The sequence below is a fragment of the Anabrus simplex genome, chromosome 14 (genome assembly GCF_040414725.1).
Source record: "Anabrus simplex isolate iqAnaSimp1 chromosome 14, ASM4041472v1, whole genome shotgun sequence".
Lineage (NCBI taxonomy): Eukaryota > Metazoa > Arthropoda > Insecta > Orthoptera > Tettigoniidae > Anabrus > Anabrus simplex.
The window spans coordinates 11,818-588,533 of NC_090278.1; positions in this window are offsets into that span (position 1 = coordinate 11,818).

Here is a 576,716-nt window from a genome sequence, read left to right on the forward strand (position 1 = left end):
GGTACATTTCTGTTGTTGAAAATACATTGTTTCTACATTTTATTGTATTTTGTAACTGACTACCGGTACTTGTGATGCAGAAACCATTTACTATTCACTGAAAGGATAGCTTGAAAGTGATGGCATTACACTTGAAAACTTTGTAGGCATTGGGGTGAATGGTGCAAGTGTAATGGTAGAGATCGATAATTCTGTAACAGCTCTTCTGAAATGCACTGTCCCTGACCTTATCGTCATGAAGTATGTCATTCTCTTCATGTTTGTGCCGAGAAAGCTACTAAAACTTTTCCTTGTCACTTGGAGTTTCTAATCAGGGAGACCCGCAAGTGGTTTTCCTAGAGTCCTAAGAGACTAGGCCATTACAAACAACTGTTCAAAACAATCAATTACAATCGCAACCTCAAAAGGATTCAAGGGCTTTGTGGCACTCGGTGGCTCGCGAGATATCCTACCATTGAAACAACTCTGGAACAATGGCAGGATCTGAAATGGCTATTTTCCTTAGCAAGAATTGAGGACAAATATTTCATGTCTGAACAACTTTATAATATATTGGACTGCTCTACGAAGCCTATAAAGCCCTTCTGGTGTTCCTCAAAACTGAGTTAAAAGCTATATGCAGGATTAATATGATATTTCAAAGTGAGCGAGTTGACGCAGAGAAAGCACTGAAGGATGTCTTTCTACTCTTTAAATCAGTACTGAAAAAATTGTTGTACCCACTCAGCTGGAAAAGCAGAATGATGTAGATCTCCTATACTTTGACTTTGAGAAGTACGTGATGCATACTTCAGGTATGTATTTAAGATATGATTTTGAATGTTCGGTGCAAATTCCGAAACCTGATGAACGCAACGACGTTCATGAAAGATGCAAGAAGTTCTTAATTGACTTGTGCAAGTAACTACAGAAAATATAGCAATTTTACAGACGATGGCAGTGCTACATCCTTCCACAGCAACATCACAGAAGAAACATGAAACACTTCAACTAGTCTCCAATTTCAGTGGTCCTAAAGTGGCTGGGAATATAGATGACATTGTCTCAGAGTGGAACAATCTCCCAAGATAAACAATGGCACAACACATCAAGTACTACGCCTTTGTGGGATGAGGTTCTTCAGGATAAAGATGCAGCTGGAAATGATCGTTTCTCTAATATTGGTAACTTTACAATTAGGCTGCTAACGTTACCAGTATCAAATGCCACAATGGAGCGCGCATTTTCAGTCTTTTCTATTATAACAAACAAATTAAGGAACAGGATATCGTTAGATCTAATAAATTCTCTACTTGAATCTAGTTATTATTTAATAAGGAAAAAATATGTTGTACTCGTTTTCAACCATCCCCTCGAGTGATTAAAAAGTTCAGTGAGTCCATGTATCATTACAAAAACGTTGAAATGAGTGAAAAAGAGGAGGTGCTAGAGGATCTGAGCAAATTTTGAGGATCACTCAGCAGGAATACAAGAAAGACAAACTTGTGAGTAGTTTTCTCTTCAACAGTAGCATGCACGGTTTCTAATAATTTTTTTGTATGTTTCCAATCATCCTTTTGTGTACCGTAGTATTTCTGTAGATTTTTTAAAATATTGTTATTAATTAATATGATAGTGACGAAAATAATAATTATGATTTGGGGGTTTTTTTGTCTCATTTAGAGGGATTTTGGAAGTGATCTGGGGGGGAATTGGACTTAGGAGTTGGCAACACTGCTGTATTTCCCGGCCTTGTGTATCTCGCAGGCAACGCCGTAGCACAGCATGGTTGTGATTGTCGGGTTGTACCGTGGTTGAGAGATGTGCTGTATTTAAGTTGCGGTGTTGGGAAAACTGTGGCAGGATTGTGAGCTGCACGTTACTTCCTCATTTTGTGCCATGTTTTGACTTTTTTGAAGATGGACCGTTTTGTTATCTACAAGCAAAGAAAACGTTTTTTATTCTAACAGCAGCACTAGCCATGATCGCGGATGCATGCTTAAGTTCTGTCTGTTTCATCAAATGCCCGGGGTCTTATTAGAACCTCAAATGGCAATATCAAAAGTGCGGGTAACTACTTTGTATTTAGCGGGCGTGATAACTCATTTCCAATGGTTTTATCTTCTCATCAAGATTGCTGAGGTTTAAATCGCAGTCGATGCATGCAAAATTTTAAAATGTATCCCGAAGAACGGCTGGATACTCAAAATAAACCACCATAAGTGATGCGGTTATGGCTCAAAAATACCAAAGAAAGGTAAGTGATGAAATCAACCGTTTTAAGTAGAATCGAATCAATAGAAAGTGACTTCCCATTTCCTGGAAATTTCCTGACAAGGTTGTGTGCAGGAGTCCTTACACTCGTACGCCGTGGAGGACTTGCAGTCCACTTATATAGATTACTTCCGTTGCCATAAAAGAAGTAAGCATCATTACAATCACTAACCTCAGCACTTTCTTCATCTTCTGACTGTTCACTTCCTGTACAATGTTCGCTATCTTCTATAATGTCTTCTAAAACATCACTGTTCATTTCATTTTTCTATTTTTTTTTTTTTTTTTTTTTTGCTATTTGCTTTACGTCACACTGACACAGATAGGTCTTATGGCGACGATGGGATAGGAGAGGCCTAGGAAGTGGAAGGCAGCGGCCGTGGCCTTAATTGAGGTACAGCCCCAGCATTTGCCTGGTGTGAAAATGGGAAACCACGGAAAACCATCTTCAGGGCTACCGACAGTGGGACTCGAACCCACTATCTCCCGATTACTGGATACTGGCCGCACTTAAGCGACTGCAGATATCGAGCTCGGTGTGTTCATTTCAAGACCTACATGTTTTTCGTCCAAAGCAACAAGAATCGGCTCATCGTCCAGAGTCATATTTCGTCTAAAACTACTCACCATAGCTGCTACACACTATTTACACACTGCATGGGTATCTACTAGTCCGCCTCTGTGGTGTAGTTGTTAGTATGATTAGCTACCACCCCCGGAGACGCGGGTTCGATTCCCAGCTCTGCTACGAAATTTGAAAAGTGGTACGAGGGCTGGAACGGGGTCCACTCAGCCTCGGGAGGTCAACTCAGTAGAGGTGGCTTCGATTCCCACCTCAGCCATCCTGGAAGTGGTTTCCCACTTCTCCTCCAGGCAAATGCCGGGATGGTACCTAACTCAAGGCCACGGCCGCTTCCTTCCCTCTTCCTTGTTTATCCCTTCCAATCTTCCCATCCCCACCAAGGCCCCTTTTCAGCATAGCAGGTGAGGCCGCCTGGGCGAAGTACTGGTCCTCCTCCCCAGTTTTATCCACCGACCCGATGTCTCAAGCTCCAGGACACTGCCCTTGAGGCGGTAGAGGTGGGATCCCTCGCTGAGTCCGAGGGAAAAACCGACCCTGGAGGGTAAGCAGATTAAGAATAATAAGAAGAAGGATATCTACTAACACCGAACAATTGAAGAACTGCAAGAAATGACGGTGGGAGGAGACAGTGACAAGGTGAATGTATGTCACACTCGTGGTATGGAGCGGGTCGGACAGACCCAGATGCACCGGGAACAATGAACCGCTCTGTTTAAGGCTCGAACATGCACTGACCTGCAACGAGAGTGGAGAAACAGGCAGCTATTGGCAGGTGGAGCCCTCTGGCAATAAAGCTACGAAAATGACAGCACATATTAAGAGCGCTGCAGCGATCTGGCCCGTACCATACCAACTGTAATTTAAATTTCTTTTCCACGTAATTTGTTCAGAGAGGATGATAACCTAGTTCCTCTTAAAACAAAAATCACCACCACCACCTCACCAGGATTACTTGATTCGAGAACTGGAAAAAATCCAGTGAAAAATAGCTCGATTTGTCCTGGGAGATATCCGGCGGAAAAGTAGCGTTACGGAAATGTTGTAAAATTTGGGCTAGGAAGACTTGGAAGAAAGGAGACAAGCCGCTCGACTAAGAGTCTGTACTACGGCTGTCAGGTAAACAGCCACATACGTAGGCTGCAGTTTTGCAAACTAGAAGTTAAATATTTTCTTGCGTACTACCAACGGATTTTAACGACGGCATTGTAATGCGGAAGATGTAGTAACATTTTGATGGCGTTGGTAATAAGGTTACTGAAAATATAGTGAAATTTAGCGCGGTGGTATACGTGTTCCCTGGTGTTTTCTTTTGTTTAGCGCTGTTCCTTTTGAAATTGTATTACTAGAGTCCAATATCAGACTCTTACTAAGCTATAATGTGGAAGATCAGGTCAAAACAGAATTAGGACTGAGATCTACACATACGAAGAAATGTTAAAATTAACTAACTATGTAACGAAACAGAAACTGTTATAGAAAATAAAAAGACTGAAAATGTAACTTCGACACAGAAGTTAAGATTCAGGTTGTGTATCTTTTTTTTCTAGTACTATTTACAAGGTTACTCGTCACGGCGAAAGTAAAGTTTATATCCGTGATTAATACCACTGATGCAGCGTAGGATTTCTTAACCTGCTTACCCTCCAGGGTTGGCTCTTCCCTCGGACTCAGTGAGGGATCCCACCTCCATCGCCTCAAGGGCAGTGTCCTGGAGCGTGAGACATTGGGCCGGGGGATACAACTGTACTGATACAACCAGTACCTCGCCCAGGCGGCCTCACCTGCTATGCCGAACTGGGGCCTTAGTGGGGGATAGACAAGGAAGAGGGAAGGAAGCGGCCGTGGCCTTCAGTTAGGTACCATCCCGGCATTTGCCTAGAGAAGAAGTGGGAAACCACGGAAAACCACTTCCAGGGTGGCTGAGGTGGGAATCGAACCCAGCTCTATTCAGTTGACCTCCCGAGGCTGAGTGGACCCCGTTCCAGCCCTCGTACTACTTTTCAAATTTCGTGGCAGAGCCTGGAATCGAACCCGGTCCTCCGGGGGTGGCAGCTAATCACACTAACCACTACACCACAGAGGCGGACTAGGATCATTAATTTTATATTAATTCAATTTATTGTTTGTTTCTTTGAATAAGTAGTTAGTTTCCTTCTTTTCAATACAATGTGAAAATTGTAAATGGCAAGCATTTATCTCAGTTTAGTGTAAATGCTTAGTAGAAAATTGTTATGAAGTCAAAGAAATATAACATCCTTAACAACCTCATTCGACGAACGAATCGCCATGAACAACGTCGTATACCTTTACTCTATATGTGCGTTGCGGATAGTTTTGGAATAGAACCCACGCTTTTGACACGCATTCTAATGGTTAGGAAATGAGTACTATCGCCTCTAGTACCCTACCGACTAACATTTAGATGGTAAAAGAAATGTAAAATTATTGGGACTCGAACCCACGAAGAATTACATAGCAGCAAACGATGTTGCCCTAATGACCACGTTACCCATGAAGCTTGCTGTAGACAAGCTTATGTGTAACTCATATACTCAGTAACAACAACTCGCTAGTTTGGAAAATCTTTTTTTTTTTTTCTTTTGCTATTTGCTTTACGTCGCACCGACACAAATATGTCTTTCGGCGACGATGGGACAGGAAAGGCCTAGGAATTGGAAGGAAGCGGCCGTGGCCTTAACCAAGGTACAGCCCCAGCATTTGCCTGGTGTGAAAATGAGAAACCACAGAAAACCATCTTCAGGGCTGCCGACATTGGGGCTCAAACCCACTATCTCCCGATTACTGGTTACTGGCCGCGCTTAAGCGACTGCAGCTATCGAGCTCGGTGGAAAAACTTTAAGAATTTTGTGATAGCTGGACAGGTAGCATGACATACTTTATAAATATATAGTTTTTACTGTAAGAAGTCCGCCTCTGTGGTGTAGTGGTTAGAGTGATTAGCTGCCACCCCCGGAGGTCCGGGTTCGATTCCCGGCTCTGCCATGAAATTTGAAAAGTGGTACGAGGGCTGGAACGGGGTCCACTCAGCCTCGGGAGGTCAACTGGGTAGAGGTGGGTTCGATTCCCACCTCAGCCATCCTCGATGTGGTTTTGTGTGGTTTCCCACTTCTCCTCCAGGCAAATGCCGGGATGGTACCTAACTTAAGGCCACGGCCGCTTCCTTCCCTATTCCTTGTCTATCCCTTCCAATCTTCCCATCCCCAATCTTCAGCATAGCAGATGAGGGCGAGGTACTGGTCATCCTCCCCAGTTGTATCCCCGACCCAGAGTCTGAAACTCCAGGACACTGCCCTTGAGGCGGTAGAGGTGGGATCCCTTGCTGAATTCGAGGGAAAAGCCAACCCTGGAGGGTAAACAGATTAAGAAAGAAAGAAAATGGTAACAATTTAATTTCCTGGAGCATTCATCTTGATGTGTAGCCGTCTTGATTCTTACAGTAGCGTCCCCGATAGGAGCGTTAACTGCCTCTACAACTTCGGCATAGCTAACCTCGAGAATATTCTCCAAGATTGCACATAAACGAAAGTCCTAGTACGCGTTTTCAACCGAACTTGCAGAAAATTGTGCAAACTGCACTTTTATCTGGCTGTTGTAGTACAGGCCGTAAGTGGTATTGCCCGAACTGTCAGTAGAGAGATGGCGTGGAGTAACAGTAGTAGACGAATAAGTTTGAGTGATGTCCTTAAAAGTAGGAAAGATCTTATGAAGATAAAGTTATAATTCAGGAGGACAAATTACGGCAAATATTCGTTTATAGGAAGTTAGGGATTGGCATCATTTAGCAAGGGAGGTGTTCAATAAATTTCCAAATTATTTGGAAGTATTTAAGAGAAGACTAGGTAAACAACAGACAGGTGACCTGCCACCTGGGTGACTGCCGTAAATTCAGATCAATGGTGACTGATTGACTTGATTAAGCTTTTTTCCTAAGCTATGTTGATGTTGAGCATGGTATGGTCCAAATCGGCACATTCTAAACATGTGGATGTTGCATCAGTTTATATGTTCCATTTGTTTGAATTGTCCCTAGAAATCGTCACATCCACTCTGAGCCTATTAATAGCTCTCCAAAGAGGCCATTTCTCCTCATGTAGAGCGACCAGGCTTTTCGATTATTCCATACAGTGGTAGTGAAGTTTTTCCCCCGACATAATCAACCAGCATTTCTGGCTGGTGAAATCTGCTGCGCATATATCGCTGGCTGCCAATCATTTTCCTAGGCCAAGGTGGTTATTGCGTTACATATAACATAGGATTGCTTTTGTCTTCCTTTTTAGTTACTTGTTTAACGTCGCACTAACACATAGAAGATTTTCGCCAACGGGGGGATACGAAAGGGCTAGGATTGGGAAGATAGCGGCCATGACCTTAATTAAGGCACTTGCTTGCTGTGAAAATGGGAAATAATGGAGAACCATCTTCAGGACTGACGACGGTGGGATTCGAATCCACTACGTCCCGAATGCAAGCTCACAGCTGTCGACCCTAACCGCACGGCCAGCTCACTCGGTCGATTTGCTTTCATTATGTAAATGAAATTAAATGGCTTATGGCTTTTAGTGCCGGGAGTGTCCGAGGACATGTTCGGCTCGCCAGGTGCAGGTCTTTTTATTTGACTCCCGTAGGCGACCTGCGTGTTGTGATGAGGAGGAAATGATGATGAAGACATATACACCCAGCCCCCATGCCAGCGAAATTAACCAATGATGGTTAAAATGCCTGACCCCTGCCTGGAATCGAACCCGGGATCCTTGTGGCCAAAGGCCAGCACGCTAACCATTTAGCCATGGAGCCGGACTTCATTAAGTAGTTTTAAATACTCTAAATACTAAGCTGTTAAACAATAATTCGTCGTAATTTGAGGTTGTTCATTTCCTCAGGTTCTTTCATATAATTTTTAAAACTACTATAATAATTCTTCTTCTTGGGTTTGGACGAGTTTAACGACCGGATGACCTTTCTGATGTCAACACTGTGTGAGGAATGTATTCATTATTGCGATTTTCTGTAATGGTTGGTGATGGGTGAGATGGTAGTTTAGGGGAGTACTTTAATTTTATTTTCAAATTTATATGTTTTTATTGGTTCTGTCGATGACCACTCCATAACAAACGTTGTAGATAATACAATTTACGATCACTTAGGTTTTATACAGTCTTACAATACCGACTATGATAACAGAGATATTCATGAATTTAGATTTTTATTACTTAGTCCTGTCAATGTCGAGCATTGCTATCATGGAAAATATTGTTCAATCATGTTAACTGGCGATGGTGGTGTTTTTTATCGTGATTACCTTGGGGTGAAAAACCTCGTGCTCATCAACCCATATCGGCAAGAAAAATTGTAAAGCTGATTATCAAAACGAGAAAAAGTCGTGAATGAACGTTATGAAAGGAGGAAGAAGGAATCCTTTTACATTGGATGCCCTAATATCACAGTCAGAATAAAACTAGATATAGAATATCGAAAGTCTGCAAAATTGTTCAACAATAACACTACATTGGCTGTTGTTTGTTCTGATGTGCTTTGTCTCTTCTGCTGCCACTGATCTCCGATAGATGACATTACTATTGCGTGCCAAGAAGAACAGCCTGTCTGAATATTGGCGGGAAGTAGCTGAGAAGTTAGGAAACTCTCTTTTAAGCATGCCATTCGTCGGGTACGTAGTAAGTGTTCTCATAACTACTGATACATGACACACTGGTCCAGCTATTCGAACCCTGCTATGAGGCTCAGATAGGAATAGGTAGTGCACACTTAACGGAAAACGGCAGACCAGTGTTCACCTGTGTCTTTGGCTGGTCATTACTGGGCATTACTAGAATGCCAGCGTAGTTTTCTTCGTGAAAAGTGAAAAAAAAATGTGACGTGCTTCATTTGATCGAGCATTTCGTATGATAGCTTTGATTTTAAATGCGATATTCCAGTTTTAGAATGCAATATTAACACAGGAATACTAACACTGTTGTTCAGCTTAATATTTGACTCTGTGTGTCACACCATCATGGGAAAATGGATGAGTGGCTTTCGATGAAACTTAGTATTTCAGTTCAGAATAAGGTAGAGTCTGATCTTAGCTGTAATATGAACAAAAATGTTACGACGACGATTAACTACATAGTTATTATTTCCCTTACAACAATAATTACCGAGCAAGATGACCACATGGTTTGTGTGTCGCGTAGCTGTAAGCTTGCATTCGGGTGAGGGTGGATTTGAAACCTACTGTCGGCAATCCTGAATATAGCATTCCGTGGTTTCGCATTTTCACACCTAGCAAATTAAGGCCATGATCGCTTCCTTATTAGTCCTAAACCTTTCTTATCCCATTGTCGCTATAAGACATACCTGTGTCGGTGAGTCGTAAAACAAATATAACAAGTAAGTAAATATATTCATCACCAGTAGATGAAGGCTAGTTTACCTCTTCTCAACAATACGTTTATAAGAGTGGGTGAGGTAAGGTCAACCAATGTAACTGACGTAACTGAGATCAATCATTTTATTTGCGACACTAGTATAGCTAAGCTCACTCTTTACATGTAGTAATTGAGGCTTTCACGGTTGGCGTTTCACGTCATTGTTTTCCAGGCTTGTTGGCCCGTCGTCCAGGTGCATGTGAACTTCACTGCTATCGAAGTCAGTCGAAACTCCTGATAATATCGAACGGAGTCTTCGGTGAAACGTGGGGACCATTACATGCTTCTGGACCACGGCCTACAAGCAGGCCCCGATTTACAAATGGGCGGACTGGGCATTTGGCCAGGGCGCCAGTTTTTGAGGGGCGGCGGCCGGCGGATCGAGTAATTATGGCCTGCGTGAAATATGTCTTAAATTCATTACACTCAAATTACTTTTACATTCCACAAATTATGCCAATTATTTTACTAGACTATATAAAACACTTTAAACTATTCGAACTTTAAAACCTGAATTTAATGTATATATTTAAATTTTATGAAGAAAACGTGTCTTATTTCTAAAATTATTTAGTTACATACAAACTATCAAACTGAACCAACGGCTTTTTAAATAAAAATAAAAACAGCCTCATTCTTATTTGGCTGTTATCTTTATTTGGCTTGATAACTTTAATTATGAGAATTAACTGTATTTGCATAATGTGCTATTTTAAAACTCATAATATTGAAAACTGTAATATTTAATTTGTAAACAATTATTTTTTAGAACGAGCAGAGGGGCGGGCGGCTAAATATTGTTTACCCAGGGCGCTAACTACTTGAAATCGGGGCCTGCCTACAAGCCCGGAAATCACTGACATGACCTCATTCTTTACCCAGTTCCTAGAAAGTCTGTCTATCTTAACCTAATGTTTAATTCAATTTCGGTACGATCGCTATACAGAGTGAGTCTCTCGTCTATGACAAAACGCAGCTAGGTGGTGGGGCAATGTTAAAGCCAAAGAGCATGCTCCAACACATTACTACAGTTTGTTAAGTACAGTACAGTTTTGTTAAGTACAGTTGCATTGCCTCTACCAAGTGCTTGCATGCGTGCCAACAGCAGTTACTTTGAGCAATTGCTGTAACCTCGTTTCTCACCCGGCACAGCGCAGACCCTGTTACACGAGGCGCGCTCATCACTAGTCTGACCGTAGGTCTCTTAAACAGCCACTATCCACACATGAGGACCGTCTGTTCAAACGATGATATTTCCACTTCAAACATAAATTTATATTTCATTCACAGCCATTACAGTAATTGAATACTATCGAATGAACAATCCAGACCAAACAAATATGTAATTCCGCATAAATTGTACCATACTCGAACATGGGTTCGACCCATGTGCCTTCTGTTACACGTATTTTGTGTTTTCCCACAACTTCTTTGCTGCAGCAATAGCGCCTTTTGAAAACGTTATAGTTATTTGGACTATATATCTTGGCTCCGTCTTTTGTGCCATATATGAGAGAACCACCCTGTATAATGAATTTGAATCTGTAACTCTGTTAAATAAAACATCACTTTGTTTATTTATTCCACATAATTTTGTAATTTACTTATTCAGAACTGTGGAACGTATCACGTCCGTTTCACAATGATTAAAACTGAAAAATCATATCTTTCGATTTACGTTTGTTAATTTTCAGATAAATTGGGCCGAGAACCGAAGAACAAACACGAGAAGTTGAACTACCGGCCTGTGGAAAACGTCCAGGGAGGCGGTCGTAAGCCTGCTGGATTGAATTCTCAGCCGTATTTTCAGGAAGAAAAATATGCTCTCGTGGAAATTCTTGATGGACCTCGTGTATATAAGTTTGAAACAGAACCAATTATGATGGATGAAGTGACTATAAAGTTGACAGAACGTTCCACTCGGGATAAAGATATCACGAAAGAAGAGATCCAGCCGTTTGGTACAACCACAGTCAGTCCTCCGAGTACTGCAGCCACGACCACTATGACAAGGACAGAAACCGAACCTTTCTTGGAGATAGAAGAAGACGTCACTCTAGCTGCTTTTATGAAAGGAATAAAAACTACCAGCTCTGAAACAAGTAGTGGAAGTTTCACCCCCAACTTGACTGTAAATAAGAAAATATCTCCATTTCTAATGGAGAAGTTTAGGCTGAATAATGGAACGCAGCTGATTTCTCAGGATAAGACACGAATTGAAGTACCTGAGGTAATAAAGACAAAGGAAAAAGAAATGGAAGTTCCATTCGTAGCCAGTTACAAGGAGAAACTATTTGAATTCCCACCTGGTAATAAACTTATAGAAAACAAATACCCTGCCTCAACTAGTAATAGATGGAAGGTATTTGATTTCCTTACCCCAAACAAACAAAAGGGATTTGAATTACCTCTTCTAAGCAAACAAACGGGATTTGAATTACCCCCTCTAAACAGACAAAAAGGATTTGTATTACCTGGAATAACCAAGAAAACAGATTCAGGAATGTTAGTTCCTGCCCTAAATACATATAAGGAAAAGCGAATCGAAGTTCAAGATATAAGTAAAGTAAAAGGAAATGAAGTCTCTGCTTTACCTGGGGCAAAAGGAATTGAACTATCTGGGATTGCTGAAGTAAGGGGTAATAAATTACCTGGTGTCACTAATGAAAGTGGAATAAAATTTCCAAATATTTTTGGTTATAGACAGGAAGATTTTGGATTTCCTAGTGTAACTACATATAAACAAGTTGAAGTCCCTGCTATACCTACAGAAAATGATACCATATCCCACGACATGACCAAAGAAAAAGGAAGCGATTTCCCTTCTATAACCAAAGATAAAGAATTTTATATACCTAGAATAAACAACGTAGTGGAATTTCTTGGCTTAACCAAACAAAACGGAATTGAAATCCCAGAAATAAGTAAAGAGAAAGGACTGTACATCCCCGTCATAAACAAAGAAAAAGAAACTGGAAATACTTACATAGGCAAGCCGAAAGAAATGCATCTTTCTAACATAAATAATGAGAAGGAAATTGTAATTCCTGACATTAAAAGTAACAAAGAAAAAGGAATCGAGGTCCCTGACATAACGAGCTATAAAATGCAATATCCGTCCATGAACAAGGGAAACGGAATCGATCTACCTGATATGACAACTTATACAATGAAAGGACTCAATGTTCCTTCTATAATGACTGAGAAACCAATCGATATCCTTGGTTTCATAAAGTATACAATGAAAGAAATCAATGTTCCTTCTATAATGACTGAGAAACCAATCGATATCCCAGGTTTTACAAATTATAAAATGAAAGGAATCGATATCCCTGGTATAACAAGTTATACAATGAAAGAAACTGATGTTCTTCCTATAACAAAAGAAACAGGAATCGATATCCCTGATATCACGAACTATAAAATGAACGCAATCAATGTTCCTCCTATAATGAAGAAACTTGGCATAACTGATTTTAAAAGTAAAGGTACTGAAGTATCGGCTATAATGGGAGAGAAAGAAATCGTAATTCCAGCCAGTAACAATAATAAAGAGAAAGGAATTGGAGTTCCTTACATAATGAAAGAAAAAGAGACAGATATTTCTGGTATAAACAGTTATAAAGAAAAAGGAATCGAATTTCCTTTTGTCACTATGGATAAAGGAATCTCTATCACTGGCATAACCAGTTACAAAATTAAGGAAAACGGAGCCTCTGATATAATTTACGGAAAAGGAATATATCCCACGGGAATCACCGGTTATAAAAGAAAACAACAGAGATTGGAAATTCCCGCTCTTACCAGTTATAAAGATCAAGGAAGAGACTTCTCCATTAAAACTAAGAACGAAGGAAGTGATACTCTTAGTGTGTTCAAAATGAATGGGCTCGATATAACTAACACAAATAAAGGGAAAGAAATAGATATTCCTGGGCTAAGTGAAATGGAAGAACTAGAAATCCCTGCTATAACGAAAGACAAAGGAAGCAATATTTTTCCTGTAGGGATCGACATCCCTGGCATGGGAAAAGCAAAAGGAAGTGAAGTTCCCACTGCATTCAAAGACAAAGGGATCGATATGTTTGGTATAAGCAGAGGAATCGATATCCCCGCTACGGGAAAAGTAGAAGGATTTGAGATCCCCTACAGAAGGAAATACAAAGGCAACTATACACCTGCCCTCAGAATGAAAGGAATAGGAATGCAAAATATGAATGGTCGAAAGGGACATGAATTCCCTAGCATAAGTAGAGAAGAGGTATTCGAAAACCCCGGAATAAATAACGAGAAAGGAAATGAATTTCCTTTCAAAGGAATAGGGACTGATGTCCCTAATGGAGCCGAAATAAAAGGAGATGATACTTCTAGATTACGTGGTCTTAAAAATGCAATCAGATTCACCAAGAATTCTAAACCAGCTAAAATTTCCATCAATAATAATTCTCCTGGAAATAATTTTATTCAAAATAGAATGGGAGACGGGAAAAGTTCACCTCTCGTGAAGCGATTTAGACTTCGGCCTTCACTTAATATGACACCCAAGAGTACAATTATTAATCCAAACCATACACAAGCATACAACGTGATGCACAGTTACGATTACAGTGGAATCCCAACAAAGGATAATTTTAATTACCGAACGGAAGAAAATAACATGTTTGGAACACAGGACAAGGTAGGCACCTACTACATGCTAAGTAGCTATAAACCTCCCGTGTTCAACGCACTATTCAACGATGTGATATTCTCCACAGAAAACCCAACATTTATTGCAAATCCTGACAAATTTAACATGAACTATCCATTCCTTAACATAAGTGACATCGAACAAAGAATGTACCTTCCTGAAATATATGCAACCACCGGAACTGTTGGGATATTCGTATCATATGACAGTTCGACCGAAGGTATAAGTAACGCTGAGATGAGAACGGCTTCTACAACAACGCCCTCGGAAGAAGGTACCTACCCCAGATATTACGGTATTGACAGCTTCAACGAAAGCAACAGCAAAAACATAAATATGCCAGTATCCGTCCCCTTCATATTTTATAATTTTTCGAGTAACATGGTTCCATATCCCGTCCTAAAGTACACAACAAAACCAAAACCTACAAACAATCCTAATGAAGGACAGATAAAACAGGAATATATTTTGGGGGTTGAAAACTTCGATAATCAATTAACGTCAAATGTATTCACATCTGAAAGTGCAACTAAAATGAATGATGTAGATTTCAACGTAGGGCTAAACCCTGTTAATAACTTTGAAGGAACTCCGGCAAATAAATTATTCCCCTTAAATCTAGGCCCGAAGACATCTCTTCACCAGCTACTAACTAAAAGTTCGAAAAGGAAAAGAACAACTTCAGAGCCACCTTTTACTGAAATTAACGCTGTTAACAAGTTATTGTTTGATAAAATATCGCATATGAAGACGAGCGTATTATCGAATTACGGCACGTCACGGAATGTTCTAGATAAGGAGTACGTTGTCGATGCTGGCGATCACCCAGTAAGAGAATATAATTCACACTCAGCAGATCTCTATGCTATGCCGCCGGCTGTGAAGAATTCGCGCGCCAACCGTCTGCTCAACTTAAAGTTATCTATGGTGTCAGCGCGAACACGACCAACGCCTCCACGTAAGATAATATTTGAGTTGAATTACAGAGAACAAAATCCTCCTATGATTTTTGAACATGGTCGGTACAAAGTTCAAAAATATAGAAGTCGCGGAGGTGCTGCAGAAGTAACTCCGTAATCACTTGAATGAATTCTGCAGCAATGTGGCTTCAGCTTGTCGAATGAGATATAGGATCATATTCAGATTGAGTTACATGTTCGACTCGGAAAAATCAGAACTAAGGTGATGTACAATTAATCTCAAATTATGAAAAGTAGAAAGGACTTGAAAGAACTCAATTTATCTACAGGGACTGAAAGACTTCACAGAGCCACGGAAAACATCGTTCCTAACACCCTCTCTCCCACTCTCTCTATTTCTGACCATAACCAACAAGTCACGCATCAGGAGAAAGTAATATAACTTACTAAAGCTCAAAAGACGGTATGTTCCAGTGTGAAAGAGAGAAACGGTGTACTGTTGCATCAACAGTAGAGAAAAACGTATTTCAAGAACGTTTCCTGAACGTCAAGATTGAAACAATAATTAACTTGCCTCATCTTCAAAAGCTGCGACCTATCAATTACAAACCAAAGGAAAAGGAGCTGAAGTTCAAGCTCTTGTTGAAGATGAAATATCAAATTAGTCGAAATAAAATGCCTTCGATTCCTTGATCTTATTGAAAGGTTTAACGAAGTCTATTCGACATATTACATGACACCGAAGCAAGTATGTCACAATTAATGGTACAAGATTATATATGATGTACAATTTCACGAGTCATTTTGACGTATGTTGTGATTTGTTATGCGGTTGGCAGTAGCGTTTTGTATCTAATGTTACCCTATTCAGGTAACGATATATCAAACGTATGAAATGTCTGTCACAAGGAATACACGGATTAGGTTAAATGTGAATCGAAAATGACAGATGAAACAGAAGAAAAGAGGTATGCGTTGAAAATAAATAAAAAATACTCCCTTGCAACTCACAGATTCTTCAGACGGTAATGGAAGATGCTTCTGATTACTATTGTTGTTCAGGAAGTTTCGAAGAACCGAATTGAATCACGCCGTCGCAGATGGGGAAAACAAGAAAACTGTAGGGCTGGAGAATATCGCAGCGAAAATCAAAGGGATACATCGGTACGTAACGATCCCGAGGAAAGATCACACTCTCAGATTTTCGTCCCTACAATATTTCATTCAAATGTAACTGGCTTGAGAACACTTAACTACTTGAATATATAATAAATTTTAAAAACATCTGAAGCTTTGATGTGTATTTTTGTTTACAATAATAATAATAACAATAATACACAGTTCAAAAAATTAGGGAAACATGTCTTTGAACGCATGCCATGTTCCACGAAACAATACCTCACACCCAGGTATATTACAAACTAAATCTTATTCTTTGCCTTTGAAGTATACAAAAGAACATCAATGGATTCACGTTCATTTTCAGAACACAAACAGAAATGTCCAAATAGGGGCGAAAACAAAGTGATAACAGTCCTCCAGGGTGGATTTTTTCACAGTTGGTGAGCTTCAGTATGGTGTATGTCCTCCACGAGCATATCACAGCTTGGCACCTACGTGGCATGCTCCGTATAAGTCGACGGAGGTCAAGTTTCCGTATCAGGTCCCATTCTTCAATGAGAGCCTGTTCGAGGTCTTGGAGAGTCTGTGGTGGAACAGGACGCCCATGAATACTTCTGTCTAGCCTATCCCACACATGCTCGATGGGATTAAGGTCGGGACTCACTGCTGGTCATTCTATCACTTGAAAGTCCAGTCCAGTTCTCGCAAGACAGCTCTGGCGATGCGCGCTACATGAGCCCTGGCATTGTCGTGCGTGAGTACGAATTCAGGGCCAACACCGTATGCAGAAAAATGCTGCAGCAGTACCTGCTCGATGTACCCCGCAGCGTAGATTACCACGGTCGATGACAAGATCCGTAGGGCCATCAATACTGATGCCACCCCACAACACCACAGAACCTTGTCCGAATCGGTCACCTTCCTGGACAGCATTTGGCATGTACTGCACCCCATGGAGTCCCCATACACGTTGAAGTCCATCACGCCGTGTCAGGGGAAATCTGGACTCGTCTGTGAACAACACAGGTCTCCATTGGCGAAGTTGCCAGTAAGTTGACGTGGGTACGGGCAAACAGAAGGAGAGCTGCGCGATATTGCGTTTAACGGGGCACTCGAACATGACGTATGAGTCGTAAGGACACTTCTCTTAAACTGTTACTTACGGTGTGGTCAGATACCGTTACTCCAGTGACCATCCTGTGGTCTTGTTGCAGTTCTCTGGCAGTTGCTGAACGATGCTGCAACGCACAGATGGTCAGATATCGGTCATCCTGTGGTGTTGTCATGCGTCCACGACCTTGTCCAACACTCCATGTGAACTGACCTCTCTCATAGTAGCGATTCCACAACCTTCGAATTAGGGACGGAGATACATTGAGATCCACAGCAACACGACGAAAGGTCCATCCTTCCGAGAACAAAGTAACGGCCCTTGCGACTTGAAACTCGTTAAGATGTCTCATGGGATGTGCTGGTTTACGTACAACGTGCTCAAATGACCGCAGTAGCCTGTGTACCTCACAACGACATACGGACGCACTGCTATTCACTTTGTTTTGAGGCTACGCCTACAGATTGAGTATAACTTCGATTTGACATGCCCTGAGTAGCTAAGTTCTTAAGATATGCTGTACTACCATTAGAAACACATCTACCAAACTAACGCTCACATACCAGACGTTACAAAACATGTTCCCTATTTTTTGAACTGTGTAATAATAATGATAATGATAATAATAATAATAATAATAATAATAATAATAATAATAATAATAATAATAATAATAATAATAATAATAATTGTTACGGAGATATCCGTGATAGTTAGAGGTGAAAGAAGGTGCGGGCTGGAATAGGTCTCAACTACAAAATTAAAGTTAATTTAAAACTTTAACAAAGGTTATATTTTCTTTTCAAAATCAACAAATAACAACAACGGAGTAACAGGTACCAAGTAGCAGGAAAACAAGTTAAGAAATTACAATTCTTTACAAGATTTGGGCTTCGAGCTCCAAGATTAATTTCTGAGCTCTCAGCTCACCACCACAATTGCTAAAGGGCAGAAAACCCCTAAGTACGAGGAGCACTTGCTCCTAATTACAATGTTAAGAAAAAGAGCAGACCCGCTCTCAATTTTACAAGCCTATCAAAGGCTACAACAAACTTCATTTCTATCTGCCCTTAAGGCACACAAGGAAACAGGGGTAATTAGTACCCAATCTACTGGGCCTTCGCAGGAAGGAAAACAAAACGGGTTAAGTAAATGGCCCAAAATACAAAATGAATGGAGGCGATAACTTGCGATCCTACACCAAGTTTTTGTCTAAAACCTATGTGGCGCTAGGCCGATCATACAGGGGCTAATCCCAAGCTAGGGAGGTGACACGTATGAGAAAACTTTACTACATTAAAGAAGAGAAGACGGTTATGAAAACGTATTCACCTCCTTTTTCAAAAATGAAGGGGAGTTCGAGAGGGTGAAGCACTCTCTATCCCCGCTTTACAGTAATTTATAGTTTTATAATTTATAGATTTTACATGGACAGAAAAGAAAAAAGGTAGGTTACATACTAAAGGTTTCGAACCCTCCCCGAGAGTTAAACTGCTGAGCTAGCAAGAAATGAAAATGTTAACCGGCCATTACCTTGTAGGAGAACAGCTGCTTGAAGAAAGAGGCGCTTCCCGCCCCCTGCTACATATTCACACATAAGAAAGATGTTACTGAAGTGCCCCCGATACAAGAAAATCAGCAGTTTATATACCCTCGTGGAACATTCGAGACCTTTCCGGAATGAGTAGACACACTCTTTCGTTTTTATTGGATAACAGCAAAAACTAATACACAAGACGAGGAAGAAACACCTTATTGGTGGAAAATTAATTACATAAATTCCTGATTGTTTACATTCAAAATGGGCGGAAAGAAAGGGTTTATATTGCCAACCCACAAACCACAGAACAAAATTTAGTAAAAACAAAACTTAGGAATACAATATTTCTTCCGGAGAATACATTCCTTTACACCAGAGTGCGTTATCATAGTTTTTGGTAGAGACATTTGTTAAAGAATGTCTCAACTTCTTGATACGGAGCAAACAAACACAAATCGAAATGGACACAGTTCAGAACACGTCAAAATTACCAAAGTGACATCTTCCGAGAAACCGTTGAGTTAATTCAGTTTGTTAATGGTCAGGCTTTCTCCTGTAGAGGAGTTTCAACTGGCGCAATATTTGCATTAGCGGCGTGGAGGTGTACCGCCCGGTACAGGCCTCCCCCCCCCCAAATGTCCTTCCAAGGGGGGACACAGAAGAAAATTTTAAAAAAGATCCGAGTTTTGCTGAGGAGTTGAAGAATTTAGAAGAGAAAAATATAACTTTTCAATAGTCGGAGGTCTCAGAAGTTGTTTGATATAGGTGGGTGCGACCAGATTAAGTGCCGTTGTAAATCATTTGTAGTAGATTTAGTTGAAAGGTCTCTATTTTTTGTAGTAGTTGAATTCAGAACAAACTTAAATTCTTGAAAAAAAAAAAGTTTTCAAAGTCCACCAAAGGTTGATTTGAAGCAAAGCCGTGTTAATTGCAGAAATAGAGTGTCCATGTAGCTGAAGAAGGAACATTACAGTATCTGTCGCTTAATTTTGACGACAAGACCCGCCGCCACTGCCTGTGTCCAGAAGAGGCCACTCGGGCCCCTTAAGTACCCTGAGATACCGCTCTCCCGCACTATGAGAGGGGTAGTCATGCTGTACGCCGCAGATGCGACGTTTGTTTACAGTCCACACGTAGCTTGCGGGTGGTGCGCCACACATCAGCCTTGGCCGGAAGGAGGGCTCCGGTGCGCGGTACACAGGTTGACCTCGCTGGAGTGGAGTGGGCCCGTACCACACCTCAGTGGCGGTACGGCGCCGCACGGCTGCGGGGGCACTGAAACATTAAGATTTCGGCGACAGAATTTTTGTTGGACGGAAATATTTTTAGGGTACAGTCTTTGTGGTTGAGGCTGAGGGGCCAGCGGCGTGGAAACTTTTATTTCATTACTTTTATTTTAATGCCACTGGTGTGGTTTGGCAGGAGACGGGAGCGTGGTAATGGCCATATGGAGGGGACAGCAGAGTAACTCCAGGGAAGGTTTCACAAAATTTATACCAAGGAGATTCAACCAAATGTAAAACTATAAGAGGCAGAAGGCCTTAAAATGAAACTAAAAATATAACCTTCAGGATTCTTACAAAATTGTAAGGACAAAGTTAGCACGGAAATTATACAGGTTTCACCTGCGACAGGTGAACCCCATATACCCTCTCAATGGCTGAATTGCTTAGTAACAACGTCACCGGGGTAAGGAAATATAAAATGATGCACGGAACCTGAAATATGGGGGCAAGCTTGCCCGCGGGAAAAAAATTCTTTACCATAACCTGGTCGCCTACCTTCAGATTGGTGGGCCTCCGTCCACGATCATATCTTTCCCTAACCTTTTCATGAGAAATTTTCTGATTGGCCTTGGCCTTCTTCCAAAGATCTCTAATATTATCTGGATCTATTGCCTCTGGTAGAATATCACTAAGAGACCAAAGGTTAGCGAGCGGCGTGTTGGGTACGAACTTGAACATCAGAGAAGCTGGAGTAAACTTATGGGATTCATGAACCGCCGAATTCAAAGCGAAGGCTAACCATTGAAGGGATGTGTCCCAACTAGGAGGATCGTCGTGATGAAAGGCAATTAGCGCCGATCGGAGATTACGATTGACCCGTACAGCCAAAGATGGTTGAGGATAATAAGCAGAAGTAGTCACATGAGAGATGAACAAATCAAAACAGAATTTACGAAAGAGATTGGATGTGAAAGCTTTAGCATTATCGGACACAATATAGTGACACGGACCAAAAGAAGCAAAAATAGAATTTAAACAAGAAATAGTGGACTGAGCGGTAGCCAGCTTAGTCGGAAATAACCAAGAAAATCTTGTGAAGAAATCTACACACACAAGGATGAACTTGTTGGAATTCCCCTTTGACTGGGGGAAGGGTCCTACGTAGTCGATGTAAAGACGCTCCATGGGGCGCGACGCTTGATGAGAAGACAAAAGCCCTTGCTTAGTGGACATGGTGGGTTTACAAAGCCAACAAGATTTACAAGCTTTTACTAATTCACGGATTTCTCCGTCCAATATGTACTAGGAAAGCCTATGTCCTGGCCCATATCAATCGAAAGAAACGTTATTCCAGCATAAAATATCCATCCGACGTACGAACATTTAAATAAAGGAATGTTCCAGCATGTGCCAGACTTCACGAGTGCACTAGGCGAAGTCAAGTGACGTCACCTGTCGCTCGAAGATCACCTCCCCTAGAGATATTTCTCGGAAAGAATTTTGTTTTCGCAAGCTTTTCAACGCCTTAACCAATTTCAACGGGACAAACGCTGAATTGTAGCGGACATCATAAAAGTTAATCCCTGTGAATTTCGAATTCATCCATCCCATGGTTGTTGAGTTATAATAATTTAAAGTCTAAGAAAATTATACACTCACGGTCTCATGGCCAAGAGAACCACCCCTCCCAGCGCCGGTGTATATATGTCAAGGCTAACAAGCAGAGCAGCGCAGTACAAGGACGAGTACACAGATGTGTGTGAGTGAGACAGAGGAGAGACCGACTCTCGTACAGTATGTCCGCGCAGTCACGGTGAAAGTACTTGCTGTCGCGGCGTTTCCGGGACACGAAGTAATTTCGCCGACAAAATTATAAAAAACGTCGCACTGTATTTAGTACATCGCGTCGCGACTACAGTCTAATTCTAAAGACATTTGAGAATATAATACGAGTGAACTTATTGAAGTGCAAATATAAATATTTAACGTTCACAGAATATATGATTACGTGTAGACTTAGTTTACTTCACATGATATTGAACTTCTGCAGAAACTAATGTGTAGAATTACCAGAACTCATTTATTTTCGAGTTTGAACTGTATTTCTTTATTCACGCCATATTAGTATACGACTTACAGTAGTAATCTGGGTGAATACTAAGAACTTTTTATTAGGTAATATGACGTTATAATAACAAGATAATCAGAAAATAATCCTTAGTGACTTAATGACCGTGTTCAAAGACTGTGATTTGCCTTTTCAAGTGTGAACTGTGTAATTATGGACGTTTCAGTAACGACTTTAAATATTATTTCATACAGGAAGGACTGTGATTATTCATTTAACGTCTTAAAGTTCAATTACGCCATAAACTGTGTTCAACAGTAAATGACAGTGTCAGTGATAACTACTCGCACTAAGTGAATTTTTCGTGTGCGAAAAATCACCTTAACGAGATGCCATTCTACACGATCCAGTTCCAGCCGTCATCACCTCATCGGGGGACGTCAACATGGTGTGTTAAGGGAACACCGCCGATCCTGATTCTCCACGGAACATTCCAGACGTCCATCTTTCAACATTTGTAGCAACATTTCTTTCATTAAATGAGTAGTAACAAACTGACTAAAATTTTCTCATTAATTTTGAACAGTGGAAACTTCAGTGCCACGAGTGATCAAATGTTTCAGAGTTCTCATAGTTTCTCAGAAGTGATTAATTAATTTTCGAATTTAATTTTCATATCTCATAGAAAGACTTTAGGCTTTTCAAGTGTGCTATACATCAAGGTTTACAAACTGAAAAAACTGAAAACTTTTAACAGAAATTTAATTTCCCATGTCAATTTGCAATTACAAGTGTGTGCTCATATTTAGAAAGACTTTAGGTGGAAATCTAGTACCTCGTCTTCTCACATATGAAAGACTTTGGAATCAGTGATATTCATTTAATTTTCATGAATAGAATTCAGGAAGATTACGTTCAAACTTTTAATTTCAATCCCAGATTTGAGTCCAATAATCATATTACAGGGTGAAGAATTAATAAATTGTTAAAAAAATGTAACCATCTATTATTCGCTCTACGAGTCTATCCTACTCTGTATCGGCTCCAAAACCAAGTTCCACTCCCTGAGGTCCTACTCATGCCCTTTCCTCAAAAACGTTTCCTGGTGCAATACCCTTCCAAATGAACATTTCTCGGAACTTTTCTCTAGTTTTGAAGATGCCTAAAAGCCCCCCCCCCATAGTGGGGTCTCATGGTAATACTTGAAGATCATAGGTATGAGAACAGCTGGAACCACAACTTTCATCTTATTATCATGCCCCGAGGGGCAACATAAAACACCGTTCCTCAATACATAAGGGACTAAAAGTTCCCCCGAAGAAAGGGTTTCCATGATAGGGGCCAGCGTCGGATCTTCACGTTGATATTTTTCAAGATGTCTAAACAATATGGGAGCATCAGTCAGAATGGCATTGAACTCAGGTAGTATGGACTCGGGAGGTGAAGAATTATCAACCAGTTCATGGGTCTCTACCTCATTAGAAAACATACGGCTTAGTCCGTCTGCCACAACATTTTCAGTACCTCTTATATGCCGAACATCAAATTGGAAGGCCGAAATTCGTATGGCCCAGCGGGCTATGCGACCAGTACGACGCGGCCTACCTAAGACCCAACTTAAGGCTTGGTTATCAGTCTCCAAGTCGAATTTGACATGTTCCAGATAGAGGCGGAACTTTTCCAGCGCAAACAAAACTGCTAAACCTTCAAGTTCATAGATGGATTACTTGGATTCTTGGGCCGATAATGTCCTTGAGGCATAGGCGATGGGTCGCCTCCCTACTTCCGTCTCCTGAAGAAGGACTGCAGCTACCGCCGACGACGACGAGTCGGTTTGGACGATGAATTTCTTAGAAAAATCGGGCATAGCGAGGACAGGGGCATTGCAAAGGGCTAATTTGAGATCTTCAAAAGCGGATGGTTGAGAAGGTCCCCACTCAAATTTGACGCCTTTCCTACGAGGTAAGTTCAAGGGCGCCGCTCTATTGGTGAAATTTGGAATACATTTCCTGAAGAAATTCACCATACTAATGAACCTGGCAATACCTTTGATGTCCTGGGGAGGTTTGAAATCACGCATAGCCTGTGTTCTAGAATGATCTAAAGCGACACCATCGGGCGACACAATATGCCCTAGAAATGACATAGAAGGCTTAGCAAAAGCGACTGTGGACAACTTAACTCTTAATCCTGCCTTACGAAGACGATTAAGGACCTCTTTCAGATGATCAAGATGTTCTTCGAAGGTCTCAGAAAACACGACGACATCATCAAGATAATGATACAAGTATTCAAATTTGATGTCCGAGAATACCCTATCCAGCAGTCTCGTAAGCACAGCTGCCCCCGTGTGGAGCACGAAAGGCACGCGGTTGTACTCATACAAATTCCAATCTGTGGCGAATGCTGTCAGGTGTTTAGATTCCTCTGTAAGCGGTATCTGATTATACGCCTGATTAAGATCTAAGATGGTGAAGAACTTAGCTTTACGAAACCAAGAAAAACAAGAGTGAAGGTCTGGAAGGGGCACGAATTGTAACACCACCTTCCAATTGAGAGCCCTATAATCAATCACAGGCCTGAAGCCAACTTGGGGTTTCGGTACTAGAAAAATAGGCGAAGTATACGCCGACTTAGAGAGCCGAATAATACCATCCTTCAACAACTAGTCAATGATCTCCTTCAGGGCCTTCATTTTAGACGGAGATAGCCTGTAAGGCGGCAATCTAACCGGGATCGAATCCGTCACCTCAATCTTATATTCAATAAGGTCAGTAACACCAAGAGTATCCGAGAAAACCTCTGGAAACGACTGACACAACTTACGAATACTCTCAGCCTGCTCCTCAGGTAGATGTCCAAGATCTAACAACATCTCATCCTGGGTAGGCGAATTAGATGAACATGATACAGAACTACATTTTAACAAAGGGATTTTGGAATTACTATCAAATTTGAAAGTGCACGTCTTGCTCTGATGGTCGAGCACTAGACCAATGTGAGACATGAAATCAGCTCCCAATACAATGGGGCAAGACAAGTGCTTGGCCACAAACAGTTTAAATTTCCAAGTAAATTTAGATATACGTATTTTGGCATACAGAAAACCTAAAATATCTAATGGGGATGAGTTTGCCGAAACATAATGAACCGAAGTCGAACAAAAATCAGAAAGTTTACAAACGGTTTTCAATTTGGAGTACCATTCAGCCGAAATAATAGAACAAACACTGCCAGAATCTAATAGAGCAGTTACAGGTTCATTATTTAATTCAATTTTGAGGAAGGGAACCGGTGCGGGTGAATCCGCCGCAATCCTAAGACATTCTCTGGGACATTCAAATGGGAATGTAGAATAGTTCTGACATTTTCCTGCATTTTCGTCAGATTTAACTTGTGCTGAGCCTTGAAAGGATGAATCTACCGACTCAGCCGGAGCCACTAGTCACTTTTGATTGCCGAAGTTGAGCAGGAGGGAGTGCTGTTAGCATTAGGGCAGTTCTTGGCAATATGTGAAAAGGCGCCGCATTTAAAACAGCCTTGGGATGACCCTGCTCCATTCCTTGTCCCACTAGATTTAATTAACGGACACTTGTTCCGAAGATGATCAGGCGACCCACACGCATAACATTTACGGGCAGTGAAGGTTCGGCGAGGTGGAGGCCGAAAATTACTAGAGGATGGAGGGGGTTCTTTCGCGACACGCAAGGTATCGGCATATCTAACTCCTTCCGCTGAGACAGCCATAGCTTCTAACTCGGCAAAAGTTTGCGGACGCGACGCAAAGCACAAGTATGACCTGTATGATGGAGAAATGCCTTCCACAATGGCTTGTACGATCTGATCTTCAGGGAAGTGAAGGGAAAACACCCTGGTATAGAATTTAATATCTTGGATTTACTTTTGAATGAGCGATGACCTAGCTCGAGCGGGGATAAAATTTGCCAACAGATGGGCATGGAAGTCTCCTATGGATGACTGTTCAGCAATTGCTCTAACTATTTTGTCTGATAGAACCACAATTGCATAGGGATAAATGATCTGCAAAATTTGACACAGAGAAAGAGAAAAAAACAAGGGCATGATCCTGAAACTCAACTAAAAACTTTAAGAATGAAATAACGTCACTGGTAGAGTTAACAGAAAACTTAGAACTACCCCTGAGCAACATTGCTAATGGATGGGGCAAACTACTGTACCCTGGTGAGATAGTAGGTAGAGGCCAAAGTGGCGAAGAAGCTAATTCAGAACGTGCATTATTCAAAGAGGTACGGCGTTCAGACTCATTGTCTAATGGGGAAGAGGTTTGTTGCGCTCCTACTGATTTCCTATTTTCTTCTCCTTTAGAAGAGTCTTCCTCGCTAACTATGTTTACCGTAGCAGGTTGGTCAGTTTTGGGAGGAACTGCCCCGGTTAACAATAGGCTAACCTTACTGGACAAATCAGAAAGGTTATCGAGAACAACACTAGCTTCCTTCCTTTGAATGTCATTCAACTTTAGAGACAACAGATCGTTAACTCTCTTAGAAAAATGAAATAACCTGGCTTGCACACGTTTAAGTTGATTAGGAGAAGGATCATTTTCTTCAAAAAAAAAACTAACTACGGATGCCAGCTCAGTAGTATTGTCAGTGATCGTGGAGAGAGAGTCGTCAATCTCTTTCTCACCCAAAGTGGGGATGGAAATAGGCAAATCAAGGGACTCTTTAAGCTTGTTAGTATCTATCGCAACCGTCCGTGCCTCCAGACTGAACATTCCTAATCGTTAATTCATAGATCAATTCCTCCTTGCGCAAATAGCCGGGATGGAGGACGTCGCGAGGGCCGGACATGATGACAGAAAATTTTTAGAAAAATAAAAAAAATCCAGCAACTGACAAAATTGTTAGAGTTCGAATCGAAAACAATGTTTAGCCATCAAAAGGGGCTAAATTCAGACCCATTCAACCACGCTCTGCTACCACTTGTTACGGAGATATCCGTGGTAGTTAGAGGTGAAAGAAGGTGCGTGCTGGAATAGGTCTCAACTACAAAATTAAAGTTAATTTAAAACTTTAACAAAGGTTATATTTTCTTTTCAAAATCAACAAATAACAACAACAGAGTAACATGAACCAAGTAGCAGGAAAACAAGTTAAGAAATTACAATTCTTTACAAGATTTGGGCTTCGAGCTCCAAGATTAATTTCTGAGCTCTCAGCTCACCACCACAATTGCTAAAGGGCAGAAAACCCCTAAGTACGAGGAGCACTTGCTCCTAATTACAATGTTAAGAAAAAGAGCAGACCCGCTCTCAATTTTACAAGCCTATCAAAGGCTACAACAAACTTCATTTCTATCTGCCCTTAAGGCACACAAGGAAACAGGGGTAATTAGTACCCAATCTACTGGGCCTTCGCAGGAAGGAAAACAAAACGGGTTAAGTAAATGGCCCAAAATACAAAATGAATGGAGGCGATAACTTGTACTCCTACACCAAGTTTTTGTCTAAAACCTATGTGGCGCTAGGCCGATCATACAGGGGCTAATCCCAAGCTAGGGAGGTGACACGTATGAGAAAACTTTACTACATTAAAGAAGAGAAGACGGTTATGAAAACGTATTCACCTCCTTTTTCAAAAATGAAGGGGAGTTCGAGAGGGTGAAGCACTCTCTATCCCCGCTTTACAGTAATTTATAGTTTTATAATTTATAGATTTTACATGGACAGAAAAGAAAAAAAAGGTAAGTTACATACTAAAGGTTTCGAACCCTCCCCGAGAGTTAAACTGCTGAGCTAGCAAGAAATGAAGATGTTAACCGGCCATTACCTTGTAGGAGAACAGCTGCTTGAAGAAAGAGGCGCTTTCCGCCCCCTGGTACATATTCACACACATAAGAAAGATGTTACTGAAGTGGCCCCAAGACAAGAATATCAGCAGTTTATATATCCTCGTGGAACATTCGAGACCTTTCCGGAATGAGTAGACACACCCTTTCGTTTTTATTGGATAACAGCAGAAACAAATACACAAGACGAGGAAGAAACACCTTATTGGTGGAAAATTAATTACATAAATTCCTGATTAGTTACAACAAAATGGGCGGAAAGAAAGGGTTTATATTGCCAACCCACAAACCACAGAACAAAATTTAGTAAAAACAAAACTTAGGAATACAATATTTCTTCCGGAGAATACATTCCTTTACACCGGAGTGCGTTATCATAGTTTTTGGTAGAGACATCTGTTAGAGAATGTCTCAACTTCATGATACGGAGCAAACAAACAAATCGGAATAGACACAGTTCAGAACACGTCAAAATTACCAAAGTGACATCTTCCGAGAAACCGTTGAGTTAATTCAGTTTGTTAAAGTTCAGGCTTTCTCCTGTAGAGGAGTTTCAACTGGCGCAATATTTGAATTAGCGGCGTGGAGGTGTACCGCCCGGTACAGGCCCCCCCCCCAAATGTCCTTCCAAGGGGGGACACAGAAGAAAATTTTTAAAAAGATCCGAGTTTTGCTGAGGAATTGAAGAATTCAGAAGAGAAAAATATAGTAGTCGGAGGTCTCAGGCGTCGTTTGATATAGGTGGGTGCGACCAGATTAAGTGCCGTTGTAAATCATTTGTAGTAGATTTTGATGAAAGGTCTCTATGTTTTGTAGTAGTTGAATTCAGAACAAACTTAAATACTTGAAAAAAAAGTTTTCTAAGTCCACCAAAGGTTGATTTGAAGCAAAGCCGTGTTAATTGCAGAAATAGAGTGTCCATGTAGCTGAAGAAGGAACATTACAGTATCTGTCGCTTAATTTTGACGACAAGACCCGCCGCCGCTGCCTGTGTCCAGAGGAGTCCGCTCGGGCCCCTTAAGTACCCTGAGATACCGCTCTCCCGCACTATGAGAGGGGTAGTCGTGCTGCACGCCGCAGATGCGACGTTTGTTTACAGTCCACACGTAGCTTGCGGGTGGTGCGCCGCACAATAGCCTTGGCCGGAAGGAGGGCTCCGGTGCGCGGTACACAGGTTGACCTCGCTGGAGTGGAGTGGGCCCGTACCCCACCTCAGTGGCTGTACGGCGCCGCACGGCTGCGGGGGCACTGAATCATTAAGATTTCGGCGACAGAATTTTTGTTGGACGGAAATGTTTTTAGGGTACAGTCTTTGTGGTTGAGGCTGAGGGGCCAGCGGCGTGGAAACATTTATTTCATTACTTTTATTTTAATGCCACTGGTGTGGTTTAGCAGGAGACGGGAACGTGGTATGGCCATATGGAGGGGACAGCAGAGTAACTCCAGGGAAGGTTTCACCAAATTTATACCAAGCAGATTCATCCAAATGTAAAACTCTAAGAGGCAGAAGGTCTTAAAATGAAACTAAAAATATAACCTTCAGGATTCTTACAAAATTATAAGGACAAAGTTAACATGGAAATTATACAGGTTTCACCTGCGACTGGTGAACCCTAAATATCCTCGCGGTGGCTGGATTGCTTAGTAACAACGTCACCGGGGTAAGGAAATCTAAAATGATGCACGGACCCTGAAATCTGGGGGCTAGCTTGCCCGCGGGAACAAATTTCTTTACCATAACCTGGTCGCCTACCTTCAGATTGGTGGGTCTCCGTCCACGATCATATCTTTCCCTATCCTTTTCATGAGAAATTTTCAGATTGGCCTTGGCCTTCTTCCAAAGATCTCTAATATTATCTGCATCTATTGCCTCTGGTAGAATATCACTAAGAGACCAAAGGTTAGCGAGCGGCGTGTTGGATGCTAACTTGAACATCAAAGAAGCTGGAGTAAACTTATGAGATTCATGAACCGCCGAATTCAAAGCGAAGGCTAACCAATGAAGGGATTTGTCCCACCTAGAAGGATCGGCATGATGAAAGGCAATTAGCGCCGATCGGAGATTACGATTGACCCGTTCAGCCAAAGATAGTTGAGGATTATACGCAGAAGTAGTCACATGAGAGCAGGACAAATCAAAACAGAATTTACGAAAGAGATTGGATGTGAAAGCTTTAGCATTATCGGACACAATATAGTGACACGGACCAAAAGAAGCAAAAATAGAATTTAAACAAGAAATAGTGGACTGAGCGGTAGCCAGCTTAGTCGGAAATAACCAAGAAAATCTTGTGAAGCCATCTACACACACAAGGATGAACTTGTTGGAATTCCCCTTTGACTGGGGGAGGGGTCCTACGTAGTCGATGTAGAGACGCTCCATGGGGAGCGACGCTTGATGAGAAGACAAAAGCCCTTGCTTAGTGGACATGGTGGGTTTACGAAGCCAACAAGATTTACAAGCTTTTACTAATTCACGGATTTCTCCGTCCAATATGTACTAGGAAAGCCTATGTCCTGGCCCATATCAATCGAAAGAAACGTTATTCCAGCATAAAATATCCATCCGACGTACGAACATTTAAATAAAGGAATGTTCCAGCATGTGCCAGACTTCACGAGTGCACTAGGCGAAGTCAAGTGACGTCACCTGTCGCTCGAAGATCACCTCCCCTAGAGATATTTCTCGAAAAGAATTTTCTTTTCGCAAGCTTTTCAACGCCTTAACCAATTTCAACGGGACAAACGATGATTTGTAGCGGACGTCATAAAAGTTAATCCCTGTGAATTTCGAATTCATCCATCCCATGGTTGTTGAGTTATAATAATTTAAAGTCTAAGAAAATTATACACTCACGGTCTCATGGCCAAGAGAAACCATCCCTCCCAGCGCCGGTGTATATATATCAAGGCTAACAAGCAGAGCAGCGCAGTACAAGGATGAGTACACAGATGTGTGTGAGTGAGACAGAGGAGAGACCGACCCTCGTACAGTATGTCCGCGCAGTCACGGTGAAAGTACTTGCTGTCGCGGCGTTTCCGGAACACGAAGTTATATCGCAGACAAAACTATAAAAAACGTCGCACTGTATTTAGTAGATCGTGTCGCGACTATAGTCTAATTCTAAAGACATTTGAGAATATAATACGAGTGAACTTATTGAAGTGCAAATATAAATATTTAACGTTCACAGAATATATGATTACGTGTAGACTTAGTTTACTTCACTTGATATTGAACTTCTACAGAAACTAATGTGTAGAATTATCAGAAATCATTTCTTTTCGAGTATTGAACTGTATATCTATATTCACGCCATATTAGTATACGACTTACAGTAATACTATGGGTGAATACTAAGAACTTTTTCTGAGGTAATTAGACGTTATAATAACAAGATAATCAGAAAATAATCCTTAGTGACTTAATGACCGTGTTCAAAGACTGTGATTTGCCTTTTCAAGTGTGAACTGTGTAATTATGGACGTTTCAGTAACGACTTTAAATATTATTTCATACAGGAAGGACTGTGATTATTCATTTAACGTCTTAAAGTTCAATTACGCCATAAACTGTGTTCAACAGTAAATGACAGTGTCAGTGATAACTACTCGCACTAAGTGAATTTTTCGTGTGCGTAAAATCACCTTAACGAGATGCCATTCTACACGATCCAGTTCCAGCCGTCATCACCTCATCGAGGGACGTCAACATGGTTTGTTAAGGGAACACCGCCGATCCTGATTCTCCACGGAACATTCCAGATGTCCATCCTTCAACATTTGTAGCAACATTTCTTTCATTAAGTGAGTAGTAACAAACTGACTAAAATTTTCTCATTAATTTTGAGCAGTGGAAACTTCAGTGCCGCGTGTGAACAAATATTTCAGAGTTCTCATAGTTTCTCAGAAGTGATTAATGTAATTTTCAAATTTATTTTTCATATCTCATAGAAAGACTTTAGGCTTTTCAAGTGTGCTATACATCAAGGTTTACAAACTGAAAAACTGAAAACTTTTAACAGAAATTTAATTTCTCATGTCAATTTGCAATTACAAGTGTGTGCTCATATTTAGAAAGACTTTAGGTGGAAATCTAATAACTCGTCTTCTCACATATGAAAGACTTTGGAATATTCATGAACGGAATTCAGGAAGATTACGTTCAAACTTTTAATTTCAATCCCAGATTTGAGTCCAATAATCATATTACAGTGTGAAGAATTAATAAATTTTTTAAAAAAAGTAACCATGTATTATTCGCTCTACGAGTCTATCCTACTCTGTATCGGCTCCAAAACCAAGTTCCACTCCCTGAGGTCCTACTCATGCCCTTTCCCCAAATCTTTTCCTGGTACAATACCATTCCAAATGGACATTTCTCGGAACTTTTCTCTAGTTTTGAAGATGCCTAAAACTCCCCCCTAGTGGGATCTCATGGTAATACTTGAAGATCATAGGTATGAGAACAGCTGGAACCACAACTTTCATCTTCTTATCATGCCCCGAGGGGCAACATAAAACACCGTTCCTCAATACATAAGGGACTACATGTTCCCCCGAAGAAAGGGTTTCCATGATAGGGGCCAGCGTCGGATCTTCACGTTGATATTTCTCAAGATGTCTAAACAACATGGGAGCATCAGTCAGGATGGCATTGACCTCAGGTAGTATGGACTCGGGAGGTGAAGAACTATCAACCAGTTCATGGGTCTCTACCTCATTAGAAAACATACGGCTTAGTCCGTCTGCCACAACATTTTCAGTACCGCTTATATGCCTAACATCAAATTGGAAGGCCGAAATTCTTATGGCCCAGCGGGCTATGCGACCAGTACGACGCGGCCTACCTAAGACCCAACTTAAGGCTTGGTTATCAGTCTCCAAGTCGAACTTGACATGTTCCAGATAGAGGCGGAACTTTTCTAGCGCAAACAAAACTGCTAAACCTTCAAGTTCATAGATGGAATACTTGGATTCTTGGGCCGATAATGTCCTAGAGGCATAGGCGATGGGTCGCCTCCCTAGTTCCGTCTCTTGAAGAAGGACTGCAGCTACCGCCGACGACGACGCGTCGGTTTGGGACGATGAATTTCTTAGAGAAATCGGTCATAGCGAGGACAGGGGCATTACAAATGGCTAATTTGAGATCTTCAAAAGCGGATGGTTGAGAAGGTCCCCACTCAAATTTGACGCCTTTCCTACGAAGTAAGTTCAAGGGCGCCGCTCTATTGGCGAAATTTGGAATAAATTTCCTGAAGAAATTCACCATACTAATGAACCTGGCAATACCTTTGATGTCCTTGGGAGGTTTGAAATCACGCATAGCCTGTGTTCTAGAATGATCTACAGCGTCACCATCGGGCGACACAATATGCCCTAGAAATGACATAGAAGGCTTAGCAAAAGCTACTTTGGACAATTTAACTGCTAACCCTGCCTTACGAAGACGATTAAGGACCTCTTTCAGATGATCGAGATGTTCTTCTAAGGTCTCAGAAAACACGACGACATTATCAAGATAATGATACAAGTATTCAAATTTGATGTCCGAGAATACCCTATCCAGCAGTCTCGTAAGCACAGCTGCCCCCTTGTGGAGCACGAAAGGCACGCGGTTGTACTCATACAAATTCCAATCTGTGGCGAAAGCTGTCAGGTGTTTAGATTCCTCTGTAAGCGGTATCTGATTATACGCCTGATTAAGATCTAAGATGGTGAAGAACTTAGCTTTACGAAACCAAGAAAAACAAGAGTGAAGGTCTGGAAGGGGCACGAATTGTAACACCACCTTCCAATTGAGAGCCCTATAATCAATCACAGGCCTGAAGCCAACTTGGGGTTTTGGGACTAGAAAAATAGGCGAAGAATACGCCGACTTAGAGGGCCGAATAATACCATCCTTCAACATCTGGTCAATGATCTCCTTCAGGGCCGTCACTTTAGGCGGAGATAGCCTGTAAGGCGGCAATCTAACCGGGATCGAATCCATCACCTCAACCTTATATTCAATAAGGTCAGTCACACCAAGAGTATCCGAGAAAACCTCTGGAAACGACTGACACAACTTACGAATACTCTCAGCCTGCTCCTCAGGTAGATGTCTAAGATCTAACAACATCTCATCCTGGGTAGGCGAATTAGATGAACATGATACAGAACTACATTTTAACAAAGGGATTTTGGAATTACTATCAAATTTGAAAGTGCACGTCTTGCTCTGATGGTCGAGCACTAGACCGATGTGAGACATGAAATCAGCTCCCAGTATAATGGGGCAAGACAAGAACTTGGCCACAAACAGTTTAAATTTCCAAGTAAATTTAGATATACGAATTTTGGCATACAGAAAACCTAAAATATCTAATGGGGATGAGTTTGCCGAAACATAATGAACCGAAGTCGAACAAAAATCAGAAAGTTTACAAACGGTTTTCAATTTGGAGTACCATTCAGCCGAAATAATAGAACAAACACTGCCAGAATCTAATAGAGCAGTTACAGGTTCATTATTTAATTCAATTTTGAGGAAGGGAACCGGTGCGGGTGAATCCGCCGCAATCCTAAGACATTCTCTGGGACATTCAAATGGGAATGTAGAATAGTTCTGACTTTTTCCTGCATTTTCGTCAGATTTAACTTGTGCTGAGCCTTGAAAGGATGAATCTACCGACTCAGCCGGAGCCACTAGTCACTTTTGATTGCCGAAGTTGAGCAGGAGGGAGTGCTGTTAGCATTAGGGCAGTTCTTGGCAATATGTGAAAAGGCGCCGCATTTAGAGCAGCCTTGGGATGACCCTGCTCCATTCCTTGTCCCACTAGATTTAATTAACGGACACTTGTTCCGAAGATGATCAGGCGACCCACACGCATAACATTTACGGGCAGTGAAGGTTCGGCGAGGTGGAGGCCGAAAATTACTAGAGGATGGAGGGGGTTCTTTCGCGACACGCAAGGTATCGGCATATCTAACTCCTTCCGCTGAGACAGCCATAGCTTCTAACTCGGCAAAAGTTTGCGGACGCGACGCAAAGCACAAGTGTGACCTGTATGATGGAGAAATGCCTTCCACAATGGCCTGTACGATCTGATCTTCAGGGAAGTGAAGGGAAAACACCCTGGTATAGAATTTAATATCTTGGATTTACTTTTGAATGAGCGATGACCTAGCTCGAGCGGGGATAAAATTTGCCAACAGATGGGCATGGAAGTCTTCTATGGATGACTGTTCAGCAATTGCTCTAACTATTTTGTCTGATAGAACCACAATTGCATAGGGATAAATGATCTGCAAAATTTGACACAGAGAAAGAGAAAAAAAACAAGGGCATGATCCTGAAACTCAACTAAAAACTTTAAGAATGAAATAACGTCACTGGTAGAGTTAACAGAAAACTTAGAACTACCCCTGAGCAACATTGCTAATGGATGGGGCAAACTACTGTACCCTGGTGAGATAGTAGGTAGAGGCCTAAGTGGCGAAGAAGCTAATTCAGAACGTGCATTATTCAAAGAGGTACGGCGTTCAGACTCATTGTCTAATGGGGAAGAGGTTTGTTGCGCTCCTACTGATTTCCTATTTTCTTCTCCTCTAGAAGAGACTTCCTCGCTAACTATGTTTACCGTAGCAGGTTGGTCAGTTTTTGGAGGAACTGCCCCGGTTAACAATAGGCTAACCTTACTGGACAAATCAGAAAGGTTATCGAGAACAACACTAGCTTCCTTCCTTTGAATGTCATTCAACTTTAGAGACAACAGATCGTTAACTCTATTAGAAAAATGAAATAACCTGGCTTGCACACGTTTAAGTTGATTAGGAGAAGGATCATTTTCTTCAAAAAAAACTAACTACGGATGCCAGCTCAGTAGTATTGTCAGTGATCGTGGAGAGAGAGTCGTCAAACTCTTTCTCACCCAAAGTGGGGATGGAAATAGGCAAATCAAGGGACTCTTTAAGCTTGTTAGTATCTATCGCAACCGTGCCTCCAGACTGAACATTCCTAATCGTTAATTCATAGATCAATTCCTCCTTGCGCAAATAGCCGGGATGGAGGACGTCGCGAGGGCCGGTCATGATGAAAGAAAATTTTTAGAAAAATAAAAAAAATCCAGCACCTGAGAAAATTGTTAGAGTTCGAATCGAAAACAATGTTTAGCCATCAAAAGGGGCTAAATTCAGACCCATTCAACCACGCTCTGCTACCACTTGTTACGGAGATATCCGTGGTAGTTAGAGGTGAAAGAAGGTGCGGGCTGGAATAGGTCTCAACTACAAAATTAAAGTTAATTTAAAACTTTAACAAAGGTTATATTTTCTTTTCAAAATCAACAAATAACAACAACAGAGTAACATGTACCAAGTAGCAGGAAAACAAGTTAAGAAATTACAATTCTTTACAAGATTTGGGCTTCGAGCTCCAAGATTAATTTCTGAGCTCTCAGCTCACCACCACAATTGCTAAACGGCAGAAAACCCCTAAGTACGAGGAGCACTTGCTCCTAATTACAATGTTAAGAAAAAGAGCAGAACCGCTCTCAATTTTACAAGCCTATCAAAGGCTACAACAAACTTCATTTCTATCTGCCCTTAAGGCACACAAGGAAACAGGGGTAATTAGTACCCAATCTACTGGGCCTTCGCAGGAAGGAAAACAAAACGGGTTAAGTAAATGGCCCAAAATACAAAGTGAATGGAGGCGATAACTTGCACTCATACACCAAGTTTTTGTCTAAAACCTATGTGGCGCTAGGCCGATCATACAGGGGCTAATCCCAAACTAGGGAGGTGACACGTATGAGAAAACTTTACTACATTAAAGAAGAGAAGACGGTTATGAAAACGTATTCACCTCCTTTTTCAAAAATGAAGGGGAGTTGGAGAGGGTGAAGCACTCTCTATCCCCGCTTTACAGTAATTTATAGTTTTATAATTTATAGATTTTACATGGACAGAAAAGAAAAAAGTTAGGTTACATACTAAAATTTTCGAACCCTCCCCGAGAGTTAAACTGCTGAGCTAGCAAGAAATGAAGATGTTAACCGGCCATTACCTTGTAGAAGAATAGCTGCTTGAAGAAAGAGGCGCTTCCCGCCCCCTGCTACATATTCACACATAAGAAAGATGTTACTGAAGTGGCCCGAGACAAGAAAATCAGCAGTTTATATACCCTCGTGGAACATTCGAGGCCTTTCCGGAAAGAGTAGACACACCCTTTCGTTTTTATTGGATAACAGCAAAAACAAATACACAAGACGAGGAAGAAACACCTTATTGGTGGAAAATTAATTACATAAATTCCTGATTGGTTACATTCAAAATGGGTGGAAAGAAAGGGTTTATATTGCCAACCCACAAACCACAGAACAAAATTTAGTAAAAACAAAACTTAGGAATACAATATTTCTCCCGGAGAATACATTCCTTTACACCAGAGTGCTTTATCATAGTTTTTGTTAGAGACATCTGTTAGAGAATGTCTCAACTTCTTGATAGGGAGCAAACAAACACAAATCGAAATGGGCACAGTTCAGAACACGTCAAAATTACCAAAGTGACATCTTCCGAGAAATCGTTGAGTTTATTCAGTTTGTTAATGGTCAGGCCTTCTCCTGTAGAGGAGTTTCAACTGGCGCAATATTTGAATTAGCGGCACGGAGGTGTACCGCCCGGTACAATAATAATAATAATAATAATAATAATAATAATAATAATAATAATAATAATAATAATAATAATAATAATAATAATAATAATAATAATAATAATAATAATAATATACATACATACATCATCATAGGCCGCTATGCTTTTCAGCGTTCAGTCTGCGAGCCTCTGCGAATTTAACAAACGTCGCCACAATCCTCTATTTGCAACTAGTGCTGTGGCCTCATTTAGTTCTATACCTCCTACCTTCAAATCGTTAGAAAACGAATCTAACCATAGTCGTTTTGGTCTCCCTCTACTTCTCTTACCTTCCATAAAAGAGTCCATTTTTCTTTAGGTAACCAGTTCTCTTCCATTCGCCTCACATGTCCCCAACACCAAAGCCGGTTTATGCGTACAGCTTCATTCATCGAGTTCATTCCTAACTTAGCCCTCATTCCGAGTATCATCCTGCCATTGTTCCCACCTGTTTATACCAGCAAACATTCTCGCTACTTTCATGTCTGTTGCTTCTATCCTATGAACGAACGATCCTTATTCCATCCAGCTTTCGCTCCCTTAAAGCGAAATTGGTCCGAAAACAGACCGATGTAAAGATAGTTTCGTCCGGGAGCTGACTTGCTTCTTACAGAATACTGTTGATCACAACTGCGAGCTCACTGCTTTAGCTTTAGTGCACCTTGATTCAGTCTCACAATATTTCCATCCTGGGAGAACAGACATCCTAAATTCTTAAAATTATCTATATGTTCCACCTTTGTATCACCAATCTGACATTCATTTCTCTAGGATTTCTGTCCTTCTGACATCCATTTAGTCTTCGAAAGGCTAATTTACATACCATACTCCTTGCACCTATTTTCAGGTTCCAAAATATTAGACTACAAGCTTTCGGCACAATCTGCCGTTAAGACCAAGTCGTCAGCATAGGCCAGACTGCTTATATATTTCCACCTAACTGAATCCCTCCCTGCCACTTTATACATTTCAGCAGATGATCCATGTATACTATGAACGACAACGGTGAAAGTATACAGTCTTGTCTAACCCCTGTAAGTACCGTGAACCAAGAACTCACTCTACCATCAATTCTCCCTGCAGACCAATTGTCAACATAAATGCCTTTGATTTTAATAGTCTACCGTTTAATCCCATAGTCTCCTATTATGGCGAATACCTTATCCCACGGAACCCTGTCATATGCCTTCTCTAGATCCACGAAATATAAACATAACTGTCTATTCCTCTCGTAGCATTTTTCAATTACCTTTCGCATACCGAAAATCTGATCCTGAGAGCCCCTCTGTGGTCGGAAACCATACTGGTTTCATCCAACTTCCTCTCAACCACTGATTGCACCCTTCCTTCCAAGATGCCTGCGACTATATTGCCTGATATACTAATCAATGAGATACCTTGATAGTTGTTGCAATGGTTCCTGTTCCCTTGGTTATAGATAGTTGAAATTACTGCGCTTGTCCGATAATACTTCACGTTAGTCATATTACTCTATGAAACCATTTCATCCCTGCCTTCCCACTACACTTCACGATGTCAGGTCTTATTTCTTCTACTCCTGCTGCTTTATGACAATGGAGTTTATTCACCACCTTTTCCACTTCCTAAGGCGTAATTTCACCGACTTCATTGTCTTCCTCCCCATTGAGCCCTTACTGAAGTGCTAATTTAAATAATCAGCCATCTATTCGAATGTACAGAGAAGATTTCATTTTCATTAAGTACTACTAACTGGCAGGGAACATCTACATTCAGCAGTACATTTCGCAATTTCTACAGGAAGATTGGAGCCCAGGTCTGTTTGCTCGCCAGGTAAGTTTAGAAGGAGGAATTTCGTCATGACGTACACAAAGCAGAACAAGGAAACAATAGAACCCCAACGGCAGACCAACGGAAAACATTTCGGGGGACCGGCAAGAGGCTAGAGGAGCTGGAATTATACGTTTCAAATAAGCGTCGGATACGCGATGTGTTGAACCAATGAAATGATAGCGCTACAGTAATTTTGGCTAGGCATTGTTCTATGTAAGGGATGTCCCCAATCGAGCATACAACAGCGTACGAGAGGAGGAATTAATAAATGTGATTAGCGCGAGGGCTTGCTGCCCTATCATTTGGCGAGATCCCATGCAGATAACATCGTCAGAAGAAGTATTATTTATGTGAGTGATCGTGTGGGGACTGGTAACTTTTGTTGAAAGACGCTCAGACCGCATTTAAGTATTCAAGATTTTAACTTTAGTAGAATGGCATTTATGTTTCGTGTCCAGAGGGAAAGATCAGCTTCAGATAATCATTTTAAACGCATAGTAGCCTGCCAGTGTGGATAGGTTTTTCGTGGACATTCACTTCAGTATTTCCAGTCCAGCATTTAAATGGGAAATATTTGACCAATAACCGAATTAGATAAGAAGTTGTTCCTCGAATGAATGGTAACTGGTTTCACGGTCAGTGGAAATCATCCCGGCTGTAGTATTCTAGTAACTGGTAGGTTAATCTTGACCCAGTTTTCTACACCGTGTAACGAGGGGATGTTTTGGGCAGCATCCAGAAGCAGCGACGGAGACTACGAGATCACATTTCTACGCCAGGAGAATGGAGACCCAAGGACGGACCCAAGTCTTTTGTGAAGGCATTCTCTAATCTGTGGCCGGTTAAAACGATGGGGAGTCGGCTGTTCCGATGACTGGCGGCAATAAGTCAACGAAATAGATTAGTACCAAATTTGCAATGTAATTATGTATGTATGCACGTGTTTTAATGTTGCAAAAAGGGATAGGTTAGTTTTGATATTTAATTTCAGTAGATTTAGCTTTGGTTTGGACGGATTACGTCCTATTAAAGTAAGTGTCAGGAAGCTTCTAAATGTAAATATAACTGTAACCTAAATTAGGTCGTAGCGTGCTTTCTTTTCATTTTATTAAGATTTCTAGCTTAGTGGTTAGCTTCATTTTTAAAGAGTCAGTTGCTTGTTTTAGCCTCAGATATTTTTATATTTTCCAGAACGCATTTACACTATCCTCACTCACTCACTCAAAGACTCGATGGAAAATATAAGGAGATAACTTTACAATTTACGCAACACTTCCTATTCAACGTAGGTTCCTGAAATGAATTACATGACACAAAATCAATCAACTGGTGGACCTTATAAAGACACGCACAAATCGACGTTGAAACCTGAAATAAATTACATGATACAAGTCATAAAAATAACAGAGTAGGCTTTAACATTCAACACATACTGCAACCTTGGTTCCTGAGAAAGATTACATGACACAAATATTACTCAGCGCCGGTATATCATAAAAGAAAACCAAACTAAACATTGCGATTTAAAAAATCTCGTCTACTGCAACAACAGTAGTAACATGGACAAAAATCGAAAAATCCCCAGGAACCTCGTACATTCCTAACACACTTCCTGAATTCGAAGTCGGTTAATATATAACCTGTTATGGACTTGGTACCCCTAGCCTCCCATGTGTAGCCGTGAATGGCCTTATAATTGAAGAGTGTATTCGTAACTGCTAAACCCATACTAGCACAGAAGTCCAGCAAACGCTTCCCATTCCCATTAGCTTCCATATCTTCTGCATATTTACCATTGACCTTTTCGTACCCTTCAGTTCTATTTCCAACTCTCGCACCGAAATCGCCCATTAGCACTATCCTGTCCTTGCCGTTGACCCTGACTACGATGTCACTCAATGCTTCATAAAGCTTGCCGACTTCATCCTCATCTGCAACCTGACATAGTGAATACACTGAGACAATTCTCATCCTAATTCTTGCAAATGCCTAATCTACCCACATCATTCGCTCATTTACGCTTATAACAGAAACTATGTTGAGTGCAATGGTATTCCTGATAAACAGCCCTGCATCATACTCTTCCTGTCCCTTTCTAACACCCGTCAAGTACACTTTATAATCTCCTCTCTCATCCTCGTTATCTATCACTTACTCCTAGCACATCTGGATGCATCCCCTTTCCTGACTCAGCCAGTTCTACTTTCTTTCTTCCATAAGGCTCATTAATATTGATAGCTCCCCATCGAATTTCATTTCGTTCGCCAAGTTGTTTCCAAGGAGTCCCTCGCCTGTCAAATGGCAGTGGTAGGTCCGAGAATTGCTTGATTTTATTTCGAAAAGAGATAAATCATTACAAATACTACAAGCTCTACAAAATTTATGTTCATGAAGCACGTTTCACGTAAAAATTACACAGCAATTTTCTTTCATTTTCTTATCTATGACTACTGTGACGCTTCCTAGACGACCCTGCATCTGATATTTATAAAAAGGAAGCATGTATTAAAACGCGGCTGTTGATAACTTGCTCATAGCCATGAGCCAACGGCCGTAGCCGTGTTGAAACACCGGATCCCGTGAGATCGCCGAAGTTGGGCGTGGTCAGGAGTTGGATGGGTTGCCACGCGCTGTTGGTGGGGGTAAGGGAATGGAGGAGCGGAAAGGAACTGGCCACCCTACCGCACGTAAACTCCGGCCCAGGAACACCTCTGCGGAGGTTCGGGCGTGCCTTCGGGCAGGATAACCCTTACCTTACCTCATAGCCATGAGACTTCCGGTTTTAGTGGGAGCCATGACTGAAATATTGAACTTCTACACTTTACCACGCAATAAATCAAAACTTAAAGTACAAGCATATATGTATATTATATACCCCACGAAAAACTTGGAGCTGATTATTTAACTGGTTGTAAAGTTATTGACAAATAATTTTTATTTTTATACGTTTCATAGAAAATTCTCCTTGCGGCAAACTTTTCATGTTTGGGCTATAATATGGCAGACTTCTCTAAAATACTCATATAATAAAGAACAACTCCGGCTTTTGCAGTCAGATATAAACTACTGCAGATATTTTTTATTTCAATTTTTCATTATTCAATAGGCAAATATCTAGTTTCGTGCCATTTCAAGAGTAAATATATGAAGGTAATATTCAACTGATAACAAGATACAAAAACGCGTTTGAACATTGTAGGCACCGGGCGAGTTGGCCGTGCGCGTAAGGGCGCGCGGCTGTGAGCTTGCATCCGGGAGATAGTAGGTTCGAATCCCACTATCGGCGCGACGTAAAGCCCCTAGCAAAAAAAAACATTTTAGGCATGGCAAAGAGCTGAAAAAGTTTTAAAGTAAATAAAAGCAATTGAAATTTTTAAGAAGTATGCTTGTTTTAAAAATGCCCTGGACTGTAAATTACTCCTTGAGGTATATTTCTCCTCTTACGCACAACGTAGGCCTATTACATGGTAAATATATTCCAGCGGTACTATTTAAATGTAGTCCGAAACAACCTTGAAGCTAATTTTTCCTGACAGGGTGAGAGAAAGATACGAGGGCTTGCTCTATATTCGCCGAACTGCTACCCTTTAAATCCTACATTTAGAGTTTTTTAAATAGCATCAGGGAAAAGCTGATAACGGGATTTGAAAGAGGAAGAATTGGGGAATTTTTCAGGTTAAAAATGAAAGTTCGATTTTTTTGGTAAAATGTCTCAAAGTTTCAATCATGACTCCCCTTATGTGGAATCCGAACTACAGGGAGTTTTCATTTCAAAAGTACCACATTGAAAGGACGGAATTCGAACCACGCCTTGCTGAGAAACCAGTGATAATGTCACTAGGCTATCACAGCCCTTCTGATTTGTGTTGGGATTAGATAGTTGCCAAGTTGTACTTACCCGTATAAAGATACTAATCACCATCACCAATCATGTTCACTGAATAGTCATACTTTTTAGGAAATTTGTGACATGCTGTAAACATTTGCATTGTAGCATTCGTTGTTAGTGGTAATTATGTCTTTAATGGGAAGTACCAGTGGCGTATGCTGGTATCAAGACGTGGGCTACCACTAGACTTAGGCTACCCCTTTTCGATAGTTGGTTTAGGGAACATCAAGCCTTAAGCATTTTGAGCTGCAGCCAACAGCCAACGGAGTTGCCCGCTGTGTTGTCAAGGCTGCTTCACAAGCTACTGCCCTGGCCTCTGCCACCGCCAATACTCAACACCTGATCAATCAAGTTGGTAGCCTAACGTTTAGCAAATTGAAGTCCAGCTTTGAGGCTAAATGGATAGAATGCTTGTCTTTGGTCCGACGGCCGCGGTTCAATTTTCAGAATCAACCCCCTCATAGTGTTAATTCCCCTGACTTGGGAACTGGGTGTTTATGACGTCTTCGCCATTCATTTTATCCTTATTGGTCACCACCAAGCCTATGTAGATGTCATGTACCATTATTATTATTATTATTATTATTATTATTATTATTATTATTATCATTATTATTATTATTATCATAATCGTTAAATAACAATGTTGAATTTTACAGCGGTCGTACCCATCGTTCAATGGTTAATTATCTTCCTCGGAAGATCAGTTGTGGTGTCCGACCCATGATCATGGGTTCGATTCCAACCAACAAAAGAGAACACTAAACCTGAAAGATTGCGTTTCATTTTAGCAGATCTACCAATAAAAAGAAAACTATATTACTCCTATAACAGCAGCCCTGCAGTGTCTTCCTACAAGGATGTAGAAGAAAACGGGAGTGAAATACCAGCACTCCGTCATCTACCTTATTTAAGGCAGAAGGATGAGGTGAGGAAGTATATACGATGAGTAACGCATGGTGATAGCAGTGGCGTTCTGACGGACCGAAGCCTAGCACAGCTATCCTCCGCCGGTCCCCGGGCCTGTAGGCAGACAACATCAAGCCGCGTGAGGCGAGTCGATGGAAAGGGACGAGAGTCTGGGCTGCAATATGAGTCTCCGAAGCCTTGTTCTCAGAAATACTTGCGACGTGTTTTCTCATTGCTTTCAAGTTTTGCAAATGGAACAATGTGTCAGATGCTTACAATATAATGTGCTTTAGATTTCCATCGCTCGCATTTGAGGTTTGGGCTTCACTGATAGCCTTGGTAGCCCTCAGTATACGCTACTGGGAAGTACAACTAGGCAATCATCCCCAATCTAACATTTAACTGCATCTGTCAGTGTCACTGGATGTCAGTAAAGGCTGTGTTCGCAATTAGTTTTTAACATCGACGGTCACTTTCATTACACGATATTATTTGTTTGTTCCGAATAAAATGCTACATAGGCACAATTTGGAGATATTACTCCAAAATATTCATCGTAAGTGGTCGGAACTACGGAGAACATATTACGTTTTGTGTGCTGTAATAAAACATGAGGCCCGACATGTCTTTGGCTACCCGCATAACATTACGTAAGATTAACTGAAATGTCATGTTGTGCCACCTGTATTTCACATCGAAATTATATTCTTTGAATGAATGATTTCAAAAGGTTATATGGTTGACTTCTTGGCTTCCAATCCAGTTCACAGCAGGAATAGAACGTTTAAATTTCTAGGAAGATGGAATAATACCGAGGATATTGTGATGATAAAGGAATTTTTTCACGGATATACTTTATTTCCACCTAAAATGGGAATGTCAAAAGGAAAAGTAGTAAATCCAAAGCAAATCCATCTCCGTATAGATCATGAAGGCCCTTGGAGGAGTGGAAGGTAAAGGCTTCCTTTTTCCACAATCTCAGCCCTAAGTGGTTAGCTATAAGCTGTCAGGAATTAATCTGGTGTTGAGTTTTGGTGTAGGCGGAGTGAATGTCAGAGCTGTATAAACCTCTTGAAGTGGAAATATCGTTTCTTAAACTTTTCGACTTCCTGGCAGAGAACTGAATCCACGACCTTCCGGTTGAACAGAGCACGCCTTAACCGCCTTGAAAGGTTGCCCCTAGTAAGAAAGTAAACCCGGTAATTTACATTTAAACTTACCGACAGAGCAGATAGCTCCTGTCCCAATATGCTGTTTCTACCATCAGAACCGGTCATTTAATTGTAATGATCGAGCTTGATAGCTGCAGTCTCTTAAGTACGGTCAATATCCAGTATTCGGGAGATAGTGGGTTCGAACCCCACTGTCTGCGGCCCTGAAGATGTTTTCCCGTGGTTTCCCATTTTCACACCAGACAAATGCTGGGGCTGTACATTAATTAAGGCCATGGCCGCTTCCTTCCCACTCCTAGCCCCTTCCTGTCCCATTGTTGCCATAAAACTTGTCTGTGTCGGTGCTACGTAAAGCAACTTGTCAAAAAGAAAATGTTTGCACATATAATCAAACTCGCTTCACAAGATATAATTGTTAAAATTCTGAAAGAGTTCTGAAAGCATGAGCTAATTCCTAAGCCATAAACTTTTATCAACAAGCATATTTTTGAGAAAAACTACCACACTCAACTACCGCTAATCCGGCCCTCAATAGTCCGGTCTATCAGTCACTCGGCCTCTTGTAGAGATGAGCTTCTACGCTGGAACGAATCGCCATCAACAGCTGTGCTATAGCTACTAAGTGGATCCCAACAATATGTCAACGAATTTTGAGATTGTGACTTCAGTTAAAGCACAAAATCATACCTCAAAAAAAAAAAATTGGAAATTTTGGACATGATGGAGTCAAAGCGATGGTGATAAGGCAGTTAGTGTAAATCGGAATCCATCAGTTTTTGACACTCACTTGTCAGTAAATTTACTTTTTCCACAAGCTTCTAGGAGGAGAGAAAATTGATGGGAGTATTAATTTTTATTGGCCATGCGAGAAAATCTGCGAAGTATACCCTGTTTAACGCATGGAGTAGTAATCAAAAGTGCGCAGAAAAATAAAGATGAAAGTGATGAAGAATAGGACATAGCAGAAGCAGAGAGCATTTCTCACATTACTGTTGTTAAAACTGCAGATATCTTTCTGAAGTATATTTTAGTGCAAAAAAAAATATACGTGCAGAACTGACGTAATGGTTGTCAAGCGGTTGCATGACAAGGCATGCGCTGGCGGGCATCTTCATTGCGGCAACTAAAAATTTAATATTGGGCGATACTTCATGTAGAAAACTCAAAGGATAATAATTTCTACATTGTAAGATTGGATTCGATAAAGAAGGTATTCAATTAAATTTCCCAGACATTCTCCGTGATCCGGCACTCTCTCAATCAATCAATCAATCAATCAATCAATCAATCAATCAATCAATCAATCAATCAATCAATCAATCAATCAATCAATCAATCAATCAATCAATCAATCAATCAATCAATCAATCAATCAATCAATCAATCACTACTGATCTGCATTTAGGGCAGTCGCCCATGTGGCAGATTCCCTATCTGTTGTTTTCCTAGCCTTTTCTTAAATGATTGCAAAGAAATTGGAAATTTATTGAACATCTCCCTTGGCAAGTTATTCCAATCCCTAACTTTCCTTCTTATAAACGAATATTTGCCCCAATTTGTCGTCTTGAATTCCAAATATAGCTTCATATTGTGATCTTTCCTACTTTTATAAACGCCACTCAAACTTATTCTTCTACTAATGTCATTCCACGCCATCTCTCCGCTGACAGCTCGGAACATACCACGTAGTCGAACAGCTCGCCTTCTTTCTCCCAGTTCTTCGCAGCCCAATTTCGACACCCCTCTGTGCAAGGCATGGTTAGATTAGCGAGTGTCTAGTTCACTTGGAATGCTTATATTAGATTTATAGGTTGTTGTGTTATTAATCTGATGGACATTAGTAATAACATAGTTGTGTTTTTCACGGAACGAAATAACATTAATACGAATTTTCTTGAGTATATCATTTCAGGCAATTTTTAAAACAGAAATTTGAAATTATCACGGTCCTTTTGATTAGTGCTCAGAGTAGATGGCTGCCCAATGGTACTTCCCCTGGAAATGATAATAATAACCAAGAATTCTTCTTATTCGTACCCTAGATCTGAAGCACAAAGTGGAATTTTTTTAAACGAGAGGGAATCAAAGCGATGGTGAACCATGTGCTTCAGATCTAAGGTAACGTGCTTTCTATTTTTTGGAGGTATGATTTTGTACTGGGAACCCGTTGGACGACCCTGCAACCTCACTCGGTATCAGCGCTGGACTGAAGACTGAGGGTTCGGGGGACGAATTTATACCATCACAGAAAGTTGGTGAAGGAAGCGCACATGGGTTCGAGAAACATCAGATAGTGACGTAGAGAGTGACGTAACCCAGTGGTAGATCAGTATGCGATGAGCTGTCCAGCAGATCGGGCGGTAAGCGAGGCCGCAGCGAAGGTACAATGCCGATTATATGACTGTTGATAGCGGCGAGTAGAGCACGGCAAGTGGAGTTCGTGATAACGGCAGCCGTAATTAGGCGAGTGGCCATTAGAGTACTGTACCTGAAGTCACAACCTCAAAATTCGTTGACACATTGTTGACATCCAGTTAATATCAGCAGCATACCTGTTGATAGCGATTCGTAGCCGCTTAGAATTTTTCATTGACGTGGACTGGCGACCACGGAGCCCTGCATTGTTTCCACTTATTTGTGACAGTCTCCGCACTTTTTTTATCGAACCTCCCTTGTGTTCTCTTCTACGCAGTTTTCTCTGCGAGTACGTTATTAAAAATCTCCTACTTTAATGGTTAGCTCATGAATGAACCTTTTGATTATAAGTTTAAAGTTTAGGAGTTCGTTCGTTTATAGTGTTGGTAACTTTGAGTGATGATTTCTTTCAGGATTTTAACCACTATTTTTGTAAATTTTCATTAAAATTGTTTATAATGGTAGGACCATAATACTGGGACAGTCAGTCCCACCTTAATGACTACATAAATTCCTAATTTTTATACTGTAATATTATCATGAATGTTCAAGCTTTACTTTTCTTGTTAGATGCAGAGACAGAACTGATCTAGTCTGTCAGAGGGAACACTAAATTGTAATAAATGAGCTAGCTACCGAGATGGAGACGACGCTTGAAAAGAGTCCTTGTACACTTTGTTTGAGATAAATTAAATGAGATGAGTAAAAATATTCAGCATACTAACTACATGTTATTCCTTCTGATTCTTAGTAACTCCCAGTACAATAACTTGACGCATTACCACGTGTGATATGTAACCATGGAGACTGATGCAGATGAAATTAGTTCACATTCCACTGCCAGTCGTACAAGGAATTTTTTCTTTTTTTCTCGGTGATTTTCTCATTCCAGCCTCAAACAAAGAATTAAAACACAACAGTTTATTTCTCAATAACATGCTCGCTTCCTTTCTATTCCTAGTGACAACTAAAGGCAGATGTAATAGACCCATAGGGACTCAGCTTGTGAGTCATGGCGTTACAATTCCAGCTCATTCTGGCATTGGATCCATTTACTCATTTTCTTCCAGTGCGTGAGGCGGTAGAGTATATCCACAGTATCTCCTGCCTGTAGTAAAGGCTACCATTTTTGACGTGGGTTGGTGACAATCAATCAATCAATCAATCAATCAATCAATCAATCAATCAATCAATCAATCAATCAATCAATCAATCAATCAATCAATCAATCAATCAATCAATCAATCAATCAATCAATCAATCAATCAATCAATCAATCAATCAATCAATCAATCAATCAATCAATCATTCAATCAATCAATCAATCAATCAATCAATCAATCAATCAATCAATCAATCAATCAATCAATCAATCAATCAATCAATCAATTTTATTTACAATCCCATTTAAGTGATTAACCCAATAAAGATCTTTCCTTATATTAACACCTACATACCTACAATGTTCCCCATAAGGAAAATTTCACCCCATCAACGCAGTAATTAAAACTGCGAGGACAATTCCTATTTGTGAAACTCAAAACGAAGGGGGATCAAATATAAAAGGAATTTTATTTTTAATTTAAATTCATTTATTGAAACACACAAGGCAATTATAATTTATTTTTCCACATAGGTTCCTGCTTTGGAAATATATTTATTTATCCCAGCATATGGGCAGCCTTTTGATGCCCTCTTCGTAAAAAGAACAGGGCCGTGTCACCAGCCAGTTGCGCACGAATTTTTCCACACTCTCGTCATCTTCAAAATGTTGCCCTCCTAGAGCTTCATTAAGCGGTCCGAACAAATGGAAATCGCAGGGTGATAAGTCCGGGCAGTAAGGAGGATGATCAAGTGTAGTCCAGTGCATTTCTTGTAGACTGTTATTAAAGGGACCCAACTAGAACACACTTTACAGAACTGTAGGTCCTTTGTGATGATTGCTTGACGGCTCCCATAACTGATTCCGACTTGTTCTGCAATTTCTGATACTCTCGCCCGTCGATCCTCGTCAATAATGTCTTTAACCGCACGAATATTTTCGTCTGTAATGCTGGTCCGAGGACGGTGATCATGTTGCTGATTTTCCACACGTTTTCGTCCTTCCTTGAACTTGTTATGCCAAGAAAACACACGCGCCCTTGACAATGTTTGATCACCGAACTGTGCAATCAATCTCTAGCAAATCTCCGAAGCTGTAACTCCTTCACGAGATAGAAATTTTATAATTATGCGTTGCGCAGCGGAGGGGTGCACCTGTTGCTCCGACATCGTGAGCGTTACTGACGAAACGGCGGGAAATATCTATCAGCACCCTCTCCCCACTCCCAACGGTCCCGCCTAAACATAGCAGAAGCGCGGGACCAGTCATAACAACTGTTGATGTTCAGGTACAAAAATCCCATTTATATTTGATCGACCTTCGTATCTACACACTAACAAAGTAACCATAGACACTGGATAGTACTGAAGAGATATTATATTGACTGAGTGAGAATGACAGACTGACGAATGCGCGCTTCTAACGGCTACCTTTCGTCGCAGAACATGCTACACATTGCTCCGTGGGTCTCCACTACTTGCTATGGCGCTGTGCAATTCGGTTAGCCGTGATGAACGACATCTTTCGCATGTCTCCGGTAAGGAAAGAATTAGCTGAAAAAACAACAGGGTTAATACAAATATTTTTAGTAATTCCCACTTTCAGGTCGCTAAAATGAAATAACGTTCTCCACAAAGTGTGTGTGTGGTAGTGCGGGGGGGGGGGGGGGGGTTAGGCAACTGCCAATCCCCTTCACCAGCCCTCGCTAATCGCCGCTGTTACCATCTGTATATTTCCGTTTATCTGGTTGATCCCGCATCCGTGCGAAAAAAAAAAATAGTTGCCATTACTTTTGCCGCAACATCGTAGAAGAATAACCCCTGTGGGTGGGAGCGGTAGAATAACACCCACGGTATTCCGTGCCTGTCGTAAGAGGCAACTGAAAGGGGCTGCAGGGGCTCTCAACTTGGGAGCGTGGTTTGGCGACAACGGGATCCTTAGCTGATTCATGGTATTGCTTCCACTTACTTGTGGCAGGCTCCTCACATTCATCTATCCTATCCGACCTCCCTTGGTCAACTCTTGTTCTTTTCCGACCCCGACGGTATTAGAGCATTCGAGGCCTAGGGAGTCTTTTGATTTTCACGCCCTTCGTGGCCCTTGTCTTCCTTTGGCGGATATCTTCATTTTTGAAGTGGCGGATCCCTTCCATTTTTCTCTCTGATTAGTGTTATATAGAGGACGTTTGCCTAGTAGCACTTCCTCTTAAAACAATAATCACCACCACCATTACCCAACAATAATCAAAACCACCGTTCTTGCTATGGTAACACGTTTCTCAGAGCTTTGAAAAAAAAAAAAAAAAATTCGTTGTTGTCTTTTTTAACCGATAACCTTTGACGGTCTGAATTTACCTCTTTCTTGTACGACTAGTATTCCTTTGATTTTTGTCCTTTGAAATGAAATTCAGAACTACCTCCACGGCACGGCACGGCACCGGAGCAGAATCCTCAGCAATGCAAGTTTCCAGAGAGCATTTAAAATAAGTAAACAGGACTGATGACTTTCATGTTCTTCGTGCTTAACTGAATCCATTTGATAATTTACACATCTTGTTGCGCATTGGGGTGACATGTAATCTCTTAACGTTTAAATTTATGTGTCACGCTCGAATGGCTGCTTTAGCACCTTCGACATTATACTTTTTTCTTTTGCTAGTTGATTTACGTCGCACCGTCACAGATAGGTCTTATGTCGGCGATGGGACAGGAAAGTGCTAGAAGTGGGAAGGAAGCGGTCATAGCCTTTTATAAGGTACAGCCCCAGCATTTGCCCGGTGTGTAAATGGGAAACCACGGGAAACAATATTCAGGGCTACTGTCAGTGGGGTTCAAACTCACTATCTCTCGAATACTGGATACTGGCTGCACTTAAGCGACTGCAGCTATTGAGCTCGGTCGACATTATACTAAAGTCTGTTTCACCTTATAACTAATCCTTTCTTCCTCTGTTAGAAATAACTTATTTGTTAACCACTGAGTCTTTATATATCTTTCAAGTTAACTTCCTTTCAATAATACTTGTGTCAATTTTCGTGAATTTCCTAGTTACTTGTAATCGACAGTCGAAGTATTTTACCTCCTTTTCTACCAATATATCAATACTTAAACTTTACCTTGAATTGTATACCCCCCCCCCCCTTAAATATACAAATTTGTTATTCATTTTTTAAATTGTTATTATAAATTATAACAATGATTATCTTTCATCCCCTCGGATTGAGAAGATCCTTCTTACTTAGGGCGCGGCATGCTCTGGGTAAACGTGACTGACAAAGTTGATTACAGTAGCTGGGTTGTTGAAAGTTGTCGAAGAGATAATGCTTGTTTGCCATGACGGTGTGAGGAGATAAAGAAAAATACTTGTGTTATTTACTCCACCATCTCGACCCAAAAACGTCTTAGAATGTTTTTATAATTGACATTGTTTCCTTCAGCACTCGCCGCCTGCTTATATGTTCGTGCTACGTATTAAAACAGTATTCAAATTCAATTGAGGTATCCATTTCTAAAGGGTTCCGCATCCACGTATATGAAAAATTGATGTTTTGGTACCAACGGCTTCCTTGAACGCTATCTGCTGATTTCGTCGCTGTTCGGGCAAGAGGTCATATCTCACAACGCTCTTCCTCCATTATTTTCCTTAAGACTGGTCAGGCTTCTAGCCACATATGGATATGCAGTACATCAGAACAATGTTGTTGTGTTCATTTTCGCATGCTAATGTGTAAATGAAAATGAAGCTTAAGTAAATAAGTCTTGCAAACATACATTCCTAGAGTGCGGTACGGTAAGATTCATTTTCCATTACACGTAAGCATAGGAGAATAAACACAAAGAATATTCTTCTGATGGACTAACTATCCATATGTGGCTGGAAAGCGTGACCAGTCTTAAGGAAAATAATGGATTGGAAGATCATTGGGAAATATGACCTTTTGCCCGAAGAGCAACGATTAATCTTACAGTACCAAAACGCCCCAAAATCCTTGAAAACCGGGAGAGTTGACCGTGCGGTAAGGGGCAAGCGACTGTGAGCTTGCATCCGTTAGATAGTGGGTTCGAATCCCACTGTTGGCAGCCCTGAAGGTGGTTTTCCGTGGTTTTCCATTTTCACACCAGGCAAATGCTAGGGCTGCACCTTAATTAAGGCCACGGCCGCTTCCTTCCAACTCCTAGGCTTTTCCTATCCTCCCCCTGTGGGTGGGGGCGGTAGAATAACACCCACGGTATCCCCTGCCTGTCGTAAGAGGCGACTAAAAGGGGCCCCAGGGGCTCTGAAATTTGGAGCGTGGGTTGGCGACCACGGGGCCCTCAGCTGAGTCCTGGCATTGCTTCCACTTACTTGTGCCAGGCTCCTTACTTTCATCTATCCTAACCGACCTCTCTTGGTCAACTCTTGTTCTTTTCCTACCCCGACGCTATTAGGTTTGCGAGGGCTAGGGAGTCTTTCATTTTCACGCCCTTCGTGGCCCTTGTCTTCCTTTGGCTGATACCTTCATTTTTCAAAGTGTCGGACCCCTTCCATATTTTCCCTCTGATTAGTGTTATATAGAGGATGGTTGCCTAGTTGTACTTCTTCTTAAAACAATAATCACCACCACCACCTTTCCTATCCCATCGTCGCGATAAGACCTACCTGTGTCGATGCGACCAAAAAAAATCCTTGAAAATTACATTTGAAAATAATTTGCAGTCAAAAGGTGGTCCTTCTCCAATGTTACGAATCCAGACATAATAACATACAATAACAAACAATTGCTTGCCCCATTGGGTGAGTAAGCACGCTATATTACTGAGTTCCAAAGTGACCCTTGTCCATGAGATAGACATCCAGTTACCACACCTTGTAAACAAATGAATTAGTTACTTTATGTTTATTTGACTGGAATAATACATGTTTCCCTACTGTAAGCACCGATTGACTGGGGCAATAAAAATTTAAGCATTAGAATTTCAAATAACAGGGAGCTTGTAATATTTATGTGAACTATTGGTTTCAACTGGATGAGCAATCACTATGTTTTTATGTATTATATACTTGAATAATTAATTATATAGTGTACCTTAGGGGTTGTTTCCTGGTTTGACAATATAAGTCAATATCAGCTGCAGGCATGATGCAAGAATTTACACTCAGTGAAAATGATATTAGGCGGGAAGGAACAGTGACACAGTGTCGTAATGGAAAAGATAGGAAAAATAATGAAATCCATTGTTGGGGAAGAAAAGTATGCATAAAGGTGCTTTACTCCTGCAAGTGCCTCCCAAAATTACCACATTACCAACACAAGGTCTGAAAAGGTCTTTACTACTGAAATCTCATACTTCAAGATGTTCGTAAGTTCTATATCATATTTTGTCCCAGAAAACTGGATTATAGCTCAGCTAAATAACGAGTGGATTATACCAGGAAGAATAGCAACATTTTTTTTGTTTTGTATTTTAAACAGTATGTGGAAAGAGAAAATTAATAATCAATACAAACACAAACGAGAATAATGAAGGATAAGGACAGGATGGATAAGAGGCCTGCGTGTCCTAGAATAATGAATGTAATTAGTGGTAGGTTAAAATAATATCAAATGTAGTAATATACTGGCAAATGTGCCCCTGCTTCGCTACGGTATTCTACAGTGTATACGTATATCGAAGTAAATTACTGTACATGCAATGAATAAGTATTTTGTAAATTCCATGTCTCTTAGCGTTATCGACAAACAGTAGAGGGAGGTTCCCATACTTTGTTTCCAATGTAAAGTGCGAGTTGAGGAATTGTGATGATAACGGCAGGCTCAGTTTCCTACTGCCATTCACAATTCATTATAATGGGAGGCCCCATTACCTATTGTGCGGTCACAATCGATTTGGGGAGTTTTCTTGACAATGGCAAGCCCCCTTTCCTACTTCCAGACAGATTACGGTTGAGGAGTTTTACTTGTGCTGTTGTCGTTATCATGACAGGCCCCTTTTCTTAATGACAGTCACACCGAGTTGGTGAGTTCCCGTTATAATAGCAAGGCCACTAAGCCTAATGCCAGTCACGTTTCAGATAGGTGAATTTGTTTATAATGGCGGCCACATTTGCCTACTCCTAAACGCAATCGGTTAGGGGATTTTTGAACGAAATTTCATGCTCCCTTGACTTATGGCTGTCAAATCGGGGAGGGAATTATTAATTACAATAATAGTCCGTCCTTACTAATCCTAGTTACAAAGGAGTTGGAGAAGGATCCCATTTCTACTGCCAGTCAAAGTCCATGTGGAGAATAATGATTACAATAGCAGACGACCTCCTGCTGAGAGCCACTATCAATGTAAAATATTAATTATAATGGCAAACACACCCTTACATCGCTACAAATCGACTTCAATAAATATATATAGATCGACATACGAAATATCTGCATGTTCACAATATTGCAAACCTTCATTTACAGATTAACTGCTGCTTAACGATACATCATATCGACAAAAGGATTATAATATAATAGGCCTAATTTAGCGGTCCAAATGCCTGGTCTTAAGATACTTTCTCCTGTCTCATCTATTTATGGGTAAAATTGAGTTAGAAAAGTTGAACTGGGGGAAATTTGGGTAAAGTTCTCTCACAGTGCATTACTTTTGGGTACTAATATGACAGCTGCGAACAAAGAATTCGGTTCACGTATGGATACTGCGTGGGTCAATGTTCGTGTAGAATTAGATGATTCTATTGTTCGTAAAAGTGATTCGAACTACTAATTATACATGTACAAAGAGCAAAATGTAGGCATTATCGAGAAATAGAGACCAATCTAACATATAAGGAACAGAGATATGACGAAACGTCATTGGACCGAAGTTGTAGATCACTCCAAATTGAACTGAGATTGGTCCATCCGTTTTGTGATAAGACTTACCATTTAGCCACGAAATACCTCTAAACGAAGGTCTGCACGGACATTAAAATTGTCTCAATATTCCGAGATTTTTCGAGGGTAAAAAATGGAATATTTAAATATGATGGAAGCTTTTCGTCGATTACAGGCTATGACATACAATTTTACCAAAATTCAATTTTCTAGCTCGTCTGGCAGACCGTGCCTCAATCTTGGTTTTGGGGGAGGGGTAAAACGAGGACCTTCAGGAAATCTGAGCTAACAAATGTGCAGATGGTCATTATTACACTTGAAACGGGTAACTGTACAAAAATATCGCCAAAATAGTCAATGTGCAGACAAACAGTCTTCACGATTTTATTTATATAGGAGACAGATGAGCATGAGCACGTTTAAAATTGCGGACCTCCATGTCAAGATTCACTACTCCTAAACAGTACATCATATCAACAACTGGTTTGCGCCATCAGACGCCGCTTTTTTCTTCTACATGTTTGCTTCTTAAACATTTTCTCGTATCTCCCATATTTATGGGTTAAATTGAGTTCAAAATTTGAATAGGGTAAAATTTGGGTACATTTTAAAACTTTACATAATGTTTTTGCATACTTATATATAAGCTAGAATCATGAAATTTGTTCCACATATGGCCTTTGATTGTGTCAAAGTGCGCACCAAACTTGATAACTTTATATTTCCTATAAGTGTGTCAAACAATGAGATATAGTGTAATATCACCATATTTACGAACAATCCAGAAATGCAGCCAAATCTAACATATAAGGGAAAGAGATACGACAAAAAGGTCATAGGACCAAAGATCACTCCAAATTGAACGGATATTGTGCCATCCGTTTTTTGATAATTCGAAACAAAGGTCTGCACGGACATAAAATTGCCTCGATATTCCGAAATTTTTCGGGGGTAAAAAATGAAATATTTATTGATCTTGGAAGCTTTCCGTCAATTACAGGCTAAGACATATAAGTTTGGCAAATTTCAATTTTCTAGCTCGTCTGGCAGACTGTGCCTCAATCTTGCTTTGAGAGAGGGGTTAAAATGAGGACTTTTTCGGAACTAAAGGTAACAAATATGCAGATGGTCATTATTACACTTGAAACGGGTAACTGTACGAAGATTTCGCCAAAATAGTCCTCTGTACATAGCCTGAAAAACCAAGCGTTCATGATATCTCCATTATGAACCCTCCTATCGAAAAAATGCACAAAAAAGTTTTAGAAATGGATATCCATCAAGGTTGGTTGATTTCCAGTCAGGTTAGTCTTGTATAAATTGTGGGAGGGTAAAATCACTACTTCGGTTCCCAATAAACCCCCAGTCCATTCCGGGAATTTGAAATGGTATGGACGTCAAAACCTACCTTTGGACAGATGAATGCTAAATATGAATTTTGGTTGACATATCTCCAGTAGTATTCAAGTTATAATAGGCTTTACCCGCACCCGCTCTTCAGATAAGTCCGGTGGGACTTGTACCGAAAAATGGTCTGTTAATGATATCTCCCTTATTAATGCTCATATTGAAATGTTGCATATGAGAAAAAAGTTTAGAAATTGATTTCCATTAAGGCAAGCTAGATTCCCATTAAGTTTGGTTGTGTATATTTTGTGGGAGTGCAAAATCACTGTTTCTGTTTCGTATAAACCCCCAGTGAATTCAGTGATTCAGAAATAATCTTCTTAATTCTCAATCCTAAGATTGGTTGGCAGCAATTCGTCTTCTCCACTCTTCTCTGTAATCCGCTAATCTCTTCATTTCCACATATGAGCCTGTTCCTACGTCATCTCTGATCTGTCTTGAATATTGCATTCTAGGTCTTCCTCTTCCTCTTTTACCTTGAATCATTCCTTCCATGACATTAACTATGAAACCATTGTGCCTATAGAGATGGCCAATTAATTGGTCTCTTCTTTTCCTTATTCTTGCTAAAAAGGATATTTTTTACCTTATTCGTCGAAGAACTTCTTCATTGGTGAGTTTTTCTGTCCATGAGATCTTTTCCATCCTCCTCCAGCACCACATCTCAAATGCTTCCAAACGTTTCTTATCACGTGCACTAATAGTCCACGTTTTTGAACCATACAAGGCCACACTCCAGACATAGCACTTAATAAATCTCTTCTTGGTCTCCACATTTAAAGTCCTTGATGTAAGTAGTATCCTTTTCTAGTAAAAAGCAATTTTTGCTTGGGAAATTCTGCTCTTTATGTCGACTGAACTTTTGCTATCTGGAGTGATTTTACTTCCTAAATAGGTAAAGACATTTACTTGCCTTAGTGGTATATCACTAATTCTGATGTCGACTGCAATATGCTGGCGGTTGCATACCATAATTTCGGTCTTTTTTGTATTAATTTTCATGTTATACTTATCTCTCAATATCTTATTCATTCTTATTAATGCACTTTGTAGTTTCTCTTCGTTCTCCACTATGACAGCTATGTCATCAGAAAATCTTATCATTTTTATTTCTACTCCATTTATCTTTATCCCTTCCATTTCCTCTTTACATTCCTCAATGGCTTTCGCAATATACAGGTTGAACAGCACTGGTGACAAATTACATCCCTGTCGTACTCCTTTCTTTATATAAGCCTCCCATACTTCACCATTTATGTTTATGATGCCTCTTTGGTTGTTATATTCGTATACTATTCGTCCATCTCTAAAATCTAGACCAACACTAGTCATAATCTTCATTAACATATTCCAGTTCACATTATCAAAAGCTTTTTCTAAATCCACGAATGCAATAAACAAAGGTTTTTTTACGTCTAGCATTTTGTCTATAACCTGTCGTAACGTTAGAATAGCTTCTGGAGTGCCTCTATTCCGCATAAATCCAAACTGATCTTCAGCTAAATGTGGTTCAATTTTATTGCTTATTCGGTTATATATTATTCTTGTCAATAGTTTTGACATGTGCGACAACAGACTCAAGGTGCGATGTTCTTCACATTTTAGAGTTCCAGGTTTCTTCGGTATAGGGATTATGAGAGACTTTTTAAAATTTTCTGGAATCTCTCCGGTTTCATATATTTCCCTGATCAGTTTAAAAATATAGCCGTGTGTTTCATCATCCAGTCTCTGTATCATTTCTCCAGTTATTTCATCGCATCCTGGCGCTTTATTAGGTTTCAATTCTTTCACAGCCTTAAGATATTCTTCTTTTGTTAAAGAGGGTCCCAGTTGGTCACTTGTTATGTTGTCTTCATTTTCAAGTTCATTTATGTCAGTAGGATCTTCATATAATGTTTCCATGTATCGCTTCCATCTTTCTCCCACTTCTTTGCTCTCAGACAACAGTTTCCCATTTTCACTTAATACGCTGTTACTACGGCCAGTGACTGTTCTGAATTGTTTCTTAATCAATTCATAAGCTGTTTCCATGTTTCCTTTCTCCATTCTTTCTTCTATTTCTTTGCATTGTCTCATTATATATTCTTCCTTAGCCTTCTTTGCTTCTCTGTTGACTAGGTTTCGGAGTCATTTATAGTTTCTGATTTCTTCTTCACTCTTTGAGTTTTTAAATTTCCTCCTTTTCCTTTACAAGTTCAAGCACATAATCTGTAATCTATGGTTCTCGTGCTTCTTTCGTCGTTTTTCCTATTACCTGATTTGCAGCTTCTATGATAGAGTGTTTAAGGCCCATCCATTTCTCATTTATTGTACCATTGGGTATTTTGCGACGTTCTGTTTTACCAGTGTTTGATAGTTTTTCTTGATTCTGTCTTGTTTTAGTTTCCTCACATATCTGCAATATTTTTCCAAATTCTTCCTCTTCTTTCTTAGTCTTAAATCAGATTTTAACAATAATAGGTTGTGGTCACTCGCTACATCAGCCTCTAGATAACTTTTGCATTGTTTGACTTGGTTACGGTATCTTTCCTTTACCATAATATAATCTATTTGGTATCTCGCTTTATCTCCAGGTGCAGTCCAGGTGTACCTTCTTCTCTTGGGTTGTTTTAACAAGGTGTTTGTAATTATTAGTCCTTTTGCTTTACAAAAGTCTATTAGTTGTTGTCCTCTGTCATTTCTTACTCCAAGACCATACTGACCTACAGTCTTCCCATCTTTTCCTTCACCAACAGAGGCGTTCCAGTCTCCAAGAAAAATGAGGTTCTCGTTGTCCTTAATCGTATCCATCAACTCCTCTAACTGATCATATACCTGGTCCACTTCTTCATCTGAATGATTCGTTGTTGGCATGTACACCTGTATTATTATCATGTCAACTGGTTCATTTTCTATTCTCACCATAATTATTCTATCACTGTATTGTACATAGCTCGTTTTTACTTAATACTATTCCTACACCTGCATGGCTTCCTTTTTTCTCCAGAGTATATAATTCTATAGTTATCACTCCAAAAGTTCCCCTTCTCAGGCCACTTTATTTCACTCATTCCTAATATGTCGATGTCATGTTTAGCCATCTCCTTTTTTAAGTTCTCTAGCTTGCCACGAATGTTGAGAGATCGTATATTCCAAGTTCCTAAAATAATATTTCTTGTGTTTCTTCCACCTCCCCCTGTGGGTGGGGGCGGTAGAATAACACCCACGGTATCCCCTGCCTGTCGTAAGAGGCGACTAAAAGAGGCCCCAGGGGCTCTGAACTTTGGAGCGTGGGTTGGCGACCACGGGGCCCTCAGCTGAGTCCTGGCATTGCTTCCACTTACTTGTGCCAGACTCCTCAGTTTCATCTATCCTATCCGACCTCTCTTGGTCAACTCTTGTTCTTTTCCGACCCCGACGCTATTAGGTTTGCGAGGGCTAGGGAGTCTTTCATTTTCACGCCCTTCGTGGCCCTTGTCTTCCTTTGGCCGATATCTTCATTTTTCGAAGTGTCGGCCCCTTCATTTTTTTTTTCTCTGATTAGTGTTATATAGAGGATGGTTGCCTAGTTGTACTTCCTCTTAAAACAATAATCACCACCACCACCTTTCTTCCACGCTTTGTCCCTGACCCCAGCCGGAGATCCGAATTGGGGACTATTTTACCTCCGGAATTACATTTAGTTCCAAAGCCCAGCATCATTGCTGCATAACAAGGGATATCCTGTGGATCTTTAATGGAGTGGTTTCCCTCTGGCCTTCTCCATCCTATGCCGTTGACCATATTGGTTAATCCGCCTTTAGGAGCAGTTTCCCACTCCAAGGGCAAGAGAGTGCCCTACGCTCATCCGCCCTCCTTGGAGGCCGTTGGCACTTAGTAAAGGGGGCCCCCTTATCCCGGGGGGTATTCGGTCCCATGTCTTCTATCCAAGAATAAAACCAACGCGGTAAGACTTGGGGTTAGTTCTTCCGTCCTCCAGGCCGTTGGGAGATCTCCTCTTCCGCCTTAGAGACCGTTGGCCATTTTCTTTTTTGCCTCATTTGATCCGCGGGTGCTTATTTGACCATGCCTTATTCGCACCTGTCCTGCATATCTACAGGACGTTCCCTATCAGCCATTGAGACGCGCCGTGTCGGGGTTGAGGCCCCCCATCCCAGTGTCTCACGCAGGGTTATGCTTAGCTCCTACTCATTTCAGAGCCAAACCCCCACGCAAGCTGACCAGGTAATGTGTAATATGCTGTTAGTACAGAAGCCTCACTTTACTCATCTTAAAGATGGCTGACAATATGGGCCGGCTGTGTGACCTAGGCAACGCTAAGAATGCTAAACAGAGTGCCAATCTTCATCATAGTTTCTATGGTAGCAAAGACAAAAGAAACAAGATGGGTCAACACCACCTATAGAGAAGGCCTCGCAATACGATTCGTGACGTCACAGCGCTAAGGCCGAGAACGGGCCATGGGCGTACGTCATGCCATTCGCAACTTCAACACTTCGACCGGATTATTTCAGTTCGAATCTACAGTTCAATCTTTATTTTTACCGAGCAGTTACCGTACCAAACCATGTAAGATGTATTACTGATCATTTCTAACGTAAGGATTATTCGGCAAAAACAACCAATATTTAAATAACGAAATTTTATGCAAATAGGTACCCGGCTATCCCTATACTTCGTTTGGTAGTTTCCATAATATTCAAACTCTGTTCAAGACAAAAGTGAAATAATTAGTAACCCACAGATTTTGCAGTAGTTACTGATGAATTCATAGGCTAAGATATTTTACAAAAGAATTTCTAAACAAGAACAGCAGCATCTTAAAACACGCCAACTATAAGAATGGCATGCACAATAAATGACTCCACATATTTGCCTTAATAACAAAATACAGTACATGACACACAAGCTTAGCACTAAAACATGAACAACTTAAAACACACCAACTAAAAACTGGCATGCACACTCAATCATACTATAATTACCTTATCAATGAATGAAGTCCAGTAGGGGCCTACATGGCTTAGACATCAATGTAGAAGTTTAAAATACCAATTACTGACAGTTGCGTACATCATTTACAGAAACATATCAGATAATTTAATTTACAAACTAGTTGTCTGCTTTTAAGTTTAGTCATAGTTTTTACAATAAAAACAGTCTGTACTATATTTACAAAATGGTTGTCATAATCAGCACTAAACACTATAATTCACTGCATTAGTTTTCTTCTTTTATGCTGGGCGAGTGTTTTAGATTTAGCATCATCACAGAAGTCCTTTACAAAATTATTAATCAATATATTGCTAGCTGTATGAAGAATGTTCCGTTGAATGAGATCTGTTGTATGACTGGGGCACTTGTGGCCCATAAAAATGTCAGAGGGCAAACATTTCATAGTTACTTGTAACAACACATTCAAGTGACTGGAATGATGTAAAAACTGTGTTTTGAAATCCTTCTCTAATAGTTTATTCATAATTATGAAACAGTATGATGTGCACAGTACCACATCACTGTGCGGATGACACAATCCTCCCCTGTCATTTGCATTTATTAAGCTTGAATGGGCAGCAGCACTATCACCTGTTTCACTGCAGATAAAAACTTCACAGTAATCGCAGCTGTATCTTTTCATTATACCATAGGAACAGTATCCGCTGATGTAATGTAACAGAGGCCAATATTCTTCTTCAATCCCATCCACATCATTTTCATCTGCTGTACATTCCACAAATACACCAACGTCACACTCATTGTCTTCTACACAGTCAGCAATAGCAGCATCCAATTCCATAACAGACTGAAGTCGCAATTTTTTTCAACTTCATATATTTGTCTCAGAGATATATTGTACTGACTACCTGCAAGCTGTCGATATTTACCAAACCGAGCTTCCAAGTTATCCGCCTGCACTTTTCCAGGCAAGAAAAAGCTGTGGCCTTTATCAATAAGAAAGTAATTTGCCATTTCTAATAAACCCTTTGTAGAGAGAGTCAATGCAGTGTGTGTCTCTTTACTGAGTCTTCCATAAGAAGTACTCGACCTCCAATTATCTAACCATTGCACTAATTTCTCCAAATACTCAATATGACACGAGACTGTGGTTATAGGCTCCTGAAAAGGATTCCTGAGACGTTTACCTTTCCATAGGGCTTTGACATTTACTATGGCCCACCACGTAGAGATTATTTCTATAAAATTTGCTGTACTTTCCCAGCATTCCAAGTTCTTCTTAGGTCCTACTTCCTTCAGGGCAATAGCTAGTGGATGATTAAAAATGTTTAATGCCAAAGAAACATTTTGACGTTCCAAATTTGTTGGATACAAAGCTTTCAGTGTCAGGGAGAATCCATATTTTAGAAGATTCTTCTTTTCTAATGAATGCAGATGTTTCAACACACTAAAACATGCAATATGCATCTTCTCATAGTCAGTTATGTCTGGGAAATAGAGTTGCTGGTCCTTTACATTTAACCAGTTATTTCGAACACATTTTAAAATGTGGACGGTGTCTATGATAAAGTAGAGCTTTCTGTTCTTGTCTTTGGGATGGCTGTAAACATGTTTCAATTCAGGCGGATCACTAAGAAGAGACACTGCTTTCCTGTTCAGATGGTGGTGGTGGTGATTTGTGTTTTGAGAGGAAGTACAACTGGGCAAACATCCTCTATATAACACTAATCAGAGGGAAAATATGGAAGGGGTCCGACACTTCGAAAAATGAAGGTATCGGCCAAAGAAAGACAAGGGCCACGAAGGGCGTGAAAATGAGACTCCCTAGCTCTCGCAAACCTAATAGCGTCGAGGTCGGAAAAGAACAAGAGTTGACCAAGTGAGGTCAGATAGGATAGATGAAAGTGAGGAGCCTGGCACAAGAAAGTGAAAGCAATGCCAGGACTCAGCTGAGGACCCCGTGGTTGCCAACCCACGCTGCAAAGTACAGAGCCCCTGAGGCCCCTTTTAGTCGCCTCTTACGACAGGCAGGGGATACCCTGGGTGTTATTCTACCGCCCCCACCCACAGGGGGTTTCCTGTTCAGAGCACTGTTATCTGCAATAACTGCTACTACTTCAAAGCCTATTTCTTCCAAACCAAGGATTATTGTTTTCATAGTGTTAAATAATTCCTCACCATGAATATTGGTGACAAGTACAATATGACCAACATCTTTATAATGTGAAAGTACACTATGGACCATGAAAACATATGCACTTGTGGTATATTCATCACTGTTCATCGCAGTACCTACTACCCTGCCCTGTTTGAAATCTAACTGGGGTCTGATATGTACCTCATCCATCGACAATAGCACTTATTTGTCTTCTGGAGAGAGTAATGGAAATTTACTCTTCATATAGAGCAGATAATTATCATTCTTTTCCTGCAGAGGGTTTGTTACAAGCTTTGAGCATATTATTTGCAACGTACGTGGAGCACGAAGTGTTAAGTTACCAGATCCTCGAATAAATTTGTAACAATGGGGAGAAATTGAATGAGCTAATGAAGAAAATACCATTAACTCCCAGGAATAATTCTTCACCCTCGTCTTAAGTAACAAGAATAGCTGTTCTTTTAAGAAATTCAACATATTTTTCTTCTCAGGAAACTTATTTTCTAAGTGTTTCAATAAACCATCAAGAACAGTCAAAGTTTCTTCTATATCATGGCTGCTAGACATAGTAGAAGATACATACAGAGAATGGGCATTCTGTATTAACGTTTCAATTTCAGTAAGATTCTTAACATGCTTGGGCAATGACACCCCTTTACAGGTGGTGGTGGTGATTCTTGTTTTAAGAGGAAGTACAACTAGGCAACCATCCTCTATATAACACTAATCAGAGAGAAAAATGGAAGGGACCGACACTTCGAAAAATGAAGATATCGGCCAAAGGAAGACAAGGGCCACGAAGGGCATGAAAATGAAAGACTCCCTAGCCCTCGCAAACCTAATAGCGTCGGGGTCGGAAAAGAACAAGAGTTGACCAAGGGAGGTCGGATAGGATAGATGAAAGTGAGGAGCCTGGCACGAGTAAGTGGAAGAAATGCCAGGACTCAGCTGTGGGCCCCGTGGTTGCCAACCCACGCTCCAAAGTTCAGAGCCCTTGGGGCCCCTTTTAGTCGCCTCTTACGACAGGCAGGGGATACCGTGGGTGTTATTCTACCGCCCCCACCCACAGGGGGAACACCCCTTTACAGCGTTTAACTTCTACATTATTGACAAATAATGAAGCATGTAAATCTTGTGTTATTTTAACACAACAAGAAATATGAGGGTTGGGTTCCTCTTTCATTAAAATGAAATATAAACCTGATTCCTACTTGAGCAAGTCCCATTCAGTATTAAATGTAATGCCATTCACTTTCAGCTTTAATTCCTCAAAGTCTTTAAATGTTATTGCCTCAGCATGTTCACTATATGTACGTAAACTGTCAGTAATAGCATTTTCTAAACACTGGTTTTCCACTCTGCGCCGCCTGTTTTCTGGATCTTCACGGGAGGCAGTAGTGGTTCCAGAGAGATATTGAGGGCAGTTTGGAAACTGTGATGGAACTGCACCTAAAATGTTTAAAATTAGTTGTTACACAGTTGTACTGAAACAGGCATTCTATTAAGAAACAAAGAATATGCCTAAAGCATCATTGTGTTCTATCTAGGAATGATGAACTAACCTTTCACCAATCTGGGGTTTGACAAAGGAGCAGTCAGTAACCTCCCGTTCTTTTCATCGAACATGCTCGTGGATCTCTCAATCTCATCATCTTTAAAATGAAGTTCGCATACCTAAAATACAATGACATTGAAACGTGAATGCACATGTTCGTAAACTATGCTGTTCGTAATTTCTTAATGTGATTTTCGTGTCAAAAGGATTTAGTAAACAAAAACTATACATACCCTAGAGTGTTTCGTAGGAATAAAATCCTCCCGATGAATAGCTCTTATCCATTTTAACCTCAATTCTTCATTAGCAGGGAAAGAGAACACACTCACTTTTGGTCCGTTTAAATAGTTGCCTTTAAAATTTGGCACACTGCACTTATGAGGCATTATGCCTTTTACTATGATAGGTAGGCCTACCAAAAAGTAAAGAACATAAATTCACAACACTAGTCAAAAACTACACTTGTTCACACATCCAACAAAATAACATTCAAAACACGCTGCCAGCTGTTTACAGTTCGGATAGGACGTAGCAGCATGACGTCACACGAGGATCGTATTTGTATTGCTAGGCCTTCTCTATAGGTGGTGTTGGATGGGTGAAAGTGAGGACAAAGATGTTAGCCGAACATAACGAGTGGCTATCTACGTAGTGTTATCTATGAAACTATTGTAGCACTTAACAAGATGGCTGACACTTACTGCACAAAATTTATAATAAATATTACAGTAAAAGCACTTTAAACGAGGGTACATTCTTGGATAACACTAACACAAACTCAGCACCCAAAATAAGCCGCTAATACTCCTCAGAAACTATGAAAGAAGCGCAGGTTTTCTGTATAGGCGGATGTAAGACGTAGCACTATTACACATGACCTCACCCTCTGGTGGTTGGCCCTAAAACCCAAGGAACTTAGAATACTCTACAGGTAGGCCATTCCACATACTTTAATACACCAATACCGGACAGCTCTATCTCAACAGCATTGAGTCGAGTGCGAACAGCGATGGTGGTGACATCTAGCGTGTTGGTGTGAACTGCATACTCGTCTATGCTATAGTTGAGAGGAATGCACTACACTCATTGGAAATATTTTTGTTAAAATAATAAATTGAATAATCATAATAATTAAGAATGACATTTTAAAATATGAAATGCCTCTTTCATAAACCTCCAAACGAGCATTATGTTAGCCGTGCCTTTCGCTATGTCTTGAAAATTAAAAGCAGGATTTGTTTGAGGATACAACCATCCTCTGGGGGAAATATTTAACAACTACCTACTCTCTCCAGTTTTTTCTAGCCTGGCGAAGGACGTTGTATGGACTTAGCCTAGTTTAGCGGCCGGATGCCTTTCCTACCACCAATCGTATGTGGAGGGATATATATTCACTACCTCGTGTTTCTGTGGTTGTTTCTCGTGTGATGTGTTGTATATATTTGAAGATGCGTATGAATACGAACACAAACCCGTAGCCCCCGATCTACAGGAATTAACAGACGCGAATAAAATCTCCGACTCAGTCGGGAATCGTACCAGGGTCCTCTGAAACGAAAGCCAGTACGCTGACCTTTCCGTGGTGGTTATTTTTTAAGAGGAAGTACAACTGGCCAGCCATCCTCTATTAACACTAATCAGAAGGGAAATGGAAGAGATCCAACACTCCGAAGAATGAAGGTATCATAAAAACGGGGGGCACGAAGCGCTAACCATTCAGCCAAAGCGCCAGAGCGGGCAGATAACTTAACAACATCCATGATTTATTACAATTTTGGAAAAGAGAAGCTGTAATTAAGGAACAGGAGTTCTGATCCATTATTTTGACTTCTTTTCTTTCTCCGCTTTCTTCTTCTTCTTATTCTTATTCTTCTTCTTCTTCGATACGGCCGATCTCCCCGAATGCTACAGGAGAACTCAGCTCACTCTGCTCTCTCATTTTTGCTGTACTTGGAATTTTCTGTTTTACCTCTGAAGACAGAAATACATAATATGTATAATACATTGGGGTTACTGTGAATGAACTAGGATGTTCTTGACAAGGAAGAAGTGTTCAGAATTTCCTAAAGTCTCTTTCACAAATTTATGCATGAAGCATTACCATACACACGTATTAAATTAGTTGGACTGGTGCTCAAGCCTATGCTTGTAATACACTGAAATAATTGTCGTGCCCGCTTCTGTGGTGTAGTGGTTCATGTCATTAGCTAATACCCCCGGAGGCCCGGGTTCGATTCCAGGCTCTGCCACGAAAATGAAAAGTGGTACGAGGGCTGGAACGGGGTCCTCTCAGTCTCGGGAGGTCAACTGAATAGAGGTGGGTTCGATTCCCACCTCAGCCATCCTGGAAGTGGCCATCCTTCTCCAGGCAAATGCCGGGATGGTACCTAACTTAAGGCCACGGCCGCTTCCTTCCCTCTTCCTTGTCTATCCCTTCCAAACTTCCTATGCCCCCGCAAGGCCCCTGTTCAGCATAGCAGGTGAGGCCGCCTGGGCGAGGTACTGGTCATCCTCCCCAGTTATATCCCCCGACCCAGATTCTGAAGCTCCAGGACACTGCCCTTGAGGCGGTAGAGGTGGGATCCATGGCTGAGTCCGAGTGAAAAACCGACCCTGGAGGATAAACAGATAAAGAAGAAGAATTTTCTTACGCCGGACTGAGTGGCTCAGACGGTTGATGCGATGGCCTTCTGATCCAAATTTGGCAGGTTCGATCCTGGCTCAGTCCGGTGGTATTAGAAGGTGCTCAAATACGTCAGCTTCGTGTAGGTAGATTTACTGGCATGTAAAATAATTCCTGGGGGACTATATTCCGGCACCTCGGCGTCTCCGAAAACCGTAAAAGTACTTAGTGGGACGTAAAGAAAATAATAATAATAATAATAATAATAATTATTATTATTATTATTTTCTTACAGTAAAGAAATGACTGGATTCGAAACTCATGGCCTTCAATTTTCAACTTCAAGACTACCGCGATAACCATTACGCTACAGGCTCACAAGTTTTCGTTTGTGAAATTTATGGTACTGTTTAACAATGTGGACCCTCAAATTTGAGTATACTAGAGTTCCATATATGTTAATGTTATTGTTTTTACGTCCCACTAACATTTCAGTAGAGTATTTGATTGATTTTCTTAATATAAGGGTCATAGAATGTAACTTCAACACAGATGCGAGGTCATAACTTTTTTAATACTTGCTGTCCTTATCAGTTCGCATGCCCATTAGCTTGTAGGTAATTTGTTCAGCGCATAACACTTTTCTTGGAATATAACTGCAATGCAAGATTATTTAGTGACAAACACTGATACATTATAAACAACACGGCAGTGCGCCAAGAATCATACAGATGACAATATGTTATTGAAGAGTTGGTCACACCAAGCCATGTAGGTAGCAGCACTATCGACTTTCTCATTGAAAACAACAAGCTGTCCGGTACTATCATATTAAAGCTTAGAGCATTAATACTATAGAGTGCGCTTAGCGCCACCTCGTCCATGTTGCGGCTTGAAGCCAACATCTCGATCAGCTGACTGGGGGGTAGTTCGAAGCAGAGTCCGAAAGGATATAAGGAAATTGTCAAACAGTGACATTCGAAAAGGCGGCGAATCGGAATATGATATGTACCCTGCTTAGCTGTTGTGGTTAAGCGTTAATTACAATAAAAACCGTGGACATAAATGCATAATTACGCCGAAAATGTTTAAAACCAAAAGAGAGCTACGATAGGATACACCCTCATTATGATCGGTTTTTTTTTTTTTTTTTTTTTTTTTTTTTTTTTTTTTTTTTTTTTTTTGCAAGTATTACATCCCCGTGAGTAACACTAATTGTTTAATGTTAATTATTTATTATAATGTAAGAGACAAGTAATTTTTTCCAATTATCGCATCATATTGGGATTAATAGCTGAAAGCTAACCTCTGAAAGTTGTCCGTAAGGAAGTGTAGCCTAATTTGAAATATTAATGCGACTGACATCTACAATAAACACTTCATAACTTCCAAAAACAACTTTAAAATACTGTATTTACCGTGCTCGGTATACTTTTGACTGAAATAGGCCTACTTCAAACCAATGCCCAACAACACAAGATGCAAAGAGTGACACATAGCCTACAGGACCATTATGGAAAGAAAATAACACAAGTATCACACTTAAGTGAACCATACACCACCAACAGATGGCAACAAAAATGAACTCTCCAGGGTAAACGATAAACAGGTACCATAACAAGAAGTATTCACTTATCATAAGTTATAAAAATTCACAATACAGTAGGGTCAACTGCATATCAATTGGCACTGGTTGTAGTACCTATTTATGCCTATGAAGCAGGGATGTGTTGTAATATGCTGCTTCAACAACAACAAAATAATAATAATAATAATAATAATAATAATAATAATAATAATAATAATAATAATAATAATAATAATAATAATAATCATAATAATAATAAATAATAAATAATAATAATAATAAAGGGATACATAAAATGCTACACAGGTAAAATTTCACTCCACTGCCACCTACTAAATTAAGCTTAGTTTAAAGCCCAACATAAACTAATGCACATGCCACATTTGAAGTAGGCCTATAAATAGGAGGTCACATCTGAAGAAAAGAAAACATCCTGCAGCATTCAGTAATGTTGTTCCCAAAATACAGAAACAAGACATGCCAATATAAAAGTGATTTAAGAATGAATTTCTATAAAAATCAACCTGACTCATAGACAGAATGATTAGAGGGAATATGCCTAAAAGTAGAACACTAATACAAATCAGTGAAACTAGCATACCACACCAGCATCCTCTTACATTAGCAACTTGAGTCTATATAAATATTCCAGTCATAGGAAGCATAGAAATCCTCATATAGGCCTACACACTCTAACACGTTTATATAACAAATGCAATAATTATATTATAAAGCAGCCTACCTTATATTACTGGTTCCTGAATAGAACAGTCTTTGTGTGAAAGCTTCGTACCCTCACACTGTGAAGTTTTTCTGTTTCAAGCCGTGCTTTATGGTGTAACCTCACTTTAAAGTATTCCATCAAAACTGCTCGCTTCAGCTGATGAATGTGGTTGTCAAGGGGCGGAGAAGCAAATGTATGCTCCTGAAGTTCATCAAACACTTCTCTCTTAGCATGGTTCAGTACTGCCATTACAAGTACATTTAAAGGGTCCTTCATCCTTGTCATTTTGTGCTGGAATTGTCGCATCATCTTTTCACCTTCCCTGCAGAGGTATATCACATCTAATGATGGGATTGAAAGGCCACCTCTGTTTTTCCTCTTCAGGAGTGCTGAATGTGAAACTGCTGTTTGGAGAACTGCCTTACAAACATCACATTTAACTGCTTTCTGTAATATTTTCACAACAAAACCTGCTATATATTCCACTACGTCCTCAACATACAGTGTCAGGTTGGCTGGGTGTGGAATGTAGTCATGATCATGACTAACAAAAAGTACATCAGTACTGTTGGCAGGCAGATGAATAGGATCACCAGTTATTTGACTGCAGTCTCTACAATTCATAATAACAGTAGGGTCAACTGCAGAGCAATTGGCACTGGTTGTAGTACCTATCTGTATATGGAGCAAAAGTCTGCTTCAAACTGCCTAGCTGTGGGGTTGTTGTTATGACCACCATGACTCCTAATGGCACTAAAAAATACTTCCAGATGATCCTGACTAAGTTTGTAGGTGAGCAGAAAATGCATCTTCAGCTGTGGCATGTTCAAAATTGAGTCATACACTCCTAAGACAGACTTTAGACACACAATCAAACCTATGAAACCAGTTTTCCTAGAGACTTCACTAGACAAACACCACCATCCATCTCTTGCAGTGATTGTATATATTCAATAGCCTCCTGAATGTAGGCCCTCGTACTGTGGATATTCTCTGCTTTCAATGGTTTCTGCCATCCCTTTAAACAAAGATTACGGCTGTTCAAGATATCAAATATATTGTTCATGAGCCTAACAAATTTTACAGTCTCCTCACACCCTTGAAACTGAGGAAGATTTAAGTCTCTGTCACAATATGTCATTGCACTTGCAACACTTTCACTGAATGTTTGTGTGGCGAGCTTTACTTTCATGGGTTCCTTCTCCCAGTGAATGTGCCTTTTGGAAAGTTTTGTTCCTAGATGAAGGCCCTCGATACTCTGAAGTTTCTCTAACTCTTCTAAGTACCTCCAGTCTATGACATTATCACCCCTGGCAAAAGTTCTCTTAGCTCCTAAAGTATTCCTCACTAATTTTATAGCATGGCAAGCATCTAGAAGAATAAACACTTTAGAATCATTTGAGGGATTTTCAAACCAGTTCACCATATTATTTTCATCAAAAGAAGCTCCCAAACAACGGGCCATGGATAAATTAGAAGCAGCACCATCAAAAGTAAGTGACACTACAATTACATTTAGGTCATTTAAAAATTTAAGGCACTCAATCACTAGGTTTGCTCTCTCCGAGCCACTTAAACCGTTAATCAAAAAATAACCCACTGGAATTTTCCAGTGTCCATTTAGTGAGACCACCATAAACACAAAAGCCTCCTTGGCTTCTGGTAAATCCTGATCCTCGATTTCAGTACCACAATTCACATAACCAAGAAATTGTTTTCCATCAAATTCAATGTGCTTCCGGATGCACATTTCATCCATCATCAGTGCACACACTAGGGGCTTTCCACTGATAGCCATCTCCTTCCCTTTTGAAATGAGAGCAGTTGCAGCCTCTGAACTGAATCCTGGCTTACCATCCACCGACTGATACCACTTCCGCAGTGTACTTGGATGGGGCAAACCATGAGGAAATACATCCCTCAAGTAGCTGTATGCACGACTTGAATAGAAATTCAATGTAAGTGCAAAGCAGCGTAGTTCAGGAGGATACTCTGCTCTTGTATCACCATCCTTTGTTCGCATCAGAAGTTGGGCAGCAGCAGGAGAAAGACAGACATTTCTGGAACAATGGAAGTTAAAAGGTGCATTATGCTTTTTCACAAGTTAATTTATGGTATTACATTATTTTTGAAATATTTGTTTAACAGAGATTGTGATACAATAGAAACAAATTACAGACTTCTAAAGGCTCCAAATTTTATGTATGTATGTCTGTCTGTTAGGTCATCAACCCAGAGACTGTTTGGATCCTCAAATAGCACCACCAAAGGCTAGCGGATACAGGGAAACCGAAAAAATATTTAAGCTGTTGTTTTCTTACCTCAAGCGTGCAAGCAGCATCTTCAGTTATCATCATTTTCTCCTTCAGATGGTTTACTAAGGCTTTCCCATTCTGCAACTGATTAATAGCTCGCCGATACTTCTGCCTTTCCAATTTCAGCTTCTTATGGGATTTATGAATAACTTCCCTGGCAACCTGCATGAAGGTCTGGGCTTTCCTTGGTGACTTTACCATTTCCTCAGTGTAATCACCAACACAAGATTTTCTGAACACCTTTGTTTTAGGAAGAGACTCATTCTCCTCTTCCTGAGGAACACTGAAAAAATATGAAAATTATAAGGGTCAACAACAAAAATGTATTACCTATGTGTAATATAGTAACCTAATATGCTGCAATAGATGTTGCAGTTGAACAGTATGTTAAATATCTTAAACACAAATATTTCACATAAGGATGACAGGCCACATTCCTGCATAAATCTATGGAAAATAATAAATAAATAAAAAAAAATCTGCTCACACACAACTTGTTGATGCAACAGGATCCACTTGAAGTTTCCTCTTCACAGGAGGTTTTCTCCTCTTCTCAGCTGGTAAAAGGTGGGGTGGAAAATTAAAAATTGTTGATACTGCATTTGGCTTCAGTTTAACTCCCACACCAAATGCTTCATTATCAAAACATTCCGGTGAAAAATGCTTAGAGCATAATCTTGAATGCTTTCCAGGTATGAAATTCTCTCTTCTTAATGCAACTACCCATTGCTTTTTCCTTGTCTCATCAGCAGGAAAACTGAAATCAATAAAAGCACAGTATTCAAAATTGCTGTAACCGGGAAACTGGAACTGTAACCAATACAATAAACGTACGTATTCTACAGACACCTGACAACAACTGTATGAAACCCCTGACATCATCATCATATTTACGTAAATATTTACTTACCTGTGAAAGGAAATGCCAGATCCTTTTTTGAAGGTCTCCTTGCATCCATACGCTACGCAATAGTGCACCATCGCTTAATTAACAGTAGCTTAAAGTCACTTTTAAGTACGCTGATCACTATTCTCGCCTATAACACAATGTTCAAAACTCTCGCACTACCCACCAGTCAGCTGATTGAGATCCTTGCTTCAAGAATGTGACGTCATCAGCCATCTATTGGATATATTATCGAAGTATTAAAGTATTTGGCCATTCCGGGCATGTGTGCTGCCATTGGTCAACGGCTTGTGGCGTCATCGGGAAGAACACATCTGCGGTCTGTAATATTCTCTTGCATTAAATGCTGAATGCAAAGTAACATTTATCGTTTCTTTTGCGTTTTCAAACTGGTATGTCTTTCTGTCATGACTTGGAACATATATTTAAATCATGAATATGTGTAATGAGTGAGAGAAAAATAGAAAATATCTATCGTAGGGCAAATTATAGTGCACAATGTATATGCCAGCCTCGTAAGCCTTAGTTAGGCATGTTTGTTATTAATAATCATATTACAATGAAAAGGTAGTTCTTAAAATTGTTTTAACAGTTTTCTTCTTTATCAGACAAGACGGATGTGGATTTCGCAAGGCTATCCTTCCACTATCTGCAGGCTACCACGACTTAGCAGGCTACGGCGCTCAGTGGGCTGTTTTTGCCCTGTTATGTTCTAAATATCCTTCAAAAGTTGAAGTTGTCGACACTGTCATCGGCTAAAGCTTATTTTTTTTATGTTAAGGCATGAAATGTAATATATTAGCTGTTAAGGAGATACAACCCAGAGTAGGTTCTTCATTGCTTCCCATTGGGCCTTTTTGTTCAAATGTCTGATACGAATGAACGTCCTTGTCCTTACATATAAGGCAATGATTTTCCTATCGACTTCGGGAAATTTAGAGTGTATAGTTGATGTTAATGTTCCCATTACTTTGTAGCACCTTGAAATACAGGACCCGTGGAAGGAAGCAAAAATAACTTCAAACTCCATTGTCATAGCCAACCACTCAGGGGAAGGAGAAGTGAGGCCACCTTTAGAAATAATAGTGATCCAGTCTTGTTCAGAGGATAGTTTCGGATCAAGACGACATATATCCGTTTTTGTTCCCAAAGAACTGTCTATGTTTTTACACTTGTAGGCGACGTAACCTGCCAAGTATTTTAAAGCATCGTGTGTTACATCTTCATTGGGAATCGTTAAACTGCTTAGGTCAGTATCAAGTAGCAAGTTTTCTTCACTTCTATCAAAACTCATAACATCGGACGGGTTGTCAGTCACTTCAATGCAAAGTTCGCTGGAAAGGAAATTCTGGAATTCTTCAGTTCCTTCATCAGGTGTGAGAGGGTCAGAAAATATAGAAAGTTGAATTCTGTCCTGAGCAACAGAAGCTCCACGAGATAGAGGCATGTCGTTCGCGTTCCCAGTTAGTATTAAGAGGCGCATTCTGTTCTTCACTTCGAAGGGAGTGGGATTGTTATAAAATATACCGAGACCCCGAAGTCTAGAGAAATAATTTTCTAGACAGTCTTGATTCAGTCTGGAAGTCAAAATGTACTTTTCCCCAATGCCTTTCACATCTCCAAAGAGTCCAATAAGGGAGTTTATGTATATTAAAAACCCTATCTGGAACGGAAGAAGACTGCTTCTTTTCCCCAGCCGCATACTCGAGCAAATGTCAAAAAATCGTTTTAAAGTGTTTTCTTGACTTCGATGTTTGAGGCCATAACTACTTCTAAGAGGCTGGAGTGCGTGTAATTGCTGTTACTTCCGACATGGGGGGAAAAAAATGCAAAAGCATGGAAAGAACTTGGGGTATCTACAAGCAAGACATATTTTTCCAACCTTGTGGACAGTAATCGGAAAGTCTGGGTGTTCTTCGACGTCCCTCACTTGTTAAAACTATTACGTAATCATTTCCTTGATGATGGAATCACTTTGCCAGATGGGACTACCGTGACAAAGACTCTAATAGAAGATCTCCTAAGGCATCAGAAAAGTGACCTTTCAATCGTACACCATATATCAGAGGTTCACCTGAACGTTACAGGACGTGCTCGTCAAAATGTCAGAATGGCAGCACAGCTGTTTTCACGTCGCACTGCCCAAGCAATTGAATATATTCTACACAAACATAATGAGGGGAATATTATTGAATTAATAAATGATGTATTCGATGTTTTGAACTCAAGGGTCCCTAACAATGAAATCCCTCTACGCGCACGGCCAACTCGCCCGGTTTTCTTGTTTTTGTTTGTTACAATTGGCTTTACGTCGCACCGACAGAGATAGGTCTCATGGTGACGATGGGATAGGAAAGGGCTAGGAGTGGAAAGGAAGTGGCATTGGCCTTGGCTCGTGTATAATAATTTCGTGTGGCTATTTCTAGCCGAGTGCAGCCCTTGCAAGGCAGACCCTCCGATGAGGGTGGGCGGCATCTGCCATGTGTATGTAACTGCGTGTCAGTGTGGTGGAGGATAGTGTTATGTGTGGTGTGTGAGTTGCAGGGATGTTGGGGACAGCACAAACACCCAGCCCCCGAGCAATTGGAATTAACCAATGAAGGTTAAAATCCCCGACCCGGCCGGGAATCGAACCCGGGACCCTCGGAACTGAGGCCAGTACGCTGACCATTCAGCCAACGAGTCGGACTTGGCTCGTGTGAAAATGGGAAACTACGGAAAACCATCATCAGGGCTGGTGACAGTGGGATTCGAACCCACTATCTGCCGGATACAAGCTCACAGCTGCGCAGCCATCAACCGCACGACCAACTCGCCCGGTATATGTTACTATTAATAACAAGCATTTCAAGTCTGAAATGTAATTTTAAATTTAAAAACATAAAAATTAAAGGCGAGATTAAGGAAAGTGAATGTGACTTACTGCACTAGCCTCAGTGTTATTTCCATGCCAATTCGGTATTTTCTGGGAAGGAACAGCATCCGATTTCAATATCTCCCGTATTGGGAGACCCAGTAATACATTTTTCAAGTCTCGTTCATAATCATCCGGAAGAAAATGTTCTGAACATATTCTTGCATTATTCATATTTATCTTGTCCATTAGCTTGCACCGAGCTACCCATGTATTTTGGAGTGCCTCATTCTTTGGGAATCGATGGTAAACTAGTATGTCCTGAGTTTTGTAACCAATATTATTACACAGAGCAACGGCACAGTTAGTTCTATTTTTACTCATTTTACTTGAATACGAGGAAAGCAACGGGAAACTTTCTCACTCCTCATTTCCCTAGTACGCCTCTTCAGTGATGCCTAGGCCATCTATGACAGGTGATGGTGGAGCTGTTGAGGATCCAACCAGCCCTCGGGCTGAGGACTAAACACATACTTGAATACGTAGAACACTAAAGAAACCAATCGCCTGTTAAATGAGAAACGAAGTGTTTACACCGGTAAGTTAGATTCTATAACATAGAACTCACTATTTATCACCCACAAACTCAACACAACCAAGACTTCAAAGCGAGTGGCGAGTTCACAGCTCCCTGTTATCTTCCCAGTGACGTCACGTTAGACTTGACTCGTTTGACACCAAATGCGCGGGAAGCCGGAATACACCCCCCTGCCTAAAACCTACCCAAGGACAGGTGGAATCTAAATATGAAGTTCGGTAGAAATATATCCAGTACTTTTCAACAGACAAACAGACACCAAAGGTAAAATATATTCAGATGGCCATTATTACACCTGAAACGGATAACTGAGCTTTCTTCCTAGTTTCAGGAGATTCAGAACTAGGAGATGGGAGTATTCTATTCTATTCTATTCTATTCTATTCTATTCTATTCTATTCTATTCTATTCTATTCTAAAACAGATCCGGATAACGCAATTTTGAAACATACCGCAGCACAATCTCCTAAACGTAAACGTAATTAAGCCAGAGGAGAACATAAGCAAACCACCAAAAACTGACATAGGTCTGATCAAGAATTTTGATGATGAACGTCAATAATATTGAGGAAATAGTTGTTCTGTAATAATAAAAATGTAATCTGTTTTCCAGGTTTATGCATAAATTGGCTAATATTCCGTCACGAATATTGGTTATCTTTGTCTTTAAAAAGGAATTTTAATCCCTACTGAATCGAAGTCTCCCTTGTCCATTTCATACAGTTCCAGAACTCCTGTCCATCATGGAATTCCAAACAGCACCTTGTTCGTATTATTTTATTTATTTTGTGAAGAGTCCTTAGGTTCTATAAGCTGTGATTCCTCCGAAAGTCTTCCATGGGTAATAGTAATAAGCGTGCAAAATATTATTAGCATACAATGAGTGGCATATCTGACAACAGGTTTTAGCATTTTACTCAAGCACTTCACTTCTTAGACAAGGAGCCGTTTAGAAATGAATTTCACAATTATTTCATTCACAAATGTTAAATTAATAATTAGTGGCTATTTATAAGTATATAAGGAACTTCAACCAATCCACAACACTGTCTATTGCCACAATTTTATTGTTTTCATGTTACCACTTTCGTTTTATCGCACGCTCGTGTACTAGCTTTTTATATAAGTTCTTCAAAATAGCGCACTGAAACACCTTCAACAGTATATTTGACCACAGACCGCACAATTAACAGGACGTAAGTGTGTTAACATCGCCAGTCGACATTTGGAAGACAGTGACACAAAGATGTTAAATAAAAATAAGATAGTATATTTCCGTTCTTGGGGCTACCTAGCCGAAGCAGTAAAGGCGTACTCGGTTCACCCCAAAGGATTTTGGTTTGATTCCCCGTCAGGAAGTGGAAACATTTAAGAACCGATATTTCTAATTTCCAAGGTGCACGTTAAGGTTCACTCAGCCTAGGCCAAAAATGACTAACAGGTTAATTCCTTGGGGCAGGGGCAGTCGGGTTTAGTACTAACCACTCCACCCAACCAAGCGTCGAAGTTAAGGATAGTGGTAGCCTTTACCTTCCACTCTTTCAAGCACCTTCATGGCCTGTACCAAGATGAATTTGCGTTATGGTTTAAATTCCTGGACCGAAACCTTTGTTCTCTATATAGGTTATAATACTTCTGCGTTTGTTTTATATTTATCACCTCTTATTCTCATTACTTATTCAATTTTGGAATTATTCGCTAAATAGTCAAGATCACAACTCGGCCCCACATTCTCTCCAAAGTTCTCGTTAAACTATTACAGAATTGATAATAGACCAACTTCCGAACTTTTTAGTGGATAATTTTAAACTTACAAACTTAATCTAAATTTAACATCAGATATAGTTCCAACTGCATTCAAAGTTTCAATATCATTAATGGGAGGCGACTTATACTGGAATTAGTGAGGAATTACCACGATAAATTACGTTGAAATATATATGTTCAATTCATGTTATTTATTTTACTTTGTCAGCTGGCAACGTCTGGTGAGGGTAAATTGAATAAATTCCCATCTTTCTTCCCAACCATTCACTTACTTCTATCTCAAGATCCTGTTAGTGATGAGAAAACTGTTCCTTCAAGTTTAATTCTATGCATCACCATGTCCAATATTATTCAATAGGCCCAAGAGATAAGGGTACATTATTTGCTTAGCATCACATATGGAGTTGACGGCTCCATGCTTAATGGTTAGCGTGTTGGCATTTGGTCACAGGGAACCGGGTTCGATCCCGGCAGGGTCGGGAATTTTAACCACAATTGTTTAATTCCGTTGAATAGGAGGCTTGGTGTATGTGTAGTCTTCATCATCATTTCATCCTCATCACGACGCGCAGATCGTCTACGTGGGTCAATTCAAAAGACCTGCATTTGGCGAACCGAACATGTCCTCGGGCATTCTCAGCACTAAACGCTATACACCATTTCATTTACGTACCGACTTTAGAAATGTGAAGGAAATCCTACCTCGGGTGCATGTAGATGAGGGAGGAGAGAGAGAGAAAAGTGTTCTTTGCCAATACTAGGAAACCGGTATCCCGCCCCAAGTAAAATACCTTTACTTTTATTGAAGAATATCAGAAGTCTTGCGAAATTTTCCATACATCCCAAGTGGAAACCTTCTACCGTTGGCTGGAATTTCTTAATTACGGCGATATTCCAAGATTTCAATGCAGGCAGATTGCATTACCAAATACCGAACAATAAAATCTTCCTTGATTTTAGAACAATTGTCTGATACGAAGTGGTCTCTTAATTATGTATTTCTTCACTGAATAGTCACACTTCCTTCAAGAAGGTCTACACAGACCAATAATTAACAAACACACAGCTCTTTGCAAGGGATTATTTAGTCATCAGTCGGTAATTTTACTAGGAAGTAAGAAAAGTCACCAGAAGAAAACATGGCCATGCGCGCCGCACTCTTCTGGTCTGGGCTGAAGGAAGATTGTATACTTTTGTCTGTTAAATAGTAGGCCTTGTTGAACTTCTATCGAGGACCCCAACAAAACATCAGGAGTGTATAAAATAGTACTCCTTTCGTACCAAAGTATGATATAGTTATCCCTCTTTTATTTAATTCCAAAATATGATGTATCATATTATTATATATTGTAATGTATAGCACATGGAAATATTATTGTTACGAATAAAACACCCTTACTTCATTACTCTAATTTATTTCAGGATGGCCTAATAAACTCACACACACACGCACACACATATAAACACAAACAATTCTAACCAGTTATGAATCGCCACACTAATTACCAGTCTATTTACAAATCTTTCTACCTTAAGGCGCAGCAAGTGTCCAGCCCGTTCCTTTACCTGAGATACTAATCGTTACTTTCACTTTTCCAAAGCCCAGTCACCCCCTACAGCCACTGTGATTAGACAACTGGGTTTGAACACAGTGCCATTGGCTATACAACACACGATGACTGTTCGTTGGTTCGACTCCACTTCCCTACTTCACACAGTCACATGCAATGAGCAACCAAACAGCTTAACGGGATTCAACAGCAGGACAATACTCACAACAGTAAACATTAACCCAGGTCCAATTTACCTTCACACTCGTGACAGCGGCTTCCCTCCCTGACTCACGCAGAAATACACAAATACATAGTATAGCCTTTCGTTCCACCGATCCAGTCCACGAACTCACTGGTCTCTCCGACACAACAACAACAGTTCCTGGTTCAGTCCTCGGTGAGGCATTAACGACAACCAACACTTCTGTAGCCCTCAGCCCCGCGATGGAACTCCAACTCACCGAGTGTCACACTGATTACTTCACTGAGTTCAATTCTGACTGACTGTCCGCTGCTAGCCTTTCTTTTTATAGCTCGCGAAATTTGATCCAGAAATTTCACGATGCCACTACAGGCAGAACATTCCCGTTGAATCACTAATAAACTCACAGGTAAGTCGGCCGCCGCGAACAATACACGGAAAGGCCGGCCCCACCCCACAGGCCGGCTGGGAGATGCCAAGTCGTCTGGGTCACCAGCCCCTTCCTGGAAGTACCGAAAGAGGCTAGGACGGGGCTGGCACGTAACATTATTATTCACACCTTGAATATGAATAGGATAACATGTAACAAGGTATCAATCAATTCAATTCAATCAATCAATCTATCAATCAATCGATCAGTAAAACGTCTGCACTTTGTACTATCGTCCAGGTGGCAGATTCCCTAGCAATTGCTTACCTAGCTTTTTCATAAACGTTTACAAAGAAGTCGGAAATTTATCGAACATTTCGCTTGATAATTTATTCCATCTTATAAATGAATATTTGCCCCAATTTGTCCTCTTGAATTCGAAATTTATCTTCGTATTTTTGTCTTCAAATTTGGCTCAACAAAAGCATTTTATTATGTGTTCTTAATGGTTAATAACATTCTTTCATAGGGAGTGCAGTATAAAGTTTTATTTATGAATAGCTGTGTTCTCAGTAAGAAAAGTGGTTTGACCGGTTTTTGGGCGAGTGCTGACTATTGACTATTTCAGCCTAGCGATCGATAACACACATGCTAGTCACGTGACCAACCAGGAAAATTTCAAGGTTGCTTCCGACCGTACGATGCGTGTGTCGAAACTCGCTCGGAGCCCAGTCATTTCTAGAAGGATTGCAGCCTATCACAGAACACCACGATAGTCAATGATATGTTAGGAAAGCGCCACAGCTGAGGACATATAATATCAGGAACATAATGAATAAGCCCCTCTCTTTAATTCTTATTCTGTATTGCTGAGGATTTTCGTGAGCTTCAAGTTAAGTGTCTTCGTCAAAATATTTGTTCAACGTGGTCGTACTTGATAAATTTCTAAAGCTGGTTGTGTTAGTTTCAGCCACCATCGAAACTCAGAAAGAAGAGGACCTCTACAATTCATGATAATCATCTACATCAGGATGCTTGGCCTATCTTCAAGAGGAGCTAATAATTCATCTATAGATGTGGACTTATTACTGTCCATCTATGTAGAAGTAGTACACACCCCTTCATTTGTATTAATATTTATATAAGATCAGTGCACAATTTTGCATTATTTTCATACGTTATTCTTCTGATGTCATAGTGTTGGTACATTGAGTGTGAGTGTAATTTGGGTTCTATTAGTGTAGTTTGTTCTAGAATCACTTCCAAGATATTTTCTAATTCCCACGTAAATGTTTAAACTTAATATTTAAAAGTAATGGAACTCTCGTATAACATATAATTTAATTAAAACTATTTTAGGTTTATGAACTCGTGTGGGACAGAATTTGCGTTGTGTCTTATATGATAAATTTCAGTGAGCATTTCATATTATACATTTCTGTCGATTTATGCAGGATAGTGTCATCGAATTCAGAGTTAAATTCAGATTTATGGTAGAACTAAACTTCACCAATAATAATAATAATAATAATAATAATAATAATAATAATAATAATAATAATAATAATAATAATAAATTTCAAGGCCGGGTTAAACAAAATATTAACGGTCATGAGTGATAAATAATATTTGCTGTTCTAGTGAGATATTTAATGTGTGCTCTGTTGATGAATAATGACCCTGGAATACGGCGATACTGTAGGATAAATTTGTGGATTATTTTGGAAAAGCATTTGTCTTGGGTTACCATGCGTTCTGCGAATTTTGAGCGCTTGTTAAGTGATATTTATGAGATTTATGGATAATAATAAATTGATCGTGACTCATTGACCATGTGTCTGGTGACATTGACGTTTAACCTTACTGATGTGCGTGATAATTGTTGACAAGTTCTTCTAAGTATCAAACTACTGAATTTCTATTTGATCGACGTTGTAGTACTCCTGCTACGAACGTAATGATGTACCAGATACTGTCATCTGACTCTTCCATTGATAGGATATTATGCTAAAAATCTGAATCCAAAATTAAATTCTACAATTCGTTTGTAAATAGTATAAATAAAATTCGTGTATCATATTTGTGAATGTGGAATGAATGCAGTAGTTAGAGATATATTTTCTCTTGTGATTTATTGAAATGTGGTTCTGACCTGACCGCGTGTTCATCACGGTGGGCTCAGGTTATTTCGGCGTTGTTTGTACTATCTTGTGGAAATAACTATGTTTAGTGAATTATAAAGCTGTACATTGACGTGCTACTAAAAGTGAATAGGCACGTACTATTTCAACCTCGCACGAACAAAGTTTTGTAACACATTTAGATATTGTCAAATTTCCAAGGCGTTGTGTAACGTTAATGTATAAGTGTCATAAATTATTCTCAATCACATTCTGAAGGATTTTCATGGAAAAAATTCCTCATTAAGGTCATAATAATGCTTGTGATATATTAAATCGACATAATTGTTTAAAATTACGTTAATTAAAATAGTCTCGAGAATATAATTTGTTCAAGTTTTTGGTCGGAAATTATTTCAATATCAGTGAAACTTATCCGCAGTTAAGATGAAATAACAATGTAAATAATTTCAGTATTATTTGGGAAATTTTCACGACGCCATTATCTTTTTTCTTGCTATTTGCTTTATGTCGAACCGACACAGATAGGTCTTATGGCGACGATGGGATAGGAAAGGCCTAGGAATGAGAAGGGGATGTTGATGATGCTTATTGTTTAAAGGGGCCTAACATCGAGGTCATCGGCCCCTAATAGGAATGAGAAGGAAGCGGCCGTGGCCTTCACTAAGGTACAGCTCCAGCATTTGTCTGGTGTGAAAATGGGAAACCACGGAAAACCATCTTCAGGGCTGCCGACAGTGGGGTTCGAGCCCACTATCTACCGGATGCTATGTTACAGCTGCGCGCCCCTAACCACACGGCTAACTCGCCCGGTCCAGTATCATTTAAAAATTCTTAATTAAGATAAAATTTTCATTTTTCCTGAGTTGAAAACGTGCTACAGCGATATCTAGTTTCTGTTAAGTTCATGGTTCAAAGAAGTTAAGATGAGGTTCACCCTCAACAATTTTGATTAGGTGAAGGCTAATTTTGATTTTGATTTACATTTCAGTGTAATTTAGGCTTCGATGTGGAGGGACCAGAGAGTCAGAATTTTATAAAACACTCTTATAGGAACAAATGCAAAACGACGTCAACATTTTTTTGTAAAATTTTGTTTAAATATTGTATAAAGGAGTGCTATTAGAAATAAATGTCAAACCTTGTTTTAAAATTGTTTCAGATCAAAAATTGTTTGTTTTTCCATTGGTGTTAGTCCTTGTCCTATTAACTGCCCCTGAGATTAAGCGAGGCCAGTTAACGAACGGTCCACCTCTGGGACTCTAGTTCACCGGCTGAATCTGCCCGGGAAATAGGGGGCAGTATTATGCGTTTCCCTACTTTTCAAAGCTCTACTCAAGCTTATTCGTCAACAAATAGCATTCCATCTCTCCACTGACAGTTCGAAACATACCACATAGTTCGAGCATCTCGTCTCCTTACTCAGAAATTTTTCCAGTCCAAAGTTCGCCACATTTCCAGTTCTCCTGGTGTTGATCCTATGCAATGGAACCATACTCTAATTGGCATTTTACCAGAGTCTTATATGCCCTGTAATTTACATCCTTACTACACACCTGAATACTATCATAACTATGTGAAGAGACCTGTAAGCTTTCTAAACAAGCTCGTTAATATGATATCCCAATAAAGATAATTCCTAAGTACTTACTGTGTTCCCTATGAGGTACTGTTGCCTCATCAACGCAATAATTAAACCCGAGCGGACGTTTCCTCTTGGTAAACTTACAATATTACTTTTCATCCCATTTACAATCATACCATTGTCTACTGTCCATCCTACAACATTGTCTAGGTCTCCCTGCAGTCACTCACAGTCCTGCAACTCGTTCATTATTCTATACAGTATAATATCTTCCGCAAATGGCCTTATCTGTGATTCCACCGCGACATTTAGTATCAAAGTATTTCTAGCGCAACTCATAACGACACCTGTACGAGAGGTTTGAAAAGACCTCTCTGCGCGCGGGTGATGGATGTAGCAGCTAGGCACGCAACGCATTCGCTGCAGGGGAGCCACCTAAGGAGAGATGACGTAGCCATCAAACATTCCATTACTTCCATCTCCGTATCTTCAGTACAAAATGCGATATAAAAATTCTGATCACATCACCGTGTAGCCCTTAATAACAAAGCGTAGTATACCAAAGTTCATCAAAATCGTCGGTTGGATAGCCGAGTAATTGAAGATAGAAAATTGTCGAACTTGAAACCACACTGCCCGGTCTACGGCTATAAAAGGAGCTCGTTGAGCTAGTATAAGGCAGTATCTGCGTGTATTCCCAGCTGCCACGGTGGGGGTCAGCTGTAGAAATATGTATTTGAGGCCGTTACTCTATCCGGCAGACTTCCAGCGATAGTTGTGTTAAAAGGTAGAAGTGTTCATGTCTAAATGTATAAGTGTCGGAGGTGAAAATTTGGATTCTAAATTTGCGTGAGATAGGAGGTGATAGACTATCTCGAGTTGTCAATGGTGAATAGACTTCTGTGTTGAACTTGAAAAGGTCGAGTAAGTAACATTCTTTCTTCGAGCGAATAATCGTGAATTATTATTGACTTGCATAAACTGTAACATAATAGTAACAGTATTTATTCCGTAAAAACCGTGCTTTAATTCATTTACATAAGATTGTGCCTTTGTAACAGTACTTATTTCGTAAAAATTATGCTTTAATTTATTTCACAAGTGTGCCTCAGTGAGAGAATTTGTTTCGCAAAAGTTGTGCTTTAATTTATTTTCGTAATACTGTGCCTTAATGTTAAAAAAGTTAAAGATTTTGTTAACTGTGAAACTCTATTAATTTGAATTACGTTGACAAGTGTATCGAACGACCATTGTTTCATTTTTTGAACTGTGTTAATCTTTTTTTCCATTACAAACTGTGATGCTCTATTAATTTGAGTTACATCGACATGTGCATCGAATGACTACCATATTATTTACGTTAAACCTTCGTTAATTTCTTTATTTCATGGTGTGGAACATGTACATTCCACGAACTATGTCGTGTAATAATATCCAGTGCAGTGCGGTAGAGAAGTGTCGTGTCAGATCTCATTGACATTCTGTACGATGCCTATATACTTTTTTACTCCCTTCACCCTTCATGGTATCTCAATGGAATTAAATTCTAAATTAATCATTCCACTTTGCACGCAAACAATCATCAGGCGTCAGCCTCTCGGGTTCGATCCCGATCTTCATCGGTATTTCAAAGCCATCAACCACCATGGGATAACGAGGTGTCATGCTGCTGAGAGGAGATCCATGGTGAGGGGGAAGGAGTCCGACAACGTGGGAAATCGTCAACGCCAAGGCCGAGGGACAGCGTCTCTTCCAACCACTGCTTGGACTTTTAAAAACCCACCCTTCCCGTCTGTAAAAGGTTATATATTTTTGTCTAACTTTAATAAATAAGGAGTTTAATTTAAAAAGAACTTATTAAAATACCCTTCTCTCTGTAGTTCCTATCATGGACCGTACACGCCCTGACGTCAACCCATGCTCTCCACTGAAGTTAAAGTACGGGCGCTCCGGTTACAATATTGAGCCCTTATTGAAGTGCTCTTCATATTATAGAGTACATGGAGTATTTAATTTTATGGATCCTTGGTAACTTTCAGGGACCATATACATTCGCTGTAAATTCCGCAATTTCAAAAAGAAGCTTGGAGCCGAGGATCTATATCGTTCACAAGCTATATTACTCCCAAGTCTTTCCAGTCCAAAGTTTACTACATTTCCAGTTCTCCTGGTGTGGGTCCTATACAATGTAACCATACTCAAACTGGGGTCTTACCAGAGCCTTATGTGCCCTGTCATTTACATCCTTACTACACCGCTAAACTGCCCTAAAATGTGGACTGGTCATCCGCCCATGTTAGTAGTAGCTTAGTGGACTTAGTTTAGGGATGATGCCTTCCATGGAGACTAGTATCCCGCCCGTGTGGGGGCCACAAAGTTAGTGGTAATATTATAGTGTCATAGGGTTGGCCATTACATGTGGACGGGTCATCAGGCCATGAAGGAGTCACTTAATAGACAAAGTTGGTGTGTTTTAAGTTCTGTTTATAATTGTTCAGTTTCTTTAGTTTTTATGGTTCTATCTGTTTTATGTAATGTGGCAGTTTGAACATGTATCTGGGCGTAAAGCTTGTAATGTTCAAAATAAGTTAGAATTACTATTACACCCCTAAATACTCTCATAACCACGTGAAGAGATCTGTAGCCTTCTACATGACGCACCCAACTTTCACCGTCTCAGTTTAGAACAAGGAAATAATCTAAGTCAACGGCATGGTCCAACGGACTATATTTTCGGAAGCCCGGCGAAAGGCTAGGAGATCATACGACACAAGTTTGTTTTCAGCGTCACGCACGCGATGTCTTGAACGAATGGAAAGTAAGTATCATTCCGATATTGGCTATGTTTTGGTCAAAGTGGGAGATGGCCCTGAACGAGCATACAACGGCGTCTGTGAAGAAGAGTAAATAAAAGTGACCAGCTCGTGGGCTAGTGCCCCTATTATTCGGCAGGAATCTTCGAAGGTGTAACGTCGTGAGAAGAAGTACATGCGTAGTTTTCTGCCCGCTTAAAGTAGATTTTCCTGAGGATACGAACGTCACAGTTCCTAGTTCAGGATTTGTGTACTATTTGTAGATGCTTGAGCTGCGATATAACACAGAAGTGTGGAGCGAGTGGGGGAAAATTTGATCTAGTTACGGGGTTTGATAAGCAGAGTTACCCGCGGACTGGGAACTGGTTTTTCACGGTCAGTGGAAATTACCCTGGCAGTAGTAGATAGCAACTGGCAGGTTGTCTTGACCCAGTTTTCAATACCGTGAATGAACGGGTTTTAGTCATCCTCTGAACCGGCAGAAGCAGCAAGACGACGTGACCACATTTCTACGCCAGGATGGAGAACCAAGTACTGATCCAGTTCAATTTTGAAATCATCGCATTCAATATGGCTGGCTAAAAGGTTTGGGAACCGGCTATCCAGAGGCAGGTGGCTGAATCAGCAAATAGATTTGCATTGTAATTGTGCAAGTGTGCACGTGTTTTAAAGTAGCCAAGGGGATAGGTTAGTTTTGTTATTTAATTTCAGTAGGTTTATTTGTTGTTTGGAAGGATTACTTAATATTACAGCAAATGTTAGGAAGCTTGTAAATGTAAATAAATTTAAAGTAAATGTGAACCGGTTGCATGAGGTCACATCTTGCATTTTTATTTTATTCAAATCTTATAGCTGAGTGATTAATGCCAGTTTCTTACAAGTCAGTTTCTTGCTTTGCACTCGTTTAATTTGTGAGCATCGTATGTTAAGGGTTGGACCCCGGATGTTTTTGGTACTTGCTGCATATTTTTGGGAGGCTGAAACTCCACTCTTGAGTCGTTCCGCAGTGTGGTAGACAAGGCTGATTGTATGTTTCTACCGAGGAGAGTTTTATTTTAGCGGCCTACGTGGCGTGTTGATTCTATTTTAGTGTTTGTCCATGTCACTACGGTTGATGCTGTAGACGAGATTTTTACATCGCGACGTTTAGTTTTGACTTTTCCTTTATGATATGACCGCGCTGAGGAATATTTGTGTCATGAAATCTTTTTCAGAGACCAACGTTGAATTATGTGTTGAGAGTTAAAGTATACTCTGTTATTTTCTTTAATTTTGTGTCATGTAATTGGTTTCAGGAATCCACGTTGTATTAAGCGTGACGTAAAGTCCACCAGATGATTGTTTTTTTGTCACGTAATGTATTTCAGGAACCTACGTTGATTGTGAAGTGATTGCTATTTATTTCGTTAATATTTTCCATTGATTCGGTGAGTGAGTGAGTGAGTGAGTGAGAGTTGCATAAATACAGCATGCTTTTTCTTGGTGAGGCCTGGAAAATATGACAACATGTTTTTGTGCTTTGATTTGTGTATATTGGCCATTCAAGTGATTTTTTATTTTTGTGTGGTTTCGATCCACAATGTTTTGTTGTGCCCATGAATTCACTCATGGCTGAGGTGTGTATATTAGTAGGATCTTTTACAACTCAGTGTAGATTTATTGTGTACAGTTGGATTAGTTATTTTCTCGCCAACGCGCATTAAAACACGTCTTTTCTTTAAGGTTAGGGACCCCACTGCAACGTCAAGTTTGCAGGAAAGGGAAATACTCATCTAATAGTCGAAATAAAACCAATCCCGCTAGAAGCGTGGTGCGAGCCCGCAAGCCAAGGTGTTAAAGTGCTAAATTCAAGAATTTCTTCTAGCAAGTGTTAAGGATGTGTATCGGCATACGCTGGTTAATTTGTAATATATTTTGATTCTCGGGAGAATGTTCTGAGTCATGTACATTTTCCTTATCACATTTGATGATTTTTGCTATTCTCGTATTTTCTTATTTTTTTAATAAACATGTTTTCCTTTAAACTGACGTCATGCGTCGCTTTGTATTACTTATAGCTATTAGTTGACCTCACCGTGTACATATTAGTTATATGTTTCCCATCAAATCCAGGGTGTAAATTTTGTTTTAGTTTTTTTTTTCATAGATCGAACTGAGCACGCCTGGGAGCAGCTGACTAGTCTGGAGCAAATTACCATGATGGTAGAAACGGGGCAATATATATATAAGGAAAGATAAAGGTCCACTAATACTCTCCTGCGAAACCCCCTCCAAATAATTACAGGATCAAAAAACACTTCACCTATTCTAATTCTCTATTTTCTAGCAGTTTTGCCATCGTTTCAACCTTTATTTTGTCTACCCTATTAAAAGTTTTGGATAGGCAAAAAGCCTGTTGATAACTTATATTTCAAAATAAGTAAACTACAATTACAAATATAAAAGTTCACTCCATTACTTAATGCATTGAATAATGCATTTATACATTACAGTGAAAAAATGCATAGCTATCGGTCGTCATGGTGGGGGGCGGTAATTGATTGGCTGTTCTTTGGCCAACGATAGTGCAGAATACGGTACACTGCTCGCCTATTGATCCACCATGGCCTGTATGTGAATGTAAGTTGTTACAGTAACTTTTCACGTCTAAACTTTAATTTGCAGAAAAGTACAGTATGCTAAGTTATTTTTGAATGTGTATATTGTAGGCCTAGTTGTAACATTTTATACCTTATCTGAAATCTGCAGACATTATCACATGCAGGTGTAAGTGAACCCGGTTTAGCTGTAGGGCTAAAATAGGTGTTGTCTCGCGACTAATAAAATGGTATAACCCCAGATCAAACATTTTGCACTCTTACCTAATTCCTATAAAACTTAAAAACAATAAGATTTCAAATGCAAGTGAAATTTTGAAATCCCTGATTCACGTATTACGTCATAGCTGCCAACAGGAGCAAACGAAAGTTGTAAGTAGTTATAACCACGAGCCACTGGATAGCGTTAGTGGCGCTGTCTCGTCGAAAAGATATGGATGTGGAGAGAGTTTCCGCTATTATCTTCGGAACCTATTTGGTTGGATTTTAAACATTTCTTTGAGCACAATCAATGTTGAATTCCTAGTTCAGTCTCCACCGGATGCATTGGGACGATACATGGCAAACAAAGAGGATAGATTCTTCTGTAAAAAAACTCCTCGAAGAAAGGCACCCCCGTTTGTAACCTTCAGCTTATAATATTAACACTCGGAGAGAGAGAAAACCATTCCATGCATACGAATCAAGTGAGCTTCCAAAAAATTCTCCGTTTGTGACATTATACCCTATCAGGCCTCCCAACGTGTTAAAACTTCTAAATGAACTTTTGATACCTGTTTATTGTAGGAGTAATGTGGTCCATTGTTTGTGGCCTCTAGTCCACATCAAGCGTTTCACAGTCGTCTTGGCCTTTTTCCGTGCCCGACAAGTTGGAAATCCTTACCTACCGAGCGTTCTCCTTTCTGTACTTGGTGACACATCCATTCCATACTCGCGCGTCTCGGGGGAGTGGACCTTGTTAGTCGATTTCTTGTTTTGAAGGACAAGATTTACGTTTTCAGATGCCTTTGTCACTGAGTTTTTGTTTCTGTCCACATTCACCACTACTATTCAGTTGGTATTCTTGCCCTTTATCGCACTGTTCTTTGATTCTACTGAGAAAATTTTGGGTATATTCATTTTTTGTACTATTGCCCTCTACAAGTGAAACTTTTCTTGAAAAGTAAAACATGGAACTGCTATTTTTCTACGATCTAAATTGCCTGTATCACCCATTACCGCACTTTTCACTCTTGGTAAAACTTCACTCTGAAACCGGAAAATACAATGTATGTTTAATGTTTCCTGTATATCAAACATAGAAAAGAATAATTCTCTAAACTAATATAAGCACTTAACTTCCACTATTTCACTTAATATTTACTATAAAACACTTCAGGCTAAAGAGGCTGATTTTACGCAATCTACAAAAGCAAGCAACAGCTGATTACAGTGCTTCCACAAAAAATAAAACAACAAAATTCGTTTTAACATACCAAAGGGGTCGTTGTGAATAATGGTAGCAAAATGAATATTTTGATGAGGTACTGTGCTTCTTCACTTTTTTCACCTTGAATCTAATAATGTGGCCACCCTCGGTAAAGCAATGCCTATTATGGTAAGAGAAAGAAGTACTACTGCAGCATGGTACAATATAAAATAGGAAATCTTCAAATACAAAATTAACATCCATCTTCAAATAGAAATAAGTGTATCATCTTTAAGGAAGTTGTCACAGAGTAACGTCATTGCTGTGATTTCAGCACATTTTGTTCTTATCTCTAAATGAAATAACAATTTCAGACCAGTCGAAGGAGTTTGGAGACATTTCTAAAATAGACAATCTGCGGTTTCTAGTTTAAGCTGCGTCAATTGAAAGGATTTTATTTTTAGCTCCTTATATAATCATGTGGAAGTTTTCGTTTTCCAAGAAGAGCTGCCATACAGTCTAACGAGTGGCGTTCAATCGAGAACGCAATCAGGACGTGGCTGTCCCGGAGGGAGACCTCTCAACTCGGCCAACACAAAAGCCTCACGCTGGACCGTGTCCACATCCATATCCCTTCCCCCAGCCGATCAATGGCTTTCGCTAGCTCACAGCACTAGATTGAGAACGAGGCAAGAGACGGGTTGTTAAAGTGTACTGCAGTTTTGGAATAGTAGGTAACTAACTTTTAACCGGACTACTAAGACGGTATTCACACATAATCGCACTGTTACGAGAAAAAACACTGTTTTATTGGACTAATTCAATTTAAAATGACCCAGTTAGCACACACACACATATACATATATATATATATATATATGTACACAATTCTACATTAAAATAAATTACAACGGTTAATTAATTAGTAGCTATTTATATTCTAGTCCTCAAACCTGGTCTTCAGCTGGGCAGTCTTCACCTGGAATGAGCGATATCTCTATAAACTTGATTTACAGATCTCGCATTTCAATATCACTTTGCATGCACCAGAAACTTAACACATTTCCTTCAGTACAGATAGGTTCGAGCGCACGGACGTTGGCTATCACGCAGCACGACGATGGTACACTGGGTTCTACTCCAGACAAGGCCGATAACTTGCATAAACAATTCACAGGACTGCTCAACGTACTGAGCTACTCAACATATATCACTCGACAAGATAGTAACACAGTACTAACACCAATCACTTCTCAACGACAACTTCTCTAACACTTCATCACGACGACTCTCTCTCAACACAAATCTCCAACAGCACTACGACACTCTGAACGATATCACTGCTCTAGTCTACGCCGAGCCTGCTTCTATACTGTATATCTACTGATGTTCTATTTCCTTCGGTCAGAATAGGAACATTCTAGTTTCACCTTCCAGGAAATCCACGGAGACACCAGACAAAAAGCCTGAGAGCTGAGAAGAATAATTGAGTGGCCCTCACCACTACTAGCCTATGGAGAAAGAGGGCCAACTTCGGAAATGTGAGAAAGCCCACGTCCACTCGGAACCACCGTGCGACACTAAATGAGCAAGCCTGTGTTTTCATCTTATTGCAAGCACAAGGCGCCTAATTGGATCATACTACACTCTACATAAAACAATAGCATATAAAACTATACATTTGATCAAACTAAAGACCCTCATAGACCATAAATGGACGACAAGCATTTCAATCCCAGACCTGCTATGCGAGTTATTGTCCTTTGAACTGAGTAACCTTAGTGAAATATTGTCCAATTTTTGTTCCCATTTTTTTTTCATTGTGCACTCTGAATAACTGTCTTAGTGGAATGTTGAAGTACTGTATATTAGTATGATCAGATGGAGGACATGACTGTCCTTTTGCCCTTGAGATGTCATTAGGTGTAGCACATTTCCCGTCACTCAATTAGCGGAATTATGCACTTCCCTTGTCCTTTCCTTAGCTCGCCTGCGCACACTAAAATTAAGTCTTCCGATGGGAAAACCATACAACCTACATTCTTAATCGTAATTTAATACTCGAATTTTTAACTTCTCTCGAATAACTAACACAATGTTCAGTCAATTCATGCAAATAGTCGTTTAGCTCTTGAGATGTCAATAGCACACATGCTCTTTTCTACTCATTCTGAAGCAAAACAAAACCAGAAATGTGTCTCTTCCGGAAAGTTCCTCGAGGTAATGATTCGATTCAGTGTCACTTCCCGCAAATTCAGTACTGTCAAAGCGTTGAATCGAAGAATTTATTCCGTTGACTGGGTCCTTCGCTGTGAAAGTCAAAATGGGGCTGTCCTCAAGGGCTACGCAGTTCGATCCTCTCCGCAAGTGGAGTAGCTTTTGAATCAATATTTTCTTGAAAGTTGGAATGAACTGTTTGGTTATAGGGTTGTTTCCTGATGGAGATAACCAGAACAATTCTATATCATCTTGGCTCAGTTGTTTCCAGATAACTAGATTATAATACATCTCAACAGCGCTCTGTATACATACTTACATACTCTGAAGCCAAGAAATCCAGCTTTCAATCAATCATTTATCAATGACCACTGATCTGCATTTGGGGCAGTCGCCCGGGAGGCAGATTCCCTATCTGTTGTTCACCTAGTCCTTTCTTAAATAATTACAAAGAATTCGGAAATTTATTGAATATCTCCCTTGGTAATTTACTCCAATCCCTAACATCCTTTCCTATAAACGAATATTTGTCCTCTTGCATTCCAACTTTATCTTCATATTGTGATCTTTCCTACTTTAAAAAATACGACTCAGACTTATTCGTCTTCTAATAACATTGCACGCCATCTCTCCACTGACAACTCGGAAAATATCACCTAGACGAGCAGTTTGTTTTCTTTCTCCTAAGTCTTCCCAGCTAAAACTTTGTAGAATTTTAATAACGCTACTCTTTTGTCGGAAATCACCCAGAACCATTCAAGCTGTTATTGTTTTGATTTTCCCTGTTCTCGAATAAGTAATCCTTGTGAGGGTCCTACACACTGGAACCATACTCCAGTTAGAGTCTTGCCAGAGACTTATATGCCCTCTCCTTTGCATCCTTACTACAACACCTAAATACCCTCATAACTATGTGCAGAGATCTTACTCTTTGCTTACAGTCCCATTTACGCAATTACCCCAATGATCTTTCCTCATATTAACACCTAGATACTTACAGTGATCCCCGTCAAGCAGTAATTAATTACGACTTAAAGAACGTTTTCTATTAGTGAAACCCACAACCCGAATTTTAACCCCGTTTATCATCATACCATTGCCTGCTATCCATCTCATAGCATTGTCGAGATCTTTTTGGTGTTGCTCACAATCTGGTGAATTATTTATTACTCTATACAGTACAACAACATTGCAAAAGCTTTATATCTATTTCAGTTCTTTACTCGTGTCATATTATCTATTTATATATGTGTGAAAGTTGGTATATTTGAGACTAATAGACTCAAAAACTACTGGACCGATTTCACTGAAAATTTCACATTTTTTTCTTATTACTTCTGAGAGCTGAGAGTGTTTAGGAAGTGGTTTGAACGAAATCGGAGAGGTAATTCTGTTATGATGAGTAATAATTCTATTATGATGAGTAATTTTATGTAATTAACTAGCTGATGCAACCGTGCTTCGCTACGGAATTCTACATTGTACATTATAGAACTCTAGGTTAGGTAGTGTACACTTTGTGAATAAGATCGTATTAAATTGCATGGCACTTAACGTTACTCCAGAAACGTGACGGGGTATCACCATACGTCTTTTCTTATGTGGAGACTGGGTTAGAAAATTTTCATTGTAATGGTAGGCCCTATTGCCTACCATCAATCACAATCAAGTAGGGGAGTTTCAGAAAATATATTCAGAAGAATGGTATGCTAAAGAAGAAAGTCATCTGACTCCCCCGCTATTTCCCGCCAATATTCAGGCAGGCTGTTATACGGCGCAAGAGACAAAGTATATCCCAACAAACAATGGTCAATGTAATGCTATTGTTGACCTTTCGATATTGTATGTTTTCACATTTACTTTTCTTCCGACACTGAAATACCACTCTTATCATAGTCTGTACCGGTACGGTGAAACTGAATAAAACATAAATGATCGGAGAATGTACTCTCTATAACTTTTGTTATGCAGCAGTTTTCGATAGGACCAATGACATAGGTATTTAAATCTTAAATTTTAGGCGCCTTCCCCTAAACTACCACTTCATCCAGGGTGAATAAAATTGTTTGTAGCTTAGATTGTATTATCTTATTCCCCGACTCTATATACCGATTTTCATTAAATTCTGTTTACCCATTTTCAATCAATCAATCAATCAATCAATCAGTGAATCAATCAATCAATACTGATCTGCATTTAGGGCGCTAGCCCAGGTGGCAGATCCCTTTCTGTTGTTTTCCTAGCTTTTTCCTAAATGATTTGAAGGAAATTGGAAATTTATTGAACGTCTCCCTTGGTAAGTTATTCCAATCCCTAAGTCCCCTTCCTATAAATGAATATTTGCCCCAGTTTGTCCTCTTGAATTGCAAATTTATCTTCATATTGTGATCTTTCCTACTTTTATAAACGCCACTCAAACTTATTCGTCTACTAACGTCATTCCACGCCATCTCTGCGCTGACAGCTCGGAACATACCACTTAGTCGAGCAGCTCTTCTTCTTTCTCTCAATTCTTCCCAACCCAAACTTTGCAACATTTTTGTAACGCTACTCTTTTGTCGTAAATCACCCAGAACAAATCGAGCTGCTTTTCTTTGGATTTTTTACAATTCTTGAATCAAGTAATCCTGGTGAGGGTCCCATACACTGGAACCATACTCTAGTTGGGGTCTAACCAGAGACTTATATGCCCTCTCCTTTACATCCTTACTACAACTCCTAAACACCCTCATAACCATGTGCAGAGATCTGTAACCTTTATTTACAGTCCCATTTATGTGATGACCCCAATGAAGGTCTTTCCTTATATTAACACCTAGATGCTTTCAATGATCCTCAACAGGAAGTTTCACACCATCAACGCAGTAATTAAAACTGAGAGGACTTTTTCTATTTGTGAAACTCACAACCTGACTTTTAACCCCGTTTATCAACTACATTGCCTGCTGTCCATCTCACAACATTATCGAGGTCACATTGCAGTTGCTCAGAATCTTGTAAATTATTTATTACTCTATACAGAATAACATCATCCGCAAAAAGCCTTACCTCCAATTCCACTCCTTTACTCATATCATTTATATATATAAGAAAACATAAAGGTCCGATAATACTGCCTTGAGGAATTACCGTCTTAATTATTACAGGGTCAGATAAAGCTTCACCTACTCTAATTCTCTGAGATCTATTTTCTAGAAATATAGCAACCCATTCAGTCACTCTTTTGTGTAGTCCAATTGCACTCATTTTTGCCAGTAGTCTTCTATGATCCACCCTATCAAATACTTTAGACAGATCAATCGCGATACAGTCCATTTGACCTCCTGAATCCAAGATATCTGCTATATCTTGCTGGAATCCTACAAGTTGAGCTTCAGTGGAATAACCTTTCCTAAAACCGAACTGCCTTCTATCGAACCCGTTATTAATTTCACAAACATGTCTAATATAATCAGAAAGAATGCCTTCCCAAAGCTTACATACAACGCATGTCAAACTTACTGGCCTGTAATTTACAGCTTTATGTCTATCACCCTTTCCTTTATACACAGGGGCTACAATAGCAACTCTCCACTCATCTGGTATAGCTCCTCCGACCAAACAATAATCAAATAAGTACCTCAGATATGGTACTATATCCCAACCCATTGTCTTTAGTATATCCCCAGAAATCTGATCAATTCCAGCCGCTTTTCTAGTTTTCAACTTTTGTATCTTATTGTAAATGTCATTGTTACCATATGTAAATTTTAATACTTCATTGGCCTTAGTCTCCCCCTCTATCTCGACATTATACTTGTAACCAACAATCTTTACATGCTGCTGACTGAATACTTCTGCCTTTTGAAGATCTTCACATACACACTCCCCTTGTTCATTAATTATTCCTGGAATGTCCTTCTTGGAACCTGTTTCTGCCTTAAAATACCTATAAATACCCTTCAATTTTTCACTAAAATTTGTATGACTGCCAATTATGCTTGCCATCATGTTATCCTTAGCTGCCTTCTTTGCTAAATTCAATTTTCTAGTAAGTTCCTTCAATTTCTCCTTACTTCCACAGCCATTTCTAACTCTATTTCTTTCCAGTCTGCACCTCCTTCTTAGTCTCTTTATTTCTCTATTATAATAAGGTGGGTCTTAACCATTCCTTACCTCCCTTAAAGGTACAAACCTGTTTTTCCATTCCTCAACAGTTTCTTTAAACCCATCCCAGAGTCTGTTTACATTTTTATTTACCGTTTTCCACCGATCGTAGTTACTTTTTAGAAACTGCCTCATGCCTGCTTTATCAGCCATATGGTACTGCCTAATAGTCCTAATTTTAAGACCTTCCTTTCTATCATATTTTTTTTGACTACGACAAAAACAGCTTCACGATCACTAATACCATCTATTACTTTAGTTTCCCTATAGAGCTCATCTGGTTTTATCAGCACCACATCCAGGATATTTTTCCCTGTGGTTGGTTCCATCACTTTCTGAATCAGCTGTCCTTCCCATATTAACTTATTTGCCATTTGTTGGTCATGCTTCCTGTCGTTCGCATTTCCTTCCCAATTGACATCTGGCAAATTCAGATCTCCCGCTACAATCACATTTCTTTCCATGTCGTTTCCCACATAGCCGACTATCCTATCAAATAATTCCGAACCCTGTCAGTGCTACCTGGCTTCGTGTTGATATGGAGTTAGCAACAAAAACGCAAAATGTATGAATATCTCTGTTATAATAGTCGATAGGATAAAAATGTATAATACATAAATGACAGGAAATTTAATTCTATATAATTTCAGTTATGCAGTATTTATCGATAGGCCCACTAATAACAAAATATTTGAGAATTAAATTTTACGCTTTCCCCTAGATTGTAATGGCTCATTACCCGACTTTTTATACCGATTTTCATTATATACTTTTCAGCCGTTTTCTCGTGATGCGAGTACACTCGCGCACAGAAATGGTGTCCCTACATAAACAATCAGCACTGTCTCATTCCAGAACTGAAAAGGAGAGGAGGGGGTGAAGAGGTAGTGTTGAACTCCACTCCAGTACCGAAAAGGAGGGGAAGGGAGTGAAGGGGTAGTGCTGAAGGCACAGTGTGTGTATTGCTGTACATCACCACTGTGCCTATTTCAATCATAACGAAGTCTTGTAGCGAGCTGTTTACCGGCAGCACTGTGTTAAGGAAGGAGGTGGGGGATGCCATGCTTTGTTTATATCGGGTCACCATTTGTGTGCACGCGTGTACATGCACACAGACAGACAGACAGACAGACAGACAGACAGACAGACAGACAGACAGACAGACATGAGGGAAAAGTAAAAAGTGTATTTCCTTGCTACTGTGGACATGACCGATACAGAAATGCCATTCTTTTCTTAATTCTGAGCAATGTGCAGACAAAACTCTTATCTATACTAATATATAAAGAGGTAAAGTTTATTTGTATGTAATGGCTAATCTCAGGAACTACTGGACCGATTCTAAAAATTATTTCACTAACAGAAAGATAAATTATCCCAGAGTGATATAGGCTATATTTTATTTTCAAAACAATTGTAGAGCGGGGGCGACGTCGGGAGGTAAACAAATACTAGGCTAATATAGGCGAAATATCGAATTTGTCGTACAAGGACGAGACAACTCAGTTTAAGCCCCTTGACGCAAGGAACTAAACTCGGTAAGACATACGGGCCCGAAAATCATGTTTTAAGGCCCTAAAACCAACCATTATTGAGATATTGACACCTCGCTAGAAATGAACTGCCATAACCATGGCAACATCAGCTCCAGTGTGCTTACAGCAGCGAGATTATCTATATTGTAACAGTAAATATGGTACTTTGTTGAGCATGAGTCAGACGCAAGGCGTGTACCGTTCTGATTGAAGTGCTTACAGAGGGAGAGGGTTTTTCTTTTGAAAAATATTCTTAAGTTTTTTTCTGAATTTATTAACAAGTTAAAAATTATATCACCTCTGTACAGAAGAAACTGTGGGAAGTGTTCTTTGCTCGTTCTAGGGTTGGCGATGTGCTACAATTCCGGCTGCTCCTCTCCTTTCTGCACCATTGAACCACCATGCCTCCCTCGATGGAATTCTTGAATTTCTAGAAGATCCATGCGATGTAGAAGTAAGGGCGTTGAAACAAACCACGTAAATGATAAACGTGATCGAACACCGTTAAGCCTTGGACGTGTTAATGCGAAAAGCGGCTTCTGAACAGATGAGAAAAAGATATAGTAACAGTTTCAACAAGGTTCATAACACATAAGAACTGTATAATTGAAGAATTATCACACAGTAGAATGTCACTGAAATCTATCCCGTGTTGTGTCATTAATCATTTGAAATGAAAAAATATCACTAAGCTCGAATAAGCACAAAAGTTTAACACTCGGAAATTAAACTCATAAAGTGAATAGACACTTGAAACTTGTCGTCGAATGTCAATAAAGTCAACCTAATAAATAGCCACATAAAGTTTGTGATACTTGGCATAATCTGTAGTTATTCCGCACGACATATTTATTAGTCTGAACACTGTTCAATGAAATCAATTGGATTGAAATGAAATAAGAATCTTTCACTCGTGAAGTTAATCTTGTTCACGCGTGTTAATGAAAAATAAAGTGAAATTGATCATTTATCAACAGTCCTTAGTTCGAATGTTCGTAGGATTGAAAATGCACAGTTCAAATACACAGTCTACAGTCCATCATCTATAAAATGTTTACACAGTTTAGAGAATTATCTCCACACGAAATTGTAAGTTAGTAACGTAGTCACCAAGTTCAAATTAATTCTGTACTCAATCACTTGTTAATGTTTGACACTTGAGGAATTCTAAGTCAATGCACAGTTACGTCAATGAGATTTCTCGAAATATTCAATCGCTTTGTAAGGAGCAAAGACTGTTCCAAATCTTATCACTGTCCACAACATTAACTTGGAAAGATAATCGCAAGTCTTAGACATTCATTCAGAATAAACAATCACTTGAGAATATTAAGAGTTTGATGAAGCACAACTTATATCGCTCTCCGTTGTAGCAGAATTCTGTCACTCACAAGTTAAAGAAAATTGTAGAAGTCCACACTCGACGCTACGGAGTTAAAGTCCAGGACTCGACGAAATATGACAGTCACTCACGTCGTATCGCAGTCCCCACGAGCCGACCGCTCGCTGCTAGTCGCACGAACTCCACCGCGATACACACTGGTCTGCTAAGTTCTTTTTTTTTTTTTTTTTTACGGGGGGCCCCCGTAGCCCGCTCCCCCGCCGTGATCATCGACTCAATCTACATGGCCTCTGACATGCTATTAATTTCTAAGTAGAAAAGAGATAGCTGGGTAGAGTGGGAAGTGATACAAGGAGTATCTGCCTGTTTCCATGTCAGACACGTTGCCAGGCGAGATTGTGTTAGGTATATGGTGTTGAAGTATGGTATTGAAGGGTCAGGGAAAAACCACATAGGCAGAAAGAAGAAAGAGCCTACATCTAAAACCTGACTTCTTTTGATAGCACATGCAAGGATGTGGGAAGGGAAGCAGCTTGCCATTTATACCCGATCCACGCCAAAACATGCCTTTACGTCTCGCTCCATAATTTCGTCGTCTATTGTCGGATTTTTTTCAAACCTTGCAGGAATGGAGACAAAATATCGGGCTACACAATGATGTGGTTGACTTTGTTCAGTTATTATCGTGGGGAAAGTTATTAGCCGAAGAAACTTAAGGAACATTCCATACTGATCTAGGCTCTCTCTGTGTTACGGGGAGGCAGGCTGTGACGTCACTCCGCTCTACGTCACACACATGTGTTTCTTGCTGCTCCAGTCTGTCTTCCGCTGCTGGGGCGGCGCGTAACGCGAAGTTTTAAATTTTAATCACGGGGACTTAGTTCCCGGTACAATATAAATAAAGTTGTAGAAGGTCCGCTGTCTGTAATTTCATTTTTTGCCAATTTTTTCAGATATTTATCCGTTTTAGGTCAACTCAAGACCGAATCGGTGGTTTTTATTTTTCGTGTCTGTTTGTCTCTTAGTCCGTTTGTTCCACCATCACGGCGTAACGGCTGGATAGATCTCAACCAAATTTCATATTTAGAGTATCCTCATCACAAGGAAGGTTTAAATATACATATCGTTTTAAAATCTGTGAACAGACGGAGGTTTTTTATAGGAAAACTAGAACGTTTTTCCTCCATTTTCTCTTATACTATTGATTTTCTGTAAACTCTGTGGACCGTATGTGAAACGTCTCTTACATATAAACAACTTTTGTTACGTTCATAATTTACCTTACTCTTCAAATGACGGAGAAATTTACTATTTTCTGAGGATGTTATGCTCTGCATTGACCGACAGACCGACAACGAACCTGCAGGTTACCATGGCAACGTCTCTGACTGCTTGCCAGCAGGGAAGTAACGTATTGCCATTTTCTCCATCATTCCTTTAATTCGTGGTTGTTCCTTGGGTAGAAATCACGAGAGGCGTCAATCGGCCATTCTGCGGGATATTGGCGGAATATCGTTGGAATCTATAACCGTCCTCGAATAGCTTAAGTAATAATACCATTAGTCATCTTCTTATCTGTTTACCTAAGAATCCCTGCGCCTAAATTTCTCCTCTGTTACCACTTTCTTACATCCATAACTCACACTAACGTAATTTATTGAGGGGCATTTGATTTTGCAGCACATTTACTTGGCATTTACATATTTGGCATCATCCGACTGTCCTGAGTTATAATTCACTTTCTATTAATTTCCACTTTCTTAACTGTATTATTTTCTTCCTTGATTACTCCGTATGTATGCGAGTGCTAATCACAAAAGCTGGACACTCTTTTCTTTGCGGAAATATTTTACGCTATGCAAATGTATAAATTCTGGCCCAGGAAAATATCGAAATGTGGATGCAATATTAACGTCGGTGCAGACCTTCGTTTCGGGATAATTGGTGGCTTATCAGTAAGTCGTATCACAAATCAGACAGCACAATCGCGTTTCATTTTGGAGAAATCTACAACTTTGGTCCTATGGTTTTGTCTTATTTCTATTCCTTATACGTTCAATAGAGCTGTATTTATCGATTTCAAGTTCATTTTGTACTTTTACACGTATATGTTATCCTTTGGCACACTTATAGGAAAGATTCGCACATTGACATGGCCAGTGGCTATGTGATAGCCGAATTGTATGATTCTAGCTGTCACATGAGTATCAAAAGTAAAAAGTAGTATGTGAAAACTGTAGAAAATTTCACCCCATTCAATGACTATAACTCAATCTAACCCATAAATATAGGAGATATGAGAATATGTCTTAGGTCTAACCATGTAGAACACTGAAAGCGGTGTGTGATGGTGAAGTCCATTTGTAGATATGTCGTACAGTTTCAAAGCAGTACCCTCGAAATAAAGGTATGCACTTCTAGAGTGTGTCTGCACATTGACTGCTTTGGCGAAATTTCCGTACAGTTATCCGTTTCAAGTGTAATAATGACCATCTTCATATATTTAGCTTTGGTGTCTGTTTGTCTGTCTGCTTTTTGTCTGTTTGTCTGTTTGTCTATAACTTGGAAACTACTGGATATATTATATTTCCACCAAAGTTGATATTTAGAATCCACCTGTCCTTGGATAGTTTTTAGGGTAGGTATTGTTTCTAAATCCCTGAAGTGACTGGGGGTTTATACGAAACAGAAACCGTGATTTTGCACTCTCACAAAATATACACAACCAAACTTAATGGAAATCTACCTGCCTTAATGGAAATTAATTTCTAAACTTTTTTTCTCATCTGCATCATTTTGATGCGAGGATTAATTAGGGAGATATCATTAACGGACCGTTTTTTGGTACAAGTCCCGTCGGAGTTAACTCAAGAGCGGGTGCGTGTAAAGCGAATTTCTTACAACTTGAAAACTACTGAATATATTTGAACCAAACTTTATATTTAGCATCCACCTGTCCAAAGGTAGGTTTTAACGGTCAATAACATTTCATGTTCCATGAATGGACTTGCGGTTTATAGGGGACCTTTTTACTCCTCCACAATACATACAGTACAAGACCAACCTGACTGGAAATCAACCAAACTTGATGGAAATCCATTTTTAAAACATTTTTTCATGTGCATTTCTTCGACAGGAGGACTAAGAAGGGAGATATCATAAACGGTCAGTTTTCCAGGTCAAATACATCGGGCATAGCCCAAAAGTATAGTACCTGGAGCAAATTCCTTATCTATCTATATAAATAAAATAGTTACGACTGTGTGCCTGTACATTGACTATTTTGGTGAAATTTTCGTACAGCTACACGTTTAAGGGATAATAATGGCCACCTGCATATTTTTTGCTTTAGTTTCCTGATAGTCCTAATTTTACCCTCCTCGCCCAAAATCCAGATTGCGGCATAATCTGCCAGACGAACAAGAAAATTTAAATTTGCCAAATTATACGTTTTAGCCTGTAACGGACGGAAAACTTCCCAAGATCTTTAAATTTTTCGCTTTTTATCCCCGAAGAATATCGAAATATGGAGGAAATTTTAATGATGGTGCAGATCTTCGGGAAGTCTTATCACATAACGAATGGCACAATCCCCGTTCAATTTGGAGTGATCTACAACCTTTGTCTTATGACGTTTTGTCGTATCTTCATCCATTTTACGTTTGATTTTTCTCTATTTCTCGATATTGAGTACATTTGGACTTTTCATATGCATAATTCATACTTTCGATCACTGATAGGAAAGATAGAATAATCAAACTCTACACGAAAATTGGCCCACCCAGTAGCCATATGTGAGCCAAATGCTATGTATGTAGCTGTCACATAATTATCTGAAAAGTAATACAATGTGAGATAATGTTACACAAATTTTACCCTATTCAACATTTCTAACTCAATCTGCCCCATGAATAAGTGAGATATCATACGGCCAGCCATTTAGGCCACCAAATTCGGCGTCTTATGGTACAAATCTTTGTCGATATGACGTACCGTTTAGCAACAGTTAATCTGTAAATGAAGGTCTGCAATATCGTAAACAAGCATATACCTTTGTACGTCCATCTACAATACTGTGTATTCACTGATGTCGATTTGTAGCGATCGAGAAAGAGTGTGTCTGCTACTGTAATCAGTACTACCCACACCGACTTTGACTGGCAGTAGGAATGGGGTCCTTCTCCAACTTTTGTGTAACTGGCATTAGTAAGGAAGGCCTGCCATTGTAATGAATAATTCACTTCTCGATTTGACTTGCAGAAGGCAAGGGAGCATGCAGTTTTGTTTAAAACTCCGCTACCCGATTGTGTTTGGCTGTAGGCAAGCTTGCCCGCCACTATAAACGAATGTGACTGGCATTAGGTATATCACCTGCTATTTTGATGGAAACTCACCAACTTGGTGTGACTGGCAGTAAGCTGGCTGGCAGTAGGAAAAGAGGTCTGTCGTTATAATGATAACTGCACAACTCAGTTTCGACTGCTAGTAGCGAAGTTGCCTGCCTTTATAATAAAAACTCCTCGTGGATTTCCATGTCACATGTGCCAGTAATCTGGTCATCTTAGTCCCAAAAGGCAATGCCACAAACGTGGTTTACAAAGAGGTTCTGGGGTAAATGAAATGCAATTTTTCGGTGAGTTTTTATACTTTAGGGATTTTCAGATAATGTCTTATTGCAGTACCGAGGAACAATTACTTTTATCAACTTACCAAATCTTCGCGAGCAAAGCCATGGGTAACAGCTACGAGTAGTTTTATATATAGAGAGATTTAATTCCAAAGCCGCACGAAGACTGAATCGAACTTGATGGGCAGATTGTCGCGAGGCGACAACGACTTACCCTGTAAAACAATAGTACGGTAAGAATCACTGTGTATAGGAGGACGGGGAGAGCCGCCATGTCTTATGAGCCCAACTTGGTACAAATATGACTTGCTATGTGTAATAGTGTGGGAACAAGACATCCCAAAAACCCCTAGAGGAGGGGGTTAAATATAAAAGTAATCGAAAACGACCGATATTAGTGTCGTATCCATCGTGTTGACTGAGATGAACTATGACACTCAAGATGCCGTTTAAGTCAAAATTTATCCCGAATAGCAACCCTAGGGGGGGAGGTTGAAAGGAGGTGAAATATAAAAACAAATGACCAATATTAATGTAGAATCCATAGTTTTGGGGTCGCTGAGATGAATAAGTGCACTCCGCATGTCGTTTTAAATCCAAGTTCAGCCCAACCGGAAGGGGGACTGGTGAGGAGAGATGGTGGTATTTATTGTAAATGTATGTAGTTCATCGTAAATGTCTATCAATAACAATAATGGTATCTCATCAGTATGAGCTATCTTTGATTCTTCCACAATTTTCTTAAACGAATTATAGATTACATATAGATCATACAATTTCATATACACTGTATCATAGGTAAATAAATATGCACAGGCATGAAAACGTCTGCAGCGTTTTTCTGGACCACCAGCCCTTTACTTTTTTCGGAGGTAGGTAACCCAAATGATGCATATATCATAGTCATCCGAAAATCATTAATACCTGCTTTTTTATGGTCTTAGTACAACCATGTTGTTTATATAATGCTCGCGAATGTGGTAAAACTCATTTACGGTAGTGTAATTTCTATTACTCAAACTATAATGTATGTGTAAACGATCACAGCTGCGAATAACACTCTCTTACGTTTGGGCAGGAAGTGTCTATAAGGACTACAACGTGCTAACAATGCACAACGGCTCGCGGTAGAGAAGGTGGCTAAAGCACGCTTCGGCCAAGCTGTGTGGTACTACATTCAAATCATATGCTGGTACATTTTGAGCTTCCGTGGTTCAGGCGGAAGTGCGCCGGCCTCTCCCCGCTGGGTCTCTTGGTTCAAATCCCGGTTACTCCATGCGAACTTTGTGCTAGACAAAGGGGAGGCAGGACAGGTTCTTCTCCGGGTACTCCGGTTTTCCCTGTCATAATTCATTCCAGCAACACTCTACAATATCATTTTATTTCATTTCATGTGTCATTCATTAATAATTGCCCCAGGGGAGTGTGACAGGCTTCGGCAACGGCACAATTCCTATCCTCGCCGCTAGATGGGGGCTTCATTCATTCCATTCCTGACTTGGTCGAATGACTGGAAACAGGCTGTGGATTTTCATTTCATTTCATTATATCCCCGCTAAAATGAAGCACCCCTGTCGTTCAAAAAAATCGCCTTATGCTGGTTTCGAACCACTACGCTGCCCATACACATCTCCTTCACCAGCCCTTAACTGATTCAGGCACGGAGTTAACATGCATGACGCTAGAGGTTTAGCACTTAAGAATGGCCGTTGCACCTCGAAAGTGAACATTCATGTCAAAGTCTTCAATGAAGATTTAGAGTGTTCATTTAACTTCCTTACGTTACAGAGCACGTGGCATGACCTATTAATTCGATCGTGTTACGGGCACTTGTGTTATTTCTTCTTATTCTTCTTAATCTGCTCACCCTCCAGGGTTGGTGCTTCCCTCAGACTCAGCGAGGGATCTCACCTCTACCGCCACAAGGGCAGTGTCCTGGAGCGTGAGACATTGGGTCAGGGGATAGGTGGTGGTGGTGATTATTGTTTTAAGAGGAAGTACAACTAGGCAACCATCCTCTATATAACACTAATCAGAGGGGAAAAATGGAAGGGATTCGACACTTCGAAAAATGAAGATATCGGCCAAAGAAAGACAAGGGCCACGGAGGGCGTGAAAATGAAAGACTCCCTAAATCTCGCAAACCTAATAGCGTCGGGGTCGGAAAAGAACAAGAGTTGACCAAGAGAGGTCAGATAGGATAGAGGAAAGTGAGGAGCCTGGCACAAGTAAGTGGAAGCAATGCCAGGACTCAGCTGAGGGCCCCGTGGTCTCCAACTCACGCTCCAAGTTTCAGAGCCCCTGGGGCTGGTCAGGGGATAGAACCAGTACCTCGCCCAGGCAGCCTCACCTGCTATGCTGACCAGGGGCCTTGCGGGGGGATGGGAAGATTGGAAGGGATAGACAAGGAATAGGGAAGGAAGTAGCCGTGGCCGTAAGTTATGTACCATCCCGGCATTTGCCTGGAGGGGAAGTGGGATACGACGGAAAACCACTTCCAGGATGGCTTAGATGGGAATCGAACCCACCTCTACTCACTTGACCTCCCGAGGCTGAGTGGACCCCGTTCCAGCCCTCGTACCACTTTTCAAATTTCATGGCAGAGCCGGGAATCGAACTCGGGCCTTCCGGGGTGGCAGCTAATCGCACTAACTACTACACCACAGAGGCGGACTGTGTTATTTCAAAGTGCCATAAATCACGTGTTTGCAGAATGGTCCTTAGTACTTGTCGCGGAATTGTGCATGGCAGTTTTCCTTTGCTGCGTCCATGGATCAATTTACAGTGATGACACACAGGTAGCGGAGAGCCTTATTGATCACAAGGAGAAATTTCAAGTTTTTTGTGTCATAAAACTACATTATCAGGATCTTTAGGTTATACACGTAACTTGAGTTGCCTGTCTCCGAAAAAATAAGGAGCTGGTGAACCACCCTGTATATATAAGAAAATATTAAAGTTGAATAATATAGACTTGAAGAAATCCCCTCTAATTATTACAGGATCAGATAAATCTTCACCTACTCTAATTCTCTGAGTTATATTTTTCAGAAAAACAGCCACCCGTACAGTCACTCTTTTGTCTAGTCCAATTGTATTCATTTTTGCCAGTAGTATCCCATGCTCTACCCTAAGGTAGGTCAGTCGTGATACAGTCCATTTGAACTCCTGGTTTTTGCTATATCTTGCTGGAATGCTACAGACTGATCTTCAGACGGCTAAACTTTCCTAAACCCAAACGCCTTCTACCGAACCAGTTATTAATTTTGCAACCATGTCTACTGTAATCAGAAAGCTTTCCCAAAGCTTACATGCCACACATGTCAAACTGACTGGCCTGTAATTTTCTGTTTTATGTGTATCACATTTCCCTTTATACGCAAATGTTTCTATAGAAACTCTCCATTCATTTGGCGTCGCTCCAACATGAAAAATAGGAATCAAATAAGTACTTCAGAAATGGTACTGCTGTATATCCCAACCCACTATTTTTGGCACATTCCCAGAAATCTTATCAAACCCAGCTGCTTTTCTAGTTTTCAAATTTTGTATCTTATTGTAAATGTCTCTATTATCATAGGAAAATTTCAATACTTCGTTAGTATTAGTCACCTCCTCTGTCTGGACATTATACTTGTAATCAACAACATTTACATCCTGCTCAATGAATACGTCTGCCTTCTGTAGATCCTCGCATGCACATTACCCTTGTTCACTAATGATACCCGAAATGTCCTTCACAGAACATGTTCCTGCCTTAAAGAAGCCTATCTATACATACCCTTCCATTTTCACTGAAATTTGGATGACTGCCAATTACACTTACCATTATGTTATCCTTTGCTGATGTTTTTGCTAGATTCAATTTCCCAGTAAGTTCCTTCAGTTTCTCCTTACTTTCACAGCCATTTCAAACTTTATTTCTTTCCAACCTGCACCTCGTTCTTAGTCACTTCAATTCTTCTTCATTATAATGTAGCGGGCCTCAACCGTTACTTACCACCCTCGAAAGTAGCCTCTTTTCACATCTCTCAATAATTACTTTAAACCCATCCCACAGTCTGCTTATATTTTTATTTACCGTTTTGCTAACCTAACCCCATGGCACTATAGCCCTGAATAGCCTTGGCCTACCAAGCGACCGATGCTCAGCCCGAAGACCTGCAGATTACGAGGTGTCGTGTGGTCAGCACGGCGAATCCTCTCGGCCGTTATTCTTGGCTTTCTAGACCGGGGCCGCTATCTCATCGTCAGTGGACCTCGAACCAGCCATAAGATCCAGGTAAAAGTCTCTGACCTCTCCGGGAATCGAACCCGATGCCTCCGGTTAAGAGGCAGACACGCTACCACTACACCACGGGGCCGGGTTACCGTTTTCCGTCGATGATAATTACACTCATGCTTGTCTTATCAGCCATATGGTACTGTCTAGTAGTCTTACTTTTACGAGCTTCCTTTATATCACATTTACAGTATTTTTAATTACGACAGTTTTTATGATCACTAATACTATCTATTACTTCAGTTTCAATAGAGCTCATCTGGTTTTGTCAGCTCTACATCCAGAACATATTTCCCTCTAGTTGATTCCATCACCTTCTGATTCAGCTGTCCTTCTGAGATTAACTTATTTCCCATTTTGTTCGTTTTTGGTCATGCTTCCTGTCGTTCGCATTACCTTCCCAATTGGCATTTGGTAAATTGAGATCACCCGCTACAAACACGTTCCTTTCTATATCATTTAACACATAGTTGACTATCTTATAAAATAATTGCCGTTTCCCGTTCTGTGCTCTCTAAAAATATGAAGATGCCTATTATCTTTAGAAATGAGCCTTACACCTTGAATTTCGTGTTTGTGATCTCTCACTTTTTCGTAGCTTAAAAATTCTTCTTCCACCAGTATAAACACTCCCCTTCCCTATTATTCACATCTTATATCTTCCATAAACACTCCAGTTCCGTAGGAATATATCTGCATCCATGATATAATTTCTCAGCCATGATTCAACTAAATTACCATACCTGGAATATACATATACATACGTTGTATATTCGCATTATATACGTATTAAATGACTTAATTCTACTCCTTTCTGTAAAATACTTCTACAGTCCGACACTAAAATTTACATGTCATCCCTACCTGACGTCCAGATCCTTGTACCCTTATGGCCGCTCCCTTGTCCACCAGATTTCCATGAATGTACCTCCCTATAACCCTTCTAAGTAAACTTACTACCTTGTACGTACCGCTGCGGTTCTAATGAAGGCCATCTGATCGCAGATCCCGATCTCCTACTCATCTATTAGCATCCAGAAATATTACTCCCAGTTACATACCCACGCCATAGTCTTATTTAAATCCCCGATCATCTTCCCGTTAGTATCCCTCCTACACTGATAACAATCTCCGCTTCCTTAAACTTTACCCGTGATGCATTTTCCAGATCCCACACATCCCCAACTATGTTGATACTTACACCTGCTCTCCTTACGTTGTTGGTACCAATGTGATAAACTACCACTTTCTCCTTTCCCTTCTCCTTCTCTTTTACTTTCATCAACATCTGCCTTAACCGAATTCTTGGATATCACTCTACCCTGGTTCCCTTTCTTCCAAACAATGGAATCCCCCATGACCAGAGTCTCAACCCCACCCATTTCATTTGATCTCCTCCCCTCCTGGTCACCCATCCTGACGGCTGCAGAAGCTACTTTCTCCTACTTTGTATCCCTCCCATGACTCTGTTCCACCTTTCTTTCCCATCCTCTTCTTTACATTTCCCTCTCCTATCTTTACTTTTCCTCCTATTTCTGCACTCCTCAGCAGCAGTACCCTGTTCATAATCTTCCCTCTCAAATTACAGATATAGTCACCACAGTGAGCAAAAACATGGCAAAACTGACACGCAAACCACATAAATGGCGTTAAATCAAAGTGTCTGTCCACAGTAATAGAGACAATGTGATTTTGTTATTAATATTACTATTATTATTACTATTATTATTACTATTATTATTATTATTATTACTATTGTTATTGTTATTGGCCAACAAATGGCAAATAAGTTAATATGGGAAGGACAGCTGATTCAGAAAGTGATGAAAACAACCAAGGGAAGAATATTCTGGACGTGGTGCTGGTAAAACGAGATAAGCTCTATAGAGAAACCTTAGTAATAGATGGCATTTGTAATCACGAAGCTGTTTTGTCGTAGTTAAAAATAGAAAGGAAGGTTTTAAATGTCGGACTATTAGGCAGTACCATATGGCTGATAAAACGGGCATTAGGGAGATTTTTAAAAGTAACTAAGATTTGTGGAACACGGTAAAAAGAATTTAAACATACTCTGGGATGGGTTTTAAGCAATTGCTAAGGAATGTGAAAACAGGTTTTGTACCTTTCAAGGTGGTGAGGGATGGTAAAGACCCACCATATTATAAGAAAGAAATAAGGAGACTAATGAGGAGGTGAAAGTTGGAAAGGAATAAATTTAGGAGAGGTTGTGGACTAAGGAGAAATTGAAGGAACTTACTAGGAAACTGAATCTAACAAAGAATGCAGCTAGGGATAACATGATGGCAAACATAATTTGCTATCATACAAATTTTAGTGAAAAATGGAATGGTGTGTATAGGTACTTTAAGGCAAAATCAGGTTACAAGGAGGACATTCCAGGAATCACTAATGAACAATCGGAGTGTGTATGTGAGAATCTTCAAAAGGCAGAATTATTTAGTCAGCAGTATGAAAAGATTGTTGGTTTCAAAGATAATGTCCAGATTAAGGAAGTGACTAATACTAAAGAAGTGTTACCTATTATAAAAACGATATTTACAATAAGATACCAAAGTTGAAAACTAGAAAAGCAGCTGGAATTAATAAGATTTCTGGGTATATACTAAAGACAATAGGTTGGGATATAGTACCATATCCGAAGTACTTATTTGATTTTTGTTTGCATAAAGGAGCTATACCAAATGAATGGAGATTTTCTATAGTGGCCCCTGTGTGTAAAGAAAAGGTTGACAGACATAAAGCTGAAAATTGCAGGCCAGTCTCTCTGATATGTATTGCATGTAATCTTTGGGAGAGCTTTCCTTCTGATTATAGTAGACATGATTGCGAAATTAATAACTGGTTCGATAGAAATCAGATCGGGTTTATTCTTCTTCTTCTTCTTCTTCTTCTTCTTCTTCATGTGCCATGTCCTCGCAGAACGTTGGCTATCAGTAGCATGATCTGTTGTTTGTTCATAGCTGTTCTGAACAGAGTAAGCTTTGTCACCCCAAACCACTGGCTCAAGTTGCCGTGCCATGATGTCCTACTTCTCCCCAGACCACGTTTTCTATTAATTTTCCCTTGGAGTATTACTTGCAGAAGGTGGTATTTAGAGTTCCGCATTATATGACCAAAGTATTCTAGCTTCCTTCTCTTGATGGTAGTGAGAATTTCTAGTTCTTTGTTCATACGGTGCAAAACGTCTATATTGGTCATTTTAGCTGTCCAAGGTATCTTCAGCATCCTTCGGTAGTCCACATTTCAAATGTTTGCAATCACTTGCACATGGTCTCAGTTAGTGTCCATGTCTCAACACCGTATAACAGAATGCTGAAAACGTAGCACCGGAGTAGTCGTGTTCGTAGTGAAATGGAAAGGTCACGGCTTGTCAAAAGTTTTCTAAGTCTCTGAAAAGAAGTTCTGGCCTGCTCAATTCTGCATCGGATCTCGTGAGTAAGGTCCCAGTCATCATTAATGTGACATCCCAGGTTTTTAATTGTTGCCACTCTCGCGATCTGTTCCTTCGCTGTTGTGAGATTACCTCGAATTCCATCTTCTTTCCTACTTACAACCATACGGTGGTGGTGATTGGTGGTGATTATTGTTTTAAGAGGAAGTACAACTAGGCAACCATCCTCTAAATAACACTAATCAGAGAAAAAGAATGGAAGGGGTCCGACACTTCGAAAAATGAAGATATCGGCCAAATGAATATAAGGGCCACGAAGGGCTTGAAAATGAAGGACTCCCTAGCCCTCGCAAACCTAATAGCGTCGGGGTCGGAAAAGAACAAGAGTTGACCAAGAAAGGTCGGATAGGGTAGATGAGAGTGAGGAGCCTGGCACAAGTAAGTGGAAGCAATGCCATGACTCAGCTAAGGGCCCCGTGATCGCCACCCCACGCTCCAAAGTTTAGAGCCCCTGGGGCCCCTTTTAGTCGCCTCTTACGACAGGCAGGGGATACCGTGGGTGTTATTCTACCGCCCCCACCCACAGGGGGAATTACAACCATCCACTTGGTCTTCTTTACATTAAGCTTCAAGCCCATTGCGCCGCTGGCTTCAGTGACAGCATTAAGTAGTTCCTGTAGATCCTGGAAATTGGTTGCAAGTAGCACAGTGTCATCGGCGTACCTGATGTTATTTATGATGAAACCATTAACCACAATTCCTTGAGTCTTTCCGTAAAGAGCATCTCGAAAAATCTTTTCTGAATAGATGTTAAAAAGCATGGGGGAAAGAATACAGCCTTGGCGAACTCCTTTCATAATTGAGACTTCTTCCGAGACACGACTATCAACTCTTATGCCAGCACACTGGTTCCAGTAGAGATTACCAATAATACGAATGTCCCGTCCATCAATTCCTAATTCTCGAAGAATGTTCAAAAGTTCATCATGGCGGACTGTATCGAAGGCCTTTTCGTAATCGATGAAACAAGCAAAAACATCGACATTGACATCTCGGCACCAATGGACTAATACCTGCAGACTGAATAATGCCTCTCTAGTACCAAAACCATGTCTGGAGCCAAACTGCGATGTTCCGATATTCTCCCCACATTTATGATAAATTCTCGCATGCAAGACTTTTAGGAATACTTTCAGAACGTGGCTCATCAAACTAATTGTTCTATATTCATTGCAGAATTTTGCATTAGCTCTCTTAGGCAATATTACGAAAGTCGATTTCAGCCAGTCTCGAGGAATGGTTCCACTGCGGTGAATACTGTTGAATAGGTCAACTAATAATAAAAGGGATTTTTCTTTCTCAAGGAGTTTCAGTATCTCAGCATATATCTCATCAGGGCCTGGAGCCTTCCCATTCTTCGCTGTTCTTATGGCATATTCTACTTCTGCACGTGTGATATCCACACCATCGTCTGCCCAAGCACCATGATCCACATTTCTGCGATCCAAGAAGAGATTTTGTACATATTCCATCCATTCCTTCAGTTTCTCTTCTGTGCTCGCTAAGATGTCACCATTCTTATTAAATTCTGCAAACTTTCGTACTTTACAGGATCTTTGTTTTTAAAAGACCTTCTCTGGTTCATCAGCTTCAGGATTTCTTCTGTCATCCTCGGCTTGTTTTTCCTTCTTCCAGCATTCATTAATTTTACTTGACTTACGTCGTTAATTGCACATTTGATGTGATTCCAAGTGCCTTCAATATCATTTATATTAACGCTGTTTTGAACTTCCGCAAGTTTTACACATAGGGCTAACTGAACTTCATCTTTCAGTGCTTGATCTTGAAGCTTCTGAATCTCAATCCGTCTAAAATTCCCCTTTGAATGGCATTTCTTCAGCCTGAGATTCATGAAAGCAAACAGTAGGCTATGGTCTGAGTTGATATCAGCACCTGGGTATGTTTTCACACATTTGATGGAATTTCTGAACCGCTTGTTAATTGTGATGTAATCAATCTGGTTCCTAATACTGCTGTCAGCATTAGAGATCCACGTATAACGGCAACGTGGAGGTAGCTGGAAATACGTGTTTGCTATAATAAGGCTCTCTTCCTGGCACATCTGGACCAGTCGATCACCTCGAGTATTGCTTGTTCCTAATCCGCAGTCACCGACTACATCAGCCCGTCGACCATGGCCGACTTGAGCATTGAAATCGCCCATCACAATGTTTATCTCAGATGGTTTGGTATATGACAGGGCTGCTCCGATTTTTCGTGTAAAAATCTTCGATTCCCATTTTCACACCAGGCAAATGCTGGGGCTGTACCTTAATTCAGGCCACGGCCGCTTCTTTCCAACTCCTAGGCCTTTCCTATCCCATCGTCGCCATAAGACCTATCTGTGTCGGTGCGACGTAAAGCCCCTAGCTAAAAAAAAATCTTCGACATCAACGTCTGATACATCACATGTTGGAGCATATACTTCGATGATATTCACTAAAATTGGTCGTGCATTAAGCTGTAATAAACATACCCTATCTGATACTGGTATAAAATTTTTCACAGACTTACTGATATCTCGATGTACACTGAAACCCACACCATTAAGATGGCGAGGATCGTAATTACCAGTATAGTATACTTGATAACCACTGACCACACTCTTTCCCGAATGAGGCCAACGCATTTCGCTAATGCCAAGAACGTCGATCTTGAGTCTCTCCATCTCTCTGATGGCGTTATGAGTCTTTCCACTTTGAAACAAGCTGCGAACATTCCACGTTGCTATCCTTCTCATGACTGGCCCGGAGATTCTTTGCACCCCCTGCCCAATGAAGGGCTGCCGGGGACTGGGGGCCTTGGTTTCATGTTTTCCAGTCATGCTAAAGATGTTCCTGGGGATTAAATACGAGGTGGTTTCCCGTTGCCTTCCTCGCGCAGTTTTGAGACTGCTTACACCACTATGGTTACACTCCAAAATGTGTGTCACATCACCGTAACAGCCGATACCTTGGCTGACGCCAACGTGCACTTATAGCGAAGCTGCTGCCCTCCGTCATTATGGATTCCAGTGGCATTTCCTCCACTGAGGGCCATATCCCTCCCTAAAGGCTCAACCGCCCGAAGCGGTTGGCCTTTTAGGTTGATCGGGTTATTTCCCGCCGCCCAACATTCGGCGTTGAGACACTAGCTGTACGGTCTACTCCATATATCATAACAGATTCTGTGGTCTAGGTAACACCAGATATGTAGTGTGAAGTTCCTATATGAATCGTGGTTTCTATGGCAATTATGTTGAATCGGACAAGATGGCTGACACTTAGGGCAAGAGAATGTAGATAGATATAATAAATTGCCGTTCTATCTAGTGTTATCTATGGAATGATTGTAAGAAATCCAATACGGCTGTCACTTAGGGCGTAAAACTTTCACAAATATAACCCTAATAACAGCAAATTGAGATCGTAAAACTATTAAATAACACCAACACTAGGTCAGCACATCAAAATAAGCCATAAACATCCAACAGAAATCACAACAAAAGCATACTTCTTGCATTTAGTTCAATATAACATGCAGCACAACTTCACTACAACATTTGCCACAGAATAACAGGTTTAGGAGAGGTTATTTCACTGAAGCTCAACTTGTAGGATCCCATCAAGATATAACAGATATCTTGAATTCAGGAGGTAAAATGAAATGTATTGTGATTGACCTACCTAAGGCATTTGATACTGGCAAAAGAAAGGGCTATTTGGCTAGACAAAGGAGTGACTGAATGGGTGACTATATTTCTAGAAAATAGAACTCGAAGAATTTGAGTAGGCGAAGCTTTATCGGACCCAGGAATATTTATGAGGGGAATTCCCCAAAGCAGTATTATTGGACTTTTATATTTTCTTACATATATATATGATATAAGTAAATACTGTAAGTGGAATCAGAGATAAGCGTTTTGCGGATGATGTTATTCTGTACTGAGTAATAAATATCTTACAGACTTGTGACCTCAATAATATTGTGAGATGGACAGTAGGCAATGGTATGATGATAAACGGGGTTAAAAGTCATGTTGTGAGCTTCACAAATAGTAAAAGTCCTCTCAGCTTTAATTACTGTATTTGGGGATCATTGTAAGTACCTAGGTTTTAATATAATGAAAGATCTTCATTGGAGTAATCGCATAAATGGGATTGTAAACAAGGGGTACAAACCTCTGTACATGGTTATGAGGATATTTATCGGTTATAGTACCGGTAAGGAGGAAAAGGAGAGGGCATGTAAGTACCTGGTAAGACCCCAACTAGAGTATGATTCCAGTATATGGAACCTCAGCAGGATTACTTGATTCAAGAACTGGAAAAATTCAAAGAAAAGCAGCTCGATTTGTTCTTGGTGATTTGGTGATTTCCGACAAAAGAGTAGCGTTACAAACATGTTGCAAAATTTGGGTTGGGAAGACGTGGAAGAAAGGGCACGTGCTGCTCGACTAAGTGGTATATTCGGAGCTGTCAGTGGTGAGATGACGTGGAATGACATTAGTAGATGAATAAATCTGACTGGTGTTTTTAAAAGTAGGGAATATCACAATACAAAGATAAAGTTGGAATTCAAGAAAACAAATTAGGGCAAGTATTCATTTATAGGAAGGAGAGTTTGGTACTGGAATAACTTACACCCAAATACCTTGGAATGACCTTAGACAGGTCACTCAACTACCGTCGGCATTGTCTGATATACGCCGGGAAGTAGCCGCAAGTTTCAAAAGGAGAAAAGTTACAGAAAATGAGCTACATCCACTACACAGACACACTCCACCAAAGCCTAGATTGAAATCCAGGAGGAGCTTCATACAGTCAACATCTCCACTAAATACATCTCCGAAAAAAGCCAGAGAAAAATTGTGGGCAGCCAGAACAAGTCATCTTCAAACAGGGTCAAAACCAGCTGAATGCTTACCAACCGGACACAACTTGGACTAGATCACATGGAGATCACTGAACAGGTTAAGAACAGGTGTTGGCAAGTCTAAGGACAACCTAGTGAAATGGGTATATTTGGATGTATCACCACTATGTGAATGCAGAGAGGTGCAGACTACCAAGCATGTGTCAATGCTCGTGTTGCCCTGATTCATGCAGTGAGGAGGATTTGCTCAAGGCACAAGGAAATGCAGTTGCAGTTACTCGCCTCTGGGCAAGGACTATTTAATACCATTTTGGTATATATGTTTAAAAGAATTCCTTCTCTTTTATTGTTGCTAAATTGTAAAATAAAAACCAAAAGCAAAATACTCTATTGTATGCTTCTGACTCGAGTAAATACCAAGGGAAATGTTCAATAAATTTCCAATTTCTTTGCAATACTTCAAGAAAAAAAGAGGAAAACAACAGATAGGGAATCTGCCACCTGGGGGTCTGCTCTAAATGTAGATCAGTAGTGATGATGATGAAATAAATGAAATGTCGTACGGCTTTTAGTGCCGGGATATCGCAGGATGGGTTCGGCTCGCCAGGTGCAGGTCTTTCTATTTTACTCCCGTAGGCGACATGCGCGTCGTGATGAGGATGAAATGATGATGAAGACAACACATACACCCAGCCCCCGTGCCATTGGAATTAACCAATTAAGGTTAAAATCCCCGACCCGGCCGGGAATCGAACCCGGGACCCTCTGAACCGAAGCCCAATATGCTGACCGTTCAGCCAACGAGTCGGACATGATGATGATGATGATGATTATTATTATTATTATTATTATTATTATTATTATTATTATAATGCGTTAGATGTGCCACAGGTTTTACTTCTATGGCCGCTGACAGAGGAATCTTTCAAATTTCCGTATAATAATCTTTATCTATTGGTCGTGATAAAATAATCTCGGCTTAGAGGTAGCGTGGGACCTGCTGAATGAAGAAACTATTTTAATCACTGTGCACCAGGTGCCTTTTGTTTGACGGGGAACGTGTGCTAAAATAAGAGAGAGGGGTCTGAACATGAGAGATTATCAGTGTGTCCCACTAATCCATTCCCGTCATGCGTGATATATTGTGTCTCTGGGTAGAACGCCGTGGGCTTTGAATCACAGCTCCCACTGGCGGATTACACTCACTGATAAACGAGGCAGAGCGAGTTAACGATCTGCATTAAGACTCGGTCATTTCACTCCTGCGGTATCCATTTAGCGTCTTTATTGAACCACAGAGGCACGAAACGTGTATGAGTCACAGTCCTAGCAGCGTGTGACGTTTGCTCTCCATGTGAGGAACAGGGATGTACAATTGTAAGAATCTTAAGCAAAGCACAATGATAGATAAAATATCGGACCGTGTTATGTCGGGGTGGTGACCGCAAGTGTTGACGTAGAATACGTCATAGGCAATCTTACTGTAGAATTAAAATCCCTAGTCCATATGAGTATGAAAGTGATTGTTGACAATTCATTTCTCAACTCCAAACAAATGTACACACCTTCAAGGCAATCTCATTGTACACTGGTTCTGTGATATGAGAAGTAACATACACACGAAAAGAGATCGACTTCATCATTACGGGTGGAAGATAAATCTATATTTGTACCACGCTGAGTTATGAGAGCTTCGACGGGCGCACAGGAGCACACACATCATCGCTCATGTGTTTCACATTGTTTTCCACCATTGGAGCATTCAATTTGCTCGGCTGTGGTAGGCTCCAGTGATGTGGAACTCGTGTCACGATGCTTGGCCGTCTTAACGTTGAGACGCTCCGGATAAGCCATTTGAGGCTCGGGCGCTAGTGATTCTCTAATTTTCGGAATTGTGTTAGGCCTGTACTTTGCGATTTCGAACCGCTATCATGAACACTTCAAGAGTGCCGTATGAAACGGGCGTATCGCGTCGGACGACATAAATCGCGACGGGTGTAGAAGCTGACACCTCGTCGTACGTGTCCAGGTCCATTGTGCGGTAATTGGACGAAGATTAAAATAGTGTAAAATATTAAATTTTTGGGTCTAGGATATTAATTTGTTGTATAAAAATTAAAGTGTTCAGTGTTAACGTTGTAAATGGTGAAAGTTTGTGATAATTAAGGTATTAGTGTAAAATGGTAATGTGCCAGGAAATCTTTTGTGAAACTACGCCATCAAGAATGGAGGAGTAAAATGCAGAGAGGGGCCGAGAGGAGCCTCTCATCTGCAAAGCTGTAATGGAATACCGATAAACTAAGATGAGTACATAATGTATATAATATTTGGGAAATGTTAGCGTGATCGGGAAAAATGGGAATAATTTGTATACTCTCGCGGAAAGTTCGAGGCGTATCAGGAAAGAAAACACCCGCCCACAATCATTTATTGGTTAGGGTTAAGCAGCATATCCAATTTGAAGAAGAAACACCTTATTGGTAGTAAATTAATTAAAGAAATTCGGGATTGGCTAAATTCAAAACAAGGGGAAAGCAAGGGGAATACAGCCAACTTAAACAATAACAGAAAGAAATTTAACAATAAACAAACTTTTGAAATAAAAATTTCTCCAAAAACAGTTCTTTCACTTCGCACTAGGGTGCACCATTGTAGTTTTTCAGTAGTGTCCTCTAGAAGAGAAAGTTCACACTTCTTACTACAGGTAAAACAAAATTACATCAAAAATGACCCAGTTCAAAAACTCCAACATTTCCAGGTAGTGACATCTTCTGAGAAACTTGAAAATTAATACCGTAGATAAAGTTCAGACTTCCTCCAGCAGAGGAGTTTCAATTGGCGCAAATTTTAAATTAGCGGCGTGGAGGTGTACCGCCCGGTACAGACCTCCCCCCCCCAAAGTCCCTCCAGGGGTGACACATGAAATTTGTTTGAAAATAAGGTCCAAGTTATGATGTTGATATGGAGAATTGCAGAAGCGTTTATAAAAATTTTCTAAATTTGGTTTGATCCAGTTTAAAAATTCTTGTAGTAACCGTTGAAGTAATGTCTTTATGTTTGTAGGAATTGAATTCAGAAGAAAAACTTTTAATACTTGAAAGTGAAGAGTAATTTTCTAAGTCCACCAAATATTGCAGTAGAATTCCCAAGTGTAGTAATTGCTGATAGTAAATGTCCATGTAGTTGATTAAATTGGATGGCCAGACCGGCCGCTGTAGCTTGTGTCCAGAGGAGGCCGCTCGGGCCCCTCAAGTACCCTGAGATACCGCTCGCCCGCACTATGAGAGGAGTAGAGGTGTTGAAGCACGCCGCGCCCGCGGTGAACATATACAGGCTGCGGGCCGGTAGCAGATCGTGCGCCGCACATCAGCCTTGGCCGGGAGGAGGGCTCCGGCTCGCCGTACACAGGTTGGCCTCACTGGGGAAGGGCGGGCCCATACCCTGCCTCAGGAACGGTACGGCGCCGCGCTGCTGCGGGGGCACTGAAACATTAAAGCTCGGCGGCAGAATTTTGTTTGACCAGAATGATTTTTAGGGCACAGTCTCAGTGGAGGAGATGAGTGGCCAGCGGCGTGGAGATATTTATTTCATTCCTCTAAGCCACTGTGTGTTGTGGAGCAGGAGACGGGAGCGTGGTAATGGCCGTGGCAAGGACAGGATGGCAGTTTAACTAATCGGGGAAGGTTTACAATCAATGGTTACAGACAAAGTAAACAGATTCCAAGGGCGGAAGGCCTTAAAAGTGAAACCCCTCAAAAAAAAAAAAAATATATAACCTTCCTATTTCTTTCAAAATTATATGAAGCATGTTAACACAGAAATTACACCGGTTTCATCTGTGACAGGTGAACCCTAAATATCCTCTCGGTGGCTGCATTACTTAACAATAAGGTAACGGGAGTAAGGAAATCGAGAATGATACACGGCCCATGAAATCTGGGGGCAAGCTTGCCCGCAGGAACAAAATTCTTGACCATCACCTGGTCACCTACCTTCAAATTGGTGGGTCTCCGTCCACGATCATATCATTCCCTAACCTTTTCATGAGACACCTTAAGATTGACTTTAGCTTTCTTCCAAAGATCTTTAATATTATCCGGATCTATTGTCTCGGGTAGAATGTCACTCAGAGACCAGAGGTTAGAGAGCGGCGTGTTGGGAACAAACTTGAACATCAACGAAGCTGGGGTAAACTTGTGAGATTCATGAACCGCCGAATTCAAAGCAAAAGCTAACCAATGCAGGGACGTGTCCCACCTAGAATGATGTTCATGATGATAGGCAAAAAGCGCGGACCAGAGATTACGATTAAACCGTTCAGCCAGAGATGGTTGAGGGTAATAAGCAGAAGTCGTCACAGGAGAGATGGACAAGTCAAAACAGAATTTACGAAAAAGACTTGATGTGAACGCCTTAGCATTATCAGACACAATATATTGGCACGGACCAAAAGAAGCAAAAATAGAATTTAGGCAAGTAATGGTGGACTGAGCGGTAGCCAGCTTAGTCGGAAATAACCAGGAAAATCTTGTAAAACCATCTACACATACAAAGATGAACTTGTTGGCATTTCCCTTCGACTAGGGGAAGGGTCCTACATAATCAATATACAGGCGTTTCATTGGGCGCGATGCGTGATGAGAAGACAAAAGGCCTACCTTGGTGGACATGGTGGGTTTACTAAGCAAACAAGATTTACAAGCTTTTACTAGTTCACGGATTTCACCGTCCATACCCTTCCAGATGAACCTTTCACGAATCTTTTCACGAGTTTTAAAGATTCCAAGATGCCCCCCTAATGGGGTCTCGTGATAGTACTTGAAGATCATAGGCACAAGAACCGCTGGAACGACAACCTTCATCATCTTATCATGCCTCGAAGGGCAACATAGAACACCATTCCTCAGTACATAAGGGACAACATGTTCCCCAGAAGAAAGGGTTGCCATTATCGGAACCATCGTCGGATCTTCACGTTGGTATTTCTGGATATCCCTAAAGAGCATGGGAGCATCTGTTAAGATGGCATTAACCTCAGATAGTATGGACTCGGTGGGGGATGAACTGTCGACCGGTTCATGGGTCTCAACGTCGTTGGAAAACATACGGCTGAGTCCATCAGCAACAACATTTTCGGTACCTCTGATATGCCTGACATCGAATTGGAAGGCAGAAATAGGGATGACCCAACGGGCTATACGACCAGTACGACGCGGCCTACCTAAGACCCAGCTTGAGGCTTGATTATCTGTCTCCAGGTCGAATTTGACATGTTCCAGATAGAGACGGAACTTTTCTTAGGCAAATAAGACTGCCAAACCTTCGAGCTCATATATGGAATACTTGGCTTCTTGAGCCGACAGAGTCCTAGATGCATAGGCGATGGGTCGCCTCCCTAGTTCAGTCTCTTGAAGAAGGACTGCAGCTACCGCCGACGACGACGCGTCGGTTTGGACGATGAATTTCTTCGAGAAAACAGGCATAGCAAGGACAGGGGCATTACAGATAGCTAATTTAAGATCTTCAAAAGCGGCTTGTTGAGAAGGTCCCCACTCGAATTTGATGCCTTTCCTACGAAGAAGGTTCAAGGGCGCCGCTCTATTAGCGAAATTAGGAATAAACTTTCTGAAGAAATTCACCATACCAATGAACCTGGCGATACCTTTAATGTCCTTGGGATGTTTAAAATCACGGATGGCCTGTGTTCTAGAATGATCGACGGCAACACCATCAGGTGACACAATATGCCCTAGGAATGACATAGAGGGCTTAGCAAAGGCAACCTTGGACAACTTGACAGTTAACCCAGCCTTACGAAGGCGATTGAGAACTTCTCGCAGATGATCTAGATGTTCTTCAAAGGTCTCCGAAAATACGACGACATCATCCAAGTAGTGATACAAGTACTCAAATTTGATGTCGGAGAAGACCCTATCTAGCAGCCTAGTGAGTACAGCTGCTCCCGTGGGGATCCCGAAAAGCACGCGGTTGTATTCATACAAATTCCAATCCGTGGCAAACGCTGTAAGATGTTTAGACTCTTCCGCTAGGGGAATTTGATTATAGGCCTGATTCAAGTCCAAGATAGTAAAGAACTTGGCCTTACGAAACCATGAAAAACAAGAATGAAGGTCAGGAAGGGGCACAGATTGCAACACCACCTTCCGATTGAGAGCCCTATAATCGATGACAGGCCTGAAGCCCCCTTGGGGTTTCGGGACTAGAAAAATAGGCGAAGAATACGCCGACTTAGAGGGCCTAATAATACCATCCTTCAACATCTGATCGATAATTTCTTTCAGAGCCTTCATTTTTGGTGGAGATATATAAGGTGGAAAACGGACAGGAGTCGAATCCGTGACCTCAATTTTGTATTCAATAAGGTCAGTAACACCAAGAGTATCAGAGAACACCTCTGGAAACGACTGACACAACTTACGAATACTATCAGCCTGCTCCTCAGGTAGATGTCTAAGGTCTAACAACATCTCATCCTGGGTAGGCGAAATAGATGAACATGATGCAGAATTACATTTTAACAAGGGGATTTTACAATTGGAAGCAAATTTGAATGTGCACGACTTACTCTGAAGATCGAGCACAAGACCAGTGTGAGACATGAAGTCCGCTCCCAATATGATGGGGCAAGACAAGTGCTTAGCCACAAACAATTTGATTTTCCATGTAAATTTAAAAATACGAATTTTGACCTGTAAAGAACCTAGAATTTCTAATGGAGATGAATTAGCCGAAACATATTGGATCGAAGAGGAACAATATTCAGGAAGTTTACAAACAGATTTCAATTTTGCATACCATTCAGCCGAAATAATAGAAGAAACACTGTCTGAATCTAATAGAGCTGTTATAGGCTCATTATTTAACTCAATTTTGAGAAAGGGGACCGGTGCGGGGGTATCCGCCGCAATCCTAAGACACTCTTTGGGGCATTCAAAATATGGATTTGCAGATTGAACGTTCCCTGAATTTTCGATCTGTTTACCAGGGGCTGAGCCTCGGAAAGATGGATTAGTCGACTCAGCCGAAGCCACTAGTCACTTTTTATTATTGGCATTGGTGGAATTTGCACCAGAGGTTGAGCAGGAGGGGGTGCTATTTGAATTTGGGCAATTCTTGGCGATATGTGAGAAAGCCCCACATTTAAAACAGCCTTGTGATTAACCAGCTCCATTATTTGCCCTACTAGTTTTGACCAATGGACATTTATTGCGAAGATGGTCAGGCGACCCGCAAGCATAACATTTACGGGGTGTAACCGTTCGGCGAGGTGGAGGCCGAGGATTACTAAAAGAAGGCGGGGGTTCTTTCGCTACACGCAGGGAATCGGCGTATCTAACTCCTTCCGCTGAGACGGCCAATGCTTCAAGTTCAGAGAAGGTTTGCGGACACGCCGCGAAACACAAATATGACCTATAGGATGGTGAAATGCCTTCCACAATAGCTTGTACAATCTGATCCTCAGGGAAGTGAAGAGCAAACACCCTAGTATAGAATGTAATGTCTTGTATGAAATCAGCCAGATTTTCATCCATTCTCTGTACTCGATAATAGTACTTCTGAATAAGAGATGACCTCGCGCGAGCAGGAATAAAATTTGCAAGTAGATGTGCATGAAAATCTTCAATAGATGACTGTTCGGCAATGGCTCTTACTATTTTATCTGAGAGAATACCAATTGCATAAGGATAAATTATTTGTAAAATTTGACACGGAGAAAGAGAAAAAACAAGGGCATGATCTTGAAATTCAACTAAAAACCTTAAAAATGAAATAACTTCACTGGTGGTATTAACAGAAAACTTAGAGATACCTCTGAGCAACATTGCTAATGGATGAGGCAAGCTGCAGAACCCAGGTGACATAGTAGGGAAAGGTTTCAGTGGCAAAGAAGTTAGTTCAGAACGTACATTATTCAATGACGTACGGCGTTCGGACTCCTTGTCCAATGGGGCAGAGATAATTTGAGCTCCAACGGTTTTCCTATTGACTTCTCCCTTAGGAGGCTCTTCCTCGCTACCTACATTCACCGTAGCGGGTTGATCAGTTTTGGGAGGAACTTCCCCAGTTAACAATTGAGTGACCTTATTAGATAATTCAGAAATATTTTCAAGCACCGTACTAGCTTCCTTCCTCTGAACGTCATTCAACTTTAGAGACAACAGATCGTTAACTCTATTTGAAAAATGAAATAGCCTGGCTTGCACACGCTTAATTTGATTAGGAGAAGGATCATTTTCGTCAAAAAAACTAACTACAGATGCTAGCCCAGTAATATTCTCGATGATCGTGGAAAGAGAGTCGTCAATTTCTTTCTCTCCCAAAGTGGGGATGGAAATGGGCAAATCAAGTGACTCTCTAAGCTTGTTTGTGTCTACCGCAACCGTGCCTCCAGATTGCACATTTCTAATAGTCAATTCATAGATCAACTCCTCCTTGCGCAAATAGTTAAGATGGAGAACATCGCGAGGGCCGGGCATGATGACAGAACAATTTTGAAACAGGACAAATCAAAAATTCCAGCAACTGAGAAAATTGTTAGAGTTCGGATCAAAGCAATGTTTAGCCGTCAAAAGGGGCTAAATTGAGACTCATTCAACCACGATCTTCTACCACTTGTTACCGTATTTTTGTGGTAGGTAGAGGTGAAAGAAGGCGTGGGGGTGAACGGGTCTCAAACTACGAAATTAAAGTTAATGTAAAATTTAACAAGGTTATATTCTCTTTTCAAAATCAAGAAATAACAAGCATGGAAGGTACAGAGTAGCTAGGCAACAAAAGATCAACAACAGTATTTACAGGCTTTGGGCTTCGAGCCCCGAACTCACAATTCTTGAGCAGTTAGCCCAAGCTTACATGTTCATAAGGTTTAACAAAGGGGCAGAAAACCCCAATCACGCCCAGGAGCACTTGCTCCAAATTACACAGTAAGATCTCCTAGAGGCACGCAGAAACAAATTTCAAAAGAGCGATCCGCTCTCAAAATTTTAAGCCTATCAAAAGGCCACACCTAACTCGACCTTCAAGCTGTCCTCTAAGGACGTAAACACAGGGGTAAAATACCCAACCTACTGAGGCCTATTAAGCGAGAAAAGGATAATTAAATGGCCTCTAAAATACCGATGTGAGAGGAGGCGAACTGCACTCCTAATACATTTTGTTTTAAAACCTAATCTGGCTCTAGGCCACAAATGTAAGGGCTAATCCCATACTAAAGAGGTGACTTTAGAAAAAAAACAATTTACATTACGTTAAAGAAGAATAGGTTGTGAAAAGGTAAGTTCACCTCAAAACAATATGAGTGGGAGCTCGAGAGGGTTAAGCACTCTCTATCCCAATATGTAGCTTAAAAGATAGAATAAATACATAGTGTCTTTACATTCTAGGGAAAGTTACATGGTGGAAACGCTTCGGACCCGCCCCGAGAGTTAAACTGCTGAGCTAGCAAGAAAAGAAGTTATTAAATGGCCATTACCTGGTTGTTGAACTGCTGTCCGAAGAAAGAGGCGCTTCCCGCCCCCTGCTATGCACTTTACACACTGAAAGATGGTACTGAAGTGGCACCGAGACCCGAAAATCAGCAGTTTATATACTCTCGCGGAAAGTTCGAGGCGTATCAGGAAAGAAAACACCCGCCCACAATCATTTATTGGTTAAGGTTAAGCAGCATATCCAATTTGAAGAAGAAACACCTTATTGGTAGTAAATTAATTAAAGAAATTCGGGATTGGCTAAATTCAAAACAAAGGGAAAGCAAGGGGAATACAGCCAACTTAAACAATAACAGAAAGAAATTTAACAATAAACAAACTTTTGAAATAAAAATTTCTCCAAAAACAGTTCTTTCACTTCGCACTAGGGTGCACCATTGTAGTTTTTCAGTAGTGCCCTCTAGAAGAGAAAGTTCACACTTCTTACTACAGGTAAAACAAAATTACATCAAAAATGACCCAGTTCAAAAACTCCAAAATTTCCAAGTAGTGACATCTTCTGAGAAACTTGAAAATTAATACCGTAGATAAAGTTCAGACTTCCTCCAGCAGAGGAGTTTCAATTGGCGCAAATTTTAAATTAGTGGCGTGGAGGTGTACCGCCCGGTACAATAATAATAATAATAATAATAATAATGGTGGATACCGTGAGTCATGCTCTTTAGACATCAACTAGTTAAGCTTCCTTTGAGAGCCGAGGTTCGTGAAACACTAGGATTCGGACCACGGCGGCTGGTGAATGTCAGAATCATGTGAGTTTCAGAGACTCATTCCTAAAATTTTATGCATTGAATTGATTGTGTAAATAGTAAGATGGGATTCATTCATACAAGCTGATACTGGCATGCTCCTACATCTGGACGGTTTGGCTGGAATCTCTCCATCGAATTCCTTCTTGTTCCAAGATATCATTTCGTGGGTAGGATTCCAGGCTATACATGTGTAAATAACTCTGGGGGTAGTTCAAATCGTGGAAGGTACAGGCGACTTCAAGGTCTCTTTGAACTTGCACCCACGGCCCCCAAATTGTCGTAGATTCGATCTATACAGGCCAGTGGTACGACCGTCAAAAGTCATTGTGTTTTAGTAGACGGGTCGCTGTTCGATCCCAATTGGTCAATGTTCCAGCCATTAGAATGATTTGATGGATATTATACGATTTTGTGTGCTCAAATTCAGGTTTATTTATAACGTATTATGTCAGCTCAACACAGTAATTAACCTTGCGTTAACTAAATTAGGCAAGTTGCTCCTTTATGCATTTCGAAAGGAAACAGTACTATCCGCGAAACTTTTAGTGACACTTCGCCTTACGGGGGTGAGGAATAAGGAGGGAACTACAACGTTTCCGGTAATACTGCTAAGTGAATGGAAATGGAATCTGAATTGAATCGAAAGTATGATCGAACGATATGTATTTTCTAAACCCTCGTTTCCGTGTAGGAGTTCTAGGTTGTTGCTGTGATGTAATCTGATTTTCCTCACTAACGTTCAAGCTTAACCTATATTTTGACTTTGCTATGTAAATAACAACAGTATTTAAAGTGTTGCAATTATACCGCCAGATGTCTCACGGCGGTGCGTAATCGATTCATAATTTTTGTGTTAGTGGTTGCCAGTACGAATATCGAAGATAATCAAGGTCTACCGATTCAACACTAGGGAGCCGAAGTATCACTAAAAGTTTCGCGGACAGTACCTTTTCCTTGTAGATTGTTGTTCCTGCCCACGGTGAGCGACCATGTGGCTATTCTGGAGCCTACCATCTCAACCCGTTTGACTTACCATGAATGAGCCTTTACCTCTACAAACTTTACATCCCCCTTTAACCCCTGTAGTTCTACTTGGGCGCCCTATTAGAATATATAGTTTAATTTTAGATTTTTATAGATGAACCGAACACGCCTGCTGAGACAAACGCTAGTCTGGGACTCAGGTTTGAGTGGTTGTGTTGCAATTGTTACAATTCCCAAAACACGACTTTCATCGAGAACGGTACAAGCTACAGATCTATAACATGCGACATTGTAATTTTCTCTCTCCAAGATACTTTACTAAATTAAATCCATTAAATAAGTAAACTTTCGTTACTTTGGTGCATCAGTTACCTTCCACCCAGTATGAATACTTGGTTTGATATTTGCCTTCATATACGGTTACTTTGAAAACACAGTTAAAATGTATATTATTTTAACTTTTTCCTTGGGGATTTTTATTATTGGCTTGTTGAAGACCGTATTAGTAAATTGGGCTTGATGTGATATAGATACGTATGAGTGTGACGTAAGAGGAGGTACTATGTAGAGGATGGTATCTAAAGAAATAAAATGGTAGAAAGCGATGAAAATGTGAAAGCATTGAAGAGAATAGTAACAAACATACGGAATATTCTAACACAAAGCTATAATAAGAATAAATACTACAAATAGTAAAGACACAATTAAAATATGCAGTATAACAGGGGGAATATCTATGCACACGAATCAGATGAGTGCAAGAGTGACCATGATTTCAATATGTTATAAATGTGTGTTATATATGATTTCTTTACAAGTTGGCCTAAATTAAACCATTTCCCATCATGACTTTTTAAGTTTCATTATGCTCTTGTCATTAATATTCTTACCGGGCGAGTTGGCCGTGCGGTCGGGGGCGCGCGGCTGTGAGCTTGCATCCGGGAGATAGTGGGTTCGAATCCCACTGTCGGCAGCCCTGAAGATAGTTTTCCGTGGTTTCCGATTTTCACACCTTAATTAAGGCCACGGCCGCTTCCTTCCAACACCTAGCCCTTTCCTATCCCATCGTCGCCATAAGACCTATCTGTGTCAGTGCGACGTAAAGCCACTGAAAAATAAAATAAAATTATTCTTATGATATAAATACAGTGTTATGCATAATATGCAATATCAATAAACTTCAACATATATCTATATATAGAGAGAGGGATATAAAGGATATAAAACTGTCGGAAGCTATCTATAATTGGATACCCGAGTTAGTACAGTAACAATATACGCAGCATTTCAAATAACCCCGATTTAAAGCGTTACGAAAACGCTGATCAAACGTTACAGATTTTGACTAATCTCTTTTACATAATATAAATTTAAAGTACTGAAATGAAATGTCGTGTGGCCTCAGGAGAGGCCTGGTGCAGGTCTTTTGATTTGACTCCCGTAGGAGACCTGCGCGTCGTGATGAGGTTGAAATGATGATGAAGACGGCACATACACACAGTCCTCGTGCCAGGGAAATTAGCCAATTATGGTTAATCGAATCCGGGACCCCTGTGAACAAAGGCCAGCGCACTAAACACTTAGCCATGGAGCCGGACATTTAAAGTACTAGTAATAGTGTTTGAATTTCAAATTTCTAAATACGTAATGGAAATCAGAAATTTTAATTTCATTTCTCCCAGTAACTTTTCAGAAATTTGAGGAAAGATAATTTACTATGGCCTTCATATCAACAAACATATCATAACAATGCTCATGTAACGATGGTGACTGGTCTAGAAGTAAGCTGTTAAGCGATATTTCGCAAATAATATATTTTCGGGTCTATATTTTGAAATGAAACACAGTCACGTGACATATCCGCATGGGAAAATTTTGGAAATGTTCCCGTAATTTTGTTTGGTATTTTAGATGTGATATCGTTTTGGTGAACAGATAGACAAACGATACTTAATTTTTGTATTTAGAGATAAGATTCTCGGCCATAAATTTAACATTAAGAGAATAAATGTTGAATGATGTGATGTCTCCTAATATATATAATTCATATACTCAGAAATACCTCGTGTCCTTAAAACATTATACCAACCTCCACGGTTCACTTTCCTCATGAATTATTAAATGCACTAGCACATATTTTCTGGAAACTTTAATAACTGTGTTTCATGAAAATCATCAATTTCCCTGTATCTAAATGTACCTATCCATAGTATTCACTGAATAGTTAGCAAATTACCGTTTAACGTTTAGACACTACTGCACAAAACGGATTATATTTACCAACCCTGACTGTTTACCACAATTAAATTCAATTTAAAATGAATAACCAACATTACTAATAGAACGTACATGAAAAAAGATAGTTGTGTAATCCTATTAGTAAGGATGAGTGAACTTATTTACTCTTGGAAAAGATTAACTTCACCAGCTGTAAAACAGGATTATAATTTTGAATGAGAGGAAACTTGTTCAAATGTTTATGTTTAACGTAGCACGAGTACCATCTGCTCATTTCGGTGCTCCACTCTCGCAATCCCTGCTTACAATTTCTACCTAAGCTCATCAGTACACACTATACTAATTTATTATTATTATTTCCCTCTAATGACAGTTAAAACAATAAAAACTCACATTTTGTCAATTTTAGATTTGCATTCAACAAGGGAATTTACAATTTCCTGTTAAATTGTTGTATCATTTATTAACAATCACGTTCTAAGAGCAAGTTTTTATATTTACTAAGTCATAGTCTTGAACCATTTATAACATGTTGAGCTAGTCGGTCGGCCAGCATTGATCTGCATTTAGGTTCTTCCCCTGGTGTCAGACACCCTATCAGCTGTTTACCTATTCTTTCCTTTAACCCTGAAATGCACAGCATTGCATATGTGCACAGGACAATTTACTTGCTTGTTTGTTACATCTGCTTTAGACTTTACAAGAGTGCATTTATTTCAACCTCGCAGAAGCACTCGCTTGTGGTGACTAGTGTATTCTAAAATGAACTGTATTTTATTTTATCACTTTTCTTGCCAATCATCTGGAGTAAAGTATGCATTTCAAAAAGTTAAGGAAAAACAAAGAAAATGTTGTTTACCTCAGAAAATTCGTAAGTACATCCCGAAGATTAAAGCGTGGCAGTAGATACAGAAAACGTACAGCTTTGCATATACAGTACATGTACGTAAAACATTCAAAATTCTTAACATTTTGACTTATTCAAATAAATAAAAATATCTTTATTTTTACAAATAATTTTTTTAATGTGTTTTGATAATGGTGAATTACTTTTGCCCTGAAAAACCATCATATGTAAAAGAAATAATAAATTGCGTATTTAGGGGTCAGTGTTTCTAAGCCTATCCCAGTTTTTTATTTGATCGATGGAGTCGCCAAGCCTCATTTTGGTTTTGGATGGGTGCTTCGCCCTTTCTGACGCGTCATAACCATATGCAAGTATTTGTAACACTTATTTGCAATCTCGTTTTATTATGATTACCCATTGCGCCTGTCCAGGGGTCCAGGGCATATTTTAATTATATGAGTTCGCAAATACAGTAACTGAATGGAATATGTTAGATGAGACCTTCGGAAACGACCCCCGCCATCGAAGTCCATCCTCCCTACTTTCACATTTTACCACGGCTAAACCCGAGATCAAAATGCGTCGATAATCTGTTCGCTATGAAAATGGGCACTAAATTAATTATGTAGAAAGTTGGGGAATGTAAATATGAGAGGAATACAACTATCACTACCAAATAAGAAGAATGGTGTCCTTTACTTTAAATACAACCTTTAATAAACTGAGAAGAACACATACGAAATTTTATACGAGGAATATGCCCTATGATCTTACATAAAAGAAATATGCATTATGTTTCTGAGTCATGATTAAATGCCTCTTCAGTCGTTATCGGATTTTCATTCTTGCACTTCATACTCGTAACGCTATCGAAGAGGCGCCCCCCTTCTAACTAACACTTATTAAATTCTGTACACTAAATGATTTAAACAAACGCAATGAAAGGCACATCTCGTAGAAGGAATTTAATTAATCACTATTCCTGTTTTAATATTAAACCAAACTCTACGGTTTACTCTCCTCATGAGTTAGTAAATGCACCAGCACATATTTTCTGGAAACTTTAATAATTGCATTTAATTAAAATTATCAGTTGACGCTACGTGTTACTTGAGATGTGAATCTCGACCCAGGATCTACCGACATTCGAATCTCAGCGTGGGAAGCCAGCAGCTAGGCTACGGAGATAATCACGCCCACTACCTAGACTTTTATTTAATAATTCACATCTTTTCTACCTTTAAAAGCTCCACTACTGGTTATTCGTCGACTAATGTAGGGTGACCACACGTCCCTTACTTTACGGGATTGTCTCATATTTCCCTAAGATCTCCCTCTGTCCCTGAAAAAAAAATACGGGACGCATATCGTCCCAATTTTCGTGAACCGTTCCGTATAATTTAAAATATCGTCTTTAAACTTTATTTACCACAATGCTGTGATGTATATTTCTCATTGTGTAAAATAATTATAGTTTGTTTGGTTGGCACTAAAAGTAACAAACCAATGAGATGGTGGTGATGATGTGGTGGTGATTATTGTTTTGAGAGGAAGTACAACTAGGCAACCATCCTCTATTATCGTAACACTAATGCGACTGAAAAATGGAAGGTGTCCCGATGCTTCGAAAAATGAAGGTATCAGACGAAGAAAGGCAAGGGCCACGAAAGGCGTGAACATAAAACACACCCTAGGTCTCCATACGTAACACACTTAAGAAAATGGAAATTGCAACACCATGAAGGCATTGGTCGTTTGTGTTGATTTTCAAGATATGGAACGATGCCATGTAGGGATGTAAACGATCAAAGTTTCAGACCCATTGGGTTGATGCTACAGGTCTCCCCACGTGATTGGTCGCGGAGGGATCAACTCCAGTATACGGACTCTGGTGTAGAGTAGTTGACTTGCAGTCTGTGCACTGAAGTGTTCCCCGTCAAACATGCCTCGACGACAGAGAAGAGCACGCTATCAACAACTGTCGCCGTTTGAGAGGGCTCGGATAATTGGGCTGTGTGCGGCTGGATTATCGCTAAGGACTGCCGCTGCACGTGTTGGCCGACAGGCATCTACGGTACAACGTGTATGGCAGCAGTGGTCAAATGAAGGTACCCACACTCGTAGACTTGGCACAGGCTCAGCACGGCAGACAACTGTGAGAGAGGATCGCCGCATCAATCGGATGGCCCGGATGGAACACCATGCAACAGCAGCGCAAATTCGAGCAGCTGTGGCACCCCACGTTACACAACAAAGAGTTGGTAATCGCCTGCGTGCAACTGACTTACGAGCCCGTGTCCATGCAGAAGGTGTTTCATTGACCCAAAAACAGCGACGTGTAAGGCTGGCCTGGTGTCGAGAAAGATCGACGTGGGTCGACGAATGGCATAGGGTCGTCTTTAGTGATGAATCGCGCTTCTGTCATGCCCGCAGTGATCGCCGGAATCGTGTGCGCCGACGTACCGGGGAGAGGGGCCACCCAGATGTTATTGTTGAGAGGCACACAGGGCCAACACCAAGCATTATGGTCTGGGGACCTATTGGCTTTACTGTGAAATCACAATTAGTGCTTGTTGAGGGCATTAGGACTGCTCGACAGTACGTTGATAGGATAGTCAATCCAGTGGTTGTCCCTGTGATGGCGAACATTGCTAATGGGATGTTTCAGCAGGACAATGCCCGGGTTCACACTGCACCTATCTCCAGAGAAGCTCTCCACGACATCACAACCTTAAAATGGCCCGCCAGATCCCCGGACTTCAGTCCTATTGAGCATGTGTGGGACATGATGGGTCGACAACTGGCCAACCGTCCTCAGCCACCCACAACTCTGGAACAACTGACAAGTGCAGTGCAGCAAGCATGGGCCACAATTCCTCAAGAAGCGATCCAGGACCTTATTGACTCCATGCCTCGACGAATTCATCAATGAATTGCAGCTCGTGGTGGGCACATCTTGTATTGATTGTTATCCAAACTTGCGGTCAGAGGGACCTGACAGTGTAATCATCAAATCACAACCAAACACTCGTCCTGCGTGTTCAATTGCAGCAATGTAGCACCACTCCTTCTGGGTGTTGCAACTTCCATTTTCTTCAGTGTACCGTCGGGGTCAGAAGGGAACAAGTGTTGAACAAGGGTGGTTGGATGGGAAAGATGAAAGTGACGAGCCAGGCAAAAGTGGAAGCAATGCCAGAATTCAGCTAAGGGCCCAATGGTTGCCAAGCCATGCTCCCAATTTAAACCCCCTTGGGCCCCGTTTAGACCCCTGTTACGACAGGCAGGGATACCGAGGGTATTATTCTACCGCCCTCATCCACAGGGGATAAACCAGTGAGACAGACGTGTACAAAATGCAAAAATGACAACTTATAATCCTGCGTAGTGAACTTTTCTTTGCAAACCTTGATGATTTTGTTATGTACTGGAATTGGGCCACTTCCATTTTAATGATGATGGTGATGATGATGATAATAATTGTTAGGGGGTTTCCGTTGTTTACAAAGGGATAAGAAGCGCCTAGGGTGAATGGGTGGACAAGGAATTAACTAGAGACTAAGTTAACACAAAAAATTTGAAATTTTCTTTCCTTTTTTGAATTTAAAATTTGATAAATAGAAGATCTGAATAAACAATAAAAATCTTATAATGAGCTCGACAGCTACCACAACATAGTGGACTTAGAAGTCCGATTATCAAGTACAAAACTTGAGAGAATTAAAAATGAAAAATGACGCAGGAAAGAGCAGCATTGCTCTTGACAGGTACCAAATTTACAAGAGCACTATTTTCTCCTATCTTTTACACTACAGGGGAGTTTGCGCTCCAATTTTATCATAGTCCAGCCTCGCAGAGGCATCAGTTTCTAACTGCACACTTACAACCTCTCGACTGTTCTTAATTAATTATTATTATTATTAATTTATTATTTTGCACATCGTTGGCTTGATGTGGACTCATTTATCGCTCAACACTTTGTAACACACTGCACAGGAAACAATTACCGAATAAACAGGGGCAAAAAGTGCCCATACTAAATGGTATTAATGTAAAAAGAAAATGTTGAACATGACTGGCGATAAACAAAAGGCCAGGACGCGAAGCACTTGCACTCCTTCTAAAAATACTTAAAATTCTAAGTGGGCTTATGGCTCAATGATACAGAGGCTAGACCTATTCTACAACGGGATGGCTAAAAGAGAAAAATTAAATACCAAATAAGTGTTAAGAATTTTGGAGATTTAAAAACTTTAGTCACCCCCATACCAAGTTGATTGGGAATCAACAGAGGGTAATCACTCTTTGTTCCCTTACTTTACATATTTCGCAGTAGGGAATAAAACAGAGTCCTCAGACTGGCCGAAAATTCTACATTTAAACCAGCAGATTTAGATATTTACATAAGTTGAAAAGAGGCTGAAATCTTCTTCTCAAACTGTCTGCAGAAGCTATCACATGTTTATGAAAAATCTGCCATTACCTTGCTTTGCTGGGCTTTCCAACGCCGCCCGGGCCCCCTGCTGCCGCTACGAAACGCCGCATTCAATTAACTGGATTAATGAAGAAGACAATACAGCCCTAAAGCGCCCAGATTTTATAGTATTTTTGAGGATAAGTTTCCAGAACTCTTTACTTATAGGCTGGATTCCTGTACACACTCGCAGTTTTGATTGGCTAGAGAAAATATTTACTAATTTCTGATAGGTTGATAAATATTGAAGAAGAAACCTGCCGAAGTGTTGACAACTTTGATATATGAACAAAACAATCTTAAAAACGTAAGGTTTGCCACCTGTGAAAATACAATTTTCTTAATAATTTAATTAAAATTCGACCCGCTAGGGAGAGCAATTAAACCGCTGACAGAGATATCTAATGGTTGAAAACTAAAGTGTCTGGTAATACAGCAGTTCAAGTTAGATTACATAGATGGCCTTATAGAAGGCGCGCAGTTTAACTGGCCGGAGAAGGTGTACCCCCGGTATAATAATAATAATAATAATAATAATAATAATAATAATAATAATAATAATAATAATAATAATAACTTTAAAAATACAGTGTGGCCTCCTAAGAGACCTAGAGCACGTCTTTCGAGTTGACGCCGCATAGACGACCTGCTTGTCTATGAGGATGGGGCTCTGCCTGTGATGAATTCCAATGATGAAGACGTCACACACACACATACACAGCCCCCTAGCTATCGAAATTAACCCATGAAGGTTAAAATCCCAGACCCGGTCGGGAATCAATTCCGGGACCCCCTGGACCAAAGATCAGCTCGCTAACCATTTAGCTATGGAGCCGGATAAAATAATAATAATAATAATAATAATAATAATAATAATAATAATAATAATAATAATAATAATAATAATAATAATCAGTATTCGTTTTCTATAAATAAAGGGTACTCCTTGTGAGGTCTGTGGTTCGTGTCAAGAAGTTCGAATCTTAAACCGGGCCGAGTAATAAACGACAGTCGAATTGTCCCTTACTTTTGTGCTTGTAATCTGATCACCCTACACTTATGTATTCCACGTCATATGTCCACTGGGCAGAAGAAGAGATAGAATGATAAGCCTCCCAGGACTATATTTTTTCAGTTTTTGAGGTATGTTTAGGTGGTAAGAATGGTAGGGGTGGACCAAGATACAGATATGACAAACAGTTCACTGCGTACGAACTTGCCGGGTCTGGCCATTTCTACTGGCTATTGTTTGCAAAACTCTCGTTGTCGCTTTAGTGTACTGTATGTTTACTGTTGTTTTACAACGAATGAAGCTAATGCCACCTGGATTCATTCCATGTTGGAAGAAACTCAAAATGAAGAAGATATAGGTGTGATAACGGTAGTGATGTGACCGATGAAGGCATCCTTTGTCTGTCCCGAGTGCCAAAACAACACTTGTGGAGAATATGAGCAAGTTGTATTCAGCATTTGCATAGACATTGATTCATCTGATGTTAGCGTGTACTTGAACGTGTTTCAAAAAGAATTTGATTTTCTTTTCTATTTTGTGTCACGAACTGCAGACGTAAATGAAAAGTTCGTATTTGTGTTCCATAATTTCATATGAAAAATAGCCTACTAAAGAATGATTAATCAAAAGAATGCGAACGAACGTAATAGAATGACTTAAGCCTGTGAACTTGGGTCTAAGTAAGACAAAGTTTCGAGAAAGGGGGTTCTAAGTTAAAAGTTTTCGTCTCTCCACACGGTTAGGAAAATGGTTTCAATACTGCATTTCTGAAGAAAGTAGTTCAGTATAAATTATAATCATGTCAAATATATTCAGATAAATAAAATAATGTCACAAAAATAATAACAAAAATAATTCAATTAAAAATAAAACGGCAAAGAGAGAAACGGGCCTAAGAGACACGTTGCGATCACTCCAGCGTTAAGAAAGGTCTTCCTTGCTTGTCCTTGTGTGAATTTTATGCCTGCATTGCTTCTGCCATCGTTAGTTATTCTAATACCCAAGTAACAATATTCATCGTCCGCCTCTGTGGTGTAGTGGTTAGTATGATTAGCTGCCACCCCCGGAGGCCCAGGTTCGATTCCCGGCTCTGCCACGAAAATTTGAAAAGTGGTACCAGGGCTGGAACGGGGTCCAGTCAGCCTCGGGAGGTCGACTGAGTAGAGGCGGGTTCGATTCCCACCTCAGCCATCCTGGAAGTGCTTTTCCGAGGTTTCCCACTTCTCCTCCAGGAAAATGCCTGGATGGTACCTAACCTACGTCCACGGCCACTTCCTTCCCTCTTCCTTATCTATCCCTTCCAATCTTCCCATCCTCCACCAAGGCCCCTGTTCAGCACAGCAGGTGTGGCCTCCTGGGCGAGGTACTGGCCATCCTCCGACCCAAAGTCTCACGCTCCAGGACACTGCCCTTGAGGCGGTAGAGGTGAGATCCCTCGCTGAGTCCGAGGGAAAAACCAACCCTGGAGGGTAAACATATTAAGAAAGAACAATATTCAGCTACTTTCTTTCCGACTTCATTTTCTAATCTAATATTCCCCGCATCATCTGAATTCGTTTGACTGCACTTCACTACTTTGTTGTACGGTATATTTATTTTCATCTTCTATTCTTTCTCCAAGACCGCGTCCATACCACTAAGCAATTTCTCCAGATCTTGGGTAGACTCAGATAAAATAACAATACCAGCGATAAATCTAAGAGGTTCTATTTCTTCTCTTTGGATTGTGATTCCCTTTCAAAACTCCTCTTTCATGGTCTTTACCGCTTGTTCTATATAAACACTAAAAAAGGAAAGGGAACAAAACGGATCCTTTCTTCACTCTTTTCTGGATTGCTGCTGCTGCTTTTTCTTAGCCCTAGATCTTTCTCACTGCAGAACTGATTTTTTTAAATACAGATTGTAGATAATTCTTCTTTCTCGGCATCTGATTCTGCTCACCTTCAGAATGTCAAATAGCTTGGTCGAATCAATATTGTCGAACGCATTTTCTCGACCCACGAATCCATGTACGTAGACTTGTTTTTCTTAATTCGATCCTCTAAGATCAGGCGTAAATTCAGACTTGCTTCTCATTTTCATAAATTTCTTCCGAAGCCAAACTGATCTCCCAACTCAGATTCAGCTTTTATCTTCTTCTTCTTTTTTTTTGTAAATAATACGTGTTACGGTAATATTTTGCAAGTATGAGTTACTAAACTAACGGTGCAGTAGTTTTCACACTTGTCGGCGCCTTATTAAGTAGCGTTCAAGCAAAGCAAAGCAAAGCAACACAAAAGATAAGGAAGTCAGTGTGGATCAGTGGTAGAGTGTCGGACTCCGGATCCCAAGATAGCGGGTTCAAACCCGGCAGAGATAGTCGGATTTTTGAAAGGCGGAAAAAATCCATTCGACACTCCATGTCGTACGATGTTGGCATGTAAAAGATCTCTGGTGGCACATTTGGTGTTTACCCGACAAAATTCATTAAATCTCAGCCATAGACGCCCAAGAGAGTTCCTGTTTACTCGCTCTGCCATCTAGTGGGCCTAGAGTAAAACGGAACGTCGAAATCGACGAGCAGACAGCCAGATGGTGTCAAATTGAAATGTCTGCACCCGGTAGCTGAGGCCATACGATTATGATTATTATTAGCATCTACATGTTCTATCACCCAACTTCCTCGTTTATTGTTTTTGTCTCAGTCTTAATTCTTCTACTTCATTACCTCCTCTTCCGTGGCCTACCTCCGCATTCCAGTCTCCCATCACGATTAGATACTTGTCTCCTTTTACATATTGTATTAAATCTTCTATGTCTTCATATATTCTTTCTAAGTCTTGATCATCGGCTGAACTTTGTGATAGGCATTAGCTTGGTGTCAATCCTGACAACAATAACCCGTTCACTCTACTGGTCATAGAACGTTACCCGCTACCCTATCTTCTTATTCATTATTAAACCAGCTCCTGCAACTCCCATATTCGATTTTGTGTTGATAATTCTGTAGTCACCTGCCAACGTACTTCACTTATATCACCTACATCTACAGTAATTTTATTCTATCCATTTCCCATCGATACGATTGCACCTACGACTTGGCTACCTGCTTCATTGGGAATCACAAGCCTCCTCATCGCGGCGAGGTCAGGTGGTTCACAGGGGAGGATGTCTTTATTATGATAACTAATTTTAAGTACTTCGCCAGTATTAGGCACCTTCTGTAATTTGAAATTATCTTTATATCCAAATACCACAGACTGAATTATTCTGCTTTCTGTAAATGGTTACATATACATATGATCATTAATGATACCTGAATGTCTTTCTTGGAACCTGTTTCTCCCTTGAAGTGCCTATACCAAGGAAAATGTAAAGGAAAATTAACCCTAAACGCATAATACTGTACGAGTGCGTAAATACGTCACGCAAACTTACATCCTTACAGTACGGTACGGGAAGGTTCTTTTTCCTTTACACATTGGCATAGGAAAATGAATCCAACGAAAATTGTTCTGATGGACTGCATATCCATATGTGGCTGGGAGGCTTGCCCAGTCTTAAGGAGAATAATGGATAGGAAGAACATTGGGTCCGCCTCTGTGGTGTAGTGATTGGTGTGCTCCTGGGGCCCGGGTTCGATTCCCGGCTCTGCCACGAAATTTGAAAAGTGGTACGAGGGCTGGAACGGGGTCCACTTAGCCTCGGGAGGTCAACTTCGTGGAGGGGGGTTTAATTCCCACCTCAGCCATCCTGGAAGTGGTTTTCCGTGGTTTCCCACTTCTCCTTCAGGCAAATGCCGGGATGGTACCTAACTTAAGGCCACGGCCGCTTCCTTCCCTCTTCCTTGTCTATCCTTTCCAAACTTCCCATCCCCCGCAAGGCCCCTGTTCAGCATAACAGGTGAGGCCGCCTGGGCGAGGTACTGGTCATCCTCCCCAGTTGTATCTCCCGACCCAAAGTCTTAAGCTTCAGGACATTACCCTTGAGGCGGTAGAGGTGGAATGCCTCGCTGAGTCCGAGGGAAAAACCGATCCTGGAGGATAAACAGATAAAGAAGAAGAAGAAGTGGGATATACAGAATGTCCCAGGAAGAATGGTCAATAATCAGGGACATAGCAAGAACGATCATTTGAAACAAAATAATTCATACGGACATAATTATGCCCTATTCCGAATTGTTTCGGAGATAGAACCCATTTAATGGGCATTTGGTTTTGGGCTAGTGGCGCGCACCCAACCTCTTTGACATTATGAAATGGGTACAAGTTTTCCGTAATTTAAAGTTCGCCATTCACGTCTTCGTAGGACATTCATGCGTGCAGAGAGTCGCCGTGTGCTGGTAGTAGGACTGCGCTGCACCATTTCTACAATGCGTTGCTGTTCTTGAACAGGTTATTGAACTACACGTTCAGAAGAAAAATGGGAACTTGGAAGAACATCTGTTTCACGCAGTGTGTTGAAAACTGTGGTAAACACACTACGATCAGAAATTCGACGTGCCGGAAAGCGCCGACGGTATTCCTCGACAGCAGCAGGATCGCTACCATCGCAGAAGCTGTGAACACACAATATTTCTGCGTGTGGCATTTTAGCCAGCGCGTGTACAAACGCAGTTAACCGATGATCCTCTCTGATACACTCTCAATTTCTCGCACTATTTCACTCACAACACACAATGGACAGCTGCGCATTCAACGGGCTAGTTTAATGGCAGGAAGACGTCCTGAGAAAAGAGGTGGAAAGCAACGAGGTAGGTTGGACTAGAATAACACGTAGGATAATAGGATGATAAATCACTATGGTGTTGATTATTGTTTTAAGAGGAAGTACAACTAGGCAACAAATTCAGCACCGTGATTATTTTGAAAATCGGACATGTACTTCCCCAGAAAAAAGAAATGTATTCCTACGTGCGTCATTTGTCAGCGGGGTGCTGCCCTGTTCGATTCTCGCTCCGTATGAAACATGAGCTAGCTGTTGACATACAGAATTCCTTCACCTCCTTCTGACAGGTAAGTATTCGTTCTGGTTTGTCCACAAACACACTAATATCACAGCAGGTAACAGGAAAAGGAAGAGAGGATACGTGATTGATTTCTTTTCCTAATCCAACTTCAGTCCTTGTTTTTTCTTGATCCCGACGGTATTAGGTTTGTGATGCTAGAGAGTCTTTCATTTCACGGCCTTCGTGGTGGCTGTTCTCTTTCTTTAGTTGATTCTTCTAAGGATCGAGCCACTTTCTTTTTCCCTTCTGATTAGTGGTAAGAAAGGACGATTGTGCAGGTGTACTAGTCCTGCTTCTTTTCACAATAATACTCGTTTCCACGACCACCATTACTTTCAAACATTCAGTGTAATGTTAACTACTATCACTCATACTAAATTTTTTTTAAAAATGTTTATTAATGTTTCTATTTCTTTCTCTGCTATCTTTACCACAACTTGGAGGGGATGTACTTATTGCAATCCATGTCAAGCATGTGGATTTGGCCCAGTTTTACGGCAGATGTCCTTCCTGACCCCTACCATGCATGTTCCTTTCTAGAGTTCACTCTAACTCGTGTGGGATTTACGGTTACATTGGCATAGGAGAAGGAAAGCACTGGGAAGGCAGCAGCTATACCGGTAATTCAAGTACAACCCCAGCGTTTGTCTTCTGTGAAAATAACATACCACAGAAAACCATCTTCAAGGGTGCCCTGAACAGCTACGTAGGGCCTGTGTGGTTTAATGTCACGTCAGTATAATAATGCTGTCCCATTTTTATTTTGCCCATTTACGTACGACAAGTAGAGTAGCGCGAATACCTGTCAGAGGATGGTGGAGGAGAAGCTAGCTCACGTTTCATGCGTAGCGCGAGTCGAGCAGAGCGGTCCTTCACTGGCAAACGAAGCACGTTTGGAAACATTGCATTTTCTCGAGAAGTACTTGACCGAATTTCAAAATGATCACGGTGCTGAGTTTGTAAGGCCACGTGTACAGGCTGGTCGGAAACAACGTGACCCTGGTATACGAGCTTTAGAGAGTTGGTCGTAATAATAAATAAACTGGAAAAAATAATTCTAAATCTCGCGTCGTTATCATTTTATCAAAAGCTGAAGTTGGAGGGTGAATTCAAATTGGCTGTTTTGAGACAGTGTTGCCAAAGCTGTACGTGGCTTATGAACCGCTTGAGAGCCATGCCAAGAAATCAGCATACCTGTCAGTTCGGAGCTCCTTCCATAGTAAGGGCACGTCCAAGATGCACGCTGGTTTTCTGACTCCGAGTGGCAGGTGGGATGTGGCCATTATGAAAGCTGGTTGTCAGCGCAGACAGAGCTGCCACAAAAGAAAAGATATGAAATACAACTTATCAGTGTAGCATGGAACTAACAAGAGAACAGGCTGCAGCTCTATTGCTGCTAAGTGACAATGTTACAAAACGAATGAGAAGTGATATACATCCAATAAATGAATTAAGATATATTTACGGGGAGTACAAACACCTTTTTCCACAGTTACTTGTCGACGAAAACAGATTTTTGAATATTTCAGAATGAGTTCGGATACGTTTTGTTTTATTTTGTTAAAATTTGAACACAGGCTTACGAAGAACTGGGCGAATTACCACACTCAAGACGAAAATCAACAGGCTGCGCGGCAGGTTGTCTGAAACCAGAATGAACGAATCATTCCGGTAAATATCTGAGTCAGACTACCAGTGCGCAGGCTTCCTGCACGCAGGTGCATTATGGCCAGTCCCGCTTAAAAACACAGGACATACTTATGTCGACTCGGCGCCAACTGTCTGACTCAGAAAACCAGCGTGCATCTTGGACGTGCCCTAAGTATGTCCTGTGTTTGTAAGCGGGACTGGCCATAATGCACCTGCGCGCAGGAGGCTTGCGCACTGGTAGTCTGACTCAGATGTTTACCGGAATGATTAGTTCATTCTGGTTTCAGACAACCTGCCGCGCAGGCTGTTGATTTTCGTGTTGAGTGTGTTTGACATTTTGGTAACGATCGATATCAAGAATTTGATTTCAAAAGTTCAATTTAATTCTCCGATATGGGATAAGCGAATTAAAGATCAATTCAATAGGAACATCGTCGATGGCTGTCGGAGAAAGATTTCTATAAATGAAGACATGATATTCGAAAAATCTGTTTTCGTCTGCAAGTAACTGTGGAAAAAGGTGTTTGTACTCCCAGTAAATAGATCTTAATTCATTAATTGGATGTATATTACTTCTCAATCGTTTTAACTTGGTTGTGACATTGTCACTTAGCAGCAGTAGAGCTGCAGCCTGTTCTCTTGTTAGTTCCATGCAACACTGATCAGTTGCATCTCATATCTTTTCTTTTGTGGCAGCTCTGTCTGCGTGTGACAACCAGCTTTCATAATGGCCACATCCCACCTGCCGCTCGGAGTCAGACTGTCTGACTCAGAAAACCAGCGTGCATCTTGGACGTACCCTTAAGCTTATGTTTCTTCAATTGGTGCTTGACAGCAGGAAAAAGTACTGTAAGTCTGACTGTGAGCCTTTTGGTAATATTACTGAAAGTGAAAACACACTGTCAATACCTTTAACCATTCACGAATTATTTGAAGTGGACATTTTAGCTGAATGAATACCTACAACCTTTGACCGGGTCAGGGATGTAATGAATGAAGCAGATATAGGCTATAAAGTACCATGTGGTCGCCACTCCCAAAGTGATTAGTAATGACTGATAGATGCTATGAAATGAGAATGGAGTGTTGCTGGAATGAAGGATGGCAGGGAAAACCGGAGTACCCGATGAAAAACCTGTACCGCCTCCGCTTTGTCCAGCACAAATCTCACATGCAGAGACTGGAATTTGAACAACGGTATCCAGCGGTGAGAGGCAGACGCGCTGCCGACTGAGTCACGGAGGCTCATTTTAATAACCCTGTATATTGTAATATTTGGGTACCCCTGAACTTAAATACCAACTTCAGAGACATTCTGCACAGCCGTTTTCCCGGAGGTCCAATCAATCAATCAATCAATCAATCAATCAATCAATCAATCAATCAATCAATCAATCAATCAATCAATCAATCAATCAATCAATCAATCAATCAATCAATCAATCAATCAATCAATCAATCAATCAATCAATCAATAACAAAAAATAAATTGAACCTTCTTTCGCGTTTTGTACACCGAATCTGAAATAAAAACGAAGTATGAGGCAAAATAACGATAACCAAGCAAAGCAAAATCACCTCCGTACAGACCATGAAGGCCCTTGGAGGAGTGGAAGGTAAAGGCTTCCACCATTGTTAACCCCGGCACGTGATGGGGTAGAGTGGTTAGCTCTACGCCCGGCCGCCTTTGCCCCCAGGAATTAACCTAGTACTCATTTTTGGTGTAGGCTGAGTCAGCCTCAGGGCCATATGCACCTCCGGAAGTGGAAATCTCGTTTCTTAAATTTTACGACTTCCTGACGGGGATTCGAACCCATAACGACAACCAAAGGAATAATAACTGGAGGAACCGCGCTGCTCCTCGGCATTCCTTATAAGTAGGTCAGATAACTCGTCTTGATATGTCTGTCGTAGTCTTATTGTTTGCCTGCCATTTTCATGAACATTTATGAACATTTAATATGAAGCGCATTATGGTATACCTTAGTTTGTTGTCAGAATTCATCCACTCTGACGTCATCATCCCGTCTGTTTGGTAAAAATCTATCCATGTATTCGCTTTTTTATCCTGCTGTTCTTGATGTAAAGGTTGGTATTGTGTTGAATAAGGCAATGGCACTTTTAATTGAAGTTCTTCTATAGAGAACGGTTGCCTTGTGAGCTCATGCCTTAGTCTCGAAGAAGAGGTTTTTGCTAGGCAGAGAACTTTTATACGATTCATGGCTTTCACTCTTTCTAGTGTAGCGAGGTTATCCTTCGATAATTGTTCCCAGATAATGTCTAAGGAGTTTGTACGTAGACTTTTTCTCTTAGCAGCATGTAACTTATTAGGAATACTCTGTCATCTGTTGAATATACAGGGTGATTTTTTCCACCGTGAACAAGCTCTAGGGACTGATCTAGGAGAGGGTACGGAACAGAAAAGGTCTAATGAACGTATGTCCGGAAATGCATGGTTTGTTTGTTAGGGACCATTTATTCAATCATCCTTTGTTACAGAGACGGCAGTCGAATACGCGCTGTACCATGCAGCCACAGTTACAGTATGTGTTGAAAATGGTTTCTACGTGCCTCCACGCATGCGTGTACGTGCCGTAGCATGTTCTGTCTCTCACGTTCACTTCGGCCAGGCTGCATCCAAACAGTGTGAAAGGCAGCTGCTCCAGTCCCTCCTCATTAGGAATGGGCTCAGCATACACGATACTTTTGAGATGGTCTCATAACCATAAATCGCACGGGTTGAGATTTGGTGAACGAGCAGGCCATGCAATTGGACCTCCTCGTCCTATCCAGGGAAGACACGATTGAGATGCGGCCGGACGTTCACGGCGAAGTGGGCTGGAGCACCATCATGCAGCAGCCGCATAACCCTGCGAATCATCAATGATACGTCTTCCAGCAGGAGAGGCATAGTCACCCGCAAGAAATGCCGATAGTTCCGGCCTGTTAGGCAACGTGGAAGGAAGACTGGTCCCAAAACATGGTCGCCAATTATCTCGGCCCACACTTTCCAGCTGAACCGCAGCTGATGATTCCCTGGCACCAAACCATGGGGGTTTTGCATACAGTCCCACAGATAACTGTTATGAAAGTTGAAGATGCCTCTCCGCGTAAAGGTGGTCTCGTCTGAGAATAGGATGGATGTCACAAATCCCGGAATCGTGGTTGCCTGGTGAATAAACCAGCGACAAAACCACTCCCGATGTGGAAAGTCTGTGGCTAGTAAGCCCTGCACACGCTGTAAGTGATAAGGGTAGTAACAATTGTCATGGTGAATGTTTCGCACGGTCGTCTGGCTTATGCTGTACTGGCGGGCCAACTGCCTGGTCGCCTTCCACAGTGTTCATCACATTTTCTTCCACGTCTGGTGTCCGAACAGGGCGGGTAGGTTCTTCATGATTTCCTGCTTCCTTAAATGACTCTGTCTCAGACAAACGGCGAAACGCTGTTGCAAACATTGAAAGCTGTGGTTATTGTCGGCGGGGATAGGTCTCCCGATATAACCGTGCTGCTCGTCGCCCATTGCCATTTGCTTTGCCGTAAGTAAAACCATATCGGCAAGCTCTCGAGTCGGATACGGAACCATTGTATACAACGTTGTAACACATCCACTATCCGGTGAGTCAGCACGAGAAGTGACTCGGACACAACGTTACCAATAACTATGACAGGAGAAGGCGCTAGGGCATGACGTATGAGGAACTGTACCACCTCTAGGACGAAACCACGCATACTGTGGCGGCATGGTACAGCGCGTTTTGGCCTGCAGTCTTTGTAACAAACCTAGCATGGACACCATGCATTTCCGGACATACGTTCATTAGACCATTTCTGTTCCGTATCCTCTCCGCGATCAATCTCTAGTGTTTGTACACGGTGGAAGAAATCACCCTGCATTTGGAATCTGGGAAAGGTTAGAGAATCAGAGATCAGAGGAAGTGTATACTCTCTGGCTTGACAGGTAGTAATCAAACATGGCTGCATGCAATGGCATTATTTAGGATGAAAATCACATATATCAGAATACTAGCTGGAATATCTGGCGTTGTCCGAATAGTTCTTGAATATTTACCTTTAAGATGTGTATTACCAGTTAGTTAGGGCCTATGTGTGAAGTGAAATTTTATAGAATTCATTTTGGAGAAGTTGATTTTACGATCTATTATGCAGTTTGCCCTTTGCTGACGGGACTTAGTGTTTACAGAGCAGTAAGTCTTCTGGTATAGGCTAGGGCAATTTTGTTACTTTCATTGATCTGTCTCTGTCTTATCCTTGGCTTTGACAATATGAAAGTAACTGAGTTATGAGCGATGCTAGAAATGCCATTCCTTATGCAACCAGTCCCTATTTCGAATGGTGTGAAAATGTTGCTCATCGGGTCACTTGTTGCATGTATTTCAGTGGGCTTGACAGACTGATATGTAATAGCAACTTCTGGCTCGGTGAGGAGATCAACGTAAAACTACCTCACTCCTCATTTTCCTAGTACGCCTCTTCATTGATGCCTAGGCCATCTATGACTGCTGATGGTGGAGCTGTTGAGGATTCATCAAGCCTTCGGGCTGGGGACTGAACACACACACACACATACATACATACATACATACATACATACATACATACATACATACATACATACATACATACATACTGTCCCCTTCAAAATTGGTAAAAATCATTTATTGGAAAATATTTTATTTCTGCTGTGTGTTGAAATATTATTTTGTGAACCAGGAAGGGAGTTGTATCACATCGAGCTGGCTAAGCGAGATACGCCAGGTGGCTGGGAATTCCACTCAAGGACAAACGAGGGGAGAGCGCAGATACAGCTAGCCAAATAACCTTCAAATCAGCCGTGAATGCCACGTGACCAGGCAGAATGTATGTCAAGTGCTCGATCGATAATTGTGAAGGTGCGTGACGTCTGACTATGGCAGCCAATCAAGCGATTAATTTGGTGCGAAGTTAATAAATTAACCAATCGCTTATGAGGAAAAGACGCACCCCTGTCTTAAGACAGTGAATAATGGGTTTTCCTAGGGAAAATTTACTCAAAAATTTCTACCTCTGAACACGTCGAGTGGAGAATTACTCTAGCTTCAACTACGGACGGAAGAAGACGCACTTCGCTTGCTGAGGGGACTTCGTCATTCAGAGCCTACAACTTATAACAACTGCAGTTCAGATATTTTCGGATCCCACCTATAATTCAACAGATTTCAAAAGTTAAGTTTCTTTACCATCTTATCAGACATCGGTGTGAGTTTTGGACCTTGTCTTAGACGTGATTTTTAGTTTCAGCTTCACAAGAAATTCCACAGAAGAGATCACCGGTTCGAGCCCAAGTCAGGATGCCAGTCTTCTTTCTTGGTGAATGGTGTGATTTCCAGCGCCCCAGCATGTCTCCAATGCACGAGTAAAATGTAAGGCAGTCCAGGCGGGCGTGACCAGGATCGATGGTGCGTAATGTGATAATGCACTAGGTCATCAGTCCGAGTTCTACAGCCGACAGTCACCACCAAGTAATATTTAAACTTTGTTATTCTTTCTTTCCTTTTGTAATGTAATTGTAATGACATAGCCTCTACTTATTTGTTTAGAAATTTTCTATTAGTTAGAATTTTTCCATCTCTTCTTTCTTGGTGATGGTAGATTGAGGATGAGTGAGTATTTGAACCTATTAGTTTGTTTGAGTGGATGTCTTCGAGAAGTGTTTCAACTGTCCCGAGTTCATTGTGGCAGGAGAAATAAATGTAAAATGACCTCAACGTTAAACTAGGACTATTTGAATATCTTAGACTTTAAATGAGATCAAATGGGACAGTAATTTCGTGGATTCTATTATGTCAGAGTTCATTCTTCATTTATGCGACGTATGGTTGAATTTTGTGTGCAATAGAGTCATCTGAAATATTATTGTGCAGTAGCTTCCGCACGTATGATCTTGCGCGGCCAGGGAAAATAATAATAATAATAATAAAAATAATTTAACTAAATTATCGCGTAAAAGAACACCTAAGGTCATGAGCATAATATTAGTTATTATTGAAAATGGTTGATGTGCGCTCATTTATTGTAATATAGGCCTGGGAAATGGCAGTATCTGACCGATACAATTTTTTTATATATTTGCTGTGTTGTGATGATAAGTTGACTGATAGATGGATATTATTGAATTCAGCAGTCGAGCTGTGCATCCATTAGTGAGTCAATTTAAGAATAGAATATGTTACTTGATGTAATTTCTTCGTTGTGAGTGCAGATTAATCGAGAATCACAATTATAGTGGAGAAGTAAAAATAAATATCGTAGCTCATGAACCGCGTGCGCGAAATGTTAATTCTGGCCTATGTTTAAGCGATTTTATCGATGATTTTTGGATGATTTTGTGTTCGTAAATTTTCTCTGAACATCGTCGTATACATGTGTTCCTTAATAAAGTGATAGTCATTGCTCTGTCACATTTCCAGTTGATGAGAGGAGGTCACCACGATAGTGTCATCATGAGAATAACTTTCCTAACTTTGTCTAAACATAAAAATTAATAGTCAAGGGCTAGCGTTCGTGTAAATATGTATATAACATTTCCGTGTATCTTTGTGTGAGTGTAGTGTGTGTGATTTGACTGTACTTACCAATGTAAATGGTCCGTTATTGGACATTATAAATTTTCCAGCTAATTCATTCTTGGTTGCCAGCGTTTCGCCCTCGTGTGCTAGGGTGGGCTCATCAGTTGGTACCTAGCACACCTACCAATACGCTGGCTAGTGCATACCGTGGAGGCCACTGCGTAGGCTAACTGGAGCCACCGGCAGTGCCAATGCACTAAGAGACTTTGTCTCATCACTAAAAATTGATGCCTGCTTGGCCATCAGATGATATAGATGATGATGATTCCCATAGGGAATCAGAAATATTTTGTCCTGAATGAGTAAATTTATAATACCAATGTAAATGGTCCGTTATTGGACATTATAAATTTTCCAGCTAATTCATTCTTGGTTGCCAGCGTTTCGCCCTCGTGTGCTAGGGTGGGCTCATCACTTGGTACCTAGCACACCTACCAATACGCTGGCTAGTGCATACCGTGGAGGCCACTGCGTAGGCTAACTGGAGCCACCGGCAGTGCCAATGCACTAAGAGACTTTGTCTCATCACTAAAAATTGATGCCTGCTTGGCCATCAGATGATATAGATGATGATGATTCCCATAGGGAATCAGAAATATTTTGTCCTGAATGAGTAAATTTATAATACCAATGTAAATGGTCCGTTATTGGACATTATAAATTTTCCAGCTAATTCATTCTTGGTTGCCAGCGTTTCGCCCTCGTGTGCTAGGGTGGGCTCATCAGTTGGTACCTAGCACACCTGGCAACCAAGAATGAATTAGCTGGAAAATTTATAATGTCCAATAACGGACCATTTACATTGGTATTATAAATTTACTCATTCAGGACAAAATATTTCTGATTCCCTATGGGAATCATCATCATCTATATCATCTGATGGCCAAGCAGGCATCAATTTTTAGTGATGAGACAAAGTCTCTTAGTGCATTGGCACTGCCGGTGGCTCCAGTTAGCCTACGCAGTGGCCTCCACGGTATGCACTAGCCAGCGTATTGGTAGGTGTGCTAGGTACCAAGTGATGAGCCCACCCTAGCACACGAGGGCGAAACGCTGGCAACCAAGAATGAATTAGCTGGAAAATTTATAATGTCCAATAACGGACCATTTACATTGGTATTATAAATTTACTCATTCAGGACAAAATATTTCTGATTCCCTATGGGAATCATCATCATCTATATCATCTGATGGCCAAGCAGGCATCAATTTTTAGTGATGAGACAAAGTCTCTTAGTGCATTGGCACTGCCGGTGGCTCCAGTTAGCCTACGCAGTGGCCTCCACGGTATGCACTAGCCAGCGTATTGGTAGGTGTGCTAGGTACCAACTGATGAGCCCACCCTAGCACACGAGGGCGAAACGCTGGCAACCAAGAATGAATTAGCTGGAAAATTTATAATGTCCAATAACGGACCATTTACATTGGTATTATAAATTTACTCATTCAGGACAAAATATTTCTGATTCCCTATGGGAATCATCATCATCTATATCATTGACTGTACTTTGCTTAATGTAAGTTTCAAATCCATATTTGTGATGATGCTCTTCGTTATTTCATGACATTTTTGGCCTAATTTACGCCAACTTTAGTGGTTCACCATTTGAATGAATTTCAACCTTTAGTGAATTTTATTCATTTTTAAGGAAGAATAGGATCTTACTTAACGAATACACATAAATGAGTATAGGCCATGTCAGTGGATTGAACTCACAAAAATTAAATTGTAAGTGTCAATTAATTAATTATTTCAATTAATGGATAAACAGCGATTGACATGAGGTCAAGTTCCGAGCCATTATGTGAGAAGCAACTACTAAATAATTATAAAGTTGAGTTTAATAATTAATTTAAAGGTCAAGGAAGACGACTTAACCGTAATTTTTTGAGAGACGAATTTTTATTTAATTTTCAAAGAGGAATGAAAATGATCATTTTCAAACTTGTTTAAAATCAAATCTATGAAGGAAGGAAGTTTATTTTCAAGTTGTTAAATTATCAATGGGAGAGATCATCTCAAATCAATTATTATTAATTATTTAATTAATTTTCCACTAAAATATAAATATTATACTTGCAGATTCAGCCCTTTTGCTGTTCGATTTTTCAATGAAGTGTCTATGTGACTACGACATAAAAGAAGACTAATCATATAAACAAAATACCTAGATTTTGTAAATTATTGTGAAGTTTATGAAGAGCAGTAGTTGTAATAAATGTGTAAAACCTATTCAGCTTTCTCTCATTTGCCACTAGTTCATCATCTATCCCTGCACTTTAAATTTTTCGCACAGCCGATAAGCGAACGATCTACACCCTAGAGATCTTCGCTCACCGGCCGAGCTGAGCCCGGCATGACGGGTGCAGGTATAGATTTGGCGCCCAACGTGGGGCCCGATTTATTGGCTGTACCAATAAAAGAACTCGATCTTGTAGTCCAGAATTTGGATGCAAACAAGATGCAGTGGCAAATTAAAAAAAATTCAGGTTTATTTGTGACATTTATTAGCCCAAATTTTTGTGGCGAACTATGCTCATGTTAAAGGTTAGGGAGGGCCTTGGTGCTATATTAGAAACAAAATCTGGATGATATTTTCAAAATTTATCTTTTGCGGCAGATTTCCGCATAGTTTGGACTTAAATTATAAGATATTATTTTATGCGATAATAATCTTCTTTTATGACTGTGAATTCAATCCACACGTGACTGTCGATCTGAACACGGGTATTAGACCATCGAACCTGGTCCGTCCAATGTCTGAACTGCTAGTTGTCTCAAATTAGAATGGGTACTGTTACTATGGAGGACCTTCGTAGGCTCCTAGAGGTAGTGACTGCGGACTTGAAAGACAGTTTGGAACAAAAGTTAGGTGAAAATAGTAACTTATTGAAACAGGAGCTAAAAGTTGGGCTAAATGAAAATAGTGATTTACTGAAACAGGAGTTAGCTGAAAATAATAACTTATTGAAACAGGAATTAAAACGTGAGTTAGGTGAGAACAATGAATTGTTAAAACGTGAGATTAGTGAGAATGTGAATGCTCAACTAGAACGCAAATTAACCGAAAATAACACTCAGTTGGAACTTACACTAACAGGAAAACTGAATGCAGGACAGGACAAACTCAAACAAGATCTTAAGGGTGCCCTAGAGGAAATTCAAGCTAGGACGGATGAAAACTTAGAGAAACTGCACATGGACGTTAAATTATTTAACGGAAAATTAGCGTCGGTCCAGAGCGAGTTGGTGTCCGTTAAGCAAAAATTTTCTAACCTGAAAGGGGAAATTCAAGCCGGAATCGATAGCTCTATGTCAGCTATGTCAAATGAGTTTAGCGAAAGACTAGCCAAAGTACAGACAGGAATACTGCATGGACTAGACCAATACAAGGACGAAGTGAAAGGAAATTTTAGGACCATTGAAGAGAAAATTAGTGACAATGCCGAGGACTTGTCTGCAACTAAAACCGCATGGAGCAGGAAGTTCACCGAAATCTATGAAACGGTAAAACAGGTGGAGAAGGGCGTAATAGCCGAGATTAAGGTAGCCCAAGTCACTAATTCGGAGCGACTCGAATACTTTTATGAGACAATCGAGGAGACCCAGCAGAGTCTTGAAACAATGAAAACATCCGTGGATAAGGAAATAAGTGAAGTTAGAGCCAGTTCGAAAGTCTACAAACAGGAATTACAGGGAGAAATACAGGAGCTTACCAAGGAACTAAAGCTACTCAAGTTACAAGGAGAGAGTAATAACATTGTAGCTAATTCTCTGTTAGAATGGCAGGGACAACTGGAGAAACGTGTATCCGAGGAAGTTCAATTCTCAACTCCCAAGACCGATGAAAGAGTAATTCTAAACGTTCCCGTAAACACCACCAACCCATTTTTAGAGCCTGTTAGAGGGGAAACGAGTCAACTGAACACTTCTGGTCAAACCCAAATCGTGAATATAATACGATTGCATGAGGATCACCCAAAGAAGTTTAATAATGTAAAAGGAATAACCCCCAAGAGTTTTATTAACGAATTGCAGGAGTTCTTCCGAGATAATAAAATCCCTGTGGAACGTCAGCTACGAGTAACCGAGAGATACCTGGAAAACTCAGTGTTGACGTGGTTTACAGCCTTCCGATACTCGTTTGACGATTTTGAAGGTTTTAAAAGGGCATTTTTAGAGAAGTACTGGAACTCAGATATTCAGGACCAACTTAAGACAGAACTGTACGCTAAGAAATATGCACAATCCACACCCACGCGCTTCTCAGAATTTTTTTCAAGTCAATTACGCAAATTGCGTGAGCTTGACGCGCCACCTACAGAAACTGAGCTCATAAAGGTCATAGTAAGACAGCTGCCTGCGGATATCCAAAGAATTATGATAGCCTCGAACGTTCAGACGGCAATTCAAGCGGAGGCTATTCTCAGACAGTTAGATATGACATCCAGGGAGCCGTCTAGGCGGAGTACAAACCCAGAGCAACAGGTGTTCCATGCAACTGTCAATCGACCAGACGACAGGAACCTTGCCAGCCAAGGGAGAATCCGGAATCGCGAAAATGAAGAAAGACCGTCTAGGGATCGTTCTCCAAGACCAGGCTATAGGAACGAAAGAGAATGGAATTACTACCGGCGGAACAATCGGAGAAGGCCGTATGAAAATAATAGAGATAGCTGGAGAAGAGAACCCAACGACCGCAGATTCGAAACCCGGAAGAGGAACTGGAGGCAAGAAGAGCGTGAAAAATATCTCCGCGAGCTCCAACAATCCAACCAAGAACGACGCAAATGGCACCGTGCTATCCACGACCAAGACGTCAATCCTGACATGGTCGGCGCCGAGAGCCTAGAATATCAGAGAGCCAAAGAAAAGGAAGAGAGGGAACGTCCTGAAAGAGAAGAACAGAGTCAGGGCGCTATTAAAAAAAAAAAAAAACAATCCCCGAACTAACGGGAGATAGCCTGAATTCTAGCCCTTGTACTGTCAATAAGACACGTTAATGAATCAACTTCGACTATTGGGGGCAGCACTAGAAGCGGACAACAGGAGGCTACGTGCCGGAACAAGAGCTGAAAATATGGTATAGAAGTGTGACACGTGTTTACCACTCAAATTTTTCAGGGAACATGTTAAAGGTCTATTTCCAGCATTAATGATTTCATCTTCCGACTAAATCATTAACCAACCAAGGGAGAAAATGTCCCCTTCAAAATTGGTAAAAATCATTTATTGGAAAATATTTTATTACTGCTGTGTGTTGAAATATTATTTTGTGAACCAGGAAGGGAGTTGTATCACATCGAGCTGGCTAAGCGAGATACGCCAGGTGGCTGGGAATTCCACTCAAGGACAAACGAGGGGAGAGCGCAGATACAGCTAGCCAAATAACCTTCAAATCAGCCGTGAATGCCACGTGACCAGGCAGAATGTATGTCAAGTGCTCGATCGATAATTGTGAAGGTGCGTGACGTCTGACTATGGCAGCCAATCAAGCGATTAATTTGGTGCGAAGTTAATAAATTAACCAATCGCTTATGAGGAAAAGACGCACCCCTGTCTTAAGACAGTGAATAATGGGTTTTCCTAGGGAAAATTTACTCAAAAATTTCTACCTCTGAACACGTCGAGTGGAGAATTACTCTAGCTTCAACTACGGACGGAAGAAGACGCACTTCGCTTGCTGAGGGGACTTCGTCATTCAGAGCCTACAACTTATAACAACTGCAGTTCAGATATTTTCGGATCCCACCTATAATTCAACAGATTTCAAAAGTTAAGTTTCTTTACCATCTTATCAGACATCGGTGTGAGTTTTGGACCTTGTCTTAGACGTGATTTTTAGTTTCAGCTTCACAAGAAATTCCACAGAAGAGATCACCGGTTCGAGCCCAAGTCAGGATGCCAGTCTTCTTTCTTGGTGAATGGTGTGATTTCCAGCGCCCCAGCATGTCTCCAATGCACGAGTAAAATGTAAGGCAGTCCAGGCGGGCGTGACCAGGATCGATGGTGCGTAATGTGATAATGCACTAGGTCATCAGTCCGAGTTCTACAGCCGACAGTCACCACCAAGTAATATTTAAACTTTGTTATTCTTTCTTTCCTTTTGTAATGTAATTGTAATGACATAGCCTCTACTTATTTGTTTAGAAATTTTCTATTAGTTAGAATTTTTCCATCTCTTCTTTCTTGGTGATGGTAGATTGAGGATGAGTGAGTATTTGAACCTATTAGTTTGTTTGAGTGGATGTCTTCGAGAAGTGTTTCAACTGTCCCGAGTTCATTGTGGCAGGAGAAATAAATGTAAAATGACCTCAACGTTAAACTAGGACTATTTGAATATCTTAGACTTTAAATGAGATCAAATGGGACAGTAATTTCGTGGATTCTATTATGTCAGAGTTCATTCTTCATTTATGCGACGTATGGTTGAATTTTGTGTGCAATAGAGTCATCTGAAATATTATTGTGCAGTAGCTTCCGCACGTATGATCTTGCGCGGCCAGGGAAAATAATAATAATAATAATAAAAATAATTTAACTAAATTATCGCGTAAAAGAACACCTAAGGTCATGAGCATAATATTAGTTATTATTGAAAATGGTTGATGTGCGCTCATTTATTGTAATATAGGCCTGGGAAATGGCAGTATCTGACCGATACAATTTTTTTATATATTTGCTGTGTTGTGATGATAAGTTGACTGATAGATGGATATTATTGAATTCAGCAGTCGAGCTGTGCATCCATTAGTGAGTCAATTTAAGAATAGAATATGTTACTTGATGTAATTTCTTCGTTGTGAGTGCAGATTAATCGAGAATCACAATTATAGTGGAGAAGTAAAAATAAATATCGTAGCTCATGAACCGCGTGCGCGAAATGTTAATTCTGGCCTATGTTTAAGCGATTTTATCGATGATTTTTGGATGATTTTGTGTTCGTAAATTTTCTCTGAACATCGTCGTATACATGTGTTCCTTAATAAAGTGATAGTCATTGCTCTGTCACATTTCCAGTTGATGAGAGGAGGTCACCACGATAGTGTCATCATGAGAATAACTTTCCTAACTTTGTCTAAACATAAAAATTAATAGTCAAGGGCTAGCGTTCGTGTAAATATGTATATAACATTTCCGTGTATCTTTGTGTGAGTGTAGTGTGTGTGATTTGACTGTACTTACCAATGTAAATGGTCCGTTATTGGACATTATAAATTTTCCAGCTAATTCATTCTTGGTTGCCAGCGTTTCGCCCTCGTGTGCTAGGGTGGGCTCATCAGTTGGTACCTAGCACACCTACCAATACGCTGGCTAGTGCATACCGTGGAGGCCACTGCGTAGGCTAACTGGAGCCACCGGCAGTGCCAATGCACTAAGAGACTTTGTCTCATCACTAAAAATTGATGCCTGCTTGGCCATCAGATGATATAGATGATGATGATTCCCATAGGGAATCAGAAATATTTTGTCCTGAATGAGTAAATTTATAATACCAATGTAAATGGTCCGTTATTGGACATTATAAATTTTCCAGCTAATTCATTCTTGGTTGCCAGCGTTTCGCCCTCGTGTGCTAGGGTGGGCTCATCACTTGGTACCTAGCACACCTACCAATACGCTGGCTAGTGCATACCGTGGAGGCCACTGCGTAGGCTAACTGGAGCCACCGGCAGTGCCAATGCACTAAGAGACTTTGTCTCATCACTAAAAATTGATGCCTGCTTGGCCATCAGATGATATAGATGATGATGATTCCCATAGGGAATCAGAAATATTTTGTCCTGAATGAGTAAATTTATAATACCAATGTAAATGGTCCGTTATTGGACATTATAAATTTTCCAGCTAATTCATTCTTGGTTGCCAGCGTTTCGCCCTCGTGTGCTAGGGTGGGCTCATCAGTTGGTACCTAGCACACCTGGCAACCAAGAATGAATTAGCTGGAAAATTTATAATGTCCAATAACGGACCATTTACATTGGTATTATAAATTTACTCATTCAGGACAAAATATTTCTGATTCCCTATGGGAATCATCATCATCTATATCATCTGATGGCCAAGCAGGCATCAATTTTTAGTGATGAGACAAAGTCTCTTAGTGCATTGGCACTGCCGGTGGCTCCAGTTAGCCTACGCAGTGGCCTCCACGGTATGCACTAGCCAGCGTATTGGTAGGTGTGCTAGGTACCAAGTGATGAGCCCACCCTAGCACACGAGGGCGAAACGCTGGCAACCAAGAATGAATTAGCTGGAAAATTTATAATGTCCAATAACGGACCATTTACATTGGTATTATAAATTTACTCATTCAGGACAAAATATTTCTGATTCCCTATGGGAATCATCATCATCTATATCATCTGATGGCCAAGCAGGCATCAATTTTTAGTGATGAGACAAAGTCTCTTAGTGCATTGGCACTGCCGGTGGCTCCAGTTAGCCTACGCAGTGGCCTCCACGGTATGCACTAGCCAGCGTATTGGTAGGTGTGCTAGGTACCAACTGATGAGCCCACCCTAGCACACGAGGGCGAAACGCTGGCAACCAAGAATGAATTAGCTGGAAAATTTATAATGTCCAATAACGGACCATTTACATTGGTATTATAAATTTACTCATTCAGGACAAAATATTTCTGATTCCCTATGGGAATCATCATCATCTATATCATTGACTGTACTTTGCTTAATGTAAGTTTCAAATCCATATTTGTGATGATGCTCTTCGTTATTTCATGACATTTTTGGCCTAATTTACGCCAACTTTAGTGGTTCACCATTTGAATGAATTTCAACCTTTAGTGAATTTTATTCATTTTTAAGGAAGAATAGGATCTTACTTAACGAATACACATAAATGAGTATAGGCCATGTCAGTGGATTGAACTCACAAAAATTAAATTGTAAGTGTCAATTAATTAATTATTTCAATTAATGGATAAACAGCGATTGACATGAGGTCAAGTTCCGAGCCATTATGTGAGAAGCAACTACTAAATAATTATAAAGTTGAGTTTAATAATTAATTTAAAGGTCAAGGAAGACGACTTAACCGTAATTTTTTGAGAGACGAATTTTTATTTAATTTTCAAAGAGGAATGAAAATGATCATTTTCAAACTTGTTTAAAATCAAATCTATGAAGGAAGGAAGTTTATTTTCAAGTTGTTAAATTATCAATGGGAGAGATCATCTCAAATCAATTATTATTAATTATTTAATTAATTTTCCACTAAAATATAAATATTATACTTGCAGATTCAGCCCTTTTGCTGTTCGATTTTTCAATGAAGTGTCTATGTGACTACGACATAAAAGAAGACTAATCATATAAACAAAATACCTAGATTTTGTAAATTATTGTGAAGTTTATGAAGAGCAGTAGTTGTAATAAATGTGTAAAACCTATTCAGCTTTCTCTCATTTGCCACTAGTTCATCATCTATCCCTGCACTTTAAATTTTTCGCACAGCCGATAAGCGAACGATCTACACCCTAGAGATCTTCGCTCACCGGCCGAGCTGAGCCCGGCATGACGGGTGCAGGTATAGATTTGGCGCCCAACGTGGGGCCCGATTTATTGGCTGTACCAATAAAAGAACTCGATCTTGTAGTCCAGAATTTGGATGCAAACAAGATGCAGTGGCAAATTAAAAAAAATTCAGGTTTATTTGTGACATTTATTAGCCCAAATTTTTGTGGCGAACTATGCTCATGTTAAAGGTTAGGGAGGGCCTTGGTGCTATATTAGAAACAAAATCTGGATGATATTTTCAAAATTTATCTTTTGCGGCAGATTTCCGCATAGTTTGGACTTAAATTATAAGATATTATTTTATGCGATAATAATCTTCTTTTATGACTGTGAATTCAATCCACACGTGACTGTCGATCTGAACACGGGTATTAGACCATCGAACCTGGTCCGTCCAATGTCTGAACTGCTAGTTGTCTCAAATTAGAATGGGTACTGTTACTATGGAGGACCTTCGTAGGCTCCTAGAGGTAGTGACTGCGGACTTGAAAGACAGTTTGGAACAAAAGTTAGGTGAAAATAGTAACTTATTGAAACAGGAGCTAAAAGTTGGGCTAAATGAAAATAGTGATTTACTGAAACAGGAGTTAGCTGAAAATAATAACTTATTGAAACAGGAATTAAAACGTGAGTTAGGTGAGAACAATGAATTGTTAAAACGTGAGATTAGTGAGAATGTGAATGCTCAACTAGAACGCAAATTAACCGAAAATAACACTCAGTTGGAACTTACACTAACAGGAAAACTGAATGCAGGACAGGACAAACTCAAACAAGATCTTAAGGGTGCCCTAGAGGAAATTCAAGCTAGGACGGATGAAAACTTAGAGAAACTGCACATGGACGTTAAATTATTTAACGGAAAATTAGCGTCGGTCCAGAGCGAGTTGGTGTCCGTTAAGCAAAAATTTTCTAACCTGAAAGGGGAAATTCAAGCCGGAATCGATAGCTCTATGTCAGCTATGTCAAATGAGTTTAGCGAAAGACTAGCCAAAGTACAGACAGGAATACTGCATGGACTAGACCAATACAAGGACGAAGTGAAAGGAAATTTTAGGACCATTGAAGAGAAAATTAGTGACAATGCCGAGGACTTGTCTGCAACTAAAACCGCATGGAGCAGGAAGTTCACCGAAATCTATGAAACGGTAAAACAGGTGGAGAAGGGCGTAATAGCCGAGATTAAGGTAGCCCAAGTCACTAATTCGGAGCGACTCGAATACTTTTATGAGACAATCGAGGAGACCCAGCAGAGTCTTGAAACAATGAAAACATCCGTGGATAAGGAAATAAGTGAAGTTAGAGCCAGTTCGAAAGTCTACAAACAGGAATTACAGGGAGAAATACAGGAGCTTACCAAGGAACTAAAGCTACTCAAGTTACAAGGAGAGAGTAATAACATTGTAGCTAATTCTCTGTTAGAATGGCAGGGACAACTGGAGAAACGTGTATCCGAGGAAGTTCAATTCTCAACTCCCAAGACCGATGAAAGAGTAATTCTAAACGTTCCCGTAAACACCACCAACCCATTTTTAGAGCCTGTTAGAGGGGAAACGAGTCAACTGAACACTTCTGGTCAAACCCAAATCGTGAATATAATACGATTGCATGAGGATCACCCAAAGAAGTTTAATAATGTAAAAGGAATAACCCCCAAGAGTTTTATTAACGAATTGCAGGAGTTCTTCCGAGATAATAAAATCCCTGTGGAACGTCAGCTACGAGTAACCGAGAGATACCTGGAAAACTCAGTGTTGACGTGGTTTACAGCCTTCCGATACTCGTTTGACGATTTTGAAGGTTTTAAAAGGGCATTTTTAGAGAAGTACTGGAACTCAGATATTCAGGACCAACTTAAGACAGAACTGTACGCTAAGAAATATGCACAATCCACACCCACGCGCTTCTCAGAATTTTTTTCAAGTCAATTACGCAAATTGCGTGAGCTTGACGCGCCACCTACAGAAACTGAGCTCATAAAGGTCATAGTAAGACAGCTGCCTGCGGATATCCAAAGAATTATGATAGCCTCGAACGTTCAGACGGCAATTCAAGCGGAGGCTATTCTCAGACAGTTAGATATGACATCCAGGGAGCCGTCTAGGCGGAGTACAAACCCAGAGCAACAGGTGTTCCATGCAACTGTCAATCGACCAGACGACAGGAACCTTGCCAGCCAAGGGAGAATCCGGAATCGCGAAAATGAAGAAAGACCGTCTAGGGATCGTTCTCCAAGACCAGGCTATAGGAACGAAAGAGAATGGAATTACTACCGGCGGAACAATCGGAGAAGGCCGTATGAAAATAATAGAGATAGCTGGAGAAGAGAACCCAACGACCGCAGATTCGAAACCCGGAAGAGGAACTGGAGGCAAGAAGAGCGTGAAAAATATCTCCGCGAGCTCCAACAATCCAACCAAGAACGACGCAAATGGCACCGTGCTATCCACGACCAAGACGTCAATCCTGACATGGTCGGCGCCGAGAGCCTAGAATATCAGAGAGCCAAAGAAAAGGAAGAGAGGGAACGTCCTGAAAGAGAAGAACAGAGTCAGGGCGCTATTAAAAAAAAAAAAAAAACAATCCCCGAACTAACGGGAGATAGCCTGAATTCTAGCCCTTGTACTGTCAATAAGACACGTTAATGAATCAACTTCGACTATTGGGGGCAGCACTAGAAGCGGACAACAGGAGGCTACGTGCCGGAACAAGAGCTGAAAATATGGTATAGAAGTGTGACACGTGTTTACCACTCAAATTTTTCAGGGAACATGTTAAAGGTCTATTTCCAGCATTAATGATTTCATCTTCCGACTAAATCATTAACCAACCAAGGGAGAAAATGTCCCCTTCAAAATTGGTAAAAATCATTTATTGGAAAATATTTTATTACTGCTGTGTGTTGAAATATTATTTTGTGAACCAGGAAGGGAGTTGTATCACATCGAGCTGGCTAAGCGAGATACGCCAGGTGGCTGGGAATTCCACTCAAGGACAAACGAGGGGAGAGCGCAGATACAGCTAGCCAAATAACCTTCAAATCAGCCGTGAATGCCACGTGACCAGGCAGAATGTATGTCAAGTGCTCGATCGATAATTGTGAAGGTGCGTGACGTCTGACTATGGCAGCCAATCAAGCGATTAATTTGGTGCGAAGTTAATAAATTAACCAATCGCTTATGAGGAAAAGACGCACCCCTGTCTTAAGACAGTGAATAATGGGTTTTCCTAGGGAAAATTTACTCAAAAATTTCTACCTCTGAACACGTCGAGTGGAGAATTACTCTAGCTTCAACTACGGACGGAAGAAGACGCACTTCGCTTGCTGAGGGGACTTCGTCATTCAGAGCCTACAACTTATAACAACTGCAGTTCAGATATTTTCGGATCCCACCTATAATTCAACAGATTTCAAAAGTTAAGTTTCTTTACCATCTTATCAGACATCGGTGTGAGTTTTGGACCTTGTCTTAGACGTGATTTTTAGTTTCAGCTTCACAAGAAATTCCACAGAAGAGATCACCGGTTCGAGCCCAAGTCAGGATGCCAGTCTTCTTTCTTGGTGAATGGTGTGATTTCCAGCGCCCCAGCATGTCTCCAATGCACGAGTAAAATGTAAGGCAGTCCAGGCGGGCGTGACCCGGATCGATGGTGCGTAATGTGATAATGCACTAGGTCATCAGTCCGAGTTCTACAGCCGACAGTCACCACCAAGTAATATTTAAACTTTGTTATTCTTTCTTTCCTTTTGTAATGTAATTGTAATGACATAGCCTCTACTTATTTGTTTAGAAATTTTCTATTAGTTAGAATTTTTCCATCTCTTCTTTCTTGGTGATGGTAGATTGAGGATGAGTGAGTATTTGAACCTATTAGTTTGTTTGAGTGGATGTCTTCGAGAAGTGTTTCAACTGTCCCGAGTTCATTGTGGCAGGAGAAATAAATGTAAAATGACCTCAACGTTAAACTAGGACTATTTGAATATCTTAGACTTTAAATGAGATCAAATGGGACAGTAATTTCGTGGATTCTATTATGTCAGAGTTCATTCTTCATTTATGCGACGTATGGTTGAATTTTGTGTGCAATAGAGTCATCTGAAATATTATTGTGCAGTAGCTTCCGCACGTATGATCTTGCGCGGCCAGGGAAAATAATAATAATAATAATAAAAATAATTTAACTAAATTATCGCGTAAAAGAACACCTAAGGTCATGAGCATAATATTAGTTATTATTGAAAATGGTTGATGTGCGCTCATTTATTGTAATATAGGCCTGGGAAATGGCAGTATCTGACCGATACAATTTTTTTATATATTTGCTGTGTTGTGATGATAAGTTGACTGATAGATGGATATTATTGAATTCAGCAGTCGAGCTGTGCATCCATTAGTGAGTCAATTTAAGAATAGAATATGTTACTTGATGTAATTTCTTCGTTGTGAGTGCAGATTAATCGAGAATCACAATTATAGTGGAGAAGTAAAAATAAATATCGTAGCTCATGAACCGCGTGCGCGAAATGTTAATTCTGGCCTATGTTTAAGCGATTTTATCGATGATTTTTGGATGATTTTGTGTTCGTAAATTTTCTCTGAACATCGTCGTATACATGTGTTCCTTAATAAAGTGATAGTCATTGCTCTGTCACATTTCCAGTTGATGAGAGGAGGTCACCACGATAGTGTCATCATGAGAATAACTTTCCTAATTTTGTCTAAACATAAAAATTAATAGTCAAGGGCTAGCGTTCGTGTAAATATGTATATAACATTTCCGTGTATCTTTGTGTGAGTGTAGTGTGTGTGATTTGACTGTACTTTGCTTAATGTAAGTTTCAAATCCATATTTGTGATGATGCTCTTCGTTATTTCATGACATTTTTGGCCTAATTTACGCCAACTTTAGTGGTTCACCATTTGAATGAATTTCAACCTTTAGTGAATTTTATTCATTTTTAAGGAAGAATAGGATCTTACTTAACGAATACACATAAATGAGTATAGGCCATGTCAGTGGATTGAACTCACAAAAATTAAATTGTAAGTGTCAATTAATTAATTATTTCAATTAATGGATAAACAGCGATTGACATGAGGTCAAGTTCCGAGCCATTATGTGAGAAGCAACTACTAAATAATTATAAAGTTGAGTTTAATAATTAATTTAAAGGTCAAGGAAGACGACTTAACCGTAATTTTTTGAGAGACGAATTTTTATTTAATTTTCGAAGAGGAATGAAAATGATCATTTTCAAACTTGTTTAAAATCAAATCTATGAAGGAAGGAAGTTTATTTTCAAGTTGTTAAATTATCAATGGGAGAGATCATCTCAAATCAATTATTATTAATTATTTAATTAATTTTCCACTAAAATATAAATATTATACTTGCAGATTCAGCCCTTTTGCTGTTCGATTTTTCAATGAAGTGTCTATGTGACTACGACATAAAAGAAGACTAATCATATAAACAAAATACCTAGATTTTGTAAATTATTGTGAAGTTTATGAAGAGCAGTAGTTGTAATAAATGTGTAAAACCTATTCAGCTTTCTCTCATTTGCCACTAGTTCATCATCTATCCCTGCACTTTAAATTTTTCGCACAGCCGATAAGCGAACGATCTACACCCTAGAGATCTTCGCTCACCGGCCGAGCTGAGCCCGGCATGACGGGTGCAATACATACATACATACATACATAGTTTTAGAGTAATTTAGATGGGTTTGATTTCAAGTTTTATATTACTTAATTTTCAAGTAAACCTTTCTCCTTGTGAAAACTTGAATTAACTAGGAAGTATTTGATACTGTAAAAAAAAAAAAGTGATAACTATATGTATTTACCTTCGTCCTACAGATATGGTTTAAATTGTCATTGAGACTGTCACCTACCTGCCTTGCGACCTCGAAAGGTTTGGATTCAACACTAATCTCGGTCATTTCATACTATTTATTTCTAAGCCTATCTCAGCCCCACCTTCTCAATGGAGGCGTAACGTGGACTTAAACGGTATCCAGAGCATCACAATTCCTCTTGGCGACATATAAACAACTGATTCGACATTAATATCGGTTATTTTCAATTATTTTTACATGTTATCCCCTCCCATTCACCACTTCGAGCGGGGTTCGGGATGATTCATCCCCATAGTATTCTTTTTCCAGATGGTAAATCAAATATGTACCGAGTTTCGTTGAAAGCTATTCTGTAACATCATCCAGAGTGTCACAGTACAACTCAGTGGTCTCGTAAACAATGTATTCGACATTAATATCAGTCATTTGTATTTATTTGTATATTTCACCCCCTACCCTAGAGTGCTAGGGGTGTTTTACACCAATAGTGTTTTTTTTTTCAGATAGTAAGTCATATGATTACCCATTTGGTATGAGGGCTATGCTGGAAGCAACACATATACACACGCATTTTCGGTCATTTCGGACATCTTCTTTTCCTACCCTTCTTATCTCCATGACGATGGGGGCTGAACATGGACTTCCACAATATCTGGAGTGTCATTATTCACCTCAGCTACCCCGAAAAGTATGGACTGCCCATTCTAAGGAATTAATTCATATCGAATAACTACGCCCGCAGGCTTCCCCAAAAATTATTATAATAGGACAATACATTTTCAGGATAGAAACATTCTCCCTCCCTTAGCCCAAAAGAAATCTCGAGAAGCGAAATTCCTACCGCAACACCCGTAGACGGCCTGGGGTTGAGGAGCGAGCGTGGCAAGCCCACGCTAGCGGCCAAGCCAAGTTACTCGTACACAGCGATATCAGGAAGTCTCTGCTAGAGGCACTGACCCCAGCATATACGTGCCACGCCCCCTTTCCAGTCGAGCGGGGCGTGAAGGGAAGAAGCAGGCCTGCCAACCGGAATAGGAGTACACCACGGCGGCAGAAAACTTCCCTTTTCCCTCGCTCCATAAAAAGAAAGGGGCAAAATATAATTTATTAAAAGACAGGGAAAGATCATACACATAAATAATATCACAATAAATACAGATCGATCTGCCATAGATCATAAAATTCAAAATAACGAAGGTGAACGACGAGGGAGAGAAATTCACGGTTCAGATCTCCCTTCCTAAATCCCAACTAGGTTGGGGAGGTTTATTGCTTCTCAGACATGAGAATTCTTGAGAACAAGTCCTTTCTTTGCAATAGGTACACATCAACTTGTTTAACAACCAATAACATTAGTGAACACATATTCTTGCTTGGCAAATAACCGATGAAAGCAGAGTCCGTGAAGATTAACAACCTGGGATAAAACACGACTCATTTTCCAAGAAAAGAAGGCATTCCAACAGCATCATAAGACGATATTTTCGGCTTCCAACGCCGAATTAAGACGGGTACCAGCAAGGTCCAAGATCAGCCATAAAGCATAGCGTGAGGCAGACGTAGAAAACCAAATTGAGCATGCGCCCCACTACCGGCAACGGACGCTGGCCCACAGGGTGCATAAATAAACGGTGGCCAAGAGGATCGGGCCAAGGAGTCGGCGCACGCCAAGATTCGCCCACGTGAGGGGCGACGGGCGAAGGTAGGACCTCCATACTAGTGCAACACAAATGTTTAAAGGTCAGCGATTTTGTCACGCAAAAGCCGATAAGAACGAAGGAATGAGATGGCAAAAAAGACCCAGGCATCGTGCCGGGTGTAGAGGAGAAAGGCAACAAAATTCTTACAAACTTACAGACTTCCAAATACTCCAGTTACCAAACCACTAGGGAAGAAACGCACCCAAATTGAAAATAACATAACAGGCAGCGCAGGTTATCGCTAAACAATTAAAGACAGAAAAACGCACTAAGCGGATTGGACCTGCGAGAGATGAGTGCGAAACCCCCTTCCCCCCGTCCCGGTGTCTTTCACCAATAGGGTGACCGAAGTAAGAAAATAAAGAATCAGAGATGGACCACAAAAACGAGGAGCCAGCTTTCCGGAAGGAATGAAATTCTTAATAAATACATTATCTTCGACCGCCAGACTGGTAGGACGACGTCCCTTATCATAGCGCTCCTTTCTTCTTTGATAGGACACCTTAAGATTCTCCTTAGCTTTCTTGGAATTAGTAAGGATGTTAAGGGAATCCACCCTTTCAGGCAACAACTCATTAATATGCCATAGATTAGAAAGCGGGGAGTTGGAAACAAACGAAAACATGAGAGGAAAGGGGGGAAATTGGTGCGCATCGTGGACAGCGGAATTGAACGTATAAGCGAGCCACGGCAACGGAGTGTCCCACCTCTGAACATCTTGATGATGATACGCGATGATGGCAGAGCGAAAATTCCGGTTGACTCTCTCAGCGTACGAAGGCTGGGGGTAATAGGGAGATGTCGTCACGTGAGAAATCGAAAGGCTAAAACAGAACTTCTTGAATAGGTTGGAAGTGAAATCTCTAGCGTTTTCAGAAACCAAGTACTGACTAGGGTCAAATGATGAAAATATAGTCTTCAAACACCTAATAGTAGTCTCAGCGTTGGCCATCCTCGTCGGAGACTGCTTTTCTGACCTATCAGAAGGTTTTTAGCAGATTTAAACTGTGATTATCCCTATCTGACTATTTTATTGTATTCTTATATTTCTCAGGTACGTGCATTTTTATTTTACCTTTTGGTGCATGCTATTCTGTCCTCGAGCGCACGGTTTTGTGTGTGTGTGTGTGTATGTGTGTGTGTGTGTGTGTGTGTGTGTGTGTGTGTGTGTGTGTGTGTGTAGATGTGTCGGGCGTGTTATTTGCCTATCTGATGTGCGGTCCCATTGCTTCGAATTTACACTGACTGACAGAGCAAATGCAACACCAAGAAGGAGTGGTTCGAAAGGGATGAAAGTTGGGGGGAAAAACAGAGACGGCACGGACGAATAATTGATGTTTATTTCAAACCGATATGCAGGTTACACAATGCGCACGGCATCGACTCAGTAGGATGTAGGACCACCGCGAGCGGCGATGCACGCAGAAACACGTCGAGGTACAGAGTCAATAAGAGTGCGGATGGTGTCCTGAGGAATGGTTCTCCATTCTCTGTCAACCATTTGCCACAGTTGATCGTCCGTACGAGGCTGGGACAGAGTTTGCAAACGGCGTCCAATGAGATCCCACACGTGTTCGATTGGTGAGAGATCCGGAGAGTACGCTGGCCACGGAAGCATCTGTACAACTCGTAGAGCCTGTTGGGAGATGCGAGCAGTGTGTGGGCGGGCATTATCCTGCTGAAACAGAGCATTGGGCAGCCGCTGAAGGTACGGGAGTGCCACCGGCCGCAGCACATGCTGCACGTAGCGGCGGGCATTTAACGTGCCTTGAATACGCACTAGAGGTGACGTGGAATCATACGCAATAGCGCCCCAAACCATGATGCCGCGTTGTCTAGCGGTAGGGCGCTCCACAGTTACTGCCGGATTTGACCTTTCTCCACGCCGACGCCACACTCGTCTGCGGTGACTATCACTGACAGAACAGAAGCGTGACTCATCGGAGAACACGACGTTCCGCCACTCCCTCATCCAAGTCGCTCTAGCCCGGCACCATGCCAGGCGTGCACGTCTATGCTGTGGAGTCAATGGTAGTCTTCTGAGCGGACGCCGGGAGTGCAGGCCTCCTTCAACCAATCGACGGGAAATTGTTCTGGTCGATATTGGAACAGCCAGGGTGTCTTGACGTGGCGTGCGGGGCTGCCACCGCTTGGCGGCGGATGCGCCGATCCTCGCGTGCTGACGTCACTCGGGCTGCGCCTGGACCCCTCGCACGTGCCACATGTCCCTGCGCCAACCATCTTCGCCACAGGCGCTGCACCGTGGACACATCCCTATGGGTATCGGCTGCGATTTGACGAAGCGACCAACCTGCACTTCTCAGCCCGATCACCATACCCCTCGTAAAGTCGTCTGTCTGCTGGAAATGCCTCCGTTGACGGCGGCCTGGCATTCTTGGCTATACACGTGTCCTGTGGCACACGACAACACGTTCTACAATGACTGTCGGCTGAGAAATCACGATACGAAGTGGGCCATTCGGCAACGCCGTGTCCCATTTATCGTTCGCTACGTGCGCAGCACAGCGGCGCATTTCACATCATGAGCATACCTCAGTGACGTCAGTCTACCCTGCAATTGGCATAAAGTTCTGACCACTCCTTCTTGGTGTTGCATTTGCTCTGTCAGTCAGTGTATGTACCTCTACATTTTTTTTTATTACATGAGTGTTGGTCATTCGTGTAAGATCCTGTAAAATTGGATCTGTACGAATTGTGACCTTGTACACCTCGTGTGTCTTAGTTTGCCTATCGCATATACCTTGTGTTCTATGCTTCTCATTCCTACGGAATACTGTGTACCTTATATTTAGGCAATCTGTTTTAGTAACCCGGCTTGATTGGGAGAACGTTGTGTGTGAAATTACCCTTTGGACGGACCGATGGCCTCGCGCCACATATATATTATTGTGTTCGGGTGGTTGGCTGTGCGTGCGTGGGTGTTGTACGTATGGATTGGACGGAGCAGAAGCCGCACTATATTATGTATATTTTGCCCGTATTAATTCATGTGACGTTTTTATTTTGTTCTTTCATTTTTGCTCGTACCTGACCGGGACTTGCATTTGACACATTTTTTATTCCTATGGCCGTCATTTTATTTCTCATTCCCAGTTTTCTTTTTCCTTTTTTTCTTTTGCGATATCTGACTGTTGATGTGCGCAAACTCGGGCTTGCAGCCATGGAGGTTTATGACTGAATTTCTCGGCCTCCTTGTCCCTTTTTGATTAATGTCTTTATTCCTTTATGATGAGTAATCTAATGAATGCTATAATGAACTAAGAGCAATAATACATGTAAGTGAACATCGACCTGTGTGGGCGTTTTGGGAAAAAAATTGAGAGGGAAGCATGAGGGTATTGCGGAATTGAACGTTTGGATTTGAGCTTTATTACCGTTCCCAATTTGGTGGGAAGCTTGGCCGAGAAAACTTGGATGTTTTGCTCAGTGTGTATGTATTTCTCTTTAACATTTTTTCAATATCCTACTTGCATGTTTCATTGATTAATTTTCTCTTCTTAATTTACTCTTTCAATAAACTAGGAATTTGTGTGCAAATTTGGTTTTGATTCATAGTAACGTTAGTCCTTTAGTATTATTACTACTATCAAGGAGCCAGTTCAAGGCTGATATGTCGTCGCCTTTCCCTAATCGCGATCGCCGGATCTCGTGTTATTTGTGCTCTCGTTTCCTCGCGTTTCCCGTTTTGATTCTCTCCTTTGTCCTCATTTTCCGGGATACGAGTGCGGGTATCGGCTCAGTACTATGTCACCTACTTTAAGTGTTGGCAGATAAGAAGACTTATTTTCGTTTATTTCTTTAATTTGTACACATTTACAAGTTGTTGAAGGTCATTTGGAACTTCTATAAGTTTCATACGAATCGTACGATGTTTTCGATTATTATATTCATCTGATAATTTTGGTAGAATACGAAGCCAGTGATAAGAACCACGTGCGGAGAATCTCTGCCACAACCACTGCTTCAGGGCTCGATTGAAGCGTTCAACTACGCTTGCCTTCAAGCTGCTCCCTGTCGAATAATGTTTAATTTTTCTTTTTGTAATCCACTGTTAAAAAATCGTATTATAGAATTGTTTTCCTCTGTCAGATTGAAGATGTTTCGGAAAGCGTTTACATTTCGAATAAATACGTCCCAGATTTTCTACTACTCCTTTCCCTGTTTTTGTTTTAAGTGGAACTGACCATGTATATTTGGAATAAACATCAGTTACTGTTAACATATATTTGTATCCACTATTAAGTTTCGAAAATAGTGACATATCAACAAGATCACCGTGGTGAAGTTCATCATTCCCCTTGCTAATTACACTCCGTCTTTCAAAATTCTTTTGTAGTGGAGCGTGGGGCTCTGTCGTTATTTCTTCTCTGATTTTGTCCATAAATTTTGGCTAAAAGAATTCGTTCTGTGTCGTCTATTCGTTTCTTAAATAGAAGTCTGTCTATAGCTAGTTGCTGCCTATTGCTCTTTCTGTCATCACATTCAATTTCGTAGGTTAGTGATATATCCTTAGAGAAACTGACTACTTTAAGTCCGTTTGCGAATGGAAGCTCATCCAAAGCAGTGTTTATTTATTCAATAAAACATGATTTTCGAAGTCTCTCGTCGATTGTCAAAATATTGATTTTTGTTTTCGTGTGACGAATGACCTGCACTTCTAGATGCTATTAACTTTTTCAGTCTCTCTACTAGTTTGTTTGGATCATTCCAATGAACTAATTCTATCTTATGGTTTTGTTCATTTTCCACTTAGCTCCTAGTAACGATACTTTTCTTCCTCTCCCTGCAGGTTTGTATTTTAGTATCGAATCGAATAGTATTATTGTACCGGGCGGTACACCTCCACGCCGTGAATTCAAATATTGCGCCAGTTGAAACCTCTCTATAGGAGAAACTCTGAACTTTAAAATCTGCATTAAATCAAAGGTTTCTCGGAAGATGTTTCTACTGTAAATTTTGAAGTGTTCTGAATTATGTCTATTTCGATTTGTATTTGTTTACTCTGTAGCAAGAAGTGTGCATTCTCTTCTAGATGGCACTACTTAAGAACTATAATTGTGCACCCTAGTGCAAAGTGAAGGAACTGTTTTTTGAAGAAATTAGGTATTCATAAGTTTGTTCTTTGTTAAATTTATTTTAGTCATTTTTTGGGTTGGCAGTATAAACCTTCTCTTTCCGCCAGTTTTGAATTTAACCAATCAGAATTTCTGTAAGTAATTTTCCTCCAATCATTGCTTTCTTCAGGTTTCCATGTGTAATTCCTAGTCTACCAATAAAGTTGAAGGGGTGTGTCTTTTTCATTCTTGAAAGGTCTCGAATTTTCCACGAGGGTATAAAACCTGCTGATTTTCTTGTCTCCGGGCTACTTCAGTAACATCTTTCGCAGTGTGTGAACATACATAGCAGGAGGCGGAAAGCGCCTCTTTCTCCAAGCAGCAGTTCATCTACAAGGTAATGGCCTGTTAACATCTTAATTTCTTGCTAGCTCAGCAGTTTTAACCCGCGGGGGAAGGTTTGAATCCTTTTTAATGTAAACCTTACTGTATTCATGTAAATTAGCCGCAATTTGGGATAGAGAGTGCTTAACCCTCTCGAACTCCCCTCCATTTTGAATTTGAGGTGACTATGTTTTCATAACCGTTTTTCTGTTCCTTCTTAAAGTCTTAAACTTATTTGCCAACTAGTCACCTCCCTAATATGGGATTAGCCCCTGTATAACTGGCCGAGTGCCACCTAGGTTTTAAGAAGTTTCATGTAGGAGTGCAAGCTACGCCTCCAGTCAATTTGGTTTTTTGGGCCATTTAATTAAACCAGAGTTTGTTTTCTTCATGTGAAGGCCCTGTAGGTTGGGTACAAGATACCCCTGTTTCTCTGTATGTGTGCCTTAAGGGCAGTTAGGAAAGAAGTTTGTTGTAGCCTTTGATAGGCTTGTAAAATTGAGAGCGGGTCTGCTCTTTCCCTCTTAACATTGTAATTAGGAGCAAGTACTCCTTGTACTGAGGGGTTTTCTGCCCTGTAGCTATTGTGGTGGTGAACTGAGAGCTCAAAAATTAATCTTGGGACTCGAAGCCCAAATCTTGTAACAATTGTAATTTCTTAAATTGTTTTCCTGCTACTTGGTACCTGTTACTCTGTTGTTGTTATCTGTTGATTTTGAAAAGAAAATATAACCTTTGTTAAAGTTTTAAATTAACTTTAATTTCGTAAGTTGAGGCCTATTCCCGCCCGCACCTTCTTTCACCTCTAACTACCACGGATAACTCCGTAACAAGTGGTAGCAGAGCGTGGTTGAATGGGTCTCAATTTAGCCCCTTTTGATGGCTAAACATTGTTTTCGTTTCGAACTCTAACAATTTTCTCAGTTGCTGGATTTTTTTTTAATTTTTTCTGTCATCATGTCCGGCTCTCGCGACGTCCTCCATCCCGGCTATTTGCGCAAGGAGGAATTGATATATGAATTAACGATTAGGAATGTTCAATCTGGAGGCACGGTTGCGATAGACACCAATAAGTTAAAAGATTTCCTTGATTTGCCTCTTACCATCCCGACCTTGGGAGAAAAAGAGATCGATGGCGCTCTCTCCACGATCACTGATAACGCTACTGAGCTAGCATCTGTAGTTAGTTTTCTTGAAGTAAGTGATCCATCTCCTAATCAACTCAAAAGAGTACAGGCCAGATTGTACCACTTTTATAATAGGGTATGTGATCTATTGGCTCTGAAGTTAAATAACCTTCAGGGTAAGGAAGCTAGTGCTGTTGCTGAAAACCTGTCTAAAATGTCTAGTAAAATTAGCCATTTGTTATCTGGATCTGCTATTCCAAAAACCGACCAGCCTATGGTAGTAAATATCGTAAGTGGGGAGGATCCCTCTAAGGAGTAAGGAGGTAGTACTGCGGAGGCTACCCAACGAACATCTGCCCCATTAGAAACTGTGTCCGATCGTCGAACGTCCATTCCACCCTTCGTGTTAAATAATGCTCCTTCTGAATCTGCTTCTTCGCCACTTAGGCCCCTTCCTACTATGTCCTAGGGTTTCAGCAGTTTGCCCCATCCTTTAGCAATGTTGCTAAAAGGTATTTCTAATTTTTCTGTTAACTCTACAAGTGACGTGATTCCATTCTTAAGATTTTTAGTTGAGTTTCAGGATCATGCCCTTGTTTTTACTCTTTCTCCGTGTCAAATTTTGCAGATCATTTATCCCTATGCAATTGGTGTTCTCTCCGACAAGATAGTTAGGGCAATTGCTGAACAGTCATCCATAGAAGACTTCCATGCCCATTTCTTGGCAAACTTTATCCCCGCTCGAGCTAGGTCATCGCTCATTCAAAAGTACTACTACCGAGTACAACGGTTGGATGAAAATTTGGCAGACTTCATCCAAGACATTAAGTTTTACACTAGGGTATTTGCTCTACATTTCCCTGAAGATCAAATTGTACAGGCTATTGTGGAAGGAATTTCACCACCTTACAGATCATACTTGTGTTTTGCGTCGCGTCCGCAAACTTTCGCTGAGTTAGAGGCTATGGCTGTCTCAGCCGAAGGAGTTAGATACGCCGATACCTTGCGTGTCGCGAAAGAACCCCCTCCATCCTCCAGTAGTTTTCAGCCTCCACCTCGCCGACCCATCACACCCCGTAAATGTTACGCTTGCGGGTCGCCTGACCATCTTCGCAATAAATGTCCATTGATCAAATCTAGTAGGACAAATAATGGAGCAGGTTCATCCCAAGGCTGCTTTAAATGCGGCGCGTTTTCACATATTGCCAAGAACTGCCCGATGCTAGCAGCACCCCCTCCTGCTCAACTTCTGGTGCAACTTCCACCAAAGCCAATAATAATAAGTGACTAGCGGCTTCGGCTGAGTCGGCGAACCCTTCTTCTCGAGGCTCAGCCCCAAGTAATCATGTCGAAATTTCAGGGAAAACTCTGTCTTCAAATTTATCTTTTGAAAGTCCCAAAGAATGTCTTAGGATTGCGGCGGATACCCCCACACCTGTTCCTTTTCTCAAAATTGAATTGAATAATGAGCCCGTAACTGCTCTTTTAGATTCAGGCAGTGTTTGTTCAATTATTTCGGCTGAGTGGTATTCAAAATTAAAAATCTATTTGTAAACTTCCTGATTTTTGTTCGTCTTCGGTTCAATATGTTTCGGCCAACTCATCTCCATTACAAATTTTAGGTTCTCTGTATGCTAAGATCCGCATTTTGAAATTCACTTGGAAAATAAAACTGTTTGTGGCTAAGCACTTGTCTTGCCCCATTATAGTGGGAGCTGATTTCATGTCTGACACTGGTCTAGTGCTCGACCTTCAGAGCAAGTCGTGCACGTTCAAATTTGCTTCGAATTGTAAAATTCCCTTATTGAAATGTAATTCTGTGCCGTGTTCATCTGTTTTACCTACCCAGGATGAGATGTTGTTAAATCTTAGGCATCTACCTGAGGAGCAGGCTGATAGTATTCGTAAGTTGTGTCAGTCGTTTCCAGAGGTTTTCCTCGGATACTCTTGGTGTTACTGACCTTATTGAATACAAGATTGAGGTTACGGATTCCATTCCCGTCAGATTTCCACCTTATAGACTATCTCCGCCTAAAATGAAAGCGCTGAAAGAAATCATAGATCACATGTTGAAAGATGGTATTATTCGGCCGTCTAAGTCGGCATACTCTTGGCCGATTTTTCTAGTTCAGATACCCCAAGGAGGCTTCAGGCCTGTGATTGATTATAGGGCTCTCAATCGGAGGGTGGTGTTACAATCCGTGCCCCTTCCAGACCTTCATTCTTGATTTTCATGGATTCGTAAAGCGAAGTTCTTCACAATCTTGGACCTCAATCAAGCGTATAATCAGATCCCTCTAGCTGAAGAATCTAAACATCTGACTGCTTTTGCCACGGATTGGAACTTGTGCGAATACAACCGCGTGCCTTTTGGGCTCCCCACGGGAGCAGCTGTACTCACTAGACTGCTAGACAAGGTCTTCTCCGACATCAAGTTTGAGTACTTGTACCACTATCTTGATGATGTCGTCGTATTTTCGGAGAACCTTCGAAGAACACCTAGATCATCTGAGAGAAGTTCTCAATCGCCTTCGTAAGGCTGGGTTAACTGTGAAGTTTTCCAAGGTCGCCTTCGCTAAGCCTTCCATGTCATTCCTAGGGCATATTGTGTCGCCCGATGGTGTTGCAGTAGATCACTCTAGAACACAGGCCATCCGTGATTTCAAGCCTCCCAAGGACATCAAGGGTATTGCTAGGTTCATTGGTATGGTGAATTTCTTCAGGAAATTTATTCCAAATTTCGCCAATAGAGCGGCGCCCTTGAACTTACTACGTAGGAAAGGCGTCAAATTTGAGTGGAGACCTTCTCAACAAGCCGCTTTTGAAGATCTCAAATTAGCTCTCTGTAATGCCCCTGTCCTCGCTATGCCCGATTTCTCTAAGAAATTCATCGTCCAAACCGACGCGTCGTCGTCGGCGGTGGCAGCAGTCCTTCTTCAAGAGACCGAACTAGGGAGGCGACCCATCGCCTATGCATCTAGGAGTCTTTCGGCTCAAGAAGCCAAGTATTCCATCTATGAAATTGAGGGTTTGGCTGTCTTGTTTGCGCTAGAAAAATTCCGCCTTTATCTGGAACATGTCAAGTTCGACTTGGAGACTGATAACCAAGCCTTAAGCTGGGTCTTAGGTAGCCCGCTTCGTACTGGTCGTATAGCCCGGTGGGCCATCCGAATTTCTGCCTTCCAATTTGACGTTAGGCATATCAGAGGTACTGAAAATGTTGTGGCAGACGGACTCAGTCGTATGTTTTCCAATGATGTAGAGACCCATGAACTGGTCGATAGTTCTTCTCCTCCCGAGTCCATACGACCTGAGGTTAATTCCATTTTAACTGATGCTCCCATGTTGTTTAGGGGTCTTGAGAAATATCAACGTGAAGATCCGACCCTGGCCCCTATCATGGAAACCATTTCTTCTGGGGAACATGTCGTCCTTTATGTGCTGAGGAATGGTATTTTATGTTGCCCGTCGAGGCATGATAAGAAGATGAAGGTGGTGGTTCCAGCCGTTCTTGTGCCCATGATCTTCAAGTACTATCATGAGACCCCATTAGGGGGGCATTTAGGTATCTTCAAAACCCGTGAAAAGATCCGGGAGATGTTTATTTGGAAAGGTATGGACGGTGAAATTCGTGAACCAGTTAAAGCTTGTAAATCTTGCTTGCTTAGTAAACCCACCATGTCCACCAAGGTAGGCCTATTGTCTTCTCATCGAGCATCGCGCCCAATGGAACGTCTGTATATCGACTACGTCGGACCCTTCCCCCAGTCAAAGGGGAATGCCAACAAGTTCATCCTTGTGTGTGTAGATGGCTTCACTAGATTCTCATGTTTATTTCCGACTAAGCTGGCTACCGCCCAGGCCACCATTTCCTGTTTAAATTCTATCTTTGCTTCTTTTGGTCCGTGTCAATATATTTTGTCCGATAATGCGAAAGCTTTCACATCCAATCTCTTTCTTAAATTTTGTTTTGATCTATCTATCTCTCATGTAACAACTTCTGCTTACTATCCTCAACCATCTCTGGCTGAAGGGGTCAATCGTAATCTGAGGTCGGCGCTGATTGCATATCATCATGAAGATCATTCTAGGTGGGACACGTCACTGCATTGGTTAGCTTTTGCTTTGAATTCGGCGGTTCATGAATTCCATAAATTTACTCCAGCTTTCTTGATGTTCAAGTTTGTTCCAAACACGCCGCTCTCTAACCTTTGGTCTCTGTGTGATATTCTATCTGAGACAATAGATCCGGATAGTATTAAAGATCTTTGGAAGAAGGCTAAGGCCAATCTTAAAGTGTCTCATGGAAAGGTTAGGGAAAGATATGATCGTGGACGGAGACCCACCAATTTGAAGGTAGGCGACCAAGTAATGATCAAGAATTTTGTTCCCGCGGGCAAGCTTGCACCCAGATTTCATGGGCCGTGTATTATTCTCGATTTCCTCACACCCGTTACTTTATTATTAAGCAACCCAGCCACCGAGAGGATCTTTAGGGTTCACCTGTCGCAGGTGAAACCTGTGTAATTTCCGCGCTAACTTAGCTGGTTTTTATTTTTTTTTTTACCTTTTGAAAGAAATCTGAAGGTTATATTTTGGGTTTCATGTTGAGGCCTTCTGCCCTTTGAATCATGTTCTTTGTATTTAAATATTCATTGTACAACCTCCCCCGTCAGTTAAACTGCTGTCCTGTCCACCTAGGCCATTACCAAGCTCCCGTCTCCTGCTCAAACACACCATTGGCTAATTAAAATGAAATAAAAACTTCCACGCCGCTGGCCCCTCAGCCTCACCACAAAGACTGTACCCTAAAATCATTATGGTCCAACAAAATTCTTCCGCCGAGATCTTAATGTTTCAGTGCCCCCGCAGCCGTGCGGCGCCGTACCGCCACTGTGGTGGAGTACGGGCCCGCTCTACTCCAGTGAGGTCAACCAGTGTACGGCGAGTCGGAGCCCTCCTTCCGGCCAAGGTTGATGTGCGGCGCACCACCTGCTAACTGCCTGCGGACTGTAAACAATCGTCGCGTGTGCGGCAGGCTTCACCACCACTACCCCTCTCATAGTAGCGGGAGAGGTGTATCTCAGGGTACTTGAGGGGTCCGAGCGGTCTCCTCTGAACACAAGCAGCGGCGACTGGTCTGGCCGTCAAACTTAACCCTTTCGCACTCAGCGCGCCGATCTATCGGCGCGAGAGGTTATGGCGAAAACGCCCATGGCGCCGATATATCGGCTCTGTCTTATTTACGGATTTCGATCATTTGCGTAGCTGTTAAATCGTAACAGTTGATCGTGACGGTACATTAAAGCGTTGAATTTGGGTTTAACTCAACAGATATATCCACCAGCCCTACAAAATATTTTTATTTTCGACAAATGAAATCTGTTGGCGTGAATGTTTATGTTGTGGTTATTTGAAGTTGTTATTGAATGGATCTGTTTTGATTGGCTTATGAATACAACAAGTTGATCTTGCTATGAGTATTGTTTATAGTTTATTTCGTTTCTTTGGTATATCGTGTGTTCGATCCACTTCGTAAACTACAATTTTACTCCTTTTCGTAACTCCGTTGTTGCACGTGCTTGCGTTATCTTTTTATAGCAATGGCTAGGCCATATTCAAGGCCGAATGAGGCCGACATCCATGAATTTTCAGATGATTTAGACAGTAATAATGACCTTCTTTTGCCGAAAGTGATTCCCGTTATGTGGGAAGTGACACGGTCGTTACTGCTCACCGTGCATCGGACCGCGAGGCCCTGACTTCGATGACCGTTACATGTACACTGAATAACTTTGTGCAATGCTTCATGAGTGAATTGCAGCACACACATCATATTGATATCAAATTATTCAGAATTAAATGTTCTTTCATCCACGTCTAAGAGTAAAGAAGGAAGACGCAACAATGTCTAATTTTTCTGTCATTGAAAACAATAATTTATTTTTAAAAATTTATTTTCGAAATTTAATAATTTTTTTGGGCTTAACCAATAACAATACGTCCAAGGTATATTCATTTCTGAAATGCTCATAGTTTCCTGTCTTAGTGTGATTAATTTTATTTTAATGTGTGTTAAACTCTTTACGTGTTGAATTTTTGTAATTTGCTTTGGAAAATCACAAAAATTGGTCTGAGTGTCTTCGAGCAAACACCTGCATATAGGCTGAGTGCCAAAGGGTTAATCAACAACTAATGCACATATTCAGCTACGTGGACAATCCATATCGACAATTATGGCGTTTTTGGATTCAACATCAACATATGGTGGACTTAGAAAAAAAATTTCTTCTTCCAAGAATTAAAGTTTTCCTTTGGAATTCAATTACTACAACCATAGAGACCTTTTCATCAAAATCTACTACAAACGTTTAAAAACTGGACTTAAAATAGTCGCACCCACCAATATCAAACCTATTAAGAGATCTCTGACTAATGAAAAAATTGGTATTTTCTCTGGTAAATTTTTCTTCATCCAATCTGCAAAAAACTTGGACTTTTTTAAAAAAAATTGTTTTCTCCTGTGTAACCCCTTGGAAGGACTTTTGGGCGAGGGGGAGGTCTGTACCGGGCGGTACAACTCCACGCCGCGAATTCAAATAATGCGCCAGTTGAAACCTCTCTACAGGAGAAACTCTGAACTTTAAAATCTGTATTAAATCAAAGTTTTCTCGGAAGATGTCTCTACTGTAAATTTTGAAGTGTTCTGAATTATGTCTATTTCGATTTGTATTTGTTTACTCTGTAGCAAGAAGTGTGAACATTCTGTTCTAGATGGCACTACTTAAGAACTATAATTGTGCACCCTAGTGCGAAGTGAAGGAACTGTTTTTTTGAAGAAATTAGGTATTCATAAGTTTGTTCTTTGTTAAATTTCTTTTAGTCATTTTTTGGGTTGGCAGTATAAACCTTCTCTTTCCGCCAGTTTTGAATTTAACCAATCAGAATTTCTGTAAGTAATTTTCCTCCAATCATTGCTTTCTTCAGGTTTCCATGTGTAATTCCTAGTCTACCAATAAAGTTGAAGGGGTGTGTCTTTTTCATTCTTGAAAGGTCTCGAATTTTCCACGAGGGTATAAAAACTGCTGATTTTCTTGTCTCCGGGCTACTTCAGTAACATCTTTCGCAGTGTGTGAACATATATAGCAGGAGGCGGAAAGCGCCTCTTTCTCCAAGCAGCAGTTCATCTACAAGGTAATGGCCTGTTAACATCTTAATTTCTTGCTAGCTCAGCAGTTTTAACCCGCGGGGGAAGGTTTGAATCCTTTTTAATGTAAACCTTACTGTATTCATGTAAATTAGCCGCAATTTATGATAGAGAGTGCTTAACCCTCTCGAACTCTCCTTCATTTTGAATTTGAGGTGACTATGTTTTCATAACCGTTTTTCTATTCCTTCTTAAAGTCTTAAACTTATTTGCCAACTAGTCACCTCCCTAGTATGGGATTAGCCCCTGTATAACTGGCCGAGTGCCACCTAGGTTTTAAGAAGTTTCATGTAGGAGTGCAAACTACGCCTCCAGTCAATTTGGTTTTTTGGGCCATTTAATTAAACCAGAGTTTGTTTTCTTCATGTGAAGGCCCTGTAGGTTGGGTACAAGATACCCCTGTTTCTCTGTATGTGTGCCTTAAGGGCAGTTAGGAAAGAAGTTTGTTGTAGCCTTTTGATAGGCTTGTAAAATTGAGAGCGGGTCTGCTCTTTCCCTCTTAACATTGTAATTAGGAGCAAGTACTCCTTGTACTTAGGGGTTTTCTGCCCTGCAGCTATTGTGGTGGTGAACTGAGAGCTCAAAAATTAATCTTGGGACTCGAAGCCCAAATCTTGTAACAATTGTAATTTCTTAAATTGTTTTCCTGCTACTTGGTACCTGTTACTCTGTTGTTGTTATCTGTTGATTTTGAAAAGAAAATATAACCTTTGTTAAAGTTTTAAATTAACGTTAATTTCGTAAGTTGAGGCCTATTCCCGCCCGCACCTTCTTTCACCTCTAACTACCACGGATAACTCCGTAACAATTATTATTAAACATTACAGGCTTTCACCCAATTACAATGTTCCCCTATTCCAAATAAAAAACACAGAAATGAACATTTATGAACAAATAAAATCATACCAAATCTACTATGTGGCCTCTCTCATGGGCGGTTAGCCAGTCCGCGCGCAAGACGCCATCCCTAGATACAGAATATTTATTAGCTAAGCACTAACTACTTACTACTTAACTACCACTACTATGTAGCATTTCACACATGGTCGGATAGCCAGCTCCACATGCAATACGCTACCTCTACATCTAACGAAACTAACTACTTAACTACACTAAATCAATACTAATTCTATCCTTAATCTGTCTATTCGCGACATCGCCCCTGGTGAGGAACTGCTACCACCCTTCCCTGGAATGTCACGACCATACATGTCTCACGAGGCCGGAAACTGATACCTCATAGACCCTTGAAGCTGTAAATGTTATTTCCTCACCACTCCTTTATGTAACAGCTCACATGTGAGCGGATTGCCAGTTCTACATGTAGCCTGACACGCCTGCATCCTTCTGCGAAGACGGATGCCAAAACTCGGCTCATCTTTCACTGTCTCACTGACAACTTACTTCCTCTAACCTAATACTATTCACTACCTTACACTACTCTACACGCGCAGACGTACTGAATGAACACTTTAGCTTGAAATAGGTAGGGCCCGTCTCACTCTCTCCCAGGTGTACGTCGCCAGCCAAATCAAACTAACAAATAAACAAACAGGCAGACAAACAACAAACAAACAAACAAACAAACAACCTAATTAGAAGGAATGCAGTACGGCTTACATATCAATGAACTGAAATACTACTAATAAGAAAATATACAATAAGTAAGAAACAAAGGAACAAAGCTGAGCCAGTATAAAAACGGAACATAATACTAAAATTATAAATATTGTCGCCCCTACTTATTACTAACTTGAACACTATAATGTTCTATATCTGTGTGTCAAAAGTTGTGTTATGTACATACATGGTTACAAAACTACGTTATTATTACCCCATACAGAGATGATACTTCAAAGATTAATAATTTTCCGTATGTTTTTTTTCTACTCAATACAACAATTTTAAACTGCTTATTTAATCTACGGGTAAATGATCAATTTTGGAGTCTCCCTCTTACGACTTCGGTTGTCCTCAGTCGCTTTCATTCCGTCAAAACCAAGGATGAGATTGAGACCGATTAGTGAAAGTAACAAAATTGTTCTAGCTCACACCAGAAGACATAGTGCACTGTAAGTACTAGGTCTTTGCCAGCAAATACACAATAATAATAATAGTAATAATAATAATAATAATAATAATAATAATAATAATAATAATAATAATAATAATAATAATATACCACCGAGCTACTTGGCCGTGCGGTTAGAGGCGCGTAGCTGTGAGCTCGCATTGGGAGATAGTGGGTTCGAACCCTACTATCGGCAGCCCTGAAGATGGTTTTCCGCGGTTTCCCACTTTCACACCAGGCAAATGCTCGGGCTGTACCTTAATTAGGCAACGGCCGCTTCCTTCCCATTCCTAGGCCTTTCCTGTCCCATCGTCGCCATGACACCTATCTGTGTCGGTGCGACGTAAAGCAAATAATAATAATAATAATAATAATAATAATAATAATAATAATAATAATAATAATAATAATGTAGGCCGCCCCTAGAGGACTTTGAGTGAACTAAAGCCGTAGATAACTCTTCTTTGCCGAGAGAAAAGCGGCAGAAAAAAGTAAAGATGGAGTGAGCTGTTTTTGTGCATTTGTGTAGCGATAATTTTGGTGTAAAATAAAAGTGTAGTTAAAGCAGGTTCAGTGTGTTGTGTACTTAACTACAATAAATGGTGACCCCGACGTGATTCAGTGACGGAAGTGCGCAATAAACATCGCGAAGTGCATAAGTGTAGTGTAAGCGTGAAGAACAATGGATGAAAACAACACAACGGGTACGCCAACGGCAAACGAATCTCATTCAGGACACATGGTGGGTGAAGCTAACAAGGTAAGCATCAAGATCCCTCCTCTCTGGATAGAAAACCTGAAATATGGTTCTTTCAAGTGGAAGCTCATTTTCTATCTCAAGAATTACCCAAGAGGACACTAAATTTAACTACCTCCTGTCTCAGCTCGAACCTAAATATCTCGAAAACATTTGGGACATTTTCAAAAATTCGGAACTGAATAAATATTCCGCTGCTAAGGAGCGCCTTCTAAATATCTTCAAGGAAAGCGAAGATAAACAAATAAAACAGTTGGTAACAGGCCTAGAATTAGGCGATCTGAAACCTAGTCAGCTTTTAAGGAAAATGCAGTCCTTAGCAGGCGTGAATGTTTCCGAAAAAGTGCTTCGTACCTTGTGGCTTGAGAAATTACCGGACTCTATCAAACATGTTCTAATCGTATCTGACGAAAACTTGGAAAAAATCGCAATTATGGCCGACAAAATCATTGAAATGAATCCCTGCAGTATACTTTACAGTGTGGAAAATAGCGGTACTGATGCGTCCGTAAGTAACGACGCTATCACGAAACTCTGCACAGATAGCCGCCTTAGAGCAAGAGATAGCTTCAATGCACACTTTTAGGCCCCGCAGTCGAAGTTCGAGCCGAAACCGAAGCAAAAAGAAGTACGGTCCAAACGGAAAGTACTGTTACTATCACTTCAGATTTGGTAATAAGTGCTTCCCTGACAAATGCAAGCCTCCATGCTCGTGAAAAATTTGGAAAACACCAAACAGTAGTAGAGTTGGCAGCAAGCTCCACTACTGAAAGTAGTAAGGATTGCTGTAAACCCCGTTTATTTGTACGTGACAAAAACACGGGTTTGCACTTCCTAGGAGATAGTGGAGCCGATGTTTCAATAATCCCTGTCACTTCCAGTAACAGAAACTGTGAGCCTGATTTTAAATTATTTGCAGCTAATGGCACAGAAATCCCATCCTATGGACTTAGAACACTGAATATTGATTTAGGACCCCGTCGACAATTCCAATGGCCTTTCATAGTAGCTAAAATTGTTGTTAGCACAATGTCAAATGCACAAAAGTTTGCCGATCTCTTATCCAGTTACCCAGATTGAACGAAATCTAATTTACTACCTACTCAAATCAAACACGACATTCAACACTTCATCCCAACTGAAGGCCAACCAGTTTATTGCAAGCCCAGACAGCTGGATCTTCTGAAGCTACACATTGCTAAACAGGAATTCCAGTTTATGCAAAACAGTGGAATTATTCGACCATCAAATTCGCAACGGGCTAGTCCTCTCCAACTGGTCCTCAAAAAGGATGGAACTTTTCGGCCATGCGGTGATTACAGACGACTGAACGCACAAACTATCACAGACCGATATCCAGTTCCTCGGATTGAAGATTTTCAACATATTTTGAGGGGTAAGAAAATATTTAGCAAGCTCGACCTCTTCAAGGCATATTTCCAAATTCCTGTAGCAGAGGAAAACAAACCTAAAACTGCTATTATCACTCCGTTTGGTTTATATGAATTTAATGTGATGCCGTTTGGACTCCGTAACGCACCAAGCACCTTCCAACGTTTCATTAATGAGGTATTTAGAGGCCTAGACTTTAATTTTCCATATCTTGATGACTGCCTAATTGTTTCAGAATCAGTAGAGGAACATCGTGGGCATCTTAAGATTGTGTTTGAGAAGCTACATGAATTTGGCCTCCGAATTAATGTCTCCAAATCTGTACTTGGCGTAGAGCAAGTGGAATTCTTGGGACACTTAATCACCATGGAAGGCTCCAGACCCTTACCAGATAAAGTGAAAGCGATTGTTGACTACAAACTACCACAGACAGTTCATGACCTTCGTGTATTCTTAGGTACCGTTAATTTCTACAGACGTCACCTCAAGGATGCAGCAGAAACGCAGTCTCTTTTGCATGCTTATCTCAAAGGTGCTAAGAAGAAAGGTAAGCGACAAATTCACTGGACACCAGAAGCTATCACAAAATTTAAAAAATGTAAGCGGGACTTGGCAAATGCAGCACTGCTTACATTTCCAGACCCAACATACCAGCTGGCCTTGGCAGTAGATGCAAGTGTCTTTGCAGTAGGAAGTGTCCTGCAACAGTATGAAGAAAAAGGACGAAAACCTATCGGATTCTTTTCGAAGAAATTAAGCGATACACAGAGAGCGTATAGCACCTATGACCGTGAACTGTTTGGAATCCACCTCTCTGTCAAACAGTTCAAACATTTTCTCAAAGGAGGAGACTTCATAATATATACGTACCACAAACCACTCACTTTTGCATTTAATCAGAAAAATGAGAAGGCATCTACACGGCAGCTGCGATATCTTCAGTATATCTCCAAGTTTACAACAAACATCCAACACATTAGTGGCAAGGACAATATGGTTGCGGACAACCTGTCACGGATTGAATCTATGACTGTCATCGATTACGACACAGTCGCTCAAAGCCAACGTCAAGACAGTGAACTTAAACAACTTCAAGAGAAAAGTCAGTCACTCGTGTTCAAGAGCTACCCACTGCCTTCTGGAAAGTTACTGTGGTGTGATACCTCCACAAACAACATAAGGTCATACATTCCAAAAGAATTTCGCACACTATTCTTTCTTCAGATCCACAACATGGCACATCCAGGGAAAAAGACTACTGTTAGGCTGATGACTTCCAAGTTTATCTGGCCTGGTATCAAGAATGACGTCAGAAAATGGACGCAAGCTTGCATGGGATGTCAAAAAAATAACAAGACATACCAAATCGCCAGTCAGTCATTTTCAAGAACCTGATGAGAGGTTCAGCACTGTTCACATCGACATTGTTGGCCCTCTTTCACCTTCTGATGACTATCTCTACTGCCTCACATGTATAGATCGCTTCACCAACTGGATGGAAGCAATACCATTGCAAAATATAACAGCAGAGACGGTAGCAAAATCATTTTATGATCATTGGGTGACGCGGTTTGGAGTCCCAGCAAATCTAGTTACTGACCAAGGCCGACAGTTCGAAAGTCAGCTCTTTAAGAATCTTTCCGAATTGTGTGCTGTGAAACTTAAACGTACGACACCCTATCATCCGCAGAGCAATGGTAAAGTTGAACGTCTGCATCGAACAATAAAAACTGCTATCAAAGCCCACAACTCTATAAAATGGACAGACACCCTTCCGACTGTGTTGCTAGGTCTACGCGCATCACTCCGGGAGGACTCGAACAGTTCAGTTGCACAAATGGTGTATGGCACGCATATTAGGCTTCCAGGTGAATTCTTTGATAATCCTCCATCTCATACCGAACCAGAAACTTTTGTCTCCAAACTTCAGCAGCGCATGCAGCAACTCAGGCATGTGGAAGTTAAGCACAAAACTTCCCGAACTGTGTTCATCCATAAAGACTTGAGTAAATGTACTCATGTATTTCTGAGAATTGATAGAGTGAAAAAACCTTTGCAACCCCCATATGAAGGTCCTTTCCTGGTAACTGCCAAAAATGACAAATATTTTACGCTTACCATAAAAAATAAATCTGTGAATGTCTCCATTGATCGCCTGAAACCAGCCTACTTCATAGCAGCAGATGATGAAACTTTTAGAGCTCGTCATGAAGAACGACCAGGTGTCTTGCAAGGACTCTAACCCCCTGATGGATCAACCGCGGATTCCCAGGACAAACCCAGCAAGGAGAAAGTGGTAACAAAATCACGTAGTGGAAGAACTGTCAGGTTTCCCACTCGCTATTTAGATGATGTTGTATATATTTAATATTCTTGTGATTATGGTATATTTTGTTTATGTTTATATTGTCTTTGTATCGTAACTTGGTTACTGGAGGGGGAGCGGTGTAGGCCGCCCCTAGTGGGCTTTGAGTGAACTAAAAACCGTAGATAACTCTTCTTTGCCGAGAGAAAAGCGCAGAAAAGAGTAAAGATGGAGTGAGCTGTTTTTGTACATTCGTGTAGCGATAATTGTGGTGTAAAATAAAAGTGTAGTTAAAGCAGATTCAGTGTGTTGTGTACTTCACTACAATATACCAGAGTTGGCTTCCTGGTACAAGCCATGCAGATGTGAGCTTGTATTCAGGAGCGGCGAGTTCGAGCCCTTCCCTGAAGATAGTATTCCGCAATTTATCATGTTCATACCATGCAAAAATGCTGGAGCTATATATTAATTAAAGCCACGGCTATTTCCTTATCAGTCCTAAACCTTTTCTATCCCATCGTCACCGACAACCTATCCGAGTGAGAGAGGCGTTAACCCGCTAGCGACGATGATGATAATAATAATACACCCCATGTCAATACTTGTTATTGAAAGATCAGATGACTAGGAGGATGTGACAGCTGAGTGACATCAACACGGCTTCTCATTTAGGCTATTTATGTTCGATTCACAGATTATGCATGAGCAATGTTCGAAATGAAATTGCATCTTTAATGTAAAATTGCTGGGTACATGGCTATGATCACGATGTCAGTAGCCATGCAAAATTACAGGCTTCTTTCTTTTTCAGGGAAGATGGTTCATACAACTTACTGCTTGTGTGGTGGTGGTTGTTACTTTAAGGGAAAGTCCATCTGGGCAACCATCCTCTCTTAATCAGATAAAGAAATGGAAGAATTTCGACACGTCGAGGACTGAGGGATGTCGGCAAAAGAAGGGAAGAGTATCGCACGTCTTGAAAATGAAAAGGCCTCACAAATCTCATGCCGTCAGAGTCGGAAGAAAACAAGTGTAGACCAAGGGAAATCGGATATGAGAGATGAAACTGAGAAGTCTGGCACAAGCAAGTGTCTCCAGGCCACGCTCCCAAGTTGAGGACCCCTGAGGTCACTCTTTTAGTAGCCTCTTAGGACAAGCAACGGTATCGTGAATATATTCTACTGCTTCCACTCACAGGGTGATAACTGCTGTGAATTTATTTTGGGTATGTTTCCTCAATCCTAATATATTACGTACACGTGCAGGACTACCACGTACAGCACTCGATAGCATATACTGAGCTCAGTTAAAAATGATTGCCTCTCCCACGAGTTGTATCTGCTGGCATAGATTAAGTTCAATCATTCAAAAACACAGAATTCAATGATTTGAAATTCAATTTCAGAACCACCTAGAATCTGGACCTTGAATCCAAGCCGGAATATAATAACTAAATTATTTTAATGTTCCCACCCCCTACCGGAGGGGTAGGGAAGACAATTGACGCAGGCGCATTCGGCTCGTAATTCGTTACGTGGTAACAACCGCAACTATACAGTGGTTGTATGCTTGGACAATAATGTAAAAGTTTATGTTGTTGATACATTCCTAGCAACGAACTTACTTTATTGATATAAGCGATGATGATGATGATGGTGTTGGAAGTGCGATGATGATGATGATGATGATGGTGTGTTTGGAAGTGCGATGATGATGATGATGGTGGTGTGTTGGGAACTGCTACTAGTAGCAGTTGTTTTCCTCGATAGAAAGTTTACTGTCGGTAGACCTATTGAGGTGGATATGATGGCAGGGAAGCCATTAGTACGCAATAAGTACATGAGCCCAGTGATGCTGCATAATGCAGGTAAGATACGGGAGAGAAGTCGGTCATTAGGCCACATGCTACTTTAAAGGTTTGTACCATTATGGATAATGATTTAACGAACCACAAGTGGTTCTTGAATTTCGCACAAACTACAAGAGGTGGCACTGCAGATATCAGTGTTCATTCGTATGTCACTCTCTAAATCTGAATAATGAATGAATAGAATACCCTTATGGGGGGAGACCTAGCTTAACACAGGGAAAATAGGCAAATATTAATTCGATTGTTATATAAGCTACAAACGTAGTTGACAAATGCTGCACATAACCCAGTACTGGCATGCTTCAGAGCAATCAGAAGCAACTTCAATAATGTCAAAATTCTAATTACAACATTTCAAAATAAAATGTTCAAAATTTTCCGCCTTTTTAACGGTTTCCTTCATAACTCCCTTACTGTTTCACGGATAATTATGAATTTTTCAGAGTTTCCTCCCAAAGTGTTGTAGGGCCTACTACAATCTGTACCTCATTCAGATCAATCGGATTTAATTTAGATTTTATATAACATATTTATTTACAAAAATATAAATATTTTTCTGGTGCTCGGAATAAAAACCCAACAAAAAATCCGAATTACAGTCTATATTAATGATTGAGGTTCATTTTGTAGCTGGAGGTTTTATACACACTTTAAAAAAAGGAAAAGCACGAAAATTCTTATAAACTTGGAATTTATAAGGGAAACAGTGATATATTGTTAAAAAGGCGGGAAATTTTGAAAATTTAATTAAAAAATTAAAATTATTAAAATTTGAAATTATTGAAGTTGCTTCCGGTTGCCAGAAAGCATGCCAACACTGGGATATGTGCAGGAATTGTCAACAACAATTGTAGCATATTTAACAATCGAATGAATATTAACCTTCTTTTTTCCTTTGTTAAGCTGGGTCTCCCCCTTAACTCCCAATCACGAACGATCACAAACTACGGAGAGAGTGTTCATTTATAATAATAGTAGTAGTAATAATAATACACGCAGTTATTTCTAAAAATGCAATAGATTGATAATAATCCAACAAAGAAAATGTTACAAAAATTATTAAAATAGGAATTACTGATCTTCCGCCAATTTTCCACTCCCTGGCGAGGTCTTGAGTGCGAACTGTGTCACATATGGGTAATTGCTGTTATGTTACAGCCCGATAACCTTCTTGGCGTGTTCTTGTGGTGTGACATGTTTCCGTGTGTGTGTGTCAGAAGACAATCACGAACACCCAGTCCCCGAGTCTGAGGTCTTAAGCAGACCAAGTTAAATTTTCCGACCCTGCCAAATATCGAACCCGGGACCCGCTGAACTGACGCTGACCATTCAGCCAGGGAGCCGAATGAAACTTTCTTCCGCTTATCCAAACTTTTTCTGGGGTAGTTGGAGCTACCCAGGTTTACTTTAGTTCTGGCCAGGGGTTTAAGGGCGGGTACCTTTTCTGACGCCACTTGAGTTTTGAATTGAAAATCTCAACCCACGACCAACTGGGATTCGAAACTGAGCCTTCTAAGTTGGAAACCACCCGCTAAGCCACTGAGCTAATCAATATACGAATATACTGCATATTCCGTAAAGAAATTCTGAACATTCATTTTTAACGGTTAGATCCTTTGAGGTATTTTCGAAGTCTAATACCCATGCATATCATTGTTTCTAGCTATATGTATCTTCTCTGTTTTCGGCTTAATTTTTTTCCAGATTCTAGGCTGCCAGGGAAAATGAGTATGTCAGAAAATGACATGCACTCTTCTCCCCTAGACAGATGTTAACATCTTTAGTTTTACTGTTAGGACCAAATGAAATACTGTACATATACTGTAGTTTAGTTCTGACCTATACTACTTAAATCGAAATCCCTTCCAGGACTCACACAGTGGACGTATCTTATTTTGAACATTTTCTGACACTCCTGTTTTCCTTGTAGCCTAGTTATTATACGGAATGATCGGAAACAATGTGGACCGAGTATATGAGACAGACATGGTCGTACTGAAAAACACTTTATAAAAATAAATTCAATATCTCTCGCCGTTGTCATGTTATTAGCTGCTGAAGTTAGCCAATCAGATCACTTCGCAGGCGAATTCAAATTAGCTCCTCGAGGTGATGTTGCTAAATCTGCACGTGGCTTGAGAGTCATTCCGAGAAATCAGCAACCAACACAAACCGTTGCCTACGTCACACCAGCGGCCGTGACATGAGCAAGTCTAAACGTGGACAGGACGAGTTCTGCTATTACCCGCTAGGCAGCACTCCTACCACCTGCCTCGTAGCTTTCTCCCTTGGGTGGCGGCGGTAGAATAACACCCACGGTATCCCCTGCCTATCGTAAGAGGCCACTAAAAGGGGCCTCAGAGGCTCTGAAATTTGGAGCGTGGGTTGGCGACCACGAGGCCCTCAGCTGAGTCCTGGCATTGCTTCCACTTACTTGTGCTAGGCTCCTCACTTTCATCTATCCTATCTGACTTGGTCAACTCTTGTTCTTTTCCGACCCCGACGCTATTAGGTTTGCGAGGGCTAGGGAGTCTTTCATTTTCACGTCCTTCGTGGCCCTTGTCTTTCTTTGACCAATACCTTCATTTTTCGAAGTGTCGGACTCCTTCCATTTTTTCTCTTTATTAGTGTTATATAGAGTATGCTTGCCTAGTTGTACTTCCTCTTAAAACAATAATCACCACCACCACCTCGTAGCTTATGCGCGAAGTATTTTTTTATAAATAGGTACGTAATATAGTGTTTCTAATACCACTAGAAAATATTTTCAGAAGTTTTGTGATTATCGCTTACCTCTTTAAATACGGCTGAAGATGATTACATTTTCAAATGCTTGCGGCTTATAAGTTTTCTCACGAAATTCCTGGAAATATCAAGTTTGTTGTTTATTTCATAGTCTAGATGCTGCTCAATGAGAGAGGTTACTTCCGTTTTACCATTTGTGTATCCAATATACGAGTAACTTTTCAATGTTCTTCTATGGGGAAGTTTCAAGCAGCCATTGATCTAAAGTAATGATATCCGGATGGAGATTTTCTGTGCAAAAGTACACATACCTTCAAAGTTGTATTTTTATACGTCATATTTTTCTTGCCATAGGAATCAGTTCTTATAAAATGAAAGCCTCTTTAATTTATCCATTGCTAGCATTTTATTGAAGTTACTTTCTTGTCTAACTGTGATGCTTATTGCCAAGGGCGCCCATACCCGGGGGCTACGTGGGGCCGTGGTCTCCACCTAGCTCTCAAGGAAAGGCAAAAATCTAATGTTGTCAGATGTTTTCCTTTCAAGCAAAATGATTTAAAAGTCAGTATTACGTAGAATCTGTAGTACCGTCCCCCACAAACAGGCAGGGGATACCGTGGGTTATTCTACCGCAGAATACAAGTCGCCATTTATCTTCCAAAATATTAAAAATACTACGTATCCCCAGGTCTGCCCCCCCTCCCCCCCCCCCCCCCGTCTACAAACTGTCGTATGGGCGCCCATGCTTATTGCGTATTCTTATGTTTCTTTAATTGATTAATTTTCACCTTTAATACACTTATCGATACTCTTAACCTTCGATTTATTTGCTGTGAAACTAGTTGGTTGTGAATTATCGAACAGTATCTCAACATAATCGCTTCGTTCTTGCACTAGCATCCGTATCTTTGGGGCAAAGAATCTGATCTTAGCAAGACTTTCTTTCTATCAGCAGCACACTTCAGCTTATGAGAAGAATAACCGTGAACAACTGAGGGAACTGCGTTAGGCATCAGTCATCTTTTAGTTGCACTAAAAGTCACATTTTTACAATGGGTACTCCAAAATCTTAAAGATTCCTTAGTGTTCCACAGAGTGCCTGGCTTCGTCCCCTGCCTAGAAATAGCTGTAGTCCATTTGTGTCTCAATTCGGTGTCCCTGGTAAAATTTGTTAAACGTGACACTGTCTTTCTTTCTGGAATCATCCGATGTGCAATACGAAACACAACAATACACCATTTTAAAACTATGTAAAAGCGTTAATATAAACAAATACCTCAAATATTTACCAGTCCTGCACAAGGTTTTACTCACTATATTTACACATTTTATTCGCACAATTTAACTGTACAATCTCGGAATGACTTTTTAATATCTCTGCTGGAAATTTTAGCACGCCACAGATGGTTAATATGTGTTTTTCTTATTATCTGATAGAACTTTTATTACACCGTGCACTATTTGCATACAAAGCAATGTAAACTAGTCGCGAAACCAAGGTCTATATACACAGGTCAGGACACGAATGTTACTTACGGAGCCGCCATTGTGGGGCTCAATGCAGGTGATCCCTGCATAATTTCTATTCCATTTAGGTGAGTTTCGGATTTAATGAGTGAATTGAAGGACACAAAAGCTGTTAAAATTAGTTTTATTTTCCTCGTATTACATGCACACATATATACATGTATAACCTGCGAATTGTTATGTAATGATAAAGTATCTATTTTACCAACTATAAGAATTCGGGTTTCATAAATTGTGAACAATTGCAATGGAATTAAAACCAGACTATATGACAAAATTATCCTATTTTTTGAGCTAATAGATCTAATTTAGCGTACCTGAGCATGAAAAAGTAATATAATGATCAGAAAAGTACAGGAACCCAAAGAAAAGGGTACGGAATCTGGCCGTAAACTGCTAATAGTAAATTAGCTCAGTTCATAGCCCATTTACTGGCCTAAAACAACATTATTACGATCAATTTTACAGCCAGCGATTTAGGCTACATTCCTGGTAACAGAAAAAACATGCAAATATTAGAAAACTGCGGTACATTACGGCAGTGTGTCCGCCTCTGTAGTGTAACGGTTAGTGTTATTACATCCCGTCCTCGGGACCCGGGTTCGATTCCGGGTACTAACAGAAATTTAAGAATGTCAGGAGGGCTTGTATGTGTTTGAAATAGTATATACAGCTCACCTCCATTAGGGGTTTGCTTGAAAAGGGAGCTGCACCACCTCGGGATGTGGACGTGAGTTAATTACTTTAATAGAGTAGTATAGACTACATTTTATATAATAATAATAATAATAATAATAATAATAATAATAATAATAATAATAATAATAATTGAGTAAGTTTTGCAAATTTTACATAACTATTATCAAGAAAACCGTGTCTGAAGGTTAAGGAATCTGAAAGGTCATTGATTTACATGAATTTACAAAATTATTAAAATTATTACGAATAGTCCGCCTCTGTGGTGAAGTGGCTGATGTGATAAGCTGCCGCCCCCAGAGGCTCGGGTTTGATTCCCAGCTCTTTCAAGAAATTTGAAAAGTGGTATTTTACCCTTTTGATGGCTTCGCCTTATGGGTGCAGTATGAGGGCTGGAACTGGGTTCACACAGCTTCGGGAGGTCAACTGAACTGAGAGGGGTTCGATTACCACCTCAGCCATCCTCGAAGTGATTTTCCGCGGTTTCCCACTTCCCATCCAGGAAAATGCCGGGATGGTACCTAACTTAAGGCCACGACCGCCTCCTTCCCTCTTCCTTGTCTATCCCTTCCAATCTTCCCATCTCCCACAAGGCCCCTTCTCAGCATAGCAGCTGAGGCCAACTGAGCGAGTTCCTGGTCCCCCAACTCAAAGTCTCACTCTGCAGGCACTGCCCTTGAGGCGGTAGAGGTTCGATCCCTCGCTGAGTCCGAGGGAAAAACCAACCCAGGATGATAAAGGGTTAAGAAAGAAGGAAAGAAGGAAAGGAAGAAAGAAAGAAAGATCCTAATAAAATGACAGACACAATTTTATATACATACATTCGTTCGGGGCCTTCCTGACACACGAGAAAGATTTCGGGGGTTTAGGAAACCCGAAGAGTGTAGGGAGGTCATTTCATTATACAGTAGCTGCTTCTTTACATCTGCTTTCTTTACTTCGAATTGACATTCTTTAAAACGAAGCTTCAGGAAAAGTTTATAATCAGGATATGGTCAGTGAAATATACTTTATAGCCAAGCTTTTAAAAAAAGCAATAATAGAATAAACTTGGTGATTGTTACATTTTTCTCTAGAAGAATTTATACTAACCTCACACTGCTGTGAATGTTCTATGGGCTGCCATTTATGACGTCGGAAATTCTGCACCCATTTTCCCCTCCTATTCTTATCTTTCGAGAATCTAAATAACCTGCTCGCTTTTGATGAGGGACTTTTACAGTCTGGAGCGACACAATAACCCATTATAACTTTAATCTCATTGCACTGGGTGACACGCAGGTGGCAGCAAGTAGAGAGCTTTGGTCGACAAATGGCTGCTGCCGCAAAGAATTCTGGGAGCTTGACCAGACCTGTGTATATAGACCGTTGCCTACGCTATAATACAAGGCCTTGCTTGAAATGCACTCATGAAAACGGGTGGCATCTTAGTTCACCATTCGGCCACTAGGTTCGCGTTCTTGCCCCCTTGTGTTTGCATGGCCGTATATGTCAATAAGTAAATGATATCATAAATAAAAAGAGCTGAATATTTCTGCGAGTATTTACAGTACCTTATTTATAGAGCGATGTTTCTTTGGCTTGAATAGGTCACTAAAGTTTTAAAACTATCCTACAGAGGGGCTTTTATCAAATTTCAAAACTTTCTCTCTTCTACATGAGTGGTTCGAAGCAATCTTGTCTCATTGAGGTTTCAGAAATTTGCGGAGTAGAAAAAGAGGTAGTTTGTCGTCTTTACACTTTCTACACTTAATTTCACTGATGAACATATCTTTCAGAAAAAATGTACACATTTTCAATAAATGTCTTTGGGGCAAGTACTGCACAGCAGAGGTGACAAATTCCGTCGTGCACTGCTGAAGTGCCACAAAGGATGATTTCGAGTATCTGAGGGCTCCTCGATCTTGAAACCGATTAAGGCACAAAGCACAATGTTGGACTTTGAGTAACTGGAGAAGAGATGTGTTCTGAACAACCTTCACAGTCTGTTTGTTCTTCTGTCGCACGCACTATATAATGTAGAAAAACCAAGCTTTACAGCTGTTGATCCTCAAACAAATTAATCATATTTATATACTACCCAACACTTTACAATCAAGTATTGTTCAAACATACTTGATGTAATCTTTCAAGGGTTTTGTGATAATAGATATTATGTGTTCAGGAAGGTGCGGAATTTACACATACTCGCGACCCTCATGACTTCTATATTTTTTATCTATCTGGGACTCTCTTGGTTGTAGAAAACTGATTCGTACAGTGTGGGTCTTTTCTTCATACCTCAGATCAACATTGCCATGTTTTAATGCCACAATAATCCCAATATGGAGTGTTGTTTCGATTGCGTTAAGGCATTACTTTGAGTTTATCGTGTCATTGTATCCCGCTTTGCGTCGTAGGTGGCTGAAGAAGATCTCGATGTAGTCGCTTGTTAGGTTCCTCGTCAAGTCATAATGCAAATGCATACTTATGAGGTATTTTAGGGAGGCCACAGTGGATTGGGTATCCCAAGACCAATGCCTGATGCGTTTCCCTCGTGAATCTCTTCGCTTTCTCTGAATGCATAATTCTACGAATGGCATATGAATGTTCTTAATATATGAGAGGAAATCATTAATTAACCAAGTGAGGCGTTCATTTTCAATGATGAAAAGTGCCAGTCTGTTCTCATTCGTGGGATATATCCCATGTGAGGTGTTGCAGACGTCATGCGTATGGAACCATTTCATAAAATGTTCCATAAAACAAATGGTTTATTTTAAAAAATGTCTCTGTCTTTAATGCTCTCGTGATAAACCAACTCCATACTTTCCAAATCAGAGATTGTTTGAGGGGAAAATAAAATTTTAGCTTTTGCTACATTTCTTTTATCCAGCCGGGGTGAGTGGTTCAGACGGTTGAGGCGCTGGCTTTCTGACCCCAACATGGCAGGTTCAATCCTGGCTCAGTCCGGTGATGTTTGAAGGTGCTCAAATACGTCAGCCTCGTGTTGGTAGATTTACTGGCATGTAAAAGAACTCTCGCGGGACTAAGTTCTGGCACCGCGGCGTCTCCGAAAAACGTAAAAGTAGTTAGTGGGACGTAAATTAAATATTATTTTTATTTCATATTTTTTCCAAATTTGTCGGGCAAGTTACTTTTCTGGTTAGTTTCCTAACCGGCTTTATAACTGAAGATTTTTGAAGTTTGAAATAGCCTCTAAAACGATCGCGGTCACGGTAGCATTGTTTACAAAAATATCTAATGACAAATATTGGGATCGCACGATTTTTATGACGTGACTGGAATCAAAACTTAGGAACAGAGGCCTATTTTAATCAGCTGGATATCGTATCTCATGCGTAATGCTTCCCCCGCATAAGGTTTTGAACATTCACTGAAAACTTGAGACATAAAATTCCACTATCTTCAGTTTCTCGTGAATAACAATAAGGAACACAGCAATAAACCGTGACAGGAACTGCGAATGCTTAACATCAGAAGAATACACACATTCACAAACAGCTCACTTAATAAACGGGTTAACCTGGTAGACAGGGGGCAAGAATGCGATCCTAGCGATCCGGCATTGAACTTCAGTGTGACCAATTCGATAGCGTCTTACGGACTCTATTTCAATGCCTTGTATATAACGTAGGCAACGATATAGACCTTGCGTGAAACAGGTCATAAGCTGACAACGCTTGGTCCACATTCTGACGTACCAAACCTTAAGCTTGCTACTACTACTACTACTACTACTACTACTACTACTACTACTACTACTACTACTAAATGTTTTCATTCCTCCCCTGAAGGGGGAGGCGGGCCTTCTAGACGGTGATGCCGTCTCTCAGGCCGGGAGATTTGTATCAGAGAAGGAGACATGAGGAGAAGGTGAGTGAGTTGGCGGCCGTGGCCTATACTAGGAAGTGTCCCGGCAGGAGAATGAAAATCACGGGAAACCATTCTCAGGACAGCCGACGGTGGGACCAGCCCCTCTCCGTTTCCCGACTACAGAGGCGTAGAGCCACCCATCCTCTGTTCCGTTGGGCGGTCGGAGTGCAGAGCTGTCGGACCACGGACCAGCCATGACCACTTGCAGGCCAAGACCCACCCTGCATCCGCCAACCACCTTGAGCTTGTCACGGCTGCTAGTCTAAGGGTACGTCCATAGTGCACCGCTTCCCGCTTCTCGCTTTGTCACGTAAACTGCGCCATTTGCAAAGCAGCGATGCGAACCCGCGCAATTCTAGCTGGTGGTGTTTATAGTGCACCGCTCGCGGAAGGCCGGAAGCATCTGTCAGTAGGCAAGATAGAGGTGCCACGCGAGGATCTAAAGTGTATGTTGTTGACAACAGATACTATTAATCATAAAATTAAACAAGAAAGAATTACAAACGTCCACGAAATGAACAATTTTTGTTTTGCTAGTGGCTTTACGTTACACCGGCACAAATAGGTCTTATGACGACGATGGGATAGGAAAGGCCTAGGAGTTGGAAGGAAGCGGCCGTGGCCTTAATTAAGGTACAACCCCAGCATTTGCCTGGTGTGAAAATGGGAAACCACGGAAAACCATCTTCAGGGCTGCCGACAGTGGGATTCAAAACCACAATCTCCCGGATGCAAGCTTACAAACGCGCGCCCCTAACCGCACGGCCAACTCGCCCGGTACGAAATGAACAGAACTCGCCTTAAAGTAGGGGAATACCATACTTTGTTACCTCAACTGAAAGCTCACCCCGAGAAATTTTACGAATATTTCCGAATGGATGAACAGACTACATCTTGAACAAAATCGAATACCGGATAAGAAAAGGATGGTGTAACTTTCACCTACAGAATATTCTTCCAGAAGAACGTCTTATGGTAATTTTGAGGAAAGTAGTTTTGAATTATTAGTTTTGATTGCTTTATTTATTCAAAAGGGAAAATGAGATGGTGTGGTAATTTTTAACAGGACTTTATAACAATAGTTAGGCTATAAACATTCATTTAGCGAGCTCGATAGCCGCAGTCGCTTAAGTGCGGCCAGTATCCAGTATTCGGGAGATAGTGGGTTCGAACCCCACTGTCGGCAGCCCTAGTTTTCCGTGGTTTCCCATTTTCACACCAGGCAAATGCTGGGGCTGTAGCTTAATTAAGGCCACGGCCGCTTCCTTCCCAGTCCTAGCCCTTTCCTGTCCCGTCGTCGCCAATAAGACCTATCTGTGTCGCTGCGACGTAAATCGTCTTATAAAGTTAAAAAAAACATTTAATTTCAACGATAAATTAATGGTGGAAGCGTTAATAGTACACTTTTTCAAAACTAATTTTATTAGAGAATTAATACGAAGTAAATATTAATGAAGATGTTTAGCATTACACTTTTTAACGTAACACAAATTCACCTAACAGTTTCGTTTGACGCAGTGCGCAATGTCTCAAATGCATCACCATGAAGTGCGGTCTGAACGGTCTGTTCATTTGAGTATGAAGCACCACCATGACTGGAATTAGGGCTGGGAATGTGTGGAATATCCTGGGAATTCGGGTAAACGAACTCGTCAAGTAATTGCTGAACTCTAGCTGCAGTTTCAAATTTTCCAGTATTTAGCTTACATAAGCCAAAACGCTTCGAAAGAACAATGCATCATCATTGTCGTCGCATCGGTCACAACTGCCTTCTTGTATGACGTGTTCTAACAAAGAAGCCTTTTTTTCCTCAATCAGTCTCATTTTCTGGTGAACTTAGTTCGTCTCGCTTCCTTTTATCTTGGCAAGCCTATGGTTTCATCCTGCTGTGTTTCCTGAGCTGTGTGTTGTTTTTTCACTTCCTGAACACCCTCCGTAACCCAGCAGCAGTGTAAGCAACCATTTCAGAATGCTCATTTTCCTGTTGAGCTAGAGATTTATTGTTTTTCAAGTTGCTCGATGTAGTTCTTGGGTTGACGATGCCCACTAAAGACATCAGTGATTTAGAATATGGCCATTTGGATTCTGGATGACCGCCAACATCACCTGAACTTCCCTATTTCTATGGCGAATTGGTCTCTCAGATATTTCCACTTTTTCCGCAGAACCCCATCTAAGAAAACAAACAGAATTATTAGTTTATCGATAGATTATTTAGTTTTATACTGTTAATAAGTCGCTGATCATCTGAAGTCCCATTCAAAACTATTCAACCATTAGGAAAAATCTGAAAACACATTACTGGGAAATGCAGTAATGTTTAGTAACTACTAATGTAGGTGTTTGATAGAATAATGACGACTTAATCTGTGTTGATAATAATAATAATAATAATAATAATAATAATAATAATAATAATAATAATAATAATAATAAAAGTACTGTCTATTTCTCACTTACCGTCTTCAACACCCATTTCAGCAGCTCTTTCCTTCCGTACTTTGTCAACAAACAACGTTGGCATGGGCTTGCAATCTTTTGCCCCAAATTACACTTTTCATAAATACTTTGGAGATTAAAATGTCTTTATCCGCTTCCATTTTATAAAAGCAAGAGTGAGAACAACGTCCGCAGTCGGAAGATAATCAGCAGACTGACCGGGCGTGTTGGGCGGTAAGCGGTTCAAGCGGGGAAAAGAAATAATAATTATTTCCTGTTAAAGCGGGTAGAAGCGGTTTGAGCTGGTTAACGCAGGTAGGCGGGTGCACTATGGCCGCCCCAATAAGTTTTCACTATCGTTTCTTTCCCGCTCGGCCGCCGCGATAAAGCAGGAAGCGGGAAGCGGTGCACTATGGCCGTACCCTAACGTAGGCAACGCACTAACACACCGTGGGTTTCAGCCGGTGTCCGTACTCGCTAGGGTGATATACTGTAGATATGCTCATTTTAAAAGTTCACCTCCTTATCACCCTCTTAGCGATGGAATATCCGAAAATCCTCTCTTAGCGAGCACCTATATTGTAATATGAATGTATTTTCAAAATTTAATTTCTTTATGTTCAGTAGTTTTGGCTTTGCGATAATGAATCAGTCAGTCAGTCAGTCAGTCAGTCAGTCACGACATGTTATTTTATATATATAGACTAGCAATTAAACGCGGCTTCGCTCGCGTGGATTTCGTAATTTGATCAAAGTAATCGTTCCTCCGCATTGTATTAAGACATTATCTGAAAATTCCTAAACTATAAAAACTCACCCAAAAATTGAGTTTCATTAATCCCAGAAATTCTTTGTAAACCATGTTTGAGGTATTACCTTTTGGGGCTAAGACGACCATGCGACATATAACTGTACATGTTAGAAACAGTCTTCTCTCAAGTCGAAAAAATAAATACAGGTTTCTTTATTTTTAAAGGAGATTCCAAATACCTATTCCCACATCTGTAACATATTCAGTTTTTAAGATATACATAAGAATCATCACAAAAATAATTCAACCCTTTGATCAGTCCTTCCCCCACCCCCACCCCCAATGAAGTGTATTTTCCGGAAATAAAAAACAGTTTTTAAAATATAAGTATCCTCATAAAAAATAATTCAACTATTATACAGCAGCGAGATTTTACATGTATGTTTGAGTATAGCTGCCAACCAAAATTGATACACATATGACTTACAATCTAGAAAAAATAAACTGTTGTGTAAGACGCTCATAGCACTCCTTTGGGCGGGGATGGAGAGGGAGTGAAGTATAAAATTAATAACACCCCCGGAGATCTCCAGTTGCCGACGGGCCTCTACCATCTTAAGTTTTAGACATATTTTTTACGTACTGGCTTAGGTTTCAGCATTTTTCAGAGTCTGTTACCTATAGCTTGAACTATTTTCTATCAAATCATGGAGTAGTAGGATCACTGATGTTATTAGTGCCGATATTTTGGTCCACTTTTATGATCATTGTAACCATGAAAACAACTTACATGCATAATTGTCAAGATGGCGCGCTCAATATTTGACAAAATATTTCAACAAAGGAATACTTGTTACTTTTAAAAAATATTCCAAATACAGATTTTCATGTATGTAACGTCTTCAGTTTCTGAGATATAAGCATCCTCATAAAAAGAGCTCAACTCACTTTTCAGTCCTTTTTACAACCCCCTTAAGTGAATTTTTCGAAAACAAAAGTACGTATTTCTTTGTTTTTAAAGGAGATTCCAAATACGAATTTTCACGTCTGTAATATCGTCAGTTTTGGAGATACCAGCATCCTAATAAAAATATTTCAACCCTTTTTCAGTAATTTTAAACCCCCCCTCTTAAGCATTTTCCCGAAAACAAAACAATACGTGTTACTTTATTTTTAAAAGACATTAAAAATAGCAGTTTTAATGTCTGTAAGATGTAAAGTTTTGAGATATAATACAAATTGCTCATTTTAAAAATTTACCCCCTTTAACACTCCCCGTTAAGCGGTTTTTCGGAAAACAGATTATGCGTGTTCCTCTACTTTTACATGAGATTCCAAATACCAGTTTTCACGTCTGTAACATGGTACGTTTTTGACATACATATCTTAGATATACTCCTTAAAAAATTCACCCCCTTTGTGACTCCTGTTTACCCCCTCTTAAGAAGATATTTTTTTTAAAAGCACGTGTTTCCTTATTTAAAGAAGATTTCATATACCGGTTTTCAAGACTGTAACATCTTCAGTTTTTGACATATATGTATCCTCACGAAAGTACTCAACCCCTTTTTCATCTCTTTTCACTCCCCTTAAGAGCAATTTTCCGAAAACAAAAAAGTACGTGTTTCTTTTTAAAGAAGATTTTAAATACCAATTTTCACGTATTTAAACTGTTTATGAGGATGCTTATATATCAGAAAATGAAGATGTTACCAACGTGAAAATTAGTATTTAGAATCTCATTTAAAAATAAAGAAACTCGCATTTGTTTCTTTTTTTTTTTCTTCGGAAAATCGACGTAAGGGTTGTGGGGTTGAAAATAAGTAAATAAGGAGTTGAAATATGTTTATGAGGATACTTTATCTTAAAAACTGAAGCTGTTACAGAGGTAAAAACTGGTATTTGGAATCTCCTTTAAAAATAAACACGCACTTTTGGGGAGGGGGGAATATACTTAACGGGTAGGAAGCGGGTAGGAGTGAAAAAGGACTTAAATTACATTTAAACTGTCATTACCGGTATATGGTGTGTGACATGAGTGACAAGCCCTGAGAATTATAATTCTCGATAATTATAGTAGTTTCTTTTATGCATCGCGTATTTTCTTGATCATTCATGGATGAGGTTATGAGTTCCAAACGGTTTGTTTTGATCCACTTCTACGCTCATTGTGACCATGAAAACAACCTCGCGTATGCACTCGCCTTGTGATTCCTGGAATGTCGTTCTTGGAACCTGTTTCTGCCTTAAAGTGCCTATACATACTCATCCATTTTTCACTGAAATTTGTATGACCGCCAGTTTTGCTTGCCATCATGTTATCCTTAGCTGACTTCTTTGCTAGATTCAATTTACTATAAATTCCTTCAATTTCTCCTTACTTCCACAGCCATTTCTAACTCTATTTCTTTCCAACCTGCACCTCCTTCTTAGGCTCTTTACTTCTCTGCTATAATATAGTGGATCTTTACCATTCCTTATCACCTTTGTAGGTACAAACCTATTTTCAGATTCCTCAACAACTGTTTTAAACTCATCCCAGAGACTGACATTTTTATTTACCGTTTTCCACTGATCATATTTACTTTTTTAAACTTCCTCATGCCTGTTTCATCCGCTATATGGTATTGCCTAACAGTTCTAATATTAATACCTTCCTTTCTTTCACATTTATTTTTAACTACCACAGAAACAGCTTCTTGATTACTTTTTTTTTTTTTTTTTTTTTGCTAGTTGCTTTGCGTCGCACCGACACAGATAGGTCTTATGGCGACGATGGGACAGGAAAGGGCTAGGAGTGGGAAGGAAGCGGCCGTGGCCTTAATTAAGGTACAGCCCCAGCATTTGCCTGGTGTGAAAATGGGAAACCACGGAAAACCATTTTCAGGGCTGCCGACAGTGTCTTGATTACTAATACCATCTATTACTTCGGTTTCTCTATAGAACTCGTCTGGTTTTACCAGCACCACATCCAAAACATTCTTCCCTCTAGTTGGTTCCATCACTTTCTGAATCAGATGCCTTCCCATATTAACTTCTGTCTATTATCGCATTCAATACGCGAAAATTTCAAACCTGGGAGTACAACTTGGTTCAGTCTTATGCCAATAGATGACAATGTTATTGTGTGTATGAAAATGACAACCTCACCTCGTTAAATGATGATGATGATGATGATGATGCTTGTTGTTTTAAGGGGCCTAACATCGAAGGTCATCGGCCCCTAATGTTACGAAATGAAAGAACAAAAATTGCAAAGGCGTCCACTGACCAAAATAAAAATAAAATATGGCATGAAGAATGAATGGATGGACAGGAACTCAAAGAAACACAAAACAAACAAACAAACAAACAAAAACCAGTGGATCGGACTCAATACAGATCGAAAATTACATTATTACCGACCAAGGAACCACTTATAAAGCACAATGATGCTTGGTGTCTAAAGGGGGTGCAAAATCCACGTCTAAGGCCCCACAGAATGGTACATGTCGCGAGTAAAATAGAACCATGGTATGTGTCATGTTGGGGTATTAATCAGAAGTAGCGAAGACTCACGGTGTTCCACAAAAGATGGTACTACTCACAAGTATTGCAATACGTACAAGTAACGCAGACCTATGGTGTGTCTCACACAATGGCGCAACTCACTGTCAACGCAAACCGAGAAGGTTCCCCACCTAGGTGTACTAAACACGGGCGCCGGTATTCCCGTGGTGTTCCTCACATAGTGGGTACTAATCACAGGCAACGCAGACCCACGGTGCTGCTCATATAGTGGTACAACTCACAGGCTACGCCCAGACCCGCGGTGTTGCACACATGGGTACGACGCACGGGTACTGGAATCCACCAGGCCAGGCTTTAACTTCTACTAATCACAAACCTATTTCGTACCGAATTTAGTGGTACTACTCGCAAGTACAGGCAACCTATGGTGTTCCCCGCGTGATGGTACGATTCAAAATTAGTTACTTGGTTCTAATTCAGTCAGCCTTTGGTCGCCCCTTTTAGCCGCCTCTTACGACAGGCAGGGGATACCGCGGGTGTATTCTACATGTGCGTCCCCCACCCGCAGGGGGTAGTGTGTTTGGTCCGCGAGAGGTATTTTATTTCCCTCAAGTCCGCCGGCAAGCCGGTTAGGACTCCCCTATCCGCCACCTGGGAGGCGCCTCGTGGGAGTATCACCTCTCCCCCTGCTACGCCTGCGTAGCAGGTTCGTGGCTCGTTAAATGAGAGGTACTTTGTCGAGAAGAACTAGGCATATGAAATTCCATCTCAGCCGAATCATATCTCCACCGTCGAATCACCTATAATTAAGCATCCAGTATGAACATCTGTTACGATGTCACTCGTCAAACTCAGCGGAAGCCTTCTTATATCGTGCTTGTACGTCTAACCCTTGCCCCGTTTCTCTTCGGGGTCGAGTATAAAGTGAAATGAACCTCCGTAGCGAACTTTTATGATCGGATGCTCTTCCTGACATCAACCTCATCAGCGGAGTTAATGAGATTAAATGAAAAATGTAATGGCGTATGCCTTCTAGTGCCGGGAGTGTCCGAGGACAAGTTCGGCTTGCCAGCTGCAGGTCTTTTGAATTGACGTCCGTAGGCGGCATGTGCGTCGTTGTGAGGATGAAATAATGATGAATACGTCACCTACACCCAGCCCCTGTGCCAGCCAAACTAGCCAATTATGGTTAATATTCCCGACCCCGCCGAGAATCAAACCCGGGACCCCTGTGACCAAAGGCCAGCACGCTAACCATTTAGTCAAGGAGATTAAATGAATGAATTGATAGGTGATGGTACGAAGGTAGAGGGGGAATCCTGGTGCCAGCACATAACCTACTCCTGTCGAATAGCACTAAGGGGTCTGCCCAAGGCTTTACGTTGCCATCCGACGGACGAATCACCATCAACGGCGTCATATACCCTCATTTCATATGAGCACTGCGGAGAGATTTGGAATTGAATCCAGGATCTAACGAGTTTATCATGCGGTTAGGGGCGTGCAGCTGTAAGCTTGCATTCGGGAGATAGTGGGTTCAAACTCCACTGTTGGCAGCCGTGAAGATGGTTTCCCGTGGTTTCCGATTTTCACACCAGGCAAATGCCGGTGCTGTACCTTAATTAAAGTCACGGCCACTTCCTTCCAACTCCTAGCCGTTTCCTGTACCATCGTCGCCATAAGACCTCTCTGTGCCGTAGCGATGCAAAATCCGTTGTAAAAATAAAAATACGAAAATCTAGGCTTTTGGCACGCAATCTAGTGCTTAGATACTGTATACCACCAGCTACCTTCCCCTGCCGGCTAATCAACCAGCTAACAACGGTGTCAGACCATTTAAATATCACGCCTTAGTGACCATGGGCACAGCAAACTAGGTTAATTTTGTACTTATCGATGAATTGGTTTTCATATCCCAGAATGGAAAAAAAAATGATTCATTTATTTTACTGAAAGGTAGCATTTCTCACGAAACAGTATGATAGTCAGCATTCCATTGTTCTTGTAATCCACATCTGGTACGTGTTTTAAGGCAACAGAAGTCGGAATGTACGTAGTTCGAACACATGCCGATAGATATAGCTGTGTACTTAAGTCATCATGGCGATAAAACAATAACTTCCATGACAGAAACGTATTTTTCTTTTAACAATTTACAGAAGTCGTGGTCGTAAGAGGTTTATTGTATTTTGTTGTAAATAAGACATAACAACCTATAACTGGTACCGGTTTCAGCTCTTGAAACATTCTCTTTTTCTCAATATCACTGTGAATGGCGATGAGAATAGGAATAGTATCAATCATAAAATCATATTTTATATATAGGTTGTTTTTCAGTATGACCAATCCTCTAACGCTCATATACCGGTTCACATATTTTCCGATCACCCTGTATAGGCCTAGTTCTAATGTTCTCCCTGGTTTCTTCTATTCTCTGTTTAATAGACAAACAATGTTAATTTCCTTGTTTCCTTACAGTCTTTTTTAGTAGGTGTGCTATTTGCAACGGCGTAGCCAAGTGGGGAGGGTGGGGAGTCTTCCTGAAACTAGAGTGAGGATCAACCGCTATTTTACGTACGGTACAAACAAATTAAGGACTTACGCCGAAATGTTAAATTAACGTAGCGACAAAGAATCTACTAGCAAGACACAATGGGGCTAAACGTTACTGCTTGAAGGAGCTTGCTTGAAAGGAAAGCACTTAGGATTTTGATACACCCTGTAGAGGCCTCAGTATTGGGAATATAACCATGTGTGGACAAATGTCGAGACATTAGGAAAAGGGCAATTAGCAAGGGATTACTCTGTAAGGGACCGGAACGTTACCACCGAGATAGCGTGGACCAGAAACAGTTGCAAAGCTTACATCATCGTGTTAGCTTTCGTACATCGGTTCCTGGAAACAACAATATTCCAGTGACCGTAGCCGTTGCCTACGAGATATACAAGGCCGGGAAATAGCTACTAGTTTGTCGCTGAAAAATCGGCCCGACCGTGTTCACGGTTTGGCCGCTAGATGTCAGGTTTCCGTTCTGTTCTTGGCAGACTTTAACATTGCGATATGCGGAGTCCGCCTCTGTGGTGTAGTGGTTAGCGTGATTAGCTGCCACCCCCGGAGGTCCGGGTTCGATTCCCGGCTCTGCCACGAAAATTTGAAAAGTGGTACGAGGGCTGGAACGGGGTCCACTCAGCCTCGGGAGGTCAACTGAGTAGAGGTGGGTCGATTCCCACCTCAGCCATCCTCGAAGTGGTTTTCCGTGGTTTCCCACTTCCCCTCCAGGCGAATGCCGGGATGGTACCTAACTTAAGGCCACGGCCGCTTCCTTCTCTCTTCCTTGTCTATCCCTTCCAATCTTCCCATCCCTCCACAAGGCCCCTGTTCAGCATAGCAGGTGAGGCCGCCTGGGCGAGGTACTGGTCATTCTCCCCAGTTGTATCCCCGACCAAGCTCCAGGACACTGCCCTTGAGGCGGAAGAGGTGGGATCCCTCGCTGAGTCCGAGGGAAAAACCGAACCTAGTGATATCATGATGATGATATGCGGAGTAATCGTGATGCTATGTTGATTTTGTGCAATTTATTGTGAATATTGTTTCTGTCGGTGAGTGTCTGTGAGGTCGAGAAGAAGGTGCACCGTTGTGTATCTCTCTATGTATTTCGGATGACACTAAAAAAGCATGAAAATTGACGTTCCATAGTTTCCCTTCCGAGTGCGATTTAAGGGAGAAATGGAAGCAAAGTATTTCTAGGCAAGGTGATATAGTAGGATCTCTTTATTTTAGGTACCTAGCAATTCTCATAAAACAGATTTCAGTGTAAGCACATCAATCAAACTTCCTTCTGTTTTCATTGTGTATCATGTTCACAAACAGGAAAATGTCAAACGCAGGAAGCGTCCAGCTCCCAAAAATGATGTATTAACATTTAAAAAAAGAAAATTTTTGCTAGTGGCTTTACGTCGCACCGACACAGATAGGTCTTATGGCGACGATGGGATAGGAAAAGCCTAGGAGTGGGAAGGAAGCGGCCGTGGCCTTAATTAAGGCACAGCCCCAGCATTTGCCTGGTGTGAAAATGGGAAACCACGGAAAACCATCTTCAGGGCAGCCGACAGTGGGATTCAAATCCACTATCTCCCGGATGCAAGCTCACAGCCGCGCGCCCCTAACCGCACGGCCAACTCGCCTGGTCCTTCAAAATTTAATAAAAGTTCCGATTCAGATAACGATGAACATATCATATCTTCATACAACAGCCACAAACGAAAAAGGAGTACAAGTCTCGTTTCTATATCAAAGAAATTCTACGAGTATCTCTGTTAAATTAATTTAAAAAAACCACGGATGATAAAATTAAATACCAGATTACAGAAAAGCATCTGTAAATTGAGAAGTAGGATACGGGTAATGAAATCAGAAAAAAAATACGGTATCTGAACTTGACCAAAAAAAAAAAAAACAAGCAAACCAAATTGAAAAGCATGATAAAATGGGTCATTTAGGAGCTTGATTCCTGTTAGAACGAATTTAATTTTCTTCTTTCTTCATCCGTTTACCCTCCAGGATCGGTTTTTCCGTCGGACTCAGCGAGGGATCCCATCTCTACCGCCTCAAGGGTAGGGTCCTGGAGCACCAGACTTCGGGTCGGGGGATACAGCTGGGGAGGATGACCAGTACCTCGCCCAGGCAGCCTCACCTGCTATGCTGAACAGGGGCCTTGTGGAGGGATGGAAAGATTGGAAAGGACAGGCAGGGAAGAGGAAAGGAAGCGGCCGTGGCCTTAAGTTAGGTACTATCCTGGCATTTGCCTGGAGGAGAAGTAGGAAACCACGGAAAAACACTTCCAAGATGGCTGAGCTGGGAATCGAACCCACCTCTACTCAGTTGACCTCCCAGGGTGAGCGGACCCGTTCCAGCCCTCGTACCACTTTTCAAATTTCGTGGCAGGGCCGGGAATCGAAACCGGACCTCCGGGAGTGACCACTACACCACAGAGGCGAACACAAATTTATTTTTACGGGAAGAAAAAAGAAATACGGGTAAACGCCGCTAAATATAGCGTAACGGGCATAACATCGCTCACCAAACAGCGGCTTCAGTACGAATGTCAAAATATCAGATGTGCGGAGGAAAAGATTGGATCGCTGATAACTGGTGAAAGGGCGATTAAACCGAAAGTTATTTATGACCGCAATCTCGATCCGCTTATCGGATACTCTGAGGCACAATTAAAGGAATCGGTAAGAAGTGACAAACTCGCTATCAGATTTCTCTGCTTCTTTCGTGAATTACTTATTTCGTTTAAGCATATTGTAAGAATTACGTTGTAGAAAATAAGTCAAACAATTGCTCTTGGTCTATCTTTGATCTCATATCTGTTTGCTGCCTTCTGAAATTACTAGTTTTAATGATTTTTTTTAGTTTTTCATATTCGAACGTGTTGTAATGAGCGGGCGAGACAGAATAGTAATGAGAACTCTAGCGGCGCTTGTCGGAAGTATCTCGAGGATAAGTTTAGTGTGCTGTATTTCAGTGTTGCCAACTTGGGGGTTTTCCCCCTAAATTTAGGGGGATTTAATCGTCCTAGAGGGCAAGTTGGGGGGATAAAAGAGTCGGGGGGAATTTTAGGGGGGAAATTATTTTTTGAGGAATTTTGAGGGGCTGTGCGAATAACATTTTTTATTTATTTCTGTATTTATTTATTTATTTATTTATTTATTTATTTATTTATTTATTTATTTATTTATTTATTTATTTATTTATTTATTTATTTCATTGCTGTAGTATGCTTGGGTCCGCTAGTGTGTCAAATTTATCTTGAGGTTTAATTTTTCACTGTTGGCCAGCCTGTCTCAGACACTGCAGTTAATCACGCAACGTCATTATTTTCTCTTCTAGCAGCTCTTAATCTACGATCCCTTCACGTGCCTCGGGATTCCCTCTTCTTGTCTCTTTTATGAACCAAACAGCCGCCTTATTCTTTACATTTCTGTTGACTACCAGCGGATAGGTGTATTTATATGAAATCTACTGATTTTTTCAATTAATAAGAACTACAAACTACCGATACGGTACATCAAAACATTACAAATATGCATATCTCTCACTTTCTCTCTGTATCTCCTTCTCCTCGATAACCGCAGCAGCATTTATTCCTATTGGTACATGTTGAGGGAATCAGAGACTTCGGGTCTCGCACATAGTTCATTGGTCTGTTTTGTCGAAAAAATGTCATGTAGAGGAAAATCCCCGCAGTACGTGAATGTAACAGTCTCAGAGCGTAACTCGAAGCAGTTTTCACTGTGACTGTGCTGTTCATGCAGTTGTAATGTTATTTGCTTGATGTGTTAATAATTCTGTGGAGTGATGTATTCTTTTTTTTAAATGTGTACCGGTGTAATATATAATGGCATCCAAATAGAAGAAGAAATACGTACAGAAGTATACAAAGACGTGGGAAACATTTCCCGTATTGTAAGGTAAGTTATATATGAAATTTAATCATTTTGAGTATACTTAAAAGATGTTAAATACCACATTACAAAATGCTCTCATGATATATTTATTTTGTCATCATCTCAAACAGAAAAGTGTACATTTAAAAATACGGTACAATATTGCTAGCTAGACATGAGGTGTCATTGGTAACCCACAACTGATTTTCCTACAGTCCTAAGAAATTAAGTCATTATAAACAGAAGTCTTGAGATGTTTGTAAATCGCTCATCAGTACACGGACACAGTGGATCAGTTTTGCTGTAATGGTTAGGTTATAAACATGTTCTTTTTCATCTTTGATGATTAGTGAGTAACAAATCTCTTCATCACTTTTCAGAATGGTTAACACCCGACGCATCTGGCCAAAGCATTCTGCAGATATTTCCACGCTACACTCACAGATCATAAAAAGGATTTGTTAGATCATGCAAAAACGAAAAAGCATTGCGATGAAGTTCAGATGGAGAGGGTTGCAAAATCGTGCCAAGAGATCAAACCTGTAGAAATTGGCAGGAACTTAAAATTGCTGATCATCTGGGGGAACTTATTTCTCTGTTAGAGTGTTCTACTTCTACTACTTCACAAAGTGTAAAGATCCATAGAACAAAATATACCATGCTTATTAAGAACGTTATATGCCCTTCTCTGCAAGAAAATTTGGTTCTCGAAATTAAAAATTCCCCTTACTCTATTATTATTGATGAAAGTGCCGATCTTACAACTCAAAAGCTGCTTAGCTTTATGTTACGGTACATTTCTGTTGTTGAAAATACATTGTTTCTACATTTTATTGTATTTTGTAACTGACTACCGGTACTTGTGATGCAGAAACCATTTACTATTCACTGAAAGGATAGCTTGAAAGTGATGGCATTACACTTGAAAACTTTGTAGGCATTGGGGTGAATGGTGCAAGTGTAATGGTAGAGATCGATAATTCTGTAACAGCTCTTCTGAAATGCACTGTCCCTGACCTTATCGTCATGAAGTATGTCATTCTCTTCATGTTTGTGCCGAGAAAGCTACTAAAACTTTTCCTTGTCACTTGAAGTTTCTAATCAGGGAGACCCGCAAGTGGTTTTCCTAGAGTCCTAAGAGACTAGGCCATTACAAACAACTGTTCAAAACAATCAATAACAATCGCAACCTCAAAAGGATTCAAGGGCTTTGTGGCACTCGGTGGCTCGCGAGATATGCTACCATTGAAACAACTCTGGAACAATGGCAGGATCTGAAATGGCTATTTTCCTTAGCAAGAATTGAGGACAAATATTTCATGTCTGAACAACTTTATAATATAATGGACTGCTCTACGAAGCCTATAAAGCCCTTCTGGTGTTCCTCAAAACTGAGTTAAAAGCTATATGCAGGATTAATATGATATTTCAAAGTGAGCGAGTTGACGCAGAGAAAGCACTGAAGGATGTCTTTCTACTCTTTAAATCAGTACTGAAAAAATTGTTGTACCCACTCAGCTGGAAAAGCAGAATGATGTAGATCTCCCATACTTTGACTTTGAGAAGTACGTGATGCATACTTCAGGTATGTATTTAAGATATGATTTTGAATGTTCGGTGCAAATTCCGAAACCTGATGAACGCAACGACGTTCACGAAAGATGCAAGAAGTTCTTAATTGACTTGTGCAAGTAACTACAGAAAAGATTACCAGAAAAAATAGCAATTTTACAGACGATGGCAGTGCTACATCCTTCCACAGCAACATCACAGAAGAAACATGAAACACTTCAACTAGTCTCCAATTTGAGTGGTCCTAAAGTGGCTGGGAATATAGATGACATTGTCTCAGAGTGGAACAATCTCCCAAGATAAACAATGGCACAACACATCAAGTACTACGCCTTTGTGGGATGAGGTTCTTCAGGATAAAGATGCAGCTGGAAATGATCGTTTCTCTAATATTGGTAACTTTACAATTAGGCTGCTAACGTTACCAGTATCAAATGCCACAATGGAGCGCGCATTTTCAGTCTTTTCTATTATAACAAACAAATTAAGGAACAGGATATCGTTAGATCTAATAAATTCTCTACTTGAATCTAGTTTTTATTTAATAAGGAAAAAATATGTTGTACTCGTTTTCAACCATCCCCTCGAGTGATTAAAAAGTTCAGTGAGTCCATGTATCATTACAAAAACGTTGAAATGAGTGAAAAAGAGGAGGTGCTAGAGGATCTGAGCAAATTTTGAGGATCACTCAGCAGGAATACAAGAAAGACAAACTTGTGAGTAGTTTTCTCTTCAACAGTAGCATGCACGGTTTCTAATAATTTTTTTGTATGTTTCCAATCATCCTTTTGTGTACCGTAGTATTTCTGTAGATTTTTTAAAATATTGTTATTAATTAATATGATGGTGACGAAAATAATAATTATGATTTGGGGGTTTTTTGTCTCATTTAGAGGGATTTTGGAAGTGATCTGGGGGAATTTGGACTTAGGAGTTGGCAACACTGCTGTATTTCCCGGCCTTGTGTATCTCGCAGGCAACGCCGTAGCACAGCATGGTTGTGATTGTCGGGTTGTACCGTGGTTGAGAGATGTGCTGTATTTAAGTTGCTGTGTTGGGAAAACTGTGGCAGGATTGTGAGCTGCACGTTACTTCCTCATTTTGTGCCATGTTTTGACTTTTTTGAAGATGGACCGTTTTGTTATCTACAAGCAAAGAAAACGTTTTTTATTCTAACAGCAGCACTAGCCATGATCGCGGATGCATGCTTAAGTTCTGTCTGTTTCATCAAATGCCCGGGGTCTTATTAGAACCTCAAATGGCAATATCAAAAGTGCGGGTAACTACTTTGTATTTAGCGGGCGTGATAACTCATTTCCAATGGTTTTATCTTCTCATCAAGATTGCTGAGGTTTAAATCGCAGTCGATGCATGCAAAATTTTAAAATGTATCCCGAAGAACGGCTGGATACTCAAAATAAACCACCATAAGTGATGCGGTTATGGCTCAAAAATACCAAAGAAAGGTAAGTGATGAAATCAACCGTTTTAAGTAGAATCGAATCAATAGAAAGTGACTTCCCATTTCCTGGAAATTTCCTGACAAGGTTGTGTGCAGGAGTCCTTACACTCGTACGCCGTGGAGGACTTGCAGTCCACTTATATAGATTACTTCCGTTGCCATAAAAGAAGTAAGCATCATTACAATCACTAACCTCAGCACTTTCTTCATCTTCTGACTGTTCACTTCCTGTACAATGTTCGCTATCTTCTATAATGTCTTCTAAAACATCACTGTTCATTTCATTTTTCTATTTTTTTTTTTTTTTTTGCTATTTGCTTTACGTCACACTGACACAGATAGGTCTTATGGCGACGATGGGATAGGAGAGGCCTAGGAAGTGGAAGGCAGCGGCCGTGGCCTTAATTGAGGTACAGCCCCAGCATTTGCCTGGTGTGAAAATGGGAAACCACGGAAAACCATCTTCAGGGCTACCGACAGTGGGACTCGAACCCACTATCTCCCGATTACTGGATACTGGCCGCACTTAAGCGACTGCAGCTATCGAGCTCGGTGTGTTCATTTCAAGACCTACATGTTTTTCGTCCAAAGCAACAAGAATCGGCTCATCGTCCAGAGTCGTATTTCGTCTAAAACTACTCACCATAGCTGCTACACACTATTTACACACTGCATGGGTATCTACTAGTCCGCCTCTGTGGTGTAGTGGGTATAGTGATTAGCTGCTACCCCCGGAGGTCCGGGTTCGATTCCCGGCTCTGCCATGAAATTTGAAAAGTGGTACGAGGGCCACTCAGCCTCGGGAGGTCAACTCAGTAGAGGTGGGTTCGATTCCCACCTCAGCCATCCTGGAAGTGGTTTCCCACTTCTCCTCCAGGCAAATGCCGGGATGGTACCTAACTCAAGGCCACGGCCGCTTCCTTCCCTCTTCCTTGTTTATCCCTTCCAATCTTCCCATCCCCACCAAGGCCCCTTTTCAGCATAGCAGGTGAGGCCGCCTGGGCGAAGTACTGGTCCTCCTCCCCAGTTTTATCCACCGACCCGATGTCTCAAGCTCCAGGACACTGCCCTTGAGGCGGTAGAGGTGGGATCCCTCGCTGAGTCCGAGGGAAAAACCGACCCTGGAGGGTAAGCAGATTAAGAATAAGAAGAAGAAGGATATCTACTAACACCGAACAATTGAAGAACTGCAAGAAATGACGGTGGGAGGAGACAGTGACAAGGTGAATGTATGTCACACTCGTGGTATGGAGCGGGTCGGACAGACCCAGATGCACCGGGAACAATGAACCGCTCTGTTTAAGGCTCGAACATGCACTGACCTGCAACGAGAGTGGAGAAACAGGCAGCCCTCTGGCAATAAAGCTACGAAAATGACAGCACATATTAAGAGCGCTGCAGCGATCTGGCCCGTACCATACCAACTGTAGGTTAAATTTCTTTTCCACGTAATTTGTTCAGAGAGGATGATAACCTAGTTCCTCTTAAAACAAAAATCACCACCACCACCTCACCAGGATTACTTGATTCGAGAACTGGAAAAAATCCAGTGAAAAATAGCTCGATTTGTCCTGGGAGATATCCGGCGGAAAAGTAGCGTTACGTAAATGTTGTAAAATTTGGGCTAGGAAGACTTGGAAGAAAGGAGACAAGCCGCTCGACTAAGAGTCTGTACTACGGCTGTCAGGTAAACAGCCACATACGTAGGCTGCAGTTTTGCAAACTAGAAGTTAAATATTTTCTTGCGTACTACCAACGGATTTTAACGACGGCATTGTAATGCGGAAGATGTAGTAACATTTTGATGGCGTTGGTAATAAGGTTACTGAAAATATAGTGAAATTTAGCGCGGTGGTATACGTGTTCCCTGGTGTTTTCTTTTGTTTAGCGCTGTTCCTTTTGAAATTGTATTACTAGAGTCCAATATCAGACTCTTACTAAGCTATAATGTGGAAGATCAGGTCAAAACAGAATTAGGACTGAGATCTACACATACGAAGAAATGTTAAAATTAACTAACTATGTAACGAAACAGAAACTGTTATAGAAAATAAAAAGACTGAAAATGTAACTTCGACACAGAAGTTAAGATTCAGGTTGTGTATCTTTTTTTTCTAGTACTATTTACAAGGTTACTCGTCACGGCGAAAGTAAAGTTTATATCCGTGATTAATACCACTGATGCAGCGTAGGATTTCTTAACCTGCTTACCCTCCAGGGTTGGCTCTTCCCTCGGACTCAGTGAGGGATCTCACCTCCATCGCCTCAAGGGCAGTGTCCTGGAGCGTGAGACATTGGGCCGGGGGATACAACTGTACTGATACAACCAGTACCTCGCCCAGGCGGCCTCACCTGCTATGCCGAACTGGGGCCTTAGTGGGGGATAGACAAGGAAGAGGGAAGGAAGCGGCCGTGGCCTTCAGTTAGGTACCATCCCGGCATTTGCCTAGAGAAGAAGTGGGAAACCACGGAAAACCACTTCCAGGGTGGCTGAGGTGGGAATCGAACCCAGCTCTATTCAGTTGACCTCCCGAGGCTGAGTGGACCCCGTTCCAGCCCTCGTACTACTTTTCAAATTTCGTGGCAGAGCCTGGAATCGAACCCGGTCCTCCGGGGGTGGCAGCTAATCACACTAACCACTACACCACAGAGGCGGACTAGGATCATTAATTTTATATTAATTCAATTTATTGTTTGTTTCTTTGAATAAGTAGTTAGTTTCCTTCTTTTCAATACAATGTGAAAATTGTAAATGGCAAGCATTTATCTCAGTTTAGTGTAAATGCTTAGTAGAAAATTGTTATGAAGTCAAAGAAATATAATATCCTTAACAACCTCATTCGACGAACGAATCGCCATGAACAACGTCGTATACCTTTACTCTATATGTGCGTTGCGGATAGTTTTGGAATAGAACCCACGCTTTTGACACGCATTCTAATGGTTAGGAAATGAGTACTATCGCCTCTAGTACCCTACCGACTAACATTTAGATGGTAAAAGAAATGTAAAATTATTGGGACTCGAACCCACGAAGAATTACATAGCAGCAAACGATGTTGCCCTAATGACCACGTTACCCATGAAGCTTGCTGTAGACAAGCTTATGTGTAACTCATATACTCAGCAACAACAACTCGCTAGTTTGGAAAATCTTTTTTTTTTCTTTTGCTATTTGCTTTACGTCGCACCGACACAAATATGTCTTTCGGCGACGATGGGACAGGAAAGGCCTAGGAATTGGAAGGAAGCGGCCGTGGCCTTAACCAAGGTACAGCCCCGGCATTTGCCTGGTGTGAAAATGGGAAACCACAGAAAACCATCTTCAGGGCTGCCGACATTGGGGCTCAAACCCACTATCTCCCGATTACTGGTTACTGGCCGCGCTTAAGCGACTGCAGCTATCGAGCTCGGTGGAAAATCTTTAAGAATTTTGTGATAGCTGGACAGGTAGCATGACATACTTTATAAATATATAGATTTTATTGTAACAAGTCCGCCTCTGTGGTGTAGTGGTTAGAGTGATTAGCTGCCACCCCCGGAGGTCCGGGTTCGATTCCCGGCTCTGCCATGAAATTTGAAAAGTGGTACGAGGGCTGGAACGGGGTCCACTCAGCCTCGGGAGGTCAACTGGGTAGAGGTGGGTTCGATTCCCACCTCAGCCATCCTCGATGTGGTTTTGTGTGGTTTCCCACTTCTCCTCCAGGCAAATGCCGGGATGGTACCTAACTTAAGGCCACGGTCGCTTCCTTCCCTATTCCTTGTCTATCCCTTCCAATCTTCCCATCCCCAATCTTCAGCATAGCAGATGAGGGCGAGGTACTGGTCATCCTCCCCAGTTGTATCCCCGACCCAGAGTCTGAAACTCCAGGACACTGCCCTTGAGGCGGTAGAGGTGGGATCCCTTGCTGAATTCGAGGGAAAAGCCAACCCTGGAGGGTAAACAGATTAAGAAAGAAAGAAAATGGTAACAATTTAATTTCCTGGAGCATTCATCTTGATGTGTAGCCGTCTTGATTCTTACAGTAGCGTCCCCGATAGGAGCGTTAACTGCCTCTACAACTTCGGCATAGCTAACCTCGAGAATATTCTCCAAGATTGCACATAAACGAAAGTCCTAGTACGCGTTTTCAACCGAACTTGCAGAAAATTGTGCAAACTGCACTTTTATCTGGCTGTTGTAGTACAGGCCGTAAGTGGTATTGCCCGAACTGTCAGTAGAGAGATGGCGTGGAGTAACAGTAGTAGACGAATAAGTTTGAGTGATGTCCTTAAAAGTAGGAAAGATCTTATGAAGATAAAGTTATAATTCAGGAGGACAAATTAGGGCAAATATTCGTTTATAGGAAGTTAGGGATTAGCATCATTTAGCAAGGGAGATGTTCAATAAATTTCCAAATTATTTGGAAGTATTTAAGAGAAGACTAGGTAAACAACAGACAGGTGACCTGCCACCTGGGTGACTGCCGTAAATTCAGATCAATGGTGACTGATTGACTTGATTAAGCTTTTTTCCTAAGCTATGTTGATGTTGAGCATGGTATGGTCCAAATCGGCACATTCTAAACATGTGGATGTTGCATCAATTTATATGTTCCATTTGTTTGAATTGTCCCTAGAAATCGTCACATCCACTCTGAGCCTATTAATAGCTCTCCAAAGAGGCCATTTCTCCTCATGTAGAGCGACCAGGCTTTTCGATTATTCCATACAGTGGTAGTGAAGTTTTTCCCCCGACATAATCAACCAGCATTTCTGGCTGGTGAAATCTGCTGCGCATATATCGCTGGCTGCCAATCATTTTCCTAGGCCAAGGTGGTTATTACGTTATATATAACATAGGATTGCTTTTGTCTTCCTTTTTAGTTACTTGTTTAACGTCGCACTAACACATAGAAGATATTCGCCAACGGGGGGATACGAAAGGGCTAGGATTGGGAAGATAGCGGCCGTGACCTTAATTAAGGCATTTGCTTGCTGTGAAAATGGGAAATAATGGAGAACCATCTTCAGGACTGATGACGGTGGGATTCGAATCCACTACGTCCCGAATGCAAGCTCACAGCTGTCGACCCTAACCGCACGGCCAGCTCACTCGGTCGATTTGCTTTCATTAAGTAAATGAAATGAAATGGCTTATGGCTTTTAGTGCCGGGAGTGTCCGAGGACATGTTCGGCTCGCCAGGTGCAGGTCTTTTTATTTGACTCCCGTAGGCGACCTGCGTGTTGTGATGAGGAGGAAATGATGATGAAGACATATACACCCAGCCCCCATGCCAGCGAAATTAACCAATGATGGTTAAAATGCCTGACCCCTTCCTGGAATCGAACCCGGGATCCTTGTGGCCAAAGGCCAGCACGCTAACCATTTAGCCATGGAGCCGGACTTCATTAAGTAGTTTTAAATACTCTAAATACTAAGCTGTTAAACAATAATTCGTCGTAATTTGAGGTTGTTCATTTCCTCAGGTTCTTTCATATAATTTTTAAAACTACTATAATAATTCTTCTTCTTGGGTTTGGACGAGTTTAACGACCGGATGACCTTTCTGATGTCAACACTGTGTGAGGAATGTATTCATTATTGCGATTTTCTGTAATGGTTGGCAGTACGGTGTGCTGTACGTAGATGGAGAAAAGTGTATTAAGTTAAACGAAAGCTGCCAGTTCTCGGGCTAGCTAAATCAACCATACATAGTTAAATCACCGATCTGATCATGGAAAGAACCTGGGTCCCTCTGAACCAAACACTATTACGCTGGTCATTAAGTCAAGGAACCACACATTGTTTCTAATAGTAACAACAACTTGGTCTTTGATTTTGATTATGAGAAGTGTAAGGATGAATTGCTTAAACCTTGCTTCGTTTTGTGCACTTAGTTCACTTATATTTTATTTGTTTTATTCCAAAAAAATGTTATCTTCTGCATACATCCATATAAATGTTCTGCTGTTTTACTGAAAGCAAATATAAAATTTGATGGAGTAGATGCTGACTTGACATTCAACAAGAGGAAAAAATATCACACCCCCAAGAAAGTAAATACAGAACTGGCCGAGAGTAATTGAAAGCAAATTTTTGTCAATATGGAACGAAAGTTAATATTAACATTAATAAGGCTATTCTCGTTGTGAATTTTTATAGAGTTATTCAATAATTTCATTCTCCCACATCACTCATTTCCAATCAAGCGGTATGTCAACCATTCGGAGAATGGTTATCCATTTCTATTTCCTCTTAAAACAATAAGCACCACCACCTCAACCATTAGGAATAGACCTCTAGTTCCGGAGCTGTAAGCCCGAATATGAGCACACCTAGGCCCAAACGTATGTAGGCTGGTTTTATTGTTACGTACAGAGTTTTGATGCTTGCTGCTTGCTTGTCGCTTGATGTTCAAAGGGGCCTAACATCTAGATCATCGGCATTTGAGATTTACGGTATTTGCGTAGAAAGGGAAAATGCATAAATAACGCTATGATAAATTAAATAAATAAATAAATAAATAAATAAATAAATAAATAAATAAATAAATAAATAAATAAATAAATAAATAAATAAATAAGGCAATTCGTGATGCGTCGCATTAAAAGGTCTGTTAAGAGATTACAAAAGAAGAGAAAGACCAAGATATGAGCAGTGCAAAAGAGATCAAATAATAATAATAATAATAATAATAATAATAATAATAATAATAATAATAATAATAATAATAATAATAATGTCCGCCTCTGTGGTGTAGTGGTTAGCGTGATTAGCTGCCACCCCCGGAGGCCCGGGTTCGATTCCCGGCTCTGCCACGAAATTTGGAAAGTGGTACGAGGGCTGGAACGGGGTCCACTCAGCCTCGGGTGGTCAACTGAGTAGAGGTGTGCTCCATTCTCACCTCAGCCATCCTGTAAGTGGTTTTCCGTGGTTTCTCACTTCTCCTCCAGGCGAATGCCGGGATGGTACCTCACTTAAGGCCACGGCTGCTTCCTTCCCTCTTCCTTGTCTATCCCTTCCAATCTTCCCATCCCTCCACAAGGCCCCTGTTCAGCATAGCAGGTGAGGCCGCCTGGGCGAGGTACTGTTGTATCCCCCGACCCAATGTCTCATGCTCCAGGACACTGCCCTTGCGGCGATAGAGGTGGGATCCCTCGCTGAGTCCGAGGGAAAAGCCGAACCTGGAGGGTAAACAGATGACGACGACGACGATGTTAAAGTAAACGTTGTTCTTATCGAGCGTCCCATCGTGAATCATAATTGCTAGATTATACCACCAAATATGATGGGCATATTTAACCTCACCCCATGCACGTTATGCTGCATGTCCGGAACAACGGTCATCCGATTACAGTATTTGATAAGACGTCTTTGGACGCAATAGGCGTATCCTATGTTCCGTTATCAGTTTCTGATTTTCATTATCGTTATATTTTTAAAAAATCCATCTTATTTGTTACACAAAATTAACATGCAACAGATTTGGGAGAAGCAAATCTAATATTAAACTGAGGAATACACGATAATATATCATGAATGAGTCAGTTTCTTCTCTTTTCCACATGCGATACATTTTTCTCACATTCGAAGTAGAAGGTAAATGTGAACGTGCAGTTTCCCTCTTGACTCAATAGTCTTACTTTTGATGTGATTTACAATGCTCCGTGTGACAGCAACGTCATTTTGTTTGATTCGTGAACCACCTCTTGTTTGACGTAGGACATCTTGACCCATCTGCAGGAATTTCGTCAAGTTCTTCATTCTGTCCAATGTGATGACTGTTACTGACAAAAAAGGAGTTAAGACAGACGTAAAATTGCAGTCCATTTCCTTTCAATATATTCTACTCGACGACATTCTGTGCCCTTGGCCGTTGTTGCCTTTTTCTCTTAAATCTGACCTACCTCAATAAACAGTTGTCTTGTTAAATCTTAGATTTATTGCTGTATACTATATCGAAAAAGTATTTGATGCCATAGGTAGGTAAACCACGATCTTGATGACAATTAAGTCTTGGAGGACAATGAACTTACTTAATGTTCTTGGCTATTTGCTTCTTCATCCTTAATCAGTCTCTTTTATTACTTGTTCCTCTCCTTCCCTTCTGACACTATATCACCCATTTTACTCGACTGAGGCAGCAGTTCAACATAAGAACAATTAACACTCCTCTCCATCTCAAGCAGTTTCACTGTTGAGAGTTACAGTTACTGTTTGAACGGCTCTGTCATTTGTAAACTAGCTTCTCCCTCCAAAACTCAAATTCAAATATCGTTCCATATCAATCAATCAATCAATCAATCAATCAATCAATCAATCAATCAATCAATCAATCAATCAATCAATCAATCAATCAATCAATCAATCAATCAATCAATCAATCAATCAATCAATCAATCAATCAATCAATCAATCAATCAATCAATCAATCAATCAATCAATCAATCAATCAATCAATCAATCAATCAATCAATCAATCAATCAATCAATCAATCAATCAATCAATCAATCAATCAATCAATCAATCAATCAATCAATCAATCAATCAATCAATCAATCAATCAATCAATCAATCAATCAATCAATCAATCAATCAATCAATCAATCAATCAATCAATCAATCAATCAATCAATCAATCAATCAATCACTACTGATCTGCATTTAGGGCAGCGCCCAGGTAGCAGATTCCCTATTTGTTGTTTTCCTAGCCTTTTATTACATGATCGCAAAGAAACTGAAAAATTATTGAACATCTCCCTTGGTAAGTTATTCCAATCCCTAATTCCCCTTCCTACAAACGAATATTTGCCCCAATTTGTCCTCTTGAATTCCAACTTTATCTTCATATTGTGATCTTTCCTACTTTTAAAGACACCACTCAAACTTATTCGTCTACTGATGTCCTCCCACGCCATCTCTCCACTGACAGCTCGGAACATACCACTTAATCGAGCAGCTCATCTCTTTTCTCCCAAGTCTTCCAAGCCCAAACTTTGCAACATTTTTGTAACGCTACTCTTTGGTCGGAAATCACCCGGAACAAATCGAGCTGCTTTTCTTTGCATTTTTTCCACTTCTTGAATCAAGTAATCCTGGTGAGGGTCCCATACACTGGAACCATACTCTAGTTGGGGTCTTACCAGAGACATATGCCCTCTCCTTTACATCCTTACTACAACCCCTAAACACCCTCATGACCATGTGCAGAGATCGGTACCCTTTATTAACAAACATATTTACGTGATTACCCCAATAAAGGTCTTTTCTTATATTAACACCTAGGTACTTACAATGATCCACAAAAGGAACTTTTACCCCATCAACGCAGTAATTAAAACTGAGAGGACTTTTCCTATTTGTGAAACTCACAACCTGACTTTTAACCCCGTTTATCATCATACCATTACCCACCGTCCATCTGACAACACTATCGAGGTCACCCTGCAGCCGCTCAAAACCTTGTAACATATTTGTTACTCTGTACAATAACGTCATCTGTAAACAGCCTTATCTCTGATTCCACTTCTTTACACATATCATTGATATATATATATATATAAAGGTCCAATAATACTGCCTTGAGGAATTCCCCTCTTAATTATTACAGGGTCAGATAAAGCTTCGCCTACTCTAATTCTCTGAGTTCTATTTTCTAGAAATATAGCCACCCATTCAGTCACTCTTTTTTCTAGTCCAATAGCACTCATTTTTGCTAGTAGTCTTCCGTGATCTACCCTATCAAATGCCTTAGATAGGTCGACCGCGATGTAGTCCATTTGGCCTCCTGAATTCAGGATATCTTCTATATCTTGCTGAAATCCTACAAGCTGAGCTTCTGTGGAATAACCTTTCCTAAACCCAAACTGCCTTCTGACAAACCAGTTGTTAATTCCGCAAACATGTCTAATATAATCAGAAAGAATGCTTTCCCAAAGCTTACATGCAATGCCCGTCAAATTGACTGGCCTGTAATTTTCAGCTTTATGTCTAGCACCCTTTCCTTAATACACAGGGGCTACTATAGCAACTCTCCAATCATTTGGTACAGCTCCTTCAACCAAACAATAATCAAATATGTATTTAAGATATGGTACTATATCCCAACCCATTGCCTTTAGTATATCCCCAGAAATCTTATCAATTCCAGCTGATTTTCTAGTTTTCAACTTTTGCATCTTATTGTAAATGTCATTGTTATCATAGGTAAATTTTAATACTTCTTTAGTATTAATCACCTGGACATTATCCTTTTAACCAACAATCTTTACATACTGCTGACTGAATACTTCTTCCTTTTGAAGATCCTTGCATACACACTCCCCTTGTTCACTAATGATTCCTGGAATGTCCTTCTTTGAACCTGTTTCTGCCTTAAAGTACCTACACATATCCTTCCATTTTTCGCTAAAATTTGTATGACGACCAATTATGCTTGCCATCATGTTATCCTTAGCTGACTTCTTTGCTAGATTCAATTTCCTAGTAAGTTCCTTCAATTTCTCCTTACTTGCATAACCATTTCTAACTCTATTTCGTTCCAACCTGCACCTCCTTCTTAGTCTCTTTACTTCTCTGTTATAATATAGTGGATCTCTACCATTCTTTACCACCTTTAAAGGTACAAACCTATTTTCATATTCCTCAGCAATTGCTTTAAAACCATCCCAGAGTCTGTTTACATTTTTATTTACCATTTTCCAGCGATCACAGTTACTTTTTAAAAACTCCCTCATGCCTGTTCTATCAGCCATATGGTACTGCCTAATAGTCCTAATTTTAAGACCTTCCTTTCTTTCACATTTATTTTTAAATGCAACAAAAACAGCTTCGTGATCATGAATACCATCTATTATTTCGGTTTCTCTATAGAGCTCATCTGGTTTTATCAGCACCACATCCGAAATATTCTTCCCTCTAGTTGGTTCCATCACTTTTTGAATCAGCTGCCCTTCCCATATTAACTTATTTGCCATTTGTTGTTCATGCTTCCTGTCGTTCGCATTACCTTCCCAAAAGACTTTTGGTAAATTGAGATCACCTGCTACTACCACATTCCTTTCCATATCATTTCCAACATAGCTGATTATCTTATCAAATAATTCCGAATCAGCGTCAGCTCTACCCTTTCCCTTTCTGTACACTCCAAAGACATCTAGTTCCCTATTATCTTTAGAGATGAGCCTTACACCCAGAATTTCATGTTTTTCATCCTTAACTTTTTCGTAGCTCATAAAGGCTTCTTTCACCAGAATGGATACACACTCCAGTTCCGTTAGAATATTTCTGCATCCATTATATCATTTGTCAGCCATGATTCAACTCCTATTACAATATCTGGAAAGTATATATCTATTAAATTACAATTCTATTCCTTTGTTTCCAATGCTTCTACGCTTGAGTACTAACATTTTTATGTCATCCCTACTTGATTTCCAGTTCGCTGTTTGCTTAACACCGGTCCCTAGGCCACCCCGTTTCCCTTAATGTACCTGCTCATAACCCTTCGACATAAGTTTCCTAACTTACATGTACCACTGCGGTTTAAGTGAAGGCCATCTGAGTGCATATCCCTGTCTCCTACCCACCCATTAGGATCTAGAAATCTCACAGTTTCCCACATACCCACTCCATAGTCTCATTTAAATCCCCAATCACTTTCCAGTCAGTATCCCTCCTACACAGTATTCCACTGATAACAATCTCTGCTTAATTAAACTTTATCCGCGCTGCATTTACCAGACCCCACACATCCCCAACTATGTTGGTACTTATACCTGCTTGCCTTACGTTAGTACCAACGTGAAACACTACCACGGTCTCCTTTCCCTCTTCCTTCTCTTCTACTTTCCTCAACATCTACCTCAACCTAATTCCTGGATAACACTCTAGCCTGGTTCCCTTTCTTCCACACACTTTCCCCACATGTCTAACGATGGAATCCCCCATGACCAGAGCCCCAACCCTACCCACCTCATTGGAACCCCTCCCCTCCTGGTCAGCCCTATCTTCTCTCACTGCTGCAGAAGCTACTTCTTCCTCCCTTTTCTCCCTCCCATTACCCTGTTCCACCTGTCTTTTCCTTTCCACTACACTGCATTTCCCTTTCCTACCTTCTCCCTTCCTCCTACTTCCACACATATCAGCAACAGTTCCCTATTCATCTTCCCTCGGTTGTTCTACCTGCAGTGGCTCGTACCGATTTCGCACAGATACCTGTCCTGAATTCTGATCCTGAACAGAGCCCTCAGCCTGCAATCTCCTTCTCCTTAAAACATCAGACCACCTCTCTTCTACAATTCCCCCATTCCCTTCCCATCCCTCCTTTACATGTACTGTATCCTGTACGTTATTTGAGGGAGGGCTACTTTTCTTCCTGTCCTCTGAGAGAATCCTAATTACACTGACTGACAGTGACAATGCAACACCAAGGAGGAGTGGTTCGAAAGGGATGAAAGTTGGGGAAAAAACAGAGACGGCACGGATGAATAATTGATGTTCATTTCAAACCGATATGCAGGTTACACAATGCGCACGGCATCGACTCAGTAGGATGTAGGACCACCACGAGCGGCGATGCACGCAGAAACACGTCGAGGTACAGAGTCAATAAGAGTGCGGATGGTGTCCTGAGGGATGGTTCTCCATTCTCTGTCAACCATGTGCCACAGTTGGTCGTCCGTACGAGGCTGGGGCAGAGTTTGCAAACGGCGTCCAATGAGATCCCACACGTGTTCGATTGGTGAGAGATCCGGAGAGTACGCTGGCCACGGAAGCATCTGTACACCTCGTAGAGCCTGTTGGGAGATGCGAGCAGTGTGTGGGCGGGCATTATCCTGCTGAAACAGAGCATTGAGCAGCCCCTGAAGGTACGGGAGTGCCACCGGCCGCAGCACATGCTGCACGTAGCGGTGGGCATTTAACGTGCCTTGAATACGCAGTAGAGGTGACGTGGAATCATACGCAATAGCGCCCCAAACCATGATGCCGCGTTGTCTAGCGGTAGGGCGCTCCACAGTTACTGCCGGATTTGACCTTTCTCCACGCCGACCCCACGCTCGTCTGCGGTGACTATCACTGACAGAACAGAAGCGTGACTCATCGGAGAACACGACGTTCCGCCATTCACTCATCCAAGTCGCTCTAGACCGGCACCATGCCAGGCGTGCACGTCTATGCTGTGGAGTCAATGGTAGTCTTCTGAGCGGACGCCGGGAATGCAGGCCTCCTTCAACCAATCGACGGGAAATTGTTCTGGTCGATATTGGAACAGCCAGGGTGTCTTGCACATGCTGAAGAATGGCGGTTGACGTGGCGTGCGGGGCTGCCACCGCTTGGCGGCGGATGCGCCGATCCCCGCGTGCTGACGTCACTCGGGCTGCGCCTGGACCCCTCGCACGTGCCACATGTCCCTGCGCCAACCATCTTCGCCACAGGCGCTGCACCGTGGACACATCCCTATGGGTATCGGCTGCGATTTGACGAAGCGACCAACCTGCCCTTCTCAGCCCGATCACCATACCCCTCGTAAAGTCGTCTGTCTGCTGGAAATGCCTCCGTTGACGGCGGCCTGGCATTCTTAGCTATACACGTGTCCTGTGGCACACGACAACACGTTCTACAATGACTGTCGGCTGAGAAATCACGGTATGAAGTGGGCCATTCGCCAACGCCGTGTCCCATTTATCGTTCGCTACGTGCGCAGCACAGCGGCGCATTTCACATCATGAGCATACCTCAGTGACGTCAGTCTACCCTGCAATTGGCATAAAGTTCTGACCACTCCTTCTTGGTGTTGCATTTCCTCTGTCAGTCAGTGTATCTCCCTCAAACTCTCCAACTCCTCCCTCATACTACTTAATGCCTGGGCACACCCACAGTTCTTACACCTGCATTACTTAGCCATAATTTACGGAATAATGGGAAGAAAATGGAAACATAAAATAACATATTCTGTGCGAAATAAAAATGAAATAAAAGAAATATTGTCTAGGATAGTTCACAAAGATCACACAACAACAAGTCAATTCGTATAAGCTACTACTACACTACAATACTACTTAGTTGTACGAATATTTTTCCTACAACACGCTAACAGAATAAAAATTGCTGTTGATTACTGAAAACCGAAAGTAATACACAAGAATTAGTTCTACACAATTCTAAACTGCAGTGAAGTCTACCCTAATTACTGCACAGAATTCTAGTAAGAGAGTTAATACAGATACCACAGATACTACAGAAACTACAGGTACCATACTAAACAAATATTTCACAGTCATAGAATAAACACACTAATTTATAATAAGATACCTATTATAATACAGTACAATGATTTTAAACTACGTTCAGACGTATCCTAATTATAATACAACAGGTTATTAGTAAGCACAACTGATATGAAAATTAATATTAAAGTTTGAAATTCGCAAGACTACTCAAAATAACAGAAGAAGCACTCTAATGTCTAATAAGTCACTACAATACACAACAACAGATTTTAAACTACGTTCAGACGTATCCTAATTACAATAGGTTATTATTAAGCACAAATAGAATTGAAAATTGCAATTAGGCCTAAAGTTTCAAATTCGCAAGAACTACCATACTCAAGAATTACCAACAAAGTTAAACGCGTAGACAGAAGATTATTCTTTAGTATTACTTTATCCTACAATGCTCTAATAGAAATGAAACCTTGCGTTTGGTTAAATGCTTAAGTATCGAAAGGATTGCCGTAAACGAAGAAAAACACGAATATAACAGGCAAGTTACTATCTAATATACCTTATCTTCACTTCAATTCTCAACTGAAATATGGTTATGTGATTATTACAGCTGGTGGATTACTATTATATTCCCTACTCCACGGGACGGAGAATAAAAGTGTCCTTAATTAGGCCTACTGAAAAATTCGACGTTGTCTACAATCATTTCTCAAAATATTTCTGTCAAAACTACTACTACTACTCTAGGGACTTGAATTGCAATTACTGGGATATATTATTATTAGCTAACCGCTCATAAATACTGAAAGATCGAGGGAGCGAAATATAAATTACGGATACTTTAACTACCTACTCAGAACTACAAATGATTAGAATACAAGATCAGCTGGTTTTTATTTATATATACTTGACTACACTACACCCTTTGTTCACGATTGTAGCCAACAATGCAATATTTGTATATGAAGAGCGACAATAATCAATAACAATAAAACGACTGTTAACTAGTACCGTGTAAACTCTTTAACTTCTTTTTAAATTGAAGTTTACAGGCGTATCGTGTTTTTTAATGTAGTAAATTATTACCTTCGCGATACTTTGAACGGATATCTATACGAAATACCGGAGAAGTTGCGGCGGAAGTTACGGTACTATTCCTTATGATAATCTGTCTTTGTAAGTATTGTACCAACGAACCTACAGATATTTACAAATATTTTTAAAGTTAATATTATTTCCTAAAGTATTTCCTAAACCTAAATTCGAAACAAGGTACACCTAGCTAGCCTACTTAACCTAGAAACGTAATTTACTGAAGGCCAACTGAATTACTTGTTATAAAATTTAAATAAATATCACTACTCCCCATTTCTACCAACAAGCACTAAACACCACTATATAAATAGCACTAAATGAATCACAAATACACAAAATTAAGCAATTTCAATAGGTTTTAACTACTTTTCTCTACAATAATGCAAGAGCTCTCTCAACAGCCAACGGTTCTCAAGCGCATCCAACAATGGACTCAATATTGTGCAGGAATCAATATGTAACCATGAATTAAATTCAAGTATACCGATTTGACTTATGCGGGTTTTGGAATGACATGGCTGGACTTTGGAAAACAATGCGATGTCTCAGATCTTATTATAACCAGACTTAAATAAGTTTTGAATATTTCTGTAGCTGAGTAGGTGTATCTCATGCATGCTCATGCGATCCAGACGTTTCAGCTCGAAAACGAAACAAAGTCATTAAACATGACTTACAGTAGATGGAGTTTTCAAGAACTCTCCTCGTATACAGAATAAGAGTTTTGTCCGTACATTGCTCAGAATTAGAATATTATTGTATGTCTGTATCGGTCGTATCCACAATAAGAAGGAAATGCAATTTATAATTTCCCGTCATCTATGTCTGTCTGTCTGTCTATCTGTCTGTCTGTACGTGCATCACGAGAAAATGGATTATTATTATTATTATTATTATTGTTACCGTGTTTTGTGGTAGTTATGCATGAAAGAAGGTGCTGGGTGGTGAATAGGTCTCAAGCTACTAAAGTGAAATTAATTTTAAAATTTAACAAGGTTATATTTTCTTTTCAAAATCAGGTAACAACAAATAGAACAGGTACTTAGTAGCCGAAACACGATTGAAAAATACATTTACATAGGTAGCCCATTTGGGGCTTCAAAAGTCAGAAACATAATTCTTGGGCAATCAGCTCAGTTTTACCCCAAACACAATTTTAACAGAGGGGCAGAAAACCCCATTCATACCTAGGAGCCCTTGCTCCAAATTACACTGAAAAGCCTCCTCGAGGCATACAACATACAATTTTCAAAAGAGCCACTCGCTCTCAAATTTAGGCCTCTTCCAGGCCACACCAAACTCCACCTTTAAGCTGTCCTCAAAGGACATATACACAGGGGTAAAATACCCAACCTACTGAGGTCTATTAAATGACAAGAAGGTTAATACATGACCTCTAAAATACAATTTGAGGGGAGGCGAACTTGCACTCCTAATACACTTTGTTTAAGACCTACTTGGCCTTAGGCCGTTAGTGCAAGGGCTAATCCCATACTACAGAGGTGACTTAAGAAAATAACAATTTACATTACATTACGGAAGAATTGGTTGAGGAAATAAGTTCACCTCAAGACAATGTGAGTGGGAGCTCGAGAAGGTTAAGCACTCTCTATCCCCATACGTAGCTTTACAAGAAAAAGATGAAAAGAGTAGTTACATATTAGGAAAAGGTTACATGATGGAAAACGCTTCGAAACCGCCGCGAGAGTTAAACTGCCGACCTAGCAAGAAAAGAAGTTATTAATAGGCCATTACCTGGTAGTAGATCGCTGCCGAGGAAAGAGGCGCTTCCCACCTCCTGCTATGTACTTAATACACTGAAAGATGGAACAGAAGTGGCCCGGAGACCCTAAAATCAGCAGTTTAAATACTCTCGCAGAAAGTTCTAGGCGTTAGGGGAAAGAAAACACCCTCCCACAAAGATTTTATTGGGTAGGACCCCGCACAGATTCAAGTTGGGGAAAGATACACCAGATTGGTCAGAAATTAATTGAAGAAATTCGGGATTGGATACATTCAAAACAAGGGGAAGAAAGGGGTAAATATAGCCAACTTAAACAATAACAGAAAGAAATTTAACAAGGAACAAACTCTTGAAATTAAATTTTCTCCAACAAAATAGTTCTTTGACTCCGCACTAGGTTGCACTATTGTAGATTTTCAGTAGTGTCCTCTAGAAGAGAAAGTTCACACTTCTTACTTCAAGCTAAACAAAAGCACATCAAAAATGACACAGTTCAAAAACTCAAAGTTTTCCACGTGGTGACATCTTCTGAGAAAGTAGACAATTAATACCATTAATAAAGTTCAGACTTCCTCCAGCAGGGGAGTTTCAATTGGCGCACATTTTAAATACGCGGCGTGGAGGTGTACCGCCTGGTACAGACCTCCCCCCCCCAAAAGTTCCTCCAAGGGGTAACACAGAAGAACATAAACATTTGTTTGAAAATAAGTTCCAAGTTTTGATGTTGATATTAAGATACTTGCAGAAGTATTTGAGAAATTTCTTAATTCGGTTCCAAAATTTTGTTGTTGGAGGTGAAGTAAAGTCTTTATGTTTATAGAAGTTGAATTTCTGAAGATAAGCTTTTGATACTTAAAAGTGAAGGAAAAATTTGCAATGTCCACCAAATATTGCTGTTGAATTCCCAAGTGTAGTTATTGCTGATTGTAATAGTTCATGTAGTTAATGATGATTAAGTTGGATGGCCAGACCGGCCGTTGCAGCTTGCGTCCAACGGAGGCCGCTCGGACCCCTCAAGTACCCTGAGATACCGCTCCCCGCACTATGAGGGGAGCAGAGGTGTTGAAACACGCCGCGCCCGCGGTGAACATATACAGGCTGCGGGCCAGTAGCAGGTCGTGCGCCGCACATCAGCCTTGGCCGGGAGGAGAGCTCCGGCTCGCCGTGCACATGTCGTCCTCGCTGGAGAGGAGGGGGCCCATCCCCCTCCCCAGTTGCTTCACGGCGCTGCGCGGCTGCGGGGGCACTGAAACATTAAAGCTAGGCGGCAGAATTGTGTTGGACTATCATCTTCTTTGAGGGTACAGGCTTGTGGAGAGGTTGAGGGGCCAGCGGCGTGCAAATATCCATGGCATTTCATCTAAGCCAGCCACTGTGTGTAGTGGAGCAGGAGACGGGAGCGTGGTAATGGCCGTGGCAAAGACAGGATGGCAGTTTAACGGATCGGGGCAGGTTTTACAAAAGGCTTACATCTAAAACCAAAATATTATAGAAGGGGCAGAATGCCTTAAAAGTGAAACTAAAAAAAAATATAACCTTCATATCCTTGCAAAATAATATGAAGCAAGTTAACACAGAAATTACACCGGTTTCACCTGGGACAGGTGAACTCTAAATATCCTCTCGGTGGCTGGATTACTTAACAATAAGGTAACCGGCGTAAGGAAATCAAGAATTATGCATGGCCCATGAAATCTGGGGGCAAGCTTGCCCGCGGGAACAAAATTCTTGACCATTACTTGGTCACCTACCTTCAAAGGGGTGGGTCTCCGTCCACGATCATACCTTTCCCTAACCTTTTCATGAGATACTTTAAGATTAGCTTTAGCTTTCTTCCAAAGATCTTTAATGTTGTCCGGATCTATTGTCTCGGGCAGAATGTCACTCAGAGACCAGAGGTTCGAGAGCGGCGTGTTGGGAACGAACTTAAACATCAAAGAAGCTGGAGTAAACTTGTGTGATTCATGAACCGCCGAATTCAAAGCAAAAGCTAACCAATGCAGGGACGTGTCCCACCTAGAATGATCTTCATGATGATAGGCAATAAGTGCGGACCTGAGATTGCGGTTAACCCGTTCAGCCAGAGATGGTTGAGGGTAATAAGCAGAAGTGGTTACATGAGAGATGGACAAGTCAAAACAGAATTTACGAAAAAGATTTGATGTGAACGCCTTAGCATTATCAGATACAATGTATTGGCACGGACCAAAAGAAGCAAAAATAGAATTTAAGCAAGTAATGGTGGACTGAGCGGTAGCCAGCTTAGTCGGAAATAACCAGGAAAATCTAGTAAAACCATCTACACATACAAAGATGAACTTGTTGGCATTCCCCTTTGACTGGGGGAAGGGTCCCACATAATCAATATACAGGCGTTCCATGGGGCGCGACGCTTGATGAGAAGACAAAAGGCCTACCTTAGTGGACATGGTGGGTTTACTGAGCAAACAAGATTTACAAGCTTTTACAAGTTCACGAATTTCACCGTCCATACCTTTCCAGATGAATATTTCCCGAATCTTTTCACGGGTCTTAAAAATTCCAAGATGCCCTCCCAAGGGGGTCTCATGATAGTATTTGAAGATCATAGGCACCAGAACAGCTGGAACGACGACTTTCATCATCTTGTCATGCCTCGAAGGGCAACAAAAAACACCATTCCTCAGAACATAAGGGACAACATGTTCCCCAGAAGAAAGGGTTTCCATTATCGGAGCCAGCGTCGGATCTTCACGTTGGTATTTCTCAATATCCCTAAAAAGCATGGAAGCATCTGTTAAGATGGCATTAACACCAGATAGTATGGACTCGGGAGGTGATGAACTGTCGGCCGGTTCCTGGGTCTCGACGTCGTTAGAAAACATACGGCTGAGTCCATCAGCCACAACATTTTCGGTACCTCTGATATGCCTGACATCGAATTGGAAGGCAGAAATACGGATGGCCCAACGGGCTATACGACCAGTACGACGCGGTCTACCTAAGACCCAGCTTAAGGCTTGATTATCTGTCTCCAGGTCGAATTTGACATGTTCCAGATAGAGACGGAACTTTTCTAAGGCAAATAACACTGCCAAACCTTCGAGCTCATAGATGGAATACTTGGCTTCTTGAGCTGACAATGTCCTAGATGCATAGGCGATGGGTCGCCTCCCTAGTTCAGTCTCTTGAAGAAGGACTGCAGCTACAGCTGACGACGACGCGTCCGTTTGGACGATGAATTTCTTTGCGAAATCAGGCATAGCAAGGACAGGGGCATTACAGAGAGCTAATTTCAGATCTTCAAAAGCGGCTTGTTGAGAAGGTCCCCACTCGAATTTGATGCCTTTCCTACGAAGAAGGTTCAAGGGCGCCGCTCTATTAGCAAAGTTAGGAATGAACTTTCTGAAGAAATTCACCATACCAATGAACCTGGTGATACCTTTAATGTCCTTGGGAGGTTTAAAATCACGGATGGCCTGTGTTCTAGAATGATCGACTGCTACACCATCAGGTGACACAATATGCCCTAGGAATGACATAGAGGGCTTAGCAAAAGCGACCTTGGACAACTTGACAGTTAACCCAGCCTTACGAAGGCGATTCAGAACTTCTCGCAGATGATCTAGATGTTCTTCGAAGGTCTCCGAAAACACGACGACATCATCCAAGTAGTGATATAAGTATTCAAATTTGATGTCGGAGAAGACCCTATCTAGTAGCCTAGTGAGTACAGCTGCTCCCGTGGGGAGCCCGAAAGGCACGCGGTTGTATTCGTATAAATTCCAGTCCGTGGCAAACGCTGTGAGATGTTTAGACTCTTCAGCAAGGGGAATTTGATTATAGGCCTGATTCAAATCCAAGATAGTAAAGAACTTAGCCTTACGAAACCATGAAAAGCAAGAATGAAGGTCGGGATGGGGCACAGATTGTAACACCACCTTCCGATTGAGAGCCCTGTAATCAATGACAGGCCTGAAGCTTCCTTGGGGTTTCGGGACTAAAAAAATAGGCGAAAAATACGCTGACTTAGAGGGCCTAATAATACCATCCTTCAACATCTGATCGATGATTTCTTTCAGAGCCTTCATTTTAGGTGGAGATAGCCTATATGGTGGAAAACGGACAGGAATCGAATCCGTGACCTCAATTTTGTATTCAATAAGGTCAGTAACACCAAGAGTATCAGAGAACACCTCTGGAAATGACTGACATAATTTACGAATACTATCAGCCTGCTCCTCAGGTAGATGTCTAAGGTCTAACAATATCTCATCCTGGGTAGGCGAAATAGATGAACATGATACAGAATTACACTTTAACAAGGGAATTTTACAATTGGACGCAAATTTGAATGTGCACGACTTACTCTGAAGATCGAGCACAAGACCAGTGTGAGAAATGAAGTCCGCTCCCAGTATGATGGGGCAAGACAAGTGCTTAGCCACAAACAGTTTGATTTTCCATGTAAACTTAAAAATACGAATTTTGACCAGTAAGGAACCTAGAATTTCTAATGGAGATGTATTAGCAGAAACATATTTCACAGGAGAAGAGTCATAGACGGGTAGTTTACAAACAGATTTCAATTTCGAGTACCATTCAGCCGAAATAATGGAACAAACACTGCCTGAATCTAATAGAGCGGTTATAGGTTCGTTATTTACCTCAATCTTAAGGAAAGGAACAGGTGCGGGGGTATCCGCCGCAATCCTAAGACACTCTTTGGGGCATTCAAAGGACAGATTAGCAGATTGAACGTTCCCAGAATTTTCGATCTGCTTACCAGGGGCTGAGCCTCGGGAAGATGAATTAGTTGCCTCAGCCGAAGCCACTAGTCACTTTTGATTGTTGTTGGAAGTTACCCCAGAAGTTGAGCAGGAGGGGGTGCTATTCGAATTGGGACAATTCTTGGCGATATGTGAGAAAGCCCCACATTTAAAACAGCCTTGTGATGAACCAGCTCCATTATTTGCCCTACTAGACTTGATCAGAGGACACTTATTGCGCAGATGGTCAGGCGCCCCGCAAGCATAACATTTACGGGGATTGACTGGTCGGCGAGGTGGAGGCCGAGTGTTACTAAAGGAAGGTGGGGGTTCTTTCGCGACACGCAAAGAATCGGCGTATCTAACCCCTTCCGCTGAGACGGCCAATGCTTCAAGTTCCGAGAAAGTTTGCGGGCATGCCGCGAAACACAAATATGACCTATAGGGAGGTGAAATTCCCTCTACAATAGCCTGTACAATCTGATCTTCAGGAAAATGAAGGGCAAACACCCTAGTATAAAACTTAATGTCCTGTATGAAATCAGCCAAGTTTTCATCCAAGCGCTGTACCCGATAATAGTATTTCTGAATCAGAGATGACCTCGCGCGGGCAGGAATGAAATTTGCAAGCAAGTGTGCGTGAAAATCTTCAATAGATGACTGTTCAGCAATAGCTCTTACTATTTTATCTGAGAGAACACCAATAGCATAAGGATAGATTATTTGTAAAATTTGACAAGGGGAAAGAGAAAACACAAGGGCGTGATCCTGAAATTCAACTAAAAATCTTAAAAATGAAATAACTTCACTGGTGGTGTTGACAGAAAACTTAGAGATACCTCTTAGCAACATTGCCAATGGATGAGGCAAGCTGCTAAACGCGGGTGACATAATAGGTAGAGGTTTCAGAGGCAAAGAAGTTAATTCAGAACGGATGTTACTCAACGATGCACGGCGTTCAGACTCGTTGTCCAATGGGGCGGAGATAGTTTGAGCAGTGGGGGTTTTCCTATTTACTTCTCCCTTAGGAGACTCTTCCTCGCTACCTACATTCACTATGGTGGGTTGATCAGATTTGGGAGGAATTTCCCCAGTTAACAATTGAGTGACTTTACTAGACAATTCAGAAATAGTTTCAAGGAGCGTATTAGCTTCCTTCCTCTGAACGTCATTCACCTTTAGAGACAACAGATCATTAACTCTATTTGAAAAGTGATATAGTCTGCCTTGCACACGCTTAATTTGATTAGGAGACGGATCATTTTCATCAAAAAAACTAACTACAGATGCTAGCCCAGTAATATTCTCGACGATCGTGGAAAGAGAGTCATCAATTTCTTTCTATCCCAAATTGGGGATGGAAATGGGCAAATCAAGGGACTCTCTAAGCTTGTTAGTGTCTATTGCAACCGTGCCTCCAGATTGCACGTTTCTGATAGTTAACTCGTATATCAACTCCTCTTTGCGCAAATAGTTAAGGAGTAGAACATCGCGAGGGCCGGGCATGATGACAGAACAATTTTGAAAAACTCAAAAATGCCAGCAACTGAGAAAATTGTTAGAGTTTGGATTAAAGCAATGTTTAACCGTCAAAAGGGGCAAAATTGAGACCCATTCAACCACGCTCTGCTACCACTTGTTACCGTGTTTTGTGGTAGTTATGCATGAAAGAAGGTGCTTGGTGGTGAATAGGTCTCAAGCTACTAAAGTGAAATTAATTTTAAAATTTACCAAGGTTATATTTTCTTTTCAAAATCAGGTAACAAGAAATAGAACAGGTACTTAGTAGCCGAAACACGATTGAAAAATACATTTACATAGGTACCCCATTTGGGGCTTCAAAAGTCAGAAACATAATTCTTGGGCAATCAGCTCAGTTTTACCCCAAACACAATTTTAACAGAGGGGCAGAAAACCCCATTCATACCTAGGAGCCCTTGCTCCAAATTACACTGAAAAGCCTCCTCGAGGCATACAACATACAATTTTCAAAAGAGCCACTCGCTCTCAAATTTAGGCCTCTTCCAGGCCACACCAAACTCCACCTTTAAGCTGTCCTCAAAGGACATATACACAGGGGTAAAATACCCAACCTACTGAGGTCTATTAAATGACAAGAAGGTTAATACATGACCTCTAAAATACAATTTGAGGGGAGGCGAACTTGCACTCCTAATACACTTTGTTTAAGACCTACTTGGCCTTAGGCCGTTAGTGCAAGGGCTAATCCCATACTACAGAGGTGACTTAAGAAAATAACAATTTACATTATATTACGGAAGAATTGGTTGAGGAAATAAGTTCACCTCAAGACAATGTGAGTGGGAGCTCGAGAGGGTTAAGCACTCTCTATCCCCATACGTAGCTTTACAAGAAAAAGATGAAAAGAGTAGTTACATATTAGGAAAAGGTTACATGATGGAAAACGCTTCGAACCCGCCGCGAGAGTTAAACTGCCGGCCTAGCAAGAAAAGAAGTTATTAATAGGCCATTACCTGGTAGTAGATCGCTGCCGAGGAAAGAGGCGCTTCCCGCCTCCTGCTATGTACTTAATACACTGAAATATGGAACAGAAGTGGCCCGGAGACCCTAAAATCAGCAGTTTAAATACTCTCGTAGAAAGTTCTAGGCGTTAGGGGAAAGAAAACACCCTCCCACAAAGATTTTATTGGGTAGGACCCCGCAACAGATTCAAGTTGGGGAAAGATACACCAGATTGGTCAGAAATTAATTGAAGAAATTCGGGATTGGATACATTCAAAACAAGGGGAAGAAAGGGGTAAATATAGCCAACTTAAACAATAACAGAAAGAAATTTAACAAGGAACAAACTCTTGACATTAAATTTTCTCCAACAAAATAGTTCTTTGACTCCGCACTAGGTTGCACTATTGTAGATTTTCAGTAGTGTCCTCTAGAAGAGAAAGTTCACACTTCTTACTTCAAGCTAAACAAAAGCACATCAAAAATGACACAGTTCAAAAACTCAAAGTTTTCCACGTGGTGACATCTTCTGAGAAAGTAGACAATTAATACCATTAATAAAGTTCAGACTTCCTCCAGCAGGGGAGTTTCAATTGGCGCACATTTTAAATACGCGGCGTGGAGGTGTACCGCCTGGTACAATTATTATTATTATTATTATCGTATGGCATTTACAAGCATAATCTGTAAAAATATACAATTAACATACACATTAAAATATAGAGGTAATTAAACTAGAATGTCCAGTTTCGACAACCAGTCCACTGCACTTGGTGTCAATTCATGCAGAGTCCGTAAACCAACCTTAAATGCTGACAGTGGACAGCTCTCAACAACATGAAGCAATGTCTGCTTCTCAGCACCACATTCACACGCAGCACTTTCACAATATCCCCACTTTTTCATCATATATCGGCACCTGCCGTGGCCTGTTCTGAAACGGTTGAGTTTTGACCACTCATGTCGAGGAAGGTCGAAACCTGGCACTGAGAAAATGGATGAACAGAATTTAATGAAAATCGTTATGTAAAGTCGAAAAATAAGGCACTACAGTCCAGGCTATAAATAATTTTATTCATGATGGGTGAGGTGGTAGTTTAGGGGAGTACTTTAATTTTATTTTCAAATTTATATGTTTTTATTGGTTCTGTCGATGACCACTCCATAACAAACGTTGTAGATAATACAATTTACGATCACTTAGGTTTTATACAGTCTTACAATACCGACTATGATAACAGAGATATTCATGAATTTAGATTTTTATTACTTAGTCCTGTCAATGTCGAGCATTGCTATCATGTTAACTGGCGATGGTGGTGTTTTTTATCCTGATTACCTTGGGGTGAAAAACCTCGTGCTCATCAACCCATATCGGCAAGAAAAATTGTAAAGCTGATTATCAAAACGAGAAAAAGTCGTGAATGAACGTTATGAAAGGAGGAAGAAGGAATCCTTTTACATTGGATGCCCTAATATCACAGTCAGAATAAAACTAGATATAGAATATCGAAAGTCTGCAAAATTGTTCAACAATAACACTACATTGGCTGTTGTTTGTTCTGATGTGCTTTGTCTCTTCTGCTGCCACTGATCTCCGATAGATGACATTACTATTGCGTGCCAAGAAGAACAGCCTGTCTGAATATTGGCGGGAAGTAGCTGAGAAGTTAGGAAACTCTCTTTTAAGCATGCCATTCGTCGGGTACGTAGTAAGTGTTCTCATAACTACTGATACATGACACACTGGTTCACTACAGTATTCCAGCTATTCGAACCCTGCTATGAGGCTCAGATAGGAATAGGTAGTGCACACTTAACGGAAAACGGCAGGCCAGTGTTCACCGGTGTCATTCCAGCCCTGGAACTGGGCATTACTAGAATGCCAGCGTAGTTTTCTTCGTGAAAAGTGAAAAAAAAATGTGACGTGCTTCATTTGATCGAGCATTTCGTATGATAGCTTTGATTTTAAATGCGATATTCCAGTTTTAGAATGCAATATTAACACAGGAATACTAACACTGTTGTTCAGCTTAATATTTGACTCTGTGTGTCACACCATCATGGGAAAATGGATGAGTGGCTTTCGATGAAACTTAGTATTTCAGTTCAGAATAAGGTAGAGTCTGATCTTAGCTGTAATATGAACAAAAATGTTACGACGACGATTAACTACATAGTTATTATTTCCCTTACAACAATAATTACCGAGCAAGATGACCACATGGTTTGTGTGTCGCGTAGCTGTAAGCTTGCATTCGTGTGAGGGTGGATTTGAAACCTACTGTCGGCAATCCTGAATATAGCATTCCGTGGTTTCGCATTTTCACACCTAGCAAATTAAGGCCATGATCGCTTCCTTATTAGTCCTAAACCTTTCTTATCCCATTGTCGCTATAAGACATACCTGTGTCGGTGAGTCGTAAAACAAATATAACAAGTAAGTAAATATATTCATCACCAGTAGATGAAGGCTAGTTTACCTCTTCTCAACAATACGTTTATAAGAGTGGGTGAGGTAAGGTCAACCAATGTAACTGACGTAACTGAGATCAATCATTTTATTTGCGACACTAGTATAGCTAAGCTCACTCTTTACATGTAGTAATTGAGGCTTTCACGGTTGGCGTTTCACGTCATTGTTTTCCAGCATTGTTGGCCCGTCGTCCAGGTGCATGTGAACTTCACTGCTATCGAAGTCAGTCGAAACTCCTGATAATATCGAACGGAGTCTTCGGTGAAACGTGGGGACCATTACATGCTTCTGGACCACGGCCTACAAGCAGGCCCCGATTTACAAATGGGCGGACTGGGCATTTGCACAGGGCGCCAGTTTTTGAGGGGCGGCGGCCGGCGGATCGAGTAATTATGGCCTGCGTGAAATACGTCTTAAATTCATTACACTCAAATTACTTTTACATTCCACAAATTATTCCAATTATTTTACTAGACTATATAAAACACTTTAAACTATTCGAACTTTAAAACCTGAATTTAATGTATATATTTAAATTTTATGAAGAAAACGTGTCTTATTTCTAAAATTATTTAGTTACATACAAACTATCAAACTGAACCAACGGCTTTTTAAATAAAAATAAAAACAGCCTCATTCTTATTTGGCTGTTATCTTTATTTGGCTTGATAACTTTAATTATGAGAATTAACTGTATTTGCATAATGTGCTATTTTAAAACTCATAATATTGAAAACTGTAATATTTAATTTGTAAACAATTATTTTTTTGAACGAGCAGAGGGGCGGGCGGCTAAATATTGTTTGCCCAGGGCGCTAACTACTTGAAATCGGGGCCTGCCTACAAGCCCGGAAATCACTGACATGACCTCACTCTTTACCCAGTTCCTAGAAAGTCTGTCTATCTTAACCTAATGTTTAATTCAATTTCGGTACGATCGCTATACAGAGTGAGTCTCTCGTCTATGACAAAACGCAGCTAGGTGGTGGGGCAATGTTGAAGCCAAAGAGCATGCTCCAACACATTACTACAGTTTGTTAAGTACAGTACAGTTTTGTTAAGTACAGTTGCATTGCCTCTACCAAGTGCTTGCATGCGTGCCAACAGCAGTTACTTTGAGCAATTGCTGTAACCTCGTTTCTCACCCGGCACAGCGCAGACCCTGTTACACGAGGCGCGCTCATCACTAGTCTGACCGTAGGTCTCTTAAACAGCCACTATCCACACATGAGGACCGTCTGTTCAAACGATGATATTTCCACTTCAAACATAAATTTATATTTCATTCACAGCCATTACAGTAATTGAATACTATCGAATGAACAATCCAGACCAAACAAATATGTAATTCCGCATAAATTGTACCATACTCGAACATGGGTTCGACCCATGTGCCTTCTGTTACACATATTTTGTGTTTTCCCACAACTTCTTTGCGGCAGCAATAGCGCCTTTTGAAAACGTTATAGTTATTTGGACTATATATCTTGGCTCCGTCTTTTGTGCCATATGTGAGAGAACCACCCTGTATAATGAATTTGAATCTGTAACTCTGTTAAATAAAACATCACTTTGTTTATTTATTCCACATAATTTTGTAATTTACTTATTCAGAACTGTGGAACGTATCACGTCCGTTTCACAATGATTAAAACTGAAAAATCATATCTTTCGATTTACGTTTGTTAATTTTCAGATAAATTGGGCCGAGAACCGAAGAACAAACACGAGAAGTTGAACTACCGGCCTGTGGAAAACGTCCAGGGAGGCGGTCGTAAGCCTGCTGGATTGAATTCTCAGCCGTATTTTCAGGAAGAAAAATATGCTCTCGTGGAAATTCTTGATGGACCTCGTGTATATAAGTTTGAAACAGAACCAATTATGATGGATGAAGTGACTATAAAGTTGACAGAACGTTCCACTCGGGATAAAGAAGAGATCCAGCCGTTTGGTACAACCACAGTCAGTCCTCCGAGTACTGCAGCCACGTCCACTATGACAAGGACAGAAACCGAACCTTTCTTGGAGATAGAAGAAGACGTCACTCTAGCTGCTTTTATGAAAGGAATAAAAACTACCAGCTCTGAAACAAGTAGTGGAAGTTTCACCCCCAACTTGACTGTAAATAAAAAAATATCTCCATTTCTAACGGAGAAGTTTCGGCTGAATAATGGAACTCAGCTGATTTCTCAGGATAAGACACGAATTGAAGTACCTGAGGTAATAAAGACAAAGGAAAAAGAAATGGAAGTTCCATTCGTAGCCAGTTACAAGGAGAAACTATTTGAATTCCCACCTGGTAATAAACTTATAGAAAACAAATACCCTGCCTCAACTAGTAATAGATGGAAGGTATTTGATTTCCTTACCCCAAACAAACAAAAGGGATTTGAATTACCTCTTCTAAGCAAACAAACGGGATTTGAATTACCTCCTCTAAACAGACAAAAAGGATTTGTATTACCTGGAATAACCAAGAAAACAGATTCAGGAATGTTAGTTCCTGCCCTAAATACATATAAGGAAAAGCGAATCGAAGTTCAAGATATAAGTAAAGTAAAAGGAAATGAAGTCTCTGCTTTACCTGGAGCAAAAGGAATTGAACTATCTGGGATTGCTGAAGTAAGGGGTAATAAATTACCTGGTGTCACTAATGAAAGTGGAATAAAATTTCCAAATATTTTTGGTTATAGACAGGAAGATTTTGGATTTCCTGGTGTAACTACATATAAACAAGTTGAAGTCCCTGCTATACCTAGAGAAAATGATACCATATCCCACGACATGACCAAAGAAAAAGGAAGCGAATTCCCTTCTATAACCAAAGATAAAGAATTTTATATACCTAGAATAAACAAAGGAAACGTAGTGGAATTTCTTGGCTTAACCAAACAAAACGGAATTGAAATCCCAGAAATAAGTAAAGAGAAAGGACTGTACATCCCCGTCATAAACAAAGAAAAAGAAACTGGAAATACTTACATAGGCAAGCCGAAAGAAATGCATCTTTCTAACATAAATAATGAGAAGGAAATTGTAATTCCTGACATTAAAAGTAACAAAGAAAAAGGAATCGAGGTCCCTGACATAACGAGCTATAAAATGCAATATCCGTCCATGAACAAGGGAAACGGAATCGATCTACCTGATATGACAACTTATACAATGAAAGAACTCAATGTTCCTTCTATAATGACTGAGAAACCAATCGATATCCTTGGTTTCATAAAGTATACAATGAAAGAAATCAATGTTCCTTCTATAATGACTGAGAAACCAATCGATATCCCAGGTTTAACAAATTATAAAATGAAAGGAATCGATATCCCTGGTATAACAAGTTATACAATGAAAGAAACTGATGTTCTTCCTATAACAAAAGAAACAGGAATCGATATCCCTGATATCACGAACTATAAAATGAACGCAATCAATGTTCCTCCTATAATGAAGAAACTTGCCATAACTGATTTTAAAAGTAAAGGTACTGAAGTATCGGCTATAATGGGAGAGAAAGAAATCGTAATTCCAGCCAGTAACAATAATAAAGAGAAAGGAATTGGAGTTCCTTACATAATGAAAGAAAAAGAGACAGATATTTCTGGTATAAACAGTTATAAAGAAAAAGGAATCGAATTTCCTTTTGTCACTATGGATAAAGGAATCGCTATCACTGGCATAACCAGTTACAAAATTAAGGAAAACGGAGCCTCTGATATAATTTACGGAAAAGGAATATATCCCACGGGAATCACCGGTTATAAAAGAAAAGGTATTGATATTCCTGATACAGGAAAACAACAGAGATTGGAAATTCCCGCTCTTACCAGTTATAAAGATCAAGGAAGAGACTTCTCCATTAAAACTAAGAACGAAGGAAGTGATACTCTTAGTGTGTTCAAAATGAATGGGCTCGATATAACTAACGCAAATAAAGGGAAAGAAATAGATATTCCTGGGCTAAGTGAAATGAAAGAACTAGAAATCCCTGCTATAACGAAAGACAAAGGAAGCAATATTTTTCCTGTAGGGATCGACATCCCTGGCATGGGAAAAGCAAAAGGAAGTGAAGTTCCCACTGCATTCAAAGACAAAGGGATCGATATGTTTGGTATAAGCAGAGGAATCGATATCCCCGCTACGGGAAAAGTAGAAGGATTTGAGATCCCCTACAGAAGGAAATACAAAGGCAACTATACACCTGCCCTCAGAATGAAAGGAATAGAAATGCAAAATATGAATGGTCGAAAGGGACATGAATTCCCTAGCATAAGTAGAGAAGAGGTATTCGAAAACCCCGGAGTAAATAACGAGAAAGGAAATGAATTTCCTTTCAAAGGAATAGGGACTGATGTCCCTAATGGAGCCGAAATAAAAGGAGATGATACTTCTAGAGTACGTGGTCTTAAAAATGCAATCAGATTCACCAAGAATTCTAAACCAGCTAAAATTTCCATCAATAATAATTCTCCTGGAAATAATTTTATTCAAGATAGAATGGGAGACGGGAAAAGTTCACCTCTCGTGAAGCGATTTAGACTTCGGCCTTCACTTAATATGACACCCAAGAGTACAATTATTAATCCAAACCATACACAACCATACAACGTGATGCACAGTTACGATTACAGTGGAATCCCAACAAAGGATAATTTTAATTACCGAACGGAAGAAAATAACATGTTTGGAACACAGGACAAGGTAGGCACCTACTACATGCTAAGTAGCTATAAACCTCCCGTGTTCAACGCACTATTCAACGATGTGATATTCTCCACAGAAAACCCAACATTTATTGCAAATCCTGACAAATTTAACATGAACTATCCATTCCTTAACATAAGTGACATCGAACAAAGAATGTACCTTCCTGAAATATATGCAACCACCGGAACTGTTGGGATATTCGTATCATATGACAGTTCGACCGAAGGTATAAGTAATGCTGAGATGAGAACGGCTTCTACAACAACGCCCTCGGAAGAAGGTACCTACCCCAGATATTACGGTATTGACAGCTTCAACGAAAGCAACAGCAACAACATTAATATGCCAGTATCCGTCCCCTTCATATTTTATAATTTTTCGAGTAACATGGTTCCATATCCCGTCCTAAAGTACACAACAAAACCAAAACCTACAAACAATCCTAATGAAGGACAGATAAAACAGGAATATATTTTCGGGGTTGAAAACTTCGATAATCAATTAATGTCAAATGTATTCACATCTGAAAGTGCAACTAAAATGAATGATGTAGATTTCAACGTAGGGCTAAACCCTGTTAATAACTTTGAAGGAACTCCGGCAAATAAATTATTCCCCTTAAATCTAGGCCCGAAGACATCTCTTCACCAGCTACTAACTAAAAGTTCGAAAAGGAAAAGAACAACTTCAGAGCCACCTTTTACTGAAATTAACGCTGTTAACAAGTTATTGTTTGATAAAATATCGCATATGAAGACGAGCGTATTATCGAATTACGGCACGTCACGGAATGTTCTAGATAAGGAGTACGTTGTCGATGCTGGCGATCACCCAGTAAGAGAATATAATTCACACTCAGCAGATCTCTATGCTATGCCGCCGGCTGAGAAGAATTCGCGCGCCAATCGTCTGCTCAACTTAAAGTTATCTATGGTGTCAGCGCGAACACGACCAACGCCTCCACGTAAGATAATATTTGAGTTGAATTACAGAGAACAAAATCCTCCTATGATTTTTGAACATGGTCGGTACAAAGTTCAAAAATATAGAAGTCGCGGAGGTGCTGCAGAAGTAACTCCGTAATCACTTGAATGAATTCTGCAGCAATGTGGCTTCAGCTCGTCGAATGAGATATAGGATCATATTCAGATTGAGTTACATGTTCGACTCGGAAAAATCAGAACTAAGGTGATGTACAATTAATCTCAAATTATGAAAAGTAGAAAGGACTTGAAAGAACTCAATTTATCTACAGGGACTGAAAGACTTCACAGAGCCACGGAAAACATCGTTCCTAACACCCTCTCTCCCACTCTCTCTATTTCTGACCATAACCAACAAGTCATGAAATATGAACAAAGGAAAAAGTATTACTTTTACCATCCTCAAAGCAGAAGAACGATTCTTTCAATCTGGAGCTAATGAACCACGAAGGAGCAAGTCGAAAAATTTGAGGGAAATCTTCGTTGTCCAAATGTCACATGAAACCCCTTTTCTCAATAACGATCATTAGAAAGACTGTCAACATCCGTCCTGCCGTTCCAAGAAACGGCACACTTAACATACGCATCAGGAGAAAGTAATATAACTTACTAAAGCTCAAAAGACGGTATGTTCCACTGTGAAAGAGAGAAACGGTGTACTGTTGCATCAACAGTAGAGAAAAAAGTATTTTAAGAACGTTTCCTGAACGTCAAGATTGAAACAATAATTAACTTGCCTCATCTTCAAAAGCTGCGACCTATCAATTACAAACCAAAGGAAAAGGAGCTGAAGTTCAAGCTCTTGTTGAAGATGAAATATCAAATTAGTCGAAATAAAATGCCTTCGATTCCTTGATCTTATTGAAAGGTTTAACGAAGTCTATTCGACATATTACATGACACCGAAGCAGGTATGTCACAATTAATGGTACAAGATTATATATGATGTACAATTTCACGAGTCATTTTGACGTATGTTGTGATTTGTTATGCGGTTGGCAGTAGCGTTTTGTAACTAATGTTACCCTATTCAGGTAACGATATATCAAACGTATGAAATGTCTGTCACAAGGAATACACGGATTAGGTTAAATGTGAATCGAAAATGACAGATGAAACAGAAAAGAGGTATGCGTTGAAAATAAATAAAAAATACTCCCTTGCAACTCACAGATTCTTCAGACGGTAATGGAAGATGCTTCTGATTACTATTGTTGTTCAGGAAGTTTCGAAGAACCTAATTAAATCACGCCGTCGTAGATGGGGAAAACAAGAAGAAAACTGTAGGGCTGGAGAATATCGCAGCGAAAATCAAAGGGATACATCGGTACGTAACGATCCCGAGGAAAGATCACACTCTCAGATTTTCGTCCCTACAATATTTCATTCAAATGTAACTGGCTTGAGAACACTTAACTACTTGAATATATAATAAATTTTAAAAACATCTGAAGTTTTGATGTGTATTTTTGTTTACAATAATAATAATAACAACAATAATACACAGTTCAAAAAATTAGGGAAACATGTCTTTGAACGCATGCTATGTTCCACGAAACAATACCTCACACCCAGGTATATTACAAACTAAATCTTATTCTTTGCCTTTGAAGTATACAAAAGAACATCAATGGATTCACGTTCATTTTCAGAACACAAACAGAAATGTCCAAATAGGGGCGAAAACAAAGTGATAACAGTCCTCCAGGGTGGATTTTTTCACAGTTGGTGAGCTTCAGTATGGTGTATGTCCTCCACGAGCATATCACAGCTTGGCACCTACGTGGCATGCTCCGTATAAGTCGACGGAGGTCAAGTTTCCATATCAGGTCCCATTCTTCAATGAGAGCCTGTTCGAGGTCTTGGAGAGTCTGTGGTGGAACAGGACGCCCATGAATACTTCTGTCTAGCCAATCCCACACATGCTCGATGGAATTAAGGTCGGGACTCACTGCTGGTCATTCCATCACTTGAAAGTCCAGTCCAGTTCTCGCAAGACAGCTCTGGCGATGCGCGCTACATGAGCCCTGGCATTGTCGTGCGTGAGTACGAATTCAGGGCCAACACCGTATGCAGAAAAATGCTGCAGCAGTACCTGCTCGATGTACCCCGCAGCGCAGATTACCACGGTCGATGACAAGATCCGTAGGGCCATCAATACTGATGCCACCCCACAACACCACAGAACCTTGTCCGAATCGGTCGCCTTCCTGGACAGCATTTGGCATGTACTGCACCCCATGGAGTCCCCATACACGTTGAAGTCCGTCACGCCGTCTCAGGGGAAATCTGGACTCGTCTGTGAACAACACAGGTCTCCATTGGCGAAGTTGCCAGTAAGTTGACGTGGGTACGGGCAAACAGAAGGAGAGCTGCGCGATATTGCGTTTAACGGGGCACTTGAACATGACGTATGAGTCGTAAGGACACTTCTCTTAAACTGTTACTTACGGTGTGGTCAGATACCGTTACTCCAGTGACCATCCTGTGGTCTTGTTGCAGTTCTCTGGCAGTTGCTGAACGATGCTGCAACGCACAGATGGTCAGATATCGGTCATCCTGTGGTGTTGTCATGCGTCCACGACCTTGTCCAACACTCCATGTGAACTGACCTCTCTCATAGTAGCGATTCCACAACCTTCGAATTAGGGACGGAGATACATTGAGATCCACAGCAACACGACGAAAGGTCCATCCTTCCGAGAACAAAGTAACGGCCCTTGCGACTTGAAACTCGTAAAGATGTCTCATGGGATGTGCTGGTTTACGTACAACGTGCTCAAATGACCGCAGTAGCCTGTGTACCTCACAACGACATACGGACGCACTGCTATTCACTTTGTTTTGAGGCTACGCCTACAGATTGAGTATAACTTCGATTTGACATACCCTGAGTAGCTAAGTTCTTAAGATATGCTGTACTACCATTAGAAACACATCTACCAAACTAACGCTCACATACCAGACGTTACAAAACATGTTCCCTATTTTTTGAACTGTGTAATAATAATGATAATGATAATAATAATAATAATAATAATAATAATAATAATAATAATAATAATAATAATAATTGTTACGGAGATATCCGTGATAGTTAGAGGTGAAAGAAGGTGCGGGCTGGAATAGGACTCAACTACAAAATTAAAGTTAATTTAAAACTTTAACAAAGGTTATATTTTCTTTTCAAAATCAACAAATAACAACAACGGAGTAACAGGTACCAAGTAGCAGGAAAACAAGTTAAGAAATTACAATTCTTTACAAGATTTGGGCTTGGAGCCCCAAGATTAATTTCTGAGCTCTCAGCTCACCACCACAATTGCTAAAGGGCAGAAAACCCCTAAGTACGAGGAGCACTTGCTCCTAATTACAATGTTAAGAAAAAGAGCAGAACCGCTCTCAATTTTACAAGCCTATCAAAGGCTACAACAAACTTCATTTCTATCTGCCCTTAAGGCACACAAGGAAACAGGGGTAATTAGTACCCAATCTACTGGGCCTTCGCAGGAAGGAAAACAAAACGGGTTAAGTAAATGGCCCAAAATACAAAATGAATGGAGGCGATAACTTGCACTCATACACCAAGTTTTTGTCTAAAACCTATGTGGCGCTAGGCCGATCATACAGGGGCTAATCCCAAGCTAGGGAGGTGACACGTATGAGAAAACTTTACTACATTAAAGAAGAGAAGACGGTTATGAAAACGTATTCACCTCCTTTTTCAAAAATGAAGGGGAGTTCGAGAGGGTGAAGCACACTCTATCCCCGCTTTACAGTAATTTATAGTTTTATAATTTATAGATTTTACATGGACAGAAAAGAAAAAAGGTAGGTTACATACTAAAGGTTTCGAACCCTCCGAGTTAAACTGCTGAGCTAGCAAGAAATGAAGATGTTAACCGGCCATTACCTTGTAGGAGAACAGCTGCTTGAAGAAAGAGGCGCTTCCCGCCCCCTGCTACATATTCACACATAAGAAAGATGTTACTGAAGTGCCCCCGATACAAGAAAATCAGCAGTTTATATACCCTCGTGGAACATTCGAGACCTTTCCGGAATGAGTAGACACACCCTTTCGTTTTTATTGGATAACAGCAAAAACTAATACACAAGACGAGGAAGAAACACCTTATTGGTGGAAAATTAATTACATAAATTCCTGATTGGTTACATTCAAAATGGGCGGAAAGAAAGTGTTTATATTGCCAACCCACAAACCACAGAACAAAATTTAGTAAAAACAAAACTTAGGAATACAATATTTCTTCCAGAGAATACATTCCTTTACACCAGAGTGCGTTATCATAGTTTTTGGTAGAGACATTTGCTAACGAATGTCTCAACTTCTTGATACGGAGCAAACAAACACAAATCGAAATGGACACAGTTCAGAACACGTCAAAATTACCAAAGTGACATCTTCCGAGAAACCGTTGAGTTAATTCAGTTTGTTAAAGTTCAGGCTTTCTCCTGTAGAGGAGTTTCAACTGGCGCAATATTTGCATTAGCGGCGTGGAGGTGTACCGCCCGGTACAGGCCTCCCGCCCCCCAAATGTCCTTCCAAGGGGGGACACAGAAGAAAATTTTAAAAAAGATCCGAGTTTTGCTGAGGAGTTGAAGAATTTAGAAGAGAAAAATATAACTTTTCAATAGTCGGAGGTCTCAGAAGTTGTTTGATAGAGGTGGGTGCGACCAGATTAAGTGCCGTTGTAAATCATTTGTAGTAGATTTAGTTGAAAGGTCTCTATTTTTTTAGTAGTTGAATTCAGAACAAACTTAAATTCTTGAAAGAAAAAAAAGTTTTCAAAGTCCACCAAAGGTTGATTTGAAGCAAAGCCGTGTTAATTGCAGAAATAGAGGGTCCATGTAGCTGAAGAAGGAACATTATTGTCGCTTAATTTTGACAAGACCCGCCGCCGCTGCCTGTGTCCAGAAGAGGCCACTCGGGCCCCTTAAGTACCCTGAGATACCGCTCTCCCGCACTATGAGAGGGGTAGTCATGCTGTACGCCGCAGATGCGACGTTTGTTTACAGTCCACACGTAGCTTGCGGGTGGTGCGCCACACATCAGCCTTGGCCGGAAGGAGGGCTCCGGTGCGCGGTACACAGGTTGACCTCGCTGGAGTGGAGTGGGCCCGTACCACACCTCAGTGGCGGTACGGCGCCGCACGGCTGCGGGGGCACTGAGACATTAAGATTTCGGCGACAGAATTTTTGTTGGACGGAAATATTTTTAGGGTACAGTCTTTGTGGTTGAGGCTGAGGGGCCAGCGGCGTGGAAACTTTTATTTCATTACTTTTATTTTAATGCCACTGGTGTGGTTTAGCAGGAGACGGGAGCGTGGTAATGGCCATATGGAGGGGACAGCAGAGTAACTCCAGGGAAGGTTTCACAAAATTTATACCAAGGAGATTCAACCAAATGTAAAACTATAAGAGGCAGAAGGCCTTAAAATGAAACTAAAAATATAACCTTCAGGATTCTTACAAAATTATAAGGACAAAGTTAGCACGGAAATTATACAGGTTTCACCTGCGACTGGTGAAAGCTAAATATCCTCTCGGTGGCTGGATTGCTTAGTAACAACGTCACCGGGGTAAGGAAATATAAAATGATGCACGGACCCTGAAATCTGGGGGCAAGCTTGCCCGCGGGAAAAAAATTCTTTACCATAACCTGGTCGCCTACCTTCAGATTGGTGGGCCTCCGTCCACGATCATATCTTTCCCTAACCTTTTCATGAGAAATTTTCAGATTGGCCTTGGCCTTCTTCCAAAGATCTCTAATATTATCTGGATCTATTGCCTCTGGTAGAATATCACTAAGAGACCAAAGGTTAGCGAGCGGCGTGTTGGGTACGAACTTGAACATCAGAGAAGCTGGAGTAAACTTATGAGATTCATGAACCGCCGAATTCAAAGCGAAGGCTAACCAATGAAGGGATGTGTCCCACCTAGGAGGATCGTCGTGATGAAAGGCAATTAGCGCCGATCGGAGATTACGATTGACCCGTTCAGCCAAAGATGGTTGAGGATAATAAGCAGAAGTAGTCACATGAGAGATGAACAAATCAAAACAGAATTTACGAAAGAGATTGGATGTGAAAGCTTTAGCATTATCGGACACAATATAGTGACACGGACCAAAAGAAGCAAAAATAGAATTTAAACAAGAAATAGTGGACTGAGCGGTAGCCAGCTTAGTCTGAAATAACCAAGAAAATCTTGTGAAGAAATCTACACACACAAGGATGAACTTGTTGGAATTCCCCTTTGACTGGGAGAAGGGTCCTACGTAGTCGATGTAAAGACGCTCCATGGGGCGCGACGCTTGATGAGAAGACAAAAGCCTTTGCTTAGTGGACATGGTGGGTTTACTAAGCCAACAAGATTTACAAGCTTTTACTAATTCACGGATTTCTCCGTCCAATATGTACTAGGAAAGCTTATGTCCTGGCCCATATCAATCGAAAGAAACGTTATTCGAGCATAAAATATCCATCCGACGTACGAACATTTAAATAAAGGAATGTTCCAGCATGTGCCAGACTTCACGAGTGCACTAGGCGAAGTCAAGTGACGTCACCTGTCGCTCGAAGATCACCTCCCCTAGAGATATTTCTCGGAAAGAATTTTCTTTTCGCAAGCTTTTCAACGCCTTAACCAATTTCAACGGGACAAACGCTGAATTGTAGCGGACGTCATAAAAGTTAATCCCTGTGAATTTCGAATTCATCCATCCCATGGTTGTTGAGTTATAATAATTTAACGTCTAAGAAAATTATACACTCACGGTCTCATGGCCAAGAGAAACCATCCCTCCCAGCGCCGGTGTATATATGTCAAGGCTAACAAGCAGAGCAGCGCAGTACAAGGACGAGTACACAGATGTGTGTGAGTGAGACAGAGGAGAGACCGACCCTCGTACAATATGTCCGCGCAGTCACGGTGAAAGTACTTGCTGTCGCGGCGTTTCCGGAACACGAAGTTATTTCGCCGACAGAATTATAAAAAACGTCGCACTGTATTTAGTACATCGCGTCGCGACTACAGTCTAATTCTAAAGACATTTGAGAATATAATACGAGTGAACTTATTGAAGTGCAAATATAAATATTTAACGTTCACAGAATATATGATTACGTGTAGACTTAGTTTACTTCACATGATATTGAACTTCTGCAGAAACTAATGTGTAGAATTACCAGAACTCATTTATTTTCGAGTTTGAACTGTATTTCTTTATTCACGCCATATTAGTATACGACTTACAGTAGTAATCTGGGTGAATACTAAGAACTTTTTATTAGGTAATATGACGTTATAATAACAAGATAATCAGAAAATAATCCTTAGTGACTTAATGACCGTGTTCAAAGACTGTGATTTGCCTTTTCAAGTGTGAACTGTGTAATTATGGACGTTTCAGTAACGACTTTAAATATTATTTCATACAGGAAGGACTGTGATTATTCATTTAACGTCTTAAAGTTCAATTACGCCATAAACTGTGTTCAACAGTAAATGACAGTGTCAGTGATAACTACTCGCACTAAGTGAATTTTTCGTGTGCGAAAAATCACCTTAACGAGATGCCATTCTACACGATCCAGTTCCAGCCGTCATCACCTCATCGGGGGACGTCAACATGGTGTGTTAAGGGAACACCGCCGATCTTGATTCTCCACGGAACATTCCAGACGTCCATCTTTCAACATTTGTAGCAACATTTCTTTCATTAAATGAGTAGTAACAAACTGACTAAAATTTTCTCATTAATTTTGAACAGTGGAAACTTCAGTGCCGCGTGTGATCAAATGTTTCAGAGTTCTCATAGTTTCTCAGAAGTGATTAATTAATTTTCGAATTTAATTTTCATATCTCATAGAAAGACTTTAGGCTTTTCAAGTGTGCTATACATCAAGGTTTACAAACTGAAAAAACTGAAAACTTTTAACAGAAATTTAATTTCCCATGTCAATTTGCAATTACAAGTGTGTGCTCATATTTAGAAAGACTTTAGGTGGAAATCAAATACCTCGTCTTCTCACATATGAAAGACTTTGGAATCAGTGATATTCATTTAATTTTCATGAATAGAATTCAGGAAGATTACGTTCAAACTTTTAATTTCAATCCCAGATTTGAGTCCAATAATCATATTACAGGGTGAAGAATTAATAAATTGTTAAAAAAATGTAACCATCTATTATTCGCTCTACGAGTCTATCCTACGCTGTATCGGCTCCAAAACCAAGTTCCACTCCCTGAGGTCCTACTCATGCCCTTTCCCCAAAAACGTTTCCTGGTGCAATACCCTTCCAAATGAACATTTCTCGGAACTTTTCTCTAGTTTTGAAGATGCCTAAAAGCCCCCCCCCCATAGTGGGGTCTCATGGTAATACTTGAAGATCATAGGTATGAGAACAGCTGGAACCACAACTTTCATCTTCTTATCATGCCCCGAGGGGCAACATAAAACACCGTTCCTCAATACATAAGGGACTAAATGTTCCCCCGAAGAAAGGGTTTCCATGATAGGGGCCAGCGTCGGATCTTCACGTTGATATTTTTCAAGATGTCTAAACAATATGGGAGCATCAGTCAGAATGGCATTGACCTCAGGTAGTATGGACTCGGGAGGTGAATAATTATCAACCAGTTCATGGGTCTCTACCTCATTAGAAAACATACGGCTTAGTCCGTCTGCCACAACATTTTCAGTACCTCTTATATGCCTAACATCAAATTGGAAGGCCGAAATTCGTATGGCCCAGCGGGCTATGCGACCAGTACGACGCGGCCTACCTAAGACCCAACTTAAGGCTTGGTTATCAGTCTCCAAGTCGAACTTGACATGTTCCAGATAGAGGCGGAACTTTTCTAGCGCAAACAAAACTGCTAAACCTTCAAGTTCATAGATGGAATACTTGGATTCTTGGGCCGATAATGTCCTAGAGGCATAGGCGATGGGTCGCCTCCCTAGTTCCGTCTCTTGAAGAAGGACTGCAGCTACCGCCGACGACGACGAGTCGGTTTGGACGATGAATTTCTTAGAGAAATCGGGCATAGCGAGGACAGGGGCATTGCAAAGGGCTAATTTGAGATCTTCAAAAGCGGATGGTTGAGAAGGTCCCCACTCAAATTTGACTCCTTTCCTACGAGGTAAGTTCAAGGGCGCCGCTCTATTGGTGAAATTTGGAATACATTTCCTGAAGAAATTCACCATACTAATGAACCTGGCAATACCTTTGATGTCCTGGGGAGGTTTGAAATCAAGGATAGCCTGTGTTCTAGAATGATCTACAGCGACACCATCGGGCGACACAATATGCCCTAGAAATGACATAGAAGGCTTAGCAAAAGCGACTGTGGACAACTTAACTCTTAATCCTGCCTTACGAAGACGATTAAGGACCTCTTTCAGATGATCAAGATGTTCTTCGAAGGTCTCAGAAAACACGACGACATCATCAAGATAATGATACAAGTATTCAAAATTGATGTCCGAGAATACCCTATCCAGCAGTCTCGTAAGCACAGCTGCCCCCGTGTGGAGCACGAAAGGCACGCGGTTGTACTCATACAAATTCCAATCTGTGGCGAATGCTGTCAGGTGTTTAGATTCCTCTGTAAGCGGTATCTGATTATACGCCTGATTAAGATCTAAGATGGTGAAGAACTTAGCTTTATGAAACCAAGGAAAACAAGAGTGAAGGTCTGGAAGGGGCACGAATTGTAACACTACCTTCCAATTGAGAGCCCTATAATCAATCACAGGCCTGAAGCCAACTTGGGGTTTCGGTACTAGAAAAATAGGCTAAGTATACGCCGACTTAGAGAGCCGATTAATACCATCCTTCAACAACTAGTCAATGATCTCCTTCAGGGCCTTCATTTTAGGCGGAGATAGCCTGTAAGGCGGCAATCTAACCGGGATCGAATCCGTCACCTCAATCTTATATTCAATAAGGTCAGTCACACCAAGAGTATCCGAGAAAACCTCTGGAAACGACTGACACAACTTACGAATACTCTCAGCCTGCTCCTCAGGTAGATGTCCAAGATCTAACAACATCTAATCCTGGGTAGGCGAATTAGATGAACATGATACAGAACTACATTTTAACAAAGGGATTTTGGAATTACTATCAAATTTGAAAGTGCACGTCTTGCTCTGATGGTCGAGCACTAGACCGATGTGAGACATGAAATCAGCTCCCAATATAATGGGGCAAGACAAGTGCTTGGCCACAAACAGTTTAAATTTCCAAGTAAATTTAGATATACGAATTTTGGCATACAGAAAACCTAAAATATCTAATGGGGATGAGTTTGCCGAAACATAATGAACCGAAGTCGAACAAAAATCAGAAAGTTTACAAACGGTTTTCAATTTGGAGTACCATTCAGCCGAAATAATAGAACAAACACTGCCAGAATCTAATAGAGCAGTTACAGGTTCATTATTTAATTCAATTTTGAGGAAGGGAACCGGTGCGGGTGAATCCGCCGCAATCCTAAGACATTCTCTGGGACATTCAAATGGGAATGTAGAATAGTTCTGACTTTTTCCTGCATTTTCGTCAGATTTAACTTGTGCTGAGCCTTGAAAGGATGAATCTACCGACTCAGCCGGAGCCACTAGTCACTTTGGATTGCCGAAGTTGAGCAGGAGGGAGTGCTGTTAGCATTAGGGCAGTTCTTGGCAATATGTGAAAACGCGCCGCAATTAAAACAGCCTTGGGATGACCCTGCTCCATTCCTTGTCCCACTAGATTTAATTAACGGACACTTGTTCCGAAGATGATCAGGCGACCCACACGCATAACATTTACGGGCAGTGAAGGTTCGGCGAGGTGGAGGCCGAAAATTACTAGAGGATGGAGGGGGTTCTTTCGCGACACGCAAGGTATCGGCATATCTAACTCCTTCCGCTGAGACAGCCATAGCTTCTAACTCGGCAAAAGTTTGCGGACGCGACGCAAAGCACAAGTATGACCTGTATGATGGAGAAATGCCTTCCACAATGGCCTGTACGATCTGATCTTCAGGGAAGTGAAGGGAAAACACCCTGGTATAGAATTTAATATCTTGGATTTACTAGCGGGGATAAAATTTGCCAACAGATGGGCATGGAAGTCTTCTATGGATGACTGTTCAGCAATTGCTCTAACTATTTTGTCTGATAGAACCACAATTGCATAGGGATAAATGATCTGCAAAATTTGACACAGAGAAAGAGAAAAAAACAAGGGCATGATCCTGAAACTCAACTAAAAACTTTAAGAATGAAATAACGTCACTGGTAGAGTTAACAGAAAACTTAGAACTACCCCTGAGCAACATTGCTAATGGATGGGGCAAACTACTGTACCCTGGTGAGATAGTAGGTAGAGGCCTAAGTGGCGAAGAAGCTAATTCAGAACGTGCATTATTCAAAGAGGTACGGCGTTCAGACTCATTGTCTAATGGGGAAGAGGTTTGTTGCGCTCCTACTGATTTCCTATTTTCTTCTCCTTTAGAAGAGTCTTCCTCGCTAACTATGTTTACCGTAGCAGGTTGGTCAGTTTTGGGAGGAACTGCCCCGGTTAACAATAGGCTAACCTTACTGGACAAATCAGAAAGGTTATCGAGAACAACACTAGCTTCCTTCCTTTGAATGTCATTCAACTTTAGAGACAACAGATCGTTAACTCTATTAGAAAAATGAAATAACCTGGCTTGCACACGTTTAAGTTGATTAGGAGAAGGATCATTTTCTTCAAAAAAAACTAACTACGGATGCCAGCTCAGTAGTATTGTCAGTGATCGTGGAGAGAGAGTCGTCAATCTCTTTCTCACCCAAAGTGGGGATGGAAATAGGCAAATCAAGGGACTCTTTAAGCTTGTTAGTATCTATCGCAACCGTGCCTCCAGACTGAACATTCCTAATCGTTCATTCATAGATCAATTCCTCCTTGCGCAAATAGCCGGGATGGAGGACGTCGCGAGGGCCGGACATGATGACAGAAAATTTTTAGACAAATAAAAAAAATCCAGCAACTGAGAAAATTGTTAGGGTTCGAATCGAAAACAATGTTTAGCCATCAAAAGGGGCTAAATTCAGACCCATTCAACCACGCTCTGCTACCACTTGTTACGGAGATATCCGTGGTAGTTAGAGGTGAAAGAAGGTGCGGGCTGGAATAGGTTTCAACTACAAAATTAAAGTTAATTTAAAACTTTAACAAAGGTTATATTTTCTTTTCAAAATCAACAGATAACAACAACAGAGTAACATGTACCAAGTAGCAGGAAAACAAGTTAAGAAATTACAATTCTTTACAAGATTTGGGCTTCGAGCTCCAAGATTAATTTCTGAGCCCTCAGCTCACCACCACAATTGCTAAAGGGCAGAAAACCCCTAAGTACGAGGAGCACTTGCTCCTAATTACAATGTTAAGAAAAAGAGCAGACCCGCTCTCAATTTTACAAGCCTATCAAAGGCTACAACAAACTTCATTTCTATCTGCCCTTAAGGCACACAAGGAAACAGGGGTAATTAGTACCCAATCTACTGGGCCTTCGCAGGAAGGAAAACAAAACGGGTTAAGTAAATGGCCCAAAATACAAAATGAATGGAGGCGATAACTTGCACTCATACACCAAGTTTTTGTCTAAAACCTATGTGGCGCTAGGCCGATCATACAGGGGCTAATCCCAAGCTAGGGAGGTGACACGTATGAGAAAACTTTACTACATTAAAGAAGAGAAGACGGTTATGAAAACGTATTCACCTCCTTTTTCAAAAATGAAGGGGAGTTCGAGAGGGTGAAGCACTCTCTATCCCCGCTTTACAGTAATTTATAGTTTTATAATTTATAGATTTTACTTGGACAGAAAAGATAAAAGTTAGGTTACATACTAAAATTTTCGAACCCTCCCCGAGAGTTAAACTGCTGAGCTAGCAAGAAATGAAGATGTTAACCGGCCATTACCTTGTAGGAGAATAGCTGCTTGAAGAAAGAGGCGCTTCCCGCCCCCTGCTACATATTCACACATAAGAAAGATGTTACTGAAGTGGCCCGAGACAAGAAAATCAGCAGTTTATATACCCTCGTGGAACATTCGAGGCCTTTCCGGAATGAGTAGACACACCCTTTCGTTTTTATTGGATAACAGCAAAAACAAATACAAAAGACGAGGAAGAAACACCTTATTGGTGGAAAATTTATTACATAAATTCCTGATTGGTTACATTCAAAATGGGCGGAAAGAAATTGTTTATATTGCCAACCCACAAACCACAGAACAAAATTTAGTAAAAACAAAACTTAGGAATACAATATTTCTCCCGGAGAATACATTCCTTTACACCAGAGTGCGTTATCATAGTTTTTGGTAGAGACATCTGTTAGAGAATGTCTCAACTTCTTGATACGGAGCAAACAAACACAAATCGAAATGGGCACAGTTCAGAACACGTCAAAATTACCAAAGTGACATCTTCCGAGAAATCGTTGAGTTAATTCAGTTTGTTAATGGTCAGGCTTTCTCCTGTAGAGGAGTTTCAACTGGCGCAATATTTGAATTAGCGGCACGGAGGTGTACCGCCCGGTACAATAATAATAATAATAATAATAATAATAATAATAATAATAATAATAATAATAATAATAATAATAATAATAATAATAATAATAATAATAATAATAATAATATACATACATACATCATTATAGGCCGCTATGCTTTTCAGCGTTCAGTCTGCGAGCCTCTGCGAATTTAACAAACGTAGCCACAATCCTCTATTTGCAACTAGTGCTGTGGCCTCATTTAGTTCTATACCTCCTACCTTCAAGTCGTTAGAAAACGAATCTAACCATAGTCGTTTTGGTCTCCCTCTACTTCTCTTGCCTTCCATAAAAGAGTCCATTTTTCTCTAGGTAACCTGTTCTCTTCCATTCGCCTCACATGTCCCCAACACCAAAGCCGGTTTATGCGTACAGCTTCATTCATCGAGTTCATTCCTAACTTAGCCCTCATTCCGAGTATCATCCTGCCATTGTTCCCACCTGTTTATACCAGCAAACATTCTCGCTACTTTCATGTCTGTTGCTTCTATCCTATGAACGAACGACCCTTATTCCATCCAGCTTTCGCTCCCTTAAAGCGAAATTGGTCCGAAAACAGACCGATGTAAAGATAGTTTCGTCCGGGAGCTGACTTGCTTCTTACAGAATACTGTTGATCACAACTGCGAGCTCACTGCTTAAGCTTTACTGCACCTTGATTCAGTCTCACAATATTTCCATCCTGGGAGAACAGACATCCTAAATTCTTAAAATTATCTATATATTCCACCTTTGTATCACCAATCTGACATTCATTTCTCTAGGATTTCTTTCCTTCTGACATCTAATTTACACACCATACGCCTTGCACCTATTTTCAGGTTCCAAAATATTAGACTACAAGCTTTCGGCACAATCTGCCGTTAAGACCAAGTCGTCAGCATAGGCCAGACTGCTTATATATTTCCACCTAACTGAATCCCTCCCTGCCACTTTATACATTTCAGCAGATGATCCATGTATACTATGAACGACAACGGTGAAAGTATACAGTCTTGTCTAACCCCTGTAAGTACCGTGAACCAAGAACTCACTCTACCATCAATTCTCCCCACAGACCAATTGTCAACATAAATGCCTTTGATTTTAATAGTCTACCGTTTAATCCCATAGTCTGCTATTATGGCGAATACCTTATCCCACGGAACCCTGTCATATGCCTTCTCTAGATCCACGAAATATAAACATAACTGTCTATTCCTCTCGTAGCATTTTTCAATTACCTTTCGCATACCGAAAATCTGATCCTGAGAGCCCCTCTGTGGTCGGAAACCATACTGGTTTCATCCAACTTCCTCTCAACCACTGATTGCACCCTTCCTTCCAAGATGCCTGCGACTATATTGCCTGATATACTAATCAATGAGATACCTTGATAGTTGTTGCAATGGTTCCTGTTCCCTTGGTTATAGATAGTTGAAATTACTGCGCTTGTCCGATAATACTTCACGTTAATCATATTACTCTATGAAGCCATTTCATCCCTGCCTTCCCACTACACTTCACGATGTCAGGTCTTATTTCTTCTACTCCTGCTGCTTTATGACAATGGAGTTTATTCACCACCTTTTCCACTTCCTAAAGCGTAATTTCACCGACTTCATTGCCTTCCTCCCCATTGAGCCCTTACTGAAGTGCTAATTTAAATAATCAGCCATCTATTCGAATGTACAGAGAAGATTTCATTTTCATTAAGTACTACTAACTGGCAGGGAACATCTACATTCAGCAGTACATTTCGCAATTTCTACAGGAAGATTGGAGCCCAGGTCTGTTTGCTCGCCAGGTAAGTTTAGAAGGAGGAATTTCGTCATGACGTACACAAAGCAGAACAAGGAAACAATAGAACCCCAACGGCACACCAACAGAAAACATTTCGGGGGACCGGCAAGAGGCTAGAGGAGCTGGAATTATACGTTTCAAATAAGCGTCGGATACGCGATGTGTTGAACCAATGAAATGATAGCGCTACAGTAATTTTGGCTAGGCATTGTTCTATGTAAGGGATGTCCCCAATCGAGCATACAACAGCGTACGAGAGGAGGAATTAATAAAAGTGATTAGCGCGAGGGCTTGCTGCCCTATCATTTGGCGAGATCCCATGCAGATAACATCGTCAGAAGAAGTATTATTTATGTGAGTGATCGTGTGGGGACTGGTAACTTTTGTTGAAAGACGCTCAGACCGCATTTAAGTATTCAAGATTTTAACTTTAGTAGAATGGCATTTATGTTTCGTGTCCAGAGGGAAAGATCAGCTTCAGATAATCATTTTAAACGCATAGTAGCCTGCCAGTGTGGATAGGTTTTTCGTGGACATTCACTTCAGTATTTCCAGTCCAGCATTTAAATGGGAAATATTTGACCAATAACCGAATTAGATAAGAAGTTGTTCCTCGAATGAATGGTAACTGGTTTCACGGTCAGTGGAAATCATCCCGGCTGTAGTATTCTAGTAACTGGTAGGTTAATCTTGACCCAGTTTTCTACACCGTGTAACGAGGGGATGTTTTGGGCAGCATCCAGAAGCAGCGACGGAGACTACGAGATCACATTTCTACGCCAGGAGAATGGAGACCCAAGGACGGACCCAAGTCTTTTGTGAAGGCATTCTCTAATCTGTGGCCGGTTAAAACGATGGGGAGTCGGCTGTTCCGATGACTGGCGGCAATAAGTCAACGAAATAGATTAGTACCAAATTTGCAATGTAATTATGTATGTATGCACGTGTTTTAATGTTGCAAAAAGGGATAGGTTAGTTTTGATATTTAATTTCAGTAGATTTAGCTTTGGTTTGGACGGATTACGTCCTATTAAAGTAAGTGTCAGGAAGCTTCTAAATGTAAATATAACTGTAACCTAAATTAGGTCGTAGCGTGCTTTCTTTTCATTTTATTAAGATTTTTAGCTTAGTGGTTAGCTTCATTTTTAAAGAGTCAGTTGCTTGTTTTAGCCTCAGATATTTTTATATTTTCCAGAACGCATTTACACTATCCTCACTCACTCAAAGACTCGATGGAAAATATAAGGAGATAACTTTATAATTTACGCAACACTTCCTATTCAACGTAGGTTCCTGAAATGAATTACATGACACAAAATCAATCAACTGGTGGACCTTATAAAGACACTCACAAATCGACGTGGAAACCTGAAATAAATTACATGATACAAGTCATAAAAATAACAGAGTAGGCTTTAACATTCAACACATACTGCAACCTTGGTTCCTGAGAAAGATTACATGACACAAATATTACTCAGCGCCGGTATATCATAAAAGAAAACCAAACTAAACATTGCGATTTAAAAAATCTCGTCTACTGCAACAACAGTAGTAACATGGACAAAAATCGAAAAATCCCCAGGAACCTCGTACATTCCTAACACACTTCCTGAATTCGAAGTCGGTTAATATATAACCTGTTATGGACTTGGTATCCCTAGCCTCCCATGTGTAGCCGTGAATGGCCTTATACTTGAAGAGTGTATTCGTAACTGCTAAACCCATACTAGCACAGAAGTCCAGCATACGCTTCCCATTCCCATTAGCTTCCATATCTTCTGCATATTTACCATTGACCTTTTCGTACCCTTCAGTTCTATTTCCAACTCTCGCACCGAAATCGCCCATTAGCACTATCCTGTCCTTGCCGTTGACCCCGACTACGATGTCACTCAATGCTTCATAAAACTTGCCGACTTCATCCTCATCTGCAACCTGACATAGTGAATACACTGAGACAATTCTCATCCTAATTCTTGCAAATGCCTAATCTACCCACATCATTCGCTCATTTACGCTTATAACAGAAACTATGTTGAGTGCAATGGTATTCCTGATAAACAGCCCTGCATCATACTCTTCCTGCCCCTTTCTAACACCCGTCAAGTACACTTTATAATCTCCTCTCTCATCCTCGTTATCTATCACTTACTCCTAGCACATCTGGATGCATCCCCTTTCCTGACTCAGCCAGTTCTACTTTCTTTCTTCCATAAGGCTCATTAATATTGATAGCTCCCCATCGAATTTCATTTCGTTCGCCAAGTTGTTTCCAAGGAGTCCCTCGCCTGTCAAATGGCAGTGGTAGGTCCGAGAATTGCTTGATTTTATTTCGAAAAGAGATAAATCATTACAAATACTACAAGCTCTACAAAATTTATGTTCATGAAGCACGTTTCACGTAAAAATTACACAGCAATTTTCTTTCATTTTCTTATCTATGACTACTGTGACGCTTCCTAGACGACCCTGCGTCTGATATTTATAAAAAGGGAGCATGTATTAAAACGCGGCTGTTGATAACTTGCTCATAGCCATGAGCCAACGGCCGTAGCCGTGTTGAAACACCGGATCCCGTGAGATCGCCGAAGTTGGGCGTGGTCAGGAGTTGGATGGGTTGCCACGCGCTGTTGGTGGGGGTAAGGGAATGGAGGAGCGGAAAGGAACTGGCCACCCTACCGCACGTAAACTCCGGCCCAGGAACACCTCTGCGGTGGTTCGGACGTGCCTTCGGGCAGGATAACCCTTACCTTACCTCATAGCCATGAGACTTCCGGTTTTAGTGGGAGCACGCAATAAATCAAAACTTAAAGTACAAGCATATATGTATATGATATCATCATCATCATCATCTGTTTACCCTCCAGGTTCGGCTTTTCCCTCGGACTCAGCGAGGGATCCCACCTCTACCGCCCAAGGGCAGTGTCCTGGAGATTCAGACTCTTGGTCGTGGGATACAACTGGGGAGAATGACCAGTACCTCGCCCAGGCGGCCTCACCTGCTATGCTGAACAGGGGCCTTGTGGAGGGATGGGAAGATCGGATGGGATAGGCAAGGAAGAGGGAAGGAAGCGGCCGTGGCCTTAAGTTAGGTACCATCCCGGCATTCGCTTGGAGGAGAAGTGGGAAACCACGGAAAACCACTTCGAGGATGGCTGAGGTGGGAATCGAACCCACCTCTACTCAGTTGACCTCCCGAGGCTGAGTGGACCCCGTTCCAGCCCTCGTACCACTTTTCAAATTTCGTGGCAGAGCCGGGAATCGAACCCGGGCCTCCGGGGGTGGCAGCTAATCACGCTAACCACTACACCACAGAGGCGGACTGTATATGATATACCCCACGAAAAACTTGGAGCTGATTATTTAACTGGTTGTAAAGTTATTGACAAATAATTTTTATTTTTATACGTTTCATAGAAAATTCTCCTTGCGGCAAACTTTTCATGTTTGGGCTATAATATGGCAGACTTCTCTAAAATACTCATATAATAAAGAACAACTCCGGCTTTTGCAGTCAGATATAAACTACTGCAGATATTTTTTATTTCAATTTTTCATTATTCAATAGGCAAATATCTAGTTTCGTGCCATTTCAAGAGTAAATATATGAAGGTAATATTCAACTGATAACAAGATACAAAAACGCGTTTGAACATTGTAGGCACCGGGCGAGTTGGCCGTGCGCGTAGAGGCGCGCGGCTGTGAGCTTGCATCCGGGAGATAGTAGGTTCGAATCCCACTATCGGCGCGACGTAAAGCCCCTTGCAAAAAAAAAAAAAACATTTTAGGCATGGCAAAGAGCTGAAAAAGTTTTAAAGTAAATAAAAGCAATTGAAACTTTTAAGAAGTATGCTTGCTTTAAAAATGCTCTGGACTGTAAATTACTCCTTGAGGTATATTTCTCCTCTTACGCACAACGCAGGCCTATTACATGGTAAATATATTCCAGCGGTACTATTTAAATGTAGTCCGAAACAACCTTGAAGCTAATTTTTCCTGACAGGGTGAGAGAAAGATACGAGGGCTTGCTCTATATTCGTCGAACCGCTACCCTTTAAATCCTACATTTAGAGTTTTTTAAATAGCATCAGGGAAAAGCTGATAACGGGATTTGAAAGAGGAAGAATTGGGGAATTTTTCAGGTTAAAAATGAAAGTTCGATTTTTTTGGTAAAATGTCTCAAAGTTTCAATCATGACTCCCCTTATGTGGAATCCGAACTACAGGGAGTTTTCATTTCAAAAGTACCACATTGTAAGGACGGAATTCGAACCACGCCTTGCTGAGAAACCAGTGATAATGTCACTAGGCTATCACAGCCCTTCTGATTTGTGTTGGGATTAGATAGTTGCCAAGTTGTACTTACCCGTATAAAGATACTAATCACCATCACCAATCATGTTCACTGAATAGTCATACTTTTTAGGAAATTTGTGACATGCTGTAAACATTTGCATTGTAGCATTCGTTGTTAGTGGTAATTATGTCTTTAATGGGAAGTACCAGTGGCGTATGCTGGTATCAAGACGTGGGCTACCACTAGACTTAGGCTACCCCTTTTCGATAGTTGGTTTAGGGAACATCAAGCCTTAAGCATTTTGAGCTGCAGCCAACACCAACGGAGTTGCCCGCTGTGTTGTCAAGGCTGCTTCACAAGCTACTGCCCTCGCCTCTGCCACTGCCAATACTCAACACCTGATCAATCAAGTTGGTAGCCTAACGTTTAGCAAATTGAAGTCCAGCTTTGAGGCTAAATGGATAGAATGCTTGTCTTTGGTCCGACGGCCCCGGTTCAATTTTCAGAATCAACCCCCTCATAGTGTTAATTCCCCTGACTTGGGAACTGGGTGTTTATGACGTCTTCGCCATTCATTTTATCCTTATTGGTCACCACCAAGCCTATGTAGATGTCATGTACCATTATTATTATTATTATTATTATTATTATTATTATTATTATTATTATCATAATCGTTAAATAACAATGTTGAATTTTACAGCGGTCGTACCCATCGTTCAATGGTTAATTATCTTCCTCGGAAGATCAGTTGTAGTGTCCGATCCATGATCATGGGTTCGATTCCAACCAACAAAAGAGAACACTAAACCTGAAAGATTGCGTTTCATTTTAGCAGATCTACCAATAAAAAGAAAACTATATTACTCCTATAACAGCAGCCCTGCAGTGTCTTCCTACAAGGATGTAGAAGAAAACGGGAGTGAAATACCAGCACTCCGTCATCTATCTTATTTGAGGCAGAAGGATGAGGTGAGGAAGTATATACGATGAGTAACGCATGGTGATAGCAGTGGCGTTCTGACGGACCGAAGCCTAGCACAGCTATCCTCCGCCGGTCCCCGGGCCTGTAGGCAGACAGCAGCAAGCCGCGCGAGGCGAGTCGATGGGAAGGGACGAGAGTCTGGGCTGCAATATGAGTCTCCGAAGCCTTGTTCTCAGAAATACTTGCGACGTGTTTTCTCATTGCTTTCAAGTTTTGCAAATGGAACAATGTGTCAGATGCTTACAATATAATGTGCTTTAGATTTCCATCGCTCGCATTTGAGGTTTGGGCTTCACTGATAGCCTTGGTAGCCCTCAGTATACGCTACTGGGAAGTACAACTAGGCAATCATCCCCAATCTAACATTTAACTGCATCTGTCAGTGTCACTGGATGTCAGTAAAGGCTGTGTTCGCAATTAGTTTTTAACATCGACGGTCACTTTCATTACACGATATTATTTGTTTGTTCCGAATAAAATGCTACATAGGCACAATTTGGAGAAATTACTCCAAAATATTCATCGTAAGTGGTCGGAACTACGGAGAACATATTACGTTTTGTGTGCTGTAATAAAACATGAGGCCCGACATGTCTTTGGCTACCCGCATAACATTACGTAAGATTAACTGAAATGTCATGTTGTGCCACCTGTATTTCACATCGAAATTATATTCTTTGAATGAATGATTTCAAAAGGTTATATGGTTGACTTCTTGGCTTCCAATCCAGTTCACAGCAGGAATAGAACGTTTAAATTTCTAGGAAGATGGAATAATACCGAGGATATTGTGATGATAAAGGAATTTTTTCACGGATATACTTTATTTCCACCTAAAATGGGAATGTCAAAAGGAAAAGTAGTAAATCCAAAGCAAATCCATCTCCGTATAGATCATGAAGGCCCTTGGAGGAGTGGAAGGTAAAGGCTTCCTTTTTCCACAATCTCAGCCCTAAGTGGTTAGCTATAAGCTGTCAGGAATTAATCTGGTGTTGAGTTTTGGTGTAGGCGGAGTGAATGTCAGAGCTGTATAAACCTCTTGAAGTGGAAATATCGTTTCTTAAACTTTTCGACTTCCTGGCAGAGAACTGAATCCACGACCTTCCGGTTGAACAGAGCACGCCTTAACCGCCTTGAAAGGTTGCCCCTAGTAAGAAAGTAAACCCGGTAATTTACATTTAAACTTACCGACAGAGCAGATAGCTCGTGTCCCAATATGCTGTTTCTACCACCAGAACCGGTCATTTAATTGTAATGATCGAGCTTGATAGCTGCAGTCTCTTAAGTACGGCCAATATCCAGTATTCGGGAGATAGTGGGTTCGAACCCCACTGTCTGCGGCCCTGAAGATGTTTTCCCGTGGTTTCCCATTTTCACACCAGACAAATGCTGGGGTTGTACATTAATTAAGGCCATGGCCGCTTCCTTCCCACTCCTAGCCCCTTCCTGTCCCATTGTTGCCATAAAACTTGTCTGTGTCGGTGCTACGTAAAACAACTTGTCAAAAAGAAAATGTTTGCACATATAATCAAACTCGCTTCACAAGATATAATTGTTAAAATTCTGAAAGAGTTCTGAAAGCATGAGCTAATTCCTAAGCCATAAACTTTTATCAACAAGCATATTTTTGAGAAAAACTACCACACTCAACTACCGCTAATCCGGCCCTCAATAGTCCGGTCTATCAGTCACTCGGCCTCTTGTAGAGATGAGCTTCTACGCTGGAACGAATCGCCATCAACAGCTGTGCTATAGCTACTAAGTGGATCCCAACAATATGTCAACGAATTTTGAGATTGTGACTTCAGTTAAAGCACAAAATCATACCTCAAAAAAAAAAAAAAAAAGTGGAAATTTTGGACATGATGGAGTCAAAGCGATGGTGATAAGGCATTTAGTGTAAATCGGAATCCATCAGTTTTTGACACTCACTTGTCAGTAAATTTACTTTTTCCACAAGCTTCTAGGAGGAGAGAAAATTGATGGGAGTATTAATTTTTATTGGCCATGCGAGAAAATCTGCGAAGTATACCCTGTTTAACGCATGGAGTAGTAATCAATAGTGCGCAGAAAAATAAAGATGAAAGTGATGAAGAATAGGACATAGCAGAAGCAGAGAGCATTTCTCACATTACTGTTGTTAAAACTGCAGATATCTTTCTGAAGTATATTTTAGTGCAAAAAAAAATATACGTGCAGAACTGACGTAATGGTTGTCAAGCGGTTGCATTACAAGGCATGCGCTGGCGGGCATCTTCATTGCGGCAACTAAAAATTTAATATTGGGCGATACTTCATGTAGAAAACTCAAAGGATAATAATTTCTACATTGTAAGATTGGATTCGATAAAGAAGGTATTCAATTAAATTTCCCAGACATTCTCCGTGATCCGGCACTCTCTCAATCAATCAATCAATCAATCAATCAATCAATCAATCAATCAATCAATCAATCAATCAATCAATCAATCAATCAATCAATCAATCAATCAATCAATCAATCAATCAATCAATCAATCAATCAATCAATCACTACTGATCTGCATTTAGGGCAGTCGCCCAGGTGGCAGATTCCCTATCTGTTGTTTTCCTAGCCTTTTCTTAAATGATTGCAAAGAAATTGGAAATTTATTGAACATCTCCCTTGGCAAGTTATTCCAATCCCTAACTTTCCTTCTTATAAACGAATATTTGCCCCAATTTGTCGTCTTGAATTCCAAATATAGCTTCATATTGTGATCTTTCCTACTTTTATAAACGCCACTCAAACTTATTCTTCTACTAATGTCATTCCACGCCATCTCTCCGCTGACAGCTCGGAACATACCACGTAGTCGAACAGCTCGCCTTCTTTCTCCCAGTTCTTCGCAGCCCAATTTCGACACCCCTCTGTGCAAGGCATGGTTAGATTAGCGAGTGTCTAGTTCACTTGGAATGCTTATATTAGATTTATAGGTTGTTGTGTTATTAATCTGATGGACATTAGTAATAACATAGTTGTGTTTTTCACGGAACGAAAAAAACATTAATACGAATTTTCTTGAGTATATCATTTCAGGCAATTTTTAAAACAGAAATTTGAAATTATCACGGTCCTTTTGATTAGTGCTCAGAGTAGATGGCTGCCCAATGGTACTTCCGCTGGAAATGATAATAATAACCAAGAATTCTTCTTACTCGTACCCTAGATCTGAAGCACAAAGTGGAATTTTTTTAAACGAGAGGGAATCAAAGCGATGGTGAATCATGTGCTTCAGATCTAAGGTAACGTGCTTTCTATTTTTTGGAGGTATGATTTTGTACTGGGAACCCGTTGGACGACCCTGCAACCTCACTCGGTATCAGCGCTGGACTGAAGACTGAGCGTTCGGGGGACGAATTTATACCATCACAGAAAGTTGGTGTAGGAAGCGCACATGGGTTCGAGAAACATCAGATAGTGACGTAGAGAGTGACGTAACCCAGTGGTAGATCAGTATGCGATGAGCTGTCCAGCAGATCGGGCGGTAAGCGAGGCCGCAGCGAAGGTACAATGCCGATTATATGACTGTTGATAGCGGCGAGTAGAGCACGGCAAATGGAGTTCGTGATAACGGCAGCCGTAATTAGGCGAGTGGCCATTAGAGTACTGTACCTGAAGTCACAACCTCAAAATTCGTTGACACATTGTTGACATCCAGTTAATATCAGCAGCATACCTGTTGATAGCGATTCGTAGCCGCTTAGAATTTTTCATTGACGTGGACTGGCGACCACGGAGCCCTGCATTGTTTCCACTTATTTGTGACAGTCTCAGCACTTTTTTATCGAACCTCCCTTGTGTTCTCTTCTACGCAGTTTTCTCTGCGAGTACGTTATTAAAAATCTCCTACTTTAATGGTTAGCTCATGAATGAACCTTTTGATTATAAGTTTAAAGTTTAGGAGTTCGTTCGTTTATAGTGTTGGTAACTTTGAGTGATGATTTCTTTCAGGATTTTAACCACTATTTTCGTAAATTTTCATTAAAATTGTTTATAATGGTAGGACCATAATACTGGGACAGTCAGTCCCACCTTAATGACTACATAAATTCCTAATTTTTATACTGTAATATTATCATGAATGTTCAAGCTTTACTTTTCTTGTTAGATGCAGAGACAGAACTGATCTAGTCTGTCAGAGGGAACACTAAATTGTAATAAATGAGCTAGCTACCGAGATGGAGACGACGCTTGAAAAGAGTCCTTGTACACTTTGTTTGAGATAAATTAAATGAGATGAGTAAAAATATTCAGCATACTAACTACATGTTATTCCTTCTGGTTCTTAGTAACTCCCAGTACAATAGCTTGACGCATTACCACGTGTGATATGTAACCATGGAGACTGATGCAGATGAAATTAGTTCACATTCCACTGCCAGTCGTACAAGGATTTTTTTCTTTTTTTCTCGGTGATTTTCTCATTCCAGCCTCAAACAAAGAATTAAAACACAACAGTTTATTTCTCAATAACATGCTCGCTTCCTTTCTATTCCTAGTGACAACTAAAGGCAGATGTAATAGACCCATAGGGACTCAGCTTGTGAGTCATGGCGTTACAATTCCAGCTCATTCTGGCATTGGATCCATTTACTCATTTTCTTCCAGTGCGTGAGGCGGTAGAGTATATCCACAGTATCTCCTGCCTGTAGTAAAGGCTACCATTTTTGACGTGGGTTGGTGACAATCAATCAATCAATCAATCAATCAATCAATCAATCAATCAATCAATCAATCAATCAATCAATCAATCAATCAATCAATCAATCAATCAATCAATCAATCAATCAATCAATCAATCAATCAATCAATCAATCAATCAATTTTATTTACAATCCCATTTAAGTGATTAACCCAATAAAGATCTTTCCTTATATTAACACCTACATACCTACAATGTTCCCCATAAGGAAAATTTCACCCCATCAACGCAGTAGTTAAAACTGCGAGGACAATTCCTATTTGTGAAACTCAAAACGAAGGGGGATCAAATATAAAAGGAATTTTATTTTTAATTTAAATTCATTTATTGAAACACACAAGGCAATTATAATTTATTTTTCCACATAGGTTCCTGCTTTGGAAATATATTTATTTATCCCAGCATATGGGCAGCCTTTTGATGCCCTCTTCGTAAAAAGAACAGGGCCGTGTCACCAGCCAGTTGCGCACGAATTTTTCCACACTCTCGTCATCTTCAAAATGTTGCCCTCCTAGAGCTTCATTAAGCGGTCCGAACAAATGGAAATCGCAGGGCGATAAGTCCGGGCAGTAAGGAGGATGATCAAGTGTAGTCCAGTGCATTTCTTGTAGACTGTTATTAAAGGGACCCAACTAGAACACACTTTACAGAACTGTAGGTCCTTTGTGATGATTGCTTGACGGCTCCCATAACTGATTCCGACTTGTTCTGCAATTTCTGATACTCTCGCCCGTCGATCCTCGTCAATAATGTCTTTAACCGCACGAATATTTTCGTCTGTAATGCTGGTCCGAGGACGGTGATCATGTTGCTGATTTTCCACACGTTTTCGTCCTTCCTTGAACTTGTTATGCCAGGAAAACACACGCGCCCTTGACAATGTTTGATCACCGAACTGTGCAATCAATCTCTAGCAAATCTCCGAAGCTGTAACTCCTTCACGAGATAGAAATTTTATAATTATGCGTTGCGCAGCGGAGGGGTGCACCTGTTGCTCCGACATCGTGAGCGTTACTGACGAAACGGCGGGAAATATCTATCAGCACCCTCTCCCCACTCCCAACGGTCCCGCCTAAACATAGCAGAAGCGCGGGACCAGTCATAACAACTGTTGATGTTCAGGAACAAAAATCCCATTTATATTTGATCGACCTTCGTATCTACACACTAACAAAGTAACCATAGACACTGGATAGGACTGAAGAGATATTATATTGACTGAGTGAGAATGACAGACTGACGAATGCGCGCTTCTAACGGCTACCTTTCGTCGCAGAACATGTTACACATTGCTCCGTGGGTCTCCACTACTTGCTATGGCGCTGTGCAATTCGGTTAGCCATGATGAACGACATCTTTCGCATGTCTCCGGTAAGGAAAGAATTAGCTGAAAAAACAACAGGGTTAATACAAATATTTTTTAGTAATTCCCACTTTCAGGTCGCTAAAATGAAATAACGTTCTCCACAAAGTGTGTGTGTGGTAGTGCGGGGGGGGGGGGGGTTAGGCAACTGCCAATCCCCTTCACCAGCCCTCGCCAATCGCCGCTGTTACCATCTGTATATTTCCGTTTATCTGGTTGATCCCGCATCCGTGTGAAAAAAAAAAAAGTTGCCATTACTTTTGCCGCAACATCGTAGAAGAATAACCCCTGTGGGTGGGAGCGGTAGAATAACGCCCACGGTATTCCGTGCCTGTCGTAAGAGGCAACTGAAAGGGGCTGCAGGGGCTCTCAACTTGGGAGCGTGGTTTGGCGACAACGGGATCCTTAGCTGATTCATGGTATTGCTTCCACTTACTTGTGGCAGGCTCCTCACATTCATCTATCCTATCCGACCTCCCTTGGTCAACTCTTGTTCTTTTCCGACCCCGACGGTATTAGAGCATTCGAGGCCTAGGGAGTCTTTTGATTTTCACGCCCTTCGTGGCCCTTGTCTTCCTTTGGCGGATATCTTCATTTTTGAAGTGGCGGATCCCTTCCATTTTTCTCTCTGATTAGTGTTATATAGAGGACGTTTGCCTAGTGGCACTTCCTCTTAAAACAATAATCACCACCACCATTACCCAACAATAATCAAAACCACCGTTCTTGCTATGGTAACACGTTTCTCAGAGCTTTGAAAAAAAATATTCGTTGTTGTCTTTTTTAACCGATAACCTTTGACGGTCTGAATTTACCTCTTTCTTGTACGACTAGTATTCCTTTGATTTTTGTCCTTTGAAATGAAATTCAGAACTACCTCCACGGCACGGCACCGGAGCAGAATCCTCAGCAATGCAAGTTTCCAGAGAGCATTTAAAATAAGTAAACAGGACTGATGACTTTCATGTTCTTCGTGCTTAAATGAATCCATTTGATCATTTACACATCTTGTTGCGCATTGGGGTGACATGTAATCTCTTAACGTTTAAATTTATGTGTCACGCTCGAATGGCTGCTTTAGCACCTTCGACATTATACTTTTTTCTTTTGCTAGTTGATTTACGTCGCACCGTCACAGATAGGTCTTATGTCGGCGATGGGACAGGAAAGTGCTAGAAGTGGGAAGGAAGCGGTCATAGCCTTTTATAAGGTACAGCCCCAGCATTTGCCCGGTGTGTAAATGGGAAACCACGGGAAACAATATTCAGGGCTACTGTCAGTGGGGTTCAAACTCACTATCTCTCGAATACTGGATACTGGCTGCACTTAAGCGACTGCAGCTATTGAGCTCGGTCGACATTATACTAAAGTCTGTTTCACCTTATAACTAATCCTTTCTTCCTCTGTTAGAAATAACTTATTTGTTAACCACTGAGTCTTTATATGTCTTTCAAGTTAACTTCCTTTCAATAATACTTGTGTCAATTTTCGTGAATTTCCTAGTTACTTGTAATCGACAGTCGAAGTATTTTACCTCCTTTTCTACCAATATATCAATACTTAAACTTTACCTTGAATTGTATACCCCCCCCCCCCTTAAATATACAAATTTGTTATTCATTTTTTAAATTGTTATTATAAATTATAACAATGATTATCTTTCATCCCCTCGGATTGAGAAGATCCTTCTTACTTAGGGCGCGGCATGCTCTGGGTAAACGTGACTGACAAAGTTGATTACAGTAGCTGGGTTGTTGAAAGTTGTCGAAGAGATAATGCTTGTTTGCCATGACGGTGTGAGGAGATAAAGAAAAATACTTGTGTTATTTACTCCACCATCTCGACCCAAAAACGTCTTAGAATGTTTTTATAATTGACATTGTTTCCTTCAGCACTCGCCGCCTGCTTATATGTTCGTGCTACGTATTAAAACAGTATTCAAATTCAATTGAGGTATCCATTTCTAAAGGGTTCCGCATCCACGTATATGAAAAATTGATGTTTTGGTACCAACGGCTTCCTTGAACGCTATCTGCTGATTTCGTCGCTGTTCGGGCAAGAGATTATATCTCACAACGCTCTTCCTCCATTATTTTCCTTAAGACTGGTCAGGCTTGTGATAGTACATATATCACACCCCCGAATTATATGTAGAAGTTAGAGATATTATTGTCAGTATTCGATTTGTATTATTATTATTATTATTATTATTATTATTATTTCATTTGTATACTTTGACATTTATATTGGTAAGCTGGAAGATATCCACATATGTAGGTATGAGTAATTTGTTTTGCACCAGTGGGAAAACATTGCTGTAATAACTCTGGTAATTTGAATGAGTCATCTGGCTACCCCAGTGTCTGTTGTGATGTACTTGTGTCAGGAAATTCCATTTACTCATGTATATATCCCAGCCTGATGAGATAAGCTTGTTGTTGTACCAGGAAAGTTTGGTGATTCATGAAAACTCCCGAGAGTTTGTTATTGTCTTGGGAGGAAGAAGTAGTTCAGGGCTTGGTCTTGATTTGAGATCACTCATGATTGGCTGGCAAGCACCAATCCAGACGTCTCATCTGAGAGGAGGGGGATGTTGATGTCTATAAAGGTTGGTCATACGGCGGCAACCAGACTTTGTATGGGACATTATGAGAAACATTGTAAGGGTGATTGTAGAGGTGATTGTAAAGGAACGAGAAGGAAGATAACTACAACTACAACTGACACACTGTACGGGAAGGAAGTGGTGCTGATACACGGTACTGGATTGACATGGCTGCAATGGACTGGACTTCAAACGTTCGTGGAGCGTAGTCGTGTTATGTTCGTAGAAAGTGGCTGATTGTGGAGAGTGCTTGCGCATTAAGTATTGCAGCACTTGTGGCGGCCTAGCATTATACGTTGGTGAAAGCTATCTCAGACTTTCCATAAATTTATGTTGAGGATCGACAGACGTGTGTATATATCTTTACAACAAGTGTTAAAATATGTGAACACAGTAGTACAAGGTACAGTATCAGTGTGATGTGATAACTGCCGATTATGAGAATCGGTAAGTCGAATTCATAGAGACAGTGAAGGGTATTTATCTTCATACATGTACATTGTTCATCGGACTATTTACAAATGGTAACTTAGTTCTCACTTTCGTTTTCCCACGGTTTTCATTATTGTTGTTGTAAATATGGAGTCTTCCAGCAATATTTTATGTGTGTATTATATGTATAATGTTGTATGTTGATGAGGTGCTCATGCACGGAATTTGTTCAGAATATAGTTAGCTATTTTAGAATCAGTGTTATTGATAAACCTAGGTGCAGTTCCTACCGAATTAGTCGTTTTCAGGAGGTTAGGTAAGGCCTGCAGCAGATGTACCAGTACGCAGCATTATGTACACGCCCTGGGATATAAAGTTTACCATGCTCTTATCTAAATTCGAGGGATCCATTCTGGTGAACTCTGGCGCCCATACTACGGACATTTCGGTTAATAATGCTTATTAATTTTATTAAGTTTTTGAGTAATTTTATTTATATATTTTTATTCATGATTATATTTATCAGTAGTCTTCAACTTATTACAATTGGCTTCCCAACGTGTGGCTGAATGATTGGTACATCTGTTAGGCTTATAAGCGTAGGTGCACTTGTCAGGTGTGGTTGGAATTCTACAAATAATGTCAGTGAAGTGTTTTATATGTTTCATGTGTATTTTGGAGTATGAAGAAATGTTGTAGCGAGTCCAGTATTATAAAATTGAGAAGTAGAGAGGTTTTTAAAGTTGCTGGTACTAATAATCAGGAGAAGAGAAGGCAAAAGAATTCCACCACATTGAGTTTATCTAATTTAAGTAAGAGTAGCAAAATGGCTGATAGTAGGAAGGATCAATTAGCAGCGATAGGTGAGGAACAGAGTAACCCGTCTCAAACTCAGAATGTAGGGGATCAAGGGGAGGCTTCAATGCTCAGTATGCTTAAATCGCTACTTGATAGTCAGAGTAAAGAGTTGAAGAGTGAATTGAATTCGATTAACAGTAAAATCGATAATCAGAGTGTTGAATTAAATTCAGTGAGTGTTGAACTGTCCAGTAAGATTGATAGTCAGAGTAAAGAGTTGAAGAGTGAATTGAGTTTTTTAAGTAATGAAATATACAGTATTAATAGTGAATTAAATTCAGTTAGTACGGAATTGTCCAGTAAGATTGAGAATCAAAGTAAGGAGTTAAATTTAGTGAGTGTTGAATTGTCTAGTAAAATTGATAGTTTAAGTAGTGCTGTGAATGGTAGAATAGATGAATTAAACCATAAGTTTGACCATCAAAGCAGGGAAATTCAGGAAGTCAATAATAAGGTTGAAGCTCAATGCTTGGAATTGACTGAGAAAATTGAATGCCGATTTAATGTTGTTAGGAAGGAATTTGTTGAAAACAGCAAGGAATGTGATAAGAGAATAAAAGTAGTGGAAGATAAAGTCGAAGAAATAGATAGAATTAAATCCAATCAGAACGTTTTAGCGAAGCGTATAGATGAGAAGGATGAGAAATTGGAGAAAGACCTTAAGTCGGTAAAAGATGACCTCAAGTCAGTAGAAGGAAATGCCAGAATGGTAGTTGAAGAAGGAATTAAAGCATGTCATGTAAAGTTAAGGCAGGAGATCAGTCAAATCCAAGTAGGTAGCAGCATATGTAATAGGTACGTATCTTGTACGAAGGACTCTGAATTACCCAAGTTTAATGGTCGGCAGTTTAATCCGATGGAATTCTTGAAAACGGTGGAGAAACGGTTTTCCAAGAATCTTGACGATGGTTTGATCGAGTGGAGTATGGTTGATGAGCTGTTGGATGTTGCATTTGTTGGAGAAGCGAGATCTTGGTTTCAAGTTTACAGACAGGGTATTTCGAGTTTGGAGGAATTTAGGGAGAAATTTAGTTCTAAATTTTGGAGTGAAGCTATTCAGGGAAGGGAAAGAGATCGCGTGCTATTTGGCAAATATAGGCCTCAGGAAGGTGTGTCTATGACGGAATATTTCTTAGCGCATGTTCTGATCAGCCAGAATATTGAAGGTCTAGCATCGGAGAGAGATACAGTCCGCCAGATGTTGAGGCATTTTCCTGAGAAGGTCGGATTAGCTGCATGTATGCAGAATATTGTTACGATTAAAGAATTAGAGCAGCTGTTAGAGAGGTTTGATGCTTTGGAAGGGCAGGGGAGGACTAGGCAAAGTGAAGGTAGGAATTACGGAGATAATGGGAGACAAGGTAATCAGGTAGCGGGAGATAGGAATAATCAGAATTTCAGTCATTCTAGGCAAGGGAATCAGGGTGGTAATTCCGGAAGGGGAAACAGACAGTCTAACCAAGGAGGTAATCACCAGGAATATTATGGCAGAAGACCTAATCAAGGGGAATCAGAAAGTAGGGGGCGTACGGATCAAAGACCTCCAGATCAAGTGCCGAGACATGATAATAGTGAACAGTCCACGTCAAGTAATTTAAACCGGAATCGGACTTCTTAGTTGGGTCAGATAGGCAGTCCGATACCGAAATTCCTATTCACGCGATGAAACAGGTAAGTTATGATTTAGACGTGAAAGAGGAATTATTGTATGACCATGTGTTTTGTGCTCAGGGAGATTTTGAGAATAGGGGGCGTGATGAAGGTAAGAAAGATGTGTCGGATGTCTTACTTTGTACTAGTGGTGATGGTAATAGCGGTGTTGCGATCGATAATCTTGTGGAAGTTTCTGAAATTGAAAGTGAAGTTTTTTGTGAAGTTGATGAATGTTGTTTAGTAAGTGAAGTGTGTTCACGGAGTATACATCATGAGGATGTTTTTGTTGATTTAAGTGTACGTGAGGAGAGTAAAGTCAGGTCCATTATGTGTGAAAATGGTGACTTTGAGATTAATGAAACTTCTGATAAGAGAGTCGAAAGTAGCAGTGTTGTTGGCATGAAAGTGGTGCAAGTAGGAGCTGATATGGAAGGTGGTGAAGATGGATTAATTGTTGAGTCATTAAGTAGTAATGACAGCAAGTTCAAAGTGTATTATGGTAAGAATTTCAGTAATAGAGTGAGCGTGTGTGAGAATGGAAGTGTGCGTGAGATGAAAGAAAGTCTATCCAAGCGTGTGCGTAATGTTTTATTTAAGGCTGAGAGTTGTGGGAATGGTTCGAATGACGTGCTGAGTGATATCGATGTGGAATGTGTGAAAAAGTATGTGATCTGTTTGCTTGCGTTAATTATGGTTTTGTGGAAGAGTAAACGTAGTGAGATTCCCGCGCATTTCAGAAAGAGGGATTTCTTTGTTATGAATGTTCTGAATGAAAGTTTGTATGATTCTTGTGTGACTGGATGGGATGAATGTCTGTGTGTGAGATAGAGTGTATTCTAGACATAGTTAGTTTTTATTGCGGTACGCATTCCTCGTCTATCGATGCCAATGTTAAGTTTATGTACAGTTTTTTTCATTATATCAGGGTCCGTATTCTGTGGACAGTAGAATAGGCAAGTGTGCTTATAGGCTCCTAACCGCTGAAAATAAGGTCCTTGGGACATTTAATATCTATAGCCTTCGCAGATATAAGAGATAGGATCTGCACCTTGGATGTATATATTATCATTTATGAGTTATGTGTACAGTAGTAAGAAGGGATTGTATTCAATGGTATATGAAACAATCGGAGTTGTGTGTATATAGCCATATTATTATTATTATTATTGTTTGGACAAATTGTATTTCGTGTGTGCGAATGCAATGCAGTAGACGCAATGTATATATCATTATTACAGTAAATTATGTGTTCAGTTATGCCATTATAAGGTTATGTATGAAGTTCTGTTTTATGGTGAATCATAATATATGATATCATCGATTCACCAAGGGGGCGTTATGTGATAGTACATATATCACACCCCCGAATTATATGTAGAAGTTAGAGATATTATTGTCAGTATTCGATTTGTATTATTATTATTATTATTATTATTATTATTATTATTATTTCATTTGTATACTTTGACATTTATATTGGTAAGCTGGAAGATATCCACATATGTAGGTATGAGTAATTTGTTTTGCACCAGTGGGAAAACATTGCTGTAATAACTCTGGTAATTTGAATGAGTCATCTGGCTACCCCAGTGTCTGTTGTGATGTACTTGTGTCAGGAAATTCCATTTACTCATGTATATATCCCAGCCTGATGAGATAAGCTTGTTGTTGTACCAGGAAAGTTTGGTGATTCATGAAAACTCCCGAGAGTTTGTTATTGTCTTGGGAGGAAGAAGTAGTTCAGGGCTTGGTCTTGATTTGAGATCACTCATGATTGGCTGGCAAGCACCAATCCAGACGTCTCATCTGAGAGGAGGGGGATGTTGATGTCTATAAAGGTTGGTCATACGGCGGCAACCAGACTTTGTATGGGACATTATGAGAAACATTGTAAGGGTGATTGTAAAGGAACGAGAAGGAAGATAACTACAACTACAACTGACACACTGTACGGGAAGGAAGTGGTGCTGATACACGGTACTGGATTGACATGGCTGCAATGGACTGGACTTCAAACGTTCGTGGAGCGTAGTCGTGTTATGTTCGTAGAAAGTGGCTGATTGTGGAGAGTGCTTGCGCATTAAGTATTGCAGCACTTGTGGCGGCCTAGCATTATACGTTGGTGAAAGCTATCTCAGACTTTCCATAAATTTATGTTGAGGATCGACAGACGTGTGTATATATCTTTACAACAAGTGTTAAAATATGTGAACACAGTAGTACAAGGTACAGTATCAGTGTGATGTGATAACTGCCGATTATGAGAATCGGTAAGTCGAATTCATAGAGACAGTGAAGGGTATTTATCTTCATACATGTACATTGTTCATCGGACTATTTACAAATGGTAACTTAGTTCTCACTTTCGTTTTCCCACGGTTTTCATTATTGTTGTTGTAAATATGGAGTCTTCCAGCAATATTTTATGTGTGTATTATATGTATAATGTTGTATGTTGATGAGGTGCTCATGCACGGAATTTGTTCAGAATATAGTTAGCTATTTTAGAATCAGTGTTATTGATAAACCTAGGTGCAGTTCCTACCGAATTAGTCGTTTTCAGGAGGTTAGGTAAGGCCTGCAGCAGATGTACCAGTACGCAGCATTATGTACACGCCCTGGGATATAAAGTTTACCATGCTCTTATCTAAATTCGAGGGATCCATTCTGGTGAACTCTGGCGCCCATACTACGGACATTTCGGTTAATAATGCTTATTAATTTTATTAAGTTTTTGAGTAATTTTATTTATATATTTTTATTCATGATTATATTTATCAGTAGTCTTCAACTTATTACAGGCTTCTAGCCACATATGGATATGCAGTACATCAGAACAATTTTGTTGTGTTCATTTTCGCATGCTAATGTGTAAATGAAAATGAAGCTTAAGAAGAAAGGCCGAAACACACGAAAGTTAAGTTTAGAAAGAAAAAAACAAACCACATGTTACAAAATTTTAAGATAATTAAACGTGCATACCTCAGGGTAGGTTGGCCCCGTAGACCCGCACCGCGCATCCGACCCCTTCAAAGATCGAAAACGAAAGACCACAAGAAAACGGAAGCACACGCCAGCGCCTCCTAGAGAACAAGGCCTGGCAATACGAATTAGAGTAGCTGATGACGTATGTTGAAGGAGGCCCATGCCAGTAACTCAGTTAGCTTGTTGCTGCTTGGTGTATGAGGACGCGTTTCCCTATTATGTGTGTTTTTCATCGATTATATTCATGTTAATCGAGTCTTGTGTGTTAACACTCGCTTAATATTCCTATTAGTGTTAGTTCAGTTAAAGGTGATAGTACTTATAAATTGTTATTATTGATAAATTGTGTTTAAAGTGCCGGCATGGCCACCGCGTGAGGTTAGAACTGAGTTTATTTTTAATGGTGTGTTGTGAATTGCGATCACTGTTTTTCAAATTATGAATAACGATGCCTTAGAAATGCAGTGTTCCAAACTGTAAGGGCAATTATCGCACTGGCCCTAAAGTGAGTGTTTTCTCGTTTCCAACTGTCGACTCGGAGAGAGCTAAGTGGTTACGAGCTATTCGCCGAGATGATTTCGTTCCTTCCAAAACTGCAAAGGTAAGTCTTAGTTATTAGTGTATTATGTATGATTTTAATCATTCAATCACTTGAGTTGTGGAATGGTCCTTGAAATGGAGCCCTGTGTTGTAGGTGTGCGAGCTCTATTTCAAAACTCATGAGATTGAAAGGACGACCAGCATGTATGATGAGAGAAATGGGAAATTATTGACTGCACCTTTATCTCATCCAAGGCTTGTGAAAGGTTTGTGGATAGGTCTCTTATATCTTTGCTATTTATGAATGAAATAGTAGATTTTTAGGGTGATTTATATCTTACTGATTTAAGCATTTGCTGTGTTGAATTGACCAGTTATTACATTTAGTTTGGGATGTGCTGAGTATTCACATTACTTCATAGGACTAGGGATGTGCTGAGTATTCACGTTACTTCATAGGACTACTGTTGTGGGTATAGTGATATTCTGGGAAAACTTATAGGGCCTAAATTATGAAGGCATGTAAGGTATTGGTTTTCAAGTATTCCTTCTGTGCTGGACCCTTAACTGCAAGTGAGGCAGTTCTGTTTATTATATCGCATGAGGGAAAGTGCCACTTAGTGTGGGTTAATATTTTTAGTTCAGGCTAGACAGCAATGTTATTGTGTTTATTGCAACTATGTTAGGTTCTGTATAGTTATTATAAGTTCAATGATTTTTCTCTGTCTCCTTGTGTGCTATTCATTTTATATTAAAATCAACCAGATATATCTAAGGCTGACATGGTCCTGTGAAGTAAGTGGTGCCATGAATTAATAGACGAGCGCATTTATATCTAGGCGAATGCATTCTAACTTGGTCTAAACGTTTTAGGAGCTGTTCCTTCTCAATTTCCAAACTGGCCAGAGTACTTGTCTGATACCACATCTGCCCACCGAGAAGCTCCAGACGATAGGCGTTGTCGAGTAGACAATGAAAGTTTGGCCAAGGCTCTTGCACAAAGTTTAGAGACCTATGAAGCTCATGTCAGTACTGTTTCTTTCAAGAACTTCCAGGAATTTGAAGAAAAATTAAGTTTAATATCTGTAAAACAAGACTGGAACTGCTCTGAAAAGGAACAAATTTAGTAGCTCTTTTTTCCGTAGTAGTTTCTTTAGAAGAGAATACAGTAATAACACAAGAGCACTTTTATTTTATCATATTTATTGCCAGGTGTTATGTTTTCAGGGAGTGATATTACATTTGAGAGGGCACCTTTTATGTTAAACAGGTATTTTGTCATTTAACAAATATCTTGGTGGCACATTTCCTACAAAATCATTAACCATCCTTTCCTTTTGTCTGTGGTAAGCTGAGGCTTTCTCATTTTTTTTAGTACATTACTATTATTAATCACTGAGTTGATGAACCTCTATGAATTCCATTCAAAGGGAATGTGTAAACTCTGAATTCAGGGCTAATCACTTGAGCCACACCCTCCCTAACTAAAGGACACACATAGTGAATCACGACCATCGTAGGGAAACAAATTTGCCGTGGATCCCCGATCAGGAAGGGCGAAATACATAGCCCTGAGCTGAAAACGTTATTCTCCTCAAACAATTAAAGCTAACAACTAACACTACTACGAGTAAAAATCGTTATAAATGATAGATGAGAATTTATTGTAATGTAACGTAAATCAAAGGGATTAATTAGATGAAATAACCAGTAATAATAACAAGGTAATACATACATATTCGGCGTCAGCCCAAAATATAATCGTACCAAGGTCTCGTGACCTCATCTTTTCTTACATGCATAGGGCACAGTTACTCTTGAGATGATAGCATTTATTCCACCACTGACCTCGCTACTAAAAACTGCGAGCTGAATATCATTAACTCAATCTTTATTCAATCTTTCCTTCGGCGAGGAATAGAAACGCAATTCCAAGCGTGGGAGTCATTTTCAATATCCACACTTATTTTAACAATACCCCTCTCATATCGATTCCACGCACCAAGGAGCAGATAAAATAATAAAGTGATTAAATCAGAAAACTGCCGGACCAAGGAAATAATCCACGAGGGGCAAAGACAATGCTCCATGGAGCAATGAACGCAAAGCCAAACAATACCGGTAACAGAAAACATGGACCTGCACACGGCCATGAAATAAATAAACCAACATGGCGAGCTCCAGGTCGTAAACAACAAGGATGCACACCATACAAAATAAAGACTTCGCACCCAGGAGAAAAGAGGCACGATAGGGAACAAATAGGCATAAATTCAACAGACCGATACGTCATCTTAGCACTCAGCTCATTCATCTACACATTCATTCAATCACGCGATCCTTTTGCCCCCAAAGGCAAATAATTCCGGCAGATTGGTGCGAGTAAATAAAATCAAGGCAACTCGTGGAGTGCAGTTCAACATTTCATCAATAAGGTCTCACGTCAGTAGTAGATATATAGCCCACCTAGGGCAAATGACAGTAGGACGTTTGTGACCCCACGGTCACGCGTAGATCCATCACCTACATACTGCGTACGGCTAGAATAGACCTGGCCGACACACAGACCATACCTCCAAATAATGACAAAATGTTTCATCGAGAAATTCATTTAAAATAATCAGAGACCAGATTTTGACGCACCACAATCACTTACACAACTCATACACATGCCATTCTCGCTTCGAGTACCGAGATGGACTTCGGTCGGCCATAATAAAAAGAAAGATAATACCTACATGAAATAAATTATAAATTATGCAGTAGTTTTGCATAGATTTAAACTTATAAAACCACCATAAGAAAAGCAAACACGCCGCTCCTGTGTGTGTGTGTGACACGTCTCTTCTTTCCCCAGCATAAACAGCCCAACATTACTTCAAGGAGAAGATATTAAAAAGGTCTCGCCGAGAAAAGATCCTACACGCTCGCGACAGAGGGAGCTGCCCTCTGTCGACAGAAGGTTGAAATACAATAACTATAGGAACAGCCAGATATCTACTCATGGAGACATCGGTATAATCAAATTAGAAACCATGCTAAATTAGCATGTTTCACACTGTAAGTTCCTTCAGTAGTAAACATTCCTGTTTGAGTAATTGTGAATTCAATTATGAATTTCCTCTTCCAGCATTATAGCCTATTCACACTGTGGTTATGAATTTCCTCTTGGAGAAAGTACTCCTTCCAGCTTTTGTTATGTAATGAATCTAACATGCATCTGTGAAAAATTGGGGATTAATTACTTAATTGATCTCATGTGTGTCATATCTATATAATGCAGCTGGTTCATAAAGCATAAAATGAGTAGTTCAGTGTGTGTTCTGCTACTTTTTTATTAATGTAATGGCAGGGATGCAAGTTCTTAATATGGTTTCTTAGGATTTTAACAATTAATGTTCATAGAGATTTCCTTTTATATTTTCTTATATCATGTTCACCTCATGTCCATTTCAATTTTAAGCAACCTGGTGAAGTTAAATTGAAAACAATTTCAGAAAATGTCTGGGTGAAGGTCAGTTCAAATGTTATAAGAATTGGCATGCTACTTTTCAAATTTAAGAATTTCAATTTTTTCCCTGTTCTGCTTTTTGAATCAGGGTCCAAAATCATATAAGTACATTTATTTACACTAGGGAATGCAAATATAATTTTGATGACTTGATGAACAAACTATTGTTGGCATGTACTATAATCATTCTCTTTGCATAACAGCCAAATTGTGTGAGCACTTCACCCCCTTAATTTATGTGAGGCTTCTATTGTAAAAAAATGTTTACCTGTTTTCATGACCGACAACACTGAGCATTACAGCTTGCATGTTCCTGGACTGCTACTAATATACTGTAAGTAAGGTAGTTTATACGTTATTATTTTTATTTAATAGCTTTTTCTGTACTTACATGTTTTTTATCTTTCATCAGCAAGTTCAGTTTTGTAAAAGCTTGCTTTTTCTTTTTTTGCCTCGCACCGACAGAGAGAGGTCTTATGGCGAGTTTTGTAAAAGGAACTGATCATTTTTTACTCTTAAATATACGTAAGAAAGTGCCATCTCGACATATTATTAAAGTTGTTCAGTATTAAGACTCTTAAAAAATTCTTCTTTGCATTTTTAATTGTTCTTTCTAATTATTACGGTATATTACTCATTTCGCTTCCGATATGCGCGTCTACGAGAAAGAATATTCGTAGAATGCACTTTAACCAACGTATTTTTCAATTCTCGTAAGGAATTAGCTTCATCTACTATCCACTCGCACTGAGCCGTGGTGGTCACGGCTGAGCCCAGTCGCGTGACGTCACGAATCGTATTGCCAGGCCTTGTTCTCTGGGAGGCGCTGGCACACGTGTACCTCACTACCTCACATCATACCGGAAATCATTCGATATCAAACCGCCAATCGGAAAACACCTCCATGTTAAACCAATTACAACACTTCTAATTACAACCAATTACAAAAACCCTGACCTTATATGGGCATCAAGCAAACGACAAGCCACGAAGAAATTGCTGACTTAACAATTGAACTATCAATTTCTTACACGTGTCGGTATAGGGAGAAAACAAAATAAAATTACAATGTCTTGATGTATAGAAAACACTCTAGAGATCGCCGTCCAATAGTTCTATTCGTCCAGAATAAAAAACCACTACGGGTTACAAGTTTGTTAAAAATGCAATAGGAGAGATTTCACACTGCAAGCTGTATTTTCAGAGTGTTTCCTAGTGAGAGCCTGCTCTCCCTTTACTGTATACACTGTAGGTATTATCAGAAATGTGTGATCAAAGAGAGAAATAATAAAATGCTATTTTAACAATACTTATATTCTGCAAGAGTTCCTTTTTATAACATTGAAAGTGATATACCCTTTATCACTCTGCACGAAATATTCGTACATAGCATCACTGAGCTCGAAGTACAGCTTAGACTCTATTATTCAATCAATGTCTGTCAAGTCGTCCTTTGTAACATCTGTATAGTGCTTTTGGTGACATCCATCATCACATTCTAAATCAATACAATACAAAAACTGTGCTGCCTTTCGAACTGGCCCAATATACTGAACAAAAAATATATAAGATTTTCTATCTGAATCACATACCGAATGAAGCCAAAACAACACGTCATATCGTGATACCAAAAAACACGTATGAAATTTGTGTTGAAAGTGAATCGTTTCTAAACGCATACGTTTTGGACCAGTTATGCATAGGTATGAAGTACTATGATTCACTGCTACATGATCAAATAATTCACTTCTCCTACCAAACCACTGACAAGTGCCATGTAGTCCTGCTGAACATCCATACACTCTATGAGGGCAGGAGAGGCCGTGAACTTCCATTTGAGTCTTTGGAATCTTCTCCGTGCACCCAAATTCCTTGTTCGCACACGGAAACAGTACTTTATTTGCCAAATCTTCTAGTGTGTAATTTCTTCCTCCCGTAAATTTCCCAGTGCAGACTGGACATTGTGTCAGCTTTTCTTTACACTCCACGCATATACTGTGACCTCTACTGCAGAGCATAATCGTGCCCGTCATGTGAAACACGCACACGGGACATTCCAAAAGTTTTAAAACATCTTCATGGAGAGTACTTGCTGATTCAGATATTTCGCCCATTGTAACACCTGGAACAAATATATCAATCAATAGAAACAGGTTTTTTCTGTATGGGAGAAACAAAGTTCAAAAAATATTAAATTCACGACTATACACATGCAGTACAAGGTCCTTATTCAATGTTTTAACTGCCTTTTAGGGCATTACGGGGGAGGATCCTACTGAAATATTGGTCCAGAAGTGGCCTAAAAAAATATATTTTAGGACTGGTAGAAACTCTAAAGCTTAGGGCACATGGTGACTTATATTCACGTGCGGATACGTTCATTTCACACCTGTGGTTCTGGAAGTTGTTAGTTTCATAATATGATTAAGAACGTAATCTAGGGAAAGTGCATTCTAGTCACTATTGCTGGAAGACATCTAAGGACAGCAAAAGCAAAAGAAGGAAACGTTCTTGTTGAGGTATTGAGGAATGACTGAATGAGGACCTATCGGCAATATCACTTCTGAATCAGAAATTAACCCTCTTGGAGCCAACAGCCGATCTGGTCGGCCGCTCCCCATCAGCTGGAAGAGGCCAGAGCTCCGCCTCCACTCTACTACTGTAAAGTGTCAGGCCGTTTTCAGTGGAAATACATGTATTTAAAAATTCGCGTATATCAACCGGTGTATAGCAAATACCGGCATGAAATTTTCTACATACCGACTACGTAGAATAAGAAACTGGTTTGGAGTGATATAAAGATTCAAAAACGTTTTATTGTTGATTTATAGTTGTCGATAACGCTTATTTTTAGGAAGAGAAATATATTTTCGCAATTTCTCACTCAATATCTACTTTGAAAAAATAATTTACGATACAAAAGAATATACGTAATTATGTATAATGTATTTCTAAATACAATTCTATAGAATAACTAATTTGAACGAGAAAAGTAAAAACGTAAAAAATAAAAATTCTAACATATGTCACTAATAAAAACAAGACAATTTTACTCACCGATAAAATTCGCGTGTATGTATCGATGTTTGGCAAATACTGACAACAAATTTTCTACGTGCGGACAACACAGTATTAAAATAATTCTGAATTATTAAATAAGTAAAAAAAATAGTAGTTGATATTATAGTTTTTGTTTTCACAAAAAAATAGTTTCTCGTTTTCGGTTGTTGTATATATTAGAAAAATAATTTTACAACACAACAGAATTTACGAAATTAAGAAATGTATGGCACTAAAGCCGTGATTTGCTTTGACCTACTAAGCGACTGCTGCTCAGTTCGGTACCTGCAGTTTACGAGGTGAATCATGGTCAGTGAGACGGATCCTCTCAGACGGAGTCGCTCTCTCGCCCTCAGATATCTCCTCAATTGCAATCATTTAGGGTCACTTAGATTGAGTGAACCTCGAACCAACCCTCAGGACTAGGCGAAACTTCTTGACCTGGACGGGAATCGAACCCGTGACCTCCGGGTGAGAGGCAGGCACGCTACAGTTGGCCCGCGGAGACCGGCATTTAGGTAATGATAGATATGTGACTATAAGGTTTAGCAGAGAGTAAGTGAAAAGTAAATTGAAGTGTGATATGGGCGGAGAATCAGACGGTAGGGCATGTTTAGGTCCTTCAAGGAGACAGGAGGTTAAGGAATGTTGTCGGGTTCATTGGGACAAATTTCCACAAAATGTTCTCCAGAGACATCTTCATCATCATATTCGTTATCACTAGTTTCATCTACCACCATATTCAGAGTAGCTTTAGTGGTGTTAGACACAATTAAACGTCTCTTCTTTAGCTGCAGTGATTCCGCGGACGTGTCCGGTATAATTTCGTCGCTACTCTCTGAACTAAATTCCCTTCCCTATCGCTATCCGATAAATCATCAGCGTTAACTTCGCACTGTTCTAAATACAGCATTAATTTATTGTCATCAACACCTGCTGAAAAATTATCACGTGAACAACATTTCCTGTCACAAATCCACTCACTGCAAGGAGCAATCTCTTACTGACCGGTTAGCGGTATTTGTTAACACAGGAAACGACTCTTGTGAAAGGTATAACACCCTCTTAGAACTGCCAAAGCAAGGCCAGGCACACAATAACGCGTAGCCCCTTTACTACAGGTTGTAACAAAAGTATGCATGTCACTATAGGTTGCCTCAAAATTACGTATATCACAGAATTTTAAGCCGGCCGATGTAATCGGCTCCGGCAACTTCCGACTGGATTGTTAACGGCCGACCATATCGGCTCTGGCAATTTGAAGAGCGGATGCTCGCACTACGGCCTGGCACCAAGAGAGTTAAGTAAATAAGTCTTGCAAACATACATTCCTAGAGTGCGATACGGTAAGATTCATTTTCCATTACACGTAAGCATAGGAGAATAAACACAAAGAATATTCTTCTGATGGACTAACTATCCATATGTGGCTGGAAAGCGTGACCAGTCTTAAGGAAAATAATGGATTGGAAGATCATTGGGAAATATGACCTTTTACCCGAAGAGCAACGATTAATCTTACAGTACCAAAACGCCCCAAAATCCTTGAAAACCGGGAGAGTTGACCGTGCGGTAAGGGGCAAGCGACTGCGAGCTTGCATCCGGGAGATAGTGGGTTCGAATCCCACTGTTGGCAGCCCTGAAGGTGGTTTTCCGTGGTTTTCCATTTTCACACCAGGCAAATGCTAGGGCTGCACCTTAATTAAGGCCACGGCCGCTTCCTTCCAACTCCTAGGCCTTTCCTATCCTCCCCCTGTGGGTGGGGGTGGTAGAATAACACCCACGGTATCCCCTGCCTGTCGTAAGAGGCGACTAAAAGGGGCCCCAGGGGCTCTGAAATTTGGAGCGTGGGTTGGCGACCACGGGGCCCTCAGCTGAGTCCTGGCATTGCTTCCACTTACTTGTGCCAGGCTCCTTACTTTCATCTATCCTAACCGACCTCTCTTGGTCAACTCTTGTTCTTTTCCTACCCCGACGCTATTAGGTTTGCGAGGGCTAGGGAGTCTTTCATTTTCACGCCCTTCGTGGCCCTTGTCTTCCTTTGGCTGATACCTTCATTTTTCAAAGTGTCGGACCCCTTCCATTCTTTTTCTCTGATTAGTGTTATATAGTGGATGGTTGCCTAGTTGTACTTCCTCTTAAAACAATAATCACCACCACCACCTTTCCTATCCCATCGTCGCGATAAGACCTACCTGTGTCGATGCGACCAAAAAAAATCCTTGAAAATTACATTTGAAAATAATTTGCAGTCAAAAGGTGGTCCTTGTCCAATGTTACGAATCCAGACATAATAACATACAATAACAAACAATTGCTTGCCCCATTGGGTGAGTAAGCACGCTATATTACTGAGTTCCAAAGTGACCCTTGTCCATGAGATAGACATCCAGTTACCACACCTTGTAAACAAATGAATTAGTTACTTTATGTTTATTTGACTGGAATAATACATGTTTCCCTACTGTAAGCACCGATTGACTGGGGCAATAAAAATTTAAGCATTAGAATTTCAAATAACAGGGAGCTTGTAATATTTATGTGAACTATTGGTTTCAACTGGATGAGCAATCACTATGTTTTTATGTATTATATACTTGAATAATTAATTATATAGTGTACCTTAGGGGTTGTTTCCTGGTTTGACAATATAAGTCAATATCAGCTGCAGGCATGATGCAAGAATTTACACTCAGTGAAAATGATATTAGGCGGGAAGGAACAGTGACACAGTGTCGTAATGGAAAAGATAGGAAAAATAATGAAATCCATTGTTGGGGAAGAAAAGTATGCATAAAGATGCTTTACTCCTGCAAGTGCCTCCCAAAATTACCACATTACCAACACAAGGTCTGAAAAGGTCTTTACTACTGAAATCTCATACTTCAAGATGTTCGTAAGTTCTATATCATATTTTGTCCCAGAAAACTGGATTATAGCTCAGCTAAATAACGAGTGGATTATACCAGGAAGAATAGCAACATTTTTTGTTTGTTTTGTATTTTAAACAGTATGTGGAAAGAGAAAATTAATAATCAATACAAACACAAACGAGAATAATGAAGGATAAGGACAGGATGGATAAGAGGCCTGCGTGTCCGAGAATAATGAATGTAATTAGTGGTAGGTTAAAATAATATCAAATGTAGTAATATACTGGCAAATGTGCCCCTGCTTCGCTACGGTATTCTACAGTGTATACGTATATCGAAGTAAATTACTGTACATGCAATGAATAAGTATTTTGTAAATTCCATGTCTCTTAGCGTTATCGACAAACAGTAGATGGAGGTTCCCATACTTTGTTTCCAATGTAAAGTGCGAGTTGAGGAATTGTGATGATAACGGCAGGCTCAGTTTCCTACTGCCATTCACAATTCATTATAATGGGAGGCCCCATTACCTATTGTGCGGTCACAATCGATTTGGGGAGTTTTCTTGACAATGGCAAGCCCCCTTTCCTACTTCCAGACAGATTACGGTTGAGGAGTTTTACTTGTGCTGTTGTCGTTATCATGACAGGCCCCTTTTCTTAATGACAGTCACACCGAGTTGGTGAGTTCCCGTTATAATAGCAAGGCCACTAAGCCTAATGCCATTCACGTTTGAGATAGGTGAATTTGTTTATAATGGCGGCCACATTTGCCTACTCCTAAACGCAATCGGTTAGGGGATTTTTGAACGAAATTTCATGCTCCCTTGACTTATGGCTGTCAAATCGGGGAGGGAATTATTAATTACAATGATAGTCCGTCCTTACTAATCCTAGTTACAAAGGAGTTGGAGAAGGATCCCATTTCTACTGCCAGTCAAAGTCCATGTGGAGAATAATGATTACAATAGCAGACGACCTCCTGCTGAGAGCCACTATCAATGTAAAATATTAATTATAATGGCAAACACACCCTTACATCGCTACAAATCGACTTCAATAAATATATATAGATCGACATACGAAATATCTGCATGTTCACAATATTGCAAACCTTCATTTACAGATTAACTGCTGCTTAACGATACATCATATCGACAAAAGGATTATACCATAATAGGCCTAATTTAGCGGTCCAAATGCCTGGTCTTAAGATACTTTCTCCTGTCTCATCTATTTATGGGTAAAATTGAGTTAGAAAAGTTGAACTGGGGGAAATTTGGGTAAAGTTCTCTCACAGTGCATTACTTTTGGGTACTAATATGACAGCTGCGAACAAAGAATTCGGTTCACGTATGGATACTGCGTGGGTCAATGTTCGTGTAGAATTAGATGATTCTATTGTTCGTAAAAGTGATTCGAACTACTAATTATACGTGTACAAAGAGCAAAATGTAGGCATTATCGAGAAATAGAGACCAATCTAACATATAAGGAACAGAGATATGACGAAACGTCATTGGACCGAAGTTGTAGATCACTCCAAATTGAACTGAGATTGGTCCATCCGTTTTGTGATAAGACTTACCATTTAGCCACGAAATACCTCTAAACGAAGGTCTGCACGGACATTAAAATTGTCTCAATATTCCGAGATTTTTCGAGGGTAAAAAATGGAATATTTAAATATGTTGGAAGCTTTTCGTCGATTACAGGCTATGACATACAATTTTACCAAAATTCAATTTTCTAGCTCGTCTGGCAGACCGTGCCTCAATCTTGCTTTTGGGGGAGGGGTAAAACGAGGACCTTCAGGAAATCTGAGCAAACAAATATGCAGATGGTCATTATTACACTTGAAACGGGTAACTGTACAAAAATATCGCCAAAATAGTCAATGTGCAGACAAACAGTCTTCACGATTTTATTTATATAGGAGACAGATGAGCATGAGCACGTTTAAAATTGCGGACCTCCATGTCAAGATTCACTACTCCTAAACAGTACATCATATCAACAACTGGTTTGCGCCATCAGACGCCGCTTTTTTCTTCTACATGTTTGCTTCTTAAACATTTTCTCGTATCTCCCATATTTATGGGTTAAATTGAGTTCAAAATTTGAATAGGGTAAAATTTGGGTACATTTTAAAACTTTACATAATGTTTTTGCATACTTATATATAAGCTAGAATCATGAAATTTGTTCCACATATGGCCTTTGATTGTGTCAAAGTGCGCACCAAACTTGATAACTTTATATTTCCTATAAGTGTGTCAAACAATGAGATATAGTGTAATATCACCATATTTACGAACAATCCAGAAATACAGCCAAATCTAACATATAAGGGAAAGAGATACGACAAAAAGGTCATAGGACCAAAGATCACTCCAAATTGAACGGATATTGTGCCATCCGTTTTTTGATAATTCGAAACAAAGGTCTGCACGGACATAAAATTGCCTCGATATTCCGAAATTTTTCGGGGGTAAAAAATGAAATATTTATTGATCTTGGAAGCTTTCCGCAATTACAGGCTAAGACATATAAGTTTGGCAAATTTCAATTTTCTAGCTCGTCTGGCAGACTGTGCCTCAATCTTGCTTTGAGAGAGGGGTTAAAATGAGGACTTTTTCGGAACTAAAGGTAACAAATATGCAGATGGTCATTATTACACTTGAAACGGGTAACTGTACGAAGATTTCCTCTGTACATAGCCTGAAAAACCAAGCGTTCATGATATCTCCATTATGAACCCTCCTATCGAAAAAATGCACAAAAAAGTTTTAGAAATGGATATCCATCAAGGTTGGTTGATTTCCAGTCAGGTTAGTCTTGTATAAATTGTGGGAGGGTAAAATCACTACTTCGGTTCCCAATAAACCCCCAGTCCATTCCGGGAATTTGAAATGGTATGGACGTCAAAACCTACCTTTGGACAGATGAATGCTAAATATGAATTTGGTTGACATATCTCCAGTAGTATTCAAGTTATAATAGGCTTTACCCGCACCCGCTCTTCAGATAAGTCCGGTGGGACTTGTACCGAAAAATGGTCTGTTAATGATATCTGCCTTATTAATGCTCATATTGAAATGTTGCATATGAGAAAAAAGTTTAGAAATTGATTTCCATTAAGGCAAGGTAGATTCCCATTAAGTTTGGTTGTGTATATTTTGTGGGAGTGCAAAATCACTGTTTCTGTTTCGTATAAACCCCCAGTGAATTCAGTGATTCAGAAATAATCTTCTTAATTCTCAATCCTAAGGTTGGTTGGCAGCAATTCGTCTTCTCCACTCTTCTCTGTAATCCGCTAATCTCTTCATTTCCACATATGAGCCTGTTCCTACGTCATCTCTGATCTGTCTTGAATATTGCAGTCTAGGTCTTCCTCTTCCTCTTTTACCTTGAATCATTCCTTCCATGACATTAACTATGAAACCATTGTGCCTATAGAGATGGCCAATTAATTGGTCTCTTCTTTTCCTTATTCTTGCTAAAAAGGATCTTTTTTACCCTATTCGTCGAAGAACTTCTTCATTGGTGAGTTTTCCTGTCCATGAGATCTCTTCCATCCTCCTCCAGCACCACATCTCAAATGCTTCCAAACGTTTCTTATCACGTGCACTAATAGTCCACGTTTTTGAACCATACAAGGCCACACTCCAGACATAGCACTTAATAAATCTCTTCTTGGTCTCCACATTTAAAGTCCTTGATGTAAGTAGTATCCTTTTCTAGTAAAAAGCAATTTTTGCTTGGGAAATTCTGCTCTTTATGTCGACTGAACTTTTGCTATCTGGAGTGATTTTACTTCCTAAATAGGTAAAGACATTTACTTGCCTTAGTGGTATATCACTAATTCTGATGTCGACTGCAATATGCTGGCGGTTGCATACCATAATTTCGGTCTTTTTTGTATTAATTTTCATGTTATACTTATCTCTCAATATCTTATTCATTCTTATTAATGCACTTTGTAGTTTCTCTTCGTTCTCCACTATGACAGCTATGTCATCAGAAAATCTTATCATTTTTATTTCTACTCCATTTATCTTTATCCCTTCCATTACCTCCTTACATTCCTCAATGGCTTTCTCAATATACAGGTTGAACAGCACTGGTGACAAATTACATCCCTGTCGTACTCCTTTCTTTATATAAGCCTCCCATACTTCACCATTTATGTTTATGATGCCTCTTTGGTTGTTATATTCGTATACTATTCGTCCATCTCTAAAATCTAGACCAACACTAGTCATAATCTTCATTAACATATTCCAGTTCACATTATCAAAAGCTTTTTCTAAATCCACGAATGCAATAAACAAAGGTTTTTTTTACGTCTAGCATTTTGTCTATAACCTGTCGTAACGTTAGAATAGCTTCTGGAGTGCCTCTATTCCGCCTAAATCCAAACTGATCTTCAGCTAAATGTGGTTCAATTTTATTGCTTATTCGGTTATATATTATTCTTGTCAATAGATTTGACATGTGCGACAACAGACTCAAGGTGCGATGTTCTCCACATTTTAGAGTTCCAGGTTTCTTCGGTATAGGGATTATGAGAGACTTTTTAAAATTTTCTGGAATCTCTCCGGTTTCATATATTTCCCTGATCAGTTTAAAAATATAGCCGTGTGTTTCATCATCCAGTCTCTGTATCATTTCTCCAGTTATTTCATCGCATCCTGGCGCTTTATTAGGTTTCAATTCTTTCACAGCCTTAAGATATTCTTCTTTTGTTAAAGAGGGTCCCAGTTGGTCACTTGTTATGTTGTCTTCATTTTCAAGTTCATTTATGTCAGTAGGATCTTCATATAATGTTTCCATGTATCGCTTCCATCTTTCTCCCACTTCTTTGCTCTCAGACAACAGTTTCCCATTTTCACTTAATACGCTGTTACTACGGCCAGTGACTGTTCTGAATTGTTTCTTAATCAATTCATAAGCAGTTTCCATGTTTCCTTTCTCCATTCTTTCTTCTATTTCTTTGCATTGTCTCATTATATATTCTTCCTTAGCCTTCTTTGCTTCTCTGTTGACTAGGTTTCGGAGTCTTTTATAGTTTCTGATTCCTTCTTCACTTTGAGTTTTTAAATTTCCTCCTTTCCTTTACAAGTTCAAGCACATAATCTGTAATCTATGGTTCTCGTGCTTCTTTCGTCGTTTTTCCTATTACCTGATTTGCAGCTTCTATGATAGAGTGTTTAAGGCCCATCCATTTCTCATTTATTGTACCATTGGGTATTTTGCGACGTTCTGTTTTACCAGTGTTTGATAGTTTTCCTTGATTCTGTCTTGTTTTAGTTTCCTCACATATCTGCAATATTTTTCCAAATTCTTCCTCTTCTTTCTTAGTCTTAAATCAGATTTTAACAATAATAGGTTGTGGTCACTCGCTACATCAGCCTCTAGATAACTTTTGCATTGTTTGACTTGGTTACGGTATCTTTCCTTTACCATAATATAATCTATTTGGTATCTCGCTTTATCTCCAGGTGCAGTCCAGGTGTACCTTCTTCTCTTGGGTTGTTTTAACAAGGTGTTTGTAATTATTAGTCCTTTTGCTTTACAAAAGTCTATTAGTTGTTGTCCTCTGTCATTTCTTACTCCAAGACCATACTGACCTACAGTCTTCCCATCTTTTCCTTCACCAACAGAGGTGTTCCAGTCTCCAAGAAAAATGAGGTTCTCGTTGTCCTTAATCGTATCCATCAACTCCTCTAACTGATCATATACCTGGTCCACTTCTTCATCTGAATGATTCGTTGTTGGCATGTACACCTGTATTATTATCATGTCAACTGGTTCATTTTCTATTCTCACCATAATTATTCTATCACTGTATTGTACATAGCTCTGAACTCTTACACCTACGTTTTTACTTAATACTATTCCTACACCTGCATGGCTTCCTTTTTTCTCCAGAGTATACAATTCTATAGTTATCACTCCAAAAGTTCCCCTTCTCAGGCCACTTTATTTCACTCATTCCTAATATGTCGATGTCATGTTTAGCCATCTCCTTTTTTAAGTTCTCTAGCTTGCCACAAATGTTGAGAGATCGTATATTCCAAGTTCCTAAAATAATATTTCTTGTGTTTCTTCCACCTCCCCCTGTGGGTGGGGGCGGTAGAATAACACCCACGGTATCCCCTGCCTGTCGTAAGAGGCGACTAAAAGGGGCCCCAGGGGCTCTGAACTTTGGAGCGTGGGTTGGCGACCACGGGGCCCTCAGCTGAGTCCTGGCATTGCTTCCACTTACTTGTGCCAGACTCCTCAGTTTCATCTATCCTATCCGACCTCTCTTGGTCAACTCTTGTTCTTTTCCGACCCCGACGCTATTAGGTTTGCGAGGGCTAGGGAGTCTTTCATTTTCACGCCCTTCGTGGCCCTTGTCTTCCTTTGGCCGATATCTTCATTTTTCGAAGTGTCGGCCCCTTCATTTTTTTTCTCTCTGATTAGTGTTATATAGAGGATGGTTGCCTAGTTGTACTTCCTCTTAAAACAATAATCACCACCACCACCTTTCTTCCACGCTTTGTCCCTGACCCCAGCCGGAGATCCGAATTGGGGACTATTTTACCTCCGGAATTACATTTAGTTCCAAAGCCCAGCATCATTGCTGCATAACAAGGGATATCCAGTGGATCTTTAATGGAGTGGTTTCCCTCTGGCCTTCTCCATCCTATGCCGTTGACCATATTGGTTAATCCGCCTTTAGGAGCAGTTTCCCACTCCAAGGGCAAGAGAGTGCCCTACCCTATACCCGCTCATCCGCCCTCCTTGGAGGCCGTTGGCACTTAGTAAAGGGGGCCCCCTTATCCCGGGGGGTATTCGGTCCCATGTCTTCTATCCAAGAATAAAACCAACGCGGTAAGACTTGGGGTTAGTTCTTCCGTCCTCCAGGCCGTTGGGAGATCTCCTCTTCCGCCTTAGAGACCGTTGACCATTTTCTTTTTTGCCTCATTTGATCCGCGGGTGCTTATTTGACCATGCCTTATTCGCACCTGTCCTGCATATCTACAGGACGTTCCCTATCAGCCATTGAGACGCGCCGTGTCGGGGTTGAGGCCCCCCATCCCAGTGTCTCACGCAGGGTTATGCTTAGCTCCTACTCATTTCAGAGCCAAACCCCCACGCAAGCTGACCAGGTAATGTGTAATATGCTGTTAGTACAGAAGCCTCACTTTACTCATCTTAAAGATGGCTGACAATATGGGCCGGCTGTGTGACCTAGGCAACGCTAAGAATGCTAAACAGAGTGCCAATCTTCATCATAGTTTCTATGGTAGCAAAGACAAAAGAAACAAGATGGGTGAAAGTGAGGGCAAAGATGTTAGCCGAACATAACGAGTGGCTATCTACGTAGTGTTATCTATGAAACTATTGTAGCACTTAACAAGATGGCTGACACTTATTGCACAAAATTTATAATAAATATTACAGTAAAAGCACTTTAAACGAGGGTACATTCTTGGATAACACTAACACAAACTCAGCACCCAAAATAAGCCGCTAATACTCCTCAGAAACTATGAAAGAAGCGCAGGTTTTCTGTATAGGCGGATGTAAGACATAGCACTATTACACATGACCTCACCCTCTGGTGGTTGGCCCTAAAACCCAAGGAACTTAGAATACTCTACAGGTAGGCCATTCCACATACTTTAATACACCAATACCGGACAGCTCTATCTCAACAGCATTGAGTCGAGTGCGAACAGCGATGGTGGTGACATCTAGCGTGTTGGTGTGAACTGCATACTCGTCTATGCTATAGTTGAGAGGAATGCACTACACTCATTGGAAATATTTTTGTTAAAATAATAAATTGAATAATCATAATAATTAAGAATGACATTTTAAAATATGAAATGCCTCTTTCATAAACCTCCAAACGAGCATTATGTTAGCCGTGCCTTTCGCTATGTCTTGAAAATTAAAAGCAGCATTTGTTTGAGGATACAACCATCCTCTGGGGGAAATATTTAACAACTACCTACTCTCTCCAGTTTTTTCTAGCCTGGCGAAGGACGTTGTATGGACTTAGCCTAGTTTTGCGGCCGGATGCCTTTCCTACCACCAATCGTATGTGGAGGGATATATATTCACTACCTCGTGTTTCTGTGGTTGTTTCTCGTGTGATATGTTGTATATATTTGAAGATGCGTATGAATACGAACACAAACCCGTAGCCCCCGATCTACAGGAATTAACAGACGCGAGTAAAATCTCCGACTCAGTCGGGAATCGTACCAGGGTCCTCTGAACCGAAGGCCAGTACGCTGACCTTTCCGTGGTGGTTATTTTTTAAGAGGAAGTACAACTGGCCAGCCATCCTCTATTAACACTAATCAGAAGGGAAATGGAAGAGATCCAACACTCCGAAGAATGAAGGTATCATAAAAACGGGGGGCACGAAGCGCTAACCATTCAGCCAAAGCGCCAGAGCGGGCAGATAACTTAACAACATCCATGATTTATTACAATTTTGGAAAAGAGAAGCTGTAAGTAAGGAACAGGAGTTCTGATCCATTATTTTGACTTCTTTTCTTTCTCCGCTTTCTTCTTCTTCTTCTTCTTCTTCTTCTTCGATACGGCCGATCTCCCCGAATGCTACAGGAGAACTCAGCTCACTCTGCTCTCTCATTTTTGCTGTACTTGGAATTTTCTGTTTTACCTCTGAAGACAGAAATACATAATATGTATAATACATTGGGTTTACTGTGAATGAACTAGGATGTTCTTGACAAGGAAGAAGTGTTCAGAATTTCCTAAAGTCTCTTTCACAAATTTATGCATGAAGCATTACCATACACACGTATTAAATTAGTTGGACTGGTGTTCAAGCCTATGCTTGTAATACACTGAAATAATTGTCGTGCCCGCTTCTGTGGTGTAGTGGTTCATGTCATTAGCTAATACCCCCGGAGGCCCGGGTTCGATTCCAGGCTCTGCCACGAAAATGAAAAGTGGTACGAGGGCTGGAACGGGGTCCTCTCAGTCTCGGGAGGTCAACTGAATAGAGGTGGGTTCGATTCCCACCTCAGCCATCCTGGACGTGGCCATCCTTCTCCAGGCAAATGCCGGGATGGTACCTAACTTAAGGCCACGGCCGCTTCCTTCCCTCTTCCTTGTCTATCCCTTTCAAACTTCCTATGCCCCCGCAAGGCCCCTGTTCAGCATAGCAGGTGAGGCCGCCTGGGCGAGGTACTGGTCATCCTCCCCAGTTATATCCCCCGACCCAGATTCTGAAGCTCCAGGACACTGCCCTTGAGGCGGTAGAGGTGGGATCCATGGCTGAGTCCGAGTGAAAAACCGACCCTGGAGGATAAACAGATAAAGAAGAAGAATTTTCTTACGCCGGACTGAGTGGCTCAGACGGTTGATGCGATGGCCTTCTGATCCAAATTTGGCAGGTTCGATCCTGGCTCAGTCCGGTGGTATTAGAAGGTGCTCAAATACGTCAGCTTCGTGTAGGTAGATTTACTGGCATGTAAAATAATTCCTGGGGGACTATATTCCGGCACCTCGGCGTCTCCGAAAACCGTAAAAGTACTTAGTGGGACGTAAAGAAAATAATAATAATAATAATAATTTTTATTATTATTAAAATAATAATTAAAATAATTAAAATAATTAAAATAATAATAATAAATAATAATAATAATAATAATAATAATAATAATAATAATCATAATTATTATTATTATTATTTTCTTACAGTAAAGAAATGACTGGATTCGAAACTCATGGCCTTCAATTTTCAACTTCAAGACTACCGCGATAACCATTACGCTACAGGCTCACAAGTTTTCGTTTGTGAAATTTATGGTACTGTTTAACAATGTGGACCCTCAAATTTGAGTATACTAGAGTTCCATATATGTTAATGTTATTGTTTTTACGTCCCACTAACATTTCAGTAGAGTATTTGATTGATTTTCTTAATATAAGGGTCATAGAATGTAACTTCAACACAGATGCGAGGTCATAACTTTTTTAATACTTGCTGTCCTTATCAGTTCGCATGCCCATTAGCTTGTAGGTTATTTGTTCAGCGCATAACACTTTTCTTGGAATATAACTGCAATGTAAGATTATTTAGTGACAAACACTGATACATTATAAACAACACGGCAGTGCAACAAGAATCATACAGATGACAATAATTATGTTATTGAAGAGTTGGTCACACCAAGCCATGTAGGTAGCAGCACTATCGACTTTCTCATTGAAAACAACAAGCTGTCCGGTATTATCATATTAAAGCTTAGAGCATTAATACTATAGAGTGCGCTTAGCGCCACCTCGTCCATGTTGCGGCTTGAAGCCAACATCTCGATCAGCTGACTGGGGGGTAGTTCGAAGCAGAGTCCGAAAGGATATAAGGAAATTGTCAAACAGTGACATTCGAAAAGGCGGCGAAATCGGAATATGATATGTACCCTGCTTAGCTGTTGTGGTTAAGCGTTAATTACAATAAAAACCGTGGACATAAATGCATAATTACGACGAAAATGTTTAAAACCAAAAGAGAGCTACGATAGGATACACCCTCATTATGATCGTTTTTTTTTTTTGCAAGTATTACATCCCCGTGAGTAACACTAATTGTTTAATGTTAATTATTTATTATAATGTAAGAGACAAGTAATTTTTTCCAATTATCGCATCATATTGGGATTAATAGCTGAAAGCTAACCTCTGAAAGTTGTCCGTAAGGAAGTGTAGCCTAATTTGAAATATTAATGCGACTGACATCTACAATAAACACTTCATAACTTCCAAAAACAACTTTAAAATACTGTATTTACCGTGCTCGGTATACTTTTGACTGAAATAGGCCTACTTCAAACCAATGCCCAACAACACAAGATGCAAAGAGTGACACATAGCCTACAGGACCATTATGGAAAGAAAATAACACAAGTATCACACTTAAGTGAACCATACACCACCAACAGATGGCAACAAAAATGAACTCTCCAGGGTAAACGATAAACAGGTACCATAACAAGAAATATTCACTTATCATAAGTTATAAAAATTCACAATACAGTAGGGTCAACTGCATATCAATTGGCACTGGTTGTAGTACCTATTTATGCCTATGAAGCACGGATGTGTTGTAATATGCTGCTTCAACAACAACAAAATAATAATAATAATAATAATAATAATAATAATAATAATAATAATAATAATAATAATAATAATAATAATAATAATAATAAATAATAATAATAAAGGGATACATAAAATGCTACACAGGTAAAATTTCACTCCACTGCCACCTACTAAATTAAGCTTAGTTTAAAGCCCAACATAAACTAATGCACATGCCACATTTGAAGAAGGCCTATAAATAGGAGGTCACATCTGAAGAAAAGAAAACATCCTGCAGCATTCAGTAATGTTGTTCCCAAAATACAAAAACAAGACATGCCAATATAAAAGTAATTTAAGAATGAATTTCTATAAAAATCAACCTGACTCATAGACAGAATGATTAGAGGGAATATGCCTAAAAGTAGAACACTAATACAAATCAGTGAAACTAGCATACCACACCAGCATCCTCTTACATTAGCAACTTGAGTCTATATAAATATTCCAGTCATAGGAAGCATAGAAATCCTCATATAGGCCTACACACTCTAACACGTTTATATAACAAATGCAATAATTATATTATAAAACAGCCTACCTTATATTACTGGTTCCTGAATAGAACAGTCTTTGTGTGAAAGCTTCGTACCCTCACACTGTGAAGTTTTTCTGTTTCAAGCCGTGCTTTATGGTGTAACCTCACTTTAAAGTATTCCATCAAAACTGCTCGCTTCAGCTGATGAATGTGGTTGTCAAGGGGCGGAGAAGCAAATGTATGCTCCTGAAGTTCATCAAACACTTCTCTCTTAGCATGGCTCAGTACTGCCATTACAAGTACATTTAAAGGGTCCTTCATCCTTGTCATTTTGTGCTGGAATTGTCGCATCATCTTTTCACCTTCCCTGCAGAGGTATATCACATCTAATGATGGGATTGAAAGGCCACCTCTGTTTTTCCTCTTCAGGAGTGCTGAATGTGAAACTGCTGTTTGGAGAACTGCCTTACAAACATCACATTTAACTGTTTTCTGTAATATTTTCACAACAAAACCTGCTATATATTCCACTACGTCCTCAACATACAGTGTCAGGTTGGCTGGGTGTGGAATGTAGTCATGATCATGACTAACAAAAAGTACATCAGTACTGTTGGCAGGCAGATGAATAGGATCACCAGTTATTTGACTGCAGTCTCTACAATTCATAATAACAGTAGGGTCAACTGCAGAGCAATTGGCACTGGTTGTAGTACCTATCTGTATATGGAGCAAAAGTCTGCTTCAAACTGCCTAGCTGTGGGGTTGTTGTTATGACCACCATGACTCCTAATGGCACTAAAAAATACTTCCAGACGATCCTGACTAAGTTTGTAGGTGAGCAGAAAATGCATCTTCAGCTGTGGCATGTTCAAAATTGAGTCATACACTCCTAAGACAGACTTTAGACACACAATCAAACCTATGAAACCAGTTTTCCTAGAGACTTCACTAGACAAACACCACCATCCATCTCTTGCAGTGATTGTATATATTCAATAGCCTCCTGAATGTAGGCCCTCGTACTGTGGATATTCTCTGCTTTCAATGGTTTCTGCCATCCCTTTGAACAAAGATTACGGCTGTTCAAGATATCAAATATATTGTTCATGAGCCTAACAAATTTTACAGTCTCCTCACACCCTTGAAACTGAGGAAGATTTAAGTCTCTGTCACAATATGTCATTGCACTTGCAACACTTTCACTGAATGTTTGTGTGGCGAGCTTTACTTTCATGGGTTCCTTCTCCCAGTGAATGTGCCTTTTGGAAAGTTTTGTTCCTAGATGAAGGCCCTCGATACTCTGAAGTTTCTCTAACTCTTCTAAGTACCTCCAGTCTATGACATTATCACCCCTGGCAAAAGTTCTCTTAGCTCCTAAAGTATTCCTCACTAATTTTATAGCATGGCAAGCATCTAGAAGAATAAACACTTTAGAATCATTTGAGGGATTTTCAAACCAGTTCACCATATTATTTTCATCAAAAGAAGCTCCCAAACAACGGGCCATGGATAAATTAGAAGCAGCACCATCAAAAGTAAGTGACACTACAATTACATTTAGGTCATTTAAAAATTTAAGGCACTCAATCACTAGGTTTGCTCTCTCCGAGCCACTTAAACCGTTAATCAAAAAATAACCCACTGGAATTTTCCAGTGTCCATTTAGTGAGACCACCATAAACACAAAAGCCTCCTTGGCTTCTGGTAAATCCTGATCCTCGATTTCAGTACCACAATTCACATAACCAAGAAATTGTTTTCCATCAAATTCAATGTGCTTCCGGATGCACATTTCATCCATCATCAGTGCACACACTAGGGGCTTTCCACTGATAGCCATCTCCTTCCCTTTTGAAATGAGAGCAGTTGCAGCCTCTGAACTGAATCCTGGCTTACCATCCACCGACTGATACCACTTCCGCAGTGTACTTGGATGGGGCAAACCATGAGGAAATACATCCCTCAAGTAGCTGTATGCACGACTTGAATAGAAATTCAATGTAAGTGCAAAGCAGCGTAGTTCAGGAGGATACTCTGCTCTTGTATCACCATCCTTTGTTCGCATCAGAAGTTGGGCAGCAGCAGGAGAAAGACAGACATTTCTGGAACAATGGAAGTTAAAAGGTGCATTATGCTTTTTCACAAGTTAATTTATGGTATTACATTATTTTTGAAATATTTGTTTAACAGAGATTGTGATACAATAGAAACAAATTACAGACTTCTAAAGGCTCCAAATTTTATGTATGTATGTCTGTCTGTTAGGTCATCAACCCAGAGACTGTTTGGATCCTCAAATAGCACCACCAAAGGCTAGCGGATACAGGGAAACCGAAAAAATATTTAAGCTGTTGTTTTCTTACCTCAAGCGTGCAAGCAGCATCTTCAGTTATCATCATTTTCTCCTTCAGATGGTTTACTAAGGCTTTCCCATTCTGCAACTGATTAATAGCTCGCCGATACTTCTGCCTTTCCAATTTCAGCTTCTTATGGGATTTATGAATAACTTCCCTGGCAACCTGCATGAAGGTCTGGGCTTTCCTTGGTGACTTTACCATTTCCTCAGTGTAATCACCAACACAAGATTTTCTGAACACCTTTGTTTTAGGAAGAGACTCATTCTCCTCTTCCTGAGGAACACTGAAAAAATATGAAAATTATAAGGGTCAACAACAAAAATGTATTACCTATGTGTAATATAGTAACCTAATATGCTGCAATAGATGTTGCAGTTGAACAGTATGTTAAATATCTTAAACACAAATATTTCACATAAGGATGACAGGCCACATTCCTGCATAAATCTATGGAAAATAATAAATAAATAAAAAAAATCTGCTCACACACAACTTGTTGATGCAACAGGATCCACTTGAAGTTTCCTCTTCACAGGAGGTTTTCTCCTCTTCTCAGCTGGTAAAAGGTGGGGTGGAAAATTAAAAATTGTTGATACTGCATTTGGCTTCAGTTTAACTCCCACACCAAATGCTTCATTATCAAAACATTCCGGTGAAAAATGCTTAGAGCATAATCTTGAATGCTTTCCAGGTATGAAATTCTCTCTTCTTAATGCAACTACCCATTGCTTTTTCCTTGTCTCATCAGCAGGAAAACTGAAATCAATAAAAGCACAGTATTCAAAATTGCTGTAACCGGGAAACTGGAACTGTAACCAATACAATAAACGTACGTATTCTACAGACACCTGACAACAACTGTATGAAACCCCTTACATCATCATCATCATATTTACGTAAATATTTACTTACCTGTGAAAGGAAATGCCAGATCCTTTTTTGAAGGTCTCCTTGCATCCATACGCTACGCAATAGTGCACCATCGCTTCATTAACAGGAGCTTAAAGTCACTTTTAAGTACGCTGATCACTATTCTCGCCTATAACACAATGTTCAAAACTCTCGCACTACCCACCAGTCAGCTGATTGAGATCCTTGCTTCAAGAATGTGACGTCATCAGCCATCTATTGGATATATTATCGAAGTATTAAAGTATTTGGCCATTCCGGGCATGTGTGCTGCCATTGGTCAACGGCTTGTGACGTCATCGGGAAGAACACATCTGCGGTCTGTAATATTCTCTTGCATTAAATGCTGAATGCAAAGTAAAATTTATCGTTTCTTTTGCGTTTTCAAACTGGTATGTCTTTCTGTCATGACTTGGAACATATATTTAAATCATGAACATGTGTAATGAGTGAGAGAAAAATAGAAAATATCTACCGTAGGGCAAATTATAGTGCACAATGTATATGCCAGCCTCGTAAGCCTTAGTTAGGCATGTTTGTTATTAATAATCATATTACAATGAAAAGGTAGTTCTTAAAATTGTTTTAACAGTTTTCTTCTTTATCAGACAAGACGGATGTGGATTTCGCAAGGCTATCCTTCCACTATCTGCAGGCTACCACGACTTAGCAGGCTACGGCGCTCAGTGGGCTGTTTTTGCCCTGTTATGTTCTAAATATCCTTCAAAAGTTGAAGTTGTCGACACTGTCATCGGCTAAAGCTTATTTTTTATGTTAAGGCATGAAATGTAATATATTAGCTGTTAAGGAGATACAACCCAGAGTAGGTTCTTCATTGCTTCCCATTGGGCCTTTTTGTTCAAATGTCTGATACGAATGAACGTCCTTGTCCTTACATATAAGGCAATGATTTTCCTATCGACTTCGGGAAATTTAGAGTGTATAGTTGATGTTAATGTTCCCATTACTTTGTAGCACCTTGAAATACAGGACCCGTGGAAGGAAGCAAAAATAACTTCAAACTCCATTGTCATAGCCAACCACTCAGGGGAAGGAGAAGTGAGGCCACCTTTAGAAATAATAGTGATCCAGTCTTGTTCAGAGGATAGTTTCGGATCAAGACGACATATATCCGTTTTTGTTCCCAAAGAACTGTCTATGTTTTTACACTTGTAGGCGACGTAACCTGCCAAGTATTTTAAAGCATCGTGTGTTACATCTTCATTGGGAATCGTTAAACTGCTTAGGTCAGATTCAAGTAGCAAGTTTTCTTCACTTCTATCAAAACTCATAACATCGGACGGGTTGTCAGTCACTTCAATGCAAAGTTCGCTGGAAAGGAAATTCTGGAATTCTTCAGTTCCTTCATCAGGTGTGAGAGGGTCAGAAAATATAGAAAGTTGACTTCTGTCCTGAGCAACAGAAGCTCCACGAGATAGAGGCATGTCGTTCGCGTTCCCAGTTAGTGTTAAGAGGCGCATTCTGTTCTTCACTTTGAAGGGAGTGGGATTGTTATAAAATATACCGAGTCCCCGAAGTCTAGAGAAATAATTTTCTAGACAGTCTTGATTCAGTCTGGAAGTCAAAATGTACTTTTCCCCAATGCCTTTCACATCTCCAAAGAGTCCAATAAGGGAGTTTATGGATATTAAAAACCCTTTCTGGAACGGAAGAAGACTGCTTCTTTTCCCCAGCCGCATACTCGAGCAAATGTCAAAAAATCGTTTTAAAGTGTTTTCTTGACTTCGATGTTTGAGGCCATAACTACTTCTAAGAGGCTGGAGTGCGTGTAATTGCTGTTACTTCCGACATGGGGGGAAAAAAATGCAAAAGCATGGAAAGAACTTGGGGTATCTACAAGCAAGACATATTTTTCCAACCTTGTGGACAGTAATCGGAAAGTCTGGGTGTTCTTCGACGTCCCTCACTTGTTAAAACTATTACGTAATCATTTCCTTGATGATGGAATCACTTTGCCAGATGGGACTACCGTGACAAAGACTCTAATAGAAGATCTCCTAAGGCACCAGAAAAGTGACCTTTCAATCGTACACCATATATCAGAGGTTCACCTGAACGTTACAGGACGTGCTCGTCAAAATGTCAGAATGGCAGCACAGCTGTTTTCACGTCGCACTGCCCAAGCAATTGAATATATTCTACACAAACATAATGAGGGGAATTAATAAATGATGTATTCGATGTTTTGAACTCAAGGGTCCCTAACAATGAAATCCCTCTACGCGCACGGCCAACTCGCCCGGTTTTTTTGTTTTTGTTTTTTACAATTGGCTTTACGTCGCACCGACAGAGATAGGTCTCATGGTGACGATGGGATAGGAAAGGGCTAGGAGTGGAAAGGAAGTGGCATTGGCCTTGGCTCGTGTATAATAATTTCGTGTGGCTATTTCTAGCCGAGTGCAGCCCTTGCAAGGCAGACCCTCCGATGAGGGTGGGCGGCATCTGCCATGTGTATGTAACTGCGTGTCAGTGTGGTGGAGGATAGTGTTATGTGTGGTGTGTGAGTTGCAGGGATGTTGGGGACAGCACAAACACCCAGCCCCCGAGCAATTGGAATTAACCAATGAAGGTTAAAATCCCCGACTCGGCCGGGATTCGAACCCGGGACCCTCGGAACTGAGGCCAGTACGCTGACCATTCAGCCAACGAGTCGGACTTGGCTCGTGTGAAAATGGGAAACTACGGAAAACCATCATCAGGGCTGGTGACAGTGGGATTCGAACCCACTATCTGCCGGATACAAGCTCACAGCTGCGCAGCCATCAACCGCACGACCAACTCGCCCGGTATATGTTACTATTAATAACAAGCATTTCAAGTCTGAAATGTAATTTTAAATTTAAAAACATAAAAATTAAAGGCGAGATTAAGGAAAGTGAATGTGACTTACTGCACTAGCCTCAGTGTTATTTTCATGCCAATTCGGTATTTTCTGGGAAGGAACAGCATCCGATTTCAATATCTCCCGTATTGGGAGACCCAGTAATACATTTTTCAAGTCTCGTTCATAATCATCCGGAAGAAAATGTTCTGAACATATTCTTGCATTATTAATATTTATCTTGTCCATTAGCTTGCACCGAGCTACCCATGTATTTTGGAGTGCCTCATTCTTTGGGAATCGATGGTAAACTAGTATGTACTGAGTTTTGTAACCAATATTATTACACAGAGTAACGGCACAGTTAGTTCTATTTTTACTCATTTTACTTGAATACGAGGAAAGCAACGGGAAACTGTCTCACTCCTCATTTCCCTAGTACGCCTCTTCAGTGATGCCTAGGCCATCTATGACAGGTGATGGTGGAGCTGTTGAGGATCCAACCAGCCTTCGGGCTGAGGACTAAACACATACTTGAATACGTAGAACACTAAAGAAACCAATCGCCTGTTAAATGAGAAACGAAGTGTTTACACCGGTAAGTTAGATTCTATAACATAGAACTCACTATTTATCACCCACAAACTCAACACAACCAAGACTTCAAAGCGAGTGGCGAGTTCACAGCTCCCTGTTATCTTCCCAGTGACGTCACGTTAGACTTGACTCGTTTGACACCAAATGCGCGGGAAGCCGGAATACACCCCCCTGCCTAAAACCTACCCAAGGACAGGTGGAATCTAAATATGAAGTTCGGTAGAAATATATCCAGTACTTTTCAACAGACAAACAGACACCAAAGGTAAAATATATTCAGATGGCCATTATTACACCTGAAACGGATAACTGAGCTTTCTTCCTAGTTTCAGGAGATTCAGAACTAGGAGATGGGAGTATTCTATTCTATTCTATTCTATTCTATTCTATTCTATTCTATTCTATTCTATTCTAAAACAGATCCGGATAACGCAATTTTGAAACATACCGCAGCACAATCTCCTAAACGTAAACGTAATTAAGCCGGAGGAGAACATAAGCAAACCACCAAAAACTGGCATAGGTCTGATCAAGAATTTTGATGATGAACGTCAATAATATTGAGGAAATAGTTGTTCTGTAATAATAAAAATGTAATCTGTTTTCCAGGTTTATGCATAAATTGGCTAATATTCCGTCAAGAATATTGGTTATCTTTGTCTTTAAAAAGGAATTTTAATCCCTACTGAATCGAAGTCTCCCTTGTCCATTTCATACAGTTCCAGAACTCCTGTCCATCATGGAATTCCAAACAGCACCTTGTTCGTATTATTTTATTTATTTTGTGAAGAGTCCTTAGGTTCTATAAGCTGTGATTCCTCCGAAAGTCTTCCATGGGTAATAGTAATAAGCGTGCAAAATATTATTAGCATACAATGAGTGGCATATCTGACAACAGGTTTTAGCATTTTACTCAAGCACTTCACTTCTTAGACAAGGAGCCGTTTAGAAATGGATTTCACAATTATTTCATTCACAAATGTTAAATTAATAATTAGTGGCTATTTATAAGTATATAAGGAACTTCAACCAATCCACAACACTGTCTATTGCCACAATTTTATTGTTTTCATGTTACCACTTTCGTTTTATCGCACGCTCGTGTACTAGCTTTTTATATAAGTTCTTCAAAATAGCGCACTGAAACACCTTCAACAGTATATTTGACCACAGACCGCACAATTAACAGGACGTAAGTGTGTTAACATCGCCAGTCGACATTTGGAAGACAGTGACACAAAGATGTTAAATAAAAATAAGATAGTATATTTCCGTTCTTGGGGCTACCTAGCCGAAGCAGTAAAGGCGTACTCGGTTCACCCCAAAGGATTTTGGTTTGATTCCCCGTCAGGAAGTGGAAACATTTAAGAACCGATATTTCTAATTTCCAAGGTGCACGTTAAGGTTCACTCAGCCTAGGCCAAAAATGACTAACAGGTTAATTCCTTGGGGCAGGGGCAGTCGGGTTTAGTACTAACCACTCCACCCAACCAAGCGTCGAAGTTAAGGATAGTGGTAGCCTTTACCTTCCACTCTTTCAAGCACCTTCATGGCCTGTACCAAGATGAATTTGCGTTATGGTTTAAATTCCTGGACCGAAACCTTTGTTCTCTATATAGGTTATAATACTTCTGCGTTTGTTTTATATTTATCACCTCTTATTCTCATTACTTATTCAATTTTGGAATTATTCGCTAAATAGTCAAGATCACAACTCGGCCCCACATTCTCTCCAAAGTTCTCGTTAAACTATTACAGAATTGATAATAGACCAACTTCCGAACTTTTTAGTGGATAATTTTAAACTTACAAACTTAATCTAAATTTAACATCAGATATAGTTCCAACTGCATTCAAAGTTTCAATATCATTAATGGGAGGCGACTTATACTGGAATTAGTGAGGAATTACCACGATAAATTACGTTGAAATATATATGTTCAATTCATGTTATTTATTTTACTTTGTCAGCTGGCAACGTCTGGTGAGGGTAAATTGAATAAATTCCCATCTTTCTTCCCAACCATTCACTTACTTCTATCTCAAGATCCTGTTAGTGATGAGAAAACTGTTCCTTCAAGTTTAATTCTATGCATCACCATGTCCAATATTATTCAATAGGCCCAAGTGATAAGGGTACATTATTTGCTTAGCATCACATATGGAGTTGACGGCTCCATGCTTAATGGTTAGCGTGTTGGCATTTGGTCACAGGGAACCGGGTTCGATCCCGGCAGGGTCGGGAATTTTAACCACAATTGTTTAATTCCGTTGAATAGGAAGCTTGGTGTAAGTGTAGTCTTCATCATCATTTCATCCTCATCACGACGCGCAGATCGTCTACGTGGGTCAATTCAAAAGACCTGCATTTGGCGAACCGAACATGTCCTCGAACATTCTCAGCACTAAACGCTATACACCATTTCATTTACGTACCGACTTTAGAAATGTGAAGGAAATCCTACCTCGGGTGCATGTAGATGAGGGAGGAGAGAGAGAGAAAAGTGTTCTTTGCCAATACTAGGAAACCGGTATCCCGCCCCAAGTAAAATACCTTTACTTTTATTGAAGAATATCAGAAGTCTTGCGAAATTTTCCATACATCCCAAGTGGAAACCTTCTACCGTTGGCTGGAATTTCTTAATTACGGCGATATTCCAAGATTTCAATGCAGGCAGATTGCATTACCAAATACCGAACAATAAAATCTCCCTTGATTTTAGAACAATTGTCTGATACGAAGTGGTCTCTTAATTATGTATTTCTTCGCTGAATAGTCACACTTCCTTCAAGAAGCTCTACACAGACCAATAATTAACAAACACACAGCTCTTTGCAAGGGATTATTTAGTCATCAGTCGGTAATTTTACTAGGAAGTAAGAAAAGTCACCAGAAGAAAACATGGCCATGCGCGCCGCACTCTTCTGGTCTGGGCTGAAGGAAGATTGTATACTTTTGTCTGTTAAATAGTAGGCCTTGTTGAACTTCTATCGAGGACCCCAACAAAACATCAGGAGTGTATAAAATAGTACTCCTTTCGTACCAAAGTATGATATAGTTATCCCTCTTTTATTTAATTCCAAAATATGATGTATCATATTATTATATATTGTAATGTATAGCACATGGAAATATTATTGTTACGAATAAAACACCCTTACTTCATTACTCTAATTTATTTCAGGATGGCCTAATAAACTCACACACACACGCACACACATATAAACACAAACAATTCTAACCAGTTATGAATCGCCACACTAATTACCAGTCTATTTACAAATCTTTCTACCTTAAGGCGCAGCAAGTGTCCAGCCCGTTCCTTTACCTGAGATACTAATCGTTACTTTCACTTTTCCAAAGCCCAGTCACCCCCTACAGCCACTGTGATTAGACAACTGGGTTTGAACACAGTGCCATTGGCTATACAACACACGATGACTGTTCGTTGGTTCGACTCCACTTCCCTACTTCACACAGTCACATGCAATGAGCAACCAAACAGCTTAACGGGATTCAACAGCAGGACAATACTCACAACAGTAAACATTAACCCAGGTCCATTTACCTTCACACTCGTGACAGCGGCTTCCCTCCCTGACTCACGCAGAAATACACAAATACATAGTATAGCCTTTCGTTCCACCGATCCAGTCCACGAACTCACTGGTCTCTCCGACACAACAACAACAGTTCCTGGTTCAGTCCTCGGTGAGGCATTAACGACAACCAACACTTCTGTAGCCCTCAGCCCCGCGATGGAACTCCAACTCACCGAGTGTCACACTGATTACTTCACTGAGTTCAATTCTGACTGACTGTCCGCTGCTAGCCTTTCTTTTTATAGCTCGCGTAATTTGATCCAGAAATTTCACGATGCCACTACAGGCAGAACATTCCCGTTGAATCACTAATAAACTCACAGGTAAGTCGGCCGCCGCGAACAATACACGGAAAGGCCGGCCCCACCCCACAGGCCGGCTGGGAGATGCCAAGTCGTCTGGGTCACCAGCCCCTTCCTGGAAGTACCGAAAGAGGCTAGGACGGGGCTGGCACGTAACATTATTATTCACACCTTGAATATGAATAGCATAACATGTAACAAGGTATCAATCAATTCAATTCAATCAATCAATCTATCAATCAATCGATCAGTAAAACGTCTGCACTTTGTACTATCGTCCAGGTGCCAGATTCCCTAGCAATTGCTTACCTAGCTTTTTCATAAACGTTTACAAAGAAGTCGGAAATTTATCGAACATTTCGCTTGATAATTTATTCCATCTTATAAATGAATATTTGCCCCAATTTGTCCTCTTGAATTCGAAATTTATCTTCGTATTTTTGTCTTCAAATTTGGCTCAACAAAAGCATTTTATTATGTGTTCTTAATGGTTAATAACATTCTTTCATAGGGAGTGCAGTATAAAGTTTTATTTATGAATAGCTGTGTTCTCAGTAAGAAAAGTGGTTTGACCGGTTTTTGGGCGAGTGCTGACTATTGACTATTTCAGCCTAGCGATCGATAACACACATGCTAGTCACGTGACCAACCAGGAAAATTTCAAGGTTGCTTCCGACCGTACGATGCGTGTGTCGAAACTCGCTCGGAGCCCAGTCATTTCTAGAAGGATTGCAGCCTATCACAGAACACCACGATAGCCAATGATATGTTAGGAAAGCGCCACAGCTGAGGACATATAAGATCAGGAACATAATGAATAAGCCCCTCTCTTTAATTCTTATTCTGTATTGCTGAGGATTTTCGTGAGCTTCAAGTTAAGTGTCTTCGTCAAAATATTTTTTCAACGTGGTCGTACTTGATAAATTTCTAAAGCTGGTTGTGTTAGTTTCAGCCACCATCGAAACTCAGAAAGAAGAGGACCTCTACAATTCATGATAATCATCTACATCAGGATGTTTGGCCTATCTTCAAGAGGAGCTAATAATTCATCTATAGATGTGGACTTATTACTGTCCATCTATGTAGAAGTAGTACACACCCCTTCATTTGTATTAATATTTATATAAGATCAGTGCACAATTTTGCAATATTTTCATACGTTATTCTTCTGATGTCATAGTGTTGGTACATTGAGTGTGAGTGTAATTTGGGTTCTATTAGTGTAGTTTGTTCTAGAATCACTTCCAAAATATTTCCTAATTCCCACGTAAATGTTTAAACTTAATATTTAAAAGTAATGGAACTCTCGTATAACATATAATTTAATTAAAACTATTTCAGGTTTATGAACTCGTGTGGGACAGAATTTGCGTTGTGTCTTATATGATAAATTTCAGTGAGCATTTCATATTATACATTTCTGTCGATTTATGCAGGATAGTGTCATCGAATTCAGAGTTAAATTCAGATTTATGGTAGAACTAAACTTCACCAATAATAATAATAATAATAATAATAATAATAATAATAATAATAATAATAATAATAATAATAATAATAATAAATTTCAAGGCCGGGTTAAACAAAATATTAACGGTCATGAGTGGTAAATAATATTTGCTGTTCTAGTGAGATATTTAATGTGTGCTCTGTTGATGAATAATGACCCTGGAATACGGCGATACTGTAGGATAAATTTGTGGATTATTTTGGAAAAGCATTTGTCTTGGGTTACCATGCGTTCTGCGAATTTTGAGCGCTTGTTAAGTGATATTTATGAGATTTATGGATAATAATAAATTGATCGTGACTCATTGACCATGTGTCTGGTGACATTGACGTTTAACCTTACTGATGTGCGTGATAATTGTTGACAAGTTCTAAGTATCAAACTACTGAATTTCTATTTGATCGACGTTGTAGTACTCCTGCTACGAACGTAATGATGTACCAGATACTGTCATCTGACTCTTCCATTGATAGGATATTATGCTAAAAATCTGAATCCAAAATTAATTCTTCAATTCGTTTGTAAATAGTATAAATAAAATTCGTGTATCATATTTGTGAATGTGGAATGAATGCAGTAGTTAGAGATATATTTTCTCTTGTGATTTATTGAAATGTGGTTCTGACCTGACCGCGTGTTCATCACGGTGGGCTCAGGTTATTTCGGCGTTGTTTGTACTATCTTGTGGAAATAACTATGTTTAGTGAATTTTATAGTGTATTTAAGTAAAGCTCTACATTGACGTGCTACTAAAAGTGAATAGGCACGTACTATTTCAACCTCGCACGAACAAAGTTTTGTAACACATTTAGATATTGTCAAATTTCCAAGGCGTTGTGTAACGTTAATGTATAAGTGTCATAAATTATTCTCAATCACATTCTGAAGGATTTTCATGGAAAAAATTCCTCATTAAGGTCATACTAATGCTTGTGATGTATTAAATTGACATAATTGTTTAAAATTACGTTAATTAAAATAGTCTCGAGAATATAATTTGTTCAAGTTTTTGGTCGGAAATTATTTCAATATCAGTGAAACGTATCCGCAGGTTAGATGAAATAACAATGTAAATAATTTCAGTATTATTTGGGAAATTTTCACGACGCCATTATCTTTTTTCTTGCTATTTGCTTTATGTCGAACCGACACAGATAGGTCTTATGGCGACGATGGGATAGGAAAGGCCTAGGAATGAGAAGGGGATGTTGATGATGCTTATTGTTTAAAGGGGCCTAACATCGAGGTCATCGGCCCCTAATAGGAATGAGAAGGAAGCGGCCGTGGCCTTCACTAAGGTACAGCTCCAGCATTTGTCTGGTGTGAAAATGGGAAACCACGGAAAACCATCTTCAGGGCTGCCGACAGTGGGGTTCGAGCCCACTATCTACCGGATGCAATGTTACAGCTGCGCGCCCCTAACCACACGGCTAACTCGCCCGGTCCAGTATCATTTAAAAATTCTTAATTAAGATAAAATTTTCATTTTTCCTGAGTTGAAAACGTGCTACAGCGATATCTAGTTTCTGTTAAGTTCATGGTTCAAAGAAGTTAAGATGAGGTTCACCCTCAACAATTTTGATTAGGTGAAGGCTAATTTTGATTTTGATTTACATTTCAGTGTAATTTAGGCTTCGATGTGGAGGGACCAGAGAGTCAGAATTTTATAAAACACTCTTATAGGAACAAATGCAAAACGACGTCAACATTTTTTTGTAAAATTTTGTTTAAATATTGTATAAAGGAGTGCTATTAGAAATAAATGTCAAACCTTGTTTTAAAATTGTTTGTTTTTCCATTGGTGTTAGTCCTTGTCCTATTAACTGCCCCTGAGATTAAGCGAGGCCAGTTAACGAACGGTCCACCTCTGAGACTCTAGTTCACCGGCTGAATCTGCCCGGGAAATAGGGGGCAGTATTATGCGTTTCCCTACTTTTCAAAGCTCTACTCAAGCTTATTCGTCAACAAATAGCATTCCATCTCTCCACTGACAGTTCGAAACATACCACATAGTTCGAGCATCTCGTCTCCTTACTCAGAAATTTTTCCAGTCCAAAGTTCGCCACATTTCCAGTTCTCCTGGTGTTGATCCTATGCAATGGAACCATACTCTAATTGGCATTTTACCAGAGTCTTATATGCCCTGTAATTTACATCCTTACTACACACCTGAATACTCTCATAACTATGTGAAGAGACCTGTAAGCTTTCTAAACAAGCTCGTTAATATGATATCCCAATAAAGATAATTCCTAAGTACTTACTGTGTTCCCTATGAGGTACTGTTGCCTCATCAACGCAATAATTAAACCCGAGCGGACGTTTCCTCTTGGTAAACTTACAATATTACTTTTCATCCCATTTACAATCATACCATTGTCTACTGTCCATCCTACAACATTGTCTAGGTCTCCCTGCAGTCACTCACAGTCCTGCAACTCGTTCATTATTCTATACAGTATAATATCTTCCGCAAATGGCCTTATCTGTGATTCCACCGCGACATTTAATATCAAAGTATTTCTAGCGCAACTCATAACGACACCTGTACGAGAGGTTTGAAAAGACCTCTCTGCGCGCGGGTGATGGATGTAGCAGCTAGGCACGCAACGCATTCGCTGCAGGGGAGCCACCTAAGGAGAGATGACGTAGCCATCAAACATTCCATTACTTCCATCTCCGTATCTTCAGTACAAAATGCGATATAAAAATTCTGATCACATCACCGTGTAGCCCTTAATAACAAAGCGTAGTATACCAAAGTTCATCAAAATCGTCGGTTGGATAGCCGAGTAATTGAAGATAGAAAATTGTCGAACTTGAAACCACACTGCCCGGTCTACGGCTATAAAAGGAGCTCGTTGAGCTAGTATAAGGCAGTATCTGCGTGTATTCCCAGCTGCCACGGTGGGGGTCAGCTGTAGAAATATGTATTTGAGGCCGTTACTCTATCCGGCAGACTTCCAGCGATAGTTGTGTTAAAAGGTAGAAGTGTTCATGTCTAAATGTATAAGTGTCGGAGGTGAAAATTTGGATTCTAAATTTGCGTGAGATAGGAGGTGATAGACTATCTCGAGTTGTCAATGGTGAATAGACTTCTGTGTTGAACTTGAAAAGGTCGAGTAAGTAACATTCTTTCTTCGAGCGAATAATCGTGAACTATTATTGACTTGCATAAACTGTAACATAATAGTAACAGTATTTATTCCGTAAAAACCGTGCTTTAATTCATTTACATAAGACTGTGCCTTTGTAACAGTACTTATTTCGTAAAAATTATGCTTTAATTTATTTCACAAGTGTGCCTCAGTGAGAGAATTTGTTTCGCAAAAGTTGTGCTTTAATTTATTTTCGTAATACTGTGCCTTAATGTTAAAAAAGTTAAAGATTTTGTTAACTGTAAAACTCTATTAATTTGAATTACGTTGACAAGTGTATCGAACGACCATTGTTTCATTTTTTGAACTGTGTTAATCTTTTTTTCCATTACAAACTGTGATGCTCTATTAATTTGAGTTACATCGACATGTGCATCGAATGACTACCATATTATTTACGTTAAACCTTCGTTAATTTCTTTATTTCATGGTGTGGAACATGTACATTCCACGAACTATGTCGTGTAATAATATCCAGTGCAGTGCGGTAGAGAAGTGTCGTGTCAGATCTCATTGACATTCTGTACGATGCCTATATACTTTTTTACTCCCTTCACCCTTCATGGTATCTCAATGGAATTAAATTCTAAATTAATCATTCCACTTTGCACGCAAACAATCATCAGGCGTCAGCCTCTCGGGTTCGATCCCGATCTTCATCGGTATTTCAAAGCCATCAACCACCATGGGATAACGAGGTGTCATGCTGCTGAGAGGAGATCCATGGTGAGGGGGAAGGAGTCCGACAACGTGGGAAATCGTCAACGCCAAGGCCGAGGGACAGCGTCTCTTCCAACCACTGCTTGGACTTTTAAAAACCCACCCTTCCCGTCTGTAAAAGGTTATATATTTTTGTCTAACTTTAATAAATAAGGAGTTTAATTTAAAAAGAACTTATTAAAATACCCTTCTCTCTGTAGTTCCTATCATGGACCGTACACGCCCTGACGTCAACCCATGCTCTCCACTGAAGTTAAAGTACGGGCGCTCCGGTTACAATATTGAGCCCTTATTGAAGTGCTCTTCATATTATAGAGTACATGGAGTATTTAATTTTATGGATCCTTGGTAACTTTCAGGGACCATATACATTCGCTGTAAATTCCGCAATTTCAAAAAGAAGCTTGGAGCCGAGGATCTATTTCGTTCACAAGCTATATTACTCCCAAGTCTTTCCAGTCCAAAGTTTACTACATTTCCAGTTCTCCTGGTGTGGGTCCTATACAATGTAACCATACTCAAACTGGGGTCTTACCAGAGCCTTATGTGCCCTGTCATTTACATCCTTACTACACCGCTAAACTGCCCTAAAATGTGGACTGGTCATCCGCCCATGTTAGTGGTAGCTTAGTGGACTTAGTTTAGGGATGATGCCTTCCATGGAGACTAGTATCCCGCCCGTGTGGGGGCCACAAAGTTAGTGGTAATATTATAGTGTCATAGGGTTGGCCATTACATGTGGACGGGTCGTCAGGCCATGAAGGAGTCACTTAATAGACAAAGTTGGTGTGTTTTAAGTTCTGTTTATAATTGTTCAGTTTCTTTAGTTTTTATGGTTCTATCTGTTTTATGTAATGTGGCAGTTTGAACATGTATCTGGGCGTAAAGCTTGTAATGTTCAAAATAAGTTAGTATTACTATTACACCCCTAAATACTCTCATAACCACGTGAAGAGATCTGTAGCCTTCTACATGACGCACCCAACTTTCACCGTCTCAGTTTAGAACAAGGAAATAATCTAAGTCAACGGCATGGTCCAACGGACTATATTTTCGGAAGCCCGGCGAAAGGCTAGGAGATCATACGACACAAGTTTGTTTTCAGCGCCACGCACGCGATGTCTTGAACGAATGGAAAGTAAGCACTTTCCGATATTGGCTATGTTTTGGTCAAAGTGGGAGATGGCCCTGAACGAGCATACAACGGCGTCTGTGAAGAAGAGTAAATAAAAGTGACCAGCTCGTGGGCTAGTGCCCCTATTATTCGGCAGGAATCTTCGAAGGTGTAACGTCGTGAGAAGAAGTACATGCGTAGTTTTCTGCCCGCTTAAAGTAGATTTTCCTGAGGATACGAACATCACAGTTCCTAGTTCAGGATTTGTGTACTATTTGTAGATGCTTGAGCTGTGATATAACACAGAAGTATGGAGCGAGTGGGGGAAAATTTGATCTAGTTACGGGGTTTGATAAGCAGAGTTACCCGCGGACTGGGAACTGGTTTTTCACGGTCAGTGGAAATTACCCTGGCAGTAGTAGATAGCAACTGGCATGTTGTCTTGACCCAGTTTTCAATACCGTGAATGAACGAGTTTTAGTCATCCTCTGAACCGGCAGAAGCAGCAAGACGACGTGACCACATTTCTACGCCAGGATGGAGAACCAAATACTGATCCAGTTCAATTTTGAAATCATCGCATTCAATATGGCTCGCTAAAAGTTTTGGGAACCGGCTATCCAGAGGCAGGTGGCTGAATCAGCAAATAGATTTGCATTGTATTTGTGCAAGTGTGCACGTGTTTTAATGTAGCCAAGGGGATAGGTTAGTTTTGTTATTTAATTTCAGTAGGTTTATTTGTTGTTTGGAAGGATTACTTAATATTACAGCAAATGTTAGGAAGCTTGTAAATGTAAATAAATTTAAAGTAAATGTGAACCGGTTGCATGAGGTCACATCTTGCATTTTTATTTTATTCAAATGTTATAGCTGAGTGATTAATGCCAGTTTTTTACAAGTCAGTTTCTTGCTTTGCACTCGTTTAATTTGTGAGCATCGTATGTTAAGGGTTGGACCCCGGATGTTTTTGGTACTTGCTGCATATTTTTGGGAGGCTGAAACTCCACTCTTGAGTCGTTCCGCAGTGTGGTAGACAAGGCTGATTGTATGTTTCTACCGAGGAGAGTTTTATTTTAGCGGCCTACGTGGCGTGTTGATTCTATTTTAGTGTTTGTCCATGTCACTACGGTTGATGCTGTAGACGAGATTTTTACATCGCGACGTTTAGTTTTGACTTTTCCTTTATGATATGACCGCGCTGAGGAATATTTGTGTCATGAAATCTTTTTCAGAGACCAACGTTGAATTATGTGTTGAGAGTTAAAGTATACTCTGTTATTTTCTTTAATTTTGTGTCATGTAATTGGTTTCAGGAATCCACGTTGTATTAAGCGTGACGTAAAGTCCACCAGATGATTGTTTTTTTGTCACGTAATGTATTTCAGGAACCTACGTTGATTGTGAAGTGATTGCTATTTATTTCGTTAATATTTTCCATTGATTCGGTGAGTGAGTGAGTGAGTGAGAGTTGCATAAATACAGCATGCTTTTTCTTGGTGAGGCCTGGAAAATATGACAACATGTTTTTGTGCTTTGATTTGTGTATATTGGCCATTCAAGTGATTTTTTATTTTTGTGTGGTTTCGATCCACAATGTTTTGTTGTGCCCATGAATTCACTCATGGCTGAGGTGTGTATATTAGTAGGATCTTTTACAACTCAGTGTAGATTTATTGTGTACAGTTGGATTAGTTATTTTCTCGCCAACGCGCATTAAAACACGTCTTTTCTTTAAGGTTAGGGACCCCACTGCAACGTCAAGTTTGCAGGAAAGGGAAATACTCATCTAATAGTCGAAATAAAACCAATCCCGCTAGAAGCGTGGTGCGAGCCCGCAAGCCAAGGTGTTAAAGTGCTAAATTCAAGAATTTCTTCTAGCAAGTGTTAAGGATGTGTATCGGCATACGCTGGTTAATTTGTAATATATTTTGATTCTCGGGAGAATGTTCTGAGTCATGTACATTTTCCTTATCACATTTGATGATTTTTGCTATTCTCGTATTTTCTTATTTTTTTAATAAACATGTTTTCCTTTAAACTGACGTCATGCGTCGCTTTGTATTACTTATAGCTATTAGTTGACCTCACCGTGTACATATTAGTTATATGTTCCCCATCAAATCCAGGGTGTAAATTTTGTTTTAGTTTTTTTTTCATAGATCGAACTGAGCACGCCTGGGAGCAGCTGACTAGTCTGGAGCAAATTACCATGATGGTAGAAACGGGGCAAATATATATATATATATATAAGGAAAGATAAAGGTCCACTAATACTCTCCTGCGAAACCCCCTCCAAATAATTACAGGATCAAAAAACACTTCACCTATTCTAATTCTCTATTTTCTAGCAGTTTTGCCATCGTTTCAACCTTTATTTTGTCTACCCTATTAAAAGTTTTGGATAGGCAAAAAGCCTGTTGATAACTTATATTTCAAAATAAGTAAACTACAATTACAAATATAAAAGTTCACTCCATTACTTAATGCATTGAATAATGCATTTATACATTACAGTGAAAAAATGCATAGCTATCGGTCGTCATGGTGGGGGGCGGTAATTGATTGGCTGTTCTTTGGCCAACGATGGTGCAGAATACGGTACACTGCTCGCCTATTGATCCACCATGGCCTGTATGTGAGTGTAAATTGTTACAGTAACTTTTCACGTCTAAACTTTAATTTGCAGAAAAGTACAGTATGCTAAGTTATTTTTGAATGTGTATACTGTAGGCCTAGTTGTAACATTTTATACCTTATCTGAAATCTGCAGACATTATCACATGCATTTTGCTCTATGGCACAATATCGCGATTTATTCTCTGAAAAATTAACCTCAATCCCATAGATGAGTCAATGGGTCGTAGACATAGCCGACTACAGTTACAAGCCGGAGTCATGTAAGTTTGGCAACGTCCAGTGGAGGCCAAGGTGAAAGCATGGGATCTGTCCGTGTATGTTGATGTCTAGTGAACTTCGTCTTGTGTTTCGTTTAATGTTTCACGAATATATTTGAGTGCTTATATATAACAAGATAAGTGATGGAATAAGCATACGTAGAGCCTATTATCGAAACAGTGTGAAGGCTAACCAGGGCTGAATAGCTTGGACTGTAGAGCTGGCTTTCTAAGCCCAGCTCAGTCCGGTGGTATTTGAAGGTGCCGAAATACGTCAGCCTCGTGTCGATAGGTTTACTGGCACGTTAAAGAACTCCTGCGGTACAAAATTCCGGCATCTCGGCGTCTCCCAAAAACCGCGAAAGTAGTTAGTGGGACGTTAAATCAATAACGTTATTATTTGTGATGGTGCGAACTCAATTTAGCTTATTAGTAAAATGTTTCGTGTATTTGCAGATGCCCAGAAAATGTTGTGTTCCCATATATCGTAACAACTATAGTATTAGAAAGTGTTTTGTTACCTCGTTTAGTTTTCCTTCAGACGAGGAATTAAAACAAAAAAGGATTTGTCATTTTAAACGGGATAATTGGGAAGCTGGGAAGGATTCAGTCGTATGCGTAAAACATGTCAACACGAAAATTTTTCAACAGGGGATAAAATTTGTCACAGTGAAGTCAACGTAACTATACTACCACCTAAACCTAATGAGCTTCTCCCTGATGCATGTCCAGTTATTTTGCCAAATTTTCCAAAATATTTATCATCTAAAAGTGTTAAAAGAACAGATCCCGACGGTAGGAGCCTGGAAATGTAGAGTAGGGTAAACAAGAAGATGGATGATATGCCAAATGTAACCCATTTACACAAAATTCACCAAGATATGAACGTTACTGTATATGTTAAGTTATCAGGTGTTGGTAAAAGAAATGACATGTTTAGCAAATGGTAAATTATTAAAGTAGTCTCAACTAAATGCATATTTATTAAATTATATAAGACCCACTTCTTATAGTGTTAGTATTAAATGTATACAAATAAATCTATTAAAATGCTTCACAGTCTCATAGAGTATTGTGAGGTAAGCAGTGAAAGCACACGCTTTGTCTTGCTCATATGTTTAAGGGAACAATTCGAACTTTGCACTAAAAGAGCCGGGCTGAGTGGCTCAGACGGTTGAGGCGCTGGGCTTCTGACCCCAAAGTAGCAGGTTCGATCCTAGCTCAGTCCGGTAGTATTTGAAGGTGCTCAAATACGTCAGCCTCGTGTCGGTAGATTTACTGGCACGTAAAAGAACTCCTGAGGGGCTAAATTCCGGCACCTTGGCGTCTCCCAAAACCGTAAAAGTAGTTAGTGGGACGTAAAGCAATTATTATTATTATTATTATTATTATTATTATTATTATTATTATTATTATTATTATTATTATTATTATTATTATTATTATTATTATTATTATTATTATTATTATTATTATTATTATTTACACTAAAATGAAAGAGAGTATGGCCCTACTCAAAAGGTTTCGTTTGGAACTGTGAAAGCACATTATTTACTGTCAAGAAACTTTCAAAGTGATAACTTAGATAGAAGGTTTAGTATAGCTCATTGGTTGTAACTACAATGTTACTGCACGTCAAGTCCTAGAAAGTGAGATTAAAATTAGGATTAAGGGTGTTCTAGGTTTGCGGTGGTGATGATGATGGTATGGAAAAGTGAGGTTTGGCTGTAGACAATTAGAAATGTCTGACTCCATCAAGACAGATGTTATTGGGCTCAATATGGAAATAATAAACAAGTTAGACCACATTTATCATGTTATTTTTTGGTGGGCATTTTGAGATGTCAGGGGTAATATGCTGTTCATTTCTGAGTATAAAATAAGGACAATATCAAGGATAAGCTGTGACACTTGTTTAGGTCTCCTGCAGAGTAATGAAACAGGTGATCCCTATTGTGAAGAACTTCAGAGAGGTGGGTTACGGGTGCCATCACATTGTATTGTGTGTGTCTGCAGAACAATGGTATACGAAGACCATCTGGGTTGTGAAAACTATAAAGAATTTCTGTTTTCTCTATCCTGAGCTGCTTTAGGAAGAGATAACAATCTACAGTTCTGGTTTGAACGCCGTCATTGTGGACATGACAATGAATGTACCTATATCTCAAAACTTTAAAATTCCATCTTTTTCGGGGTGAAAGTTATTGTTCTAAGTGGTGATTTTAGACAGATTTTGCCCGTAATTTCACATCCCTCCAAACAAGCTGATATTCAGAACTGTATTAAATTTTTCCTCTTTGGTCAGAATTTAAAAAGAAAAGTTTGATCGGCTTAAAAATATGCGATCAGGACCTGAAGAATTAGAATTTCCTAACTTTTTGCTGAAAATTGGTAATGGAATCATGAATTGCCAGAGAAATCTGTTATTGACTGACCACCCTCTACCATCACGTAAAAATACATCATCTCTGAAATTTACAGGAATAAATTTGAGTCACCAGAAGCTGCTATTTTTTTTTTTTAAATTGCCATTCTTGCGCCTATAAACGAACATTGTGATCAAATCAATTTTAAAGTTATAAATCTTTTACCCGGAACGGCCAGAACGTAAATCAATGTAAGTAACTTAATTACTGAATATAAAACTCTCCAATTTCCCATGGAGTTTCTGAACAGCTTATAATGAAGTGGCTTGCGTCCTCATATCCTTAAATTAAAACCTGGAGAAATTGTAATGTTATTAAGAAACTTGAGTGTTTCACAGGGGCTTCTAAACGGAACTAAATGAATTGTGCGAAAAATGAATTACAGTTCTTTAGATCTTGAAAGCATTACGGAATTAAATGTTGGACAGAGATTTTTGTTTCCTGGAACTGATGTAACACTATCGACACTATTCTTCCATTTTAAAGAAGCCAGTTTCCTATTCATCTTTCATTGAGTATGACGATTAACAAAGCTCTAGGGCAGACTTTAGATGGTTTTGGTGGATATTTACCCCAGCTTGTATTTAGCCATGGTCACCTGTACGTAGCAATGTCTCGAGTTCAATCACTTGACAGTTTGAAACTACAAATAGTGCCCAGCGAGCCGTAGGACAATACATGCAGTGTTTAAGGAGATGCTCTAACAGCACTACATTTCAGAGACATTGGACCTAAATTTCTCTACCAATAGGTACTAAATACTTCAGTCTATGCGTTAAATCCTGGAGTCAGTATATATACACTGCAAACTACATGTAGCAAATGCTATCACTCAACAGATTGTAAGTGAAATATACTTTACCGAACTAGGGACCTAGTATTCCGTTGAATTTCAACGGGTTCAGCCTAGTGTATTTTAAAGATTCACAGCCTTGGCCATGACCGACATACGTGGTATTTAGAGGGCAAGAGAGGTAGCAAGGCGGGTACGCAGGCAATTAGGTCTTCTTCTTCTTCTTCTTCGGTCCAAAGTTGGTGACTGGCAGTGGGGACAAGCCCCGTAACCAACACACTGTTGTGGGTACTGCCGGATTCCGAACAATATAAATAACTTGCTTTCATTCATTGTTAACTAAGATCTTGGCGTCACTGATGTTAAGATGATTTGCCTTTCAGATTTCTTCGAGGCATAGTGAGCAGATGAAGGAGTATTGGAGGAAGCAGAAGGAACAACAAAGCATGAAGCATAGAAATTGTCACATGGTCCCTAGAAGACCCTAACGGAGAAATAAATAAATAAATAAATAAATAAATAAATAAATAAATAAATAAATAAATAAATAAATAAATAAATAAATAAATAAATAAATAAATAAATAAATAAATAAATAAATAAATAAATAAATAAATAAATAAATAAATAATGCTTAAATAAATAAATAAATAAATAAATAAATACATAAATAAATAAATACATAAATAATGCTAATAACATTATTTGTTTTACGTCGCACTAACTACTTTTACGTTATTCAGGGACGCCGAGGTACCGGAATAGTGTCTTCCACGACTTATGTCAGTTGTCTGTAAACCTACTGATACTAGTTAATGTATTTAAAGCACCTTCAAATACCACCAGACGAAGCCGGAATCGAACCCACGAACTTCAGCTTGGAAGGCTAGGGATCTACCGTTTGAGCCACTCAGAGCGGCGACAGTAAGGAGCTCTCATATGATCACCCCTAAATGCCCAGGTATGAAGCTGCACTTCTCAAGTTGTCACTATAATCTTGAGAGATTGTTATTTATCTTCGATGTCACGTGGGTAACTCTTCCCAGTTTTCTTAAGAAAAACATAAAACACTCTACCTTTCTTTATAAACCTTGTAGAATGACTCACCCATCGATACATACTAAGAGGCCGCCCTACTGAAGCGAAGTAGAACACCTTATCCACAGAATAACAAAATGTTGGGTAGTTGATTGGAAAATGTCTTAACTTCAGCAACGTTTGACGCAATTGCTGAGGTCTTAGATAGTAGGAATGATGTATTACTCCTAATCATCTTAAGTTATCTACAGGGTTGTTACCGATTTAGTATGATTATACTATATCTCTTGGGAGAACTCAGAGTGTTCCGTACTGTGTCAAGATGGAGAACAATAATTCAGTTGAATGATCAGGTACAGTAGGGTAGGACCACGTTCATCAACCGATATACATTAGTTTCGTGACGTATTCTGCTGAAACTCTTGTCACTGTTTGTCTTGGTAACGCATGCCTCGCATTCGTTAAAACACTGTACGGGGAAACTTAACAACCTTCATTTATGATCCAAAGATAAAAATGTAGTGAAGACAAAACAGCCATTCCAGGTAAAGCGGGAATTCTACGGAAAAAATATTTGTTTATAAATATGTTCTATTTTCATGCAGTGAGTAGATAAAACATCTAATTTAGGCATTCTGCTTAGATTTTTTTGAAAAATAATATATTTGATATGTTTTATTCCTAACGGAAATAGCTGGTTGTAGTTGGTAGTATATGGCCAGTTTTATTCACTGAAGTTGGAAGAACTTATTTACATGCAGTTCAACTGTTAACTCCATTATCAGGAAGTTTACTGCTGATTTTATGTTTTGAGACTCTATACACTGAATTTTGGAGACCAAGGTGAGCAAATTTATTAATTAAATGTAAACCAGTAGTCAGATGTACATGGTGTAACATCCGTGACAAAAAAGAAGAAACTCTTTAAAAATATATCATTGAACTAAATTCGTTTTTGTCAAAGGTAGAAAATGTTGACATTCTATTAAAATACTTGCACCCTACCATCTTAAAGATAATATCTGAGTTTAAATACGAATGTAATAGGCGTCACGGATGTTAAAAGTCACGGATGTTACATTTCTATCACCACTGATACTTTTAGTTTAAGGCTGTCTCTTTATGAACTATAATCCATGTTACACAACATATAACCGGGAAAATTCAGAAAGATTTACATTATATTGCTGATGTGTAGAATTTGATTTTATTAAGTCACAGAGTAAAATGAAATTAATTTTCTTTATTCCATCTATAAATTACTTTTTGTTATGATGAAATGTCCTTAAAATTAATGGTTGGTAAACAGAAACATAAAATAACCTATAATTTAGTCTAAACTCATGTATTTTCTTGTAGATAATGCCACCTGCAAAGTCTGCTCCTAGAATGGCAAAAATGAGAGCTAAAATGAAATCTAAAAATCCATAGAGATGGGCTGCATATTTGGAGAAGGATAGGGAAAGGAATAGGTTAAAAAAGGCAACAAGTTAAAGACAAATGTGAAAAAGACAAAAACCTTTTAAATTTGAGGAGAGAAAAGACTAAACTGAAGGTGCAGGAGTGGAGGAGGAAAAAACCAGAAGCAATAAAGAACAATACATCTCTAAATCCTTCAGCTTTAGGCTTATATTCTTCAACAAGCAGACTTCGAAAAGTTGTCCACAACGCATGTAAAGCTTTGCCGTTCAGCCCTTCAAAAAATAAACAGGCTGTTGTCAGGCAACTTTTAAAAGAACCTTTTCCCAAGTCCGACATCCACGTTACGAAAGTTACAGTGTCTCGCATGGGTCGATCATACTGAAAAGAAGATTTGGAAACAGTGAAATCATTTTTTGAAAATGATGACATCAGCTGGCAAACATCTGGCACAAGAGACTGCATTGCAGTAAAAGATGAAGTCACAGGGAAGAAGGAGGAAAGACAGAAATGCTACCTTGTAATGAATGATGCAAAAGCTTACCAACGATTCTTGGAGATACGTCCTGAAGTAAGGATATCTTTTTCAAAATTCTTTGAAACGCATCCCAGACATGTGAGACCAGAAAGACACTTCCCACAATGTATGTGTTTGTATTAAGCATGAACATTTCAGATCTTTAGTTCATGCTATTTCTCGTTTCTGTCTTGATTATCAAGGAAACATTTTAAGACCAAGGACACTGCTACAAAAAATGTGCTGCAATATTTGTGAAGAGCAGGAGTGCCTGAATTTTTTATTTCGGAAGCAAAGTCTGCTTGTAGGAGTAGTATTTGTTAAGAAATGTCTTTAAAGTCTTATTCATGTTATAATTACAAATTGGATTATCACCACACATTACCCTTTTCTTCAGTCCATGGTTTCTTCCATCCAATAAATAAAATAATTTGCTCTGATTTCTATTTAGAGGTCTAATAATTTATTACTGCATAACTGTGTTAATTATAGAATGTAATCTTGTTAATATATCATGTATCATGTCAGATGTAACATCCGTGACAAATTCCATGTAACATCCGTGACATAAAAAAAGCAGTTATAAAATCAATCCTTTTTCAATTTTTTAAATTAATATATCAGAATTAGGATTTTTAAAGCTTTCAGATCAACACAATGTGTGTAAAATGAATGCTGTCTAAGGCAGTAACCTGAATTTTTAAATTTAGTTCACTGCCTGTAAGGTGAGTTCACAAATTCTGTAACATCCGTGACGGAACATTTGTTTCAGTTTCCGGAATAGTAATACATTTTACTCAACATAGTTTCTTCTGTACGGAGTTCATTAGCATTTACCCTGTTTCATGTTAAAAAAATTCACAAAATGCATTAACAGTTTAATGTTAAGGGTTTTGAATGAGTAAAAATGTAACATCCGTGACAACTGGAATGGCTGAAAAACATCAAAACATATAACGAGAGAGAGATCTTCAGAAATGAAACCTCTTAAATAGAAAGAAATCTCCACAAAACGTTGTTAAAAATATGTTCTGCTTTTGGTGAGAAAGGAAGCATTTCGTCTAATTTATTCCCTGTGCTCACCTTGCCATAAAACAGACGAGAGATGTTCCACACATGAGAACGAGCAGAACACGACTCACAACTATTAACGCTGTTTTCTTTTCTCTCTTGTTTGTTGTAGTAATCAGTTATGGCAAACTTACGGAGATCTGACCTTTTTGTCATTTACATATTTTCAAGTTGCACTTTTGAAGCCCGTTTAATCTATATATATATATATATATATATATATAAAATAACTTGTCCTGACTGACTGACTGACTGACTGACTGACTGACTGACTGATTCATCATCGCCGAGCCAAAACTACTGGACATAATGAAATGAAATTTTGGGGATACATTCATATTAAGATGTAGGTCTCACTAAGAGAGGATTTTTGGATATTCCGTCGCTAAGGGGGTGAAAAGGGAGGTGAAATTTTAAAATGAATGTACCTATATCTCAAAACTTTAAAAGTTTACACATGTAAAAATTGGTATTTAGAATCTTCTTTAAAAATAAGGAAACACGTTTTTTTTTGTTTTCAGAAAATCCCAGTAGGAGGGTTTAAAAAGAGTGAAGAAGGGGTTGAATGCCTTTAATCAGGATACCGGTACTTATTTCTCAGAAACTGAAGATATTACAGACCAGAAAATTTGTACTTTTGATCTCTTTTAAAAATTAAGAAACACGTATTTTTTGTTTTTGGAAAATCCAATTAATGGGAGGGTGAAAAGGGGGGTGAATTTTTAAAATGAGCGTATCTATATATCAAAAATTTGAATATTTACACATGTGAAAATGGGTATTTAGAATCTTCATTAAAAATAAAGCATCACGTATTTTTGGTTTTTGAAAAATCCCAATAGGAAGGGTGAAAAGGGGTGAAGAAATGGTTGAATGCCTTAAATTAGGATTCTTATATCTCAGAAACCGAAGACATTACAGACCTGAAAAGTGGTGTTTGGGATCTCCTTTAAAAATAAAGAAACATGTATTTTTGGTTTTGGAAAATCCAATTAATGGAGGGGAGTTGAAAAGGGGTGAATTTTTAAAATGAGTGTATCTATATCTCAAAACTTTTAAAGTTTATAGATGTAAAAATTGGTATTTAGAATCTCCTTTAAAAATAAAGAAACCCGCATTTTTTCGTTTTCGGAAAATCCCAATAGGAAGGGTGGAAAAGGGTGAAAATGTGTTGAATGCCTTTAATGAGGCTACTTATATTTCAGAACCTGAAGATATTACAGACCTGAAAATTGGTAATTGGGATCTACTTTAAATATAAAGAAACAGGTACTTTTTCTTTTTTGGAAAATTCAAATAATGGGGGTGAAAAGGGGAGTGAATTTTTAAAATGAGTTTATCTACATCTTAACACTTTAAAAGTTTACAGATGTAAAAATTGGTATTTAGAATCTCTTTTTAAAAATAAACGTGTTTTTTTCGGAAAATCCCTATAGGAGGGGTGAACAGGGGTTAAATGCCTTTAACGAGGATACTTAAATCTCAGAAACTGAAGATGTTACAGTCATGAAAATTTAAATTTGGAAACTCATATAATAATAAAGGAACACATATTTTTTGTTTTTGGAAAATCCAAATAATGGGGGGGGGGGTGAAAAGGGGGGGTGATTTTTTATAATGAGTGTGTCTATATCTCGAAACTGTAGAAGTTTACAGACGTAGAAATTGGTATTTAGAATCTCCTTTCAACATAAAGAAACACGTATTTTTTTTTCGGAAAATCCCAATAGGAGGGGTGAAAAGGAGTGAAAATTGCGTTGAATGCCTTTAATGAGGATACTTATATCTCAGAAACTGAAGATATTACAGCCTGAAAAAAGGTATTTGGAATCTCCTTTAAAAATAAAGAAACACGTACTTTTTGTTTTTGGAAAATCCAAATAGTGGAGGGTTCAAAGGGGGGTGAATTATTAAAATGAGTGTATCTATATCTCAAAACTTTTAAACTTTACAGATGTAAAAATTGGTACTTAGAATCTACTTTCAAGACGAAGAAACACGTATTTTTTTGTTTTCGGAGAATCCCAATAGGAGGGGTGAAAAGTGGTGAAAAATGGTTGAATGCCTTTAATAAGGATACTTAAGGATACTGAAGATGTTACAGACCTGAAGATCGGCATTTGGGATCTCCTTTACAAATAAAAGAACGCGTATTTTTTTCTGTAAATCCCAATAGGGGTGGTGGTGGGGGTGAATAGTGCGAATAAGGGGTTGAATGTCTTTAATGAGGATACGTATATCTCAGAAACTGAAGATATTAGTGACCAAATAGTTAGTATATGGAATCTCCTTTAAAAATACAGCAACATTTATTTTTGTTGTTTTGGAAAATCTAATAAATGGGGGTTTACAGGAGTGACAAATTGGGGTGAATTTTTAGAAAGACTATATCTACAGTATATCTCAGAAACGTAAAATGTTACAGACGTAAAAACTGGTATTTTGAATCTCCTGTTAAAGCAAAGAAACAGGTATTCTCGGAAAATCCAATGAAGGTTGGGGGGGGGGGGGTAAAATTGAAAAATTAATTGAATTAATTGTTTGAGGACACTTACATCTAATAAAAACTAAAGTTTTTACAGACGTGAAAATTGGTATTTAGATCTTCTTAAAAAATAAAACGACGCATTTGTGGATCGGGGGAGGGGAATCATCTTTGGGGCGGGTGTGAAAAGGAGTTGAATTCGTTTCACGAGGACACATATATCAAAAACTTAAGATAATCGGTATTTAGAAGATTTTTTACTATTAAAGAAACAAAGATTTTTTGCCGGAAAATTCACTTGGGGGGGGGGGGAGGTCTTAGTGTGAAAGTAAGTGAAAAAAAGTGAATTATTTCTATGGGAATACTTATATCTCAAAACTGAAGATAACACACTTGAACATTGGTATTTGGAATCTCCTTTAAACATAAAGAACCATGCCTTCTTTTTTCTTGGGGGCGGAGGGGGGGGGGGGGTAAATCAACCGCAGTGGTGAGAAAACGGAGATGAGACCAATTGATTTTACTGTTCCTAATGTACTTAACTTATAAGGAGCCTCCGTCTCTCAGACGGCAACGCGCTGGCCTCTCACCGCTGGGTTTCGTGGTTCGAATCCCGGTCACTCCATGTGAGATTTGTGCTGGACAAAGCGGAGGCGGGACAGGTTTTTTCCGGGTACTCCGGTTTTCCCCGTCATCATTCATTCCAGCAACACTCTCCAATATCATTTCATTTCATTTTTCATTCATTAATCATTGCCCCATAGGAGTGCGGCAGGCTTCGGCAGCCGGCACAATTACTTTCCTCACCACTAGCTGGGGGTTTATTCATTCCATTCCTGACCCGGTTGAATGACTAGAAACAGCCTGTGGATTTTCAGTTTACTTATTCTGATCATAAACCGATCAATTTTAATCTTTCCTGAGTTCGTTTTCAAGAGCCATATTTTCCTTTGGAGAACCTTCTTAGATTACAGTAGATTCTTCTGGCATATAAATAAAAATTTAAACACATTTGAAATAAACGATAGGTATAAGATTGACCGTGCAGTTGTTCACTTCTTCATCTTGAAAGTAGGGTCAATAATACACGGAAGTATGTCATTTGTATCGCCAGAAGTCCTGCGCACTTGCCTACAGGCGACAATGGTGCTGGTCATACTGTCATCTATGACAATGGCAGCAGATATAATTTACCGACAAGTAGAGGTCTTGCATCTTGCTGTGGGGTCCAGAACATCAATAATAAAAATAAAAATAAGTAAAATAATAATGATAATAATAATAATAATAATAATAATAATAATAATAATAATAATAATAATAATAATAATAATAATAATAATACCTAAATTCAACTAATTTCACCCACCCTAATAATAATAATAATAATAATAATAATAATAATAATAATAATAATAATAATGTTCTGGACCGTCGTCAAAATGTGCGGACCGTGCTGGAAACGGGTCCTGGACGGGTAATGACTACGATTGCAGTCCGGCCGCTGGTTCAGTACCGCCAAGACACCCACGAGGACACCACGCCGGATCTCCTCAAGGATTTGATCAACATTAAAAATGCTTATAGGAAAGCATAGCTAAGATTTAGGGACCCTACTGACCGGGTGGAATACCTGGACCTAGCCGGGGAAGTACGAAATCGATTGCTGGAAAATGGGTGAAACGTTGCCGCAATCTCTCTGAAAATGAGTCAGATCGCGAATATCGGCGGGTTATATATAAAACGATAAGCATTCAATTGTAAGTTTCAGTATAATACCGTAGCGAAGCACGGGTATCTTGCTAGTTTCCTTATAAAAAGCAAATACTTGTCATATGTTATGTGATTATTATTGCCCTGTTCTATATTGCTCTATCAGAGGAATCGTCGAATAATGATTCAAACTGTACGCTTGTCTATCTCGCTGTACTAAGGTATGTTGTGTTAAAGCGAGGAATAAGTCTTTCAGTAAGGCATATTAATTTATGACCATCCCGTATAATATATCTCAGTCAATCTCCGGTTGGAAGTTTCACTTGCAAAAATCACTAGGAATATAATCCAGTTTTAAACACTAAGACAAAACATAAAATGCCGAGCGAGTTGACTACGCTGTCCGCTGAGATTCGGGGATGGCAGGTTAGCAGTGCTAAAGATACGGAGGCTACAGCTTAATTAAGGCACATTTTAGAAAGCATGTCACGAGTTACCTGTGCGGTTAGTATTGCACAGCTGTGAGCTTGCATTCGAACCCCACTGTCATCAGACCTGAAGATGGTTTTCCGTCATTTCCCATTTTCACATCAGAAAAATCCTGGGGTTGTATCCTAATTAAGGCCACGGCCGCTTCCTCGCCACTCCTAGCCCTTTCTTAACCCATCGTAGCTATAAGACTTATCTGTGTCGATGCGACGGAAAGCAAATTGTTTCAATGCAATTTCTGCGTGCTATAAAATGATCTATACTAATATTATAAAGAGGAAAAATGTGTATATTTCTTTGTAACGAATAGACTCAAAAACTACTGGACTGATTTTAAAAATAACTTCACTTATAGTAAGCTACATTGCCAGTGAGTAACATGGGTTGTATTGTATTTTATTTTCAATACAATTCGAGGGTGGGGCGACGGGGGGAAATATAAAAATTAAAAAATAATAGGCTAATACAGGGAAATCGAATTTGTCGTCAATGACGAGACATTTTGAAATAAAGGAACAGTATCATTAATAGAATAGACAATGTGTAACATCGATCGGTGTCTGGTGATGACAGCTGCTTATGTGTAACAGAATGTGTCATCATAGAGGGATCTGTTTCGGAGGCAAATTTTTATATACTGTACCCGCTCAAAGCCTGAGTCCCAACCAGCATTTATCTCAGGGAGTGTTACGGTCCGAATCTATCTCAACTAATAAACAAAACAAAATTATATTTTGAGATACAAGATCTCAAACTAAATATAAGGGCGCCATCCAATCAGTACTACAGGGTTGAACGGGACACTCTAATCTTTAACTAAGGCTCATCATAAAACACACAAATTATATATATATTCAGATCAAAGGGAAATTTTGAAGGCTCCGTCCTAGGAATGGGGACGGTTATTTGAACGGTCACCAAGGGTTTACTATTCTACAAGAACAAGAACCTGGAACTGTTTCCTTGCAAATGCTAAAGGAGCATTTTATTTAAGTAAACAAATTAATTTTTTACATACAATCAAAATCTGTTGACCCTTGATTTGCCGGTAATTTGGCAAATTATTCCTGAAAAATGATTACATAATATTTATTGCTTTTGACCACCCTTCCATTTGGGTGGTGGAACCGTTGATATCTGAAGGTGTCAGATATACCTTCGTTAACACCATGACCATATTTAGTCGTGGACCAATTACCTGTTGGCTAAGTAGGCGCGATCACATGGACCATGTTATCGCCTCCACTTTGAATGAGATGAGACCAACCCGGGAAACTACAAACTCTCCCCGGGTTCCTAACCAAGATATGCTAATCGTTAGTTGAAGGAAACGACAAAGCGACTCTAACCTAATGGTCCAGATGTAGGGATTTGCCTTCATTTTACAACTATTAACTTATTATTCACAACACTTGACATTATTACGTTAATTCGCCAGCTGACTTCCCTAGTATCATTCATCATCAGCATCCGAAATAATAAAATAAAATAAAAATATTAAAAATATTATTATTATTATTATTATTATTATTATTATTATTATTATTATTATTATTATCAACATTATTATTAATAGTGGAGATCGTGATTATCGTAACCCGTAATCATCCTCGCTATAATACTTCAACTTCTCGCTCTTATTATTCTCATAAAAAAAGTAGCTTCCTTTTATATTCTTCTTCTCCTTCTTCAAATATTCTTATTATTATTATTATTATTATTATTATTATTATTTATATTATTATTATTATTATTATTATTATTATTATTATTATTATTATTAGTTAAAAATCTAGTATCCTTGTTTGGATGAGTTCCACAACCTTGTAGATCGTCAACACTTTACCCTCTCCTTTTCCGTCCGGCACTCCATATATAAACAAGCATTTCTTCCTTCGTTCTTGGCAGCTGCTTTCTATTTCAGCCTTCAGCTTCACCACCTCTTCCTCCATGTCCCTTATTTTCTCCTTAAGTGACGCAATTTCTCTCTCGTTGATTCCTACTTTAGTCCTTGTTTCATCAGTTTTTCCCTGTATCCATCGCCTCATATTCTCAAATTCATTCACTTGTTCCTTCACCATATTTTTAATTTGTTCAAATTATTACTTATTACCTCCACATCTTCCCAGCTCATGTTGCCACTGAGAGTCGGTCCGGGGTTTACTTCCACACAACCTATGACTAGGAATAGCATAATCACCGTTGCCACCATTATCATCTCGCCCTTCAATCTTGATTACACTTCACCTCCTGCTGTTTCCTGCTTCCCTCGCCCCTGCCAACTTCCGATAACTGCCCGATATTGATCTACACCAATCATCCTCCTCTTCACTGCCGTCTTCCTTCTTCCACACACCGCTCGCACTCCACTCCTGCTTTACCGGCACACCCGACTCAGCACGTCTACATCTGCTGACTGTCGAAACTGAAAGTTAACTTTCAAGTGCTAAATTTTGGAGAGTCCACTATCGACTGAGGCTGTAAAATACACCCTCATTTGGTTTTGGAGAAATGATAATTTTATTTTCATTGAAACGTCATAGGATTGGAATGTTTGAAAACCCTATTTAACATTTATGCGGTAGAAGTGACCAACTTGTGAAATTTGAATGTTTGAAATATATATTATTTTACATCTAGGATATAGAAGACCAACATCCATGTAAAATTATAAGTTGTATGGCTTTTAGTGCCGGGAGTGTCCGAAGACAAGGAAGAATGAATATTGTGACTTTCAAAGTCAACTCCCATCTACCCCCTAGTGTAGAAATATTTTGAAACATATGATACATGGCACCTAGGACAAATAGAGAAAACTTCTTTGAAAAATTGTAACTTGGTACCTCAAACTGTTTTGGGTGGATAAATAGTTTCGTTTCCAGTGCTAACCAAATTTAACCACTTACGTGTGAAATGTTTTAAATTATTTCCAGTTGCATACCTAGGATTTAAAATATATGCCGCACTTTGGAATTTAGTCTTCGTAACGTTAAACGGTTTCTGAGGAGTGAATAATTGTGTCGGACCTCAAACCCATTTAAGTCTCTGAAGGGTTATTTTTCCATACCTAGAAATTCATTTCAAATTTTAACTTTGTAAGTCAAACAGTTTCAGAGAAATTAACATTTTTGTCACCAGACCTCACTCCCCAGTCAAAACCCCTTAGGAATATACTGTTTTAAGACCAAATATTATTTATAATTTAAGGCATATAATTTTGTGTGTATATAATATTGCTACATTCCTTTAGACAGAATGAAGAAACTGCTTTCACCGTCATCGGGATAAAACCCCCCTTAATATTTACTATATTTATTAAGCTTGTGGAAACTTGATTATTACTTTAGAGGTTTAAATCTTTAAAGATATAGACATTCAATGTGGGCAAGAATACGTTGGTACCGTTGATTATATGGAATATCAAACATTCTTCCTACAGTCGTGTACCAAGTTTAAGACCCTCAGATTTACAAATAGATATTGTAGGTAGTGATAAAGAGTCGGAAATTCGGTCCAATAACTTGGCTGTTGTGAAGCCTTGATTAGTTTTTATAACTTCTGCATGACCACAATCCTTATATTTGTGAAGTACGTTGAATTATATCATACTAGCATTTGCCCGCGGGCTCAACCTGCAATATATCATGTTTTTCATCAATTCCCCGAGGATGTACTAACGAAGTTCTGAGGTAATATAATAATAATCATGAACTGTTGTGGTAATAGAATGTAACCATAGAGCAAAATCCGCCACCAGTAAGAAATCATTTGGTATTCGTTTATGGAATTAACGTTAAGTTTTCAGAGAATAAATCTCTAGATTGTATCATAGATATTGCTTGCTATTTTAAGTTCCATGCTATTCATTTATCCAGTCCATCCGTTGAGGGTTTTGGCATCAAAAATGTCGTCAACACACAAAACATTCCGTGTAGTGACGTCGCATATCTATGCCGAGCTATTGTTATGATCTCTTTGTAATGGAAATAATTTCTGGTACTCTAAGATGTTAAGATGATAATGTTTAGAAAAAAAGACATGTTGTTTATTAATGTTTGGTTATTCAATCCAGACACATTACACCTTCTACTGTATTTCACATATATTATTATGATCAGTTTTATGAAATCTTTGCCGATATAACTACCTCTACGACCAGAGCCATCTTCAGTTAAAGCCGGAAGGTACGCTTGGCAACGCTGTATCTATTCATGAGGTATATTTTTGGGCTTATGCCGTGTAATTAATGATAAGAACACACTCAACGCGTTTCCAAAGGAACCTTGCCTTTCTTCATTAGGAGACACAGAGAAAATGAAACGACGCATAACAGGTTGCTAGGAGAAAGCAACAAGGAACTTGAAATGGTGCCCTAAGATGTAAACGGGACGCCATTTTAGCCCCAGATAGAGACAACGAATGGCATCAGTAAAGCATTACTCTCTAATGGTTCTGATAATAGGTAGCCATGATTCACTGAGGTTGTAGCCTGTATCGCGGTTGAAATTATCTGGGTGTTTACGTATTTCAACCGCCTCCCTGATAATTCTTGGGCGATATTGCTTTATACTGGCAAGAACATCCACTTCTTGGAACAAAACATCATAACCAGGTGTTAAGGCATGATCAGCAACAGCTGATTTATCAGGTTGGTTGAGTCTGATACATCTGGTATGTTCTTTGATGCGAGTACATTAGAACCATTAGAGACTAATGCTTTACTGTTGCCATTCGTTGTCTCTATCTGGGGCTAAAATGGTGTCCCGTTTACATCTTAGGGCACCATTTCAAGTTCCTTGTTGCTCTCTGCTAGCAACCTGTTATGCGTCGTTTCATTTTCTCTGTGTCTCCTGATGAAGAAAGGCAAGGTTCCTTTCGAAACGCGTTGAGTGTGTTTTTATCATTAATTACACGGCATAAACCCAAAAATATACCTCATGAATAGTTACACTGGCCGTGAAAGTCTACATGATAATAAATGATAACGCTGTATATACCTGTCAAGTGGAGGCCGAGAGAAAAGGGGGCGTGTCCGATTTTGAATGACTTCACCTACATTCACTACATTTAGACCAACATGATGGTTGTGATAAATGCACACTCTTCGTAAAATGGTACTAAGAAACACACACATCACTGAAGTTATAAATACACATTTTACATGAATAAAAACAAAACACTTTAAGAACAGTACTCACAAACTTGATTATTGTGGAGCGTTGACAGCTTCCTCCGCTTAGTGTTTTTATCCTCACTGCTGACATAACGCGCTGCTTTCAGCACTTATTTAACTCGACATTGGAAAATGAAGACAATAAACAATATATAGCACCATTATTGTCATGTCCACAATGACGGCGTTCAAACCAAAGCAGCTCAGGATAGAGAAAACAGAAATTCTTTATAGTTTTCACAACCCAGATGGTCTTCGTATACCATTGTTCTGCAGACACACACAATACAATGTGATGGCACCCGTAACCCACCTCTCTGAAGTTCTTCACAATAGGGATCACCTGTTTCATTACTCTGCAGGAGACCTAAACAAGTGTCACAGCTTATCCTTGATATTGTCCTTATTTTATACTCAGAAATGAACAGCATATTACCCCTGACATCTCAAAATGCCCACCAAAAAATAACATGATAAATGTGGTCTAACTTGTTTATTATTTCCATATTGAGCCCAATAACATCTGTCTTGATGGAGTCAGACATTTCTAATTGTCTACAGCCAAACCTCACTTTTCCATACCATCATCATCACCACCGCAAACCTAGAACACCCTTAATCCTAATTTTCATCTCACTTTCTAGGACTTGAGGTGCAGTAACATTGTAGTTACAACCAATGAGCTATACTAAACCTTCTATCTAAGTTATCACTTTGAAAGTTTCTTGACAGTAAATAATGTGCTTTCACAGTTCCTTTTGAGTAGGGCCATACTCTCTTTCATTTTAGTGTAAATAATAATAATAATAATAATAATAATAATAATAATAATAATAATAATAATAATAATAATAATAATTGCTTTACGTCCCACTAACTACTTTTACGATTTTGGGAGACGCCAAGGTGCCGGAATTTAGCCCCTCAGGAGTTCTTTTACGTGCCAGTAAATCTACCGACACGAGGCTGACGTATTTGAGCACCTTCAAATACTACCGGACTGAGCTAGGATCGAACCTGCTACTTTGGGGTCAGAAGCCCAGCGCCTCAACCGTCTGAGCCACTCAGCCCGGCTCTTTTAGTGCAAAGTTCGAATTGTTCCCTTAAACATATGAGCAAGACAAAGAGTGTGCTTTCACTGCTTACCTCACAATACTCTATGAGACTGTGAAGCATTTTAATAGATTTATTTGTATACATTTAATACTAACACTATAAGAAGTGGGTCTTATATAATTTAATAAATATGCATTTAGTTGAGACTACTTTAATAATTTACCATTTGCTAAACATGTCATTTCTTTTACCAACACCTGATAACTTAACATATACAGTAACGTTCATATCTTGGTGAATTTTGTGTAAATGGGTTACATTTGGCATATCATCCATCTTCTTGTTTACCCTACTCTACATTTCCAGGCTCCTACCGTCGGGATCTGTTCTTTTAACACTTTTAGATGATAAATATTTTGGAAAATTTGGCAAAATAACTGGACATGCATCAGGGAGAAGCTCATTAGGTTTAGGTGGTAGTATAGTTACGTTGACTTCACTGTGACAAATTTTATCCCCTGTTGAAAAATTTTCGTGTTGACATGTTTTACGCATACGACTGAATCCTTCCCAGCTTCCCAATTATCCCGTTTAAAATGACAAATCCTTTTTTGTTTTAATTCCTCGCCTGAAGGAAAACTAAACGAGGTAACAAAACACTTTCTAATACTATAGTTGTTACGATATATGGGAACACAACATTTTCTGGGCATCTGCAAATACACGAAACATTTTACTAATAAGCTAAATTGAGTTCGCACCATCACAAATAATAACGTTATTGATTTAACGTCCCACTAACTACTTTCACGGTTTTTGGGAGACGCCGAGATGCCGGAATTTTGTACCGCAGGAGTTCTTTAACGTGCCAGTAAATCTATCGACACGAGGCTGACGTATTTCGGCACCTTCAAATACCACCGGACTGAGCTGGGCTTAGAAAGCCAGCTCTACAGTCCAAGCTATTCAGCTCTGGTTAGCCTTCACACTGTTTCGATAATAGGCTCTACGTATGCTTATTCTATCACTTATCTTGTTATATATAAGCACTCGAATATATTCGTGAAACATTAAACGAAACACGAGACGAAGTTCACTAGACATCAACATACACGGACAGATCCCGCGCTTTCACCTTGGCCTCCACTGGACGTTGCCAAACTTACAGGACTCCGGCTTGTAACTGTAGTCGGCTATGTCTACGACCCATTGACTCATCTATGGGATTGAGATTAATTTTTCAGAGAATAAATCGCGATATTGTGCCATAGAGCAAAATGCAGGGAAGTACCAACGAAGAATTTAGTCCGATACCTCTGTACGAGGTTTGATTATGTAAATTGGTATTCTAAATTCCATACTTTTCGTGTGTCTAGAGATATGGTATCCAGAATGGCGTCAACACATAAAACCTTCTACCCGTATATCACATATTCTGACAAATGTTATTTTATTAAATCTTTAACGATATAACTACCGCTATGACCCGTCCGAGTGCCTCATGAACCTTGGTGGTGATCCGTGGAGGCGTGTAGATTTGTATTACGAACAAACAAACTTACGTTTGATTTTATAGATACAAATTTCACACTTAAGACATAAAAGAACGACATTCTTATAAAATCACAACTTCCTACGCCAAACAGTTTGGACGAATATATAATTTTTTAATCAGTATCTAAAACCTTTAGGGGTGTATTGTTTTAAGACCATTTCTTGTTAAATATCTAATGCATTGAGGAGCCAGCATCATGTGAAATTTTAACTTCGTATTTCAGGAAAGTTCATATTTTTACCATCAGGTCTTACCCCTCTCCCCTCCAACGTGTCAAAACCCCTCTGGGTTGCAATGTATTAAGACCACTATCTGAGAGAGGGAGGAGCAAGCATCGTGTGAAATTTTAAATTCGTAACTAAAAATGTTTCGGAGAAATTAATATTTTTGTCATCAGACTTCATCCACCGACCAGAACCTCTTAGGGGGTGTATTGTTTTAAGACCACTTATTTAAAATCTAAAGTATGGAAGAGCAACCATCACGTATGCCAACAGTTTTAGAGAAAAGAATCTTTTTTTGTCAACGGACATGACCCACCCTAGTCAAAACCCTTTAGGGATGTATTGTTCAAAGCCACTTATTATTCAAAACCTAAGAAATATTAGAGCAACCATCAAGTAAATTTCAACCTCGTTCGTCAAACTGTTTCGGAGGAATGAATATTTCGGTTTTCAGGGCCTTACTCCCGTTTAATCCCCATAGAGATGAACATTTTGAAGCCCCTTCTTAGTGAACATCTACACTGTAATAGAAATGTGTGCTCGAAAATTTCATTTCTTCATGTCCAGTACTTTTGCCTGGATGATGATTGACAATCAGTCAGGACATTGCCTTTTGTAGGTACACTAGCAAGATAACCGTGCTTTGCCACGGTTTTATTCTGAAAGTTATTTTTCAAAGTTTTTCATTTTGGAGAGTCCACTGTCGGCTGAGCCTGTGAAATACATCCTCAATTCGTACGTCAAATGGTTTTGGAAGAATGATGATTTATTTTCAGATGTAACACTCAGTTGAATCCTATAGAATTGGAATGTTTTAAAATCGATATCTTATTTAACATCGAAGACCTTGCAGCCCGACCTTCTTGTAAAATTTTAAGTTCGTACCAGTACGTGAAACGGTTTTGTGATTTTCAGAGTCAACTCTTATCTAGTACATAGAGAAGCAACCATTGTGTGAAAATTCAACTTTGTCCGGTGAACGGTTTCGGAGGAATGAATATTTTAGTTTTCAGGGTTTTACCCCTGTTTTATCCCCTTAGGGGTGGAATTTTTGGAAACTCTTCCTTAGTAATCAGGGGCTGCCTGGGTTTTACCCCTGTTTTATCCCCTTAGGGGTGGAATTTTTGGAAACTCTTCTGGCCGAGGCGGCAAAGGCGTGCTCGGTTCGCCCGGAAGGACGTGGGTTCGAATCCCCGTCAGGAAGTCGTAAAAAATTAAGAAACGAGATTTCCACTTCCGGAGGTCCATATGGCCCTGAGGTTCACTCAGCCTACACCAAAAATGAGTACCAGGTTAATTCCTGAGGGCAAAGGCGGCCGGGCGCAAAGCTAACCACTCTACCCCATCACGTGCCGCGGTTAACAATGGTGGAAGCCTTTACCTTCCACTCCTGCAAGGGCCTTCATGGCCTGTACGGAGGTGTCTTTGTCTTTTCTTTAGTAATCACCTACACTGCAGTAGAAATGTGTCCCCAACATTTCATTTCTTTATATCCTGCGCGCCGGCCTCTCACCGCTGAGTTCCGTGGTTCAAATCCCGGTCACTCCATGTGAGATTTGTGCTGGACAAAGCGGAGGCGGGACAGATTTTTGTTCGGTTACTCCAGTTTTCCCTGTCATATTTCATTTCATCAACACTCTCCAATATAATTTCATTTCATCAGTCATTCATTATCCATTGCATCAGAGGAGTGAGACACGCTTCGGCAGCCAGCACAATTCCTATCCTCGCCGCTAGATGGAGGCTTCATTCATTCCATTCCTGACTCGGTCGAATGACTCAAAACAGGCTGTGGATTTTCATTTCATTTTCATATCCAGTAGTTCTGCATTGACGTTGATTGACACTCAGTCAGGACAATGCATTTTATACGTATGTATAGATTTAATGTACCTTATAGTCTCCGCAGATCTCACCTTCGTTCATTCAATACTCAAAAGGACATGACCTCTACAAGTTCTCACACGTGGAAACTGCTGTGTACTTTGGAGATCAGCAGTAAAATGGTGTATTCTCATTATTATGCAACGGTTTCATAGCTTGCTAATGGTATGACATTGTTAAAAGTGACTTTATGAAAAAGTAAGAAATTAATCAGTTCTCTTTTATTCAGCTTTGACGCAAAGAAGAAAATGAAGTGCATACTGTACATATATATGTCTGATTGAATACATCAAAGGAAGACATAGAAATGAAAGGCACATCTATGATTGGAATCAAAGGCGTCCCTTGACGTCACTGTACATTTCACTGTTCCTTTAAGGCATTAAAATAGCAAACTTTTCTTCGTTTTGGTCAGGGAAGGCCTTACGTGCTTGTACTTTTAAGGGGCCTAACATATAGGTCATCGGCCCCCGGGAAGGCCATAGAGGAGTAGAGGGCAGAGTCTAAAAATGTTTACTTATTGTAATCTCAGTACAAAATAGGATAAAGTGGTTGGCTCCGTGCATGAACGTTCTTGCTGCCAGTAATTTACTTGATGTTCAGTGCTATTGAAAGCGGAGTGGACCTCAGAGCGATGTGCATCTCAAGAAGTCGAAGTCTAATTTCTAAAGGTTTCGACTTCCTGACCGGGAATCGAACCCACTTCCAGCCAGAGAGGCCAGTTTTACGTCCCAATAGTTACTCTAACTGTTCTCAGAGATTCTTTGGCAAATGTTTCTGAGGTATTTCACTGATGCCCTGAGTTCCAGTAGGAGTATCAGGAAGTTACTCAAAGTGAGTCAAGTCAGATCTACCACCTGACATAAATTAAGCACCTTCAATACTACCGAACTAGAATAGAATCCAGTCTGCCATATTGAGCCTTCTACCAAGTGAGTCGCATAGCCTGGCACAACAATACGTATAATTATTTCATCACGGTTCCACTTGTAGATCTGCAAAGTCCTACAACATTGCCTCACTCCTCTTGTCATACCATGTGTTTGGATCCTTCTCTATAATATCAACAGAAACGTATCAGACCTTCCAGCGCTCTCTCAAGGTGACATCCTCAATTCAGAGAGTGTAGTCGGTTTGCAAATGTTTGGCACTGTGTCACTCACTCGGAGCTTGCAGGTCCCGAAAGCATCCACTTCGTACGTAAAAATAGCCTCGTCTTATGTCATCTCATGTCGATAGCGTCCACCTGGTCCGAGCCCTTTCTGTTCACGTAACCTCGCCGTTATAGGATTAAAAGGTTGACGTCCCTTCGTAGTGATATCAGTGACAATTCTCTAAACGAATCCCATGGCGCTACAGCCCTGAAGGTCCGTGGCCTATCTAGCGACCGATGTTCAGCCAGATGACCTGCAGATTACTGAGTGAGGCGTTACAAATTATCTTGACCGTTATTCTTGGCTTTCTATACCGGAGCTACTATCTCACTGTCAGATAGCTTCTCAAATGTTCTGATGTAGACTAAGTGGACCTACAACCAACCCGCAGATCAAGGTAAAGATCTCAGACCTGGACGGGAATCGAACATACTCCTTTCGGTTAAGAAGCAGACTACTCCTAGACCGCGGCACCGGCTCAGTGATACTTCTGTTCCTGTCAAATCTACAAACAAACGTATGCACGCTTTCAGCTTTCCTGTATCAGGAAATATACACTTGAAAGTGGTTCATGGGAACAACTGCTTCAGTGACTATTGCATATTAAAAATACGATTGCACTTGGGCAGAGCGTCACTATTGTTTGCTTAACACAATCCGTTGATGACAGCAGGGTGATCAGCGGGCATGTCAGTGAGCCGAATGCAGTCATTACATTAGTCTCACATTACCGACAGCAAAATATGAATTTTAGAGAATAATTCCTGAGTGCTTCAAATGGAGAAACAATAGGGTAAATTCAGAATGGAATGTGTGTTGATCGTTCAAAGATAGCGACGTTAGAGCGAAAGGAATCATTGTGTGACCGAGGACCGAACGACTGACCGAGTACACATAGATTTACTGCCCTCCTCTACCTGACGACAGAGCTGGATGATAGATCATCGGACATAAACGAACAGTAGTTTCTGGCATGGCCAAGTGTGATCGTACTTTGAAAACGTAGTACCTTATCTGTTAGCAACTCGTCTTTGAGAGTAACGAATTAATTTTCTGCTTTTATAAATGCAACTATTCAGGCACCTTAATAACTTAATCAATGACCAGTCATTTGTCTAATATGGAAAGTACTCACCGAGGTCTAAACTGAGATTTCAGATTTATGATTGTCGGTCTTTCTTAGCAGATCTGGAACAATTTGTGTAACGACTTTGGAATTGTTAGAAATAAATAATTTGGAGGCCAAAAATTAAAGAATTTCTTACCTCTGTTATAAAAAGTTACAGTAGAATTCCATTAGTCCGGCATCCAACAGTCCGGCACGATTGCAGGATTTTTTTATGTTTTTCTTTTATTTTTACGTTTGTGACAGTTAAAGCGCACTGCGCGGTTCGAAACCACCCGAATGTGTTCACTACGAGCCTGCTATTGTTAGACACAATCGGCATTGTTGGCTGTCACCACACGCGGGTTCAGTTCATTGTTTTGAAAGCGAGAACTTTTCGCTACAGTATTTTTTCTTGCGATCTAGGATCCGTATTACAGTACAGTACATGTATGTAAACTGAATGTGTTGAATGAAAATTTGATGCTGCCCTGATTTTGAGCTAAAGTTATTAAACTAATGATTCTGCTGATCAACAATTTACTGCAAAACGCCGTGTTACAGCTGTTTTCGCTGTACGACTTAACCTATATCGTAGTAAGAGGTACCGCCCGAGAGTCCGGCATTTTCGGTAATCCGGCACCGGGCCGGTCCCGAACCTGCCGGACTATCGGACTTCTACTGTACTTCAATGTGTTCCATAACAAATGCTCTTTTTACTGGTAATTATAACATCATAATGTTTTGTTTAACACACAAGCGAATTACAAAAGCTCCTTAAATACACTTGCGATAAAACTGCTGAAAGGTTCCAATTGAATATTTAAGTCGAGTCTTAAGAAATATTATTATGCCAGTATGTTGATTACACTGAGATGGGTTAAGTGTGATTTCTCAACATCTTTATGCAATTTTTAGGAAATGATTTCAGATAATTTTTGTCATTGTAGCAACCTGAAAATTATAGTTGAGGATTTTCAAATGTAAATAGAATATCAAATTTGGATTACGTGGAGAATGAATACTTCTATCGCGCGTGTTTCCTTCCAGAATTCTGTGAAGCAGCAATAAATATTTATTAGGTATCAGCCACATGTCGAGTGAGATACTAACAAATATTTGTCTATCTAAAACTTCTGTGACAACGTACACGGTAGCCAACCTTGAAGCAAATCCGGTCTGATATGAGAACAGCAATGATGGAAGTGATTGAACTGGTGCTTCCATCTCATTTGTTGATGTTACAGAAGTGAACTTCCTATTTCTTTAAAACTATATTGTATTTTCTCAAAATGCGCACCATAACATGCTCTATATTCAGCAAGCACAATTTATTTTCTGATTATAATACTGTTTTTCTGTATTTTCTTTGTTTGGAACACCACGGGCAATAGGGGTAGAGTGTATTAAGTGACTGTAAATTATTTCGGATTACCTGTGTGGTTGTAGCGCTCTCATAGGCAAATTCTCAGTTAAATGTGACTACGTCTGGTAATGCATTTGCTGGTGGAATCTAGTGTTTACAGTGCACCATGTCTTCTGGTATAGGCTAGAGCAATTTTGTTACTTTCATTGACCTGTCTCAGTCTCATCCTTGACTTTGACAATATGAAAGTGACCGAGGTATGTGCGATGCTAGTAATGCCATTCCTCATGCAGCCAGTCCCTGCTATGAATGGTGTGAAAATGTTGCTCATAGGGTCGTTTGATGCATGCATTTTAATGGGCTTGGCAGACTGCATGACAGCTTCTATGACTTCTATGACAGCTGATGGCGGAGCTATTGAGGATCCAACCAGCCTTAGGGCTGCCGACTGACCGTACATACGTTTGGTAATGAAGCGATTTCGGTCTGTAATGTAGATACATTCCTGGCACTAATCTCCTGAAGAACCACTTCTACAATACCTACAATTAGCTTTTAAGCCAATTGAATGTACCGTGTACGCTGTTCCAAACATCACCAGAGAGATGAAATAATTCATATCAGAAACACGAATAGAAATTGTGCCAACTGGATAGAAAGATATAAGGTGAAATCCAGGCCATTTTCAAATGATGTTATTTTATAATAATAATAATAATAATAATAATAATAATAATAATAATAATAATAATAATAATAATAATAATAACTTATGGTTTTAGTTACCAAAATGCAGTCCTGCTGAAATGGTGCCATCTGGCCGGCCAACGCAACAATTTCCACGCTCCGGCTGCGTTGCCACTAGCAGAGAAGCAAAACACCACCGGACGGTTTCTAAGGCTGTGTTAATGAACACACAGTGAACCACCAGAGGTTTTAACAATATTAACAATTGTCGATATGAAGAGCGGAGACCTTTGTCCGTTCCTCAGTCGGTATCGAAATAGCAAACTTAGGATCATAAATTGAACACTTCATCCCTAATCAACTGCGTAGAAACTTTTAACGAAACAAGAGGACTGCATTTTCTATCATTTACAAGGAAGTGCATTAGTTGTGATTATTGTTTTAAGGGGGCGCACAACTAGACAACCGTTCTCTCTTAACGCTAACTAAAGGAAACGTACAGGAGTTCCGACACTCCGACAAATGTATGTATCGACAAAATAAAGAGAAGACCCACTATCTTGCAATGAGCACGTGTTAAATATCGTTAACAAGGCATTTAAAACGTTTGGCTTCCTCGAAAGAAATTGCAAGAGTTTTAAATCTGTTGTCCCATTGAAAACCCGGTATTTCTCGCTTGTACGATCTAGTCTAGAGTACTGCTCTGAAGTGTGGATCCCTTCACAGCAATACTTAGTTAAAACCTTAGAGCGAGTACAAATCAGATTCTCAAAATGGATCAGTAAAACGTGTCTGTCTTCGATAGATTATGATTTGTTTTATACAAACATGCGTATTGAGTCTATTAGAACTAGGTGCAACTATCTTGACGCACGTTTCATACACAAATGTATCGATAATTTCTTTGATTGTCCCAGTTTAATCCAGTTGCTACCAATTCATGTTCCTTCCCGCAACACCTTTGACTTACCCAGGTGCAGAACAGAATCACACAGGAACGTTTGGTTTATGCATGCCCTAAGTTCCCTGAACGAAATTAGCGGGATGGTGGATGTATTTCACTCGTCAGCTAGTTAAAATCGCTGACATCATATGGACGCTTCATAGACAGAGCGTTCCTTGTATCCTGTTCTGCGAATTTGGTACCTGAAAGTTATACTTCCTTGGGTCATTTCAAATGTATAAACACTTTTCTGTTTTCATGATTTTTTCTCCTTGTGTGTTTTGTAAATATGTATAAATTATATATTGCATAGGTATAATTAGTATTCGTAGTAAGTGCTGTTATTATTGTTATTATTTGAATGTATTATATCATCTGTAATTGGAGAATTAATGACTATATTGATGATAAATAAACAAATAAAATAAAATAAAATAAAATCGTGTGGACATGAAAGATTCGGAAAGACTCACAAACGTATTACTGTGGAGATTAAAAACAATGGTTGATTAAGGAGGATCGGTTGGGAACATGAAAGTGATGAGCCTGAAACAGGTAATCAGGCTAGAGGACCTGTGGTCACCAGCCCATACTCCCAAGTTGAGAACCCCTGGAGTTGCCCTTTTTAATAGCCTCTTACGACAGGCAAGATGCACCGTTGATATGTTCTACTACCCCAACCCACATAGCACAACGAAGAAACAGCCTACAGTACATTCATGTTCAAATTTTACTTGTTATATTTTTCTTATAGATTGCGAAATATCATTTGGGTTTAGGAACGATCCCGGTACAAGGGACACCCTGGTGTCTATCCAAATGTCTTGACCAATGACAAACTATGTTTGCTCCATTAACTAGGGAAACACTTTTGACAACTTTAAACATAATAACCCTATACATCAGCTGAAACATTCGACTTGACAGTAAAGATGTTAACGTCATTAATGAGCTGTTTTGGAACCAGACAGCTCAAATCAAAGTTAGAGACCACATTACTGAAGAAATCAAGATATTGTAATATGTGGTACAAGGTTGTATCCTCTTTCCAATCCCTTTAAATTTATAATCTGATGCTTCTTTTCGCACTGCCCTCTATGAAGTTGATCAGTATCAACATAAAGCAAATAAACAACGGATGCTATGTAGATCGTACCATGATACTTGATGACAATTTAGAAGAGCATCGGTTACTTCTGAAAAGCAAGCAAGTAAGCAAGTCTTAGAATAGACATACAGAAAACTAAATGTAAGGTTATCAGCAAGCAGAAAACCACCGACGCTATGGTCACTGAACGGTAACACCATGTTACACCTCGAGTATCTGGGATACTGATAACACAAGAATAAAATCCGTAAAAATCAAAATTAAATTCGGCATCGCAAGGAGTGTATTCGTGTGCAATAGTGACCACCGATACGAACCTCGTTGGTCGGTTTTTTAGTAGGCCTAGTTCAACTATTTATTCTCTAGATGAAATAAACAATCGTATGGTTTCAGCTACCTCGTGCAAGCATTTTAATTTGACGCCATCTGGCTGCTTGATTGTCAATTTCGACGATTTGTGATTTCACAGTGACTTCTGGTAACGAAGCGACTACATTGAATAGAATTTACACAGTGGCGTTTGTAAGAAACATGGGAAGTATTCGGGAGATAGTAGGTTCGAATCCCACTGTCGGCAGCCCTGAAGATGGTTTTCCGTGGTTTCCCATTTTCACACCAGGCAAATGCTGGGGCTGTACCTTAATTAAGGCCACGGCCAATTTCTTCCCCACTCCTAGCACTTTTCTGTCCCATCGTCGCTATAAGACCTATCGGTGTCGGTGCGACATAAAGCAACTAGCAAAACAAAAAAACAAAAAAGAGACATGGATATACTAGGTACGTTTAAGAAAATAGAATCGTGCAATGACTGCATAGTACTACAAAAAGTTAAAAAGTAGTTAGACCTCGTGGACGTCCAATGGTAATTCGGTAACGCTAAATAAGGGAAAATGCAGTTTTTAACATTGATCACATATGGGAACCACTGCATTTTGAATATTTCTAAAGTGACTGTACACCGAATCACCCCTCTGCTGTGCGAGATCTTGGAGTTGTTCTAACACATGACTTAAATTCAGAGAAGCGCATTCATTCTACATCAGAAGCTTATTTTCAAACGGTACCAAATCCAAATGTTTCAAAATTGACAATATGATGCTAAACATACGTTTATAGGAAACTCTATAATATGCTAAATTAAGAAATCGTCAAAAATGTCCAAATACATGTCAAAATAATCATGTCAAAATGTTGAAAACCACGTTTGATGCCAAATCTCATGGGGTGTACTGGCCAAAACATACCGTAAGCATGTAGCCAATGAGGAGCCATTTCCAGGGCACGTGACCAGCAACAACAGAACACTTTGCTTAATTTTCAAGGTTGTGTTTGATGATATATTTAAAATCATTTTACTACGGTAATGTGTGCCTTCACTGTAAATAACTTAATTTTGATTATTATATATTTTAATACAGTTTTCTGATGATTGCAGTGAAATTCATGACTTTTAGTCGGAAGTATTTAGAGTTTCAGTGCCAATAAAAGTACCAAATCGAATCTTCCTCTCTCCTGTAACATTTTACTTTTGGATTTGGAACCTTTTGAAAATAAGTTTCTCACATGTGCGAAAGCCCTCAGGGCCTTGGTCTAATTTTACGCAACTCATGAAATGAATTTAACCTACGAACACTTCAGATTTTGTACTGTACTTACGTGATGCCTATGTCAACTACTGCTCTATGGGAGGATCTCCTCACCAACTTACACTACGACGTGACAATGTTGTGAGATGGGCAGCAGGAGATGATAAACGAGGTTAAAAGTCAGGTACCGGGCGAGTTGGCCGTGCGCGTAGAGGCGCGCGGCTGTGAGCTTGCATCCGGGAGATAGTAGGTTCGAATCCCACTATCGGCAGCCCTGAAAATGGTTTTTCGTGGTTTCCCATTTTCACACCAGGCTAATGCTGGGGCTGTACTTTAATTAAGGCCACGGCCGCTTCCTTCCAACTCCCAGGCCTTTCCTATCCCATAGTCGCCATCAGACCTATCTGTGTCGGTGCGACGTAAAGCCTCTAGCAACAAAAAAAGAAAAGTCAGGTTGCGAGCTTCATTAATAGGAAAATTTCTCTGAGTTTTAATTACTGCATTGACGGGGTGAAAGTTCCTTATGGGTATCAGTGGATCACTCTAAGTACCTAGGTGTTAATATAAAGATCATCATGGGGTAATCACATAAACGGTACAGATAAAGGGTACAGATCTCTGCACATGATTATGAGAGTATTTAGTGGTTGAAGTAAGGATGTAAAGAGAGGGCATATAAGTCTCCGGTAAGACCCCCATCCAGAGTACGGTATGGTTTCAGTGTATGGTACCCTGACCAGGATTACTTGATTCGAGAAGTGAACAATGTCCAAAGAAAAACAGATTTCTTCTGGGTGATTTCCGAAACAAAGAGTAGCGTTACGAAAATGTTTCAAAGTTTTGGCTGGGAAGACTTCGGAGAAAGGAGACAAGCTGCTCGACTAAGTGGTATGTTCCGGACTGTCAGTGGAGAGATGGCGTGGAATGACATTAGTAGACGGTGTTTTTAAAAGTAGGGAAGATCACAATATGAAGATAAAGTTGGAATTCAAGAAAACAAATTGGGACAAATATTCGTTTATAGATGGGGAGTTAGGGATTGGAATGATTTGCCAGGGAAGGTGTTCATTGAATTTCCAAATTCTTTGCAATCATTTAAGAAAAGGCTAGGAAAACAACAGATATTGAATCTGTCACCTGGGTGACTGCTCTAAATCCAGATCATTGATTGATTGATTGATGTTTATTTATTTATTGATTGATTGATTGATTGATTGATTGATTGATTGATTGATTGATTGATTGATTGATTGATTGATTGATTGATTGATACAGATAGGTTCGTACGGTCTGTGGGAATTAGCTTGGGTTACCATCACAGAGTCCGACTCGTTGGCTGAATGGTCAGCGTACTGGCCTTCGGTTCAAAGGATCCCGGGTTCGATTCTTGGCCGGGTCGGGGATTTTAACCTTCATTGGTTAATTCCAGTGACTCGGAGGCTGGGGGTTTGTTCTGTATCCAACATCCCTGCAACTCACACAAGACACATAACACTATCCTCGTGTACAATAACACGCCAGTTACCCACACACATGGCAGATGCCGTCCACAGTCATCAGAGGGTCTGTCTTACAAGAGCTGCATTCGGCTCGAAATAGCCACACGAAATTATTATTATTATTATTATTATTATTATTATTATTATTATTACCACAAGGAAGTTCCATTTGCACAGATTGAGATTCAACTTTGCCTTCGTCCTCTGGAAACAAGCAGAAATATCCAAGACGTTTTATTCCTGTACATGATTACCTCCGGGCTAGTTGACTGGAGATATGCACTTCCGTTGACCATCCGGTACAACATCAGGCGAAATATTCAATCGGAAGCAAGTTACATGACGCACGAAGCGAATGGCACACTCGGACATATTTATTTTCATTTTATAACCTTTACCGTAATATTTTTCGTTGTTAATGAACAGTTATTGTCTGTTCTATGTCACTTAAAAATATTTATCAATAATTTGTCTAGGGTAATGATTAATTTGTAAAAGTGTTTTTCCGTTGAAATAATAATATTGTAAATCATATAACTCTTACCTCTCACAAAATTCTGCATTTTTCAATAAAATTTTAGCAGTTGTTAAAAATTTGTACATATGAAAATGTAAATTTACAAATAAAACAATGTGAAAACTTCAGCTTGTTCCTTATTTCTAACTAATATGTAATCATGTCTTCGACTCTCAAAATTAGCATGTAAAATGTATTTGGAAAATTGAACATTTTAATGTTTGTATGTTACAAAATGTTATACTTTCCATGATACATACTGTATATATCAATGATGATGCTTGTTGTTTAAAGGGTCTAGCTCATCGGCCCACTGTACATGTCAATTGTACAGAATCATAACACGTATTCTGAAATTTACTTTATATTTTTCAAATAGATACATCCGATCGCACATGCGGATGACTACTCGTCCAGGTCAGACTTTCCAAACCAATTTTTGGAATAAAACACGTTGCCATTGTTTGCATGAACAATTTCTTTTGTCTAGCTTTATCTCAACCAATCTCCTTCCGGAGCACAAACCAGCATTAGTTGTTAGATTGTGAGGAAAAATATTACGACGCGTCCAACCTTTATGTCTTACTTGTGAGGAGACATGCTTGAAGGATGAAGAAAGTTAGGAAATTCAGTAGAATAATGTACTAGCTCATCATCGTATTCTAAATGTACAGTCGCACACTACTCCCACCAAAAGAGAGGAATGAGAGTAAAGAATTCCTCGCATTTATTATTTTATCAGACTTAATTATTATTAAAATAAAATTCACCCCTCACATAGATGCAAACAAGAACAAACATTACTGTATATCTATTGGTTCACTCTTTTCTGAGATAAGTGTATCTGCGAGGAACTTATACTGTACAATATCACGCGCTCATTCCTTTTTGAGCGACTGTACGTTGTTTTATCACCTTTCAAAATGTCCAGAACCTGTAGGTAACGACGTTAACTTGTTCTGCTTATTTCAGGAAATGATTTGGATTCTTGTTAAAATGTGAAGAAAACTCCAACAAATACTGCACGATATATTTTGAAGACTGGTTTTGTGTAATCTCAGAAATACCATTTTAGCCCAGTTTTCTATTGCTGAGGTTTAGAACCCACTTATTACAGTTGCGATACTCGTTGGCAGAATGGTCAGCGTACTGGCGTTCGGTTCAGAGGGTCCCGGGTTCGATTCCCGGCCGGGACGGGGATTTTAACCTTCATTGGTTAATTCCAATGGCCCGGGGGCTGGGTGTTTGTGCTGTCCCCAACATGCCTGCAACTCACACACCACACATAACACTAACCTCCACCACAATAACACGCAGTTACCTACACATGGCAGATGCCGCCCGCCCTCATCGGAGGGTCTGCTTTACAAGGGCTGCACTCGGCTAGAAATAGCCACATGAAATTATTATTATACAGTTGCGATCTTCAGCAATTTACACTATTTTTTGTTTTTAAATCATTTTGGGCCAGAGGGTAGGATATTTATTGAACAAGGATCTGAAACAGCGAGGATATAAAACTCTGCTGGCACTGATATTTGGAGTCGTTCGAAGCGATTCACATTGCAGTTTTCAATTTGCTGTCATTTATATGTGAATTTCTGATTTTCATTCCTAAGAGCATGTCCTCCTTTTTGTTGCGACTCGTTTTAACATTTTAATAAACTCGAATCATAATTTAGAATTCTTGTATTTGCTTTAAAAGTCGATCAATAACAGACAGCAAACACTTATAATATATTGGTTCAGGCAATATGGCAGCTACGCGTTTCCATTTGCTTCAACTCTGGCAACACATTGGTGATGTGTTCTTGTGTTCTATATAATTCTGTTCTCGTTGGCTGGTGCTGATATGGTAACGGGTACAAACCTCGGATTCAGTGAGCGAATACTTTGCAGTATAATGTCCCTTCTCTCTTTGTCCACTTGAATGAAATTCCCTCGAGTAGCAAAGAGAAGATCATGTACCTCCTATGTGAAATTAACTGAGGATGCATATTGAACGATTTCACGCCAGTAAGTGAAGATGCATGCCTCCACATGGCGAATATAACACAATCACTTCACTCAAACAATGAACAAATAAACGTAATTTTCTTTAAAAAATACAAAATTCGCAGTTGTGAGAGTTCCATTGCAATTTTCTTGTAAAAGAGAGCTAAACATCTATGGTATTATTTTCATCTGCTGAAATGTTGTAGTTACGATTGTGAATGACAAACAGAATAGGTATTATATGTACAGATTAAAATGCACGAAAGACGTTTCACATATGCTAAAAAACTCGGCAACGACTCCTTTTTTCCTATACTTTTTTTTTTTGCTAGTTGCTTTACGTCACACCGACACAGATAGGTCTTATGGCGACGATGGGATAGGAAAGGCCTAGGAGTTGGAAGGAAGCGGTCGCGGCCTTAATTATGGTACAGCCCCGGCGTTTGCCTGGTGTGAAAATAGGAAACCACGGAAAAACATCTTCAAGGCTGCCGACAGTGGGACTCGAACCCACTATCTCCCGTTTACTGGATACTGGCCGCACTTAAGTGACTACAGCTATCGAGCTCGGTTTTCCTATTTTACCTCGAAACATGTGTATGTACTAACCTATAAACCACCTCCTTTGAAAGTTTCAAGTTGAATTTGGTACACTGATGCATGTAAGCCGATAAAATATTAAATCCGGGAGAGCGAATACAATGATGATAATTCCTATTGTTAATGACTCAATACAGAAAATTCCACGTCAAGAGGGGACTGATTAAATGCTTAATATTTCAGCAACGTCATTGAATGCTAATTAACGGAATGCGAATCGACTCATAGATTAAAGTGCTGACGTCACAGTGTAAATGTGCTGTAATGAAACAAACAATAGAATTTGCTCATGTATCGTGTTTCGGAGAGTGTACTATCTGGTGGCCTGTGCTCTCGTTAAACATTTAAATACCTACCGAGCTCGACAGCTGCAGTAGTTTAAATGCGGCCAGTATCCAGTATTCGGGAGATAGTGTGTTCGAACACTACTGTCGACAGCCCTGAAGATGGTTTTTCGTGGTTTCCTATTTTCACACCAGGCAAATGATGCGGCTGTACCTTAATTAAGGCCACGGCCACTTCCTTCTTACTTCTAGCCACTTTCTGTCCAATGGTCGCCATCTGTGTCAGTGCGACGTAAAACAACTTGTATCATCAAACGTTTAAATTCAAACTCCACAATAATATTATATCAGGGCGCAATCCTTGACATTATTTTTATACGTTATAATAAAATGTGCCTTTTATACGTGGAAATATTCTGTATAGTGAGTCGTAGATTTTTATGCTGATTTAATATTGGACAGGAAGGAACTAAGTTACATAGCTTACTGATTAGTCCGTCATCCAGAACCTTAAGATGATAAGGTGACGTTAACCAAGTAAAATAAGGAAGTATTCAAGAGCGTGTTCTACTACTACTACTACTACTACTACTACTACTACTACTACTACTACTAATAATAATAATAATAATAATAATAATAATAATAATAATAATAATAATAATAATAATAATTGTACCGGGCGGTACACCTCCACGTCGCTAATTCAAACTTTGCGCCAGTTGAAACTCCCCTACTGGAGGAAGTCTGAACTTTATCTAAGGTGTTAATTTTCAAGTTTCTCAGAAGATGTCACTACTTGAAAATTTTGGAGTTCCTGAACTGGGTTGTTTTCGATGTATTTTTGTTTTACCTGTAGTAAGAAGTGTGAACTTTCTCTTCTAGAGGACACTACTGAAGAACTACAATGGTGCGCCCTAGTGCGAAGTGAAAGAATTGTTTTTTTGGAGAAATTTTTATTTCAAAAGTTTGTTCCTTGTTAAATTTCTTTCTGTTATTGTTTAAGTTGGCTGTATAACCCTTTCTTTCCCCTGGTTTTGAATTTAGCCAATCCCGAATTTCTTTAATTAATTTCTGACCAATCAGGTGTATCTTCTCCAACTTGAATATCTTGCTTAACCCTAGCCAATAAAGTTTTTGTGGGCGGGTGTTCTCATTTCTGAAACGCCTCGAACTTTCCACGAGAGTATATAAACTGCTGATTTTCGGGTCTCTGCGCCACTTCAGTAACATCTTTTGGTGTGTAAAGTACATAGCAGGGGGCGGGAAGCGCCTCTTTCTTCGGGCAGCAGTTCAACATCAAGGTAATGGCCGTTTAATAACTTCTTTTTTTGCTAGCTCAGCAGTTTAACTCTCGGGGCGGGTCCGAAGCGTTTCCACCATGTAACTTTCCCTAAAATGTAAAGATTCTTAGCATCTATTCTCTTTTAAAGCTACATATTGGGATAGAGAGTGCTTAACCCTCTCGAGCTCCCACTCATATTGTTTTGAGGTGAACTTATTTTTCACAACCGATTCTTTCTTAACGTAATGTAAATTGTTTCTTTCTAAAGTCACCTCTTTAGTATGGGATTAGCCCTTGCATTAGCGGCCTAGAGCCAGATTAGGTTTTAAACAAATGTATTAGGAGTGCAGATCGCCTCCTCTCAAATTGGTATTTTAGAGGCCAAGTAATTAACCTTTTCTCACTTAATAGGCCTCAGTAGGTTGGGTATTTTACCCCTGTGTTTATGTCCTTAGAGGACAACTTGAAGGTGGAGTTTGGTGTGGCCTTTGATAGGCTTAAAGTTCGAGAGCGAGTGGCCCTTTCTTGAAAATTAAGTGTTGTATGCCTCGAGGAGGCTTTTCTGTGTAATTTGGAGCAAGTGCTCCTGGGCATAAATGGGGTTTTCTGCCCCTCTGTTAAAACTTATTTTGGAGTAAAGTTGGGCTAATTGCCCAAGAATTGTGAGTTCGGGGCTCGAAGCCCAAATCCTGTAAATACTGTGATTGTACATTTGTTGTCTTGCTACTCTGTACCTGCCATGCTTGTTATTTCTTGATTTTGCAAAGAAAATATAACCTGGTTAAATTTTAAATTAACTTTAATTTCGTAGCCTGAGACCTGTTCACCCCCGCACCTTCTTTCATCTCTGCTGTTCCACAGATACCACGGAACAAGTGGTAGCAGAGCGTGGTTGAATGGGTCTCAATGTAGCCCATTTTGACGGCTAAACATTGCTTTGATTACAACTCTAACTATTTTCTCACTTGCTGGAATTTTTACTTTTTCCTTTTTCAAAATTGTTCTGTCATCATGACCGGCCCTCGCGATGTTCTCCATCTTAACTATTTGCGCAAGGAGGAGTTGATCTATGAGTTAACTATTAGAAATGTGCAATCTGGAGGCACGGTTGCGGTAGACACAAATAAGCTTAGAGAGTCCCTTGATTTGCCCATTTCCATCCCCACTTTGTGAGAGAAAGAAATTGACGACTCTCTTTCCACGATCACTGACAATACTACTGAGCTAGCATCTGTAGTTGGTTTTTTGAAGAAAATGATCCTTCTCCTAATCAAATTAAGCGTGTACAAGCCAGACTATTTCATTTTTCAAATAGAGTTAACGATCTGTTGAAGTTGAATGACGTTCAGAGAAAGGAAGCTAGTATGGTTCTCGAAAATCTTTCTGAATTGTCCAGTAAAGTTACCCAATTGTTAACTGGGGAAGTTCCTCCCAAAACTGATCAACCCGTCACGGTGAATGTAGGTAGCGAGGAAGAGCCTCCTAAGGGAGACGTCAATAGGAAAACCGTTGCAGCTCAAACAACCTCTGCCCCATTGGACAACGAGTCTGAACGCCGAACCTCATTGAATAATGTACGTTCTGAATTGACATCCTTGCCACTTAAACCTTTACCTACTATGTCACCTGGGTTCAGCAGCTTGACTCATCCATTGGCAATGTTGCTCAGAGGTATCTCGAAGTTTTCTGTTAACACTACCAGTGAAGTTATTTCTTTCTTAAGGTATTTAGTTGAATTTCAGGATCATGCCCTTGTTTTTTTTCTTTCTCCGTGTCAGATTTTGCAAATCATCTATCCCTATGCAATTGGTATTCTCTCAGACAAAATAGTAAGAGCCATTGCCGAGCAATCATCTATTGAAGACTTCCACGCCCACTTGCTAGCTAACTTCATCCCGGCTAGGGCAAGGTCCTCACTTATTCAGAAGTACTATTATCGTGTACAGCGCTTGGATGAAAACTTGGCAGACTTCATCCAAGATATTAAGTTCTATACTAGGGTGTTTGCTTTTCACTTCCCTGAGGATCAGATCGTACAAGCTATTGTGGAAGGTATCTCACCATCCTATAGGTCATATTTGTGTTTCGCGGCGTGCCCGCAAACTTTCTCTGAACTTGAAGCATTGGCTGTCTCAGCGGAAGGAGTTAGATACGCCGATTCCTTGCGTGTCGCGAAAGAACCTCCTCCTTCTTTTGGTAATCCTCGGCCTCCACCTCGCCGACCTGTTACACCTCGTAAATGCTATGCTTGCGGGTCACCTGACCATCTTCGCAATAAGTGTCCATTGATCAAATCTAGTAGGGCAAATAATGGAGCTGGCTCATCACCAGGCTGTTTTAAATGTGGGGCTTTCTCACATATCGCCAAGAATTGCCCAAATTCGAAAGCACCCCCTCCTGCTCAACTTCTGGTGCAAATTCCACCAATGTCAATAATAATAAGTGACTAGTGGCTTCGGCTGAGTCGACTAATCCATCTTCCCGCGGCTCAGTCCCTGGTAAACAGGTCGAAAATTCAGGGAAAGTTCAGTCTTCAAATTCATCTTTTGAATGCCCCAAAGGATGTCTTAGGATTGCGGCGGATACCCTCGCACCGGTGCCTTTTCTCAAAATTGAGTTAAATAATGAGCCTATAACAGCTCTATTAGATTCAGGTAGTGTTTGTTCTATTATTTCGGCTGAATGGTATGCAAAATTGAAATCTGTTTGAAAGCTTCCTGACTATTGTTTGTCTGCGATCCAATATGTTTCGGCTAATTCATCTCCATTAGAAATTCTAGGTTCTGTAAATGTCAAAATTCGTATTTTTAAATTTACATGGAAAATTAAATTGTTTGTGGCCAAGCACTTGTCTTGCCCCATTATATTGGGAGCTGACTTCATTTCTCACACTGGTCTTGTGCTCGATCTTCAGAGTAGGTCGTGCACTTTCAAATTTGCGTCTAATTGTAAAATTCCATTATTGAAATGTAATTCTGCATCATGTTCATCTATTTCGCCTACCCAATATGAGATGTTGTTAGACCTTAGACATCTACCTGAGGAGCAGGCTGATAGTATTCGTAAATTGTGTCAGTCATTTCAGAGGTGTTCTCTGATACTCTTGGTGTTACTGACCTTATTGAATACAAAATTGAGGTCACGGATTCGATTCCTGTCCGTTTTCCACCATATAGGCTATCTCCACCTAAAATGATGGCTCTGAAAGAAATCATCGATCAGATGTTGAAGGATGGTATTATTAGGCCCACTAAGTCGGCGTATTCTTCGCCTATTTTTCTAGTCCCGAAACCCCATGGGGGCTTCAGGCCTGTGATTGATTATAGGGCTCTCAATCGGAAGGTGGTGTTGCAATCTGTGCCCCTTCCTGACCTTCATTCTTGTTTTTCATGGTTTCGCAAGGCCAAGTTCTTTACTATCTTGGACCTGAATCAGGCCTATAATCAAATTCCCCTAGCGGAAGAGTCTAAACACCTTACAGCGTTTGCCACGGATTGGAATTTGTACGAATACAACCGTGTGCCTTTCGGGCTCCCCACGGGAGCAGCTGTACTCACTAGACTGCTAGATAGGGTCTTCTCCGACATCAAATTTGAGTACTTGTATCACTACCTGGATGATGTCGTCGTATTTTCGGAGACCTTTGAAGAACATCTAGATCATCTGCGAGAAGTTCTCAATCGCCTTCGTAAGGCTGGGTTAACTGTTAAGTTGTCCAAGGTTGCCTTTGCTAAGCCCTCCATGTCATTCCTAGGGCATATTGTCTCACCTGATGGTGTTGCAGTCGATCATTCTAGAACACAGGCCATCCGTGATTTTAAACCTCCCAAGGACATCAAAGGTATCCCCAGGTTCATTGGTATGGTGAATTTCTTCAGGAAGTTTATTCCTAACTTCGCTAATAGACCGGCGCCCTTAAACCTTCTTCGTAGGAAAGGCATCAAATTCGAGTGGGGACCTTCTCAACAAGCCGCTTTTGAAGATCTTAAATTAGCTCTCTCTGTAATGCCCCTGTCCTTGCTATGCCTGATTTCTCAAAGAAATTCATCGTCCAAACCGACGCGTCGTCGTCGGCGGTAGCTGCAGTCCTTCTTCAAGAGACTGAACTAGGGAGGCGACCCATCGCCTATGCATCTAGGACTCTATCGGCTCAAGAAGCCAAGTATTCAATCTATGAGCTCGAAGGTTTGGCAGTCTTATTTGCCTTAGAAAAGATCCGTCTCTATCTGGAACATGTCAAATTCGACCTGGAGACAGATAATCAAGCCTTAAGCTGGGTCTTAGGTAGGCCGCGTCGTACTGGTCGTATAGCCCGTTGGGCCATCCGTATTTCTGCCTTCCAATTCGATGTCAGGCATATCAGAGGTACCGAAAATGTTGTTGCTGATGGACTCAGCCGTATGTTTTCCAACGACGTTGAGACCCATGAACCGGTCGACATTTCATCACCTCCCGAGTCCATACTATTTGATGTTAATGCCATCTTAACAGATGCTCCCATGCTCTTTAGGGATATCGAGAAATACCAACGTGAAGATCCGACGCTGGCTCCGATAATGGAAACCCTTTCTTCTGGGGAACATATCGTCCCTTATGTACTGAGGAATGGTGTTTTATGTTGCCCATCGAGGCATGATAAGATGATGAAGGTTGTCGTCCCAGCTGTTCTTGTACCTATGATATTCAAGTACTATCATGAGACCCCATTAGGGGGGCATCTTGGTATCTTTAAAACTCGTGAAAAGATTCGTGAAAGGTTCATCTGGAAGGGTATGGACGGTGAAATCCGTGAACTAGTAAAGGCTTGTAAATCCTGCTTGCTTAGTAAACCCACCATGTCCACCAAGGTAGGCCTGTTGTCTTCTCACCAAGCGTCGCGCCCTATGGAACGCCTGTATATTGATTATGTAGGACCCTTCCCCCAGTCGAAGGGAAATGCCAACAAGTTTATCTTTGTATGTGTAGATGGTTTTACAAGATTTTCCTGGTTATTTCCGACTAAGCTGGCTACCGCTCAGTCCACCATTACTTGTCTAAATTCAATCTTTGCTTCTTTTGGTCCGAGTCAATATATTGTATCTGATAATGCTAAGGCTTTTACAACTAATCTATTTCGTAAATTCTGTTTTGACCTGTCCATCTCTCATGTGACGACTTCTGCTTATTACCCTCAACCATCTCTGGCTGAACGGGTTAATCGTAATCTCAGGTCCGCGCTTATTGCCTATCACCATGAAGATCATTCTAGGTGGGACACGTCCCTGCATTGGATAGCTTTTGCTTTGAATTCGGCGGTTCATGAATCTCACAAGTTTACTCCAGCTTTTTTGATGTTCAAGATCGTTCCCAACACGCCGCTCTCTAACCTCTGGTCTCTGAGTGACATTCTACCTGAGACAATAGATCCGGATAATATTAAAGATCTTTGGAAGAAGGCTAAAGCCAATCTTAAGGTGTCTCATGAAAAGGTGAGGGAAAGATATGATCATGGACGGAGACCCACCCATTTGAAGGTAGGCGACCAGGTGATGGTCAAGAATTTTGTTCCCGCGGGCAAGCTTGCCCCCAGAGTTCATGGGCCGTGTATCATTCTCGATTTCCTTACTCCCGTTACCTTATTGTTAAGCAATCCAGCCACCGAGAGGATTTTTAGGGTTCACCTGTCACAGGTGAAACCGGTGTAATTTCTGTGTTAACTTGCTTCATATAATTTTGAAAGAAATAGGAAGGTTATAAATTTTTTTTGAGGAGTGTCACTTTTAAGGCCTTCTGCTCTTGGAATCTGTTTCCTTTGTGTGTAATAATTTATTGTAAACCTTCCCCGCACTGTTAAACTGCCACCCTGTCTTTGCCACGGCCATTACCACGCTCCCGTCTCCTGCTCCACAACACACAGTGGCTTATAAATGCCCTGAATATCTGCACGCCGCTGGCCCCTCAACCTCTCCACAAAGCCTATGCCCTCAAAAAAGATGATTGTCTAACAAAATACTGCCGCCGAGCTTTAATGTTTCAGTGCCCCCGCAGCAGCGCGGCGCTGTACCGTTCCTGAGGCAGGGTACGGGCGCGCCCTTCCCCAGTGAGGCCAACCTGTGTACGGCGAGCCGGAGTCCTCCTCCCGGCCAAGGCTGATGTGCGGCGCACAACCTGTAACTGGCCCGCGACCTGCATGTTCGCCGCGGGCGCGGCGTGCTTCAACTCCATTACTCCTCTCATAGTGCGGGCGAGCGGTATCTCAGGGTACTTGAGGGGTCCGTGCGGCCTCCTCTGAACTCAAGCAGCGGCGGCTGGTCTGGCCGTCAAACTTATCAACGTTTAAAGTACATATCCAGCTATATGGACATTCCAGTTCAACATTACTACCTTTGTTTTGGATTTTCTGCAATATCTGGTGGACTTAGAAAATTTTTCCTAAACTTTAAAAAACTAAAAGTTTCCTTCTGAATTCAATTTCTACAAACATAAAGATATTACTTCAACAGTTACTACAAGAATTTTGAAACTGGATCAAACCAAATTTAGAAAAATTTTATAAATGCTTCTGCAATTAATCTCCATATCAACATCATAACTTGGATCTTGTTTTCAAAAAATTTCATGTGTCACCCCTGGAGGGACTTCTCGGGGGGAGGTCTGTACCGGGCGGTACACCTCCACGCCGCTAATTCAAACTTTGCGCCAGTTGAAACTCCCCTACTGGAGGAAGTCAGAACTTTATCTAAGGTGTTAATTTTCAAGTTTCTCAGAAGATGTCACTACTTGAAAATTTTGGAGTTCCTGAACTGGGTTGTTTTCGATGTATTTTTGTTTTACCTGTAGTAAGAAGTGTGAACTTTCTCTTCTAGAGGACACTACTGAAGAACTACAATGGTGCGCCCTAGTGCGAAGTGAAAGAACTGTTTTCTTGGAGAAATTTTTATTTCAAAAGTTTGTTCCTTGTTGAATTTCTTTCTGTTATTGTTTAAGTTGGCTGTATAACCCTTTCTTTCCCCTGGTTTTGAATTTAGCCAATCCCGAATTTCTTTAATTAATTTCTGACCAATCAGGTGTATCTTCTCCAACGTGAATATCTTGCTTAACCCTAGCCAATAAAGTTTTTGTGGGCGGGTGTTCTCATTTCTGAAACGCCTCGAACTTTCCACGAGAGTATATAAACTGCTGATTTTCGGGTCTCTGCGCCACTTCAGTAACATCTTTTGGTGTGTAAAGTACATAGCAGGGGGCGGGAAGCGCCTCTTTCTTCGGGCAGCAGTTCAACATCAAGGTAATGGCCGTTTAATAACTTCTTTTTTTGCTAGCTCAGCAGTTTAACTCTCGGGGCGGGTCCGAAGCGTTTCCACCATGTAACTTTCCCTAAAATGTAAAGATTCTTAGCATCTATTCTCTTTTAAAGCTACATATTGGGATAGAGAGTGCTTAACCCTCTCGAGCTCCCACTCATATTGTTTTGAGGTGAACTTATTTTTCACAACCGATTCTTTCTTAACGTAATGTAAATTGTTTCTTTCTAAAGTCACCTCTTTAGTATGGGATTAGCCCTTGCATTAGCGGCCTAGAGCCAGATTAGGTTTTAAACAAATGTATTAGGAGTGCAGATCGCCTCCTCTCAAATTGGTATTTTAGAGGCCATGTAATTAACCTTTTCTCACTTAATAGGTCTCAGTAGGTTGGGTATTTTACCCCTGTGTTTATGTCCTTAGAGGACAACTTGAAGGTGGAGTTTGGTGTGGCCTTTGGTAGGTTTAAAGTTCGAGAGCGAGTGGCCCTTTCTTTAAAATTAAGTGTTGTTTGCCTCGAGGAGGCTTTTCTGTGTAATTTGGAGCAAGTGCTCCTGGGCATAAATGGGGTTTTCTGCCCCTCTGTTAAAACTTATTTTGGAGTAAAGTTGGGCTAATTGCCCAAGAATTGTGAGTTCGGGGCTCGAAGCCCAAATCCTGTAAATACTGTGATTGTACCTTTGTTGTCTTGCTACTCTGTACCTGCCATGCTTGTTATTTCTTGATTTTGCAAAGTAAATATAACCTGGTAAAATATTAAATTAACTTTAATTTCGTAGCCTGAGACCTGTTCACCCCCGCACCTTCTTTCATCTCTGCTGTTCCACAGATACCACGGAACAACAATAATAATGATAATAATAATAATAATAATAATAATAATAATAATAATAATAATAATAATAATGGGAGAGTACGAGTGCATTCTGTAAGCTGCACACAGAAGTGGTCGGCTAGTGTAATACTATACAAGCATGACCTTTGACGTTGATTTTTCATACCAGAATCCTCTCACTCTTCTATACGTGAAACGTTACTCAAATTACGGCCGGGGTTCTCTGACGAAATATCGATGTGTCGCTGTTCGTGTAACATAGAATGCGATTATTGTTCAAAAGGTTCTACTTGTTCAGGAAATATATATTATTTTAAAGTCGAAGGATGGATGAATGCACAAAACGTGCCCGACGCGATGTAGCTGGCGTAAAGCGCATCACGTCATCACATCACGTTCACCCAGTTAAGGCATGCTTTCGGCGGCCGAAAGTCAGCTACCACGTGGTGTAGCTTGGCATGTAGATGACGCGCAGAGACGAATGAGTTGTAACTTGATTTGTATCAATGAACTTTATCAGAAAATACTAGAAAAATCAAAATAAACTTGTAGTTTTTAAAAATATTGAGGGCTCTGTGAATGGAAATTGACATGTTACGCAACAATGTTTAAATATATGAACAATTATCTGGTGTACTCGTGCTTCAGTACGGAATTATACATTGTATGCAGAATTCTAGATGAAGTAGTGTACACGTTGTAAATAATATTTTATTAAATTGCCTAGTAACATAGCTATTTAAAAATGACATTTTAGGCACCGCCCCTACACTACCATTTCATCAAACGTAAATAAAGTTATTTATAGCCTAGACTGTATTTCTTTACCCCTTCACTTTACTAACGCTTTTCATTGAATTCTGTTCACACATGTGAACTTGGCAACAAAAATTTAAATTCATGAATCTCTGTTATCACAGCCGGTACAGCATAATGTATAAGAGGGCCGATGACCTAGATGTTAGGCCCCTTTAAACAACAAGCATCATCATCAAAATGTGTAAGACATAAATGGTCTGAAATTTTATTCTATATAACTTTAGTTATGTAGAATTAATCAATAGGACCACTAATAATATTGATCTTTAAAAATTGAATTTTAGGTCTTACCATTTCACTCAGTATGAATTAAATTATTTATAGCCTGGATTGTAGTGCCTTATTCCCCGACTTTACATCAGCGGCGAAGTGTGAACTAAGTAAGGGGGGAGACAGATTTAAAAAAAAAACTATTTTAATCACATTAGTGTATTTTGTTTTCGACGCATACAGATCTACATTCAATATTATATTAATGACTGAAGCTAAGACAAATCCTATAACAACCTATAATCCTACATGCACTCGTTTTATTTTTAAATATAGACTAAATGGGCAGTGGGAGTTGTCATATATTGCTATGTAGATTTAATAAGAGAAATAAGAAATAAATAGATTTTCGTACAAGTCACCTTAAACAATATTCTTGTAAATGAGTTCAATCCGCCTGTCCTTCATTTCAGCAAATATATCTATTACCCTCGTCTTGAAGTCTCTGGTTGGTCACTGAATTCCTTAAATAGGTTTTAATTCGTTTCAAGGCATTAATAGCGCGTTCACTAGAAACCGGCGTTAACGGAATATACGGCATCTAGTTAAGCAATTTTGTTGTTTCCGTATGCACACACTGGAGTTCATTATTCAGAATGTAATCCAGTAGTTGTGGGGGTTATAATACCTTAACTAATAATGGTGGGCAAGGAAGTGCATGTACTTGAAGGGATTTCATGCTGTCATTCATTTATTAGTTGTAAGTTTGCTATATTTCGTATTTGAATATGATTATTTTATTTTTAGACTGTCTTATAATAAAATAAATTCAAATTAACTACATTAAAAGCATGTCTGAGATGATAGACAATAAGAGCACCTTTATACCTGGATCCAAATACTAGCCAATGAGAGCAAGAAGAGACGCTGGCAAGTCTGTCTACTGGGCGGAGAAATCTCGCTATAGGAAAGTCATAGTTCCACAGTCAACACCTACAGATAGCGTTAGTGTTGCTCTATCTGAAATCAAAGGGATCATACACAGAATGGACAGCGTCTACTTTCGCCTACGTGCTTCGTGTAACTGACGCGAGCCCTAACATTGCCGAAGTGAGACGAAAATAAGTAAAGCGAAGATTATAATAATGTCATGAATGTGAAAATAATGTCCTAAAAATAACTGAATTAACTAGACAGTATTTCGTTCACAAAATGTTAAGGGTACACGCTGTCTATCCTGTCTCTCCTGACGCTTCGCCCCTGCTTTACATACGGATTTTCTTTAAATACTCTTCAGCCATTTTCTCGTACTGGGCGTAGGCAACAGACAGACAGACAGACAGACAGACAGACAGACAGACAGACAGACAGACAGACAGACAGACAGAAAATTAAGAAGTGCATTTCCTTCTTACTGTGAGCACGGCCGATACAGAAATACCATTCTTTTTTAATTCTGAGCAATGTACTGACGAAATTCTTATTTTATATTGTACCCTAAAACACATGAGAAAAGAAATCAAGTTGGGCGGGTACAGAGAATGGCAACTTACCTATCGTACCTGACCTTTCTTCACCTGGCTAGGTCATCGGCGGGCGCGTGTATGGTTCGTTGTCTAGATTAAGTACAAGGGAATCTTAAAGATCGAAGAAGACAAGAAACGTTGTTGTGTGAGTAAATGAGGAACGAGATAAAATTAAACTAGATTTAATGAAAGAAAGCGTAAACGAAAAATGAAAAGACACTCAGATAGCCCAAAAACGTACAGTACCTCATTACAAACACAAATCGTTGGCTATGAAGTGGAGTGGTAATTTCTTTAGTATTTAATAGAATTTGGGATAAGTTTGAATAGGTTTTTCGCGAAAACGCCTTGGCGCAATATTTGAAACTTGTGATGTTAGAAACAGAAATATTTTTCAGATTTGTAAATTAAACCTGACATCAGTTTCCTCGCATACGGGATGTAACTACACCTAAACATAAATGCAGGACTATTGGTTGCCTCCAAAATAACACAGAAGTTAAGTGTGAGCCCGAATCTCACTAGCACAGATGGGACTTGAACCCGCGACCCCTAAGTAGCGTACGTGCTACTGAACATTCTAACAAAAACACATGGCAACTCAACAAGTAAGAACAACACAAATGACACACAATGAAACAACAAATTCCGCAGCAACTGCAAATAATTACAAGCCAAAGGAAATAAAACACTTCACTCATGTTGCTGTATTCGTATGGGATGGATCTCCCCCACCCCCTACACTGCGTGCTAGGCTGTGGCAATGGCCGCTTATGGCGAGGGGTTGGGCAAGGTCGTCTGCACTTCCAACCATTCAAATCAAACGTCAATTGACACACAACTGGCAACTCTCTCTAGATAATGGGACCTTTAAACATTTCGTTTCCCTCAAAGCGGGCATTCTTTCGGCTCTCTGGGCCTCTTTGTAATACACATGGGAATAACTTCCTCCTGATTCACATCAAGGCATACGTGCCAGACCTCATATCAGGTCAATTTCACCCAATGGAAACTCTTCCCTATATCATATCTCTATCAAATCTACGGAGTATCATCCGTACATTACATCTTTTTGTCCCCGAGTCCCCGGTTCATATCGAGTGCACAATTGTGGGAACATCCCGCCGGCAAGAATTTGATAACCCTCTCTGTTTCGACGTTGTGAACACATGCTCCTCTGCTTCGCCCCATCCTGTGAAATTCATGCACACAAATAAACATGCAAACCCTGACTTTAAGTAGCCCTAGTACATCATAACGAGTTCTTATTCAACACTACAAGGCGGCAGATCATTATGTTTTAAAGACTCTTACTTTACAACAAACTACATTATCAAATACAAAGGAATAAAATAAAATATTTACATGACTACAAACCTAGATTGCACCTATCTCCCCCGTTACCAATAATAAAACAAAGCTAAAACACTTTGCTATACATGGTCCTGATATTAACACTAGGTTGCCAAAAGGGCTTAAATAAAGACTTAATTAAATTCAAAGAAAATTATCTGCGAGAATTGCTGTCCCTTACTCATGCCAAAACACCTGTTCAACTTAATGCTGAAGAACTCATGGCTCTGCCATGGTGGACTCGGTTGTTGAATCTAGCCAATCATCAGGCTGTCATCATCCTGGGTTGACAGTCCTGGTCTCAGCTCCTGGAATGACCTCATCGCTATGCCGTCTTCTTGGAAATCAGTGTTGGAAGGTCTCGTGCTATTGGCAGCTTTTGTCCTAGTTTTCAAGGCGCTAACTGCAATCAAACACCCTGTCAATCGCCTGCGATGCACTTCGAACTCTTCTACTCCATATTATCCACGTTAGGGCAGAAAGTTGTGGCGTAACAAGCCAAATGTACTTATTAAATGCCTAATTCTCAAACGCACGCGAACTCATGTTATAAATCTGACTTCTACGTTTAGGCAAAGATTATGGCCTAGCTAGCCGAAATGTACATGCCTCGCGCTCAACCGCACATGAATTCTTGTTAGAAGTCTGACCATTACGTTTAGGCAATGATTGTGGCCTAGCTAGCCGAAATGTACATAGTTTATGCCTCGTCCTCAACGCACACGAATACTTGTTAAAAGTCTGACCTTTACGATCTAATTCAGGCTCTAGCAACACTCCTAACTCGAACTACACACTGTTCGCCTATTCAGCTTCTACGACGAAGTCCTTATTCTATGGTAAGTTCACGGTGCAATCATCAGCCGGACTGACACACTCGCGACCGCACAGAAGAAAATGTTAGAATGAAATGAAGTGCCTCCCCAAACATCTCTCACTATTTACACGGAACAGTAAGTGATGCTACGCCAGGGACTTCACCCGAATACACACTTGAGATTGCTATGTGGTGAGTCGTTTGGGTTCTCACAGTGTTCGTGCGAATGTTGTGTTACGAAAAACACTGCTTATTAACGTTTCAAGACACATCATGTCATTCAATAAATTATGAGGAATATAACTGTAGTCTTAACTTCTCTGATATCCTTCCAGGAGAGTACATATGGCCAGATTTCCAGACGTGTCAAGCCTGATTATTGCCGCTTTAATTCTTAGCAATGTGGTAAGTGTAGTTCCCCAAAAAGTATCCGAGTATCGCCATCCTCTATCTGCTGTATTCTTTCTCACTCACTCCCTGTGCCACGCCCGTCTCGGTGAGCTGCACCCACATAAAACATTCAGCTCGAGTTCGCGCCATTTGTGACTTCAATCCTCTGACGCTACATTACTGCTGCATTAAATATCACTTTCTCTTACCATGAAAGGTACGGTTCATAGCCGTCCCACAATGTTCAAAAATACAAACTGTATTTTTTATATCAATAGGATATTTAACGGTCATAGTCCGAAATTTACATATTACTCTGCATTATTGCTAAATCCCATAACTTTATTGAACAGTTCCTCGTGCTCTCTCCTTTGGTGATCGTAAACATCTAGTAAGGCAAGGAATTTCCTCTGATTCCCATGGCATACGTGGCAATCGTTCCCTGCTCCTTCATTATCTTCTTTGCTCTCCGGCCAGACCACGTTCGACGTGACTACGTTGACAGCGCCCGCATCATTACCGGTGTCTATGTCCACTGTTCCTCTGTCATGGTTATCCACAGGCTCCTCAGCCCCTACTGCATCACCATCAACTTCTTCTTCTTCATCCATATCCCCGATCGCCTGATCACCGTGCGCTGAAAATTGTAATGGCGGGTAATATATATTTAAGTTACAACGTTGAACGTCTTTTCTATCGTACCATCCAGGCTTCGTACCTTGTACGCGTTGTTATCGTAACTCTGGACTATACGATAGGGTCCGATGTAGACCTCGGCAAATTTGTGATAGAATCTCGCTGGAGGGTTTGACAAGGCCGGACGCTTGACAAGAATAAATTCGTTCACACTTAAGGACCAGTGAAATCGCCTCTTCCTGGTTCTTCTTAGCGGCTGTTCCGTCTGTGCTTTAAGGTGCTCTGCAACAGTTCGTACACACATCTCTGGTGAAGGTCTCAGGTCGCTAGGACATGGAATGATGTCGTGTCACGGTCGCCTAGGATATTCATTCCGATGCACCACTGATGGAATTTGCCATGTTGACTCATGCTGTGTGGAGTTAATACATTAAGTGATAATGGGTATCACACTCAACTACATATAATGTTCCCTACGGCAATAAACACGGCAGTATTTTGTAATTTCCCTCATTATCCTCTCGCTGGGATTCGAGTCTGGATGTCGTATACTAGAAAGTACATGATTTATTTCCAAACCTTCAAGTTCCCTTTTGAAAACTGCGGAGGTAAACTGAGTTCCGTGATCGCTCAAGGGGCTTTCAGGTTTCACCATCCTCGGAATGATCTTGCTTTTGAGCGGGTTAGTCACTGCCCTAGTGTTGGAATTTTGAACGGGGCACAGCGTCACAAATTTGCTGAATACGTCCATACTGACGAGAATGAACTCCAGACCTCTGCTTGCAGCAGGAAGACAGCCGTAAAATTCCACTGCGAATATTTTTGTGCGTTCAGTAGGGAGCAGGGGTTTTGGAGCTTGCTTAAGTGGGTATGGGTTTGGCTTTATGCGTTAACAGATGTCGCAAGTTTCAAGTACCCTTTGTACCATGGTTCTCAGTTTAGACCATACGAATGTTTCTTGTTTATCAATCCCCGCGTGTCCGGTGGTATGATGAGCGATCCAAATCAAGTCTATCTGAAGGTTAGGGGGCACCACGATCCGAAACGTTGTGTGCTCCTCGTCCACAAATGTGTGTAGGATGTCGTTAAAATGATCTTCTTCCCTGCCTCTATATACTATGGTGTGCTAGGTTGTAATTCATTTCTAAAGTATTCTATCATAAGGCGGGTATCAGGATAATTTAGTTGTTCTTCTCGAATATTTATTTTTCAAAATTTCTTCTAGCGTTGCCAAATTAATCGAAACTTTCTCGGGATTCGGATTACGGCTCAGGGCATCCGTAAGAACGTTCATTTTCCTTGGGCAGTGCTCCATAGTTAAATCAAGCTGTTGGATGTAGAGCGCCCGGCGAGTCACGCGTCCACTTGCCATGTTTGTATTGAGTGTGAAAGTAAGGGCCTTGTGGTTGGTCCTAATCAGAATTGGAAACCCGTATACATATTTTCTCCAGTAATTTAGAGCAGTTACAGTCGACAACACCTCTAGTTCTGCTGTAGTGTATTTCACTTCATGGGACCGAAATTTCTGGCTCACGAAAGCTAAATACGTGATATTATATTCCCTCTCCGGCGTCTCCTGGTACAACACTGCTAATATTCCTATCTCTGAAGCGCCAGTCTGAATTATGAATTTCCGGTCGACTCTTTGAGATATCCTTAATAGCAGGCGCCTGCTCATATTCGGGCACAAAGCTACTGTTAAGAGCCCTCGCATCCAGGCAGACTGGCATTGAAACATTGGCCTTCGGCACAGCACAAAGAGGGTTTAAAACGGGGTAGCTGATTTCGAAAAAATGCCGTTTCATTTCATCCCTTCTATTATCTCTCTGACCTGTCGGAAAAGTTTCTTTGGGATTGAGTAATGTCTTTGTACGGCTCCCAGCAGTTTACACTTAACCTATACTGAAAATTAGGGACTTTGCCAGGCTTCGATTCAAAGACTGGCTCGTGACGCTCTAACAAGTTCCGTAGCTTCTCTTTATCTTTGTCTCCAATTTTGACCTCAGCTACCTTTTCTGGCATTAAGATTCCGAATTTCTCTTTTTCGTCTTCTAATTTAGACAACATGATCTCAAATGCCTGAAAATGTTTTTCATAGTTTTCTAACCAATCCAATTAAGTCACGTTCCTTTCCTTCCCTCTTTCTTCTGTTGCGGGCGATCAAATCCTTCCTTCGGGGTCGTAATCAGCATTTACATTTAATTGAATCTCTTCTCGTACATCATTATACTGCAATTTAATCGTGTTGGTGCCCATATCAATGTTTGCCTGATGCTCACGGAGAAAATCTGCCCCCAAAAGTAAGTTATATGCCATTTTTGGAAGTACCACGCACGGATGAGATATAGTAGAATTTCCAATTTCAATATCTAGGAGAACTTGTTCTTTACAGACTGTTGTCTTATCTGGGACGATCCCTCTAACATTAAGTTTCGAAATAGGCATCGATGGGACTCGAACATTGGCCTTCAGCTCCGAAAATAGTGCTGGTGAGACTACACTAATGTTCGCGTCTGTGTCAACGAGCGTACGCAACTTTAGATTGTTTATACGTACGTAAATCACTGGCAATTCCTTTACCATTCTTACATTAATTTTGACTGGGTCTTCAATCAAGTCCTCTGACCTGATAACCCAGCTGTCTACTGTCACCACTGTCCATCCCTCTTCTATGACGTCACCTTCCAAATTCGCTCTATCTTCTTTAGTCACCATCATTTTTAACCGTCTGTGCCATTTTTCTAGTCTTTAGTCGCCTGAGGGTTCAAGTTGTGTCCCCTATTCTGGTGGACGTGCTGCTGGTATTCCAAACTCTCGGCTCCCTTACACCTCTGTTCAGCCTGCCGCTGGATGTCCTTTTCCCACTGTTCATGCTCGCTACGTTTCCACTCCAATCCAGTAAGATACTGGTGGGACTCTCTGTTCCTCTCTGCCTCTGGTGGACGACAATCATTCCCCTGTCGCCTAGAGTTCTGAGCTCCCATCCTTCCATTGTGGATATGGTCTTCGTGGCCAGTTCCGGGCCTCGTACTTGTGCCGATATGGCCTACCAGATAGTCCTTGGTTATAACCCAACGGACGTCCATCTCTTCTCTCTCTCTCGTTTCCGTATTCTCACCCTTTATTCCAGTATTGCTGTCTCCACTTCGATCCTCTCTGGTAGTAGTTTCGGATCCCCTCTTCATTGACGTTTGCGTCCCTGAGTCTTGAATAGCACCGTTTTCTCTCCTTATGGGTGATTCATCCTCCGGTTTTACTTCAACCGTGTGCATTTTTTCCTCATGACGGACCCTTGGGTGATTCTGGGCCGTAGTGTGATCCAACTGTCGCAGTATTGCCTCCACTCCAACGGCTGTGCTCACGTTAGAAGCTATAAGAGTTCGCTATACTTCGACAGGCAATTGCTTCAAAATTGTCGCGATCACTTCGTTCTCCGGCGGCGGGCGATCCAATTCCCTTAATTTAATCAACTGTACAGTGAAGTACTCAGAGAAACGAGTTGGTAATGTCGTTGCGTACCAGCGAGAGTATAATTCCAATTTCAAACTCTGTTGACTCAACAACACCCAGTATTTTTTAAGAAATGATTATTTAAACTCATCGTAAGTTTCAAACGTATATTTAAAGGCTGTCATCCATTGGGATACAGTACCCCCAAGGAATTTTTCTAGCGTAAGGGATGCGACAATCATCCATGTCTCTCTCAGAAATGACCTAGGCGTGATCTCCCCATTCGCTGAAAATTTATTGGGCTTATCCTTCGCAGATCTTATTACATTGTAAACTGAGTTCGAGTTTACCACTTCTAGCGATGAGCTACGCACTCCTGATCTCTGGCTATTAGAGAGCTCGCCCAATAATACTGCCTCACTCAGCCAACCTTTCTTTCTCAGACGTCTCTTCTGCTTCATTCGGTCGTGCACTTAGCTTGCCTTTCATTTCTTCTTTGCCTCCATGCAAGCTTATCTGCTCCAATTGCTCTCTCGTCTGCCCTACCTGGAGTTCTAAACCTGCCACTCTGGCCTTCATTTACGCTTTCGTCTTTCCTACTTGGACTTCCAGACCTGCAACCTTTGCTTTTGTTTTCTCTTCGATCCGCTTCATTTTGTCTGCCATCTTGTCGGTGAAGTCTCCTAGTTTAGATTCTACCTCCTTTTCCAACAACGCTAAATTAGACCTGTTTTTGTCTACTCATTCGACCACTGCTATAAGGTAATGTGTAAACGCTTCCAGCCTTTTTTCAGTCTCGATTTCATTATTACTCGTCCTTCTCCCCAAGGCGTCTACTGATCCCTTAAGAGCGACAATTTGATCCTGAATTTCGATCTAGACTGTGGCCAATTGCTTCTGTAAGTCATCCGTGCTCGTAATTAAATATATGAGCACGTTTTCGATTTTCGCGTTCAACTCTACAAGTCTTTCCTGTGTCACCTGGTTGTCGATCACCAACTGATCAAACATGGTATTCGTGTGCTCTTCTAACCCTGTTAAATGTTCTTCCGTACGGGTTTCTAAACTGATCAATTGTTCTTTCGTGCGGTTTTCTAACCCTATCGATTTTCTTTTGTTTCCAACAACTGCCTTTCACTATCTTTCGTGACCTGCGCCTTCATATCCGCCAATTCCCCCTTCATTTCTGACAACTCCTCCTTCATTCGCTCCCACAACACTTCTAACGTTAACGCCATAATCTTCAGCTATCGAGATACCAGTCCTTCAGGTGGAACCCGGGTCTGTACTAAAACAATTCACGACTCCGTTCCCCAAAGAAATATTTGCTAACCGTGCAGTCTATACTAACGTCATCACCAAGAAAATCAAGCTCGGTCTAAAAATCAATACATAAAACCATAGCACAAAATTATTTGAGTGGTGGCTCCGCTACCCATATTAATTACATCATCGTCTTTATTTTGTGGATACGTGATATAGCTTCTTGTTCGTAAAAATATTACAACTTTGAACAGATGGAGGTTTTCGCTTAGATAAACGTCTATTTAGCATGAGAAAATACTAGCTAGGTTTGCACAGTTACATTCCCTAATATTTAAAACACAATAACACTAGTCCTGGGCCTCTATAAATATCCCCGAAATTCGCAGCTTCTGGATATGGACTCGATGCTATATTTCAATTGGACGACCGCAGAAGCTCACTCCCTTTCTGTAAACTTGTGAGCTCATTCCCATTTTTGACAAAGACAAAGCAACAATAAAATGATAATCAACAATGCAAGAAAAATTCGAAGAAAACACACACTAATAAATATATCTGCAGCCGAAATAAAAATACACACCGGAAATACACTCGTCCAGAGGGTTAGCGTATCGTAAATCTCGTGGCTAAGGGGCGAAATTCGGTCATTGCCCTACAGCCAGAAAAACAGAGACAAGGTCGTCGGCTCCTCGCCCTTCTCTTCTTGTTCCTTTAAATCTCAAAATTAACAACCTTCCCTTGGCTGGCGAGGCAAGACACAGCAGGATAGACACATGTGCTTCATGGACCCATACATTCTTTCACAGGGTAGTCTTGATGCATTTGGCTTTCATTTCTTGCCTCGTAATATTTCATTCTCTCTCTTCTAATTAACCCCTTTTCATATTTCTACCATAACTTCTGATATTAGCATGTTTCCTTATATCTTGGGCCTTGTAGTATTTCTTATTTCATAGGTCTCGGTTCGTATCCCTTGCAAGAATTCCAAATGTATATGCCCTAGTTCACATCTCTCGTCGTAGTATATATTACCAAATTGGCTCTTGTTCATGTCTCTCGCTCTACCGTAAATTACACTCGCCAGAATATCCTTGAGGACTCTACTTTGCCAAGGCTGGTACAACTCGTTCTCCCGTCTCTTCAGATCATTGTAAATTTATGCACATAAAAAATTCATGAAATTTCTACCGTTAGGTTGTCTAGCCATCCTACAGTGTGATTCAGCTGTCCCTTCCAATATCGTCTGCTGCAGACCAACTAACATACACATAGTGATAGGGGTTCTATTCCTCTGCAGGCGTACTGTATGGTACTAATGTACAGTGATCACACTTTGCACATGATTCTGAAGCGTAGCGAAATGTAATATCGTCCGTTCGCAAAACGTGACGCCTTGAAACCATGTAGCAACGTCCCTTTAACATGTAACTACGTTAATGTGTCGTGCCTCGTGACCGGGTGTAACGAAGAAGGGAATCAATTCATAAAACTAGGTAACAGTGCAGTAATTAATGTCTTAAACACCGAATCGGATGGCGTATGTAGTCTGCTCTCATCGTACTACCAGCAAGTTTCCAGCAGTTTAAAGTAGCGGATGTGGTTAGGCGTTGGTCTAGCAATCGATGGAATGTGCCAGCGGAGATTCGAATCCTGCATCGGTATTATGTTTGTATACGTAAACACAGGCCCACATTTGCCACATTCAAACAGTAGAATGACGCTGTTATTAATATTGTGTCCTGCACATACTCCGCTGTTTAGGGCCTGAATGTACTGTAATGTCTGCTGTCATTCGGCATGTTTCCGTTGCACAGAGGAATACGTTGACATGCTCCTCATTTATGGGAAAGCAAGACGAAACTCGTGCGAGGCACTACGTATGTACCAGAAACGGTATCCCGACAGGCTACACCCGGCTACTACAACATTCCGCCGTGTTGAAAAAAGCCTAAGGACAACGGGCGTGATTTCCAATCAGCCACCAGTCCGCAATAGGCCCGTTACATCGGGTTAAACAGAAGAGGCCGTTCTGGAGGTAGTTCGTAATAATCCAAACATCAGTACAAGGGCGATTGCACGACAGGTGAAAACCAGCCAACTGTCCGTCTGGCGAATACTGCATGAACATAAATTTTACCCATACCATCTTGAGCTACACCAAGAGCTCCATGGGCGGGATTTCGGAGCTCGGATGGAGTTCTATCGGTGGCTATTAGGCAGGCTGGACAATGATGCAGCATTCGAATCGTGTATCTTGTTATCGGACGATTCGCGCTTCTACAATGATGGGAATAATGGGAACATTCACTATTGGAGTCCGGACAATCCTCACTGGATGAGACAGCCGGCCCATCAAGTACGGTTGGGAGTGAATTTTTGGTGTGGAATCTTGGGACATCGCCTGATTGGACCGTGTTTTTCAAGGCCATTGGACGGATCCACGCAACCTACACTTTCTGCGTCAGCAACTCCCACTGCTGCTAGAAGATGTCCCCTTGCATGATAGTTTGACGAAGTGGTTGCAACAGGATGGAGCTCCACCACGTTTAAATTTGTCAGTTCGCAACCATATGAACGAGGATCTGCCAGGGAAATGGATAGCACAAGGAGACCCTGTTTTTTGGCCCACCGGATCACCGGATTTAACGCCGTTAGCCTTCTTCTTGTGGGAACATTTAAGAAACGTCGTTCACACTCAAGCGCCGGAAAATCTCGACCAGCTCCGGCAACTCATCACAGACGCCTGACGAGCAATTACTCCTGGAATGCTTCAGCGCGTAAGACGATTTATTGGACACCGCGCTCGAATGTGAATAAACCAAAACGGTCATCACATCGAGCATTTGCTGCAATAAAACATTGTTAGGGCAATTGGGTTTCTGTTATTTTTGGTCTGTATGCGTGCGGCCTGCTAACTAATCGGCCCTTCTGAGGGCCACAAACACATTCATTCACATAGAATTTGCATGAAAACGGGTATTTAACTTACATTGCGTGCGGTACGTATTAAAAAGTATTTCAAAAATTTCTAATCTTCGCTCAGGGCTCGAACCTCCCACCTGGCATGCAAGACCGCTCCGCCACACCTTTACCAACTACACTACGGTTCCGTACGAAACACTGGGCAGCCTATAGCAAATATTAGGTTTACTGCGGTCACAGTATCAATTTAGTGTTTCACCGGCGTGTCAGGATCATATAGTCTAGAAGGTACACGCATGTCTTCCAGTCTTCAATACGAGTGTAATATTAGGGCGTCCTATCATGGTGAGGCTGAAAATACCAAGATATCGGGTTGTGTTGTCTGAGCATACCGGCAGGGCAGATGTTTTCAGGACGGAATGAATATTGTGGGTTGCAGACAACTACGTTGGAAGGGGTGGCTAAATCACGCTGTATAAACATATTTCTTACTAGCAAGATACCCGTGCTTCGCTACGGTATTATAATGAAATTTATAATTGAATTCGCCGAATTTCGCGATCTGACTTGTTTTCTGAGAGATTACGGCAAAGTACATCCCGTTTTTTAATCTTTCTTCCCAGCAATCGATTTCATACTTCTCAGGCTAGGTCCAGGTATTCCAGCCGGTCAGTTCGGTCCCTAAATCTTTGCCATGGGTCAAATCCTTGAGGAGATCCGGCGTGGTGTCGTCTTGGATGCCTTGGCGGTACTGAACCCGCGGCCGGGCTGCAATCGTAGTCATTGCCCGGCCAGAACCCATTTCCTGCGTAGTCCGCACATTTTGACGACGGTCCAGATCATTATTATTATTATTATTAGGGTGGGTAATACTGGTTTAATTTAGGTTATTATTATTATTGTTATTATTATTATTATTATTATTATTATTATTATTATTATTATTATTATTATTATTATTATTATTATTGATGGTCTGGAACCCACATCAAGGTGCAAGACCGCTACTTGGCGGTAAATGACATCTGCTGAAATTGTCATTGCTGACAATGTGACCAGCACCATCGTCGCGCGTAGGCAAGTGCCCGAGATTTCTGGCGACACGAATGATATACTTCCGTGCATTATTGACCTTATTATAGAGGTGAACAATTGCACGGTTAATTCATTCCTATCATTTATTTCAAATGTGTTTACATTTTTATTTATATAGCAGGTGAATCTACTGTAATTAAACTTTACAGTATGTTCTCCAAAGGAAAAGATGGTTCTTAAAAACGAACCCAGGAAAGATTAAAAATGATCAGTTCATGATCAGAATAAGTACATTATGAACAGTAAAATCAATTGGTCTCAACTCCTTTTTCACCCCAACGCCGTTAAGTTGATCCCCCCCCCAAAAATAATGAAGGCGTGTTTCTTTATGTTATGTTATAAGTATCCCCATGAAAATAATTCACTTTCTTCACTTCCTTTCACACCACCCCTTAAGTGAATTTCCCGTTAAAAATACTTGTTTCTTTAATAGTAAAGGGTCTTCTAAATACCAATTATCACGACTCTAACGTCGTCAGTTTTTGAGATATGTGTCCTCATTAAAGGAAATAACTCCTTTCACCCCCGCCCCGCCCCCCCCATCAAGATGATTTTCCTTCAAAAACGCTTTTCTCTTTGTTTTTAAAGGATATCCAAGTACCAATTTTCACGTCTCACTTCTTTAGTTTTTATTAGATGCAAGTATCCTCATCCAATTGATTCAATTAATTTTTCAATTCTTTCACCCCCCACTTCATTGGATTTTCCGAGAATACGTGTTTCTTTAATTTTAAAACGGATTCCAAATACCAATTTTCACGTCTGCAAAATCTTTCATTTTGAGATAATAGTATCATCATACAAATAATTCGAATAATTTTTCAATTTCTCTCCCCCCTTTAGGTGGATTTCCCAAAACAAAAAATACGTATTCCTATATTTTAAAGGAGATTCCAAATACCAAATTTCACGTCTGAAAAGTCTTCAGCTTTTGAGATATCAGTATACTAATTAAAAATTTCAACCCCATTTTCAGTCATTTTTACCCCTCACCCAAGTGGTTTTTCAGAAAACAAAAATACATGTTTTTTATTTTTAGTAGAGATAAAAAATACTATTTTTCACTTCGGTAATATGTTACGTTTTGAGATATACTGCAGAAATGCTCATTTTAAAATTTCACCCCCTATTAGTTTCCCGTAAGTGGAGTTTCCAAAAACAAATCACCTATGTTTCTTTACTTTTACAGGAGATTCCAAATACCAATTTTTCCCTCTGTAACATTTTACGTTTCTTATATATACTGTAGATATAGTCTTTCTAAAAATTCACCCCAATTTGTCACTCCTGTTTATCCCCCATTAATTGGATTTTCCTAAAACAAAAAAATATGTTTCTTTATTTCCAAAGGAGATCCCAAATACCAATTTTCAGGACTGTAATATCTTCTGATTCCGAGATATAAGTATCCTGATTTAAGGCATTCAACCCCCTTTTCACCCTTTTCACCCCTCCTATTGGGCTTTTCTGAAAACAAAAATATATTTGTTTCTTTAATTTTAAAGGGGATTCTAAATACCAATTGTTACATCTGTACACTTTAAAAGTTTTGATCAATATACACTCATTTTAAAAATTCACCCCCCTTTTCACCCCTCCTATTAATTGGATTTTCCAAAAACAAAAAATACATGTTCCTTTATTTTTAAAGGAGATCCCAAATACCAATTTTCAGGTCAGTAATATCTTCAGTTTCTGAGATATAAGTATCCTCATTAAAGACATTCAACCCCTTTTTCACCCTTCCTATTAGGATTTTCCGAAAACAAAATAATACGTGTTTCTTTACCTTGAAGGGAGATTCTAAATAACAATTTTTACATCTGTACACTTTAAAAGTTTTGAGATATAGATACACGCATTTTAAAAATTCACCCCCCTTTTCACCCTCCCATTAATTGGATTTTCCAAAAACAAGCAAATACGTGTTTCTTTATTTTTAAAGGAGATCCCAAATACCAATTTTCAGGTCTGTAATGTCTTCAGTTTCTGATATATAAGCATCCTCATTAAAGGTATTCAACCCCTTTTTCACTCTTTTTCACAGCTCCTATTGGGATTTTCCGAAAACAAAAAAATACGTGTCTCCTTATTTTTAAAGAAGATTCTAAATACCAACTTTTACATCTGTAAACTTTTAAAGTTTTGAGATATAGATACACTCATTTTAAAATTTCACTCCCCTTTTCACCCCCTTAGCAACGGAATATCGAAAAATCCTCTCTTAGCGAGCACCTACATGTTAATATGAATGTATTCCCAAAAATTCATTTCTTTACATCCAGTAGTTCTGGCTCGGGGATGATGAATCAGTCAGTCAGTCAGGACAAGTTACTATATATAGAACTAGCAAGATACCCGTGCTTCGCTACGGTATTATACTGAAATATGTAATTGAATGCTTATTGTTTTATATATTGTTACGAAGTTTTGGTGGATCAGCAGAGGTGAAAGAAGGTGCGGGCTGGAATGGGTCTAACTACAAGTTCGAAAGATGAATTAAAATTTCAACAAAGGTTATATTTTCAAAACTTAACAATGGTGACATAGAATTTTGAGCGTAATAACAAATAACAAAATAACAAAATCAGGTACCAGAGTAGCTTTATAAGGAAAGCCCGATTTTCGGGTTCTTACCAGTTCTGGGATTCGTACCCCAAGTTACAATTCCTGAGCCCTCAGCTCACAACCACACGTACCCAACGGCCAGAAAACCCAAAATTACATGGAGCTCTTGCTCCCACATTTACACCTCAAGCCTCTCTAAGGCCCTTTCATCACAACATCATAAAGAGCTGACCCGCTCTCAATTTTACAAGCCTATCAAAGGCCACAACAAACTTCACTCCTAACTGCCCTCAAGGCACACATGCAGTGAAACAGGGGTATCTAATACCCAACCTACAGGGCCTTTGCATGAAGAAAACAAAACATCAGCATGAGTTACTGGCCCAAAGTACAGAAAGAACTGGAGGCGTGAACTTGCACTCCTAACTACACTTTTTAAAACCTAAGTGGCTCTAGGCCGATACACAGGGGCTAATCCCAAGCCCCCTGCTACATATCCACACACTGAGTTAGATGTTATACTAGTGGCCCGGAGACGAGAAAATCAGCAGTTTTTATACCCTCGTGGAAAATTCGAGACCTTTCAAGAATGAGTAGACACACCCCCTCAACTTTATTATATAGCTTAGAGCTACATATCCATATCGAAGAAGACATACATGATTGGCTGAGAATTAATTAAAGAAATTCGGAATTGGCTAAGTTCAAACCAGGCGGATAGAAGGGATTAATGTTGCCAACCCACAAACCACAGAACAAAATTTAGTAAAGACAAAACTTATGAATACAAAATTTCTTCAAGAAGGTACATTCCTTTACACCAGAGTGCATGATCATAGTTTGTTTGTAGAGACATCTGGTAGAGAACGTCCACACTTCTTGATCAATGACAAACAAAAACACATCAATATTCACACAGAGGCATCTTCAGAGAAACAGTTGAGTTAATACAGTTTTTTTTAAAAGTTCAGGCTTTCTCCTGTAGAGGAGTTTCAATTGGCGCAATATTTGAACAAGCGGCGTGGAGGTGTACCGCCCGGTACATATATAATCCGCCGAAATTCGCGATCTGACTCGTTTTCTGAGAGAATCCGCCAAAATTCATGATCTGACTCGTTTTCTAATAGATTACGGCAAGTTTCCTGCCATTTTTCACTCTTTCTTTCCAGCAATCGATTTCGTACTTCCCGGGCTAGGTCCAGGTATTCCATCCGGTCAGTTGGCTCCCTAAATCTTTGCCATCTTTTCCTATAAGCATTTTTAATATGGATCAAATCCTTGAGGAAGTCCATCGTGGTGCCTTCTTGGGTGTCTTGGCGGTACTTAACCCGCGGCCGGACAGAAATCGCAGTCATTATCCGTCCAGGACCCGTTTTCAGCTTAGTCCGCACATTTTGACGACGGTCCAGAACAAGACCGCTACTTGGCGGTAAATTACATCTGCTGCCATGGTCATTGTTGAGAATGTGACCAGCACCATTGTCGCGCGTAAGCAAGTGTGCGGGATTTCTGGCCATACGAACGTTCTTAGATTACAGTAGATTCTCCTGGCATATAAATAAAAATTTAAACACATTTGAAATAAATGATAGGAATGAGATTGACCGTCAAATTGTTCACCTCTATAATAAGGTCAATAATGCACGGAAGTATATCATTCGAAATACCAATTATCACGACTGTAACTTCTTCAGTTTTTGATCTATGTGTCCTCATGAAAGGAATTCAACTCCTTTTCACTCCCGCCCCCCAAGATGATTCCCCCCGTCAAAACGGGCTTTTCTTTGTTTCTAAAGGTAATCCAAATGCCAATTTTCACGTTTGTAGGCCCTAACAACGTTAGTTTTTATTAAATATAAGTATTCTCATACAATAAATCAATTAATTTTTCAAATATTTCACCCCCCCCCCCCCGGTTCATTGGATTTTCCGAGAATACGTGTTTCTTCACTTTTAAAGCAGATTCCAAATATCAAATTTCACTTCTGTAACCTTCATTTTTGAGATAACAGTAGCCTAATTAAAATAATGCAACACCACTTTCAGTCACTTTTACCGCCCCCCCCCCCCCGCCCCACTCCACCCAAGTGGTATTTCCGAAATCTAAAAATACACGTTTTAAAAATACCATTTTTCACTTCCGTAACATGTTAAGTTTTTTGAGATATACTGTAGAAATTCTCATTTTAAAATTTCACCCTTTTTTAGTTCCGCTTAAGAGGAGTTTCCAAAAACATTTACATTTACAGGAGATTCAAAATACCACTTTTTACGTCTGTAACATTCTACGTTTCACAGATATTCTGTAGATATAGTCTTTCAAGAAGTTCACCCCAATATGTCACTCCTGTTCAACCGCCATTAATTCGGTTTTTCAAAAAAAACAAAAAAATACGTGTTTCTTTATTTTTAAAGGAGATCACAAACACCAATTTTCAGGTCTGTAATATCTTCACTTTCTGAGATATAAGTATCCTCATTAAATGCATTCAACCCCTTTTTCACCCCTCCTATTGGGATTTTCCGAAAACAAAAAATACGTGTTTCTTTATTTTTAATGAAGATTCTAAATATCAATTTTTACATCTGTAAACTTTCAAAGTTTTGAGATATAGATACACCCATTTTAAAAATTCACCCCCCTTTTCACCCTCACACTAATTGGATTTTCCAAAAACAAAAAATATATGTTTCTTTATTTTATAGGAGATCAAAGGTACCAATTTTCAGGTCTGTAATTTCTTCAGTTTCTGAGATATAAGTACCGGTATCCTGATTAAGGGCTTTCAACCCCTTTTTCGCCCCTTGTCACCCCTCCTATGGGGATTTTCTGAAAACAAAAAAATACATGTTTCCTTATTTTTAAAGAAGATTCTAAATACCAATTTTCACATTTGTAAACTTTCAAAGTTTTGAGATATAGATACACTCATTTTAAAATTCCACGCCCCATTTCACCCCCTTAGCGACGGAGTATCCGAAAATCCTCTCTTAGCGAGCACCCCCAAAATTTTATTTCATTATGTCCTGTAGTTTTGGCTCGGCGATGATGAATCTGTCAGTCAGTCAGTCAGTCAGTCAGTCAGTCAGTCAGTCAGGACAAGCTATTTTATATATATAGATATCAATAGCTACAAGGCCCTCTCGTACTTGGTTTCTTAGGATCCTAACTCTCAAATCTCATGTCGCTGGACGTGATAAAACTAACTACAGAACAAACTACAAAAAGATTAAATAAACTAACCCATTTCCCTCAAAAACCAATAATCTGATCTCACATATAAAAACTGTACACACAACTAACATGCTTTGGTCCAGAACCTACCTAATCTGTTGTTCACTTGCCTTTAAGCTTAATGATTTATTTAATTATAAACAAAATAAGCGAATCATACTAGTCTAACCCATGCTAATATCTGTTCAGACTTAATTTATTCCTGTGATGTCACCCTGCTCGGTCGTCTGGACCACGGCGATGATCAGTGCAACATTACACACTGAGTTCATGTTTCGAGTTCCACTGGCACGTTCTCCACAGCAATCTACGGCGATATCGTATGCTTACCCGCAATGGTTGAATTGTCACGTTCTATTTCAAGGTGTTTCAGCGGCCTAACACAATTCCGAAAATTAGAGAATCACTAGCGCCCGAGCCTCAAATGGCTTATCCGGAGCGTCTCAACGTTAAGACGGCCAAGCATCGTGACACGAGTTCCACATCACTGGAGCCTACCACAGCCGAGCAAATTGAATGCTCCAATGGTGGAAAACAATGTGAAACACATGAGCGATGATGAGTGTGCTCCTGTGCGCCCGTCGAAGCTCTCATAACTCAGCGTGATACAAATATAGATTTATCTTCCACCCGTAATGATGAAGTCGATCTCTTTTCGTGTGTATGTTACTTCTCATATCACAGAACCAGTGTACAATGAGATTGCCTTGAAGGTGTGTACATTTGTTTGAAGTTGAGAAATGAATTGTCAACAATCACTTTCATACTCATATGGACTAGGGATTTTAATTCGACAGTAAGATTGCCTATGACGTATTCTACGTCAACACTTGCGGTCACCACCCCGACATAACACGGTCCGATATTTTATCTATCATTGCGCTTTGCTGAAGATTCTTACAATTGTACATCCCTGCTCCTCACATGGAGAGCAAACGTCACACGCTGCTAGGACTGTGACTCATACACGTTTCGTGCCTCTGTGGTTCAATAAAGACGCTAAATGGATACCGCAGGAGTGAAATGACCGAGTCTTAATGCAGATCGTTAACTCGCTCTGCCTCGTTTATCAGTGAGTGTAATCCGCCAGTGGGAGCTGTGATTCAAAGCCCACGGCGTTCTACCCAGAGACACAATATATCACGCATGACGGGATTGGATTAGTGGGACACACTGATAATCTCTCATGTTCAGACCCCTCTCTCTTATTTTAGCACACGTTCCCCGTCAAACAAAAGGCACCTGGTGCACAGTGATTAAAATAGTTTCTTCATTCAGCAGGTCCCACGCTACCTCTAAGCCGAGATTATCACGACCAATAGATAAATATTATTATACGGAAATTTGAAAGATTCCTCTGTCAGCGGCCATAGAAGTAAAACCTGTGGCACATCTAACGCATTAAAATAATAATAATAATAATAATAATAATAATAATAATAATAATAATAATAATAATAATAATAATAATAATAATAATAATAATAATAATAATAATAATCATCATCATCATCATCATCATCATCATGTCCGACTCGTTGGCTGAACGGTCAGCATATTGGGCTTCGGTTCAGAGGGTCCCGGGTTCGATTCCCGGCCGGGTCGGGGATTTTAACCTTAATTGGTTAATTCCAATGGCACTGGGGCTGGGTGTATGTGTTGTCTTCATCATCATTTCATCCTCATCACGACGCGCATGTCGCCTACGGGAGTAAAATAGAAAGACCTGCACCTGGCGAGCCGAACCCATCCTGCGATATCCCGGCACTAAAAGCCGTACGACATTTCATTTATTTCATCATCATCACTACTGATCTACATTTAGAGGAGACCCCCAGGTGGCAGATTCCCTATCTGTTGTTTTCCTCTTTTTTTCTTAAAGTATTGCAAAGAAATTGGAAATTTATTGAACATCTCCCTTGGTATTTACTCGAGTCAGAAGCATACAATAGAGTATTTTGCTTTTGGTTTTTATTTTACAATTTAGCAACAATAAAAGAGAAGGAATTCTTTTAAACATATTTACCAAAATGGTATTAAATAGTCCTTGCCCAGAGGCGAGTAACTGCAACTGCATTTCCTTGTGCCTTGAGCAAATCCTCCTCACTGCATGAATCAGGGCAACACGAGCATTGACACATGCTTGGTAGTCTGCACCTCTCTGCATTCACATAGTGGTGATACATCCAAATATACCCATTTCACTAGGTTGTCCTTACTCTTGCCAACACCTGTTCTTAACCTGTTCAGTGATCTCCATGTGATCTAGTCCAAGTTGTGTCCGGTTGGTAAGCATTCAGCTGGTTTTGACCCTGTTTGAAGATGACTTGTTCTGGCTGCCCACAATTTTTCTCTGGCTTTTTTCGGAGATGTATTTAGTGGAGATGTTGACTGTATGAAGCTCCTCCTGGATTTCAATCTAGGCTTTGGTGGAGTGTGTCTGTGTAGTGGATGTAGCTCATTTTCTGTAACTTTTCTCCTTTTGAATCTTACGGCTACTTCCCGGCGTATATCAGGCAATGCCGACGGTAGTTGAGTGACCTGTCTAAGGTCATTCCAAGGTATTTGGGTGTAAGTTATTCCAGTACCAAACTCTCCTTCCTATAAATGAATACTTGCCCTAATTTGTTTTCTTGAATTCCAACTTTATCTTTGTATTGTGATATTCCCTACTTTTAAAAACACCAGTCAGATTTATTCATCTACTAATGTCATTCCACGTCATCTCACCACTGACAGCTCCGAATATACCACTTAGTCGAGCAGCACGTGCCCTTTCTTCCACGTCTTCCCAACCCAAATTTTGCAACATGTTTGTAACGCTACTTTTTGTCGGAAATCACCAAATCACCAAGAACAAATCGAGCTGCTTTTCTTTGAATTTTTCCAGTTCTTGAATCAAGTAATCCTGCTGAGGTTCCATATACTGGAATCATACTCTAGTTGGGGTCTTACCAGATACTTACATGCCCTCTCCTTTTCCTCCTTACCGGTACTATAACCGATAAATATCCTCATAACCATGTACAGAGGTCTGTACCCCTTGTTTACAATCCCATTTATGCGATTACTCCAATGAAGATCTTTCATTATATTAAAACCTAGGTACTTACAATGATCCCCAAATACAGTAATTAAAGCTGAGAGGACTTTTACTATTTGTGAAGCTCACAACATGACTTTTAACCCCGTTTATCATCATACCATTGCCTACTGTCCATCTCACAATATTATTGAGGTCACAAGTCTGTAAGATATTTATTACTCAGTACAGAATAACATCAACCGCAAAACGCTTATCTCTGATTCCACTTACAGTATTTACTTATATCATAAATATATATGTAAGAAAATATAAAAGTCCAATAATACTGCTTTGGGGAATTCCCCTCATAAATATTCCTGGGTCCGATAAAGCTTCGCCTACTCAAATTCTTCGAGTTCTATTTTCTAGAAATATAGTCACCCATTCAGTCACTCCTTTGTCTAGCCAAATAGCCCTTTCTTTTGCCAGTATCAAATGCCTTAGGTAGGTCAATCACAATACATTTCATTTTACCTCCTGAATTCAAGATATCTGTTATATCTTGATGGGATCCTACAAGTTGAGCTTCAGTGAAATAACCTTTCCTAAACCTGTTATTCTGTGGCAAATGTTGTAGTGAAGTTGTGCTGCATATTATATTGAACTAAATGCAAGAAGTATGCTTCTGTTGTGATTTCTGTTGGATGTTTATGGCTTATTTTGATGTGCTGACCTAGTGTTGGTGTTATTTAATAGTTTTACGATCTCTATTTGCTGTTATTAGGGTTATATTTGTGAAAGTTTTACGCCCTAAGTGACAGCCATATTGGATTTCTTACAATCATTCCATAGATAACACTAGATAGAACGGCAATTTATTATATCTATCTACATTCTCTTGCCCTAAGTGTCAGCCATCTTGTCCGATTCAACATAATTGCCATAGAAACCACGATTCATATAGGAACTTCACACTACATATCTGGTGTTACCTAGACCACAGAATCTGTTATGATATATGGAGTAGACCGTACAGCTAGTGTCTCAACGCCGAATGTTGGGCGGCGGGAAATAACCCGATCAACCTAAAAGGCCAACCGCTTCGGGCGGTTGAGCCTTTAGGGAGGGATATGGCCCTCAGTGGAGGAAATGCCACTGGAATCCATAATGACGGAGGGCAGCAGCTTCGCTATAAGTGCACGTTGGCGTCAGCCAAGGTATCGGCTGTTACGGTGATGTGACACACATTTTGGAGTGTAACCATAGTGGTGTAAGCAGTCTCAAAACTGCGCGAGGAAGGCAACGGGAAACCACCTCGTATTTAATCCCCAGGAACATCTTTAGCACGACTGGAAAACATGAAACCAAGGCCCCCAGTCCCCGGCAGCCCTTCATTGGGCAGGGGGTGCAAAGAATCTCCGGGCCAGTCATGAGAAGGATAGCAACGTGGAATGTTCGCAGCTTGTTTCAAAGTGGAAAGACTCATAACGCCATCAGAGAGATGGAGAGACTCAAGATCGACGTTCTTGGCATTAGCGAAATGCGTTGGCCTCATTCGGGAAAGAGTGTGGTCAGTGGTTATCAAGTATACTATTCTGGTAATTACGATCCTCGCCATCTTAATGGTGTGGGTTTCAGTGTACATCGAGATATGTAAAGAAGACCAAGTGGATGGTTGTAATTCCCCCTGTGGGTGGGGGCGGTAGAATAACACCCACGGTATCCCCTGCCTGTCGTAAGAGGCGACTAAAAGGGGCCCCAGGGGCTCTAAACTTTGGAGCGTGGGGTGGCGACCACGGGGCCCTTAGCTGAGTCATGGCATTGCTTCCACTTACTTGTGCCAGGCTCCTCACTCTCATCTATCCTATCCGACCTTTCTTGGTCAACTCTTGTTCTTTTCCGACCCCGACGCTATTAGGTTTGCGAGGGCTAGGGAGTCCTTTATTTTCAAGCCCTTCGTGGCCCTTATATTCATTTGGCCGATATCTTCATTTTTCGAAGTGTCGGACCCCTTCCATTCTTTTTCTCTGATTAGTGTTATTTAGAGGATGGTTGCCTAGTTGTACTTCCTCTTAAAACAATAATCACCACCAATCACCACCACCGTATGGTTGTAAGTAGGAAAGAAGATGGAATTCGAGGTAATCTCACAACAGCGAAGGAACAGATCGCGAGAGTGGCAACAATTAAAAACCTGGGATGTCACATTAATGATGACTGGGACCTTACTCACGAGATCCGATGCAGAATTGAGCAGGCCAGAACTTCTTTTCAGAGACTTAGAAAACTTTTGACAAGCCGTGACCTTTCCATTTCACTACGAACACGACTACTCCGGTGCTACGTTTTCAGCATTTTGTTATACGGTGTTGAGACATGGACACTAACTGAGACCATGTGCAAGTGATTGCAAACATTTGAAATGTGGACTACCGAAGGATGCTGAAGATACCTTGGACAGCTAAAATGACCAATATAGACGTTTTGCACCGTATGAACAAAGAACAAGAAATTCTCACTACCATCAAGAGAAGGAAGCTAGAATACTTTGGTCATATAATGCGGAACTCTAAATACCACCTTCTGCAAGTAATACTCCAAGGGAAAATTAATAGAAAACGTGGTCTGGGGAGAAGTAGGACATCATGGCTCGGCAACTTGAGCCAGTGGTTTGGGGTGACAAAGCTTACTCTGTTCAGAACAGCTATGAACAAACAACAGATCATGCTACTGATCGCCAACGTTCTGCGAGGACATGGCACATGAAGAAGAAGAAGAAGAAGAAGAAGAATAAACCCGAACTGTTTTCTATCGAACCAGTTATTAATTTCGCAATCATGTCTACTATAATCAGAAAGAAAGCTCTCCCAAAGATTACATGCAATACATATCAGAGAGACTGGCCTGCAATTTTCAGCTTTATGTCTGTCAACCTTTTCTTTACACACAGGGGCCACTATAGAAAATCTCCATTCATTTGGTATAGCTCCTTTATGCAAACAAAAATCAAATAAGTACTTCGGATATGGTACTATATCCCAACCTATTGTCTTTAGTATATACCCAGAAATCTTATTAATTCCAGCTGCTTTTCTAGTTTTCAACTTTGGTATCTTATTGTAAATATCGTTTTTATAATAGGTAACACTTCTTTAGTATTAGTCACTTCCTTAATCTGGACATTATCTTTGAAACCAACAATCTTTTCATACTGCTGACTAAATAATTCTGCCTTTTGAAGATTCTCACATACACACTCCGATTGTTCATTAGTGATTCCTGGAATGTCCTCCTTGTAACCTGATTTTGCCTTAAAGTACCTATACACACCATTCCATTTTTCACTAAAATTTGTATGATAGCAAATTATGTTTGCCATCATGTTATCCCTAGCTGCATTCTTTGTTAGATTCAGTTTCCTAGTAAGTTCCTTCAATTTCTCCTTAGTCCACAACCTCTCCTAACTTTATTCCTTTCCAACTTTCACCTCCTCATTAGTCTCCTTATTTCTTTCTTATAATATGGTGGGTCTTTACCATCCCTCACCACCTTGAAAGGTACAAACCTGTTTTCACATTCCTTAGCAATTGCTTAAAACCCATCCCAGAGTATGTTTAATTTTTTTTTTTTACCGTGTTCCACAAATCTTAGTTACTTTTAAAAATCTCCCTAATGCCCGTTTTATCAGCCATATGGTACTGCCTAATAGTCCGACATTTAAAACCTTCCTTTCTATTTTTAACTACGACAAAACAGCTTCGTGATTACAAATGCCATCTATTACTAAGGTTTCTCTATAGAGCTTATCTCGTTTTACCAGCACCACGACCAGAATATTCTTCCCTTGGTTGTTTTCATCACTTTCTGAATCAGCTGTCCTTCCCATATTAACTTATTTGCCATTTGTTGGTCAATAACAATAACAATAGTAATAATAATAATAATAGTAATAGTAATAATAATAGTAATATTAATAACAAAATCACATTGTCTCTATTACTGTGGACAGACACTTTGATTTAACGCCATTTATGTGGTTTGCGTGTCAGTTTTGCCATGTTTTTGCTCACTGTGGTGACTATATCTGTAATTTGAGAGGGAAGATTATGAACAGGGTACTGCTGCTGAGGAGTGCAGAAATAGGAGGAAAAGTAAAGATAGGAGAGGGAAATGTAAAGAAGAGGATGGGAAAGAAAGGTGGAACAGAGTCATGGGAGGGATACAAAGTAGGAGAAAGTAGCTTCTGCAGCCGTCAGGATGGATGACCAGGAGGGGAGGAGATCAAATGAAATGGGTGGGGTTGAGACTCTGGTCATGGGGGATTCCATTGTTTGGAAGAAAGGGAACCAGGGTAGAGTGATATCCAAGAATTCGGTTAAGGCAGATGTTGATGAAAGTAAAAGAGAAGGAGAAGGGAAAGGAGAAAGTGGTAGTTTATCACATTGGTACCAACAACGTAAGGAGAGCAGGTGTAAGTATCAACATAGTTGGGGATGTGTGGGATCTGGAAAATGCATCACGGGTAAAGTTTAAGGAAGCGGAGATTGTTATCAGTGTAGGAGGGATACTAACGGGAAGATGATCGGGGATTTAAATAAGACTATGGCGTGGGTATGTAACTGGGAGTAATATTTCTGGATGCTAATAGATGAGTAGGAGATCGGGATCTGCGATCAGATGGCCTTCATTAGAACCGCAGCGGTACGTACAAGGTAGTAAGTTTACTTAGAAGGGTTATAGGGAGGTACATTCATGGAAATCTGGTGGACAAGGGAGCGGCCATAAGGGTACAAGGATCTGGACGTCAGGTAGGGATGACATGTAAATTTTAGTGTCGGACTGTAGAAGTATTTTACAGAAAGGAGTAGAATTAAGTCATTTAATACGTATATAATGCGAATATACAACGTATGTATATGTATATTCCAGGTATGGTAATTTAGTTGAATCATGGCTGAGAAATTATATCATGGATGCAGATATATTCCTACGGAACTGGAGTGTTTATGGAAGATATAGGATGTGAATAATAGGGAAGGGGAGTGTTTATACTGGTGGAAGAAGAATTTTTAAGCTACGAAAAAGTGAGAGATTACAAACACGAAATTCAAGGTGTAAGGCTCATTTCTAAAGATAATAGGCATCTTCATGTTTTTAGAGAGCACAGACCGGGAAACGGCTGTGCAGACGCTGATTCGCAATTATTTTATAAGATAGTCAACTATGTGTTAAATGATATAGAAAGGAACGTGTTTGTAGCGGGTGATCTCAATTTACCAAATGCCAATTGGGAAGGTAATGCGAACGACAGGAAGCATGACCAATAACGAACAAAATGGGAAATAAGTTAATCTCAGAAGGACAGCTGAATCAGAAGGTGATGGAATCAACTAGAGGGAAATATGTTCTGGATGTAGAGCTGACAAAACCAGATGAGCTCTATTGAAACTGAAGTAATAGATAGTATTAGTGATCATAAAAACTGTCGTAATTAAAAATACTGTAAATGTGATAGAAAGGAAGCTCGTAAAAGTAAGACTACTAGACAGTACCATATGGCTGATAAGACAAGCATGAGTGTAATTATCATCGACGGAAAACGGTAACCCGGCTCCGTGGTGTAGTGGTAGCGTGTCTGCCTCTTAACCGGAGGCATCGGGTTCGATTCCCGGAGAGGTCAGAGACTTTTACCTGGATCTTATGGCTGGTTCGAGGTCCACTGACGATGAGATAGCGGCCCCGGTCTAGAAAGCCAAGAATAACGCCCGAGAGGATTCGCCGTACTGACCACACGACACCTCGTAATCTGCAGGTCTTCGGGCTGAGCATCGGTCGCTTGGTAGGCCAAGGCTATTCAGGGCTATAGTGCCATGGGGTTAGGTTAGCAAAACGGTAAATAAAAATATAAGCAGACTGTGGGATGGGTTTAAAGTAATTATTGAGAGATGTGAAAAGAGGCTACTTTCGAGGGTGGTAAGTAACGGTTGAGGCCCGCTACATTATAATGAAGAAGAATTGAAGTGACTAAGAACGAGGTGCAGGTTGGAAAGAAATAAAGTTTGAAATGGCTGTGAAAGTAAGGAGAAACTGAAGGAACTTACTGGGAAATTGAATCTAGCAAAAACATCAGCAAAGGATAACATAATGGTAAGTGTAATTGGCAGTCATCCAAATTTCAGTGAAAATGGAAGGGTATGTATAGATAGGCTTCTTTAAGGCAGGAACATGTTCTGTGAAGGACATTTCGGGTCTCATTAGTGAACAAGGGTAATGTGCATGCGAGGATCTACAGAAGGCAGACGTATTCATTGAGCAGGATGTAAATGTTGTTGATTACAAGTATAATGTCCAGACAGAGGAGGTGACTAATACTAACGAAGTATTGAAATTTTCCTATGATAATAGAGACATTTACAATAAGATACAAAATTTGAAAACTAGAAAAGCAGCTGGGTTTGATAAGATTTCTGAGAATGTGCCAAAAATAGTGGGTTGGGATATACAGCAGTACCATTTCTGAAGTACTTATTTGATTCCTATTTTTCATGTTGGAGCGACGCCAAATGAATGGAGAGTTTCTATAGCAACATTTGCGTATAAAGGGAAATGTGATACACATAAAACAGAAAATTACAGGCCAGTCAGTTTGACATGTGTGGCATGTAAGCTTTGGGAAAGCTTTCTGATTACAGTAGACATGGTTGCAAAATTAATAACTGGTTCGGTAGAAGGCGTTTGGGTTTAGGAAAGTTTAGCCGTCTGAAGATCAGTCTGTAGCATTCCAGCAAGATATAGCAAAAACCAGGAGTTCAAATGGACTGTATCACGACTGACCTACCTTAGGGTAGAGCATGGGATACTACTGGCAAAAATGAATACAATTGGACTAGACAAAAGAGTGACTGTACGGGTGGCTGTTTTTCTGAAAAATATAACTCAGAGAATTAGAGTAGGTGAAGATTTATCTGATCCTGTAATAATTAGAGGGGATTTCTTCAAGTCTATATTATTCAACTTTAATATTTTCTTATATATACAGGGTGGTTCACCAGCTCCTTATTTTTTCGGAGACAGGCAACTCAAGTTACGTGTATAACCTAAAGATCCTGATAATGTAGTTTTATGACACAAAAAAACTTGAAATTTCTCCTTGTGATCAATAAGGCTCTCCGCTACCTGTGTGTCATCACTGTAAATTGATCCATGGACGCAGCAAAGGAAAACTACTATGCACAATTCCGCGACAAGTACTAAGGACCATTCTGCAAACACGTGATTTATGGCACTTTGAAATAACACAGTCCGCCTCTGTGGTGTAGTAGTTAGTGCGATTAGCTGCCACCCCGGAAGGCCCGAGTTCGATTCCCGGCTCTGCCATGAAATTTGAAAAGTGGTACGAGGGCTGGAACAGGGTCCACTCAGCCTCGGGAGGTCAAGTGAGTAGAGGTGGGTTCGATTCCCATCTAAGCCATCCTGGAAGTGGTTTTCCGTCGTATCCCACTTCCCCTCCAGGCAAATGCCGGGATGGTACATAACTTACGGCCACGGCTACTTCCTTCCCTATTCCTTGTCTATCCCTTCCAATCTTCCCATCCCCCCGCAAGGCCCCTGGTCAGCATAGCAGGTGAGGCCGCCTGGGCGAGGTACTGGTCATCCTCTCTAGTTCTATCCCCTGACCAGCCCCAGCGGCTCTGAAACGTGGAGCGTGAGTTGGCGACCACGGGGCCCTCAGCTGAGTCCTGGCATTGCTTCCACTTACTTGTGCCAGGCTCCTCACTTTCCTCTATCCTATCTAACCTCTCTTGGTCAACTCTTGTTCTTTTCCGACCCCGACGCTATTAGGTTTGCGAGATTTAGGGAGTCTTTCATTTTCACGCCCTCCGTGGCCCTTGTCTTTCTTTGGCCGATATCTTCATTTTTCGAAGTGTCGAATCCCTTCCATTTTTCCCATCTGATTAGTGTTATATAGAGGATGGTTGCCTAGTTGTACTTCCTCTTAAAACAATAATCACCACCACCACCTATCCCCTGACCCAATGTCTCACGCTCCAGGACACTGCCCTTGTGGCGGTAGAGGTGGGATCCCTCGCTGAGTCTGAGGGAAGCACCAACCCTGGAGGGTGAGCAGATTAAGAAGAATAAGAAGAAATAACACAAGTGCTCGTAACACGATCGAATTAATAGGTCATCCCACGTGCTCTGTAACGTAAGGAAGTTAAATGAACACTGTAAATCTTCATTGAAGACTTTGACATGAATGTTCACTTTCGAGGTGCAACGGCCATTCTTAAGTGCTAAACCTCTAGCGTCATGCATGTTAACTCCGTGCCTGAATCAGTTAAGGGCTGGTGAAGGAGATGTGTATGGGCAGCGTAGTGGTTCGAAACCAGCATAAGGCGATTTTTTGAACGACAGGGGTGCTTCATTTTAGCGGGGATATAATGAAATGAAATGAAAATCCACAGCCTGTTTCCAGTCATTCGACCGAGTCAGGAATGGAATGAATGAAGCCCCCATCTAGCGGCGAGGATAGGAATTGTGCCGTTGCCGAAGCCTGTCACACTCCCCTGGGGCAATTATTAATGAATGACACATGAAATGAAATGAAATGATATTGTAGAGTGTTGCTGGAATGAATTATGACAGGGAAAAGAACCTGTCCTGCCTCCCCTTTGTCTAGCACAAAGTTCGCATGGAGTAACCGGGATTTGAACCAAGAGACCCAGCGGGGAGAGGCCGGCGCACTTCCGCCTGAACCACGGAAGCTCAAAATGTACCAGCATATGATTTGAATGTAGTACCACACAGCTTGGCCGAAGCAATAGCACTGATGCGTGCTTTAGCCACCTTCTCTACCGCGAGCCGTTGTAGTCCTTATAGACACTTCCTGCCCAAACGTAAGAGAGTGTTATTCGCAGCTGTGATCGTTTATAGTTTGAGTAATAGAAATTACACGGCCGTAATGGGCGATTTCGGTGCGAGAGTTGGAAATAGAACTGAAGGGTACGAAAAGGTCAATGGTAAATATGCAGAAGATATGGAAGCTAATGGGAATGGGAAGCGTTTGCTGGACTTCTGTGCTAGTATGGGTTTAGCAGTTACGAATACACTCTTCAAGTATAAGGCCATTCACGGCTACACATGGGAGGCTAGGGATACCAAGTCCATAACAGGTTATATATTAACCGACTTCGAATTCAGGAAGTGTGTTAGGAATGTACGAGGTTCCTGGGGATTTTTCGATTTTTGTCCATGTTACTACTGTTGTTGCAGCAGACGAGATTTTTTAAATCGCAATGTTTAGTTTGGTTTTCTTTTATGATATACCGGCGCTGAGTAATATTTGTGTCATGTAATCTTTCTCAGGAACCAAGGTTGCAGTATGTGTTGAATGTTAAAGCCTACTCTGTTATTTTTATGACTTGTATCATGTAATTTATTTCAGGTTTCCACGTCGATTTGTGCGTGTCTTTATAAGGTCCACCAGTTGATTGATTTTGTGTCATGTAATTCATTTCAGGAACCTACGTTGAATAGGAAGTGTTGCGTAAATTGTAAAGTTATCTCCTTATATTTTCCATCGAGTCTTTGAGTGAGTGAGGATAGTGTAAATGCGTTCTGGAAAATATAAAAATATCTGAGGCTAAAACAAGCAACTGACTCTTTAAAAATGAAGCTAACCACTAAGCTAAAAATCTTAATAAAATGAAAAGAAAGCACGCTACGACCTAATTTAGGTTACAGTTATATTTACATTTAGAAGCTTCCTGACACTTACTTTAATAGGACGTAATCCGTCCAAACCAAAGCTAAATCTACTGAAATTAAATATCAAAACTAACCTATCCCTTTTTGCAACATTAAAACACGTGCATACATACATAATTACGTTGCAAATTTGGTACTAATATATTTCGTTGACTTATTGCCACCAGTCATCGGAACAGCCGACTCCCCATCGTTTTAACCGGCCACAGATTAGAGAATGCCTTCACAAAAAACTTGGGTCCGTCCTTGGGTCTCCATTCTCCTGGCGTAGAAATGTGATCTCGTAGTCTCCGTCGCTGCTTCTGGATGCTGCCCAAAACATCCCCTCGTTACACGGTGTAGAAAACTGGGTCAAGATTAACCTACCAGTTACTAGAATACTACAGCCGGGATGATTTCCACTGACCGTGAAACCAGTTACCATTCATTCGAGGAACAACTTCTTATCTAATTCGGTTACTGGTCAAATATTTCCCATTTAAATGCTGGACTGGAAATACTGAAGTGAATGTCCACGAAAAACCTATCCACACTGGCAGGCTACTATGCGTTTAAAATGATTATCTGAAGCTGATCTTTCCCTCTGGACACGAAACATAAATGCCATTCTACTAAAGTTAAAATCTTGAATACTTAAATGCGGTCTGAGCGTCTTTCAACAAAAGTTACCAGTCCCCACACGATCACTCACATAAATAATACTTCTTCTGACGATGTTATCTGCATGGGATCTCGCCAAATGATAGGGCAGCAAGCCCTCGCGCTAATCACTTTTATTAATTCCTCCTCTCGTACGCTGTTGTATGCTCGATTGGGGACATCCCTTACATAGAACAATGCCTAGCCAAAATTACTGTATCGCTATCATTTCATTGGTTCAACACATCGCGTATCCGACGCTTATTTGAAACGTATAATTCCAGCTCCTCTAGCCTCTTGCCGGTCCCCCGAAATGTTTTCCGTTGGTCTGCCGTTGGGGGTTCTATTGTTTCCTTGTTCTGCCTTGTGTACGTCATGACGAAATTCCTCCTTCTAAACTTACCTGGCGAGCAAACAGACCTGGGCTCCAATCTTCCTGTAGAAATTGCGAAATGTACTGCTGAATGTAGATGTCCCCTGCCAGTTAGTAGTACTTAATGAAAATGAAATCTTCTCTGTACATTCGAATAGATGGCTGATTATTTAAATTAGCACTTCAGTAAGGGCTCAATGGGGAGGAAGACAATGAAGTCGGTGAAATTACGCTTTAGGAAGTGGAAAAGGTGGTGAATAAACTCCATTGTCATAAAGCAGCAGGAGTAGAAGAAATAAGACCTGACATCGTGAAGTGTAGTGGGAAGGCAGGGATGAAATGGCTTCATAGAGTAATATGACTAACGTGAAGTATTATCGGACAAGCGCAGTAATTTCAACTATCTATAACCAAGGGAACAGGAACCATTGCAACAACTATCAAGGTATCTCATTGATTAGTATATCAGGCAATATAGTCGCAGGCATCTTGGAAGGAAGGGTGCAATCAGTGGTTGAGAGGAAGTTGGATGAAACCAGTATGGTTTCCGACCACAGAGGGGCTCTCAGGATCAGATTTTCGGTATGCGAAAGGTAATTGAAAAATGCTACGAGAGGAATAGACAGTTATGTTTATATTTCGTGGATCTAGAGAAGGCATATGACAGGGTTCCGTGGGATAAGGTATTCGCCATAATAGGAGACTATGGGATTAAACGGTAGACTATTAAAATCAAAGGCATTTATGTTGACAATTGGTCTGCAGGGAGAATTGATGGTAGAGTGAGTTCTTGGTTCACGGTACTTACAGGGGTTAGACAAGACTGTATACTTTCACCGTTGTCGTTCATAGTATACATGGATCATCTGCTGAAATGTATAAAGTGGCAGGGAGGGATTCAGTTAGGTGGAAATATATAAGCAGTCTGGCCTATGCTGACGACTTGGTCTTAACGGCAGATTGTGCCGAAAGCTTGTAGTGTAATATTTTGGAACCTGAAAATAGGTGCAAGGAGTATGGTATGTAAATTAGCCTTTCGAAGACTAAATGGATGTCAGAAGGAAAGAAATCCTAGAGAAATGAATGTCAGATTGGTGATACAAAGGTGGAATATATAGATAATTTTAAGAATTTAGGATGTCTGTTCTCCCAGGATGGAAATATTGTGAGACTGAATCAAGGTGCAGTAAAGCTTAAGCAGTGAGCTCGCAGTTGTGATCAACAGTATTCTGTAAGAAGCAAGTCAGCTCCCGGACGAAACTATCTTTACATCGGTCTGTTTTCGGACCAATTTCGCTTTAAGGGAGCGAAAGCTGGATGGAATAAGGGTCGTTCGTTCATAGGATAGAAGCAACAGACATGAAAGTAGCGAGAATGTTTGCTGGTATAAACAGGTGGGAACAATGGCAGGATGATACTCGCAATGAGGGCTAAGTTAGGAATGAACTCGATGAATGAATCTGTACGCATAAACCGGCTTTGGTGTTGGGGACATGTGAGGCGAATGGAAGAGAACAGGTTACCTAGAGAAAAATGGACTCTTTTATGGAAGGCAAGAGAAGTAGAGGGAGACCAAAACGACTATGGTTAGATTCGTTTTCTAACGACTTGAAGGTAGGAGGTATAGAACTAAATGAGTCCACAGCACTAGTTGCAAATAGAGGATTGTGGCTACGTTTGTTAAATTCGCAGAGGCTCGCAGACTGAACGCTGAAAAGCATAGCGGCCTATAATGATGTATGTATGTATGTATATTATTATTATTATTATTATTATTATTATTATTATTATTATTATTATTATTATTATTGTACCGGGCGGTACACCTCCGTGCCGCTAATTCAAATATTGCGCCAGTTGAAACTCCTCTACAGGAGAAAGCCTGACCATTAACAAACTGAATAAACTCAACGATTTCTCGGAAGATGTCACTTTGGTAATTTTGACGTGTTCTGAACTGTGCCCATTTCGATTTGTGTTTCTTTGCTCCGTATCAAGAAGTTGAGACATTCTCTAACAGATGTCTCTACCAAAAACTATGATAACGCACTCTGGTGTAAAGGAATGTATTCTCCGGGAGAAATATTGTATTCCTAAGTTTTGTTTTTACTAAATTTTGTTCTGTGGTTTGTGGGTTGGCAATATAAACCCTTTCTTTCCGCCCATTTTGAATGTAACCAATCAGGAATTTATGTAATAAATTTTCCACCAATAAGGTGTTTCTTCCTCGTCTTTTGTATTTGTTTTTGCTGTTATCCAATAAAAACGAAAGGGTGTGTCTACTCATTCCGGAAAGGCCTCGAATGATCCACGAGGGTATATAAACTGCTGATTTTCCTGTCTCGGGCCACTTCAGTAACATCTTTCTTATGTGTTAATATGTAGCAGGGGGCGGGAAGCGCCTCTTTCTTCAAGCAGCTATTCTCCTACAAGGTAATGGCCGGTTAACATCTTCATTTCTTGCTAGCTCAGCAGTTTAACTCTCGGGGAGGGTTCGAAAATTTTAGTATGTAACCTAACTTTTATCTTTTCTGTCCATGTAAAATCTATAAATTATAAAACTATAAATTACTGTAAAGCGGGGATAGAGAGTGCTTCACCCTCTCGAACTCCCCTTCATTTTTGAAAAAGGAGGTGAATACGTTTTCATAACCGTCTTCTCTTCTTTAATGTAGTAAAGTTTTCTCATACGTGTCACCTCCCTAGCTTGGGATTAGCCCCTGTATGATCGGCCTAGCGCCACATAGGTTTTAGACAAAAACTTGGTGTATGAGTGCAAGTTATCGCCTCCATTCATTTTGTATTTTGGGCCATTTACTTAACCCGTTTTGTTTTCCTTCCTGCGAAGGCCCAGTAGATTGGGTTCTAATTACCCCTGTTTCCTTGTGTGCCTTAAGGGCAGATAGAAATGAAGTTTGTTGTAGCCTTTGATAGGCTTGTAAAATTGAGAGCGGGTCTGCTCTTTTTCTTAACATTGTAATTAGGAGCAAGTGCTCCTCGTACTTAGGGGTTTTCTGCCCTTTAGCAATTGTGGTGGTGAGCTGAGGGCTCAGAAATTAATCTTGGAGCTCGAAGCCCAAATCTTGTAAAGAATTGTAATTTCTTAACTTGTTTTCCTGCTACTTGGTACATGTTACTCTGTTGTTGTTATCTGTTGATTTTGAAAAGAAAATATAACCTTTGTTAAAGTTTTAAATTAACTTTAATTTTGTAGTTGAAACCTATTCCAGCCCGCACCTTCTTTCACCTCTAACTACCACGGATATCTCCGTAACAAGTGGTAGCAGAGCGTGGTTGAATGGGTCTGAATTTAGCCCTTTTTGATGGCTAAACATTGTTTTCGATTCGAACCCTAACAATTTTCTCAGTTCCTGGATTTTTTTTTATTTTTCTAAAAATTTTCTGTCATCATGTCCGGCCCTCGCGACGTCCTCCATCCCGGCTATTTGCGCAAGGAGGAATTGATCTATGAATTAACGATTAGGAATGTTCAGTCTGGAGGCACGGTTGCGATAGATACTAACAAGCTTAAAGAGTCCCTTGATTTGCCTATTTCCATCCCCACTTTGGGTGAGAAAGAGATTGACGACTCTCTCTCCACGATCACTGACAATACTACTGAGCTGGCATCCGTAGTTAGTTTTTTTTGAAGAAAATGATCCTTCTCCTAATCAACTTAAACGTGTGCAAGCCAGGTTATTTCATTTTTCTAATAGAGTTAACGATCTGTTGTCTCTAAAGTTGAATGACATTCAAAGGAAGGAAGCTAGTGTTGTTCTCGATAACCTTTCTGATTTGTCCAGTAAGGTTAGCCTATTGTTAACCGGGGCAGTTCCTCCCAAAACTGACCAACCTGCTACGGTAAACATAGTTAGCGAGGAAGACTCATCTAAAGGAGAAGAAAATAGGAAATCAGTAGGAGCGCAACAAACCTCTTCCCCATTAGACAATGAGTCTGAACGCCGTACCTCTTTGAATAATGCACGTTCTGAATTAGCTTCTTCGCCACTTAGGCCTCTACCTACTATCTCACCAGGGTACAGTAGTTTGCCCCATCCATTAGCAATGTTGCTCAGGGGTAGTTCTAAGTTTTCTGTTAACTCTACCAGTGACGTTATTTCATTCTTAAAGTTTTTAGTTGAGTTTCAGGATCATGCCCTTGTTTTTTTCTCTTTCTCTGTGTCAAATTTTGCAGATCATTTATCCCTATGCAATTGTGGTTCTATCAGACAAAATAGTTAGAGCAATTGCTGAACAGTCATCCATAGAAGACTTCCATGCCCATCTGTTGGCAAATTTTATCCCCGCTCGAGCTAGGTCATCTCTCATTCAAAAGTAAATCCAAGATATTAAATTCTATACCAGGGTGTTTTCCCTTCACTTCCCTGAAGATCAGAACGTACAGGCCATTGTGGAAGGCATTTCTCCATCATACAGGTCATACTTGTGCTTTGCGTCGCGTCCGCAAACTTTTGCCGAGTTAGAAGCTATGGCTGTCTCAGCGGAAGGAGTTAGATATGCCGATACCTTGCGTGTCGCGAAAGAACCCCGTCCATCCTCTAGTAATATTCGGCCTCCACCTCGCCGAACCTTCACTGCCCGTAAATGTTATGCGTGTGGGTCGCCTGATCATCTTCGGAACAAGTGTCCGTTAATTAAATCTAGTGGGACAAGGAATGGAGCAGGGTCATTCCAAGGCTGTTTTAAATGCGGCGCGTTTGCACATATTGCCAAGAACTGCCCTAATGCTAACAGCACTCCCTCCTGCTCAACTTCGGCAATCAAATGTGACTAGTGGCTCCGGCTGAGTCGGTAGATTCATCCTTTCAAGGCTCAGCACAAGTTAAATCTGACGAAAATGCAGGAAAAAGTCAGAACTATTCTACATTCCCATTTGAATGTCCCAGAGAATGTCTTAGGATTGCGGCGGATTCACCCGCACCGGTTCCCTTCCTCAAAATTGAATTAAATAATGAACCTGTAACTGCTCTATTAGATTCTGGCAGTGTTTGTTCTATTATTTCGGCTGAATGGTACTCCAAATTAAAAACCGTTTGTAAACTTTCTGATTTTTGTTCGACTTCGGTTCATTATGTTTCGGCAAACTCATCCTCATTAGATATTTTAGGTTTTCTGTATGCCAAAATTCGTATATCTAAATTTACTTGGAAATTTAAACTGTTTGTGGCCAAGCACTTGTCTTGCCCCATTATATTGGGAGCTGATTTCATGTCTCACATCGGTCTAGTGCTCGACCATCAGAGCAAGACGTTCACTTTCAAATTTGATAGTAATTCCAAAATCCCTTTGTTAAAATGTAGTTCTGTATCATGTTCATCTAATTCGCCTACCCAGGATGAGATGTTGTTAGATCTTAGACATCTACCTGAGGAGCAGGCTGAGAGTATTCGTAAGTTGTGTCACTCGTTTCCAGAGGTTTTCTCGGATACTCTTGGTGTGACTGACCTTATTGAATATAAGGTTGAGGTGATGGATTAGATCCCGGTTAGATTGCCGCCTTACAGGCTATCTCCGCCTAAAGTGAAGGCCCTGAAGGAGATCATTGACCAGATGTTGAAGGATGGTATTATTCGGCCCTCTAAGTCGGCGTATTCTTCGCCTATTTTTCTAGTCCCAAAACCCCAAGTTGGCTTCAGGCCTGTGATTGATTATAGGGCTCTCAATTGGAAGGTGGTGTTACAATTCGTGCCCCTTCCAGACCTTCACTCTTGTTTTTCTTGGTTTCGTAAAGCTAAGTTCTTCACCATCTTAGATCTTAATCAGGCGTATAATCAGATACCGCTTACAGAGGAATCTAAACACCTGACAGCTTTCGCCACAGATTGGAATTTGTATGAGTACAACCGCGTGCCTTTCGTGCTCCACACGGGGGCAGCTGTGCTTACGAGACTGCTGGATAGGGTATTCTCGGACATCAAATTTGAATACTTGTATCATTATCTTGATGATGTCGTCGTGTTTTCTGAGACCTTCGAAGAACATCTTGATCATCTGAAAGAGGTCCTTAATCGTCTTCGTAAGGCAGGATTAAGAGTTAAGTTGTCCACAGTCGCTTTTGCTAAGCCTTCTATGTCATTTCTAGGGCATATTGTGTCGCCCGATGGTGTCGCTGTAGATCATTCTAGAACACAGGCTATCCTTGATTTCAAACCTCCCCAGGACATCAAAGGTATTGCCAGGTTCATTAGTATGGTGAATTTCTTCAGGAAATGTATTCCAAATTTTACCAATAGAGCGGCGCCCTTGAACTTACCTCGTAGGAAGGGCGTCAAATTTGAGTGGGGACCTTCTCAACCATCCGCTTTTGAAGATCTCAAATTAGCCCTTTGCAATGCCCCTGTCCTCACTATGCCCGATTTCTCTAAGAAATTCATCGTCCAAACCGACTCGTCGTCGTCGGCGGTAGCTGCAGTCCTTCTTCAAGAGACGGAACTAGGGAGGCGACCCATCGCCTATGCCTCTAGGACATTATCGGCCCAAGAATCCAAGTATTCCATCTATGAACTTGAAGGTTTAGCAGTTTTGTTTGCGCTAGAAAAGTTCCGCCTCTATCTGGAACATGTCAAGTTCGACTTGGAGACTGATAACCAAGCCTTAAGTTGGGTCTTAGGTAGGCCGCGTCGTACTGGTCGCATAGCCCGCTGGGCCATACGAATTTCGGCCTTCCAATTTGATGTTAGGCATATAAGAGGTACTGAAAATGTTGTGGCAGACGGACTAAGCCGTATGTTTTCTAATGAGGTAGAGACCCATGAACTGGTTGATAATTATTCACCTCCCGAGTCCATACTACCTGAGGTCAATGCCATTCTGACTGATGCTCCCATATTGTTTAGACATCTTGAAAAATAACAACGTGAAGATCCGACGCTCGCCCCTATCATGGAAACCCTTTCTTCGGGGGAACTTTTAGTCCCTTATGTATTGAGGAACGGTGTTTTATGTTGCCCCTCGGGGCATGATAAGAAGATGAAAGTTGTGGTTCCAGCTGTTCTCATACCTATGATCTTCAAGTATTACCATGAGACCCCACTATGGGAGGGGGGGGCTTTTAGGCATCTTCAAAACTAGAGAAAAGTTCCGAGAAATGTTCATTTGGAAGGGTATTGCACCAGGAAACCTTTTTTGGGGAAAGGGCATGAGTAGGACCTCAGGGAGTGGAACTTGGTTTTGGAGCCGATACAGCGTAGGATAGACTCGTAGAGCGAATAATAGATGGTTACATTTTTTTAACAATTTATTAATTCTTCACCCTGTAATATGATTATTGGACTCAAATCTGGGATTGAAATTAAAAGTTTGAACGTAATCTTCCTGAATTCTATTCATGAAAATTAAATGAATATCACTGATTCCAAAGTCTTTCATATGTGAGAAGACGAGGTATTTGATTTCCACCTAAAGTCTTTCTAAATATGAGCACACACTTGTAATTGCAAATTGACATGGGAAATTAAATTTCTGTTAAAAGTTTTCAGTTTTTTCAGTTTGTAAACCTTGATGTATAGCACACTTGAAAAGCCTAAAGTCTTTCTATGAGATATGAAAATTACATTCGAAAATTAATTAATCACTTCTGAGAAACTAAGAGAACTCTGAAACATTTGATCACACGCGGCACTGAAGTTTCCACTGTTCAAAATTAATGAGAAAATTTTAGTCAGTTTGTTACTACTCATTTAATGAAAGAAATGTTGCTACAAATGTTGAAAGATGGACGTCTGGAATGTTCCGTGGAGAATCAAGATCGGCGGTGTTCCCTTAACACACCATGTTGACGTCCCCCGATGAGGTGATGACGGCTGGAACTGGATCGTGTAGAATGGCATCTCGTTAAGGTGATTTTTCGCACACGAAAAATTCACTTAGTGCGAGTAGTTATCACTGACACTGTCATTTACTGTTGAACACAGTTTATGGCTTAATTGAACTTTAAGACGTTAAATGAATAATCACAGTCCTTCCTGTATGAAATAATATTTAAAGTCGTTACTGAAACGTCCATAATTACACAGTTCACACTTGAAAAGGCAAATCACAGTCTTTGAACACGGTCATTAAGTCACTAAGGATTATTTTCTGATTATCTTGTTATTATAACGTCATATTACCTAATAAAAAGTTCTTAGTATTCACCCAGATTACTACTGTAAGTCGTATACTAATATGGCGTGAATAAAGAAATACAGTTCAAACTCGAAAATAAATGAGTTCTGGTAATTCTACACATTAGTTTCTGCAGAAGTTCAATATCATGTGAAGTAAACTAAGTCTACACGTAATCATATATTCTGTGAACGTTAAATATTTGATATTTGTACTTCAATAAGTTCACTCGTATTATATTCTCAAATGTCTTTAGAATTAGACTGTAGTCGCGACGCGATGTACTAAATACAGTGCGACGTTTTTTATAATTTTGTCGGCGAAATAACTTCGTGTTCCGGAAACGCCGCGACAGCAAGTACTTTCAACGTGACTGCGCGGACATACTGTACGAGGGTCGGTCTCTCCTCTGTCTCACTCACACACATCTGTGTACTCGTCCTTGTACTGCGCTGCTCTGCTTGTTAGCCTTGACTTATATACACCGGCGCTGGGAGGGATGGTTTCTCTTGCCCATGAGACCGTGAGTGTATAATTTTCTTAGACGTTAAATTATTATAACTCAACAACCATGGGATGGATGAATTCGAAATTCACAGGGATTAACTTTTATGACGTCCGCTACAATTCAGCGTTTGTCCCGTTGAAATTGGTTAAGGCGTTGAAAAGCTTGCGAAAACAAAATTCTTTCCGAGAAATATCTCTAGGGGAGGTGATCTTCGAGCGACAGGTGACGTCACTAGACTTCGCCTAGTGCACTCGTGAAGTCTGGCACATGCTGGAACATTCCTTTATTTAAATGTTCGTACGTCGGATGGATATTTTATGCTGGAATAACGTTTCTTTCGATTGATATGGGCCAGGACATAGGCTTTCCTAGTACATATTGGACGGAGAAATCCGTGAATTAGTAAAAGCTTGTAAATCTTGTTGGCTTAGTAAACCCACCATGTCCACTAAGCAAGGGCTTTTGTCTTCTCATCAAGCGTCGCGCCCCATGGAGCGTCTTTACATCGACTACGTAGGACCCTTCCCCCAGTCAAAGGGGAATTCCAACAAGTTCATCCTTGTGTGTGTAGATTTCTTCACAAGATTTTCTTGGTTATTTCCGACTAAGCTGGCTACCGCTCAGTCCACTATTTCTTGTTTAAATTCTATTTTTGCTTCTTTTGGTCCGTGTCACTATATTGTGTCCGATAATGCTAAAGCTTTCACATCCTATCTCTTTCGTAAATTCTGTTTTGATTTGTTCATCTCTCATGTGACTACTTCTGCTTATTATCCTCAAACATCTTTGGCTGAATGGGTCAATCGTAATCTCCGATCGGCGCTAATTGCCTTTCATCACGACGATCCTCCTAGGTGGGACACATCCCTCCATTGGTTAGCCTTCGCTTTGAATTCGGCGGTTCATGAATCTCATAAGTTTACTCCAGCTTCTCTGATGTTCAAGTTCGTACCCAACACGCCGCTCGCTAACCTTTGGTCTCTTAGTGATATTCTACCAGAGGCAATAGATCCAGATAATATTAGAGATCTTTGGAAGAAGGCCAAGGCCAATTTGAAAATTTCTCATGAAAAGGTTAGGGAAAGATATGATCGTGAACGGAGGCCCACCATTCTGAAGGTAGGCGACCAGGTTATGGTAAAGAATTTTTTTCCCGCGGGCAAGCTTGCCCCCAGATTTCAGGGTCCGTGCATCATTTTATATTTCCTTACACCGGTGACGTTGTTACTAAGCAATCCAGCCATTGAGAGGGTATGTGGGGTTCACCTGTCGCAGGTGAAACCTGTATAATTTCCGTGCTAACTTTGTCCTTATAATTTTGTAAGAATCCTGAAGGTTATATTTTTAGTTTCATTTTAAGGCCTTCTGCCTCTTATAGTTTTACATTTGGTTGAATCTCCTTGGTATAAATTTTGTGAAACCTTCCCTGGAGTTACTCTGCTGTCCCCTCCATATGGCCATTACCACGCTCCCGTCTCCTGCTAAACCACACCAGTGGCATTAAAATAAAAGTAATGAAATAAAAGTTTCCACGCCGCTGGCCCCTCAGCCTCAACCACAAAGACTGTACCCTAAAAATATTTCCGTCCAACAAAACTTCTGTCGCCGAAATCTTAATGTTTCAGTGCCCCCGCAGCCGTGCGGCGCCGTACCGCCACTGAGGTGGGGTACGGGCCCACTCCACTCCAGCGAGGTCAATCTGTGTACCGCGCACCGGAGCCCTCCTTCCGGCCAAGGCTATTGTGCGGCGCACCACCCGCAAGCTACGTGTGGACTGTAAACAAACGTCGCATCTGCGGCGTGCAGCACGACTACCCCTCTCATAGTGCGGGAGAGAGGTATCTCAGGGTACTTAAGGGGCCCGAGTGGCCTCTTCTGGACACAGGCAGCGGCGGCGGGTCTTGTCGTCAAAATTAAGCGACAGATAATGTTCCTTCTTCAGCTACATGGACACTCTATTTCTGCAATTAACACGGCTTTGCTTCAAATCAACCTTTGGTGGACTTTGAAAACTTTTTTTTCTTTCAAGAATTTAAGTTTGTTCTGAATTCAACTACTACAAAAAATAGAGACCTTTCAACTAAATCTACTACAAATGATTTACAACGGCACTTAATCTGGTCGCACCCACCTATATCAAACAACTTCTGAGACCTCCGACTATTGAAAAGTTATATTTTTCTCTTCTAAATTCTTCAACTCCTCAGCAAAACTCGGATCTTTTTTAAAATTTTCTTCTGTGTCCCCCCTTGGAAGGACATTTGGGGGGCGGGAGGCCTGTACCGGGCGGTACACCTCCACGCCGCTAATGCAAATATTGCGCCAGTTGAAACTCCTCTACAGGAGAAAGCCTGAACTTTAACAAACTGAATTAACTCAACGGTTTCTCGGAAGATGTCACTTTGGTAATTTTGACGTGTTCTGAACTGTGTCCATTTCGATTTGTGTTTGTTTGCTCCGTATCAAGAAGTTGAGACATTCTTTAACAAATGTCTCTACCAAAAACTATGATAACGCACTCTGGTGTAAAGGAATATATTCTCCGGAAGAAATATTGTATTCCTAAGTTTTGTTTTTACTAAATTTTGTTCTGTGGTTTGTGGGTTGGCAATATAAACCCTTTCTTTCCGCCCATTTTGAATGTAACCAATCAGGAATTTATGTAATTAATTTTCCACCAATAAGGTGTTTCTTCCTCGTCTTGTGTATTAGTTTTTGCTGTTATCCAATAAAAACGAAAGGGTGTGTCTACTCATTCCGGAAAGGTCTCGAATGTTCCACGAGGGTATATAAACTGCTGATTTTCTTGTATCGGGGGCACTTCAGTAACATCTTTCTTATGTGTGAATATGTAGCAGGGGGCGGGAAGCGCCTCTTTCTTCAAGCAGCTGTTCTCCTACAAGGTAATGGCCGGTTAACATCTTCATTTCTTGCTAGCTCAGCAGTTTAACTCTCGGGGAGGGTTCGAAACCTTTAGTATGTAACCTACCTTTTTTCTTTTCTGTCCATGTAAAATCTATAAATTATAAAACTATAAATTACTGTAAAGCGGGGATAGAGAGTGCTTCACCCTCTCGAACTCCCCTTCATTTTTGAAAAAGGAGGTGAATACGTTTTCATAACCGTCTTCTCTTCTTTAATGTAGTAAAGTTTTCTCATACGTGTCACCTCCCTAGCTTGGGATTAGCCCCTGTATGATCGGCCTAGCGCCACATAGGTTTTAGACAAAAACTTGGTGTATGAGTGCAAGTTATCGCCTCCATTCATTTTGTATTTTGGGCCATTTACTTAACCCGTTTTGTTTTCCTTCCTGCGAAGGCCCAGTAGATTGGGTACTAATTACCCCTGTTTCCTTGTGTGCCTTAAGGGCAGATAGAAATGAAGTTTGTTGTAGCCTTTGATAGGCTTGTAAAATTGAGAGCGGTTCTGCTCTTTTTCTTAACATTGTAATTAGGAGCAAGTGCTCCTCGTACTTAGGGGTTTTCTGCCCTTTAGCAATTGTGGTGGTGAGCTGAGAGCTCAGAAATTAATCTTGGAGCTCCAAGCCCAAATCTTGTAAAGAATTGTAATTTCTTAACTTGTTTTCCTGCTACTTGGTACCTGTTACTCCGTTGTTGTTATTTGTTGATTTTGAAAAGAAAATATAACCTTTGTTAAAGTTTTAAATTAACTTTAATTTTGTAGTTGAGACCTATTCCAGCCCGCACCTTCTTTCACCTCTAACTATCACGGATATCTCCGTAACAATTATTATTATTATTATTATTATTATTATTATTATTATTATTATTATTATTATTATTATTATTATTATTATTATTATTATTATCATTATTATTACACAGTTCAAAAAATAGGGAACATGTTTTGTAACGTCTGGTATGTGAGCGTTAGTTTGGTAGATGTGTTTCTAATGGTAGTACAGCATATCTTAAGAACTTAGCTACTCAGTTATACTCAATCTGTAGGCGTAGCCTCAAAACAAAGTGAATAGCAGTGCGTCCGTATGTCGTTGTGAGGTACACAGGCTACTGCGGTCATTTGAGCACGTTGTACGTAAACCAGCACATCCCATGAGACATCTTTACGAGTTTCAAGTCGCAAGGGCCGTTACTTTGTTCTCGGAAGGATGGACCTTTCGTCGTGTTGCTGTGGATTCAATGTCTCTCCGTCCCTAATTCGAAGGTTGTGGAATCGCTACTATGAGAGAGGTCAGTTCACATGGAGTGTTGGACAAGGTCGTGGACGCATGACAACACCACAGGATGACCGATATCTGACCATCTGTGCGTTGCAGCATCGTTCAGCAACTGCCAGAGAACTGCAACAAGACCACAGGATGGTCACTGGAGTAACGGTATCTGACCACACCGTAAGTAACAGTTTAAGAGAAGTGTCCTTACGACTCATACGTCATGTTCGAGTGCCCCGTTAAACGCAATATCGCGTAGCTCTCCTTCTGTTTGCCCGTACCCACGTCAACTTACTGGCAACTTCGCCAATGGAGACCTGTGTTGTTCACAGACGAGTCCAGATTTCCCCTGACACGGCGTGATGGACTTCAACGTGTATGGGGACTCCATGGGGTGCAGTACATGCCAAATGTTGTCCAGGAAGGCGACCGATTCGGACAAGGTTCTGTGGTGTTGTGGGGTGGCATCAGTATTGATGGCCCTACGGATCTTGTCATCGACCGTGGTAATCTGCGCTGCGGGGTTCATCGAGCAGGTACTGCTGCAGCATTTTTCTGCATACGGTGTTGGCCCTGAATTCGTACTCACGCACGACAATGCCAGGGCTCATGTAGCGCGCATCGCCAGAGCTGTCTTGCGAGAACTGGACTGGACTTTCAAGTGATGGAATGACCAGCAGTGAGTCCCGACCTTAATCCCATCGAGCATGTGTGGGATAGGCTAGACAGAAGTATTCATGGGCGTCCTGTTCCACCACAGACTCTCCAAGACCTCGAACAGGCTCTCATTGAAGAATGGGACCTGATACGGAAACTTGACCTCCGTCGACTTATACGGAGCATGCCACGTAGGTGCCAAGCTGTGATATGCTCGTGGAGGACATACACCATACTGAAGCTCACCAACTGTGAAAAAATCCACCCTGGAGGACTGTTATCACTTTGTTTTCGCCCCTATTTGGACATTTCTGTTTGTGTTCTGAAAATGAACGTGAATCCATTGATGTTCTTTTGTATACTTCAAAGGCAAAGAATAAGATTTAGTTTGTAATATACCTGGGTGTGAGGTATTGTTTCGTGGAACATGGCATGCGTTCAAAGACATGTTTCCCTAATTTTTTGAACTGTGTATTATTGTTATTATTATTATTATTGTAAACAAAAATACACATCAGAGCTTCAGATGTTTTTAAAATTTATTATATATTCAAGTAGTTAAGTGTTCTCAAGCCAGTTACATTTGAATGAAATATTGTAGGGACGAAAATCTGAGAGTGTGATCTTTCCTCGGGATCGTTACGTACCGATGTATCCCTTTGATTTTCGCTGCGATATTCTCCAGCCCTACAGTTTTCTTCTTGTTTTCCCCATCTGCGACGGCGTGATTCACTTAGGTTCTTCGAAACTTCCTGAACAACAATAGTAATCAGAAGCATCTTCCATTACCGTCTGAAGAATCTGTGAGTTGCAAGGGAGTATTTTTTATTTATTTTCAACGCGTACCTCTTTTCTGTTTCATCTGTCATTTTCGATTCACATTTAACCTAATCCGTGTATTCCTTGTGACAGACATTTCATACGTTTGATATATCGTTACCTGAATAGGGTAACATTAGATACAAAACGCTACTGCCAACCGCATAACAAATCACAACATACGTCAAAATGACTCGTGAAATTGTACATCATATATAATCTTGTACCATTAATTGTGACATACCTGCTTCGGTGTCATGTAATATGTCGAATAGACTTCGTTAAACCTTTCAATAAGATCAAGGAATCGAAGGCATTTTATTTCGACTAATTTGATATTTCATCTTCAACAAGAGCTTGAACTTCAGCTCCTTTTCCTTTGGTTTGTAATTGATAGGTCGCAGCTTTTGAAGATGAGGCAAGTTAATTATTGTTTCAATCTTGACGTTCAGGAAACGTTCTTAAAATACTTTTTTCTCTACTGTTGATGCAACAGTACACCGTTTCTCTCTTTCACACTGGAACATACCGTCTTTTGAGCTTTAGTAAGTTATATTACTTTCTCCTGATGCGTGACTTGTTGGTTATGGTCAGAAATAGAGAGAGTGGGAGAGAGGGTGTTAGGAACGATGTTTTCCGTGGCTCTGTGAAGTCTTTCAGTCCCTGTAGATAAATTGAGTTCTTTCAAGTCCTTTCTACTTTTCATAATTTGAGATTAATTGTACATCACCTTAGTTCTGATTTTTCCGAGTCGAACATGTAACATGTAATCTGAATCTGAATCGTTGATCAAGCTGAAGCCACATTGCTGCATAATTCATTCAAGTGATTACGGAGTTACTTCTGCAGCACCTCCGCGACTTCTATATCTTTGAAGTTTGTACCGACCATGTTCAAAAATCATAGGAGGATTTTGTTCTCTGTAATTCAACTCAAATATTATCTTACGTGGAGGCGTTGGTCGTGTTCGCGCTGACACCATAGATAACTTTAAGTTGAGCAGACGATTGGCGCGCGAATTCTTCTCAGCCGGCGGCATAGCATAGAGATCTGCTGAGTGTGAATTATATTCTCTTACTGGGTGATCGCCAGCATCGACAACGTACTCCTTATCTAGAACATTCCGTGACGTGCCGTAATTCGATAATACGCTCGTCTTCATATGCGATATTTTATCAAACAATAACTTGTTAACAGCGTTAATTTCAGTAAAAGGTGGCTCTGAAGTTGTTCTTTTCCTTTTCCAACTTTTAGTTAGTAGCTGGTGAAGAGATGTCTTCGGGCCTAGATTTAAGGGGAATAATTTATTTGCCGGAGTTCCTTCAAAGTTATTAACAGGGTTTAGCCCTACGTTGAAATCTACGTCATTCATTTTAGTTGCACTTTCAGATGTGAATACATTTGACGTTAATTGATTATCGAAGTTTTCAACCCCGAAAATATATTCCTGTTTTATCTGTCCTTCATTAGGATTGTTTGTAGGTTTTGGTTTTGTTGTGTACTTTAGGACGGGATATGGAACCATGTTACTCGAAAAATTATAAAATATGAAGGGGACGGATACTGGCATATTTATGTTGTTGCCCTTGCTTTCGTTGAAGCTGTCAATATGGTAATATGTGGGGTAGGTACCTTCTTCCGAGGGCGTTGTTGTAGAAGCCGTTCTCATCTCAGCATTACTTATACCTTCGGTCGAACTGTCATATGATACGAATATCCCAACAGTTCCGGTGGTTGCATATATTTCAGGAAGGTACATTCTTTGTTCGATGTCACTTATGTTAAGGAAATTGAATGGATAGTTCATGTTAAATTTGTCAGGATTTGCAATAAATGTTGGGTTTTCTGTGGAGAATATCACATCGTTGAATAGTGCGTTGAACACGGGAGGTTTATAGCTACTTAGCATGTAGTAGGTGCCTACCTTGTCCTGTGTTCCAAACATGTTATTTTCTTCCGTTCGGTAATTAAAATTATCCTTTGTTGGGATTCCACTGTAATCGTAACTGTGCATCACGTTGTATGCTTGTGTATGGTTTGGATTAATAATTGTACTCTTGGGTGTCATATTAAGTGAAGGCCGAAGTCTAAATCGCTTCACGAGAGGTGAACTTTTCCCGTCTCCCATTCTATCTTGAATAAAATTATTTCCAGGAGAATTATTATTGATGGAAATTTTAGCTGGTTTAGAATTCTTGGTGAATCTGATTGCATTTTTAAGACCACGTACTCTAGAAGTATCATCTCCTTTTATTTCTGCTCCATTAGGGACATCAGTCCCTATTCCTTTGAAAGGAAATTCATTTCCTTTCTCGTTATTTATTCCGGGGTTTTCGAATACCTCTTCTCTACTTATGCTAGGGAATTCATGTCCCTTTCGACCATTCATATTTTGCATTCCTATTCCTTTCATTCTGAGGGCAGGTGTATAGTTGCCTTTGTATTTCCTTCTGTAGGGGATCTCAAATCCTTCTACTTTTCCCGTAGCGGGGATATCGATTCCTCTGCTTATACCAAACATATCGATCCCTTTGTCTTTGAATGCAGTGGGGACTTCACTTCCTTTTGCTTTTCCCATGCCAGGGATGTCGATCCCTACAGGAAAAATATTGCTTCCTTTGTCTTTCGTTATAGCAGGGATTTCTAGTTCTTTCATTTCACTTAGCCCAGGAATATCTATTTCTTTCCCTTTATTTGCGTTAGTTATATCGAGCCCATTCATTTTGAACACACTAAGAGTATCACTTCCTTCGTTCTTAGTTTTAATGGAGAAGTCTCTTCCTTGATCTTTATAACTGGTAAGAGCGGGAATTTCCAATCTCTGTTGTTTTCTTTTATAACCGGTGATTCCCGTGGGATATATTCCTTTTCCGTAAATTATATCAGAGGCTCCGTTTTCCTTAATTTTGTAACTGGTTATGCCAGTGATAGAGATTCCTTTATCCATAGTGACAAAAGGAAATTCGATTCCTTTTTCTTTATAACTGTTTATACCAGAAATATCTGTCTCTTTTTCTTTCATTATGTAAGGAACTCCAATTCCTTTCTCTTTATTATTGTTACTGGCTGGAATTACGATTTCTTTCTCTCCCATTATAGCCGATACTTCAGTACCTTTACTTTTAAAATCAGTTATGCCAAGTTTCTTCATTATAGGAGGAACATTGATTGCGTTCATTTTATAGTTCGTGATATCAGGGATATCGATTCCTGTTTCTTTTGTTATAGGAAGAACATCAGTTTCTTTCATTGTATAACTTGTTATACCAGGGATATCGATTCCTTTCATTTTATAATTTGTTAAACCTGGGATATCGATTGGTTTCTCAGTCATTATAGAAGGAACATTGATTTCTTTCATTGTATACTTTATGAAACCAAGGATATCGATTGGTTTCTCAGTCATTATAGAAGGAACATTGAGTCCTTTCATTGTATAAGTTGTCATATCAGGTAGATCGATTCCGTTTCCCTTGTTCATGGACGGATATTGCATTTTATAGCTCGTTATGTCAGGGACCTCGATTCCTTTTTCTTTGTTACATTTAATGTCAGGAATTACAATTTCCTTCTCATTATTTATGTTAGAAAGATGCATTTCTTTCGGCTTGCCTATGTAAGTATTTCCAGTTTCTTTTTCTTTGTTTATGACGGGGATGTACAGTCCTTTCTCTTTACTTATTTCTGGGATTTCAATTCCGTTTTGTTTGGTTAAGCCAAGAAATTCCACTACGTTGTTTATTCTAGGTATATAAAATTCTTTATCTTTGGTTATAGAAGGGAAATCGCTTCCTTTTTCTTTGGTCATGTCGTGGGATATGGTATCATTTTCTGTAGGTATAGCAGGGACTTCAACTTGTTTATATGTAGTTACACTAGGAAATCCAAAATCTTCCTGTCTATAACCAAAAATATTTGGAAATTTTATTCCACTTTCATTAGTGACACCAGGTAATTTATTACCCCTTACTTCAGCAATCCCAGATAGTTCAATTCCTTTTGCCCCAGGTAAAGCAGAGACTTCATTTCCTTTTACTTTACTTATATCTTGAACTTCGATTCGCTTTTCCTTATATGTATTTAGGGCAGGAACTAACATTCCTGAATCTGTTTTCTTGGTTATTCCAGGTAATACAAATCCTTTTTGTCTGTTTAGAGGGGGTAATTCAAATCCCGTTTGTTTGCTTAGAAGAGGTAATTCAAATCCCTTTTGTTTGTTTGGGGTAAGGAAATCAAATACCTTCCATCTATTACTAGTTGAGGCAGGGTATTTGTTTTCTATAAGTTTATTACCAGGTGGGAATTCAAATAGTTTCTCCTTGTAACTGGCTACGAATGGAACTTCCATTTCTTTTTCCTTTGTCTTTATTACCTCAGGTACTTCAATTCGTGTCTTATCCTGAGAAATCAGCTGCGTTCCATTATTCAGCCTAAACTTCTCCATTAGAAATGGAGATATTTTCTTATTTACAGTCAAGTTGGGGGTGAAACTTCCACTACTTGTTTCAGAGCTGGTAGTTTTTATTCCTTTCATAAAAGCAGCTAGAGTGACGTCTTCTTCTATCTCCAAGAAAGGTTCGGTTTCTGTCCTTGTCATAGTGGTCGTGGCTGCAGTACTCGGAGGACTGACTGTGGTTGTACCAAACGGCTGGATCTCTTCTTTCGTGATATCTTTATCCCGAGTGGAACGTTCTGTCAACTTTATAGTCACTTCATCCATCATAATTGGTTCTGTTTCAAACTTATATACACGAGGTCCATCAAGAATTTCCACGAGAGCATATTTTTCTTCCTGAAAATACGGCTGAGAATTCAATCCAGCAGGCTTACGACCGCCTCCCTGGACGTTTTCCACAGGCCGGTAGTTCAACTTCTCGTGTTTGTTCTTCGGTTCTCGGCCCAATTTATCTGAAAATTAACAAACGTAAATCGAAAGATATGATTTTTCAGTTTTAATCATTGTGAAACGGACGTGATACGTTCCACAGTTCTGAATAAGTAAATTACAAAATTATGTGGAATAAATAAACAAAGTGATGTTTTATTTAACAGAGTTACAGATTCAAATTCATTATACAGGGTGGTTCTCTCATATATGGCACAAAAGACGGAGCCAAGATATATAGTCCAAATAACTATAACGTTTTCAAAAGGCGCTATTGCTGCAGCAAAGAAGTTGTGGGAAAACACAAAATACGTGTAACAGAAGGCACATGGGTCGAACCCATGTTCGAGTATGGTACAATTTATGCGGAATTACATATTTGTTTGGTCTGGATTGTTCATTCGATAGTATTCAATTACTGTAATGGCTGTGAATGAAATATAAATTTATGTTTGAAGTGGAAATATCATCGTTTGAACAGACGGTCCTCATGTGTGGATAGTGGCTGTTTAAGAGACCTACGGTCAGACTAGTGATGAGCGCGCCTCGTGTAACAGGGTCTGCGCTGTGCCGGGTGAGAAACGAGGTTACAGCAATTGCTCAAAGTAACTGCTGTTGGCACGCATGCAAGCACTTGGTAGAGGCAATGCAACTGTACTTAACAAACTGTAGTAATGTGTTGGAGCATGCTCTTTGGCTTTAACATTGCCCCACCACCTAGCTGCGTTTTGTCATAGACGAGAGACTCACTCTGTATAGCGATCGTACCGAAATTGAATTAAACATTAGGTTAAGATAGACAGACTTTCTAGGAACTGGGTAAAGAATGAGGTCATGTCAGTGATTTCCGGGCTTGTAGGCAGGCCCCGATTTCAAGTAGTTAGCGCCCTGGGTAAACAATATTTAGCCGCCCGCCCCTCTGCTCGTTCTAAAAAATAATTGTTTACAAATTAAATATTACAGTTTTCAATATTATGAGTTTTAAAATAGCACATTATGCAAATACAGTTAATTCTCATAATTAAAGTTATCAAGCCAAATAAAGATAACAGCCAAATAAGAATGAGGCTGTTTTTATTTTTATTTAAAAAGCCGTTGGTTCAGTTTGATAGTTTGTATGTAACTAAATAATTTTAGAAATAAGACACGTTTTCTTCATAAAATTTAAATATATACATTAAATTCAGGTTTTAAAGTTCGAATAGTTTAAAGTGTTTTATATAGTCTAGTAAAATAATTGGCATAATTTGTGGAATGTAAAAGTAATTTGAGTGTAATGAATTTAAGACGTATTTCACGCAGGCCATAATTACTCGATCCGCCGGCCGCCGCCCCTCAAAAACTGGCGCCCTGGCCAAATGCCCAGTCCGCCCATTTGTAAATCGGGGCCTGCTTGTAGGCCGTGGTCCAGAAGCATGTAATGGTCCCCACGTTTCACCGAAGACTCCGTTCGATATTATCAGGAGTTTCGACTGACTTCGATAGCAGTGAAGTTCACATGCACCTGGACGACGGGCCAACAATGCTGGAAAACAATGACGTGAAACGCCAACCGTGAAAGCCTCAATTACTACATGTAAAGAGTGAGCTTAGCTATACTAGTGTCGCAAATAAAATGATTGATCTCAGTTACGTCAGTTACATTGGTTGACCTTACCTCACCCACTCTTATAAACGTATTGTTGAGAAGAGGTAAACTAGCCTTCATCTACTGGTGATGAATATATTTACTTACTTGTTATATTTGTTTTACGACTCACCGACACAGGTATGTCTTATAGCGACAATGGGATAAGAAAGGTTTAGGACTAATAAGGAAGCGATCATGGCCTTAATTTGCTAGGTGTGAAAATGCGAAACCACGGAATGCTATATTCAGGATTGCCGACAGTAGGTTTCAAATCCACCCTCACCCGAATGCAAGCTTACAGCTACGCGACACACAAACCATGTGGTCATCTTGCTCGGTAATTATTGTTGTAAGGGAAATAATAACTATGTAGTTAATCGTCGTCGTAACATTTTTGTTCATATTACAGCTAAGATCAGACTCTACCTTATTCTGAACTGAAATACTAAGTTTCATCGAAAGCCACTCATCCATTTTCCCATGATGGTGTGACACACAGAGTCAAATATTAAGCTGAACTCAACAACAATGTTAGTATTCCTGTGTTAATATTGCATTCTAAAACTGGAATATCGCATTTAAAATCAAAGCTATCATACGAAATGCTCGATCAAATGAAGCACGTCACATTTTTTTTTCACTTTTCACGAAGAAAACTACGCTGGCATTCTAGTAATGCCCAGTTCCAGGGCTGGAATGACACCGGTGAACACTGGCCTGCCGTTTTCCGTTAAGTGTGCACTACCTATTCCTATCTGAGCCTCATAGCAGGGTTCGAATAGCTGGACCAGTGTGTCATGTATCAGTAGTTATGAGAACACTTACTACGTACCCGACGAATGGCATGCTTAAAAGAGAGTTTCCTAACTTCTCAGCTACTTCCCGCCAATATTCAGACAGGCTGTTCTTCTTGGCACGCAATAGTAATGTCATCTATCGGAGATCAGTGGCAGCAGAAGAGACAAAGCACATCAGAACAAACAACAGCCAATGTAGTGTTATTGTTGAACAATTTTGCAGACTTTCGATATTCTATATCTAGTTTTATTCTGACTGTGATATTAGGGCATCCAATGTAAAAGGATTCCTTCTTCCTCCTTTCATAACGTTCATTCACGACTTTTTCTCGTTTTGATAATCAGCTTTACAATTTTTCTTGCCGATATGGGTTGATGAGCACGAGGTTTTTCACCCCAAGGTAATCACGATAAAAAACACCAGCATCGCCAGTTAACATGATTGAACAATATTTTCCATGATAGCAATGCTCGACATTGACAGGACTAAGTAATAAAAATCTAAATTCATGAATATCTCTGTTATCATAGTCGGTATTGTAAGACTGTATAAAACCTAAGTGATCGTAAATTGTATTATCTACAACGTTTGTTATGGAGTGGTCATCGACAGAACCAATAACAACATATAAATTTGAAAATAAAATTAAAGTACTCCCCTAAACTACCATCTCACCCATCACCAACCATTACAGAAAATCGCAATAATGAATACATTCCTCACACAGTGTTGACATCAGAAAGGTCATCCGGTCGTTAAACTCGTCCAAACCCAAGAAGAAGAATTATTATAGTAGTTTTAAAAATTATATGAAAGAACCTGAGGAAATGAACAACCTCAAATTACGACGAATTATTGTTTAACAGCTTAGTATTTAGAGTATTTAAAACTACTTAATGAAGTCCGGCTCCATGGCTAAATGGTTAGCGTGCTGGCCTTTGGCCACAAGGATCCCGGGTTCGATTCCAGGCAGGGGTCAGGCATTTTAACCATCATTGGTTAATTTCGCTGGCATGGGGGCTGGGTGTATATGTCTTCATCATCATTTCCTCCTCATCACAACACGCAGGTCGCCTACGGGAGTCAAATAAAAAGACCTGCACCTGGCGAGCCGAACATGTCCTCGGACACTCCCGGCACTAAAAGCCATAAGCCATTTAATTTCATTTACATAATGAAAGCAAATCGACCGAGTGAGCTGGCCGTGCGGTTAGGGTCGACAGCTGTGAGCTTGCATTCGGGACGTAGTGGATTCGAATCCCACCGTCGTCAGTCCTGAAGATGGTTCTCCATTATTTCCCATTTTCACAGCAAGCAAGTGCCTTAATTAAGGTCATGGCCGCTATCTTCCCAATCCTAGCCCTTTCGTATCCCCCCGTTGGCGAAAATCTTCTATGTGTTAGTGCGACGTTAAACAAGTAACTAAAAAGGAAGACAAAAGCAATCCTATGTTATATATAACGCAATAACCACCTTGGCCTAGGAAAATGATTGGCAGCCAGCGATATATGCGCAGCAGATTTCACCAGCCAGAAATGCTGGTTGATTATGTCGGGGGAAAAACTTCACTACCACTGTATGGAATAATCGAAAAGCCTGGTCGCTCTACATGAGGAGAAATGGCCTCTTTGGAGAGCTATTAATAGGCTCAGAGTGGATGTGACGATTTCTAGGGACAATTCAAACAAATGGAACATATAAACTGATGCAACATCCACATGTTTAGAATGTGCCGATTTGGACCATACCATGCTCAACATCAACATAGCTTAGGAAAAAAGCTTAATCAAGTCAATCAGTCACCATTGATCTGAATTTACGGCAGTCACCCAGGTGGCAGGTCACCTGTCTGTTGTTTACCTAGTCTTCTCTTAAATACTTCCAAATAATTTGGAAATTTATTGAACACCTCCCTTGCTAAATGATGCCAATCCCTAACTTCCTATAAACGAATATTTGCCGTAATTTGTCCTCCTGAATTATAACTTTATCTTCATAAGATCTTTCCTACTTTTAAGGACATCACTCAAACTTATTCGTCTACTACTGTTACTCCACGCCATCTCTCTACTGACAGTTCGGGCAATACCACTTACGGCCTGTACTACAACAGCCAGATAAAAGTGCAGTTTGCACAATTTTCTGCAAGTTCGGTTGAAAACGCGTACTAGGACTTTCGTTTATGTGCAATCTTGGAGAATATTCTCGAGGTTAGCTATGCCGAAGTTGTAGAGGCAGTTAACGCTCCTATCGGGGACGCTACTGTAAGAATCAAGACGGCTACACATCAAGATGAATGCTCCAGGAAATTAAATTGTTACCATTTTCTTTCTTTCTTAATCTGTTTACCCTCCAGGGTTGGCTTTTCCCTCGAATTCAGCAAGGGATCCCACCTCTACCGCCTCAAGGGCAGTGTCCTGGAGTTTCAGACTCTGGGTCGGGGATACAACTGGGGAGGATGACCAGTACCTCGCCCTCATCTGCTATGCTGAAGATTGGGGATGGGAAGATTGGAAGGGATAGACAAGGAATAGGGAAGGAAGCGGCCGTGGCCTTAAGTTAGGTACCATCCCGGCATTTGCCTGGAGGAGAAGTGGGAAACCACACAAAACCACATCGAGGATGGCTGAGGTGGGAATCGAACCCACCTCTACCCAGTTGACCTCCCGAGGCTGAGTGGACCCCGTTCCAGCCCTCGTACCACTTTTCAAATTTCATGGCAGAGCCGGGAATCGAACCCGGACCTCCGGGGGTGGCAGCTAATCACTCTAACCACTACACCACAGAGGCGGACTTGTTACAATAAAATCTATATATTTATAAAGTATGTCATGCTACCTGTCCAGCTATCACAAAATTCTTAAAGTTTTTCCACCGAGCTCGATAGCTGCAGTCGCTTAAGCGCGGCCAGTAACCAGTAATCGGGAGATAGTGGGTTTGAGCCCCAATGTCGGCAGCCCTGAAGATGGTTTTCTGTGGTTTCTCATTTTCACACCAGGCAAATGCTGGGGCTGTACCTTGGTTAAGGCCACGGCCGCTTCCTTCCAATTCCTAGGCCTTTCCTGTCCCATCGTCGCCGAAAGACATATTTGTGTCGGTGCGACGTAAAGCAAATAGCAAAAGAAAAAAAAAAAAAAGATTTTCCAAACTAGCGAGTTGTTGTTACTGAGTATATGAGTTACACATAAGCTTGTCTACAGCAAGCTTCATGGGTAACGTGGTCATTAGGGCAACATCGTTTGCTGCTATGTAATTCTTCGTGGGTTCGAGTCCCAATAATTTTACATTTCTTTTACCATCTAAATGTTAGTCGGTAGGGTACTAGAGGCGATAGTACTCATTTCCTAACCATTAGAATGCGTGTCAAAAGCGTGGGTTCTATTCCAAAACTATCCGCAACGCACATATAGAGTAAAGGTATACGACGTTGTTCATGGCGATTCGTTCGTCGAATGAGGTTGTTAAGGATGTTATATTTCTTTGACTTCATAACAATTTTCTACTAAGCATTTACACTAAACTGAGATAAATGCTTGCCATTTACAATTTTCACATTGTATTGAAAAGAAGGAAACTAACTACTTATTCAAAGAAACAAACAATAAATTGAATTAATATAAAATTAATGATCCTAGTCCGCCTCTGTGGTGTAGTGGTTAGTGTGATTAGCTGCCACCCCCGGAGGACCGGGTTCGATTCCAGGCTCTGCCACGAAATTTGAAAAGTAGTACGAGGGCTGGAACGGGGTCCACTCAGCCTCGGGAGGTCAACTGAATAGAGCTGGGTTCGATTCCCACCTCAGCCACCCTGGAAGTGGTTTTCCGTGGTTTCCCACTTCTTCTCTAGGCAAATGCCGGGATGGTACCTAACTGAAGGCCACGGCCGCTTCCTTCCCTCTTCCTTGTCTATCCCCCACTAAGGCCCCAGTTCGGCATAGCAGGTGAGGCCGCCTGGGCGAGGTACTGGTTGTATCAGTACAGTTGTATCCCCCGGCCCAATGTCTCACGCTCCAGGACACTGCCCTTGAGGCGATGGAGGTGGGATCCCTCACTGAGTCCGAGGGAAGAGCCAACCCTGGAGGGTAAGCAGGTTAAGAAATCCTACGCTGCATCAGTGGTATTAATCACGGATATAAACTTTACTTTCGCCGTGACGAGTAACCTTGTAAATAGTACTAGAAAAAAAAGATACACAACCTGAATCTTAACTTCTGTGTCGAAGTTACATTTTCAGTCTTTTTATTTTCTATAACAGTTTCTGTTTCGTTACATAGTTAGTTAATTTTAACATTTCTTCGTATGTGTAGATCTCAGTCCTAATTCTGTTTTGACCTGATCTTCCACATTATAGCTTAGTAAGAGTCTGATATTGGACTCTAGTAATACAATTTCAAAAGGAACAGCGCTAAACAAAAGAAAACACCAGGGAACACGTATACCTCCGCGCTAAATTTCACTATATTTTCAGTAACCTTATTACCAACGCCATCAAAATGTTACTACATCTTCCGCATTACAATGCCGTCGTTAAAATCCGTTGGTAGTACGCAAGAAAATATTTAACTTCTAGTTTGCAAAACTGCAGCCTACGTATGTGGCTGTTTACCTGACAGCCGTAGTACAGACTCTTAGTCGAGCGGCTTGTCTCCTTTCTTCCAAGTCTTCCTAGCCCAAATTTTACAACATTTCCGTAACGCTACTTTTCCGCCGGATATCTCCCAGGACAAATCGAGCTATTTTTCACTGGATTTTTTCCAGTTCTCGAATCAAGTAATCCTGGTGAGGTGGTGGTGGTGATTTTTGTTTTAAGAGGAACTAGGTTATCATCCTCTCTGAACAAATTACGTGGAAAAGAAATTTAAATTACAGTTGGTATGGTACGGGCCAGATCGCTGCAGCGCTCTTAATATGTGCTGTCATTTTCGTAGCTTTATTGCCAGAGGGCTCCACCTGCCAATAGCTGCCTGTTTCTCCACTCTCGTTGCAGGTCAGTGCATGTTCGAGCCTTAAACAGAGCGGTTCATTGTTCCCGGTGCATCTGGGTCTGTCCGACCCGCTCCATACCACGAGTGTGACATACATTCACCTTGTCACTGTCTCCTCCCACCGTCATTTCTTGCAGTTCTTCAATTGTTCGGTGTTAGTAGATATCCTTCTTCTTCTTCTTATTCTTAATCTGCTTACCCTCCAGGGTCGGTTTTTCCCTCGGACTCAGCGAGGGATCCCACCTCTACCGCCTCAAGGGCAGTGTCCTGGAGCTTGAGACATCGGGTCGGTGGATAAAACTGGGGAGGAGGACCAGTACTTCGCCCAGGCGGCCTCACCTGCTATGCTGAAAAGGGGCCTTGGTGGGGATGGGAAGATTGGAAGGGATAAACAAGGAAGAGGGAAGGAAGCGGCCGTGGCCTTGAGTTAGGTACCATCCCGGCATTTGCCTGGAGGAGAAGTGGGAAACCACTTCCAGGATGGCTGAGGTGGGAATCGAACCCACCTCTACTGAGTTGACCTCCCGAGGCTGAGTGGACCCCGTTCCAGCCCTCGTACCACTTTTCAAATTTCGTAGCAGAGCTGGGAATCGAACCCGCGTCTCCGGGGGTGGTAGCTAATCATACTAACAACTACACCACAGAGGCGGACTAGTAGATACCCATGCAGTGTGTAAATAGTGTGTAGCAGCTATGGTGAGTAGTTTTAGACGAAATACGACTCTGGACGATGAGCCGATTCTTGTTGCTTTGGACGAAAAACATGTAGGTCTTGAAATGAACACACCGAGCTCGATAGCTGCAGTCGCTTAAGTGCGGCCAGTATCCAGTAATCGGGAGATAGTGGGTTCGAGTCCCACTGTCGGTAGCCCTGAAGATGGTTTTCCGTGGTTTCCCATTTTCACACCAGGCAAATGCTGGGGCTGTACCTCAATTAAGGCCACGGCCGCTGCCTTCCACTTCCTAGGCCTCTCCTATCCCATCCTCGCCATAAGACCTATCTGTGTCAGTGTGACGTAAAGCAAATAGCAAAAAAAAAAAAAAAATAGAAAAATGAAATGAACAGTGATGTTTTAGAAGACATTATAGAAGATAGCGAACATTGTACAGGAAGTGAACAGTCAGAAGATGAAGAAAGTGCTGAGGTTAGTGATTGTAATGATGCTTACTTCTTTTATGGCAACGGAAGTAATCTATATAAGTGGACTGCAAGTCCTCCACGGCGTACGAGTGTAAGGACTCCTGCACACAACCTTGTCAGGAAATTTCCAGGAAATGGGAAGTCACTTTCTATTGATTCGATTCTACTTAAAACGGTTGATTTCATCACTTACCTTTCTTTGGTATTTTTGAGCCATAACCGCATCACTTATGGTGGTTTATTTTGAGTATCCAGCCGTTCTTCGGGATACATTTTAAAATTTTGCATGCATCGACTGCGATTTAAACCTCAGCAATCTTGATGAGAGATAAAACCATTGGAAATGAGTTATCACGCCCGCTAAATACAAAGTAGTTACCCGCACTTTTGATATTGCCATTTGAGGTTCTAATAAGACCCCGGGCATTTGATGAAACAGACAGAACTTAAGCATGCATCCGCGATCATGGCTAGTGCTGCTGTTAGAATAAAAAACGTTTTCTTTGCTTGTAGATAACAAAACGGTCCATCTTCAAAAAAGTCAAAACATGGCACAAAATGAGGAAGTAACGTGCAGCTCACAATCCTGCCACAGTTTTCCCAACACCGCAACTTAAATACAGCACATCTCTCAACCACGGTACAACCCGACAATCACAACCATGCTGTGCTACGGCGTTGCCTGCGAGATACACAAGGCCGGGAAATACAGCAGTGTTGCCAACTCCTAAGTCCAATTCCCCCCCAGATCACTTCCAAAATCCCTCTAAATGAGACAAAAAACCCCCAAATCATAATTATTATTTTCGTCACTATCATATTAATTAATAACAATATTTTAAAAAATCTACAGAAATACTACGGTACACAAAAGGATGATTGGAAACATACAAAAAAATTATTAGAAACCGTGCATGCTACTGTTGAAGAGAAAACTACTCACAAGTTTGTCTTTCTTGTATTCCTGCTGAGTGATCCTCAAAATTTGCTCAGATCCTCTAGCACCTCCTCTTTTTCACTCATTTCAACGTTTTTGTAATGATACATGGACTCACTGAACTTTTTAATCACTCGAGGGGATGGTTGAAAACGAGTACAACATATTTTTTTCTTATTAAATAAACTAGATTCAAGTAGAGAATTTATTAGATCTAACGATATCCTGTTCCTTAATTTGTTTGTTATAATAGAAAAGACTGAAAATGCGCGCTCCATTGTGGCATTTGATACTGGTAACGTTAGCAGCCTAATTGTAAAGTTACCAATATTAGAGAAACGATCATTTCCAGCTGCATCTTTATCCTGAAGAACCTCATCCCACAAAGGCGTAGTACTTGATGTGTTGTGCCATTGTTTATCTTGGGAGATTGTTCCACTCTGAGACAATGTCATCTATATTCCCAGCCACTTTAGGACCACTGAAATTGGAGACTAGTTGAAGTGTTTCATGTTTCTTCTGTGATGTTGCTGTGGAAGGATGTAGCACTGCCATCGTCTGTAAAATTGCTATATTTTCTGTAGTTACTTGCACAAGTCAATTAAGAACTTCTTGCATCTTTCATGAACGTCGTTGCGTTCATCAGGTTTCGGAATTTGCACCGAACATTCAAAATCATATCTTAAATACATACCTGAAGTATGCATCACGTACTTCTCAAAGTCAAAGTATAGGAGATCTACATCATTCTGCTTTTCCAGCTGAGTGGGTACAACAATTTTTTCAGTACTGATTTAAAGAGTAGAAAGACATCCTTCAGTGCTTTCTCTGCGTCAACTCGCTCACTTTGAAATATCATATTAATCCTGCATATAGCTTTTAACTCAGTTTTGAGGAACACCAGAAGGGCTTTATAGGCTTCGTAGAGCAGTCCATTATATTATAAAGTTGTTCAGACATGAAATATTTGTCCTCAGTTCTTGCTAAGGAAAATAGCCATTTCAGATCCTGCCATTGTTCCAGAGTTGTTTCAATGGTAGCATATCTCGCGAGCCACCGAGTGCCACAAAGCCCTTGAATCCTTTTGAGGTTGCGATTGTTATTGATTGTTTTGAACAGTTGTTTGTAATGGCCTAGTCTCTTAGGACTCTAGGAAAACCACTTGCGGGTCTCCCTGATTAGAAACTCCAAGTGACAAGGAAAAGTTTTAGTAGCTTTCTCGGCACAAACATGAAGAGAATGACATACTTCATGACGATAAGGTCAGGGACAGTGCATTTCAGAAGAGCTGTTACAGAATTATCGATCTCTACCATTACACTTGCACCATTCACCCCAATGCCTACAAAGTTTTCAAGTGTAATGCCATCACTTTCAAGCTATCCTTTCAGTGAATAGTAAATGGTTTCTGCATTACAAGTACCGGTAGTCAGTTACAAAATACAATAAAATGTAGAAACAATGTATTTTCAACAACAGAAATGTACTGTAACATAAAGCTAAGCAGCTTTTGAGTTGTAAGATCGGCACTTTCATCAATAATAATAGAGTAAGGGGAATTTTTAATTTCGAGAACCAAATTTTCTTGCAGAGAAGGGCATATAACGTTCTTAATAAGCATGGTATATTTTGTTCTATGGATGTTTACACTTTGTGAAGTAGTAGAAGTAGAACACTCTAACAGAGAAATAAGTTCCCCCAGATGATCAGCAATTTTAAGTTCCTGCCAATTTCTACAGGTTTGATCTCTTGGCACGATTTTGCAACCCTCTCCATCTGAACTTCATCGCAATGCTTTTTCGTTTTTGCATGATCTAACAAATCCTTTTTATGATCTGTGAGTGTAGCGTGGAAATATCTGCAGAATGCTTTGGCCAGATGCGTCGGGTGTTAACCATTCTGAAAAGTGATGAAGAGATTTGTTACTCACTAATCATCAAAGATGAAAAAGAACATGTTTATAACCTAACCATTACAGCAAAACTGATCCACTGTGTCCGTGTACTGATGAGCGATTTACAAACATCTCAAGACTTCTGTTTATAATGACTTAATTTCTTAGGACTGTAGGAAAATCAGTTGTGGGTTACCAATGACACCTCATGTCTAGCTAGCAATATTGTACCGTATTTTTAAATGTACACTTTTCTGTTTGAGATGATGACAAAATAAATATATCATGAGAGCATTTTGTAATGTGGTATTTAACATCTTTTAAGTATACTCAAAATGATTAAATTTCATATATAACTTACCTTACAATACGGGAAATGTTTCCCACGTCTTTGTATACTTCTGTACGTATTTCTTCTTCTATTTGGATGCCATTATATATTACACCGGTACACATTTAAAAAAAAGAATACATCACTCCACAGAATTATTAACACATCAAGCAAATAACATTACAACTGCATGAACAGCACAGTCACAGTGAAAACTGCTTCGAGTTACGCTCTGAGACTGTTACATTCACGTACTGCGGGGATTTTCCTCTACATGACATTTTTTCGACAAAACAGACCAATGAACTATGTGCGAGACCCGAAGTCTCTGATTCCCCTCAACATGTACCAATAGGAATAAATGCTGCTGCGGTTATCGAGGAGAAGGAGATACAGAGAGAAAGTGAGAGATATGCATATTTGTAATGTTTTGATGTACCGTATCGGTAGTTTGTAGTTCTTATTAATTGAAAAAATCAGTAGATTTCATATAAATACACCTATCCGCTGGTAGTCAACAGAAATGTAAAGAATAAGGCGGCTGTTTGGTTCATAAAAGAGACAAGAAGAGGGAATCCCGAGGCACGTGAAGGGATCGTAGATTAAGAGCTGCTAGAAGAGAAAATAATGACGTTGCGTGATTAACTGCAGTGTCTGAGACAGGCTGGCCAACAGTGAAAAATTAAACCTCAAGATAAATTTGACACACTAGCGGACCCAAGCATACTACAGCAATGAAATAAATAAATAAATAAATAAATAAATAAATAAATAAATAAATAAATAAATAAATAAATAAATAAATACAGAAATAAATAAAAAATGTTATTCGCACAGCCCCTCAAAATTCCTCAAAAGTAATTTCCCCCCTAAAATTCCCCCCGACTCTTTTATCCCACCAACTTGCCCTCTAGGACGATTAAATCCCCCTAAGTTTAGGGGGAAAACCCCCAAGTTGGCAACACTGAAATACAGCACACTAAACTTATCCTCGAGATACTTCCGACAAGCGCCGCTAGAGTTCTCATTACTATTCTGTCTCGCCCGCTCATTACAACACGTTCGAATATGAAAAACTAAAAAAAATCATTAAAACTAGTAATTTCAGAAGGCAGCAAACAGATATGAGATCAAAGATAGACCAACAGCAATTGTTTGACTTACTTTCTACAACGTAATTCTTACAATATGCTTAAACGAAATAAGTAATTCACGAAAGAAGCAGAGAAATCTGATAGCGAGTTGGTCACTTCTTACCGATTCCTTTAATTGTGCCTCAGAGTATCCGATAAGCGGATCGAGATTGCGGTCATAAATAACTTTCGGTTTAATCGCCCTTTCACCAGTTATCAGCGATCCAATCTTTTCCTCCGCACATCTGATATTTTGACATTCGTACTGAAGCCGCTGTTTGGTGAGCGATGTTATGCCCGTTACGCTATATTTAGCGGCGTTTACCCGTATTTCTTTTTTCTTCCCGTAAAAATAAAGTTGTGTTCGCCTCTGTGGTGTAGTGGTCACTCCCGGAGGTCCGGTTTCGATTCCCGGCCCTGCCACGAAATTTGAAAAGTGGTACGAGGGCTGGAACGGGTCCGCTCACCCTGGGAGGTCAACTGAGTAGAGGTGGGTTCGATTCCCAGCTCAGCCATCTTGGAAGTGTTTTTCCGTGGTTTCCTACTTCTCCTCTAGGCAAATGCCAGGATAGTACCTAACTTAAGGCCACGGCCGCTTCCTTTCCTCTTCCCTGCCTGTCCTTTCCAATCTTTCCATCCCTCCACAAGGCCCCTGTTCAGCATAGCAGGTGAGGCTGCCTGGGCGAGGTACTGGTCATCCTCCCCAGCTGTATCCCCCGACCCGAAGTCTGGTGCTCCAGGACCCTACCCTTGAGGCGGTAGAGATGGGATCCCTCGCTGAGTCCGACGGAAAAACCGATCCTGGAGGGTAAACGGATGAAGAAAGAAGAAAATTAAATTCGTTCTAACAGGAATCAAGCTCCTAAATGACCCATTTTAGCATGCTTTTCAATTTGGTTTGCTTGTTTTTTTTGGTCAAGTTCAGATACCGTATTTTTTTTTCTGATTTCATTACCCGTATCCTACTTCTCAATTTACAGATGCTTTTCTGTAATCTGGTATTTAATTTTATCATCCGTGTTTTTTTTAAATTAATTTAACAGAGATACTCGTAGAATTTCTTTGATATAGAAACGAGACTTGTACTCCTTTTTCGTTTGTGGCTGTTGTATGAAGATATGATATGTTCATCGTTATCTGAATCGGAACTTTTATTAAATTTTGAAGGACCGGGCGAGTTGGCCGTGCGGTTAGGGGCGCGCGGCTGTGAGCTTGCATCCGGGAGATAGTGGATTTGAATCCCACTGTCGGCTGCCCTGAAGATGGTTTTCCGTGGTTTCCCATTTTCACACCAGGCAAATGCTGGGGCTGTGCCTTAATTAAGGCCACGGCCGCTTCCTTCCCACTCCTAGGCCTTTCCTATCCCATCGTCGCCATAAGACCTATCTGTGTCGGTGCGACGTAAAGCCACTAGCAAAAATTTTCTTTTTTTTTAATGTTAATACATCATTTTTGGGAGCTGGACGCTTCCTGCGTTTGACATTTTCCTGTTTGTGAACATGATACACAATGAAAACAGAAGGAAGTTTGATTGATGTGCTTACACTGAAATCTGTTTTATGAGAATTGCTAGGTACCTAAAATAAAGAGATCCTACTATATCACCTTGCCTAGAAATACTTTGCTTCCATTTCTCCCTTAAATCGCACTCGGAAGGGAACCTATGGAACGTCAATTTTCATGCTTTTTTAGTGTCATCCGAAATACATAGAGAGGTACACAACGGTGCACCTTCTTCTCAACCTCACAGACACTCACCGACAGAAACAATATTCACAATAAATTGCACAAAATCAACATAGCATCACGATTACTCCGCATATCATCATCATGATATCACTAGGTTCGGTTTTTCCCTCGGACTCAGCGAGGGATCCCACCTCTACCGCCTCAAGGGCAGTGTCCTGGAGCTTGGTCGGGGATACAACTGGGGAGAATGACCAGTACCTCGCCCAGGCGGCCTCACTTGCTATGCTGAACAGGGGCCTTGTGGAGGGATGGGAAGATTGGAAGGGATAGACAAGGAAGAGAGAAGGAAGCGGCCGTGGCCTTAAGTTAGGTACCATCCCGGCATTCGCCTGGAGGGGAAGTGGGAAACCACGGAAAACCACTTCGAGGATGGCTGAGGTGGGAATCGACCCACCTCTACTCAGTTGACCTCCCGAGGCTGAGTGGACCCCGTTCCAGCCCTCGTACCACTTTTCAAATTTTCGTGGCAGAGCCGGGAATCGAACCCGGACCTCCGGGGGTGGCAGCTAATCACGCTAACCACTACACCACAGAGGCGGACTCCGCATATCGCAATGTTAAAGTCTGCCAAGGACAGAACGGAAACCTGACATCTAGCGGCCAAACCGTGAACACGGTCGGGCCGATTTTTCAGCGACAAACTAGTAGCTATTTCCCGGCCTTGTATATCTCGTAGGCAACGGCTACGGTCACTGGAATATTGTTGTTTCCAGGAACCGATGTACGAAAGCTAACACGATGATGTAAGCTTTGCAACTGTTTCTGGTCCACTCCATCTCGGTGGTAACGTTGCGGTCCCTTACAGAGTAATCCCTTGCTAATTGCCCTTTTCCTAATGTCTCGACATTTGTCCACACATGGTTATATTCCCAATACTGAGGCCTCTACAGGGTGCATCAAAATCCTAAGTGCTTTCCTTTCAAGCAAGCTCCTTCAAGCAGTAACGTTTAGCCCCATTGTGTCTTGCTAGTAGATTATTTGTCGCTACGTTAATTTAACATTTCGGCGTAAGTCCTTAATTTGTTTGTACCGTACGTAAAATAGCGGTTGATCCTCACTCTAGTTTCAGGAAGACTCCCACCCTCCCCACTTGGCTACGCCGTTGCAAATAGCACACCTACTAAAAAAGACTGTAAGGAAACAAGGAAATTAACATTGTTTGTCTATTAAACAGAGAATAGAAGAAACCAGGGAGAACATTAGAACTAGGCCTATACAGGGTGATCGGAAAATATGTGAACCGGTATATGAGCGTTAGAGGATTGGTCATACTGAAAAACAACCTATATATAAAATATGATTTTATGATTGATAATATTCCTATTCTCATCGCCATTCACAGTGATATTGAGAAAAAGAGAATGTTTCAAGAGCTGAAACCGGTACCAGTTATAGGTTGTTATGTCTTATTTACGACAAAATACAATAAACCTCTTACGACCACGACTTCTGTAAATTGTTAAAAGAAAAATACGTTTCTGTCATGGAAGTTATTGTTTTATCGCCATGATGACTTAAGTACACAGCTATATCTATCGGCATGTGTTCGAACTACGTACATTCCGACTTCTGTTGCCTTAAAACACGTACCAGATGTGGATTACAAGAACAATGGAATGCTGACTATCATACTGTTTCGTGAGAAATGCTACCTTTCAGTAAAATAAATGAATCATTTTTTTTTTCCATTCTGGGATATGAAAACCAATTCATCGATAAGCACAAAATTAACCTAGTTTGCTGTGCCCATGGTCACTAAGGCGTGATATTTAAATGGTCTGACACCGTTGTTAGCTGGTTGATTAGCCGGCAGGGGAAGGTAGCTGGTGGTATACAGTATCTAAGCACTAGATTGCGTGCCAAAAGCCTAGATTTTCGTATTTTTATTTTTACAACGGATTTTGCATCGCTACGGCACAGAGAGGTCTTATGGCGACGATGGTACAGGAAACGGCTAGGAGTTGGAAGGAAGTGGCCGTGACTTTAATTAAGGTACAGCACCGGCATTTTCCTGGTGTGAAAATCGGAAACCACGGGAAACCATCTTCACGGCTGCCAACAGTGGAGTTTGAACCCACTATCTCCCGAATGCAAGCTTACAGCTGCACGCCCCTAACCGCATGATAAACTCGTTAGATCCTGGATTCAATTCCAAATCTCTCCGCAGTGCTCATATGAAATGAGGGTATATGACGCCGTTGATGGTGATTCGTCCGTCGGATGGCAACGTAAAGCCTTGGGCAGACCCCTTAGTGCTATTCGACAGGAGTAGGTTATGTGCTGGCACCAGGATTCCCCCTCTACCTTCGTACCATCACCTATCAATTCATTCATTTAATCTCCTTGAATAAATGGTTAGCGTGCTGGCCTTTAGTCACAGGGGTCCCGGGTTTGATTCCCGGCGGGGTCGGGAATATTAACCATAATTGGCTAGTTTGGCTGGCACAGGGGCTGGGTGCAGGTGACGTATTCATCATTATTTCATCCTCATAACGACGCACATGCCGCCTACGGGCGTCAATTCAAAAGACCTGCAGCTGGCAAGCCGAACTTGTCCTCGGACACTCCCGGCACTAGAAGGCATACGCCATTACATTTTTCATTTAATCTCATTAACTCCTCTGATGAGGTTGATGTCAGCAAGAGCATCCGATCATAAAAGTTCGCTACGGAGGTTCATTTCACTTTATACTCGACCCCGAAGAGAAACGGGGCAAGGGTTAGACGTACAAGCACGATATAAGAAGGCTTCCGCTGAGTTTGACGAGTGACATCGTAACAGATGTTCATACTGGATGCTTAATTATAGGTGATTCGACGGTGGAGATATGATTCGGCTGAGATGGAATTTCATATGCCTAGTTCTTCTCGACAAAGTACCTCTCATTTAACGAGCCACGAACCTGCTACGCAGGCGTAGCAGGGGGAGAGGTGATACTCCCACGAGGCGCCTCCCAGGTGGCGGATAGGGGAGTCCTAACCGGCTTGCCGGCGGACTTGAGGGAAATAAAATACCTCTCGCGGACCAAACACACTACCCCCTGCGGGTGGGGGACGCACATGTAGAATACACCCGCGGTATCCCCTGCCTGTCGTAAGAGGCGACTAAAAGGGGCGACCAAGGGCTGACTGAATTAGAACCATGTAACTAATTTTGAATCGTACCATCACGCGGGGAACACCATAGGTTGCCTGTACTTGCGAGTAGTACCACTAAATTCGGTACGAAATAGGTTTGTGATTAGTAGCAGTTAAAGCCTGGCCTGGTGGATTCCAGTACCCGTGCGTCGTACCCATGTGTGCAACACCGCGGGTCTGGGCGTAGCCTGTGAGTTGTACCACTATATGAGCAGCACCGTGGGTCTGCGTTGCCTGTGATTAGTACCCACTATGTGAGGAACACCACGGGAATACCGGCGCCCGTGTTTAGTACACCTAGGTGGGGAACCTTCTCGGTTTGCGTTGACACTGAGTTGCGCCATTGTGTGAGACACACCATAGGTCTGCGTTACTTGTACGTATTGCAATACTTGTGAGTAGTACCATCTTTTGTGGAACACCGTGAGTCTTCGCTACACCCCAACATGACACATACCATGGTTCTATTTTACTCGCGACATGTACCATTCTGTGGGGGCTTAGACGTGGATTTTGCACCCCCTTTAGACACCAAGCATCATTGTGCTTTATAAGTGGTTCCTTGGTCGGTAATAATGTAATTTTCGATCTGTATTGAGTCCGATCCACTGGTTTTTGTTTGTTTGTTTGTTTTGTGTTTCTTTGAGTTCCTGTCCATCCATTCATTCTTCATGCCATATTTTATTTTTATTTTGGTCAGTGGACGCCTTTGCAATTTTTTTTCTTTCATTTCGTAACATTAGGGGCCGATGACCTTCGATGTTAGGCCCCTTAAAACAACAAGCATCATCATCATCATCATCATCATCATTTAACGAGGTGAGGTTGTCATTTTCATACACACAATAACATTGTCATCTATTGGCATAAGACTGAACCAAGTTGTATTCCCAGGTTTGAAGTTTTCGCGTATTGAATGCGATAATAGACAGAAGTTAATATGGGAAGGCATCAGATTCAGAAAGTGATGGAACCAACTAGAGGGAAGAATGTTTTGGATGTGGTGCTGGTAAAACCAGACGAGTTCTATAGAGAAACCGAAGTAATAGATGGTATTAGTAATCAAGACACTGTCGGCAGCCCTGAAAATGGTTTTCCGTGGTTTCCCATTTTCACACCAGGCAAATGCTGGGGCTGTACCTTAATTAAGGCCACGGCCGCTTCCTTCCCACTCCTAGCCCTTTCCTGTCCCATCGTCGCCATAAGACCTATCTGTGTCGGTGCGACGTAAAGCAACTAGCAAAAAAAAAAAAAGTAATCAAGAAGCTGTTTCTGTGGTAGTTAAAAATAAATGTGAAAGAAAGGAAGGTATTAATATTAGAACTGTTAGGCAATACCATATAGCGGATGAAACAGGCATGAGGAAGTTTAAAAGTAAATATGATCAGTGGAAAACGGTAAATAAAAATGTCAGTCTCTGGGATGGGTTTAAAACAGTTGTTGAGGAATCTGAAAATAGGTTTGTACCTACAAAGGTGATAAGGAATGGTAAAGATCCACTATATTATAGCAGAGAAGTAAAGAGCCTAAGAAGGAGGTGCAGGTTGGAAAGAAATAGTTAGAAATGGCTGTGGAAGTAAGGAGAAATTGAAGGAATTTATAGTAAATTGAATCTAGCAAAGAAGTCAGCTAAGGATAACATGATGGCAAGCAAAATTGGCGGTCATACAAATTTCAGTGAAAAATGGATGAGTATGTATAGGCACTTTAAGGCAGAAACAGGTTCCAAGAACGACATTCCAGGAATCACAAGGCGAGTGCATACGCGAGGTTGTTTTCATGGTCACAATGATCGTAGAAGTGGATCAAAACAAACCGTTTGGAACTCATAACCTCATCCATGAATGATCAAGAAAATACGCGATGCATAAAAGAAACTACTATAATTATCGAAAATTATAATTCTCAGGGCTTGTCACTCATGTCACACACCATATACCGGTAATGACAGTTTAAATGTAATTTAAGTCCTTTTTCACTCATACCCGCTTCCTACCCGTTAAGTATATTCCCCCCTCCCCAAAAGTGCGTGTTTATTTTTAAAGGAGATTCCAAATACCAGTTTTTACCTCTGTAACAGCTTCAGTTTTTAAGATAAAGTATCCTCATAAACATATTTCAACTCCTTATTTACTTATTTTCAACCCCACAACCCTTACGTCGATTTTCCGAAGAAAAAAAAGAAACAAATGCGAGTTTCTTTATTTTTAAATGAGATTCTAAATACTAATTTTCACGTTGGTAACATCTTCATTTTCTGATATATAAGCATCCTCATAAACAGTTTAAATACGTGAAAATTGGTATTTAAAATCTTCTTTAAAAAGAAACACGTACTTTTTTGTTTTCGGAAAATTGCTCTTAAGGGGAGTGAAAAGAGATGAAAAAGGGGTTGAGTACTTTCGTGAGGATACATATATGTCAAAAACTGAAGATGTTACAGTCTTGAAAACCGGTATATGAAATCTTCTTTAAATAAGGAAACACGTGCTTTTAAAAAAAATATCTTCTTAAGAGGGGGTAAACAGGAGTCACAAAGGGGGTGAATTTTTTAAGGAGTATATCTAAGATATGTATGTCAAAAACGTACCATGTTACAGACGTGAAAACTGGTATTTGGAATCTCATGTAAAAGTAGAGGAACACGCATAATCTGTTTTCCGAAAAACCGCTTAACGGGGAGTGTTAAAGGGGGTAAATTTTTAAAATGAGCAATTTGTGTTATATCTCAAAACTTTACATCTTACAGACATTAAAACTGCTATTTTTAATGTCTTTTAAAAATAAAGTAACACGTATTTTTTTGTTTTCGGGAAAATGCTTAAGAAGGGGGGGGGGTTTAAAATTACTGAAAAAGGGTTGAAATATTTTTATTAGGATGCTGGTATCTCCAAAACTGACGATATTACAGACGTGAAAATTCGTATTTGGAATCTCCTTTAAAAACAAAGAAACACGTACTTTTGTTTTCGAAAAATTCACTTAAGAGGGTTGTAAAAAGGACTGAAAAGTGAGTTGAGCTCTTTTTATGAGGATGCTTATATCTCAGAAACTGAAGACGTTACATACATGAAAATCTGTATTTGGAATATTTTTTAAAAGTAACAAGTATTCCTTTGTTGAAATATTTTGTCAAATATTGAGCGCGCCATCTTGACAATTATGCATGTAAGTTGTTTTCATGGTTACAATGATCATAAAAGTGGACCAAAATATAGGCACTAATAACATCAGTGATCCTACTACTCCATGATTTGATAGAAAATAGTTCAAGCTATAGGTAACAGACTCTGAAAAATGCTGAAACCTAAGCCAGTACGTAAAAAATATCTCTAAAACTTAAGATGGTAGAGGCCCGTCGGCAACTGGAGATCTCCGGGGGTGTTATTAATTTTATACTTCACTCCCTTTCCATCCCCGCCCAAAGGAGTGCTATGAGCGTCTTACACAACAGTTTATTTTTTCTAGATTGTAAGTCATATGTGTATCAATTTTGGTTGGCAGCTATACTCAAACATACATGTAAAATCTCGCTGCTGTATAATAGTTGAATTATTTTTTATGAGGATACTTATATTTTAAAAACTGTTTTTTTTATTTCCGGAAAATACACTTCATTGGGGCTGGGGGTTGGGGAAGGACTGATCAAAGGGTTGAATTATTTTTGTGATGATTCTTATGTATATCTTAAAAACTGAATATGTTACAGATGTGGGAATAGGTATTTGGAATCTCCTTTAAAAATAAAGAAACCTGTATTTATTTTTTCGACTTGAGAGAAGACTGTTTCTAACATGTACAGTTATATGTCGCATGGTCGTCTTAGCCCCAAAAGGTAATACCTCAAACATGGTTTACAAAGAATTTCTGGGATTAATGAAACTCAATTTTTGGGTGAGTTTTTATAGTTTAGGAATTTTCAGATAATGTCTTAATACAATGCGGAGGAACGATTACTTTGATCAAATTACGAAATCCACGCGAGCGAAGCCGCGTTTAATTGCTAGTCTATATATATAAAATAACATGTCGTGACTGACTGACTGACTGACTGACTGACTGACTGATTCATTATCGCCAAGCCAAAACTACTGAACATAAAGAAATTAAATTTTGAAAATACATTCATATTACAATATAGGTGCTCGCTAAGAGAGGATTTTCGGATATTCCATCGCTAAGAGGGTGATAAGGAGGTGAACTTTTAAAATGAGCATATCTACAGTATATCACCCTAGCGAGTACGGACACCGGCTGAAACCCACGGTGTGTTAGTGCGTTGCCTACGTTAGGGTACGGCCATAGTGCACCGCTTCCCGCTTCCTGCTTTATCGCGGCGGGCGAGCGGGAAAGAAACGAAAGTGAAAACTTATTGGGGCGGCCATAGTGCACCCGCCTACCTGCGTTAACCAGCTCAAACCGCTTCTACCCGCTTTAACAGGAAATAATTATTATTTCTTTTCCCCGCTTGAACCGCTTACCGCCCAACATGCCCGGTCAGTCTGCTGATTATCTTCCGACTGCGGACGTTGTTCTCACTCTTGCTTTTATAAAATGGAAGCGGATAAAGACATTTTAATCTCCAAAGTATTTATGAAAAGTGTAATTTGGGGCAAAAGATTGCAAGCCCATGCCAACGTTGTTTGTTGACAAAGCACGGAAGGAAATAGCTGCTGAAGACGGTAAGTGAGAAATAGACAGTACTTTTATTATTATTATTATTATTATTATTATTATTATTATTATTATTATTATTATTATTATTATTATTATTATTATTATTATCAACACAGATTAAGTCGTCATTATTCTATCAAACAGCTACATTAGTAGTTACTAAACATTACTGCATTTCCCAGTAATGTGTTTTCAGATTTTTCCTAATGGTTGAATAGTTTTGAATGGGACTTCAGATGATCAGCGACTTATTAACAGTATAAAACTAAATAATCTATCGATAAACTAATAATTCTGTTTGTTTTCTTAGATGGGGTTCTGCGGAAAAAGTGGAAATATCTGAGAGACCAATTCGCCATAGAAATAGGGAAGTTCAGGTGATGTTGGCGGTCATCCAGAATCCAAATGGCCATATTCTAAATCACTGATATCTTTAGTGGGCATCGTCAACCCAAGAACTACATCGAGCAACTTGAAAAACAATAAATCTCTAGCTCAACAGGAAAATGAGCATTCTGAAATGGTTGCTTACACTGCTGCTGGGTTACGGAGGGTGTTCAGGAAGTGGAAAAACAACACACAGCTCAGGAAACACAGCAGGATGAAACCATAGGCTTGCCAAGATAAAAGGAAGCGAGACGAACTAAGTTCACCAGAAAATGATACTGATTGAGGAAAAAAAGGCTTCTTTGTTAGAACACGTCATACAAGAACGCAGTTGTGACCGATGCGACGACAATGATGATGCATTGTTCTTTCGAAGCGTTTTGGCTTATGTAAGCTAAATACTGGAAAATTTGAAACTGCAGCTAGAGTTCAGCAATTACTTGACGAGTTCGTTTACCCGAATTCCCAGGATATTCCACACATTCCCAGCCCTAATTCCAGTCATGGTGGTGCTTCATACTCAAATGAACAGACCGTTCAGACCGCACTTCATGGTGATGCATTTGAGACATTGCGCACTGCGTCAAACGAAACTGTTAGGTGAATTTGTGTTACGTTAAAAAGTGTAATGCTAAACATCTTCATTAATATTTACTTCGTATTAATTCTCTAATAAAATTAGTTTTGAAAAAGTGTACTATTAACGCTTCCACCATTAATTTATCGTTGAAATTAAATGTTTTTTTTAACTTTATAAGACGATTTACGTCGCAGCGACACAGATAGGTCTTATTGGCGACGACGGGACAGGAAAGGGCTAGGACTGGGAAGGAAGCGGCCGTGGCCTTAATTAAGCTACAGCCCCAGCATTTGCCTGGTGTGAAAATGGGAAACCACGGAAAACCAGGGCTGCCGACAGTGGGGTTCGAACCCACTATCTCCCGAATACTGGATACTGGCCGCACTTAAGCGACTGCGGCTATCGAGCTCGCTAAATGAATGTTTATAGCCTAACTATTGTTATAAAGTCCTGTTAAAAATTACCACACCATCTCATTTTCCCTTTTGAATAAATAAAGCAATCAAAACTAATAATTCAAAACTACTTTCCTCAAAATTACCATAAGACGTTCTTCTGGAAGAATATTCTGTAGGTGAAAGTTACACCATCCTTTTCTTATCCGGTATTCGATTTTGTTCAAGATGTAGTCTGTTCATCCATTCGGAAATATTCGTAAAATTTCTCGGGGTGAGCTTTCAGTTGAGGTAACAAAGTATGGTATTCCCCTACTTTAAGGCGAGTTCTGTTCATTTCGTACCGGGCGAGTTGGCCGTGCGGTTAGGGGCGCGCGTTTGTAAGCTTGCATCCGGGAGATTGTGGTTTTGAATCCCACTGTCGGCAGCCCTGAAGATGGTTTTCCGTGGTTTCCCATTTTCACACCAGGCAAATGCTGGGGTTGTACCTTAATTAAGGCCACGGCCGCTTCCTTCCAACTCCTAGGCCTTTCCTATCCCATCGTCGTCATAAGACCTATTTGTGCCGGTGTAACGTAAAGCCACTAGCAAAACAAAAATTGTTCATTTCGTGGACGTTTGTAATTCTTTCTTGTTTAATTTTATGATTAATAGTATCTGTTGTCAACAACATACACATTAGATCCTCGCGTGGCACCTCTATCTTGCCTACTGACAGATGCTTCCGGCCTTCCGCGAGCGGTGCACTATAACCACCACCAGCTAGAATTGCGCGGGTTCGCATCGCTGCTTTAAAATGGCGCAGTTTACGTGACAAAGCGAGAAGCGGGAAGCGGTGCACTATGGACGTACCCTTAGACTAGCAGCCGTGACAAGCTCAAGGTGGTTGGCGGATGCAGGGTGGGTGGTCATGGCTGGTCCGTGGTCCGACAGCTCTGCACTCCGACCGCCCAACGGAACAGAGGATGGGTGGCTCTACGCCTCTGTAGTCGGGAAACGGAGAGGGGCTGGTCCCACCGTCGGCTGTCCTGAGAATGGTTTCCCGTGATTTTCATTCTCCTGCCGGGACACTTCCTAGTATAGGCCACGGCCGCCAACTCACTCACCTTCTCCTCATGTCTCCTTCTCTGATACAAATCTCCCGGCCTGAGAGACGGCATCACCGTCTATAGTCCGTTTTGGTTGAAAGCGTCCTGCGCGAGAAATGGTTGCGCATGCAGTGGTGGGAGCTATCGTCCCCCCACTCCTACAGCAGGTCCAGTCGCCAGGCTAGCGCTGAAGTGAAAACGTCTCTCAAGCGGCGCGTGTTGTTACGTGCGGGATAAGTTGAAATTACTGAAGTGACGAGCATGGCTTCTAGGTCCTCTTCTAAATCTGGGAGACCATTGCGAGGCTAGGCACGTGAAAGTGTTTATACAATGAGTGAACATATGAAACATATCATCCAGATCTCAATCACACTGAGTCGGTTTGGGGAGATATCAAAAGGAGAGGTCCGTGATAAGAATATATCTCACCGGGCGAGTTGGCCGTGCGCGTAGAGGCGCGTGGCTGTGAGCTTGCATCCGGGAGATAGTAGGTTCGAATCCCACTATCGGCAGCACTGAATATGGTTTTCCGTGGTTTCCCATTTTCACACCAGGCAAATGCTGGGGCTGTACCTTAATTAAGGCCACGGCCGCTTCCTTCCAACTCCTAGGCCTTTCCTATCCTATCGTCGCCATAAGACCTATCTGTGTCGGTGCGACGTAAAGCCCCTAGCATAGAAAAAGAATATATCTCAATTAATAGTAATACAGTCCGACTCGTTGGCTGAACGGTCAGCGTACTGGCCTTCGGTTCAGGAGGTCCTGGGTTCGATTCCCGGCCGGGTCGAGGATTTTAACCTTAATTGGTTGATTCCTACGGCACGGGGACTGGGTGTATGTGTTGTCTTCACCCTTATCACGACGCGCAGGTCGCCTACGGGAGTCAAATAGAAAGACCTGCACCTGGCGAGCCGAACCCGTCCTGGGATATCCCGGCACTAAAAGCCATACGACATTTCATTTCAACAGTAATACAGCATAATTAGTTTTTTAGCATAAAAATGTGTGCCATAGCATGTCTAATGCATTCACTGTTCGTAAATGAGGCGCTCCTACTCCCAACATAAATAAAAATGCTTATTCTGTACGAAATATTTCTCTGTCTTATAGATCACTCGTGACTTGACAGCAGACACACTCGACAAAAAGGAAGCTCTTTGCGGATATTGCTTGCACAGTATTCGCAAGACAAACGGAAAAAAAGGTTGCGACCACGTAAAAGACACTGAGCAGGAATACTGGGAGCGTGACAACACCATGCATAAGGAATTAGAATTAGACCAGTCCCGTTTATTAAGTGAGCTGTTTGTGAATGTGTGTATTCTTCTGATGTTAAGCATTCGCAGTTCCTGTCACGGTTTATTGCTGTGTTCCTTATTGTTATTCACGAGAAACTGAAGATAGTGGAATTTTATGTCTCAAGTTTTCAGTGAATGTTCAAAACCTTATGCGGGGGAAGCATTACGCATGAGATACGATATCCAGCTGATTAAAATAGGCCTCTGTTCCTAAGTTTTGATTCCAGTCACGTCATAAAAATCGTGCGATCCCAATATTTGTCATTAGATATTTTTGTAAACAATGCTACCGTGACCGCGATCGTTTTAGAGGCTATTTCAAACTTCAAAAATCTTCAGTTATAAAGCCGGTTAGGAAACTAACCAGAAAAGTAACTTGCCCGACAAATTTGGAAAAAATATTAAATAAAAATAATATTTAATTTACGTCCCACTAACTACTTTTACGTTTTTCGGAGACGCCGCGGTGCCACAACTTAGTCCCGCGAGAGTTCTTTTACATGCCAGTAAATCTACCAACACGAGGCTGACGTATTTGAGCACCTTCAAACATCACCGGACTGAGCCAGGATTGAACCTGCCATGTTGGGGTCAGAAAGCCAGCGCCTCAACCGTCTGAACCACTCACCCCGGCTGGATAAAAGAAATGTAGCAAAAGCTAAAATTGTATTTTCCCCTCAAACAATCTCTGATTTGGAAAGTATGGAGTTGGTTTATCACGAGAGCATTAAAGACAGAGACATTTTTTAAAATAAACCATTTGTTTTATGGAACATTTTATGAAATGGTTCCATACGCATGACGTCTGCAACACCTCACATGGGATATATCCCACGAATGAGAACAGACTGGCACTTTTCATCATTGAAAATGAACGCCTCACTTGGTTAATTAATGATTTCCTCTCATATATTAAGAACATTCATATGCCATTCGTAGAATTATGCATTCAGAGAAAGCGAAGAGATTCGCGAGGGAAACGCATCAGGCATTGGTCTTGAATACCCAATCCACTGTGGCCTCCCTAAAATACCTCATAAGTATGCATTTGCATTATGACTTGACGAGGAACCTAACAAGCGACTACATCGAGATCTTCTTCAGCCACCTACGACGCAAAGCGGGATACAATGACACGATAAACTCAAAGTAATGCCTTAACGCAATCGAAACAACACTCCATATTGGGATTATTGTGGCATTAAAACATGGCAATGTTGATCTGACGTATGAAGAAAAGACGCACACTGTACGAATCAGTTTTCTACAACCAAGAGAGTCCCAGATAGATAAAAAATATAGAAGTCATGAGGGTCGCGAGTATGTGTAAATTCCGCACCTTCCTGAACACATAATATCTATTATCACAAAACCCTTGAAAGATTACATCAAGTATGTTTGAACAATACTTGATTGTAAAGTGTTGGGTAGTATATAAATATGATTAATTTGTTTGAGGATCAACAGCTGTAAAGCTTGGTTTTTCTACATTATATAGTGCGTGCGACAGAAGAACAAACAGACTGTGAAGGTTGTTCAGAACACATCTCTTCTCCAGTTACTCAAAGTCCAACATTGTGTTTTGTGCCTTAATCGGTTTCAAGATCGAGGAGCCCTCAGATACTCGAAATCATCCTTTGTGGCACTTCAGCAGTGCACGACGGAATTTGTCACCTCTGCTGTGCAGTACTTGCCCCAAAGACATTTATTGAAAATGTGTACATTTTTTCTGAAAGATATATTCATCAGTGAAATTAAGTGTAGAAAGTGTAAAGACGACAAACTACCTCTTTTTCTACTCCGCAAATTTCTGAAACCTCTATGAGACAACATTGCTTCGAACCACTCATGTAGAAGAGAGAAAGTTTTGAAATTTGATAAAAGCCCCTCAGTAGGATAGTTTTAAAACTTTAGTGACCTATTCAAGCCAAAGAAACATCGCTCTATAAATAAGGTACTGTAAATACTCGCAGAAATATTCAGCTCTTTTTATTTATGATATCATTTACTTATTGACATATACGGCCATGCAAACACAAGGGGGCAAGAACGCGAACCTAGTGGCCGAATGGTGAACTAAGATGCCACCCGTTTTCATGAGTGCATTTCAAGCAAGGCCTTGTATTATAGCGTAGGCAACGGTCTATATACACAGGTCTGGTCAAGCTCCCAGAATTCTTTGCGGCAGCAGCCATTTGTCGACCAAAGCTCTCTACTTGCTGCCACCTGCGTGTCCCCCAGTGCAATGAGATTAAAGTTATAATGGGTTATTGTGTCGCTCCAGACTGTAAAAGTCCCTCATCAAAAGCGAGCAGGTTATTTAGATTCTCGAAAGATAAGAATAGGAGGGGAAAATGGGTGCAGAATTTCCGACGTCATAAATGGCAGCCCATAGAACATTCACAGCAGTGTGAGGTTAGTATAAATTCTTCTAGAGAAAAATGTAACAATCACCAAGTTTATTCTATTATTGCTTTTTTTAAAAGCTTGGCTATAAAGTATATTTCACTGACCATATCCTGATTATAAACTTTTCCTGAAGCTTCGTTTTAAAGAATGTCAATTCGAAGTAAAGAAAGCAGATGTAAAGAAGCAGCTACTGTATAATGAAATGACCTCCCTACACTCTTCGGGTTTCCTAAACCCCCGAAATCTTTCTCGTGTGTCAGGAAGGCCCCGAACGACTGTATGTATATAAAATTGTGTCTGTCATTTTATTAGGATCTTTCTTTCTTTCTTCCTTTCCTTCTTTCCTTCTTTCTTAACCCTTTATCATCCTGGGTTGGTTTTTCCCTCGGACTCAGCGAGGGATCGAACCTCTACCGCCTCAAGGGCAGTGCCTGCAGAGTGAGACTTTGAGTTGGGGGACCAGGAACTCGCTCAGTTGGCCTCAGCTGCTATGCTGAGAAGGGGCCTTGTGGGAGATGGGAAGATTGGAAGGGATAGACAAGGAAGAGGGAAGGAGGCGGTCGTGGCCTTAAGTTAGGTACCATCCCGGCATTTTCCTGGATGGGAAGTGGGAAACCGCGGAAAATCACTTCGAGGATGGCTGAGGTGGTAATCGAACCCCTCTCAGTTCAGTTGACCTCCCGAAGCTGTGTGAACCCAGTTCCAGCCCTCATACTGCACCCATAAGGCGAAGCCATCAAAAGGGTAAAATACCACTTTTCAAATTTCTTGAAAGAGCTGGGAATCAAACCCGAGCCTCTGGGGGCGGCAGCTTATCACACCAGCCACTTCACCACAGAGGCGGACTATTCGTAATAATTTTAATAATTTTGTAAATTCATGTAAATCAATGACCTTTCAGATTCCTTAACCTTCAGACACGGTTTTCTTGATAATAGTTATGTAAAATTTGCAAAACTTACTCAATTATTATTATTATTATTATTATTATTATTATATAAAATGTAGTCTATACTACTCTATTAAAGTAATTAACTCACGTCCACATCCCGAGGTGGTGCAGCTCCCTTTTCAAGCAAACCCCTAATGGAGGTGAGCTGTATATACTATTTCAAACACATACAAGCCCTCCTGACATTCTTAAATTTCTGTTAGTACCCGGAATCGAACCCGGGTCCCGAGGACGGGATGTAATAACACTAACCGTTACACTACAGAGGCGGACACACTGCCGTAATGTACCGCAGTTTTCTAACATTTGCATGTTTTTTCTGTTACCAGGAATGTAGCCTAAATCGCTGGCTGTAAAATTGATCGTAATAATGTTGTTTTAGGCCAGTAAATGGGCTATGAACTGAGCTAATTTACTATTAGCAGTTTACGGCCAGATACCGTACCCTTTTCTTTGGGTTCCTGTACTTTTCTGATCATTATATTACTTTTTCATGCTCAGGTACGCTAAATTAGATCTATTAGCTCAAAAAATAGGATAATTTTGTCATATAGTCTGGTTTTAATTCCATTGCAATTGTTCACAATTTATGAAACCCGAATTCTTATAGTTGGTAAAATAGATACTTTATCATTACATAACAATTCGCAGGTTATACATGTATACATGTGTGCATGTAATACGAGGAAAATAAAACTAATTTTAACAGCTTTTGTGTCCTTCAATTCACTCATTAAATCCGAAACTCACCTAAATGGAATAGAAATTATGCAGGGATCACCTGCATTGAGCCCCACAATGGCGGCTCCGTAAGTAACATTCGTGTCCTGACCTGTGTATATAGACCTTGGTTTCGCGACTAGTTTACATTGCTTTGTATGCAAATAGTGCACGGTGTAATAAAAGTTCTGTTGTTGTTTGAGTCATCAGTCCATAGACTGGTTTGATGCAGCTCTCCACGCCACCCTATCCTGTGCTAACCTTTTCATTTCTACGTAACTATTGCATCCTACATCTGCTCTAATCTGTTTGTCATATTCATACCTTGGTCTACCCCTACCGTTCTTGCCACCTACACTTCCTTCAAAAACCAACTGAACAAGTCCTGGGTGTCTTAAGATGTGTCCTATCATTCTATCTCTTCTTCTCGTCAAATTTAGCCAAATCGATCTCCTCTCACCAATTCGATTCAGTATTTCTTCATTCGTGATTCGATCTATCCATCTCACCTTCAGCATTCTTCTGTAACACCACATTTCAAAAGCTTCTATTCTCTTTCTTTCTGAGCTAGTTATCGTCCATGTTTCACTTCCATACAATGCCACGCTCCACACAAAAGTCTTCAAAAACATCTTTCTAATTCCGATATCAATGTTTGAAGTGAGCAAATTTCTTTTCTTAAGAAAGCTCTTCCTTGCTTGTGCTAGTCTGCATTTTATGTCCTCCTTACTTCTGCCATCGTTGGTTATTTTACTACCCAAGTAACAATATTCATCTACTTCCTTTAAGACTTCGTTTCCTAATCTAATATTTCCTACATCACCTGCCTTCGTTCGACTGCACTCCATTACTTTTGTTTTGGACTTATTTATTTTCATCTTGTACTCCTTACCTAAGACTTTATCCATACCATTCAGCAACTTCTCGAGATCTTCTGCAGTCTCAGATAAAATAACAATATCATCGGCAAATCTCAAGGTTTTGATTTCCTCTCCTTGGACTGTGATTCCCTTTCCAAATTTCTCTTTGATTTCCTTTACTGCCTGTTCTATGTAAACATTGAAAAGGAGAGGGGACAAACTGCAGCCTTGCCTCACTCCTTTCTGGATTGCTGCTTCTTTTTCAAAGCCCTCGATTCTTATCACAGCAGACTGATTTTTATACAGGTTGTAGATAATTCTTCGTTCTCGGTATCTGATCCCTATCATCTTCAGAATCATAAATAGCCTGGTCCAATCAACATTATCGAATGCCTTTTCTAGATCTACGAATGCCATGTACGTGGGCTTGTCCTTCTTGATTCGATCCTCTAAGATCAGACGTAAAGTCAGGATTGCTTCACGTGTTCCTACATTTCTTCTGAAGCCAAACTGATCTTCCCCCAACTCAGCTTCAACTTGTTTTTCCATTCTTCTGTAAATAATACGTGTTAAAATTTTGCAGGCATGAGATACTAAACTAATAGTGCGGTAGTTTTCACACCTGTCAGCACCGGCTTTCTTGGGAATAGGTATAACAACATTCTGCCGAAAATCGGATGGGACTTCTCCTGTCTCATACATCTTGCACACTAAATGAAATAACCTTGCCATGCTGGTTTCTCCTAAGGCAGTCAGTAATTCAGAGGGAATATCATCAATTCCAGGTGCCTTGTTCCTATTTAGGTCACTCACAGCTCTGTCAAACTCTGACCTCAAAATTGGGTCTCCCATTTCATCAGCATCAACAGCCTCTTCATGTTCCAGAACCAAATTATCTACATCGTTACCTTGATACAACTGTTGGATATGCTCCTGCCATCTTTCTGCTTTGTCTTCTTTCCCTAGAAGTGGCTTTCCATCTGAGCTCTTAATATTCATGCACCTAGATTTCCTTTCTCCAAAGGTTTCCTTGATTTTCCTGTATGCAGCATCTACCTTTCCCTGGACCATACAGCCTTCGACATCCTTGCACTTCTCCTTCAGCCATTCTTCCTTAGCTACCTTGCACTTTCTATCCACTTGATTCTTTAATATCCTGTATTCTTTTCTGCCCTCTTCATTTCTAGAATTGTTGTATTTTCGTCGTTCATCAATCAGGTCTAGTATCTCCTGAGTTATCCACTGATTCTTAGTTGATTTTTTCTTCCTTCCTAACATTTCTTCAGCAGCCCTACTGACTTCATTTTTCATGACTATCCACTCTTCCTCTACTGTATTTCCTTCGGCCTTTTCATTTAGTCCTTGTGCAACATGTTCCTTGAAACGATCCATCACACTCTTTTCTTTCAACTTGTCTAGATCCCATCTTTTTGCATTCTTTCCTTTCTTCAATTTCTTCAACTTCAGATGGCATTTCATGACCAACAAGTTGTGGTCAGAGTCCACGTCTGCTCCTGGGAAAGTTTTGCAATCCAACACCTGGTTTCTGAATCTCTGCCTAATCATAATGAAGTCTATTTGATACCTTCCAGTGTCTCCAGGTCTCGTCCACGTATACAGCCGTCGTTTGTGGTGTTTGAACCAAGTATTGGCGAGGACTAAATTATGGTCAGTGCAGAATTCAACCAGCCGACTTCCTCTTTCGTTCCTTTGTCCCAATCCAAATTCTCCTACTGTGCTACCTTCTCTTCCTTGGCCTACCACTGCGTTCCAGTCTCCCATCACAATTAGATTCTCGTCACCTTTGACATATTGTATTAAATCTTCTATCTCCTCATATATTCTTTCAATTTCTTCATCATCCGCTGAACTAGTAGGCATATAGACCTGCACTATTGTGGTGGGCATTGGTTTGGTGTCTATCTTGGCGACAATAATTCTTTCACTATGCTGGTCATAGTAGCTTATCCGCTGCCCTATTTTCTTATTCATTATTAAACCAACTCCTGCATTACCCCTGTTTGATTTCGTGTTGATAATTCGGTAGTCGCCTGACCAAAAATCCTGTTCTTCCTGCCAACGTACTTCACTTATACCAACTACATCTAACTTTAGCCTATCCATCTCCCTTTTCAGATTCTCTAACCTACCACAACGATTCAAACTTCTAACATTCCACGCTCCGACTCGCAGAATGTCAGTATCCATCTTCCTGATGATCGCCCCCTCTCGTGTAGTCCCCACCCGGAGATCCGAATGGGGGACTAGTTTACCTCCGGAATATTTTACCCGGGAGGAAGCCATCATCAGTACATCTTTCATACAGAGAGAGCTGCATGTCCTCGGGAGGTGGTTACGGCTGTAGTTTCCCGTTGCTTTCAGCCGTGTAGCAGTATCAACACAGCTAAGCCATGTTGAGTATTATTACAAGGCCGTATCAGTCAATCATCCAGACTGCCGCCCTTGCAACTACCGAAAGGCTGCTACACCCCTTTCGATGAACCATTCGTTAGTCTGGTCTCTCAACAGATACCCATCCGATATGGTTGCACCTGCGGCTCGGCTATCTGCATCATTGGGACACGCAAGCCTCCCCACCGCGGCAAGGTCACATGGTTCGCAGAGGAGGATAAAAGTTCTATCAGATAATAAAAAAAACACATATTAACCATCTGTGGCGTGCTAAAATTTCCAGCAGAGATATTAAAAAGTCATTCCGAGATTGTACAGTTAAATTGTGCGAATAAAATGTGTAAATATAGTGAGTAAAACCTTGTGCAGGACTGGTAAATATTTGAGGTATTTGTTTATATTAACGCTTTTACATAGTTTTAAAATGGTGTATTGTTGTGTTTCGTATTGCACATCGGATGATTCCAGAAAGAAAGACAGTGTCACGTTTAACAAATTTTACCAGGGACACCGAATTGAGACACAAATGGACTACAGCTATTTCTAGGCAGGGGACGAAGCCAGGCACTCTGTGGAACACTAAGGAATCTTTAAGATTTTGGAGTACCCATTGTAAAAATGTGACTTTTAGTGCAACTAAAAGATGACTGATGCCTAACGCAGTTCCCTCAGTTGTTCACGGTTATTCTTCTCATAAGCTGAAGTGTGCTGCTGATAGAAAGAAAGTCTTGCTAAGATCAGATTCTTTGCCCCAAAGATACGGATGCTAGTGCAAGAACGAAGCGATTATGTTGAGATACTGTTCGATAATTCACAACCAACTAGTTTCACAGCAAATAAATCGAAGGTTAAGAGTATCGATAAGTGTATTAAAGGTAAAAATTAATCAATTAAAGAAACATAAGAATACGCAATAAGCATGGGCGCCCATATGACAGTTTGTAGACGGGGGGGGGGGGGAGGGGGGGCAGACCTGGGGATACGTAGTATTTTTAATATTTTGGAAGATAAATGGCGACTTGTATTCTGCGGTAGAATAACCCACGGTATCCCCTGCCTGTTTGTGGGGGACGGTACTACAGATTCTACGTAATACTGACTTTTAAATCATTTTGCTTGAAAGGAAAACATCTGACAACATTAGATTTTTGCCTTTCCTTGAGAGCTAGGTGGAGACCGCGGCCCCACGTAGCCCCCGGGTATGGGCGCCCTTGGCAATAAGCATCACAGTTAGACAAGAAAGTAACTTCAATAAAATGCTAGCAATGGATAAATTAAAGAGGCTTTCATTTTATAAGAACTGATTCCTATGGCAAGAAAAATATGACGTATAAAGATACAACTTTGAAGGTATGTGTACTTTTGCACAGAAAATCTCCATCCGGATATCACTACTTTAGATCAATGGCTGCTTGAAACTTCCCCATAGAAGAACATTGAAAAGTTACTCGTATATTGGATACACAAATGGTAAAACGGAAGTAACCTCTCTCATTGAGCAGCATCTAGACTATGAAATAAACAACAAACTTGATATTTCCAGGAATTTCGTGAGAAAACTTATAAGCCGCAAGCATTTGAAAATGTAATCATCTTCAGCCGTATTTAAAGAGGTAAGCGATAATCACAAAACTTCTGAAAATATTTTCTAGTGGTATTAGAAACATTATATTACGTACCTATTTATAAAAAAATACTTCGCGCATAAGCTACGAGGTGGTGGTGGTGATTATTGTTTTAAGAGGAAGTACAACTAGGCAAGCATACTCTATATAACACTAATCAAGAGAAAAAATGGAAGGAGTCCGACACTTCGAAAAATGAAGGTATTGGTCAAAGAAAGACAAGGGCCACGAAGGACGTGAAAATGAAAGACTCCCTAGCCCTCGCAAACCTAATAGCGTCGGGGTCGGAAAAGAACAAGAGTTGACCAAGTCAGATAGGATAGATGAAAGTGAGGAGCCTAGCACAAGTAAGTGGAAGCAATGCCAGGACTCAGCTGAGGGCCTCGTGGTCGCCAACCCACGCTCCAAATTTCAGAGCCTCTGAGGCCCCTTTTAGTCGCCTCTTACGATAGGCAGGGGATACCGTGGGTGTTATTCTACCGCCGCCACCCAAGGGAGAAAGCTACGAGGCAGGTGGTAGGAGTGCTGCCTAGCGGGTAATAGCAGAACTCGTCCTGTCCACGTTTAGACTTGCTCATGTCACGGCCGCTGGTGTGACGTAGGCAACGGTTTGTGTTGGTTGCTGATTTCTCGGAATGACTCTCAAGCCACGTGCAGATTTAGCAACATCACCTCGAGGAGCTAATTTGAATTCGCCTGCGAAGTGATCTGATTGGCTAACTTCAGCAGCTAATAACATGACAACGGCGAGAGATATTGAATTTATTTTTATAAAGTGTTTTTCAGTACGACCATGTCTGTCTCATATACTCGGTCCACATTGTTTCCGATCATTCTGTATAATAACTAGGCTACAAGGAAAACAGGAGTGTCAGAAAATGTTCAAAATAAGATACGTCCACTGTGTGAGTCCTGGAAGGGATTTCGATTTAAGTAGTATAGGTCAGAACTAAACTACAGTATATGTGCAGTATTTCATTTGGTCCTAACAGTAAAAGTTAAGATGTTAACATCTGTCAGGGGAGAAGAGTGCATGTCATTTTCTGACATACTCATTTTCCCTGGCAGCCTAGAATCTGGAAAAAAATTTAGCCGAAAACAGAGAAGATACATATAGCTAGAAACAATGATATGCATGGGTATTAGACTTCGAAAATACCTCAAAGGATCTAACCGTTAAAAATGAATGTTCAGGATTTCTTTACGGAATATGCAGTATATTCGTATATTGATTAGCTCAGTGGCTTAGCGGGTGGTTTCCAACTTAGAAGGCTCAGTTTCGAATCCCAGTTGGTCGTGGGTTGAGATTTTCAATTCAAAACTCAAGTGGCGTCAGAAAAGGTACCCGCCCTTAAACCCCTGGCCAGAACTAAAATAAACCTGGGTAGCTCCAACTACCCCAGAAAAAGTTTGGATAAGCGGAAGAAAGTTTCATTCGGCTCCCTGGCTGAATGGTCAGCGTCAGTTCAGCGGGTCCCGGGTTCGATATTTGGCAGGGTCGGAAAATTTAACTTGGTCTGCTTAAGACCTCAGACTCGGGGACTGGGTGTTCGTGATTGTCTTCTGACACACACACACGGAAACATGTCACACCACAAGAACACGCCAAGAAGGTTATCGGGCTGTAACATAACAGCAATTACCCATATGTGACACACTTCGCACTCAAGACCTCGCCAGGGAGTGGAAAATTGGCGGAAGATCAGTAATTCCTATTTTAATAATTTTTGTAACATTTTCTTAGTTGGATTATTATCAATCTATTGCATTTTTAGAAATAACTGCGTGTATTATTATTACTACTACTATTATTATAAATGAACGCTCTCTCCGTAGTTTGTGATCGTTCGTGATTGGGAGTTAAGGGGGAGACCCAGCTTAACAAAGGAAAAAAGAAGGTTAATATTCATTCGATTGTTAAATATGCTACAATTGTTGTTGACAATTCCTGCACATATCCCAGTGTTGGCATGCTTCCTGGCAACCGGAAGCAACTTCAATAATTTCAAATTTTAATAATTTTAATTTTTTTAATTAAATTTTCAAAATTTCCCGCCTTTTTAACAATATATCACTGTTTCCCTTATAAATTCCAAGTTTATAAGAATTTTCGTACTTTTCCTTTTTTTAAAGTGTGTATAAAACCTCCAGCTACAAAATGAACCTCAATCATTAATATAGACTGTAATTCGGATTTTTTGTTGGGTTTTTATTCCGAGCACCAGAAAAATATTTATATTTTTGTAAATAAATATGTTATATAAAATCTAAATTAAATCCCATTGATCTGAATGAGGTACAGATTGTAGTAGGCCCTACAACACTTTGGGAGGAAACTCTGAAAAATTCATAATTATCCGTGAAACAGTAAGGGAGTTATGAAGGAAACCGTTAAAAAGGCGGAAAATTTTGAACATTTTATTTTGAAATGTTGTAATTAGAATTTTGACATTATTGAAGTTGCTTCTGATTGCTCTGAAGCATGCCAGTACTGGGTTATGTGCAGCATTTGTCAACTACGTTTGTAGCATATATAACAATCGAATTAATATTTGCCTATTTTCCCTGTGTTAAGCTAGGTCTCCCCCCATAAGGGTATTCTATTCATTCATTATTCAGATTTAGAGAGTGACATACGAATGAACACTGATATCTGCAGTGCCACCTCTTGTAGTTTGTGCGAAATTCAAGAACCACTTGTGGTTCGTTAAATCATTATCCATAATGGTACAAACCTTTAAAGTAGCATGTGGCCTAATGACCGACTTCTCTCCCGTATCTTACCTGCATTATGCAGCATCACTGGGCTCATGTACTTATTGCGTACTAATGGCTTCCCTGCCATCATATCCACCTCAATAGGTCTACCGACAGTAAACTTTCTATCGAGGAAAACAACTGCTACTAGTAGCACTTCCCAACACACCATCATCATCATCATCATCGCACTTCCAAACACACCATCATCATCATCATCATCGCACTTCCAACACCATCATCATCATCATCATCATCGCACTTCCCAACACACCATCATCATCATCATCGCTTATATCAATAAAGTAGGTTCGTTGCTAGGAATGTATCAACAACATAAACTTTTACATTATTGTCCAAGCATACAACCACTGTATAGTTGCGGTTGTTACCACGTAACGAATTACGAGCCGAATGCGCCTGCGTCAATTGTCTTCCCTACCCCTCCGGTAGGGGGTGGGAACATTAAAATAATTTAGTTATTATATTCCGGCTTGGATTCAAGGTCCAGATTCTAGGCGGTTCTGAAATTGAATTTCAAATCATTGAATTCTGTGTTTTTGAATGATTGAACTTAATCTATGCCAGCAGATACAACTCGTGGGAGAGGCAATCATTTTTAACTGAGCTCAGTATATGCTATCGAGTGCTGTACGTGGTAGTCCTGCACGTGTACGTAATATATTAGGATTGAGGAAACATACCCAAAATAAATTCACAGCAGTTATCACCCTGTGAGTGGAAGCAGCAGAATATATTCACGATACCGTTGCTTGTCCTAAGAGGCTACTAAAAGAGTGACCTCAGGGGCCCTCAACTTGGGAGCGTGGCCTGGAGACACTTGCTTGTGTCAGACTTCTCAGTTTCATCTCTCATATCCGATTTCCCTTAGTCTACACTTGTTTTCTTCCGACTCTGACGGCATGAGATTTGTGAGGCCTTTTCATTTTCAAGACGTGCGATACTCTTCCCGTCTTTTGCCGACATCCCTCAGTCCTCGACGTGTCGAAATTCTTCCATTTCTTTATCTGATTAAGAGAGGATGGTTGCCCAGATGGACTTTCCCTTAAAGTAACAACCACCACCACACAAGCAGTAAGTTGTATGAACCATCTTCCCTGAAAAAGAAAGAAGCCTGTAATTTTGCATGGCTACTGACATCGTGATCATAGCCATGTACCCAGCAATTTTACATTAAAGATGCAATTTCATTTCGAACATTGCTCATGCATAATCTGTGAATCGAACATAAATAGCCTAAATGAGAAGGCGTGTTGATGTCACTCACCTGTCACATCCTCCTAGTCATCTGATCTTTCAATAACAAGTATTGACATGGGGTGTATTATTATTATCATCATCGTCGCTAGCGGGTTAACGCCTCTCTCACTCGGATAGGTTGTCGGTGACGATGGGATAGAAAAGGTTTAGGACTGATAAGGAAATAGCCGTGGCTTTAATTAATATATAGCTCCAGCATTTTTGCATGGTATGAACATGATAAATTGCGGAATACTATCTTCAGGGATGGGCTCGAACTCACCGCTCCTGAATACAAGCTCACATCTGCATGGCTTGTACCAGGAAGCCAACTCTGGTATATTGTAGTGAAGTACACAACACACTGAATCTGCTATAACTACACTTTTATTTTACACCACAATTATCGCTACACGAATGTACAAAAACAGCTCACTCCATCTTTACTCTTTTCTGCGCTTTTCTCTCGGCAAAGAAGAGTTATCTACGGTTTTTAGTTCACTCAAAGCCCACTAGGGGCGGCCTACACCGCTCCCCCTCCAGTAACCAAGTTACGATACAAAGACAATATAAACATAAACAAAATATACCATAATCACAAGAATATTAAATATATACAACATCATCTAAATAGCGAGTGGGAAACCTGACAGTTCTTCCACTACGTGATTTTGTTACCACTTTCTCCTTGCTGGGTTTGTCCTGGGAATCCGCGGTTGATCCATCAGGGGGTTAGAGTCCTTGCAAGACACCTGGTCGTTCTTCATGACGAGCTCTAAAAGTTTCATCATCTGCTGCTATGAAGTAGGCTGGTTTCAGGCGATCAATGGAGACATTCACAGATTTATTTTTTATGGTAAGCGTGAAATATTTGTCATTTTTGGCAGTTACCAGGAAAGGACCTTCATATGGGGGTTGCAAAGGTTTTTTCACTCTATCAATTCTCAGAAATACATGAGTACATTTACTCAAGTCTTTATGGATGAACACAGTTCGGGAATTTTGTGCTTAACTTCCACATGCCTGAGTTGCTGCATGCGCTGCTGAAGTTTGGAGACAAAAGTTTCTGGTTCGGTATGAGATGGAGGATTATCAACGAATTCACCTGGAAGCCTAATATGCGTGCCATACACCATTTGTGCAACTGAACTGTTCGAGTCCTCACGGAGTGATGCGCGTAGACCTAGCAACACAGTCGGAAGGGTGTCTGTCCACTTTATAGAGTTGTGGGCTTTGATAGCAGTTTTTATTGTTCGATGCAGACGTTCAACTTTACCATTGCTCTGCGGATGATAGGGTGTCGTACGTTTAAGTTTCACAGCACACAATTCGGAAAGATTCTTAAAGAGCTGACTTTCGAACTGTCGGCCTTGGTCAGTAACTAGATTTGCTGGGACTCCAAACCGCGTCACCCAATGATCATAAAATGATTTTGCTACCGTCTCTGCTGTTATATTTTGCAATGGTATTGCTTCCATCCAGTTGGTGAAGCGATCTATACATGTGAGGCAGTACAGATAGTCATCAGAAGGTGAAAGAGGGCCAACAATGTCGATGTGAACAGTGCTGAACCTCTCATCAGGTTCTTGAAAATGACTGACTGGCGATTTGGTATGTCTTGTTATTTTTTTTTGACATCCCATGCAAGCTTGCGCCCATTTTCTGACGTCATTCTTGATACCAGGCCAGATAAACTTGGAAGTCATCAGCCTAACAATAGTCTTTTTCCCTGGATGTGCCATGTTGTGGATCTGAAGAAAGAATTGTTTGCGAAATTCTTTTGGAATGTATGGCCTTATGTTGTTTGTGGAGGTATCACACCACAGTAACTTTCCAGAAGGCAGTGGGTAGCTCTTGAACACGAGTGACTGACTTTTCTCTTGAAGTTGTTTAAGTTCACTGTCTTGACGTTGGCTTTCAGCGACTGTGTCGTAATCGATGACAGTCATAGATTCAATCCGTGACAGGTTGTCCGCAACCATATTGTCCTTGCCACTAATGTGTTGGATGTTTGTTGTAAACTTGGAGATATACTGAAGATATCGCAGCTGCCGTGTAGATGCCTTCTCATTTTTTCTGATTAAATGCAAAAGTGAGTGGTTTGTGGTCCGTATATATTATGAAGTCTCCTCCTTTGAGAAAATGTTTGAACTGTTTGACAGAGAGGTGGATTCCAAACAGTTCACGGTCATAGGTGCTATACGCTCTCTGTGTATCGCTTAACTTCTTCGAAAAGAATCCGATAGGTTTCCGTCCTTTTTCTTCATACTGTTGCAGGACACTTCCTACTGCAAAGACACTTGCATCTACTGCCAAGGCCAGCTGGTATGTTGGGTCTGGAAATGTAAGCAGTGCTGCATTTGCCAAGTCCCGCTTACATTTTTAAAATTTTGTGATAGCTTCTGGTGTCCAGTGAATTTGTCGCTTACCTTTCTTCTTAGCACCTTTGAGATAAGCATGCAAAAGAGACTGCGTTTCTGCTGCATCCTTGAGGTGACGTCTGTAGAAATTAACGGTACCTAAGAATACACGAAGGTCATGAACTGTCTGTGGTAGTTTGTAGTCAACAATCGCTTTCACTTTATCTGGTAAGGGTCTGGAGCCTTCCATGGTGATTAAGTGTCCCAAGAATTCCACTTGCTCTACGCCAAGTACAGATTTGGAGACATTAATTCGGAGGCCAAATTCATGTAGCTTCTCAAACACAATCTTAAGATGCCCACGATGTTCCTCTACTGATTCTGAAACAATTAGGCAGTCATCAAGATATGGAAAATTAAAGTCTAGGCCTCTAAATACCTCATTAATGAAACGTTGGAAGGTGCTTGGTGCGTTACGGAGTCCAAACGGCATCACATTAAATTCATATAAACCAAACGGAGTGATAATAGCAGTTTTAGGTTTGTTTTCCTCTGCTACAGGAATTTGGAAATATGCCTTGAAGAGGTCGAGCTTGCTAAATATTTTCTTACCCCTCAAAATATGTTGAAAATCTTCAATCCGAGGAATTGGATATCGGTCTGTGATAGTTTGTGCGTTCAGTCGTCTGTAATCACCGCATGGCCGAAAAGTTCCATCCTTTTTGAGGACCAGTTGGAGAGGACTAGCCCGTTGCGAATTTGATGGTCGAATAATTCCACTGTTTTGCATAAACTGGAATTCCTGTTTAGCAATGTGTAGCTTCAGAAGATCCAGCTGTCTGGGCTTGCAATAAACTGGTTGGCCTTCAGTTGGGATGAAGTGTTGAATGTCGTGTTTGATTTGAGTAGGTAGTAAATTAGGTTTCGTTCAATCTGGGTAACTGGATAAGAGATCGGCAAACTTTTGTGCATTTGGCATTGTGCTAACAACAATTTTAGCTACTATGAAAGGCCATTGGAATTGTCGACGGAGTCCTAAGTCAATATTCAGTGTTCTAAGTCCATAGGTTGGGATTTCTGTGCCATTAGCTGCAAATAATTTAAAATCTGGGTCACAGTTTCTGTTACTGGAAGTGACAGGGATTATTGAAACATCGGCTCCACTATCTCCTAGGAAGTGCAAACCCGTGTTTTTGTCACGTACAAATAAACGGGGTTTACAGCAATCCTTACTACTTTCAGTAGTGGAGCTTGCTGCCAACTCTACTACTGTTTGGTGTTTTCCAAATTTTTCACGAGCATGGAGGCTTGCGTTTGTCAGGGAAGCACTTATTACCAAATCTGAAGTGATAGTAACAGTACTTTCCGTTTGGACCGTACTTCTTTTTGCTTCGGTTTCGGCTCGAACTTCGACTGCGGGGCCTAAAAGTGTGCATTGAAGCTATCACTTGCTCTAAGGCGGCTATCTGTGCAGAGTTTCGTGATAGCGTCGTTACTTACGGACGCATCAGTACCGCTATTTTCCACACTGTAAAGTATACTGCAGGGATTCATTTCAATGATTTTGTCGGCCATAATTGCGATTTTCTCCAAGTTTTCGTCAGATACGATTAGAACATGTTTGATAGAGTCCGGTAATTTCTCGAGCCTAAAGGTACGAAGCACTTTTTCGGAAACATTCACGCCTGCTAAGGACTGCATTTTCCTTAAAAGCTGACTAGGTTTCAGATCGCCTAATTCTAGGCCTGTTACCAACTGTTTTATTTGTTTATCTTCGCTTTCCTTGAAGATATTTAGAAGGCGCTCCTTAGCAGCGGAATATTTATTCAGTTCCGAATTTTTGAAAATGTCCCAAATGTTTTCGAGATATTTAGGTTCGAGCTGAGACAGGAGGTAGTTAAATTTAGTGTCCTCTTGGGTAATTCTTGAGATAGAAAATGAGCTTCCACTTGAAAGAACCATATTTCAGGTTTTCTATCCAGAGAGGAGGGATCTTGATGCTTACCTTGTTAGCTTCACCCACCATGTGTCCTGAATGAGATTCGTTTGCCGTTGGCGTACCCGTTGTGTTGTTTTCATCCATTGTTCTTCACGCTTACACTACACTTATGCACTTCGCGATGTTTATTGCGCACTTCCGTCACTGAATCACGTCGGGGTCACCATTTATTGTAGTTAAGTACACAACACACTGAACCTGCTTTAACTACACTTTTATTTTACACCAAAATTGTCGCTACACAAATGCACAAAAAAAGCTCACTCCATCTTTACTTTTTTCTGCCGCTTTTCTCTCGGCAAAGAAGAGTTATCTACGGCTTTAGTTCACTCAAAGTTCTCTAGGGGCGGCCTACATTATTATTATTATTATTATTATTATTATTATTATTATTATTATTATTATTATTTGCTTTACGTCGCACCGACACAGATAGGTGTTATGGCGACGATGGGACAGGAAAGGCCTAGGAATGGGAAGGAAGCGGCCGTTGCCTAATTAAGGTACAGCCCGAGCATTTGCCTGGTGTGAAAGTGGGAAACCGCGGAAAACCGTCTTCAGGGCTGCCGATAGTAGGGTTCGAACCCACTATCTCCCAATGCGAGCTCACAGCTACGCGCCTCTAACCGCACGGCCAAGTAGCTCGGTGGTATATTATTATTATTATTATTATTATTATTATTATTATTATTATTATTATTATTGTGTATTTGCTGGCAAAGACCTAGTACTTACAGTGCACTATGTCTTCTGGTGTGAGCTAGAACAATTTTGATACTTTCACTAATCGGTCTCAATCTCATCCTTGGTTTTGACGGAATGAAAGCGACTGAGGACAACCGAAGTCGGAAGAGGGAGACTCCAAAATTGATCATTTACCCGTAGACTAAATAAGCAGTTTAAAATTGTTGTATTGAGTAGAAAAAAAAACATACGGAAAATTATTAATCTTTGAAGTATCATCTCTGTATGGGGTAATAATAACGTAGTTTTGTAACCATGTACTGTATGTACATAACACAACTTTTGACACACAGATATAGAACATTATAGTGTTCAAGTTAGTAATAAGTAGGGGCGACAATATTTATAATTTTAGTATTATGTTCCGTTTTTATACTGGCTCAGCTTTGTTCCTTTGTTTCTTACTTATTGTATATTTTCTTATTAGTAGTATTTCAGTTCATTGATATGTAAGCCGTACTGCATTCCTTCTAATTAGGTTGTTTGTTTGTTTGTTTGTTTGTTTGTTGTTTGTCTGCCTGTTTGTTTATTTGTTAGTTTGATTTGGCTGGCGACGTACACCTGGGAGAGAGTGAGACGGGCCCTACCTATTTCAAGCTAAAGTGTTCATTCAGTACGTCTGCACGTGTAGAGTAGTGTAAGGTAGTGAATAGTATTAGGTTAGAGGAAGTAAGTTGTCAGTGAGACAGTGAAAGATGAGCCGAGTTTTGGCATCCGTCTTCGCAGAAGGATGCAGGCGTGTCAGGCTACATGTAGAACTGGCAATCCGCTCACATGTGAGCTGTTACATAAAGGAGTGGTGAGGAAATAACATTTACAGCTTCAAGGGTCTATGAGGTATCAGTTTCCGGCCTCGTGAGACATGTATGGTCGTGACATTCCAGGGAAGGGTGGTAGCAGTTCCTCACCAGGGGCGATGTCGCGAATAGACAGATTAAGGATAGAATTAGTATTGATTTAGTGTAGTTGAGTAGTTAGTTTCGTTAGATGTAGAGGTAGCGTATTGCATGTGGAGCTGGCTATCCGACCATGTGTGAAATGCTACATAGTAGATTTAGTGGTAGTTAAGTAGTAAGTAGTTAGTGCTTAGCTAATAAATATTCTGTATCTAGGGATGGCGTCTTGCGCGCGGACTGGCTAACCGCCCATGAGAGAGGCCACATAGTAGATTTGGTATGATTTTATTTGTTCATAAATGTTCATTTCTGTGTTTTTTATTTGGAATAGGGGAACATTGTAATTGGGTGAAAGCCTGTAATGTTTAATAATAATTGTTACGGAGTTATCCGTGGTAGTTAGAGGTGAAAGAAGGTGCGGGCGGGAATAGGCCTCAACTTACGAAATTAAAGTTAATTTAAAACTTTAACAAAGGTTATATTTTCTTTTCAAAATCAACAGATAACAACAACAGAGTAACAGGTACCAAGTAGCAGGAAAACAATTTAAGAAATTACAATTGTTACAAGATTTGGGCTTTGAGTCCCAAGATTAATTTCTGAGCTCTCAGTTCACCACCACAATAGCTACAGGGCAGAAAACCCCTAAGTACAAGGAGTACTTGCTCCTAATTACAATGTTAAGAGGGAAAGAGCAGACCCGCTCTCAATTTTACAAGCCTATCAAAGGCTACAACAAACTTCTTTCCTAACTGCCCTTAAGGCACACATACAGAGAAACAGGGGTATCTTGTACCCAACCTACAGGGCCTTCACATGAAGAAAACAAACTCTGGTTTAATTAAATGGCCCAAAAAACCAAATTGACTGGAGGCGTAGCTTGCACTCCTACATGAAACTTCTTAAAACCTAGGTGGCACTCGGCCAGTTATACAGGGGCTAATCCCATACTAGGGAGGTGACTAGTTGGCAAATAAGTTTAAGACTTTAAGAAGGAATAGAAAAACGGTTATGAAAACATAGTCACCTCAAATTCAAAATGAAGGGGAGTTCGAGAGGGTTAAGCACTCTCTATCATAAATTGCGGCTAATTTACATGAATACAGTAAGGTTTACATTAAAAAGGATTCAAACCTTCCCCCGCGGGTTAAAACTGCTGAGCTAGCAAGAAATTAAGATGTTAACAGGCCATTACCTTGTAGATGAACTGCTGCTTGGAGAAAGAGGCGCTTTCCGCCCCTGCTATGTATGTTCACACACTGCGAAAGATGTTACTGAAGTAGCCCGGAGACAAGAAAATCAGCAGTTTTTATACCCTCGTGGAAAATTCGAGACCTTTCAAGAATGAAAAAGACACACCCCTTCAACTTTATTGGTAGACTAGGAATTACACATAGAAACCTGAAGAAAGCAATGATTGGAGGAAAATTACTTACAGAAATTCTGATTGGTTAAATTCAAAACTGGCGGAAAGAGAAGGTTTATACTGCCAACCCAAAAAATGACTAAAAGAAATTTAACAAAGAACAAACTTATGAACACCTAATTTCTTCAAAAAAACAGTTCCTTCACTTCGCACTAGGGTGCACAATTATAGTTCTTAAGTAGTGCCATCTAGAACAGAATGTCCACATTTCTTGCTACAGAGTAAACAAATACAAATCGAAATAGACATAATTCAGAACACTTCAAAATTTACAGTAGAGACATCTTCCGAGAAAACTTTGATTTAATACAGATTTTAAAGTTCAGAGTTTCTCCTGTAGAGAGGTTTCAACTGGCGCAATATTTGAATTCGCGGCGTGGAGTTGTACCGCCCGGTACAGACCTCCACCTCGCCCAAAAGTCCTTCCAAGGGGTTACACAGGAGAAAACAATTTTTTTTAAAAAAGTCCAAGTTTTTTGCAGATTGGATGAAGAAAAATTTACCAGAGAAAATACCAATTTTTTCAGTAGTCAGAGATCTCTTAATAGGTTTGATATTGGTGGGTGCGACTATTTTAAGTCCAGTTTTTAAACGTTTGTAGTAGATTTTGATGAAAAGGTCTCTATGGTTGTAGTAATTGAATTCCAAAGGAAAACTTTAATTCTTGGAAGAAGAATTTTTTTTTCTAAGTCCACCATATGTTGATGTTGAATCCAAAAACGCCATAATTGTCGATATGGATTGTCCACGTAGCTGAATATGTGCATTAGTTGTTGATTAAGTTTGACGGCCAGACCAGTCGCCGCTGCTTGTGTTCAGAGGAGACCGCTCGGACCCCTCAAGTACCCTGAGATACACCTCTCCCGCTACTATGAGAGGGGTAGTGGTGGTGAAGCCTGCCGCACACGCGACGATTGTTTACAGTCCGCAGGCAGTTAGCAGGTAGTGCGCCGCACATCAACCTTGGCCGGAAGGAGGGCTCCGATTCGCCGTACACTGGTTGACCTCACTGGAGTAGAGCGGGCCCGTACTCCACCACAGTGGCGGTACGGCGCCGCACGGCTGCGGGGGCACTGAAACATTAAGATCTCGGCGGAAGAATTTTGTTGGACCATAATGCTTTTAGGGTCAGTCTTTGTGGTGAGGCTGAGGGGCCAGCGGCGTGGAAGTTTTTATTTCATTTTAATTAGCCAATGGTGTGTTTGAGCAGGAGACGGGAGCTTGGTAATGGCCTAGGTGGACAGGACAGCAGTTTAACTGACGGGGGAGGTTGTACAATGAATATTTAAATACAAAGAACATGATTCAAAGGGCAGAAGGCCTCAACATGAAACCCAAAATATAACCTTCAGATTTCTTTCAAAAGGTAAAAAAAATAAAAACCAGCTAAGTTAGCGCGGAAATTACACAGGTTTCACCTGCGACAGGTGAACTCTAAAGATCCTCTCGGTGGCTGGGTTGCTTAATAATAAAGTAACGGGTGTGAGGAAATCGAGAATAATACACGGCCCATGAAATCTGGGTGCAAGCTTGCCCGCGGGAACAAAATTCTTGATCATTACTTGGTCGCCTACCTTCAAATTGGTGGGTCTCCGTCCACGATCATATCTTTCCCTAACCTTTCCATGAGACACTTTAAGATTGGCCTTAGCCTTCTTCCAAAGATCTTTAATGTTATCCGGATCTATTGTCTCAGGTAGAATATCACACAGAGACCAAAGGTTAGAGAGCGGCGTGTTTGGAACAAACTTGAACATCAAGGAAGCTGGAGTAAATTTATGGGATTCATGAACCGCCGAATTCAAAGCAAAAGCTAACCAATGCAGTGACGTGTCCCACCTAGAATGATCTTCATGATGATATGCAATCAGCGCCGACCTCAGATTACGATTGACCCCTTCAGCCAGAGATGGTTGAGGATAGTAAGCAGAAGTTGTTACATGAAAGATAGATAGATCAAAACAAAATTTAAGAAAGAGATTGGATGTGAAAGCTTTCGCATTATCGGACAAAATATATTGACACGGACCAAAAGAAGCAAAGATAGAATTTAAACAGGAAATGCTGGACTGGGCGGTAGCCAGCTTAGTCGGAAATAACCATGAGAATCTAGTGAAGCCATCTACACACACAAGGATGAACTTGTTGGCATTCCCCTTTGACTGGGGGAAGGGTCCGACGTAGTCGATATACAGACGTTCCATTGGGCGCGATGCTCGATGAGAAGACAATAGGCCTACCTTGGTGGACATGGTGGGTTTACTGAGCAAGCAAGATTTACAAGCTTTAACTAGTTCACGAATTTCACCGTCCATACCTTTCCAAATAAACATCTCCCGGATCTTTTCACGGGTTTTGAAGATACCTAAATGCCCCCCTAATGGGGTCTCATGATAGTACTTGAAGATCATGGGCACAAGAACGGCTGGAACCACCACCTTCATCTTCTTATCATGCCTCGACGGGCAACATAAAATACCATTCCTCAGCACATAAAGGACGACATGTTCCCCAGAAGAAATGGTTTCCATGATAGGGGCCAGGGTCGGATCTTCACGTTGATATTTCTCAAGATCCCTAAACAACATGGAAGCATCAGTTAAAATGGAATTAACCTCAGGTCGTATGGACTCGGGAGGAGAAGAACTATCGACCAGTTCATGGGTCTCTACATCATTGGAAACATACGACTGAGTCCGTCTGCCACAACATTTTCAGTACCTCTGATATGTCTAACGTCAAATTGGAAGGCAGAAATTCGGATGGCCCACCGGGCTATACGACCAGTACGAAGCGGGCTACCTAAGACCCAGCTTAAGGCTTGGTTATCAGTCTCCAAGTCGAACTTGACATGTTCCAGATAAAGGCGGAACTTTTCTAGCGCAAACAAGACAGCCAAACCCTCAATTTCATAGATGGAATACTTGGCTTCTTGAGCCGAAAGAGTCCTAGATGCATAGGCGATGGGTCGCCTCCCTAGTTCGGTCTCTTGAAGAAGGACTGCTGCCACCGCCGACGACGACGCGTCGGTTTGGACGATGAATTTCTTAGAGAAATCGGGCATAGCGAGGACAGGGGCATTACAGAGAGCTAATTTGAGATCTTCAAAAGCGGCTTGTTGAGAAGGTCTCCACTCAAATTTGACGCCTTTCCTACGTAGTAAGTTCAAGGGCGCCGCTCTATTGGCGAAATTTGGAATAAATTTCCTGAAGAAATTCACCATACCAATGAACCTAGCCTTACCCTTGATGTCCTTGGGAGGCTTGAAATCACGGATGGCCTGTGTTCTAGAGTGATGTACTGCAACACCATCGGGCGACACAATATGCCCTAGGAATGACATGGAAGGCTTAGCGAAGGCGACCTTGGACAACTTCACAGTTAACCCAGCCTTACGAAGGCGATTGAGAACTTCTCTCAGATGATCTAGGTGTTCTTCGAAGGTCTCCGAAAATACGACGACATCATCAAGATAGTGGTACAAGTACTCAAACTTGATGTCGGAGAAGACCTTGTCTAGCAGTCTAGTGAGTACAGCTGCTCCCGTGGGGAGCCCAAAAGGCACGCGGTTGTATTCGCACAAGTTCCAATCCGTGGCAAAAGCAGTCAGATGTTTAGGTTCTTCAGCAAGAGGGATCTGATTATACGCTTGATTGAGGTCCAAGATTGTGAAGAACTTCGCTTTACGAATCCATGAAAATCAAGAATGAAGGTCTGGAAGGGGCACGGATTGTAACACCACCTTCCGATTGAGAGCCCTATAATCAATCACAGGCCTGAAGCCTCCTTGGGGTATCGGAACTAGAAAAATCGGCCAAGAGTATGCCGACTTAGACGGCCGAATAATACCATCTTTCAACATGTGATCTATGATTTCTTTCAGCGCCTTCATTTTAGGCGGAGATAGTCTATAAGGTGGAAATCTGACGGGAATGGAATCCGTAACCTCAATCTTGTATTCAATAAGGTCAGTAACACCAAGAGTATCCGAGGAAAACTTCTGGAAACGACTGACACAACTTACGAATACTATCAGCCTGCTCCTCAGGTAGATGCCTAAGATTTAACAACATCTCATCCTGGGTAGGTAAAACAGATGAACACGGCACAGAATTACATTTCAATAAGGGAATTTTACAATTCGAAGCAAATTTGAACGTGCACGACTTGCTCTGAAGGTCGAGCACTAGACCAGTGCCAGACATGAAATCAGCTCCCACTATAATGGGGCAAGACAAGTGCTTAGCCACAAACAGTTTTATTTTCCAAGTGAATTTCAAAATGCGGATCTTAGCATACAGAGAACCTAAAATTTGTAATGGAGATGAGTTGGCCGAAACATATTGAACCGAAGACGAACAAAAATCAGGAAGTTTACAAATAGATTTTTAATTTTGAATACCACTCAGCCGAAATAATTGAACAAATACTGCCTGAATCTAAAAGAGCAGTTACGGGCTCATTATTCAATTCAATTTTGAGAAAAGGAACAGGTGTGGGGGTATCCGCCGCAATCCTAAGACATTCTTTGGGACTTTCAAAAGATAAATTTGAAGACAGAGTTTTCCCTGAAATTTCGACATGATTACTTGGGGCTGAGCCTCGAGAAGAAGGGTTCGCCGACTCAGCCGAAGCCACTAGTCACTTATTATTATTGGCCTTGGTGGAAGTTGCACCAGAAGTTGAGCAGGAGGGGGTGCTGCTAGCATCGGCAGTTCTTGGCAATATGTGAAAACGCGCCGCATTTAAAGCAGCCTTGGGATGAACCTGCTCCATTATTTGTCCTACTAGATTTGATCAATGGACATTTATTGCGAAGATGGTCAGGCGACCCGCAAGCGTAACATTTACGGGGTGTGATGGGTCGGCGAGGTGGAGGCCGAAAACTACTGGAGGATGGAGGGGGTTCTTTCGCGACACGCAAGGTATCGGCGTATCTAACTCCTTCGGCTGAGACAGCCATAGCCTCTAACTCAGCGAAAGTTTGCGGACGCGACGCAAAACACAAGTATGATCTGTAAGGTGGTGAAATTCCTTCCACAATAGCCTGTACAATTTGATCTTCAGGGAAATGTAGAGCAAATACCCTAGTGTAAAACTTAATGTCTTGGATGAAGTCTGCCAAATTTTCATCCAACCGTTGTACTCGGTAGTAGTACTTTTGAATGAGCGATGACCTAGCTCGAGCGGGGATAAAGTTTGCCAAGAGATGGGCATGGAAGTCTTCTATGGATGACTGTTCAGCAATTGCCCTAACTATCTTGTCGGAGAGAACACCAATTGCATAGGGATAAATGATCTGCAAAATTTGACACGGAGAAAGAGTAAAAACAAGGGCATGATCCTGAAACTCAACTAAAAATCTTAAGAATGAAATCACGTCACTTGTAGAGTTAACAGAAAAAATAGAAATACCTTTTAGCAACATTGCTAAAGGATGGGGCAAACTGCTGAAACCCTAGGACATAGTAGGAAGGGGCCTAAGTGGCGAAGAAGCAGATTCAGAAGGAGCATTATTTAACACGAAGGGTGGAATGGACGCTCGACGATCGGACACAGTTTCTAATGGAGCAGATGTTCGTTGGGTAGCCTCCGCAGTACTACCTCCTTACTCCTTAGAGGGATCCTCCCCACTTACGATATTTACTACCATAGGCTGGTCGGTTTTTGGAATAGCAGATCCAGATAACAAATGGCTAATTTTACTAGACATTTTAGACAGGTTTTCAGCAACAGCACTAGCTTCCTTACCCTGAAGGTTATTTAACTTCAGAGCCAATAGATCACATACCCTATTATAAAAGTGGTACAATCTGGCCTGTACTCTTTTGAGTTGATTAGGAGATGGATCACATACTTCAAAAAAACTAACTACAGATGCTAGCTCAGTAGCGTTATCAGTGATCGTGGAGAGAGCGCCATCGATCTCTTTTTCTCCCAAGGTCGGGATGGTAAGAGGCAAATCAAATGAATCTTTTAACTTATTGGTGTCTATCGCAACCGTGCCTCCAGATTGAACATTCCTAATCGTTAATTCATATATCAATTCCTCCTTGCGCAAATAGCCGGGATGGAGGACGTCGCGAGAGCCGGACATGATGACAGAAAAATTTAAAAAAATCCAGCAACTGAGAAAATTGTTAGAGTTCGAAACGAAAACAATGTTTAGCCATCAAAAGGGGCTAAATTGAGACCCATTCAACCACGCTCTGCTACCACTTGAATACCTAATTTCTTCAAAAAACAGTTCCTTCACTTTGCACTAGGGTGCACAATTATAGTTCTTAAGTAGTGCCATCTAGAAGAGAATGCACACTTCTTGCTACAGAGTAAACAAATACAAATCGAAATAGACATAATTCAGAACACTTCAAAATTTACTGTAGAAACATCTTCCGAGAAACCTTTGATTTAATGCAGATTTTAAACTTCAGAGTTTCTCCTGTAGAGAGGTTTCAACTGGCGCAATATTTGAATTCACGGCGTGGAGTTGTACCGCCCGGTACAATAATACTATTCGATTCGATACTAAAATACAAACCTGCAGGGAGAGGAAGAAAAGTATCGTTACTAGGAGCTAAGTGGAAAATGAACAAAACCATAAGATAGAATTAGTTCATTGGAATGATCCAAACAAACTAGTAGAGAGACTGAAAAAGTTAATAGCATCTAGAAGTGCAGGTCATTCGTCACACGAAAACAAAAATCAATATTTTGACAATCGACGAGAGACTTCGAAAATCATGTTTTATTGAATAAATAAACACTGCTTTGGATGAGCTTCCATTCGCAAACGGACTTAAAGTAGTCAGTTTCTCTAAGGATATATCACTAACCTACGAAATTGAATGTGATGACAGAAAGAGCAATAGGCAGCAACTAGCTATAGACAGACTTCTATTTAAGAAACGAATAGACGACACAGAACGAATTCATTTAGCCAAAATTTATGGACAAAATCATGGAAGAAATAACGACAGAGCCCCACGCTCCACTACAAAAGAATTTTGAAAGACGGAGTGTAATTAGCAAGGGGAATGATGAACTTCACCACGGTGATCTTGTTGATATGTGACTATTTTCGAAACTTAATAGTGGATACAAATATATGTTAACAGTAACTGATGTTTATTCCAAATATACATGGTCAGTTCCACTTAAAACAAAAACAGGGAAAGGAGTAGTAGAAAATCTGGGACGTATTTATTCGAAATGTAAACGCTTTCCGAAACATCTTCAATCTGACAGAGGAAAACAATTCTATAATACGATTTTTTAACAGTGGATTAAAAAAAGAAAAATTAAACATTATTCGACAGGGAGCAGCTTGAAGGCAAGCGTAGTTGAACGCTTCAATCGAGCCCTGAAGCAGTGGTTGTGGCAGAGATTCTCCGCACGTGGTTCTTATCACTGGCTTCGTATTCTACCAAAATTATCAGATGAATATAATAATCGAAAACATCGTACGATTCGTATGAAACTTATAGAAGTTCCAAATGACCTTCAACAACTTGTAAATGTGTACAAATTAAAGAAATAAACGAAAATAAGTCTTCTTATCTGCCAACACTTAAAGTAGGTGACATAGTACTGAGCCGATACCCGCACTCGTGTCCCGGAAAATGAGGACAAAGGAGAGAATCAAAACGGGAAAGGCGAGGAAACGAGAGCACAAATAACACGAGATCCGGCGATCGCGATTAGGGAAAGGCGACGACATATCAGCCTTGAACTGGCTCCTTGATAGTAATAATAATACTAAAGGACTAACGTTACTATGAATCAAAACCAAATTTGCACACAAATTCCTAGTTTATTGAAAGAGTAAATTAAGAAGAGAAAATTAATCAATGAAACATGCAAGTAGGATATTGAAAAAATGTTAAAGAGAAATACATACACACTGAGCAAAACATCCAAGTTTTCTCGGCCAAGCTTCCCACCAAATTGGGAACGGTAATAAAGCTCAAATCCAAACGTTCAATTCCGCAATACCCTCATGCTTCCCTCTCAATTTTGTTCCCAAAACGCCCACACAGGTCGATGTTCACTTACATGTATTATTGCTCTTAGTTCATTATAGCATTCATTAGATTACCCATCATAAAGGAATAAAGACATTAATCAAAAAGGGACAAGGAGGCCGAGAAATTCAGTCATAAACCTCCATGGCTGCAAGCCCGAGTTTGCGCACATCAACAGTCAGATATCGCAAAAGAAAAAAAGGAAAAAGAAAACTGGGAATGAGAAATAAAATGACGGCCATAGGAATAAAAAATGTGTCAAATGCAAGTCCCGGTCAGGTACGAGCAAAAATGAAAGAACAAAATAAAAACGTCACATGAATTAATACGGGCAAAATATACATAATATAGTGCGGCTTCTGCTCCGTCCAATCCATACGTACAACACCCACGCACGCACAGCCAACCACCCGAACACAATAATATATATGTGGCGCGAGGCCATCGGTCCGTCCAAAGGGTAATTTCACACACAACGTTCTCCCAATCAAGCCGGGTTACTAAAACAGATTGCCTCAATATAAGGTACACAGTATTCCGTAGGAATGAGAAGCATCGAACACAAGGTATATGCGATAGGCAAACTAAGACACACGAGGTGTACAAGGTCACAATTCGTACAGATCCAATTTTACAGGATCTTACACGAATGACCAACACTCATGTAATAAAAAAAATGTAGAGGTACATACACTGAGTGACAGAGCAAATGCAACACCAAGAAGGAGTGGTCAGAACTTTATGCCAATTGCAGGGTAGACTGACGTCACTGAGGTATGCTCATGATGTGAAATGCTCCGCTGTGCTGCGCACGTAGCGAACGATAAATGGGACACGGCGTTGCCGAATGGCCCACTTCGTACCGTGATTTCTCAGCCGACAGTCATTGTAGAACATGTTGTCGTGTGCCACAGGACACGTGTATAGCTAAGAATGCCAGGCCGCCGTCAACGGAGGCATTTCCAGCAGACAGACGACTTTACGAGGGGTATGGTGATCGGGCTGAGAAGGGCAGGTTGGTCGCTTCGTCAAATCGCAGCCGATACCCATAGGGATGTGTCCACGGTGCAGCACCTGTGGCGAAGATGGTTGGCGCAGGGACATGTGGCACGTGCGAGGGGTCCAGGCGCAGCCCGAGTGACGTCAGCAAGCGAGGATGGGGGCATCCGCCGCCAAGCGGTGGCAGCCCCGCACGCCACGTCAACCGCCATTCTTCAGCATGTGCAAGACACCCTGGCTGTTCCAATGTCGACCAGAACAATTTCCCGTCGATTGGTTGAAGGAGGCCTGCACTCCAGGCGTCCGCTCAGAAGACTACCATTGACTCCACAGCATAGACGTGCACGCCTGGCATGGTGCCGGGCTAGAGCGACTTGGATGAGGGAGTGGCGGAACGTTGTGTTCTCCGATGAGTCACGCTTCTGTTCTGTCAGTCATAGTCACCGCAGACGAGTGTGGCGTCGGCGTGGAGAAAGGTCAAATCCGGCAGTAACTGTGGAGCGCCCTACCGCTAGACAACGCGGCATCATGGTTTGGGGCGCTATTGCGTATGATTCCACGTCACCTCTAGTGCGTATTCAAGGCACGTTAAATGCCCGCCGCTACGTGCAGCATGTGCTGCGGCCGGTGGCACTCCCGTACCTTCAGCGGCTGCCCAATGCTCTGTTTCAGCAGGATAATACCCGCCCACACACTGCTCGCATCTCCCAACAGGCTCTACGAGGTGTACAGATGCTTCCGTGGCCAGCGTACTCTCCGGATCTCTCACCAATCGAACACGTGTGGGATCTCATTGGACGCCGTTTGCAAACTCTGCCCCAGCCTCGTACGGACGACCAACTGTGACAAATGGTTGACAGAGAATGGAGAACCATTCCTCAGGACACCATCCGCACTCTTATTGACTCTGTACCTCGACGTGTTTCTGCGTGCATCGCCGCTCGCGGTGGTCCTACATCCTACTGAGTCGATGCCGTGCGCATTGTGTAACCTGCATATCGGTTTGAAATAAACATCAATTATTCGTCCGTGCCGTCTCTGTTTTTCCCCCAACTTTCATCCCTTTCGAACCACTCCTTCTTGGTGTTGCATTTGCTCTGTCAGTCAGTGTAAATTCGAAGCAATGGGACCGCACATCAGATAGGCAAATAACACGCCCGACACATCTACACACACACACACACACACACACAAAACCGTGCGCTCGAGGACAGAATAGCATGCACCAAAAGGTAAAATAAAAATGCACGTACCTGAGAAATATAAGAGTACAATAAAATAGTCAGATAGGGATAATCACAGTTTAAATCTGCTAAAAACCTTCTGATAGGTCAGAAAAGCAGTCTCGTTTAGTGTGGAGTCCATCTTGTTGTTCTTACCACTCGATCCCATTAAAAACATGGAATAACCATCAGTACCTCACTTCTACAGGAAGCAAGGCCTGGAGATTAACTCTCTTGGTGCCAGGCCGTAGTGCGAGCATCCGCTCTTCAAATTGCCAGAGCCGATATGGTCGGGCGTTAACAATCCAGTCGGAAGTTGCCAGAGCCGATTACATCGGCCGGCTTAAAATTCTGTGATATACGTAATTTTGAGGCAACCTATAGTGACGTGCATACTTTTGTTACAACCTGTAGTAAAGGGGCTACGCGTTATTGTGTGCCTGGCCTTGCTTTGGCAGTTCTAAGAGGGTGTTATACCTTTCACAAGAGTCGTTTCCTGTGTTAACAAATACCGCTAACCGGTCAGTAAGAGATTGCTCCTTGCAGTGAGTGGATTTGTGACAGGAAATGTTGTTCACGTGATAATTTTTCAGCAGGTGTTGATGACAATAAATTAATGCTGTATTTAGAACAGTGCGAAGTTAACGCTGATGATTTATCGGATAGCGATAGGGAAGGGAATTTAGTTCAGAGAGTAGCGACGAAATTATACCGGACACGTCCGCGGAATCACTGCAGCTAAAGAAGAGACGTTTAATTGTGTCTAACACCACTAAAGCTACTCTGAATATGGTGGTAGATGAAACTAGTGATAACGAATATGATGATGAAGATGTCTCTGGAGAACATTTTGTGGAAATTTGTCCCAATGAACCCGACAACATTCCTTAACCTCCTGTCTCCTTGAAGGACCTAAACATGCCCTACCGTCTGATTCTCCGCCCATATCACACTTCAATTTACTTTTCACTTACTCTCTGCTAAACCTTATAGTCACATATCTATCATTACCTAAATGCCGGTCTCCGCGGGCCAACTGTAGCGTGCCTGCCTCTCACCCGGAGGTCACGGGTTCGATTCCCGTCCAGGTCAAGAAGTTTCGCCTAGTCCTGAGGGTTGGTTCGAGGTTCACTCAATCTAAGTGACCCTAAATGATTGCAATTGAGGAGATATCTGAGGGCGAGAGAGCGACTCCGTCTGAGAGGATCCGTCTCACTGACCATGATTCACCTCGTAAACTGCAGGTACCGAACTGAGCAGCAGTCGCTTAGTAGGTCAAAGCAAATCACGGCTTTAGTGCCATACATTTCTTAATTTCGTAAATTCTGTTGTGTTGTAAAATTATTTTTCTAATATATACAACAACCGAAAACGAGAAACTATTTTTTTGTGAAAACAAAAACTATAATATCAACTACTATTTTTTTTACTTATTTAATAATTCAGAATTATTTTAATACTGTGTTGTCCGCACGTAGAAAATTTGTTGTCAGTATTTGCCAAACATCGATACATACACGCGAATTTTATCGGTGAGTAAAATTGTCTTGTTTTTATTAGTGACATATGTTAGAATTTTTATTTTTTACGTTTTTACTTTTCTCGTTCAAATTAGTTATTCTATAGAATTGTATTTAGAAATACATTATACATAATTACGTATATTCTTTTGTATCGTAAATTATTTTTTCAAAGTAGATATTGAGTGAGAAATTGCGAAAATATATTTCTCTTCCTAAAAATAAGCGTTATCGACAACTATAAATCAACAATAAAACGTTTTTGAATCTTTATATCACTCCAAACCAGTTTCTTATTCTACGTAGTCGGTATGTAGAAAATTTCATGCCGGTATTTGCTATACACCTGTTGATATACGCGAATTTTTAAATACATGTATTTCCACTGAAAACGGCCTGACACTTTACAGTAGTAGAGTGGAGGCGGAGCTCTGGCCTCTTCCAGCTGATGGGGAGCGGCCGACCAGATCGGCTGTTGGCTCCAAGAGGGTTAAAGATGGCGTAGCGTTGCCATCTGACGACAAAACTAGGAAATATTGAGTTTTGTAGAGTGACTGAATCAAGCATAAGACAAATATACAGGTTCGAGTACGAACCAGAACACGAGTAATGAATAACGTGCCATGAAAATGGCACAGTACTAATAAGCAAAATTAAGCGATATTTCAAAAAGGGCTATAAACCCAATTGGAGTAATGCATTATTTACTATAACAAAAGTGAAAGAAACATTACCGAGAAGGTACCTACTTCACGACAATCAAATTAAACCAATATTGTTAGCGTTCTATGAACAAGAAGTGAAGAAGACAAAACATCCTAGCGTATACCTTATTAAAAAATTTTACGCAGAAGGGGCAACCAAGTATTAGTATCCTGGCTGGGTCTTGACTCCACTCATAATTCATGGATTCCGGAAGAATGTGCATTCTAAAAAATCGGCGGAATGTATACTAGTATAAAATCAAATATGTTCACTTCTATTGTCTACTACATTTACCTACCGTACTTATTGTTGCAGAATTCTCTCACAAGAAACAGTGGTGTTTGTTTTGTTGGTGTCGACTTTCCGCTTTACCTCAGTCAAGAAAATATTTAGGCTACGTCTTGACCATACATAATTAATTCAAAACAATATGTAACGTATATATAACTCAATAAATATAACGTTTTCAGTTTCCTTTTTTATTTCTCCTGATAAAAAATCACTACTTTGCGAGTTGGCCATGCAGTTACAGCTATAAGCTTCCATCTGGGAGATAGTAGGTTCGAACACTAGGTGTCAGCAGCCCTAAAGATAGTTTACATAGTTCACTGTTTTCATGCCAGACAAGTAGCGTAGGCTGTACAATAATTAATGCCACGGTCACTTCCTTCCTACTCCTAGACCTATATGTGTTGGTGCGACGTAAAGCAAGTTGTAAAAAACCAAGATGAAAAAATTTAAGAAATAACCTTATTTTTTCTTATCCTAGATTAGTTTGTCTTGAAGTAAAATTAAACAAAACCCATTTACACCCACCTGTAAGGTGTGGAAAATTTTATCCTTCTTATTCTTATTATATGTCGAAAGGAAAATTAATGTAGAATTAAATATTCTCTTTTCCTAAATCCCATTATAGATATTTTCTTGAAATAAAAAGTTAAAAAACCTCTACACTCACCGTGCAATTCTTCTTCCATTTCTTCTAAAGCTCGCATACTCTCCCCCAGTTTAATTAAGATTAAACTACAGAAGAAGTAGTTAAATGTCTGTAAAAGGAAGAGAAAGACGTGTGGACTATCTCGGTCTGAAATTATATAAGAGTAATAACTGACGAAGAACTGAAACTCTTCTTTGGTTAATTCCCTTATACAATTTATCACAGCCTGTTCGAACGCTCCTTCCACTTCTCTTACGTTCAGCTGTTCGCAATCATCCTTTAACTGCAGAATTTCTCGTAGGAAGAGAGCACTGTGGACGGACATGGAGTACTGAATAAGAAAACACTGTTCTGTAATCTCAACAAGTATACGCGCACTTTATATATACTTTTCTAAAACCTGGCGGGCACAAAATTTCAACTTCCCATATCACAGCCAGCAAATATTTCGGTTTGCAGGCCCGGAAAGATAGAACGCTCAATTTTCGGCTTCGCGTGTTAACCTGCATTGCCCGCGAGAGACATTGACCTCTAACGGTTTGGTACGAACTCACCCCCCGTCAAAATGTGGTTCCCTGAGCGGAAAACGTTTCACGACGACGAAGTTCGCACATATGTGTAGTCGAGAATTTTTATACACAACAATCTCGCGTCTGCTAATGTTAAATAATATAATCTCACACCTAGCATATATATATAACAGGCAAATTCCCTCACAATTTTAGTTAGCTACCATTGGGCATCCAGAAGATAGTGGATTCGAACCCCACTGTCGCCAGCCCTAAAGATAGTTCACCGTGGTTTCCTATTTTCACACCAGGCAAATGCTAGAGGGTGCATCTTAATTAAGGCTACGGCCGCATCCTGCCAACTCCCTAGTTCCTTCCTCTTCCATCGTCACCAAAAGACCGGTCTTTGTCGGTGTGACGAAAAGCCAATTGTAATCAACCATTAAAAAGAGTGTGTGTGAATAAATAAGAAAGTATCGACACCGTCGTCATCAGTGTGTTTTTAGAAACTATTGAAGATTATGGATCGTCAGAAAACGAGGAATGAGGTTGGAGAAAACAAAACAGAAACTATCAGAACACTCAGTGATAACACCAAACACAGCTGTAAATGCGAAATTTGTACGCCGAACGTTAAGCCGGATGCGCTATGCACTATTTATTTCTCAGTAGTAAGTTATGCTATTTGAGTCTATTACATACATGGTAGCTTACATCGTATGCCGCAACATCTAATTAACTATCTACCATCAGGATTTCTCTCAACGTATGCTACTCACGACGTAGATATTGCTTTGGGAAAACTACCTTTCTACACTAAGTCGTTACTCGAGGTAGCCTCATGCAGACGTTGTCAACGACACAATACTCATCGAGGAGATAGTAGAGATGATTTTAGAGGCTCGAATCCAATGATTAATGAATGTGAAGCCTGTAAGAAGGAATTTAGATATGTATTTTGACCAAAAATGTAAATAAAACAATGTGAAGTTCTACATTATTAGACTACCTTGAATAATGATCCTTCCCACCTTACATGCATACAAATCCTCTCACGTTTTTTACTGTCTTTTTACCGTTGACGATAAGGCGAGTTGGCCCTGCGGTTCGGACCACGCGGCTGTGTATCTACATCCGGGAGATAGTGGGGTTCGAAACCCACTGTCGCCAGCCCTGAAGATGGGCTTTTCCGTTGTTTCCCATTTTCACACTAGCCCTTTCAGACCGTGTACGCACAATTGTGCGGGTTCGTATTTTATGTCTGAGCTTATTTTACGTTTTCTTGGTGCTAGACCGGACTGCAGTGCTTGTGCGGGACACGTAGCATGTACTTCAGCTATTTTTATTTAGTACTTGACTACCAGGGGGAAGTAAGAAGAGTTTAAAAATACAGTTCATTAGCATTATGCCGGGAAGCAGTAATACCTAAAGTAAGTATTTATTTATTGCATTCATATTAATCTAGAAATTTTACTGAATATCAGAATATAATCTATGAAGTGTGTAGATTGCGTAGCAAACGTAAATTGTGAACTTTCAACATCGTACGTAATACCATAAGGTTTTGAATGTTGATACACACAAATGTGCGGGCTAGGTTTCCTTACAGCCAATGCATGCAGGAGTGCTTGGTACTGTCGCAAAAAGGACTGTGAAAGAAAAACTCTTACTCTACATGAGAAATGTAATGTATAAGATTAACTGTTTAAAATCGTTCCACACTGTAAAATAGAACATTTGATCATGTACATGTGCATATTCACATTTACTGAGATGAATTTTTTTATTTTTTTATTTTTTGCAAGTAGTGTATGAAGTTCTGACACGCACAATTGTGTGGGTTCTGTTTTTCAGCCGATAGTTCTTATTTTGTAAAATAAACTGTAAAACATGTATTTGAGAGCATTTTAGTAAATTTTTGATGGTTTGACACCTCCATATTTCATTCAGGTCTGACGACAAGCTGCTGCTGCCAAAAGGGCAGTAATATCAAAACTCCTCAATGTAGAAAATGTAACGTTTACTTGTGTTTGAACGAAGATTTAATTCTTTTAAATTATTCCCCACTGGAAAATAGAACATTTGATCATGTACATATGTATATTCACATGCATTGAGGTAATTTTTCTTTTTTGTAAGCAGTGAAGTAAGTCCTGACACGCACAATTGTGCGGGTGCTTTTTTTCAGATGTTAATTTTTATTTTGTAGAATAAACTAAAAATATATGTATTTAAGAGCATTTTAGTCAGTTTTTGACGTACAAACAAAAATTCACACTGCCAGTTTTCTTTCAGGTCTGAAAGGGCTAGGCAAATGCTGGGACTGTTCCTTACTTAAGGCCACGGTCGCTTCCTTCCGACTCCTCGCCCTTTCCTAACCCGTCGTCGCTATAAGACCTATATGTGTCGGTGCGACGTAAAACAAATTGTGAAAAAATCCGTTGACGATGCATTTATCGAACATGAAGATTTACGGCTGGATGCCCTTCCTGTCACCAATATAAAAAATTTGAGAGCTAATCAAGATAAAATAAACGCTAGTAAATGTTATTAGATAAGTAGGTAGAAAAAATCTGTAAATAAGAATTGTAAGAACTGACCACTGATTTACAGACAATAGAGTTCATCCCCACTCGTAGAGCTGGGGTGTAGCAGCTCGCTCTCACATTAACCTTCAATAAAGGTTACAAAAATCATAACAGATGTAGCACATTCCTTCTGCCAAGGCGTGGCCTTGCCACAGTCAATGGCTCTGGCCGGGGGTCCACACTGGGGTGGGTGCGCCTGGACTCATTGCGTACGCAGAGGCAGTGGTGGTCTAGACTCCTTGTACACAATCTACTAAAGATGTTACCACTAACTAAAAGTATGGAAAGAAAGCAAGAACATGGTTGTAGCCATATTGGCACTGTTAATGCGTTACATTGCATGTGAATTTGCTTAGCTTGCAACAGATGAAATGTGTCTTACTCAGCTGCCGGAAATCCGTAGCTGTAGGTCCAGAATTCTATTATAAGCTGAGGAGAAATCTGTTCGGACTCATAACAAACAAATACTCTAGCCAATTAAAAGTAAAGGTGAGATACATGTTGCCCTAGACAATAAAATACTGCTAATGTTAGGGCAAAAATAAATGAATTTCATTTTCTTAAAACTACAATTTAGTAATTAGGTGGAAATAGTTATTAGGTGTAAGTGTAACTTTGAATGTAGTAGTAGATAAAACTAAATGTAATAAGAATATTATGCATGTACGAGAATAATACAAAATGCAATAAATTATTACTCTCTCCCTAGTTCCAGGCGATTCGGAACTAGGAGATAGGAGTATTCTATTCTATTCTATTCTATTCTATTCTATTCTATTAGCGCCTAAGAGGATCTCTTACGGTGTTTTAACATGTAAAACAGGTCGCAAAGGTTTAAAAGTCTCGTCAGCTCTGGTGCTACCTTGAAGCCAAAGTAGAAGCCAGCGCTTCGCTGCGGCGGATCAGGCGTACTACATCAATGATATCACTTCTTCTATTCGTTTTGCTACAGTCTTCTACCTTTAATCAATTAGACATGTTACGTCGACAAATACATTGTCAAAATATCCGTATTGTACATTCCTTATTTCATGGGTGTTTGGATATTTTTTCCGCCAATGTATTATTATTATCATTATTATTATTATTATTATTATTATTATTATTATTAAATGTACATTCCACTAACATCTCTCACGGGGTTTGGAGTCGCAGAAGGCCCGAAATTTGTCTTTGTTACATGTTAAGGCCAAGGCGCAAGAACAGCGCTCTCACTTACTGAGGGAAAGAAAATGCCAACTATTCAACTCTTCGCCTTGCCAGGTATGCCAGGTTGCAGAAATACAATTTCAGTATGAGACTGGAGATATTTCCTGAATAATTGATGGTGTATAATAATAATAATAATAATAATAATAATAATAATAATAATAATAATAATAATAATCAATAATAATTGTACCGGGAGGTACACCTCCACGTTGCACATTTAAATCTTGCGCCTAAAAGAACTCCTCTACTTGAGGAACCGTGAACTTGCAACCTCCACCAATTCGAATAATCGAAAGTGACTAGTGGCTTCGGCTGAGTTGGCAAATTCATCTTCCCAAGGCTCAGCCCCGGTTAAAAACAGCGAAAGCTCAGAACGGGGTAGAAGTTCTTCTAACCCCGCATTCGAATGCCCTAAAGAATACCTTAGGATTGGGGCGGAAACCCCCGCACTGGTACATTTTCTGAAAGTGGAATTGGATAGTGATCCCGTTACCGCTCTATTAGACTCTCCCTTAGCAATTTTAGGGTTTATCTTCGCCAAAATTCGTATTTCTAAATTCACCTGGAAAGTAAAATTGTTTGTGGCTAAGAACTTGTCTTGCCCGGTAATATTGGGAGCGGATGGATCATGTTCATCTGTTTCGCCCACCCAGGATGAGATGTTGTTAGACCTTAGACATCTACCTGAGGAGCAGGCTGATAATATTCGTAAGTTGTGTCAGTCGTTTCCTGATGTGTTTTCTGATACTCTTGGTGTTACTGACCTTATTGAATACAGGATTGAGGTTACAGATTCGATCCCGGTTGGGTTTCCACCTTATAGGCCACCTCCTCCTAAAATGAAGGCCCTCAGGGAGATCATCGATCAGATGTTAAATGATAGAATTATTCGACCCCCTAAGTCGGCGTATTGATCGCCTATTTTCCTGGTTCCGAAACCCCAAGATGGTTTCAGGCCTGTAATTGACTATAGGGGTTTAAATCGGAAGGTGGGGTTACAATCTGTGCCTCTTCCCGACCTACAATCTTGTTTTTCATGGTCTTACAAAGCTAAGTTCTTCATCATCCTAGACCTTAATCAGGCGCATAATCAGTTCCCTCTAGCCGAGGAATCAAAACATTTAACAGCATTTGCCACGGATTGGATCTTGTATGAGTGCAACCGCGTGCCTTTCGGGATACCACGGGGGCAGCTTTGCTAACTAGACTGTTAGATAGGGTCTTCTCTTACATCAAGTTTGAATGCTTATAACATTATCTTGATGATGTCGTCATATTATCTGAGACCTTTGAAGAACACCTTGATCATCTAAAAGAGTTCCTTAATCGCCTGCGTAAGGCAGGGTTAACGGTGAAGTCATCTAAGGTAGCTTTTGCTAAACCTTCTATTAGTTAGATGTATGGCTTTTCAGGCGTTTGCTCTAGTAACCAGCGTTTCGTCTTAGGTCTGACACTAGACTCTTCAGAGTGGGATGTGTCAGACCCTACCCACTGACGCTGGGGTGTATGCAGGTGAACTTATCAGAAGCCTATTTAACAGGCACAGTCTGACAACTGCATACGGGAGATAAAACTCCACAACGGAATGAATGCCCGCCTAGCAATTTCGAACGGAAATTCTAAGTTCCCATGGAGGGAATTAGATATTTTTCCACCAATAGAGCATATCAAAAATTAGATGTATGGCTTTTCAGGCGTTTGATCTATTAACCAGCGTTTCGTCTTAGGTCTGACACTAGACTCTTCAGAGTGGGATGTGTCAGACCCAACCCACTGACGCTGGGGTGTATGGAGGTGAACTTATCAGGAGCCTATTTAGCAGGCACAGTCTGATAACTGCATACGGGAGATAAAACTCCACAATGGAATTAATATCTAATTGATAATTCATGAATGATCTCGAACTTTCCCCGAGGGTTTATAAACTACGGCTTTTCTCGTCTCTTGGCCATTTGATCGTTATCTAACTTAGTGTGTGTGTGTGTGTGTGTGTGTCAAGCAGGAGGCGGGAGGCGCCTCTTTCATCAGGAAGCAGTTCTTCAGCAAGGTAATTGCCATCTACCATCTTACTTTTCTTGCTAGCTCCGCAGTTTAACCCGCGGGAAAGGTTCGAAACTTTAACTATGTAACCAACTTCTCTAAAATGTAAATCTCCTTTCGGCTCATAAAACTTTCATAAATCTTTAACTGTAAATCGGGGATAGAGAGTGATGTACCCTCTCGAGCTCCCCTTCATCTTGGTTTGCGGTGAGTACGTTTATTGCTGTTTTTCATTCTGTAGTGTGGTAAATTACTTTCTTATACGAGTCACCTCCATAGTTTGGGATTAGCCCCTGTTTCATCGGCCTAGTGCCCCTTAGGCTTTAAGAATGTATATTTAGGACTGTAAGTACTCGCCTCCATTCAATTTGTGTTTCGGGCCATTTACTTAACCTGTTCTTTTCCGCAACGGCCCAATAGTTTGGGTACCAAATACCTCTGTTTCGAATTTGTAAGTTGTGCCTTGCTGGCGAGTGATTGTAATTTTCTGATATCGCCTAAAATAGGGTTGGAAAACTGAGAGCACGTCAGCTCTTTTCTAGTGTTGTAAAAGTGCCTCTGAGAGGCTTGATATTGTGTGTTGGGAGCAAGCGCTCCATGTGTTGAGGGATTTCTGCCCTTGTGTAAATTTGTGCTCTTTGTAAATTTGAGCTGGGAACTCAAAACTTGTAAAACTAGGGGCTTGTAGCCCAAGAGAGTTAAAGTACTGTAATCTTGGATTTTTCTATTTTTGTCATTGTTATCTCACTAAGTGAGAATGTGTTAACTTGTTGCTTTTCAAAAATATAACCTTCCATTTCAGTTTTAAATTCTTTCTTGATATTGTAGTTAGACCCATTCACCCCGGCACCTTCTTTCACCTATGCGTTCCACGGGTATCCCCGTAATAATAATAACAACAACAACAATAATAATAATAATAATAATAATAATAATAATGAGGGCCGAGTGGCTCAGACGTTAGAACCCTGATCTCTTGAGCTCAAGTTGGCGGGTTAGATCCCGGCTCAGTCCGGTGGTATTTGAAGTTGCTCAAATACTCTAGTCTGCGGTACAAAATTTTCAGGTCTTCAAAAACCGTAGAAATACTTGGAGGGATGTAGAACCAATTATATTATTGTGACTCTCCAGCTCGAAAGCTGAGTGGTCAGCGTTGAGGCCTTCGGTTCAGAGGGTTCAGAGGGTTCAGAGGGTCTCGGATTCTATTCCCGGTGGGGTCGGGGATTTTAATCGCGTATGATCAATTCTTTTGGCTCGGGGACTGGATATTTGTGTTTGTCCCGTCATTCTCCTCTTCATAGTAAGGCAACACACCATACCATAAACCACCTCAGAAACACGCATCCGTCTACCTGGGGTTGGCAAGGGGAAGGTCATCCGGCCATGAAAATAAAGTCCTCGATTCTGTCTGTATGTAAATCCATCTGTCTGTGAGGGCCAACCTTAAGAACCATTGGATGGATTTTGATGCGGTATTCACCATTCTATTAAGCATTTCTCTAGGCAGGGTTATGTATACAAACTTTCATCTATGACGAAAGGAAGCCGAGCAGTAATGATATCCGAGAAGCAAGTCGAAAGAAAGAAAATGGCCGTCCGTGAGCCTTACGCCAGCTAAACCGTTAAAGATACATCTATACTAGGAGGGTAAGAATTGTTCAGCATAATCTGTGCAAACAATTTCCGCAACTGCATACAGAGTGGCCGGAAACAACGTAAACTGGGTATACAACCCTTAGAGGGCTGGTCATGCTTCGATAATTCGATATGTCATACCGTTGTCATTTTATGAGCTGCTGAATTTAGCCAATTAGCAAATTCAAATGAGCTTTGCGAGGCAGTGTTGCTAAATCCGCACCATACAAAAACACACCTTGGATTTTAGCCGGTGACTCCGTAGCGTACTTGCTATGGCGCGGTCCTGTCAGCTCGGAGGTCCATATTCAAATCTAATCCCCTCCCCTATCCCCTTCCGACGAAGTGTATACTTCAATTGGTGCTCTCAATCCAGTCTTAAGCCACGTGCAGACATAGCAACACCGCCTCACAAAGCCCATTTGAATTCGCCCACGAAGCGGTCTGTTTGGCTCACTTTCTCTCCTGAAAAATTGACAATGGCGTGATTATTATTTTTAAGTTATTTATCAATATGGCCAGCCCTGTAACACTTATATAGCCAGTTCAAGTTGCTTCCGACCTTCGTCTGTATCTACCTTTATCACATAACCCACTATAAGTGCTTTTATGTTAGAGTTTGCAGAAAAAAAGTCAAATTAAAAACCTTTTAAATAAATTAGTTAATCCCTACCAAACTAAAAAAATTCCCCTCAAGTAAATAATTTAGATGAAGATGTAATTTGAAGAATGTTATTTTCATCTATACTTTCGGAGATAACCTACCATAACTGCTTTATTTTACTGTTTGCAGGGAATAAAAGTCAAATTTAAAAAATCCTTATCAAACTAAAATTATTTATTCCCCTTAAGTAACTAACGGTTCGCCTCTGTGGTGCACTGGTTAGTGTGATTAGCTGGCACCCCCGGAGGCGCGGGTTCGACTCCCGGCTCTACCACGAAATTTTAAAAGTGGTACTAGGGCAGGGACGGGGTCCACTTAGCCTCGGGAGGTCAACTGAGTAGAGGTGGGTTCGATTCCCACCTCAGCGATCTTGGATGTGGTTTCCCACTTAAGGCCACGGTTGCTTCCTTCCCTCTTCCTTGTCTTACTTACTTACTTACTCCATGGCTCTACGGTCCTTTAAGGACCTTGGCCTCCTTGACCACAGCTCTCCAGTCATCCCGGTCTTCAGCACGCCTACGCCACCTCCTGACTCCAACGGTCCTCAGATCAGTCTCCACATCCTCCAGCCATCTCATCCGGGGCCGACCTCTCCTTCTCCTGCCCCCAGGGTGTCCTGTCAGTGCTTTCCTTGGAAGTCTTCCCTCCTCCATCCGTTGTACATGCCCCAGCCATCCAATTCGTCTCATTTTGATTGATGCCACCAAGTCCGGCTCCTTATACAATAATCTTATTTCTTCATTTGTTCTGATTCTCCATAAATCTCCCTCCTTCACCAGTCCAAATATCTTCCTCAGTACTTTCCTTTCCCACACATTTAATCTCCTCTCTGTGGCCTCAGTCAATACCCATGCCTCACTCCCATACATAAGCACTGGTTTAATTATTGTTTTGTAGAGAGTCAGTTTTAATTTCCTGCTTAAGTTTTTACTTCTCAGAAGGGGATTCAGTGCCCTGTAGGATCTGTTGGGAGCCTTAATTCGATTTACAATATCTGTCTGAACTTAATTTTCTGATGTTATTACTGAGCCAAGATATGTGAAGCTATCTACTGCTTCAAAGGTGTAACCATCCACTTGGAGTTTTTCAGTGTTCCATTTCTCTCTGTTACCATATATTTGGATTTAGCCTCACTTATCTCCAAGCCCAAGGACCCAGCTGCATCTTTCAGCTCCCTCAAGGCAGTTGTAAGTGCCTCGTTACATCTAGCAGATATCACCACATCATCTGCATAAGACAAAATTTGGATCAGTCTATTGTAAATATTACCACCCGGATTTGTAGTTACTGATCTTACAGCTTTCTCCAACACTAGATTAAATAACACTGGTGATAAGGGGTCTCCCTGCCTTAGGCCTTCTTCGGTTCTGAAAGATCTTGACAGACTTCCCTGCACTTTTACCTGACTTCTGCTGTTCTCCAGGGTCATCTTAGTCAATTTTATTAACTTCTGTGGGAATTTAAACTCCTTCATTGTTTCCCACAATGTCGATCTCTTAACTTTGTCATAGGCTTGTTTAAAATCTATAAAAAGATGCCCTAGTCGAACATTGTATTCATATGTCTTTTCCAGAGTCATTCTCATGGTGAAAATGTGGTCCAGCGTCGATCTTCCAGGTCTAAAACCAGCTTGGTACTCCCCTATAATTCTTTCCGCTGTACTACTAACTCTCTTTGTTATGGCTGTAGAGAGGATTTTGTATACTATACTCAATAAGGATATACCTCGATGATTCTTGCATTGCATGCGTGACCCCTTCTTATGTATAGGACATATATTTGCTAGTGTCCAGTCCTCCGGCATTGTACCTGTTTCCCATACCTTGTTTATTATCTCGTGTATTTTCTTCACCAACACTTCTCCTCCATGTTTTACCATTTCTGCTGTTATGAGGTCATTCCCTGGGGCTTTACTGCTCTTCAATTGTTTTATAATATCTCTTATTTCTTCAATCGATGGTGATCCCATATCGTCTTCATCCTCATCTCCATTCTCATCATACATCTCTTCCTCCTCACACTCATCTCCATATTCACCCTCCTCATCTCTCTCTGAAGTTTCCATATGGTCTGATCCTTCTTTTTCTTCATTTATTGGTCTGACAGAAAGTAATATTTCAAAATGTTTTGCCCATTTTTCCAGAATTCGTTCTTTCCCAACAATGAGTCTATCAATCTCATCCTTAAGCACATTCACTCTGGGTTGATATCCCTTCTTTACTTGTCCAACCCCATGGAAGAATTTTCTGCCTTGTTTGTTTTCAAAATTCTTCTGCATTTCATCCACTCTCTCCTTTTCTTCTATTCTTTTCTTGTTCCTTATCAGTGTCTTTGCTATTCTCCGTTTCTCTTTAAAAACTGCAATATTATTTCGAGTGGGTCTCTGTAGCATTCTTTGTCGGGCAAGATTTCTCTCTTCCAGAACCTTATCCACTTCTTCGTCATACCATTTATTTCTACTCTGTTTCCATCTCTCTCCAAGTACTTCCTGCGCCGTTGTATTTATTGCTAGCTTGGTTTCCTCCCACATTGTGTTGATGTCCACATCTCCGTTTCTGCCCATCTGTAGTTTTCTTTGCAGCCGGTCTCTATACTCTTCCTCCTTCTTCTCATCCCTTAACAGTTCTACATTATAGATCTTGCTCTGCTCAGCTCTGTCCCTGGGTTTAATTGCCAGTCTTTCTCGGAACTTGATCCTCATCAGTATGTGATCTGAATCACTGTCTGCACCACGCATGCTTCTCACATCCATTATATTGGAGGCATGTCGCGCATCTATCAGCACATGGTCTATCTGGTTCTTTGTCAGACCATCCGGTGATATGTCTCTTTATGGGGAAAACATGTGCTCTTAATCACCAGCTCCTTGCTAAAGGCAAAGTCAATCAATTTCCACCCGTTTTCATTTGATTCTTGGTGTTTACTATGATATCCTGTCACTGGGTGGTTTTCTTTCTCTTTGCCTACTTTGGCATTATAATCCCCTAGGACAACTTTAACATCATACTTGGGCAACTTGTCATATACTTGCTCCATTTTTTCATAGAAATGTTCTTTCTCTTCCTCATCGGCATCCTCTGTTGGTGCATGGACACTAATTAGTGATATGTTGGCAAATCTCCCTCTCAATCTTAGCCGGCATAGTCTGCTGCTTATTGCTTCATATTCAATCACATTATGACTGACCGATTTCTTGACCATAAACCCTGTTCCTATTCTATTTTCTTCCTCCCCACTATTGAACAAAATGTAGTGCTGTAGATCTGTCACCTCGATTGTCTTCCATCTTATCTCCTGTAATGCTGCCACATCTATCTGATATTTAAGTAATTCCTCCTCCAATTTTCTACTAGCCCCGGCCTGAAAGATACTTCTCACATTCCATGTTCCAATATATCCGTATCGTTGCCATTTAGTGCGCTTTAGTCGTCGTAAGTTTGGGACCGTCCGGTTATCTTGATTTGGTTTCTGAACAATATGTAGTTTTGTGGTAGTGGAGTTGTTAGCCCCACGTACCAACCCCCAACCTGGAGGACCAGGGCATCACTCTTAGTCTGGATCATCACCTTAGACCTGTCCGGCTTGGGTGGCCCTACCAGGAGCATATGCTCCCGCCGGCATAGCTCTAAGGATCATTTGAACACGCAAGCCTCCAAAACACCCGGCAAAATGCATTTTGCCTTCGTCAAGGTGGTGATACCATCGGGAGGTCTTCCTTGTCTATCCCTTCCAATTTCCCCATCCCCCCCCCCCCCCCCGCAAGGCCCCTGTTCATCATAGCAGGTGAGGCCGCCTGGTCACCCTCCCCAGTTGAATCCCCGACCCAGAGTCTGAAGCTCCAGGACACTGCCCTTGAGACGGTAGAGGTAGGATCCGTCGCTGTGTCTGAGGGAAAACTGACCCTGGGGGGGTAAACAGATAAAGAAAAAGTGACTAATGTAGATTAAAATGTAATTTATGAAATGTAATATTCATGTATACTTTCGGAGATACCGTCATTTTCATTCTTTCGCGCAATCTCCATTCTGAAATATGATAATGTAAATGACCAGCTTCAGAGCGACCGAGTAGATTGCGAGCTAGGCTGCGAACTATCAACGACTTCGGCCAGTATTCGTAGAACATGCCATGATACAGTCCGGCACCATGGGTAAATTATTAGCGTGCTGGCCTTTGGTCAAAGGAGTCCCGGATTCGATTCCGGGCAGGGTCGGGAATTTTAAACCATAGGCCTAATTGGTTAATTCCGCTGGCACGGGGGCTGGATGTATGTGTCGTCTTCATCATCATTGCATCTTCATCCCGACGCGCAGGTCGCCTACGGGAGATAAATAAAGAAAACTGCATCTGGCGAGTCGAACATGTCCTCGGACACTCCCGGCCTATGATAACACACCATGCCGAGACGAAAAGCGAATATCGGTCGTAGTACATTGCATTCGACAAAATGCGTTTATCACGTAACAATGAAACTGACCAACAAAGGGATGAGACAGAGAAAGAATGACTTCACAAAGACAAAGGCAGTCATCTTTTTTCCAAATTCACTGCCCTGGTTTAAATATATTACTCAGCATATACAACAGTCAATAGTAAAGAAGCTGTTCATTACCCTACAGAATTTCTAAATTCTTTACATCTTTCCGGCTTGCCATCACACAAGCTGATTTAGAAAATGGAGGTGCCTATTATGTTGTTAAGTAAACTACACCGCGATTGGTAGTGAACATTTTGAAAACTGTTTGATTGAAGTTACTAATTTAACTAGCTGTGGCACAGAAGAAGCGGTCTTAATATCAACAATCCCTATGATTACTTTAAATTTGCCTTTTGATTTCAAACGAACCCAATTCCCAGTAAGAGTCTGCTTTGGTATGACAATAAACAAAGCACAGGGTCAGACAGTTGTTCTCAGTGGAGAATGTTTTTCTCATGGACAGCTTTACGTGTCCCTTTCGTGTGTTACATCAAAACAAAATCTTTTCATGTTCATTAGTGGAAGAAGAAAGGCCAATGTTGTACGCAAGGAAATCTAATATGTCGTCAGTTAAAAATAACCTATCGCCTTAAATTTATAACTGCTCTCCTTGCGAAGCCGGGGAGTGTAGCTAGTTATTAAATAAATAATAATTTTGTGTAATATCCAAACTGAAATGCAGGTAATCTCAGAGATCACTCCTCATCCTTCTTATCGTGTCTCAGTTTGGCACCGCCAATGGTTTTTGTGGATTATGACCGCATAACCTTGGATGCTGCTGTTTGAGCTTTCGTATTGATAACCTAACAGACAGACAAGCTTAAAAAGGAAGTATATGGTGTAGATAATGATGCAATTGATGTAATCATTTATACATCTCTTGATTTTTCTTCTTTTTCTTTTACGCACCAACACATACAGATTTAGAGCGACGATGGGATGGGGAAGGGCTAGAACTGGGAAGGAAGCGACCGTGGCCTTAATTAAGGTACAGCCCCAGCACGTGTCTGGTGTGAAAATGGGAAACCATGGAAAACCATCCTCAGGGATGCTGAGAATGGCGTTCGAACACACCATTTTCCGAATGTAAGATCTCAGCTACGCGACTGAAACCGCGTGGCCAACTTACTCGGTTCATATTATTTTATCATAAATGCTGACTTCGTTTCTATTTGGACATTGCATTTGACTCTTTTGTGATTGCATCAGTATTACTTTTCTCTACATCCAAACGTGTCGGAGAAGTTACGCTCATGTTCATGTATGTCGTCTTGAAGATAGCAAAGAGAATGAGTAAGAGATGACTCTCAACGTTATTTTTCACTTCTGTACGCAACGGCTGCGCAAAGATCGCCAGGAATTGCACAATAGCGTCGCTAGTGAGCGCAGGGCTGAACTAAAATTACCGGGCGGGCGATTTAAATCGTTTAGCGCGCGGAGGGTCCCCAGGTTCTCGCCCCCCCCCCCCCCACTCGTAAATATTATATTAAATATATTTTTGTTCTTTTATTTTCCTCATAGTTTTTCTTTCATTTCCTTTTCTTTCTTTCCTTCTTTGTTACCTTTTTCTGAAATACTGCATTCTGAACAACAATACACCTGGAGGTTGGCCTGTTCTTTATTATTATTATTATTAATAATTTTTTACTGGAGAAAAGAAGCTTACCAGCTTGTGCTGCTTATTATAATGACCGGTATTTGATTTATGGAGTTATAATTTACTTTTACTAATTCACAAAGCCATGAAGGATGGGAGTGACTGGCCTTGCCTGTGCTGCTTTTGTTTGTTTCTGCTGAGGAAAATGGAAGCTAACTCACAAAGGGAGGAAGTGACCAGAAGGTGAGTGGGATTGGCAATCCTTATCTCAGATTAAGACCTATGACAGAAATAGACACTCACATCCCCTCGTACACCAGTCCTCTTTAACACTACTTAAGCCAACCGTAACAGTCAATAGTATCAAGATATGCCACTTATGCAGGAAATAAAATATAAATACAATGTAAGAAAGAAAACCATACACAGGAACCAGAATGATGAAAGGAAACTCATATGATAAGGAGGGAGTTTGTAGGATTCAAAGATAAATTGAAATGAAACATGATCTTTTGGTTTATGGAGCTATATTCTACCTACTATCCACAGTGTTACAGGTATAAAAGTGTGTAGACATTTGCACAAAAGTTTTAGTGATCATAGTATATCATAATCTCATGACATTACATTCAGCGGTGTTAATCAAATATTAATATTCATCAGCCAGAAAACTATGCAATACAACACAAATACAAAATCATTCATTTAGGAAAGAAAGACTGGAACTGACAAGTTACAACATAATACTTTTCTCTCTTATTGCAGTCTAACGTTGCACTGACATTGTAAAAGTTTTCAGCAACACCATTTGTATTTTCCCAAGGAACTTACTATATGATACATCTTTCAGTCTGTCAAAAGAGGCACCTAGGGCCACACACTGAGAAATATTGAGATTTGTACTTCTTTTGCATCTACTAGAGGATGGCAAATCTCTGGCAGAGTAGTGTTTGAAGAAACCAAGACATGATAGCACATACTCTGTTCCTACATACTGCACCAAAACACAACATATCATTCAATCAGTCATCTGCATTTAGATGATAAACAATGTCAAGCTACAAAATTGTATGCATCCCGTGTATTCATTGATCTGCACTATTTACAATACTTAAAAATGTTCTATTTTATGTGACAGTAGGATATATCTAAATTTTTCTGCTACATGGAAAAAGATGGAATCATGAATATGTTTGTGGGTTGAAAAAGACAAGAGAGCGCTTACAGATTCTGTGATTGTTCCCTCTTACAACATGCAGGAGGTACAAATAATGCTTCCGTTCAGTCCATCCACAGGAGAGGAGTTCCAATAAATGGACAGAAATATGTAGCATCAGGATCTACTGTACGTACAATAATATGGCAGCTGATCCGGCACAAAACATTACCATGCCAAGTCACAACATAGCTCCACCTATTAAGAGCTATGTCCAAGGAATTGTATGCTAATTTAGTACAGTATTATGAACAATATGCTGCTACTTCCACAACATTATGGTGTGCAAGGGCCTTTGCTGTGATCTAGACGAAATGCCTGTTGAAGACAGTGGAAACTCACTTCAGACAGTGCCATTTGTACCTACTGTATATCGAAGGCAGAAATCTATGTTGGTGGTTGCAGAGTAGGCTGATCTGTGGTCTGACAGCATGCACTCCACCCGGCCAACCAAGTGGGGAGCCTGGCACAAGTATGCGGAAACAATGCCAAAATTCAATTAAGGGCTGCGTGGTTGCCCACCCCCTACCCACAGGGGGACAATTATGATAAGGCTAGTTTCGTTACGTTGCACTGACACAGATAGGTCTTATGACGACGATGGGACAGGAAAGGCCTAGGAATGGGAAGGAAGCAGCTGTGGCCTTAATTAAGGTACAGCCCCAGCATTTGCCTGGTGTGAAAATTGGAAACCACAGAAAACAATTTTCAGGGCTGCTGACAGTGGGGTTCGAACCCACTATCTCCTGGATGCGAGCTCACAGCTGTGCGCTCCTAACCGCACGGCCAACTTGCCCAGTACTATGATAAGGAAAGTTTGTAGAACTGTTACCATCACATCAAGTGAATGGGTTACCAACATCACAAAATTCACAAATATTAATTTAGTTACTTGGACATTGCATACATACCAGTACATACTTTTGTATAGGAGGATGTGCATACAAACTGCAAATAAGAGAGGAGAGAGCATAATATATTTCCTGTGTTCTGATGAGAAATGGTCTCCAAAATACAAGCTTTTCAGTGAAACCTCCTTTGGTAGAAATGGATGCTTAACCAAAACTATGACTTCTTTACACAAATCATTCACACAATATCACACGACACTTCCACTTCAGTATTTGAATATTATCATACAAATGATGATCTCATATAAAGGAACAAACTATAAGTTCAGTAAACCACATGTTTGAAAGGTTCATTGCTCTTGAAAATAACTCCACATTACAGTTTTTCACTTCCCATTTAGCAAATATGTTTCATGCTGTACGTAATCTCCCTATAATAATATTAATAGTAATACTAATATTAATGATAATAATACATGTCCCATGAAGTTTAAATAAAGTGTTTGATTATATAACAACTGTAGGGCAGGAATTTATAAAAGTCATTATGAATGCAATTAAGACAAATGGGGGTCTGAAACATGCAGATGTATGGCATATTTTGAATTACAACACTGAACATGAACTTAACATTTTTCCACCTTTATGAACAATTATAATGATGTTCTGGGCTTCATAATGATCTCATTGTTTTGCCTATGGGGCTCATACACCGATTCATGGCAACGATGGAATGGGCCTCAGAAGGATGCAACTGTGGCCTTAATTACGGTATGGCCTTAGTATCTGCCTGCCTATTGCAAAGAAGGGAAACCATCTTCAAGATAGCTGACAGTGGGGTTCGAACCCACCACTGCCCAAGCGCAATTTCATAGATACATGACCACACTGCACAGCCTACTTGTTGGGTGTTTTGTAATACAAAATTAAATATATTGCTAAACAATCATTAGCATTCATAAACTGAAATTGCTTAATTTGAATGTAAAATTAACATTAATAACATTAGCACCAGTGTTCTCCCCAGACATGTTTGTCAGGCAGGTGGCAAGAATGAGTAGCCGGGCGGGGAATACTACGTAAAACTTAAATATGAATATAAATTTCAATTCGTTCCCCTCAGGGCGTTAACAATAATATCAGACAGGTAAATATTAACTGCACAATTGAACTATTTGAATGTTATTATCATGAACAAGTTATAACAGAGTACGTTGAACGTCTAGTGTTCTATTGCTCCTTCCAAATCATGGAACACTGGACTTAGGCCTCCCACTTGGTTGCTGTGGACATGTGGACTGCCATACAGGTTTGTGATGTCATACGGAATAGAGGGCTCGCATGCGATTCCACGCTAATCCAGACCCCTGCTCGCGACTACATAGTGGTCAAGCTAAACATTTGATCTCCGATGTAACTGATGCAATTATGGTAATGATTTATCATTTAAATTGGCAGATTTACAGTATTTATAGGTGAATTTGGAGCACCCAATGACTCAAATGTGTACCTATTAATAATATTATGTAATTAGCATATATCTAGGTTTAGTCAAGCGGTCTCTAAAACCGGCAGGGTGGTGCACCCATTAGAAAGGTCCTAGGGAGAACACTGAGCACATAAATACCAAATAGTGAAACAACAATTACAGTCCACAGGCTGAAGAGAATAAGAAATTACCTCAATAGTTCTTCATAATAACAACTCTTTACAATGAACGACATCCACTCAGGAAGGGAAGATTTCTTTCTAAGGGTTATATATCACTGCCAGCACAGACGAGCGATGACTCATTAAAAGTTCAATGCATTTCACTAATGAATTTCATGTTTCAACACAATAATGAGACCGAGTTCTATAAGCGCAGAATGGAAATACGAGTATTATCATAAATCATAAGCAGTACTAGCAATTTAATGAAAATGAAGGCGGTTTCTTCAACTACCCTGCAAAAGAAAATTACTGTAAATCAACTTTCTGTGTTATAACTTCTTAACTTTATTTACCACTTAGCAATTGAGGAGTTCATGGCCAGCGTTACAGATCATGTCACTGTTTTCCAAGCTTGTAGGCTGTGGTCCTGAAGCATGTGTTGGTCCCGACGTTTCACTTAAGACTGCGCTTGGTATTATCAACACAGTCTTCAGTGAAACGTCAAGACCAACACATTCGCCTGGACCACAACCTACAAGCCCAGAAAACAATGACATGATCAATTTACCACAGATTTCAATAACAAAGAGTTGTTAGAAAGATTTCTACTATAGGTAACTTAACATTCCCTCCTTTTGAGATAAGCTACATTACAAATGCTGTATCTTCCTCATCTTCTTGCAAGATGGATGGAATCTCTGTGGAAGAGTTGACCCACCATCAGTGTGGCTGCGATGAACTAAGTTCTTTCGCTTACAGAAGTGGTAAACCCCCCATGAGACACATGTGTGCTACCAAATCTGCCACCACACAGGTGCAATGTTCAACACATCCCACCTCATTCCATTCATATTCCAAGAAGATGTACGCTTTCACCTTCTGCAGAAGACACGTTTCATGTGCCATTTCCTCAAGCTTCAGCAACACCATTTCTGATGCAACAGAAACATGGGTGGTGAAGGTGGGAGAAGGCAGCACCAGCTTTGGATCTTCCGGGGCATTTTCCTTCAGCTGGATGAAACAATGTTCAGGAAGATGGGAAGAAGAGGTCAACGTAGATTTACAGGCTGTGCACGGATATTTACGGAGAATTTTCCGTGCAAGATAGCCAGCAACATAAGCAGCTGATTCTCGCCCGCTGTTAAGAATCAGCCCCTGGCTTGAAACTTGTGACGGTCCAGCACAGTGTTTGTACGCTGAGTTAAACACAGAGTCTACCTCAGCGGAAAAACACTATATGTCCTGCAGTGAATAGCCCATTGCTGAAGACTGCGTTCCAGCCCCAGACAGAAACAGGGAAAGGTCACACAGGAGATCATCACCATCATCCATGCAGTTCCCCGTCTCTCCACACCTGGAACTGAGAAGATTGTTGACGATGCTGGCCTTTAATGCTGGTACAAATTGCCAGCAGGTAGGGTTGGTGTTCTGACACCCATGCTGTCGAATGATGCCAAAAAGATTTTCAAGGGGATCCTGGTTCAGATTCCGAACGCAAAGTTTCTGAACACCTTTCTCCCGTGAAAGCTTTCTCCACAGCATTTGAACAGCACGAATATCATTCACCCAACCTTGCCTAACTTTGTTAGTTGAAGTTCCAAAGTCCCATCTTGATATCTTTTTAATCATTCCCCCCCAAAATTTCCAATGAGCCGAATTCTTAGCAAGGCAGCATCGCAACATTTTGCCATCTTCGGGGAATTCTGTGTTGCCATTAAAGCTGTCAAAGAGCTGGTCCATGACACCACAAAACTCCCCGAGATATTTGGCATCTTCTTCAAGGACAGTGTGATGTTCACCATCCTTTCCACTGTTTCTGACTTGGCCAGCCAACAATGCAATAGCAGCTGCCACTGCACGACTGAATACTTGGGCTGCCAATTTCACTCGCATTGCCCTATAACCTTTTGGCTCAATGTGGTCTTTTGTGAGCCTGTGACAAAGGCGGAACGTCCTCTGCGAGTCATATTCAAACAAAGTGACCAGATGTTTCCATTCCGCTTTCTTCCCAGGCTCATAAAACACTCCATGGCGAAACAGGTTATTTCTAGTTGTCTTCAAAAGGTGGGGTGGATCAAAGATTGTAACAATCTCCTTCCTTCCCACCTTGAAGAACGGACCGGGACGGTCAGTGCGAGTCTCACTGCACAGCTCATGTATTGCCTTGCTGTTTGTGGGACCCTGGTCGCACACAGTTGCCACAATTTCCAAGCCAGCTTTCTGCAAAGCAAGGATGACATCCTTTATCAAAACTTTGAGTTTCTCAGTGGGTACAGTGCCTCTGCAGAAAAAGTAAGCAACAGGTTGCTTCCATTTTCTGAGGAGACCTCTCACCATGAACACCAAGGCATGATCAGCAAATTTGTTGGTACGGCCTAGGTGTCCATAGTCTTCGTACCCATCAATTTGATCCAACGTCACATTGTAATGAAGTCCAGCGGACAAAGAAACTTCATCAAACATGAGGGAACAAACTTTCTGATCACTACTCATAGTTCTGACTCGAGATGCCAACTGTTTGAAGAAAGCCTTGCCAATGCCTGTAGGAAAAGGAAAGGAATTAAGCATTCTGGTAAGGGTTCGACGGGAAGGCATATGGATCAACTTCTGCAAAAGACAATAACAAGCAGGACTTCGCTTAAACAAGCCAAGTGCAACTGCCTTCACCTTGAAGCTCCAGCGCCTACCTCGACCTAACTTGGAAACATTCTTCACCAAGTCAGCAAGTAATGCTGCAAAGTTACGATGCTTCGAGAAAATGTTCTCCAGGGAAGTCACCAAAGATCCCACCTGATCTTTGTTATTTCCCTTCGAACTATTCCTCAGCATCTTGCACTTTGTGCGTAACTGTTGCAGCATTTTTTTCTGAATGATAATTTTCTTGCACAGTGTACGCTTCCTAGGAGATATCTCCCTGTAATGACGTGCATTTATGAGAGATAGAGCTCCTCTCTGTTTGGGAGGTGTACACGGTGCTAGAGGATTCCAAGTTACTTCGCAAGTAGGTGTTGAAGGTCCAGGTAAGGACTCTGCTGCTGAAGATATCTGCATCTGAAATGCAGGAATCTCAACTGCCTGTGGAGTGCTACTGGGAGTAACAATATCAGAAGAAGAAGGAACACATGACGAAGCAACAACAGTGGTTGTAGAGGTATAGGTAGTAGAAAACGTAGTAGTAGTAGTAGTAGTAGAAGTAGTAGTAGTAGACAAAGTAGTAGTAGTAGTAGTAGCAGGAACAGCAGCATTACCAGTAGTAATAGTAGTAGTGGTAGTAGCAGCACCAATGATATTATACATGGTACAAGCAGTAGCAGCAGGAGTGGAGGGCGTGGCAGCAGCACTACTGGGTTTATTCGTAGTAGCAGCAGGCGTGGAGATGGTGGTGCCAGCAACAGCACCGGTGATAGTCGTAGTAGTAGTAGTAGTAGCAGTAGCAGAGGCAGTAGGAGTGCAGGTGGTGGGAGCAGCAGTCATAGAAGCTGAAGGCCTTGGCCGAGGACCAGACTCGTGTTCAGGCACACCTACATGCACAAAAAAAAACCAATAAGAATGGTACCATTTTTCCCTCCTCTACTACAGTGAATGCAGGGTATTGATTTTCAAATCTCATAATGTCATTCATTCATAAACATGTATTATGGTTCTTATGGTCCCTCTATGGTTCTTACAGTAGGCAAAACAGCAATAAAATTACATTGAGCAAATGATATTGTCCACCTAAATATTAAGCACTTGAATACATTAACAGTAACGGTATTGAGAGATGTCATAGAACTGTTTTTGCTCCATTCGTGTTCAGTTGAACTTAAGGAAGAAAACCTAATTGTACTTGCACATGTTATATTCACTGAGTCCAGAAAAGATCCCCTACATGCTGAGAGGATGTTGGAAATAACTTCAAAATGGTACATTCAAATGTTAGAAATTCCCCATCCCCTCCCCCCATGGGCCTGGTTCACCTCTGCTTAGCCAACCCGGTCACTCCAAGCACCCCCAGGGTCACCTGTGCAGACACCAAGTCAACGTAGATCACTGACCAGAACTCCTGACCTCAAACCATCCTCTAAATGAAGAGTGGACACTGCAGTTCAGCACATAATGAAAGCCATCAAAATAGTGAAAAATAAAGAGCCTGTAGTTCTGGGAGGTGACCTAAGTTGTAGAGTTAATAAACCATATCAAAAGACAATGATTATACTATAATTAATAAATGATGAAGGATACAAAGTAATCAACAACTCAATGGAAAAGTTATATATAGCCCTAAACAGTACAGTACCACTGACTTAGTTTTTGTGAAAGGCGCCATTGTATGAATTCTAGTACAACAGATTATGTACACAGATCCGGGAAACATGATGGTAACAAGCAGGTAAATACTAAACAATGCCTTGTCACAAAATAAAGTAGGAATTCATGATGGCAAAACAACTTCAGATACTATTAAACAGTGGGGTGGAGTATTACAGGGTGATCTATCAGTCCGCTTCTATTCAATATCGCCACAGCAGACGTTACAGAAATAATTTTTAACGCAACCAAATTGTACTTATACGCTGATGACCTAGATATAGGTTCTAACAACAAAGATTATCTTCAAGCAACTATGGTCAGCCTTGAAATATATTCTGAAGACAACAAACTTAAAATTAACCTGGACAAAATGGTACAAATGGTTTTCGGATAAAGAGGCAGTTAGGATAGTGAGCTCATTTAAATACCTCGCCTTCACAATACAGGCAACGTAAAGCCATTGATGGATTATTACAAGGAATAACATTTGCACATGTGTGCACTATTTTGTTAATAATAAATGTTAGGTATTTCAGCTACACTCTGCCTCAAAGAAATGTACACATTTCAACTTACAGGTAAGGCAAGCTCAGGTATGACAGGCATTATAGTAAATTTCATTATGAGAGGCGAGGTTCCCCCTCATCTGGCACTGATGAATTTATTATCATTACCTCTGGAGAGCAATTTGAAATGAATCACAGGAAAATGTGATAGGTCACAGTACCGGTACTGTGAACAATAATAATAACAACTACTTACTTCTTTCGGGGACAGCATCTTTATACAGCATCTTTGATAGGGGTCCTGGATAGCTGGAGTGACGAAAGTGCCTTGAACACACAGTGCGGTTCCTCAGCTGCTTCGGTGGAAGCTGCCGCAACCGTTCGACCCCCACAACGTCCAACCACTCTCTGCAAATGTTAGGTCTAGCAACAGGGAAATGATGAAATATGATTCCCTGTTGCCGGCCTTCTTCGCTATCTGTGTATATTCCACAGATCTGACACTTTTCGTGCACGGTCTGAGACATGAAAAGAAATAGAAGAAAATAATTAAGGACACTGTAATCAGCTTACATTTTTACTGCTAATATCAATACTATCAAAACGATAGTGGCTTATCAGACATAATATAACATTACATCAACTGAATTTTAAGGTGTCTGTTTCAAGTAGGCTTATGTAACTATCATATCAACCACCGTGCAAAAAGGTAATAAAACGGTGACAGTCAAAAATAATAAAAATACATTTTTCTGAACAGAAGCAACTATCAATCATCAACTTATTAACTTACTTAAGGATGCTTACCTCAAATATCTTGTACTTTTTCTTCAAACACGCAAACGAAGATAATAGATATACGCATCCAAATCAAAGTGAAGCGAAATGTCACAAACGTCAAAAACGTGGTCGTCCCACGTGGTCCAAGGTGTCAAACTCAAATCGACCAATAGCAATCGGAAGATGTTTCTACCAATAGGAGCTGCCGTATTCGTCACGTGGGCTATGGGTGAGTGACGTGATGTACAACAGCGCGCTCTCAAGAGTGGAGCGCGAAAGTATTCAGTCTGAGCCGAGCCCTCGGAAGTGTAGGACCTATGCCGCTGTCAAACCCTTGGAAGATAGTGTCACAACGAGGTTCTCCCAGTCCCGGCTAAGAGTGAAACCCCCTGTGACTCAACCTTCCGGTCAGTGTATGTCGTACTGTAGTGCACGAGTGGTGATCGGCTGCATTTGTTTAACCTTTTAACAAATCAGTTATTAACACTTTCAGCCCCAGAGGTATGGAAGGCACATTTCCTCCCAGCCCACGATGTTTTAATTAACACGCGCTCAGCCCCATGTGAATCATTCTGATACACACCAAGTAAGGCGCTCAGCCCCATGTGCATCATATTGACACACATGACAGGGCCTTGTTCTTCAAAGTGTGAGGCTTTCAGATTCACACGTACATTGAAATAGCATAGTGTCTTCTTCTCCCTGGGGCTGTGGGACCACAGGACGGTGCTGGGTCGTATATTGGTCAAGTAAGAACAATGTGCTTTGGTTGCCCAGAATTCAAGTACATGTGTATGGACTGTTTTTTTCAAGAAACATAGATATGTAGCGAAGTAACAGAAAGTAAAATGTTGCTCTTAGTAAAATGTAAAAGAAATCAGTTGAAGGAATCTACTGAGTTTTGTATGTATTTACGCCTAATGCTGATTCCTGTGTCCATTTTTTAAATTTCAAATTCTTGTCACCTAATCTAACCTCGCCTATTCTAACGTAACTTAACCTGGTAACATAAAACAATATCCAAATCTGTATGGAAGTGTTTGAAATAAAAATAAATTAATAAATAATATTTTTAAACTATTTTTGTGCGTGTATTAAAATGACGCACACGAAAAGTGCATACATAACTTACTCAGAGCCCATGTGCATCTTATTGACTCACACCTGATTTAGGAGAGTTCAAGATGAGAAAATGTTTTTATTTGTTTTAAAACACCTGTAGGCCACCAGAATAACGAGTTCATGCAATAGTAAGCCTTGGGCTGTGGGTGAATTTATCAACTTTCTGGCTGGGTTTAACGGTGTATCAATTTGATACACATGGGGCTGAGCTCATAACTTACCATGTATCAAATTGATACACATGGGGCTGAAAGTGTTATAAAAGTCAGACTTATTGTTGTGTGATTAGATCGTACTGCCTTGTTATTTTATCTAGAGAGTGAAATCATAAAACAAGTCCCAGGTTCTATTAGACCTGTGCTCCGTGTACGCAAGATTAGAGGGGGGTGACATCGGAACTGCAGTTGTAAGTAATTTAATGCTAGAAATATTCCGTTTTATGTTATTGACGTTTCAGAAAATGTACTTCCTTCCGTAGCGTTGGAATTTCACATACTTATTTTCTTCTATTTATAATATTTATCTTGAATTCAACTACATGTTGCTTTACTTCAGCGAATGTTGATAGCAAAATCTCGTTACTGAGCAAAAGTTAGCAGTTCTCTTCCTAACTCTATTTTAACATCTGTTTACTCCAATATTTTAGTAACAGGGGAAATAGGAGGTGAAGGTAGAAGTCACTTTTCCAGATTATTCAAGAAATCACTTTTAGAAACATCGGTTAAAGTCTGCTTGTTATTGTGAGGACATACGGCAGAGATTATCACTATTTCAGAAAACATGTACCGAGCTCGATAGCTGCAGTCGCTTAAGTGCGGCCAGTATCCAGTATTCGGGAGATAGTAAGTTCGAACCCCACTGTCGGCAGCCCTGAAAATGGTTTTCCGTGGTTTCCCATTTTCACACCAGGCAAATGCTGGGGCTGTGCCTTAATTAAGGCCACGGCCGCTTCCTTCCCACTCCTAGCCCTTTCCTGTCCCATCGTCGCCGTAAGACCTATCTGTGTCGGTGCGACGTAAAACAACTAGCAAAAAAAAAGGAAAAAGGAAACATGTATGTATGTATGTTCAGTCTTCAGCCTTAAGGCTGGTTGGATCCTCAACAGCTCTGCCATCAGCTGTCATAGATGGCATAGGCATCACTGAAGAGGCGTACTAGGGCAATGAGGAGTGAGATAGTTTCCCGTTGCTTTCCTCACCGAGCCAGAAGTTGCTATTACATGTTAGTCTGCCAAGCCCACTGAAATGCATGCACCAACCGACCCTATGGGCGATATTTTCACACCATTCATAGCAGGGACTGGCTGCAGAAGGAATGGCATTACTAGCATCGCTCATACCTCAGTCACTTTCATATTGTCAAAGCCAAGGATAAGAGAGAGACAGCTCAATGAAAGTAACAAAAATGCTCTAGCCTATACCAGAAGACACAGTGCACTGTAAACACTAGGTCCTGCCAGCAAAGGCATTCAGAAAACATATCGAACAATATATACTGTATATGGTAATATAGGCAGTATGTATTATTCCTAATACGTCCGAGTCTAAGAAGATATTAAATTTCCATTTTAATTAGCGGTAATGGTAGAGGCATAACGATTACAAGAGAAAGTGTGAGCTCTTAAGTTGTTCCCTGTTGACTAGTACAGGGACTGTGATGAATCGTCCGCTATCTGAGGGTTGGTATCAGTAGTTGTAATATGGTTATGTTCGGTAGTGCTGCTCTGTGAACGCAAAAAATTAATTGTTGTGCATTATTGTTAAGTGAGCGTGAAGAGCGTGTGATGTGGCGATGGTATTCTTTGATTTAGTGTAAATATAGTGCTGAGTTTATGAAACTTACAAAAATACCGACTGCCTACGTGCTTCGTTCCAGGATGTAAGTCTGGCTACAAAACTACGAAAGGTAAACACTTCATCAAACCAACAAAAAATGAAGCAGAATTTTCAAAATGGGAAAAGACGATTCCCAGAAAGACAAAAAGCTTTCTGATAAGTGTTACGTGTGCGATTCACATTTTGCTGATGAATTTATTGTTAAATCAGATTCATTTGTAATACTAGGTGAAAAGGAAGAAATTCCTAGAGATAGATAGAAACTTAAAACTGGCGCTGTCCCTCATATATTCCTCAGTTTGCCACAATATCTCACGAAATAATTAAACAAACAAAAATCACCCTGTTTCGAAACGGAGGACGCTTCAAGAAACAAATCACACACGCCTCACCGCGAATTAAATGCCGATGCATTTTCTGAGAGTGTTAAAACAAATGAAATAGATTCATACACAGCTAATAAACAATAAGTTCACTTAGAAACCAACTAATGAGACAGGGACGTAATATAATGACTATCCGTAATAAATTAAAAACAGCTACTGCTAAGATTTTGATGCTAGAAAAACAACTAAGAGATTCCAAATTACAGTCAAATTATTCAAGTGAGCCGACATTAAGCAGAAAGCAAAAGGTAATTATTGACACCATGCTAAAGAAAATTTAAGCTGAGAAATAAGAAAGGGATGAGATATGATAATGAATTCCTTTTAGATAGTCTCTTCTTTAAAATTAAATCACCTAAGGGCTATAGACACTGTTTAAGGCATGACATGCTTCCTCTTCCTTCGGAGCCTCATACGACCTCATTCTACAGTATATGATCGGACCGGAATCTCTACACGTCGACAGTCTTACGTCTACATATCAGGAAGTTTCTGGAAGTTACGCGATGACTCCTTCACCGCCGCCATCACCAACGCGATCACGTTCACCCAGGTCGCCACCAAAGGACATGGAAACTACTCAAACCAAACAACCTCGTCGTTTATCGGAATCTGGTTCTGGAAGTCCTGATGGGGAAAGGAAAAGAATTTGTCCGACACAATCCCTGATACAACGTTCTCCAGGCTCTGTCGAAACCTCACCGGGATCTCATGCTCGTTTGGAATCTTCTGGAACGGACCTTGGGATTCATTTGCTGGGCCCTGGACCATCGACCGCCCACCAACTGCCCAACCTGTTGGACCAACCTGCAACGTACATGCCTGCACATGTACGTAGTTATGCTCAGGCGGCGCAAAACCCAGCAATACCACCTAATATTCGCCAGCGCAGTATTGTTACTCCAACGCTCCAGCCAACTGTTCAACCGCCTTTCTATCTGATAAAGCTTACAGATCTGGACATCACCAAGGCCAACGTTAGGTGCATCTATCAACTAATTGCAAAATTTACGCCCAATCTTCAGGATTATAAACTTGAAATCCAACGGTCGAGAGATGGTTATAATCTTAAAACCTGCCAACCATTTTACCATCACTTCATGAATAACATCGGAGCTCATCAACTGGGGACACATGCACGGGCCACTAATGTCACCACACAGCGTCCAACACAACGTCCTGCACCGCCCACCCGACCAGCAACAATTCTATCTGTGGTTGCTTATGGAGTCGACCGAGACTACACCGACGATGAGGTGGCTGCTCAACTCCAACTCGAGGGTCACCACATCTACCGAGTCATCCTTATTCGGAACGCTCAAGGACCCACTTCCTTGGTTCGCATTCTATCACGCGACGTCTCGACGCTCGACGCCCTGCTCCGTGACGGCGCCATGATCTACGCCCGGCGCCATCGGGTGGAACCCTCCAGAACATCGCCACCTCAGAAGATCCGCTGCGGGACGTGCCAGAGGTTCGACCACGCCCCAGGGACACCATGTGTTCATCCGGAGGTATGTGCCATCTGTTCACGTGAGGAGCATCCTACTCATGCTTGTCCCAATAAGTCGAATCCAAAGTGTGTTAATTGTAATCAAAATCATCCTGCTTTCAGTTATAAATGTCGTTCCAAACCTGCTCCTGAACCTGATCATCCTGAAACCGTTGTCCCTGTTCAATCTCAAGACCTACCTACCCCTGCCTCTTCCTCCTTCCTACTCCCTCCGAGTTCTGAGAACATCATTCGTTTTATTACGATGGTGTTACAGAACGTCCTCCCCTTCCATCGCCCACACATCCTCAATCAGATCCAGCTAGCGGCTCGATTGGTTTTGAACACTCATGTCGACGTGGCGTACTCAGGGAATAAAATGCATTTTGCATTTTTTCCCCTAAGTACTGTTCACTTTATGCGTTAGCGTATTGAAGCTTTACTATGCCAACATACGATCTCTTAAGTCCAATCGGCCGCTGCTGGACACCTCCCTTTCATTGTATACCCCGGATATTTTTGTTCTGAATGAGACATTTCTGACGCCGGCCCAAATGCCTCAATTTCCCCGGTTTACTTTCTATCGCGCTGATCGTCCGACTCAAGGCCGTGGTGGCGTGGCTATCGGCGTCAGACGGGATTTTACTGTTATTCAGCACTACTTTCACTTCTCTACTAATTTCTCTGAATATCTAATACTCGAAGTAATTACTCCTCAGAAAACCATTACGGTAGCTACTATCTACATACCGTCTAAACCTTTCATTCCCTCTGATTTTATTAAATACATAGACGCTACATTTTCTGAATATATTATAGTTGCATACCTTAATGTTACTTCATATACCCCTACTCAAATCTCCGAGTTCACTAATTTATGTACGTCTCTCCGGGGCATGCGCTTCCATTTTCCTTTCCACACCCTCCCAGCCAATAATTCCACCCCTGATGTCCTCCTTCTTTCTCCCTCCCTTGCCACATCTATCACCATCCAGCAGCTCGTTTCTATAGGTAGCGATCACGCCCCAGCCCTTCTCACCTTTCCTGGTGTTCTTCCCCGTCAGACCTTACCCCCTACTCGCCCTCCCCCTACTCGTCGTTTCAATCACACTAATTGGAATACTTATCGCACTACTCTCACTAACTTACTCAGTGATGCTGTACCGCCTACTAATATTCCCACTCTATTCGCCCTAATTTCTAAAATAGAGCGAGCTATCCTTACCGCAGATTCTCTTCATATTCCTCGTCACTCCTACCACCCCTCTAAACCTCCTATACCCCCCACAGCTCTCCGCTTATTGCAGCTAGCTCATGACTACTTTACTGCATATACTCGAACCAAGGACCCTACTACGCTCCAACAACACCGCCGAACTTTACGCCACGCGCGCTCATATATTAAAGCTATTAAACGTAAAATGTGGATGGACAAGTGTACTGAGCTAGCTGATTATCACGACCCTCGACGTTTTTGGACGACTTTTCGAAAACTAACCAAAACTACCAACCCTCTTCCTCGCTACCCTATTACACATCCCCCCACTCATCCACAAACTGACCAAGACAAGGCTAATCTTTTCGCTGACTATTATCAAACTGTGTTTTCCCCCTCCCACGCCCCTAATTTCCATCATCCTCACGAACCCACCATCATTGCTTACTCTGATCCTAACCTCCCTGAACTTCAACCTTCATTCCTCCATTTTTCTCATGTTGATTATACTCATCCATTAAATGCTCCCATTACACCCACTGATATCCGGCTTTTCCTGAAACATCGGAAAAACACCTCCCCTGGCTCCGATACCATCTCATATCGTCATATTCAAGAAGCCCCTCCTATTCTTTTTTATCTTCTTAGCATTATTTACACCTACATTCTTTATACAGGCGCGTACCCCGATCATTGGGGTAACGCCAATCTTCTCCTATTCCTGAAACCCCATAAACTCCCATCTGACATTCGGTCTTATCGCCCAATCTCCTTACTCCCTGTCCTCAGCAAGATCCTAGAAGGGATTCTGAGTAGGAGACTTTCCTCCTATCTCGACTCTCTAGGTCTTATTCCATCCTCTCAAGCCGGTTTTCGATCCCATCATTCCACTCACGATCACCTCTTTCACATATCCTCTTCTCTCAATGCCTATCTTCGCCCCCGTAAAACTGCCGCTTTAGTTTGCCTCGATGTGAATAAGGCTTTTGATTCAGTCTGGCATGCTGGGTTGCTTTTTAAGTTACGCCATCTTCCCATTCCTATCACTATCATTCGATTTATTTTCAACTATCTTCAACATCGATCAGCACAGATCCTCATCCGTGGTACCCGTTCCTATTCCTTTCGTATGACTGTGGGCGTAGCCCAAGGTTCCCCACTTTCCCCCCTTTTATATATTTTATATACTTATGATATCCCACATCCCGACCCCCCTTTAAGACTCTATCAATATGCCGATGATCTGGCTATCCTTGCACTTACACCTACTACTGTTACTCTTACCCGTTATTTACAGACCTACCTCTCCGTTCTAGAATCCTGGTTCGACGCCTGGCATATTGCTGTTAATCCCACCAAGACCCAATTTATTGTATTTCGGAAAAAATCCCGCCTCACTAGACCCCGTCACCGAGTTCTTTTAACGTTGTATAATACTCCACTAACAGAAACTAATACCCTAATCTACCTTGGTATTCAATTCCAGAACAACCTTCATTGGAAACATCATTTAACACAAGTATACAAACGTGCCCTTCAACGCTTCCGAGCCCTTCGTATTCTCACTGGTAAAACGTGGGGCCTCCGTCCTTCCCAAATCCTCACAGTCTATAAATATTTTATTCGCCCTGTCGTAACATACAGTTCATTGACCTGGCTCACAGCTGACAGACAACAATACGTGACCTTGCTTAAACTTGACAGACATGCTATGCGTATTGCATACCATCTCCCCTTTGACACCCCTTCTGCTGACTTCCAACCTCTTTATTCTTTCCCCACCATCCTTACTCATGTCCATGATCTTCGTCTCAAATACTTACAATCTGCCCTAGCCATCAATCATTCTGCGATTAAAGAAGCCCTCAACCTTTCTCCTCTTGCCACCGCTATCCTTAATAATGACCGCTCTCCTGCTATCTCTTACCTTTTCCCCACCCCTATCACGTAACTTCCCCCCCCCCCCCTGTCCCACTGCCTTTTTATTCGAACTTTTCTTTTACTGGATATTACGATGCTCCTCGCGGCAGTGGTACCGGCCTCCAATATCTGTGTCTGAGTGCTTTACGACACTACCAGTGTCATCTCTATCCGTGTTCATTTTCAATCATTCTGTGTTTTTCGCGTCCTCTTTGTTCCACTAGTGTACGTCCATTTCTTTCTGCTTCCACCATAGTGTTTTTCGTATCGTACGTCAAGATGAACTGAAGACATTTCTCTCTCAGTACGATGTGTTGTGCGTTTATACTTTGTGTGCCAATCGAAATCAATGAAAAATAGACTGACATGGAAGAAATCACATAATATTTCCTTGTTATATACTTGTTTATGTTTTTCATTTTCTCTGCTTCAATCTGTATTTGATTATGTTTTGTTTTCAGTATGTACGAGACATACTTCTATGTATGTGTTTCAAAATTCTACTTTTATGTACTCACTCACCGGCCAAAGAGCTACATGTTTAGCTGGTGTCCCGCCTGCCCCTTACCGGGCAGGAATGAAATAACTATTTGAATAAAGAATAATAATCGGAGCCTCACCTGCGAAAATTAGTGAAAGGTCTTAAGTGCCCTTACAGGGTGAACACCCATGCCATTAGTGCTATTGAGAACTATTTCTGCGATGAGAAGAGTGAAAACAATCGCACGGAAATTCTCATAAATGACGAAGTAAAACTGAGAGAAGAGGTTCAGTTTAACACCAACTCATTAAATGTTGATGGATTCGTAAATTTAGGAGAACACACCCAAGGACACGGGAAAAATAAACTCTCAAATCATGCGTTAGTGTTCATGTTTGTGCCCCTGTTGCATAATTGGGTTCGACCGGTTTCTGTTTATGCAAGCCGAAATTCCACACCTGGTGATATTTTGTCACGAATTTTAATCCAGGTGGTCTTACAACTAGAGCAAATTGGCGCCAGAATTATAGGTTTCACCTCAGACGGAAGTCAGTCTAATAAAAAGGTGTGGAAATGTTTTGGGAATAAATGGAAAGAAGTGAAGGTGGTGTGCTCTATTTCTAATCCTTTTGATTCTAGTAGGAGACTTTGGGCCTTTTCAGATGCTGTACATATAATTAAGTGCATCAGAAATCATTTTCACGACAAAAGGCAAGTATAATTCAATAATGAAGTTGTGGACTTTAAATTATATCGACAAGTTTTTGAAATGGATAACTGTCATAAATTTGCAGGTTTGAAAATTTGCCACAAGCTAACGTCTGCACATATAGACCCCCACTTCATATCAGAGTATGAGCGTGAGACTTGATTTTCAGTTACTTAGTAATTCTGTTGCAAATGGCATAACGTTCTTTAGACAAATAAACTCTGCGGGATTTGGAGACAGCAAACCGACAGAAAAGTTCATAAGGGACTTTTTTTTTTTGCTTTTGCTAGTTGCTTTACGTCTCACCGACACAGATAGGTCTAATGGCAACGATACACACACAAGGGAATTAAACATCCTAATAGATGTATTAAATACTTCTGCACCAGCAGCGGCTCTTTATAACGATTCATTAGGGCATCAAACCTTAATAAAATGGAGAGATAACCTCAGTGGGAAGAATAATACTTTTGCTTCAGAAAGAACTCTTGAATCCCTAAGAGTAACAATTGAGAGCACCATACAGGTGTCCGAGTACTTATAGAATAATAGATTTCGATATGTTCTCAAAGCCAAATTGAATCAAGATCCACTAGAACGGCACTTTGGTACACCACGATCATTAAGTTTTGACGACCACCTTTCAACAATAGATTTTCTGAATTTACACATGTTACAGTCTATTTATATCCCAACCAAACTTGCCCTGTCATTGGGTAGTAACGGTGAGCCCAAATTTGAACTGAAATTGAAATCATTCGTCAATCAAATGAGAACACTGGCTAAGAAGATGGAGAGATAAGTAAGGCTGTAATAGAAAACGCACAAAATAAAATAAGACATGCACTAGACTTCACTGAGAACATGGATGATTTCTTACCGGACTGGCAGAACAATTTAGGTCTAATTAACAGTGAGAGCCGCATTCTTGCAAAGGAGTGTTTGATTTATTATCTAGGAGGATATACAGTACGTAATGTTTCCAAGGTCACCAAATGTCATAAATGTGTCAATCTGCTTCACGGAAAGCCCACAATACTTGCCGCAGCCCTCACATTTATTAGGGTCCATAGCAATAAATACAGCACTGACAGCACTTTCCTCAACAATCCTTCAAGAGCAGTTTATAATGTGTTCGTGCAAGTTGAAAGTGTGGTGGAACAAAAACTCTCCTGTGAACATAGTCTATGGGGCGGTATATTTTACGAGTGTTTGGACAGTTTGCACAGTATCACTATTAATTCGATACAATTAGGATGCTGCGATGACCATGTTGCGCTGTACAAGACGAAACCTTCGATGTAATGGTGCACAAGGACGAGGTGATCCTGGCTATGAAACGAATGGCTGTGAACACGTCATTCGGACCCGACAGAGTTCTAGTCAGAGCTATCAAAGATTATATGGCATCAACTATCATAGCTAAAATTGCTACGATAATGTTACAGACAGGGGCATGTTCCACTACTACTCTCAAAGGTGCTCACCATTTTGTTACCTAAAAATGGAGATCCAACAGAACTGTCAGACTGGAGGCCAATCACCATATGTTCAGTCCTTCGTCGTGTCATCGAGAAGGTCTTTGACGCAAGATTAAGGAGTTACATCCAATTTAGCGAACATCAAAAGGGATTCACCAAATCACCTGGCACGGTCATAAACACCGCTTTACTCAAATCAGCAAAATACAACAAACAAGATGTTACTCTGGTCTTCCTAGACATAAGCAAGGCTTTCGACAACGTGGCCATTTACACTTAAGGAAAACGTTAGCTACGTCAACTGCGCCAAGCAAGCTGAGCAATATAATTTGCAAGCTTCAGGAGAATAGTACAACTCAGGTCCAGGCCAATTTCAAGAAAACGAATCCCATTAAATTACGCCGTGGCGTAATGCAAGGATCCCCATGGTTGCCAGTTTTATACAATCTCACAACAGATCACATTTTTTGAGAAATTGGTGAAAAAGAAATATGTGACATGCCAACGGACTGCAACCTTTAACAATATTAAGCTTCGCAGAAGATACGGTTATTGTAGGAAAAACCGACATGCCGCATTAGAACTGACGATACTAGCTCTACAAAGGTTCCGTGAACTCGGTCTAACAATAAACCCTGAAAAATCTAAAGTTATTAATATAAGTAGAGGAGAAATAAACGAAGGATTCATTACAGTCGAAGAAGGTATGGATATCAGATATATTTCGAGGAACGAATGTGTCAAGTACTTAGGGGTAAATTATGCAGGTACTATGTTATTTGATTCCAAGAAATCAATGACCAACACTAACCATTATATCTGTAAATATTGAAGGTTTATCTCCATCTAAAGAAGGAATATTACACCAGCTTTGTCAAACTTACAAATGTGATATATTATGCCTTCAGGAAACTCACAGGGATGAGCAACTACGGCGACCAAAAATAGCGGGAATGAGACTTGTGGCCGAGATTCCCCACAGACAGTATGGCAGCGCTGTTTTTGCCAAACCAAATTTACAAATTTTGTCTGTTGCAACCACCAATGAAAATCAAATCGAGATAATAACTGTGGAACTCAGTAACTGCACCGTTTCGGGCATCTACAAACCACCAAATGTAGATTTCTCCTTTAAAATTCCAGATAACTACTTCAAGCAAAAGACAAACTTTGTGGTTGGAGACTTCAACAGCCATAACAGTGCATGGGGATATACAGATGATGATAATAATGGAGAAGCTGTATTAGAATGGGCTGATGATTACCAATTACAACTTATTCATGACCCCAAACTACCTCCATCCTTTAACAGCAGTAGATGGCGACGAGGCTTCAACCCAGACCTGATATTTGTGAGTGAACACGTGGCACAGCAATGTGTGAAATCAATGTGCAATCCTATTCCAAATACCCAGCATCGGCCTGTAATGTGTCAACTTTTCTTTGCAATTCAACCAATAAAGGTTCCGTTTCGAAGGAGATATAATTTCAAAAAAGCAGACTGGGAGAAGTTCAGCTCAACCCTTGATAAAATAATATCAGATATCCACCCAACACCAGAGTTTTATGATCAGTTTGTTGAAGCTGTGAAGAAAGCTTCCCGCGCTTCCATACCACGAGGATGCAGAGTTAACTATATACAAGGTCTAACTTCAGACACAGCTGCCCAAATGAACACATATATTTCACTGTTTCAGGAAAATCCACTAAGTGAAGACACTATCTCAGCTGGAAGGAAACTGCTTTCCTCAATTGCAGAGGCAAAGAAAGATGCTTGGATCAAACTTATGGAGGAAACTGACATGTCAAGGGATAGCCGAAAGGCTTGGAAGCTTCTCAAACGACTTAGCAACGATCCAACAAAGGGACCAGTCCATGCAAATGTTACGGCAAACCAAATCGCAAATCAGCTTGCCATCAATGGGAAAACAAATCACCCAATAAGGAAGATGGAACATAATATCCTAAAAAGCGAGGTAATGAAGTCCAGTAACCTATCCCGGCCTTTTGAAATAACGGAATTACAGAAAGCGATTCAATGCGCCAAAAATGGAAAAGCGGCAGGATTAGATGATATCACAATAGAACAAATAAAACACTTCAGTTCAACCACACAGGCATGGCTTTTAAAATTCTTCAACAACTGCTTTACTTCCCTAAAAATTCCAAAAATATGGAGAAAATCCAAGGTGATCGCATTTCTGAAACCTGGAAAGGAACCTTCGAACCCTAAAAATTTCAGACCAATCTCCTTACTCTGCCACCTATACAAAATAATGGAAAGAATGCTGCTCAATCGCTTAATGGGAGTAGTAGACCAAGTCCTAATCCCTCAGCAATGTGGCTTCCGCCCAGGAAAGAGTTGCACAGCACAGGTTTTACATCTAACCCAGCATATCGAGGACGGGTTTGAAATGAAGAAGATTACTGGTGTGGCTTTTGTGGACCTCTCAGCCGCCTACGATACAGTAAATCACAGGATATTATTACACAAACTTTATAGAATGATTACAGACATCAAGGTAACCAAGATGATAGCTACTCTCCTGGAAAATCGTCGCTTTTTTGTCGAATTCCAAGGACGCCGAAGCAGATGGAAGAATCAAAGGAATGGACTACCTCAAGGCAGTGTACTGGCTCCTGTTCTTTTCAACATCTACACTAATGACCAGCCATTACCAGAAAATACTAAAAGCTTTATCTATGCCGATGACCTTGCACTTACTACTCAAACTGATACCTTTGATGAAGCAGAGATCTCTTTAACTGCTGCATTAGAAGAGCTAGGTAACTATTATGAGAAAAACCAACTCAAACCAAATCCAGCTAAGACTCAAATCTGTGCGTTCCATCTGCGGCATGCGCAGGCCTCTCAGAAACTCAAAGTACTATGGAAGGGGAACTTACTGGAACACTGCTTTACGCCAAAGTACCTGGGAGTTATGCTGGATCGCACATTAACATATAAGAAACATTGCCAAAACCTGAAACAAAAGATAGCTGCCAGAAACAACATTCTACGAAAGTTATCAGGAACAAGTTGGGGAACACAACCACAAACAATTAGAACATCAGCTCTAGCTCTATGCTATTCTGCAGGAGAATATGCCTCCCCAGTTTGGTACAGGTCAGCGCATACGAAGCAGGTCGACATAGCTTTAAACGAAAGCTGCAGGATCATCACTGGATGTTTGAAACCTACACCCATTGAGAAGGTCCAACTTTTAGCTGGTATTGCTCCCGGTGAGATTCGTAGGGAGGTAGCAGCTAACAAAGAAAGGCTCCAGGCATCTTCTTCAGAAGCACATCCTCTCTATGGATACCAACCAGCCACACAGAGGCTAAAATCTAGGAAAAGTTTTCTCCGCACATCAGTCAACCTTGAGGGGAAAGCAGAGAATGCTAGAGTCACAATGTGGAAAGAAAGAATCCACCACCTTTCCAACTGGATAGAGCCAAAGGAAAGTCTTCCATGTGGACACCAGGAGAAGTGGACAGTATGGAAAGCCCTTAACAGACTCCGTACAGAAGTCGGCAGAACCAAAGTAAACTTGCGGAAGTGGGGCTTCTCAAGTGATTCATCACTTTGTGATTGCGGAGAGCAGCAGACGATCCAACATCTATGTCAGTGTGTTTTATGTCCTTCAATGTGCACTATGAAAGACTTGATTGCAGCCTCCCCCAACGCTATTGACGTCGCCCAATACTGGGCAAGCATCATCTAGCTCTTGAATATTGTTGCTCTATCTGTGATTGTATAATAGACTTGTATATTTGTATAGTAGAAATGTAGATGTTGCTTTTTGTTAAATATCTATAAGTTGATACTTCTGACACGAATAAAGAAAGAACAGAAACTCACCTCGTTATCATCCTGTCGCCGGCTTCATTCGGATCAGAAATTTTCAATTCTAAATTCTTCAGTATGCCCTACGTTGACTTACCAGTTCCTCTGCGTTCCTGAAGGTAAAATACCACGACGATTTTTGGAAGATGCTGATAAACTCCTTAAGAGTACACTAAAGGGGATCTTATCCCTTCCTACTGACACTCCGGATTTTATGATTTACTCAGATAAACGGTACAAAGGGTTAGGTATTTTAAGAGCAAGCTGGGAAGCCTTGATTCAGAATATAAACAGCTGCAACATTCTGAAACGGGAGGAGAATCAATATATTGAAGCCACTAGAAACCTAGACTGAAACTTCGGTGAAGCTCTTCGAAACACTAGACATCGCAATATCAGGTCATCCATAGCACAGACGCTCCGTGAGAAAGGATTTCAAGTGCATGATGAAGTGCACGGCATTGGAGTAAATGGCAGCACGAGAAGGATTGATATGATTGCAGTTAAAGGGAAGAAAGGATATATATTAGACCCCACAGTAAGATTCGAAACACACTTCGACCAACCAGACGAAGTGGACCGAGAAAAGAAGTCTATCTACCTGCCTACAGTGCCGTATTATGAGAATAAATACGAACTGGACGATATAGAAGTGAGGGGTCTCATGATCGGTGCGAGAGGGACAGTCCCTAAGAAGTCGATAGGACTTAAGTACCAAGGAGTTCATCGACTGGGGGCTGAGAGCGCTCAGGTGTTCTCTTTTGATACACAGACACTACTTATACTCACCAGACTAAGATATAATTTAATTATTTTTATTGTTGAGTGAAATTGTTTGTGCATTCTTTGTCTTTGGAGGTCTCCAAGTGGAGGAAGATTTTTTTTTACATTTTTGTTTTACATTACATGAAATGTCAATTTTATTTTGTAGCAAGACAGATGAGAAAGGAATTTAAATCTTTTAAGACCACAAAGTCTACCCGAAAGCTATCTAAACTATCTGACAACTGACTTCTGGAATAATAAGCAAAAGCATAATATTTTGCATGCAATAATTGTCTTTTATTCGTATGCTGACTTGTAAGCTCAAGCTCAAATACTGCTGGAAGAGTGGCCTAGCGGAGGAACTGATGAACTAGGGGAGTGATCACACTTCTTCCTTCTTCTCGCTATGCTCATAGTTTCGCGGAGTTGGAAGCGATCGTGGTATCGGCCGAAGGTTTTCGCCATGGGGACTCGCTTCGTGTTACTAGTTCATCTTCCGTTGATCCTAATGTAACGGAGTCTTCGGTTGCTCGTAAGCCTGTCTTATTAAGAAAGTGTTGCAGCTGCAGTGCCTCTGATTATTTGCGCAACAAATTCCCCCTCTCGATCCCGTAACACTCAGGATTTTGACGCGGGTTCTAGGACTGAGGTTCCATCTAGAACTAATAACATCATATGTTTTCAGTGCGGAGTTGCCGGTCATGTGGCGCGGCGTTGTGTGGCGACTCCGGATAATACCTGACTAGATCCGGATGGGGATGGCGTTCATGGTATTGAATCACCTTCCCCTGTTGACCGCAATAAATGTACTTCTTTCGGCGAACCTTCTCCTATCTGCCCCGCGGGCTGTTTAGAGATATCCACAGAAGTTAGGGATTTGACTCCCTTGATTAAGGTGGAAATAAATAATGGGCCAGTCTCGTGTAGTGTCATTTATTAGTGAAAGATTATTAGTGAAAGACGGTTTGCCTTACACAAATCTGCCTGTAAATTTTCTGATTTGTCCTCTGTTTCGCTTTCCTTCGTGTCTGCTAATTCTTCCAGAATCTAGGTTCTGTGGTGATAAAATGTAAAATTCGTGTTTCTAATTTTACCTGGAAATTCCCTTCGTACGTAGCGAGAGATTTACCGTACCCCGTTATTCTCGGTTCGAATTCTTTTGTTCATTCTGGATTGGTCTTGGATATCCTGCTGCGTCTTAGGAAGGTCGGGTTAACAGTCAAACTATCTAAGGTGTCATTTGCCAAGCTCCAAATATCTTTTTAGGACATATTGTGTCCTCGAACGGCGTTTCTGTCGATCAGTCCCGGACTCAGGCCATTCGGGATTTTAAACCTCCGCAGGGCGTTAAAGGTGTTATCCGCTTTGTCGGAATGGTTAACTTCTTTCGAAAATTGTTCCCAATTTTGCTAGTCGTGCGGGGTCTCTTAAAGCACCCCAGCGTAAGGCAGTAAAGTTCCAGTGGGGCGCTTCTCAGCAGGCTGCTTTGGACGACCTGAAATTACCTATTTCCAACGCTCCGGTTTTGGCCATGCCAGATTTTACAAAGACCTTTATAGTTCAAACTGACGCTTCGTCGACAGCCGTCGACGCCGTCTTGCTGCAGGATTCTATTGCTTACGTTTCGCGAGCTCTCACTCCTCTCGAAGCTAAATACTCCGTGTACGAGCTCGAGGGGCTGACCGCCCTTTTCGCTCTAGAACGGTTTCGTATGTACCTGGAACACGTTAAGTTCGAGCTCGAGACTGACAATCAGGCGTTGAGTTGGGTGCTTGAGAAACCAAGGAAAACTGGTCGTCTGGTCCGTTGGGCCATAAGGATTTCCGCCTTCCAGTTTGACGTTCGTCATATCCCAGGTTCAGGGTTCATAAAATGTTGCAGCTGACTCCCTCAGCCGTATGTTCTCGGATCAACCGACTCTTGATGAAGAACCCTGCCCCTCTGAGTCTTTACCTTCATTGCATTTGGCTGGAGTCATTTTACCTGATACCCCTCTCCTGTATCATGCCATAGCTAAATTTCAATTAGAAGATCCTGCCTTGGGACCTATCATTCAAGACTTGACCCTTACGTATTGAGGAACGGGGTTCTTTGTTGTCCTTCCCGTCATGATCGTAAGATGAAGGTGGTAATTTCATCAGTGTTGATACCCATGACCTTTAAGCACTTCCATGAAACTCCCCTTGCAGGACATCTGGGAGTATTTTAAACTAGGGAAAAGATGAGAAAAATTTATTTGGAAGGAACTGGACGGAGAAGTTCGGGAACTTGTCAAGGCGTGCAAGATTTGTAGGGTAAGTAAGCCCTCCGTTAATTCCCGATTTGGTTTGTAGTCCTCTACTCAAGCTACGCGCACTATGGAACGTCTGTATATCGATTATGTCGGGCCTCTCCCGAGATCGAAGACTGAAGTGAATAGGTTCATAATGGTATGTGTCGAAGGCTTTACTAGTTCTTCCTGGTTGTTTCCGACGAGGATGGCCAACGCTGAGACTACTATTAGGTGTTTGAAGACTATATTTTCATCATTTGACCCTAGTCAGTACTTGGTTTCTGAAAACGCTAGAGATTTCACTTCCAACCTATTCAAGAAGTTCTGTTTTAGCCTTTCGATTTCTCACGTGACGACATCTCCCTATTACCCCCAGCCTTCGTACGCTGAGAGAGTCAACCGGAATTTTCGCTCTGCCATCATCGCGTATCATCATCAAGATGTTCAGAGGTGGGACACTTCGTTGCCGTGGCTCGCTTATACGTTCAATTCCGCTGTCCACGATGCGCACCAATTTCCCCCCTTTCCTCTCATGTTTTCGTTTGTTTCCAACTCCCCACTTTCTAATCTATGGCATATTAATGAGTTGTTGCCTGAAAGGGTGGATTCCCTTAACATCCTTACTAATTCCAAGAAAGCTAAGGAGAATCTTAAGGTGTCCTATCAAAGAAGAAAGGAGCGCTATGATAAGGGACGTCGTCCTACCAGTCTGGCGGTCGAAGATAATGTATTTATTAAGAATTTCATTCCTTCCGGAAAGCTGGCTCCTCGTTTTTGTGGTCCATCTCTGATTCTTTATTTTCTTACTTCGGTCACCCTATTGGTGAAAGACACCGGGGACGGGGGGGAGGGGGTTTCGCACTCATCTCTCGCAGGTCCAATCCGCTTAGTGCGTTTTTCTGTCTTTAATTGTTTAGCGATAACCTGCGCTGCCTGTTATGTTATTTTCAATTTGGGTGCGTTTCTTCCCTAGTGGTTTGGTAACTGGAGTATTTGGAAGTTTGTAAGTTTGTAAGAATTTTGTTGCCTTTCTCCTCTACACCCGGCACGATGCCTGGGTCTTTTTTGCCATCTCATTCCTTCGTTCTTATCGGCTTTTGCGTGACAAAATCGCTGACCTTTAAACATTTGTGTTGCACTAGTATGGAGGTCCTACCTTCGCCCGTCGCTCCGTGGGAAGGGCCCCTCACGTGGGCGAATCTTGGCGTGCGCCGACTCCTTGGCCCGATCCTCTTGGCCACCGTTTATTTATGCACCCTGTGGGCCAGCGTCCGTTGCCGGTAGTGGGACGCATGCTCAATTTGGTTTTCTACGTCTTGGTGCGGCTGCCTGCCTCACGCTATGCTTTATGGCTGATCTTGGACCTTGCTGGTACCCGTCTTAATTCGGCGTTGGAAGCCGAAAATATCGTCTTGTGATGCTGTTGGAATGCCTTCTTTTCTTGGAAAATGAGTCGTGTTTTATCCCAGGTTGTTAATCTTCACGGACTCTGCTTTCATCGGTTATTTGCCAAGCAAGAATATGTGTTCACTAATGTTATTGGTTGTTAAACAAGTTGATGTGTACCTATTGCAAAGAAAGGACTTGTTCTCAAGAATTCTCATGTCTGAGAAGCAATAAACCTCCCCAACCTGGTTGGGATTTAGGAAGGGAGATATGAACCGTGAATTTCTCTTCCTCGTCGTTCACCTTCGTTATTTTGAATTTTATGATCTATGGCAGATCGATCTGTATTTATTGTGATATTATTTATGTGTATGATCTTTCCCTGTCTTTTAATAAATTATATTTTGCCCCTTTCTTTTTATGGAGCGAGGGAAAAGGGAAGTTTTCTGCCGCCGTGGTGTACTCCTATTCCGGTTGGCAGGCCTGCTTCTTCCCTTCACGCCCCGCTCGACTGGAAAGGGGGCGTGGCACGTATATGCTGGGGTCAGTGCCTCTAGCAGAGACTTCCTGATATCGCTGTGTACGAGTAACTTGGCTTGGCCGCTAGCGTGGGCTGGCCACGCTCGCTCCTCAACCCCAGGCCGTCTACGGGTATTGCGGTAGGAATTTCGCTTCTCGAGATTTATTTTGGGCTAAGGGAGGGAGAATGTTTCTATCCTGAAAATGTATTGTCCTATTATAATAATTTTTGGGGAAGCCTGCGGGCGTAGCTATTCGATATGAATTAATTCCTTAGAATGGACAGTCCATACTTTTCGGGGTAGCTGAGGTGAATAATGACACTCCAGATATTGTGGAAGTCCATGTTCAGCCCCCATCGTCATGGAGATAAGAAGGGTAGGAAAAGAAGATGTCCGAAATGACCGAAAATGCGTGTGTATATGTGTTCCTTCCAGCATAGCCCTCATACCAAATGGGTAATCATATGACTTACTATCTGAAAAAAAACACTATTGGTGTAAAACACCCCTAGCACTCTAGGGTAGGGGGTGAAATATACAAATAAATATAAATGACTGATATTAATGTCGAATACATTGTTTACGAGACCACTGAGTTGTACTGTGACACTCTGGATGATGTTTCAGAATAGCTTTCAACGAAACTCGGTACATATTTGATTTACCATCTGGAAAAAGAATACTATGGGGATGAATCATCCCGAACCCCGCTCGGGCTGGTGAATGGGAGGGGATAACATGTAAAAATAATTGAAAATAACCGATATTAATGTCGAATCAGTTGTTTATATGTCGCCAAGAGGAATTGTGATGCTCTGGATACCGTTTAAGTCCACGTTACGCCTCCATTGAGAAGGTGGGGCTGAGATAGGCTTAGAAATAAATAGTATGAAATGACCGAGATTAGTGTTGAATCCAAACCTTTCGAGGTCGCAAGGCAGGTAGGTGACAGTCTCAATGACAATTTAAACCATATCTGTAGGACGACAGGTAAATACATATAGTTATCACTTTTTTTTTTTTTACAGTATCAAATACTTCCTAGTCAATTCAAGTTTTCACAAGGAGAAAGGTTTACTTGAAAATTAAGTAATATAAAACTTGAAATCAAACCCATCTAAATTACTCTAAAACTATGTATGTATGTATGTATGTATGTATGTATGTATGTATGTATGTATGTATGTATGTATGTATGTATGTATGTATGTATGTATGTGTGTGTGTTCAGTCCCCAGCCCGAAGGCTTGATGAATCCTCAACAGCTCCACCATCAGCAGTCATAGATGGCCTAGGCATCAATGAAGAGGCGTACTAGGAAAATGAGGAGTGAGGTAGTTTTCCGTTGATCTCCTCACCGAGCCAGAAGTTGCTATTACATATCAGTCTGTCAAGCCCACTGAAATACATGCAACAAGTGACCCGATGAGCAATATTTTCACACCATTCGAAATAGGGACTGATTGCATAAGGAATGGCATTTCTAGCATCGCTCATAACTCAGTTACTTTCATATTGTCAAAGCCAAGGATAAGACAGAGACAGATCAATGAAAGTAACAAAATTGCCCTAGCCTATACCAGAAGACTTACTGCACTGTAAACACTAAGTCCCGTCAGCAAAGGCCAAACTACATAATAGATCGTAAAATCAACTTTTCCAAAATGAATTCTATAAAATTTCACTTCACACATAGGCCCTAACTAACTGGTAATACACATCTTAAAGGTAAATATTCAAGAACTATTCGGACAACGCCAGATATTCCAGCTAGTATTCTGATATATGTGATTTTCATCCTAAATAATGCCATTGCATGCAGCCATGTTTGATTACTACCTGTCAAGCCAGGGAGTATACACTTCCTCTGATCACGCAATAATACTATTCCCTGCTAAAAACTCTTTGATTCTCTAACCTTTCCCAGATTCCAAATGCAGGGTGATTTCTTCCACCGTGTACAAACTCTAGAGATTGATCGCGGAGAGGATACGGAACAGAAATGGTCTAATGAACGTATGTCCGGAAATGCATGGTGTCCATGCTAGGTTTGTTACAAAGACTGCAGGCCAAAACGCGCTGTACCATGCCGCCACAGTATGCGTGGTTTCGTCCTAGAGGTGGTACAGTTCCTCATACGTCATGCCCTAGCGCCTTCTCCTGTCATAGTTATTGGTAACGTTGTGTCCGAGTCACTTCTCGTGCTGACTCACCGGATAGTGGATGTGTTACAACGTTGTACACAATGGTTCCGTATCCGACTCGAGAGCTTGCCGATATGGTTTTACTTACGGCAAAGCAAATGGCAATGGGCGACGAGCAGCACGGTTATATCGGGAGACCTATCCCCGCCGACAATAACCACAGCATTCAATGTTTGCAACAGCGTTTCGCCGTTTGTCTGAGACAGAGTCATTTAAGGAAGCAGGAAATCATGAAGAACCTACCCGCCCTGTTCGGACACCAGACGTGGAAGAAAATGTGATGAACACTGTGGAAGGCGACCAGGCAGTTGGCCCGCCAGTACAGCATAAGCCAGACGACCGTGCGAAACATTCACCATGACAATTGTTACTACCCTTATCACTTACAGCGTGTGCAGGGCTTACTAGCCACAGACTTTCCACATCGGGAGTGATTTTGTCGCTGGTTTATTCACCAGGCAACCACGATTCCGGGATTTGTGACATCCATCCTATTCTCAGACGAGACCACCTTTACGCGGAGAGGCATCTTCAACTTTCATAACAGTTATCTGTGGGACTGTATGCAAAACCCCCATGGTTTGGTGCCAGGGAATCATCAGCTGCGGTTCAGCTGGAAAGTGTGGGCCGAGATAATTGGCGACCATGTTTTGGGACCAGTCTTCCTTCCACGTTGCCTAACAGGCCGGAACTATCGGCATTTCTTGCGGGTGACTATGCCTCTCCTGCTGGAAGACGTATCATTGATGATTCGCAGGGTTATGCGGCTGCTGCATGATGGTGCTCCAGCCCACTTCGCCGTGAACGTCCGGCCGCATCTCAATCGTGTCTTCCCTGGATAGGACGAGGAGGTCCAATTGCATGGCCTGCTCGTTCACCAAATCTCAACCCGTGCGATTTATGGTTATGAGACCATCTCAAAAGTATCGTGTATGCTGAGCCCATTCCTAATGAGGAGGGACTGGAGCAGCTGCCTTTCACACTGTTTGGATGCAGCCTGGCCGAAGTGAACGTGAGAGACAGAACATGCTACGGCACGTACACGCATGCGTGGAGGCACGTAGAAACCATTTTCAACACATACTGTAACTGTGGCTGCATGGTACAGCGCGTATTCGACTGCCGTCTCTGTAACAAAGGATGATTGAATAAATGGTCCCTAACAAACAAACCATGCATTTCCGGACATACGTTCATTAGACCTTTTCTGTTCCGTACCCTCTCCTAGCTCAGTCCCTAGAGCTTGTTCACGGTGGAAAAAATCACCCTGTATATTCAACAGATGACAGAGTATTCCTAATAAGTTACATGCTGCTAAGAGAAAAAGTCTACGTACAAACTCCTTAGACATTATCTGGGAACAATTATCGAAGGATAACCTCGCTACACTAGAAAGAGTGAAAGCCATGAATCGTATAAAAGTTCTCTGCCTAGCAAAAACCTCTTCTTCGAGACTAAGGCATGAGCTCACAAGACAACCGTTCTCTATAGAAGAACTTCAATTAAAAGTGCCATTGCCTTATTCAACACAATACCAACCTTTACATCAAGAACAGCAGGATAAAAAAGCGAATACATGGATAGATTTTTACCAAACAGACGGGATGATGACGTCAGAGTGGATGAATTCTGACAACAAACTAAGGTATACCATAATGCGCTTCATATTAAATGTTCATAAATGTTCATGAAAATGGCAGGCAAACAATAAGACTACGACAGACATATCAAGACGAGTTATCTGACCTACTTATAAGGAATGCCGAGGAGCAGCGCGGTTCCTCTAGTTATTATTCCTTTGGTTGTCGTTATGGGTTCGAATCCCCGTCAGGAAGTCGTAAAATTTAAGAAACGAGATTTCCACTTCCGGAGGTGCATATGGCCCTGAGGCTGACTCAGCCTACACCAAAAATGAGTACTAGGTTAATTCCTGGGGGCAAAGGCGGCCGGGCGTAGAGCTAACCACTCTACCCCATCACGTGCCGGGGTTAACAATGGTGGAAGCCTTTACCTTCCACTCCTCCAAGGGCCTTCATGGTCTGTACGGAGGTGATTTTGCTTTGCTTGGTTATCGTTATTTTGCCTCATACTTCGTTTTTATTTCAGATTCGGTGTACAAAACGCGAAAGAAGGTTCAATTTATTTTTTGTTATTGATTGATTGATTGATTGATTGATTGATTGATTGATTGATTGATTGATTGATTGATTGATTGATTGATTGATTGATTGATTGATTGATTGATTGATTGATTGATTGATTGATTGATTGGACCTCCGGGAAAACGGCTGTGCAGAATGTCTCTGAAGTTGGTATTTAAGTTCAGGGGTACCCAAATATTACAATATACAGGGTTATTAAGTTAAAATGAGCCTCCGTGACTCAGTCGGCAGCGCGTCTGCCTCTCACCGCTGGATACCGTTGTTCAAATTCCAGTCTCTGCATGTGAGATTTGTGCTAGACAAAGCGGAGGCGGTACAGGTTTTTCATTGGGTACTCCGGTTTTCCCTGCCATCCTTCATTCCAGCAACACTCCATTCTCATTTCATAGCATCTATCAGTCATTACTAATCACTTTGGGAGTGGCGACCACATGGTACTAATAGCCTATATCTGCTTCATTCATTACATCCCTGACCCGGTCAAAGGTTGTAGGTATTCATTCAGCTAAAATGTCCACTTCAAATAATTCGTGAATAGTTAAAGGTATTGACAGTGTGTTTTCACTTTCAGTAATATTACCAAAAGGCTTACAGTACTTTTTCCTGCGGTCAAGCACCAATTGAAGAAACATAAGCTTAAGGGTACGTCCAAGATGCACGCTGGTTTTCTGAGTCAGACAGTCTGACTCCGAGCGGCAGGTGGGATGTGGCCATTATGAAAGCTGGTTGTCACACGCAGACAGAGCTGCCACAAAAGAAAAGATATGAGATGCAACTGATCAGTGTTGCATGGAACTAACAAGAGAACAGGCTGCAGCTCTACTGCTGCTAAGTGACAATGTAACAACCAAGTTAAAACGATTGAGAAGTAATATACATCCAATTAATGAATTAAGAGTACAAACACCTTTTTCCACAGTTACTTGCAGACGAAAACAGATTTTTCGAATATCATGTCTTCATTTATAGAAATCTTTCTCCGACAGCCGACGATGTTCCTATTGAATTGATCTTTAATTCGCTTATCCCACATCGGAAATCAAATTCTTGATATCCATCGTTACCAAAATGTCAAACACACTCAACACGAAAATCAACAGCCTGCGCGGCAGGTTGTCTGAAACCAGAATGAACTAATCATTCCGGTAAACATCTGAGTCAGACTACCAGTGCGCAAGCCTCCTGCGCGCAGGTGCATTATGGCCAGTCCCGCTTACAAACACAGGACATACTTAGGGCACGTCCAAGATGCACGCTGGTTTTCTGAGTCAGACAGTTGGCGCCGAGTCGACATAAGTATGTCCTGTGTTTTTAAGCGGGACTGGCCATAATGCACCTGCGCACTGGTAGTCTGACTCAGATATTTACCGGAATGATTCGTTCATTCTGGTTTCAGACAACCTGCCGCGCAGCCTGTTGATTTTCGTCTTGAGTGTGGTAATTCGCCCAGTTCTTCGTAAGCCTGTGTTCAAATTTTAACAAAATAAAACAAAACGTATCCGAACTCATTCTGAAATATTCAAAAATCTGTTTTCGTCGACAAGTAACTGTGGAAAAAGGTGCTTGTACTCCCCGTAAATATATCTTAATTCATTTATTGGATGTATATCACTTCTCATTCGTTTTAACTTGGTTGTAACATTGTCACTAGAGCTGCAGCCTGTTCTCTTGTTAGTTCCATGCTACACTGATAAGTTGTATTTCATATCTTTTCTTTTGTGGCAGCTCTGTCTGCGCTGACAACCAGCTTTCATAATGGCCACATCCCACCTGCCACTCGGAGTCAGACAGTCAGCGTGCATCTTGGACGTGCCCTTACTATGGAAGGGATTTTAACAGGGAGCTCCGAACTGACAGGTATGCTGATTTCTTGGCATGGCTCTCAAGCGGTTCATAAGCCACGTACAGCTTTGGCAACACTGTCTCAAAACAGCCAATTTGAATTCACCCTCTAACTTCAGCTTTTGATAAAATGATAACGACGCGAGATTTAGAATTATTTTTTCCAGTTTATTTATTATTACGACCAACTCTCTAAAGCTCGTATACCAGGGTCACGTTGTTTCCGACCAGCCTGTACGAATGGAACTACGCTCTTTTCTACACGTGGCCTTACAAACTCAGCACCGTGATCATTTTGAAATTCGGTCAAGTACTTCTCGAGAAAATGCAATGTTTCCAAACGTGCTTCGTTTGCCAGTGAAGGACCGCTCTGCTCGACTCGCGCTACGCATGAAACGTGAGCTAGCTTCTCCTCCACCATCCTCTGACAGGTATTCGCGCTACTGGACTTGTCGTACGTAAATGGGTAAAATAAAAATGGATGTACATCGCCTTCTAAGGGACAGCATTATTATACTGACGTGACATTAAACCACACAGGCCCTACGTAGCTGTTCAGGGCACCCTTGAAGATGGTTTTCTGTGGTATGTTATTTTCACAGAAGACAAACGCTGGGGTTGTACTTGAATTACCGGTATAGCTGCTGCCTTCCCAGTGCTTTCCTTCTCCTATGCCAATGTAACCGGAAATCCCACACGAGTTAGAGTGAACTCTAGAAAGGAACATGCATGGTAGGGGTCAGGAAGGACATCTGCCGTAAAACTGGGCCAAATCCACATGCTTGACATGGATTGCAATAAGTGCATCCCCTCCAAGTTGTGGTAAAGATAGCAGAGAAAGAAATAGAAACATTAATAAACATTTTTAAAAAAATTTAGTATGAGTGATAGTAGTTAACATTACACTGAATGTTTGAAAGTAATGGTGGTCGTGGAAACGAGTATTATTGTGAAAAGAAGCAGGACTAGTACACCTGCACAATCGTCCTTTTTTACCACTAATCAGAAGGGAAAAAGAAAGTGGCTCGATCCTTAGAAGAATCAACAAAAGAAAGAGAACAGCCACCACGAAGGCCGTGAAATGAAAGACTCTCTAGCATCACAAACCTAATACCGTCGGGATCAAGAAAAAACAAGGATTGAAGTTGGATTAGGAAAAGAAATCAATCACGTATCCTCTCTTCCTTTTCCTGTTACCTGCTGTGATATTAGTGTGTTTGTGGACAAACCAGAACGAATACTTACCTGTCAGAAGGAGGTGAAGGAATTCTGTATGTCAACAGCTAGCTCATGTTTCATACGGAGCGAGAATCGAACAGGGCAGCTCCCCGCTGACAAATGACGCACGTAGGAATACATTTCTTTTTTCTGGGGAAGTACATGTCCGATTTTCAAAATAATCACGGTGCTGAATTTGTTGCCTAGTTCTACTTCCTCTTAAAACAATAATCAACACCATAGTGATTTATCATCCTATTATCCTACGTGTTATTCTAGTCCAACCTACCTCGTTGCTTTCCACCTCTTTTCTCAGGACGTCTTCCTGCCATTAAACTAGCCCGTTGAATGCGCAGCTGTCCATGGTGTGTTGTGAGTGAAATAGTGCGAGAAATTGAGAGTGTATCAGAGAGGATCATCGGTTAACTGCGTTTGTACACGCGCTGGCTAAAATGCCACACATCTACACTAACGAAGAATATGCAGAAATATTGTGTGTTCACAGCTTCTGCGATGGTAGCGATCCTGCTGCTGTCGAGGAATACCGTCGGCGCTTTCCGGCACGTCGAATTTCTGATCGTAGTGTGTTTACCACAGTTTTCAACGCACTGCGTGAAACAGATGTTCTTCCAAGTTCCCATTTTTCTTCTGAACGTGTAGTTCAATAACCTGTTCAAGAACAGCAACGCATTGTAGAAATGGTGCAGCGCAGTCCTACTACCAGCACACGGCGACTCTCTGCACGCATGAATGTCCTACGAAGACGTGAATGGCGAACTTTAAATTACGGAAAACTTGTACCCATTTCATAATGTCAAAGAGGTTGGGTGCGCGCCACTAGCCCAAAACCAAATGCCCATTAAATGGGTTCTATCTCCGAAACAATTCGGAATAGGGCATAATTATGTCCGTATGAATTATTTTGTTTCAAATGATCGTTCTTGCTATGTCCCTGATTATTGACCATTCTTCCTGGGACATTGTATATATCCCACTTCTTCTTCTTCTTTATCTGTTTATCCTCCAGGATCGGTTTTTCCCTCGGACTCAGCGAGGCATTCCACCTCTACCGCCTCAAGGGTAATGTCCTGAAGCTTAAGACTTTGGGTCGGGAGATACAACTGGGGAGGATGACCAGTACCTCGCCCAGGCGGCCTCACCTGTTATGCTGAACAGGGGCCTTGCGGGGGATGGGAAGTTTGGAAAGGATAGACAAGGAAGAGGGAAGGAAGCGGCCGTGGCCTTAAGTTAGGTACCATCCCGGCATTTGCCTGAAGGAGAAGTGGGAAACCACGGAAAACCACTTCCAGGATGGCTGAGGTGGGAATTAAACCCCCCTCCACGAAGTTGACCTCCCGAGGCTAAGTGGACCCCGTTCCAGCCCTCGTACCACTTTTCAAATTTCGTGGCAGAGCCGGGAATCGAACCCGGGCCCCAGGAGCACACCAATCACTACACCACAGAGGCGGACCCAATGTTCTTCCTATCCATTTTTCTCCTTAAGACTGGGCAAGCCTCCCAGCCACATATGGATATGCAGTCCATCAGAACAATTTTCGTTGGATTCATTTTCCTATGCCAATGTGTAAAGGAAAAAGAACCTTCCCGTACCGTACTGTAAGGATGTAAGTTTGCGTGACGTATTTACGCACTCGTACAGTATTATGCATTTAGGGTTAATTTTCCTTTACATTTTCCTTGGTATAGGTACTTCAAGGGAGAAACAGGTTCCAAGAAAGACATTCAGGTATCATTAATGATCATATGTATATGTGACCATTTACAGAAAGCAGAATAATTCAGTCTGTGGTATTTGGATATAAAGATAATTTCAAATTACAGAAGGTGCCTAATACTGGCGAAGTACTTAAAATTAGTTATCATAATAAAGACATCCTCCCCTGTGAACCACCTGACCTCGCCGCGATGAGGAGGCTTGTGATTCCCAATGAAGCAGGTAGCCAAGTCGTAGGTGCAATCGTATCGATGGGAAATGGATAGAATAAAATTACTGTAGATGTAGGTGATATAAGTGAAGTACGTTGGCAGGTGACTACAGAATTATCAACACAAAATCGAATATGGGAGTTGCAGGAGCTGGTTTAATAATGAATAAGAAGGTAGGGTAGCGGGTAACGTTCTATGACCAGTAGAGTGAACGGGTTATTGTTGTCAGGATTGACACCAAGCTAATGCCTATCACAAAGTTCAGCCGATGATCAAGACTTAGAAAGAATATATGAAGACATAGAAGATGTAATACAATATGTAAAAGGAGACAAGTATCTAATCGTGATGGGAGACTGGAATGCGGAGGTAGGCCACGGAAGAGGAGGTAATGAAGTAGAAGAATTAAGACTGAGACAAAAACAATAAACGAGGAAGTTGGGTGGTAGAACATGTAGATGCTAATAATAATCATAATCGTATGGCCTCAGCTACCGGGTGCAGACATTTCAATTTGACGCCATCTGGCTGTCTGCTCGTCGATTTCGACGTTCCGTTTTACTCTAGGCCCACTAGATGGCAGAGCGAGTAAACCGGAACTCTCTTGGGCGTCTATGGCTGAGATTTAATGAATTTTGTCGGGTAAACACCAAATGTGCCACCAGAGATCTTTTACATGCCAACATCGTACGACATGGAGTGTCGAATGGATTTTTTCCGCCTTTCAAAAATCCGACTATCTCTGCCGGGTTTGAACCCGCTATCTTGGGATCCGGAGTCCGACACTCTACCACTGATCCACACTGACTTCCTTATCTTTTGTGTTGCTTTGCTTTGCTTTGCTTGAACGCTACTTAATAAGGCGCCGACAAGTGTGAAAACTACTGCACCGTTAGTTTAGTAACTCATACTTGCAAAATATTACCGTAACACGTATTATTTACAAAAAAAGAAGAAGAAGATAAAAGCTGAATCTGAGTTGGGAGATCAGTTTGGCTTCGGAAGAAATTTTGTGAAAATGAGAAGCAAGTCTGAATTTACGCCTGATCTTAGAGGATCGAATTAAGAAAGACAAGTCTACGTACATGGATTCGTGGGTCGAGAAAATGCGTTCGACAATATTGATTCGACCAAGCTATTTGACATTCTGAAGGTGAGCAGAATCAGATGCCGAGAAAGAAGAATTATCTACAATCTGTATTTAAAAAAATCAGTTCTGCAGTGAGAAAGATCTAGGGCTAAGAAAAAGCAGCAGCAGCAATCCAGAAAAGAGTGAAGAAAGGATCCATTTTGTTCCCTTTCCTTTTTTAGTGTTTATATAGAACAAGCGGTAAAGACCATGAAAGAGGAGTTTTGAAAGGGAATCACAATCCAAAGAGAAGAAATAGAACCTCTTAGATTTATCTCTGGTATTGTTATTTTATCTGAGAAATTGCTTAGTGGTATGGACGCGGTCTTGGAGAAAGAATAGAAGATGAAAATAAATATACCGTACAACAAAGTAGTGAAGTGCAGTCAAACGAATTCAGATGATGCGGGGAATATTAGATTAGAAAATGAAGTCGGAAAGAAAGTAGCTGAATATTGTTCTTTCTTAATATGTTTACCCTCCAGGGTTGGTTTTTCCCTCGGACTCAGCGAGGGATCCCACCTCTACCGCCTCAAGGGCAGTGTCCTGGAGCGTGAGACTTTGGGTCGGAGGATGGCCAGTACCTCGCCCAGGAGGCCTCACCTGCTGTGCTGAACAGGGGCCTTGGTGGAGGATGGGAAGATTGGAAGGGATAGATAAGGAAGAGGGAAGGAAGTGGCCGTGGACGTAGGTTAGGTACCATCCAGGCATTTTCCTGGAGGAGAAGTGGGAAACCTCGGAAAAGCACTTCCAGGATGGCTGAGGTGGGAATCGAACCCGCCTCTACTCAGTCGACCTCCCGAGGCTGACTGGACCCCGTTCCAGCCCTGGTACCACTTTTCAAATTTTCGTGGCAGAGCCGGGAATCGAACCTGGGCCTCCGGGGGTGGCAGCTAATCATACTAACCACTACACCACAGAGGCGGACGATGAATATTGTTACTTGGGTATTAGAATAACTAACGATGGCAGAAGCAATGCAGGCATAAAATTCACAGAAGGACAAGCAAGGAAGACCTTTCTTAACGCTGGAGTGATCGCAACGTGTCTCTTAGGCCCGTTTCTCTCTTTGCCGTTTTATTTTTAATTGAATTATTTTTTCAATGTTATTATTTTTGTGACATTATTTTATTTATCTGAATATATTTGACATGATTATAATTTATACTGAACTACTTTCTTCAGAAATGCAGTATTGAAACCATTTTCCTAACCGTGCGGAGAGACGAAAACTTTTAACTTAGAACCCCTTTCTCGAAACTTTGTCTTACTTAGACCCAAGTTCACAGGCTTAAGTCATTCTATCACGTTCGTTCGCATTCTTTTGATTAATCATTCTTTAGTAGGCTATTTTTCATATGAAATTATGGAACACAAATACGAACTTTTCATTTACGTCTGCAGTTCGTGACACAAAATAGAAAAGAAAATCAAATTCTTTTTGAAACACGTTCAAGTACACGCTAACATCAGATGAATCAATGTCTATGCAAATGCTGAATACAACTTGCTCATATTCTCCACAAGTGTTGTTTTGGCACTCGGGACAGACAAAGGATGCCTTCATCGGTCACATCACTACCGTTATCACACCTATATCTTCTTCATTTTGAGTTTCTTCCAACATGGAATGAATCCAGGTGGCATTAGCTTCATTCGTTGTAAAACAACAGTAAACATACAGTACACTAAAGCGACAACGAGAGTTTTGCAAACAATAGCCAGTAGAAATGGCCAGACCCAGCAAGTTCGTACGCAGTGAACTGTTTGTCATATCTGTATCTTGGTCCACCCCTACCATTCTTACCACCTAAACATACCTCAAAAACTGAAAAAATATAGTCCTGGGAGGCTTATCATTCTATCTCTTCTTCTGCCCAGTGGACATATGACGTGGAATACATAAGTGTAGGGTGATCAGATTACAAGCACAAAAGTAAGGGACAATTCGACTGCCGTTTATTACTCGGCCCGGTTTAAGATTCGAACTTCTTGATACGAACCACAGACCTCACAAGGAGTACCCTTTATTTATAGAAAACGAATACTGATTATTATTATTATTATTATTATTATTATTATTATTATTATTATTATTATTATTATTTTATCCGGCTCCATTGCTAAATGGTTAGCGAGCTGATCTTTGGTCCAGGGGGTCCCGGAATTGATTCCCGACCGGGTCTGGGATTTTAACCTTCATGGGTTAATTTCGATAGCTAGGGGGCTGTGTATGTGTGTGTGTGACGTCTTCATCATTGGAATTCATCACAGGCAGAGCCCCATCCTCATAGACAAGCAGGTCGTCTATGCGGCGTCAACTCGAAAGACGTGCTCTAGGTCTCTTAGGAGGCCACACTGTATTTTTAAAGTTATTATTATTATTATTATTATTATTATTATTATTATTATTATTATTATTATTATTATTATTATACGGGAGTACACCTTCTTCGGCCAGTTAAACTGCGCGCCTTCTATAAGGCCATCTATGTAATCTAACTTGAACTGCTGTATTACCAGACACTTTAGTTTTCAACCATTAGATATCTCTGTCAGCGGTTTAATTGCTCTCCCTAGCGGGTCGAATTTTAATTAAATTATTAAGAAAATTGTATTTTCACAGGTGGCAAACCTTACGTTTTTAAGATTGTTTTGTTCATATATCAAAGTTGTCAACACTTCGGCAGGTTTCTTCTTCAATATTTATCAACCTATCAGAAATTAGTAAATATTTTCTCTAGCCAATCAAAACTGCGAGTGTGTACAGGAATCCAGCCTATAAGTAAAGAGTTCTGGAAACTTATCCTCAAAAATACTATAAAATCTGGGCGCTTTAGGGCTGTATTGTCTTCTTCATTAATCCAGTTAATTGAATGCGGCGTTTCGTAGCGGCAGCAGGGGGCCCGGGCGGCGTTGGAAAGCCCAGCAAAGCAAGAAAATGGCAGATTTTTCATAAACATGTGATAGCTTCTGCAGACAGTTTGAGAAGAAGATATCAGCCTCTTTTCAACTTATGTAAATATCTAAATCTGCTGGTTTAAATGTAAATTTTCGGCTAGTCTGAGGACTCTGTTTTATCCCCTACTGCGAAATATGTAAAGTAAGGGAACAAAGAGTGATTACCCTCTGTTGATTCCCAATCAACTTGGTATGGGGGTGACTAAAGTTTTTAAATCTCCAAAATTCTTAACACTTATTTGGTATTTAATTTTTCTCTTTTAGCCATCCCGTTGTAGAATAGGTCTAGCCTCTGTATCATTGAGCCATAAGCCCACTTAGAATTTTAAGTATTTTTAGAAGGAGTGCAAGTGCTTCGCGTCCTGGCCTTTTGTTTATCGCCAGTCATGTTCAACATTTTCTTTTTACATTAATACCATTTAGTATGGGCACTTTTTGCCCCTGTTTATTCGGTAATTGTTTCCTGTGCAGTGTGTTACAAAGTGTTGAGCGATAAATGAGTCCACATCAAGCCAACGATGTGCAAAATAATAAATTAATAATAATAATAATAATTAATTAAGAACAGTCGAGAGGTTGTAAGTGTGCAGTTAGAAACTGATGCCTCTGTGAGGCTGGACTATGATCAAATTGGAGCGCAAACTCCCCTGTAGTGTAAAAGAAAGGAGAAAATAGTGCTCTTGTAAATTTGGTACCTGTCAAGAGCAATGCTGCTCTTTCCTGCGTCATTTTTCATTTTTAATTCTCTCAAGTTTTGTACTTGATAATCGGACTTCTAAGTCCACTATGTTGTGGTAGCTGTCGAGCTCATTATAAGATTTTTATTGTTTATTCAGATCTTCTATTTATCAAATTTTAAATTCAAAAAAGGAAAGAAAATTTCAAATTTTTTGTGTTAACTTAGTCTCTGGTTAATTCCTTGTCCACCCATTCACCCTAGGCGCTTCTTATCCCTTTGTAAACAACGGAAACCCCCTAACAATTATTATCATCATCATCACCATCATCATTAAAATGGAAGTGGCCCAATTCCAGTACATAACAAAATCATCAAGGTTTGCAAAGAAAAGTTCACTACGCAGGATTATAAGTTGTCATTTTTGCATTTTGTACACGTCTGTCTCACTGGTTTATCCCCTGTGGATGAGGGCGGTAGAATAATACCCTCGGTATCCCTGCCTGTCGTAACAGGGGTGTAAACGGGGCCCAAGGGGGTTTAAATTGGGAGCATGGCTTGGCAACCATTGGGCCCTTAGCTGAATTCTGGCATTGCTTCCACTTTTGCCTGGCTCGTCACTTTCATCTTTCCCATCCAACCACCCTTGTTCAACACTTGTTCCCTTCTGACCCCGACGGTACACTGAAGAAAATGGAAATTGCAACACCCAGAAGGAGTGGTGCTACATTGCTGCAATTGAACACGCAGGACGAGTGTTTGGTTGTGATTTGATGATTACACTATCAGGTCCCTCTGACTGCAAGTTTGGATAACAATCAATACAAGATGTGCCCACCACGAGCTGCAATTCATTGATGAATTCGTCGAGGCATGGAGTCAATTAGGTCCTGGATCGCTTCTTGAGGAATTGTGGCCCATGCTTGCTGCACTGCACTTGTCAGTTGTTCCAGAGTTGTGGGTGGCTGAGGACGGTTGGCCAGTTGTCGACCCATCATGTCCCACACATGCTCAATAGGACTGAAATGTGCATCCGGAAGCACATTGAATTTGATAGAAAACAATTTCTTGGTTATGTGAATTGTGGTACTGAAATCGAGGATCAGGATTTACCAGAAGCCAAGGAGGCTTTTGTGTTTATGGTGGTCTCACTAAATGGACACTGGAAAATTCCAGTGGGTTATTTTTTGATTAACGGTTTAAGTGGCTCGGAGAGAGCAAACCTAGTGATTGAGTGCCTTAAATTTTTAAATGACCTAAATGTAATTGTAGTGTCACTTACTTTTGATGGTGCTGCTTCTAATTTATCCATGGCCCGTTGTTTGGGAGCTTCTTTTGATGAAAATAATATGGTGAACTGGTTTGAAAATCCCTCAAATGATTCTAAAGTGTTTATTCTTCTAGATGCTTGCCATGCTATAAAATTAGTGAGGAATACTTTAGGAGCTAAGAGAACTTTTGCCAGGGGTGATAATGTCATAGACTGGAGGTACTTAGAAGAGTTAGAGAAACTTCAGAGTATCGAGGGCCTTCATCTAGGAACAAAACTTTCCAAAAGGCACATTCACTGGGAGAAGGAACCCATGAAAGTAAAGCTCGCCACACAAACATTCGGTGAATGTGTTGCAAGTGCAATGACATATTGTGACAGAGACTTAAATCTTCCTCAGTTTCAAGGGTGTGAGGAGACTGTAAAATTTGTTAGGCTCATGAACAATATATTTGATATCTTGAACAGCCGTAATCTTTGTTCAAAGGGATGGCAGAAACCATTGAAAGCAGAGAATATCCACAGTACGAGGGCCTACATTCAGGAGGCTATTGAATATATACAATCACTGCAAGAGATGGATGGTGGTGTTTGTCTAGTGAAGTCTCTAGGAAAACTGGTTTCATAGGTTTGATTGTGTGTCTAAAGTCTGTCTTAGGAGTGTATGACTCAATTTTGAACATGCCACAGCTGAAGATGCATTTTCTGCTCACCTACAAACTTAGTCAGGATCATCTGGAAGTATTTTTTAGTGCCATTAGGAGTCATGGTTGTCATAACAACAACCCCACAGCTAGGCAGTTTGAAGCAGACTTTTGCTCCATATACAGATAGGTACTACAACCAGTGCCAATTGCTCTGCAGTTGACCCTACTGTTATTATGAGTTGTGGAGACTGCAGTCAAATAACTGGTGATCCTATTCATCTGCCTGCCAACAGTACTGATGTACTTTTTGTTAGTCATGATCATGACTACATTCCACACCCAGCCAACCTGACACTGTATGTTGAGGACGTAGTGGAATATATAGCAGGTTTTGTTGTGAAAATATGACAGAAAGCAGTTAAATGTGATGTTTGTAAGGCAGTTCTCCAAACAGCAGTTTCACATTCAGCACTCCTGAAGAGGAAAAACAGAGGTGGCCTTTCAATCCCATCATTAGATGTGATATACCTCTGCAGGGAAGGTGAAAAGATGATGCGACAATTCCAGCACAAAATGACAAGGATGAAGGACCCTTTAAATGTACTTGTAATGGCAGTACTGAACCATGCTAAGAGAGAAGTGTTTGATGAACTTCAGGAGCATACATTTGCTTCTCCGCCCCTTGACAACCACATTCATCAGCTGAAGCGAGCAGTTTTGATGGAATACTTTAAAGTGAGGTTACACCATAAAGCACGGCTTGAAACAGAAAAACTTCACAGTGTGAGGGTACGAAGCTTTCACACAAAGACTGTTCTATTCAGGAACCAGTAATATAAGGTAGGCTGCTTTATAATATAATTATTGCATTTGTTATATAAACGTGTTAGAGTGTGTAGGCCTATATGAGGATTTCTATGCTTCCTATGACTGGAATATTTATATAGACTCAAGTTGCTAATGTAAGAGGATGCTGGTGTGGTATGCTAGTTTCACTGATTTATATTAGTGTTCTACTTTTAGGCATATTCCCTCTAATCATTCTGTCTATGAGTCAGGTTGATTTTTATAGAAATTCATTCTTAAATTACTTTTATATTGGCATGTCTTGTTTCTGTATTTTGGGAACAACATTACTGAATGCTGCAGGATGTTTTCTTTTCTTCAGATGTGACCTCCTATTTATAGGCCTACTTCAAATGTGGCATGTGCATTAGTTTATGTTGGGCTTTAAACTAAGCTTAATTTAGTAGGTGGCAGTGGAGTGAAATTTTACCTGTGTAGCATTTTATGTATCCCTTTATTATTATTATTATTTATTATTATTATTATGATTATTATTATTTTGTTGTTGTTGAAGCAGCATATTACAACACATCCCTGCTTCATAGGCATAAATAGGTACTACAACCAGTGCCAATTGATACGCAGTTGACCCTACTGTATTGTGAATTTTTATAACTTATGATAAGTGAATATTTCTTGTTATGGTACCTGTTTATCGTTTACCCTAGAGAGTTCATTTTTGTTGCCATCTGTTGGTGGTGTATGGTTCACTTAAGTGTGATACTTGTGTTATTTTCTTTCCATAATTGTCCTGTAGGCTATGTGTCACTCTTTGCATCTTGTGTTGTTGGGCATTGGTTTGAAGTAGGCCTATTTCAGTCAAAAGTATACCGAGCACGGTAAATACAGTATTTTAAAGTTGTTTTTGGAAGTTATGAAGTGTTTATTGTAGATGTCAGTCGCATTAATATTTCAAATTAGGCTACACTTCCTTACGGACAACTTTCAGAGGTTAGCTTTCAGCTATTAATCCCAATATGATGCGATAATTGGAAAAAATTACTTGTCTCTTACATTATAATAAATAATTAACATTAAACAATTAGTGTTACTCACGGGGATGTAATACTTGCAAAAAAAAAAAAAAACGATCATAATGAGGGTTTATCCTATCGTTTTGGTTTTAAACATTTTCGTCGTAATTATGCATTTATGTCCACGGTTTTTATTGTAATTAACGCTTAACCACAACAGCTAAGCAGGGTACATATCATATTCCGATTTCGCCGCCTTTTCGAATGTCACTGTTTGACAATTTCCTTATATCCTTTCGGACTCTGCTTCGAACTACCCCCCAGTCAGCTGATCGAGATGTTGGGTTCAAGCCGCAACATGGACGAGGTGGCGCTAAGCGCACTCTATAGTATTAATGCTCTAAGCTTTAATATGATAATACCGGACAGCTTGTTGTTTTCAATGAGAAAGTCGATAGTGCTGCTACCTACATGGCTTGGTGTGACCAACTCTTCAATAACATATTGTCATCTGTATGATTCTTGTTGCACTGCCGTGTTGTTTATAATGTATCAGTGTTTGTCACTAAATAATCTTACATTGCAGTTATATTCCAAGAAAAGTGTTATGCGCTGAACAAATTACCTACAAGCTAATGGGCATGCGAACTGATAAGGACAGCAAGTATTAAAAAAGTTATGACCTCGCATCTGTGTTGAAGTTACATTCTATGACCCTTATATTAAGAAAATCAATCAAATACTCTACTGAAATGTTAGTGGGACGTAAAAACAATAACATTAACATATATGGAACTCTAGTATACTCAAATTTGAGGGTCCACATTGTTAAACAGTACCATAAATTTCACAAACGAAAACTTGTGAGCCTGTAGCGTAATGGTTATCGCGGTAGTCTTGAAGTTGAAAATTGAAGGCCATGAGTTTCGAATCCAGTCATTTCTTTACTGTAAGAAAATAATAATAATAATAATTATTATTATTATTATTATTATTACTATTATTATTATTATTATTATTATTATTATATTATTATTATTATTATTATTTTCTTTACGTCCCACTAAGTACTTTTACGGTTTTCGGAGACGCCGAGGTGCCGGAATATAGTCCCCCAGGAATTATTTTACATGCCAGTAAATCTACCTACACGAAGCTGACGTATTTGAGCACCTTCTAATACCACCGGACTGAGCCAGGATCGAACCTGCCAAATTTGGATCAGAAGGCCATCGCATCAACCGTCTGAGCCACTCAGTCCGGCGTAAGAAAATTCTTCTTCTTTATCTGTTTATCCTCCAGGGTCGGTTTTTCACTCGGACTCAGCCATGGATCCCACCTCTACCGCCTCAAGGGCAGTGTCCTGGAGCTTCAGAATCTGGGTCGGGGGATATAACTGGGGAGGATGACCAGTACCTCGCCCAGGCGGCCTCACCTGCTATGCTGAACAGGGGCCTTGCGGGGGCATAGGAAGTTTGGAAGGGATAGACAAGGAAGAGGGAAGGAAGCGGCCGTGGCCTTAAGTTAGGTACCATCCCGGCATTTGCCTGGAGAAGGATGGCCACTTCCAGGATGGCTGAGGTGGGAATCGAACCCACCTCTATTCAGTTGACCTCCCGAGACTGAGAGGACCCCGTTCCAGCCCTCGTACCACTTTTCATTTTCGTGGCAGAGCCTGGAATCGAACCCGGGCCTCCGGGGGTATTAGCTAATGACATGAACCACTACACCACAGAAGCGGGCACGACAATTATTTCAGTGTATTACAAGCATAGGCTTGAGCACCAGTCCAACTAATTTAATACGTGTGTATGGTAATGCTTCATGCATAAATTTGTGAAAGAGACTTTAGGAAATTCTGAACACTTCTTCCTTGTCAAGAACATCCTAGTTCATTCACAGTAACCCCAATGTATTATACATATTATGTATTTCTGTCTTCAGAGGTAAAACAGAAAATTCCAAGTACAGCAAAAATGAGAGAGCAGAGTGAGCTGAGTTCTCCTGTAGCATTCGGGGAGATCGGCCGTATCGAAGAAGAAGAAGAAGAAGAAGAAGACAGCGGAGAAAGAAAAGAAGTCAAAATAATGGATCAGAACTCCTGTTCCTTAATTACAGCTTCTCTTTTCCAAAATTGTAATAAATCATGGATGTTGTTAAGTTATCTGCCCGCTCTGGCGCTTTGGCTGAATGGTTAGCGCTTCGTGCCCCCCGTTTTTATGATACCTTCATTCTTCGGAGTGTTGGATCTCTTCCATTTCCCTTCTGATTAGTGTTAATAGAGGATGGCTGGCCAGTTGTACTTCCTCTTAAAAAATAACCACCACGGAAAGGTCAGCGTACTGGCCTTCGGTTCAGAGGACCCTGGTACGATTCCCGACTGAGTCGGAGATTTTATTCGCGTCTGTTAATTCCTGTAGATCGGGGGCTACGGGTTTGTGTTCGTATTCATACGCATCTTCAAATATATACAACACATCACACGAGAAACAACCACAGAAACACGAGGTAGTGAATATATATCCCTCCACATACGATTGGTGGTAGGAAAGGCATCCGGCTGCAAAACTAGGCTAAGTCCATACAACGTCCTTCGCCAGGCTAGAAAAAACTGGAGAGAGTAGGTAGTTGTTAAATATTTCCCCCAGAGGATGGTTGTATCCTCAAACAAATGCTGCTTTTAATTTTCAAGACATAGCGAAAGGCACGGCTAACATAATGCTCGTTTGGAGGTTTATGAAAGAGGCATTTCATATTTTAAAATGTCATTCTTAATTATTATGATTATTCAATTTATTATTTTAACAAAAATATTTCCAATGAGTGTAGTGCATTCCTCTCAACTATAGCATAGACGAGTATGCAGTTCACACCAACACGCTAGATGTCACCACCATCGCTGTTCGCACTCGACTCAATGCTGTTGAGATAGAGCTGTCCGGTATTGGTGTATTAAAGTATGTGGAATGGCCTACCTGTAGAGTATTCTAAGTTCCTTGGGTTTTAGGGCCAACCACCAGAGGGTGAGGTCAACACTACCTATAGAGAAGGCCTAGCAATACAAATACGATCCTCGTGTGACGTCATGCTGCTACGTCCTATCCGAACTGTAAACAGCTGGCAGCGTGTTTTGAATGTTATTTTGTTGGATGTGTGAACAAGTGTAGTTTTTGACTAGTGTTGTGAATTTATGTTCTTTACTTTTTGGTAGGCCTACCTATCATAGTAAAAGGCATAATGCCTCATAAGTGCAGTGTGCCAAATTTTAAAGGCAACTATTTAAACGGACCAAAAGTGAGTGTGTTCTCTTTCCCTGCTAATGAAGAATTGAGGTTAAAATGGATAAGAGCTATTCATCGGGAGGATTTTATTCCTACGAAACACTCTAGGGTATGTATAGTTTTTGTTTACTAAATCCTTTTGACACGAAAATCACATTAAGAAATTACTAACAGCATAGTTTACGAACATGTGCATTCACGTTTCAATGTCATTGTATTTTAGGTATGCGAACTTCATTTTAAAGATGATGAGATTGAGAGGTCCACGAGCATGTTCGATGAAAAGAACGGGAGGTTACTGACTGCTCCTTTGTCAAACCCCAGATTGGTGAAAGGTTAGTTCATCATTCCTAGATAGAACACAATGATGCTTTAGGCATATTCTTTGTTTCTTAATAGAATGCCTGTTTCAGTACAACTGTGTAACAACTAATTTTAAACATTTTAGGTGCAGTTCCATCACAGTTTCCAAACTTCCCTCAATATCTCTCTGGAACCACTACTGCCTCCCGTGAAGATCCAGAAAACAGGCGGCGCAGAGTGGAAAACCAGTGTTTAGAAAATGCTATTACTGACAGTTTACGTACATATAGTGAACATGCTGAGGCAATAACATTTAAAGACTTTGAGTAATTAAAGCTGAAAGTGAATGGCATTACATTTAATACTGAATGGGACTTGCTCAAGTAGGAATCAGGTTTATATTTCATTTTAATGAAAGAGGAACCCAACCCTCATATTTCTTGTTGTGTTAAAATAACACAAGATTTACATGCTTCATTATTTGTCAATAATGTAGAAGTTAAACGCTGTAAAGGGGTGTTCCCCCTGTGGGTGGGGGCGGTAGAATAACACCCACGGTATCCCCTGCCTGTCGTAAGAGGCGACTAAAAGGGGCCCCAAGGGCTCTGAACTTTGGAGCGTGGGTTGGCAACCACGGGGCCCACAGCTGAGTCCTGGCATTTCTTCCACTTACTCGTGCCAGGCTCCTCACTTTCATCTATCCTATCCGACCTCCCTTGGTCAACTCTTGTTCTTTTCCGACCCCGACGCTATTAGGTTTGCGAGGGCTAGGGAGTCTTTCATTTTCATGCCCTTCGTGGCCCTTGTCTTCCTTTGGCCGATATCTTCATTTTTCGAAGTGTCGGTCCCTTCCATTTTTCTCTCTGATTAGTGTTATATAGAGGATGGTTGCCTAGTTGTACTTCCTCTTAAAACAAGAATCACCACCACCACCTGTAAAGGGGTGTCATTGCCCAAGCATGTTAAGAATCTTACTGAAATTGAAACGTTAATACAGAATGCCCATTCTCTGTATGTATCTTCTACTATGTCTAGCAGCCATGATATAGAAGAAACTTTGACTGTTCTTGATGGTTTATTGAAACACTTAGAAAATAAGTTTCCTGAGAAGAAAAATATGTTGAATTTCTTAAAAGAACAGCTATTCTTGTTACTTAAGACGAGGGTGAAGAATTATTCCTGGGAGTTAATGGTATTTTCTTCATTAGCTCATTCAATTTCTCCCCATTGTTACAAATTTATTCGAGGATCTGGTAACTTAACACTTCGTGCTCCACGTACGTTGCAAATAATATGCTCAAAGCTTGTAACAAACCCTCTGCAGGAAAAGAATGATAATTATCTGCTCTATATGAAGAGTAAATTTCCATTACTCTCTCCAGAAGACAAATAAGTGCTATTGTCGATGGATGAGGTTCATATCAGACCCCAGTTAGATTTCAAACAGGGCAGGGTAGTAGGTACTGCGATGAACAGTGATGAATATACCACAAGTGCATATGTTTTCATGGTCCATAGTGTACTTTCACATTATAAAGATGTTGATCATATTGTACCTGTCACCAATATTCATGGTGAGGAATTATTTAACACTATGAAAACAATAATCCTTGGTTTGGAAGAAATAGGCTTTGAAGTAGTAGCAGTTATTGCAGATAACAGTGCTCTGAACAGGAAACCCCCTGTGGGTGGGGGCGGTAGAATAACACCCAGGGTATCCCCTGCCTGTCGTAAGAGGCGACTAAAAGGGGCCCCAGGGGCTCTGTACTTTGGAGCGTGGGTTGGCAACCACGGGGTCCTCAGCTGAGTCCTGGCACTGCTTTCACTTTCTTGTGCCAGGCTCCTCACTTTCATCTATCCTATCTGACCTCACTTGGTCAACTCTTGTTCTTTTCCGACCTCGACGCTATTAGGTTTGCGAGGGCTAGGGTGTCTCATTTTCACGCCCTTCGTGGCCCTTGTCTTTCTTTGGCCGATACCTTCATTTTTCGAAGTGTCGGACCCCTTCCATATTTTCCCTCTGATTAGTGTTATATAGAGGATGTTTGCCCAGTTGTACTTCCTCTAAAAACACAAATCACCACCACCACCATCTGAACAGGAAAGCAGTGTCTCTTCTTAGTGATCCGCCTGAATTGAAACATGTTTACAGCCATCCCAAAGACAAGAACAGAAAGCTCTACTTTATCATAGACACCGTCCACATTTTAAAATGTGTTCGAAATAACTGGTTAAATGTAAAGGACCAGCAACTCTATTTCCCAGACATAACTGACTATGAGAAGATGCATATTGCATGTTTTAGTGTGTTGAAACATCTGCATTCATTAGAAAAGAAGAATCTTCTAAAATATGGATTCTCCCTGACACTGAAAGCTTTGTATCCAACAAATTTGGAACGTCAAAATGTTTCTTTGGCATTAAACATTTTTAATCATCCACTAGCTATTGCCCTGAAGGAAGTAGGACCTAAGAAGAACTTGGAATGCTGGGAAAGTACAGCAAATTTTATAGAAATAATCTCTACGTGGTGGGACATAGTAAATGTCAAAGCCCTATGGAAAGGTAAACGTCTCAGGAATCCTTTTCAGGAGCCTATAACCACAGTCTCGTGTCATATTGAGTATTTGGAGAAATTAGTGCAATGGTTAGATAATTGGAGGTCGAGTACTTCTTATGGAAGACTCAGTAAAGAGACACACACTGCATTGACTCTCTCTACAAAGGGTTTATTAGAAATGGCAAATTACTTTCTTATTGATAAAGGCCACAGCTTTTTCTTGCCTGGAAAAGTGCAGGCGGATAACTTGGAAGCTCGGTTTGATAAATATCGACAGCTTGCAGGTAGTCAGTACAATATATCTCTGAGACAAATATATGAAGTTGAAAAAAATTGCGACTTCAGTCTGTTATGGAATTGGATGCTGCTATTGCTGACTGTGTAGAAGACAATGAGTGTGACGTTGGTGTATTTGTGGAATGTACAGCAGATGAAAATGATGTGGATGGGATTGAAGAAGAATATTGGCCTCTGTTACATTACATCAGCGGATACTGTTCCTATGGTATAATGAAAAGATACAGCTGCGATTACTGTGAAGTTTTTATCTGCAGTGAAACAGGTGATAGTGCTGCTGCCCATTCAAGCTTAATAAATGCAAATGACAGGGGAGGATTGTGTCATCCGCACAGTGATGTGGTACTGTGCACATCATACTGTTTCATAATTATGAATAAACTATTAGAGAAGGATTTCAAAACACAGTTTTTACATCATTCCAGTCACTTGAATGTGTTGTTACAAGTAACTATGAAATGTTTGCCCTCTGACATTTTTATGGGCCACAAGTGCCCCAGTCATACAACAGATCTCATTCAACGGAACATTCTTCATACAGCTAGCAATATATTGATTAATAATTTTGTAAAGGACTTCTGTGATGATGCTAAATCTAAAACACTCGCCCAGCATAAAAGAAGAAAACTAATGCAGTGAATTATAGTGTTTAGTGCTAATTATGACAACCATTTTGTAAATATAGTACAGGCTGTTTTTATTGTAAAAACTATGACTAAACTTAAAAGCAGACAACTAGTTTGTAAATTAAATTATCTGATATGTTTCTGTAAATGATGTACGCAACTGTCAGTAATTGGTATTTTAAACTTCTACATTGATGCCTAAGCCATGTAGGCCCCTACTGGACTTCATTCATTGATAAGGTAATTATAGTATGATTGAGTGTGCATGCCAGTTTTTAGTTGGTGTGTTTTAAGTTGTTCATGTTTTAGTGCTAAGCTTGTGTGTCATGTCCTGTATTTTGTTATTAAGGCAAATATGTGGAGTCATTTATTGTGCATGCCATTCTTATAGTTGGTGTGTTTTAAGATGCAGCTGTTCTTGTTTAGAAATTCTTTTGTAAAATATCTTAGCCTATGAATTCATCAGTAACTACTGCAAAATCTGTGGGTTACTAATTATTTCACTTTTGTCTTGAACAGAGTTTGAATATTATGGAAACTACCAAACGAAGTATAGGGATAGCCGGGTACCTATTTGCATAAAATTTCGTTATTTAAATATTGGTTGTTTTTGCCGAACAATCCTTACGTTAGAAATGATCAGTAATACATCTTACATGGTTTGGTACGGTAACTGCTCGGTAAAAATAAAGATTGAACTGTAGATTCGAACAGAAATAATCCGGTCGAAGTGTTGAAGTTGCGAATGGCATGACGTACGCCCATGGCCCGTTTTCGGCCTTAGCGCTGTGACGTCACGAATCGTATTGCGAGGCCTTCTCTATAGGTGGTGTTGACCCATCTTGTTTCTTTTGTCTTTGCTACCATAGAAACTATGATGAAGATTGGCACTCTGTTTAGCATTCTTAGCGTTGCCTAGGTCACACAGCCGGCCCATATTGTCAGCCATCTTTAAGATGAGTAAAGTGAGGCTTCTGTACTAACAGCATATTACACATTACCTGGTCAGCTTGCGTGGGGGTTTGGCTCTGAAATGAGTAGGAGCTAAGCATAACCCTGCGTGAGACACTGGGATGGGGGGCCTCAACCCCGACACGGCGCGTCTCAATGGCTGATAGGGAACGTCCTGTAGATATGCAGGACAGGTGCGAATAAGGCATGGTCAAATAAGCACCCGCGGATCAAATGAGGCAAAAAAGAAAATGGTCAACGGTCTCTAAGGCGGAAGAGGAGATCTCCCAACGGCCTGGAGGACGGAAGAACTAACCCCAAGTCTTACCGCGTTGGTTTTATTCTTGGATAGAAGACATGGGACCGAATACCCCCGGGATAAGGGGGCCCCCTTTACTAAGTGCCAACGGCCTCCAAGGAGGGCGGATGAGCGGGTATAGGGTAGGGCACTCTCTTGCCCTTGGAGTGGGAAACTGCTCCTAAAGGCGGATTAACCAATATGGTCAACGGCATAGGATGGAGAAGGCCAGAGGGAAACCACTCCATTAAAGATCCACTGGATATCCCTTGTTATGCAGCAATGATGCTGGGCTTTGGAACTAAATGTAATTCCGGAGGTAAAATAGTCCCCAATTCGAATCTCCGGCTGGGGTCAGGGACAAAGCGTGGAAGAAAGGTGGTGGTGGTGATTATTGTTTTAAGAGGAAGTACAACTAGGCAACCATCCTCTATATAACACTAATCAGAGAGAAAAAAAATGAAGGGGCCGACACTTCGAAAAATGAAGATATCGGCCAAAGGAAGACAAGGGCCACGAAGGGCGTGAAAATGAAAGACTCCCTAGCCCTCGCAAACCTAATAGCGTCGGGGTCGGAAAAGAACAAGAGTTGACCAAGAGAGGTCGGATAGGATAGATGAAACTGAGGAGTCTGGCACAAGTAAGTGGAAGCAATGCCAGGACTCAGCTGAGGGCCCCGTGGTCGCCAACCCACGCTCCAAAGTTCAGAGCCCCTGGGGCCTCTTTTAGTCGCCTCTTACGACAGGCAGGGGATACCGTGGGTGTTATTCTACCGCCCCCACCCACAGGGGGAGGTGGAAGAAACACAAGAAATATTATTTTAGGAACTTGGAATATACGATCTCTCAACATTTGTGGCAAGCTAGAGAACTTAAAAAAGGAGATGGCTAAACATGACATCGACATATTAGGAATGAGTGAAATAAAGTGGCCTGAGAAGGGAAACTTTTGGAGTGATAACTATAGAATTATATACTCTGGAGAAAAAAGGAAGCCATGCAGGTGTAGGAATAGTATTAAGTAAAAACGAGCTATGTACAATACAGTGATAGAATAATTATGGTGAGAATAGAAAATGAACCAGTTGACATGATAATAATACAGGTGTACATGCCAACAACGAATCATTCAGATGAAGAAGTGGACCAGGTATATGATCAGTTAGAGGAGTTGATGGATACGATTAAGGACAACGAGAACCTCATTTTTCTTGGAGACTGGAACGCCTCTGTTGGTGAAGGAAAAGATGGGAAGACTGTAGGTCAGTATGGTCTTGGAGTAAGAAATGACAGAGGACAACAACTAATAGACTTTTGTAAAGCAAAAGGACTAATAATTACAAACACCTTGTTAAAACAACCCAAGAGAAGAAGGTACACCTGGACTGCACCTGGAGATAAAGCGAGATACCAAATAGATTATATTATGGTAAAGGAAAGATACCGTAACCAAGTCAAACAATGCAAAAGTTATCTAGAGGCTGATGTAGCGAGTGACCACAACCTATTATTGTTAAAATCTGATTTAAGACTAAGAAAGAAGAGGAAGAATTTGGAAAAATATTGCAGATATGTGAGGAAACTAAAACAAGACAGAATCAAGGAAAACTATCAAACACTGGTAAAACAGAACGTCGCAAAATACCCAATGGTACAATAAATGAGAAATGGATGGGCCTTAAACACTCTATCATAGAAGCTGCAAATCAGGTAATAGGAAAAACGACGAAAGAAGCACGAGAACCATAGATTACAGATGATGTGCTTGAACTTGTAAAGGAAAAGGAGGAAATTTAAAAACTCAAAGAGTGAAGAAGAAATCAGAAACTATAAAAGACTCCGAAACCTAGTCAACAGAGAAGCAAAGAAGGCTAAGGAAGAATATATAATGAGACAATGCAAAGAAATAGAAGAAAGAATGGAGAAAGGAAACATGGAAACTGCTTATGAATTGATTAAGAAACAATTCAGAACAGTCACTGGCCGTAGTAACAGCGTATTAAGTGAAAATGGGAAACTGTTGTCTGAGAGCAAAGAAGTGGGAGAAAGATGGAAGCGATACATGGAAACATTATATGAAGATCCTACTGACATAAATGAACTTGAAAATGAAGACAACATAACAAGTGACCAACTGGGACCCTCTTTAACAAAAGAAGAATATCTTAAGGCTGTTAAAGAATTGAAACCTAATAAAGCGCCAGGATGCGATGAAATAACTGGAGAAATGATACAGAGACTGGATGATGAAACACACGGCTATATTTTTAAACTGATCAGGGAAATATATGAAACCGGAGAGATTCCAGAAAATTGTAAAAAGTCTCTCATAATCCCTATACCGAAGAAACCTGGAACTCTAAAATGTGAAGAACATCGCACCTTGAGTCTGTTGTCGCACATGTCAAAACTATTGACAAGAATAATACATAACCGAATAAGCAATAAAATTGAACCACATTTAGCTGAAGATCAGTTTGGATTTAGGCGGAATAGAGGCACTCCAGAAGCTATTCTAACGTTACGACAGGTTATAGACAAAATGCTAGACGTAAAAAAACCTTTGTTTATTGCATTCGTGGATTTAGAAAAAGCTTTTGATAATGTGAACTGGAATATTTTAATGAAGATTATGACTAGTGTTGGTCTAGATTTTAGAGATGGACGAATAGTATACGAATATAACAACCAAAGAGGCATCATAAACATAAATGGTGAATTATGGGAGGCTTATATAAAGAAAGGAGTACGACAGGGATGTAATTTGTCACCAGTGCTGTTCAACCTGTATATTGAGAAAGCCATTGAGGAATGTAAAGAGGAAATGGAAGGGATAAAGATAAATGGAGTAGACATAAAAATGATAAGATTTTCTGATGACATAGCTGTCATAGTGGAGAACGAAGAGAAACTACAAAGTGCATTAATAAGAATGAATAAGATATTGAGAGATAAGTATAACATGAAAATTAATACAAAAAAGACCGAAATTATGGTATGCAACCGCCAGCATATTGCAGTCGACATCAGAATTAGTGATGTAGCACTAAGGCAAGTAAATGTCTTTACCTATTTAGGAAGTAAAATCACTCCAGATAGCAAAAGTTCAGTCGACATAAAGAGCAGAATTTCCCAAGCAAAAATTGCTTTTTACTAGAAAAGGATACTACTTACATCAAGGACTTTAAATGTGGAGACCAAGAAGAGATTTATTAAGTGCTATGTCTGGAGTGTGGCCTTGCATGGTTCAAAAACGTGGACTATTAGTGCACGTGATAAGAAACGTTTGGAAGCATTTGAGATGTGGTGCTGGAGGAGGATGGAAAAGATCTCATGGACAGAAAAACTCACCAATGAAGAAGTTCTTCGACGAATAAGGTAAAAAATATCCTTTTTAGCAAGAATAAGGAAAAGAAGAGACCAATTAACTGGCCATCTCTATAGGCACAATGGTTTCATAGTTAATGTCATGGAAGGAATGATTCAAGGTAAAAGAGGAAGAGGAAGACCTAGACTGCAATATTCAAGACAGATCAGAGATGACGTAGGAACAGGCTCATATGTGGAAATGAAGAGATTAGCGGATTACAGAGAAGAGTGGAGAAGACGAATTGCTGCCAACCAATCTTAGGATTGAGAATTAAGAAGATTATTTCTGAATCACTGAATTCACTGGGGGTTTATACGAAACAGAAACAGTGATTTTGCACTCCCACAAAATATACACAACCAAACTTAATGGGAATCTACCTTGCCTTAATGATAATCAATTTCTAAACTTTTTTCTCATATGCAACATTTCAATATGAGCATTAATAAGGGAGATATCATTAACAGACCATTTTTCGGTACAAGTCCCACCGGACTTATCTGAAGAGCGGGTGCGGGTAAAGCCTATTATAACTTGAATACTACTGGAGATATGTCAACCAAAATTCATATTTAGCATTCATCTGTCCAAAGGTAGGTTTTGACGTCCATACCATTTCAAATTCCCGGAATGGACTGGGGGTTTATTGGGAACCGAAGTAGTGATTTTACCCTCCCACAATTTATACAAGACTAACCTGACTGGAAATCAACCAACCTTGATGGATATCCATTTCTAAAACTTTTTTGTGCATTTTTTCGATAGGAGGGTTCATAATGGAGATATCATGAACGCTTGGTTTTTCAGGCTATGTACAGAGGACTATTTTGGCGAAATCTTCGTACAGTTACCCGTTTCAAGTGTAATAATGACCATCTGCATATTTGTTACCTTTAGTTCCGAAAAAGTCCTCATTTTAACCCCTCTCTCAAAGCAAGATTGAGGCACAGTCTGCCAGACGAGCTAGAAAATTGAAATTTGCCAAACTTATATGTCTTAGCCTGTAATTGACGGAAAGCTTCCAAGATCAATAAATATTTCATTTTTTACCCCCGAAAAATTTCGGAATATCGAGGCAATTTTATGTCCGTGCAGACCTTTGTTTCGAATTATCAAAAAACGGATGGCACAATATCCGTTCAATTTGGAGTGATCTTTGGTCCTATGACCTTTTTGTCGTATCTCTTTCCCTTATATGTTAGATTTGGCTGTATTTCTGGATTGTTCGTAAATATGGTGATATTACACTATATCTCATTGTTTGACACACTTATAGGAAATATAAAGTTATCAAGTTTGGTGCGCACTTTGACACAATCAAAGGCCATATGTGGAACAAATTTCATGATTCTAGCTTATATATAAGTATGCAAAAACATTATGTAAAGTTTTAAAATGTACCCAAATTTTACCCTATTCAAATTTTGAACTCAATTTAACCCATAAATATGGGAGATACGAGAAAATGTTTAAGAAGCAAACATGTAGAAGAAAAAAGCGGCGTCTGATGGCGCAAACCAGTTGTTGATATGATGTACTGTTTAGGAGTAGTGAATCTTGACATGGAGGTCCGCAATTTTAAACGTGCTCATGCTCATCTGTCTCCTATATAAATAAAATCGTGAAGACTGTTTGTCTGCACATTGACTATTTTGGCGATATTTTTGTACAGTTACCCGTTTCAAGTGTAATAATGACCATCTGCATATTTGTTAGCTCAGATTTCCTGAAGGTCCTCGTTTTACCCCTCCCCCAAAAGCAAGATTGAGGCACGGTCTGCCAGACGAGCTAGAAAATTGAATTTTGGTAAAATTGTATGTCATAGCCTGTAATCGACGAAAAGCTTCCAACATATTTAAATATTCCATTTTTTACCCTCGAAAAATCTCGGAATATTGAGACAATTTTAATGTCCGTGCAGACCTTCGTTTAGAGGTATTTCGTGGCTAAATGGTAAGTCTTATCACAAAACGGATGGACCAATCTCAGTTCAATTTGGAGTGATCTACAACTTCGGTCCAATGACGTTTCGTCATATCTCTGTTCCTTATATGTTAGATTGGTCTCTATTTCTCGATAATGCCTACATTTTGCTCTTTGTACATGTATAATTAGTAGTTCGAATCACTTTTACGAACAATAGAATCATCTAATTCTACACGAACATTGACCCACGCAGTATCCATACGTGAACCGAATTCTTTGTTCGCAGCTGTCATATTAGTACCCAAAAGTAATGCACTGTGAGAGAACTTTACCCAAATTTCCCCCAGTTCAACTTTTCTAACTCAATTTTACCCATAAATAGATGAGACAGGAGAAAGTATCTTAAGACCAGGCATTTGGACCGCTAAATTAGGCCTATTATATTATAATCCTTTTGTCGATATGATGTATCGTTAAGCAGCAGTTAATCTGTAAATGAAGGTTTGCAATATTGTGAACATGCAGATATTTCGTATGTCGATCTATATATATTTATTGAAGTCGATTTGTAGCGATGTAAGGGTGTGTTTGCCATTATAATTAATATTTTACATTGATAGTGGCTCTCAGCAGGAGGTCGTCTGCTATTGTAATCATTATTCTCCACATGGACTTTGACTGGCAGTAGAAATGGGATCCTTCTCCAACTCCTTTGTAACTAGGATTAGTAAGGACGGACTATCATTGTAATTAATAATTCCCTCCCCGATTTGACAGCCATAAGTCAAGGGAGCATGAAATTTCGTTCAAAAATCCCCTAACCGATTGCGTTTAGGAGTAGGCAAATGTGGCCGCCATTATAAACAAATTCACCTATCTCAAACGTGACTGGCATTAGGCTTAGTGGCCTTGCTATTATAACGGGAACTCACCAACTCGGTGTGACTGTCATTAAGAAAAGGGGCCTGTCATGATAACGACAACAGCACAAGTAAAACTCCTCAACCGTAATCTGTCTGGAAGTAGGAAAGGGGGCTTGCCATTGTCAAGAAAACTCCCCAAATCGATTGTGACCGCACAATAGGTAATGGGGCCTCCCATTATAATGAATTGTGAATGGCAGTAGGAAACTGAGCCTTCCGTTATCATCACAATTCCTCAACTCGCACTTTACATTGGAAAAAAAGTATGGGAACCTCCCTCTACTGTTTGTCGATAACGCTAAGAGACATGGAATTTACAAAATACTTATTCATTGCATGTACAGTAATTTACTTCGATATACGTATACACTGTAGAATACCGTAGCGAAGCAGGGGCACATTTGCCAGTATATTACTACATTTGATATTATTTTAACCTACCACTAATTACATTCATTATTCTAGGACACGCAGGCCTCTTATCCATCCTGTCCTTATCCTTCATTATTCTCGTTTGTGTTTGTATTGATTATTAATTTTCTCTTTCCACATACTGTTTAAAATACAAAACAAAAAAAATGTTGCTATTCTTCCTGGTATAATCCACTCGTTATTTGGCTGAGCTATAATCCAGTTTTCTGGGACAAAATATGATATAGAACTTACGAACATCTTGAAGTATGAGATTTCAGTAGTAAAGACCTTTTCAGACCTTGTGTTGGTAATGTGGTAATTTTGGGAGGCACTTGCAGGAGTAAAGCATCTTTATGCATACTTCTCTTCCCCAACAATGGATTTCATTATTTTTCCTATCTTTTCCATTACGACACTGTGTCACTGTTCCTTCCCGCCTAATATCATTTTCACTGAGTGTAAATTCTTGCATCATGCCTGCAGCTGATATTGACTTATATTGTCAAACCAGGAAACAACCCCTAAGGTACACTATATAATTAATTATTCAAGTATATAATACATAAAAACATAGTGATTGCTCATCCAGTTGAAACCAATAGTTCACATAAATATTACAAGCTCCCTGTTAATTGAAATTCTAATGCTTAAATTTTTATTGCCCCAGTCAATCGGTGCTTACAGTAGGGAAACATGTATTATTCCAGTCAAATAAACATAAAGTAACTAATTCATTTGTTTACAAGGTGTGGTAACTGGATGTCTATCTCATGGACAAGGGTCACTTTGGAACTCAGTAATATAGCGTGCTTACTCACCCAATGGGGCAAGCAATTGTTTGTTATTGTATGTTATTATGTCTGGATTCGTAACATTGGACAAGGACCACCTTTTGACTGCAAATTATTTTCAAATGTAATTTTCAAGGATTTTTTTTGGTCGCATCGACACAGGTAGGTCTTATCGCGACGATGGGATAGGAAAGGTGGTGGTGGTGATTATTGTTTTAAGAGGAAGTACAACTAGGCAACCATCCACTATATAACACTAATCAGAGAAAAAGAATGGAAGGGGTCCGACACTTTGAAAAATGAAGGTATCAGCCAAAGGAAGACAAGGGCCACGAAGGGCGTGAAAATGAAAGACTCCCTAGCCCTCGCAAACCTAATAGCGTCGGGGTAGGAAAAGAACAAGAGTTGACCAAGAGAGGTCGGTTAGGATAGATGAAAGTAAGGAGCCTGGCACAAGTAAGTGGAAGCAATGCCAGGACTCAGCTGAGGGCCCCGTGGTCGCCAACCCACGCTCCAAATTTCAGAGCCCCTGGGGCCCCTTTTAGTCGCCTCTTACGACAGGCAGGGGATACCGTGGGTGTTATTCTACCGCCCCCACCCACAGGGGGAGGATAGGAAAGGCCTAGGAGTTGGAAGGAAGCGGCCGTGGCCTTAATTAAGGTGCAGCCCTAGCATTTGCCTGGTGTGAAAATGGAAAACCACGGAAAACCACCTTCAGGGCTGCCAACAGTGGGATTCGAACCCACTATCTCCCGGATGCAAGCTCACAGTCGCTTGCCCCTTACCGCACGGTCAACTCTCCCGGTTTTCAAGGATTTTGGGGCGTTTTGGTACTGTAAGATTAATCGTTGCTCTTCGGGCAAAAGGTCATATTTCCCAATGATCTTCCAATCCATTATTTTCCTTAAGACTGGTCACGCTTTCCAGCCACATATGGATAGTTAGTCCATCAGAAGAATATTCTTTGTGTTTATTCTCCTATGCTTACGTGTAATGGAAAATGAATCTTACCGTACCGCACTCTAGGAATGTATGTTTGCAAGACTTATTTACTTAAGCTTCATTTTCATTTACACATTAGCATGCGAAAATGAACACAACAAAATTGTTCTGATGTACTGCATATTCATATGTGGCTAGAAGCCTGACCAGTCTTAAGGAAAATAATGGAGGAAGAGCGTTGTGAGATATAACCTCTTGCCCGAACAGCGACGAAATCAGCAGATAGCGTTCAAGGAAGCCGTTGGTACCAAAACATCAATTTTTCATATACGTGGATGCGGAACCCTTTAGAAATGGATACCTCAATTGAATTTGAATGCTGTTTTAATACGTAGCACGAACATATAAGCAGGCGGCGAGTGCTGAAGGAAACAATGTCAATTATAAAAACATTCTAAGACGTTTTTGGGTCGAGATGGTGGAGTAAATAACACAAGTATTTTTCTTTATCTCCTCACACCGTCATGGCAAACAAGCATTATCTCTTCGACAACTTTCAACTGTAATCAACTTTGTCAGTCACGTTTACCCAGAGCATGCCGCGCCCTAAGTAAGAAGGATCTTCTCAATCCGAGGGGATGAAAGATAATCATTGTTATAATTTATAATAACAATTTAAAAAATGAATAACAAATTTGTATATTTAAGGGGGGGGTATACAATTCAAGGTAAAGTTTAAGTATTGATATATTGGTAGAAAAGGAGGTAAAATACTTCGACTGTCGATTACAAGTAACTAGGAAATTCACGAAAATTGACACAAGTATTATTGAAAGGAAGTTAACTTGAAAGACATATAAAGACTCAGTGGTTAACAAATAAGTTATTTCTAACAGAGGAAGAAAGGATTAGTTATAAGGTGAAACAGACTTTAGTATAATGTCGACCGAGCTCAATAGCTGCAGTCGCTTAAGTGCAGCCAGTATCCAGTATTCGAGAGATAGTGAGTTTGAACCCCACTGACAGTAGCCCTGAATATTGTTTCCCGTGGTTTCCCATTTACACACCGGGCAAATGCTGGGGCTGTACCTTATAAAAGGCTATGACCGCTTCCTTCCCACTTCTAGCACTTTCCTGTCCCATCGCTGACATAAGACCTATCTGTGACGGTGCGACGTAAATCAACTAGCAAAAGAAAAAAGTATAATGTCGAAGGTGCTAAAGCAGCCATTCGAGCGTGACACATAAATTTAAACGTTAAGAGATTACATGTCACCCCAATGCGCAACAAGATGTGTAAATGATCAAATGGATTCATTTAAGCACGAAGAACATGAAAGTCATGACTGATGACTCTGCTCTCTGGAAACTTGCATTGCTGAGGATTCTGCTCCGGTGCCGTGCCGTGGAGGTAGTTCTGAATTTCATTTCAAAGGACAAAAATCAAAGGAATACTAGTCGTACAAGAAAGAGGTAAATTCAGACCGTCAAAGGTTATCGGTTAAAAAAGACAACAACGAATATTTTTTTTCAAAGCTCTGAGAAACGTGTTACCATAGCAAGAACGGTGGTTTTGATTATTGTTGGGTAATGGTGGTGGTGATTATTGTTTTAAGAGGAAGTGCTACTAGGCAAACGTCCTCTATATAACACTAATCAGAGAGAAAAATGGAAGGGATCCGCCACTTCAAAAATGAAGATATCCGCTAAAGGAAGACAAGGGCCACGAAGGGCGTGAAAATCAAAAGACTCCCTAGGCCTCGAATGCTCTAATACCGTCGGGGTCGGAAAAGAACAAGAGTTGACCAAGGGAGGTCGGATAGGATAGATGAATGTGAGGAGCCTGCCACAAGTAAGTGGAAGCAATACCATGAATCAGCTAAGGATCCCGTTGTCGCCAAACCACGCTCCCAAGTTGAGAGCCCCTGCAGCCCCTTTCAGTTGCCTCTTACGACAGGCACGGAATACCGTGGGTGTTATTCTACCGCTCCCACCCACAGGGGTTATTCTTCTACGATGTTGCGGCAAAAGTAATGGCAACTATTTTTTTTTTCGCACGGATGCGGGATCAACCAGATAAACGGAAATATACAGATGGTAACAGCGGCGATTAGCGAGGGCTGGTGAAGGGGATTGGCAGTTGCCTAACCCCCCCCCCCCTAACCACACACACACTTTGTGGAGAACGTTATTTCATTTTAGCGACCTGAAAGTGGGAATTACTAAAAAATATTTGTATTAACCCTGTTGTTTTTTCAGCTAATTCTTTCCTTACCGGAGACATGCGAAAGATGTCGTTCATCACGGCTAACCGAATTGCACAGCGCCATAGCAAGTAGTGGAGACCCACGGAGCAATGTGTAGCATGTTCTGCGACGAAAGGTAGCCGTTAGAAGCGCGCATTCGTCAGTCTGTCATTCTCACTCAGTCAATATAATATCTCTTCAGTCCTATCCAGTGTCTATGGTTACTTTGTTAGTGTGTAGATACGAAGGTCGATCAAATATAAATGGGATTTTTGTTCCTGAACATCAACAGTTGTTATGACTGGTCCCGCGCTTCTGCTATGTTTAGGCGGGACCGTTGGGAGTGGGGAGAGGGTGCTGACAGATATTTCCCGCCGTTTCGTCAGTAACGCTCACGATGTCGGGGCAACAGATGCACCCCTCCGCTGCGCAACGCATAATTATAAAATTTCTATCTCGTGAAGGAGTTACAGCTTCGGAGATTTGCTAGAGATTGATTGCACAGTTCGGTGATCAAACATTGTCAAGGGCGCGTGTGTTTTCCTGGCATAACAAGTTCAAGGAAGGACGAAAACGTGTGGAAAATCAGCAACATGATCACCGTCCTCGGACCAGCATTACAGACGAAAATATTCGTGCGGTTAAAGACATTATTGACGAGGATCGACGGGCGAGAGTATCAGAAATTGCAGAACAAGTCGGAATCAGTTATGGGAGCCGTCAAGCAATCATCACAAAGGACCTACAGTTCTGTAAAGTGTGTTCTAGTTGGGTCCCTTTAATAACAGTCTACAAGAAATGCACTGGACTACACTTGATCATCCTCCTTACTGCCCGGACTTATCGCCCTGCGATTTCCATTTGTTCGGACCGCTTAATGAAGCTCTAGGAGGGCAACATTTTGAAGATGATGAGAGTGTGGAAAAATTCGTGCGCAACTGGCTGGTGACACGGCCCTGTTCTTTTTACGAAGAGGGCATCAAAAGGCTGCCCATATGCTGGGATAAATAAATATATTTCCAAAGCAGGAACCTATGTGGAAAAATAAATTATAATTGCCTTGTGTGTTTCAATAAATGAATTTAAATTAAAAATAAAATTCCTTTTATATTTGATCCCCCTTCGTTTTGAGTTTCACAAATAGGAATTGTCCTCGCAGTTTTAATTACTGCGTTGATGGGGTGAAATTTTCCTTATGGGGAACATTGTAGGTATGTAGGTGTTAATATAAGGAAAGATCTTTATTGGGTTAATCACTTAAATGGGATTGTAAATAAAATTGATTGATTGATTGATTGATTGATTGATTGATTGATTGATTGATTGATTGATTGATTGATTGATTGATTGATTGATTGATTGATTGATTGATTGATTGATTGATTGATTGATTGATTGATTGATTGATTGATTGATTGATTGATTGATTGATTGATTGATTGATTGATTGATTGTCACCAACCCACGTCGAAAATGGTAGCCTTTACTACAGGCAGGAGATACTGTGGATATACTCTACCGCCTCACGCACTGGAAGAAAATGAGTAAATGGATCCAATGCCAGAATGAGCTGGAATTGTAACGCCATGACTCACAAGCTGAGTCCCTATGGGTCTATTACATCTGCCTTTAGTTGTCACTAGGAATAGAAAGGAAGCGAGCATGTTATTGAGAAATAAACTGTTGTGTTTTAATTCTTTGTTTGAGGCTGGAATGAGAAAATCACCGAGAAAAAAAGAAAAAAATCCTTGTACGACTGGCAGTGGAATGTGAACTAATTTCATCTGCATCAGTCTCCATGGTTACATATCACACGTGGTAATGCGTCAAGCTATTGTACTGGGAGTTACTAAGAATCAGAAGGAATAACATGTAGTTAGTATGCTGAATATTTTTACTCATCTCATTTAATTTATCTCAAACAAAGTGTACAAGGACTCTTTTCAAGCGTCGTCTCCATCTCGGTAGCTAGCTCATTTATTACAATTTAGTGTTCCCTCTGACAGACTAGATCAGTTCTGTCTCTGCATCTAACAAGAAAAGTAAAGCTTGAACATTCATGATAATATTACAGTATAAAAATTAGGAATTTATGTAGTCATTAAGGTGGGACTGACTGTCCCAGTATTATGGTCCTACCATTATAAACAATTTTAATGAAAATTTACAAAAATAGTGGTTAAAATCCTGAAAGAAATCATCACTCAAAGTTACCAACACTATAAACGAACGAACTCCTAAACTTTAAACTTATAATCAAAAGGTTCATTCATGAGCTAACCATTAAAGTGGGAGATTTTTAATAACGTACTCGCAGAGAAAACTGCGTAGAAGAGAACACAAGGGAGGTTCGATAAAAAAGTGCGGAGACTGTCACAAATAAGTGGAAACAATGCAGGGCTCCGTGGTCGCCAGTCCACGTCAATGAAAAATTCTAAGCGGCTACGAATCGCTATCAACAGGTATGCTGCTGATATTAACTGGATGTCAACAATGTGTCAACGAATTTTGAGGTTGTGACTTCAGGTACAGTACTCTAATGGCCACTCGCCTAATTACGGCTGCCGTTATCACGAACTCCACTTGCCGTGCTCTATTCGCCGCTATCAACAGTCATATAATCGGCATTGTACCTTCGCTGCGGCCTCGCTTACCGCCCGATCTGCTGGACAGCTCATCGCATACTGATCTACCACTGGGTTACGTCACTCTCTACGTCACTATCTGATGTTTCTCGAACCCATGTGCGCTTCCTTCACCAACTTTCTGTGATGGTATAAATTCGTCCCCCGAACCCTCAGTCTTCAGTCCAGCGCTGATACCGAGTGAGGTTGCAGGGTCGTCCAACGGGTTCCCAGTACAAAATCATACCTCCAAAAAATAGAAAGCACGTTACCTTAGATCTGAAGCACATGATTCACCATCGCTTTGATTCCCTCTCGTTTAAAAAAATTCCACTTTGTGCTTCAGATCTAGGGTACGAATAAGAAGAATTCTTGGTTATTATTATCATTTCCAGGGGAAGTACCATTGGGCAGCCATCTACTCTGAGCACTAATCAAAAGGACCGTGATAATTTCAAATTTCTGTTTTAAAAATTGCCTGAAATGATATACTCAAGAAAATTCGTATTAATGTTATTTCGTTCCGTGAAAAACACAACTATGTTATTACTAACGTCCATCAGATTAATAACACAACAACCTATAAATCTAATATAAGCATTCCAAGTGAACTAGACACTCGCTAATCTAACCATGCCTTGCACAGAGGGGTGTCGAAATTGGGCTGCGAAGAACTGGGAGAAAGAAGGCGAGCTGTTCGACTACGTGGTATGTTCCGAGCTGTCAGCGGAGAGATGGCGTGGAATGACATTAGTAGAAGAATAAGTTTGAGTGGCGTTTATAAAAGTAGGAAAGATCACAATATGAAGCTATATTTGGAATTCAAGACGACAAATTGGGGCAAATATTCGTTTATAAGAAGGAAAGTTAGGGATTGGAATAACTTGCCAAGGGAGATGTTCAATAAATTTCCAATTTCTTTGCAATCATTTAAGGAAAGGCTAGGAAAACAACAGATAGGGAATCTGCCACCTGGGCGACTGCCCTAAATGCAGATCAGTAGTGATTGATTGATTGATTGATTGATTGATTGATTGATTGATTGATTGATTGATTGATTGATTGATTGATTGATTGATTGATTGATTGATTGATTGATTGATTGATTGATTGATTGATTGATTGATTGATTGATTGATTGATTGATTGAGAGAGTGCCGGATCACGGAGAATGTCTGGGAAATTTAATTGAATACCTTCTTTATCGAATCCAATCTTACAATGTAGAAATTATTATCCTTTGAGTTTTCTACATGAAGTATCGCCCAATATTAAATTTTTAGTTGCCGCAATGAAGATGCCCGCCAGCGCATGCCTTGTCATGCAACCGCTTGACAACCATTACGTCAGTTCTGCACGTATATTTTTTTTGCACTAAAATATACTTCAGAAAGATATCTGCAGTTTTAACAACAGTAATGTGAGAAATGCTCTCTGCTTCTGCTATGTCCTATTCTTCATCACTTTCATCTTTATTTTTCTGCGCACTTTTGATTACTACTCCATGCGTTAAACAGGGTATACTTCGCAGATTTTCTCGCATGGCCAATAAAAATTAATACTCCCATCAATTTTCTCTCCTCCTAGAAGCTTGTGGAAAAAGTAAATTTACTGACAAGTGAGTGTCAAAAACTGATGGATTCCGATTTACACTAACTGCCTTATCACCATCGCTTTGACTCCATCATGTCCAAAATTTCCCCCTTTTTTTTTTTTTTTTTTTTTTGAGGTATGATTTTGTGCTTTAACTGAAGTCACAATCTCAAAATTCGTTGACATATTGTTGGGATCCACTTAGTAGCTATAGCACAGCTGTTGATGGCGATTCGTTCCAGCGTAGAAGCTCATCTCTACAAGAGGCCGAGTGACTGATAGACCGGACTATTGAGGGCCGGATTAGCGGTAGTTGAGTGTGGTAGTTTTTCTCAAAAATATGCTTGTTGATAAAAGTTTATGGCTTAGGAATTAGCTCATGCTTTCAGAACTCTTTCAGAATTTTAACAATTATATCTTGTGAAGCGAGTTTGATTATATGTGCAAACATTTTCTTTTTGACAAGTTGCTTTACGTAGCACCGACACAGACAAGTTTTATGGCAACAATGGGACAGGAAGGGGCTAGGAGTGGGAAGGAAGCGGCCATGGCCTTAATTAATGTACAGCCCCAGCATTTGTCTGGTGTGAAAATGGGAAACCACGGGAAAACATCTTCAGGGCCGCAGACAGTGGGGTTCGAACCCACTATCTCCCGAATACTGGATATTGACCGTACTTAAGAGACTGCAGCTATCAAGCTCGATCATTACTATTAAATGACCGGTTCTGACGGTAGAAACAGCATATTGGGACAGGAGCTATCTGCTCTGTCGGTAAGTTTAAATGTAAATTACCGGGTTTACTTTCTTACTAGGGGCAACCTTTCAAGGCGGTTAAGGCGTGCTCTGTTCAACCGAAAGGTCGTGGATTCAGTTCTCTGCCAGGAAGTCGAAAAGTTTAAGAAACGATATTTCCACTTCAAGAGGTTTATACAGCTCTGACATTCACTCCGCCTACACCAAAACTCAACACCAGATTAATTCCTGACAGCTTATAGCTAACCACTTAGGGCTGAGATTGTGGAAAAAGGAAGCCTTTACCTTCCACTCCTCCAAGGGCCTTCATGATCTATACGGAGATGGATTTGCTTTGGATTTACTACTTTTCCTTTTGACATTCCCATTTTAGGTGGAAATAAAGTATATCCGTGAAAAAATTCCTTTATCATCACAATATCCTCGGTATTATTCCATCTTCCTAGAAATTTAAACGTTCTATTCCTGCTGTGAACTGGATTGGAAGCCAAGAAGTCAACCATATAACCTTTTGAAATCATTCATTCAAAGAATATAATTTCGATGTGAAATACAGGTGGCACAACATGACATTTCAGTTAATCTTACGTAATGTTATGCGGGTAGCCAAAGACATGTCGGGCCTCATGTTTTATTACAGCACACAAAACGTAATATGTTCTCCGTAGTTCCGACCACTTACGATGAATATTTTGGAGTAATTTCTCCAAATTGTGCCTATGTAGCATTTTATTCGGAACAAACAAATAATATCGTGTAATGAAAGTGACCGTCGATGTTAAAAACTAATTGCGAACACAGCCTTTACTGACATCCAGTGACACTGACAGATGCAGTTAAATGTTAGATTGGGGATGATTGCCTAGTTGTACTTCCCAGTAGCGTATACTGAGGGCTACCAAGGCTATCAGTGAAGCCCAAACCTCAAATGCGAGCGATGGAAATCTAAAGCACATTATATTGTAAGCATCTGACACATTGTTCCATTTGCAAAACTTGAAAGCAATGAGAAAACACGTCGCAAGTATTTCTGAGAACAAGGCTTCGGAGACTCATATTGCAGCCCAGACTCTCGTCCCTTCCCATCGACTCGCCTCACGCGGCTTGATGCTGTCTGCCTGCAGGCCCGGGGACCGGCGGAGGATAGCTGTGCTAGGCTTCGGTCCGTCAGAACGCCACTGCTATCACCATGCGTTACTCATCGTATATACTTCCTCACCTCATCCTTCTGCCTTAAATAAGTTAGATGACGGAGTGCTGGTATTTCACTCCCGTTTTCTTCTACATCCTTGTAGGAAGACACTGCAGGGCTGCTGTTATAGGAGTAATATAGTTTTCTTTTTATTGGTAGATCTGCTAAAATGAAACGCAATCTTTCAGGTTTAGTGTTCTCTTTTGTTGGTTGGAATCGAACCCATGATCATGGGTCGGACACCACAACTGATCTTCCGAGGAAGATAATTAACCATTGAACGATGGGTGCGACCGCTGTAAAATTCAACATTGTTATTTAACGATTATGATAATAATAATAATAATAATAATAATAATAATAATAATAATAATAATAATAATGGTACATGACATCTACATAGGCTTGGTGGTGACCAATAAGGATAAAATGAATGGCGAAGACGTCATAAACACCCAGTTCCCAAGTCAGGGGAATTAACACTATGAGGGGATTGATTCTGAAAATTGAACCGGGGCCGTCGGACCAAAGACAAGCATTCTATCCATTTAGCCTCAAAGCTGGACTTCAATTTGCTAAACGTTAGGCTATCAACTTGATTGATCAGGTGTTGAGTATTGGCGGTGGCAGAGGCCAGGGCAGTAGCTTGTGAAGCAGCCTTGACAACACAGCGGGCAACTCCGTTGGCTGTTGGCTGCAGCTCAAAATGCTTAAGGCTTGATGTTCCCTAAACCAACTATCGAAAAGGGGTAGCCTAAGTCTAGTGGTAGCCCACGTCTTGATACCAGCATACGCCACTGGTACTTCCCATTAAAGACATAATTACCACTAACAACGAATGCTACAATGCAAATGTTTACAGCATGTCACAAATTTCCTAAAAAGTATGACTATTCAGTGAACATGATTGGTGATGGTGATTAGTATCTTTATACGGGTAAGTACAACTTGGCAACTATCTAATCCCAACACAAATCAGAAGGGCTGTGATAGCCTAGTGACATTATCACTGGTTTCTCAGCAAGGCGTGGTTCGAATTCCGTCCTTTCAATGTGGTACTTTTGAAATGAAAACTCCCTGTAGTTCGGATTCCACATAAGGGGAGTCATGATTGAAACTTTGAGACATTTTACCAAAAAAATCGAACTTTCATTTTTAACCTGAAAAATTCCCCAATTCTTCCTCTTTCAAATCCCGTTATCAGCTTTTCCCTGATGCTATTTAAAAAACTCTAAATGTAGGATTTAAAGGGTAGCGGTTCGGCGAATATAGAGCAAGCCCTCGTATCTTTCTCTCACCCTGTCAGGAAAAATTAGCTTCAAGGTTGTTTCGGACTACATTTAAATAGTACCGCTGGAATATGTTTACCATGTAATAGGCCTACGTTGTGCGTAAGAGGAGAAATATACCTCAAGGAGTAATTTACAGTCCAGGGCATTTTTAAAGCAAGCATACTTCTTAAAAATTTCAATTGCTTTTATTTACTTTAAAACTTTTTCAGCTCTTTGCCATACCTAAAATGTTTTTTTTTTTTTTTTTTTTGCTAGGGGCTTTACGTCGCGCCGATAGTGGGATTCGAACCTACTATCTCCCGGATGCAAGCTCACAGCCGCGCGCCTCTACGCGCACGGCCAACTCGCCCGGTGCCTACAATGTTCAAACGCGTTTTTGTATCTTGTTATCAGTTGAATATTACCTTCATATATTTACTCTTGAAATGGCACGAGACTAGATATTTGCCTATTGAATAATGAAAAATTGAAATAAAAAATATCTGCAGTAGTTTATATCTGACTGCAAAAGCCGGAGTTGTTCTTTATTATATGAGTATTTTAGAGAAGTCTGCCATATTATAGCCCAAACATGAAAAGTTTGCCGCAATGAGAATTTTCTATGAAACGTATAAAAATAAAAATTATTTGTCAATAACTTTACAACCAGTTAAATAATCAGCTCCAAGTTTTTCGTGGGGTATATCATATACATATATGCTTGTACTTTAAGTTTTGATTTATTGCGTGGTAAAGTGTAGAAGTTCAATATTTCAGTCATGGCTCCCACTAAAACCGGAAGTCTCATGGCTATGAGGTAAGGTAAGGGTTATCCTGCCCGAAGGCACGCCCGAACCTCCGCAGAGGTGTTCCTGGGCCGGAGTTTACGTGCGGTAGGGTGGCCAGTTCCTTTCCGCTCCTCCATTTTCTTACCCCCACCAACAGCGCGTGGCAACCCATCCAACTCCTGACCACGCCCAACTTCGGCGATCTCACGGGATCCGGTGTTTCAACACGGCTACGGCCGTTGGCTCATGGCTATGAGCAAGTTATCAACAGCCGCGTTTTAATACATGCTTCCTTTTTATAAATATCAGATGCAGGGTCGTCTAGGAAGCGTCACAGTAGTCATAGATAAGAAAATGAAAGAAAATTGCTGTGTAATTTTTACGTGAAACGTGCTTCATGAACATAAATTTTGTAGAGCTTGTAGTATTTGTAATGATTTATCTCTTTTCGAAATAAAATCAAGCAATTCTCGGACCTACCACTGCCATTTGACAGGCGAGGGACTCCTTGGAAACAACTTGGCGAACGAAATGAAATTCGATGGGGAGCTATCAATATTAATGAGCCTTATGGAAGAAAGAAAGTAGAACTGGCTGAGTCAGGAAAGGGGATGCATCCAGATGTGCTAGGAGTAAGTGATAGATAACGAGGATGAGAGAGGAGATTATAAAGTGTACTTGACGGGTGTTAGAAAGGGACAGGAAGAGTATGATGCAGGGCTGTTTATCAGGAATACCATTGCACTCAACATAGTTTCTGTTATAAGCGTAAATGAGCGAATGATGTGGGTAGATTAGGCATTTGCAAGAATTAGGATGAGAATTGTCTCAGCGTATTCACTATGTCAGGTTGCAGATGAGGATGAAGTCGGCAAGTTTTATGAAGCATTGAGTGACATCGTAGTCAGGGTCAACGGCAAGGACAGGATAGTGCTAATGGGCGATTTCGGTGCGAGAGTTGGAAATAGAACTGAAGGGTACGAAAAGGTCAATGGTAAATATGCAGAAGATATGGAAGCTAATGGGAATGGGAAGCGTTTGCTGGACTTCTGTGCTAGTATGGGTTTAGCAGTTACGAATACACTCTTCAAGTATAAGGCCATTCACGGCTACACATGGGAGGCTAGGGGTACCAAGTCCATAACAGGTTATATATTAACCGACTTCGAATTCAGGAAGTGTGTTAGGAATGTACGAGGTTCCTGGGGATTTTTCGATTTTTGTCCATGTTACTACTGTTGTTGCAGTAGACGAGATTTTTTAAATCGCAATGTTTAGTTTGGTTTTCTTTTATGATATACCGGCGCTGAGTAATATTTGTGTCATGTAATCTTTCTCAGGAACCAAGGTTGCAGTATGTGTTGAATGTTAAAGCCTACTCTGTTATTTTTATGACTTGTATCATGTAATTTATTTCAGGTTTCCACGTCGATTTGTGCGTGTCTTTATAAGGTCCACCAGTTGATTGATTTTGTGTCATGTAATTCATTTCAGGAACCTACGTTGAATAGGAAGTGTTGCGTAAATTGTAAAGTTATCTCCTTATATTTTCCATCGAGTCTTTGAGTGAGTGAGGATAGTGTAAATGCGTTCTGGAAAATATAAAAATATCTGAGGCTAAAACAAGCAACTGACTCTTTAAAAATGAAGCTAACCACTAAGCTAAAAATCTTAATAAAATGAAAAGAAAGCACGCTACGACCTAATTTAGGTTACAGTTATATTTACATTTAGAAGCTTCCTGACACTTACTTTAATAGGACGTAATCCGTCCAAACCAAAGCTAAATCTACTGAAATTAAATATCAAAACTAACCTATCCCTTTTTGCAACATTAAAACACGTGCATACATACATAATTACATTGCAAATTTGGTACTAATCTATTTCGTTGACTTATTGCCGCCAGTCATCGGAACAGCCGACTCCCCATCGTTTTAACCGGCCACAGATTAGAGAATGCCTTCACAAAAGACTTGGGTCCGTCCTTGGGTCTCCATTCTCCTGGCGTAAAATGTGATTTCGTAGTCTCCGTCGCTGCTTCTGGATGCTGCCCAAAACATCCCCTCGTTACACGGTGTAGAAAACTGGGTCAAGATTAACCTACCAGTTACTAGAATACTACAGCCGGGATGATTTCCACTGACCGTGAAACCAGTTACCATTCATTCGAGGAACAACTTCTTATCTAATTCGGTTATTGGTCAAATATTTCCCATTTAAATGCTGGACTGGAAATACTGAAGTGAATGTCCACGAAAAACCTATCCACACTGGCAGGCTACTATGCGTTTAAAATGATTATCTGAAGCTGATCTTTCCCTCTGGACACGAAACATAAATGCCATTCTACTAAAGTTAAAATCTTGAATACTTAAATGTGGTCTGAGCGTCTTTCAACAAAAGTTACCAGTCCCCACACGATCACTCACATAAATAATACTTCTTCTGACGATGTTATCTGCATGGGATCTCGCCAAATGATAGGGCAGCAAGCCCTCGCGCTAATCACTTTTATTAATTCCTCCTCTCGTACGCTGTTGTATGCTCGATTGGGGACATCCCTTACATAGAACAATGCCTAGCCAAAATTACTGTAGCGCTATCATTTCATTGGTTCAACACATCGCGTATCCGACGCTTATTTGAAACGTATAATTCCAGCTCCTCTAGCCTCTTGACGGTCCCCCGAAATGTTTTCCGTTGGTCTGCCGTTGGGGTTCTATTGTTTCCTTGTTCTGCTTTGAGTACGTCATGACGAAATTCCTCCTTCTAAACTTACCTGGCGAGCAAACAGACCTGGGCTCCAATCTTCCTGTAGAAATTGCGAAATGTACTGCTGAATGTAGATGTTCCCTGCCAGTTAGTAGTACTTAATGAAAATGAAATCTTCTCTGTACATTCGAATAGATGGCTGATTATTTAAATTAGCACTTCAGTAAGGGCTCAATGGGGAGGAAGACAATGAAGTCGGTGAAATTACGCTTTAGGAAGTGGAAAAGGTGGTGAATAAACTCCATTGTCATAAAGCAGCAGGAGTAGAAGAAATAAGACCTGATATCGTGAAGTGTAGTGGGAAGGCAGGGATGAAATGGCTTCATAGAGTAATATGATTAACGTGAAGTATTATCGGACAAGCGCAGTAATTTCAACTATCTATAACCAAGGGAACAGGAACCATTGCAACAACTATCAAGGTATCTCATTGATTAGTATATCAGGCAATATAGTCGCAGGCATCTTGGAAGGAAGGGTGCAATCAGTGGTTGAGAGGAAGTTGGATGAAACCAGTATGGTTTCCGACCACAGAGGGGCTCTCAGGATCAGATTTTCGGTATGCGAAAGGTAATTGAAAAATGCTACGAGAGGAATAGACAGTTATGTTTATATTTCGTGGATCTAGAGAAGGCATATGACAGGGTTCCGTGGGATAAGGTATTCGCCATAATAGGAGACTATGGGATTAAACGGTAGACTATTAAAATCAAAGGCATTTATGTTGACAATTGGTCTGCAGGGAGAATTGATGGTAGAGTGAGTTCTTGGTTCACGGTACTTACAGGGGTTAGACAAGACTGTATACTTTCACCGTTGTCGTTCATAGTATACATGGATCATCTGCTGAAATGTATAAAGTGGCAGGGAGGGATTCAGTTAGGTGGAAATATATAAGCAGTCTGGCCTATGCTGACGACTTGGTCTTAACGGCAGATTGTGCCGAAAGCTTGTAGTCTAATATTTTGGAACCTGAAAATAGGTGCAAGGAGTATGGTATGTAAATTAGCCTTTCGAAGACTAAATGGATGTCAGAAGGAAAGAAATCCTAGAGAAATGAATGTCAGATTGGTGATACAAAGGTGGAATATATAGATAATTTTAAGAATTTAGGATGTCTGTTCTCCCAGGATGGAAATATTGTGAGACTGAATCAAGGTGCAGTAAAGCTTAAGCAGTGAGCTCGCAGTTGTGATCAACAGTATTCTGTAAGAAGCAAGTCAGCTCCCGGACGAAACTATCTTTACATCGGTCTGTTTTCGGACCAATTTCGCTTTAAGGGAGCGAAAGCTGGATGGAATAAGGGTCGTTCGTTCATAGGATAGAAGCAACAGACATGAAAGTAGCGAGAATGTTTGCTGGTATATAAACAGGTGGGAACAATGGCAGGATGATACTCGGAATGAGGGCTAAATTAGGAATGAACTCGATGAATGAAGCTGTACGCATAAACCGGCTTTGGTGTTGGGGACATGTGAGGCGAATGGAAGAGAACAGGTTACCTAGAGAAAAATGGACTCTTTTATGGAAGGTAAGAGAAGTAGAGGGAGACCAAAACGACTATGGTTAGATTCGTTTTCTAACGACTTGAAGGTAGGAGGTATAGAACTAAATGAGGCCACAGCACTAGTTGCAAATAGAGGATTGTGGCTACGTTTGTTAAATTCGCAGAGGCTCGCAGACTGAACGCTGAAAAGCATAGCGGCCTATAATGATGTATGTATGTATATTATTATTATTATTATTATTATTATTATTATTATTATTATTATTATTATTATTATTATTATTATTATTGTACCGGGCGGTACACCTCCGTGCCGCTAATTCAAATATTGCGCCAGTTGAAACTCCTCTACAGGAGAAAGCTTGACCATTAACAAACTGAATAAACTCAACGATTTCTCGGAAGATGTCACTTTGGTAATTTTGACGTGTTCTGAACTGTGCCCATTTCGATTTGTGTTTGTTTGCTCCGTATCAAGAAGTTGAGACATTCTCTAACAGATGTCTCTACCAAAAAATATGATAACGCATTCTGGTGTAAAGGAATGTATTCTCCGGGAGAAATATTGTATTCCTAAGTTTTGTTTTTACTAAATTTTGTTCTGTGGTTTGTGGGTTGGCAATATAAACCCTTTCTTTCCGCCCATTTTGAATGTAACCAATCAGGAATTTATGTAATTAATTTTCCACCAATAAGGTGTTTCTTCCTCGTCTTGTGTATTTGTTTTTGCTGTTATCCAATAAAAACGAAAGGGTGTGTCTACTCATTCCGGAAAGGTCTCGAATGTTCCACGAGGGTATATAAACTGCTGATTTTCTTGTCTCGGGCCACTTCAGTAACATCTTTCTTATGTGTGAATATGTAGCAGGGGGCGGGAAGCGCCTCTTTCTTCAAGCAGCTATTCTCCTACAAGGTAATGGCCGGTTAACATCTTCATTTCCTGCTAGCTCAGCAGTTTAACTCTCGGGGAGGGTTCGAAAATTTTAGTATGTAACTTACCTTTTTTTTCTGTCCATGTAAAATCTATAAATTATAAAACTATATATTACTGTAAAGCGGGGATAGAGAGTGCTTCACCCTCTCGAACTCCCCTTCATTTTTGAAAAAGGAGGTGAATACGTTTTCATAACCGTCCTCTCTTCTTTAATGTAGTAAAGTTTTCTCATACGTGTCACCTCCCTAGCTTGGGATTAGCCCCTGTATGATCGGCCTAGCGCCACATAGGTTTTAGACAAAAACATGGTGTAGGAGTGCAAGTTATCGCCTCCATTCATTTTGTATTTTGGGCCATTTACTTAACCCGTTTTGTTTTCCTTCCTGCGAAGGCCCAGTAGATTGGGTACTAATTACCCCTGTTTCCTTGTGTGCCTTAAGGGCAGATAGAAATGAAGTTTGTTGTAGCCTTTGATAGGCTTGTAAAATTGAGAGCGGGTCTGCTCTTTTTCTTAACATTGTAATTAGGAGCAAGTGCTCCTCGTACTTAGGGGTTTTCTGCCCTTTAGCAATTGTGGTGGTGAGCTGAGAGCTCAGAAATTAATCTTGGAGCTCGAAGCCCAAATCTTGTAAAGAATTGTAATTTCTTAACTTGTTTTCCTGCTGCT